The sequence below is a fragment of the Haliotis rufescens genome, unplaced genomic scaffold (genome assembly GCF_023055435.1).
Source record: "Haliotis rufescens isolate VD_foot unplaced genomic scaffold, xgHalRufe1.0.p SCAF_13, whole genome shotgun sequence".
NCBI lineage: Eukaryota > Metazoa > Mollusca > Gastropoda > Lepetellida > Haliotidae > Haliotis > Haliotis rufescens.
In genome coordinates this window covers 18,453,717-18,917,001 of record NW_025963813.1, presented here as the reverse complement: position 1 = coordinate 18,917,001, position 463,285 = coordinate 18,453,717, and the positions used below count along the sequence as shown (strand labels likewise).

General features: G+C 36.8%; 1 protein-coding gene and 1 long non-coding RNA gene across 16 annotated transcripts; one reads left to right on the top strand and one right to left on the bottom strand.

The window, feature by feature from the left end:
- Nucleotides 1-5,621: 5,621 nt before the first annotated feature.
- LOC124132247 (zinc finger protein rotund-like) lies at nucleotides 5,622-412,334 on the bottom strand. 15 transcript variants are annotated; one of them, XM_046496075.2, is made up of 9 exons: nucleotides 412,258-412,334; nucleotides 229,060-229,135; nucleotides 131,539-131,584; nucleotides 88,043-88,069; nucleotides 83,963-84,007; nucleotides 60,474-60,503; nucleotides 59,751-59,789; nucleotides 20,461-20,699; nucleotides 5,622-17,235 (listed from the first exon to the last, which is right to left on the bottom strand). In XM_046496075.2, exons 1-9 carry the CDS (start codon nucleotides 412,317-412,319, stop codon nucleotides 16,285-16,287), a joined length of 1,515 nt encoding a protein of 504 aa, XP_046352031.1. In that variant the 5' UTR covers nucleotides 412,320-412,334; the 3' UTR covers nucleotides 5,622-16,284. The 15 variants fall into 15 exon arrangements, with proteins under 15 accessions (XP_046352031.1, XP_046352033.1, XP_046352032.1 ...); XM_046496077.2 differs by having other exon boundaries at nucleotides 20,491-20,699; XM_046496076.2 differs by lacking the exon at nucleotides 88,043-88,069.
- On the top strand, nucleotides 98,232-112,798 carry LOC124132248. The gene is made up of 3 exons (XR_006860765.2): nucleotides 98,232-100,051; nucleotides 111,895-111,952; nucleotides 112,734-112,798. It is a non-coding gene; the product is annotated as an uncharacterized LOC124132248 (long non-coding RNA).
- Nucleotides 412,335-463,285: the final 50,951 nt, after the last annotated feature.

Genomic DNA, 463,285 nt, shown 5'->3' with positions numbered 1-463,285 from the left:
GTTTTTCCCATTTTGTCAATCAAATTTGAAGGGAAAAGTCATTCGTGAATGAATTTCTGTGTTTTAAGGTTAAACAACACAAATAACAATTAAATGTATTATCTTTTTATACTAAGTATACCAGAACACAGAAAAAGATATTGTAATATGTACAAAGTGTATTGCATTATACCAATATGTCAGTAATAATACCAATATGTGCAGTCCAACTTAATGTAATCCTTATTGATCTCAAGCAGCTTTCTTAGGAGGCCTAGCTACCAACTACTTGGATAATAGTAAGTATGTGATTTTGACAACATTTATTAAGCTGAACAATGAGTTCTATATATTATTGCTCTGGAGTGAGTACTTGGTTATTTTGTACATCCCATCTAGGCCATGTGGCAGGTTTGATGAATACCAATACGTCTAATGACTTTATGTCAAATCCATATAAATTCTTATTTTGAAGTTTAAGGGACTTCCGATGATTTGATTGGTTTGTTTGCTGATCACATGACCCGTTCATTTTTCAACACACTTCAAAAAGAGATGTTTACAAAGTATAAACTTCACCTTTTGATGTTTACACAATTGACCGGAACTACTTTTCATGGGCAATCCTCGAGTGAAACAATTCTTTATTCTCTTCCATGCTTACCACAATCATGAGGATCGGCAATAAATCAATGTTTCTCTGTCACTCAAGTTTTCATTATACACTTATTTACAAATGCGCATTACCCTCTGGATGCCACAGGGACAAATATGTCTCTCCTCTTCTACCCTCGCAAACTCACGCACAACGACAACGCTATTTTTATCGGCATTACTCACTGTTTCTCTTGGTTACAATGAAAAACATAAAAACAAATAACACTATGCAGATTGTCAGAATGTTTCTGACTACTAGCATGGTGCATTAATGTTTGTACGATTCCTGAATCAATGATTGTCCCCACATACAATCCCCGAACTGATGTCAGTGGACACTCCATTTTGTAATAGTTGATCACAGGTTGTGATGTCATACATCAACATATGTGGTACATATTTGGTAACTTCTTTGAGGTGAAGTTTGGGTGAAAAAAAGAAAGTCATTTGATGTTAAATTAATAAAAGTAACTCTGGTTGATTAACAATGAGTTGTGCTTTTTATTTATGGAATTGGAACTGCTTTTTATAAACCTTCAGAGCTGAAACTTCACACACTTGTTCCTACCAAGGATGAAACTTGAATTTGTTCATGAAGTTTGCATTCTGTTTTAAAAATGGTCCTAAGGGCAGCCAAATAGCCATTGCTGAGGTGCTTTTTATGTCTCCTCTCCCTGTTGTTTTTGGCTCAGTTCATGTATTCCATTATTTTACTCATGAAGTAATACATTTATGTAGGGAGGCCCTTTCCCAGGTTGATTGTACACAACTGTTTATTTGTGTTTATACTGTTTACATACTAGTTTGAACAACAACAACAAAAAAAACAAAAAAAATGCCCACTTGCACTATAATTGCCTGAGAACCAATTCTTTTATTTTTATAAGTCTTAGACCAGAAGTAACGTCAGAAACTGGTAAAAAAGACCGCAGGTGACACAAAATATATTAAAATTATGATATTCAAGTATAGGGATTATCATAAATAGGGATATCAGCAATATGACGGTAGTTCTAAATAAGGTATCATATATTGATATTATTTACTGATTATTCCACTACACAATTTTCAAGTCCTCTAGAAATGGTTCAAGACAAAACATCTCTTGGGGATTTGAAACAGTTATTTGATGGAAACACAAGGATTACAGGACATTACTATAAACTATACAAGGAGTGTACTAGAGGCAGAACCTGCCTTTCCTGTGGTATAGTCTGGCAATGATGTAATAGGGGTAGAGTATTCGCAAGAATTATAGTACAATAGTGATCATTGTATATAATTCTAAGAATACTACCTCTATTTAATACATCAGAAGTACTTGCTCCCACCACCACAATCATCTCGAGTAGATTGATGTTTGGAAATAAGTGAGGTTTTCCTGCCTTCACACACAGAAGAGCTGTAAGGTGCTAAGTTGGTGCTAATTTTAGTGCTACTGCGAGGACCACTACTTTGAAAAGTTGACAGTAAAGAGGACCCCAGTTGAAAATCTGAAAGTTAAGTATGGTGTGATTGCAGCCCAAATACAGGATTATGGCAGTGATGTAATAGAGGTAGTATTCCAAGATATTCTATAAACAATGATAACTATTGTTCAATTTTGTCACATTTCCATTGAAACAATTTTGACTTAGACTCAACAACTCGAGAATTCATTTATGAGATATAGTTCTCAAACTAATGAATATTTTTGCTTGAAACTCTACATGTGATCACATGCTCAGTTATTGCCTTTTTATATTTTTATGATTTTTTATTTTTTATGTTTCCATGGAAACAATTTGAAATTTATAAAAAATAAGTAGCGTTTGACAACTTGAACCAATGAGAGGGGGACATCTGTTTTTATGAGTAATAACACATAATAGTTTTCGACCGCCTCCGTGGTCTGGTGGTAGAGCGTCCGCCCGGAGAGCGGAAGGTCCGGGGTTCGATCCCCGGCTGCGTCATACCAAAAGACGTTAAAAGATGGTACTTGTTGTTACCCTGTCTGGCGCTCGGCATTAAGGGGCTAAAACAAGGACTGTTCGGCTCGGAGTCAGTATACTGTGTCTGAGTGGGGTATTCATGTTAAACTGCGACATGGTATCTCAGTGAGCTAGCACTATAAATTGGCATCAGTCCGGACTAGTACAAGCAGCCACACAAACACACACGCTTTATAAGTGCAATAATCTTGGACGCGACGTTAAACCCCATTTCACCTCACCTCATAATAGTTTTCAAATTGTAATGAAATTTGTATATGTATCGTTAGCATTTTTCACCATATTTCAAGTTTTGAACTTTATTTGACCTTTGTGTATTGACAATGCTCTTAAATGCTCTGTCTATGAGTTGGAATCAGATTTTTAGTTCTCACTGCCTCTAAACAAAGATGTGAGGATGTCCCATTACAGGTGACCTTTTGAAAACCAATGAAATGACTAACAAGATGACGACATTAACCAATTAGTAAGCAGCTTTCTTGAGCTTTCCGGGACTAGTTTCAACTGCCGACATTCATCAACAAAAAAACTATTAAAAAACAGTCAAAGCAGTGGAAACATCTAATATCCTATGACAAAGAAGTCTAAGTCTGTTCCATCAGCTGGCAAGGCATTTTCTGGGACTTCAAAGGAATCTTACTGTTTGACTACCTCCCAAAAGGTGAGAATATCAAGGCTAAACACCATGGAAAACTCACTGAATGTGTGTTGTTCCTTCCACCAGGACAAAGTACCTGTACAAAAGTCGGTGGACGCCATGGCTGCAATGCATGACTGGCTTTGAACTCACTGAACATCCTCTGTATTCACCAGATTTGGCACTGTCAGATGTCCACCTTTTCCCTAATGAAGAAAGAACTGTCTGGCAAGTGTTATGATGCAAATGATGATGATATTAGTGCTTCAGTGGAGGACGTGTTACACCTGCGGGAACCAGGCACTCCCGTTGAAGTACATGTATGTGGATCTCGGAGGGTGTGTGTTGATAACTACTGATACTCCCATAAACACAGTCCATCGTAGTTAGGCTCAGAACTTTTCAACCACCCCTCAAACATAGATTGTATTTATAATGTACCCAAACTGCTTGTTAATGTAATGTGAACACCAATAATCATTACAATAACAAGAAACATTTTCTTTGTTAAAAAAGTTCTAGTTTGATTACAGCAGGGCAGTGTACAGACACAGTAGCTATACCCAGTACCCAAAACATGGTTTTACACTGTTAAGATATGTAAAGAAACTGTTATCATGATTATCGCTATACTGATATATATGTAACATTCACACCATCAATATTGAGAGTAGTCCTTGGTGAGGATAGAATGAGCCTTTTCATCTCTCATCATTGCATAATGCAGTGGAATTCTGTTAGTCCAGAAACCTTTCACTTTGAACAGAGGCGACTAATGGGATCAGGTGGTCAGACTTGATGACTTGGTTGATGCATGTCATTGTATCCCAATTGCGTAGATCCATGCTCATGATGTAAATCACTGGATTGTCTGGTCCAGACTCAATTACTTACATACCGCCCTCATATAGCTTGAATATCACTGAGTGCCTTGTTAAACAACAAACAAACAAACTTTGTCTTACTGGAGGAAATGGAATGGAAATAGTGGTTGACCAGATTTAACTTTTGGTAACAAATGTTATATTTGGGATAACACTTTCTCAGTAAATTACAGAATCTTGTACTTTTGGGGGTTGAGTCCCATCCGGGATTCAAACCCACACTGCCAGAATGAGGTACCTAATCACCAGCACATAAACTCAGCGATCTAACCCACTCAGCCACTGAGGCTTCCACCAAAAGGGACTCAACCCAAAAAAGTATGAGAATCTGTGCTTTACTAAGAAAGTGTTATCCAAGATAAAACATTTGTTACTTTTGACAACTTTCTAAATGGCATTGTGTGTTCATTACTATTGGTGTTTTCATTCTTTTGGAATATTGTCCTTCCTTTTACAAACCGAGGCAAGTAGTACTTTATGGTATAGTTTGGTTTGTTTAAGAAAAGTTGTTTTATAAAAGTATAAAATATTGATAAAAATTGTTGCATTGTTTTACACTTTATAACAGTGGTATAATTGTTGTTCATGCAATTTGGTAATAACTTAACTTGGAACATTTCAAGTGTGTAGTTGGGTACAGAATAACTGTTGATAGTAAACATTTGGCAGGTTTGTCTATGCAGTTAATTATTGTATTGGATATGGCAGTGCTGACCAGCTTAATACCTGCTTGTGAGAACACATACCGGTAGTTCAGCCCATAGTTGGTAATTATAAGTGTTGTGTATATTGCCGTCATTTAATTCATGATAATTATGGTAATGTACAGTACAAAAGATTTTGTTAATATCTCTATTGTAATTAAGCAGTCTCTTGCCATTTACCTTTTGTTAATGTTTTGTATGTCGTAATGTTATTTTGCTTTTAAGCTATTTTGTATGTCCTGTACAGAGTGATGTGCATCCAACTATACATGTATGTCAGTTACAGTTGGAATAGAGTATTTTATATTGGATGTGATAATGTTGACAGGACCGTTGTAACCACGAGATCAAGCTGTGCAATAAAGAACTCGGAATCCCAACAGATGGATCATGTCTTCACTGATGGATGCATGCGCTACATATAGATATTATTTGTATCGTTAAACAACTGCGAACAGTTAGTCATTAGGTGACTTGTACATAATATTGTAGCAGACTCCTACACACATTCACAGTCAAATTGTAAGATTGAGATGACTGAAGGCAGCATGAAGGCTGGACCATTGCCAGTATTCCTTGGAAACCCAATTCTTCAGTCTGTGTATGTATGGCGCCTTTGCTTTTCACAGTGGAAGCTCTGGTTTGACTCTCTTCACACCATCGACCACCCATTGCGCTCATGTGGCTGCAGCACTTATATTACAGGTTCTCACTTTTCCTGCAGGTGAGTGAAAGACTCCTTCCACTTTGAAAAATGACAAAACAAAAATACATTTTCCAACTTTATTTTTTAACAAAGCTTCGATACAAGTAGCAATAGAAGACTGCCATAATTAAAACCACCAATAATAATTGTAATCAGGACCAATTAATTAGAAAGGCTACTTTTTAGAGTTGCTACCTTGGGCAACTTTCGGGGGAAAAGATGCGATGCTGTGTGAAGGAGCAATCTTAGAGAAAACACCCTCCTCGGTTTGGGAAGTGGATAATGGGTTGGGGTTCTGTCAGCACAGTTACTAAAGTATCAGATACATCTTTATGCAAAGTTGTAGAAATGAGTGGGAAAAGTATAGCAAGGTGCTTTCTTGAAAAGATACATTAAAGAATAACATATGGCAATTTGTTTTTCACTTGTAATATTTCAGTAAAGAGACCTGCTATTTTCAAACTGAGATTGTTGATTTTGATTAGAAGTTTCATGATAAATGAGATTTTTTAGTGTTTTTATTTTAGATATAAGAATCCTTCATTCATTTGCCAAACTTTTGAAGGGTATTTTCTCATTTTTGTATTTATACAAGAAGAGAAAAAAGGACAAGTAAAACAAACTATCCCCAAATTTATCACAATACGAACAATGAAAACCTTCCAAGCAGTTGCTGTCAGCTAGCCTCTGCCTTCAGACTATAACTGAGGAATCCCTTGAGAGGTTGCCAGTGAATGAAAGAAGTAAGTGGAAGCTCCCTTTACAGTCACCATGAATGATTCACCAAATGACCTCGTCTTTTACCTTGTCAAAATACTTTGCAAATAATAAAATTGTTAGCCAAGAAAAGAATTCCCAATGCAGAACACACACTTGCATTTTTTTAGTATCAATTCAGAACAATATTTCAACTTTCATAAATCTGATTCAAACAAGACGTGTGTAAGGGGAGATCACTCTTCTGGGATAAGAGAATTGCAATACATCCAGTGGTGCTAAGGGCAAAAGAAAAGCACCAACAAGGTTTAGTCACCCCACAAACATGGCAGAGTGATATGGATGGATAAATAGTAATTAAAACGTCACAGAAAAAAAAATGAAAAAACACCTCCTCGCACATGGCTTCTCGGATTATGTGAGCAGGATAAGGCAGATGTACTAATTGACATAAATTTTAGTGTCCCGTGACTACAAGGACCACCCTCCCCTACTGTTGGGTAGGGATATGTGCTTTGAGTTAAACTCATTTCTAATTTGGAGAATCCTATGTGAAGGCCATGCATCAATGTCCCTTTAGAATGTTAAAAAGGTACACAACCTTTTGTATCTTAACATTTCATGAAGAAACCCAACAAGACTATTCTAATAGATATTGCAAACGGCAGCCTCCATTAAGCTGGGCTAGTAACATATGATGAGGGCTTACAACAGTTTTTGTTAACAAGCCCTCCTGGCCAGTGAACTTTTGAAACTGATTCATAGACTGTCCGGGAGTAGTGAACTTCACTGATGAGTATGGTTAGATGGTACCTGGGTATTGACCATTTGAGGCTGATGCAGGCCCACAGGAAATGCTCTCAAACTGACACTACATATACATTTCCCTAAAAACATTGCCTATTTTACCCTCAGAAAGCTGATAGATTTTTTATAACATGGAAAGTAACTTTTGTTGAAAGAAGCCCTGTATGCTATCCTTTTCCCATCATTACCCTATAATATAACAATACATTGTATGAGGTTCAAAATTTTAAAAAATTACTTGCAATTCATGTCAGCAATCTTTGGGTATAAACCTTCAAGAGACTAGTTTAATTTTTTATACTGGTTCGTATCCAGTATGAAATTGTATCTTTAGAAGAAATGTGTGAAATGTTTACATTTTCTACTTCCATTTTTTGACAGTACACTGTATGGTTTATCAAAATATTGCACACATTCTTAACTTGATTGATTATGTATTCTTAAGAAACACTTCACCAGTGTATGCCATTAACTGCACAGTTTCTGACAAAACTTTGATAAATCTGCTCTATTGCTGATAATATCACAAAACATGATGACATATTCAAGACATGACAGATCACTACCTCATTTAGAGAGGGCACCATGGAGATTTGCAGAAATCTACAGATAATCATGGAAACCATGGCAACCATTCCACCCTATTGTGGAGCAATTGATGCCATATACCTACACGCTTGAGTTTCTCAAGATTTCAAATACAATCCAACACCAATGAAAAGATATTAAATTTCATTTGGTCTTAATTTCTGCGGATCAGAATCTGAACATGTATTTTGCATGCCAGGAACATAGGATGTCATAGAATTGTGATTTATCAGTAGTTTGTGGTTTCATTTGGGCATTGAGGATTTGACAGTTAACTTTTGACAATTTTGGTAGAGCACTTTTTGATAGCCGTTTCAAAAAGACATCTACTAAAGCAATTACTAAGAGCTCTCAGTTATTGCCCGATTGTTACCACAAAGTTATACAGAGATGCCATGTGGAAGATTCACTGCTGAAACTGAAATATAAGCATTGTTAATAGAGCTGTTTCGGCTGTCAACAGGCTTTGGTTAGAGTTAGAAAAATACAATATTCAAATTTTCATACTTTCAAATCTTTGTGCTTTTTCACATCAAGATCTAATTAAGTACTGATTATATACTTTGTATGATTTGTGTGTTGTCTGCACTACCTCATCTAAGAACAACACTTTGACAGACATAACAAAGCATACCTCGCAACCAAAGCCTGTTTTCAGAACAGGCAAACATGAGTGGCATCAGTTCTTAACATATCCTAGCAAATTCTCATCCATACACACCGTAACAACACCATTTCCTGTAAAAGTGCAATTTTCACATCTTAATATATTTCAAAATAACCAACAAAAATATGGAAATTTGGTCAACTGTGTAATAACTCCTTATAAAGCTGTAACATGCATGACTGTGACATTCAGCCACGGTTAACCGTCTGTGTCAGCCTAAGACAGCTACGCGTCTGTTATTGGACAGTGTCTAGGGTGTGGTCATCTGTCACAGCCATGGCTACAGCAGCAGTAATACATGTATTGCAGTGAAAACTATATAACATCCTCTGAGATTTGCAACATTTGCATTTAGGTTACTCCTAAATTGCAAACTAGAAAATATATAATTAGAATCATTTTGATGTAGTTCTTACTCCAAATGTAATCACATAAATTTGTTATAGTACACAAACATTTATCAAGATAACCGATTGCAACATTGAAAGTTATTTTCATACATAACACAATACTGGTGTAAATTTCAGCATTTTTTCAGATAAGGTGAAAACATCTAAGCATATCCTTTCAGCTGTGAATTATTAAACCCCATACTGATTTGAATAGCATGTTTGATAACTCAGGTTAGGTTTTACATCTGCAAGAATCTTTTCTCACAAGATCCAGGATGAACTAACAGACTAAATTTTATCATGTTTCACATGAATGTAAAATTTTCCAAATCAAATTTTCATATAATTCGCTGCCTTCTGGATGTTGAACTCAGAACCTGTGACTGGAATGTGTTAGAAAGTTCCATGCATAGAAAATGTAAAGCTTGTTATATATGTCAGCACCTTGTACCATATGATGGGAAAAAATTGAGCTATTTCACAGACAAAAATTGTTTCCAACTGAAACCCTCGGGGTTGTGATATATGCTTAATCAAAGGAATCAGTGGAGGAACTGAGTGCAGTACTATTGTCATACCTTGTCATCAGAGTCAAGTTTCCACATTATGTCCTAACCATTTCTGGAACGATTGAGATGAATGCTACCAAGCTTTCATAGGTAGTTCTCACCACAACCCTGATGGCTTCAGCTGTAACACCCCGCCTCCTATCTATCGGTCAATCATTCTCTGTCGTTCACATCTACCTTTCATGCAGTCATTCATATTGCCCATTGTAACAAACAGCAGTTGAGCCACTAGATGTTTTTCTTCTCCATTGTTGCATTTATTGCCAACCGAACATTCTACTGGCCTTGGTAGCCTCAGCTGTGTACCAGCATGTCTTGGCCATACACAAATGTTCCTAAAACATCAGATTTTGAATTTTGTTCTTTCTATTCTGATTATAAAAAATATCGCTTTGTTATCCATGTTGTACAATCAAGTAAGAAATGAACCGTTATTGGTTATCTTCACAGGAAGTTTTGAGTTTACTGTTGCTTTCATTCTCTGATACATTTGACTCCTCATCAAATTTAAGGAATTTGGAAAAATTTGGAACTTGCTTTAATAAAATCAGGAATGGTTTGAGTGATGCATGAATATCTATCTACCCATGCATCATTTGTTGGGAGACATCAAGCCACAAGCATGCATTCACACCTGTCAAAATAATGCTCACTCTTACATTCTACATAGACATCTCTGGACAATGATCTACCTTGCAAAATATATTGCAAAATTGTTGATATCCTTTGGTTTCTGAACAGACAAAAATGTCCATGAATTAATAACAAAAAAATAGGCATGGCAGAAGGGGAAGTAATGGGAAAATAATTAACTTCTAATTATATCTGCATCTCTGAATATGAATTCTTTAAAATGAATTCAGCTCACAGCATCAGTTCTTTGCATACGTGATAAGTGAGCGTTTTTATACCCCTTTAATCATCAACCGTGCTTTGGAAAATGTACAACTGCCAAGCATTTGTTTCAACACACATTAAGACTTTAAAGGCCCATGTAGGTGATATAATTCTGCATAGAGAATACCAGCTGATGTTGTGGTGCTGTCTACTCCTGTTTGCTGCCTCGTTGAGTTATACCATCGCCATGTACAATTCATCAAGTAAAAACCTTTCGCAAAAAATGCACGGAAACGTTTTTCCCATGTTGTGCGAAAAAGATGTTCGTTTTTCTACATGAAATAAATGAAAATGTTTTCAAGTGCAAAAAAAAGAAAATGATTCAAGTTGATGAATGAATAGATGATGAAATCAGCAGATGAAGGGTTAACAAAAGACATGCTGCCTTGTTCATGTTGATTTCATCCATACTCTGCCTATCTGAACATGACAACTCCGTTGTGCTTCATGTGTAGGGAGGATGATTCATGCATTCATTTGTACTTTGTACTCTTAGTGATAATGAAGTCTTGTTATTTATTTGTAGTTTTCCGTAAGTAAGGAAATCTTGTTATTCATTTGCTGTTTGTTTTGAATAATGAAATCTTGTTACCTTAAATAACAAATTGTTTAACATAATATGAATTTAAGGAAATCTTGATATTACAAAAAGTTATTTTATCACAATACCTGAAATATAAGATAAACTAATTTAAAACAGGTAGTTTCATTTTATTAAAAACACTTATATGTGATTAGGTGTTTGTGTTAAATACATGATCCGGGATGTTTTAGTAGGTTCAGGTCAATATATTAGATGATTTTACAGGTGCATCGAATAACCACTTTGAATTATCTCCCCTAGACCAGGCAAGCCATACACTTGGCACTGATTCTTCTCAGTGCGCGAATACATTCAACCATAGTCATGAGCTAAATAAGAGTCTGATGCCACTCATTTTTGCCAAGTAGAGAAAAAAAAGGTCACCATCTACAAGATTTGTAAATGAAGGTGTATGAATCTGCTAGTAAAAGGCTTCACAAGTATGTAGTCACTTACCTGAACTGACACAACTGTTAACGACAATGCAAGACCATGCACGTTCTGGTGCAGAAGAGACAATGTACACTGATAAAACACGGTGAATACTAACAGGAATTTGAAGTACACACATAATGATAAACAGAGTAGTTACTACCGTAATATAAGAAGTGTTTTCATAATCAGAATGAAGATACAAGTGCTGACAATGATAAAATATGGACTTGTATACGAAATGAACATCTCTCTGTATGGTATCTCACTTGACAGCACAATATTTTGTTCATCACACAAATATTCATTTACATTAGTACGTAATCACATACTCTCGGCCAATCAGAACAGTGTGCTGCAGGCCCAAAGAGGGAACGTGGCTGTACACAAACGTTTGTGCATACAATATATCTAATATATCATGGTTCTAGCATCTAAAAGACAATCCAGTTTCATTCCGGCTTCTTCGATCTAGGAATGACAATTTACTACACCATGTTACAAGGAATAAGGTTTAGACTGGACTATTGTCAAGTGTCAACTTTCATTTGTGGGTACATCATACAACTACATCATGACATCGGAAATATTTTTTTAGAGAAATTTTAACACAATTAATACATATTAACAAATAACAGTTATAGATTTGCCTCCCCTTTGCATCGGGTCGATCCAGTTTGATAATTGTGTTAATAATCTACGTATGCACAATGAAATAGGTACAGGTAAATATTGAATTCTCTCCAGCGCAAAATCCTCAATTGAGCATGCAAGAAAAACATCCACTTTTCAAGTGTTGTTGTTTCTAAGACTTGGGTCACGTGATGTGATCACGGTGTACCATCATACACAAGCAAAGGGGAGACAACTCTGATACAAGTAATGGGAAAGAGGTTACACACTGTAAGAACCTCCATATAACAGTTGATGCCGACCCAAACACAAAGGGAGGCGTAATGATAATAGTGATCACACTTGAAGACGATGGAAACAACAGGTATCGTTAGTACAACAGCATTTACATGTATACATAACCAAGCCACAACCTAGTAACTGTACAGTACATTGTTATCAATATCGTTGTCTTCGGAATACCAGATACAGATAAGGAGTAGGAAAACTTAATAACCAGTAAACAAACATCAATCCTTACTAAATGAGCATACATGTTTAACATAGCGATCCCATGATATTCCCATCATGCCTCGTGATGACAAATTAAAGCCTCGTTTGAGACAACCAATTCAAATTAATGATCTGTAGCAGTTGACAGTAACTAAGGCCCCCATAATTTTTGTCAGCTTAGAAATAACTTACAATAGCTGCCTTTTTGCCCTATCAACTCTTTGGGTAGTTTGTAGTTCTTCATCATTGACTGCAGCCAATTTGATTGCCTGCAGTCAGTGTATCCATTCTTCAGACAAACACTCATAAAATCATCATAAACAGTGCTTTCACACCCAATTTGATTGGGTTAGCTCCCCTTTAGGATGAAAATATATTATTTTAGAGGGGACACAAAGGGGCGAAAAGGGAGATTGTCAACCTTCAAAATTGAAAAGCTAATGTGATGAAACATGAAAATGACAAGTTGAAAACTCAACCAGCAAATTTGAATTCCTAATCAAAAATGTAAGCAACTGGATCATGCAGAGAGGCTCAGTTGGGAATGGTAGAGGAACAATGAGACCGGGCATCTCAGATGCCGGCCACACATGAAAAACTTGCGCAAAACATTTCCTATGACAGACAAACTAAACATGTACCTGTTTTAACATATGGTAACAAATGTAAACATACTTGGTGCATTGTTACAATTGTTATTCACAGTTCTTAAACTAATATCAGTATCATACCCAATTATTTCGTTATTAACAAGTTTTTTTGGGGGGGGGATCCAATTTATCACAAAACAAAATAGGTATCATGATATGCATGTTTACAAATTGTCAACATTTTCAGTTTATAGTAAAAAGTAAATATAATCATTTCAAACTGATTGGTTGTTCAGGGACTGGTCATATGTTTTAGGCTGGGGTGGGTCTGAGGGAATCAGGGAGGGTCACCAAAACTTTGACAGTGGAGGGAGGGTCATAAAAAAATAATACATATTCTGGGAGGGTAATGAAAAAGTCGACAGTTTATAATAAAAGTGCATTTGCATTTTGTCTTTTCAGGGAGAGTCATGAAAAAAAATTCAAGGATATGGGGAGGGTCATTATTTTCAGAACATGTGTATATCAAAAACCTCTGACCTATCCACCCCTGTAACAAATGACTGGTCCCTTTTAAAAATAAAATTCAGATTGATCTTGTACATAATTTGAAAGGTTTTAAAAAGATGATGTTCAAAAAGAATTCTTAGACATAGCAATTGTAGCAAGGCTTCTAACTACTCCGGTTTAGCTTAAAGTACTGGTCTATTCATGGAGAAATAACACTTTCATAACAACATATTACCACTCATCTACTTGGCGAGAACATAAAATGTGTTTGCACGGTAATACACATGTTATAAATGCGTAAATATTAGCACATGAATCAATGTGTTTTAATATGAGCAACATATATGCCATTTTATCAACATAATTGATGAAACAGGTTCACTACTTTCGAAACATAATAGTTGCTGAATAAAGAAAGCATTTGTAAAGGACAGCCATTATGTGAATAATGTTTCAGATTTTCTGTTTCCAAAATAACATTTAAGAAGAAATATTGTCCAACAGTAAATCGCAAAATAGTGTAAATAGTTTGATAAAGAGAGTACTGGCGCCAAACGTTATGAGATGTGGAACTCTTGAATGATTCAAGAAAAAACAGAAAGAACTGAAACAAACCACAATAGTTAGTGGTAAACTTGGACAAATATGAACAGGCATAACGTATGCATATATGCAGCTCTGAAGAAAACAGAAATTAATTTGACTACTTTGTTTTGCACTCTCCCAAACTGACAAAGAAAATAAATATCATAATTTAAATAATTTCTTCATGTACTTGCAACATTGGAATAAACCGATTTAATACTCTTGGTATTCTGAAGTTACCTGGAGGAAACAGCTTGTTTGCATACAGTAATTACAAATAAAATTTCTTTTTTTCAGTCCCAAACCTTCTCAAAATGTCTGAAAACAAAAGAAAGACAAGACCTCGTATGATTCTAAAGCTACTATCTGTACAAGATCCTAATGTAATTTCCTCCAGGAAACTTGAAAATGTTAGCCATTTTCTAATTTATCTACATGTGTTCTACACAATGACATTAACTCCAAGGTGCAAATATACCAATATTCATAGTAAGGGCCCTATTGTGAAAGTAAGAGGCCCCGAATATAGATATGTAGGTAAAAATTACTTTACATCTACAAATGAAATGATGAGCATTTGAACACATTGTAATACAAGAGATCAGAGAAACGTGTCTTGTTTCTAAGAAACACAGCACGCATGTTCGTGGGAAGTGCTCAATGTCCATCACCAGACTGAACATTTCATGTCAAGGACAAACTTGGCTGACTGAACCTCATGGCGTCCAAATATGGTTGAGAGGCACGGAATCGGGAAACATAAGAAACCTTGTTCTGAATTCAGAATTCTGTTACCCTTTATGAATTTGTTACAAATTCATACAAAAATTATTTTTTGATACTACCTTTAGGCTGTAGCATCATAATTTCACTGAGCAATGAACATAATTTGAAAAGAAACATGACATTTTTGTACATGTTTCCTAATAGTGGGATATATGTCTGATAGAATCAGTTGTGAGTTCTGTTTATAGAGTTAGTAGGCATTAAATGCCTGTATGACATAAGATACAAACCAAACCTTGTTGCGCTCTACAATCAAGCTTTTTAATGATTCAGCCCATAATGTCAAAAGAAGAAAAACTTTCACATGTAGCACCTCGTAATGAAAAAAAGGATTATTTCCTTTGCGTTTTTAATAGTACTTGTCACACATTTCCATGGCAACGTCAAAATGATAATGACCTTTGTAAAAAGAGACATGAACAATTAAACAGTGTTTTCAACCGTGAATGATTATTTTTAACCTTTTCTCAATACTGTTGTGAAAGCAAGCTCAAGCAATTTGTCAAAATATTTCTAAATTCTTGTTATAGTGATTATTTGTGACATACAGGCAATGACTTCAAAACGACAATAACGTTGTCAGTATTTTAACCATCATGGAACCCCCACCAGCCTCTGTAATACTGACTATATAAGCACAACAAGGTTTCTTTTCATACAGGTTACATGCAGACAACACGAAGTGCTTCATAAGCGGGTCCTATCTAAAGGATGATGATATTCATCAAAGCTAAACAACTCAATAATAAGGACATGATTTATAATCTAACACACAAGACAACTGCAGATCCTGCAGAATAGAAACAGTGTCATGTACACACAAAAATCAAGTCCCTAAAATAATCATCATAACAAACAATGTCCAATCTGCCACTGGTAACAGTTGGCAAGATTCAGGTCCAGAAAAAATCCATTTGGAAAAAATTGTACATCAGTTTAGCTGGATATTTTCTCGGAAACATTGGGAAGAAGCAATTGATGTATTTTTAAAAAAAACAATCAAAGATTTAATTTTCTTTATAATACAACATTAATATGCAGTGGCACTAAGTCAAACATTCTTTGAAATATTACAATCTCAAGGCAGAAATATTTACATTTCAAAAGTCAATCTCATGGTTTTTAACTTACATAAGGAAATTTGTCATTTGGTTTGGATGTTTTTGTGATACTCTCCTAACAAGCAATGCTAATCTAAAATCATTCTTCCACAACCTTCAGGGCTCGTCGTTGTAGGATTTGGGAAGAAAAATGTTAGATTTATACCATGAACATCATGGCTATTTTATGGAAAATACAGTCGTAAAAGATGTAAGTGACACATGTACCCCCAACTGCATGTCCAATGCCATTTAAAGACCACTGATGCCAAGTACATAGTCTATAAGACATGCTGTCATAACCAGTGGCAGAAAAGTAATCAGAATGACAGTGTCATACCATCTGATACATATCTACCCTGCTACTGTATCAGCAAATCATGTGAGTCGAGACCCGCTTGTGCATGTTGGTGTGAAGCTGGGCATCTGCTGAGAAGCATAATTCTTTATATGCTGCAGACTCAGTAGACTGTTGGCAATCATACTGTCTCGTGTAGTCATGGGTACATTCAGGTTCCTTTCTGGAGGATCTGATTTGCGGAATCCAATTGGATCGTATGGGAAGTAGCGTGGAGATGTCATCGATGATATGTGCGGGAGAGGAGAGCTAAGACTATTTGAGCTTAGGCTAGGGCCATAGGGATAGCTTGAGTTGGAGCTACTGCTGACGTTGGGACCAAACTGCGGCAGCGGCATGAATGCAGATGATACGCTCTTGCTGCAGGCGCCACCTACATGTCCATCTTGTGAAGACTTCTCGGACATCCGGCCATAGTCTCGATCAGCGGGATCCAGGGGTTCAGTTTTGATTGGTCGTGGCGCCACTTTATGACTTTCATTAGAATGCTTAGCCATGTGACGAGTCAGGTATGTCTCTTGCGTGTAGGATTTGCCGCATATATGACATATGTGAGTCTTGAGATGTTTAGTGTCCGAGTGCTTGGGAATATGATCGCGCAAACTCTGTTCATCAGCGTAGCACTTGTAGCAAGAGTTACAGCGGTACGGCTTGTCGGTCATGTGTGATCTCGAGTGAGACTGCAGGTTGGAGAGTTGTGAAAAGGCCTTCCCGCAGCCTGGATGCATGCATTTGTAGGGCTTCTCTCCAGTGTGGGTGCGGATGTGCTGCTGAAGGTGTGAAAGCTGCGTAAACTTGCGTTCACAGATCTCGCATTTGTACGGCTTGATCCCTGTATGAATGCGGTTGTGCTGCGATAAATATGACGAGTTAGCAAAGCATTTTGAGCAAGTGGGACATTTGTAAGGCTTAGGGTCCTGCTTGTGAATCTGTTGGCAGTGGATCAGCATATCAGATTTGGTATTGAAGATCTGGAAAAAAACAAGAACAAGTTTGGTTAGATGCTAAATGATGACGAACTCCGAAACAAAGGTCTTGTTGAAGGCAAGTTCTTCCTGAACCTATCCATAAACATAGTGGTTATGATTTAATCGTTTATTGTGCAAAAGAAATCAAATAGCTAGAATCCCTTTCTGGAGTTTTATCCATAAAACGCAGAAAAACCTGAATTGAATGTTTTTAGAATTTAGAAATCCATCCATGCACAGAAAAATCACTCATAGACACACACACAATGAATTACTTTGGCTAAACAGATACCCTCATCACAATTCCTGATAATGGGTCCTGGTTCCAAAGACCCATAGATTTCTTGGGATCCACAGAAAATTACCATCTTTGAGATCAGTAATTGATGAGCATAATTAGTTATCTGTTCCTAGTGATTGATGGCTTTGCATGTGATCATGCCTTCTACAGTGTGGAGGACAGGAAGTTTAGGAGGAAAATCACAAAAAAATATGTTTTCTTAACAATAGCTAGAAATCAGAAATATGTTCTATTCCACTTTAAAATATGTTTCCTATGTCAAAATACACAAGTTAGATGAGAGTGTTGCAACATTTCTTGATAGAAAATTACAAAGACGTTTTAACAATTTTTATTATTTGATCACTTGCAATATGTCTGCCATGGCAGCCATATTGATAAATCCTATTGGAGATACAGTGACCATATATGAATGCAGCAAATACAACAAACCAAAGCAAGATTATAGAAAGAATAGCTTTTTTCAGAATTAAAAAAACAACATGATAGAAACTATTTGTGAAATCAAAATTCAACATGGAACTTGAAATTTAACAAGGAAAATATATTGTCTGAATGTAAATTGTCAAGGCAGAAATATCCTCTGTGACTGATGCATGCACAGTATCCCTGACTGGTGCAAAATAACACATTTATTATCATGATTTCCTCTTTCTCAAAAGCCAGTGACCATACTACCATTATGTTCATCAATCACTTTAGAACAGAAAAAATAAACAAGTGGCATTACAACTTTGCTGCATAAATAACATGAAAAACAAATTATGTAGTTGAAAAGTAAAGATAATCATAAAGTCATTCAACTTTCACTGTATTTCTTTACCCACACATGACTGAGGAGTGGAACCTGATGCCATACGAGGGCACCAGGACAGACCAAGCTTTACCATTAAAACTTCAAAATGTAACTACATGCTTTTGCCCATTGACTCATGGGGCTTAGAGCTTCCAAACTTTTAACAAGATCGCACATCTGGAAGATATGCTGGTAAAAAAAGCTGCAAAAAATGGCAACCTAAAATAAACAGAGCAGTTAATTTCACAAGTGAAAGCTCCCAGCTTGGATGAGTGTTATGTAACATTGAAATTTTGCCGGCAACCCTACAGCCCACATGGCAAAACGTTCAAACAAATAAGACGGCCATTTTCCCGAATCGTATTAGTCTTGCATACTGACACTGATGAGGTGACACCAACGATGGACGGACGAATTTTAACAAATTTTCGTCTGCCAAAACAAGACGTAGGAGCAAATTGGTGTATAACATTACTACAGTCTCTCATTCAGTTCAAAGCTCCCTCGCCCGATATAATATCCCTGGTCGGCAGCCAAAATAAACATTAGATAGAGGCAGAATTTTCCTTGCCAACCTTTTTCTATTCTAAAATAATCAGACATTCCAGTAACTGCAGGTTTTTCTTCCAGTTTTATCAGTCGTCAGTCGACAAGAGACAATATTATGATGATACCACACTCATGACCGCATGAAACTTTTATTTTCAGTTATCACCATGCAAGCTTTCTCAGACAGCCATATGAACACAGACTGCGACTAGCAGATAGCAAGGAATTGGTTTTCCGTATTTTATGCATTTTTAAAACGGCTTATGGTGTTATTTTTTCTGTAAAAGATTAATTTTTTCAATCAACCATCACTCATTCTCTCTATTTTCTGTAGATATACCACATATCAGGGTTATTTCTCCATGTTGAAAACTAATAGCCTGAACAGAGATACTGACGGGCATTTGAAACTGTAAAGAACATCTGTCCCAGCAACAAGCAATGGAACAACCGCAAAAACCTCCTCACAGAACAGCAAGAAATAGTCAGCCAGTGAGCACACAAGCCTATAGCACCCTTTTATTTGCCAAAGATTTTCCTGCTTAAAGATAATTCTTAAAAAATTAGTGTTCAGTATAATGTTATTCTAGACAATTCATATTACACAAAAAACATCCATATTGATCAAGTTTCAACTAATTAAATTGTTAGTTTTACACCGTATTCTGCAATTCTATAACTATGCGACAGCAACCTGCAAGGTAATCGAGTCTGGAACAGGCAAACCAGTGTTAGCGTCATATCCATGCCACAGGGTTGCTATGACAACCAGCCAGGTTACATTGAATGTGATCTCCCATTCCCAATATCCCTCATGAAAAGCATGAGTACTTGGGAGCTACAGTCACAAAATATAGGACTTTAAGATAAACATTATACATGTATTCTGTAGTTTTACAATTACATGATCAATTTATGATCAAATGTTATGTTGAAACTATCATAAGATGGACAATATCCCTCAAGATGATGGTGATACAAAATAACTCAACATAGCTCCTTTTGGAATGATCTATACATCTTTTGAATATATTGTTATTTTTTTTAATAAATTAAAAAACAATTCTGATTTTCATTTAACGATTCCATATGTTTTACAAGGAACCATATCTGTTTGTCTCAAATGATGCCAGTGATGTCATTAGCTACTTCAGTAGTTGAAATATCAATCTGCAACAATAAATGCTTTCATAATTCTGATGTCAGAGATTTTGTTTTCAAGTCTTGCCTTCTATAAACTGTTTTTATCTTTCTGATCAGTGAAAACATAGATGAGAGACCATACCACGCAAGCTTCAAGGACACAGTTTCGGGAGGATGTTAATCTACTTCCTGTAACAATTACCACCAGAATAGGTTCCCCATTTCCCACCTGTCCTCAGAAATCAACATAACCGTATGTTACCAGAGTGACCACCCTGAAGGACCTACCCCGAGCAGAGACCTGGCTGTCCTAATTTGATGCTCACAACATAGAACACTGGATTGGATGTTCCAGGTCCGAATCCACTTTGAAAGCTGCTGTAACATAGCTAAGGTACTGCTGACTAGGGTGTAAGACCCCACTCACTCACGCACTCACATTGGGAACTGAATGCCCGTTGTACTGTACCTGGTCACACATCTTGCATTGGTAGGTCTTCCCGGTCCGATTGGGCTTAACAGGTTGTGGCACAACAAGGGGCGTGTTTGGGGTGTTGGTGGGCGTGGACGTGTTACTGAGGCTGCCTGTACTACTGCCACGCCCAAAACTCCCTGTGCTGCTCGCGCTCGCTCGATGGATGTCCTGCCCGTGGTTGATTCCATCATGGCCAAGACCTCCTGAAAACAGAACACATTGACGTTAGGATTGAAGCATACAAATTAGAGGCAAAAGTTAAAAGATAGCGTCAAAGAAAATATTTTGAATTCGGGTGAATGCTTAGGTTGCCAGGCATGGTGGAAGGAGTTGTGTGGAAGTGGGTCCAGACTTTCAGCAGAAAGGAAAGTAGATATCAGGAAAAAAGACTGATGGAAGTTTTCAAACTAGGATGAAAGCTGATATTTTCCTCTGGAATGGAAACATGTGTTGAGAAGCAGGTCCTGAGCAGACATTTTAGAATTTTAAAGTCATAAGATATGTTTTGCAGTGACTTGAAAGAGGAATCTAAGATGTATGGTTCACTCAAATGGTTACAAAATTTGTTAACAAAACCTATTTAAAAATAAACTTGAGTCACATGTTGAGTTGTTTTGTTTGATTGAAAGAGATTCCTATGAAAATATAACCCTGCAGCATCATACGGTTCTCCCTGGCCTGCATTTATATTTATGATAGAGGACAGGTAGATTGTCTTTAACTGAAATTAGCACTGTCTAATGGTGGAGATGAAATGTTTCTGTAAAAGTAGATTTTGATCAGATGTTTCTCTGATCCCCAGAGAGAGATCAGAAAGTTTGAGCAAATGATGTGTCTGATGACATAAGTAAAAAGTGCCTATGTTGGTGCCCCTGTGTCAGAATAAGCCCCAAACATTTCATGCTCTTTGTCTGAACAAGATGACATGGGGATCCGGTTGTCAGTAATGCTAACTGCATGTCATCAGTCCCCCATGAACCGCTGGTCATGCAGTCAGACTCAATTATTCACAGACTAAAATACTGCTGACTGCGACGTTAAACAACATTCATTCTCTCAATCAATAAATGTAGTGCTGAGTTGTTCCTCAACAGAATTCTTGATCATGCATTCTTATTATTTATATTTCACCTAAAGTCACACCAGGAGTATCAAATGGGAAACTCTTGGCTAGGATATTTCATATGTGCATACCGTATTCGACGTAATAAGCGCCCCGCTCCAATAAGCGCCCATGGCGATATTTGCTAATATATTGGCAAGTGAACAATCCCAATTAGCACCCCTTTCGATTGATTAATGTACACAATACTTATTTATTCATGTATAATATGCACTCATGTGTTATATGCACCCTTAATTATGGGCACCATTAACTTCTGAAAAAATATATCTGTCGTGTATAATACGCACAGACTTCTTTTGTATCATTTCAGGCTGTAAGCATAAACCACAAAGTTTACGATCTTTCAACTGTATTATTTTTCACAATTTTTTTTTTCTAATAAGAGCCCACTATTTCTAATTTTGAGAACGCCCTGGGCACTTATTACGTCGAATACGGTAATAAGATTTGATATTTTTTTGGTATCCATAAAAACAAGACAAAATAAATACTTTGAGAAAATGTCAAAACACATTGAAAGAGTGTGTGGGTCATATAACTCATCATCGTTTACGAACAAGAAAAGTATTTTTCACAGTAAAGAACCATTCCATTTCATCACGCTTTCAATCTTCAGTGGTTTTATATATCAATTTCACATGTTGCGTTTAGGGAATAATAGACCCATCATCACATTTAATCAGTTAACGTGTGTATTAGGTTAACGTAATGAATTACGCAATCACAGTAATCGGGCAAAATGCAAGCATATGTGCTTCAAGTAAACTAGCACAGTCATCCACTCAAGGATGTACTTGAGCATAATTAAATTGCAACGCCACTGGGCCTTAAGTGGCAATCGAATCATTAGTGGCGAGTGCACACGGGATATCTGCTGTAGTTCTCCATTGCTCATATCTACTTACAGGGCTTAATGCAGAATACATTAACACTGCAACCCCAAGATAATTCCTACTGATCCTAAGAAGCAATCTGTCGACTTTCACCATTTTCTGTGCGCGTCTTACGAACACACACGTTGCATCAGCCATCCTGCGGTATGGTTTGATTGAGACAGAGTTTTTAACTGCAAGTAAATGGGGATTAAAGAGGGTTTCAAGGGCGTGATTGCTTTGAAGAAGTGTGTTGAACATCAAACCTGGGTTGCCTTTTTCCAAGCCTGCGGTTATTCTAACGTAATATTCCTAAGTAATATTGTAGGTATTATCAAATTGACCCCTTCCCGAAGCTGACTAGTTTAAAAGCTGCTAATAAAGGCAACTAGACAGCATGTGAAACCATGCTCCTGGGTTAGTGGGAGAAAAGACTGCAGTGAAATTGATATAAAGGGTTGCGAAAAAAGCCACAGCTTTGATATAAATATTTAGGTAACCATTCTTAAAGTTGTCATTAGAAGAGACTGATATATGTTTATTTATTTGTATAATGGCTTACAATATTGAGATGGGATAATTTTCTGAACTATGAGAAATGAGAGAACCTTCTTTCATATACAGTTCACTTCAGATGTGATAAGTTGGATATGACAAACAGTCTGCTGTAAGAAACTCAGGTGTAATGAGGTGTAATCCCTGGGTCGGTGGGTGGCCGAGTGAATGAGTGTGCTGGGTTTGAACACTATTCCAGTCTATCCCTGGGTCGGTGGGTGGCCGAGTGAATGAGTGTGCTGGGTTTGAACACTATTCCAGTCTATCCCTGGGTCGGTGGGTGGCCGAGGGAATGAGTGTGTTGGGTTTGAACACTATTCCAGTCTATCCCTGGGTCGGTGGGTGGCCGAGTGAATGAGTGTGCTGGGTTTGAACACTATTCCAGTCTATCCCTGGGTCGGTGGGTGGCCGAGTGAATGAGTGTGCTGGGTTTGAACACTATTCCAGTCTATCCCTGGGTCGGTGGGTGGCCGAGGGAATGAGTGTGTTGGGTTTGAACACTATTCCAGTCTATCCCTGGGTCGGTGGGTGGCCGAGTGAATGAGTGTGCTGGGTTTGAACACTATTCCAGTCTATCCCTGGGTCGGTGGGTGGCCGAGTGAATGAGTGTGCTGGGTTTGAACACTATTCCAGTCTATCCCTGGGTCGGTGGGTGGCCGAGGGAATGAGTGTGTTGGGTTTGAACACTATTCAAGTCTATCAAGGCAGGTCATCTGGTGTAGGAGGAAAGCCCGAATGTCTACAACTTTGGTGAACCAACAATCAGGGCATGGTGCTGACAAGTGTGGAAACTTCATAAGGAATCCTGACCCAATAGCATAGGTTTCTGATACTGATGGTCATTAGAAGTGTACAATATCAAGAGGCTTTGTAAAATGAGAATCCTAAAATTCATATCAGGGTGAAGACAAATGGTTAGGATATTGATTGATTTCTATTAAAGAGAATATCAAGTTGTATTGAGAAATAACAATTTTTTTGTTTGTTTGTTGTTTAACATTACACACAGCAATATTCCAGCTATATGATGGCAGTCTGTAAATAATTTAGGCTGGACCAGACTATCCAGTGATTGACAGCATAAGCATCGATCCACACAATTGGGATACGATGACATTTTATTTCTAAATGACAAGAAGAAAGGATGCCAAGATTCTTGACTTGTGTTCCGATGTTACTGTAGTGGACTACACATGCCTGTGGTCCAGACTGCAGTGTGTGAGCGAGTTTGACATCACATCAATAACATTTAGTTGCATGGTGACTGAAGGTTAAGGAGAGCGAGTTATCACTTTGCTGTAGTTATTCATAACAAAAAATTTATATTGAGCTAAAAAATGTTACAAAAGAATGAAATTATTTTAAAATTAAGGTTGAGGTCAGCAGTGATGCTTATTGTTAAAACACAACACATGACATCTATCAGCAGGTATCAGAAATACAAATGAGACATTGCTTCACAAAGGTTTCAAACATATTCCAACTGCATAACATTCACTGCCAGGAGAGAGGTGGAATAGCAAGAGTTGCCTCCCTTTGAATGATCACGCCACTGCCTGTGTGCACGCCAAGTTATTATTCACTGTCAGAAGATATACTGCCAAACTATTTGAAGAAAAAGAATCAACCCTGTATTGATTAAATCTACTGTAACACTGAACTTTCCATATAATCAGCTCTTTTATCTGAACTCAACTTTAATGTTTAGAACACAAAACAGGTATCAACGATTTTATTGCTCCATTGAGAGCTCTTGCAGACCTTTCTCGACAGCAGAGCACCAAGAACATTTGAAGCAAACACAGTTTCACCTCTTCAGATGTAGCAGAAAGTTTAAATAAATCCATTAGCCAAAGGAACAATGTTTTGATATAAATAAAGCCTTCTTCAAAATTCCTTCTGATTGCTCTTTGCTTACACTTTTTAACTCACAAGAACTCATGCATTTAGGTTGTAAAGGACTGTCATTTCTCATTGTGAGCTTCTCAATATAAGGCACTGAAGATATCATTAGGTACTGTGTGTATCATTAGGTAGTGTATATGTGATTTGCTCCATATATATTTTAGATAGTGGACAATGTCGTGGACAATGTCAAGTACTGTATATATTATTAGAGTGTACAATGTCAAGTACTGTATATATTATTAGAGTGTACAATGTGTATAGTACTTGAACCTCACTGGGAGTTTCCTACATATACTAATGCCAGCGGGATCCCCTGAGATGTTATCTCCTGTGTATGCATGTTTTGACATTTGCATGGCCCTGTTAGAATGCTGTTTGACTTTGCTAACTATTCATTGCATTTTAAACTGTTGAAGTGAATTGCCAATGTTTATAAAGTATTGTTAGTATACTGATAGCTGAATGGATCACAAAACTAGAAACCTTTCAAAGCATGCACACAACATACATCCATGGGTCCAGACTGGGTTGCAGAGTCACACAAGTCATGTTGATGTATAATTTACATTTACCTTAACTCATTTGGGAACATGTAAAACTTACAATTATTTGAAAACATTTGGCTATCAATTATTTCCTGACTGTGCTTTTGTGTTTAATTATGTAAATACTGAGCTATCCCAAAATACTTATGTTACCAGTAGGGCAGGACATGCTTCCCCTTTTCATGGCCCCTGTGTCATCACTGATTTCAGTGATCCATTGGTATAATTTTCACAGCTATTTTGCCTTTTACGCCCATTGGAATTTTCCTGCTGATATTCGAGACTGGTTATTCTCTGGCATAGAGTTTAAATATTTATAGTGATACTTTGATAGTCATATACTTGGGTCTTCAAAGTGAACATCATCATGTATCAAGTGTGATTGATCACTTTTAACAATGCTTTCATCAAGCATCACTGACTTAGGATTATGCTGGAACATATTACTGACATAAGACTGATATTAAACCAAGTAGACCCGTGAAGATCTTGGTAGAACTGATCTTCAGCAACCCATGCTTGCCGTAAAAGGCGACTATGCTTGTCGTAAGAGGCTACTAATGGGATCGGGTGGTCAGACTCGCTGACTTGGTCGATGCATGTCATCATTTCCCATTTACGTGGATCGATGCTCATGTTGTCAATCACTGGATTGTCTGGTACAGACTCGATTATTTACAGACCGCCATCATATAGCTGGAATATTGCTAATATGGCATTAAACAACAAACAAACAAACAAACAAACAAACAAAACAATTAAACCAAGTAAAACAGATAAACAGGAAATCATTAATAAGAAATTCTCAGTTTTTTACAAAATGGATAATTATGTTTCCATTTTACTCTAATACAGCATATGGACTAAATTAATACAGATTAATGAGTAATGTCCTATGATAACTCTGTCACTACCTTGTAACACTTTCATGACTTCATAGTAATAAATACAATTAACTGTATTGCAAATTAATGTAGGTAATACCAAAATGTACATAGACATATGTCTAACCAAAGAATGTGACACGGTGTGGTACTTCCCAATATCAGGAATAGGGCATATATACCATATTTATTTTTTAAATTAACATAAACATATCCTCAGGGTATGGCTACATCAGATCAGGTCCTGTGTTTTCATCATCTATTCCATACATCATTACATATATATCAGGTGGTATATTTTTCATATCAGGTAGTGTATGTTTATATCCTAACAGTCAGCATATGTATCATTTGGGGTGATGTATTTAGTAACAGGTAAGGTATGTACATATCATATTAAGTAAGATATACTGTCACTTTACACGTAAAGAAGGTATGATACAGAGATTAATCACAAACCTGATCCTAGTCCACCACCAATGGCATTTCACATCTTGTATTTACGAAGCTTAGAAACTTAACCTATAATAAAGCAATTTTTATCGTGCCCTGGAGTGAGTAAGTGAGTATGGTTTTCCGTCGCTTTTAGCAATATTCCAACAATATCATGACGGAGGACACCAGGAATGGCCTCACACATTGTACTCATGTGGCAATTCAAATCCGGGTCTTCAACCTGACAAACCTTAATAGTGTTTAAAATACCAGCCTGCCAGACAGTCCAAGATGGTCATTTTGCTGACCAATGGTCAGTTTTGAAATGTTGCAGGCCCGATGGTCGGAAGCTAAAGTTAGTTAGTTGACAATCCACCAGTTTATTGTTACTTTCTGAGAATTAACATTAAACAGTCCTATTCTTCTGGTAGCCTTTTGTTATTTTTGTTCGTTAGTCTCGAAAATACTGGACTGGCAGCATTTTATCTGGTCTATTAACTTTGCAATGTTGCCAGTCCGGTTGTCTGACTGAAACTGGGGAATTTTATACACTGGCTTTACCCATGAGGCTATGTGAGTTCAATGTTCTATGACATCACAAAAAAGTGTGTGTGTGGTGGTGTATATTTCACACTACTGGGATGAATATCCAACAAGGTGTATATATGTGATTCTTGTATACACCAGTTCGGGTTTTGTCAATGTCAGGTAAACAATCAAGGACAAAGGAGCTAAGTATATTTATTCCATCAAATGCATGAAGATATAAAATATTTGCTAAAATCATGCATATATAACTTTCCAAACAACTATCAACAACAATGGACTTTCATTAATGCCAGATCATGCTGATGTGGGAGACACTAGTCATTTGAGTGTTAGATATTCCCCTCAGACCAGGAAGTATCTTTCATCAATGCACAGTCACACCTGGAATTAACGAGACTGGTGTACAGTCACATTTCTCCACCATTATGCAAGCTGTTACTTATATCTGACTTTTCGCTGTTTCCAGTAATTTTATTTTATTTTATTTTTCTTTGCCCTAAAGTATGTTTAGTTACGAGGTCAGTTGGTTTACAGAAAGAGGAAATTTGAATGTTAAAGTTGTCGGACCATATGCTGCTAAGTATAACTAACATCTAGTTTCTGCTTTGAACAGATTTTACAGATAAAAACAGTTGATAAATTATAGTTATAAAAATATAATATAAAGGAGCCTAGAGAGTCTCTTAATTTTCAGATACCATGGTAATGTAGACTTGTCATATATTATAGATGCATGTGTTGTATTGGATGTGTTTGTTTCAGGGTCTGCATGAGGAAAAGGTAACTGATCACAGAATGTTATTATAACATTGAAACTGATAAAAATCATGGACCACATAAAAAACCCAACATTGACTCACTCACTTGATAAACTGTAACTTTCTGTCATCCACCTGAACTGATTTAAAATACATAACAATGAAAATAATAACTGCATATGATTTGTCCTCAACCATGCTGGACCTTCTCCCAGTATAACAAAACACAAGTGAATATACCCTTTCCACGAACACCTGGTGTCATCACTGATTTTCAGGGATCCATTCATATAATTTCCCCTGCTATTTTGCCTTTTACTCCCAATGGAATTAGTTTTGTCAGATAAACGCGACTGGTTATTATCTGGCATTGATGTTTTATATTTACTTCTAGTATACCAAATCACAGAACAACTGAGAAGGGTTATCAATTACTTGATTTACCTATTCCCATATTGAAAAAATCACACATGTGGAACAAAAGTGTCGAAAATTTCTTCCTGTGATCACTTTTTAAGCAGGTCAATGTGGAAAGTGAAGTAGGTCAAATGAGGAAGGAAGGGAACCCTGGCTATTCTGAATATATTTTCTTACATCACACATCAACAATTCTTTTAATAAATCACTAAAATTGCATATTAATAAATATACTAATTTTCAGTGTTGACAGTGGGTAATAGATTCAGCTCTACATATCATATCATTGTGTTGGGATGTATTAAAAAGCTCACTGGCAGCTATCAGTGTCACCCAAGATCCTGTCATCTGAAAATTACCAGTTACATTCCGAGACTGTGTTCTAAAGACCTCCTCTTGTCATCACAAGCTGAATTGATGCACATGGCCTGAAAGCAGCTCCAAGAACCAAAGAACAACAACCATATTGTCCCAAATCCTCCTTGTTGATTTTTCCTATAAAAAATACAGCCAATCCCCCTAGGGTGTGATAATAAATGATATCTTATGGCTGCTAGTCAAATGCAATCAATGCGAGCCCATAATCTCCACATTACGATACAAGTCACAAGAGGAACATATTACATCGCCTTGGCTGTTGAGTTCATTGTAGGCAGGGAAAAAGCATAATTATGCTCGAATATTGTTCATTTTGGTGTTCTGTTAAAGCCTATTGCCAACGGGTATATCATATTCACTGCATTCTAGCATCAGGATCATGTTTTGTTTCCCTATGTTCATGTTCTTATAATAAATCTGATCCGTTTTATTATGATTACGCCAAACTTGTCCTCAGAAAATTACAGGGAAAATAATTACAAGATCCCATAAAAAGTGTATTGGAATATGTCTTGATTTATAATACATGTACACTTTGAAATAATTGTGCTTTATGCTGAACATCAAGTTCTGAGAGGATAAGTAATGTTGTAGGCAGCGTTAGAACTAAACTGTAAATCTTTACTAGCCCAGATGAAGATAAAATGCTCTTGTAATGTTAAAACAATGGGGAAATGGGGAAATTTGGACTAGCCCGCTGGAATTACCAATCGCCCCGGGCTAGCAGGCTAGTGTCAATAACCCTGTTAGGTCCTTTAAAAATTTGAATACCACATGTTTTCCATGTCCATATTCTGATATGCACCATGCATGTTTGCCCAAACACCTGTAGTGCATTGCTGTGTACAATATGTTATTTGTTTTCCAGAAAATAGGACATAGAAAACATTGTTCAAACTCAGCTACCCAAATAAGGACACCTTTCATTGTGTTGATCATCTTGAATTTAGGTCATTCCAATTTTTTCTCCATGTCTTTTTATGAAGACATGTGTAATATAGTCTTTGATAAGTATTTAGAAGTTGGAAGAACATGAAAACATGACACCTTTCATAGAAAGCAACTTTTTAAATTCTTTTTCTTTCTTATTAACTCAAAGCACTTACTCATCATTTACCTGATGAAGAAGCACGAAATAGCTCTGAAACGTTGTGACGATGAATGTAAGAAATTGCTCTACATGAAAAGTGTCATGTATTCTTGTTCTTCCAACTGCTAAATACTTATCAAAGACTATATTACACATTTCTTCATAAAAAGATGACCGCCTCCGTGGTATTGTGGTAGAGCCTCCGCCCGGAGAGCGTCATACCAAAAGACGTTTAAAGATGGTACTTGTTGTTTCCCTGTCTGGTGCTCGGCATTAAGGGGCTAAAACAAGGACTGGTTGGCTCGGAGTCAGTATACTGTGTCTGAGTGGGGTATTCATGTTAAACCGCGGCATGGTATCTCAGTGTGATAGCACTATAAATTGGCATCAGTCCGGACTATTACAAGCAGACAGACAGACAGACACACACACACACACACACACACACACACACACACACACACACACACACACACACACACACACACACACACACACACACATACATACATACGTGCATATATGTGCAATAATCTTGGACGCGACGTTAAACCCAATTTCACCTCACCTCATAAAAAGACATGGAGAAAAAGTTGGAATGATCTAAATATGATATAAAATTAATAATATTAAAGTTACAGCCCTAATATCTTATACATTAAGCCATACATATGACAAGGTAAAGCATTATATAAACCAAGGTTGGCAAAACTATTAAAATTATACAAGGTATTCAAACAGTAGTGTGACCACTCCTGAGGATTAATTGCTTTCCAGACTAGATAAATAGTCACATTTGTAATAATGACATATTTGCTTATTGCCACAATAATTTTGGATATGTCAACATGCTTGGTACTATTCAATAACTTCTGTATAATGACAAAATATTGCACATTTTTTGCAAGTTTGGGTAACTTAAAATGCCAATCTTGTAATAGTATTTTTTTATATTAATTATGAGTTTGGATTGAAATCACAACAATCTTGGACATATGTCACATATATCATCTCTCTCAGTCAACCAAACTTTGTTTGTCTTTATGTTTTCATGTATTTCAAAAGAATTTAGAATTTATCAACTGTGTCAAATTTTACATTTTTTCCAAAGGACAGATTAACTTGTTGAACAGTTGTAAAGTAAACAGTATTTAATCATAACAAACCAATCACCATAAAATGAAAATATATCACTTAAATTCTCTTCTTTCTTTCAAAAAGGCTTCATTCTGGGTATCAATTTAAATGTTTCTGTGAAATTTATTAAAATGTATTGCAAATGGATGACTTAGATTTCCTTTTATCTTAAAAGTATTACCCTTACTACAGATTTATGATGAGAAATTGTTCAGCAACATGCAAATTTTATGTCAGTTTAAATCTGATAGATTGCAAAGAAAGAACACTTTTAGCTACAAATTCTATAAATATTTTTTTTCTAAAACAGCCATCTTCACATCTAAACAAGAAGATTAAAAGTCACTCGTCAATTTTGGTGGTAATCATGTCATGGTGTGTTAACCCCTCCACTCCACAGTGTTACTTCAAAAACTAGGATAATTTTGTTTTATTTGAAGAAACTTCATTGAAGAATAATGTCTGCAGATATAATAACAATGCTTTCCTATTCTGTATCACAATCACTCTATTTTGGAAATGTTCGAATTAAACTTCTATGTAACAAAGTTGCCTTGTCAAAGCTGAAAAATGAGACCGAAAACTAGAAAGAATTTAAGACATTGTTTTTTGAGTATCTCTGCTTCATTGTTAAAGTAGTAACTGAGTAACATGTTATTTTATATAAAATTGTCGTCATCCCTCGTACAACATTTGATATTGAACGTTTTAAAAAGTGATCACTTCCTTTTGTTTTCTATGTATTTGTCTGAAATGATTTTATAAAAATGTAATATTCAATGAGACTTAACAAATATTTCTTTTTGAAGGAGAAATTAATGAGAAAGGTATACAAAGTAGCATCAATTCTCTTTTCACTTAAGTAGAACTGAGAACGTGTATTTTATACCCATGTCTACAATGAAACCTTAGAAGGGAATTATGTTTTGGGGAACCTCTTTTGGATTATTGGATGAATATCTTAACAGGTATTTATGGATTGTAAAGGGAGGGGTTGTAAGAAAGAGGGTCTCATGTTCCCCAGTGTGCAAGGGTTGTAAGACAGGTTGTTTTATAATCTCCTGTGTCCAAGGTTGTGAGAAAGGGATTTTTATAATCTCCTGTATGCAAGGGTTGTAAGACAGGTTTTTTGTTCAATCTCCTGCGTGCAAAGGTTGTGAGGAGGGTTTTTTGTGTAAGGGTTGTAAGAAAGGGGGTTTATCATCCCCAATAAGCATGGGTTGTCATGGACAGGCTTGTATATTCCCCATGGAGTATGGGTTGTAAGAGAGTGGGTTGTATATTCTTCACTGAGAATGGGTTGTAAGGGCATTTCCAAGAAGAAACTGTATCATAATTTAAACAAATCTAACTTGCACTCGTCTCCAAAAGTTTCAATTAGATTAAATTTGAAACTAACTTTTTAACTTTAAAGTTAAACATGTATAATTCTAGTGGTGAATATTCCATCTTAACATTGGATCCCTCAATACCAAATGGTTTTAATCCCTATATACCTCTAACAAGTACCTTGTAATTCTGTTTAAGCGAAAGTTAAAACTATTAATGCATTTTAACATTAATGTGCCATGCATATTCTTTGCTTAAGGTGACAACACTATTCTGAAGTTTATTCCCAAAGGGTTAATTCATCGTATTTTCTCCCCTTGAAAGTGTAATATCACTTAAGGGGTTAATTTAAATTTCAATTTGATAGGCAGCCCTCTCATTAAGACCCTCGTGGAGACCCTCACACTGATTACGCAATGGCAGCACAGCACCAGGGGCGCAGCTAATCTTGTGCTGGAGAATGCAAGAAAAAAATCGTTCATTTCAAACCGTTTCCATGGAAACCACACACATTTAAAGAAAAATTTCATCGGATCACAGTGACTCAAAAAATGTGCACCATACCGTTAGCACTTGTACATGTTGATTTGTTGTAACTCAAAATATTTTGAAACAACCCCCGTGCAAATGTATGTTTGATTGCTTTCCATTAAAAAACAATCTAAAAAATGCCATTGTTTGTGTGTGTTTGTATTTTCATTTTCAAACTCTAGAAATACTGATTACAGCAAGGAATGAAAAAAATATTCCATTAAAACTTCATCCAAACTCAATTTGAATTTGGTACATGAAATAAGATAGTCATGTAGAACAAGATAATGACAAATCTAATAAAGATTAAAAAGATACATTTTCATTGATTTTTTTAATGTTTTTTTTTTTCAAATCAGATATTATCAGTGAAAGTATTGTGTTTTGATTCAAGGAGTTTCTTGGATTCCTATCAACCCTGCAAAGAAATATCCACAGAAATACACAGAATAACTACAGATATCTAAAACAAGTTATCTTTCTCAACATATTCAATAGCTCATAACTCACACATTTATGAGAATTACTTTATACCAGCCTCCTCTTTCTACACTTTATCTCAAATCTCCAAACAAAATTTTTATCATTAAAAGTCACAGGTATAGCTACTTGCAAAATGTTAGGTCTATTGTCAAATAGATATATAAAAAAGATCTACTTGTGAACTATCTAAAATGTGATAATACTAATAAACGTAATTATTATTGATATTATCAGGTTTTTATCGTGCTACAAGCACTGACGCTGGTAGCACAAGAACATGATTGCTCGATGATTACACCCAATTGGATTTTTTAATCGTCTCCTTTACTGTTAAGAGGATGCCAATTCAATATTGGTTATTCCTTGTTTTTTCTGGAGGAAATGTGGCAGTTGAAATGCCATATTTGCTGATAATTCTATGGTGCCATTTATTCATCTCTGCGTTAACTCTAATTTCATTGTGGTTTTAAATGGTCAGTTTTAGTAAAATAATTCAACTGCATATATTTACACATATTTTGACACATTACAGTGTAAAACTGTTGATTATCATGATAATCACCTTCATCGTTATAAATATTATCTCTACATCAGTTACTAGGTGGATGTGGGACCTGTTGTGTAATGTGCCACTATTTGCCAGCAGAGTTGTGTCCCCTGGGCATGGGAGAGTGAGTGAGAGAGGATGGTTTTATGCCGCTTTTACCAATATTAGAGTAATATCACAGCGGGAACACCAGAAATGGGGTTCACACATTGCACCCATGTCGGGAATTGAACCCGGTGGTTCGGCGTGACCCGCAAACACTTTAACCACTAGGCTACCCCACCACCCACCTAGGCATGCCAGAGAGGTATGGTTCAAATCCCAGATCTGCCCTTCTTATGTTTCTTGGTTTGTCAGTACCCACCCATCATTTCGGTCTTTTCTCCCACATCCAGTTGACATGCCATGCTATGACTTGAATACTGTTCAGCAGTGTTATACCATAAGTCACCAACTCATCATATCATTGTCTGAGATTTGTGTATTGGCATTAAGTGATATTTGAAGCAGAGATTCCACTTAGCCTGTGGCCTTTTTGAACTTCAAACTCAACATATACACAGGCCTAATAATGGCCTGACTCTACTGGAGACCCTGCCATGTGGGTCAGTTGGGTTCATAAAACAACAATAATTATAACCTCACATATAAACTTCACCAATCAATTTACATTTTGTTCAAGCAAATGTAACCTTTGCAAGGATGAGTTATCAGATGCACCACACTTCAAAACAAGAGCGATGTAACTTGATAATGTATTGGGGGCTGCTAATGTGAGCTGCTCTGGCTCAAAAGCATACATCATATGTCATGGACTCACTTTTTGTAATCATTGTTAAAAATCAGGTGTTACATATGCCACTTGAATATATGAAATTAAATATAAAATATCTATAGTCAATAGAAGGAGACTGATTTGGGAGAGTACAAACAGGGGTAGTAGTTGTAGTAGTGGTAGTGGTAGTAGTAGTAGAAGCTGTAGCAGTGGTAGTAGCTGTAGCAGTAGTAGTAGCTGTAGAAGTAGTTGTAGCTGTGGTAGTAGCTGTAGAAGTAGTTGTAGCTGTGGTAGTAGCTGTAGAAGTAGGTGCGAGTTGAGCAGTAACTGCAGTAGTTGTAGCTGTGGTAGTAGCTGTAGAAGTAGGTGCGAGTTGAGCAGTAACTGCAGTAGTTGTAGCTGTGGTAGTAGCTGTAGAAGTAGGTGCGAGTTGAGCAGTAACTGCAGTAGTTGTAGCTGTGGTAGTAGCTGTAGAAGTAGGTGCGAGTTGAGCAGTAACTGCAGTAGTTGTAGCTGTGGTAGTAGCTGTAGAAGTAGGTGCGAGTTGAGCAGTAACTGCAGTAGTTGTAGCTGTGGTAGTAGCTGTAGAAGTAGGTGCGAGTTGAGCAGTAACTGCAGTAGTTGTAGCTGTGGTAGTAGCTGTAGAAGTAGGTGCGAGTTGAGCAGTAACTGCAGTAGTTGTAGCTGTGGTAGTAGCAGTAGAAGTAGGTGCAAGTTGAGCAGTAACTGCAGTAGTTGTAGCTGTGGTAGTAGCTGTAGAAGTAGGTGTGAGTTGAGCAGTAACTGCAGTAGTTGTAGCTGTGGTAGTAGCTGTAGAAGTAGGTGCGAGTTGAGCAGTAACTGCAGTAGTTGTATTAGTTGTGGTAGTAGCTGTAGAAGTAGGTGCGAGTTGAGCAGTAACTGCAGTAGTTGTAGCTGTGGTAGTAGCTGTAGAAGTAGGTGCGAGTTGAGCAGTAACTGCAGTAGTTGTAGCTGTGGTAGTAGTTGTAGAAGCAGGTGCGAGTTGAGCAGTAACTGCAGTAGTTGTAGCTGTGGTAGTAGCTGTAGAAGTAGGTGCGAGTTGAGCAGTAACTGCAGTAGTTGTATTAGTTGTGGTAGTAGCTGTAGAAGTAGGTGCGAGTTGAGCAGTAACTGCAGTAGTTGTATTAGTTGTGGTGATCACTCATCTGGTCCATGTACACAGACATCTCTTCCTAGTTCAGTTAAAAATTCAGCTTTTCAGCTTCCACATTTAGAGTCCTGCATTGGCTTAGTGCAAGCTTACTTCTTCATGCACTCCACTGGGAACAACAAGCACACTCAAGCATCATGCAGTACTCGGGGGAAGGTGACGGGGAGGGGGGACGTTGTAAATCTGTCTTCAAGCATCATTTTTCTCTGTCACTTTACCACCACTAGATCCTCAAATTTGGGGTTCACTATCACCAAAGTGGGACATTGGCCTGTAAAAAACTGCTCTCCTTATTTTAAAAATATTAAATCACTACAAGTCAGTGAAATACCAGGCAAAGAATTGAGTCAGCTTAAAAGGCTCTTAAAACGAAAACAGGTCTTCAAATTTCACCTTAACTGATGCCGTGCTAACTGGAAAAGCATCTCCCAATTTTGTTGATGTTTCGAAGCATTTTCTTTGCCAATCTGTTTCTTTAATCGCTGAATTTGGGGCATAATTTACTCTAATTATCTCTTGAGCAGCAGGAAAATGTAAATTCTCCTAATCTTTAGGAAATTTATCAAAAATGTGCAAGATATCAAATTCAACCTGGTGCAACCTGCACACAGGATCGCACCCTCCTCACAACTCTACAGACAGTCTGCATTCGGTTTTTATAACATTTCTTTTCCAGACATCACCTATGACCTTGCTATTCCGTCATGTGTTGACAGAAATCCATCAAAGCTTGGCTTTATTTTAGAAATGTCTGTTTGCCCCCTACGCTAACTTCAGGGGAGGTAACCAGACACCTCCTCTCCGTTCACCAATAGGATAAAGTAACACCCAGTGTGATAAAAAAACTTGCATAATTTTTAATGAGATAACACGAAGAGCTTCAGCATGTTGTTTCGCTTTTTGTCCCATCGTATATGTCTTTAGCTTCTTGTACCTCCATTTTAAAAAAATGAACATTCTGGGGAAAAAATCTTTTATCCTGTTAATATCTTGTTTCTTTGGGTTAGTTTGATATTCAAACCATGCTTTTTGTACACATTCTTGTAGAAACACAAGATACAATACATCTTTTTATCTACAAATGGATAAAAGACATGAAATCTTTGATGTCCTCCAATAAATGTAAAAACAAAGGACATTCCTATTGTCAGCATATCATCAAGTGTTAAACTATTTTAACCTTTAATGTTTATACTAAAAGATGTAAATGAGAGAAAATAGGTTTCCTGTATTTTAAAGCGCTGAAGGAAAAATATGTGTATCTCAGAAGAAATTCTCTAAATGCAATAACGATCAAATGATTATTTTATTGTCCCTTTCTTAACAGAATACGAAGAACCTTAGAGAGGATCACCTCATGAAGTCATGGAAACAGTATAGTGTATTCTCCATATTGTGACCAGATGCCCATGTTTATTATTCCGCGTGTTCTGTGCAGCGGACATACAGTTCGAGAATATCATGAGAATGTTCGGATCATGTGATTTCCACTCTACAGAATGACACTTGCTATCATACAGGATAAGTAAAAACTGTTCAATTTACTTAAACATACTTACATTCAGTTTCCTGAGTACTATTTATCTGGTGGTGATGTTATAAAATGTTTTATTATCAATCACTGGACTCAGCTACAGAATTGATAACCCACACACAGTGCAGTAAAACTGAAATACTCCTCCTCAAATAAAAGTATCTATGATTTCGTTGAGCATTCTGTACATGGTTTGTTTGAGCGTTTGGTTACCTGGGGTGTCATGTGTCCCCTGAAGTTGACGTACATGTTGATGCTGATGCTGTGATGTTCTAACACAGTGAATATATAGATAAACAAGTTAAATACGTAAAAAGGACATCTAGCTAAACATTAATTTCATATGAATCAGTTGTATTGATAAATAAATTACCATTGTAATTACTTCCGAAACTACACAGTAAGCGCTGATGATAAAGTGTATGGTTTATCATATTGTATTTCGACAAATATACAATGAAAACTAAAAGCTTTACAGATGTGATAGATTTGATTTATGGAAAAACAACAAATTAAAAATATTTATCAAACACTCAGTACAATATTTACAAGCATTCTGAAACTTCAAAATTTCAGTTTTTGCAGGAATTCTCCCCCATCTAGACCCTCCCTGTGAAAGCTAGAAACATGCTGAAGAAATCACCGTGCCATTTCTGCACCATGTCGTTTGCATGGCATGATAATTAGACGAAAAGGGGACAACGCACATGTCACAGAAAAAACTGTTGTGTGAAAGAATTTGACTATGGTTTTTCAATTGCATACATGCATTGACTACACACTAAAATAGCATATAGACATGTTGGATTAATTAGTATACCTAAAAGTGGGTAAGTCAAAGTGATTGACAATGTGTACATGTTACCTGATTTATATTTCAAATTTTCTACAAAGTTAAGTCAATCTGCAGCATGTATTTCCCCAACTACATCTAACACATATGCGTATATGAAAGTTTTGTAATATTTTGTCTGAGTCTTATATGTCATATTAATAGCATAATATATACACACATCTTTTCCAACAAAAAATATTTCCATGCTGCTAAATGAAATCAATATAAATAATGCATCACATTATTCCGTCATCAAAAACTTCACATACGCCAGACTACAGCAAAAAATACAAAGACTAAAAAGCTATGTTCTCATACCACTAATAACATTTCTTTGTAGTTAAATCAATTAGTACATTTTCATTCCATTATCTTAATTAATATCATCATGGGTGTGGTCACTAGTTTTTCAAAACCATTATTTTTCTTGTTTTTTTAACACTAATAGCATATGTTTAAGTCGTAAATGTAGTTGCTGCCTAGAAGTGGCTTCTGTGGAGAGGTGTACAAGCTGTCAGGTCCATAAAGTCAATGGGTACCAAGGCAGGCTCACATACTACCCAATTGAGGCTAAGGACTATACCACACACAACTACCATTGAAGTCATCACATGGAGACAAGGCAGGCTCACATACTACCCAACTGAGGCTAAGGACTATACCACACACAACTACCATTGAAGTAATCACATGGAGACAAGGCAGGCTCACATACTACCCAACTGAGGCTATGGACTTTACCACACATAACTACCATTGAAGTCATCACATGGAGACAAGGCAGGCTCACATACTACCCAATTGAGGCTAAGGACTATACCACACACAACTACCATTGAAGTCATCACATGGAGACAAGGCAGGCTCACATACTACCCAACTGAGGCTAAGGACTTTACCACACATAACTACCATTGAAGTCATCACATGGAGACAAGGCAGGCTCACATACTACCCAATTGAGGCTAAGGACTATACCACACACAACTACCATTGAAGTCATCACATGGAGACAAGGCAGGCTCACATACTACCGAACTGAGGCTAAGGACTATACCACACACAACTACCATTGAAGTAATAACATGGAGACAAGGCAGGCTCACATACTACCCAACTGAGGCTAAGGACTTTACCACACATAACTACCATTGAAGTCATCACATGGAGACAAGGCAGGCTCACATACTACCCAATTGAGGCTAAGGACTATACCACACACAACTACCATTGAAGTCATCACATGGAGACAAGGCAGGCTCACATCCTACCCAACTGAGGCTAAGGACTTTACCACTCACAACTGCCATTGAAGTCATCACATGGAGACAAGGCAGGCTCACATACTACCCAATTGAGGTTAAGGACTTTACCACACACAACTACTATTGAAGTCATCACATGGAGACAAGGCAGGCTCACATACTACCCAACTGAGGCTAAGGACTTTACCACACACAACTACCATTGAAGTCATCACATGGAGACAAGGCAGGCTCACATACTACCCAATTGAGGCTAAGGACTATAGCACACACAACTACCATTAAAGTCATCACATGGAGACAAGGCAGGCTCACATACTACCTAACTGAGGCTAAGGACTTTACCACACACAAATACCATTGAAGTAATCACATGGAGACAAGGCAGGCTCACATACTACCAAACTGAGGCTAAGGACTTTACCACACACAACTACCATTGAAGTCATCACATGGAGACAAGGCAGGCTCACATACTACCCAACTGAGGCTAAGGACTATACCACTCACAACTACCATTGAAGTCATCACATGGAGACAAGGCAGGCTCACATACTACCCAACTGAGGCTAAGGACTTTACCACTCACAACTACCATTGAAGTCATCACATGGAGACAAGGCAGGCTCACATACATTCAATCTCTCCTCCAACCAGAGACACAGTGCTACAAAATACTGAAGTAATTCCAGATGATTCAATCTCTCCACCAACCAGAGACACAGTGCTACAAAATATTGAAGTAATTCCAGATGATTCAATCTCTCCTCCAACCAGAGACACAGTGCTACAAAATACTGAAGTAATTCCAGATGATTCAATCTCTCCACCAACCAGAGACACAGTGCTACCAAATACTGAAGTAATGCCAGATGATTCAATCTCTCCACCACTCAGAGACACAGTGCTACCAAATACTGAAGTAATCCCAGATGAATCATTCTCTCCTCCAACCAGAGACACAGTGCTACAAAATATTGAAGTAATTCCAGATGATTTAATCTCTCCACCAACCAGAGACACAGTGCTACCAAATACTGAAGTAATCCCAGATGAATCAATCTCTCCTCCAACCAGAGACAAAGTGCTACAAAATACTGAAGTAATGCCAGATGATTCAATGTCTCCACCAACCAGAGACACAGTGCTACAAAATATTGAAGTAATCTCAGATGATTAAATCTCTCCACTAACCAGAGACACAGTGCTACCAAATACTGAAGTAATGCCAGATGATTCAATCTCTCCACCAACCAGAGACACAGTGCTTCAAAATATTGCAGTAATTCCAGATGATTCAATCTCTCCACCAACCAGAGACACAGTGCTACAAAATATTGAAGTAATTCCAGATGATTCAATCTCTCCACCAACCAGAGACACAGTGCTACAAAATACTGAAGTAATTCCAGATGATTCAATCTCTCCTCCAACCAGAGACACAGTGCTACCAAATACTGAAGTAATTCCAGGTGATTCAATCTCTCCACCAACCAGAGACACAGTGCTACCAAATACTGAAGTAATCCCAGATGATTCAATCTCTCCACCAACCAGAGACACAGTGCTACAAAATACTGAAGTAATTCCAGATGATTCAATCTCTACACCAACCAGAGACACAGTGCTACAAAATACTGAAGTTATTCCAGATGATTCAATCTCTCCACCAACCAGAGACACAGTGCTACAAAATACTGAAGTAATTCCAGATGATTCAATCTCTCCACCAACCAGAGACACAGTGCTACCAAATACTGAAGTAATTCCAGATGATTCAATCTCTCCACCAACCAGAGACACAGTGCTACAAAATACTGAAGTAATGCCAGATGATTCAAGTGTAATGTTATGAGCCAACTAAAATGAGCATCAGATGATTCCGACCTGCCTGTTATCATCCCAACATCACTCATGCCTTCAGTCATTTGTTTTCCTCCGTACCAGCGACACAGATCCACTAAATACTGGGGCATAATTCTCAGATGAAGAGCCTTTTTGTCAATCAGCATCACTCCTCTCCTAATGCCATTATGACATAGTCAGTCCATGTAACGTCTTACATCAGATATCACAGGAAACAATATCCTTAGTTTGTTACTGAAGGCAAATAGCAAGAAACTGTTAATTGCATCTATTTTCTTAACAAAAATAAAGTCATAATCCTCATCATTCCCACCCATCACACAAAAAGTTCATCTGCAATTTCAATTTTCATGCGATTATTCCTGAATAAAACATTAATAAAATGAAAATTTCACTTGAGTACCATGTGTGACATATGACAATTGTTTCTCACACTTTGAACTTCATCCTTTTTCGAAGTTGAGGCACCATTACAATATCATTTTCCAATAACACCTCAACTATGATATTGAACATTTTCAAGCCTGTTAACACTGGACAATGTTTCAGTTGCCAAGATAATTAGTTTTTTTAGACGTGAAATGATAGAATAAATCTTTCTTAAAGTGTGGGTGCTAAGAAATGGGTGAGAATGTTTTAAGTGGAAATCATCTCTCACTTAAAGATTGTTGAAGATATAGAACTAATTACCAAAATGAAAATAATTAAAAAATTAATTGTATTCTTGTACAAAACATGGGATCATATTTCTTCTATATCCACTTCGTTTTATCATTCTAAAAAATCCTTCTTCCAAGGGCAATATGAATGAAAATATTCAAGCATACTTCAATAGAAAAAAAATCAATTTTCCATTTTTTTTATTCTAGAAAAAGTTTCATTTTCATTAGAAACAGCCTCCTTAACTCGAAAGAATCTTCACAACATGTACAAGTGGAAAAATTATGCACAACAGTGAATGAAAGTGTAGAGAACTTGACTTGCTCATACACTCTAATAGTAAGAGAATTTGGATCTAAAAAGTCTTGGCTTGATCATCGACAAAGATTCTTTCCTCAATTATTTCACAAGAGGTCATTCGCGATGTAGTTATCTCAGCTCGTGGAACCTGACAAGCTAATTACTTGTGCAAACACAAAAAATTGATTACGGTAAATATCCCAGGAGTTGAGGCATTCCTAACAGAGGAGATAGCTCCTGGAATATCTTGTACTATCTTCTTTACAACTGATTTTATATCAAAGATTGTAAAGAAATTTTCTCATTTTTGTGTTTTTTCCCAAAGAAAAGTAAGAAAAAATGAAACATGTACCTTTTCTTAAATATGCGGGTATGGCAGTCCATTTGTACACAGAGACATGACATTTATAAAGTAGTAATTATTACTTCAGCTTATTTCATATATTTTAGAGGATGACTTTTCTTGTGGTCTTGCTTATGATATAACTAAAGTTGCTGATGCAACTCATTATGATTGATCTCTATAGAATTCATCATTTGTGCAGATGCTATTTTCACCTAAACATATTTAAACAAATTCTGAGATGAGGGTACCTGTTATGGCAAGATGTGCTTGGCAGTTCCATACATGAGATTACATTTCACAGTGAGGTTTTATAAAATTTTCTTATTTTTATATTGAACTGTATAAGAAACAACTGTATGACTTCTTTTCATCATTGTTTTACACAGGAAGTTAATGTTACAATATATAGTGAGTGAGTTTGGTATAATGTCACTTTTAACAGTGTTCATAGCGTGTAGCAGTATATCACGACGTGTCAGCTTAATGTGGGACGAAAGCCCGAAGAGATGCAAGTCTGACACGTTTACCACTTCGGTGAAACCCACGAGCATGGGTATGGTGCTGACAAACCTAGAAACATAATTGTGGTGAACCGAAATTCGAACCCATGATCATAGGTTTCTGGTGTGCCCATAGGATGCATCCTTGCACAGCGAACTGCAGTGTCTTAGACGACTGGGCCACCCGTGGCCCCTTACAATGTAAAACTATTTTAGGATTACAAGAATGTTTTACATGATTTTTATATCATGATAATAATATAACTTGCATCAAAATGTGAAAATGACTTGAAATAGAAAATAATTAATATTAATAAGCATATTAAATTTTTGTTGGAGTACAGGAAAACTAACTCATATATATAGTGATCCTGTATCACAAAGTTATTATTTCCGTTTGGAGCAATATGGACAAATTTCAAACATTTTCATGAATTTCAGTTACACATTTTACAAACTCAAAGGCTCAGTGTCAGAATAACTATATACATTTGTATAGTGCTGATATTCAGTAACCTACTGTCTAAAAGCGGTTGAGCCTGATTAATGTCATGACAGACAAAGTCGATCAAGTCTCTACACTTCATAGGCAGGACATTCCTCATTAACAAGCACTAATCTCACATGGATTGTCAGTTGTACGACAATGACCAAAAGTGTAAATGATTGGAAATTGTATCCAGACAACAATATACTATGTCACTTCAACACAAAGATCAACATAGGAATGGGTTTACATGTATCTTCACACATGTATGTATATATATAAATATATATGAAGTATGATCACAAGTTATTACACATTTAACAATGACATGGGTGAGCAAGGGACGTGTTGGAGAAGTGGACTTGTCCTGTTTGCTGTTAATTGAATTCTTCAAGCTATTTTTATCATCTGTCTCCAAGAAAGAAACAGTCTGTAAACATTCTGTGAACTATAAAAACATTTAAAAGAGATTGTCACTACATCATGAAGTTGTTTTATCACCTCAACGCTAACTTCAAAGAGTTTGAAAAACAAAAATCATCTAATAATAATGGTTTTTGAGACCTGCCAATGTGTATTATACAACAAGATAGATCTTGAAAAAAGTAGGGCTGAATGTGAACAAAATGGAATTAATTATTACCGACCAGATGACAAATTGTTCTCTGTTTTTAAGGAAATAGTACAAAAAAGTATTTTCCTATGAAAACTTGGTCTACAATTCAAAGACATCTACTTTTTAGGTGTTTTACAGATGGGGTTGTTGGTGAAATGCCCCGACTATCTGACAGTAGTTTGGACTTGAGACATGCTGTTTGGCACCGGTGATGACAGAATGGCATCGAAAAGCTTCAAAATAGCTACCAGCAAACTGTGGATGTTCAATTAATAATCAGCAAAATATAATTGCAGTAAAAAATGTAAAATGTTTTGTGCTAATGCCTTCGTGGATATATTTTTTTTAAATTGTTGACAGTTTCTTCAAGAGCCAAAAACACCTTGAAAAAGAAGTCCTTGATATCCAACTCGGGTTGAGTAGCTTCACATGAAGTCATTGTATCATTAACTTCATCATCACAACAAAAAACAAGAGAAATATATATCACAAACAAAATAGCTCTAAGCTCTGCCAACAACCAGTTATTGAAGGGAGATAACTCAAATATATAATGTTTAATGTGTAATCATTTGACAATGTACCCTCAATATAAGCTGTATAAGGTTGTGAGAATTTTTGGAATTATTTTTGTTTTTTAATCCGACCAAATGCCAGAGACTTTCTCATGTTTACTAATTCACTGAAGTTGTCTAAAAAAGAGCAAAAAGTATGAATTTTTTAGCTGTCTGAGCAAAGAAATTCTTTAATATCCACTGGGACCTAATGACAGTATTAGATTTCTATGCACATAAAACAAATCTATCTATATGACAATTGAATTTGTCACTTACAGTTGTGTTCAATGAGGCGTAGACATCATCGATCATTCCAAACTGATGCCAGCATTATGATGATATATTTTGGCCTTACATTAGTGATTTATGTATTCAAATAAAAACTGTGTGAAAAGTATACATTTGGTAAATAAATAAAACAGACAAAGAATAGCAAATACGACACAGTCATCACACTACCAAGTCAAATGCATTTTGAAAAAAAACCACAAAAATTATTCATAAACATAAACTCAAAACAGAAAAAATGAGCTTAATTCTTTATACACTGTCAAACAGACAACAATCAAGAATAAAAAAGAATGTGTATGTATGTATATGTATTATGTATATAAATTGGTATCTGTAAATGTTCCCGGCAGCCATCTTGCCTCTATCACTTTCAACTAGACATAAATACGACTCAACCCAGACACAACAAGTGATATAAATTATGCGACATGTTGATGTGTTCACCAGTGCATGAAGCGTGCGGCAAGTTTTCAGACAGGCTCACAATGATCAATAGACTCAGTCAATCAGCTGGCCAGGTGAAAAAGTTTCCTTCTTAAAGATACACTACCTGAAATTTTTAATTGCATCCAACACTGAAGCACTTGTCTTGGGCCAAAGAATGAATGAAATGGATCACGTTTTCATATCTGTTTGTCCGGTTTGGCTCCTGATCAATCTAATCCTAGATTTGTGAGTGGTATGTGGGAATATGAAGGTATTTCATTTTGAACATGGAGCAAGTTAATGAAAATACCAGACTGTCATTGGAGGTAGACCGTAAAAATATGGGAATACATTGGTGGGTGGTGGAAAGTTGACATGAACACAAAGACCTGTTTTGGGATGGGTTGGGAGGCAATTCTGAGGGGTGAAAACTCCTGGGGTAGGGCTGGTGTGGTACAGGTAAATGAGGGGGTGATGTTGGCACACCAGACATATCGAGTTGGCATGGATTAACTTGCTGGAAGAGGTTATCTTGGTCGAAATAATTGATCAAATCGAACAAAGACATTTCTAACAGCTGTCCCCAATATAGTGTGTTGTTCTTAATACATTCAGCACTCAGTTGACAAAAAATGGCAGTCATTTAGGAGACAGTTTGCAGTTACATTTATGTTTTAGCACCATGTGTTGTTTTAATAACAAACTCTCTGCTGAGACAGTTGGTGTGTCAACTCAGTTCATACATATGATATTCTTACGTAAAAATAGTTTTTATTTTTACTCTCATGTTTAATTTGCATTTTGGGTGTAAAGTTATGAGGGAGTGGATTGTCGGGGGAGGGCTTGCAATTTTCACTACCCTGTGTAAGCAGTTATACACAATGGAGGGATGTTTGAAAATTGATGGTTGGGGCCCATAATGGATTTCAGAATGACACATTTCTGTGATATAATATATACTGCAATATTTGTCTCAGTATCAAAATATTAACAATACAGTCAGTAAATGGCTTGGTGAATGTTTGTGAGGTGTGGGTGGGAAGAGGCTTGGTGATTATGGGTGAGGTGTGGGTGGGGAGGGGCTTGATTATGGGTGAGGTGTGGGTGGGGGGAGGCTTGGTGATTATGGGTGAGGTGTGGGTTGGGAGGGGCCAGGTGAACATGTTTGAGGTGTGGGTGGGGAGGGGCTTGGTGATTATGGGTGAGGTGTGGGTGGGGAGGGGCCAGGTGAACATGTGTGAGGTGTGGGTTGGGAGGGGCCAGGTGAACATGTGTAAGGTGTGGGTGGGGAGGGGCTTGGTGATTATGGGTGAGGTGTGGGTGGGGAGAGGCTTGGTGCTTATGGGTGAGGTGTGGGTTGGGAGGGGCCAGGTGAACATGTTTGAGGTGTGGGTGGGGAGGGGCTTGGTGATTATGGGTGAGGTGTGGGTTGGGAGGGGCCAGGTGAACATGTGTGAGGTGTGGGTGGGGAGGGGCTTGGTGATTATGGGTGAGGTGTGGGTGGGGAGAGGCGTGGTGAACATGTGTGAGGTGTGGGTTGGGAGTGGCTTGATTATGGGTGAGGTATGGGTTGGGAGAGTCTTGGTGCTTATGGGTGAGGTGTGGGTTGGGAGGGGCCAGGTGAACATGTGTAAGGTATGGGTGGGGAGAGGCTTGGTGATTATGGGTGAGGTGTGGGTGGGGAGAGGCTTGGTGATTATGTGTAAGATGTGGGTGGGGAGAGGCTTGGTGAACATGTGTAAGATGTGGGTGGGGAGGGGCTTGGTGATTATGGGTGAGGTGTGGGTGGGGAGGGGCCAGGTGAACATGTGTGAGGTGTGGGTGGGGAGGGGTTTGGTGAACATGTGTAAGATGTGGGTGGGGAGAGGCTTGGTGATTATGGGTGAGGTGTGGGTGGGGAGGGGCCAGGTGAACATGTGTGAGGTGTGGGTGGGGAGGGGTTTGGTGAACATGTGTAAGATGTGGGTGGGGAGAGGCTTGGTGATTATGGGTGAGGTGTGGGTTGGGAGGGGCCAGGTGAACATGTGTAAGGTGTGGGTGGGGAGAGGCTTGGTGATTATGGGTGAGGTGTGGGTGGGGAGAGGCTTGGTGATTATGTGTAAGATGTGGGTGGGGAGAGGCTTGGTGAACATGTGTAAGATGTGGGTGGGGAGGGGCTTGGTGATTATGGGTGAGGTGTGGGTGGGGAGGGGCCAGGTGAACATGTGTGAGGTGTGGGTGGGGAGGGGTTTGGTGAACATGTGTAAGATGTGGGTGGGGAGAGGCTTGGTGATTATGGGTGAGGTGTGGGTGGGGAGGGGCCAGGTGAACATGTGTGAGGTGTGGGTGGGGAGGGGTTTGGTGAACATGTGTAAGATGTGGGTTGGGAGGGGCCAGGTGAACATGTGTAAGGTGTGGGTGGGGAGGGGCTTGGTGAACATGTGTAAGATGTGGGTTGGGAGGGGCCAGGTGAACATGTGTAAGATGTGGGTTGGGAGGGGCCAGGTGAACATGTGTAAGGTGTGGGTGGGGAGGGGACAGGTGAACATGTGTAAGGTGTGGGTGGGGAGGGGACAGGTGAACATGTGTAAGGTGTGGGTGGGGAGGGGCTTGGTGAACATGTGTAAGGTGTGGGTGGGGAGGGGCTTGGTGATTATGTGTTATTTGTGGGTGGGGAGGGGCCAGGTGAACATGTGTGAGGTGTGGGTCGGGAGGGGACAGGTGAACATGTGTAAGGTGTGGGTGGGGAGGGGCCAGGTGAACATGTGTAAGGTGTGGGTGGGGAGGGGCCAGGTGAACATGTGTAAGATGTGGGTTGGGAGGGGCCAGGTGAACATGTGTGAGGTGTGGGTGGGGAGGGGCTTGGTGAACATGTGTAAGGTGTGGGTGGGGAGGGGCTTGGTGATTATGTGTAAGGTGTGGGTGGGGAGGGGCTTGGTGATTATGTGTTATTTGTGGGTGGGGAGGGGCCAGGTGAACATGTGTGAGGTGTGGGTGGGGAGGGGCTTGGTGAACATGTGTAAGGTGTGGGTGGGGAGGGGCTTGGTGATTATGTGTTATTTGTGGGTGGGGAGGGGCCAGGTCAACATGTGTGAGGTGTGGGTGGGGAGGGGCTTGGTGAACATGTGTAAGGTGTGGGTGGGGAGGGGCTTGGTGATTATGTGTTATTTGTGGGTGGGGAGGGGCCAGGTGAACATGTGTGAGGTGTGGGTGGGGAGGGGCTTGGTGAACATGTGTAAGGTGTGGGTGGGGAGGGGCTTGGTGATTATGTGTTATTTGTGGGTGGGGAGGGGCCAGGTGAACATGTGTGAGGTGTGGGTGGGGAGGGGACAGGTGAACATGTGTAAGGTGTGGGTGGGGAGGGGCCAGGTGAACATGTGTAAGATGTGGGTTGGGAGGGGCCAGGTGAACATGTGTGAGGTGTGGGTGGGGAGGGGCTTGGTGAACATGTGTAAGGTGTGGGTGGGGAGGGGCTTGGTGATTATGTGTTATTTGTGGGTGGGGAGGGGCCAGGTGAACATGTGTGAGGTCTGGGTGGGGAGGGGACAGGTGAACATGTGTAAGGTGTGGGTGGGGAGGGGACAGGTGAACATGTGTAAGGTGTGGGTGGGGAGGGGACAGGTGAACATGTGTAAGGTGTGGGTGGGGAGGGGCTTTGTGATTATGTGTTATTTGTGGATGGGGAGAGGCTTGGTGAATGTGGGTGGGTGAGGAGGTGCTAAGTGAAATGTGGGTGTTGTGAATGTCGTATGCTGCTATGTAAATGCGGATGATGTGTAGGTGGAGTGTAAGTGAGTGGCTAGGTCAGTTTCGATTTACCTGTTCTAATTGTGTTGATAGATGATATTTTTTAGAGATATTGGACAAGTTCTCAGTGTGATTGGGCAGGCTGATACAGGTTTGAGACAGGACAGGCTGATAATATGATGGGTGGGGAGTTGGGGCACGAGTGGGAAGTGAGAAGTGGATGATTCATCGTATCCCAATTGTGTGGATCGATGCTCATGTCAATCACTGGATTGTCTGGTCCAGACTCAATTATTTACACACCGCCGTCATACAGCTGGAAAATTGCTGAAAGTGGTGTTAAACAACAAACAAATATGCTGCAATAAGGACTCCTTTACCAACTATATTCAATATTTTGAAAGATCAATAACAATAATTCTATAAATCCACCATTAGTATCATCTATTAATTGTGTGACAAACCATGACAATATTTTTAGCTGAAAGAAGTAATTTAAATGAATATGGAGTGAAAAAACAATGTATTTTTAGAATGACATCATAGACTTCAATGCCTCATCTATTTCATCTTCCATATTTTTTCAAATCATCCTAAGCTCAAAATAATTACATGGCATACACAAAACAGTTTGTATAAATAATGACTTAAAATATCTGAATTCAAATATGCTCGTTCCATTGCACTTTCATACCACCTATCACCTGAGAGCTGTTTTAAAAGCTTTCATTTTCACTACTGGGAGAATATTTACAAGTACAAATGCAAGGAGACCACATGTGTAAGACATGAGAAAATATTCCGCTCACACATTAGCATGCTAACCCTGTCATCAAAGACATTGTATTGGCATCAATCTCTAACACTACGACCGACATCTCCTTATTACAAAAACTAAGCACAAGAAATGCACAGGAAAGAACATTTATTAAAGTGAAAAAAATATTTTTTTCATCTGCATGAATATACCACTTTTTTTCAGTTATACTAACCTGATTAATTACCTCTCCTAAAAGCAGAGATAGTTTTGAATTCATATCTCAAATTGATTTTTATGAAAATTAGAAGTTTCAGATTTAATGATAATGTCAGATATGAGATATTTTGCAAAAGAGCTTTAATCATAACATGATGGGAAAAAAACGAAAAAGATTAATAATTACCTTATGACAGAGACAAAATATTATTCATAGATTTGCCAAGTTCATTGCATTTTTATGAACCAAAAATAATTATTTATTTTTTTACATTTGTAACATTTTTTTTGGCCTGACACTCTATTCATGAAAGAGGTTGGGACAAACCTTTTATCTACTTCTGATGACAATAAAGCTTTAATTAGGTTATTCATCTGTAAACACAAAAAACAAGGTCGAGCTAACATGATCACATTAAACAAACTACCAGTCCATCACCTACAATTTGTTTTTTAAACGTCAAGTTCCACAATCGCTTCCTCCTCCGTGAGCAACCGTTTACCAAGCCGTTTTTCCCTGACAGGTGAATCTATATGTAAAAGTGTTGATGCCGAGGCGACAACAATAAGAGCATGTCTGGTTGCGTCACCGATACCACAGTGCCCTTCGAAGACAGACTTTGTTACCAAATCGGTGCCCGCATCAGCCACTTCAGACAGGTCCCCTCAATTGTTTTCAACATTAAACATACCTTGATACAGAGAGTTGGCTTAACAAAGACGAGCCTTTACTCGAATGGCAGCCACAAACATGCTAGTTTCACAAATCCATACCCTCAGACTCTAAGTCGCTACTTGTTTGTGCCCCATATTGACGAAGAGAATTTCTCTGTTATTTAGATTTTTTCTATCTGATCAAATTACTATGTCAAATTTCAATATTAAATATTTGAATTCAATCAACTTTATTTGAGTCTTCATGTTTAATTCTTTTTGCCTATATACATATGTCTGCCAAGAGGTAATTTATGTCATCAGACTTATCTTCTGTTAGATTCTGTTGGGACGTCCCATTTGGGGTGTCAACATTGCATAAGTGGTTTATTCCAGTACATAATTTCTTTCATTTAGGCACGAGGCAATTTACATATATAAATAGATACACTAGTTCACATTTGAATATTGTATTATCTGTTGTGAAGGTAGGTTCATGTTATTATTAACATAAACCTGTCAACATCTTACAAATAACTGCTATCAAAGAGCTATCATTTTACCCAAACCACAAATGGTTCTACAGATAACAGTATCTTTTGTACGGACAATTAACTTTTAATCCTCAAGGCGTGAAACAGAGGATCATGAAGTACAACCATCTACAAATTAAAAATATTTTCCTCATCAATTCACATGAAAAGAGTGATGGATGTAACGATATACTCATTATTTAATATGTATGTGTCTGTCTCCTTCATTCCATTTTGACTGTGTCTCTTCATATGACAGAGATGCAAGTATGTATATATTACCCTAGGGCTTTGACGTTTAGAACTGATGTAGAATAAAGGCCTGGTTGTGTAAAGCAACATGGCAAAATAGGGCATTGAACACACCTGGTGATTGGGATGGGTAACTGAACACATCTGGTGAATGGGACGGGGAACTGAACACATTCGGTGATTGGGACGGGGAACTGAACACACCTGGTGATTGGGATGGGTAACTGAACACATCTGGTGAATGGGACGGGGAACTGAACACATTCGGTGATTGGGACAGGTAACTGAACACATCCAGTGATTGGGATGGGTAACTGAACACATCTGGTGATTGGGACGGGGTACTGAACACACCTGGTGATTGGAACGGGGTACTGAACACATCTGGTGATTGGGATGGGTAACTGAACACATCTGGTGATTGGGACGGGGAACTGAACACATTCGGTGATTGGGACGGGGAACTGAACACATTCCGTGATTGGGACGGGGAACTGAACACATTCGGTGATTGGGATGGGGAACTGAACACATCTGGTGATTGGGACGGGGAACTGAACACATCTGGTGATTGGGACGGGGAACTGAACACATCTGGTGATTGGGACGGGGTACTGAACACACCTGGTGATTGGGACGGGGTACTGAACACATCTGGTGATTGGGACGGGGTACTGAACACACCTTGTGATTGGGACAGGGTACTGAACACACCTGGTGATTGGGACGGGGTACTGAACACATCTGGTGATTGGGACGGGGAAGTGAACACATCCGGTGATTGGGATGGGGAACTGAACACATCCGGTGATTGGGACGGGGAACTGAACACATTCAGTGATTAGGACGGGGAACTGAACACATCCGGTGATTGGGACAGGGAACTGAACACATCTGGTGATTGGGACGGGGTACTGAACACACCTGGTGATTGGGACGGGGTACTGAACACATTTGGTGATTGGGACGGGGTACCGAACACATTCCGTGATTGGGACGGGGAACTGAACACATCCGGTGATTGGGACGGGGAACTGAACACATCTGGTGATTGGGACGGGGTACTGAACACATCTGGTGATTGGGACGAGGAACTGAACACATCCAGTGATTGGGATGGGGAACTGAACACATCTGGTGATTGGGATGGGGAACTGAACACATCCGTTGATTGGAGGGGGAACTGAACACATCCAGTGATTGGGACAGGGAACTGAACACATCTGGTGATTGGGACGGGGTACTGAACACATCCAGTGATTGGGATGGGGTACTGAACACATCCAGTGATTGGGATGGGGTACTGAACACATCCGTTGATTGGGATGGGGAACTGAACACATCCAGTGATTGGGACGGGGAACTGAACACATTCGGTGATTGGGACAGGGAACTGAACACATTTGGTGATTCGGACGGGGAACTGAACACATTCAGTGATTAGGACGGGGAACTGAACACATCTGGTGATTGGGACGGGGAACTGAACACATTTGGTGATTGGGACGGGGAACTGAACACATTCAGTGATTAGGACGGGGAACTGAACACATCCGGTGATTGGGACGGGGAACTGAACACACCTTGTGATTGGGACGGGGAACTGAATACATCTGGTGATTGGGACGGGGGACTGAACACATTCGGTGATTGGGACGGGGAACTGAACACATCCGTTGATTGGGTAGGAACTGAACACATGTGGTGATTGGGACGGGGAACTGAACACACCTTGTGATTGGGACAGGGAACTGAACACATCTGGTATAAGGTTTAAATATGTCAGACTTGTATATGACTCAGATTTCTTATTCCCACAAACAACAAATCACAAACGAAATACATCGGAATACAAGGATTCAGTCTACATTTAACATGAGGCACTATGTACCCCATAGTATTTCCACACAACGTGTGGGAGACCATAAACTAGGAAGAAACACCAATCACTCTTGGAGGCATTGATCAGAAAACTCATTTCTGCAGAATTTCTACCACCATATATCTAAAACATTTTACCTACTGATGTTGTATTAATTTCATTACAAGAGCTTCTTTTAGCTTAAAAATATATTGAAAATATTTAAATGTTTCTAACAACTTGCTATTTTTTCAATATCATAAATATGGATTTAAGTTGAACGATTGGCAAGTAAAAATATAGAAAATGATTAACATTTTTTTTTTGGTATTCTGTATTATTTTGAAAAAAAAGAGTGACATAAAAATTATTGCAAAATGTAATTATCTTTTGAAAATAAACTGTTTATACATTATGCATTCTAAAAGACTTTGATTTGATTTTTGAATTGTTAAGATTATACAAAATTGGTCATGACAACATTCAATATAATTTTCAGCACTTTGAATGCAGTAACCATTATTTTTGCATTCTTCAAATAAAATCAGAGTTGTTAGAATATTTTTTGTCTAGAAATATGGCACAATTTTTCCCCCCACAGATTTCTCTCAAAATGAACGATTTGTCTCCCAAATCCCATGGGTATAATTAACTCAACATTTTGACAATAGCAATGAATCATTTTACTCAACATAGTTTATAAAATTACTCGTGAAAATTTTAAAGAGTGAAAGAAAAAAACAAGAGAGAATTCATTCCATGGCTAGATTTGAAGGAGTACCATTGAAAATGAGCCTTTGAACAACAATGACTCATAGGCAGAGGTTAATGGTGAAAATACAACATTGCATTTGCAACAAATATTTTTCCAACTATAAAATTAGTTGAATTTAGATACTAGTTGTAAAGATAAATTCATCTTTGAACCATTGAAAGTGTTGCAAGAAGGACATAGTTTAATTAGGATACTGGAGTAAGACTTTAACACCCAGGGTTGTAAACTGGAGAATTCAGTGAGACATAAACAGTATGGATACAGGCTCAGCCTGGAAGGGGGACATTTTCTGGAGATCCAAGGCAACTTGTTTAGTTGTGGATATAGGAAGAGGAATGTTGCATGGGGAGAGGAAGGCCCCGGGGGAAGGGGAGTGGTTTTACACCAGAGTATGTAGGTCTTGAATGTCCCTGTGGGAGGGAACCCACTGGCAGTGGAGGGGAAGCTGGGCGTGGCATTAAAGAAGGTGGGGGACAATGCAAATGGATATGGGTGTCTGCTGACAAGGAAATGCTGTCGAAATTGAAAGGTTGTATATTGTGTGGGTGGGTATATTTCAGATAGTGTGGACATTTGGTGGAGAGGATCGGACGAGGGAGGGGGAAGGGGGGGAAGGGATGTCATATGATGGGTGACTACATCTTTAGAGAAATATAGCATTCCCAAAACAAACACTGTGAGGAACATGCACAGAAGCACAGGTAATGCCCATCCTCACACTTCTCCACAAGGATTATATGCATAAGGAGGATGCGAAATGAGTCAATTCTTTTTTGGGAGGAGAGATGTTTTAAAGAGGAGAGATGGACAGCCGAAGGACTGGCATATAGAGGAGGGGGTGGGGGGCTTCAGATGAGAGATACAGAACCAAGCAAGAAATGGACATGTTTCCGGCAGTTGAACATTAAATCTGAAATTGTAGAATACGACACGGACATTGAGTGACAGATAGAGAGGAATAGGGATTCATTATTTTGAAGCAAACGAAAAAATACAAATTGATTTTTGTTTTTTCCAACTAAAATTCTTATTGTAACTCTAAGATATGGAATGAATACTTGTTAATTAATATTTGGCATTTCTGTATCCAAAATGGATGTCAGGGGAGACAGAATCAAGGTTAGAGGAGAAATGAAAAAAACTATGAATGGAAATGAAGGAATGTGATAAAATGTGGATTAAACATGAGTATATAATGACTTTGGGAATATAGAGGACACCAAGGAGCATGGAAGAATTGCTTTATAAACACAAACCAAGAAAAACAGAATGCAATTTATAAAATGGAAAAGAGGTGAGGTCTGTCTGTCTGTGTATCTGTCTGCGATACCATGTCACAGTTTAACATGAAAACCCCATTCAGACACAGTATACTGACTCCGAGCTGACCAGTCCTTGTTTTAGCCCCTTAATGCCAAGTGCCAGGCAGGGTAATAAAAAGTACCATCTTTTAACGTCTTTTGGTATGACAAAGCCAGGGATCAAACAAATGGAAAAGGACATATAGTACCTGAGTGAGTGAAGGAGGGAGGGAGGGAGGCAGGTTTATGGCAGTTCAGGCAATACTTTGGCTAGTCCACTGTTGGAAAACACTATGGAAGCATGGGCTTTTCACAATGCAAAGGATCCAACCCAAGTCGTGTGATTGGTTAACCATGAAACATGTTTAAGCTGTACTGGCTATAAATAATAAGTTTTCTTATGAGAGGCCTTATCAAGAAATAATTGTTCCAAATGTCTGATATTTCTATGTACATAAGTAATATTGCCATCAACATTCTTATACTTGCCAAATTAAGAGATGAAAATGTTGCTTTCATAAATGATAACCTCTGTGATTAGTCACTCTCAAATTAATCGATTTTATTAATTCATAACATTTGTAACAGGCGTGCTTGATAAGAATGGTAACAGACATTATCCTTTCACTCTACAGTACATACTGTTGTCATATCACTTAAATTGCCGTGGAGACGTGTAAAACCTGTTGGTGCATTGTGAGGTATTCCATTTGTATTAACCATGCTTTCAGGTATTAAGAGAAAGCATTAGCATGGTCCTAATGTTAATAAGAATAAAAATTATATGAAACTAAACACAAATAATGTTATCTTGTGTTTTAGTAGGCTTTAAATATCATAATTTCAACTTAAATGATCCATAAATGTACTACCAGTACTCTTTTATTAAGCATTCTTAGTTAAGTGTCATGTTAATACTTTTTTCAAGCCACATCTGTTAAAGCAGCTTCTAGCAATATTGTTTTGGCACTTCCATACAGAAACAGACATTACAATAAACAACAAAAAGCCATCAGAAGAAGAAAAAGTTATTCAAGGAAACAGACATCACAATAAAACAGCCATCAGAATAAACAACAGCCTTAAGAGGGCACAAAAGCCATCAGAAGAAGAAAAAGTTATTAGAGAAAACAGACATCACAATAAAACTGACATCAGAATAAACAACAGCCTTTAGAGGACACAAAAGCCATCAGAAGAAGAAAAAGTTATTAGAGAAAACAGACATCACAATAAAACAGACATCAGAATAAACAACAGCTTTCCGAGGAAACAACAGCCCTTAAATGAAACATCATCCATCAAGAGAAACAACAGCCTTTACAGGAAACAGCATCCATCAGAAAAAAACTATACAGTATTGTATGAACCAGTAAATATTTGAAGAATTATATATTATCAACAAGATTATACACAACAGGAGTACAAATTGCTTGAAATGGCAAGACAAAAAATAGGAAATTGTACTGCAGATTTTGAATGGATAAATTATATTGAGACGAGACTTCTATGACAAGAAATAGACAGAGGGAGAGAAAAAAATGTGTATCTTTTGATATAGGTCAGTATATGTTCTGTGTGTAATTACTTGCTTTCAATAACTCTCATTATGAATGCTGATGTTGAGAATTATCTGAACTCAGGTAACCCACATGAAGATCTGATGATGCCAAGAGATCTTCCATATCACAAGTCCTTTTACAAAACTGAACCTTTAACATGTTCTTAACCAGACAATTTTAATACATGCTGTGCAATAATATGTTTATTCGTACAAATAACACGTTAGCATAACAAATGCACTGCTCCCAATTTTAAGAACATGTCTTTTATGCAAACCCATTATGTATTACCCTTCACTAAAATGTTATACAGAATGCCATACAAAACATATTCACTGTTTAAAATGGAATCCAAGTTGCTAAATGGCTGATAATTCAGCTCGTGTTAAATGTCAAAGATCTGATTTGAGGCGATAAAGTTCAGACATTTCACTTTCACTTTGAACACTATGTTAGAGTTTACGTTGACATGTCATAGTGACCTGTACAATGCATATTTCAAGTCGATGTCATTGTAAAATTTGATCATCTCTTCAACTACTAGAATTACGATCTTGAAACTCATCTCTTATACAGCTAGTCAAGTAACTCAATGCCTAAACCCTCTGGATTAAACTCTTTAAGGTTTCTTGACCAAAATGACTCTTGTCTTTTTTTGTAAATTCATAATACTTATTAGAGCAAGACATTAAAGTGGGCATTCCACATTGTAAACATTTTTCTTCTATGATACATATCAAAATCATATATAACCTTGATTTTCATGCTAAAATCTTGACTGAAATTACACCTTTCATTTGGATGCCATCAATTCTTTTTGAGGGGCCTTGAAGTAAAATGGAATGTTATTGACATTTTTTTAATTTTTTTTACAGAAGAATGTACTTCTTTATGCTGTCTAATTCTACTTCCCAGTATTATTTCTTACCTGTCAAAGTATTTTCATAGATTGAATTTAATGTTTGCTGTCACACGATCAGTGTCCTAAACATATCACACTGGTTGCTCACAGAACATATTAACCCTCGATGGTACGATGCCAGCATTGAAACTTGAATCTTGAATAATATCTTGAAATATGGACCTATTTTGATAGTGTGTATCATAAACATGTATTTTATGTTCAGAATGAACAATGATTATAACTTTTTCTAAGGATAAGCTATGCTTGAAAATTGTCGTATAGATCTCAAATTGTTCCACAAATATTTATAATTTTATGGAATTGACATCTGTACCAAAGCTTCAAAGAATTGTACTATTTCACAATACCTCTTTGATGATTAAATATTCAGGTTTAACTAATTATCATTTGTAGCTAAACACCAAAACCTTGTTTAATCTCGAAAGCCTGTTTGCTCAGTTCATTTTTTTGATAATCTTTCTGGTGCCACTAATCCAGTAGATGTTTTTTAGCTCTCTTCAAAAGAAGACTTAGAAACATTTGTCGCAGAGAAGAATCCAAAAGTTGAAATCCTGTTCAATGGGAAGTTATATTGTTTAAGAAATGCAGCAATTCATCAATGTAAACAACTTTCCATGACATGTGTTTCATGATCTGGTGGTCCTGTTCTCTATCATATGAAACTATTGATCTTTGTATATGAACCCTATCTAAATAACATTGATTGTATATGTATAAAGACAAAGGCAGCTTTTAATACAAATGCATGATATTCTGTCCTGACTACAAACATGCACAATATCTGAAATGTGTTGTTGCAGTAAGTATTTGTAAAATATCATAATGATGCAATATTTACAAGTATTCTGCTCATGGTTTATCAATTATTGTGACATAACAATCATAACTACAGCAAACCAAAACATTTAACTATACAATTGTGGGTAAGAGTTATGGTTGCCATAAGAGGCAACCAAACCGATCAGATGGTCAGGTTCGGTGACTTGCATGTTATCGTATCCCAACTGTGTGAATCAGTGCTCTTGTCAATCACTGGATTGTCTTGACAAGTTTCGATTATTTACAGACTGATGTCATACACCTGGAATATTGCTGAGTGTGGTGTGAAACAACAAACAAACACAATAACTTTTCTTGAATAAGGTCATCATAATTCAATTATTAGATTTCATCCAAGTTTTTCAAAAATGTGAATAGGGTCATTTCATAATTGGTTTTGCCATATATATTTTTTAAATACATAATTATATCTTTAAACAAACTGTTCAATGTATCTGCATTCATTAACAGTTGAAAGAAGTGATTCACCTTAATCAATGGTAGGTTGGACTATGTATATTGTGCTCTTCATCAAGTACTGAAAAGAGGAAAAAGCCATTTTCTTCAATTCTAAATTCTTAAGGACAGTAAATTGATGTGCTATGTTTAGAAGTGAAGAGGATGAAATCTAATAATTAGTTTATTCTGATCAAAGGATTTCTGTTTTAAAGTTGAAATTTCAAGTTTGAAGTCTTACCTTGACTGTTTGAAATAGGTCTGCCATCTCGTATTATATCTGTAACATTATATAAACAGTTGAAGAGTATATACATACTATTGAATATTTTAAGTGAGTGAGTTGGGTTTAATGCAGCTTTGAACAGTATTTCAGTTATAGCCTGGCTTGTCAGCTTGTTTGGGTAGGAATGTCCAAGTGAAGCAGGTTGTGGACGAGAGTCTCCTGGATCTTCAATCACAGGTAAGGTGCTGACAAATCAAGGATCATGATCAGGTAATGTGGGATTCGAACCCATGATCAGTGGCTCCTGGCACATCTAATGGAGACAACTCTGTACAGCAAATCCTAGAGCCTTTGACCACAAAGTCATTACCAGTAACATACTGTCACAAAGTTTGTTTTAGTCTCCTCCAATGTACTCATATATGTGTGTCAATGCTATACCAGTGTTGCTTTAAACCCCAGTGATGTAATAACTTCACTGGGAACATTGTTTCCTGAAATATTTTTTATTAAACCTTAGGAAAAGATGGACTGAATGCGAAGGAAAATATGTACAGGGGTACAGTGATTTATGGTTTGTTTGAAAATAGTTTGGCAACCAACTTCATATTTCAAAGTTCCACAAAATTCTTCTTATATAAGATGAACAGACTTTGGCATGTATCATACATTGAAATTATGATTTGTGAGACTGCATAGGGCTTAAAATGAAGTATATTCATCTAAAAGGATATCTACCTTTCCTTGGCCATGGAATAGCACTCAGATCTGAAATTGAAAAAGAAATATTGAAAAAAAATCTGATTTATCATAAGTGCATTGGCAGGGTAAACATCATTGGATAAATGCACTCTAGACAGAATACTTCTATGAATCTAGTGACTTATCATAATACTTATGCGCAGAAATATCACTGTTCTTAAATAATTCAGTCATTATAAACTTCATAATCTGCTGTTATATTGGAGGAAGAACTGTCTGCCAACAATGATGTATCGATGTGCACTTTGGACAGACAATGACACAACTTACTATTATTTACCATTGAGAGTGTGCTGTTTATTTGATGCAGTCAGTTAAGAAGAAGAAGAAGAAGAAGAAGCTATGTTTATACATAAAATTGTCTTCTTCACAACAATAAAAATAGTGCTGAAATAATTCTAAGTTGGAACATTTTAATAGCTTTTGGAAAATGTTTCCCAATCTGATATCAAAGCAGCATATGAAAGCATCCCTGTCATGACCACCCTGTATAATGCACCTTCAAATATCCCACTTCATGTTATCTACTTTGTGTTATGTGCTTCATATCTATATAAAAGGAAAAAGGGAAAAGGTGATTGATGAACAGGCAAATATTCACTGTAAAAGGCTCTTGTGATGTCAGTATGTTATGTCATCAACTTGTCCATGCCATGTGTTATGGACATACCCATGTCAGGTGTTATGGACAAATGCATACATCGATCAAAATTTAATTCATTTTTTGTGTAAAAAAATAAAGACATTGCTGCATCAAAGTTACATCAGAGGTGTTACTTCAGTTTTATATTTAGTTCAAACAACTACGAAAAATCACATGAAACAATTGGACATTTTTAGACTTTACCTTTTAATTTGAAACGCAACTGTGAATGCCAAAAGTATGTATGCCTGTAGCTCCTTTCAAATTTGAACATGGCACTACAGGCTGCTGTGGTATTTCTCACATAATCAGCCTCTCCAAATTCTTATAGAGCGATCTGAACACTAATTTTGAAGGCTCTGGATCGGAATGGATGAGCTCCAGATACCATAATCTTGTTGTGATGAAGATATTATTGTTGACAAAATGAAGGAGCCTTTATGTTTCTTTATAATATTTGACCAAAATATGGTCTTTTCCATGTGCCTTGAATACATATTTTGATATTAGTTACTAAAATCACAATGAATGTGTGAGAGCAAGAACTTGTCTTATAGCATCTCTACCACAGTGACACCTACTGTTTATCGTGAGGAACATATTGATTCAAATGATTGTTATAACCATACATCTAACTAAACAAAGCATATATGTCAGTAAGTTTTCTTCAGTCAAAATTACAATGACTTTGCATCATGCACTGACAGGTGTTATATATATACTTTGGCAGTTTTTTATCGCTATAAATATGTACACAAAAATATTATGTTTCAAATGAGCTGAATAAACATGTTTATAAAGTAGGACATCAAAATGTTGTGAGAAGAAGAATGATGTTACAAATCTGCTGCTTCTTAAGAAGATCATGCCAATAAATCGTCTTGTTAAACATACTGTTATGATACATTCATGACCAACTCCAATATTACAAGCATCTTCATCATCTGCTTTCAGTAATATGAGCATGAAAATGTAAACAATAATTGTTGAAATGATTCAACCTTGTGTATCAACATGCTAGTACAGTATAAAAAACATTGCAATATATATTAGTGACAAAATCCTTTCCATATTTATAAGAAATCTCTGCCAAAAGCAGAGTCGAATGTATGATTCTGACAATATCATGAGCATGTGCTGTACCCTTTCACGAACACCTGGTGTCATCACAAATTTTCAGTGGTCCATTCATATAAATGCACCCTTTACGCCAAATGGAATCTGTTTCAGTGGATAATCTAGACTGGTTATTTAGTCTCTTGCATTGACAATTTATATTTATATATAACCATCACTATAAACGACCTTTGAAAATATATGAACACTATTTCCAAATCATTATTCCGACTATATTATGATATGTGTTATATTCACTATCACTATACACCAACTATATAAGCTTATACATTTTAATCCTAATATATGGGTATCTTATATATTACATGCAGGACAGATTCATTAAGGAACATCTCAACATGCTACAACATTATGAAAAAAACCATTGTATCAATAAACAATCTATGAAAATATATGAAAACTAATTCTAGATCGTCTTTCAAAACATGTTTTTAATTATGGTAAGGAAATTAACTCAAGATAAGCTTATACATTTCATTCTAAAGATGAGTGTTTTCCAGATTCAGGGAGTAAGAGACTCAGCACAACAGTGTTAGAACCATTGTATTAAGGCAATACCAGCAGCATGTGTATCATGGCCGGAGGAATTTCACTACCCTGGTGGGATGGAGTGAGGTGTTGAAATGATAGATTGTTTACGGTGAGAACACCCTTGTGGCCAGAAAATGCCAGCATTACGACATTGAAAGTGCACCGGGGTGATTAGGGAGAGAACAAAAAGCTTTGTGAATAATTGATAATAATCTTGTACAAAAGAAATCACATTGTCAAATTGACCTGTTCTTTTCTCAGAGCCCTGGAACCAGGAGTGTTCTGCCAAGATGTAGAGGTGTGTTTTTTTAATTCTTGAGTTCTCTCAAATGCTATGGTTATGCCTCAAACATACAAAATATTTCCCTCATCTGAGTTTTTAAGTGATTTCAATCCACTGCAACTTGAGTTGATGGTTTGATAGGTGTTTATATGTACATATATATTTTAAGAGACAATACACTCATAAAGCAGTACATATTGAACAAATCTAGCAGTCCTTCCTTTTTAACACAACATTGGTTGATCCTAACTCAGCTTTTTCAATGAACTTGTCAACTGTTAAACAGAATTCTTTGCAAAGTGAGTTAAACTTTTGCTCAGCATTGGCAATATTGCAATGTAGAGAATTTCTGCAAAGCTTATGAATACATACTTGTGATATTTTTGAATAATTTCTTTTAAAATAAACTTAATAACATGGAATAAAATAAGATTGAAAGTTAGAGTTGCACTTTCTCAGACAGAATCTACATGTCAGATTGAATTAATGAACCATATAGGGGACATTTCCAAATGTGACACATCAGTGACAAAAATGATGTCTGATGCAATTCCCTTTTTTGATTTGTACCATATGGTTTTTTTCAGGTGAACAATTGACATGCCTTTGCATGTGTTTAAGATAGGAGCCACTGGTAGGGCAGGATACGCTAACCATTTCACAAACACCTGGTATCATTACTATTTGATAGAAATTCATAAACACATGCTCATGATAAAGTCGGAATTGTACAATCGACTCTGCTTTTGGCAAAAGTTTCTGATGAAAAAAGGAAATGGTTTTATTTACTTGATATTAAATGTATAATTTGAATTTTATTGAATTCTAATTATGATCCAAAAAGATGATGGTTATTTTATAAAAATATAAAACAGCTATTTAAGATTAACTTTCTCAGGTTCACTGTAGGTTCAATTTTGGACAGTTGTGTGGTTAGTCATTATCGAGTTTATGTCATGCTTTTATCATTGTAGGTCCGCAGCTGACTTGTGCCAAATCTTTAATGACATGTAACGATCTTGTTGTTTTGGAATATAAAAGATTAAAAATCTACCTCAAAGTAATTGCGGTATCCTTCAAAAAGTCTGAAAACTTCATAAATCCATTTATGAACCTTTCTCACACCATTGCTTTAAACCATTAGTCACATTAAGAGACTATCATCAGGTGTCAGTCAGATGAGACTTAACATAAACAATACACCACTTAACAAAAGTATGGATTGTTTTTGTTTATTTTTTACATTTGGGTGAATATTCCTCTTAAAGTCATATATGGGTGACGTTCCTTTAAGTACAAAGAGTTTCTTGAATAGACTGTACACAGACCATCTCTATTGAACATATATGTATTACTCAGATTCACTCAAAATTTGTGGCTCATTTTCAGATCTGTGGCATTTGTGCCCTTTTTGCAAAATGGAATTTGATTTGTCAGATAATCTGGTTATTACCTGGGGTTGATGTTTTATAGGAACTTATTCTAAAACAAAACACAGAATCTATGAGAAACTAAGATGGTTTTTTCCAACTACTCAGTTTATATATTCCCCTACTGACTCATCCCGTGAAGATTCTGGGTTAGAATTGGTCTTCAGCAACCCATGTTTGTCGTAGGAGGCGACGAACAGGATCGGGTGGTCAGGCTCGCTAAATTGGTTAATGCATGTCATCATATCCCAATTGCGTAGATCGATGCTCATGATCTCAATCACTAGATTGACTGATATAGGCTCCATTATTTACAGACCGCCGTCATACAGTTGAATATTGCTGAGTGAGCCATTAAACTACAAACAAACAAACCCTACCCTGACGTCATGATACAATAGATGTTAGCTGTTGTTCTGTTTTTCCGTTTAACAACCCCTAGTTCAACCACATGTACACAGATTGTGTCACCCACAGACATTCACGTTAAATGTAACACAAACACCATAAGTAATAAACTGAGACCAGTAACATATTAATACTGAGACAATGCTTATGTGACTAAAAAGTTAAATAACCATTTCTATAACTATATCATTTGAACAAATAAATTGTTTAAAAGACCCTTGCAGATGTAACAATACTTTTCATGTTTTGGAACCAGAAACACAGATTGTACTATTCCACTAAGCCAATTATCTGACTTTATGTTTAGTGGAGTAAAATAATATCCAAATGATCATTTCTCCAGGGAATATTACATAAAGCCATTCAGTTAAACAATTGACTTGCCTTTGCATGTGTTTGTGAAGGGTGCCACATGGTATCATCACTATGTGACAGTGATTCATAAACACATGCTCATGATATAGTCAGAATTGTACAACTGACTCAGATTTTGAGAGATTTTTTATGAACAGAGAAAGGGTTTTGTTGCTTTTATTTACAGACGCTCCAGTTATTGCGGTTGCATTGGATGATTACTATCATGAAAACCTCCATCTATGTTCATCATGAAAAGACAGCATACATTATCAGCTTTTAGTTGTTTGAGAATCATCACAACGTGTACCATTTATGATGTGGATAGTCATTCAAATCTCAGCAATCTTAAGCACCTGGATATTGAAGTCAAAGACTGAAAGGCAGAGACACAGAATGAGTAGGGTGTTACACCATTTTCACCTGTATTCCAGAAAGATTACCATAGTAGAAAACAAAGAGTTTGACTCAAACCTGGAGGCAATATTGGTACACTGTATCTACAATCACTCAAAGCCAGGGCGCATTTGTCTTTATACCTCATGGTCAACATTGCCAGCTTTGTCTTATTGGATACACCAATGCCGTCAGCAGTGGTAACTCATACCAATCTAAGCAAAGCCATCTTTGCCAACCAATACACATTATTGATGTTTGTAGGAGTAGTTGATACGGGGATTGTCAGCTTTGTCTTTTTTGAAATGACACCAATCCAGTCAGTCTACATAACTATTACAAGTATTAGCAATGCTTTAAAGCCATGTTGCCCACCAAAATTAATTTTATTCATTATTCTCACAAATATTTGATACAAGGACTAATTCAAATTGGACATCAATGCAGCTTGCCCAAATGGTTCAAGATTCTAGTACCTGCTTCAAGCTACTTATATGAAATACTGCTAAACCTAGGACTACCACCAATCACTCTTCACCAAGAAGGAATAGGACACAAGAACAGAGCTCCTCCTGTAACCAATCTCTTTGTTATATCTCTTCATCTCTTTGGATTACTGATACAAAACCTTCAATAGAAATATTGAAACTTATCTTTTAGTAGGCTCAATTTAATAAATTGATGAAAGCTCAATTGTTCAGCATTTTTTGTTGAAAATCATAATTCTTTCTGGGTATACTGATGGAGATTTTTAAACATAATGTCATTTGAATTTAATATTTTATTGAAAATCTGAACAAATTAATCGTATTGTGTAATACAAATAAATTTTAAAATGAGAGTCATTAGCGTCTCTTAGTGAGCAAGTTTCATACACAAAACACATAAAGATATGGGCAAGTATGTGTATCTATTCAAATCACTTAAACAAAATGTTAAGGCAACAATTTGCATGCAGAGATATACACAGAAAGAAAGTCAGGAAGATGTTTAAGTAATAAGCACCAAGTGATGATGCAGTGATTAGGGATGCATCATGAAAACTAATCATTTAGGAGACACTTGCAACATTGTGCTGAATTCTTTTGGTATGCTTATAGAACATTATAAAATGTCATTGTATTGATGTCAGTATTAAAGGGATACCTACGACAGTATAAGTATCATGAAATTAATGCAAGCATGAAATAGATTAATTAACCATTAATAAACCGAGAAAAGTAAACTATTATCTAGTCGAATTATTTACTCTCTCGACTCTCTTGTGGTATTTAACATTCTTAATGATTAAGTGATCAGGTTTTTAAATTTCAGAGGTATGGCTGCTAACATTAATTTCTAAATGCATTTCGGGCGATGACATGGCACTCTCAACTTGGTGGCACATTACTATCCTGATTCACAGAATTTAAGTGGGCACATTATCTCCAGAGATATTATTTGTGATATTATTACTGAAGTTGGTATTAATTTTGCAAAGATATATATATTAATATCAATATTTGAATAGGTATCAACATGAAAATGCAAAACAAATAAGGCATTTTCACTTTATGATGAAATAAAATGTCAAAGACTGCAATGGTCACTGTGAAACAGTATTATTGTGAAACCCTAAACAAAATGTAACCTGACCATAATGCAAGATAGTATTGATCTATAATATCATAAATCATATGAAATTTATCTGATGAAGTAATAATCTGTACAAATCATGCATCCCCAAGAGGTTGCCATGTTACAGGGTGTCAGTGTGTATAGGATTTCACACAGGTCTGTACTCTCACACACCTACTAATGCTCTGTGATATCTGTAATACTGTGCAAAGCGTGTGTTAAACCAGATTCACTCACTCACGAGTCCTTTCAGCATCCTTTCCTAGAGACATAGTGTGTACTTGAGACATAGTCTGTACTTGAGACATAGTCTGTACTTGAGACATAGTCTGTACTTGAGACATAGTGTGTACTTGAGACATAGTGTGTACTTGAGACATAGTGTGTACTTGAGACATAGTCTGTACTTGACACATAGTGTGTACTTGAGACACAGTGTTTACTTGAGACACAGTGTTTACTTTAGACATAGTCTGTACTTTAGACATAGTCTGTACTTGAGACATAGTCTGTACTTGAGACATAGTGTGTACTTGAGACATAGTCTGTACTTGACACATAGTGTGTACTTGAGACATAGTGTGTACTTGAGACATAGCCTGTACTTGAGACATAGTGTGTACTTGAGACATAGTCTGTACTTGAGACATAGTCTGTACTTGAGACACTGTGTGTACTTGAGACATAGTGTTTACTTTAGACATAGTCTGTACTTGACACATAGTGTGTACTTGAGACACAGTGTTTACTTTAGACATAGTCTGTACTTGAGACATAGTCTGTACTTGAGACATAGTGTTTACTTTAGACATAGTCTGTACTTGACACATAGTGTGTACTCGAGACACAGTGTTTACTTTAGACATAGTCTGTACTTTAGACACTGTGTGTACTTGAGACATAGTCTGTACTTGACACACAGTGTGTACTTGAGACATAGTGTGTACTTGACACACAGTGTGTACTTGAGACATAGTCTGTACTTGAGACATAGTGTGTACTTGAGACATAGTGTGTACTTGAGACACTGTGTTTACTTTAGACATAGTCTGTACTTTAGACATAGTCTGTACTTGAGACATAGTCTGTACTTGAGACATAGTGTGTACTTGACACATAGTGTGTACTTGAGACATAGTGTGTACTTGAGACATAGTGTGTACTTGAGACATAGTCTGTACTTGAGACATAGTCTGTACTTGAGACATAGTGTGTACTTGAGACATAGTCTGTACTTGAGACATAGTGTGTACTTGAGACATAGTCTGTACTTGAGACATAGTGTGTACTTGAGACATACCGGTAGTCTGTACTTGAGACATAGTGTGTACTTGAGACATAGTCTGTACTTGAGACACAGTGTTTACTTTAGACATAGTGTGTACTTGAGACATAGTGTGTACTTGACACATAGTCTGTACTTGAGACATAGTGTGTACTTGAGACACAGTGTTTACTGGAGACATAGTCTGTACTTGAGACATAGTGTGTACTTGACACATAGTCTGTACTTGACACATAGTGTGTACTTGACACATAGTCTGTACTTGAGACATAGTGTGTACTTGAGACACAGTGTGTACTTGACACATAGTCTGTACTTGAGACATAGTGTGTACTTGACACATAGTCTGTACTTGACACATAGTGTGTACTTGACACATAGTCTGTACTTGACACATAGTCTGTACTTGAGACATAGTGTGTACTTGACACATAGTCTGTACTTGAGACATAGTGTTTACTTGAGACATAGTGTGTACTTTAGACATAGTCTGTACTTGAGACATAGTGTGTACTTGAGACATAGTGTGTACTTGAGACACAGTGTGTACTTGAGACATAGTGTGTACTTGAGACATAGTCTGTACTTGAGACACAGTGTGTACTCCAGACATAGTCTGTACTTGAGACATAGTGTGTACTTGACACATAGCCTGTACTTGAGACATAGTGTGTACTTGAGACACAGTGTGTACTTTAGACATAGTGTGTACTTGAGACATAGTCTGTACTTGAGACACTGTGTGTACTTGAGACATAGTGTGTACTTGAGACATAGTGTGTACTTTAGACATAGTGTGTACTTGAGACACAGTGTGTACTTTAGACATAGTGTGTACTTTAGACATAGTCTGTACTTGAGACACTGTGTGTACTTGAGACATAGTGTGTACTTGAGACATAGTCTGTACTTGAGACACTGTGTGTACTTGAGACATAGTCTGTACTTGAGACATAGTGTTTACTTTAGACATAGTCTGTACTTGACACATAGTGTGTACTTGAGACACAGTGTTTACTTTAGACATAGTCTGTACTTGAGACATAGTCTGTACTTGAGACATAGTGTTTACTTTAGACATAGTCTGTACTTGACACATAGTGTGTACTCGAGACACAGTGTTTACTTTAGACATAGTCTGTACTTTAGACACTGTGTGTACTTGAGACATAGTCTGTACTTGACACACAGTGTGTACTTGAGACATAGTGTGTACTTGACACACAGTGTGTACTTGAGACATAGTCTGTACTTGAGACATAGTGTGTACTTGAGACATAGTGTGTACTTGAGACACTGTGTTTACTTTAGACATAGTCTGTACTTGAGACATAGTCTGTACTTGAGACATAGTCTGTACTTGAGACATAGTGTGTACTTGACACATAGTGTGTACTTGAGACATAGTGTGTACTTGAGACATAGTGTGTACTTGAGACATAGTCTGTACTTGAGACATAGTCTGTACTTGAGACATAGTGTGTACTTGAGACATAGTCTGTACTTGAGACATAGTGTGTACTTGAGACATAGTCTGTACTTGAGACATAGTGTGTACTTGAGACATACCGGTAGTCTGTACTTGAGACATAGTGTGTACTTGAGACATAGTCTGTACTTGAGACACAGTGTTTACTTTAGACATAGTGTGTACTTGAGACATAGTGTGTACTTGACACATAGTCTGTACTTGAGACATAGTGTGTACTTGAGACACAGTGTTTACTTGAGACATAGTCTGTACTTGAGACATAGTGTGTACTTGACACATAGTCTGTACTTGACACATAGTGTGTACTTGACACATAGTCTGTACTTGAGACATAGTGTGTACTTGAGACACAGTGTGTACTTGACACATAGTCTGTACTTGACACATAGTGTGTACTTGACACATAGTCTGTACTTGACACATAGTGTGTACTTGACACATAGTCTGTACTTGACACATAGTGTGTACTTGAGACATAGTGTGTACTTGACACATAGTCTGTACTTGAGACATAGTGTTTACTTGAGACATAGTGTGTACTTTAGACATAGTCTGTACTTGAGACATAGTGTGTACTTGAGACATAGTGTGTACTTGAGACACAGTGTGTACTTGAGACATAGTGTGTACTTGAGACATAGTCTGTACTTGAGACACAGTGTGTACTTGAGACATAGTCTGTACTTGAGACATAGTGTGTACTTGACACATAGCCTGTACTTGAGACATAGTGTGTACTTGAGACACAGTGTGTACTTTAGACATAGTGTGTACTTGAGACATAGTCTGTACTTGAGACACTGTGTGTACTTGAGACATAGTGTGTACTTGAGACATAGTGTGTACTTTAGACATAGTGTGTACTTGAGACACAGTGTGTACTTTAGACATAGTGTGTACTTTAGACATAGTCTGTACTTGAGACACTGTGTGTACTTGAGACATAGTGTGTACTTGAGACATAGTGTGTACTTGAGACATAGTCTGTACTTGAGACACTGTGTGTACTTGAGACATAATCTGTACTTGAGACATAGTGTGTACTTGAGACATAGTGTGTACTTGAGACATAGTGTGTACTTGAGACATAGTCTGTACTTGAGACACAGTGTGTACTTGAGACATAATGTGTACTTGACACATAGTCTGTACTTGAGACATAGTGTGTACTTGAGACATAGTCTGTACTTGACACATAGTGTGTACTTGAGACACAGTGTGTACTTTACACATAGTCTGTACTTTAGACATAGTGTGTACTTGAGACATAGTGTGTACTTGAGACACAGTGTGTACTCAAGACATAGCATGTACTTGAGACATAGTGTGTACTTGAGACATAGTCTGTACTTGAGACATAGTGTTCTTGAGGTCTGACTGGAGATCTGAAGGTCCGTGATTTTATCCCAAAATGAATTAAAAGACAAGGACTGGTTGGCTCAGAGTCAGTATACTGTGTCTGAGTGGGGTATTCATGTTAAACTTCGGCATGGTATCTCAGTGGGCTAGCACTATAAATCGGAATCAGTCCGGACTAATACAAGCAGCCACACACACACACACACACACACGTGCATGCACGTCGCTATATAAGTGCAATAATCTTAGACGCGACGTTGAACCCAAGTTCACCTCACCTACATCTCTGTGAGTGTAGCACCAATGTCTATTGGGCCATCTGTTGGTAGCCTGAACAGTTGGGACCTTTCCACACAACTGAAGTGTCACGTCATAACAAATATCACATCATATCAGAGTTTATGGCAGCACAGTAGCATTAAATCTTTGTATCTCAATTCATCGCCTGATAACCTACATGCACATCTGTAACTGAAATCTATTATTAGCTATATTGTTCAGAAGTTCAGAATCGGTGTACATGTACTTATGGTAAGAGGTGACAAGATCGGTTGATCTAGCTGGGTGTCTTGGCAGGTGCGTGTCAGCGTGTCCTGACACTGTTCAATCTTTCAGTGACTAGTTTGCATGCCCCATTGATTATTGATGTTGCCTTGATATGGCTGGAATATTACTGACTGTGGTGTAAAACAATAAACAACAAACAAATAAACTGTATCAGGATACGAGTACGGGTCATTATGGAAATCTGGCGGCAAAACTTTGGCAGCAATGGACAGATTGATGAGGAGAAATGCATTACTGAAAATGATCAGACTAACACTGTTTAGCTTATGGTATAATGAATGGTTATATATTCCATATTACACTTGCAGTTGTATTGGTTATACACACTACACTTTTATTGCCTGCCACACATTAAGCTTTTGATGAAAGGATATTAATTTGTTTGTTATTGATTACGATGTGGGCTTGGGATGGAATATGCAGAAATCGTGTTGGTATCATGAAACAGGAATAAGAGAACAGCTAGACCCACGACGGGACTGTGGAATAGAATGTAGGACAATAGAAGCATTCGATTTCATGCAAAGTTAAAAAAGCCTTTATGGTCATATTTCAAGAGCCATATATTTTGTTACAGTTTATAGATATACTGAAGAACACGCTTAAAATGAACACATTTTTGCATATAATTGGTTACACAAAACTGTTTCTGTTGTCTGGCTGCTTGACTATTTAACATCATACAATTCACATAAATTATATGATTCGCTGTGCAGAGTTGCATCCCTTGGGCACGCCAGAAACCTTTGATTGTGGGTTCGAATCCCGGTTTGCCCCGATTGTTTTTCTAGGTTTGTCAGCACCATACCCGTGCTCGTGGGTTTCACCGAAGTGGTAAACATCTGAGACCTGCATCACTTTAGGCTTTCCTCCCACATTCAGCTGACACGCCGCGATATGACTGGAATACTGTTAAGAGCAGCGTCAAACCCAACTCACTCACTCATAAATAATACATTCTGCATGACAAATAAATGGATGAAGGTAAATGATTTTACATCTCCATAAAACCTAGAAATAAATGTTAATTAATGTGAGCTACTGCAGTAAACCTCATCATGTATCAGTCGCAATCAGCAGAAACCATACCATTCACAACATGGCAATTAATTTGCACTGAAAGAAATCAATGATAAGACAAATCATTGCTTATGGTACCATAGAGTTTGTTATAAACATGATTAGAATTTGTAATAAACATGTTTTGATGTGTTATACATATGTTTAGAGCTTGTAATAACCATGTTTAGAGCTTGTTATAACCATGCTTAGAGTTTGTTATAAACATGTTTAAAAATACTTATAACCAGGTTTAGAGTTTGTTATAAACATGTTTAGAGCTGGTTATAACCATGTTTAGAGCTTGTTATAACCATGTTTAGAGCTTGTTATAACCATGTTTAGAGCGTGTTATAACCATGTTTAGAGCGTGTTATACCCATGTTTAGAGCGTGTTATAACCATGTTTAGAGCTTGTTATAACCATGTTTAGAGAATTTTCCGGGTTTGTTACATGTCGGGTTTCCGTATCGAATTACATTTTATGTCATAAGTAGATGATAATAATATACGCATTGTCCTCTTCCCAAACAGAACCTTGTTTTACTCACTGTTTCAGAGAAGCCCAAATACCATCATAAACTCAAGAAAACACAATAATATTTTGAAGACACAAAATAAAAAAACTTCCATACTGCTGAGTTTACAGTAAAAAATCAAAGCAAAACTAACTCTCTGTTAAATGTTCTTCTCCCAGAGTTTAACACATTTTTCAAACAAAAAAAACGAAATCAATAATAATTGTACCTTTAAATTTCAAGCTAGAGTATCAAGGACACATTCCACCATGTATCCTCACTATAACATCATTCCCCTCACTATAGCGAGAGTTGATAATAGCATAATGAAAGTATATTGACAATATGGGGAAACTCTCATATACAAATAGCAACACTGTTTGATCCAGGATAAAGCTCAATGTTTACTGGAATGTTGCAATTCTCATACAAGTTTGCCTTGCTATAACGAGGACAGGCAGGGTACAGCTACTAGGTCACAGTGACCTGAAAAGCATGTGGATCTAGTATTACTTGGCTTTCCTTAACATCATGAATCATTCTTGGAGGCAAGTAGCATTCCATGATGTTCCCATGTTGAAAGAGCTAGTTTCTAACCTAAAATGAATGAAAATTTATTCTAAAAGTGCTTTGTGCCTCCTTTAACAAGCAGAACAGCCTTCATCAACCTAATACTTCATTTTGAAAGCCTTTAAAAAGTAGAGCAGTAGAACTGTTTGTGCTTCAGGATCCTCTACATCTGATCGTCAACAGTATAAATTTCCTAATTACTATCCATGTATAAAACCATGAACCCTATCAGTAGCAAGGATGCAATACCAGAGAAAGATCATAGATTAAGTGAGAAATTTGAAACTTGATTTGGATAAAATGATTCATATTTCTTACATAGTTTTCCAACAATAAAGAAAAGCAATTGCTTTTATTTTGCTTTTATACATAATCTTCTTTCTTGAACAGAAAACATGCAGCAAAAGTGATCATATCATGGAATATATACAAGAATAAGTGACAATTCACATGTCTCTTGTTAGCATTCCAGGAGCAAAAACTCCATTGTTCAAAGGAGTCAGTGACAAGTGTTGTATGTCTATATAAGTGTTCAAACAAGTATTATCTGAAGTCATAACATTTTTACCCTTTCTAAGGCTTTATTGAAGTGTTAACGTAATCTTAATGGTATTCAGGGTAATGAAGACAGCATATCTTGTTCAAATATGATTCCAAATATCTATTTCTGATCAAGATTAGATGGCCTGATAACCTCTGTTCAATCTGAATGCCATTAGATAGTAAAAGGAGAACATACAAGTTTTTAATGTGTTTGGGAATAAAGTATTAAAGAAATAATTTTCTCATATGATAGGTTCATATATTGAAATCATAACCAATTTTAAGACCTGTTTAATTTTGGTTAATCCTTTTATGACATTTCTCACGGGCAAAACGGTAGAGTGTTTCTCAATGGTTATTCATTCTTTGATTTGTAAAAATAAACTGTTTTTAGTTTTATTCATTAAATTTGACATCTGTGAAAAATATGTTTAACCAAATGATGGCACTCAAAAGTAGATTTCTTCCATATCAATCTAAAACAAGTTTGTTTTTGTTTGTTTGTTTGTTTGTTTGTTTGTTTGTTTAACACCTCGCTTAGCAATATTCCCGCTATATGATGGCCGTATGTAAATAATCAAGTCTGGACAAGACAATCCAGTTATTGACGTCCTGAGCATTGATCTACGCAATTGTGATATGATGACATGGCATCAACCAAGTCAGCAAGCCTGACCACCCAATCCATAGACGCCGCCTCTTACGACAAGCATAGCCGCCTTTTACGGCAAGTATGGGTTGCTGAAAACATATTCTAACCCGGATCTTCACAGGTGACAATTTTGTTAACTCAAAGTGACCAGTAATACTATTGTAACTCATTTAGTGTTTTAGGCAAGTCGGGTACTGGTATATGTAGAACTATTCAGCCTTCGAAATTTGTGGTAGATCGCTAGCCTGTGACAACTAAATTGTACAGAGGACAATTACCTATCCATTGATGGTGGTCCTCATTGACAAGTAGCATTTGAAGGCTATAATTCTGAACTGGTTCTTGTAGTTTCAATTTTGCTTCAAACTAAAAGTGAACAAGACTGACAAAATAGTAAATATTTGTGTCTTGTTGAACAAGGACCAGCTACAAACTCAGGTCCTCGAGACTCATCTTAAAAAAGGGATTTCGAAGCCTGACTAAGTTTGATGAGGTACAATTACTTAACATCTTGATGGTTTGGATGGATAAGAAGGATGAATGACACACTCAGGATAGAGAGAAGAGAAACAATATTAGAATCCATTTGAGAGATGGAGAAGAAAATTTAAACCAGGACAAAATAAATTGAAAACATTGGAAAAATTAGAAAATGAAGGAGAGGAGGAAATGCTTGGTTGAGATGAAATGAAAGATCGCGTTAATTCATACATTAATTGTAAGCATAGCAAACACATCAAACATGATATTTATCTTTTCAAATGCCATTTATAACACATGACAGCATGTGGGTGTTTGGATAAGTGTCAGGAGGTCATGTGTAATCTTTATAACAATAAGAGTAATGATAACCATTTTAACTACCGTAAATGGATAACCCATACTGAACAAAACAGGTTAGGGATCATGAATATTTTTGGGATAATTTTATGAAACTATGTGCTCAGTTTTTACTTAAAAAAATATCCCCCAATATATTCATGTCACCTAACTTTATTTGTTCAGTATATTTAACGAGTACCTTACATCATATGTGTCAGTCACCTGAAGGGTATATCGCTGAGAAGTGCTGAGCTACATTTATTATATTGAGTAAATTAGATTAACATCATCGTAATATTTTTTGGAATGTTGCATCTGATGTCATTGGTAGTAAAATCAGAAATGATTCTAACTTTTATATATTTAGTATTTTACCCCCATCCATGTAGCAACTGTCATACATGGAAGTTACATTTTTAAATCATTACCAATCTAAAATTTCACAGATATTCCACTAACTAAATTAAAATATTTGCCATCTCAAGGGACTCCCCTCAGTGTGGTGCTTAATGCTTCTTTCCACGTCCTCACCTCAAGTCCGGATTTCCAATAGAGTTCAAACCTTCAACCTATATCATGTCTTTTAGTTTCTCCAACTTGCCCTCAAAATAAAATCTTGAGGTCATTTTTTATGATTTTTCATGATAGCTCAATAAATCTACAATTGTAATATTAAACTGACATGCCATTAAAATCGTTCCAAGATGTTCTTTTCATTTCAATGTGACCTTTCCCAACATTTTAGAACAATGTTTTGTTCAGCTATGATCCTTAGGCAGAGTACAACAAACACCATGTAAAGAAATCCCACTGCAGTATCTTAAACTGAAACTGCGAAGCAGCTGATGGAACAGCGAGGGTGCACATCGCCTCTGCTGCAGGGCCATGCAGCTGGTGCATGTTGCAGTGAGATTCAACAAATCGCATCAGCATAACAATGCATCATTCAGTGCTTCTCAATATATCTCTCAATAAATTTGATGCTAGAGACAGTCGAGTAGCATTCTTCATGATGAGACCTTGCTCTAGATTTGTAACAAGACACTTCTCCTGAATTTGAATTTAACTCTGGTGCGTTAGCACTTGCAGTGTGTTGATTGTCATTACATGTCCAACCTTTGGTATCATTAGTAGGAAAACTACTGTCATCAAAACTAATCATTTTATCTTCAAGCTATAGATAACCAGCATGTTACTGTTACTTCTACATTATTAGAAACACTATGGTATTTCTTAAGGACTGACCATCTTTTATTTGGGGAGAGCTGCTGTTGTATTGAACAAAAAATTGTTTCAGAAAATGTTTGAAATAAATATTTAAGCTTCACACTGTTGAAATAAGAGAAATTATCTGCCACAAAAAATACTTTACTACAAGGTGTTTTTCTGAAACAAATATTTAGGCTAATATTTAATTTTTAAAATCTGGTTTTGCAGCTGTAGCTAAATGTCAATACAAAATCCCTGTCTCCCTCTCCTCCCATTATCAAATGGTCAGCCCATAATATTCTGATGCAGATAGTCTTATTATTACCAAATATTGTCAAAGCTTCGGTTCAGAGAGGTCCTTTATTTTTTGAAATTCTTTATTCATTTCATTGCAAATGTAAATTTGCTATGTATGAATGTATCATTAAAGCTTCATTCTTTTCCTGGAAATAGACATTCCCAGCTGTGCATGACAAACCATACATTTAGCTTTGACGAACAAAAAAGATGGATGAATAACTGAAGTATGACGAAGAGCTATATTCTATTGATGTCAAGTAAAAAATCAATGACTTGTAAGTGAAAAAACACTTCAAGCACATATAAAAATCTTTATGAACAAGAACATAAAAATCTTCCGGGATCCTCTTTGGTTTTCAACAAAGTCATTTCTAATGATTAATTTGTTAAATCCATAAACATTTCTGAGGAAACAAAACTGTAATCTGATGACAATGTAAGGATTGTTGCATTAATAATTTTCTTGCAACATTTTGCTTCCATGGTGATGATGTCATGCTGTATTGTGGCCCACACATTCTCAGTCCATTTGTTTCAAAAATTATCACTTTATGATTTCTTAGGTCTGACTACTGGTTTCAAATTTTTCTGGTTTCATGGCTGAACTGCTATAATTTTGTAGAAAAAGAACGTAATTAAAAGTAAGTTTCTACAAAGCCTTCTTGCTACTTCAATTTGAATTTATGTAATTAATTTTCTTTATTTTTAACCTGTAACCATTTTTTGCCTCCTGTATTTTGATAAACTTGATTAGTTTGTTTGTTGTTTAATCCCGCACTCAGCACTATTCCTGCTATATGATGGCTGGCTGTAAATAATTGAGCCTAGGCCAGACAATCCAGTGATGAACATCAGGAGCCTCAATCTATGTATTTGGGATACGATGACAAGCATCAACCCAGACAGTGAGCCTGACCACCCGATCCTGTTAGTCACCTCTTACAACAAACATGGGTTGCTGAAGATCAATTCCAACATGGATCTGCACTGGTCAAACTGGTCAATCATAGAAGAACTATATATAATTGGTCAGATCTAAATTCAAATTTTTGGGTAAAGACTGGAACCATGCAGGCGAAGAAGATGTAGGTGTATAGATGTATTTGTACATGTCTATTCAACATTGCGCCTCAAGTAGACAGCACAATGTGTATGCCAATAGCAGCTAAAGCTTGAAAGGGTGCTAGCTCCATTTGTAACATCCTACAAACACAGTAAATGATTAATGGACATATCTTCCTGAGCATGATCAGCTCTGAAGACTTTGTTTTCTGAATTGAAATTGAGGAACAAGGAGGATGAAGCTAAATCAAGCTGTCATACAGTAAACACAATGCATCAAGTCTGTGTACTGAGCAAACTTAGGGTAACATAAACATCATAATCAAGAAGAATAGGAACATCTTACTACTGAAAATGTCAGTTTACGCTCAGATGTTTTTGACACAAGATTTATCAGGTATGGAAATAGTACTGAATCTGCAGTATTACTTTTCACCTAATGTGAAGGTTTTACCGCATAAATCTGTTGACCTTTTTCTGTAAGTGTTAAATTTGTTTTATACATGAATTTTCATGTGACTAATTTGATAATTGCACCAATTGAAAAAGTAAGTGTCACACTTCAAGAGTTGGGTTTACCACTAGTAACAGTTTGTAAGTCAGTTATGTTTTGTCAGTTTGTGTGGGGGAAAGTCCAAAGAACCCATGAACAGCAGAGCTGCCACAGCTTAGTGTCAGGGATCCATGAACAGCAGAGCTGACACATCTAAGTGTCAGGGATCCATCATCAGCAGAGCTGACACATCTAAGTGTCAGGGATCAGTGATAAGCAAAGCTGACACATCTAAGTGTCAGGGATCCATGAACAGCAGAGCTGACACATATAAGTGTCAGGGATCCATGATAAGCAGAGCTGACACATCTAAGTATCAGGGATCCATGATAAGCAGAGCTGACACATCTAAGTGTCAGGGATCCATGATAAGCAGAGCTGACACATCTAAGTGTCAGGGATCCATGAACAGCTGAGCTGACACATCTAAGTGTCAGGGATCCATCATCAGCAGAGCTGACACATCTAAGTGTCAGGGATCCATGAACAGCAGAGCTGACACATCTAAGTGTCAGGGATCCATGAACAGCAGAGTTGACACAGCTAAGTGTCAGGGATCCATTATCAGCTGAGCTGACACATCTAAGTGTCAGGGATCCATGATAAGCAGAGTTGACACAGCTAAGTGTCAAGGATCCATGAACAGCAGAGCTGCCACACCTAAGTTATCATAATAATTGTACTGGTGGAATACTGGTTAATTCATGAATTCACAATACATGATTCTCATCTACAAAGTAAAGAGTGTAATATTAGTGACATCTTTGGGAGAAATTAATTATGTCCTTGCTAAGGCTCTTGCAGGTACTTGAGTTCTCAAGACAGGTCACATCTTCATGTCAACACTTGTTGCAGACATGGAAGAGAAACAGTAGTGTGTGTATGCATTTTTACAAGAAGACACAAAGGGGATAAGACAAGATGTCGATTGTGTGGCTTGATACCTTACTGAAAATGGGCACTCAAATCTTGGGCAGGTTTTAAAACATTGGAACGCATTTTTTCACCCCTTTAGAGCCATAGACATAGCTTCCCTTTCAAACAGTGCCCTGATTTCTTTTCACCAGTATAACTGAAATGAACATGGACATTCTGGGTTTGCATGGACATACATGGAACATACTTGTGGAAAGGGAGTATATGGATCGAACCAAACCTTGAACTTACCCTTGAACAGAATATCAGATTTCAGATATTGCAATACTTAACATGAAAGTAAACTGGAAATGAATAATTACTACTAAATCTTTGTATCAATCACAAACCAGAGGTATATTAAATTTAATTAAATATTTAATTAATATTCATTAAAGTTGTCTGATGAACCATTGATATCTTAATCAGAACAGTATTTCACATCACTGACTAAAATATCTCATGACGAACAAGGGTTGAAAAGGAAAACAATTTTCAAATTTTCAGATAGAGATCTACATATATATATAATGAATTTCAGTGGAGTATGAATATGTCAGTATACGATCGGTTTGAAACTTTGTTCAAAAGCTGTTGTCTCAAACACACCATTTGTTTTGTAACAGATGTGGAAAGAGTAGTCACATTGCAACAGCTATGAAGCAGGGTATATGACCCACTGACTATGTACTTTCACATCTGTTATCTTCTGATTCTGGGTTTTGTGCAGTTAATCGTTAAGGATAAAATGGCAAGTTAAGCATTTACAATAGTATTCTGCTTTTGTGATGAAATTCATTATTCTAATGAAATCCTGTTCTCAAATTAATCTTCTCTCATATTTCATAATTACTTATTTCATTTTGTGTATTTCAAAATTATATAGAACTTTTCATTACCTATATTTCAAATTTTCACACCAATACATATAAGAATAAACCTTATCTTTATAATTTATTATTTGAACTTGTAAATTTCCATATGAGATCATGCCTAAATGTTTTAAGAGTTAAAAGGATACCAAATAGTTAGGATACTCCTTTTGACAATGTGCATTAAAGTGCCATCAAGATCATCAAGATCATCTATTACAATTGTCCCCTTTTGGGATGAGAATTGTCCCCATCACTCTATGCTAGTAAGAGGTGACTAAATGGATTGGTTTGTCAGACAGAATATGTGTCATCATATCCAATGGCATTTTCCGTTTCTCATATCAATCACTGGTTTGTCTGGTCTAGATTATTTACAGACCATTATCACAGAGCTGGAATATGGCTGAGTGCAGTGTTATAAAATAACGGTTACTGATGCTTTGAGTCTTGTTGAATTTCTATTCAGTGCTTTATGGACCCGTGAAGATCCGGAGTAGAAAAGGTCTTCAGCAACTCATACTTGCCATAAAAAGCGACTATGCTTGTCGTAAGCGGCGACTAATGGGATCGGATGGTCAGGCTAGCTGACTTGGTTGATGCATGTCATTGTATACCTACTGCGTGGATCGATGCTCATGATGTTAATCACTGGATTGTCTGGTCCAGACTCGATTATTTACAGACCACCATCATATAGCTGGAATATTGCTGAGTGTGGCGTCAAACAACAAACAAACAGTGCTCTATGTACTGTTGTCCTGAAGGACCAAGGTGAAAGGTTTCTTTCCTTTCCCTGGTAAGCCTGGTGATTGTGCACGTCACAGTTCTCTTCCTGCATACATGTGAAATATGCTCAATCCTCAGTTAACAAGATTAAGACGAGGACTCTCTCCTGGCAAGTTCACCACTAACCTTCAACTATTTAATTCCACACATTAATTTTGATTCATAAATTCTTTAATACATTCCCTTTATGCTTATCCATGTTTTTGGCTGCAGGAAGAGCACAAACTCCAAAAAAGTACTTAACATATGAACTTAATATGCTTGGGAGGTAAGATTGAAGATTAAATTTATTGACATAATATCTTTGGCTCATTACTCTAAATTGCTGCTATTTTGGTTAAACAAACATTCTAAGCGACCCTGAAGTAATCATGGTCAGAGTATGTTACATACTGCTTGCTAATAAGCTGATATCAGCATTATAATTATGTACATGCATAGTAATTGTCCAATAACAAGAACAAGTTAAACTCCAGATTTTGTGAAATATGTACGTAAGTCTGCTGGTATGTTAGTGTGTTCCCTGTCCAACACTGTGGAGTTTTAACCAGATATTTTAAGTAATATCAAGATGAAGTGCAGCTGAGTATCATAAACTGAAAGTTAAATTGTAAAAGATTTGTTGTATATCAAACAAAGATTGAATAAATTCAGTTTTCACAACAGAGTCTTAGTTGAAGTAAGGGAGTTATGTCAGACAAGTGGTATGGTCGCTTTCTGGAATGGGTCATGTCTGATATTCCTTATGGCAAAACTTAATGTGTGAAGCATCACAAGGTTTTTAACTATATCTTTACTGTTGTCTAACCCGTGTCTAATCATAGTACTGTTTTGATGTCATCGGTGGAATAGTTCATCAAGGGCATATTGAGGGAAAGATATAAATATGGTTATTTCTATCCATCTGATACAAAATCAGAACATTAATATGTGATGATGAAGCAGCACTCAAGGTTGATTGGGTCACTGACCATGTGATGTTGAAGCAGCACCCCAGATTGATTGGGTCACTGACTATGTGATGTTGAAGCAGCACCCCACATTGATGGGGTCACTGACCATGTGATGTTGAAGCAGTACCCCACATTGATGGGTCACTAACCACATGATGTTGAAGCAACACCCAACATTGATGGGGTCACTGACCATGTGATATTGAAGCAACACCCCACATTGATGGGGTCACTGACCATGTGATGTTGAAGCAACACCTCACCTTGATGGGGTCACTGACCATGTGATGTTGAAGCAGCACCCCACATTGATGGGGTCACTGACCACATGATGTTGAAGCAACACTCCACATTGATGGGGTCACTGACCATGTGATGTTGAAGCAACACCCCACATTGATGCAGTAGACAGGTTCCTCCCATGGCTGCTTGTGAGTCATCATAAACTAATGGTGTGGAATGCTGTTCATGTTATCAGTCATTGGTTGTCTGCTCGAGACCAACCTATCTACAGGCTGCTGTGATATAGAGCTGATTGTGGCAGGGTTAGGCAACATTGTGCCTAATTATTGTTACCTGTCCATAGAAAATTACAAGGAATAACTTTTACTTAGGTAAAAATGATGAGATTCTGAAGAACAAATAATTTCAATTTGGTGGCTTGTAAATGTTATCAGATATTTTCAGCCTATGCTTTATAAATCCTCATTGCCATTCATCATCAACTGTCTTGGCTTGTCACAGTCAATTTTAAGAAATGCCGAATTCAAGTAAAACACTCCCTTCTTCACATTTCGAAAAAGACTGGATAAAATCCTCATAATTTATTAATGGTAGGAGAGAAAGCAATTTGGTTAAGACGGAGATCTCTAATTATGTGTGTGGTCATTGTACCATGTTCTCCATGTCCATGATGAAGATGGACTGACTATAAGCAGATAACCAAGCATATCCCTTCTCTGATATCAATGACAGTTTTCTTATGTATAGACCATGACACTGGATCCTTCATGTTCTAACATTCCCTCTGACAATGACGTATCATGACATGGTTTTCCCTTAGTATTCTTTGCAGAATGTGTATGTGTTTCAAGAAACAGCATGTTTACAGAATAGCAAGCAAAATGAATAAAATATTAATCTTACTGTGGTCCGTTGGGGCATGGTTGCTTGTTTTCCACTTGTAGTAATCTGAAATTATATAAAATAGGCAAATCCTTTAAAAATTCATGTATCATTTTTTTCCCATAAGAGACTTGTGTCCAGGAGAAATACACACAAAAATAAACAAAAAATAAGAACTCTCCTACACATGTCAATGAAAAACACATGTCATTGTGGATTCATACATGTGTATGAAAACACAATATTTCTAATCCAGTTTACATGTTCAATCAGATAAACATGTTAGATCATTCAGGATGTTTGTTTAAGTTTTCAATAATACTAATCTCAATTTTCATTTTCTTCCTTATTTACACAAGCATTACTTTTGTATAAGAAAAAAGAATGCAAGAGCATGACATTTTCCTGATTTGAAATTTGTTAGGCTGAATTATTCCTATCAAGTCATGAAATAGTTAACCACTAAATACTCAATTCCATTTTCTGAAGAAATGTTGAAATATTTGAAAATCAGAAATGGACAGAACAAGCAATATGACTATCTAAAACAAGGATGTTTCTACCTCTATATACCAAAAGATATGCCTACATAGACAGCAAGTCAATCAGCACCTCAACTTTTTTTGCAGAAAAAATGTTTATAAATATTTGCCTCTGCAGAATGAAGGATAAAAGGTAAGTTCAACCAACCATTCACCACCAAGGTGAAAGGTCAAAAGGGGAAGCTTTCATCTTGCGACCTACATCTGCAGGCATGGAAAGATTGCACATTCAATTAAACGCTGTACATCTGTGCAGCTGCATGGATGCACAAATCCACGTTCCCTGATTATCTACACAGGCAAACCATCAGGGATATACCACACAGATTCCATGCTTGTATTTGCTGAAGAAAATCTCGCTTGTGATGTGCACAAAAACTGTCTCAAGTCATCCAGCAATGAGAACAGAGGCTTGATCAAAGAGCCATTTTAGCCATGGAATATATTGACATATTTCTATTCCATGGTATAAAATAAAGAAATAAAAACTTGCAGTATCAAAGAACAAAGCTGTTTGATGTCAAGCTAAACTATTATTTCATAAGGTGAAGACACTATATTTGTTATGATGCATATCTAAACAAAGTGAGCTTTTGGAATTGAAGTAAACATTAATATATTTATGCCTCATAACAACTAAAAACACTGTAACGCTGTATTTTCCTAATGAATACATTAACAAATATTATCATATTTGTCAAATTCTTTGAACATGATATTTTCACACTAAATGTTATGTAAGAAAATTAACTACATTGTCAGCTTCAAAAGCAAATATTCATACAAATATTATATTCTTCCTGTGTAGGAAATCTGTCAAATCATGAAATAGAATTGATTGTTTACCACATTGACCTAATCCCATATTTCATCATATTTCAAACGTTTGAGTCATTTTGACTTTTTCCACTTAAACATATTTTACCATCTTGCAAAATCCTCCTACCATCAGTTTAAGTCATGTACACAAACAGCTTTAATTTCTTTGAATTTGATCTATTAGATTATCTATGATAAAGTAGGCCAAAACATGACCTCTAAGACAAGTGCAATATGGGGTTAATTTCCGTACAGAAACAAACGATGCATTATTTGCCACAGGGAATGAAATAGGATGACAAAAAGGTAGCTAAATGACAAGTATGCATCATCTAAATGAAGTCATTCAAATGAAGACTGATTCATTTTATGACTGTTAAATAATGGGAAACTATAGGAATCAAGGTCCTTAACATGAAAGGTATAAAACATTTTGACATTCTATTTGTCAGAAAATATCTGCCTACACATATCATTTGATTAGCATTTACTCATACCCTTTCTACTGAAAACCATTAGTGGAACAACAGGTTCACATTTCAATCACATGTGAACTATTAACAATAATATACCACTTTTCACAAGCTGGAAATATTGGTAAATGTCTTGGTTCTGTTTCCTGTTGAAGTATCTATAATCAGTTCAAAACCATCAAACACTAAATACATGTATCATACAGAGAAAATGTGCAGACAGTGCTTATGCTCGTAGAAGTAAACGATACTGTAACACACCTTGGATTCATATTCAGACGACATATATACACAGTAACATCAGACATAAAATCTTGATATTGCTATACACATTTTCTATATACCAAATACTAGCAACCATAACCACTATCCATATTCACCACCATGCATGCAAAGTATGTAGTTATTCCCAGTAATAAAGCATTTAGAGTTATTTAATTATGTAACCTTTCAACATAATAGCTATCAAAATAGGGAGAGTCACATTTAAGTAACACTATTGATGATAAAACATTTGGTCATTGTTTACTTTATTTACTCTTTGCTTCACAAGGAACGTATTGGTCATTGTATTACTTTTTGCTTCCAGAGATAAGTTGGACAGTTGGATCTATGAAATCATATTCATAATATGATCTGTTCTCACTCATTCACAATAATAGCAGAGAATCCATGAAGTTACTGTCAATGACTTTACAATGCATTTTAAACCACTTACAGAGACAAGGACAATGATCTCATTGAACTAGTACCACACAAACAATATCTGTTACAATGCACTTTGTGATACTGACAGAAACAAGAAATTCATGACAAGGTAACACAGCAATGAAGATGTGTGAAGACACATTCAGTTGTAAAAAATAAACTTACAACATTCTCTTTAAAACCTTGATACCACACCTTAAACCACCCAACACGAAGCATGCAACATTGAATTGTTTAAATCAATTTTTCAGTTCTTACAAACACTGGCACATACTTGATATTTGAACCAAATGATACTACCAGTTGATACTGTTCCAGTTTGGTATTGACATTTATGAAACCATTCTCAATATTTTGGGGTTATTTTTAATGATACATACATTTTTTAGTTTGCTAATTTTGTCATACTGTTGAATATGATAACAGCATAATAGATCAATAATATCTGAATTGGAGAAGATTCCATACAGGAACTATTTTTAATGTTACTCCAGTTCTTGTCAATAAACCAGACCACAAGCAGGTAAGAAACATGCATATTAACATAAGCATAATTAGGTTGTATGAGCTTAATCTGTATAATTTGAAACTGCATTAATTTGGCTTTGATGGCCATTGACATGAAAGAATAGTATGGTTAATGTGTTCATTTATCACCACTGAGAATTAGCATTGAGTTCATTACATTCATCTTTGGGGCATCTAGTCTACAATAAAAGAACCTATACTAATAGATAATTAGGTATTTTTAATGGAACAATCTTTGGAAACATTTTACTGCTATTACAGAAATTAAGACAATTTGAAAATGATCATCAAACTTCATAGTTACATACTTGGGGTCAATAGCAGAAAACTGTTAAAGGACCATGCCAAAACAAAATTGTTTTCTTACATCTGTTAAACAAATGTTTTGGTTGGGTTGCAAAAACACTGACAGAAGGACAAATCAAATCCATTCAATTATGAAGATGGTGACTTCAAAATATTGCAAGTGAATGTATCAAATATATTCAAAATTCCCATTGTCAATTCATAAAAGAAACTTGATAGTAAAAAATCTACAAAGAAACAGATTTTGCATTAAGCAGCCTACAAAAGCATGTGTGCTTTCAGAAATATGAGCTCTGCAAATGCCAAATGCTTTTGATTTTCATAAATGTTGAGTGAAAGATTTTTATTGTTTCTCTTTTGATGAAATTTCACTTTTATCATAATACTTCATATTTTAATGAAAATATTTACCAAGAAAATGTTTTTTCACAGTGTAGCTTATGCTCAGATAAAATAGAAAGCATATAAGCTGTAAAGATTTTGTCTTAGAGAAATATAAGCAAAGAGAGAATTATCAGATTCATTAGGAATAATGCATAATTTAATTGGTGTGAATCAACAATATATTTTATGTTCAAACAAGCCTCTTGCATTGTATCACCAATTTGTTGACTCATATGTTAGTAGTGATATTTGTCTGTTTACATATTGGCTTATCCAAGGATGGTGAAGAAAGCATTAAAACCAGTGAACAACCGAAATGAAAAGTAGCACAGTTGACTTACCCATGTAGCCTGTGTCCCACATCGCACCTTCAAAATACAACATCATACATGAAAACCAACGCTAAATACACTCTTCCATCATAATGTATGTATTCTGAAACAGATATGTAGATATCCATGTGATGTTTGGTAAATGCTGTATTTCAGCATTAATGCCGACTTCATGTTTACAGACCTGTGAATATCCGGGGTAGAATAGGTCTTCAGCAACCGTAAAAATGGACTATGCTTGTTGTAAGAAGCGACTAACAGGATCGGGTGGTCAGACTCGCTGACTTAGTTGATGCATGTCATCATATCCCAATTGCATGGATCAATGCTCATGATATCAATCACTTGATTGTCTGGTCCAGACTCGAATAATTACAGACCGCCATTATATAGCTGCAATATTGCTGAGTGGGGCGTTAAACAACAAACAAAACAAAAATCATGTTAACATGTTATGCCCATTGTAACAATACAACACTTGAAGGTGTGATTCAACCAAATATTTTCCCCGACATTTTGAAGAAGGTTGATTGCAATACACTTGCATACTATCAACACATATGAAGATGATAGCTGTATTTCCAATGATGTGATCATATTCAGTAGCAAAAATGTCTTACATTATGAAGCTCACATACCATCGAATACAATTATCCTATGAACATAATTCCCGGATTAATACACCTGTTTGAAGAAATGCTTCATTTCACATTATTTCTGAATTGAAATTTCAACACCTCAGGGTATCATCAAAGGTTTGATTCTCTAATAGCAAAGATTGTGACACAGCAATGACTTCTGTACTTCACATATATGTCTACCTTGAGACTGAAATCTGAAAAGTCACCAATAACCTTTCACCACAAATGGAAGGACAACATCAACTGCTGAGTTCAGGCTCTGTTCAGACCATGAGCGCATGCAAGTATCTGTAGTCATTAAGCACAGTCCTTGGAATATTGGGTGTGTTTATGTCATTTTCATCAATGTTTGCAGCCGAGGTGGGACTGAACCCAGACCATTAGTGTGACAAGCAACCACCCCAACAACATGTCACACCACTAGCACTGAAAGTGTACTACTGCATGATCAACATATGCCATCTTGTTGTTAGCCTACAGTTGTAACACCTTATAGTAATGTTTTAACTGCAAAGTGTTTATGTACTCATTTGCAAATAAAATACTATATCATTCTTCTCATGACCCGTGAAGATCCGGGATAGAATAGGTCTTTAGTAACCCATGCCTGCTGTAAAAGGCAACTATGCTTGTCGTAAAAGGCGACTAATGGGATCTGGTGGTCAGGCTTGCTGACTTGGTTGATGCATGTCATCGATCCCAATAGTTCATGATGTCAAGCACTGGATTGTCTGGTCCAGACTCGATTATTTACAGACCGTCGTTATATAGCTGGAATATTGCTGAGTGCGGCGTAAAACAAGAAACAAGATTCTTCTCACATTGCTATTATGACCTTATTCGACTATAACAGTATACCCTTAATAGTAGAGATGAATATAATGAAATTTAAATCACATCAATACAATCATGGCAACTGCTTTTTACAACTTAATATCAAGTGAAAAAAGAATAAGAGAAGAAAAATTGAATTTAGTAAAAATCATTTGAACATCTCTCCAGAGTGAAATCATAGTCAAACAGCAAATGCAAACTTTAATAGCAATTCACCTGGGACATTATGAAACAATTACAAACACAGCTAAAATAAACTTCTCAATTGTAATGTTTTCCAAATGCAACTTCTAACTGTAAATGCATAACATTATAAACCTATCATAAAGAATCTCCATAAAGAAGTGACTCCATAGTCTGGTGTTAACTGGGACCAAGCATAATTTTGAAACATATCCATGACAGTAATTTTAACCTTACATCCATTTAACAAAAAGAAAAGGAGAATTACAAAAATATGGAGATATGTGTACTTACTTTCTAAGAGATAAATGACATGGATTAACATACCCATGAATACACAGAAAGTCAATCATTCTACATATGTGCACATAATTGTGCTGCATTTATATTAGTTTCTGTGTCATATCCTTGGGTAACACAACAGATGCCTCATCTAAATCTTCATCAACTGTCAAAAATGTCACATATATATTGACAAATTAAATGATGAACATTGTAGACCTGATTTTGAACTAAATTCATGATAATTCTTTATTATTGAGCAGACATTACATTTGGTCATTCTACTTCCACTTTGATCATGAGTACACAAGAGACTCCGTTAAATCATTGATTGATATTACTTTCTGATAATCTGACCCGGGTTTGAAGGATGGTATTTTTTCTTGCAATTACAATTTCAGATTGCCCTTCCCATGTGGGCAGCTCAATTAGTTGAAACGTGGGATCTTGTGCCTCATTAATTATGCATATTACCCTTTAGGGGGCAGATTTGGTGCCAACCAGATAAAGACCTTCACCTTCAACAAATGACCTGATGATGTGTAATTTTAAATGATGTCAGGATGTTGTTAAACCTCTCCTGAATACTACAGTAAATAGTCTCTATGTACCATTCTATGATTTACAAATAAAATTCATTTCGTGGAAGAAGAGTTTGGTGTTGAGTTCATAGGTTCAAATTTATTACACAATTACTTCTATGAGGATACTGTGTGCTTCCAGATTTAAATTTGTGTATGCTGGTATTTATGATATTGACACCTGTGTTTACAAGACACCTGTGATGCCAATCCTTGCTACTGAATCATACAAAACATCACTGGTACTATAAAAGAGATCTACTTTTGCCTGTCTGTAGGACCATGAGGCTCACATCAGTGGCAATTGCACAAGCTCTGTCTAAAAGAAAGCTACAAAACAAATATACTTCTTTAACATTTTGAGGTTCTTTGCATCTTCACAATGAAGATGTTGAACACTTGAAAGATTATTTTATTTTGGCTTTAGGAGTTTAGCGTATGCTACACTATGATGTTTTACTGTGATTGTTGTAGCTTATAACATAACAATGCAATGACATTTACCACACCCATTAGCAGTCGTATGCTTTATCTGTCTCTGTTCTTGATGACGACTGAGGTTTATTATCATGGAAACAAAGTACTTTTACATTTTTACAACCAAAATACTGTAAAATCCCCAAACAAACTGCATAAATATTCCGAAGAATTTGAATCCATTATTATCTAAAATGTTGTTACAATGTATTAAATCATTGCACATTTCATCAGAAAAGCTGGTTTGCCTTTAACTGGACAAGAAGTAAGATGACTCTCTCATTTATTTTCTTGTATACTGCCAGAATCTACACTTCCTTTGAGGATATCTGACCATCATTCCCACATCCGGTGTGATCATGAATGAATTATGTCACAAAATATCATTGTCAGGTGAAAGATAAAATCATTTCGTTCTGTGATAAATATTGTTAAACAGTTCCTTTGATAAGGAGTGTCCTTGAAAAATGGAAGGTTTGGAAAGAAATACATCATTGCAAACTCATTACAGGATAATCAGTGAATATAACAAAATAAAACTTGGACTTCTTGCAATCCGTATCATATGTCATCATCTACATCTTGAGTAAAGCTAAATTTATAAAGGCTGTTCTGAATCTTCAAGCCTTAGTGATTGAGGTATTCTTTAACAATTGAGGCATTTATTCAACTATTATATATTCTATATATATTGAAATTGAAATTGATCCAATGGTTGTTCAGATGTTCTGAGGTGACAAATATGTTCTATGATTATCAAGATGTTCCATGACACTGTCTATGAAAGTATCTTCAGACGTTTTATAATTATCACTGTCTCTGTGATTGTATCTTCAGATTTTTTATTGTTATTATTATTATTATTATTATTATTATCAATATGCCTATGATTGTATCTCCAGATGTTCTATGATTATCCATGACATAGCAACAGCAGCAGAAGTTCTAAGGTTACTGATGAGGACTTCTTTTGTCTTTCAATGTGAAGTTACGTTACAAATGCAGGTACTTAGATCAAGCAACTGATCAGCAATGGGTAGGACATGGCTATAGAGCTAAGTTTACATATATATTGTCAACAAAGCAACAAATAAACATGGGTGACAAATTACGACAAGGATGAACCCTGTAGATGAGAACAAGATCTTGTACCAGGCTTTCATCACCAGCATCATTTGTCAGTCACTTTATTTGTTGTTTTTTTTAATACATTTTATTGTTGACATAAATGTGATTAGATTTGATGACTATCATAAGCATTAATGTTTATTTAGTTCAAAAAAATGGCCAAGTACAATAAGTAAGAAAACAAGCACTTTCGAAAACATATGGGTGTTATTTCAAATTGACAAGAAATAAGAATCTTAATCTAAAAAGGTTTGAAAACATGCTACAGCTGGTAATGTTTCTACAAGTGTCAGAAATTGTTATTTCACCTATGTTACACAAACATCTAACAATATTGACCAAACACTGAATTTGTCCATAACTTCTGCTGGTAGAACAGTCTCACAACTTTTACTTCAATATGTTCTACGAGGAACAGTTTCTTAAAGAGCCCAGGTTTTATGGGTCAGATGATGATAATGATGATGAAGGGGGCAGTGGCTGCTGCACCGAAGATCCAGGTTCACTTTAGCGCATGATACAATGTGATATGGCTGGAATATTGTTAAAAGCATTCACTCCTTCCGTAATGATTATTAAATAAAATAATAAACAATTTTTGCACCTGTAGACAGGCAAAATTACTTATTTTTACAGAAACTAATGTTATTAATTTAATTTTCGGAACAAAGTTAGTGATGCATAACCTTTAACACATCATAGCAATAATAATAATTAAAGTTCTCATCATTAACTAGATGTTACAATGTTTCTCTATATATTGCATTGTGAAATGCATTCACTTTGAAATGTCATATTAGTAATATCATATTCATTATTTTAATAATATTCTAAGGTGATTATTAAGATATTTTAAAATAAATTATTTTTGATAAATCTTGTTGCAATTATGAAAGAGACTAATATGAAATAGTTTCCATTTAATACAGATTAGTTTTCTAATGATGTCATCTTAAAAATTATACATGTATATCTATTTTTATTGAGGGTTTTTTTGTTGGGTGGGGGAATGGTGGAGGCAGGGAGAGAGAATTGTTATGGTGACAACTGTCCCTTAACTTTTAGCAACAGATATGAATGAATTTCAATAATAAACATAAATATCATGTATGCTGTGGGTTTACATATCAATAAAGTCAGTATTAACAAAACCAAATAGATTCATGTGAATTATAGTTTTTTAGGCTTTATGCTGTCAAAATATTTTATCTGAAAAGGCAATTATCATAAATGTTCTACATATTAACAGCATCTGGGTTCTCATGTTTCATGGAAATAGTTAAGTTGTTGTTTGTGTGTGTGCTGGGCAAGCAAGGTGTTGCCATAGGACCTATTTAGGTCCGTAGTGTTGCCCATATATAATCAATTTCATGACCTATGATAATAAACAGTGACATTAATTGCAGGAAAGAGTATAAAAAATAGACTGTGCAATGAGTGTTGTTTAAATTCATTTTTTGTGTGTGGTAAAGTCAATAACCATTGGTACTTTGAGGGGTTTTTAAACTCCATAATGAAGTGTTTGGTGTTTGAATAAGCTTATTGATGATTAATGGCCATAGGTGTTTTACAATAAAAAAAATAATGAGGGGGTGAATGTGTATGCTGTACCAACATTCTAAAAGGGTTAGAGTTACTTTTAATACATTTGCATTACTAAATATATATGTTCTGTTAAAGAGTATCTGTATGATCATTGTGTTTATTCCATTTTTTAAGAATCATTTTCATACATATAAATGGTTATTTATCTTTGGCGTCAATGTGGTCTATCACTGAATTCAAGATTTAAGGAATATTACATATACAAATGAATTCTTTTGCTTGTGTTGTTGCATAATAACAGGAAAAATAAATCATCTGTTATTTGTTCCATTAAGTATAGAACAGCATCAATATTCTTATTCTTATTACACCTTTTCAGCAATGATGCTGCAATTTTAGTTTAAGGATAATTGGTATGATATACCTTCGTATTTTGTGACATATGAAAGCATTTTTGGGAAAGGAAAATTTAATGTGATTTGTACAAAATATCACCAAGAAGATTTACAACTAACAAAGACTCATAAACAACATTTCATGATGAGAGGATTCATCTTGGGCACCCTAAATGTTCAGTTGTTCCTACCCTGATACAAACATATAATTGATCAATAAGTCAAATGTTCCGACTTCCTTACACACTAGTTACAAACACCTATGTTTCTATACCTTCAATTGGTCAGGATGTAATACAAGCAGCATTTCATAAATCTCTCTTAAGCCAATTATTATCAACAAAAGAAGTTTTCTCAGGAAATTGTATACCTTGTCTAAATGCATGGAAAGCATTATGTTGACCACAACAATCACATTTATATATAAGCCAATTTGATGAGAAGCATTACAATAATTTTCATTTCGGTTTTATAAAACATTATTTACTATTATTTCAGCAATGTTAAACGGATAGATTATAGCATTACAATAATTTTCATTTCGGTTTTATAAAACATTATTTACTATTATTTCAGCAATGTTTAATGGATAGATTATTTTCTTTGTACAAAGAATAAAATAAATAAGTTTAAATTAGTTTTAATAAAGAATGCTTGCCTTAGGTGGTTGCAAAGATTGACACCTAATCATGTACATGTTTAGTGACAATGCTGTCGGATATAATCGCATAAAATGACTGATTCCAATGTGAGTCCTCATCATGCCTTGTATGCAGTTTGGTCACCATTTTTTTAACTGAAACAAAGGTATATCTAAAATAAACTTCATATATTATTTACTTGAAGAGCTGTTTGTAAAGGAATGTTTAAGAAATACTAGATGTTGCATCAAGGAGATGAACAATCAGTGTTAAAACAAAATTTTCCAAGAAAATAACACTTCACCCAAGATTTAGAAAGACCAGTATGTATCTCAACAGAGAACCTCAATATCATTAACTAATGCCAAAAACTAGTTAATGTAAATAATGTGCAGTTTTCACTTCCCATAAGAATATTCTATCAGCAAGCCAATCATTTCATCCAAGGAGTAATGTGTTTTATTTCCTTTTATTCATCAGCAATGGGCTATGCTTCAGGTAAAAAACATGTTTCTTCAGCACTCATACCTCACAGAAAGCTAACATCTTGACATGAAATACCATATCCTCCTTACATTGACACGGATATTATTAAAAGCATAAATAAATATCACTTTTATCTCTTGATTATATACCTACATACATCAGTTGAAATAATTATCACTGAGGAAAGAATTTGCATGCTGTCAGGGGACTGATCTGATATTTTGAAAAATCAGGAACAAAATAACAATCATTTCATGTCAAACATGACATTCTTATCATAAGGATTGATGTATTACTCTAACAATGGTATATCAATTCTGTTGCCTTCAAAACTAGTTACCAAAGTGTCCCTTACAAAGAACCTTACATGAAATAATTCTACACTTACCCCACTCCAAACAAAACATATATCACTGGATGGACATTCTGCAGCCTGCTCATTATGCTTGAGTGCTCCAATAGTTAAACCCTATGTGCCAAAATAACATTCCCAAATGACAAGACAGTTATTTAATGACCAAACCCAATATTTATCATTGGCATTGACTCCTTCCATACTATGTCAGATCATTAAAGGAAACATGAGGATGACACATGTAACATGACCCTTGTGACACACAACACCTAGTTTATGACCAAACCAAATATTTATCAATGACATGAACAAGATATGCATACATTTTCACTTTAAGCTTCATCAAAACAGTAATTCATCCATGAAACATTGCATCCTTGTAGCAGAAGTTTTCTGATAAAACCAGATATACATCAAATCTTGATAAGTCACCACACTATAAAAGGATTTTGTTACGAGTGTAACTCAACCAAGCCCATTTTGCCATTCCGAAAAGATAAAATTGAGCTCTAAGCTACGTTAAACATTTCACATAAAGTAGATTTCTCTCCAAGTGCTGTACTTAGTGACAACTTTGGCAATCCTTCTGTCATCAAACAGGAAACAGCATTTTGTTAATCTCAAACTGTATCTACATCTGTCCTTATAATCACTAGAACCAACAGCTCAGTGATGTTTAAAACATAGGACACGATCAAAACTGAACAAAATTCTCTTGATGCCTTACCATATAGATGACTTATTTACTATTTGTACTTTTACATGCCACCATTGCTTTCCTGCCTCATTTAAACAAAACCATGTTGATCACCTTGGAGCCTCAGTGCAAACAAAGTTTCTGATGCAAAGACACAGATGTTCAACTCTATCAATGTCATGCTCAATCTATATTTTGGATTTAAGGATGACTAGAACAAATGCCAAAGCAAATGACAAAATTCTGTGAGTTTCATGACAACAAGCATTCTTACATCACATATTCAACATCATAAACATGTGAGGAAAACTGCAGAACAGTGAATAATACATTTTAACCATCAACAAATTAAGAAAAACACAACCCCAAATCCTTAACTAGCAGAGCAAAACTTGAATAACCAACAATTCCTAGTAATGTTTAAACAAATTAAATGTTTCCCATTACCTCAACAACTGTATGCATGTCAAACAAACAGAAGAAATGTGTATTTTTAAACCAGAAATATGAAAGATGAAATAAATAAACCTACCTCCAGCATCTTGAAAGTCCTGATAATAATAGCCAATATTTTCATACATTCCTTGATACCTGTGGTAAAAACTTAGGCGAGCACGAGTCGATCTCTTACATTAAATGACACTACTCTAAAGTAAGAAGAGAGAGCAGAGCTGCTGCCTCGCTACTGTCAGTGGTAAAGGCTTCTACTGTATTGATCAGCGAAACACTCTTTAAAAATGCTTGCTTCGACTTGCTGAGGCACACAGCATGAATTTTAATCAATACATCGTACAGGTTTGAATGAATGCAAGGAGGTGAAGTTCGTATGAGGGAAGGCAGGTTCCGTTCCTTCGTCAAGCAGGTTTTTTTGTATTTGTACACCAACTTACACAATATTTTATTTGAAAATTATCCTTCATGTTATTTTAAATGATACAGTGTACGAGTTTAAATGAAAGGCAATGCATAGGAATAGCATGTTTGTTATACCGTTCGAGTGAATTTTTTAGATCACATGCCATTATTCTGGTTAGTTGCACCATGCCTCTGTGTTAAAACTGGTTTAAGTTGGTGTTTTTTGTGCATTATCATGGATGAAATTAGTTTTAAAATCTGTTGAAATCCTTTAAATGAGAGGTATGCATTTGAATTTTTGTACATTAGGTTTTTGTTAAGCATTTCAGTGTGTATGGCTATTATATATATTTGTTAACTGTGATAGGAGAATCTTTATTCTTCATAAGCATACATTATGTATTTTTAAAAACATACAAATATTTAAATGATATGAAGACAAAGGATACATAAAATGATCCATGACTCTCAGGTCCCTAATTGATAGTGATTCTTAAACACAAGATTATTATACAGACGGAATCGTACAATGGACTCAATGGAGATTTCTCATGCTTATGAAAAGGGTTTTGTTGCTCTTATTTCTATTGAAATAACTTGTTCGTGGCTATTTTAGAGTTTGAATGTATCGCACCATGTATCGGGATGGATTTTGAGGTTATCTCCTTCAGCATCAGTTATTGGAAATACAAATTATATTCCTTGAAGCATGAAACAGTTCTTTTCAAGATCTTTCAAATATTCATATTTGTAGTTTAAACTCAGCATGTTTTCAAGCAAACTATATGTCAAAAACAACATATATAAATTCACCAACTAAAATTGTTCGTTTAACAAAATACTGTAAGAGTCTCACAATACCCATTTCTAGAATGCACATTTACATTTCGTTTGTCTATTTTTCAAGTTTTTATTTTGATATGATATTTTGCCATACAAAAATCTTTTTCCCACAAGTGTATTCATCCAATTATTGTTTGATATTGAAAATAATCAAAACATTTCTTCTTTCATAAAACACATGCATATATGTTTGAATATTTCATTATACACAAACACATTTAACACTTAAGGTTTACAGAAATTTGTTTTGTCAACGGTGGTATTTTTGGTCTGTTGTTTATGAATGTGGCTTTTCTCAGATTTTTTCCTGAATTATTGGTAGCTAGATTATTGTTAAGTACATAGTAAAATAAATTATGCAAGAAAATATTTGTATAGGATATTTTATCTTCAAATTTGTTTTAAATGTATTCTTAATCTCAAATGACAAATTAGGTCAAAATGTTTTCTAATGTAGTGATAATGGGTGTCTGCTTTCTGCATGGTTATGTCAGTGATAAGAAATGTCATCGGTTCTGAGGATCTTAGCTGTACAGAAATAGATGTGTTATCTCCATGAAAAGATAGATACCATATCTATCAAGAACAATGTCTTCAACTGATCAAAACATTTTATACCCTCTGATGACTTTTCAGTAATTAAGATCATTTTAAATGACTATACACAAAAACAGTTCATTATTTTCTCAGAATGCAAAGAAGAGATTTTACAAACAGAAACGGACTCAGAAGCAAGTGGATTCTATTTGTTAATTTTTGGTTTAATTTAGAAACAGCCAAGAAAACTGAGATGGCTTTGAAACCATCAATGGGTTGGACATTATGTGAGCATGTGGGGCCTTGTACCAGCTGCATGTGTGACGAGCACACACATAAAACACAGGGATAGCCCTTTACAAAAGTCACTGTTTTAGCAGGGCAACACATTTAATGGGTCAGCACAATGTCAGGAGGTATGTCTGTTGTTGTCATAGTAACTATACTTTTAAAAGATAGGAATTGTTTACTTAAAGTAACAAAAGTATAATTATTATTATACAGATTAAAATATATAAATGCAGCAAAGAGGACTCTTGTGACTCTAGTAATATTATTATTATTATTATTTTTTATTATTATTTTTTATATGTTTACTTTTATTTTTTATACATTTAAACGGCAACAGAGGTTTACAATATTATACAACTGTTAGGAACAAACATTTCAGCCCATATTTAGCAGATATGGACATTTAAAAAAGGACACACGATCATATATCAATCTTTGTTTCCAGTCCATGAATATGGGTTTTGGAAAACATTATTCTGTACCTACAGTCTTTATGAGTTTGCACTGGTGGTTATCAGTACTTATTGGTAAAGTAGCAATTTCAAAGATAACAAACCTGCTAGCCCCTGAGTATGTACACCTGTAATGAAAGCAATTACTAGCATGATGCTTCAATTTATTTTTTTCACTCAAAGAAGACAATGATAGGACTTATAAGAGGTTTATGATTTCAGATACTATTAACATGATGAATAAACAATGACACAGATTTTCATCCATAGTTTTCAAATGGGTGTGGTTTTATGGAATTATTAACTTTTTGTCAGTTTTCCACCACAAAAACTTTGACAATTAAGTAATTATGCACAAATAACAAAATTTATGGCTTATCTGAAAATGAATATAAAATGTATTTTAGATGTTATGGCAACACAGTGGTAGAAAGGAAAGAATTGATATTTTGCACTAGAGCTGTTTTTCATACAATCTGGTACCATTAACTCTGGGGTGTGGTGATGATAATTCATCATCTAAACATCTAATTGGTAAAGCCTGGGTTTAAATTTTTTGAAAGTGAGTTATTCATTTGAGAAAAAGATATTTCAGGAAGGACTGATAGATCTGCATTTTAGAAAAAGTGCAGCTGGTTGAAAACTAGGAGGTTAATTTAAAAGAAGAAGCCATGCAATTATTTGAATTAGGATTGTGTGTTTCAGGGAAATGGCGGCATGGAAAAGTTCACTGAGAGTGGCATGTTGGCTGAGTTAAATTACAGTACATTGTCTTCAGGGTCATGCATCAATAAGGTAGGCTTGCTAAAACAGTTGTTGAAATTAGAAAAGGTGCAATAAGTAACACTTGGTGAGTAAGGAAAAACACAATCATGAGCAATTTTGATTGAATTGATACAAGTATACTCCCAATTCAGTATTTTTCTTTTTAAACATTATTATCATATCGTTAATGAAAAGGTTTAAAAAAATATCATACTTGACTTTTTCTTATAAATGCATAAAGGCATTGGTAGAACAAGTTCTCAAGGATATTCTCAGTAATCAGGTGCATTAACAAGAATACATTTCTTGTAACACACAATCACATCAGGTTATACCTGCAGAGAGAAGATGTGATATGGTTGATTTATTAAGTTTTGTAACATTCATTCATCTCTTTGACATAAATCCAATTTCTAGTAATTTATTACCTAGCAAAGCCTAAATTACATTATAAATAATAATCAATTAGAGAAGAAGCATGAAAATATTTAGTTGACCATAAAGTCTGAGCTTTGAACTTATAATTGTGTTTTGGATATGGAAACAAATTTGAAAATTGGATGTCAATAATATTCCTACCAGCTGTTTTTTCCCAACCAATTGTGAAAATGAACAATTATCCTCTCATCAACAAATTCCTATGGATTTCAGTTATTACTTTTGTAATGAAATAAATAAAAACAAATAATTCAGCAAAATAGATAAAATAGACATCTTAATAGTACCTACATTATACATTTATTTGATTAAAAAATATAATCACATGGTATAAAAAGACATTTCAAAAAGGTGTAAAAATAAAAGGTAATTTTGTAAGTAATGAGTAATAAATTCATATTTGACATCTTAGTAACAGAGCCCACAGAATAAAAAAACAAGTGGAAGTGATGAAAAGAGTATGAATGCCATTTACCAAGCATGAAAAGCTAATGGCTCTTCAGACTGTCCAATGTAGATAAAATGACGATGCTCTGCTCTGCTTGCCATTTTCTTGATATATTCATTTATGTGAAATCAAGTCAAAACGATACCATCAAAACTGTTCTCAAACACGCAACAGAAACCAGCCATAGATGTACTCTACTGGTTTTACAGCTATTTTGCATGATAAATCTTCTCTCTGCGTTCAATTATTGAACAGACTGCATGGTTGATTTAGTTGACCTTTGAATGACATTATTTTGCAAAACTGTCATTTTGAAATTCCACAGTTCAAAATTTGAAATAGCCCCTATGACAATTAAGGATCGTAAAAAAAATTCTGTGTGTATATGTCATTTCTTTTTAGCTTTTCATCCGCCATGGTCTAATATTGAATCGTAGTTGAATACACATGAGGAATTTCAAAGGAATTCTTCTTAATATGATCATTTACTTATGAAAATTCAAGAGTGTTTTCTCAAGTGTCTTGATAGCCAAAGTGAAAAAGTAGCAATGAAAACACTAACAGAGGCCCTCAGCACCAAAATATTGGAGAAAAAGAAATATTCTTTTATAACAAGGGAATTAGGGTTTATCTGTGTTTTTACACATTACTTTTACTGTTGGTGGTTCCAACTTCTGCCAAAACATCCTATATATGGTTGCATGTGACAGAGCATTGGCATGACCTTTTCAGCAGGGCACCATTGTGATCAGGATCACCCAAGTAATGACAGTGATCCCATATCTCATCTGCATTTCATCTTGTCCATTAGTGTATGAAGACATTGTGACATTGTGTAGGATAACCATTTCTAGGATTGTGAACAGTGTCACTAGATTCGGGTCTCATTTCTTTTAAATTCCCCATAAAGGGGAAGCACAGAGAAGCACAAGGGCCCTTGTCAACTACCTTTATGTAACGACAAACAGTGGTTCCCATCTCCAAGCAGGAAGGAAAAGACTCAAGCACAGCAAGCAGTGTGTCTGTGAAGACCCAATCCAAAAGCAGCTGGAGCCTCATGCAGCCTGGCCAGACTGGTTGCTCAGGCATGAAGGTTCCGTGCTTCTGGAATGGGGCTTGCAACTAGAGCAACTTCTGACTTCACTCCTGACTCCCGTCCTGAATCCACCCCTGTCTCCCCTCCTGAATCTCCCCTAAATGTGTCCTGAATCCTCTCCTGACCCTTCTCCTCTCCCTTCCTGACTCCTCTTCTGATTCCTCTCCTCAATCCCCTTCTGATTCCTCTCCTCGCTCCCCTCCTGATTCCTTTCCTCACTACAATCCTGATTCTTCTCACTCCCCTCCTGATTCCTTTCCTCACTACAATCCTGATTCTTCTCACTCCCCTCCTGATTCCTCTCCTCACTACAATCTTGATTATTCTCCTCACTACAATCCTGATTCCTCTCCTCACTACAATCCTGATTCTTCTCACTCCCCTTCTGATTCCTCTCCTCACTACAATCCTGATTATTCTCCTCACTACAATCCTGATTCCTCTCCTCACTACAATCCTGATTCTTCTCACTCCCCTCCTGATTCCTCTCCTCACTACAATCCTGATTCCTCTCCTCACTACAATCCTGATTCCTCTCCTCACTCCCCTCCTGAATCCTCTCCTCACTCCCCTCCTGAATCCTTTCCTGACTATTCTCCAAACTCCCCTCCTGATTCCTCTCCAAACTCTCCTCCTGATTCCTCTCCTCACTCCCCTCCTGAATCCTTTCCTGACTATTCTCCGAACTCCCCTCCTGATTCCTCTCCAAACTCTCCTCCTGATTCCTCTCCTCACTCCCCTCCTGAATCCTTTCCTGACTATTCTCCGAACTCCCCTCCTGATTCCTCTCCAAACTCTCCTCCTGATTCCTCTCCTCACTACCCTCCTGAATCCTTCCTGAATGTCAATCACTTTTAGACATTTTTAACATGACACCAATTCTTGAAGAAGAAGTTTAGGATTATCTCATAGCAAAGGAAAGCCATGTGGACACCTGTATGCACCATCCCTTTGGGTATGCCCTTTGTGTTGTGCTGTGGGGAAATTAAAGAATCCCAACTAACCTCCACAATGTTTTCTCTCAACAAGGAGTAAAAACGTCATATTGCTATTTTTTAAGTTAGCTGAGATAACTGGTAGGAGAAGTAAGTAAAGTAATATAAAGTTTGTAATAGCTCTATGGCAAAGTACATGAGGAGTTATTCTGCCATACTCCTTTTCACACCTTATATGCAAGGGTAATAATTCAAATTGTTGCAATTATTCTTAAAAGATTGTAAAAATCCTTGAAATTCAAGAATTTTTATTCTGAAATACATCAACGAAAAACATGATATGAAATTTGTGGAATTATTATTATAAGATTATTCCAACCCCTAAAAATCAAGAATTTTTATTAAAAGTTGGATATGGCTTCAAAATTCTCCAAGTAGCCATGATATAGAACTTTTTATTGAGACAATTCAAGGGCCAGACTTTTTTATAAGCTCATACATTACTTCCTTTATCAAAATGGTAGCTCGAAAAATGCTCTGCAAAATGAAAAAAAATAACTTTGTATCTTTTATGAATATATGTCACAAATCTGACATGGCAAAAGCTTTTCTTGTCAGAGTTCATACCACACACACAATAGACACTGTCTGTGCTGCCCTTTTATCAAATGGTATTTCAGTACTTGCAGTTTGAAAGCGTCACATATTTGATGTAAGAAAATGTCAAAATATGACAATCACGCAAAAAAGAACTGCAAAGAAAAATTCCAGAAATTTCTAAAGGAAAATGAAGCTATATTTCCTAATCTTGCCAGCACAAACAATGTCATTACCATGAATTCACACTGTAATCTGTTTCAAAAGGACATTTCATACCATCATAGCTTATCACAAACCAGTCTATTATCCAAAATTCAAATTTAAAAAATGATAATTGAAACAGGAATTTAAACTTATAACTGACTGCAATACATCAGTGTTAAAACTAGTATCATCAAAGCATTTTTATAAAAATTATATCCAAACAGTGAGTATTTGGTGTAAGAATAAATGGTATTTTCAAATGACCAAATTCATAGATGTATGGATTTTAATATTATTCAGTCAAGTGTCTAAATTGTTCTATCTTTCCAACAGCTGATTATCTGCCTGACAGCAATCCCCTCAATCTTGTCCTCAGGAGAGCTTGGCCCATGTGCCCCAGTTTACATAGGATTAAATGGCTTCATCCCCGATGTTTTTTTAAAAATCAATCACTAGTAAAAAACCATGTTTCTTTACAACCCTTTAACAATACACACACCTCGTGCCCTCATACAAACCATATGCCACAATACTGCTCACCTAACAACTTTATCATACAAACTATATGCCACAATACTACTCCCCTAACAACTTTACCTACACAATTTTTCAATATAAATTGCTAATCAAATCACAGATATCACTGATATGTCTCCTCGATATCAATTTAAGACGCTACACGGTACCTCGACTATTGTTAAGCTTGTACATATCTCAGTACACAATTACGTGGGTGTCGAGCCCACCAGCCTGTCATTCACAAAAACAGTGATTTACCTCCGCAACTCCCAGCGAAAAGGTTGCTAATAGGCTTACAAGTACTAAGGGCTTCATAATTGACCCCTGAAGGATACTTGCCAGTGGATAAATGATCATATCATGTAGGAGGGTTCATACGTTTTTGTAGTTGGTAGAGAAAACCATATTTCTTACATCTCACTGGTTTAAAAGGAATGAAGGCAAAAGGGACTGATTCAGGATGATTAAAGGCACACTCTGACTTGGAAAGTAACTCATGTAAGAGAAAGAATGTGTTGTGATTGTGTTGGTCATGGTCGTGAAAGTATTATATACTAGTTGACCCAATTACTGACCATGTCAAAGGTCACTACTTATTTTACTCGTAATCCCAGGCTAAACAACTGTCATATTAAAGTGAGAACATTATAATCGACATGTTAGGAAAACGTGACTTAATTTAGTATTTTTATCCATAAAATAAACTTTTAATGTAATGGATGACCAGACGGATTATACATAAAATATTTATCATTTTTTTATGAAAAAGTAATCCAATGCTCACAGAATTGCAGAATTTCTTTTCATGATGTTACGTATGAGTGTAAAATATTTATTCTTTCAGTTTTTCCCTTGCATTTCTCTCTTATCTCTTCACCCACAGCCACCTTATCCCAATACCAACCAATATACCAGACTGTCATGTTGGTAAATGTAGGACTGACATATTTTTTTTACCCTAGTTGTGAACCATACATTCAAAATATTCTGACAATATGCACTTTTTCTCTTGACGGTGGCAGCTGTTTTTGAATATTGAAAATACAATTGTAATTATCATAACCCCAAACCTAAAACCTGAACAAGTTATATATTATATATTCTTACGAAATCACCAAGCATATTGTTTCATGAATGCTTGAACTCACCCTTGTTTTAATACCACTTGTGTCTGTCATTAAATTATATTTAATTGATATTATTATAAAAAATATTATTAATTATATTTACTTTTGTGTTCATTGCCATAGGGAAGGGGTGGTGTGGTGTCCTCGTGGTTTAAAGTGTTCGCTCGTAACTCTGAAGACCTGGGTTCGATTCCCCACATGGGTACAATGTGTGAAGCCCATTTCTGGTCTCTCCCTGTCGTGATATTGCTGGAATATTGCTAAAAACGCACAAAACCATACTCACTAACTAACCCATAAGGAAATTCAAATAAATACATATTATGTACTATTTTATTAGGAGACTATATATATTTATGCAATAATATTTAATCAACATAGAATAATGGAACGAAAAACTCACTCACTCACTCTCACTCATATACCCAGTATACTCTTTCATCTCCCTTCATCCTCACTAAGACCTTATGTACTTCCTGTATTCTTTTCTCATTCTCTCACTCCATGCCTCTAGGCTTTTCTCACCCACAAAGGTGGAATCTCTCTCTCTCCTTCCCTACCTCACTCACTCAGTACTTTATCTCACTCATTCAATGTCAGCATCCTTCTAACATTAACACGTTGTATAATTCTCCTCTCTCTGAAGTAATTACCAGACACCCAGCTTTAAGATTTGTTCAATATTCAAAGAATTAATGACTCAAGAGGAGATTAAAAATATTTTCAATGAGTATCCCATCATGAGACAAGGGAATCTGCATTACTATCTTACTTTTCTTCTTCAGAGAAATCATGATGGTGGCCATCAAAATTAATAATTGGAATTGTACTTTCTCTATTTTGAATATTCTATTAAATCACACCTGTGGTGAATCAGGGTAAGAATATAGGTCCCCAGCAACCTATGCTTGTCATAAGAGATGACTAAATTGAATTGTGTGGTTAGGTTCTGTGGCTCATCATATCCAGAATGCGTAGATCGATGCTCATGATGTCAGTCACTGGATTGTCTGGTCTGGACTTGATTATTTACTAACCACAGTCATATAGCTGGAATATTGCTGAGTGTGGCATTTAAACAACAAACAAACAAACAAATATCAAAATGTAAAGATTCAAAAGGAAGCTTGGGTTTATTGTTATTACAATTGAATGATTTATTATCAAGAGCAAAAGTTGACAATGGATCTAGTCATTAAATTGTTCTGTAGATTGATTTTAAAGTACTTGCTCCAATACTGTAATAGTCATCGTCATTATGTCTTACAAAGTCAATAAACTCAGTTGTATATCTATTGATCACTATATGCTTCCTGATATGAAGCGAGATGACAGTTATCTCAAAAGCTTATTTATGTAGGCTTGTTCTGTGATCATTCCAGTGAATGATGACATGGACCACCCTCCCCATCATTATAACAGTAGGTCATGCTGACTCACTTCACAAATACCATCCCCGAGTCACAACCAAAGAAACCAATATTACAGCTGAACCACCTACAAGACAATATAACCTTGACCAGACACATCAGAAAGGGTGGTCAGTAATAAATGTTGTTGGGTGGGATGACACACAATGAGCCATGTTACAGTGGAAAATTCTTCATGCCTTCAATGATGGTATCCTTCAAAGTTCCAGACAATGAGAAGCCATTTTGATCATCTAATCCTCATCATAATTGTTGCTTATAAAAAACCAACAAAGCTTTTTTTCTTAAAAATAATTATTGTAAATTAAATATTTAAAAAAAATTTAAGATTCAAAAAGACATTTGATGTTTTGACAACCAAGATTATACTACTACCAGCAAAATGAACTGAGTGATGTCCATCCTTAAACACAGAAGTTAAAGGAATGTCAAGGGATATCTACATGTCTGACGTTTCATGGCTCATACAGTGACATGGGGAAAAACTGAAACAGTTTGTACTGTGGAGTGGGCAAGCAGTCAAAAGTGCCAGGCTAGCAAGCACCAGGTGCTGAGATTGTATCCCACTGGTGACCGGGTTGTTATTCATCCTTGGGACCAACAGTCTTTGCAGTGCTGTCACTACCCCTACATTTCACTCTAAACAACCCTCTCGTCCGATGGTAGATGACCAGATGGTGGAACACGAATATATACATACACCTGAAAACACAAGAGTCAAAAAGTGTGGTGTCACCCTGGGCAAGTAACTTCATTCAAATGTGCCTCTGTTCAACCAGCAGGGAATGGGTAAAGGATGTGTAAGGTAGATGTAAAAACCCAAGGAAGCTTGGGTTGTAATCACCCCAGGGAGTTGAGAATGATAACAGTGTAATAATAATAATAATAATAATAGTAATTAATTAGAATGTCCTTGTTTAAACTTTACTTCATACCTAATATTAACCTCAGCAATGTACATATTTTTGTAATTCTAAAAATATGTTCCTATTAACAAACATATGTTACATCAATTCTGGGTTGAATAGATAACACTAAAACAACATGTGTGTCCTGTAATGCAGATCAATAAGCAAACTGAGTACTACAAAATATACTGATGTTTGTTTCTTTGTCTCATTTCTAATAGATTCAGGTCCATTCAGCCTCATTACATCCAAACAAAGAAATTTAAAACCATGTGTGCACTAGACATGCACTTCCATTCTCAATATGGTGAGTGTGTTGTATGAAACTGTATGTTGATCCAAACACACAAACTGTGTAATTTAGACTATACCTATACATCATATATACTATATATTGTATTTAAATATAAAAAAGGTATCTCTTTTGTGAAAAAGAGAAATTAAACTGTGAAAAAATAATATTTTTTATGTATGTTTCTGTTGACTCATTCCAATTGTGGCAACAAAGATTTATATAATATTTCAGAATAGAAATCCAATTGCTGTTTGATTTACAGTGCCAGCACAAAATGACAGTAAATGAACATTTTGCTCTAATATTGGTCCTGGCAACAAAGGCTTAATATGAAATCTATATTTCCCAATTGGTATGTGTACAGAAGGGTTCACACACACCTGCTATATTAAATTCAATGTCCAATAACGTTCAAACAAACAACCTTTTCAAGAATTAGAAAACTGCCTCTCATCCTGTTGCAGATATCCCCTTTAACACTCAAACACATTTTACTCAGTCAGTCCCTGTTTTGTTCGACTGTTTTGTTTAAAAGGACTTTGTATGTTAGTACAATAGAAGGATGATGACATATTTGTGCTTGTTTGAAGGTTTTTAGAACATTTTTTAAAAGGATATTATTTGCAGTTCCAATAAACCATTTGGCTGAAATCTCTTACTTATACAGCTTACCAGGGTTTCAGCTATACAATATATATATATATTCACTATATTGGATAACTAACATGAAATTTGGCTTTAAAAGCTGGACTCAGTGTCTTGAAACATTGAATGCTGTGATAAAGTAGACCTTGACCATATGTCCTGAAATAAACTGCTCAAGATTTTCAATATCTTGACATGTTAACTAACAATGGTCTAAAAATATGTAAGAACTCAATATCTTGTAAATGTCTACCTTTGGTATAATCTACAGCTATCTAGGAATTATACATAACATATAATACCAAGGCATTATACATAACATATAAGTCAAATTTGAACAGTCTAAGGATTTTATAATAAATATCCTTTTAGATGCCCACATTAAAAATTAGAGCACTATAAAATGTTCACTTAACCTCATAAAGTGAACTACATCACATATCTCCTATACATTCATACTGGGAGTAATATGTGTTTTGTTCATGAGGCTAAGACAAGGATTTCATGTCTCATACACATCTGACCCTGCCAGTTATACATGCTCAGTACTTGTGACGAAATGCCTTATGGCTATCAAAGTATTTAATGCCTTAAATGAGAAGCCTCAGACATATCCTTCCCAATATTGATGCTGTCATTTGTGCTTGAACCTATGACATAGCCTCTTAACACCTTGGGTATATATCTTATTTCTCAAGAAGGAAAGATATTTATTGAGATATTATTTCAATGCACAATGCATTATGTGATAAGCTTAAAGCTCTTGTGAAATATTACCATTATACCCAAGGGAAAATAGTATTTAGTATTATTTCATTTTGGAAATGCATTGAAGGGCTCTAAGTTGATAGGAGAGCTTTAAAGTCCTCTCAAATCACTGCTGTCATCTTGAATTTCAGGACATTAGGTACTGTTCCACATTATATTTCTGTTGCTAAGAAACAAGGTTATATTTCCTTCAGTTAGACTGTTGATCAGTTAAGTGTTGTATTACATGAAAATGTGAAATAACCATCACCATTAAATCATTCTCTCTGTCAATTTTTTAATTTAAAGATTGCAATTTTATCTTCGTTTTGCCACGCTTTTGTGAAATATGGCAACAGAAGATGTGTGTTTTTTCAATCAAGTACTCATTTTTTGTCATCTTTTGACCCAAAGTTCTAAACACGTGATCTTAGTTTTCACGCCTCTGAGGAGCTAGGAGGCTCAAAACTGCATTCGAAAAATATAACTAAAAGTTTGAAATATAGTTGAAGCACACAATTTGAATCAACAAGCCATGAACCAACCTGAAATTTACTTTCAAACTTTCATTACCTAATTACCTCAATCGTTTTGGAATGATATTTGTAGAGCCAAAAATGATGGGCTTTACTAAATTCATGATATTCAGTAATAAGCAGTGCTATTTCATTAATTCTAGGATTACATTTGTGTTAGTTAATCCACACAGAAATTCAACAAAGTCAACCAGACTCTTCATCTTTGAGTTTCGAGTAAACAGAATGCAGGTTATTGTCCATGAATACCTAATGGAAACACTATAACACAAGCGGAACTGGCATATACATACATTGCATAGTTTACGTCACAAAGCCATTTTTTCATATTTTGAAAACCAAAACCATATGTTACAGATTAGTTCTATATATGGGTATCAGTTTCATCAACAAAATATACATTACTAAAACAACCAGGTTCTACTTCTAATATTCCAGAATATAGTTCTATTTTGATGCTGTTATTTATGAAGCTAAAAGTTGAATATCAAAAAGTCCAACAAATAAGCATAATAATATTTTTCTGTCAGTATTAAAACAGAAATCATGAATTGTAAATTAATGCATGTTTATGTATTATAAAAACAAAATATCCATTCTCATTATATTCTGAACACTGTCACATGTATCATATGGGTGGATATGTTACCTACAACTATTTCTAATGTTTAATTTTTTGTTTGATTAGTGTCACTTTTTAGAAGACAAAATTGATTTTTTTCAAAGTTTCCAAGATGTTGACACAAGTTGAAGAATGATTAAGTTTTTAAAGGCAAAATAACCATGCACATTTATTAACCAGCGAATTATAACAGATTATAACAATATTGAATTTGACTCGTTTATACTAAAGTAACTCTTTAAAGGCCTCAAGGCCTGGTGTGTTTTTTCAAAATTAATGCTTATTAGTAATTCATATATTCAAATGTTTCTCAAAACCTATAACATGAATCTAACTGAATCAACCATTCGATCCCAAAGTTGAATATTGAATAATTGAACATCTTCAAAACGATTTCACTGATAACGTCAAATCATTCATTTGATAGGCAATACAAACATTAGTAGTCATTGTATATGAACCTATATCTCTCTTGTTAGCTTGCACAAATATTCAACACAACTTGATCACATGAATAGCTTTTTAAGTGATCTTTCAATGATTATTGAGAAAATAAAGCACATCTTAAGGCAGAAAGAGGTCTTGTAAAGGAGAAGGTAAATTGAAACGTTAATATTTGATACAATACTATGATACCAACCACCCGGTCTGTTCAATGTCCTTATTTCCACTTCTAACTCATGTCAAAGATACATTGCCAAATCTTATCCCTGATGTCATACCGTTCAGGTATTGAAAAAAACGCCTCTGAAATATTAATTAACCATCTATATTCTTGTGCAGAAAATAATCTACAAAGCACATATATGTATATAGTATATGATAGAAATCCTTTTAGAAGTGCTTCAGAAGCATGTATATTTGAAAAACTGAGGGAATAAATATATACCTTTTAGGCATTTCTATGAATTTAATCAAGTTTTATTTGTGAAAAAATTACATTTAATGTCCAGCAAGACAAACCTGCCAAATGATGTGACACATGTGCTATTTTGTTGGATGTAACAGTGAAAGAAATGTCTGTTGCTGTGCAACATTTTGTTATTGCTGTACGAAAATGACATGTGACGTAATAACACCAGGGACTGTTGCAATGTACAAGAAGGTTGTCAAGATTTCCATACTGTCAATCTACCTAAAACAATTCTTTTTTCCTTGCTTAAACTGAAACCAACTCTTTTAAAACCAATGCCTAATTGTTTAAATACCATAATTGAAAGAGACTGATAAATTAGTTTTTGTTCTAATATTGAGCAAGTCCATATATTAGTTCAAGTTCTACATCAAGAGTTGCAAAATACAAAGATTCATTTCTCATTTCAGAACATGTTCAAATGTCTAATTAGTGATGTTCTGGACTGAAACATTACAGTATCTTAAGGTAAATCATATTTGTGTTTTGACTCAGGTTAATATTAATAGAGAGGTTCCATTTTAACAAGCATCCACAATGAGATGTTCCTAGAGGGTTCTACAGAACTTGATGACTTCTTTGCCATCATGTGGTCTGAAAGTTGACTGTTTAAGAATGCAGTTGCAGTACACCTGTAAGGCTATGCTACACCTAGTCTACATGGGGTGTACTTGATCACACACCAATAACACATAACTGCACTTTCTATCTTTGTGTGACCATTGATTCTTAACGAGTATGTCAACTCAACCAAATCCTAGGTTCATACAGTGCTTAGACACAGATATCGACTTACTCCTTCAAGAAATAGATATTTTTCAACAAGTAACTTTCAAAGTTTTTATGTACTTAAAGAAATTCTGTCTATATGTACATTAAGGAATAGGTTGTTTACATAAACAATAAGAAACACTCAGAACCTATAAACAACACTTAGCCCTTCTCCATGTTAATACCACAAGGAACATATTCAATACATATTCATCAAAAGTGTGTGTGTGTGTGTGTGTGTGTGTGTGTGTGTGTGTGTGTGTGTGTGTGTGTGTGTGTGTGTGTCTGTGTCTGTGTCTGTGTCTGTGAGTGGTGACTGATATGTTCTGAGCCTCACATAGCCAGACTTGACCTCAGGACGCTCATATGATGCTAATTTTTGTCTGTAATCCCCTTCTACGTTGATACACTTTTGTCAATGATGTTCGAATGATTTTATCTCAGTTTCATAGAAGTTCTTCACTTTGCTGTCCAAAAGGTTCTCCACAGCTGCTATGATGTCATTGGAGTTAAATTGGGTTCCAGCTTCTGCTGTCTTCATTCTTGGGAACAGCCAGATCACAACAATAAGGTAAGTGCTGAAGGAGTTCAAAGCCACACTCATGCATTGTAGCAATGGCAATGACTGATTTGTGCATTTGCACATTGTCCTGTTTGAAGAGCACACCTTTTCTCCGCTTTCCACATCTCTTAGTCTTAATTTCATCCTGTAATTGCCTACAAAATGCAGCATACAATATGCTCCATATATTGCATGGCCTTTTGAAAGAAAGTTCACCATGATGACACCCTGCAGACAGAAACTTTCCAGCTGATGGGGCAGTTTTTACCTTCTTTGGTGGTGGTGATGCTTGCACTGTTTTGATTGTTATTTGGAAGTCACAATTCTTTGCAAGAACCTTACTGGATCAGTTTCAAACAGAGCTGGATAATAATGAGACACGTGCCTGGTGTGTTTGTTTTCAAATGTCAGAAGATTTGGAACCCAACAACCTGATACTTTCTTCATTGTCAAAGTTTCTCTGTGATAATGGAAAAGGCTCTCTCCTGGGAAATGCCTATTGAACTACTAATATGAAATCATACTACATAAACAAGAAGGTAACAGGGAAGTAGATGTCCCTATCTAAGATTTAAATTAGTCCTTAGATTCCTGCGTTCACCTGATTGTTTAAGTGTAATTTGACTTATTTTACACACTTATTAATGGAGAAATAGTCTTACCATTGAATGTAATGAACTACAGAAAGTTTTTTACATTTTGTTTTTACGTCATGGCTTGTTTTATGTGTTTGACGACTTCTTAAAAAGATGACATGATACATGGATTAATATATTTCTCACCTAGTTTCATTCATGGTATGAACAATCTTGATTTGGAAAAGATAATTTGATGCTTTTTAGACACAATATAAAATGACTGTTCTCCCAATGTAAATAATGTCTTGAATAGATTAACAAAAACATAGGTTGATCAAGTATCTTAAGTGGATAAGACATGCCTGTTTGTCATCAGTTTATGTAAATTGCAAGAATATTTGAAAACAAGCAGATATATTTATTACCTTTTATTATGACTGTATTTGTTTATTATTATGTGGTTATTTTGCCTGAGAATTATACAATAAAAGATCTGCAAAAAGCTCCTTTCGTATGGAATTATCAGGATAATGACCAACATGTCACTTTTCTTATTTATGTTTTTACAATTCGTATAGAAATAAAGTAAACAGTATAGTATCCTGTGATTACAACATTAAAAAAAGGTTGAAACAATTGATTTTGAAGGTTGAAACAATCGTATGTCACACCTGGTGCATCAATGTTCTTTTATCAAATGACCAAAGTATGTTTTAAATTCCTTCTAAAAATGTGTGCATACATATATAATAAAAATATCAATTTTGTTAAAGTCATCTATTCAGTTTTAGTAATTAGATAACATGAAATGGCTACTTATTAATCTGTTTGAAAATGAAATTACAACATTAAATATTTAAGACTTCAGAGGAAATATGTCTATTTAACATTTACAATTATATATCAGGTTATGACCTTTGTCTAAAGGTAAGAAATATGGCACACATCACTAAATTTGTAAATGTTAAATTAATGTTCAAGCAAACAGGAGATTATCAAAAGGTCATGAATTTTGTTGACAGATCTATGTATGATATAAATATCCATTGTGTAATTCATTGCGATAAAAATATGTAAAAAATCTGCATCATGATTGCAACTGTAAGTAGCAGGACAGAAATACTATGTGTATGTTTATTCACCCAACCTTCACCTCAAAGAAAATACAAAATATGTACCAAAAAATGGCATATTCTTCATCAGTAGCATGCAGGATTTTCAAAGTTGTCATTTCGTTCATTCATCAGGGATCATCTGCTACATACATGTAAGTAATCAGAAATAATCTGAGAATCTGTATATTGTTATATTTGTTTATGTATTCCATTGTAACCAAGAGAACTTAGTCCAAAATGCGCATAAATACTGTCATCACTGTGCATGATTTTGCATCATTCATATCATTCGTGGCATGTCACAAAATGGAAACTTTGATAATTTCTGTGGAATTTACCAAATCATTATAATGTATCTTTTTTCATTCCTAATTCTTGCTGTGATCCTCTTCCACTGCACATTCTCAAAACATTTTATGTAACGAATAGACAAATGGATCTCTCAGAAAAGGAGGAAATGTATAAATCTAAATGTTGCTTTGTTTACAATTAAAAAAAGTAGTTTTCCAAGCAGAGCAGGTTTTTTTAACACCTGATGTATTTTGCTTGATTTCAATTAGTCATTTGATGCGAAAATGTATGAGGAATTCATGGATGAACGTAATGCAGCTGATAGGAAATATATGCGATGTAATTGGCGTATCATAACCATCATACACGAAACATGGCTTTGTAACAATGTGGCAGAAAGTTCACTTCAGCGTTCATGTTTACGTATTTTCTCAAACATGCCAAACGATTGGTGATGTTTCAGAATGATCATTGCAATGTTAAAAACCATACTCACACGTGATCACAAATGTGCTATTTCCCTCAATATATTCCAGAATATCCAATATTTAGATTTCAAAACATACATGAGTGCTGTAAAAAGAGAACAACCCTATGAATTTTTTTTTATTTTCAGTGGTTGTTTTCAGAATTTTTGGGCAATTAAATTCTGGAAAATTATATCTGTCGTATATGAACATTTCAGGCTGTCAGCATAAAACCACTAAATTTACGATCTTTCAACTTTCAACTGTTTTTTTTCTTCACAAAAATAATATTCTAACAACATCCGTGGTAGAATAGGTCTTCAGCAACTCATGCATGCCGTAAAAGGTGACTATGCTTGTCGTAAAAGGCGACTAATGGGATCGGTTGGTCAGACTCGCTGACTTGGTTGATGCATGTCATTGATCCCAATTGTGTGGATTGATGCTCATGATGTCAATCACTGGATTGTCTGGTCCAGACTCGATTATTTACAGACTGCCATCATATAGCTGGAATATTGCTGAGTGCAGCATTAAACATCAAACCCAACAAAGCCAAACCCTATTTCAAATTTTGAGAGCGCCCTGGGCGCTTATTACGTCAAAAACGGTAACTGATTTGATGTTCAAAGCAGTGTTATACTGTACTGCCTCACTCACAGGCCTGTATGTCCTCTGTGGTTCACACACACAATTACACTGGAGTATGTAGATGATCAATCAATAAGCAAGTTGGGCCTCCACCTGATGGAGTTCATGCTGCCAACAATTCGATGACATTTTCCTAACAACTATTTTCCGGCTAATCTGATTTTTTAGCGCATTTCAAGATTTTGCCTGTGAAATGTACTCTCATTATGGACATCCAAGCCATGGATGATACGTCTTGCTTGCAACAGAACATATATCACTGGATATGGTAGGATTAGACTGCTTCAACTACAATACATATATCATAAGAACATAAGCTCAACTTATGTTTTCTAAACCAGCAGACACACACCTTTATCACAGAGTATAAAACCCATGATGATTTATGATATCATATATCTTTGAAAATTGTAGATGTATGTTTTATTGCCATTACATTACACAATTGATTAATCTTTTTACGTTACATTTAAAGGATATGTGATACAGTGATCATGCATGTCAACAACTCTATTTATAAAATGTTTTATTGATATGACTGTAAGTTACAGGTGATGGATAAGTGACAATGTCAGAGACATGTGGCCTTGGTGTGACAGAAGGACTTTTGGGTTCTTTGACAATAAACAACTGTTAGTAAGCCTATGGTAACTATCTAGCACCATTCCTACGATACCAGTGAACCTTCCTGAAACATTCCAATAAACAATTACAAGATGATGAAAAGTGAATTTTCTGAGATGATAAAAAAATGAACATTTCCCAGGTGACAGACAATGAACATTTCCCAGATGATAGACAATGAATATTTCCCAGATGACAGACCATGAACATTTCCCAGATGATAGACCATGAACTTTTCTCAGGTGACAGACAATGAACATTTCCCAGATGATAGACAATGAACTTTTCCCAGATGACAGATGATGAACTTTTCCCAGATGATAGACCATGAACATTTCCCAGATGATAGACAATAAACATTTCCCAGATGATAGACAAAGAACATTTCCCAGATGACAGATGATGAACATTTCCCAGATGATAGACCATGAACATTTCCCAGATGATAGACAATAAACATTTCCCAGATGATAGACCATGAACATTTCCCAGATGATAGACAATAAACATTTCCCAGATGATAGACAATAAACATTTCCCAGATGATAGACAATGAATATTTCCCAGATGATAGACAATGAACATTTCCCAGATGATAGACAATAAACATTTCCCAGATGACAGACCATGAACATTTCTCAGGTGACAGACAATGAACATTTCCCAGATGATAGACAATAAACATTTCCCAGATGATAGACAATGAACATTTCCCAGATGACAGACCATGAACATTTCCCAGATGACAGACCATGAACATTTCCCAGATGACAGACAATGAACATTTCCCAGATGATAGACAATAAACATTTCCCAGATGATAGACAATAAACATTTCCCAGATGATAGACAATGAACATTTCCCAGATGATAGACAATGAACATTTCCCAGATGATAGACAATAAACATTTCCCAGATGACAGACCATGAACATTTCTCAGGTGACAGACAATGAACATTTCCCAGATGATAGACAATAAACATTTCCCAGATGATAGACAATGAACATTTCCCAGATGACAGACCATGAACATTTCCCAGATGACAGACCATGAACATTTCTCAGGTGACAGACCATGAACATTTCCAGATGATAAACTATGTATGAAGAACTACATATATGAGTGCAATAAGATGCCATGCATATTAGTTATTCTTTACTAGTTAAAATCAGGAAGAATCAAAATAACGCTGACAATCATACCAAACACAAATCACGAACTGTGTTCTCCATTTGACATCCTGTTGACAACAGGACAAAGGCTATATTGAAAGTTTTTACAAACTGTCCAAAGTTAGATGAGTTAAATTCATTTTCAGCCTCTTGGAGTATTTGTTAGCAGTTGAGTAAGTGTGAATAGTGTCGAGGACAAACCTCTTGATTCTGGATTAAAAGTCTTAAAAGTTGTAATTATAGGCCCAAAATGTTTGCTTTTTTAGTTTAGTACTTAATAAAATAGCAAGTCCACCGAAGAGTGTCTGAAATAAATAATAGGAAATTTATGATCATATGTTTCCGTTATGCCTAGGGGGGTGTTGGTGTAGGCTAGCGGTTTAAGAGTTCACTTGTCATGCTGAAGACCCGGGTTCGATTCCCCACAAGGTACAATGTGTGAGCTCATTTCCCCTGTCTCCCACCATGATATTGCTGGAATATTTCTAAAAGTAGGGTAAAACAATACTCACTCACCCTATGAGGGGCATTCCTTTATCAATGCACATGTACACTCAGTCATAATTAATACTGTAGATTATCTTAGGGATTTGGGATTCTTGATGATCGAATAGTATGTCATTACTTACTCAAGGACACATTAAAGAGCACACTTGGAAATGTACTACAGATATAGAGAAATGTCAACTGTTATCAAAATAGTAGAAGATAAAAATAATTATCACTAAGTTAAAGGTAATCACTAAGTTATTATAGGTAAATAATGACAAATTTAAAGGTATTTACTATCAAAACTACTTTCATTCATACTTAGCATCCTCAAATAATTTGATAGATTCACAGTGAGTATTATTGAATAAAAATGCAAGTTCACTTGACATACAGTTCGTATGCATCAAGAGTACTTTTTTGTTTGTTTCATTGTGCACCACCCTTGGGTATTAACTCAATAAGCTGTCAAATGCATCATCATTAAAGTGTTTAGTCTGATATCTCAAAGCAATCCATCACAGATCAAAACTATGTCTGGACCAAGTAGTTTATCATTACCATTAGGCAATGACAATGAGACTTGAATATTTTGTTTTGACCCTGTGGCAAACTATTAAATAAAAATGTGCTTCCAGTCGTGTATAAATGTTTAAAAGAAAAAGGCAATATTTTAGAAATCCCACTAAGGAATAAAAATTGAGTGATGTTTGAGTTTCGTTGCATTTATGGAAAAAAGGAATTGGTTCAAAAAATTATTTTAAACGAAAAAGGAAAAACAAAAGCCTTAATCTTTGATTTATTTGGATACAGTCACACTATTTTGACATCTCAGTATGTTTTGGGATAAAAATTTGATGATTAAAATAACATTTTTATTCATGATGCATCATCATCATCATCACCAGCAGCAGCATCCACATCCACATCCACATCAGTGACATTGAAGCCATCGTGTACTTGCATTTGTGGGTCAATAGCTCTGAAGGTCTTTAGAGACACACATGCATATCTGCACATATATGGTGAACTGAACGATGCCATTAGCTGCGATTTGGCTACTGAAATGTGCTCTAACACAGCAACTGGATTGCTTAGATGGCAGAAATCATAGGGTGTTTCCTAACTGCCTAAGCATATATAGCTGCTTTCTGAAGCATATTCAACTGTCAAAGGAGGACATATCATACAGACCCTTTTGAGTCCACGAGAATTGGCAAATATCAAAGTAAAAAAAGTGCTGAACAGTGGTAAAGTAGGGCACTGGAATAACATTTTCAAGAGCAGGGTAGGTCTAAAATGTGTGGTAATGGTCTTCAACCTCCGGTAGAAAATATGAACATGAGCAAGTTGTGACCTAACATGAAAGTGTCACTGATGTCGGCAATGGTTGTCACTTCATCGCATTTCACAACACATTTGGAAGGTTTATCCCCCTCATTTGAATCTGACGATTCCACTGGACCTAAAAGTACTTTCATACACTGTCCTTTGATACACAGATCCAATCCTGAACCAGCTTCTGCAGCTTCAGGGATGCCCTGAGTCCAGTTCCGTTAGCTTCTGCTACAACACTTCTCCTAATGTCACTTGTCACAGCTAGCTGTCTGCAGACTGGGCCATGTTTAATAATTAATAACTATTAATTACATCAATGATATAATTGGTTGTTAATGTCTGCACATATAGTATGATATAGTCAAAGTGACATCTTTCATTTGTGTAGAAAACCATGTAATGCTTTCAATGCAACATTTGTTACCAAAAAATACATAGATATTATTTGTTCATATTTTGTATTATATTCAATTGTAGTATCAGTTTTGGTCATGCCACTGTGGCATACAACTTGTATGTCATGCCTGAACTGAGTAGTTTGCAGATTGTTCTTGGAGAGAGTGAGATACAATTCTAATGCCGTGTTGAGTAGAATTTCCATTTTATCAATGCATGATTGTTCTAGGAGCCACCCTTGCTAAGATCTTGGTGGCATACCATTGCTTATCATAGCAAATAATGACATTCATCGGCTCTGGGGTCACGAACAGTTTTATGTTACTACATATTGGGATGTATTCATATACATACTGGGGCACAAGCCCGTGAGCCTGAGTCAAACCACCTCAGGTGCAGATCTTGGTGGTAGTAGCAAATATTCATTCAAATATTCAATAAGTGTGATGTATATATTTTTGCAAACTTTGTCCATGGTTTTCAAAAACAAACTTTGAACTTACTTGAGGCTGAGCCATATAAATCTCTTTTGATGTGTATTTGATTGACACTATCCAATTCAACTCCTGTCGGGTACACATTATACAACTGTCTGGGATTTATTTTAAAAGCACAACTTGTAACAACAACATATCTCTTACAATAAGCATGACACACTAATTTTATTGCAAAGTGTTTCTATGGCAACTAGAAGCAAAGAATTTTATCAGCAGCAGTTGTGCTATGACGTTCTTATTTTAATATCTTTTCAGTAATCTTTACTTAAGGCAAAACAATTTCTTAAATATTCCATCACAAAAACACCTTCAAGGCATAAGGAGGCTTTACCAAAACATATTAGCCTCCGTGATATTTTCTTAATTAGAATGAAGAACATTAAGGAATCAATTTTTAGCTATCCATTTGTTGAATATCCAGTATTTTTCTATCTTAAGTGCAAATCCTTGGTTCCTAAACCTAAACCAGTTCTAGGGACCTTATTTTGATTATCCTTCTCAAATAGGTACAAATATGAACCTTGTTTCCTAAAAAAAAAAAGTTGAATCAGATAATCCTTAATTTGAGACTGAAAATTTGTAATAAGACTATTAGTAATCCAAAGAGACTTGATAAGACCTTTGAACTAATGGTTAATTCATGAAAAACATCTTTCAATGAAACTTTAATAATAATTTCCCAAACTGAACAATCACTCATTATGGCTACAGACACAGATCCTAATGTTCTGTCAACACATTTATTAGGAGCAAAAAACAGGATTAGATGGGAAAAAACTTGATTACATGTTTTCTTTCACATAAGCTTCAACTGAGTTTCTCCCATCTCATCTCGTTTACAAAGGAATTCCTCAAGGAAAATCAATACCAGTATGTTGAACATTTGTGTGCTTGGAGGGACCAGCATGCTTTTTTAATGATGTTCAATTTCATCCGTGAGCGCCATGCACCTTTAACGAATATCCTTCCCAGCATTCATTACATCAGTGCTAAAATTAGCTTCTGCTGCCCACGCCATTGCTTGGAATTGGAAATTTCATCAGCTCTATTTATAGTAATGCTACTAAAGGCTCACATTATTGTACATAGCAGTTTGACTCTTAACTTTTTTTCAAATATAAAGAATTTCCTGCCCTAGGTGTCTAAGTCACCTGTTCAGCCTCCCCATGTCCTCCGATCATTTACTTTGCCAATTTTTGTCCCATTTTTTCATTACATCTGGACAACAAAGATTGATTTGCCATAAATTCAATCTGTTGCAAGGCCTCTCAATGTACCATGAGACATCCGGACATCTTGTCCCATATGTTCTGCCGAATGAGGTCATCTTTAAGAGTAGCATTTTCTGAGGAGTGTCTTTCCTTCCTCAAGAGGACTTCCTAAAGATGTTGTTGTCAACTGTGCATTCATCTATGATGAATTTAGGAATATATAATAGCAAAAAATATTTTCATTGCATGGTTACTAAAGTAGTGTTACTGAAGGCACAAAGTTACTGATCACCCTACCAAAGTCTTCAAAAATCAATTTATCTCAAACCATGACCTCACATTCACTGCTTCAACCTTCCTAACAACCAGTATAGGTTGCAGGGACCTATTCTAACCCAGAATCACCATGACCAGCATAGGTTGCAGGGACCTATTCTAATCCAGAATCCCAATGACCAGCATAGGTTGCAGGGACCTATTCTAATCCAGAATCACAACGACCAGCATAGGTTGCAGGGACCTATTCTGACCCAGAATCCCAATGACCAGCATAGGTTGCAGGGACCTATTCTAACACAGAATCCCAACGACCAGCATAGGTGACAGGGACCTATTCTAACACAGAATCCCCATGACCAGCATAGGTTGCAGGGACCGATTCTAACACAGAATCACCATGACCAGCATAGGTGGCAGGGACCTATTCTAACCCGGATTCACCATGACTGGCATAGGTGGCAGGGACCTATTCTAACACAGGATCCTTATGACCAGCATAGGTGGCAGGGACCTATTCTAACCCGGAATCACCATGACTGGCATAGGTGGCAGGGACCTATTCTAACACAGAATCCCCACTACCAGCATAGGTGACAGGGACCTATTCTAACACAGAATCCCCATGACCAGCATAGGTTGCAGGGACCTATTCTAACACAGGATCCTCATGACCAGCATAGGTGGCAGGGACCTATTCTAACCCGGAATCACCATGACTGGCATAGGTGGCAGGGACCTATTCTAACACAGAATCCCCACTACCAGCATAGGTGACAGGGACCTAACACAGAATCACCATGACCAGCATAGGTTGCAGGGACCTATTCTAACACAGAATCACCACAACCAGCATAGGTGTCAGGGACCTATTCTAACCCGGAATCACAATGACCAGCATAGGTGGCAGGGACCTATTCTAACCCAAAATCACCATGACCAGGATAGGTTGCAGGGACCTATTCTAACCCGGAATCACCACGACCAGCATAGGTTGCAGGGACCTATTCTAACACAGAATCACCACGACCAGCATAGGTTGCAGGGATCTTTTCTAACACAGAATTACCACAGGGATAAACATGCCAAGCAATCAGCAATGGTAGTTCAAGTTATTCATTTAATTTATTTCATGCATTCCATTGAATCTTTCGATTGGGAGTCTTTCAAAATGAGGCAACACTTTGAGATATGACATATTCTCACCACTGACATCCATGCTTCTTGAGGCTTGTTGTTGAAGTTATTTGGATTGGGGATGTTTGGAGATAAACAGATTCATATATTCTCACAACTGACATCCATGCTTCTTGAGGCTTGTTGTTGAAGTTATTTGGATTGGGGATGTTTGGAGATAAACAGATTCATATATTCTCACAACTGACATCCATGCTTCTTGAGGCTTGTTGTCGAAGTTATTTGGATTGGGGATGTTTGGAGATAAACAGATTCATATATTCTTACAACTGACATCCATGCTTCTTGAGGCTTGTTGTTGAAGTTATTTAGATTGGGGATGTTTGGAGATAAACAGATTCATATATTCTCACAACTGACATCCATGCTTCTTGAGGCTTGTTGTTGAAGTTATTTAGATTGGGGATGTTTGGAGATAAACAGATTCATATACTCTCACAACTGACATCCATGCTTCTTGAGGCTTGTTGTTGAAGTTATTTGGATTGGGGATGTTTGGAGATAAACAGATTCATATACTCTCACAACTGACATCCATGCTTCTTGAGGCTTGTTGTCGAAGTTATTTGGATTGGGGATGTTTGGAGATAAACAGATTCATATATTCTCACAACTGACATCCATGCTTCTTGAGGCTTGTTGTTGAAGTTATTTGGATTGGGGATGTTTGGAGATAAACAGATTCATATATTCTCACAACTGACATCCATGCTTCTTGAGGCTTGTTGTTGAAGTTATTTGGATTGGGGATGTTTGGAGATAAACAGATTCATATATTCTTACAAATGACATCCATGCTTCTTGAGGCTTGTTGTTGAAGTTATTTAGATTGGGGATGTTTGGAGATAAACAGATTCATATATTCCCACTCTCAGATGTTATTACAATAATCAGCAATGCAAAAGCTTATGTATTGTGGTTTGTCAAAGAAAAACCCACCTTAGGAAGCCACACAATTGTTGTGCTGGATATATGTTACAAAAGAAAATAATGCAGATGTCCTATTATCAATTGCAATGCTTCATAATACTAATGGCTGAAGGTTTGGCTTCAAGATAAGTCATCACTTTGAGATGTCCTTTGCATATAACATTAAAATTATCCTGGGAGATATTCTGTTTCGATTAGGAGCTTCTCCATGGCTACCAGACTCTGCATGTAAATGTAGTTTAATCACTCCTCTGATGTATGTTCTTTCCTTATGCAGAATCCATTTGTTAAGAATATTGTAAACCTTTGATGAATACTTCTTGTTTGTGGTGCCGTCATGAACGAACATGTACATCTATTCTTGCAATGAGGTCAAACCCATTAACAGCTAGAATATTCTTGAAATTATATTAAGAATACTAATGTGTATATTTATAATGCCCCTGATCAATCCATTGGAAGCATGCTGAAAGTGCTACAGTGGTATTGTTACAATTATTGTCATTACCATTTATTATTATCATCATTATTACAAAAGCCCAAGTAAGTAAACATATGTTACATTGTTCCAATATCAATAGGACAATGGTTCATGATGGTTTAGACCACCAGTGGATACGGGTCTTAGATGTTTACCATGTCACTGAAACCCATGAGAACAAGTATGGCGCTGAATAACCTAGAAACATAATCGGGGCAAACCGGGATTCAAACTCACGATCATAAGTTTCTGGCTTGCCAAAGGGACGCAACTCTGCCCCCTAAACATTTATGAGGTTGCAATAAGTAGACTGATTGATTACAACTTCAATCATAAACTGAAATATTGTAGGGTATTTATTTAATACTTCTAATCTATGCTACATTTCATATTGAACAGAATGGAATCATCTGTCATGATGAAAAGCTGTAGACAATGATTCTTTGACAGACAAAGTAAAATCAATCAGTACATATTGCATCTTACACATATTCTCACATTTGTTATCTCCAAAATACATATATCTAACACCTTGTGTCTTCAACTGCTAATTAGGATATTTTAATGATTTTTCTGCCGATCCTTTCCTATATTTGAACAGTCATTTTCAAGAATTCTTGTTCTGAAATATGCAGTTAACTTAAAGAATACATTTTGCCAGTCATTATCGCTTATCTTATTTTAACAGACATTTTATTTCAACGTTATACCTGAAGGCTAAAACTTAGCAACCTTAGTACTATTTATTTATTCATTGTCTGAAGCAATATATACTTGTCTAGACGATAGCGATCCTGAATGACCTCATTATAAAAACAATCCCTTTATAATGCAAACACTATGTCACACATGTGAATGTTTAAATTTGCAGCATAAATATTTTCCATCAATGTTTGCATTGATATCCTGACTTACCTTGAAAAAAAGCTATTATATCATAGACTTTTTTCAACAGAAATACAAAATATTTCAAATTGTCGCCAGGTATGTGATTCTAAATGTACAGATGATTTGTTTTTATATGTTTCTTAAAAAATCACAAAAAGTCACAACAAAGACATTGTATTTCATTGAGTATGAACCCTTGGTTATTTACATAACATTTTGGTCACCACAACACATACAAAAAGAATTTTGCAATAAACAAGGATATTAACATAGTTGAAAGCATACATTGCTAAATTTCATTTACATTTGATATTGGAAATAACAATAAACCTGAAAATTACTATGTTAATATCAAACCTTATTCAGGTTTACTAATGAAATTTTAATATGCATCTGAACAACAAAACTGTTTTGTTGAGTTTTTGTATTTCAATTCAGTTGATTATTACTAAACATTTTCTAAAGAAAATAAAAATACAAAGAAACTTTGGCAACTCGAAGTCCTGGTGACGATAACAAATATTTTGAGTTATCCAAAGCTCTAAACATGTGGAGAGAAGGAAAGTTTCCCCAGCCCCTAAGAGTGTCTTCATCTTACATGAAATATTGAATTGATGGAGTCTAAGATAGTTACTATGTTTGTAGTTGAATATTTGCATGATCACCTGCTTCTGTTTAGAACTTATAAACATAAGGGAGAACAATATATTATTATGGCACAAATGCTGTGCATCATACATGTTTATGTTTATCAGTACGTCATTGAGATTAGCAAAAGTTATCTAACCAGAAATAAATTGCTATTTTTTCACATCGACACAAGATTTATTAACACAGAAATATTAAGGTGATGCAACCTGTTGCATGATAAAATTAATTTGAATTTATTATATTCTAAATATTCCATAAATGAAAACCTAAATGGTTTTATCCATCACTAAAACATTGACTTTGATTTACTTCATGTGCACTAACATCTTGTATTACAAAATAAAAATGTGCAATATATGTTTATGAATTTTTTAAATGATTATTTCAAAGACTTTCCCCTTCTTATGGCAGTTTTAAGCCCAGACTTCATAATTATAGTTTTATAGTAAAAACGAAATCATAATATAAAATAATGAAACAGTTGATTTAAAAAATAACATAGTTGATAACTTTGTATATGATTAGGAACATTATTTTGGGTAACATAGTATGAAAAAAACAATGTTTAACTATGTAATCTTATGTACCTGTTTTGTTTTTTTAAAACATAAACAATTAAGTATATTTAGGTTAGAAAAGAATTCCAGTTTAAAAAAAACATACTATGGTTTGAATCTTCAATACAAAGAGTCCACATTAGCCCGAGAAGGCTCATCCCAAATAGTCAATGAATATAGCAGTTTACAGTGGAGTAAGTATAGAATTTGAATTCCACAATAGTTTATCATATCAACCCTAGTGACCCTCTGTTTACCATGGCAATTAAAAGCTCACGACTGTAAGACATGCAAACCTACAGACTCATCCAGTCTGAAATACATACACATCTCCATAACTTGTCCTAGCTATGTGATTGTCAGTGAACAAAAGAGTCCTATAAACATGTACCCACGGCCTTGTCCCACTGAAGGGTTTGTTGTTTGGTTTTGTTCCAGCTTCGCTCTATGAGAGCCACCGACACAGGCAAAACTGGTGTACTGCTGCTCTTGTCCGACAGAAATAAATTCGAAGGTCACCAGAGTGCGAGGTCACCGTGACCCAACTTAAGCTGGAGGGTGCTGACTTCTAAGTCTCAATTTAGGGCAAAATAATTTCCCAAACTGAAAATGTTTATTAACATTCATATGAAGTACAATCAGATGGCATTTCACAGATGCATATTATCTTTACATGATGGGAATATGATTTTTCATTTTCTACGTGACAAGTTTCTAACCTCTCTGTATCACTGGGACAAGTTCATGTATTGTGTGGGAAATTGGTTTAATCATTAGCCTACATTTGTACAAAAGGACACAACAGTATGAATTATGTTTTTCATTTTGTGGGAAAAAATTGTTTTTTTGTGATATACTGGTCCTACTTGTGTGATATATTGGTTCTACTTGTGTGATGTAGTATATCTACTTGTATGATATAGTTGTTCTACTTTGTGATATACTAGTCCTTCTTGTGTGATATACTGGTTCTACTTGTGTGATGTAGTATATCAACTTGTGTGATATAGTTGTTCTACATTGTGATATACTGGTTCTACTTGTGTGATATACTGGTTCTACTTGTGTGATGTAGTATATCTACTTGTGTGATATAGTTGTTCTACATTGTGATATACTGGTTCTACTTGTGTGATATAGTTGGTCTACAATGTGATATACTGGTTCTACTTGTGTGATATAGTTGTTCTACATCGTGATATACTAGCTCTACTTGTGTGATATAGTTGTTCTACTTTGTGATACAGTTGTTCTACTTGTGTGATGTAGTATATCTACTTGTGTGATATAGTTGTTCTACTTGTGTGATATACTGGTCCTACTTGTGTGATATACTGGTTCTACTTGTGTGACATACCAGCTCTACTTGTGTGACATACTAGCTCTACTTGTGTGATATTCTAGTTCTACTTGTGTGATATTCTAGTTCTACTTGTCTTACATACTAGCTCTACTTGTGTTACATACTAGCTCCACTTGTGTGATATTCTAGTTCTACTTGTGAGATACTACTTGTGAGGAATAAATATATAAATATTCAATAAATATTGATAATCAAACACCTCCCATTTCTCTGTAAAATACACCAAGCAAATTGGGAAAGGTTAATATATTTAACTGAGTTAACTTAATCTAAAATTACAAAGGTTTAGGTTTCTTCAATTTATTATGTAAGTTACCCCATTTATTTCACGATAGTAATCCTACAACAGATATAACCAGCAGATAAGGTACATTCCACTGAATATACACTATTTCTGGGACCTGGGATTCATAAAGGAATGTGATTCTGTTTTCATTTAGAAAATTGTGACATACAAAATGAACAATATATAAACATAAAAAAACATTTTCACAAAACTATTTCACCCCATGTTTATTTCTATTCAAATTACACATATCACGTGTGTTATATCAACTGAAATTAAACCCAATAAACTTGAATATAGTTTTTTTAAACTGTATGATTGTACATACAAGAGTCAATATCTTTTTATTAAAATATTTAGCTGAAGTTAAGTTATTATAAAGTTTTTCTCAATTTGGTTATAATCTCTTTATCTCTTACAGGGGTCCTTACGAACCTGCCACAGTTAAATACAATCAGTGTCAATTTTCTCCAGTGAAATAATAATACCCACTTACACTAAAACCCTTTACTAGCCACATAGCTGTCTTTATAAGCAGCATCTACATCTAAAGATAACCTCTATGGAATACTAGCCATAGCCTACTGTTTAGATTATTGATTTTCATCCTGGAATGGCACAACGCAATAGCTATTTTCGTGGTATGTATGCTATTCCTGTGAACTAGACCTACATCTGTCAACTGACCATTACAGAGGTTACAGCGGTTCGTGGCACATTGACCCACTGAGAAACTTGCCATTTTACGTTTCTCGGAACTCAGAGTATTACGGTGTTTCAGCATATAGGTTTGACTACCACTATATTCTACCATGATTTGACATTGTAGACATGTTTATAAATATCTGAAATGTTTTGTAATTTTTCTTTTTATATTGATTCATTTTATTGACCTTGTGCCCTACAGGAAGACCTCTAATATGTTTTAGGGTTGATTTCAGGAAAGGTATGCCATCATTATGTTTAAAAAAAATATTAATTATTATATATGTGTTGTATAAGGCAGATCTTCCATCAACCTAAATGTTATATTGTAGGACCTTACCATACATGAATATATAATTCATAATAATGACACACACAAGGTGTTCAGTCCAATGAAAATAAAAATGTCAATCTCTCTTTTATATAAGAATTAAACATAAACTTCCCGCTTTACATTCCCCATTCTCCTACCTTAACTATATGCCCTTCTCAAGCATCTAAATATATAAATGGTTCTAATCTATTATTGAAGTGAGTAAGAAGTAAGTACTCAAACTAATATTTGTTACAAACGATTTCAAAGTTGAAACTGTTCATTGTACAATAATGTTCTGATATGAATAGCTGTGATTATTTTGAATGGTGCTTTAGCTGTTATTTGATTGGATTGTTATTCGCCAACTTTAACATTTCATGGAGAGAGATTTATCGACTTAGATTAAATATTTGTAAGGAGATGTTCATAATAAAGACTTCATAATTTACAATGTTTTCATACTACTCCATACTGCAAGAAGTTGACATTTTTCATGAATACACTCTCATAACATTTTACTTAAAATATTAATAAGAAACATAGATAAAACTGTACACTAGTAGGCAAATGGTATGTTACATATCTTTCAAACCCTTGAAGTACTAAACAATCATCATCTATAATTTACCTTCTGAGTCTGTGGTTTTGAATATTTAATTCACCATTGTGTTATTAAAACCATTTCAAGAGCTTGTGAAGACTCCAAAGCATCCATATCTATGTAATGTATACCTTACTTGTATACTAATGTTTCTTAATTGGATTCCAAGCCCTTTATAATGTTAAAACATGTTTGTAATTAACCCTTGTTCTTGACTGTTGTGTATTTCAAACGTATATCGTCACTCTTCTTACATGCAGAGCTGTGTTTATTAGTTGTACTTTGTGACTTGCCATATTTATATATTTAGTAAGAAAACATACAACTTTAGGGATAACTTTTGGTTTTGGTGTAGATTCATATATCGTTATCAAGCTGAATATTATAACTCCAGCTTGTTAATTGTGTAAGAATCTACATCAAAACCTTGCTATATGCAATAAACCAGAAGTTGTTATCCATAAAAAAATTATGTTTTTTACTAACTCACCAACTTCTAGAATTCCAGTGAAACATTTACAATATTTGGTTGAACTTCATGGAAAAATAAATGAACATATTTTCTAAAAGGAATGATACAAAAAGGCAGTTCAGTTGATCTTTGATATATTATTGTTGTGTTAAAAGTGTATATTTTGGAATTTAATGAATCCTTTTCTAATCCTCCACAAAGATTAGAGTAAGTTAACTGATATTCAGCAAACACACTGACCCACATACATTTCTGTTATATTCACACTTTTGTGTAATAAAAAAACATCTTCTTCAGGGAAATATGAAGATATTCATAAGTGTCCTATCCTTTTGTGCCTCCCACCAGAGATATTAATCAATAAAGATGAAAAAAAAATATATCTATGTATGTATTTATAGAATGTGCATGATGAATGCAGGTTAGACCAGCAGACCATTAATAAGTGACACAGCAAAAAGACCTGAACTTAAATTACTGACAATGAATCTATCTCCAACTATACCATAGCATACTTTGCCTGTGAATAAGCTACTGGTTTCCAGCAGGGATATCATTACACAATTATCCCTGTTTTCAGGTCATTTAAAGTTACCACTTTCAAATCATAACATCACAAAGTATGGTTTGGTTGAGGGAACTCAGGCACATCTATCCGGCCACTAGTGTTTCTCGTGTGTGGTGTCTCTATGGCCTGCCCTAGATTCATATTGATAGTAGGGCAAGCTTCTCCTAGGGTTAGCTAATGGAGGTTAAGTTATGCAAGCAGTGACTGACAGCGAAATGCATGTAATGGATGACGATTCCCTTCATGTCATCCACTGTCAGTACTGAGGTGTCATTCAACCTGGGTAGTGACACTCTACCCCCTTTTCCATAACTGTCAAATTAGGCACACAAATAGATTAAAATTCTCTTTAAACTGTCGCTAGGTTATGGTGACCTAATGCTGTAAAATAGTGTGTGGTAAAAACTCTTGCTCGTTGACCCCATCAGCATGTTCGTCATAGTAAATGGTATCAGGCTTTTCAGCTTTCGTTCGAGCGAATGGATTCAAAATTCAAACGATGAAGAACCAGCAAAATGATGAACTCAAAAATGAAAATTTGAAGTTTAAAAAAATAAATTTGAAATTTGAAAAAAAGATGAAAAAGTATTGTACTCACCGGCTGTGGAATTATTTGTGGGGCTAGACATTTCATGAGGAGCACTCTGTGGAAAGTAAGAAAGCAGCCATGAGTAAAAACTGTCACTCCTTCTCCCCCGCGGTCTCACATGCATGCAAAGAGCATGGCAGGTTGAAGGCAGAAGAAATCTATATGCATGTCGATTGCGTTAAACAGCTGCCTTGGAAAAAACGGTCACAGTGACATGCAGTTATCTCCCTTTGTAGAAAAGCTTGAACAAGAACTGCAACATGCATGAGAATAAAACATCAATAAAACGAAGCTAAGGAACATACCTCAACAAGACTGCGTGGAATTGGGTGAAAGATCCTCATGGGTGTATACAATTGGGAAAAAAATGGAAACAAGCCTCAAGTGTTTGACTGCAAAAATATTCCGACTCCTGCCTCTATCCCTCAGGCTTACAGGAGCATTGTTCAACGACCATACATGATAAATGAAAAGTGTGCAGCTATTTTCAATCCTGTCCGTGTTTTTATGCTGTGCCTATGTGAGTGTGCAGTCATGCAGGCTGAAGTGCAGGTTGGATTTGAAAAAAATCTCACAATGAAGAAATCAGCTGCTCAAAATACTAAAACCTGTTTTTGAACTGCGCATTGCTGCGTGGATGCAAATTTGCAAATTAATTATGCTCTCTGCGTCAGATGACAGTAAAATTTTCATATGACATATAGCTTTGCATTGTTGCAGCAAAAGCCCATGTTGTTGGAAGCATGAACTGAGAGAAAGATGCAAAGTTGGGAAAAAGTTTTAAAATATAATTAATAATAGACCAGTGACTACTGTCTATGTGTTTTGTGTGATGGGAAGTAGCACCTCATTTATCACTAACTGTGTACTTGGTTCATGAAACACAAGGACAGATTCATCACAGTATACCTATTTAATAAAATGTTTGCATATATTCAAAATTTTAGAATTTTAGAATAATCCTTCAGAAAGTTTAAAATAATTTCTTTACAGATATTTCCCACTGGTGTGGATGAATTTCTTTCTATATTCCAGTTTAATTAAGCAGTTAATTTATTCAGCAGTTAACTACAAATTCTTTGATATCTTACAAACAATCATATATCATAAAATTAATTGAAAAATCATATCATAAATACCATGTTTTTCTTATCTCACAAATCAGCAAAATTAATTGAAATAATTATACAGATATGAATTGAACAGTTTTGGTCATGGTCATGAGTTGTACTGCCATGGTTCTAACTTATGTCATGCACAAAACTGGATAAACAGGGAGAACATTATATGCTCCATAATTTTATATACTTTCAATATACTTTCTATAAATCTCAGTTACTTCTGTTTGTTTTGTTTGCCATTACCAATTACATTGGAAGTGAAACTCAATTTGTTTTTGTTCCTTCATTCCCTCATTCACATATTCAGACATCCATCATCCATCAATGCATATCCATCCCTTCATTCATCCAAGTCCATCCATCAACAGAAACCATCCCACCACCCATCCATCAATCCAAACCCATCCATCCTTCATCCATCCATCCTTTCTTTCATTCATCCATTCCTTCATTCATCCATCCATTCCTTCATTTATCCATCCATTCCTTCATCTAAACATCTCTTCATCAATCCATCCATCCATCCATCCATCCATTTTCTCACCTGCAAGTGACACTGACACTCAGGTATTCAATCATGTGAACACTTTTTTAATGAATGTTGTTTTTTATTATTACCATTCTAAAAATAATGTATGTTTCTAAAATAAACAGTCGTGAAGTGACAATTAGTATGACAAAAAGTATCCCAAAGTTCAGATATAGACTATATCCCCATAAATTTCATCATTTTTTTAACATGAGGGACTAAAACTTTTAATCTGCCAGGAAAGGTAATTATCAAGTTCGATTGTCAATTTAGACAAAAACTTTGGTCAACAAAATGAACATAGCCCTTCAATGTTTGGCTAAATTTGCAATGGTTCATGCTTTCTCATTTATTTGTTTCAGGATTGATCTCGCTGTGTCACTGCTGTGTAGTTTCAGATAGGTGGAGCACTAGAGAGATGGGCATCACCCGATCAATGATGGCCTTATTGCTGAACTAGGCTGAGGACAACTGGTGGCCCTAGCATGTCATTCTCAATCTTTTAAAGTACATCAATCTATCAGTTAAAGATGACCCACATTATATAGGACAATATACCTCAACTTCACACATTGGACATCTTACAATGGAAATGGCCACCAAACTAATTGAAATAACTGTGTCTTTGTTCTTTAATGCCACTCGCAGCAATATTCCAGTTATGTGACGGTGGCCTGTAAATATTCATATCTGGACCAGACAGTCCAGAGATTGATATTATGAGCAGCTATGCGTGCCGCAAGGATATGTTCTTATGCCATCTACCAAGTCATTGACCATGACCACCTGATCATCTGTCACCTCTTACAACCAGCATAGGTTGCTAGGGATGAATTCTCCCCTGGCATTCCTACCTTCTTTATTGAGTGCGTGAGTTGTACATGACAATAACTGAGTGAGTGAGTTGGGTTTAACACCGCTTTGAACAGTATTCCAGTTATATCACGGCGTGTCAGCTTAATGTGGGAGGAAAGCCCGAAATGAAGCAGGCCCTTAGATGTTTACCACTTTGGTGAAACACGGGTATGGCGCTGACAAACCTGGAAACAAACCAGGATTCAAACTCATGAATTTTGCAAGAGCTACTTTTACCAATATTCCAGAATTATCACAGCAGGGTCTCCGAAAGGGGACTTCACTCATTGCAGGAAAGAAAACTCATGGCTTCAGTTGGACAAGCCAACACTTTAACCACTGGGCTATACCAGAACAAAGATATGGTGAAAGCATCAGTATCAGATGAACATGAGGAATCAGTGTCAGCAGATCACGATAATAAGGACACAGCTCTGGAGACTTACTGCAGCTTAGATGACTGAGCTACATGCACCCCTGTACTTAAGGTGAAAAAATAGACATCTTAACCTTAACTGACAAATTTTTTGAGACATTTGGATTATATTAATTTGAAAAGAAATGCTGCACTAGTTTACACGTCGACACCTAGAGTTCTTCAATATGCAACAGAGTCAATGCACTATGATACTAATAATAAATGCATGTCCACATACATAAAATCTGCACATTGTTTCCTGAGCTGAATACAAAGTGGCCATTAAAGTTTAACGCCACAGTTCTTTTTCATTTTTTAAATGCAAATTATATCCAACCTAATAAGCAAACAGTTTCACTATAACTCTGTTCTGTAATATGTTGTGGGCACACTACCCAGTAATGGCACAGGAAAACTTGCACCAAAGGACTGTATTTACAGACAAGAGGAAAACTTGCACTAAAGGGTAACCACCATCCATATTGTTTGATGTTCTGCATAGCAGTTGAAAATCTGCAACATTCAACCTAAATGCTCAGTCACTTTCAGTCCCACTACGAATCCTATGACTGAAACCCTGGATTGTTCAATAGTCTACCTCCTGCCGTTCATCAAGGCCCAGGCCTCTCCCACATGTTTCCTACATATTGACTGTACTTCAGTCCCAAGTTTTGGGAGCCTTGCTTCACCCTTGACAGTTTTGAAGACATGTCCCTTTGGGGATTCAGAGGCAGAATACACTATACATGCTGTAAAAGCTGATGAATGAGAATTCAGTGGTTACAATGTAGGACCTGACAATTTCTGTGGACTGTGGTCTGTAGACTGCTGACGCAACTTTAAGACCTATGTCAGTAGAGAGGGGACATTGCTGGCAATGTCTTTCAACCTTCACTGACTCATGAACACACAGGGGCGGTCGGTTAGCCTAGTGGTTAAAGCGTTCGCTCGTCACGCCGAAGACCCGGGTTTGATTATCGACATGGGTACAATGTGTGAAGCCCATTTCTGGTGTCCCCCGCCGTGATATTGCTGGAATATTGCTAAAAGCGGCGTAAAACCATACTCACTCACTCACTCACTCACTCATGAACACACAAACAAGCAGTTGAATGTCTGAATGCGAGAACAAACTGTTTTGCACCAATATCTCCTATGGACATCATTCCCACAGCATCTTTCCTGACCATTCCTCTTTACCTTATTTTACCAACATTGGACTTCATCTGTCTGAACTCTTCTGGTTCTTTTCTAAAACACCGGACTTCAATCTCACTCTCAACTTCCAGACTACCTTCGTTACTCTCATGATTTGGTTTCAAGACACACTCATATATTTACCCAAAGACACTGTACTTAAAACTCATGTGGTCCTGTTTCTTATAATTGATATTACATCTTCTGCCTTAATGTCAAATCTACCATGCCTGTCTCAATGCACCTTACTTCACTCTCATGTCTCTCAATGCACCTTACTTTACTCTCATGTCTCACTAAATGCACTCTCCTTTACTCTCATGTCTCTCAATGCACCTTACTTTACTCTCATGTCTCACTCAATGCACCTTACTTTACTCTCATGTCTCACTCAATGCACCTTACTTTACACTCATATCTCTCAATGCACCTTACTTTACTCTCATGTCTCTCAATGCACCTTACTTTACTCTCATGTCTCTCAATGCACCTTACTTTACTCTCATGTCTCTCAATGCACCATACTTTACACTCATGTCTCTCAATGCACCTTACTTTACTCTCATCTCACTCAATGCACCTTACTTTACTCTCATGTCTCTCAATGCACCTTACTTCACTCTCATGTCTCACTCAATGCACTTTACTTTACTCTCATGTCTTTCAATGCACCTTACTTCACTCTCATGTCTCTCGATGCACCTCACTTTACTCTCATGTCTCTAAATGCACCTTACTTTACTCTCATGTCTCTCAATGCACCTTACTTTACACTCATGTCACACTCAATGCACCTTACTTTACTCTCATCTCACTCAATGCACCTTACTTTACTCTCATGTCTCTCAATGCACCTTACTTCACTCTCATGTCTCACTCAATGCACTTTACTTTACTCTCATGTCTTTCAATGCACCTTACTTCACTCTCATGTCTCTCAATGCACCTTACTTTACTCTCATGTCTCTCAATGCACCTTACTTTACTCTCATGTCTCTCAATGCACCTTACTTTACACTCATGTCTCACTCAATGCACCTTACTTTACTCTCATGTCTCTCAATGCACCTTACTTTACTCTCATGTGTCTCAATGCACCTTACTTTACTCTCATGTCTCACTCAATGCACCTTACTTCACTCTCATGTCTCTCAATGCACCTTACTTTACTCTCATGTGTCTAAATGCACCTTACTTTACTCTCATGTCTCTCAATGCACCTTACTTCACTCTCATGTCTTTCAATGCACCTTACTTTACTCTCATGTGTCTAAATGCACCTTACTTTACTCTCATGTCTCTCAATGCACCTTACTTCACTCTCATGTCTTTCAATGCACCTTACTTTACTCTCATGTGTCTAAATGCACCTTACTTTACTCTCATGTCTCTCAATGCACCTTACTTTACTCTCATATCTCACTCAATGCACCTTACTTTACTCTCATGTGTCTCAATGCACCTTACTTTACTCTCATGTCTCTCAATGCACCTTACTTTACTCTCATGTCTCTCAATGCACCTTACTTTACTCTCATGTCTCTCAATGCACCTTACTTTACTCTCATGTCTCACTCAATGCACCTTACTTTACTCTCATGTCTCTCAATGCACCTTACTTTACTCTCATGTCTCTCAATGCACCTTACTTTACTCTCATGTCTCACTCGATGCACCCTGCTTTACTCTCATGTCTCTCAATCTCACATCATGGTTAATTTGGTAGCCTACCTATGAAAATGCCTACCAGTATGAAACTCTTTCTTGCAAAAAAACCTCAATCTTTGAGGGTGAATGGAGTACACTTGAATTAAGAATTCTAAATTGCTATCATCAATCAGTATATTTCCCCATTAGGCTCATGTCTTCACATATCAGACACACCTTTGTCGTAATTTACAATGTCTACACACATAAATGTCAGTAAGATACATCATTATTAGAAGTGCTTTAAAAAATGTTGATGCATCAGATGCACACTCCAAGCAAAAAACAACATTTATAGCTCTCCTCCATGCCACATTTTTTTCAAAAAACAAATTTAAAAATGCTTTTATTTGTGAATACATGCTGTAAATGACATAAGTGACTACCTCACTGCCCTAAGGCACAATCAGAAAAATGATTCTCAGTACTGCCTGAAGCTCTGACCAGAAATAACATTATTTCATGTTCAAAGTATGTAATACAATTGTGAGAAAGGAGCAGAAATAAATGTTGACAACAGTGCAACAAGCCATTATAATATAGCCATCCATTCATTAACACTCATTGTTCATCGGTGCAAGACCAACATCATTAGAAGTTAATAAGATGTTGACTATTTCATTTCTTTTGTTTGTTGTTTAACCTTGCACACCGCAAGAGCATATTCCAGCTATACGATGGTGGCTAGTCCTGCAACATGACTGGAATATATATATTTTTACTAAAAGACAAGGCAAGTCTAGATCAAACTGATCCATGTCTAGTTTCCTTGATTCCACAGAGGAGTAAAGGTTCTATGTTAAACAGTGTTTTTTAAGACTAAGTGTTAGTCTAGATGGTTGCCTGTAAATAATGAAATCTGAACCAGACAATCAGGGTAGGACTGAGTGAGTGAGTGATTCATTGAGTGAGTGAGTGAGTGAGTGAGTATGGTTTAAGGCCTCTTTCAGCAATATTCCAGCAAGATCATGGCGTGGTACACCAGAAATGGGCTTTACACCTTGTACCCATATAGGGAATCGGACCCGGGTCTTCGGCGTGACGAGCAAACGCTTTAACCACAAGGCTATAAACAACCCCAGCCCCTATCAGAGTACAAAGACACACTTTGAATCATGTCCACCATTTGATTCTCACCCAGAGATCATATCAAATTACACCGATAGGTGATGGCCATAGTTAATATTTGGCCATTGTTAATGTGTCTAGTCTGTCTTAGTTTATGCATTGGGAGATACATGCTGGGACCTGAACTTACAACAGCACAGTCAGCAATATTCTCTTCTATGATATAAGGACAAACATTTCATATGGTAAAAATGTAATGCCATATGTCACACATTCTGTATAAATGAAACAATTCAGGAATATGGGTGTGAATTCACAACAGCACAACCAGAGATCTAGCCTTCACTGCTCGCGTGTAACTTAGCACTACAGTTTCACTGGAGATACAGTGAATGCAGTAGCCCTACAGCTGTATTCCCATATTGGCTGTAGGTCTGATCTGTTACAGCAACACTAAAATTAACAGTACCGTATTTTCTTGAGTATAGTGCGCACCAAAGTATAATGCACACACCCCTCTGGTGGATTCAGTATTTGGGAAAAAAAATAATACAAATATTATGTGCAAAAAATATTTACACTGTACCCCTTCAGCGAATTCCGGTAAAAGAATGGATGATGAGAAACTTGGTCAGTACAAATGTGAAATTTGAGATAAGAAGTCACCAGATATGTTGATTTACCGTTTAAATTGTATTTTATGTTCTGCTAGGCATTGTTTTACATCCAGGTATCAAGATTACCTTGTGTATTTTATCATAAACTAAGCCGGAAACAGCAATCAGATGCACACGCTTTTTCTTGGAAACTACCGGTGATTCGGTCAAGATACACCCAATGATACAACTTTACAGGATTTTAATGCAAGGATTGGCAAAAATTGTATCTGAAACTATTTTTTTATCATTTTTTTATTTTATTATTTTTTTGTCAACTAAAGTTCGCTGCAAGGCATCAATAGCAGTAATCTGACTTGTGGTTGGTGTTAATAAGGGTGAGTTGTGCGATCTTCCAATCGCTTCACACACAATTTCGACAAAATTAATTACAACAATATTAAAAGGAATTTTGAATAAAATTAATGAAATAAGCTACAAACATAAGTCCAGATATACAAAAAACACTTTTTATACCGAGACAGTGTAATTACATGATTAATTTGCGTACTTCAGTATGGATTTGTTGATATGGTATTTCCAGTGTTACGTGCTCACGGTAATGTCTTTCCGTTGGGTGGAAAAAAACATCAAAACTCATTATGGCGTGTATAATGCGCACCCCCTTCTACACAGCTGTGTTTTTTGAAAAAAAAGTGTGCACTATACACAAGAAAATACAGTTATGAATATGATGATGTTGCCACACACAACTCATGATTGTTCTCGAACTTAACCATAAGTAGCAACTATACTGAAGGTATATAATATTTAAGCAAATAAAATGGGCAAGCTCATTTTTCACCTTTAAAGTGATGCAACCCAGGTATTCTGCAAGATCTTTGAACACTTGTACCACATGGCTACCCAACCACCCAGAATTGTGTCATTGTGTCCAACCAATCCTCTCCTGTCTGCGGGGGCACCATGGCCCAATCGTCTAAGGCGCCGCAATTCACTGTGCAGAGTTGCATCCCTTTGGCACGCCAGAAACCTATGATTGTGGGTTCAAATCCCAGTTCGCCTCGATTATGTTTCTAGGTTTGTCAGCACCATACCCGTGCTCATGGGTTTCACCGAAGTGGCAAACGTCTGAGACCTGCATCACTTCGGGCTTTCCTCCCACATTAAGCTGACATGCCGCGATATCACTGTAATACTGTTAAAAGCGGCATAAAACCCAATTCACACACTCACTCTCTTGTCTGCTCACACAGCATTGGGTACACATGAACTGACAATACTCATTCCAGCTCAGCAAAATGAAGAAAACTGCTCAGCAAAATGTAGCAACTTGCTTCAGTTGCTACATTTTACTAAGCAGTTTGCTACATTTTGCTGTTGTACAACCTAATTTTGGCAAAGGTTAGCGCCTTGCCGCATCATGACATAAATTCATCTGGATTGGCGTCGTACCCCATCGTCCATATCACGGACCAAGTAGACATCTTTGCAGATCACTATCACAATCACAATTTTACATGTATTCTCATTTTCTGTTTCTGATGTTAAAAAGTAGGATCTAATGTTAACAAATCTAAATCATTTGTAGTGAACAAGCATTTTTATCACACAGTCTTATATTCCAGTAATATATGCGTAACTGGTTTCAGGTAAGGTATTTTATAGATATGCCAATGTAGTGTGAACACCATTTGTTATCCTCCGTTTGGATTCCATTAATTTCATTTCATTTCATATAAAATGCAAAACCTGTTGCCAGCCCATTATGACTGAAATTTCTAATCCCTGTTGTGGGACCTGGTAAAGCTTACTAGCTTAATATCACACACATATAAATCAAAAGGGTTTGGTGGGACTGAACACGATGCAGTATTTTGTTAATTAGGACTTGAATCGACTAATATTCAAATTCAAATTTCAACAAGGTCCTTTTGAAATCTTCCAGTTCACTACAGGGTTTTAAAGCTTGTTTAATTAAATGAAAGGGTTCTTAAACATACATGTATTTTGTACAAATCAATTCTTAAACTCTCAAAATTCAAACATTCTGATCATTTCTAATTCAGACTCATGTGATAACAAGTTGTCAGATGAATATACATCATTTCAGTCAGGCCTCTATTCCTATTCTTAGTTTGTGATAGAACAAGCACATGAACGTTTCATAGGGGAAACACTGAATATAAAACATCTCAAAATATTGTCACGCTTTCAACTCAAGAGCCTTATGATCGTGAAATGAGCAACAAAAAAGTTCTCAGTGGCCCATAGTAACAAAAAACCACCCTACCTGAGGAACACGACAGTATGCCGAGACATACTCGTATAACTGGAGGTTAGATAACATGTCGAGCAGAACATTCCAACTCCAATGCCGGTGTTACGATGATCTGAATTTTTAATAGGCCCAGCTTTTAATGTAATGCATGGGATAACAACTTACTATGCAAGTGAACACAGGCCAAGCCGGCTCTTGGATGTGCAATCCTTGGTGAAAATATGAGTTCTGTCAAAAATTATGACATATGCATCTAGAACAGCTGTCAGAGGAGCAAAATGCATTTCCATTATCAAGCTAACAAAAGCCATGTTAAAAAGTAAAATAAATTTGTGTTATTTTGATTTGAACTAATTAATTGCACTCTGTATGCATTTCTTCTTGGTTGTCCTTGTGGAGGCTGATAGATGCTGATCAGTTTGTGTGTGTACTCTGAGCTTTATTTAACAGTAAATAAAAAAATATATTTCAGAAAAGCTATTCTATGGTAGGTCAGGGCCATCTTTTAAACAAATAATGTAATATTATTTATGGTTTTTGAAACCGCTAATGCCATGGATTTTGAGTAGTTACATGTATAGGTCAGAGAATATGTGTCATAGACATCACATTGGCTTTTATGTTTTGGTAAATGGAAGTATTATTCCTTTCATTATGAATATAAAAAAGTCTCAACCATGTTTTAAAAGGATTTATCTCAGACATGAATATTTGAGTCTAATGGCTGACAAAAATATATTATATGTCTTTAAGCTTATATAGGTTTCTTTATCCGCAGATGTACTTCTCTGTATCTGTTTTTACATGTATCCTCTCACTGTAACATCTTAGTAGAATTCTGATTAGAACATCACATGTACATTATGTATTCTCCCCATGGAGCTGAGGTTGGTAACCTCTTCTAGAAGGTACATTGCATATACTGTTTGTTGTTTTCATATTCTTATTTCAAGTGTATGAAAAAACAGAAACTCTACTCCAAAATCTTATATGTCGAGGAAATACTCTGAAGCTATTGTGTGCTCTTAAAAAGCCCCACAAAAACTGTTTGCTATGGTGAGAATGACATTTAAATTTGATGGCAAAACTAGGCACATGGAATTGATATCCACTGCTCCAAGTGTGCATACCATTTCTTTTGTCTCTGGTTCGAATGTTTTCTTTCATAATGTATGCTTACACAGCAAAATAATCTTCAAAAAAGATGTAAATTTTACTCATATGTATATAATTTACAAACCAAATATCAAAACATATAATATTTTTTAACAACTGTGATGCTTACTAGAGCAAAAAGTACAGTATTAATATGACATAAGTATCATGCAAAATGTCCGCTGTTACTTTCAGCATGAGATATGTTTTGTTTCGGTTGAAATACAATAAGGCCATAATTTACGACTGTTTGTTGTTTTATATTGTCTATATCATGTTAATATGCAAACATTATTGCAGGTCGTTTGTCTTGGAGCAATACATTGTGTCTTGCCAGTGTCACTGAATACGATCAAGAACAGCTATAGTGTGATCTGATGAAACATTGCATTAAACACCTAGCAAACACACAAAACTCCATATATAACATTATTATGGACTAATGTATACATTCTACAGCTTCATGATGCCAGTTGTAAATAAAATTAGGTCAGACAAACTAGTATTTGATCCATGTTGGTGTGGTCCAAAAACATACAGTTAGTCAGGTCACACACGACCATTAACCACCAAAACACATTTTAATCTGAAGTTATGATCTAGGGGCTGAGTAACTATTCTGGAATTTAGTGTATCTTGAATTTTTAAAATACCAGTTTTTGAAGCTATCCATATTTCCTAATTAGACTATAAAATATAAATAGTCACTTAATTAAATTTCACAAGTAGACATATTTGAACCATATAGTTTTACATATTGAAATCAAAAGCTTATGTTAGGATACAATAATTATTTTTATTATTATTTACTCTTCATGAATTATTACAGTTATAAAATGACTTGGAACAAAACCCATACAGAATGAAGGCCTGCTGCCGTGAATGGGCAAGATCATAATCTGCAAACACTCCATTATGCAGTTGAAATTAAGATTCTGATAAAAACTTATTTGACCTTTCATTTAGCCAGTATTACATACACTTTCACCAGTTAATCTGTCTCCAGTCCCACAAACATAAATCAAGAAATGAATTAAGTCTTGAATGATTTGGCAAGTCTAGAATAGGTTTGAAATAAAGCATTGTTCTGGGCTCTATTTGGATTTGAGTTTGGATGTTGTAAATAAATAGTGTTAGATAAGATAACTTATTTCTGGGACTAAATGTTAGAGTATATCCTGTCTTTGTTGACAAAATGTGTTCTTTCTTAATCTTTATTTTGTGAAAGGGTGGATTTCTGTTGTATCTGTAGACAATGCATTGTTGATACTGCAAAAGGTTTAAGTTAAGTGTCTTTATACCTTTCAAGCATTAGTTTGAAAGACATATCAGTAAATAATAAATGACTTTGCAAGCAGGTCTTGTACAACAGTAAGTGCATTGTCCTATTGTAATTTAACTCATAATCATATTTGTATAAATATATTAAATGGAGTTTGCTGACAATATGAGATTTGTAAGGGTGTTAATATAGAACAGTATCATTACATCATCAGAGAGGTGAGCTTCCATACCTAGGTCATACTTTTAGAAATCTGCATATGGCTTCCGGGGCGGTCGGGTAGCCTAGTGGTTAAAGCGTTCGCTCTTCTTGCCGAAGATCCGGGTTCGATTCCCGACATGGGTACAATGTGTGAAGCCCATTTCTGGTGTGCCCCGCCGGGATATTGCTGGAATATTGCTAAAAGCGGCGTAAAACCATATTCACTCAATCACTCACTTAATATGGCTTCCAGAAGCTTTGTGTCAAACTTTGGAGATACAATCGAGCATGCTCTTTCTACCAAGATTTTGAAGAGCATCATACCAGTTGCTTGTTTGATCAAGGTTACACCATTCATGGCCACATCAAAGCTTTTAAAAGGACATTTCAAAATTTTATGCATCAGTGACAAAAATGTGTCCGATGCAATTCCCTGTTTTGACTTGTACCATTATGTTACCATGTTTTTTCAGGTGAACAATTGACTTGCCTTTGCATGTGTTGTGATGGGTACCATCGGTTGGGCAGGATACGCTCACCTATTCGCGAACACCGGGTATCATCACTATTCTCGAGTGATTCATAAATACAAGCTCAAGGTATAGTCGGAATCGTACAATCGACTCTGCTTTTAGCAAAGATATCTGTTGAATATGGAAAGGGTTTTGTGTCTTTTATTTCCATAAAGCCAAAAAGAAATTTAATTTCCATGAGGTACCTAACATTATTGAAATTCCCTCTTCAACATGACATGATATAAGTGAAAAAGGTATGTGAGTACTAAATGTTTTCAACAAAAGGTATTTTGTTTCTTTTAAATGTGACTCGGCACTAACATTTCTAACCACATCTGCAGTTCATAATTGTCCATCTTAAAAAATACACATTTTAAATTTTGTTTACAAAGCTTGACTTCTGTCAATTGAACAAACAAAACAACACACTATGTCAATAACCTATATTTGTTTAAACAAGAACAATCCTTTTCTTTCATGTTTGTATGTAATATAGAATTAAAAGTCAGTTACCCTTATATATTGCAAACCCAAAAATATAACATTACTTACATTAGTACAATTAACATCACAAACAAGGCATCCCTGATAAATTTGAAAACAAATGTTTAAAATGTCCTAAATAAAAATAAAATATGAAAACATCTCTGGGTGTTCTTATAAAGCTGACAACATAATGTTCCTTAAAACTCTTTTAAAATTCACATCTCTCTAAAATGAGGGCAACAAAAAACAAAACATAATATACCTAATATTCAATTAATTGAAAATCAGGCACACCCATTTTCATAAGACAGTATGCCTTTAAGTTCTTCAGTTGGTAGACAGGTGGCGTGTAGATTATCCTATATGGATTAGGCCTAACATGGTGTAGAGCACACAGACAGTTGCTGAATTCCAAAGAGCATAGGCAGACTTGTACTAACCTATGTGGCAGCCTATACGCTTCACAACACTTAAAGGAGACTCCACAAGCCCCCATTTATGTTTGCTGGGTCACGGCGACCTGGGGCAGACAAGCTCACATAGTATACTCTCTGCCGCTTGCTATCCCCTTCGGCATAGCTGGGATCCACCGACTGGGTGTATTTAAATAAAGGTTAATTCTAGATTGAAGTTTCAGTGAAAATGACACTTGGAAGGCGAAAATGTAAATTTATGTCTTTACATGTGACATTTTGTATATATATGTTACTTTGTTCCCTGACAATAGGTGAAAGACTCCTCAGCTGCATAAATTTCACCCTGTAATCCTCCCTTTGAAATTAGTGAAGAATATAGCATGATTCATCTTGATCCAACTTATTTCTGATTGTATTTGCTGTGTTCATATAAATTGTTCAGTATCTGAGTTCCATAATATGTCATCTGAACAATGACCCTGTTTTTAACTTCTCTCTTCCATGAATATTTTTTGCTTCAGATAATGAAAGAAAAAATGCATATTGCTCTTTGAATGTTCCACTAATCTTGTTGACTGATGGAGATATTTGAAACTTGTAGGAGAAACTAGTTGTTTTAGATGTTTGGAAATAAACTTGGACACTCGTTTATGGGGTGTTTTAATTTAGGTGTAGGTTTCTGGCTCCATGCGTAAGCACTTATTGCAGTGTGAAATTCATTCAACTTATTTGTAGTAGATGCCACAAATGTTACATCATTTAAACATTGCAATATAAACTGTTTCCTTTTTTGTGTGTTTACATCCCAAAAAACCTTGCTCAGGACTTGGAGGGGACTTTCTTACTGTTAGAGGTGAAAATAAGCTTCCATTGCCATGTGAATGTTTTTTTTCACATCTTAGCATCTCATATGACAATATACATGTATGTATTTCTTTAATGAATACATATACTCAAAATATTAGAACAATAATTTCTATTCACAATATAAACCTTCATATTTTCATTATTTTTTATAATTCATGAACAACCGTCATTAATGGTTAGGTCGTTAACTTGCAACAATCCTAACTGGTACTTGTATTTCAAAGATTATCTAAATCCACACTGAATGCAATACACTTTGGATTCATTACAAAATTAAAGAGATCCAGTTTACTGCTAAAAAACTCTGAGTGGCTATCATTGCTAAGCATGAACAGTTTGAAAGGTTACTCTATTTAATGTGAACAATTCTCTGTGTTATTTTAGAGACAGAATGTGTCATGATGGGTATACATATAAACAGTTAATGATGCAATTGGCTGTGTTTGGGGCAAGTTCTTAAACACTTGTGATAAAACGCTGTATGTTAAATGTTTTAGTGAGAAATGTTTGAACATTCTACACTTTTGTACAGTTACACAACTTTCAGCATCTTGGACAGTGTGCAAAGTGATAGGGTATAGTTTAGTGCTGGTTTTAGCAGTATTCCAGCAATATTACGATGACACCAGAATGGGAGTAAAACCTGGGAGAAAACGCTTTAACCATTATGCTACCCTCCTACCCCTGTGTGAAAAACTTTAGACAAGAAATGTTAATATATAAATTCTGTCTGTCTGTCTGTCTGTCTGTCCCCTCTCTTTCTCTGTCTGCATGTCAGTCTTTCTGTCTGTCTTTTTTACACTTCAACTGCTCATGGCAAATGTACTCTGTCTATCTCTTCAAATATATTGCTTGTCAAGTCTACCAACCAAGTCAGAATGTCAACTTAACCTAGCACATATAGTTGAGTTGGTCTTAAGATAACTCATGAATGCCTGAGAAATATACCAGTGCGTCTCCATTGTCAAGTATCTAGCTGATTTATTCACCATTTAACATCCATTCTTCTTGCTTACTTTTTGTAATGGTGGTTAAGCATGTAAAAGCATGTTGGTTCAAAGGCCATCTTGTGCACTCAGCTGTGATGTCTTAACGTCTGGTCCTGAATTGTAGTGATTTCTATTTTACTTTCATTGACCTTGTTTAAAAAAAACAGGATGAAGATGCATTTTATTTTTTAATGTGAATAATTGAAAAAATGTAATTTCAATTGACAATTTTTCAAAGTTAGTGAAATTTACATTTTTAAAAGGAAATGCTCTAGACCGAAAAAAAATACTGCATAAGAATCTAATGAAATATGATAGTTCTCCATTTAATGCTTTAAGAGGATTCTGGACAGATGTTCATGGAGTTCAAATTTCACCCCAAACCTTTAACTTGAATAATCTTTCCAAAAGCACACACTGAAACATTATTTTGAGTCAGTTAATCACTTTCACAATGAATACAAACTATAAGGGGACTGGTTGGCTAGTAACAATAAATTTACTAATAAAGAATTAGAAATGAAATCTCAGGCCCTCCTGATACAACTGAATGACTAAAAAACAACCACGCTAAACAGTAATGAACATGGATTAAAATTATTTTGACAAAAGCAGATCGTACTAATTAACTAGTCATGCTTTTAGCTTCTGTGACATGAGAATTAAAACTTTGGTGATTTTAAGTCTTGTCAAGACCTTACTTTCAAATCTACATCTAGGACCTCCAGGTTAGAAAAGATCAATCTCTGTGGCAGTGTGACACAACTGTTTATAAACCATGACAATACACCATAATGGAGAAGGATTTCCTTTTCAGAACACCTGGTGTTGTCATCATGATATTAGTGTAGCCTCCATTTTGTTTAGATCCTATTCAAAATTGACAGAAATAAAAAAAACCCATTAATTCTTAAGGTATTGGCTTTCATTATTTCCTAAATAGCTTCAAAAAAGTGTTAGAATCTCATTAAAATACATCTACAACATGCAGAAAAATTATCATAATTATTTTGTTTCTTTTCAGCTGGTTGAACATATAGCACATCAACCAAGCTAATGTTTAAGAATGTCTGAAATGTCTGTCACATTGGGATGTAATTGTAAAACATGGTTGTGATTCAGTGTCAATGTACAACAAATGGTGGAGGCTGCATTGCCACATATAGTTATTTGAAATAGCACATCAAAGAAGATCTTTGTATGCTGTAATAACTCTAAATGTTTGAAAAAGGCATTTTGCCTCTCTCCATTAAAGAGCAGTGGTGGTTAATGGCTGGTCTTGTTGGAATGTCCCACACAGTAATAACTTCTTCATGAGTAAATCAATTCCCCATCAAATTATTGAGGTAAGAACATTCATACAGAGAACATACCATTTTAACCCCATTATTGCTTTAAAACTCTTTCTTGTTTACAGTTTATTTTATTTCAATTGCTGCAAATATGAAAATAATTATATTTTATGTAATTATGGTATGTTTGAAATGAGTTTCAATGAAATAAATTTTTAATTCCTAAACTTCTAATTTCATTTTGTTGATGTTTTTGTTGTACACCTGCTCTGCCTTCTGAAATGTCATGTCCTGCATCTGCTGTATATGTTCTGCTTGTTGGATTAATGTGACGACACATGCTGTATGTTCTGCTTGTTGGATTCATGTGACGACATATGCTGAATATTTGTATTTTGAGCAGTGGCTGAAAAAGGTACTCTACTATCCCATTTGTGATGTTGGACCTGCCAATTGAGAATCAGGGGGTAACAATTGTGATGTGACTGATTTGGTGTCATAATACCCCAACAGTGTTGAAGTGCTCATGCAGTCACTCTCTGGTTGACTAGGTCAGTCTATTATTTACAGACCATTATATTGCAGGAACATTTCTGACTTATATGTAGAGAAATGTTTAAGAATTGACTCCAATATTTTGGGTGTGATAACGTAAAAACCGGTGTGTACACTGGTTTTATGTTTATATCGCCATACACATACATACATATCCTGCATATCACGATTGTCCTATATTATAAATACCAACTCTATACACATAAAAATATATCCTGCATATCACGATTGTCCTATATTCTAAATACCAACTCAATACACATAAATACATATCCTGCATATCACGATTGTCCAATATTCTACATACCAACTCAATACACATAAATACATATCCTGCATATCACGATTGTCCTATATTCTACATACCAACTCAATACACATAAATACATATCCTGCATATCACGATTGTCCTATATTCTACATACCAACTCAATACACATAAATACATATCCTGCATATCACGATTGTCCTATATTCTACATACCAACTCAATACACATAAACACATATCCTGCATATCACGATTGTCCTATATTCTACATACCAACTCAATACACATAAACACATATCCTGCTTATCTTCCAGTGAGATTCTGTAACTTCATTTTCACAGAATACTCAATATACCAGTCGGTATATAAAGTATCCTATGTTTATAACAAACACGCTCATAATGAACTGACGGATATAACAAACTGGTTATTTTTGTATCGGCCATTTGCTGTATATATTATGTTTATTTGCTGCATAAATGCTTTCAACAAACTACAGTTATAACAAACTTAACTTAGTGGTCCTTTGAGTTTGTTATAACCATAGCATACTGAAGTTGCTAAGCACATTGGTCTAGATATCTGGTATGGAATATGCCCACAGAGTACAGATCAACTAATTTCGTATCCATTGTGAATAGCCCTCATGCAATATTGACATCCTTCAATCAGCAAGAGGAGCATGACAAATCTTCTATGTCCCACAGCCAATTTCTTGTGAAAAAATTGTAAATTGAAAAAAGTTCTTGTCTTGAGATTCATTTGAGTGGGTGGAGTTGGAGATCCTCCCCTGAACTAAAATACCACCCCCTGCAAAACCTCCGAATATCCAGAGAAAAACAGACTTCTAAAACAATAATCAAGGTGTTTTCATTCTCAAATACTCAAATAATTTTCCATTCTCAAATAAGTCTCCATTTCATACATACATACCTTCTAGCAGTGGGACAATACACAGATTCATCAGTGGATCATGATTATTTACTGCTCAATACATGTATTGATCGCAGTCACACACTAAGTCAAAAATATTGATGCTTACCTTAAATGTTTTCTTTAGTAACTGTTAAACCAAACACTTATTAGTAGTGGAAATTAGTCGTGAAAGCATAAATATTTACATCCATTGCGCAAAGCTTGACACTGCCAACTGGAAGTCATCAGTGTGCCATGTATTTGGCCATCCTGTCTTTGAAAAAGATGGCTTACACACCACAAATAAGAGCAGATGCAAGTATCATGATACGTATCGGATCGTGACCAAGGTGTCGTGATACATATCGGATCGCACAGTTGGTATATCGTCCCAGCCCTGTTATCCCCCCTGCATTCATTGCCTTAGAAGTCTATCTTGTCTCATGATATAACACACGATCCTAGCCGGACTACAGTGAAGAATGTATTTCAAAACTGTAGCCTTACATTGAAAATGTACCAGTGAAATATTTTAAAGCTTGCTCATGTGGTAACAACATCAATAAATTTAGATATAGTATATATATGTACAGTTGGCATGATAGAATATTCGATCAATTCAATTTCCAATCATGATACGCTGCTGTTTTTACACAATGATGATTATTAAACAAAAATTGTCACAATCACTCATCTGAATAACTTTCCTAGTATTTTTGATTAGCAATTCATAGTAGATTACATCTTGCATACACAGTAGCATGATGACTCAATCGATCTGTGGCAATGTTTCCACACCGATGAAGCTCTTGTAAGTGAACTGGCAACTTCCTTTAACCAGCCTTGTCATTTCTTACATGAGCTTATAGGATTGTTTTTTGTATTGAAATTTTAAAAAGTGTCAATGGGTGAGTGAGTTGTGCTTTATGCTGCTTTGAACTGTTTTTTAGCTATATTGATGTCAGCTTACTGTGGGATGGGGATGTATGTAGGGTAGCCATGTTGTTCAAGCATTTGCTAGTCATTGAAGGCCTGCGTTCATTTCCCAACAAGGATACAATATGGAAGACCATTTTTGGTGTCCCCCTCCATGATATTGCTGGAGCATAGCTAACAAGACACCAAGCCCAACTCACTCACTCACTCACTAGAATCAGGTCACAGACATCTCAACTTTGGGGAAACACAAACACAGGTATGGTGCCAACACAATAAAAATTGAAATAGGGAGGAATCTAAGGTTTGAACTCATCATATCCTGATACAGTTAAGGGACAAAACTTCTATCAGTAAATTACTGTCCCTGAGACCACAAGGCCATTCTTACACCCACAATAGAAAATCTAATGAAAATATGTATATAAGTATCATAAATAAGAATGGTTGAGGAATGTAATATTATCTTGTTATTGAGCAGTTTTGCAAGGTCAACTATTTCTTTCCAAGACAATTTACCCGTTTTTCAATCATCAACATGAAATATAAAATTGCAAGAGCAGTATGTGTATAATAAATAAAGGAGTGCCACAAGATTAAGCTTAGACAAGGCAAACCGGTGATTGATAGCATGAGCATTGATCCACATTGTCCTATGACTCATGGTTCCATCGATACAGTCATAAGAACAGAATTATATGGTCTGTCCTAAATTCAGTCTGAAGGTGAACAATTGTGTTGCTACACTGTGACACATCAGTTTACAATATGATATGGAGGCTCAACAACCATGAGCGAGAACAATACACACAGCTCGTCCTTGAAAATGCAGAATACATGCTTATCTGATTATCTGATCATTGATTGCAAGGTATGTCGAACCAGCTGGAACTGTTCACCATGCATTTAGAAGGTACAATTTAGTTACAGTAAGATATCTACACAACTTGACAATAAGTCAAGTAAGGATGTAAATGCCATTATTATATTTTCAATTTTGCTGTAAAAATAGAAAAGGAATTTTGAAAAATCAAGTACCAGTAACACCATTCCCCTTAAATCACCTCCCTCAGACCTCCCCCTTCACACTCTCAGACCTCCCCCTTTTATTCCCTCAGTCCTCCCCCTGTACTCCCTCAGACCTCCCCCTGTACTCCCTAAGACCTCCCCCTGTACTCCCTCAGACCTCCCCCTGTACTCCCTCATACCTCCCCCTATACTCCCTCAGACCTCCCCCTGTACTCCCTCAGACCTCCCCCTGTACTCCCTCATACCTCCCCCTGTACTCCCTCAGACCTCCCCCTGTACTCCCTCAGACCTCCCCCTGTACTCCCTCATACCTCCCCCTGTACTCCCTCAGACCTCCCCCTGTACTCCCTCAGACCTCCCCCTGTACTCCCTCAGTCCATCCCCTTTACTCCCTCAGTCCTCCCCCTTTACTACCTCAGTCCTCCCCCTGTACTCCCTCATACCTCCCCCTGTACTCCTTCAGTCCTCCCCTGTACTTCCTCAGTCCTTCTCTTTTACTCCCCCAGTCCTCCTCCTTTACTCCCTCAGTCCATCCCCTTTACTCCCTCAGACCTCCTCCTGTACTCCCTCAGACCTCCCCCTGTACTTCCTCCCCTTAACTCCCTCGGTCCTCCTCCTGTACTCCCTCAGTCCTCCCCTTTACTCCCTCAGTCCTCCCCTTTACTCCCTCAGTCCTCCCCTTTACTCCCTCAGTCCCTCCCCTTTACTCCCTCAGTCCCCCCCTTTATTCCCTCAGTCCTCCTTCTGTACTCCCTCAGTCCTCCCCTTTACTCCCTCAGTCCTCCCCTGTACTCCCTCAGTCCTCCCCTTTACTCCCTCAGTCCTCCCCTGTACTCCCTCAGTCCTCCCCTTTACTCCTTCAGTCCTCCCCTGTACTCCCTCAGTCCTCCCCTTTACTCCTTCAGTCCTCCCCCTGTACTCCCTCAGTCCTCCTCCTGTACTCCCTCAGTCCTCCCCCTGTACTCCCTCAGTCCTCCCCTTTACTCCCTCAGTCCTCCTCCTGTACTCCCTCAGTCCTCCCCTTTATTCCCTCAGTCCTCCTCCTGTACTCCCTCAGTCCTCCTCCTGTACTCCCTCAGTCCTCCTCTTGTACTCCCTCAGTCCTCCCCTTTACTCCTTCAATCCTCCTCCTGTACTCCCTCAGTCCTCCCCTTTATTCCCTCAGTCCTCCTCCTGTACTCCCTCAGTCCTCCCCTTTACTCCCTCAGTCCTCCCCTGTACTTCCTCCCCTTTACTCCCTCAGTCCTCCTCCTGTACTCCTTCAGACTTCCCCCTGTACTTCCTCAGTCCATCCCCTTTACTCCCCCAGTCCTCCTCCTTTACTCCCTCAGTCCATCCCCTTTACTCCCTCAGACCTCCTCCTGTACTCCCTCAGACCTCCCCCTGTACTTCCTCCCCTTTACTCCCTCAGTCCTCCTCCTGTACTCCCTTAGTCCTCCCCTTTATTCCCTCAGTCCTCCTCCTGTACTCCCTCAGTCCTCCCCTTTACTCCCTCAGTCCTCCTCCTGTGCTCCCTCAGTCCTCCCCTTTATTCCCTCAGTCCTCCTCCTGTACTCCCTCAGTCCTCCCCTTTATTCCCTCAGTCCTCCTCCTGTACTCCCTCAGTCCTCCTCCTGTACTCCCTCAGTCCTCCTCCTGTACTCCCTCAGTCCTCCCCTTTATTCCCTCAGTCCTCCTCCTGTACTCCCTCAGTCCTCCCCTTTACTCCCTCAGTCCTCCCCTGTACTTCCTCCCCTTTACTCCTTCAGTCCTCCTCCTGTACTCCCTCAGTCCATCCCCTTTACTACCTTAGTCCTCCTCCTCTACTCCCTTAGTCCTTCTCCTTTTCTTCCTCAGTCCTTCCCTTTACTCCTTCAGACCTCCTCCTGTACTTCCTCAATCCATCCCCTTTACTCCCTCAGTCCTCCTCCTGTACTTCCTTAGTCCTCCCCTTTACTCCCTCAGTCCTCCTCCTGTACTCCTTCAGACTTCCCCCTGTACTTCCTCAGTCCATCCCCTTTACTCCCTCAGTCCTCCTCCTGTAATTCCTCAGTCCTCCCCTTTACTCCCTCAGTCCTCCTCCTGTACTTCCTCAGTCCTCCCCTTTACTCCTTCAGTCCTCCTCCTGTACTTCCTCAGTCCTCCCCTTTACTCCCTCAGTCCATCCCCTTTACTCTCTCAGTCCTTCTCCTTTAATCCCTCAGTCCTTCCCTTTACTCCTTCAGACCTCCCCCTGTACTTCCTCAGTCCTCCCCTTTACTCCCTCAGTCCTCCTCCTGTACTCCCTCAGTCCATCCCCCTTACTCCCTCAGTCCATCCCCTTTACTCCCTCAGTCCTCCCCCTGTACTTCCTCCCCTTTACTCCTTCAGTCCTCCTCCAGTATGCCCTCAGTCCACCCTCCCCTTCACCTTCCTCAGTCCTCCCCCTTCACCTCCCTTAGTCCTCCCCCCTACTCCCTCAGTCCTTCCCCCTGTACTCCCTCAGACATCCCCCTTACTTCCTCAGACCTTTCCCTGTACTCCTTAGACCTCCCCCTGTACTCCCTAGACCTCCCCTTGTACTCCCTCGGTCCTCCCCCCTACTCCCTCAGTCCTCCCCCCCTACTCCCTCAGTCCTTCCCCCTGTACTCCCTCAGACATCCCCCTGTACTCCTTCATTCCTTCCCCTTCACCCATTAACAAATGCATTGAAATTAAGCAGATGCCCTAGTTTTGCTGCAACACACTCACCACATTGTTCTAAAAAGAAATCAGTACAATAATAAATCTTCTGGAGATTTTTAAGCTTTCCACAAGGCTAAATAATAGAGTCTCTTTTACTAGTAGTTAATTCCCATTTAAGTACACCAGTGGGTTGTTTATTCAGCTGAACACAACACTGGCCAAATGCCACAGTGACCCCTTTAGACCTCCACATCCACCACCTTTTCACACACAGACTCACACATCTGTTGACACACAAACTCCTACAGCTATTCACACACACAGAGTCTCACACATCTGTTCACACACAAAGTCCTACAGCTATTCACATACAGACTCACACCTGAGTTGACACACAAACTCCTACAGCTATTCACACACACAGAGACTCACACATCTGTTCACACACAAAGTCCTACAGCTATTCACACACAGACTCACACATCTGTTCACACACAAACTCCTACAGTTATTCACACACAGACTCACACATCTGTTCACACACAAACTCCTACAGCTATTCACACACACAGAGACTCACACATCTGTTCACACACAAAGTCCTACAGCTATTCACATACAGACTCACACATCTGTTGACACACAAACTCCTACAGCTATTCACACACACAGAGACTCACACATCTGTTCACACACAAAGTCCTACAGCTATTCACACACAGACTCACACATCTGTTCACACACAAACTCCTACAGTTATTCACACACAGACTCACACATCTGTTCACACACAAACTCCTACAGCTATTCACACACACAGAGACTCACACATCTGTTCACACACAAAGTCCTACAGCTATTCACACACAGACTCACACATCTGTTCACACACAAACTCCAACAGCTATTCATACACACACACAGACTAACACAACTGTTCACACACCAACTCCTACAGCTATTCACACACACACACAGACTAACACAACTGTTCACACACCAACTCCTACAGCTATTCACACACACACACAGACTCACACATCTGTTCACACACAAACTCCTACAGCTATTCACACCAAACTATTTCATCTATTCCCTCACAAACTAATTCATATTTTCACACACAAACACACATATATTGATATGCAAATCCACACATCTAATCATACACAAACCCATTCATCTATTCACATGTCAGTTCAGCAATCTGAATGTATCCACCTACAAACTCCAATTTTCCAATCACTCAAATCCTAATTTTGCCCAAATGACATTGCTCCAGAAAGGGTCCCTACTCTATAATGATTGGATTCCTCACATCAACGTGTCCATGCAATGCGTGGGAGCAATTACAGTGAAGACGCTAAGGAGTTCCAAGACAAAGCCTGCTGGAATATACTTGATATATTTTCATTGATTGTGGTCTTAGAAGATCAAACAGACCTAAAGTAACTGAGTATAATGTACACAGATCTTAACTACCGGCAAATTGTTAGACATTGATGTTAGATATGTATTATGTCCATTTGACATAATTTTTTTACTTGAATCTCTTAGAGAGTATGTAAGTTCCATGTCATTCAAAGTGTTTTTATGCATGCCAGAATTTTTAAAGTAGTATATTCGTCATTTTACATTGATGGCTAAAATTGCATACAAATCACCAGCAGTTGAAGGGATGGTGTAAATCCTGCTTGGGGAACCATGCAAGTAGCAAAAGTATCTTGAGTCCCCCATGTCCCTGGTATGGTGATCAGCCTTCAGTAGCTGGGGATCTATAGCCTTTTCATATATTGTTTCGTTGATTGATAATAAATTCTTTCAAATGTTCTCAACTAGTCTTAAATTGAACCTGTAATAATCTGCTTACTTACTACTTACTTCTCATCACAATATGGCTGAAATATTGCCGATGTTTGAAATTTTAGATCACTCACTCAAGTGATTACAGATTCAAGATAAAAAGACTTTAAACTTACCAAGTTGATTTTTAAAAATATATTTAAAAAAGTTTGATAAAGTTTGATAAAATCCTACAGATATTCTTAAAAAGTGATACACATATTCACTTTAAATATATTCTTTTTCAGTTATAATCTAATTCAGGTATTTTTACCAATGATATATTCAACAAATTTATGCTATAAATGTAACCTACCATGCGATAAGGGACCTTATTTGTGAAAAGACCCATTTTGACCTTTCATTATAATTTATAACTACAGTATCTTTGGAACACACAAATATGATTTACAGACATATAAGACATCAAACATTTGGACTCATTTTCCGACTTATAACTGTTTACACAATAATTGCAATTTTTAGATATAATGCCTGATGAGTTGAAAGTAGACATGTACATGCTGAAAGATTTTGTAATAATGTTTTTATTACATAACAAACTAACAAGAGAACAATAACATATGTTTATACAGTCCGCACACATGGCGATCTTCACTGAAGTAAGTTGACGTCAAATGTCTTTATGACATCACAGCACAATCGTATGATAGCACCCATAAGGTCCCTTTTCTCGTGGTGGATCACAAATTATGTCATCACCAAAACTTACTGGTATGACCATGACTTTTAGTAAATCTGAATCTTATGGAATACTGTTTATATTAGGTTCATTGCTAGAGTTATAACTCACTTTGAACCAAAAATGCTCAGAGGGTCTTTAACAACTTTGCTTGCATACAATTGTGGTTCAAAAAGGGCTGGATTAATGTTGAATTTTCTAAAGAGTGTGTTCCCTGTGTTGAAACAGAGTACAGAGCATATGAGGTCAACCAATTATTAACAGCTTTATTATTTTCACCGCCATGAAGTAGAAGTTTGAAATCAAGACGATGTTCAGGTTATCCTATCCTCGTGAATGTGCTTATAATAGAACATTTCTTCCCTGTTCCCAACCACTGGAAAAGTTCTTAAATTCGGGAGTAAAACAAAACAACTATCTTTAACCAGCTACACATAAAAGTGAAACCCATCTCCAACAATCTCTCCACTACAATACAAAGTTCTTTGGCAACTGAGAACAAAACACATGGGTAACCTTGTCAGAGCCTCATGACCTCTACCGCTGGAAATGTATCATTGGTTCAAACTGTCTGTATCAAATGATGTAAGCAAAGGCTAAGCAATGCTTTCAAATCTTATTTTTTGAGGTAATGACGATATCTATTATTTTTTTGGATCGTTAGACATGTTCAGCAGTGAATTCTCCTTGAGTGAAGTTAATCATCTGATTGCTAGAATAAGGTCAGTCAATGACCCTCAGAAGCTGAAGTCTGGCAGTTTGTGTGCTCAAGTATCCGTAATAGAAAGGTAAATCAACCTAAATACATGGGGCCATTTCCTTCTATTAAATTATGAAGTTTGAATGATATATTGTACAAGGACCTCAACCACAGCCTTCCTGAAACTTTGCAATCCAAGTTGTTGATAATGGGAGTCCCACAAGACTTGGCTTTCAAGAAGTTCTCAAAGACATTCACACCCAACTATCAGGCTCCTTTCAGTTGTATTGGATATTTTTTAAACTTATGCCAGGCAATTATATTTCTTGTTTTAGGTATTATCGGGATATCAAAATGCAGGATACCACGGAGACAATGGTGCACAAAATATGAAGATATTCTGTCAAAAGATCCTGGAATATGCAAATATTCCGCCATGGGTTTCTTCCTTGGGCAAACAAATATTCTGCCAAAGGTTTCCAGGGCAAACAAATATTCTGCCAAAGGTTTCCAGGGCAAACAAATATTCTGCCAAAGGTTTCCAGGGCAAACAAATATTCTGTCAAAGGTTTCCAGGGCAAACAAATATTCTGTCAAAGGTTTCCAGGGCAAACAAATATTCTGTCAAAGGTTTCCAGGGCAAACAAATATTCTACCATGAGTTCCTTTCTAGGACAAACAGATATTCTAGCATAAGATCCAAGGACAAACACATACGAGTATGCTGCAAAAGCTTTACTGGGTCAAACCGACATATTCTGCCAAAGGTTTATAGGACAAACAAATATTCTGTCAAGAGTTTATAGGACACACCAATATTCTGCTATCAGGTTCTGGGAAAAAGTATACATTCTGCCAAGAGTTTATAGGACAAGAAGATATTTTGTCAACACATGTCCTGCGAACATTTCCCAGACAAATAATATTCTGTAAAAATATAATGACAAAAAATATTATTTTCATTTGATAAATTATGATGATAATTACTCTGAATCAGAAACTTGTTGATATGATTTGAAGTTAACCAACCCTATTCACTTCCTTGTTGAGTTTATAAACCAATCATTATTGAAGACTTTTTTGTCTCACACAGCTAAATCTTCCAAACTATTGAACAATATGTGAACGCTTTGTTCATGCATATTAAACAACAGTCATAGTTCATTACCTTTACATAACATTCCCAGTTCATACCTTTACATAACATTCCCAGTTCATTACCTTTACACAACATTCCCAGTTCATTGCCTTTACATAACATTCCCAGTTCATTGCCTTTACATAACATTCCCAGTTCATTACCTTTACACAACATTCCCAGTTCATTACCTTTACATAACATTCCCAGTTCATTACCTTTACACAACATTCCCAGTTCATTACCTTTACATAACATTCCCAGTTCATTACCTTTACACAACATTCCCAGTGCATTACACAACATTCTTAGTTCAATAACTTAAAACAACATGCCTGGTTCATGTACTTAAAAAAACCCATCCCAAGTTCATTAGCATTAAACATTGTTTTTAGTTAATTATCATTGAACATCATTCCTTTTTTATAAACATCAAACATCCTTCTTTTTTCATTACTTTTCACAAATTTCTTAGTCATTACCTGTATGCTTTACCCTGTGTTACATCCTTCAATTTGACCTTGAAAAAAGTATAAGTAAAATAATTATTACCTACCTGCATCCTGACACACAGGACATAACAATTTTAATCAACAAGCAACTATGCAGTCTTTTTAAAGTCAATTCAAAACAGCCAGTTTATGGAAAGTGTTTAGAGATATTTCTATTCATATTCATAAATAGATAGGAACTCAGTGAACATATCTGACATACATAATTGAATTGCTGTTTACATTTCAAAGCACAGATAAAGACTATTATACGATGAGAGATTGTCAGTTTTGGCACATGTCATGCATTAATATTGGGAGTTATTGATATTTTCTGAAACTGCATCCACAACCTGGCTGAGCTATTGGTGTTAAAACCAATAGATCATTAGCGTTTGAAGTATTGATGGGGAACTGGTGGATTATAGAGCCCCCCTCAGTCACGCTCCATGATGGTATCCATGGTGGTAATCCATTCCTTTGTGATAATGTGTGGTAGCCATAGGTCATCCTCTCATGTCATCCCTACTGTAGCAGACATTCATATTTGTATCTTGTGTCTATCTAGTTAATGTAGGATTCATGTTTTTATACAAATGACCAAATGTGCTTCTTTTATCTGAATTCAAATCATGACATGTTCTAACATTGTTATCTTCAGGAGAGAAACCTAGTGACTAATGCATGGCCTCATCATGTCCAAGAAATGGGTACAATGTGCAAAGCCCATTCTTGGTGTCCCAAGATATGGCTGGTGCCCTATGGTATGGCTGGAATATTGCTGAAAGTGGCACACTTACTCCTTCATTTAAATCAGATCCATAGTATTCAGTGATCATGATCATGGCATGAAGACAATGGTCAAAGTACAACCAGTGCATTAGGAACATGGCATGAAGACAATGGTCAAAGTACAACTAGTGCATTAGGATCATGGCATGAAGACAATGGTCAAAGTACAACTAGTGCATTAGGATCATGGCATGAAGACAATGGTCAAAGTACAACCAGTGCATTAGGATCATGGCATGAAGACAATGGTCATAGTACAACCAGTGCATTAGGATCATGGCATGAAGACAATGGTCAAAGTACAACAAGTGCATTAGGATCATGGCATGAAGACAAAGGTCATAGTACAACCAGTGCATTAGGATCATGGCATGAAGACAATGGTCAAACTACAACCTGTGCATTAGGGTCATGGCATGAAAACAATGGTCAAAGTACAACCAGTGCATTAGGATCATGGCATGAAGACAATGGTCATAGTACAACCAGTGCATTAGGATCATGGCATGAAGACAATGGTCAAAGTACAACCAGTGCATTAGGATCATGGCATGAAGACAATGGTCAAAGTACAACCAGTGCATTAGGATCATGGTATGAAGACAATGGTCAAAGTACAACCAGTGCATTAGGATCATGGCATGAAGACAATGGTCAAAGTACAACCAGTGCATTAGGATCATGGCATGAAGACAATGGTCATAATACAACTAGTGCATTAGGATCATGGCATGAAGACAAAGGTCATAGTACAACCAGTGCATTAGGATCATGGCATGAAGACAATGGTCATAGTACAACCATTGTATTAGGATCATGGCATGAAGACAATGGTCATAGAACAACCAGTGCATTAGGATCATGGCATGAAGACAATGGTCATAGTACAACAATTGTATTAGGATCATGGCATGAAGACAATGGTCATAGAACAACCAGTGCATTAGGATCATGGCATGAAGACAATTGTCATAGTACAACCAGTGCATTAGGAACATGGCATGAAGACAATGGTCATAATACAACCAGTGCATTAGGATCATGGCATGAAGACAATGGTCATAGTACCATCAGTGCTTTAGGATCATGGCATGAAGACAATGGTCAAAGTACAACCAGTGCATTAGGATCATGGCATGAAGACAATGGTCATAGCACAACCAGTGCATTAGGATCATGGCATGAAGACAATGGTCATAGTACAACCAGTGCATTAGGATCATGGCATGAAGACAATGGTCATAGTACAACCAGTGCATTAGGATCATGGCATGAAGACAATGGTCAAAGTACAACCAGTGCATTAGGATCATGGTATGAAGACAATGGTCATAGTACAACCAGTGCATTAGGATCATGGCATGAAGACAATGGTCAAAGTACAACCAGTGCATTAGGATCATGGCATGAAGACAATGGTCATAGTACAACTAGTGCATTAGGATCATGGCATGAAGACAATGGTCATAGTACCATCAGTGCATTAGGATCATGGCATGAAGACAATGGTTGCAGTACAACCAGTGCATTAGGATCATGGCATGAAGACAATGGTCATAGTACAACCAGTGCATTAGGATCATGGCATGAAGACAATGGTCATAGTACAACCAGTGCATTAGGATCATGGCATGAAGACAATGGTCAAAGTACAACCAGTGCATTAGGATCATGGCATGAAGACAATGGTCAAAGTACAACCAGTGCATTAGGATCATGGCATGAAGACAATGGTCAAAGTACAACCAGTGCATTAGGATCATGGCATGAAGACAATAGTCATAGTACAACTAGTGCATTAGGATCATGGCATGAAGACAAAGGTCATAGTACAACCAGTGCATTAGGATCATGGCATGAAGACAATAGTCATAGTACAACCAGTGCATTAGGATCATGGCATGAAGACAATGGTCATAGTACAACCATTGTATTAGGATCATGGCATGAAGACAATGGTCATAGAACAACCAGTGCATTAGGATCATGGCATGAAGACAATTGTCATAGTACAACAATTGTATTAGGATCATGGCATGAAGACAATGGTCATAGAACAACCAGTGCATTAGGATCATGGCATGAAGACAATTGTCATAGTACAACCAGTGCATTAGGAACATGGCATGAAGACAATGGTCATAGTACAACCAGTTCATTAGGATCACGGCATGAAGACAATGGTCATAGTACCATCAGTGCATTAGGATCATGGCATGAAGACAATGGTCAAAGTACAACCAGTGCATTAGGATCATGGCATGAAGACAATGGTCATAGTACAACCAGTGCATTAGGATCATGGCATGAAGACAATGGGCCAAGTACAACCAGTGCATTAGGATCATGGCATGAAGACAATGGTCAAAGTACAACCAGTGCATTAGGATCATGTTATGAAGACAATGGTCAAAGTACAACCAGTGCATTGGGATCATGGCATGAAGACAATGGTCAAAGTACAACCAGTGCATTAGGATCATGGCATGAAGACAATGGTCATAGTACAACCAGTGCATTAGAATCATGGCATGAAGACAATGGCCATAGTGCAACCAGTGCATTAGGATCATAGCATGAAGACAATGGTCATAGTACAACTAGTGCATTAGGATCATGGCATGAAGACAATGGTCAAAGTACAACCAGTGCATTAGGATCATGGCATGAAGACAATGGTCATAGTACAACCAGTGCATTAGGATCATGGCATGAAGACAATGGTCAAAGTACAACAAGTGCATTAGGATCATGGCATGAAGACAAAGGTCATAGTACAACCAGTGCATTAGGATCATGGCATGAAGACAATGGTCATAGTACAACCAGTGCATTAGGATCATGGCATGAAGACAATGGTCATAGTACAACCAGTGCATTAGGATCATGGCATGAAGACAATGGTCATAGTACAACCAGTGCATTAGGATCATGGCATGAAGACAATGGTCATAGTACCATCAGTGCATTAGGATCATGGCATGAAGACAATGGTCAAAGTACAACCAGTGCATTAGGATCATGGCATGAAGACAATGGTCATAGTACAACCAGTGCATTGGGATCATGGCATGAAGACAATGGTCATAGTACAACCAGTGCATTAGGATCATGGCATGAAGACGATGGTCATAGTACAACTAGTGCATTAGGATCATGGCATGAAGACAATGGTCAAAGTACAACCAGTGCATTGGGATCATGGCATGAAGACAATGGTCATAATACAACCAGTGCATTAGGATCATGGCATGAAGACAATGGTCAAAGTACAACTAGTGCATTAGGATCATGGCATGAAGACAATGGTCATAGTACAACCAGTGCATTAGGATCATGGCATGAAGACAATGGTTGCAGGACAACCAGTGCATTAGGATCATGGCATGAAGACAATGGTCAAAGTACAACCAGAGCATTAGGATCATGGCATGAAGACAATGGTCATAGTACCATCAGTGCATTAGGATCATGGCATGAAGACAATGGTCAAAGTACAACCAGTGCATTAGGATCATGGCATGAAGACAATGGTCATAGTACAACCAGTGCATTAGGATCATGGCATGAAGACAATGGTTGCAGGACAACCAGTGCATTAGGATCATGGCATGAAGACAATGGCCAAAGTACAACCAGTGGATTAGGAACATGGCATGAAGACAATGGTCATAGTACAACCAGTGCATTAGGATCATGGCATGAAGACAATGGTCATAGTACAACCAGTGCATTAGGATCATGGCATGAAGACAATGGTTGCAGGACAACCAGTGCATTAGGATCATGGCATGAAGACAATGGTCATAGTACAACCAGTGCATTAGGATCATGGCATGAAGACAATGGTCATAGTACAACCAGTGCATTAGGATCATGGCATGAAGACAATGGTCATAGTACAACCAGTGCATTAGGATCATGGCATGAAGACAATGGTCATAGTACAACCAGTGCATTAGGATCATGGCATGAAGACAATGGTTGCAGGACAACCAGTGCATTAGGATCATGGCATGAAGACAATGGTCATAGTACAACCAGTGCATTAGGATCATGGCATGAAGACAATGGTCATAGTACAACTAGTGCATTAGGATCATGGCATGAAGACAATGGTTGCAGGACAACCAGTGCATTAGGATCATGGCATGAAGACAATGGTTGCAGTAACATGAACATTGTAAGCTTCTTAAAAGGTCAGCTGTCACTTTGAAGGAAAGTCTAGGGATGCTGACACAAGCATGATCATGTTGTTGACATGTCAAGTAGCAATAATGGGGTGTACCAGGGATTCTACCCACATTGAGCAGATCCTGGCAGTTCAGGGACAACAACTCTGCACAGCAAATTGGGGGACTGGGCAATCTATACTCCTGAACATGAAGAACATTATAAATTACATTTAGAGTTCAGATTATTGTACCTTTGAGGGTGATTTCTTTACTATGTGCTCTAGTAACATATTAAATTGTACGCATGCTTTGTTTTAATCCCTACAACCACCAAGTATGCATACACACATTAAAGTTAAAGCTAGTGTTTTTTATAGCCAGGAAGTACATTTGTGACATATTTAACATGTAATTTTGAAGAAAAAAGAAAATTTCTGGTTTTATCTGCCCTTTGTTTTATCATTAACAAATGTGTGACTACAGGTTATTTTCAGGTTTCCTAACATTTCCAAGTAAAATGAGTTTTGGTTATTTGTTTTAAAATTAAATACACAAACATGTCTACAAAACAGACAAATAGTTCTGATGCAGTGTTTCTTTGTCATTATAATATTTGTTTATTGAGTACTCCTGCATACATAAAACAAACAAACAAACAAAACTTAAAACATGTTATATTCGTTTTGATTCTTAATTTGTTTTTATTTTTGTTGAAGATTTAGTGCACAAAAAGAATAATTGTTTACAGTAAAATTAATAAAAGGTTTCCAAATATGTACATCTACATATTAAACATTATCATAATCGAAAACAATTAAAATGAATCTTTTTTGTAAAACTATACTTGGAAAATAACCAGGCTTTGTTATACTGTGGTACTTAGTACAGACTTGTTTAAACAAACTCGTGCAACTCAATATAATGTTTTTAACATCCTAAACAAATATCCCAGACTATGAAATTGATAAAATTATTTGATATTAAAAATGTGACACTATTGTTCAATTTTCCCCAGGCATGTATATTGATATGAGGCCTGTCACAGTTCATACACACAAAACTACCCATCCTATATTTGATACGTTACAAATTCTATTTAATCAAAATGGAATGATCCGTAATTACAAAAAAGGCAAACATGAAATCTATACAGCAATGAAAGTACAAGACACTTAAAGAGACATGCCTTTAATGCATGGTCTGATAAGAGTTGAATGATACAGCTTAATGCATAGATATATAGTTATGATATACCTTGAAAGAAAGCTTGACCTGGAAACTGTATATGAAGATGTATCATTGATGGAGTTGGCAGGTCGTCATGGACGCAGAATGGCATGGAGGTGCAACACAACGTCAACACTATGCAGACAAATGTAAAAACACAAGTCGTGTCTGCATCGCACCGAAAAAACAGTGAGTCATAGAAACATTCCGCCACTTCGCCTATGGCACTGTGTACATAAGCCAAGAGACGATAGCAAAAACCAGAGGAAAACCTCCTTTATACACCTATATTTCCCGATCAAAAATCATCCACAGAGTCCGAAACGGTGTCCCAATTACTACACACAAAATCAGCTTTTTAAAGACACAAATCTTCCATTGAGAACATAAAAACTGCAATTTCTAACTGGTTTTTACATCAGCAAGAGGCACTTGAGGTTTTTTTACGCACCAATTACATCATAGGAGCTATCCCCCCTATTTGCAGAATGAGCTTGGCCCTGTTACTCCATCGGCAGTTGGTGTATTGACCCAGAGAGTTGTGGTTGTCTGGGTTGATATGCAGGCCTATATGCACTATAGGCTAGTGTCGCCTGCCTTTAACATGGTCACCTCATTGTAACGGCGAAACTCACTCCCAGCTTTATAACTGCTTTGCTTTAAACTTATCAAATATAAACATAAGCAAATAAAAAATAAATATTTCAAGGAGCTATTTACAGTTCGTGAGAGAACTGACAAGTAAAATGGATTCACACGTTATAACGAAACGCCGAGGCAAGTAAGCACACAACCATACAAGCATGTTATGTCTGAAAGAGTGACCTCAATGCAGTAGATTTCTAGACAAGATTGTACTTACGCCAACATATGAACTCAACGTCTAGGGTAGCAAAATGGTGTCTGAATTTATGTATTTCACAAAAAAATATAATACAAAAAGAAGTCTGTTTTTTTCATAATTGAAAAAGCAGGTATAAAATCTGCAGAAAACCTGTCATACAGTAGACTGCGTGTAGACAATAAATCACCTGATTGTGCATTATATCACTGAGTGCAGACAGCAAGACAGTCTCTCAGACAAGATATACATGTTCCAGACATCATGGTCTATCCAGTGAATATTTCAGACCTAATCCAATTTGATAGGTGGCATAGTCATATTTCTTAAACTTAAAGCTGTTAACTTTATTCATCCAACTTTAATTTTACAAAAGTTGAATTTGTGTGGAGGTTGTGTATTTTTTAAGTTTAAAGATGTCAACGTCACACTTCATATATAATGGTTTACATGATAAATGTCACAGAATGTAAAACTGTTTCACAGTATATAAGAACATAAAATGAAATAAATGAAGACAGACACTGAAAAATAGTCCAATTTATTAGTAATTTTTGGGGTTTTTGCTGTTCAATTTAAAGATATTTAAATATGCATAGACTCCCAACATCAACAATAATGACTAACATTATTTTGAAAACTATGAAAAATAATATCTCAGTTTAATTCTATTTATCAATAATTAAGAGCTTTTGGGGTAAATTGCTCCATTTATTGACCAGTGATGAAAACTAATTTAGGAAGATATAATGGCAAGTTGTCAATCATAAATACCCAATTAAAAATTAAATGACATACCTGTTTGTTACTTTGTGCCAGTCGAAACACCTTGATCCAATTAAACATTCCAGATTGTGACGTAAGACTTATCACGCATACACTGACTCAAGAAACAGAAGGAAGACAAAGCATGCATTATTCTTTTAAAAAAACTTAGATAATGCATTCTTGTTGTGCAAAGAAAGCATTCTAGGTCAATTTTTATCTCTTACTAAAATAACTAGATTCTTATTTCAGCTATTCATGTCCAAACTATATGCTTGAAACATGAAAACGAATTTCAGTTTTCATTCAAATTATCTGCATTCACTAATTTCAAATTAATTGAGTGAGTGAGTATGGAACCAGGGCTTTCGGCATGATGTGCTGACGATTCATCCACTTGGCTGTGCCCCTACCCCAAGATTAATTGAAGAATAATTTTAAAGAGTTTTAAAGTTTATAGTTTGCCCTCAATTGTAATTTACTTTAGTGTTTGTAATCCAATTATCTAACAAATGATCTACTATGATGATGATGATGATGATGATGATGAATGGACCCCAGAAGAGTTAAATTTATAAGAGTCTACAAAGTAACCTATTTTGTCACACTTGAAGATACCTATCAATGGAACTATGAAAAAAAACCATGCGGTATGTTCTTTTGATAAGAAAACCTGATATGTCATCCATGTGAACATTTGGTAACATGTGCATGTGTCTACCAAGTATATAATATTTACTCATAATTACAGACTTGATCATGTGTTGTTAATATTTGCATAATTCAATAGTCATTCATTTCATCCTATATCATCCATATCAGTTGACACAGGCAAGTGGATCCATTCAAAAATATTATTAAATAATCACACAAATCATTAAAAAAAAATGGTGTTTTCATGCCTTAAATAGCATCATGTAAATAAAAGCAACAAAATCCTTTCCACATTCATAAGAAACCTCTGTCAGCAAAAAGCAGTTGATTGTGCAATTCCAAGTATTTCAAAAGCATGTGTTTATGAATCAGTATCAAATAGTGATGATACCAAGTGTTTGTGAAAAGGTGAGCATATCCTACCCCACCGATGGCACCCATCACAAACACATGCAAAGGCAAGTCAATTGTTCACCTGCAAAATCATTGGAACATATAGTAGAAGTCAAAATAGGGAATTGCGTCGGACATCAGTTTTGTCACTGATGCGTCAGATTTGGAAATGCCCTCCACATGTCTGCCATAAACCTTTTTGAAAGCTTTACTGAGGCCTTGAATGCTGTAACCTTGATCAAACAACTTCTGTGTCATATAACTCTCTTTGAAATCTTGGTAGAAAGAGCAGGCTCAATTGTATCTCAAAAGTTGTGAAAGGTAAACACCAAAGGCAGGAGCTGCTGGAATAGTGCTGGACAAGAAGGTAAGTTAACTATTGGAAAGTTGAAGTCATCCCTCCTGTCATGCAGTCTTGTGGGGAGTGTAGTATGTTTGAAACGGAACTTATCTTTTGTATTTACAAAAACAGAGGAGTGTTCACCTTTGTCACCTTTGTGACGTATGTAGCCAATCAGCGACACGTAAAAGACTATGTTTTGCCAAGTATGAATCTGCACATATCCTGGAAGCTATATCGTATCTCACAGATCCTGTTCCGTCTTCCCGCCCCCATACTCAACTGCTCGTAGTCCAAGTTTTCCTACCGAACTAAACAAAATGATGGTTGTACCACCTTAGTTCCACTAGAAGGTAGCACAATGTCAAGAATGATTTGTTTTAAGGGGCGACAGAACCCCTGGAGTCTGATTCCAGCATAGGTGTAGATATGATGCTTAGCAACAATTTCTCTTTGACATTCATCATAATGTTTTTCAATGTGGATTTTTATATCCCAGGCCTAATACAGCTATTTTTTCTATTTTGACTTAAAATTGTTTTACTTAAACATCAGTGCGACCACTGCATGGATTCTTTTCCAAGAGGGGAACATTTTCCATACTAATAGAAGAGGTGCAGTGCAAAGTTTTATTTTGATATGTGGATTTTCTGAGAAAATATTGCTTCTTTCATCTCAAGTGTACCAAAGCTTGCCAGTGAAGCACCAGTGCATCTTTGAATCATGCCATTACTATGTTATATCACTGTGCTTCTTAAAGGAAACTGTCTCAAACGTTAAGGCATCAATATATATCCAATATAAAATTATTATTCTTATTGGAGTCGAGGTACAGTCTGCTCACTTTTTGTCTTGTTTATGATTTGACTGGTCCAATGGTCATTGCCTTATCAAACATATACCTTATGTTCTATTTTGATGCCATTGTTTTCATTAACTTCTCAGAAGGTGGGGTGGCGAGGGGCATTACATTTTTTTAGATTTTATCTTTTTTTACAAACTTATCAAGTCATTGGTATATATTAACTGTCAATGGATGTGATTTACAAGAAGCATGAATGATTCATAGGATTAGGTATATAGTGGTAGACAATGCGCATGATGTCAATCACTGGATTGTCTGGACCAGACTCAATTATTGTCGTCATATAGCTGGTCGAGACACGATTATTATCTTCACACATAGCTGGAATATTGCTAAGTGCCATGTTAAACAACAACAACAACCAAAAAGGTTTATAGTGTGTTTCAGTAAAGTACATACAGGAAACGTACACGTAGAATTACTACATCTGTAGATATTTGGGGTCAACAGACGAGGTGAGGAAAGCTAATGTTTGGTAGTGAGACTGTTGTTGATGAAAATAATTATTTCATTATTTCCTACAGGAAAGCATTTGTTTGATTGTTTTGTCACAAAATGCATCCTAACTTGTGTGTCAATACTTCCTGGAAGTACATGTATGGGTGTTTGCACATGCTATCAACCACTGAACAGCCTGGGCCACAATCAACTTACAGGTCACTGCGACATAGCAGACATATTAATAATTAATTAATAACAGCACTCAGGCATTTATTATGTTGATGCATATTGAACTGAGAATTCTTTGATCTGGTTGGCAAGATTGCCTCTTTCTCCATGGTACTATTATATATTTTGTATCCAACATTTGCCCTTTTTACCTAAGTAGCTACCAGTAAAGACAAACATCGAATTTCTGAGATGAACATATTTTATAGAAAAAATAGTTGTTAGATTATATTTATGAAATATGATAAAAAGGAGCCAAGTGACTCTCTTCATTTCAGATATGTAGTAATCTAGACATGCCAAATATTATAGACTTGCATGGGCTGTATTGATATATTTATTTCAGGGTATGTATGAGTTCTATCAGTTGTGAGGAATATAGAAAAAATAATGGTTAAAGATATTCCATAATATCAATTTTATGACTGTTTAATTACTGTAGTGATATTTGTCATATTGTGATACTTCATATCAGTTTTGATCATTGATGATCTCAGTTCTGTACACATCATCAGTTTAGGTGCTCTTCCTGGCTAACTAATGTTCACTGCACTGTATGTGACAATTATAATTGCTTAGCGAACATTATAACTTGGCTAACCCACCGCCCCGGTGTACTTAAAACACAGGAAGATTTGAATGTTCTCTCTCTCCTTCCTGAAAACAGGTCTCATCAATACATATATACTCTCACAAAGATATTGCTGCTTAGATCTGATTCTCTGTAACCTATGCTGGTGGTAAGAGGTCAAGGGGTCAGGCTCGGTTTTTTGTTTGTTTGTTGTATAACGCCACACTCAGCAATATTCCAACTATGTGACAGCGGTCTGTAAATAATCGAGTCTGGACCAGACAATCCATGGATTGTAATCATGAGCATCGATCTACGCAATTGGGATACGATGACAGGCATCATCCAAGTCAGCGAGCCTGAGCACCCCATCCAGTCAGTCATCTCTTATGACAAGCATGGTCTGCTGATTCTCTACCCGGATCTTCACAGGTCGGCCAGGCGCTGTGACTTGGTTGATCTTTGGTTATTATACCAATCACTGGCTTATCTGGTCCAGACTAAATTATTTCAGACCACTGTCATATAGCTGGAATATTTCTGAGTGTAATTTCACTCTCTCACTCAGTCTCAAATTATTTTATATCATATCATTCTCTGATTTGGTATAATGTTTGACAACATTGATATCATTTTAGTCAAAGTCTGTTTTCACAATTCACCAAAGTCTCAGTGTCGTGAACGAATCCTGATATAGATACTTAATCTTTGTTTCTTAAGATCTCTCTAAGTACCCGTCCATGTTTCCAGGTTTGAGATAATGGGCGACATCACTGTCAAAAAGCTGTCAAAGTCTCTGCTTTTCAATCTGTTAAATGTTCACAGTGTTGCTATGGGTGATATGCTCTAATGGAATATAAAAGATCCTTGACATTTTCATACATTCTAAAAAAAGAAACACATAAGGTCTTCAGCAACTGTAGATTACTATAGATTAACACATAGAGATGAATTACACAGATAATTAAGGATCAGCTGGTTGGTAGTGAATTCATCCAGAGTAACACATTTCTGGATTAACCATAAATTATGGGTATGGATAATGTCACCTTGTATGCATTAGTGTTCCAACTTAGGAGGGTTCAGGGTATGAGGATTTCATACACACCCCTCATCCCTGGTCAAACCACTCATCCCTCCTCACTCACTCATCCTGCTTGACCCCTCACTCTGCTGTCCCCCCTCACCCTGCTATCCCCCCTCACCCTCCTTCCCCCATCTCACTGGGCTAGCCCCCCTCGACCAGCTATCCCCCTAACCCTGCTGTCCCCCTCACCCTGCTATCTCCCTAACCCTGCTGTCCCCCTAACCCTGCTATCTCCCTCACCCTGCTGTCCCCCCTCACCCTCCTTCCCCCATCTCACTGGGCAAGCCCCCCTCACCCAGCTATCCCCCTTACCCTGCTGCCCCCCTCACACTACTATCCCCCTCATCCTACTATCCCCCTCATCCTCCTATGCCCCTCATCCTACTATCCCCCTCATCCTCCTATCCCCCTCAACCTACTATCCCCCTCATCCTCCTATCCCCCTCAACCTACTATCCCCCTCATCCTACTATCCCCCTCATCCTCCTATCCCCCTCAACCTACTATCCCCCTCATCCTCCTATGCCCCTCATCCTACTATCCCCCTCATCCTCCTATCCCCCTCAACCTACTATCCCCCTCATCCTCCTATCCCCCTCATCCTACTATCCCCCTCATCCTCCTATCCCCCTCATCCTACTATCCCCCTCATCCTCCTATCCCCCTCATCCTACTATCCCCCTCATCCTCCTATCCCCCTCATCCTACTATCCCCCTCATCCTCCTATCCCCCTCAACCTACTATCCCCCTCATCCTCCTAACCCCCTCATCCTACTATCCCCCTCATCCTCCTATCCCCCTCAACCTACTATCCCCCTCATCCTCCTATCCCCCTCAACCTACTATCCCCCTCACCCTACTATCCCCCTCACCCTACAATCCCCCTATCCCCCTCACCCTACAATCCCCCCTCATCCTGCAATCCCCTCACCCTAGTATCCCCCTCATCCTGCTATCCCCTTCATCCTGCTATCCTCCCTCACCTTACTATCCTCCCTCACCCTGCTATCCCCCCTCACCCTGCTTTCCCCCTCACCCTACAATCCCCCTCATCCTGCTATCCCCCCTCATCCTGTTACCCCCTCACCCTACAATCCCCCTCATCCTGCTTCCCCCCCCCCCCTCACCTGCTATCCCCCTTCATCCTGCTATCCCCCCTCACCCTGCCATCCCCCCTGCAACCCCTATCCCTGCTCACCCCTCCGCACTCCCAATCACCCTCCTCTACAAATACAGAGAATGCATGGTGATGTGGTCCCCCACCCACTCCCACCCCACCCCTGTTGGCATTTGTTCAGTACAACAGACCAACGTAGTACAATACTCCAACAGCCCTCCAAATACCTGTGTGGGTGGCACACAGCTTGTGGAGATAAAACTATATAGTGACTAGTTTGATTCTACACATCATTTTCAACAGTTCATTACTCAACAGACCCACGTTTGTAGATCACACATGTGTGTGGGGCTCAGGGAAATATACAGTGTGTGTTCATTTCATTGTTTATTTGTCCCCGCTTATCTTCCTTCCCTCCTTCCTTCACCTCCTAATGCCTCCCTTTGTTCTTTCCCATGTTCTTTCCTTAACTCATTCCTCTTTTGGTTTCTTCTTTCTATCTTCTCTCCTTCATTTGACTCCTTGTCCCTTCCTGACTTCCTCTCTTCTTCCAAAATATTCCTTTGATACCACCCGTTTTTCTGTTTCGTCTCTTGAATTCTTTCAATTATATCATCATTTTTCTCTCATCATTTTGCACCTGAACCTCATATTAAAGCAGTCCTTGTTTTTCATGCTTCTCATCATTGTTTCTATCATCACTTTCAGTTTCTCATCTTTTGTGTTTTTTACATTCTTCATTTCTGTATTCACTTATTATTCCTTCTTTATTTATCATTCATTCATTCGCATTAATTCCTTTAGCTAAATATTCCCCTAGGGACTGGTGATATATTACAGAGATTATGGGGGGGGGGGGGGGGGGGGGGGGGTGAGTGTCACAGGAAAAGAGGTGGGGGTTCTCCAAAATTTATCACAACTATTTTATTTATTTTTGGAGGTGGGTGGGGGGTGGGATGAAAAAAGGCAGAGTTCTATTTTTTAAGATTATAGATTTGAACACAATATAAGGAATAAGGAGGGAGGGGGAGAAGGGGCATTGATAATGTTACATGCATTGGGGAGCATGAAAATATATCAAAGTAATAAATTACCAGTCATTATACCGCCATATATTTCTTTACTGAATCATCCGAACATAAACCCTGTCCTTTATATATTTAGTTTTAGTTCCGTATCCTTTATCCATCTATCTATCATTTATTCCTTCATTTAAACCTCTTCTAAATAGTCTTTCCATGTCAACTGCACCCAGGCTTCAGATGTGTTGCATCTTCAATACCCCCACTAATGAAGAAGACAAAACAATCTGCCTGATGTGTTCATGCAAGGTAGCTCACCAAACCAGCCCCACCATGAGTCACCCTGGACATGAACCATTACTGTCAAGTAAGCCCCTGAAATGTGACCCCTATAATACAATAAGAACTCCGACCAAGAAACACCACCGGTTCGTTAGTCCTAATTGGTTGCCCAGAACTTGTCATCCAGGCCTACATCACTGTAGCTATCAGTTAGCTAATCATACGATGTGTTCTAACGCTTGCTTCAACTTTGGTTGGTGAGTGAGTGATTGAGTGAGTCAATTTTTTATGAGAGTGTCACATGCAGAATACGAAAGAGTCCAATCACATAAATCACGGATTATGCCTTTCCAGGTCAAAATACCTGGTAACTGTGTGGAATATTATACTAATTATTGAAATATTTAAAACTATTTATGTAGTCTTAATGAGAAATGTAATAAAGCTGTTTTATTTGTATAGCCTAACCTTTCGGATGATGATGATGATGATGATGATGATGATGATGATGATGATGATGATGATGATCAAATGTTCAATACACTCACATAAAATAATATTCCTATCCCACCCCAACACAGATTATATATGCATATTGATGACATGTGTTCAGCTATAATGCATATAAGTGCATCCATGTATGCATCACGTAACACCCATGTCTGTGCATAAATAACAAAGTCCATGGCTCCCCAAAAGCGCATATGTTGCCATGGCAATGCCTGGGTCAGTCATCCTTGCAATATATATTTCTTGTTTGACTGGAGGAGCTCAGACATGACTTGTTAATATGCAAATTTCGTGCAAGTGAAAAATCACTCGTTGCCTGCATACTACTTCCTTCTATTATGCATATTTGTAATAGACACCATTAAAAACATCCGACTTCTTTTTTCTGATAAAATGTTGTATCAAGTAATTATATCTTTTCATAAAATTGGACAGCATGAATTATAGTGGACTGTTGGGAGGCAAGAGGACACGATTTCTCTTGGGACTTGGTTTTTTAGTATTTAGGCTAGTTGTCCCATCGCAAGAAGAATTAAACAAATTTCATGTGTTTTAAGGCAGGACAGTTTTACTGACCCCACTGTACCCATAAACATACATCTCTGACACACTGGAGTGGAAGACTTGGCCAATCTGTGGTGGGAGTTTACACACAGAACAGGAAGACAAAGGGAGGTAATTGCACATATTATGTATGTATTGGCTGTATTCGTGCCCTGTGCCAGAGTTTGTACTCTACCACTAAATCTCTGACAAGACATTTAACTTGTGTATGGTTTTAATAAGCTCCCCCTTTGTCAATTTTTTTAACTGCCCAAGGTGCTTATAACAGCAAATACGGTATAGTACAAATTATTGTTTGCCCTTAATCCAAATACTACCACTACTAGTTTTTAAGAAGGCAAGAACATTTTCTTGAAGTACACTTTTACTTACTTATTTTTGTTCAATTCAAAGAACTAATTGATTCTGTGGATGAATCAAGTAAATTTATAATACCATTGAAGGCCAATAGATTCATGTCTACAGTGACTTAAAATCATTTTTCTTGCTGTTTTATTAAATGAGAAATAATATTTACTTGCAGTTTTGACGTGGATTGCTAAGTCATCTTATCAACATTTTTGTAAATTGAGTAAGTTTGTTCTTGTGTAAACAAAAGCGACAAAACCCTTTCCATAATCAAAAAGAATCTCTGCATAAAGAAGAGTCCATTGTAACATTCCGACTATATCATGAGCATCCTGTCTCACCAGTGGCACCCATCACAAACACATGCAAAGGAAAGTCAATTTTTCACAATAAAAACATTTGTGTATTTGGTGCAAATAGGCATTTTCATGTTGGATGTTCCAGTTGAACAATGTTTAAAGACGTGATGTGCACCTACGCAAGCCCAGACAGACAAGGGGAGCTAACTTTACACGCACACTCCCTCTACCTTTCTTCTTCGCTTAACCTATCCCTGTTGTGCTTGGCAAGATTTGAGGGCAAGTCCTAATGTTAAAACAGTCACGGTGGTAAGGTAATATCTCTATCTCGTCTTATCTAAACAGCAACAGGTGACAGACTTTCATACAGGGCCCCGAGGAATAGTTTTTATTTATAAATGGCAACACCTTTGCTCAATTTGAGATAACCTATGTATGTTAAGATATAAATACAGATATTGACACAAATCTTTTGATTATGAAAATGCATGGTTTTCAATACATCTAAATATAGACCACAGAAACCACACCTTTTTGAACCAGGAACTTTATACAATGTACAACCATGTAGAGTTGTCTAGGGGTATCTGTTCCTGTTGTGATATTGTTCTTCTGATCTATTTTTCTCTTGGGATTTTATTCCCATGGAACAGTTTCCATTAAGAGCTAATTCCATGTGGAACTGAAGTCAGGTAGGCGAAGTACATACACGTCTGGCAATCTGGTATCTACCCAGCTTGCACAGAAACCATTTTGTTATTGTCATGTAGCAAAATAAAGGTTACCCAATGATTGGACTTGCTGGTTATTTCACTGTCTTACATCAGGGGGTTGTTGGGTATGTATCGCATTCTGCCTCATATTACTTTTCTTTGATACAAGTTGTCGGTAATACTTTATGTGACTCCTTCAAATTTCATATATGTAGAGGGCGGTCGGGTAGCCTAGTGGTTAAGGCGTTTGCTCGTCAACCCGAAGACCCAGGTTTGATTCCCGATAACACATGGGTGAAGCCCATTTCTGTTGCCCCCACCGTGATATTGCTGGAATATTGCTAAAAGCGGAGTACAATCAAACACACTCACTCACTCATACATGTAGAATTGAATGCAAGTAAAAAAGAATGATAGTGATCAATTTATTTTATTTGTTTCTGGTTTTGTTTATAACTTCCATATTTCTATAGCAAGTGACTTGTGTGCTGAGTAAAGTACAAATGACAAGGGTCAACTAATACCCTTGGTGTCTGCAGCATAACCTGAAATGCTAGCAATGCATCATTGTATTTCTATGAGTAGGTATGGGGAAACATTTTTATGACAATGAACCATTAATATCCCAACTTTACTTTGATACACAATATGGTTTCAAATGTTAAATGCCTTATCATTAAATACTCAATAATACCTGCATATTTTAAAACATGGTAAGTTAATTTTCCCTATTAGTTAGTATGACACTGTGACTATGATGTTTCCATGTCAACTGCACACACACATACCCCACAAGATGTCATGTTTCCATGACAACTGCACCCCTCCCCCAAGTATGTCATATGTTTCCATGACAACTGCACACACACACACACACCACAAGATGCCATGTTTCCATGACAACTGCACCCCTCCCCCAAGTATGTCATATGTTTCCATGACAACTGCACACACACATACCCCACAAGATGTCATGTTTCCATGACAACTGCACCCCTCCCCCAAGTATGTCATATGTTTCCATGACAACTGCACACACACACACACACCACAAGATGTCATGTTTCCATGACAACTGCACCCCTCCCCCAAGTATGTCATATGTTTCCATGACAACTGCACACACACACACATCCCACAAGATGTCATGTTTCCATGACAACTGCACCCCTCCCCCAAATATGTCATATGTTTCTATGACAAAAGTGCTTCCCCTCCCCCTTCCCCTCATCTGGTTAACAGAATGCTGCAAGATTGAACTGAGCCCATGTTTTCCTGATCAACTCAACTTACAATGACCATCATCTTGATGTTTCAAGTTGCGAAGTGAAACAAAATGAAACCTCTCATAAATACAATTCATACACAGTGGACAGTCAAGACAATTTCCATACATTTTTCAAATAAATGGATTGTGGTACACACCCACATTTATTTACAGTCTACATTTACATAACACCCTCCGAATATTCAGATTCTCAATCCAGCTGCTGTGTTCAAAGAGACAGTAAAATGCCGGCAGTTGATTACACCCACAGGAGCCATGGCTTGTCACATGTCATGTGGCTGTATGTGATTATAGGTATCATACACATCAATAATCAATGTTTCAGAAGTTAATATTTTGTGCTGGTCCACCTCACACTGTGGCTCCTCATCAAGAGATGAAGGACTTGGTGCCCCGAGGAGCTTCATCTGAATGTATGTTCATCAATGAATAACATGGATGTACGCCATGAGGATGTATACCAGATACTGCTCTTAAGCAAAGTGCTTAAGAAATGTGCTTAATGTGCATTTTAGCACATCAGAATGTTCTTAAGAAAGAGCCTTAATGTGCATTTTAGCAGAACTGAGACAAAGCACCTCACAATGTCCATTCTTCACATCTAAATACATTGTACATTACAAGCACCTTACCAACGAGGCACCTTTAAGAAAGAACATGTTTTTTCCAGGTTGTAATAGAAGGCTTGGTTACTGCATTATGACATCACACCTGTACCATCAGGTCGTAGCATTGTGGTCTGTAGATGACTGATCACCCATGCCTTCCTAGTGATTCTAGCGCACATATGTTCCTCTGGTTTTGGTATAAAAATAAAAGCAGATTGCAAGAAAATCCCCCAACTTGATCCTATTTGTTTCTAAAAATAGTTCTCTGATACCCTGAGTACCGGGATGATTTTAAAAGACTGAGTACTAATTTCCAGAAAACATCAGGTTTATAGTGTCATTAACAAAGGCAAATTAAAAAAGGGAAACTGTTCCTCTAAAAAAACTGACAGAAACCAGATGGACTTGAGTGAGGTACATACACCACCATGCAAGCCAGCGACAAAAGTCGGAGTTAAATTGAAAGATAAATCTGACCATTAAACAGTTTCTTCAATTTAACAAATGTGCCTCTCCAGCAACAAAGCATTCAAAGTTTTTTTTTAATTTTAAAATGTAATATTGATTTCCGAAAGTTAGAAGAATCAGCTCTGTTGCTAGGCAACTCGGGATATTCTATACCACATTCTCCTCTGTTTCAAACTGCAAACAAACACTGTAAATGCTTTTAACTTGAGTCAAAAACCTGAAGCTATAACTGCACACGAAACCTTTGTGTTTTATGGTGGGATCAAATTGAAGATTTTGTGTTTGAAACAAGTCTTCATATTTCATGTAAACGATGTGAAAAATGTTTCTGTGAACTGAAAGAAAATCTCCATGAGAAGAGAGGGTTGAGGTGGTGAGGTGTGAGGGGGGTTGTGGTGAGGTGTGAGGGGGGTTGTGTGAGGGGTGATGTGGTGAGGTGTGAGGGGGGTTGTGTGAGGGGGTTGTGTGAGGTGTGAGGGGGATGTGGTGAGGTGTGAGGGGGGTTGTAGTGAGGTGTGAGGGGGGTTGTGTGAGGGGGTTGTGTGAGGTGTGAGGGGGATGTGGTGAGGTGTGAGGGGGGTTGTGTGAGGGGGGTTGTGTGAGGTGTGAGGGGGGTTGTGTGAGGTGTGAGGGGGGTTGTGTGAGGTGTGAGGGGGATGTAGTGAGGTGTGAGGGGGTTGTGTGAGGGGGGTTGTGTGAGGGGGTTGTGTGAGGTGTGAGGGGGATGTGGTGAGGTGTGAGGGGGGTTGTGTGAGGGGGTTGTGTGAGGTGTGAGGGGGATGTGGTGAGGTGTGAGGGGGGTTGTGTGAGGTGTGAGGGGGATGTGGTGAGGTGTGAGGGGGGTTGTGTGAGGTGTGAGGGGGATGTGGTGAGGTGTGAGGGGGTTGTGTGAGGTGTGAGGGGGTTGTGTGAGGTGTGAGGGGGGTTGTGTGAGGTGTGAGGGGGATGTGGTGAGGTGTGAGGGGGTTGTGTGAGGTGTGAGGGGGTTGTGTGAGGTGTGAGGGGGGTTGTGTGAGGGGGTTGTGTGAGGTGTGAGGGGGTTGTGGTGAGGTGTGAGGGGGGTTGTGTGAGGGGGTTGTGTGAGGGGTGAGGGGGATGTGGTGAGGTGTGAGGGGGGTTGTGTGAGGGGGTTGTGTGAGGGGTGAGGGGGATGTGGTGAGGTGTGAGGGGGGTTGTGTGAGGGGGTTGTGTGAGGTGTGAGGGGGGTTGTGGTGAGGTGTGAGGGGGATGTAGTGAGGTGTGAGGGGGGTTGTGTGAGGTGTGAGGGGGATGTGGTGAGGTGTGAGGGGGGTTGTGTGAGGTGTGAGGGGGATGTGGTGAGGTGTGAGGGGGGTTGTGTGAGGTGTGAGGGGGATGTGGTGAGGTGTGAGGGGGGTTGTGTGAGGTGTGAGGGGGATGTAGTGAGGTGTGAGGGGGGTTGTGTGAGGTGTGAGGGGGATGTGGTGAGGTGTGAGGGGGGTTGTGTGAGGGGTGAGGGGGTTGTGTGAGGTGTGAGGGGGGTTGTGTGAGGTGTGAGGGGGATGTGGTGAGGTGTGAGGGGGTTGTGTGAGGTGTGAGGGGGTTGTGTGAGGTGTGAGGGGGGTTGTGTGAGGGGGTTGTGTGAGGTGTGAGGGGGGTTGTGTGAGGGTATTTTGGTGGGTTTGTTCGGGAGAAGTAGTAACCAAATATTTCTCTACATAGTCAGACTAATTCTTATTTACGTCAAGCATGGGTATGGCAGTGATTTATAAGTCTGAGGCTGACAAAATTCTTTTTTTAAATCTTATGATTAACAGTGAAAAGTCACTGTAACATGGACAAAAGTGATGTGAAAATGACGTACCTGGTTTTGATGCAGAACATGATTCATTGTGAAAACCCACCACAGTCTTACAACGTTCACCTGTCAACCGTTTAATAGCACAGCAAAAGAAGTAATTTCTTGTTTCTTATGCAAGAGAACAGTTTACATTTTTACAAATTGTTTTCTTCATAATAGGGATATAATTAGGATACTACTCTGTTTAAGTGTTCCTTGGATGTCAAGTGGAATGGCTTTGTGACTACGCTCATGTTCAAGAGCATATCACATAACATTTAATACTGTGCACTCAGGATGGAGGGGTGGTTGGTCGCTTGGAGATCATGGGGATGAATAGGAGAAAAGAGATAATGGTGGGTAGGCTGATCAGAGATGGCTGGATGAGGAGGGAGAAGGGGACATGAGGTTGTTACAGATGCTGTGTTGACGAGAAGGGACTTGATGTTACAGATATTGTGTTGATGAGAAGGGACGTGAGGTTGTTACAGATGCTGTGTTGACGAGAAGAGCCATGAGGTTGTCACAGATACTGTGTTGATGAGAAGGGGACATGAGGTTGTTACAGATACTGTGTTGACGAGAAGAGCCATGAGGTTGTCACAGATACTGTGTTGATGAGAAGGGGACATGAGGTTGTTACAGATACTGTGTTGACGAGAAGAGCCATGAGGTTGTCACAGATACTGTGTTGATGAGAAGGGGACATGAGGTTGTTACAGATGCTGTGTTGACGAGAAGGGACATGAGGTTGTCACAGATACTGTGTTGATGAGAAGGGGACATGAGGTTTTTACAGATGCTGTGTTGAAGAGAAGAGCCATGAGGTTGTCACAGATACTGTGTTGATGAGAAGGGGACATGAGGTTGTTACAGATGCTGTGTTGACGAGAAGGGACATGAGGTTGTCACAGATACTGTGTTGATGAGAAGGGGAAATGAGGTTGTTACAGATGCTGTGTTGACGAGAAGAGCCATGAGGTTGTTACAGATGCTGTGTTGATGAGAAGGGGACATGAGGTTGTTACAGGTGCTGTGTTGACGAGAAGAGCCATGAGGTTGTCACAGAAACTGTGTTGATGAGAAGGGGACATGAGGTTGTTACAGATGCTGTGTTGACGAGAAGGGACATGAGGTTGTCACAGATACTGTGTTGATGAGAAGGGGACATGAGGTTGTTACAGATGCTGTGTTGACGAGAAGGGACATGAGGTTGTAACAGATACTGTGTTGATGAGAAGGGACATGAGGTTGTAACAGATGCTGTGTTGACGAGAAGGGACATGAGGTTGTCACAGATACTGTGTTGATGAGAAGGGGACATGAGGTTGTTACAGATGCTGTGTTGACGAGAAGGGACATGAGGTTGTCACAGATACTGTGTTGATGAGAAGGGGACATGAGGTTGTTACAGATGCTGTGTTGACGAGAAGGGACATGAGGTTGTAACAGATACTGTGTTGATGAGAAGGGACATGAGGTTGTAACAGATGCTGTGTTGACGAGAAGGGACATGAGGTTGTCACAGATACTGTGTTGATGAGAAGGGGACATGAGGTTGTTACAGATGCTGTGTTGACGAGAAGGGACATGAGGTTGTCACAGATACTGTGTTGATGAGAAGGGACATGAGGTTGTAACAGATGCTGTGTTGACGAGAAGGGACATGAGGTTGTTACAGGTACTGTGTTGATGAGAAGGGACATGAGGTTGTCACAGATACTGTGTTGATGAGAAGAGACATGAGGTTGTTACAGATACTGTGTTGACGAGAAGGGACATGATGTTGTTACAGATACTGTGTTGATGAGAAGGGACTTGATGTTACAGATACTGTGTTGATGAGAAGGGACGTGAGGTTGTTACAGATACTGTGTTGACGAGAAGGGACATGAGGTTGTCACAGATACTGTGTTGATGAGAAGGGACTTGATGTTACAGATGCTGTGTTGACGAGAAGGGACATGAGGTTGTCACAGATACTGTGTTGATGAGAAGGGACTTGATGTTACAGATACTGTGTTGATGAGAAGGGACATGAGGTTGTTACAGATACTGTGTTGATGAGAAGGGACTTGATGTTACAGATACTGTGTTGATGAGAAGGGACGTGAGGTTGTTACAGATGCTGTGTTGACGAGAAGGGACGTGAGGTTGTTACAGATGCTGTGTGGACGAGAAAGGACATGAGGTTGTCACAGATACTGTGTTGACGAGAAAGTACATGAGGTTGTTACAGGTACTGTGTTGATGAGAAGGGACATGATGTTCTTACAGATGCTGTGTTGACGAGAAAGGACATGAGGTTGTTACAGATACTGTGTTGATGAGAAGGGACATGATGTTGTTACAGATATGTGTTGACGAGAAGGGACATGATGTTCTTACAGATACTGTGTTGATGAGAAGGGACATGAGGTTGTTACAGATACTGTGTTGACGAGAAGGGACATGAGGTTGTAACAGATGCTTTGTTGACGAGAACGGGACATGAGGTTGTTACAGATACTGTGTTGATGAGAAGGGACATGAGGTTGTCACAGATACTGTGTTGACGAGAAGGGACATGAGGTTGTTACAGATACTGTGTTGATGAGAAGGGACATGAGGTTGTTACAGGTACTGTGTTGACGAGAAGGGACATGAGGTTGTTACGTATACTGTGTTGACGAGAAGGGACATGAGGTTGTTACATATACTGTGTTGACAAGAAGGGACATGAGGTTGTTACAGATGCTGTGTTGATGAGAAGGGACATGAGGTTGTTACAGGTACTGTGTTGACGAGAAGGGACATGATGTTGTTACAGATACTGTGTTGACGAGAAGGGACATGAGGTTGTTACAGATACTGTGTTGACGAGAAGGGACATGATGTTGTTACAGATACTGTGTTGACGAGAAGGGACATGAGGTTGTTACAGAGGATGTTGATGAGGATGGAGAAGGGGACATTGGGAGGGTGGACCAGGCAAGGTGTAAAAGTTTGGAGTTCACCTGCCACTTTGAACAATTCATATCAAGGTTCAATTTCAAAGGAATGTTTAAACTATTCACCAAATGAGTGAAAGTTATGAGTGAAACTTGTGAGTATGGCTACTGTGCCAAGCATACGAAATAATGAAGTTGAAAGGGCTACTGGGGCTACTGCACTGACCCTTTCTCAAACAATCACCTCAAGCTAAAGCCACATGTTCACTGTGCAGTGGTGCTAAATAAAGTCATTTCTTCACTTACACAAATAACTATGGTGGGACTCAAACAGAATGATAATTGTGCAATGTCGTCACAAATGTGACCTGTTGTCTGCACTATACGTGTGAAATGAGACTACTTTTTGCACCATAACATTGCTCAAATACCCTAAACACATCACCAGGACATTGGAAAGTTGTAATTAAACGTAACGTAAAGCTAAGCATCAAGTATATCATAGTAGAATTGCTTGTTGGCAAGGTTGTGGGGATTAACAATAAATCTTATATAAGAAGGATTTGGGTTAAATACACAATTTGGGTGTTAGACACAAGCGCTAAGTAGAGATAAAAAGATGCAATTACGAGTTGTTAATATTGTAAACACATTCAGGGCATGTTTATATATTGTCTGGATGATGAAACAGTCATGTCTTTGCACAAAAAAATCCTTTGCCTTGGTTTAACCCTGTGAGAATTACATGTAGGGAAGAATTACCTGAGAAAACTCTCCATACTTGATTACACCATATTTGATACCTTTAAAAATTTGAAGAAAAAAATGAAGTACAATTAAGTGCAGTTGACTGTTTCACTCAACATATATAACAGCTATGCAGATGTAACATATATACAGATATAATATCTATGGAGATATAACATATTTACAGATATAATATCTATGCAGATATAACATGTATACATATAGTAATATCTATGCAGATATAACATGTATACAGATATAATATCTATGCAGATATAACATGTATACATATATAATATCTATGCAGATATAACATGTATACAGATATAATATCTATGCAGATATAACATGTATACAGATATGATATCTATACAGATATAACATGTATACAGATATAATATCTATGCAGATATAATATCTATACAGATATAACATGTATACAGATATAACATGTATACAGATATAATATCTATACAGACATAACATGTATACAGATATAATATCTATGCAGATATAACATGTATACAGATATAATATCCATACAGATATAACATGTATACAGATATAATATCTATGCAGATATAACATGTATACAGATATAACATCTATGCAGATATAATATCTATGCAGATATAACATGTATACAGATATAATATCTATGCAGATATAACATGTATACAGATATAATATCTATGCAGATATAACATGTATACAGATATAATATCTATGCAGATATAACATGTATACAGATATAACATGTATGCAGATATAATATCTATACAGATATAACATGTATACAGATATAACATGTATACAGATATAATATCTATACAGATATAACATGTATACAGATATAATATCTATACAGATATAACATGTATACAGATATAACATGTATACAGATATAACATCTATACAGATATAACATGTATACAGATATAATATCTATGCAGATATAACATGTATACAGATATAACATGTATACAGATATAACATCTATGCAGATATAACATGTATACAGATATAATATCTATGCAGATATAACATGTATACAGATATAATATCTATACAGATATAATATCTATGCAGATATAACATGTATACAGATATAATATCTATACAGATATAACATGTATACAGATATAACATATATGTAGATATAACATGTATACAGATATAACATGTATACAGATATAACATCTATGCAGATATAACATGTATACAAGTATAATATGTATACAGATATAACATCTATGCAGATATAACATGTATACAGACATAACATGTATACATATATAACATGTATACAGATATAACATGTATACAGATATAACATGTATACAGATATAATATATATACAGATATAACATGTATACATATGTAATATCTATACAGATATAACATGTATACAGATATAACATGTATACAGATATAATATCTATACAGATATAACATGTATACAGATATAATATCTATACAGATATAACATGTATACATATGTAATATCTATGCAGATATAACATGTATGCAGATATAACATGTATAAAGATATAACATTATACAGATATAACATGTATAACATGTATACAGATATAACATGTATACAGATATAACATCTATACAGATATAACATGCATACAGATATAACATCTATACAGATATAACATCTATACAGATATAACATGTATACAGATATAACATGTATACAGATATAACATGTATACAGATATAACATGTATACAGATATAATATCTATGCAGATATAACATGTATACAGATATAATATCTATACAGATATAACATGTATACAGATATAACATGTATACAGATATAATATCTATACAGATATAACATGTATACAGATATAATATCTATACAGATATAACATCTATACAGATATAACATGTATACAGATATAACATGTATACAGATATAATATCTATACAGATATAACATGTATACAGATATAACATGTATACAGATATAATATCTATACAGATATAACATCTGGGTAAACAGACAACAACAATTAAAAACATCTGTCAATCCATTTCTGAATTTCATCTATAACTGAAAGGTAAAGGAAGAGCTCACAAAGACAGAATGTGATTTTTAAAAATTCTTGCTCATTTTATATCAATGAAACTTTGAGGGGAGGTCGATAGGTGAGTGGCAGCAGCATCCCTGCATCCTGGTGCCAACCACGGCTGGTGCACATGGGTACAACATGGAGAGCTGTTCTTGATGCTATTGCTCTGGTAATGATTGAATACTTCTAAAACAATGTCACCAAACCCTCACTTACTCATTCTCTTTAAGGGATGATAGATCCAGCCATGCCATGCTGGGCAATACCAAAAACAGGATCTGTACACTTTGTGCCCACATGGACAATGAACAATGCTGCCCTCCAATAAAGACAAACTGACGTAGTTTCATTTGTTTGTTTGCATTCAGCAACAATCTCACTATTAGAAAGCAGGCTGTCACGACAAACCAGTGACTGATGTCATGAGCAACTTCCAATACCATTGATGACTCACAATCATCTAAGTCACCATTTCTGACCACACAGTCCACTGATTTGCCTCATATGACCTGCACTTCTAGCCTGGTAGTCCCATGGCAGGCATCACCATTGACCCACCCTAGATTTTCACTTACCAACCATAGATTTTCACTGACCTACCATAGATTTTCAGTGACCTACCATAGATTTTCACTGATCCACAATAGATTTTCACTGACCAACCATAGAATTTCACTGACCCTTCATAGATTTTCACTGACCAACAATAGATTTTCACAGACCAACCATAGATTTACACTGACCAACCATGGATTTTCATTGACCAAGTATAGATTTCCATTGATTAACCACAACAAAGTATGAGTGAGAAGTACTTAAAATGCAAGTTCTTCTATCAAGAGATAATAAAGATTATACAATCAAACCTCATTTATGTTATCATTAAGTCCATGCATAGCTTGAAATACTTCAGGGCGCTTTAAAACCCTCTAAATCATTCATCATTTTGCCTATGGCACATATATAACAAGATGTTGGATAAGTTGAAAGATCAGGTAAAGCAACATACTTTGTCGACACTGTTTAGCTAAATACTTATACATTTACTAAATTATTCTCATTGTAGTCAAGTCACAATTTTATTTCAAGTTCACTGTTGTGGTTTTTGTGGGGTTCATAAGTTCATGTATCATAACATAAACATGCATGAATTGTTATGTGGTTGTTGATATTGTTCATATTTGTAGCTAATGATATTCACAGTACAGTAGCCTCTTCCTCAACAAACATCCCACTGTTGTATTTATTGTAGTATGTAAAAAGTCAAGTCTCACGCAGGTTTAAATAATAACTTGAAAAGCTTTCCCTATTGTTTCTGTTTTCAAGAGAAAAATAATGCACTCAAGACACTGTTTCATTTCCACCTTTCAGGCCATGCCAAATATTTTAAGATTATTTCTTATTATCAAAATGATTCTTAGGGTGGGTGGCATAGACAACTTGCATTACTGATTTAATCCCCCCCCCCCCCCCCCCCCCCCCCCCCCCCCCCCAACAAACAAACTAAAGTAAGGCCTAATAGTACATTTGTCTTGACTAATAAATAATTAATACATATACATACATTAAGAAGTTCTAAACAGTGCATTTCAATAAATGTCCAGGTTAGCGAAATCGTATTATTTCTTACAGCACATGACGCACCAATATTTCATACAAATGTCTGTATATATGAACATAAATTGTCTATGACTTGACATACCTTAGATTTGATATACAGACTGAATTAATGTACAGCCTATACACAAGATGCATATAGGTAGCAGAGAAGCACATGATTTTTGCACAGCTGTGACTGTCAAACCATCTAATGAAAGATGAAAAAAGAGATAACTACTCTGGAGGGTTGTAGGGGGGTCATACACATCTCCAACTTAAAATAAAACAGAGGGCCCAAAAAGAAAAACCTTGGCTCACACCTTGTGTGTACTCTGGAGAATCTTGGGGGTATTCCTAAGTATATAGGCTGATTTGGCACAATATTTCTTGTAACTCTCTCCCCCAAACACACAGGCGTGGATGCAAATAGGTGGTAAAGATTACTTTCTTCATCAGACTAGGTAGAGATGGGATAGCCTAGTAGTTAAAGCATTGGCTTGTCATGCTAAAGATCTGTGTTTAGATCTCAACTTGTATACAATGTGAAGCTCCTTCTTAATGTGAATTGCCATGATATGGCTAGAATTTTTAAAATGCAGTTTACACACCTCACTCACTCACTCACTCACATAATATTAGGCTACACATTTTATATTTCTTATGATCTACAGATCTTTTCCTACCTAAATAACTTGTCAAAGATAAGATATATGGATGAACAACTTCTTTATTACAATTAGGAGTGATTTTTCAGTGTCGGATGGATATGGGAATAAAATGTCTATATCATTTCAGATATTTTCTACATAAAGTTGTGTTTTCTATCAGTTTAGAAGGGGAAAAATACTTCTACATTTATTGTTGAAGTGCAAGTTTATTATTATTATTAAAATGTCATGCATGCTTGCTCTCTTAATAAGAGTTTGTAGTGGTCAGAATGTATCAAACATTTATGAGTCAGGCAAATAAAAAGGAAATGCCAAAATATTTCAGTTTTATTTTCTGATTCTGATGTTATTTGTTTTGTTTTGTTTGTTTGTTTGTTGTTTAACGCTGCACTCACCAATATTCCTGGCATATGGCAGTAGTCTGTAGTCTGTCTGGACCAGACAATCCAGTCATTGATATCATGAGCATCGATCGATCCAATTGGGGTATAATGACATATATCAACCAAGTCAGTGAGCTTGACTACCCAATCACCTCTTACGACAAGAATGGGTTGCTGAAGACCTATTCTAACCAGCTCCAAAGTTTAAATCTTCCAAAAGAGCACCATAAGAATAACCGAAAACATTTCAGTTGAGGGTCATGAGAGGGCTGTTTTTCACGACTCACAGGCATAGCCATGCTTGCTTTTCTAATCTGCAGATACATCCCATTGGGAACTGGCATGGAGTTATAAATTTGGGACGGACTCCACTACAGTATGTGACACAATCGTGACACTCTCAGTAGGAAACAAAATATCACTGTAGGGAGCTCAGGCACATCTGTGTGCGCACTGTACTGAGATGTCAGAATTGGTCAGGCCCCTCATTGAAAGAGGGTGGTATTTCACGAGTACAATTAAACATATCTGGTGGTGGTGGTGTGTTGTTTTAGCCCTGCACTCAGCAATATTCCAGCTATATGACGGCGGTCTGTAAAAAAATCGAGTTTGGACCAGACAATCCAGTGATTGATATCATGAGCATCGATCCACGCAATTGGGATCGATGACCTGCATCAACCAAGTCAGCGAGCCTGACCACCCGATCCCGTTAGTCGCCTTGTACGACAAGCAGAGTCGCCTTTTATGGCAAGCATGGGTTGCTGAAGACCTATTCTACCCCGGATCTTCACGGGTCGATTTCCCACATGGGTACAATTTGTAAAGTCCATTTCTGTGTTCCTTGCCATGAGGTTGCAGGAATATTTCCAAAAGTGGCATAAAACATCACTCACTCATAATTGTAATCAGCCAGGTCACATTTTTTTATAATTTTTTAGAAATCCCCACAGGCCAAGAGACTAGCTCTAGTTTGCATTTGGATTAGATATAACCACTGGGCCACTCTGCCATGAATGATAATCAAGATTAGCAGCTTAAACAATTATTTCAAAATAATCTTATTAGATTTCCATCAGCAGGAAGCCATGAGGAACAATCTGTACATACATCGTCCAGTTCATGTAGGCAATATGATATTTAGGATATTAAATCTACAATACACATCCTTATTTTATTTCATTCTGACAAAGCTGAGCAACAATGAGAAACTTGGTTCTAGTTTCAGTGAGTTTTTTATCAAAACAAATTAACCTCTTGACTAACAGAGCAGATTCAGCATCAAAATTCTTCTAATTTTTTCAATCTAAAAACTATTAAACTGACATTTTGTATTCTTGTTTTCTGAAAAACATAATCTATTTTAGAATTGAATCTATACTTTGTTACATATTTCGCATTACTGGTTTTCCATTTTGATGTTAAGTGAATAATTTGAACAAGTAATGTTACATCACATTATTGTAGAAATATATATCATTTCATTAAATATTGTGTATTAACATATATTTTTGGGTATAACTTTCTCTTAAATGTGCACAGATGTTATAAAATAATTACAAGCACTGACATATCCCTGATATTTAAGACCATTTCAAATTATCTCAGGACTAGTATCACTCAATGTGACAGAACAGAACAAATAGCATGTACATATTTTGTGCTGTGTGATGACATTATGTAAACAAAAACTCTTGTTTACTTTAATTTTTATACACAAACATATCTCAACATGGTACAACCTTAACAAAATGCTTCTTAAAATGTTTAACATTGAGATGAGTAATACCATGTGTATCATTGTAAATTTTACTTTGAAATGTGATATACCGTATATGACCGCGGATAAACCGACCCCGTAGATAAGCCGAGGTGTTAACTTGACCATTGAAATACGAAAGAAAATGATATGACCCGCAGATAAGCCGAACCAGGAAGTGAAAGGCAAAAACCTGCGAAGTCGGACTGCAAGACATGTGCCGGTACTCGCAGATATTCAAAAATATAAGATGAAAAACGTTGTAATTATATTGAAATAATCATTATTATTTCTAATAAAGATTTAACAAACCAGTCATCCACTTTCATAATGTGGGAAGCTGTTTCTCTTGTTATCTGAAGTAGTAACATGCATAACATTTTTTTTAATAATGACAACATTGGTGTATAATAATAACTTTATTGATAATTTATAACAATAATGGCTCTAGTCGTGGCAACTTCCAAACTTTTGGGAAGTTGTAATCTATCGGACCATCATTCAGGCGATGTTTCTGACAGATCACGATCTGAAAAATACTATCATGAAAGTGTATCCCGTGGATAAGCCGACCCCTTACTACAGAAACTTTTTTCTGGTCTTCAAAATTCGGCTTTTATGCGGTCATATACGGTACCAGAGGTCTCTCATAGTAAAGTTTACCCATGAGTTGAGATATATTATATGTTTCATAGTAAGTTTACCCTTGAGATGAGATATATTATATGTTTCATGGTAAGTTTACCTTTGAAATGAGATATGTCATATGTCTCATAGAATATTCACCCTTGAGATGAGATATATCATAAGTCTCATAGTAAAGTTTTCCCCATGAGTTGAGATATATTGTATGTTTCATGGTAAGTTTACCCTTGAGATGAGATATATTATATGTTTCATGGTAAGTTTACCCTTGAGATGAGATATATTATATGTTTCATGGTAAGTTTACCCTTGAGATGAGATATATCAAAAGTCTCATGGGAAGTTTACCCTTGAGATGAGATATATCATATATCTCATGGTAAGTCTAAAATGAGATATGTCATATATTTCCCAAAAGTTTACACTTGAGATGAGATATATCATATGTCTCATAGCAAGTTTAGACATGAGATGAGAAATACCATATATCTTATATTTAGTTTACACAAGAGATGAGATATATGATATATATCATAGTAAATTTACCCTTGATATGAAATATCATGTATCAGTATCATAACTTTCCTTTTGATATTAAACTTATCATAATGAACTATTCGACATGTTTATTGTCAGATGTTTAAAATTTAGCTTTGTTGTCTAACACATACATGTGCTTATAATCTGAAACATGACTCACACAAAACACACTGCTGATAAATTATGAACTGTGAACAATAATTATTTCATTATTGTGAAAAAAATTGAATAAAAGAATGATGCAATAATCCAGTTAGTCAGGCTGGATCTACTAATCCTTTAGGTATCAAACAGATTTGACACAAAAACTATAAATTATTCACATAGCACACTGTTTGGAAATATATCAAATACATTTGGTTTATCAAAGTATTTCTTAAATGATGATATGAACTCGCATTTTGCTCCTTTGAACTGGGGAGAAAGGATTAAGCTGGGATTACTGCACAGTGTTTTTTTCTAATTATCAACTGCAACCTAAAATATATCAAAGGCCATCAAGTACAGTCAAGACTACTTAGGATTTTCTAATATTCTTATGAAATACATCAAACCAAACAATGAAGAACTTTTAAAAAACAAAGTTATCAAAGTGAAAATGAAAAATATGTTGAAATTTATTCAGCATTATGAACTGCTTAAGTTGATCCAATATCTGTTTTACAGTGATACACATTAAAAAGAAGTTGATGGAACATTTTCAATGTCGATGAGTGTGTGGGCTATTAAATCTGATGAGATGAGCAGGACTTATTCATGTAATTCTTATCAAATATTTAAAAAATTAACACATCATTGAAAAGTACTGCACCCATCAAAAGTATTTTCCTATAACTGAATTTCAAACAACAAATTCTCCCTCTCTTATAATTTCATCAAATATAAATTGTAGAAAAATATTTTGATCATCATCTGAGGAAAAGCCTTATAAATATGTATTAATGATAGCTTCATATCAAGATGGCTGAAGTTAGGCTTTGCAGTGAGGTGACATAGATCTGGTAGGCGATAGATAAAGGGAGATAACCCTACTCTATCTACATCAAGGCAATTTATCTAATTCCATTAAATTATTGACTTTAAAATGTCAAAGATCTAATCCAGGAAATTTACAGTCAACATGATAGGGTTTTTTTTAATTTTGGGAAGCGGTGCATACAAAATTGAGGCTGACAATTATTTTTTTAAACAGTTTTAATTATTTGTTCTGTAATGTATCACCATGTAGCTGAGTGTTCACAGAAATAAAACATATGGAAAATCTGGAAACATTTTTCAAATATTTCTTCTTAAAATTTGAATTCAAATCAACAATTTCATCTGATCTCAAATTCACACATGTCCATTAACTACAATACATCAGGTGAAACATCTGCATTTGCAATTAACAAAGTATGGCTGAAAACAAATGTAATTTACATAAAAAACAAAATGACACATTTTTTATGTCAAGATATTTCATATTGATCGATGAAATTACATAATACAATGCATCTTCCTTCATTTAAATTTCTGCTTTAGTTAGGTTAATTAACAGTATAGTTTTTACCAAGTCTTCTTGCAAAAACTGAAGTTGAATTTCAGAAAAACGTTTTATCGCTACGTTAGCCGGGGACTTTGATGGATGTCATAGTAACGAGAATGCCTTCACTCGTCTCATGGGTTTCTCACGTGTATGCCCTCAGGGTTGTGGAAATACGCCAAAAGGAGCCAGTATTACGGTAGTACCGCCTTAACATAACTTAACAAATTTTTTCAACCAACCACAGTTGCGACAAGAGATACGAACATAAACAAAAATGTCTTCTCAAATATTTATTCTATTTCTTACATGACATGGAAAATACCTGAGAGATTGTTTTTTATGCATATAATGATTTTCATAATGATCATGGAAATATTTGGAAGAAGGGTGTCTGTACTTGGAATTTCTTAAGAAGGAAAAAACCGAGAAATTAATCATTAGTATTTATTGTGGCTATCTATATTGGGTCGTTGTTACAAGGAGATGGTGTTAAGGTAAACAGGGACATATTAGCATAGTCTATGGATCATCTTACGAACAGTACCTTAGTTGCAATGACTTGTATGGTACAAAATTACATGTTATTTGAAAAAATAAGGATGTTAGATTCTTATCATTTAAGGTGTTTGGGACTAATTTGACATGAGACATTTGTTATCCTTGCCTTCTCCTAGTACTACTAAATGTTTCACATACTGATGGAACTGTTATTTTGGTCATGAAATTATGTTTACATATTTGGCATCAGGGCAATTGTCATGGTTACAAACAAAGGTTCTTATTTTGAAGTATGGTGTAAGAATTGATATATTTATTTATACACAAGAAATGAATGATGAAGAAAGTAAGCATAAGCATGGGAGAAAAAGAGAGTAACAAAAAGACGAGGAAATGAAGTGAGAGAATGATGGAGTGATGCCAATGGAAAACAGGATACGAAAGAGAGAAAGGATTTCTACAGAAAAAGAATGAAACAGTGATAAAAATAGGACACGGTGAAACCAACAGAGCATGAAAAAGATCCTTTTAGTTTCTTTGAAATGAAGAAAGTAAAATGAACATATGTACTCCTTTCATGACCACGAGAGATGCACTGAGCAGCAGCATATGCTGCCATGTCAGTAAAACACACAGCTTAATCAATAAATAAGGGCATACGAGTTATCTCGCCTGCATTGCATACAGGTATCTAACTCATTAATGGCTTTCTCTACCCAACACATTATTATAATTTTTAACCATTGTCTCAAAAATATTCTTGCTAATTGTAAAATGACAGGTATTTTATTTATCGTTTACGTCGTTGAGCAAATAATTTGAGGTATAAATAATTTGAAAAACTTGTGTGGGTGGTTGGTTTTAGAGCAAAAACAGAAGTAATTGTGTGGGCAGCATCTTAACTACTATATTTACAGAACTCATACATTTATTTCTGTCAGCCCCACTGGGGATTCTGGGTAAGAAGAGGTTACAAATAACCTATGCTTGTCGTAAGAGATGACTGAATGGATTGGGCGATGCCCCGTCAACTTGGCTGTTTGCGTGTCATCGTTGTTATGGACTATCAGTTGTACTGTCAATTCAAAAAAAATAATTCTTGCAACCAACCGCTCTCTCTGTAACTGAGTATTGGGGCATAAAACCTACAGATGGCCTTGGGTTGGTCACAGAGAATACTTTATTAGCTGTTCGCTTTTTTTACATTAGTACTGATCTTCCTTTTGGATTCCTTGTATATAAGCATAGATATTTCTTATATCAGTTCTTCAGATGACCCTTTTTTAAAGTTCATGTCACAGTGACTCAAGTCTGCCATCAGAATTCAGGAAGCATGGGTCACAGCCACCTTGGTAATATGACTTCGCAGTTGAAGAGAAATTCTAGCCCGTCAGTCATCATTCTGAAGCTATCGATTTTCTTATGTCATGATTTCACCTGGTTTCTTACCAGTACTAAAAGAAAGGGTCCTTCATGTATGACTTGACCATGTAGGTGAAAAATTGTTTGAAATTAATATTCAAAGAGATTTGGCACAACACCCTCATCAAGACATGTTTATTTAAATTTATTCATCGTCAAAAGTGCACAAGAAAACTTTATATCTTAGAATGAAAGGACTTCAGAAAACTTTCCAGCAGAGGAATATTGCATACCTGTTTTCTAAAAGTTGAAGCTTTTAGTTGAAAATGTTGTTTTTTCATGATTAAAAACTATTTTTTTATGCACGACTTATGCATTTTTATAAACCTCTCAACATTCTTGCGCAATCTGTCATAAAATGCCCTACGGGAAGCCAAAACCGCATCAGTGGTGAAAAACAGTAGCAGTTAATTAGAACGTTTATTGACCACCTGAATTTGTGTTCCTTCATAGGCAAAAACTGTTATAAAAACACATTTGATGTAATAGCTCCAAAGAATCTTAAAACTGATGCTTCAAACGGTTCAAAAGAAGCTAAACTATAACGTAAAAACACAGTTTTAAGTATGCATAAATATTACACAAGTTAGTTAATGTCAGGCTTTGATAAATAACCAACACTGAGAGCCAGAAAACTATGAAACTGATTTATGTTATGAAGAATAAATAGATTCTTTAATAAGTCCATACTAAAGTTAAAGTTTGTTTTTAGATGACAGTGGACATAAAAAATATGATCCGACTGTAGTGAGCTTTTGATGAGAAACATTTCAACATGTTTTGACAACAATGTAGCTGCTGCTGCTGTTTTATAAAAAGACAGGGTACCTTGATTTTATTTTTATAAATCTATGTAAACATTAAAGTTTGTGGACGATTGATATTTTTAAATTTTCAGGGTGAGGGGTGAGGTGGGGGTGGGGTGGAGTATGAGTGCTCCCACAATATACTAACATCTAGTCCCTGCAAGACAGTTGTTAAACTATCTCAATGTACAATGTGAGCAGCCATGAGCAGGGACCTTATTGGTGAAAAAACACATTTTGACTTCTCAGTTAATTTTTTGGTTTTTGCATTAGACTGAACAGAGCCACTTTAAGCCACAATCAGAATTTTTCTATCCAATTGCTCTATGTTTGATGGATTAAGAAAAAATATATATAAACAACATGAATCATACAAAATAAAAGAAACTATTAACATTTTGAAACTGATTGAATAAGTGCAGTGTATGTTGTACAAAGCCTTTAAAAGCAACTACTTTTAACTGTAACAATACTAAATATCCTGCACCCTAAACTGTGGGAGCATGTATATTTGTTTAATACATGAGTGAAACCCATGTGGGCAGGTACAGACAGATCAAGATTGATTTAATATGAAATCATAACCAACAGATCCCTGTCATGATGGTTCAAATAACTAACGACCCGTGAAGATCCAGGTGTAGAATAGGTCTTCAGCAACCCATGCTTGCAGTAAGAGGTGGCTATGCTTGTCATAAGAGATGATTAATGGGTGGTCAGGCTCGGTGACTTGGTTAATGCATGTCATCATATCCCAATTGCATTGATCATGATGTCAATCATTGTATTGTCTGGTCCAGACTCGATTATTTACAGACCACTGTCATATAGCTGGAATATTGCTGTGTGCAGCATTAAACAACAAACAAACAAACAAACAAACAAAACAAACAAATCAAACAACTGACATCTTGTGTCCTGCTAACAAAAGTGAGCTGTTTGCAAGACAGTTGGATGGCCGTGAGTGCAAAACTGTGCCATTTTCTATCTGGATGCTGGGTGGGTTTGACAGAATCGCGATGTCAAGGATAAGAGGGGGAATATTTCTTTTGCAAAGGTCATGAAAAAAGGGCAGACAGTCAATCCATTTTGTTTTGTCATATGTTTTCCTCTTAGACACAGTCCTTTGTATACCAAGTCAACCTGCCCCGACACCATGACAAATATACACACTGCCATGCCCCTGCACAACTGACAGTCCCCATGCAGGGGTGATAAGCTGAAATAGTAGTGCTGTCACCATAGTAGTAAACGCCATTTGATCACTCAAACTCACGCCAACTGCCTCACATCCATAAAAAGGACATTCTTCAAAGAATCATGCTGTGCATAATCCATGATGGAAAAGGTCTTCCCACAACCAAACTCCAACATGGAACCGTCCAAGGTCATGCTGTACTATTAATAGTATTCTCACCACAACATACTGTTTAGCATTGCATCAATACAAATTCTGATCACCCTCCAAATCAGAACAGAACATATGGTGTCATCAACCATGTTAAGGGGTTGATTTGAAAAAATTCTGATGGTCATAAAAAATAACATATTTCCTAATCATTTTTTTTCATAAGACAATTACACAAACACTGCTAATAAATGAAACTCGGATTCACTTCAAGATCATTCTAAATTTACAAAATCAATTACCATAATCCTCAAAATAACCAGCTATACGTCATTTCCTAAATAGCCTTGTCGAGCATAAACACAAGTGTTAACGTATTTCCCTGCGTGTCGATCACACCCAGACCCCAATCAATCCACTCTCTAGCGCGCTACCCCTCCAGCCAACCCCCTCCCCCATTTGAACAGCTCATGTAATCAGGGAATCACTGGGGCTCTCATGCTCTAATCTGAAATTCCAACGAGTATAAAAAAAGTAATTTAGCCAATTAGGTACTTTCAACGGGTCACCGAAATTCTCCTCTGTTGGGAGCATGACAAGGGATTTTAAATGTACAAAGATCTCCCCTACCTCCACAATGAAGCAGAGTGTCCCAAACATAGTAGATGGGGAAGTTTCATATAAGTGTTTACTTCCAGATCACTGCTTTCAGATATCAACTCATTTGAATTACAAATATTGATTCAGTTCACATTTGGAGTGTCCTAATGATTCAGTGACATCCTGTCAGTGGGAGATCTGGTGACTACCAACATTCTACATCAGTCTTGTTTTCCTCTTTAAAACAAATGAAATTAAAACGTGAATACCTGGTATCATCTCGGGGCTCATGGAACGATAAGTGCCAGATGTGTTTCAACAATTAGCTCACCCATGTATACATCCACCCATCTCACCAATGTATACATCCACCCATCTCACCCATGTATACATCCACCCATCTCACCAATGTATACATCCACCCATCTCACCCATGTATACATCCACCCATCTCACCCATGTATACATCCACCCATCTCACCCATGTATACATCCACCCATCTCACCCATGTATACATCCACCCATCTCACCCATGTATACATCCACCGATCTCACCAATGTATACATCCACCCATCTCACCCATGTATACATCCACCCATCTCACCCATGTATACATCCACCCATCTCACCCATGTATACATCCACCCATCTCACCAATGTATACATCCATCTCACCCATGTTTTCATCCACCCATCTCACCCATGTATACATCCACCCATCTCACCAATGTATACATCCACCCATCTCACCCATGTATACATCCACCCATCTCACCAATGTATACATCCACCCATCTCACCCATGTATACATCCACCCATCTCACCCATGTATACATCCACCCATCTCACCCATGTATACATCCACCCATCTCACCCATGTATACATCCACCAATCACACCCATGTAAACATCCATCCATCTCACCCATGTGTACATCCATCTCACCCATGTATACATCCACCAATCACACCCATGTATACATCCACCAATCACACCCATGTATACATCCACCAATCACACCTATGTATACATCCACCCATCTCACCCATGTATACATCCACACATTTTAACAATGTATACATCCATCTCACCCATGTATACATCCATCCATCTCACCCATGTATACATCCATCTCACCCATGTAAACATACACCCATTTTACCCATGTATACATCCATCTCACCCATGTATACATCATCCATCTCACCCATGTTTTCATCCATCCATCTCACCCATGTATACATCCACCCATCTCACCCATGTATACATCCACCCATCTCACCCATGTATACATCCATCCATCCCCCCACATATACATCCAACCATCTCACCCATGTATACATCCATCCATCTCACCCATGTATACATCCATCCATCTCACCCATTTATACATCATCCATCTCACCCATGTTTTCATCCACCCATCTCACCCATGTTTACATCCACCCATCTCACCCATGTATTCCTCCACCCATTTCACCCACATGTAATATCCTTCTCATCTTTCTCTGTTCTCATTATTGAAACTTTACCGATGTCATGACAACCATGTTTCGTAGCCTGTACCAATGTCACTGAGACCCACTCCACAAACACTTGGCAAAACTATGTACTCCTGACTCCCCCAATGTACAATACATGCTCAGCATACCAAACTAACTCCTGTCTAAAATACTCCCTTCTTTCGATGGTAATCCCAAATAGCCAGGATTCTGAAGATAAGAGCTTAGTGATGAAAACAGGATTATGTTAAGCATTCTCTCTTTATGCTCCTGATGGAGGAGGATAACTATAATGAAAGGTTTGCACAGAATTTCCCAAAAAGTAACAATAAAAAAAAATGGGTTTATGAGAAATCCAAAACTGGACTAATTTAAGATACCCTTTTTATTCTAAAACAGGCAAATTCAACAAATGGTGGTTGAATAAATCCAAAGAACACCTAGTTCTTTAATCCATGCATACAGTCTCATTCATCAAAATGGCGGCTGAACAAATCCAAACACGGCACTCCTGCAAAAATCCTTCTCTCACACATACGTAACTGGAATCATCATTTCTGATAATTGGCCATTCTCCAGTGGTGTGTGGTTTGGGTTCCTAATATTCTAGCAAGCTGAATGTTCCATTATCAGCTTTTCAGGGACATCTCTCTCTCTATATATATATACATATATATAAGTGACATGAACCCCCAACTGGAATTTATCCCCATTCTATATCCCTCCATCTGTCATTAACGCCATGCTTCAAAGCTCATTCCCCCAAAATCGAAATTCCGTAACATTCGCTTTTTCCCTCCTCAAAGGAATGATACATTCCATGGATCTTTCTGATTCAGCCTCCTCTCCCCACCCCCCTCACCCCACACCCTACCTCTGCTGACTACACCCTCACCCCTCAGATAGATCAACACAAGCCTCACCCCTCAGATAGATCTACACAATCCTCACCCCTCAGATATATCTGCACAAGCCTCACCCCTCAGATAGATCAACACAATCCTCACCCCTCAGATAGATCAACACAAGCCTCACCCCTCAGATAGATCAACACAAGCCTCACCCCTCAGATAGATCTACACAAGCCTCACCCCTCAGATAGATCAACACAAGCCTCACCCTTCAGATAGATCAACACAAGCCTCACCCCTCAGATAGATCTACACAAGCCTCACCCCTCAGAAAGATCTACACAAGCCTCACCCCTCAGATAGATCTACACCATCCTCACCCCTCAGATAGATCAACACAAGCCTCACCCCTCAGATAGATCTACACAAGCCTCACCCCTCAGATAGATCAACACAAGCCTCACCCCTCAGATAGATCTACACAAGCCTCACCCCTCAGATAGATCTACACAAGCCTCACCCCTCAGATAGATCAACACAAGCCTCACCCCTCAGATAGATCTACACAAGCCTCACCCCTCAGATAGATCAACACAAGCCTCACCCTTCAGATAGATCTACACAAGCCTCACCCCTCAGATAGATCAACACAAGCCTCACCCTTCAGATAGATCAACACAAGCCTCACCCCTCAGATAGATCTACACAAGCCTCACCCCTCAGAAAGATCTACACAAGCCTCACCCCTCAGATAGATCTACACCATCCTCACCCCTCAGATAGATCAACACAAGCCTCACCCCTCAGATAGATCTACACAAGCCTCACCCCTCAGATAGATCTGCATAAGCCTCACCCTTCAGATAGATCAACACAAGCCTCACCCCAGAGATCTACACAAGCCTCACCCCTCAGATAGATCAACACAAGCCTCACCCCTCAGACAGATCTACACAAGCCTCACCCCTCAGATATATCTACACAAGCCTAACCCCTCAGATAGATCTACACAATCCTCACCCCTCAGATATATCTGCACAAGCCTCACCCCTCAGATAGATCAACACAAGCCTCACCCCTCAGATAGATCTACACAATCCTCACCCCTCAGATATATCTGCACAAGCCTCACCCCTCAGACAGATCTTAACAATCCTCACCCATCAGATAGATCTACACAATCCTCACCCCTCAGATAGATCTACACAAGCCTCACCCCTCAGATAGATCTACACAAGCCTCACCCCTCAGATAGATCTACACAAGCCTCACCCCTCAGATAGATCTGCACAAACCTCACCCATCAGATAGATCTACACAAGCCTCACCCTTCAGATAGATCTACACAAGCCTCAAGCCTCAGATAGATCTACACAAGCCTCACCCCTTTAGATATACCTGCACAAGCCTCACCCCTCAGATAGATCTACACAAGCCTCAAGCCTCAGATAGATCTACACAAGCCTCAAGCCTCAAGCCTCAGATAGATCTACACAAGCCTCACCCCTCAGATAGATCTACACAAGCCTCACCCCTTTAGATATACCTGCACAAGCCTCACCCCTCAGATAGATCTACACAAGCCTCACCCTTCAGATAGATCAACACAAGTCTCACCCTTCAGATAGATCTGCACAAACCTCACCCATCAGATAGATCTACACAAGCCTCACCCTTCAGATAGATCAACACAAGCCTCACCCTTCAGATAGATCTGCTCAAACCTCACCCATCAGATAGATCAACACAAGCCCCACCCTTCAGAAAGATCTGCTCAAACCTCACCCATCAGATAGATCTGCACAAGCCTCACCCATCAGATAGATCTGCACAAGCCTCGCCCATCCAAAGCTCAGCCTCTGCCTGTGCTGTAAATCTATTTAAAAACTCAACCCTTATGTCATGACGTCTATGGGACTGAGTAGACAATTTCCTCCCAAAAAATCCACAATGTGAACATGGAGAGAAAAAAATAATTTAGTTGAACTAATGCATAAAATAAATAAACTGAGACATGTTCACCAGGAATTTTAATATGTTATTGTTGCCACTTTCTAATTTACTTTTCAGTTATTACTGTATTACTATTATGGGCAAATATCTTTTGCTTTAAGAAAGCTCCCCTTCAGAAAATAATCCCAACTTTTTCCTGCTTTAATGTGATATTTCTCTCTGCAGTGATATTCATGCAATCCTAACCTTTATCCTTCTTCTACCCTGATTCCATTTTGTCAAAATTATTAATCTTTAACCTTTCTTTCTATTTGTAATGTTGAATTGATTGGTCCCTTTGTTCTTACCACTTTAACCCTCATCTTATCATGATGCTATCCATCTAGCCATAATGCTATCCATCTTTTAGATATCTGTCCTTAAATGCACCTCCCCATCTCTCCTTGGAACCCAACCCCTGACCAAACTGTGATGCCTCTTCTAGTCTCAGCACACAGATGCCACTGATACATTAGGACTGCTCCCCACATCTATAAGTGACATGCCGCCTTAATTGATCCCCATCCTCGGTTTGCATCTGACCCTCACCTCATCCTCATCTCCATCCTCTGATCCTATCTCTCCTGAGTTCCAAGTCGCCCTCACACCCACCCCTTACCTCCCCATCCCCACCCCCCACCACATCACGCCCACGACCCTCTGTCCTGACTTCCAAGCTTCATGTCAAAGTTGCAGCCAAACCAAATTTCTGTACCCCCCATGATTTCTTTCCCCTCCCCACATCCATAAATGACATGTCCCTGCCAGCCCTCTTAAATGACATGTCAATGTCCCCTGCTCCTATCTCCCCCACCCCTCATCGTCATGAACCCCCCCTCCCACCTCAACCCACTGCAGGTCTTTGGCTGAAGGGTGCGTCAAAATCAAACTTCATTAAACACACTCTACAATCAATACTTGGAGTCGAATTCTCTGAAAATTTGAGTCTCTCTGGTCGGTGTAGTGAACAGCGCCCCCTAGCAGCATGTCGCATTGGAAACTAATTATGGGTTCATTTTTGTCGTAACTGATCGCGTAGGTTCGGGTCTTACACATTTTTTCAACATTTTGATTTTCACCTGTAGTAGGGCAGGGACCCGCGGAGGAGGCAGTTACAGCCACCACTGCTGAGGCTGTAACACTTAAATTTCAAACACAGGACAACCTCACCTATAAAATAAGTTAAACATATTGTTTAGAAGATAGGATATTAAGGACATAACAACCTGATCCAGTAGGTGCCCCAGCAGAGCATTGAAATCAACAAATGTTACATTGTCTGACAATAATCCAAGTGGATCCTTATGGAGATGACAGTTTCTTATCAGAACGCCAGAATAGACAGTTTCATAAAAATGCCAGAGGTGACAGATAATGTCATGATAAGGGAAACATGACAGTCTTCTAATAGAAGTGAGAGCATCTCAAAATAAGGTCAGTGTGACAGTATCTCATAATAAGACGAGACGTAACAGTGTCTTTCCAAGAGGTCCATGTGACAGGGTCGTGTTCTTTTCTGAGGTGACATGTTCTCGTAATCATGTCAATGTGACAGGGTCAGTGTACTTTCAGGTCTCACATGGCAGGTCATCCAAATAAGGACAGAAAGACTGCACGCATGACATGGCCAAAGTGTCAACATATAGATCCTAGGTTGCAGTGTCTCCTTACAGGGTGTAGGTTACAGGTCTCTCTTTGGGCCAAGGTTAGAGGGTCTCCTTACAGGGTCTAGGTTAAAGGGTCTCCTTACAGGGTCTAGGTTACAGTGGCTCCTTACAGGGTCTAGGTTACAGTGTTTCCTTACAGGGTCTAGGTTACAGTGTCTCCTTACAGGGTCTAGGTTACAGGGTCTAGGTTACAGTGTCTCCTTACAGGGTCTAGGTTACAGTGTCTCCTTACAGGGTCTAGGTTACAGGGTCTCCTTGCAGGGTCTCCTTAAAGGGTCTAGGTTACAGTGGCTCCTTACAGGGTCTCCTTGCAGGGTCTCCTTACAGGGTCTAGGTTACAGTGTCTCCTTACAGGGTCAAGGTTACAGGGTCTCCTTACAGGGTCTAGGTTATAGTGTCTCCATACAGGGTCTAAGTTACAGGGTCTCCTTGCAGGGTCTCCTTACAGGGTCTAGGTTACAGTGGCTCCTTATAGGGTCTAGGTTACAGGGTCTCCTTGCAGGGTCTCCTTACAGGGTCTAGGTTACAGTGTCTCCTTACAGGGTCTAGGTTACAGGGTCTCCTTGCAGGGTCTCCTTACAGGGTCTAGGTTACAGTGGCTCCTTACTGGGTCTAGGTTACAGGGTATCCTTGCAGGGTCTCCTTACAGGGTCTAGGTTACAGTGGCTCCTTACAGGTTCTAGGTTTCATTGTCTCCTTACAGGGTCTAGGTTACATTGTCTCCTTACAGGGTCTAGGTTACAGTGCCTCCTTACAGGGTCAAGGTTACAGTGTCTCCTTACAGGGTCTAGGTTACAGTGTCTCCTTACAGGGTCTAGGTTACAGTGGCTCCTTACAGGGTCTAGGTTACAGTGTCTCCTTACAGGGTCTAGGTTACAGTGTCACCTTACAGGGTCTTCGTTACAGTGTCTCCTTATAGAGCCAAGATTACAGTGTCACCTTACAGGGTCTTCGTTACAGTGCCTCCTTACAGGGTCTAGGTTACAGTGCCTCCTTATAGAGCCAAGATTACAGTGTCACCTTACAGGGTCTTCGTTACAGTGTCTCCTTATAGAGCCAAGATTACAGTGTCTCCTTATAGAGCCAAGATTACAGTGTCACCTTACAGGGTCTTCGTTACAGTGCCTCCTTATAGAGCCTAGGTTACAATGTCTCCTTATAGAGCCAAGATTACAGTGTCTCCTTATAGAGCCAAGATTACAGTGTCACCTTACAGGGTCTTCGTTACAGTGCCTCCTTACAGAGCCAAGGTTACAGTGCCTCCTTATAGAGCCAAGATTACAGTGTCTTCTTGCAGAGCCAAGATTACAGTGTCTTCTTGTAGAGCCAAGATTACAGTGTCTTCTTGTAGAGCCAAGATTACAGTGTCACCTTACAGGGTCTTCGTTACAGTGCCTCCTTACAGGGTCTTCGTTACAGTGCCTCCTTACAGGGCAGAGGTTACAGTGTCACCTTACAGGGCTGAGGTTACAGTGCCAGCTTACAGGGCCAAGGTTACAGTGCCTCCTTACAGGGCCGAGGTTACAGTGCCTCCTTACAGGGCTGATGTAACAGTGTCACCTTACAGGGCCGAGGTTACAGTGCCTCCTTACAGGGCCGAGGTTACAGTGCCAGCTTACAGGGCCGAGGTTACAGTGCCTCCTTACAGGGCCGAGGTTACAGTGTCACCTTACAGGGCCGAGGTTACAGTGCCTCCTTACAGGGCCAAGGTTACAGTGCCTCCTTACAGGGCCGAGGTTACCTTGCCTCCTTACAGGGCCGACGTTACAGTGTCACCTTACAGGGCCGAGGTTACAGTGCCTCCTTACAGGGCTGAGGTTACAGTGCCTCCTTACAGGGCCGAGGTTACAGTGTCTTGCTAAAAGCGATCACTCAAGGTTAACTATGAGTATTGCCAGTGAGTAAAACAAAGTCAGTTTCAATCAAGTCATCAAAATATCCCAACCTAACATTATATTAAAATATCTTCTATACCTATGCATATAACAAAGTACCCTTCCCTCATTCGGTATATCACAGGTACAAACTGTCATGCTTAAACAGACAACAACCTCACCGATTTATAACTCCACAAGTTGTAATCTTAGCAGTTCTCCAACAGAATGTCTTTCCAATACATGGAAATCCGGCTCCTTTGGGGCAATATTGCTTTGAAATTTTTAAAAGCTTTTCACATTCCTGAAGCGAAAAAATTGCAATCAAGAAAAATGACAATATGCCATAAAGAGGAGTGTTTTGTCATCGAGTGACAGTAATCCCCTTCGTGTGACATGTTCTGCACATGCAGGAAAAAATACCGCTACCCGCGTCCTTAGTTTCCTGCATGCACGGATAGCAGAAAGCAGGCAGCTGTAGTGGCGCCCCCTAGGAAAGCTAATGAGTGCTCTCTTCCAACAAGAAGCTGACACATGGACGATCGGGGAAGGAAACTGATCTGAAAAAATTTGTCAAATTACGCTAGGTTCTTCCGCGCATTTCCTGTCATAGTTCAAAATGAGGCTGTATGCCGCCCTGATACGCCGCCTGTGGCACCCTTCTACCCTCCGACTGGATATTTTACGTTTATTTCCACGTATTCACGGAAGGTTCGACAGTGGATGATTACTAACGGGCTCTTACATAATCAACGTTCTTGCACATCCGAGCCCTCAACCCTCTCTCCCCGAGCCCAATCTCTCTCTCTCCTAAGAGCCTGAGGATTTCTAATCAAATCTGCGGCCCTGCGCACGCGTCATTAGCATGCACCTGACATGGACACAACGGTACTCACTGAGCATGTCCATCCCCAAGGACGGTTTTAATTGGCTCCCTACGCAATTGCACCTCGGCTTTAGGTTACTCAAGGTCACGACCTTCACAGAAGAGGCTACCATCAGTCTTGCTTTACGGAAAGAACTTGCTTGTAATACACTTGTGAATTTCGATGAAATTTACATACGGTGAACAAGGATTTTTATTGCGCCGTTTCTTTCCGTCTTCTCCACCCTTGGCCATTATTGGTCTTTGCTGATTCAAAAAAATGGCCCTGGATATTACCTTTAAATCCCAATACATTGCATTAAGAGGTTGCATCACATTAAATCACATTTACAATTTTTATAGGACACAAAGTGTTGGCATGCCCATTCAATAAATCTGAAATATGCATTACTTTAGATAACTATATCGGACAAGCAGGGAGAAATTATGAAAAAGAATGGCAGCATTGAACACTTACACTCTTAAATGTCAGTCATATGATGAAACACATAATTATAAAAACATTTCCTTCAGACAAGTGTCATCAGCATGCTGTCATATCATATACAACAGAAGGAATGTGCTCCCAATATTCCCCATTAAGACTTATGGGTGATGTAGTGGGTTAAAATCAAGACAGAAAATGATCAAAGTGGGAGTGATGTGTCAGTGTTTATTTACGCTCTGTGGGTCTGATCTATTGTTTGTTGCAGGGCTTTTATCAAAGCATGATATATAGTTAATTCATGTTTAACACCAATATCCACTGTATCTAAAAATGTATTTGCATAAAAAGCAATCTCACTGCCACAGATGCTAAAACAGATACACATCCTTGCTCACACACATTCCATAACATACACCTACAACACACACATTGATACGCACACTTTCTTTGTCACACACATTGATACACACACTTTCCTTGTCACAAACATTGATACACACACTTTCCTTGTCACACACATTGATACACAGACTTTCCTTTTCACACACATTGATACACACTTTCCTTGTCACACACGGGGATACACACTTCCCTTGTCACAAACATTGATACACACACTTTCCTTGTCACACACATTGATACACACACTTTCCTTGTCACACACATTGATACACACTTTCCTTGTCACACACATTGATACACACTTTCCTTGTCACACACATTGATACACACACTTTCCTTGTCACACACATTGATACACACACTTTCCTTGTCACACACAGGGATACACACTTTCCTTGTCACACACTTTGATACACACACTTTCCTTGTCACACACATTGATACACACACTTTCCTTGTCACACACATTGATACACACACTTTCCTTATCACACACATTGATACACACTTTCCTTGTCACACACATTGATACACACTTTCCTTGTCACACACAGGGATACACACACTTTCCTTGTCACACACATTGATACACACACTTTCCTTGTCACACACATTGATACACACACTTTCCTTGTCACACACATTGATACACACACTTTCCTTGTCACACACATTGATACACACTTTCCTTGTCACACACATTGATACACACACTTGCCTTGTCACACACATTGATACACACACTTTCCTTGTCACACACATTGATACACACTTTTCTTGTCACACACTCAAACACTTTCCTTAGCACACACATTGATACACACTTTCCTTGTCACACACACTGATACACACTTTCCTTATCACACACATTGATACACACACTTTCCTTGTCACACACATTGATACACACTTTCATTGTCACACACAGGGATACACACACTTTCCTTGTCACACACATTGATACACACTATTTCCTTGTCACACATATTGATACACACTTTCCTTGTCACACACATTGATACACACTTTCCTTGTCACACACATTGATACACACACTTTCCTTGTCACACACATTGATACACACTTTCCTTGTCACACACATTGATACACACTTTCCTTGTCACACACATTGATACACACACTTTCCTTGTCACACACATTGATACACACTTTCCTTGTCACACACATTGATACACACTTTCCTTGTCACACACATTGATACACAGACTTTCCTTGTCACACATTGATACACACTATTTCCTTATCATACACATTGATACACACACTTTCCTTGTCACACACATTGATACACACTATTTCCTTATCATACACATTGATACACACACACACTTTCCTTGTCACACACATTGATACACACTTTCCTTGTCACACACATTGATAAACACACACTTTCCTTGTCACACACTGTTACACTTTCCTTGTTACACACTGATACACACTTTCCTTGTCACATACTGATACACACTTTCCTTGTCACACACACTGATACACACTTTCCTTGTCACACACACTGTTTCACACTTTCCTTGTCACACACATTGATACACACTCTTCCCTTGTCACACACATTGATACACATTGATACACACCTCGTCACACACATTGATACACATTTTCCTTGCCACACACATCGATAAACACTATCCTTGTCACACACATTGATACACACTTTCCTTGTTACACACATTGATACACACCTTGTCACACACATTGATACACACCTTGTCACACACATTGATACACACTTTCCTTGTTACACACATTGATACACACCTTGTCACACACATTGATACACACCTTGTCACACACATTGATACACACACTTTCCTTGTCAAACACATCAATACACATTTTCCTTGTCACACACACTCAAACATACATTTTCCTTGTCACACACATCGATACACACTATCCTTGTCACACACACTGATACACACTATCCTTCTCACACATTAATACACACTTTCCTTGTCACACACATTGATACACACACCTCCCTTGTCACACACATTGATACACACACTTTCCTTGTCACACATATCGATACACACTATCCTTGTCACACACATTGATACACACCTTGTTAAACACATTGATAAACACACCTTTCTTGTCACACATACAATACACATTTTCCTTGTCACACACACTCATACATACATTTTCCTTGTCACACACATCGATAAACACTATCCTTGTCACACACATTGATACACACTCTTCCCTGGTCACACACATTGATACACACACTTTCCTTGTCAGATGCTGCCCCACCTGGAGGTAGCCCTGTCATGTCAGACACTGCCCCACCTGGAGGTAACACAGTCATGTCAGACACTGCCCCACCTGGAGGTAGCCTAGTCATGTCAGACACTGCCGCATCTGGAGGTAGCCTAGTCATGTCAGACACAGCCGCATCTGGAGGTAGCCTAGTCATGTCAGACACTGCCCCATCTGGAGGTAGCCAAGTCATGTCAGACACCGCCCCAATTGGAGGTAGCCTAGTCATGTCAGACACTGCCCCACCTGGAGGTAGCCTAGTCATGTCAGACACTGCCACATCTGGAGGTAGCCTAGTCATGTCAGACACTGCCCCATCTGGAGGTAGCCAAGTCATGTCAGACACTGCCCCACCTGGAGGTAGCCTAGTCATATCAGACACTGCCCCATCTGGAGGTATGGGTAGCCTAGTCATGTCAGACACTGCCCCACCTGGAGGTAGCCAAGTCATGTCAGACACTGCCCCACCTGGAGGTAGCCTAGTCATGTCAGACACTGCCCCACATGGAGGTAGCCAAGTCATGTCAGACACCACCCCACCTGGAGGTAGCCCAGTCATGTAAGACACCGCCCAACCTTGAGGTAGCCCAGTCATGTCAGACACCGTCCTGACTGGAGGTAGCCTAGTCATGTCAGACACTGCCCCATCTGAAGGTATGGGTAGCCTAGTCATGTCAGACACTGCCCCACCTGGAGATTGCGAAGTCATGTCAGACACTGCCCCACCTGGAGGTAGCCAAGTCATGTCAGACACTGCCCAAACTGGAGGTAGCCCTGTCATGTCAGACACCGCCCCATCTGGAGGTAGCTAAGTCATGTCAGACACTGCCCCACATGGAGGTAGCCAAGTCATGCTATGATATAACTGAAAAATTGTTCACAGCAGTGCCTAATGGTTTATAACCCTAATCATTGCCTCACATACTCCAAACCTCACACACACCAATCTTCCCTCCCACACACACTCTGGCACATTATTTTTTCATGATTAAAGAATGTATTTGATATCCAATTCATGTGAGGGTTTTTTGACAGAAACTCAGAATCCCCAAGAATCCCCAAGAATATCCCCAATTCCACCAAGGGTTAACTGAGGAACTTCAGTGACAAAAGCTATAGGGTTAATGAGAACTACGCCACTCCAACTTAAGCCCTGAATTGAATTTGATGCTTTTATGTTGTATGTTTGGACTTTTACAGTGCAGAATGTAATCACCTTGTATTTGGTTACATCACAATAATGAGGGACGATACCACCATGGTTACAAAGAACTTCCTTGTCTTTCAAAGCATTTAATGAGATTCCATGTCAACATTATTTAATTCTTCCGCACAGTGAAAACTGTACACATTGAAATCCCCCTCACGAATACCGTAACACTCGCGAAAATTGCACAAAATATCTTATTAGTTACGTTACCGTATTTCCTCTGAGCTAGGTGTTGGAATCCCAATCTGCAGATTGGAGGTAAGAAATTTGGATTTTGTATCATATCCTATCCAGTGTTATACAGCCATGTTACATCAGGGGGACTTGCTCTTGTATTCATATCAGGATCAAACCTGCACTATTGCTGAGATAATCTCATGGCTTTACAACTGTGCTACCTTCATCTTTGATCCATTTTCTCATCCCCTTCTCACAATGACATCCCCCTGAGGCCCTTCATCACTCCTCCTACGCACAACACTCATCCTTCCTATCATCCTTCATGATTTATTGACCAATCCTTCCCTTGGGTTGTGATGTCAAAATATGCAATTTAGACCCAACAAAATATTCTAAATAACCATGATTTTCTCTTAATGTAATACATACACAATATTAAATCATAAATCAACTATTGTGGCCAACCAATCCACACTTTGACACCACTGAAAAGTCGGGGGTAAGAGTTGCCTCCCTTGGGTTTGCCAGGAACCTATATGATCGTGGTTCACATCCATATTCACCAAGATTATATTTCAAGGTTTATCAGCACCATACCTGTGTTCATGGGTTTCACCAAAGTAGTTAGACCTGCATCACTAAAGACCTGCTACACCAAAGTGGTTAGTAGTCACTTAAAGTTTTTCCTCCCAAATCCAGCTGATCTAAGTGAAACAGTCTTTAATATGGCGAAAATAAAAATAAAACAGAAAGCTCTTCTGGCTCTACCGATGGACGCCCCTTATGGACGTCCCTTCATAACATGGCTGGAATATCGCTAAAAGCATCATATTCCCATACTAAGTCACCTGCAGAACGCTCACAAAACGTGACTTGAAAAAATGAAAATAATAAATTGCATTCTTCTATAAAATGAACACTCTATTATTAATCACAAAATGTAAAAACCCTACATATTCTGAATCTCTTTCTGGACATCTTTTGTCACATTAATTCTTGGGTGTAAAACAAGGAAAGTTTAGCTTACAGTCATAGTATATTTTTTACTATAATTTCCATTTTTTAAATAGGTATATCATTTCTAATTATTCAACCCAGACCAATATGGGATTTCAAGAGGGGTTTCACAAAATGTCTAAAAATGTAAGATGTCAGTTTTATTTAACATTCCCTTTCTAAAAATCTTTATCACTTTTGAAACAAATAATTTAGATTTACACAACAGAGTCACAACCGCCAGACTGATATTTGTTCAGGACACATATCCAAATATCTTCCTTCTGAGACCTATTCATTTTCAAAGTTTCGAAAACTTAAAGGAGTATTTCAATTTAATTCAAAACATTAACAATCTCAAATTTAAACCAGATATGCTATAGTGAAAAAAATCGCTTACACCTCAAATCTAAAATAATATAAAATAAACTAAGCCTGTTTATATCACATCACCGTACGTAAATAGTAAAATGACTTATCATACAAAACTCTGCCACATGTCAGTTCTCTGTCATCCAAATATTTGCCTAAAAATCAGAAATAAAAAGCGTCACTTACAAAGTAATTCTGGGTTGCCTATCAATGTTATCATGTGACTGAATAAACACCACTATTGAAGCAAGTTCTTCACTAGGGGTAATGCTATACACATCATTAGCCCAATTGCAGCGCTGCAATCAAAATGAGGCTCTCTCTTTTCCTAGTGGGAGTCAGCTGTTTTGCATATCAGCTCTATTATTGCATTAGGATTAGGCAGCTTATCTCCCAAAATTAGTTTCCAAACACAGCTGGCTTTTAAAGCACCATTGGCCATTCTGTTCCTCACAAGGACTTACAAAAAGTCTAAAATATGCTGTGAAGAAATACGCTACCCTGTACAAACATAAGGCAGTTTCTATACTGTTCCTTCGCAAGCTTACCTCGACCATTTTGCAGTTTGGTGTTCATGCTTGTTCTAATATTATTCTATGATGGGATTAACTACTGCCGCTGTTATTACTACAACAACAACCTCTATTCTGGCAGTAGCTGCTGCTACTACTACTACTACTGTTGCTATTAATACTACTACTACTACTACTACTACTATTTCATCTACTACTATTACTGTTGCTGCTGCTGCTACTACTACTACTACTACTAATACTAATACAACTAACTACCACTACCACTACCACTACCACTACCACTACCACTACCACTACTACTGCAACTACTGACGCTGCTACTACTGCTAGTACCACTGCATGACCCGTGTAGATCCTGGTTGGAATTGGTCTTCAGGAACCCATGCTTGCCGTAAAAGATGACCATGCTTGTTATAAGAGGCGACTAACGGGATCGGGTGGTCAGGCTCGCTGACTTGGTTGATGCATCTCATCAATCCCAATTGCGTGGATCGATGCTCATGATATCAGTCACTGAATTGTCTGGACTCGATAATTTACAGACTGCTATCATATAGCTGGAAAATTGCGGTGTTAAACAAGTTACTACTGCAGCTGCTTCTACTGCTACTACTACCAATATTACAGCAATTACTACTACTATTACTACTACTACTACTGCTACTTCTACTGCTTCTACTACTACTACTACCACAACCAGTACTACTGCTGCTTTTGTTACTACTATCACTACTGCTGCTAGGGCTGCTGTTGATACTACTACTACTACTACTACTACTACCATCACTCAAATTAATTCCATGTGACAGTGTATAACTTATCTTAATGTCATGTGACAGTGATTACTCAAGTCAATGTCATGTAAGAGTGCATGACTCAAGTTAATGTCATGTAAGAGTGCATGACTCAAGTCAATGTCATGTAAGAGTGCATGACTCAAGTTAATGTCATGTAAGAGTGCATGACTCAAGTTAATGTCATGTAAGAGTGCATGACTCAAGTCAATGTCATGTAAGAGTGCATGACTCAAGTTAATGTCATGTAAGAGTGCATGACTCAAGTTAATGTCATGTAAGAGTGCATGACTCAAGTCAATGTCATGTAAGAGTGCATGACTCAAGTTAATGTCATGTAAGAGTGCATGACTCAAGTCAATGTCATGTAAGAGTGCATGACTCAAGTCAATGTCATGTAAGAGTGCATGACTCAAGTCAATGTCATGTAAGAGTGCATGACTCAAGTTAATGTCATGTGACAGTGATTACTCAAGTTAATGTCATGTAAGAGTGCATGACTCAAGTTAATGTCATGTGACAGTGCATTACTTAACTTAATGTCATCTGAGAGCGCATGACTTCAGTAAATATCATGTAAGAGTGCATGACTTATCATTATGTCATGTAACAGTGATTACCTAAGATAATGTCATCTGAGAGTGCATGACTCAAGTAAATGTCATGTAAGAGTGCATGACTTATCGTTATGTCATGTAACAGTGATTACTCAAGTTAATGTCATGTGAGTGTGCATGACTTACCGTTATGTCATGTAACAGTGATTACCTAAGTTAATGTCATCTGAGTGAGTGAGTGAGTGAGTGTGGTTTTACGCCGCTTTTAGCAATATTCCAGCAATATCACGGCAGGGGACACCAGAAATGGGCTTCACACAATGTCATCTGAGAGTGCATGACTCAAGTAAATGTCATGTAAGAGTGCATGACTTATCGTTATGTCATGTAACAGTGATTACCTAAGTTAATGTCATGTGAGTGTGCATGACTCAAGTTAATGTCATTTGAGTGTGCTTGATTCAAGTAAATGTCATGTGACAGTGTATGACTCAAGTAAATGTCATGTGACAGTGCATAACTGAAGTTAATGTCTTGTGAGAGTGCATGACTCAGGTCAGTGTCGACTGTGACACTTCATGACTCAATGTCATGTGTTTGAATATGTGTTCACATATACAAACATAATATATACAAAAACAAATGCACTGACTTTTATGCTAATCTAGAAATGTTCTATTTCTCAGCACAACTTTATCCAAAATTGTCAGTTCAGCACAATGAATTCAAGATGGAGATTTGTTGGGTTCACAATAAACCCAAGCCCACACAACAGTACAAATCTATTCCAGGTCTTATCATGCTGACTGATGCCAAGAACAGTTTAATGCTTAAATGATTATATGACAATCGGTGTCTTTATGGGTAAAAATGAAAGTGTACCCAAACGCTTAAACACATCAAGTGCAGCAAAAGTTGTGTGATGGAAGATGGAAAGATGTCAGCATGTCTTGCTGCGGAGGAGGAGTGCGGTTTTATGCTCTACCAAGCTTCGTCAGTATCAAAACAAAAACGGCAAGTTTGAAACTTTAAACTTACATGCAAAACTTGCCAAATCTTAACAAACATAGAACAAAATACAAAATAAACATCTAGAAAGTTCACTGGTAGTCCCTCAATGTGGTATTTTAATCAAAATACCTTTATCCCAACCCTTGCCAAAACACTATTCTTCACGCTGAGTCTCAAGCTTAGAGATAATAGACGCAGGATCGAGGGTTGAACCAAAGCGAGGCTGACGAAGAACATGGGGTGATGTTGAGATCTCACGATCCGAATCTAACACACAAAACAGCCCAAAGAAAAATGCTTCAATTTCTGTATACTGTTTTTTCTAGTAATTTCACCCCGTATTCCACATACTATGACCATTTCACATCTCAGTTGCAAATAATTGCAGCATAATGTACAGTTTGTGCAAATAAAATCTTAATTAGCAATTTACTAGTAGTAGTGTTATGCCAAAACAAAATGAAGTTGGCCTCATGATTTTGGATATAATCATCCTATGTTTTGTGGATTAACAACTGTGAAGGTGTGGATATCAATGTCTCAGAGTGTAACACCATCTAATGACAACAGGTTCAAGTGGATTTATGGAACTAGAAATTTAGCTTAATGTGATGTACTTTAAAAAATACGATTAATACTGTTGTTCTATTTCTTGTAAAAAATGGTGAATGACAGACAATTCATTCCAAGATGTGATGCCATCAAGGAAAATACCCATAAAGCGAATAAGAGTGTTCTCATCAGATACTTGGACATCGTTCATTTCGTTCTGTTATCAATGTCTTTCAATTTCAATATATGACTGATTACAAGTAAGGATCAGGTTACTAATTATACTTTCTAATGAGATTTCTTTTTTCAAAGTCATTGTCATCAATATTGTATTTTCATGAACTTAGGAATACCTTAAGAAGAAAATCTTATTAAATATTTTTTTGGTTTTAATGTATTTTGGTTTTTAAATTCAATTTAATGTTATTTATTTCAAAAATAATTTCCATCTCTTGAAAAGTTAGAATCATGATGATAAAAAAATTCAGCTGAATCCATTCTCATTCAGATAAAATTACAATTTTCAATAAAAACAAGGAAGGATCTGAACTGTCTTTGGGGTGAACTATATAGGTTTACCACTAAAACATGAAATTTAGATGAAAAGACATTATTTTTTCAACCTTCCATAAACAAGTATGAAACTATGGTTGTCATGTTTAATAGCAACTGAACTCTAAGGCATAAATGCTTTTTTAAACTCTATATAAGAAACATTCTACTATGCCGAAAATCTAGAAACAAAAAGTCTTAATACAACTCCTTAGAAACAAAATCGGAAAAATCGTAACCACCATATTCCTCTTGTTCCTAGCGTCTGTGAAAAAGCATGATCTTGTTACAGTAATTGCATTTGTAAATACCATTAATTATACGTATTACAATAAAAGACAATTTTCTGTAATGGACGATAAAATTGTGAAAAGAACAATAATGTTGTTGAAATTCACAGTTTTATGTTAAAAGCATTCATCAGTGCAAGGCCGCTGCAACCTGCTCACACATGGCTAATAGGTCTCGTTTTTAAAAACGTTAAAGTAGTTTTTACCAATTGCTTTTTTGCCCGTCTCCATTAGTGGGGCAAATACAGCTTTCTAACTACAAGATGTAGCGCGTTATGTCCAATTTTGTCAAGTCGTACGTCTTATTGCAAAATGCGTTTCAGTCCCTCATCTAATCAAGACCACTACTCAACAAGAGGGCTTCATGCCTTTATAACCGATGTCCGAATATTCCAAACATGCTTTTGAACACAGCCAGTATTTCTGGTGGTGCGTTCAATTACGCTGTCATGTCAAATGCACATGGACTCCCGTGAAATAACAAAACATCAGAGTAGAAATGACATCTATGATATACATGAAGTAAACACTACCAATGACATATGCATAATCAAATGACTCAGTTAGCACGAAATATGAGAATTTCGTGAGATCGCAAATTTAAAGGCGTATGTAATGAGCTCCAAAACAAAAGAAATTTTGGAGCCATTGGCAGTACTTAAACATACAGCCCAGTCTGTTAATATAGAATGGTTTTAGTATCCTTGATTTTGTGGCTGTTAGGTTGTGTGTAATCAGACATTTTAAAGGTATTATCATGCTTTGTGAGGTCAAGAATTTGAATAAAATTTGGACTGGTACACAAATAATGTAAAAAAGTGAAATTTGTAATAAAAGATTCTGTAATAAAAGATCAGCCTTTTATGGAATGGCGGCAAGTATATTTTCAAAGAATGTCATGTAAGGATGCAGCAGTGAATGAATGTTTTTTGTTTTATTAAATTATTTTACCGCTATCTTTATCGTTTGTTTCTTATTGCAATTGAAACATATGATGATCGATGGAACCTATATTGTTATCATCTCTGCAGTCAAGATCTAAATTAAAATAATGAAACAACATTATTTTACAAAGCAAATAATTATCAATAAAGGTAGCATGATATTTCCTCATTCTTATCATATTGACAATATTTTCTTTATATTACATGGTATAACTTTGAATCATGCATTTTCATTTCAATGAAAGGAAGACATTAAAAATTCAAATTATTCTAATTTTAAAAATATAATCACACTTTTCAATTGTTAAAAACATATTTAAAAAAAATTCATTTAAGTAAACAAAGTATTGTAAATAAACATAATATTCTCTTAACTTAAAACATACACAGACTAAAATTAAATCATAAATGCTAAAATATTTAACCCCAATGTTATATCATACAAGATGAAGGAAAAGTGTGCCTCATCACACGTTCTCATCATAAACTAAGCATATTTACCTCTTATCTGACTAGCATGGCTAAAAAATGGACCTGTTCTGATTAAAACCATCACTGAGACAGTAATTATATATTTTTTTATGGACTTTGTCATAGCAAAGTTGATAGATTTGCAATAACTTGTACAAAATATGTTTCAAATTATCCCAAATTTTATGATCAAATAAACCCCGGAATCATATTTCTAAAAATATATTGAATGAAATCAAATGGCCAAATGTGAAATAAATGTCACATTAAGCCTGTTGTAGCGTATTTTATGTAGGACCATCTAAGATTCACCATGAGCAGCCCTTCTTCATCTACCTTGTGCGTTGATTTTATCACTAGGCACAACATTATTTCTTGTTTATTGGCAGGCCAGCCTGATAAATTAACTCAGGAATGCTAAGCATAAAGAAATTGTTATGTAATATATCTGTTTTTACAGGAATAGCGACCATCAAAAAACAGGAGGAAATAATGTATGCACATTGCTGATTATAAACATGTCGATTTTGGAAAATGGCAATATTATAGAATTTGTATGAGTACATGTACCTGCATAATTATATAAATTCCTATCAGATTATACATTTGTGTGAAGATAATCCTTTAAAACCCATCTTTACTGTCTACCATGGTGATCACACACATGTATCAGTTTGAGAATATTAACCAATTATGAATTGTTTTATTTCATAATTAATTACAGTAATAGTTTATGAACCATTTATTAACACAACTTCTTCATGGTTGCTGCTTTTATTGAAATTTAATATACAAAAAAAATGTACAGTTAGAGGTTTTGTCACTTTGTATAAAATCAATAATCTTAGATTATATACATAACAGCCCTGATTAGTGTTTTGCCATTTTAAATGATTTGATTACTGGTAAACTTTGAAACTTTTATTCAGTTACATCAGTTGGTTAATTTTGTGAACAAAAGATTTGCTTTTGCATGTGTTTGGTGATGGATGCCATCGGTAGCACATGATACACTCACCTTTTTTGTGAACACCTGGTAACATCAATATTTGATAGTGATTCATAAACCTGATATAGTCGGAATTATGCAATAGACTCTGCTTTTAGTACATTTCTTGAAAATAGAAAGAATAATACATCAAGTTACTTTGAATGATTCTACGGCATTCTTGTACTGAACATTCCAAGGAAAAGTGATTTCTTCGTAAGCTGTGTCCAAATATCAATATGTCTTTTCTATAAGTTCTAGCAGTGTCATCTATTGATATACAACATCTGGGCAAGGAGTACGACAAAGACATTATTTATTACCCTTTTTTTTCATAAATAAATGAAAGTGAGCAAAGATATATATGTACCATTTGTTTCTCTGAACAGTACAATATCTTGCCTAATCATGGTCAAAACATACCATATATCATTAACCTTGTCAACAGTTTGTCTAGATTGTCTTTTCAACTCCCTGAGGAGTATGCAAGTCCTAGAGTGTGTAACATCTACCTTAAATGTCATCTAAGCCAGTGATACCTTTAAGATTTTGTGCAAGCCTGGCATTGTTGGTGTAAATTCAAACACAAATGGAATTAATCACTGATCACACCTTTGTGCGTTTTTGTTTGTTGTATTTTTTGTGGTTCATAGATATCGTTACTGGCTTGGTAAACCCAAAAATGGACAAAAATACATACATGTATCTCTATATTTCCCTATACTTCTTTTTCCTTCTTTCATTCATTTACTCATACATTCACTTGTTATGCCACTACCTCAAAATGACTTATACATGGATGCATTACCAGTCAATGATATTTATAAAAGTCTATTGACTGTGGTATACAACAACATTCACTCATTAAAAACAAACCATGAAATCAAATCAGCATCAACTATCCTCAATATCTATCTCACAGGTCAGATCACAGATTTAAAAAAAGCTCATCATGGCCGACATGCAACAAGAGAGGTGACTGAACTTAAACTAAGAATATTCATTCATAAATTATCAATATGTTTTGTCAATATGTTTTTAATAAACAATAACAAAACTGGAGATAAATAACTTATCTTCTCACTTCTGTTCTCAATAAAAAAAAAGATTAATTTATTTAGATACTTCCAACCATAAAACAAGTACAGATCTCGCTGTCTCGGTAGTGATGGGACGCTGGTTCCCACTATGTGGCTGAAGACGAGAACACTTAACCGAAGGGGGCAGCAATGTGATACCCCTGAAAATAACTTGTTACTGCGTTAAGTGTAATAGGCAATTACTAAATTATATCCTATGATGCTCTCAGGCAAGAAATATAACTGCTTCAGATGACTTTTCAAAGAGCAATGATCATCAGCGAATTGTGCTATTTCATAATCTATTCATTAAGCACTTGTCGCAAAAATGCCAATTAAAGTAAGAGGACTTAGAATCATGAACGCTAACCTTCTGTTTTTACTTACATGAGTGTTCCAATGCTGCCAAAAATTACACAAAGACGACATCTTGGGATATGAAACCATCACAAGTTGACTCATGGACAGGACATGGCTGTAGGCAGGTTTAGTTGCATTTGGTGATATGGTAGTCTGATTGTGCTTTGACAGCAGTCACATATTCAACAGATGGTGCAGTGGTAACAAAACAGTGCAGAAAAAAATAAAGCTGCAAGAATCAATGACAGTGAGTTTTTGGAGTAATAGTGATGGGTTCCCAATGCTAATTCATTTCAACAAAGAAAATTGTTACTTTAAGGAACAAATATGGATATAATCTTTCAATCTTGACAAAATGATACTCTGGTTAATTTTAATGCATTGTCAATACATAGGGTTCTGAGATTGGTCAACATTGGAACTGCCAGTTAATGCAGTGGTATGTTCAATATCACATGCATCTGTCGTCTCCCTTTGGGTGCAGTCTCTATTCAACTGTGCATTATATCATGCATACCTGACCTGTTCAGTTCATGCATAAAGTATATGAATAGGAGATTTGGGACAGGTTCAATCTGTTGATGCCAATGGTGATTTTGAATTTCCTTTTTGTTAAGCAACACATCAGTGTAATACTTGTGGCAGCTAGTGATAAGTATGTAATGCCACATTGAACAGAATTTCAAGTTTATAACAGTTTGTTAGCTTTGAGTTGGAGTGAAGCTACTTTGTTGAAAGCAGATCCTAATATAGCCAAGGGACACAACTCTTCACATTGAAATGCCAGAGACAATTATTTACAAATTTTGTTTTTTTTGTGACATTCTGGGCCCCAGTGTTTCCTGTACCGGATGACATTAAGATATACAAATTGACACAGCCAACCAAAACATCCCATATTTATCTGACAACACAAAACAACATACCCAAGGACACTGTGACATAATAACACACTTCATATCACATGCTGAACTAAATGAAGTTAGCCATTAGTGCCATGGCACGGCACTGTAGCTTACCTGGAGTCATGCTTCAAGTGTTGACCAAATCTAAAGATCTACCACTAATAACTTCAGGCATCAAGCTAGAAGAGTAGTCTTGTCACAAGGGGTTGTTATGCTGTCAGGAATTCTCAGGATACTATATGATAATAATGACATGTTTAGTGTGAGATGACAGGTTTGCTTCCCCATGACAACAGTGGAAGCAACAAGATGGAGGAACATGGTTTACAGACTAAACAATATATGTGGCATGCGATAACCTTACACACCAGGTAACAATTACCTTCACAGAGCATGAGTGCAAATATTGATTGAATTTGAACAAAAGTGTCAAAACTGCAGGAAACAAAGCTTTGGCAGAGGGTCCAGTCAAAAATCAAAGGCAAAACTTCAAACAACAGACAAAAACAGATTATTATAAGAAGTTTTATACATCGAACCATACAGAGACCAAATTTAAATTTAAGATCTTCAAAAATGACTGCATAGTGTCCAATATTATTTTGTTTTATATGACTTATGGCACATACTGATTATTGCATTGTCTAAGTTAGGGGCGGTTGGGTAGCCTTGTGGTTAAAGCGTTCGCTCGTCACGCCGAAGACCTGGGTTCGAATCCCGACATGGGTACAATGTGTGAAGCCCATTTCTGGTGTCCCCCACCGTGATATTGCTGGAATATTACTTATAGCGGCGTAAAACCAAACTCACTCACTCACTCACTCACTCATTGTCTAAGTTACAGGTCAATGCAAGGTAAAGATTGAACTATGTGATCCACAATCTGTTGAGCAGCTCATCATGCCTACAACTAAATTTACTTTCCCTTCTGCAAAATTGTTGACATAAATATCTTAAATGTGGTTGGCATGGTGAGCATTTGGATTTTACAGTTTGGACAAAAATGACCAAATTCATAATCATACTATTGTACACATCATCATTACAACATTGGTAGTTTTCTACAAGTAAACTAAAACTGAGAGATTTAAGAGAATGTGAAAAGATGTGTCACAACAATTTAACAAAGGAATAACGCAAACTACACTTCCGTTCAAAATAAGGGTGGTCAGGAAGCCTTGTGGTTCATCATGCCAAAGTCCTTGGTTCGATTCCTGACATGGGTACAATGTGTGAACCCCATTACTGGTGTGCCCCGCCGTGATATTGCTGGAATATTGCTAATAGCGGCGTAAAACCATACTCACTCACTCACTCACTCACTCACTCACTCACTCATTCACTCTGTACAAAATTTAATGGCTGATCTGACAGCCGTATGAAACATCAGAACATCTTAAAAACAATAAGTTGTCATCATTGGTGGCTTCAAGTTCATTGGTCCAGACGTTCTAGTGAAGCAGATATTATAAGGCATAGAGAAATGACAGAACATGACACACAAGCAAAGCATGGCACAGACATTCACTAGATACCTTGTTCAGGTGAGCTAACAACACAACAAGAGATATTACAACACATCAAAATATCATGTGATGATAAGATAATCCCATCTAACAGCATACCAAGTGATAACTGGGTAACATATACGACAAAACTAAGGACACTATAGTAATATGAAAGAATCGGTTAACTTAACTGTCCTTAACTGTTTTCAGCATTATATCGTAATATTTCATGATACCAACTATCAAAGGAGTCTGCATGAAATATATCATTATGGACAGGAAGATATCAACTGAGAAAAGTCGTGATGCATAGTTAAACTTACTCACTGATAAAGGATTCTGTATGTAATATGTCATTATGGACAGGAAGATATGAACTGAGAAAGATCATGATGCATTGTTAAACTTACTCACTGATAAAGGATTCTGCATGTAATATGTCATTATGGACAGGAAGATATGAACTGAGAAAGATCATGATGCATTGTTAAACTTACTCACTGATAAAGGATTCTGCATGTAATATGTCATTATGGACAGGAAGATATGAACTGAGAAAGATCATGATGCATTGTTAAACTTACTCACTGATAAAGGATTCTGCATGTAATATGTCATTATAGACAGGAAGATATGAACGGAGAAAGGTCATGATGCATTGTTAAATTTACTCACTGATCATGATAAAGGATTCTGCATGTAATATGTCATTATGGACAGGAAGATATGAACTGAGATAGAGCATGATGCATTGTTAAACTCACTCACTGATAAAGGATTCTGCATGTAATATGTCATTATGGACAGGAAGATATGAACTGAGAAAGATCATGATGCATTGTTAAACTTACTCACTGATAAAGGATTCTGCATGTAATATGTCATTATAGACAGGAAGATATCAACTGAGAAAAGTTGTGATGCATTGTTAAACTCACTCACTGATAAAGGATTCTGTATGTAATATGTCATTATAGACAGGAAGATATCAACTGAGAAAGATCATGATGCATTGTTAAACTTACTCACTGATAAAGGATTCTGCATGTAATATGTCATTATGGACAGGAAGATATGAACTGAGAAAGATCATGATGCATTGTTAAACTCACTCACTGATAAAGGATTCTGCATGTAATATCTTGTTATGGACAGGAAGATATGAACTGAGAAAGATCATGATGCATTGTTAAACTTACTCACTGATAAAGGATTCTGCATGTAATATGTCATTATAGACAGGAAGATATGAACTGAGAAAGGTCATGATGCATTGTTAAACTTACTCACTGATAAAGGATTCTGCATGTAATATGTCATTATAGACAGGAAGATATGAACTGAGAAAGATCATGATGCATTGTTAAACTCACTCACTGATAAAGGATTCTGCATGTTATTTGTCTCTAATAACTGCACGATATCAACTGGCAAAACAGTTTGTGTGGTAGTAATCTTTATTTACTGCATGATAGATATCAGGATAGGATATAGGATATCCTTTGCTACAGCTGTCTGCATGATATATATCACTGAATACTGCATGATACCAACTGACATAATAAAGGCATCCATCTATGATCTGTGATCTAGCAGGACAAATGGCCATCTCAAACGTCCACCTTCACATGGAACCAGGGACAGGTTTGGATCCAGAGATTCCTCGGAGACTCGAGACAGATTCCTAAACTCATTCTTCTTTCCTGACTCTTTCCCATACTAATTCCTAGGTTATATAATTCAACTTTTTGATGACGATATACAGTGGATGAGTTGGATTTAAGCATAAATCTAGTAACATCACAGCACAGAACGCAAGAATGGGCTTCCTAACTTTCTGGGTAATCCAGCACAGTTCTTCATCTTCACAAGCAACACCTAAACCTGCCATGTAATCTCCTCCCTGTCGACATCATATGATTATGTAACACTCTCCCTCCCCCCACCCTCCCCTGGCATGACATGAGAAATTATTGTAATGTGGGTCTCAGTTCTAGGCTTTAAAAATACCTGCTATTATTTGAGGTGAAGATGTTACTGTTTAAATGAATCAACATGGCTTTATTGTGTTGATCAAATTTGGCATCATCTTTATTTCAGTTGATGCTCTTCTGCTTCTTCTTCTTCTTCGATATCATCATCATCATCATCATCATCATCATCATCATCATCATCATCATGTGACTTTTATCAAAATATCATTATAGGATTTTTCTCCTGAGTGACACAATAAATAAATTATGGTAACTTTAGAATTTATTTGTAGACGTATTCATATCGAATATTCATATTCAAAAATATTTGTCCATTAAGCAGGGCTTCATAGTTTTCCAGCTTTATTGTTTCTGTCTTAATGAACCACACAGACACACAAACACACAAACACACAAACACACACACACACACACACTCACAAACTCACAAAGGCACACAGACACACAGACACACACTCACAAAGGCACACAGACACACACACACACACACACACACACACAGAAGTATCAATTTAGGTGAAAAACAAACAGACTTTTAAGCTCCGATTTGCCTCTATACAAACACATGTATAGAATGACTATATGACGATTGATGTAATAGATTTCTACAATGATAATATGCTGTAATTAGTAGTATATTTATTCCTGTATAAGTATACTGATTGCTTTGCTCTTGTATTGGCAATATCTTTATTCAAAAGAAACAGCTATTTTGATCAATACAATGTATCATTTGACAAGCATCTTAAAACATATACATCTTTCATTTCTGTTGATTCACAGTGAATATCTTAGAACTTGTATGCTTGTTTGTAATATCAGTCAAAAACAGCAAAAATAACTCCTAAAAATCTTTCAATATGAGAATAAAGTTTTCTGTGAAATGATAGTATTTATCTTTAATTTCATGCTGCAAAACAACTCATGCATTTCTTTTAATAAAAGAAACATGCATCATGACAAGATAGTAAGTCGCGTCTGTAGCTCATTTTCTGTGATTTATTGAAAATATTAATTATCACATTGCATATAATTTGCAATAATATCTCAAACAATCAAAACCTTTATTAATCAATGATTAATCAATTTATACACCAAACTAATATTAATATTAATACGTAATGAAATTCTGATTGATAATGAATGAAAGTGGCAACTTCGATATTGCGCACATGTTCGTTATCAGATAATATTTCTGTGAACAATTAATAATGAAAATATTTTTGAATTCATTCACAAATGTTATTGTTGTTTACGCAATGATTTCAAAATATGTTGGCATTACTGTTTTGTACAAAATCCAAATATGTAGAAACCTGAAGTGTATGTAGATATATATTTTGTATGTACCACATATGAAATGTCTGAGTCAGGGATTATTGTTAACCCCAGGGTCAATAAATATGTCCTGATAAAATTACATACAAGACTGAGTTAGCAATGGTGGCAAACTGTCTCAAACTGTATAAAAAACTGTGAGCAAGTTTAAAGGCAAGATTACTTAGATGCTCCATGTAAGGTTGTTCAAGCCATGTGGTTTTAGAGGAAATGAAAAAAATATGTTTAAAATGGATGACAGGGGACAATCAACAAATCACAGAAAACAGAGGATGGACAGTGTGCCATGACAGTGTGCCGTGACAGTGTGCTGTGACAGTGTGCCGTGACAGTGTGCCGTGACTTGGCTCACATAAACCTAAGGTTAAGGTGAGCTAACAAGGAACACAAAAACCAAACTTGTATCTTCTAATCTTATACCGGGACATATGCAGTCAATTGATCCATGAAATAGTTGCTTGTTGTGTCTAGATTTAAAAAAAACATTTGTCACATTGAAAAAGGACCAATAATTGAATAAAACTATATTTCAGTTGAAGAAGAATTATTGACAAACACAATTTGATAATATATGAATATTTTAAAACAGGTCTGTACATAAAATTCAAATGCCTCAGGGAAAAAATCACAACTGTCTATTGCCCTTAATAATAATAATTTCAGTCCAAGTATGATTGGGTAAATTATCAACTGATGTGCAAACATCAAATTTCAAAACAAGTACAGATTTGTTAACTTAGAAACAATTATTTTTCTAAATGATGTAAGCAAAGATAATTGATAATTAAACCCTTGCACAAAATAAAATCTGTATAAGGTTCAGCATACAGAAACATGTCTAAAGATTAAGTCAATATGACTACTTTACAATTTACAAAAAAAAGAGAGAAAAATATTGGATTAACATCTCCTAACAAATAAGGTCATAGCAAGAAAATAACATATTATTTTCCTTAGAAAAGAACATGTTAAATTATGAAAGGATAGGTTTGTATATATTAGAAACCTTATAAGGACACAACTAGTAAACTAGCAGATACTGTTATAGACGTGTGAAGTACCACACTGACAGCATTTAAATAAGTACATGTATATTGACATTATCACCAAAACAAACTATTCATTTCAGTTTCATTTATCTCAAGTCAAGTTGACATTCCAGAAAGGAATGAATTTATTCCAGATAAAAAACCTCTCATATTTTTGGGATGCCAGAAAAGAAACTTGGTTTACATAGCAAGTCAATTTGTACTCCATTACAGGAGAATAATTTCGTCATGACCTTGCTCGCAGGGAATATTTTTGTTTGAAGGATTTAAGTATTTAATCAGATTAAATTTTGATATGAAATCAAGTACAAAAATCATTCAAAAGCATAATTTCCTAATTTTTTAATTCAGAGTAATCAAATCATAAAATGAATATGAATTCAATTTTCGTGATAGAATCATGATCAGGGAAGGTCTTTTTTCTATTTCAATGAATAACAATTCCAAAAAATCCTCAGTTAACCTCACCCTGTTGAAAACAGCACATCTTCCCTGCCAGGTTTACAACTACACCATAAACATAGAAATCAATTGACAGCATATGTCGATATTCTTATCCAAATTTCTCAAATCTTGAAATAAATATAAATACAGAATTAAAAATTAACAAAGTTGATTGAAATCAGTAGTTTTCTCATTACACTTGTGTAATGGTTGCATTGAGATCAAAATCAATCTCCCCTCAGAACATTCCCCGAGCCGCTCTCTCAACATAGGGGGTTCTTAGTGACGAACTCTTCAGAGAAAAAAGGCTGAAAAGCTTACCTGCATTGGCGTCCAGAGGCTGAAATCCTCTCTTTGGTGCCTTTCGGTCATATTCAGTCCAGCGTAGCATTCCGGACTGCCAAAAGATCGATACATCATAATTAAGAAAAGTTAAGTAAAAATCTATGTGTAGAAATCTTCTTTGTCTTCACTGAGTCCCTGTTTTGAGCTAGGCAGGAACTGACATGGTTTTCTAAAACGGGTTGGGAGTTATTACTCAACAAGTCTCGCCTGAGGGGTGCTACCACTCCGAAATCACACCCATAGGGCTCCCTCTCTTCTCTCCATGAAAAATCTCTCCACCGCTATAGTGCTGAGCGCCAGGGAAAAAGACCTAGAGTGGGGCCCCAAGTGTGGCTTAGGTGGTTTTACGTTGGAGAATTTGATATCACCAGCGATGTCATTAAGAAAGCTGCTGAGGGAGATCGCTAGTGCTGCAACTGTAGAAATGCATTGCAACCACCGTTACCAATTTGCTGCACAGAACGTGCAAACCATGAAATTCTTGAGTTTGGAGAATCCTACGATTCTTCACTCTAATTTACATAATTTTCAGACGTGGGAATTTTTTTTACAACCTTAAATCCTTGTTCGAGCTATTTGTTGAAACAATTTTCATTTTCATTTAAACCATCATAAACACTATTTTTCACTATTGAAAACAGACTTGTTAATATTTCAGTTATCATTTTCAAATCAGAAACAATAAATTTGGATGATTCTCAAATTCTAAAATTTGACATTAGATTTCAATTTTTTCTTAAATTGAAACCGAAGCAAGAAATGATACCAAAATATGGGTGGGCTTCAAAAAGAGGGTATTTCTTAAATTTTCAATGTTCATTTCAAAATTTGAAATAAACTTGGCAGGCTCTGACCAAAGATCAAGCACTAAATTTTGATTGGTGTAATTTTGATGCAAAATCGGAAAGATATCTGGTTATAAATGACTGGTCTCAAAAATCTGATATCGAACCAAAGGATAGTTGTCAATTTCAACTCAAAATTATTGATCGCCAATTTCAAATTAAAGCACCCATACTCAGTATCATAACTTGGAATGTTAAATCCGATCCAAATGGAAAGAGCATTAACACGAGAGGCATTAAAATTCGTGCCTTTGCGTTTAAGGTTCTGGTAAGAAGAATCACAAAAATAAGATGTCAGCAATAATAAACAAGATCCTGGACCAAATACTTAAGCGTGTTAATGAATCGGTTTATTTCAATGAGCACAGTAGTGAAGTGGAGATATTACCAGTTAAACTAATCAAATCATCTTAAAATGTTATCAAATTGTTTCCAACATTATGTTTGACAAAAGGTTTATAATATCAAATGTGAATGCTGTATTATTAATAAATTCAAAATATTCAGTTAGAATTGTGGGGATATTAAGACACCATTCAGTATAATCAGAATATCATATCTGTGCGTAATGGCACTCATATACTCCGTAAATGTAAATAAAGGATACATCTCCACTTATGGGGAAAGAAAATTAATATCAGAATTAAAACCTAACATAGTTATTGTGGTAATATTTCATATTTAATAGTGTGAAAAGGTTATATTGTATAATTTCAACAGAAGAGGAGAAGAAATTAGTCTTACAAGTTGCTATTATCTGAAACAAATGAATCAGGAATGTCAATAAAATATTCATAAATTTTGAATGTATGTGAATACTAAGCTCAAAGTATCTACAAGAATTAAAATCAAATCACAAACTACCAAACTTACCGCCAAGGAAACATGATAACAGTAAAACCCAACCCTGCTTTTACAGCTTTTATTACGTTAAGTAATGTCATATCAACATATTCAGGGCCATCATTAACCATATAGTTGCCCTGAACAAGCATACTCCAATGACAGCTTCTATTCCATACCACTGAAATGGGGCACAACTGTCTATTTACCATGCTTGGTCCTGGAGATCTATTGATTTACTAGTTTGTATCTATAAGAAAATATATGCATTGTACATTGATAAATGGGAAATATTTATCCAAGTAAAATGAGATAAATTAGATTAAATAGCAAATGAAATATACCGTCTACAAAAACAAATTCAAGAAAACAAATGACCATTTAGAATTGTACAGTGGTTTGCTCAACATTAAATAAAAACATATTTTATTACACACACAAGTTGTAATTTTCTCATAAAATTATCAAAATATTGTCTCCACATTCAAGCTTTATCATGCACTTTTCACTGATTAACAACTATCAAACTGTCAGGAAACTGTAAATTTTATTAAAAAATTTCCATTATTTCAATATAATCAGTATATGTGTACATTCCAATGTGAATAAATTTTCATACTTTCACAAAACTAGAAAAATATTCATAAAGGGAGCATTGAAGCTAAAATGACAATGTGTAGTCATTGATGCTTTTTTGGAAAAAGTAAATGCATATCACTGGATTTGGTGCTATCGTAACTCTGCTATTAATCATTATGTTAAATAATCTGTGTTACCAGGGGAAGTAATTGAAGGAACAACTGCAACATGGAAGGTAACACTATCACATCTATCATGAGAATGAACTTAAATATTTCACTGCATGGGAGACTTCCATGGTATTCATTTATTTTCAGGCTGCCTCCGTGGGCTAGCCGTAGAGCATCCACCTGGAGAGCAAAAGGGCTGAGGTTTGATCTCTGATGGTACTTGTTGTTACCCTGTCTGGCGCTCGGCATTAAGGGGCTTAAAAAAGGACTGGTTAGCTCGGACTCAGTATACTGTGTCTGAGTGGGGAATTCATGACATGTGAGCTAGCACTACAAAGCAGCTTTAAGCAGCCACACTCACACACACACACACACACACACACACACACACACACACACACACGCACACACGTGCATGCATTGCATGTCGCTATATAAGTGCAATAATCTTGGACACAACGTTAAACCCAGTTTCACCTCACCTCACCTCATTTATTTTCTCACCTCACCTCTAAACTTTCAGAATCATTTTGTCTTATGTCAGTCTTACAATTGACCATTGTATAAACATTGATTGGTCAGCATCAGCTGGTCACAAATCAAGCCAACTGAACTCACAAGACACTTTTTCCAATTTTGATCTCAACAAATGAATTTTTGATGGTTTACATTACATCCATATCTCATACTTCTCATCATCTCACATTTTAATTCAGGTAGCCAAGTTGTCAAAGTGTTGCTTGCCTGGGTTCGATTCCCACATGGCTACAATGTATGAAGTCCCTTTCTGGTCTTCTGTTGGCCTGGTGGTTAAAGTGTTTGATGTCATGTCTAAGAACTGGTTTCAATGCCTCATATCTGGTGTTCCCCAAGGTGATACTACCAAGCACAGCATTAAACCATACTCACTCACTCACACTCTAAAGATTGCAGTTATTCAATAGAAAGTTAATAACAAATTTTCTGTATATATGTCAATATGGCAAATGTGTATATTTCAGGTTCAGGGCCCCGTTCCACAAAGACATCTTGGCACTGAGGTGATCGTAACTCTCATACTTTAACACTGGCTTACAATAGTCATAGCGCTAAGACCGCTTTGTGGAATGGTGCCCAGGTCCAAAATTCTTCGAAAAGACATGTAATCTGACAGCATGGTCCTGCTCTGAGGATCTCTCCACTGAGCTGTTGGATTTTAATGTGTATTTTAATAAGGTTCCAAGGAACTAGCTTTCTGTTTAGTGAGGGGAGTATTGACAGTTGTATTTCATTTTTCACTCAAATCGAAAAAGTTAAAACCACAACTACAATATCCTTGCAATACTAGTACCACTAACACAGCATAGTATTGCAATCATAAGATCAGCTGTACCTTCACCTTCCAACAATTTAGTATCCTTGCGTTGTTTCATATCCAAATTCCTTGATAATTCATTGCGAGGGAGTTATAGGAGGGTCATTTTCCTATGAAAAGTGGGGGAAAAATACTCAATTACAGGGCTTGATTTCAGGAACTTGCTTCAACTTGCACCAGGTGCATGTTGACATGAAAACCTAGCTGCACCAGAAAATAACAGTTTGCATAAATTTATCAAGATGGAAACAGACACAATAGATGCATAAGATAGTATAAATAAAAATAATCTCAGATCCCTGATGACTGTGCATGACTTTACACATATTAATGAGGTATTGCCGGAAAATGTAATAGGAACATGTGCAAATAATCTTGTAGTACCCACAGTTTGATGACGTCAAGCACAAGAAAGCATGACAAATTACACCCAAAGAGGGGATTGGAGATGTTGTATGGTACAAAAGGCTCAAAGGTATCGAGTGTGTTGTGGAAATGTAAGGGTTAGCCAGGGACAAATTTGAATTTTTTTTCACATGCACTTTGTGTATGTAGACATAAGTATTAGGCTGCACGTTTCAATAACATGTTGCACCGGTGCATGAATCATGCCCTGTAATGTGTCTCTGAACCAGATGTATCACAGACAAAAACAATTGGAATAGTATAAGTATATGATCATCATTTTTATCATCTAACCATTTTGTAAAACTATTGACAGTGTAAGGCACTATTGTAGTATTAACACTCGTCTCAACACAGTAGCATATGTTGTGTGTAGCATTGTTGTATATACTTGAAACTGACATATTTTCACTCATATTTCCTGTATTATCATAATCATTTCTTGGCATAAAACAATCTCACAAATGCTATGTTTTGAGGAAAATTTAGTTTCAATATTTTATTACAGACATAGCATTAATATGACCAATTGTCTTTCAAAGGTGAAACGAACAAAAAACATTCACAATTATACACTTTTGTCTCTGGTAGTGTGACACACTGCTGGTTTTTTTTAAACTGCTTTGTAGATTTATAGAAACTTAAAATCGGTGAAAAGAAAATGTTTCTTCTTGCAGCAATACAGGGCTCCAAGCTGCTAACATAGGAGGTCAATTATTAACCATATTCAACAGAAAATGGCTAAAGAGTATCATCCATCAAAAACTGTGTTTCTACGTCTTCAAAAACCATATATGGATCAACTGAAATCTCTTTCTTCGAAGTTTGAGTCAATCTGATTGAATGGTTGGTTGTAAACAATCAAAGAAACCATTTTTTTCCTCACGTAATTCCTACCTGTTATATGTAACTGCTCACAGCATTTGTTTGTTGTTTAATGCCAAATGTCAATCACACCAAAGTTAAGATAGTCTTGACTAGGCTCCGCCATTTTGTTTGAAGGGACTTTCAGAAGGGACATAACTCATAATAGCCACTGTTGGTGTTATAATGGAGCCACGAAATTCCAGTCTTGTTTGACAAGGGTGGAAACTGGACTTTTATAGTCAGTCAATTCCCTTGCCTTAGAAGATGAAGTGATGAAAGTTGGAGACTTGAACGTTTTACACACAACATCAGCAAATCTGTCTCAGAGATGCAACAGTGATCTGAAGCATCTTAGGCAAGCGATTTGTGATGAATTCCCTCTCTGCCAAATGTCAATCACACCAAGCTAAAGTGTAACACACCGTGGAAAAGACAACAGTTCATGGAGCATTGTTCCATGTATCAACAGAACCAAGATATGGAAAAATGAATACCCATGGTCACAGGCAACTGGATCTGTTGTATCTCCAGAATCAGAGACCTTTTCTAAGAGCCAGGTACTCATTTATATACCCTCACTATGTATGTAGTTTAACCCCACACTCAGCAATATTCCAGCTATATGATGGCAGCTTGAAAATAAACGAATCTGGACCAGACAATCCAGTGATTGACATCATGTGCAGCAACCCATGCAGTTGGGATACGATGACATGCTTCAACCAAGTCAGCGAGCCAAGTCATATCCCCATGTCAAGATTCACATGGGCACAGAACCCCTTCCAAATGTTACTCTCAGTCACAACAATCATATTTTGATGTATCCTGTCTCATTAGTACTACCAGGTAGATCTGTTCCAACCCTTGTGACAGTCAGTTTGACAGGTGCATCCCCATGTTCTTCTGTATATAAAATGGCTAGTATTACTGCCAATTCTGGCCAATGAATTTCTCTGTACAATTTTGGCATTACAGTATTCAGCTGTATTTTCTGTATTCTAAATCTGAGTTATATACTTTCTACATAAGTCCACAAATGTACTACTTAACAGATTTTCTTCCCAATTTTATTCCTAAAGGTGAGCTGGGGTATTTTGTATGTTTTATTTTTCTTTAACCAAACTGTTGAAGGGAATGGTGGACATTAACTTTTGTCAATGTGCTTCACATGAATATTTGATAGGATTTCTTCTATCACGTAATTCATCACACAATGACATAGCAATGTCTGTCTGTCTGTCTGTCTGTCTGTCTCTCAAGACTTATATAATGTATATCAAGCCATGTTTGGAATAAAAAACTTTAGAAGCTGCGGGCCCTGACTAAACTCTTCAGACCCTCATTTCAAATACTGCAGCATATTGTGACACATAAATTCACTGCAGGCCATAAAGACCCATTTAACCTTGAAACTAAGGCCCCCACATGAAATCTAACTGCCACGGGCCTACAGGCAAGGCGCTTATTTCGAACGCTGATATCAAGCCATCTTACAGACATGTCTCCCCAATTTACTTCAGGAGTTTTGATCATGAAATCGTAAATGGTGACAGTGTGTCAACCTCTTTCACTAATTTTCACAGTATTAAACTAAGCAATGAACCGTACACCATTATTAGATAAGGCTACCAGAGCAATTGTCTAACAGAATAATGATGTAAGAATGTATGGCACTTCTCTTCTTGTTAAATATTAATACTACCCAACAATCTCATTTCATACATTATAATAATTAATAAAAAATACAAAACTGATTGTTAACAGCCATTTGTTGATTTTGGTAATATACATGTTCATTTACGTGATAAACAGATTATACAGAACTAATTTTCTCGCATTATTTCAGCCTGTCCTCAATTATGGCATCATGTTCTGTTAATCTAATAAAATTCTGTAATTACAAGTAATTACATTAACCCCATAAAGGCTATGCTAAAAAATAACAGTGGTCTTCATAATACAATTGTAACAATCCATTATTCAAACATTAGAGATTATTCAAAACTCTGAAAAAAAATCTGAGTCAGTGATGATTGATTGCTTTAAGAATTTGTTAACAATACAATTTGAGTGTCTATTAAAATTCATAGGGTTAAATACTCATGGGAGAATTAACCCTATCAATTATAAAATGACTAGGTGTCATGTGTGACAGGTCAAATTTCAAGGGGAGATAACTCATGCTTGTTTATTATTGGTTCATTTAGGTCAAATGTAAATTTGAATGGTATTAAGGTTCTAAAAATAAATACAAAATACTGAAGCGTTTCTTAAATAGTTGACATCATATTATTCCAAGGCAAATAGGGTGAGAACAAACACATGTTTCAGCTTGTTAAAAATATATTCAATGAAGCTAAGCTAAGTAGTGAATTATATTGAAAACGTAACAAATCTGAACTGTCCATTTTTTTCCATAAACTGTCTAGAAGAAATTCATTGGAATGTTTAAAGTGAGTGCATTAGGTAAAAGTCACACTGAAAACTCTAAAAAGAGAAAAGACAATTTGTTTGTTAAAGCATTCACTATAAACAATGCTATAAGATTCTTTAGAGATTGGCGACAGCTTTTCAGATTAAAAAGAGAAAATTGTGCTGCAGAGTTTCCAGTCCTTACTGTGCTAAGCACTACCTTCAATTGCTGTGTTAAGCGTTACCCAAAATTGCTGTCAAGAATTATTGTTGTATTTAGAGTGACCTACCTTTGCTGTGTTAAGAATTATCCCCCTTGCTGGTTTAAGAATAAAACCCCTTTCTGTGTGAAGAGTTACAATCCTTGCTGTATCTATAGAGTTACCAACCTTTGCTGTGTTAAGAATTATCCCCCTTGCTGGTTTAAGAATTATACCCCTTTCTGTGTGAAGTTACAAATCCTTGCTGTATTTAGAGTTATCTCCCTTGTTGTGTTGAGAATTAACCAACCTTGCTGTTTTTTTAGAGTTACCAATCCTTGCTTTGTTAAGAGTGACTTGCCCTTGTTAATTCAAAATCAACATATAGTTAATAGATAAAAAAAGTAGTAAATGTCTTGATTGTCTGGTCAAGTCTCAATTGTTTACAGACGTCATATTGCAGGAGTACTACTATGCAGTGTCGGGCAACAAACACTTACTTACACAGACATTTTGCGAACACCTGGTGTCAGAACTGATTTTTAGTGATCATTTCAGATAATCTTCACAACAATTCTGCATATTATGCCCAATGGAACCTGTTTCAGTTAATCAAAAATGATAATTATCTGGCGTTGACGTTTTATATTTCATAAATTGTCACTCAAAATGAAGCTGCAAAATAGAAATAGTGTGAGTTACAACTTCATAATGGTATCCAGTGTTCAAGCAAAAGGTATCAGTTTGAATGCTCTGTTCCTAAGCCATGTAATTATCCACTGTTTAAGCTACTCACATGATCTTCTCCTTAACTGACTCTATCTGATATGACATGCCAATTGAGGAAGACTGGAATGAAGCATGGTCGAAACAATTCACCTATCTGAACATTGTCTGGCTGTTGTATATGATACAGCCTGGCGACAGTGAAAAAATACAGTCAATCTTGTGACTAATTCAAATTTAGTCTGCAATGAATGTCATGAAATTGCGTTTTCCATAGTCTGTGCTCCTTGGCCTGCTCTGTGAGATGATAATTAAGATATATAAAATTGTAATATCATGTGTTATCCGCAATGCAAAAACAAAAGCAGATGTAGAAGTTAGATGGAGATTATTAGAAATCTCAATGCTTTGAAGATATCTATTTGCTTGAAGACATCCGAATGGACATGTGCCTACACATTAATATGCTCATGGACTGTCCCTTTTTTCCCACACAGCAGTCTAATTCACTCTTTAAGACGAAATATGTGTGTCCAAACATCCTATTTATAAGCAAAGCAGCAGCAGCAGCCATACTTGTTTCAGAAGAGAAAGCCAAATGTTCCAAGGAAAATCCCTAAAAGCACATCTTTGATGAAACATTTCGCAGTGAGTCCTTAAAGAGACAGTTTCTTATCAAAGTGAATGAAGTCAAGTTTTGTGTCTGAAATCATCTCAAACTAGCTGCTATTCTCTGGATCTTTAATAGTGATCTACATTACAATTTGTGTTTTCTCAGTAGCATCCCCTTATGACGCCAGGATCTGCTCAAAATGATATGCTCTGTTTATTTGCACTGCACTCATGCACATTTTGAATAAATTGAAGACTTTACAGTATTTGGGCATCTCTCCCTCTTTGACCACATCACCAACTGACTGAAGTACTGAATTACTGAGAGAGAAACAATAAACCCAAAACACTCAAAAACAAGGTACCAAGGCAGTGGGACTGTCTCTGTGGTCTAGTGGTAGAGCATCCGCCCCGAGAGTGGAAGTTGGTGTTTGATCCCTGGCTGCGTCATATCCAAAGACATTAAAAGATGGTACTTGTACCCTACCTGGTGCTTGGCATTAAGGGGCTAAAACAAGGACTGATCGGCTTGGAGTCAGTATACTGTGTCTGAGTGGGGTATTCATGTTAAACTGTGGTATGGTATCTCACTGGGCTAGCACTATAAATCGACATTAGTAGGGACTAGTACAAGCAACAATAATAATAGTATTAGTCTTGGACGCGACGTCAAACCCCATTTCACCTCACCTCAAGGAATACTACAATACAACATGTATCAGGTGTAATATATTTGCTACTAAAATCATCATTTGTCAAACTCAAACTTGTTACAATAGTGTTTTCCTAAAAACAACACCATTTGATACGTTTACTCTGTTGACTGGCAATAAGGAAGTTAAAATAGGCAATAAAATAATTGAATCAACAACAGTTCACTGATTGGTATGCGGAGAAGGTGTCAACAAGCGTGACACGAGTGGGTAGATCTCTTGACCCCAGCAATGCCCATTGTGTTATTCCTATTCTTTGAATAACATTGTTATATACTTGTTACAACTGCTGCTCAATAAACCGTGTTTGTGTTTATATTCAATTCTTATTGTTGATAATTATTTTGGAGAAATAAATGCGTAATTAATTTATGCGAGTAAAGACCACTTGCATTTTTCGCATTTAATCTGGGTAAGAAGTGGTCTTCAGTAAACAAAGTTTGTTGTAACGGGATTGGGTGGTCAGGTCATCATATCGAAATTGCGTATATCGATGCTCATGATGTCAATCACTGAATTATCTGGTTCAGACTCAATTATTTACATATGGTTGTCACATAGCTAGAATATTGCTGAGTGTGGTGTTAAACAAAAAACAAACAAACCATATATAGAGGTGTCTGATAATTGCCTTAAATGGGCACAAATAGGCGTACAAGTAGACAAAGTTTGTCCTTAATCTGTGCAAGTACAACTAATGGTGTTGAAAGTCAACCAAATGATATATGTTGTTTATCCAAATAACAGCCCTTTAATTCCAAACAATCCATGTTTGAAACTCATCAACGGTGTTCCCATCTTCTGGAATTTCATGATGGTATTTACCATATACCAGACTTCATTACACAATGAAAGTCAATGCATGACTAATTATTTGTTCATGGTAGCTCTCAAGATGTCCAAAAGTGAATTAATCTGAATAAAGGTCAACTTTAACAATGATATTGATTGTATCGTCCCCACAAAGTTTCTGCTTAACTGATCTCTAATTAAAGAACACAGTTACTGGAGGCTTCTCAGCAAGACTTCCATGATGAAAGTCAGACCAATATACTACAAGACATGTGCTGTGTTGGCTCAATCTCCTAGGCAAAGTTTTGTTTTGATAGGAACAATGTGGAAAGACAGACAGTGAAGAGTGAGTGATAATGCACTAGTCAGCAATATTGAAACAGCTGCCTGTATGAATGAATAGACAAACCAATGATCAATAGTGTGAGACACAACCTGTGGTCAATAGTGTCAGGCTCAACCAGTGGTCAATAGTGTCAGACACAACCAGTGGTCAATAGTGTCAGACAAAACCAGTGGTCAATAGTGTCAGACACAACCAGTGGTCAATAGTGTCAGGCTCAACCAGCGGTCAATAGTGTCAGGCTCAACCAGTGGTCAATAGTGTCAGGAACAACCAGTGTTCAATAGTGTCAGACACAACCAGTGGTCAATAGTGTCAGACAAAACCAGTGGTCAATAGTGTCAGACACAACCAGTGGTCAATAGTGTCAGGCTCAACCAGCGGTCAATAGTGTCAGGCTCAACCAGCGGTCAATAGTTTCAGACACAACCTGTGGTCAGTAGTGTCAGGCTCAACCAGCGGTCAATAGTGTCAGGAACAACCAGTGGTCAATAGTGTCAGGAACAACCAGTGTTCAATAGTGTCAGGCTCAACCAGTGGTCAATAGTGTCAGGCTCAACCTGTGGTCAATAGTGTCAGAAACAACCAGTGGTCAATAGTGTCAGACACAACCTATGGTCAATAGTTTCAGACACAACCTGTGGTCAGTAGTGTCAGGCTCAACATGTGGTCAATAGTGTCAGGCTCAACTAGTGGTCAATAGTGTCAGGCTCAACCAGTGGTCAATAGTGTCAGGCACAACCAGTGGTCAATAGTGTCAGGATTACCAAGTGGTCATTAGTGTGAGACACAACCTGTGGTCAATAGTGTCAGACACAACCAGTGGTCAATAGTTTCAGACACAACCAATGGTCAAAAGTGTGAGACACAACCAGTGGTCAATAGTTTCAGACACAACCTGTGGTCAATAGTGTCAGACACAACCAGTGGTCAATAGTTTCAGACACAACCTGTGGTCAATAGTTTCAGGCTCAACCAGTGGTCAATAGTGCGAGACACAACCAGTGGTCAATAGTGTGAGACACAACCAGTGGTCAATAGTTTCAGACACAACCAATGGTCAAAAGTGTGAGACACAACCAGTGGTCAATAGTTTCAGACACAACCTGTGGTCAGTAGTGTCAGGCTCAACCAGCGGTCAATAGTGTCAGGAACAACCAGTGGTCAATAGTGTCAGGAACAACCAGTGTTCAATAGTGTCAGGCTCAACCAGTGGTCAATAGTGTCAGGAACAACCTGTGATCAATAGTGTGAGACACAACCAGTGGTCAATAGTGTGAGACACAACCAGTGTTCAATAGTGTGAGACACAACCAGTGGTCAATAGTGTCAGAAACAACCAGTGGTCAATAGTGTCAGACACAACCTGTGGTCAATAGTTTCAGACACAACCTGTGGTCAGTAGTGTCAGGCTCAACTAGTGGTCAATAGTGTCAGGCTCAACCAGTGGTCAATAGTGTCAGGCACAACCAGTGGTCAATAGTGTCAGGATTACCAAGTGGTCATTAGTGTGAGACACAACCTGTGGTCAATAGTGTCAGACACAACCAGTGGTCAATAGTTTCAGACACAACCAATGGTCAAAAGTGTGAGACACAACCAGTGGTCAATAGTTTCAGACACAACCTGTGGTCAATAGTGTCAGACACAACCAGTGGTCAATAGTTTCAGACACAACCTGTGGTCAATAGTGTCAGGCTCAACCAGTGGTCAATAGTGCGAGACACAACCAGTGGTCAATAGTGTGAGACACAACCAGTGGTCAATAGTTTCAGACACAACCAATGGTCAAAAGTGTGAGACACAACCAGTGGTCAATAGTTTCAGACACAACCTGTGGTCAATAGTGTCAGACACAACCAGTGGTCAATAGTTTCAGACACAACCTGTTGTCAATAGTGTCAGGCTCAACCAGTGGTCAATAGTGCGAGACACAACCATTGGTCAATAGTGTGAGACACAACCAGTGGTCAATAGTTTCAGACACAACCTGTGGTCAATAGTGTGAGACACAACCTGTGGTCAATAGTGTGAGACACAACCAGTGGTCAATAGTGCGAGACACAACCAGTGTTCAATAGTGTGAAACACAACCAGTGGTCAATAGTTTCAGACACAACCTGTGGTCAATAGTGTGAGACACAACCTGTGGTCAGCAGTGTGAGACTCAACCAGTGGTCAATAGTGTGAGATACAACCGGTGGTCAATAGTGTGAGACACAACCAGTGGTCAATAGTGTGAGATACAACCAGTGGTCAATAGTGTGAGACTCAACCAGTGGTCAATAGTGTGAGACACAACCAGTGGTCAATAGTGTGGGACACAACCAGTGGTCAATAGTGTGAGACACAACCTGTGGTCAATAGTGTGAGAGGCAACCAGTGGTCAATAGTGTGAGATACAACCGGTGGTCAATAGTGTGAGACACAACCAGTGGTCAATAGTGTGAGATACAACCGGTGGTCAATAGTGTGAGACACAACCAGTGGTCAATAGTGTGAGATACAACCGGTGGTCAATAGTGTGAGACACAACCAGTGGTCAATAGTGTGAGATACAACCGGTGGTCAATAGTGTGAGACACAACCAGTGGTCAATAGTGTGAGATACAACCAGTGGTCAATAGTGTGAGACTCAACCAGTGGTCAATAGTGTGAGACACAACCAGTGGTCAATAGTGTGGGACACAACCAGTGGTCAATAGTGTGAGACACAACCTGTGGTCAATAGTGTGAGAGGCAACCAGTGGTCAATAGTGTGAGATACAACCGGTGGTCAATAGTGTGAGACACAACCAGTGGTCAATAGTGTGAGATACAACCGGTGGTCAATAGTGTGAGACACAACCAGTGGTCAATAGTGTGAGATACAACCAGTGGTCAATAGTGTGAGACACAACCAGTGGTCAATAGTGTGAGACACAACCAGTGGTCAATAGTGCGAGACACAACCAGTGGTCAATAGTGTGAGACACAACCGGTGGTCAACTGTGCGAGATACAACCACATTGGTGAAAACCACGAGTACGGGTATGGTGCTGACAAACCTAGAAACATTATCCGGGAGAACCAGGATTCGAACCCACAATCATAAATTTCTGGCGTGCCCAAGGGAGACAACTCTGCACAGCGAAACCAATGCATCCTCTTATCAGCATGAAGCTGGGATTTGAACTCATAAAAATCATTGCAGATCCCTCCACAACTAGGCCACCCATGCCCTATGTAACATTACGGGTGGATGGGTTGAGGTTAATTAATTAATTTTCATTGTATGTGTGATTCAAATTTTACAAAAATGTTATTGGAGGTCCACATGTGAATTATAAATGGGGGAAGAGGGGGAAATGGCAAGCAACCCCAATCCAGAATGCTTATGATTGACAAATTAACCTTTGGCAAACCTGGGCCTTTTACCGGATCATGTTGATTATCAAAATGTCCCAAGATACATAAAAATTCATTTTTTTCTCCAACATTGCTTGCTTGTATGTCTACATTTACCAACTTCTGTCTTCTAAAACAACACCATAGTATCCTCCACTGTCTTTCAATGTGTTTCCTGAAATGAAGTTGAAATTGGTGGAAAACCCCATCACCATTAAGTCACATTGATGAAAAGTAAAAACCTTTGAAAACTGACAGTTCCCCCTTAACTAATGGCTTTTACAGCATGCCTAGATGTAGGCATTTAGATTGACAGAGAAATTAGCTTTAAACTTCTTTTCCCTTTTACTCTGACTTTAAATATTTGTTTTTAAAATTTGCTATGTGAAGTCAAGAAAATTTGAGTTAGTAATAAGAGGTGTCCATTTTGGAATGAAACATATGACCTTGACCTTAGCTTCAAACATGGCCAGTGTTCATTTCATCCAATTCTGCAGAAGAACACAGAGAAGACATCATAACTGATGGGGGTGAAAATGGTTGCCAAATTCTGTGAGACCTCATTAAAACAACACTCTGAAACCCCCACTCTATGTTATTAAACCAAACCTTTTGGTTTAATGAGTGATAATTTTCATTCAAGAAGCACCTTCAAAGTATTGCCTTGAGCCAAATTCTCACTCCTCAATTCTATTGATGCATTTTCAACCAATCGCACATCAAGAGAATGTTGAAACTTGAGAAGAACCTACAATATGGTTACATAAAGGTTACGATGAGCAACTGTTTGCAGATTCCTTATGAGGCTGAAAACCCTATTTTCTTAATATATACCTCCTCTTGGGGAACTCTGATAATCAGTGTACAGTGTGCTTATATTCCGATGCTTCGTTAACCTGACATTAAATACATGAAATAGTTCAAAGAAATCAGATCTTATGAATTAAAAACAGCAGTGAACTTATACAGATATCAAGTTAACTACAATTGCTATCTGTGATGTGATTCACATGGAGTCTTACAGTTCAAACATTATCAGTCCAAACACATTTTGTCCTGACAGAAAAATGAAATAACAACACTTACCCTGAGAGGAACCATTGAGGTAGTTTATCGGACAGGCAGCTCAGTTGCATATACAAGACACAGTTATTCATCATACAAATCATATTATCATGACAGTATTAACACTGCTAATCCAAACGCCATGGCTCAGTTCTACAAAATTAGTCATTTTGACAAGAAATCAAGATTTATTGCAGTGCTTCCATATCATTTCTGAAACTCTTTTTAATTTATGATAATGGCATCAGGTTTTTTTTGCCATCCTAACACCATGTGTTTGTTTGTTTGTTCAGGTTTTCTTCTACTCTGTTATATGACCATATATTCCGATTTCTTTAAAGAGTGTATAGCGATTACCTTTTTTGAAATCTGGTGCAAAGCAATTAATTGTTTATCTTTGGTGTAAGTGTCTGAAGGGACTGAGAACAGTGGGGGTACACTGTTCTACACTGTCAGGAATATTCCAACATCATATCACAGCATCATCAACTACATCAGTTCCATTTGTGTAGGATAATTATCATACAACATTGTAGATTTGTTTGTCACCCAGATTGGGAGTATACAACTTAAGGCTACAGTAAATGAGGGGCAAAGGCGATTTCACTGTGCAGAGTTGCATCCCTTACGAACGCCAGAAGCCTATGATTGTGGGTTCGAATCCTGGTTCACCCAATGTATGTTATTAGGTTTGTCAGCACTATTCCCCTGCTCAAGACCTGCATCAGTGCAGACTTTCCTCCCACATCAAGCTGACATGCCATCATAAAATTGGTATACTGTTAAAAGAGAGTTAAATCAATAAGTGATGATCACTTGTTGATATAACCAATACCAAATAACTTAATGGTTGTCAGGCAGTCCAAATGTTAAAGTGTTTGCACATCATGCCATTCATGTGTGTGTGTGTGTGTGTGTGTCTGTGTGTGTGTGTGTGTGTGTGTGTGTGTGTGTGTGTGTGTGTGTGTGTGTGTGTCTGTGTGTGTGTGTGTGTGTGTGTGTGTGTGTGTGTGTGTCTGTGTGTGTGTGTGTGTGTGTGTGTGTGTGTGTGTGTGTGTGTGTGTGTGTGTGTCTGTGTGTGTGTGTGTGTGTGTCTGTGTGTGTGTGTGTTTGTGTCTCTGTGTGTGTCTGTGTGTGTGTCTGTGTCTCTGTGTGTCTGTGTCTCTGTGTGTCTGTATGTGTCTGTGGGTGTCTGTGGGTGTCTGTGTGTGTGAGATACCATGCCACAGTTTAACATGAATACCCCGACTCCGAGCCAACCAGTCCTTGTTTTAGCCCTTTAATACCGAGAGTTAGTCAGGGTAACAACAAGTACCATCTTTAAACGTCTTTTGGTATGACACAGCCCGGGATCAAACCCGCACCTTCCACTCTCCGGGCGGACGCACCACCACGAGCTCACGGAGGCGGTCCGGTTCGATTGAACTGAAAAAGAACACTTATGACTACTGCTGGAGATTACAGTTGTGTCTTTAAGAACCAACATTTTCCTGTGTCCCATTTCTCCCATACTCAAAAATCTATGCTATAACTATTGATGTATGGTTTTGAAGGCAACATAAAATACCTCGATCATTTTGCAAACTTGTTGATTTTTCCGACTATAAACTGTTACTAAGATTGATATTTTGCACCTTTATCAATCTCTGATTCTTATGAGTGCTAATGAGAAAGTCAACTTAATGTTTCCACAGGACATAACGGCTGACATAGCCTTCCCCACTGCTGCTTCCTATATTGAGAGTGTATGATATATCTCCCTATCATTCTTCACACTCAGTTTAATCATTAATATCTCAGGGACATGCCTGTCTGAAACTGTGTTAGTTAGTGTGATCACATCCAGCAGGTCATTGCATGGCTGCACTGAAGATAGCAGACTTCTAGCAGATCAGTGGAAGTTGTGACAATGTCAGAATAGTGACTAAAATGAACTAACTTACTCACTCACTCACCCACCCCCTATTTCACTTCCAGGCACACCATCTCATGTAATTACTCTGTTGCTAACTTACTCATCTTTTCACAAACTCATCCTATTACTCATTCACTCACTAAGCATAAGACACAATAGTTATAGACAATGCAATAGTGACATGAAAACCCACTAATCATACGATGGCATACTAATCATGTCATGCCCCATCATATCTACAGACTGGATCTTAAAGACCTCTCAACAGGGTTTCGCTTTTATTTTTATGCATTACTAACAAAAATATTAATATTATATTAATATTCCAAAATACCCTTGTTTCAGTATTTTGAACATAATATAACCCCTCACCATGTGGTTCCACTTTCATTTTTATGCATTACTAACAAATAGTATTTTGATATAATATTCAATCATAGCTCATTTGGCGTGTATAAAACTCAAGTCAAAATCTCTCTCTAAGTAACAAGAAAAGTTTATAAAGGCAGATAGTTACAGTAGTGATCAATCACTACAAATGTCACCCTAATCATTTTTCTACCATAGAATTTAGTGAAGAACTTCGGTTTATAGGCACATGCTAGTAGTGTGTTACTTCGGAAATTGTATTGAGAAAATTATGTGATGCATCTTCCTTGTCTTCCACATTAACTTTTAAAAAGAAATGCATTAATAAATCAATGTAATTCTTTTTTTAAATGAAGAGTTGGCATGAAGGCAGGTGTGGCTCAGGGGAGTGGATGATTTCAAGGTCCTCGTGGAATAACTTTCTGGTATCCTATGGCAATCCCACAGCACTATCCTACTATCATATGGTTAACAAGTGGGTAGAAACTACAGCAAATCCAGTCACTTCTAGCCATTACAATCACCAAGAGACCCTAAAATCAATTTCTTTAAAATGGTGTTTTTCATTAACACTGGGTCATACTCGTAAACATGGAGTTCATTATAAACACAATTTCATTTAAACAGACTTACTGTTCACATATCTTTACTGGATGAAATATATATTGCAATATCTTAAAGTAGTGACTGAAAGTAGATCCAAGTTCAACTGTTTTGTAATATTTTTTAATAGCTTCTATTTCAGATCACTGATATCTCAAAGATTCCTTTAATCCACGAGTTAACAAAGGTCACTTAAGGTCATTGTGTGAAGATGAATGTGTTATAACCAATTTTATATATATCATAATGTCAGGCAATTCATCATAATCAATTACATGTCAGACACCATATGTCCATGGATAGCATTTATATGTGCAAGGTTCTCGCTGTGTCAAAAATTTTCTATTCTAGGTCTACCTCACAGAATGATACATCCAAAATGTTTTGACAAATTTTGCAAAAACTGTTAAAATATTGACCACAAAAGAGAAATTAAATACCAATTGATCAAGTTGATATTCAAGCAAGTGAATACGGTATTACATTGCTTTTAGAAAGTCCCAGCCTAATATAGTGGGAAACACAGGAATGTGCTTCAAGAGCATTGGTACCATGTGCAGCATTAAACCTGGAACATGGCATCGTAAGCCAAAGCCTTAGCCACTAAGCTACCCCTCCTTCTCTATTCTTCAATGTTAATCTGCACATCGACTACTGGGTTGATAAACATCTTTTACTTCAGAGTGGAAATAACCAGTTAAAACTAACATTGTTATCATCAGAAAATTCGAAGCGTTCAATCGGTTTAATAAACAACAATAAAAAAAGAATGGGTAAGGAACCAACACTTTACATAATACATAAAAAACATATATTGACTTAACAAATGACAAATGAAATTTGTATAACTTTGTTCCGGGCTTGTCACTGATGAATTCTCTGAAAAATCTTGTACTTTAAATTTCCAATAAGTTCAAGTTCCTAGTGCTACCAAAAATGTCCATACTATAACTGCATATGACTCAATGTGCCCAAAAGCAATGTCTTCTAGAGCAATTTTTCAGCATAAAAAATTCATCACACCATGATAATCTCCCTATTTACTTAAAGGAGCACTGTAACTTCACATTTCCAAGTTTCTCTACTTTTCATGTCAATACAATGCACTGACCATCTCTCATTTTATTTATTGAAAAATGCAAAGTTTGACACGAGTTGTTATCATATGGATTTAACTGACCTCTGCCCCTGAATGCATGTTGTCTGTAAGTTCACTTGAATGAGGTGTATTAAACATGTTCAATTTTCGTGACTTGGACGTGAAATGCTGGTTCAAAATGGCCGATCAATACCCGTTAAATGGCCTTGAAATTAAATTTGCTTCATTTTGTCCGAAATCAGGTTGCATGTGTGCTGCTTTGCCCTCGAGATATAAAATTAAAAAACATAGTTCCTCCAGAGAAATTTGACCCTAAACCCTTCTGCAATAAAGATATGAATTAGACCTAAATGAAATTTGTTACTGAACTGAATTAAAAAAATGCAAGTAACTGTAAACGATCTATGCAATCGGAAGTTATGTAACAAATGTCATTAATTGTGGACATATTTGAATGCAAAAAGGAAGCTACAAATGCTGGTGTTATTGCAGTGAACATCTTCCATGTTTGGTGTGATGTTTACACCGAGGTTTGACATGACCTTTCTCATATCAAAATTCACAAATCCTTCCATCTTGTGCAAAACTCCTCCATACAGGTCCCCCAGCAAACACTGTACAGAAAAAAATGCATGACCAAATATTCCTTGTTCTAGCTTCCATGTATTTTTGATACAAAATGGATATCAAATTATGAAAATTAATCATCTTCCTGTTGAAATTCATTCATCAGTGTCAAATTTTCATGGCATTCTTGAAATTACAAAAAAATGACACTTTTCGACAGAAAAAAACTTCCAATTCCCTGAGTACAAATTCATTAAAAATGTTTGTACATGATTTCCTTGTTAAAAAAAATGTTTTTTACACTTCTTTCCATAACATTTTTTGCAGCCTCATTATACCAGCCTATGCATTACACATGAATATGACTAAAACTTAGGTATAGAAATTGGATATGAAAGGGGACAAGTTTGCAAAATATCAATTTTCAGAAAGATAGAAAATCAAATGGACAATTCTAATTACATGTGTGAGAATCATCCCTCCATCTATCACTCCCTCCCTCCCTCCATCCATCTTATCCATCTACCAATACCAACCTACCCATTCATCCACCTACCTAACCATCTATCTATCTATTTATTTATTCGTTTTCCTGAATACCTACCCATCTGTGGTATTTTCAAACCTTCCTTCACTTGCATTATATACTGATTTTGGTCAGAAATATTTGATATTTTATTACATCTCTATAAATACTCTTACAATAAACTTCTCCAGTTTACAAAAACTCTACTACAATTTCACACCGTAATGCGACCTATGATGGCTGACATTTGGTAGTTAGTTCACTGGATGAATAAATCTGAAACGCTGCATTTTCCACTGAATTTAATCCCGTCCTTCTGAGTACTATACTAAAGTATCCATTTGTGCTTGCATATTATCTCCCACTTGAAACAGAATAAAAACAGATATATTTGAAACATGAAGTGTTTGGTGCTGAATGTTAAGCTTGTTACTTATATTATGCATTTTGATAGAATATAAGATTATACAAAATTTAGTGCAATTCTAAGAATTTCCTTAATTTTATTGCTGTTATTTAAGCAACAAATATTTTATGATAATGAATGCAAATTTGTCAGAATAAATAGGTTGTGGTTAACCTTCGCATCTTAATATTATTTTTTTCAGTTTTAGCTACTTTTCATCTTGACATGCAGCTTCATTCACTGTACATTTTCTCAAAGTAATAATTGTTTTATACTGTGTGACTCAATCAGAATATGCATAGGTTAAAATATTTAAATATTTTCTTCAGGTTCATTGAAATTAAGGGTCATTGGGAATGTCTTCACTAGATGATTCATTTTGTTGAACATAAGCTACACTTGGAAGCTTCAAATAATACCTCATGACATAATGCAGTCACCTAATGCACCCTAAGTCGGTTGTGTCCCCCTGGCGAGCCTGCAGAATCCTTGAAAGATTCATCATCCCGGATTAACAAAGACCATGATCTTTGAACCAGTGTTCATGGGTTCTACAACTGGTACCCATCTAACAACTGCAACACTTCAGGTTTACACTCCCAACGCTGAAACACCACTGAAACATTGTTCACAGTGTCACTGAAACATGCATGTCTCAGATGTTTACTGGGGGTATGAGTGGCTTAGTTGTCTAAGGCGCTGCGATTCGCTGTGCAGAGTTGTGTCACTTGGACACTCCAGGAACCTATGATTGTGGGTTCGAATCGCGGTTCACCCTGATTATGTTTCTAGGTTTGTCAGCACCATACCTGTGCTCGTCGGTTTCACTGAAGTAGTAAACATCTGAGGCCTGCATCACTTCGGGCTTTCCTCCCACTTTAAGCTGACATGCCGGGATATAACTGGAATACTGTTAAATGGGGCGTTAAATCCAACTCACTCACTCACTCAGATGTCTACTGCTTTGGGGAACCCACCAGCATGGTGCTGACAGACCAAGAAACATAATCAGGGGAAATGTAGCCACTGACCATAGGCTCCTGGCATGCATAAGGGACACAACTCTGCAAATTGTTGCCTCTGAATCTTCACAATGTTTGTGCATGTGTCTTTGCCATGGTTCAAACGAACATCAAGAAACTAATGTCCAGAGTCCGATAGCATTCTTACCAGCTGGGCTCTGAAACCTCATACCACGTGTATATTTCTATATTGTATGCATGCCTAAGTTGAAATGTATAAGTGCAGTATCGTATGACAGTGCTAATGTTTGTGTGTTGATGTACACGTATTTGTGCACATGTGTGCTGGACTGCACGATATCTGAAGTGTTTGTAAGCATTATAAGATGTGTCTCATTAGGTTTGGATGTATCTACTGAAACGCACGCTGTCTATATCCAAACTATATTCTGCAAGTGATCACAGATGTATAATATACAAACACAGACAGATTGCTGTGCACCTGAGATTGCAACAATAAACATGAGGAGAGTCATTCAATTTAGATCAACATGAAGATGCATTTCAGAGAACAAAAATGCACGCTCACATGCAATGCACATGATTACAAACGGGTCAATAGCACATTTCACAGCCCTTTCCTATGGCAAAATGATTGCACTGTTGATGTATATTTCATCCCATGAGCCATTAAGTTGATACTTTTCCTACACCAGAGACTAAACAAAGGTGATGAAGGAGGCAGATGACACAAAGTAGCTAGTATGTTTCATCATTGGGTCACCATTGTGTCTTCAAACTCGTACATGGGATTTAAATTTGTCCTTCCACTTTGGTGATACCATAGCATTTTTGTCACAGATAAATACATAAATTCTTCAAAAGGTGACTTTATGAAGAATAAATGGTTAAGAACAAACAAGAAATTAGTTATCATAAAAGTTAGCAAAATTCCATCAATATGACTGCAGGGGAGATACAAAATGGTACCTGGGTTAGAATAGGTCCTCAGCAACCCATGCTTGCTGTAAAAGACGACCATGCTTGTAAGAGACGACTAACAGGATTGGGTGGTCAGGCTCACTGACTTGGTTGATGCATATCATTGTATCCCAATTACATAGATTGATGCTTATGATGTCAATCACTGGATTGTCTGGTCCAGACCGCCATCATACAGCTGGTATGCTTTTAACTCACCTGATCCATATTCTATCCATATCTTGGCAAGTAAGACCAAACATTGAATGCAGCAATTGTAGGAACAGGATCACACAGGATTTTTCATTTTAGTCAACAAGATTATAGTAAAGTTGCATTAAGCTAACCAATAATATATGTTTCCTGTCTATAATATGGAAATTTCTATGATGTTCATAGCATTTATATATATCAATAATCATTTGTCCGAATATCAATTTCATAACTGTGCTGCATCAGATATATAATACATGTACGTACTTACATCCTTTATTGATTGAAAAAACTCAATTTGGATGAAATATGTATCCATTTTGAACACTGAAATTCATCAATACAATCTCATCTGAATTAAATACACATTAACAGGTTATTATTCAACCTGATGACACACATTTCAAATTTAAAAGTGTGCTTAAAAAAAATAAGAAAACACATGAAATATTAAGAAAACCTAAGTCTCCATTAGCAAACAACATTTGATTGTATTAACTCGTCATGGAAAATAATCTTCTCATAAAGTAGAATGTATACTTTAATGAAATATCAAAAGATATGGCTCAATTGCTTGCAAATATGCTGTGTATTAATCAAGAGGACATATTGACTTAAGGCATTCACATTTTGTCTTTTTTTTAATGTCAGCATCTAAATACTAATATCCTGAAGAATATGCTCACATTATAAAATTGTCAGTACAAAATCATTTATTACTATGATATGTGTATCAGTAGTTGCTGTATACCGGTAACCTGTCCATTCTTGAGCATATCATTATCCACATGGGGTTATAGCATTTGTCCTTTCACCAGATTTGAACATTTTTTAATAAACATTTCAGTTGCATGGAAAGTATTATCAGCTATGAAATATTAATCTTGATGTTAATTCCATATAAGAGAATGATTTCAACTAATATTAACAGTTAATAGGAATGAAACAAAAATTTGAGTAAAAATTAAAATATGATCAATTTCTATTTTTCGTTATCTCTTGAACAATCAATTTTATTGTATATGTATTATTTAGTGAAAATATTTATTTATTACATTTCAAATTTATAACATAAAGATAGATAATTTTATGTTTGTTTCTATGGATTGGAAAGAATATGAGAATTTAAGAAGCACTATTGAAATAACACTTGAATAATGAGCCTGATGCTTACATTGTTGTTCTTGGTATAAAGTTTCCGTATATTATGGCTGTGTTGTAATTCAATATTTGATATTGAATAATAATTGTAGTGTGTAATATCATACTGGTCTTTGAAGACGGTAGACGGAAATATAATAGATCTCAATATAATCAGTTGGAAACATGACTTACCTCTTGAAACAAAAGTCATGAAAAAACTCTTTGATTTAAAATAACATCTAAGTGTAGGTTGACTGATATCTCAGTAACTGACACAAAGCACCAGAAAGTTAACTAAAGAATTTTTATTCTTGTTGTTAGGATAAAGCTGCTCAAAGGTCTAAATGAGATAGTGTTGTCCAAATAACAAGAATGTGGATACAAATATCAGCAACACTATACAAGTTTAGAGTTTATAAAAAAAGCAACAAGAAATTGTATACATATACATATACATACAGTACACAGAAAGGGGGACAATACCTCCCTGTTTCAGATAGTAAAACATATTGGCAAAATATTACCTTTTAAGGAGTTTATCATTGAATATATTTACAAAAAACATTTGTTTCTAAATAATAATCTTTTTAAATGAATACACTGTATTGAAATATCTTGAAATCAACGTCTATCTTGTTTACTTACCACAAGATTTTTCAACCTGTCCACAAATTCATTATAATTTAATGTTTGTCATTACTTTACTAACCAACCTCACAAAGCAATTGGTTTTTAACAAGTATATAAATATCCCAAACCATAATGAGTCTTAAACGGCTTTAAATAAAACAATTCAATTTTCATAACCTCTGTCGGGCAATATCCCCTGCCTGTGTGTCAATGGCACACATGGTTGTAGATTGGGCTTAAACACTAAGACAAGTGCAAGTTATTTATATCATGAGTTAAGGCTTTAGGCTACATATCTACACACAGACAAGCAAGAAGTGCTAATTATTATGAGAAAGGATTATATCTATGTGTTTTCATAGATCACATTCTGGTTTTTTTATTATAATTTCCTGTAATAATGTCACGTTATTGTGTCTGCAATATACTTATGATGAAAGACATACATTAGTTTCCCCATATGATCTACATTAACGCAAATCAGTGAGGGTTGAGAGGAGGTGTCTCTAAAGGCTGCAAGTTTTTTTAATTTCAAGAATAGATCTATAAGTCTTTAGAAGAGGTAAAGGTTTGTTAATTGTTAAATGAGATTTTGTATTCTCATACAAACACAGACAAAGGTCATCATTTTACACACAAAAGTCAATGAACATCTTGATTTTGTTGTTTCTTGCTTTGTGCTGTACTTAGCAATATTTAAGCTGAATGACAGTAGCCTGTAGATACTCAAGTCTGGACAGAAAATCCAGTGGTTGATATTGTGAGCATAGATCCATGCAAGGATAGATGCAGTCAACAAAGTCAGCTCATCCATTTGTTTGCCCCTTACTGGGGACCTATTCTCCTTACTGGGGACTTATTCTCCTTACTGGGGACCTATTCTCCTTACCTGGGACCTATTCTCCTTACTGGAGACCTATTCTCCTCACTGGAGACTTATTCTCCTCACTGGGGACTTATTCTCCTTACTGGAGACCTATTCTCCTTATTGGAGACCTATTCTCCTCACTGGGGACTTATTCTCCTTACTGGGGACTTATTCTCCTTACTGGGGACTTATTCTCCTTACTGGGGACCTATTCTCCTTACTGGGGACTTATTCTCCTTACTGGGGACTTATTCTCCTCACTGGGGACTTATTCTCCTTACTGGGGACCTATTCTTCTTACTGGGGACTTATTCTCCTCACTGGGGACTTATTCTCCTTACTGGGGACCTATTCTCCTTACTGGGGACCTATTCTCTTTACTGGGGACCTATTCTCCTTACTGGGGACCTATTCTCCTTACTGGGGACCTATTCTCCTTACTGGAGACCTATTCTCCTTACTGGAGACCTATTCTCCTTACTGGGGACCTATTCTCCTCACTGGAGACTTATTCTCCTCACTGGGGACTTATTCTCCTTACTGGGGACCTATTCTCCTTACTGGGGACCTATTCTCCTTACTGGAGACCTATTCTCCTTACTGGAGACTTATTCTCCTTACTGGGGACCTATTCTCCTTACTGGGGACCTATTCTCCTTACTGGAGACCTATTCTCCTTACTGGAGACTTATTCTCCTCACTGGGGACTTATTCTCCTTACTGGGGACCTATTCTCCTTACAGGGGACCTATTCTCCTTACTGGGGACCTATTCTCCTTACTGGAGACCTATTCTCCTTACTGGAGACCTATTCTCCTTACTGGGGACCTATTCTCCTCACTGGGGACTTATTCTCCTTACTGGGGACCTTTTCTCCTTACTGGGGACCTATTCTCCTTACTCGAGACCTATTCTCCTTACTGGAGACTTATTCTCCTTACTGGGGACCTATTCTCCTTACTGGGGACCTTTTCTCCTTACTGGAGACCTATTCTCCTTACTGGAGACTTATTCTCCTCACTGGGGACTTATTCTCCTTACTGGGGACCTATTCTCCTTACTGGGGACCTATTCTCCTTACTGGAGACCTATTCTCCTTACTGGGGACTTATTCTCCTCACTGGAGACTTATTCTCCTTACTGGGGACCTATTCTCCTTACTGGGGACCTATTCTCCTTACTCGAGACCTATTCTCCTTACTGGAGACTTATTCTCCTTACTGGGGACCTATTCTCCTTACTGGGGACCTATTCTCTTTACTGGAGACCTATTCTCCTTACTGGAGACTTATTCTCCTCACTGGGGACTTATTCTCCTTACTGGGGACCTATTCTCCTTACTGGGGACCTATTCTCCTTACTGGAGACCTATTCTCCTTACTGGAGACTTATTCTCCTCACTGGGGACTTATTCTCCTTACTGGGGACCTATTCTCCTTACTGAGGACCTATTCTAACCAGAACCAACAATTATGAGGTATGGAGCTGACAAATTTAGAAACATAATTTGTGCAAATTTGAAATTGGAATCCATGATCATATGATCCTGGCATGCCTAAGGGAGACAACTCCTCACAGTGAATCCCCCAAACATGCATATGCAGAATACTCATACCAAGTCATTATGAGTGAGAAAATAGGGTTCTATGCGACTTGAAGCTATATTCAAGCAATACCATAGTTGCAGATACCATAGCTAGGCTCAACCATTGAACTCATGGGAAACATTGAATCCCAAAGCCTTATCTGCTTGGCTAACCCTCAGTCCTATAGATCTCTATACTTGATAATGAGTGAATGAGTATGGTTTTACACTGCTTTTAGCAATATTCCAGCAATATCATGGCGAGGGACACCAGAAATTGGCTTCACACATTGTACCCATGTCGGGAATCAAACCCGGGTCTTCAGTGCAACAAGCTTTAACCACTTGGCTACCCCACCACCAATTCTTGATAATGCATTTCATGAGGCTGGAAAGCTTTTAGTGACATTGTTTATAAACAGTATATGAGTATGACAAGACATTGTAAAATGGGCATATATTATCAGACTGAAAATGTTTTGAGACATCGGTTCTAAAAACATTGTTAGACAGTGTTGATTTACTGTTAGAGAAAACATCTCACTGCCTGTGTGAAGTCCTTCCACTGTGTGTATGTTGCTGTAAATGTCATCAACTAAAATCTGTATATCTCATAAACCTCACACAAATATAAGTATAAGCATGAAAAAAGAAGCTTTCAACTCACAACAAGAGAAGAAAACTCAACCTCCAGCATTTAAATACAACTTGACAAGTATCTTCACTTATTGAGAGTGTAAAAACATATTTGAATTTCTCGAAAAAATTAACATGAGAACCATTCTTTGAGGTAAAACACATGAATCATATATTTTGTCTACAAACATTTTTTATCATTTTTTAAAAATTGAGCACATGGTGCATCTTCATCAGTTTCAGAAGTAATAATTACCTCAGTATATCCTTCACACAACATTCATTAGCCACGCCCTTATTTTGGCCCCTCCTGTTTAGTTGCCTCAAGCTAAATCCCATCTGACCAACTCCAAGACGCTTCTTCTTCACCTTTGAATGAGTACTCTGCGCTATTTACCCAGCATCAGGACCATTTAAAAACCCTTTTCAAATACCCATATTGAAACAGCCCACATCCCCATTTAAAACTTCAAACCAGGTTTGAATTCGAATCTTAAATGACCTCTCTTTTTCACAGTGGGGAAGGAAAACATCAGATATTATTACGAATTCATGACAACGGACTATCCTTTTGGAGTTGGACTTGTTATATGAGTAGCTTCCGACTACACCTAGTAATCACGAAGATATATCAACGCAAAAAGAACACCCTTTCTCAACAAAATACTTTTCTAATGGAAAAACCTGGTAGGAGTGATATTAACTGTGTCCATGCAAATTAACAGCCACCATCCTACTGTGGCGAAGATGAAGGAGAAATAGTTAATCAGAAAATCATAACGGGGGTAGATTTCAAAATATTGACAAAACATTGTGTGTAATAATTTTCTTGAAGATTTTAATTCCACAAAGCAATGTCCTGTTGTCAAAACTGCGTAACAGTGGTCCTCGCTGACATCAGCTTCAGCCTCTGTCATCATCATTATGAAAAAAACACAACAATACTTTTGTCAAAGATGAAAGCAGAATGCCTTTGAGGTCCTCCTTTCATCTCTGATACCTGTATTGTACTGTTATTGTGTCTGCTGTTGTGCCCCAGTCTTTGGGGAATAAGTAACAATCTTAGAATAATATTTTACATTTACTTCTTCAAAATTCTCTTTGACAATAGTTCCATGAAGTTTCAAGCAATTTGAAGATGCTACACTGTCACATTTTATTGATTTATTCAACTTCACTTTTATAATACCTTGATATTGAAAATATTGCACAATGGAAAAAAATCAGAGTTTGTTGTCATTATATATGTTTTCCTATTTTTTCACTGTTTTGCCTTTTTAACTGAAAACAAATCTTGTTTCATATCACAAACATCAATACTAATGCTAAGTTGTAACATACCTAAAATAGACATATCATAAGTTGTTTTTTATCTAGCTCATCCTGAATTTAGAAATTAAACAAAGAAATGGTTTAGTGAATGTAATTTTACGTTTAGTACAAATTATAAAACATATTTAAGTATTATATTCAATATGCCAAATAACCTTATGTTAAATATACTACTGAATTAAAGATGATTCTGAGAATATTTTGAAGTTTTGTTTTTAGCTTGTGTTTGATTATCTAATACCTTCAACAAAAACCTTGAAGGATGTTCAGTGTTACACTATAACAGTTACATGTTTTCTCCACGGTGCATGATTATCACACAGGCGATGGAGACGTGCATTAAATCATGGATGCATGGCAGTTGAGGACGTTTAATAACCACCTCTCCCTTTGCCACAAAGCATGAAGTCCACACAACCAATGAACACCTAATGAAGCAATAAAGTTCTTCATTTATATACAATTTTTTTAAAATGATATCCTGTTTTCATTTCATTTCAACTAAAATCGTTCTCAAAAATATTTAAAATCAAATCATTCTTGCAGTGAAGGAATGTGTGCACTCAAACCACAAAACCCAAAATGGTCGATTTTGTATAAATTGTTGCGAGAGTTCCAAATGTCAGCTAAATCACAACATGAACGACAGGATAGCGACATTCTTAAATGAAATCCACTTGTGAACAGAAGTGACCATTTGTGAGATTCCATCCAAATTACTGTCAATCAGGTTGTTAAAGAATCTGTGAAGTGACTACTAGTTTTGACTATAGTCAGCTGCTTCACTTTACAACTAAAACGTAACAAGGTGGCAAATCAGTTGATGATACAATACACTGATTCGTAAGAAATGTGCAACATACAAATAACTGTTTTGAAAATGGGACCTGCGAAAATAAATCTCAACAAAATACCCATTGAAATCCCTCATACACTTTATTGATAATCTTCAAAGTAAATTCTATATCAGAAAGTCATTCATTAATTGTTCCTCATCAGAAGGCCTTTGTTCTGTATCAGAATACTGGTATTCATAGCAGAATACCACTATTTCATATCAGACTGGGTCTTTGTTCATATCAGAATACCAGTATTCCATATCAGACTGTGTCTTTATCATATGAGAATACCAATATTCCATATCAGTATGTGTCTTTATCATATGAGAATACCAGTATTCCATATCAGTATGTGTCTTTATCATATCAGAGAATACCAATATTCCATATCAGACTGTGTCTTTATCATATCAGACTGTACCAATATTCCATATCAGACTCTGTCTTTATCATATCAGAGAATACCAATATTCCATATCAGACTGTGTCTTTATCATATCAGAGAATACCAATATTCCATATCAGACTGTGTCTTTATCATATCAGAGAATACCAATATTCCATATCAGACTCTGTCTTTATCATATCAGAGAATACCAATATTCCATATCAGACTCTGTCTTTATCATATCAGAGAATACCAATATTCCATATCAGACTGTGTCTTTATCATATCAGAGAATACCAATATTCCATATCAGACTGTGTCTTTATCATATCAGAGAATACCAATATTCCATATCAGACTGTGTCTTTATCATATCAGAGAATACCAATATTCCATATCAGACTGTGTCTTTATCATATCAGAGAATACCAATATTCCATATCAGACTGTGTCTTTATCACATCAGAGAATACCAATATTCCATATCAGACTGTGTCTTTATCATATCAGAGAATACCAATATTCCATATCAGACTGTGTCTTTATCACATCAGAGAATACCAATATTCCATATCAGACTGTGTCTTTATCATATCAGAGAATGCTAGTGTCTCACATCAGTCACTGTCACTTTATCACATCAGAATGCCTGTAGTCCATGTAGGAATGCCCTATCACATATAAGAATGCCCTTACACTCATCAGAATGCCAGTATCTCATATGAAGATTTAACTTTATCAAAGTGACATCATTCTTCACCAGAATGTCCCTGCAGCCCTGATCACCTGGTGGAGGTTTCAATCTAGGTTTCGGATCATTATGATCCTTGGTCTGTCAGCATGTTTGTGGACTTGACACTTTAACAAATATCTTCTATCAGCTTACCTCCAACATCAGTAAATATGCTGTTCAAATACTGTATTGATTATGCCCCAAGCCACTCACCCAACTCACTCCAGCATGTCTGTCTTCTATTCCATGCTGCCATTGCTTCATATTAACTTAACATTGCTTCATATCAACCTGCTATTTCTATATATCACTCTGCCATTGATTCACATCAACCTGCATTTGTTTCATATCAATCAGCCTTTGAATCATATCAACCTGCAGCCTTTGATTCATATCAACCTGCCATTGATTCATAATCAACCTGCCACTGTTCCATATCAACCTGCAATTGATTCATATCAACCTGCATGTGTTTCATATCAATCAGCCTTTGATTCATATCTACCTGCCACTGATTCATATCAACCTGCCATTGATTCATATCAACCTGCTATTGATTCATTTCTACCTCCATTGATTCATATCAACCTGCCACTGTTCCATATCAACCTGCCATTGATTCATATTAACCTGCCACTGATTCATATCAACCTGCCATTGATTCATTTCTACCTGCCATTGATTTATATCAACCTGCCACTGTTCCATATCTACCTGCCATTGATTCATATTAACCAATCCATTGATTCATATCAACCTGCATTTGTTTCATATCAATCAGCCTTTGAACCATATCAACCTGCCATTGATTCATATCTGCTTAGGGGTGGTGGGGTAAGTTAGTGGTTAAAGCGTTCACTCATCATGCCAAAGACCCAAGTTCGATTCCCCATATGGGTACAATGTGTGAAGCCCATAGAGAAAGAGTACGTCTTTTTGCTTCAAAAAGGGGTTATAAGGGATTTATTCTCCCTCGCAGAAATCCAAGTGCAGCCTGTCTTCTTCATGGATGGGGTATAAGGGATTTATTCGCCTGCTGAGAAAAATATTTCCCTCAAAGGTGGGATCACATGAACCAATCAGATCTCATCTTGCTTTCTAACAATCAGCTTTACCAAACAGTCATTGTTCATATCAACTGATCAGATTTCAACATCCTGTGTCCTTTACTAACATGTTTAATGATTCACTTTGTCATTTTCTCACATCATACAAAATAAAATATAAGTAATTACTGAACTAGTCAACTAACCATCACACCATTAGAAAATCACACAAAACAAAAACAAGGACTTTTTTTAAACATTGTATGTTTTAATGATAAAAATATGTCACATCCTTAACTAAATATTTAGGAGGAAAACTCTGACTGTTTGTCCTGAGCTTGTGCAATCAAATAATGAAAGCAACGCCTTGCTGCGATAAGGCATGTGACTGCTCTATCGTAAATCTCACAACGACATGGAAATATAAAACTGTCCCCAAAAGATATAGAGCAAATTTGAGAAGTTGCCAGGAAGAAGCTTTATGCCAAATATTACATAACTAGTGCGTATGATACACCCAAGGGTGCAATAGAACCCATAACACCACCAGTAAAAGTGGGTTCTGCAATTTAACGTGAGAATAACTTTAAAAGTTGACTGGTTGCGAAACCTGTCGACATTGCAGCATTTCAAGTCTGCTATAGTTATCAACACACAAGCGCAGTGACAAGGGAGAGCATATTATCTTTATCGGGAATTTATTTGTTTCGGTAATACACTTTGCACATGGAGGCCAGCTCAACTGCTGTACCACAGCTTCTAGCATCTCGCTAAAACCATCAAGCTCTGATAGAATTGCATAACATTAGCCAGCTCACACAGCGTAAAACAGAACGTCACTGATTCTGGTCCTGATAGCAAAGATGATGGGCTCCTTCCACATAAATTCATCATGTGACGCCATTCTGTGGAACTGCCGATACCTACATCTCCAAATCCAGAGCCCTAACCTTGGGTATCATGTGCCTAATCGGATATGTTTACCGAGAGCTCGTCTTTTCACCATGGTGGATCGATTAGCAATTGATAGACGGTTATGCCTTTCAAAAGTCTCACTCTTTCTGTCGCGTCATGCTCTTAAATATTTGTTGATGACATAATTCATATCAACGATGGAATCTATCACGTTGAGGATCACAGATTATAGTATTACCCTGTCACACTTAATATGTGATTTACAGCATGGGATCTAATTAATTAGTCACGCTTGGAATTTTTTTGAAAGGGTACCAAAGAATTTTATGCTGCATGTAGTGATTATTTATACCTCTTATGGTGGAGTGTAAACATTTGAAGCATTGTTAAGTTACAAGTATGACATCCATATTGAAAATTATTCAATACACTGAGTATATTTCAGCCTAGTATACTACTAATAATTAATTAGTTTTTATCAATTTTGTTTTCTTCAAACACATTGTATAAGGGTACATTGAATATGTTATTAAATTGTTAAAATTGATTAATTAATGGTTTTGAAACGATTGGATGTTGTCAGTTTGGATTTTGTTGCCAGGAAATGAAATTCTGTAAAAATATCAACACACATTTTTTTAAAGGGAACAAGTCATCAAAATAATGTTCACAAATATTGTCTCAGAAGCCGAATCATGCATTAATCAAATAGCTCATCGGCTTTCAGGAGTAGTATAAATCTCAAGTGGGCAATCCTTGTCAAATAAGTCAAATAATATTTGGTCGAGGTAACCAAAGGCTTGAATGGAGAGTGCTCTCTTATTATGGCAACGGACATATGCTTGACTTCCTGGCTGCATTAGTGTAGGTTCATACCCATGAAGAACACTATTAGTCATTGGTGCTCACATGTGATTATTTCTCCATCTGCTTTTTCTCACTCTCTCACTCATTCATTTAACCACTCACTCATTCAAATGATACCAATTTGTATAGAATTGAACCTCATTAATCAGTTTGGTTTCCATAACAATGATCTGAAATTAAGAGGGTTCCTGACTGACGATGCCGTAATCACCCAGAGGCTGACGCTTCACGAGTAATGGGCCCAGAATCACTAGATTCCTATTTCTGTCACTACAGACTTAAATTCTTTGTAAGGAAGGAAAGACCAAATCATACAATATCACAGGTTACTAAAAGTAGCAACCACATATTACGAAATCACACAACATCAAATACCACATGGCCCCCAGTGAAGATCAGGGTTAGAATGGTCTTCAGTAACCCATGCTTATTGTGAGAAGCAACTAACGGGATCGGGTGGTCAGGCAAACAACCAAACAAATATAACTGGATAACATTGATCACATATTATCCTAGGTCAACTCTATAGTCAACTAGTATTGACCTTATCTTTTCTAGGGGCTACTCTGTATTGACCTTGGCTTTTCTAGGGGCAACTCTGTATTGACCTTGGCTTGTCTAGGGGTTACGGTGTAGTGACCTTGACTTTTCTAGGGTTACGGTGCAGTGACCTTGACTTTTCTAGGGCTACGGTGTATTGATCTTGACTTTTCTAGGGACTACGATCTTGTGACCTTGGATTTTCTAGGGTTACTACCATGTAGTGACCTTGACTTTTCCGTGGTACAGCTGTGTAATAAGTGACCATTGCCTTCACTCTGTATGGTACCGTCTCTGCAGTCCCTTCGGATAGAGCATCTGCCCGAACGAGAAGTCGGTGATGCTATCCCATGCCTCGTCAAACCAAACGATGTGAAAGAAGGTACTTGTCATTTCCCTGCCTGGTGAACTTCATTAAGATCATAAACTAATGACTGGTTGGCTTGGAGTCAGTATACTGTGTCTGAGCAGGGTAGTAATGTTAAACTGCGGTATGGTATCTCAGTGGGCTAGGACTATAAAATCATTATTATTATGGACTAATTCAAGCAGCCACACAAACACTCACACACAAGCACACACACACACACACACACACACACATGTTGTTATATAAGTTCGGTAATCTTGAACGGGACGTTATAGCCCATTTCTCCTCACCTCTCTCTGCCTGGATGGCACTGATAAGCAGGGCTCACAAACCTCTGGAGACCTCATTATAGGTACACAGTGATTCCTGTGATATAGCTTTCTATGAAATGCTCATTAATATTCATAATAAACATATCAGTATGATTACTCCAAAACATTTGATGTTTTAATTACATATAAATTTGTGCGTGAATAGGATTGATTCAATATTTATGGTTAATGATGAACATTTTAATGTTATCTCTCAAAACACATAATGTAATAAAAAAATGTTTTTTTAGAATATTAGTACAAAGTATTTATGCAGACCATGATGGCAGCAAAGTATTCACAAAAAATAGTGCCATGGCACTGAAGCTCACCTAGATATGTAAAGTAAAAAAAGTCAGCCAGCTATAAACAAAGCTGTCAGAACAGGTATTCAAATATTTTCTGCAAAATTCCACAATGTTTCCAAAACTGGAAGAATGGGTGTTCTATTTTAGAACATTGTTGCAATGCATAACAGTGACATTTATTTTATTCAAAGTTTCAACTTTGGGACTTTTAAGTTTTAGAATAGAAGATTTTTATATTGATATTTCTTTAATCAAATATGGCTACATTGCAGCCATACTGAAATAAAAAATTGATGCCTTGAACATACTTTGATTCCATATACTACCAAAAAAAGTATGTAAAGGTACAATGTTTATAGATAACACTGATGCCAGTCAACGGACAACATAAGCTCACATTGACGTTTATGCCAGGTGAGCTAAAAATATATATAGATAGTTATGCAGATATCTTTCAAAAAGTATTTCATCCTAAACGGTAGTTATTGCAAAACCAAAAGTTACTGAATGTCCAAATATGAAGTTGAATTCATACAATTTAAAATTAGCATTAATGTTTCAAAAAACTTTAAATATTTTTTCATACAAAATAGGAACAATCACATATGCATTTACATCTGGACCCTAATGATCCCTTATATGGCACATAAATCTTATCAATTTATTAAAACAAAACAAAAAAATAGATAAATTGATCAGTATGATTACTTAACCAAGCATTAAGAACCAAATGTTCCTTGCAGCTTTCATGTGTGTAACCATTCAATGATGTATTGTTCAAAGGGCTGAGAAAACTGTTAATAAGTGTTACATTTGCATGATGGAGATCATCGCAACAATCGACATGCAAGAGACAGGTGCCTATTTCACACCTACATTCAAATTACAATTTACAATGAAGGAGAGAGCAATTTGAAAAAGAGTTTTCGAAATTTGTTTTCAATTTTCTGCTGTATGATGTCACAGTGGTGGCTGTGTAAACCACACCTTGCGCCGTGGGTCTATTGAAGGTTTGCAAATTGAGGGAATTATCCAGACACATTTCATGGAGCCATTGTAATCAGAAATAAACAAGAGCAATCATATACGGTGATGACAGCAATCGACAACCCCCATTGTCAGGGGAGATTGAAATGGGGAAGGAGAAACAGAACATCCTATCTGGAGTTGTTGGCAACAAGGACTGTCAGACAGAGTTGTGATAACAATATATCACTTGTACTTACCGTAATTCACATTGCTAGAACCCACAAAACATATCTTCATGCAACCAATATTATAATATGAGCTCTAACTTGGGATGTCATGATACAGGTGCCACACAGTATGATACGTATCTCAATACAGAAGCCACAATACAATACGAATATCGACACTGTATATACGACATTTTGTAAAAAAAAAACCAGTCATTTGACTGAGAATAGAGTCCACTGATTAGCTCATAAAGTTAAAGAACTGACTACACCCATCAACATGACACTGAGTCAAGTCAACTATTCTGTATGAGAAAATAATAAGAAACAAACAAGTTTACGTTCTGTTTTATGGTTTTGCATCTGAAAGACGACCATGAAAGTTATGAGGAATTAAAAAGATAGTGTGTACTTGCTTACTGATACCGATGCCAGATCAACATAGACAATCGATATGGGGTTGAATGTCAAGTGATGCCAAATTTTGTTTATCCGGAATCGCATCATGTAAAGTTGGCTGATGATGCACTACTTCCAACCCTGTGTTCGCATCTATCATCCATGTATCAGCATATTCCTCGTGTTTAGTACTAAAACTAATTATTGTGGTTGGCCTAGTGGTCAAAGTGTTCGCTTATCACACCTAAGCCAAAGGTTTGATTCCCCTCAACATTATCTGAATGACTAAAGGTGACTTTTTCAGGATGACTATTATCAAGGTGAATAACATTAGTGTATTGTCATTAAGTTAACCACTTAGATGAGAGTTAAAACTTATGCATATCAGTTTGGGATGAACTATACAAAAGGTGTTTAGGTAAAAATGTTTAACCAACCTCCTATTTACAAAATAAAAATAATATCTGTATGTTTAGAAAATAATATGTTCATGATTAACTCATTTCAGTGTAAGAATCTGGGGTGGAAAGATTCTTATGAATATGAATGGTAACTGACATTTTGACTTGCCCTGAAAACATGCTTTCTTTGAACTATCACCTTTACTTAACAAACCAAGGTCACATATACCATTGGGGCGGTCGGGTAATCTAGTGGTTAAAGCGTTCGCTCATCACGCCGAAGACCCAGGTTCGATTCCCGACATGGGTACAATGTGTGAAGCCCATTTCTGGTGTCTCCCGCCGTGATATTGCTGGAATATTGCTAAAAGCGGCGTAAAACCATACTCACTCACTCACTCACTCACTCACATATTCCATTGAAGTTGTTCAGTAGTGCACAGCTGGATGGCTCATCCTTGTCTGTCTGAAAGGTCCAGAGTTCGATCCCCGGCCATGTCATGCCAAAAGAACGTACTTGTTGTTACCCTGCCTGGTACTCGGAATTAAGGGGATAAAACAAGGACTGGTCAGCTCGGAGTCAGTATACTGTGTCTGAGTGGGGTATTCATGTTAAACTGTAGCATGTTATATCAGTGGGCTAGAACCATAAAATTGCATTAGTCAGGACTAGCACAAGCAGCCACACACACAGTTCAGAAGCAAGACATCAAGAATACAACAAATGTCATCCTTCGATGACATCCACATTACTTCATATGTATATAATATGTCATCTTTGCCATGACACCATATGACAATGAAATGTCCATTTCTCACACAAGTTAAAAAATCAGCCACAAATGAGACCCACCATAGATGTCCGACTTATACAGATACACACAGATAAAAACACCGGTATGGCACTTTGTAAACAAAATGAAAAATGTTGTTTTAAAAATGGCTACCATTATACAGGGTGCCCAACTTGTCAGAGTATAGGTACAGACTTGATAAAGTTCATCCCCTGTGTAGTTCCTTACCATAAAATACCAAATTCAGAATAGAGTTCTCTACAGAATTGGTATCATAAGCCATATTATAAGTATCATAAGTAAATAACTGGTGATATAATGAAGACCTCAGATTAGTAGATATGCTGTAGTTGTTTTGTGAATTAACAAACATATTATTAAGCTCATGATTTGTTGGGGGCTGACAACAGATGATGATGTTTGAAGGGTAGAGTTGAAACTGGACTACATAACTCCATTCAACCAGAATATTTCGTTAAATTAAGTCCACTTTCTTTTTCACTCTGAAAATCGTTTTTCAGAATGGTTGCCCTTTTTGCAATAAATAAGAACACCTCAAATTCGGTCAACATTTGCAATATTCTTCATAATAAGCAATAAATTATCTTCTTCAAGTTTGCAAAGACATTTTTTTATGTTTTTGATCAAAATATTTATTGAAATATTACAAAATAAGGATAAAACAATATGGTTAAGTTTTTCTAATGAACAAATCATGGACTAAAATTGAAAGTTTTAGCTGTGACATTTTCAAAGCACATATGGAGCTCTATTTAATAAACTTTAATTTCAAAAGATAAAAGACAATATTTATAATTTTATACCCCCAGTGCTGGTTCAGCCAAGCTTTCTGCTCATAACAAAATGTCGGCATGGACATGGATACTTTTTAAAATCTTTTGAAATTGTCCAGCTTGTTGATTTCACAGAGAATGGCAACAGAAAACCTGTTCAAAGACTGCAATTAATGCCATGTCCGCTGCACAGACATTGAGAAAATGCTCTTTTCTTTGAGTAATTTTAGTACATTTTATTGCAAAAGTAATTCTCAAACCTTCAATTCTTCAACTCATTTTAGCAATAATGAACAGCAAATGCTGGATTGATATGCATTGTCAAATTTTTTTGCTAAAAAATATTCTCTCCGTGCTCATTTTTGGATGACAATTATACAAATTTCTTTGATGCATCTTTGATTGATGGTGCTCACTTCATACAGATACAAAATTGAGCATAAAAAGTAGCCTTTCATTATTAAAGACTAAAATTGTATCTCTAAAAACACATTTAATCTTCTAATATGCATATGCACAATGTCTCAGGGACACTAGTTGCAAAATGTTCAAATGGACGATGCAAAAATGTTTTTAGTTGTGAAGTAAAACAGAAGATGCAACCTCTGTTTTGGTACCTGAAGACCACCCTGAGCAAATGTATTGTCTGAAAACACTGTTGAGGCATACTGACACGCAATCAACACTTGCACAGTTAATTGTCTTTCTGGATAGTCTTCCACCCATGACCTGTCCACATTCAACAGCCATTGTATCCAACAGATCCCCAATTGAATCAGTTCTTAGCCATGAACACTGGACACCCATTCACTATGAACATCTCTTCAAGACCAGAAAGACCGCTTCGCTTGTTTCTTATCTATGCATAAAGATTCAGAGTGACAAAATACTCTCCACAAAATACTCATCCACAAGAAGGATGACTTCAACTTTCCAATAGTAAACTTTCCCTTTTATGTCAAGCAATATTCCAGCAGCTCCAACTTTTCAGGTACAATCGAGCATTCTTTTTCTTCCAAGATTTCTTGTTCAAAAGTTGTTTGATCAAGAAAACCCTTTTCAATGCCTCAGTAAAACTTTCAAATTCCAAATTGGATGCATCGGTGACCAAAATGATGACTGATGCAGTTCCCTATGTTGACTTGCAACATGTGTACCTATGTTTTTTTTCAGGTGGACAATCGATTTGCCTTTGCATGTGTTTGTGATGGATGCCATTGGTTGGACTGGATATTTTCATGAACTCTTGGTGCCATCACTATTTCATAGTGATTCATAAACATATATTCATGATATAGTCAGAAGCATACAGTCAACTATGCTTTCAGCAGAGATTTTTTTATGATTATGGAAGGGGTTTTGTCACTTACATTTTCCAGAACTTCTTTCATGTGATGCAAATGACTTACTGAACTAATAACTTTGTAAAATGCAATGCACATCTCATATTTCATATACATTGTAGTTTACACTAAGAAACATTAAGCAATAAATTTTAATTTCCTTGAAGATTGCTTTTGTTCAGATGTTGATACAGTTTGCCAAAGATGGGCACATCTAGAGTTGATTGCCACTTTCATGGTTTAAAGCCAATATCTTAACCATAGATGAAGCAATAAGTTATATGGCCTTTGTGAACATGGTGACCTCTGGCACAGTCTTTAGTCCTGAAGCCAAACAGATTTATCTCAAGAAACCACATCTTTCAACAACATAGTTTGGGCACCTACACTCTTATTGAGCAATATTGCAGGTAAATCATAATATTTATTTTTACACACACATAACTATTCATAGAGTCCCTTTAATTATTAATACAAAGTTTTAGTAATCCATTTGTTCAGATTATCATACTGTTATGAAAGAAGACTTCCGAAAGTTTAGAACTCCTTTTCCAAAAAAATATGATGTAATATCTGAGACTCTTGTCAGAGTTGAAGAAGAATGAAACAATTTCATTTTAATCTCAAAAAAGTATTCAAACAACAGAAGCAAAGGTACATCTGAAATATTCTCCATACAAAAGGCATTACATCAAGATTTCAATCAGCTTCTCTTGGCTTTGTTATCAATAATCAAATTTACATAACTTATTCAATGTTACCCCAGTACTATGTGCACAAAAAACGGTGACTTTTGGAATGGAAAAGTCCATGAAATTTCCAAAATTCAATTAAGTTTTCAGAGAAGTTTTTGCTTTTAAATCATGGCCAGTACCTATCAACACTGATTAAACCTCTTGAATGAGTCCATTGCCTCATGGGAAATTCATTCTTCCCAATTAAGCATTATTGAGGTTCTCAGGCCCTTTCCTCCGTGTCTACCATTGTAAGAATTTCCATGTATTTTTGCCCATTTCTTGATGGATGTTGTTCTGTTTCTCTCTTCTCATTAAATCTTGGCAGCAATTAGCATATCCAAAACTAGTAACTCGCCAATATTGTCTTCAAAAACAAATGCTGGCTAATTCTCACTCTAAACCGTGAAAACAAAATGATTTCACTACGAAAGTCTGCAAGACTCAACCAAAACATGACTCAAATTGCAAATTGTTTCGATTATATGCATATTTTAACAAGTAGGAAAATCACACCTTTGCCTAAAAAACAAGCAATTTCAGGGTAGATTTCCCTGAAGATTACAAGTTAAATGAACAGAGTCAAATTCTTTTTATCATTTTCAGTGTAATTTTAAGTGCATATCTGTCTTTTCATTTTGAAAGTCATTATTGCCAAGTTTCTTAATATCTACATGCCAATCTGTTTTCCAATATGTACTTTTGATTGAAAAAAACATATATCTTTAAGTACTAACTTCTTCAATTTTACATAGTTAGTGATTAAATATATGAGATTTATGACTGCACATTGTTAAAAAAGGATACAAAAGTCATGTCAAATATCATATCAAAATAATTTGCCTAGTTAATTACCCAAAATAATGTTAGGAAATCAATTACAGACAATTAAGGCTTACATTTCATAAAACAATTAATGAAAAAAAAAAACTAGAGACATTTCATTTTATCCAAAGATAGGCATGAAGAAAAATAAACTATCCTATTCTCTTTCATAAATCATTCAGCTTCATAACAAATAGTATCTCAAATCTAATATTTCAAAAGACTACAGCAAAACTGTAGACTAATTACATCGTGATATTAACACATCATGACAATAGATGGACAAACTGACCTGGGGCTGATAACAAAATTCACTAAACAGATATCTATATCCCAAAAAACTTCTGTAAGGCTATATAAACACTAAAAACTATTTTCATAACATGCCACATTAGATTTGAAACTGTTTTTTATTCATTCTACACTGAATATATTTCTTGATTAATAACTTCTTTTTCCTTCAAACCTCCTTAGTCATAATTCAAAAAATAATTTAAAAGGTTGTTATAGTATGAGTGTAAACAGTCTAATATTTTACCTACAAAACCAGCCAACTTTGATAAACAACAAAATTACCCCCATCCTCACTCACAGTTGTCTCTAAACACATATAGGCATCACATAAGCATATTACCTGGAAGGGTTGTCTCCCTTTAGCTAACCAATGTAGATTGAGCTTGGCTTACATTAAGTATATTTACAAATTGTCTTCATGTTTCTTTTACTAGACAATAAATGCAAAAAAATGGATTTGTTACCATTTTAGTTTCATAACAATTATGAGTTCTTCCTGGCAAACAATCCCTTAATGACTGCTCTCAGTTACAAATTGTATTTGCGTAATTAATTCCTTTGGGATAGCATCATTAGTTTTGGGTCATTTGTTCTTTGAAGTCTTGTTGTCTGTTTCAAGAACAGGGATATTTAGTGCATTGGTATTTTAGCCTGAATTAGGTATTGTGTGAACAACAATGAAAAGAAAAAAAATATTACATTTTTTTCACAATTAGGATAAAAACATGAGGTATCTAGGTGCGTCTATGTATTTTTGTCTCACAACATCTGGTTTCTTTGGTCTAATCTTAAATATTTTTTATGTGAACTATAATATATTATTATGGTTAATCTAAGCTTAGCTGGTGCTTAAAATAGTTCCGTCACTATAAAGAATACATTTTCAAATCTGACCCTTTCTTGTGGAAATCTGTAAATAAATGCTTTTAGGAAAAAAACATGGAAATTAAGTTAATTACATTTTCAATGTCTGAAATTCCATTTAACTTATAACACTGGAAATTTGATAGGTAAAGTATTTAATAATAAACATAAAGGGTCAATTGTTTTACATTATTTAGATTCTGATATTTTTGTTGAAACCTAATCAACAATTAGGTATGTAATAGTTTGTTTTTTATCATAGTGAGCCCCACATATTCATATCAAAACATAGTTGAAATAATTATCTATTTCAATGTCTTAGTGTTGATCATAAGGTTACAAAGTTGATAATTTCACCATTACAAGCAACTATTTCAATCCTATGCCAATATCACTGGCATTTTATGTGTGAAAGCATTTATGTTTGCTCAAACCATTTTGCTACATTATGGAAACATTATTAATAACATCCAACTATACAAAATGGAAAAACACACTCATGTATATGCATGATTTTAAGTAAGCCTTATGGATCTAGATAACTGATAAGAACCAAACATCTGATACCAATATCCAACAAAGCCAAAATCCAACCAGTGCATCATGGTCCAACTACTAAGGGAGACAACTCCAGAAACATTATCTAACTGTTTTGATCAAATGGAGCAGAGTGTAAGCCCGGTGGCTAAAGCATTTGTGCATCAAACTGAAGGTCCGGGTTCGATTCCTCACATGTACAACGTCTGAATCCCATTTCTGGTGTCCCTGTCGTGATTTTGCTGGAATATTACAAAAGGCCCAACACAGCCTGACTGACTTACTTTTTGGTCAACACATATGATTTATTGAGAAATTAATTAATTAATGTAGTGGTACTTAAAAGGATACTACGTTCAAGTATATCGAAGAAAATAGGGCACAGTTAACTGTCACTGATAACCTAAATACTCCACAAAATGGAAGTTGCGTTTTATTTGGTTGCTGGCTCAGAGGATATAATGGATGTGTGTTGAAACTTTGAATGCATAATAATGACATTTCTGGATTGCCTAGCTCCTGGACAGTGCATTGAGCAACCTGCGTGTGGTAAAGTACAACGGTGAAACATCCTAACACATGTGCTGAGTTCAACAAAAAGCATGTCAACTGCTGCATACATATTTTTCAGTCCCGAGAGCAATTATTTGATTATCAAGAGACGTTGACTTCATTGCGAGAAATTTTCATGCATGTAAAAAAATCCAAAGAATGTTGATGTTTTTTGCCTGGAATCACATGATCCTAGAATCATAAATTCTACACATCAGATCGGAGATCATAATTCGTTGTGACATCTTTTAACAAAGAAATATTTCAAAAACAACAGAGTTGACCAATTTTATGCTGAGAAGAACAGGAGTTGCCAGAAGATAACCATAGCTTGGTTTGAGAATGTCTAAACCTTATTCTCATATCCAGCTTCAAACTGGTATGTTTTCAAGAAGCTATTCTGTTGTAAGAATTATTGTTAATTTATGCTGTGTAACATATCTTCCAAATAACATTTGTACATGTGACAATATTTTGTTCCGATATTTTACACCTTAAATGCATCTCGCAACTTGAACATATGCAATGAAGGTCAAGGCTGTGACCCTGGTTGTGTGCACACCAGTCATGTCAAACAGTCGACAGTTAACATTTTTCAAGAGATCAGATAGACCAGCACCAATCAGAAACTGATACAATCACAGACCATGCTTTCCACACAAGTTCATATTTTTGAGGATGAAATGTCTACATGGAATGAAACTGATTTTTTTATTAATTACACACACAAACTAATCAGTATGTGCAAAAACATTGTGGAATGTCCGGAAAACAAATTCATCACAAAATGCCCCCACTTCCATTGAACTATGGTTTGAAAGATGGAGAAGCAGACTGAGATAATCTCAAGTGGGTTCTTCCCAGTTAAAAGAACGTTGTCTGGAAAAAGACTACCACCATGTTTCTTTTCCATTTCAACTCTGTCCAAGTTTTTTCCCAAGAAATAACAATATTGTCTAACAAGTGCATACCCGAATTGCATAATCTTGCAAAGGCTTAACACAAACACTGTCAGTGGCAAAAAAGAGCAAGTTTTGATAGCCTTTGACCTCGATAGCGCCTATACCAGTGACAGTGGGAGGCTGCAGGCTATCACAAATTGCATCATGAAATTTATCATTTCAACAAATTCTCCCCAGCTAAGGAAGACATTTCATGTTTACACCAAAACATCTTAAAAGATTTACTGTTAAATGAGATAGTTGTGAACAAACTGCTCATGGAATTTACCACCTCCAGAACAGTTTTCTCACAGCTTTTCACATTATTGAAAGATTCTATTTATTTATTGTATTAACCATTGAATGAAAAACCCCATTATAGATTAAATATGTGTATGTTCTTATTAAGGTAGTAAAGGAGATATTAAAAGGACAAAACAGAGACTAACCAATCTAACAAAAATATATGTTATATCAATATAGTATCGAAAAAACATACATTGGATCTTTCTACTTACTTAATGTCATCCACTGCACGCAAAGCAGCTTCAAGTTATCCTTTAGCCAATACGCTATATCTTAATTATTTTCTATAATTTGACCTTTTGCTTGTGATCATAAAACAAACAAAAAAACAATATATGAACAATAGTTTTCTTGAAAAATGCAAAAAAAAAAATTTCTTTTTTACATAGATATATTCAATGCATTTTTTATCTTTTAAATGATTGAAAATAACTTATTCATACATTTATTCATTTTTGCCTTCATGGTTCTAGGTTTTCCTATGTTCAACACCTTTCCCTAAAGAGCATTTATTTCACCCCCACCCTTTTTATTTTTTTCAGATGAATTATTTACATCTGATATGGGCAATAACTCTGATTAACAAAACCTTAATGATTTCAGTATCTCGAATTGAATGTTAATGATTCAATTGAAAAAAATAACCAAACATCAAAGCATAATGACAGTGATTGCAGGACATCATATTGCTTGATAATTAATATAATTTCTAATCAGTGGTTCCATTTCTAGTAATAGTATTTCTAGTGTAGTAATACCAAGCCTAACAATGTGTAGATAGAGTACTGTGGACTACTATTTTATTCTGTAACTATTAATGCCATGGCTGCTCTAACAGGAATTGTATTTTGAGCTGGAAGTGAAAACTACGTGAAGGAATTTTTAAGCTATCCAAGATTTTACTAAGATTTTTCATTTTGATATGGAAAGAAAAAAATGTTATTTTGAAAATATGTTATTGAAATTTGTATGGTGCTTTTCTATCATCAATTTCAGTTTAGTATTCGGTCATATTTCTACAGCATGCAAGAAACACTTATAAACATATAAGAAGCTTCAGATTCACCCCAGTTTATTAATGCGATCCAGATACACACATGCATGCACGCTTCATGTATCCTTGTTTTGTTTTAATCTATCTCCATTTTCCCTGACAAATGCTTCGTAAATAAATCAAATTCCCCTCGTTGCTGACAGGCTGCTCACAGATGATTGAATCTTGGAAGCTGTGGAACACATTTCCCATCTTGGCCCCAGTTGTTGTCTGGCCCAACCCTATATCAGTCATTCATTTTGTGAGCACAAATTCAGAAATAAATTATAATGTTTAAAAATGAATATCATCATGTAGATATGTGTTGAAATCAGTGAAAAAGATCCTTCAAAAAGATATGCCACATGATGTCTATCTTTGCAAACTTTTGGGAAAAATTTTCAAGAAGCTTTGTCAGTGCATGGGTTAAACTGGGTTGTCTGTGTTTTGGGGAAGCCCCATGGATCCGTCTGATGGTGTTGTAACAAGATACCCCATAAACTGGGAGGGTGCCCTGAGCTAAATCAGCAGTGTAGATCCATGGTAGACCACTTTGCTTTCTAGCGCCCCCTTAACCAGACGCAACAGTCTGCTCTACAGACTTCTCCCATTCCAACAAATATCCTACAAAAGGGTTCTCTCTCAGACCTGGCATGATCCTTCTGTTGTGCCACTTATAACCTTACGTCTTCCATTACATAAAAACAATGTTCATATGTAAGAAATAGACCACCAAAGCATAACTGTTATCATAGCTTATTTTAAAGCTAAAGTTATTGCGCTTAAAACTGCTCTTAACAGTTATATAACAATTATTAAGTTTAAATGCCTTCCTTTATTTGATACACATTTGAACAGCAAAATTCAAGAACGCATATGGTAAAAGAAAGCAAACCAAATAAACCTGGTTTCGAAAAGATCTCTTTGGGAACATTTATTCCGGGTAAATCTTATTGAAAGAAGACGTGTTACTTTGAACAAAGGTAGAAAGTACCCAACAACTAAAACTCAAACAAAAGGTCAAATCTGTCTGAGAAGATGCCCATTTTACAGGAAGTGAAGTCGAATCAGTTATTACCATTCTTTTAATCATCTTTACAACACAAAAAATAAACAATGATGGCAGATCTATGTTTTTGAAAACTCCATAAAGCCTTCATAAGCAAATAAACTTTAGGTTACCAAAGTCATACTGGTTCATCTTGAATGAAAAGACAACAATTTATATCAGAACTGATTGGCAGGTCATTGAAACCTTTGGTTTTACAATTGCTCTCCTGGTTTAAGTTTTCGGTTTCTCTATTTTCAATTATCCAGTAAAGAAACATTATTGTTTTTCAATTTATTTTGGGGGGTTTTCTCCTTAAAGTATCTCAAGATGAGGCTCCTGATCAGCATATTTGGAGGTAAGATATCCAACAGGCACTTCTGAATATAGGATTGATTTTGTATAAATCATCAACGTCATGGATATTTTTTCACTTGTAACTTCATTAAAAGCTGATTCGGCCGATATTAGATTAAGACTGCTCTCTGCTAGAAATTTTTTTAATGATCTTCATTGGTAAAACAAGATAACAATCACTCTTGGTCAATATTGGTTGAAAATGAAAATTACGGAGATTATTACAAATGCCAAAGAATGCAAATATTGAAAGCAAAAAAATTCTATTTGTGTGATCATTATGGTTATTTTGGAGTTTAGACATGGAGATCTCTGTTGGTGAGTAAAAATTTCATATTTAGTATAAATGTGTGTGAACAAATCTGTCGTAAACATTTCATGTTTTACCTTGACTTACAAAACTGGGGTTCAGGGAACTCTAAACAATTCATTTCAAGGGTTCTTACCGGAAATATGAGGGTCCTGTGAAGCTGCTTGTAATAGTCCGGACTGATACCTATTTTATAGTGCTAGCCCACTGAGACACCATGCCGCAGTTTAACATGAATACCCAACTCAGACACTGCATACTGACTCCGAGCAGACCAGTCCTTGTTTTAGCCCCTTAATGCCGAGCACCAGGCAGGGTAAGAACAAATACCATCTTTTAACGTCTTTTGGTATGAGGACCTTTATATTTCTTGTCAAGCATTTTGTGCAATGAACAGTATTGTGCGTCCCTTTGGACATAATAGATATTATTTGTGCATTCATTCTGTACATTTATGAGTACTGGACATACATTACTCAGCATGTAAAACCCTGTTTCATTTGTATATTCTTGAAGAGAAATAGCATGTATCATGCATAGACATTCAGTTTGTATTGTGTGCAATAATATCAAGGCTGTGTATTGGTAAATATAAACTACTGTAATTTGAATAGATATGGGCACATCAATTCATGTAACCCTGAAGTGACAACTGGACAGGTGCTGAACGTGGCACAACACCATCCACACTTATAAAATTAATATAACACTGGAATGAGAAGAAACAATTGTCATTTCAACCCCTTGATCAGATCGATGAATCTCAGGGCGCCATTTTCGGACTGAAGTTTTATTTATTACTGCATGCATGGTTTTCTACCTCACTTACTCATTTGGTATTTGGTATTTCCGATTCACATGATGCAGTTACAATATGGCCGACAAGACTTTCATTTTTATCTCACAACCAAATTTACTGTTTGTTGTATTATTAAAATAACAAAAACATATTGGACTATTCCTACATATCTAAATACACATGTACAACAGGTAAATAATTAAAAAAATACAAACAAGTTTTTTACTTCATGTATAAAAAATATCGAAGTGTAATTGTTGCTTATACAACAATGAAATCTAAATAAGAGTTTATTTTTTATAAGAAAACTAAAAAACACTGATATATATATCAAAGCATATTCCACGAAAGTCAACAATCAGGATTGAAAACATTAGTCACAACACATGCCTGTTTTAGAAACGGCTATCAAAAATGGAGTTGAGCAAATATGCATCCCGCAGTTTCTACTTAACCTGATATTCACCGCTATCAAGGGAGCAGTCCTTGATGTGACATAATCACCATCTTGTCTGACAGACAAACACTGAATGCTCCCTATGACCCCCCAATTAACCTCCCAGCGCAGATTCCAAGGAGTAAATAGATACAAAGTAAACAAACATTTGATATGTTTGGTTGTCACCTACAAATTACCATGTGCAAAATTTCCCTCTCCTCATCTTAAGCAAGTTATTTAATCAAGTCAATCTACTTCCTTGGCCTTTCTCAAGAAACACTTATTCCAAGTTATTTAAAGCTTTCTTAAAAGGTTTCTAGCAAACTAAAATCTTTTCCAGAATGATTTTACCGAAATGCATGTTTAGATATGATGAATTTCATCTCAGAACAAACTTTATCTCAAATGGAATGGTATGAAATCAACCCAAAGTATTGTCCTGAAAACACATTTCATAAGTTCTTGATTTCATATTTTAGATTTAAACCAAACCATAACAGTTATATCATATAAAAGATGCATAGCTGAAAATTTTGTAGACAAGGTTAACTTACACCACCTGGATTTTCAAGGGTTTTTTCGTTGTCCAAGATGACTTGACTCTCTCAAATTACCATGTTGATTTAACAGCAAATGAAAATGTGGTTTCTTCATGCAGTAATTATGAATACTTTAGGAATTATGTCATGTGTAATTAGCTAATTCGACTCCATGAAATTAATTATTATATGCCTTTTTAAACAGAAATATATAGCTTAAGCTAATGTGAACATGTAATATTGCGGATGGACACTGTACAGATGACATCTTGCCAGACAGCATGAAGAAAACATTGAAATATCCTGACATGGTGAATATCATGACTAATTGAAATAAATAAAAGTTAATTGAACATATTTTCATCCAATTGGCCATCGATCGCAGTGTTAGAATGTACTATGCACTATGAAACAATTGAATGGGTGTTGACACAACCATTTTACTATAAAATATTCATTAAAAAACAAGACACAATCATAATAAGTCCTGGAATATTGCTAAAATTTGCATAAATTATAATTGAGAGAGTTTGGTTGGATGCCGCTTTGAATAGTATTCAAGTTGTATCACGGCGTGTCAGTTTCATGTAGGAGGAGAGGTTGTACCACTTTGGTGAAACCCATGAGCACAGGTATGGTTGTGACTAACCTGGAAATATAATCAGGAAAAATCAAAATCCTAACCCATGAGCATAGGTGTCTGTTATGTCTGAGAAATGGAAGTCTGTGGGGTGAATTGTGGCGCCTTAGACACCAGACCCATCATGGCACCACGAGGGAAAGACGTTTGAGCAATAATATATGTCATGGGCACAAGTGTGACTACAACAGAATGTGACCCATGAAGATCCGGAGTAGAATAGGTCTTCAGCAACCCATGCTTGCAGTAAAAGACGACTATGCTTGTCATAAGAGGCGACTAACAGGATCGGGTGGTCAGGCTCGCTGACTAGCCCAGTGGTTAAAGTTTTCGCTCGTTAGCCGGAGACCCGGGTACGATTCCCGACATGGGTACAATGTGTGAAACCCATTTCTGGTGTACCCCGCCATGATATTGCTGGAATATTGCTAAAAGCGGCATAAAACCATATTCATTCACTCACTCACTGTTTATTTCATGACAAGTATAATGTCAGTTTAACAAATATTTATGAGCAGGAGAAATAGAGTAGGAATTGAATAGGTACATTCGAGGATATTTTATTTTGGGGAGTTAAGTTGGAGGGGTGATATAAGATCAAGTTTAAGAAAGATTGACATGGTTTTGAACTGTATTATGTAGGCAGCGAAGGGGGGGAAATATGCAGGTTTTGCACATGAATATTTTGTCCCTTATTTTCATTAAATTAAACTTTATTTCTGTTTGGTTTGTTTTTGTTTAACTTTAATTAGAAGGGATAACCAGACCAGGAGCCTTACCAAACATGTATGCAAAGCATACTGCACAGGGAGGAGAGAACAAAACACAAAACACTGCATTAAACATCTCACCTTTGCCATCAGTCTATATTGTTCTGCTGTCACTAGGCGCCTATTAGAGTGTGCCTATTACACAGCAATACCAGTATTTGCAGGTTATGATTAATAAAACAAAGCACTACCAGGTACCAAACACAAGTACCAGAACACCCTCAGCCACATGCAATTGCATCAATTCCAGAAAGAAATCGGAAAACACAATTTTATTGAAACATACGAGTACGCACTACTGAGTACTATTGAAAAAAACAACATCTGACCACAGAGTAAACGCGATCATCCACATGTGAAAAATACACACATGAAATATGTGTAAATAATAACTCTCGGACCAACTTGTGCATTGATTTTAAAAGGTTTGAGATTCCTGTCACATGTGTTCCACTGCTGTTGTGGCTAATTTGGACACACGATGTTAGTCATAACTTTCGTATTTGAAGTTGGCCAAACAACCCCCATGAGATCATGTTAAGTTCCCTAGTGAACAACCTTAAAAGACTGCCAAGCCTTCATATTCAGCCTGTGTACTTCCTACAGAACAAAAAATAGAATTCTAATTATGACTATTATGACATGTTTCATATTACACACATTTTTATAATCTAAAAGAATATGAAAAATAACTTCATAGGACACCCAGGAAAGGCTTTTTGTATATGAACCACTTTATAAAATGATTAAATTATCTCAAAAACAGGTCCTGTTTTAGTAACAAGGTATACATGTATAAAGTATGCTATATCCCTGATCATACTTAAGACTGTTATATGATGGAATGTTTTATAGTAACAAAGGTGCACGTAAATCCCCTGTGTCAATGTAAAAAATACATCTTTCAGTCACTTAGGTTCATTTAGTACACCATTGATACGATCTATGGTTAAATGTAGTTCAGATCAGGAAGTTTCTGGACACTATACATATACCAATACATGTGACCATTTAACACTGCGGGAATCATAAACAGATTACATACACAAAATCTAAAGACCCTTCAATAAAAAGTCTGTTTGCCAGGCCATATTGTGAAGGAGTGAAGTTGCAAAAATTCCTGCTGCCATGAGGAACAACATCAGGTGAAGTGTGAATAATCTTCTCCCAGAGTTCAACAGTAGTAATCATCTAAATTGAATTTCAAAATGAGACAACTTATCTAATCATATATTCCAGAAGACTAATTCTAATCAAATCTTGCTTGGTGTTAACAAGTTCAGTTTGTAAAGTAATATCGAAACATTAAGTCAGGTACTTTGTTAAAAAGTTCAGTAAACTAGATTATAAAATTTATTTATTTTTAAAGCAGGAGGGACTGAGTTGTATTGTGAATGATTTTGTTGATATTTTGGAAAAGTATTGAGTGGAAAATATATTTTAATGTAAACAGGTTTAGAAGAGAACTCTCTGAATGTTCTCATTAAAAATATTCTGTTTCAGTAAAGAGGTTAGTGAAGCTTGTGAGATCTGACTGTGGTGATTGTGTGGTTACAATGTTTGGCCTGGCTGACACCATGTGCTCATGCTATCACTCACTGGATCATCTGGTGCAGATTCAACATATGTGTATATCTGCTGATTCCATGCAAATTGTCAGAAGATTTCGTGGAAAAGAGCCACAAGATGGCAAAAAGCTTTCTATTTTGTATCCAAAGCTAAGATGAGGGTTACATGTTTATCTTAGCGTAATGAATCGCAGTCAGTGCAATTTGGACTAGTTCCAACTGTGAAGTATGTCAACAAGACTACTGGCACACCAGGTGCATTAAAGTATGTTTATCTGTGATGGTATAATTTGGCTTTCAGCTGTCATCATTCCTAACCTTTAACCTTTACAGCTATATTTGTCTTCAAATATAGAAATAGAATTGAAATATCACAAGAAATATTCCTACCACCATTAAAGTGACTTTTGTTGAAACACCAAAGCACAGATAATTCATGCAAAGTTCGTATCGACCAAGGTTTTCATTGCTGGAACGGAACAATGATTCTTCCAGAAGATTTGCAGAGTTGAGAAAGCTAGGGTGATGGTCACCACACTCCATTACTTAGATAGACCATCATTCAACAGGGCCAGGCTGTGCTCATAGGGCATGCCCTGCAGAAAAGTAATTGCCCTGAACAAGAGTAATAACCCCCAAAGTAATATGGTAATACCTTTCACTGACCTGACCTGAGCCTTGACAAATTTATACACTGGTCAGGTCAAATCTTCCCCATCAGTGAACAAGTGATGTGGCTCTGCGGAGGTCTGCAGTCGCTAACTGATAAACTGATAGTTTCATCAGTTTGGTTTATGGGTCTATGTTTGGGCTTCATTTCATGAATGTTATTGGTATGTACTTGACATCTTGAGAAAATTCATATACGTAAATGAACAAAATAATGTTTTAACTTTAATGCTTGAATTTTCATAACATGGTGAAAGAAATTGAGTGCACGATTATAAACACAAGCAGAAATATAACTTCATGCTTAAATGGGTCCAGCTAGGATTGCAGAAAATTTTCAATAAACTGAATTTCAAACTTGGCTCCTAAAACAATCGAAAGCAATTTCCTATTTCAAATTTGAAATGAATTCAATCAAGATATGTCAGGCTACCTTCTGCCATTCCAACAGACTGTCAAAATCTCTTTCACATCAATGAGTACAATACTCAAATCAAAATTGAGGATATATTGAAATGCGTGCAGTGCTCTACATTTAAACAGGTTTAACCTGTGTAAACTGATCATCACGGCCCAAGTGGTTATGCCCACGGAATTGGGAAGGGAAGCTTACAAGATCGAAACTAAGCCAAGACGTGGAAACTTTATTTGTGGCTCCTTCCCCACAAGAGGAAGGACACGGGCATGTATGATGGCTGGGGGGGGGCACGGCAGGTCAAGCTGTAGAGTAGCCTCGGTTGAAACATACAGTGAAACCTTAGGAGACTGACCAACTGGGAGGTTCAATTGATAAGATGTGAGGAAACTGACTAACTGGGAGGTTCAATTGATAAGATGTTAGGAAACTGACTAACTGGGAGGTTCAATTGATAAGATGTGAGGAAACTGACTAACTGGGAGGTTCAATTGATAAGTTGTGAGGAAACTGACTAACTGGGAGGTTCAATTGATAAGATGTTAGGAAACTGACTAACTGAGAGGTTCAATTGATAAGATGTGAGGAAACTGACTAACTGGGAGGTTCAATTGATAAGATGTGAGGAAACTGACTAACTGGGAGGTTCAATTGATAAGATGTAAGGAAACTGACTAACTGAGAGGTTCAATTGATAAGATGTGAGGAAACTGACTAACTGGGAGGTTCAATTGATAAGATGTGAGGAAACTGACTAACTGAGAAGTTCAATTGATAGGATATGAGGAAACTGACTAACTGAGAAGTTCAATTGATAAGATGTGAGGAAACTGATTAATACAGGGTTGAAACTGGTAAATTCCAAGGAAACTGAATAATACAGGGTTAAAAACTGGTAAATTCTGAGGAAACTGATTAATACAGGGTTGAAACTGGTAAATTATAAGGAAACTGATTAATACAGGGTTGAAACTGGTAAATTCCAAGGAAACTGATTAGTTTGGGATTCAGATTGGTAAAACTGAAATTGGTAAAACAGAAAAACATTTTTTGTTATATGGAAGTTGAAGTGGGCATAGAGCAGCAGTGTTCAGTTGGATCCAGAACACAATTGGTGACTCTGTTTTTACTCCATGTCTCCGTAAATATGATCAACATTCTTGTACACATGTAAGCATCAGTTTAATTATCAATATAATTCTCCAAAAGCATGTGTAAGAATCTGTGAAAGCAGGCTTAAAGTTCTGTCCAAACACACCAAGGTAAATGTGAGCACCTGCATAAGGAAACAGAAGTATATGTCAACACCTACTTAAGCATAAAAAAGCAGCCATAAGCAACTGTCAAAAGAGATATTTCATTCTTTGTCAGTATCTCTGAAATTGTAGAAATATACAGTCACGCATGGTAAATATTTTTCTACAAAGACTTGTGGACATTTGAAGACTACACTACCATATTGTAGCCAATAAGCACTCCTGTATATACATGTCAAAGTGACATGCTAATTGGCTGGTTTTTAAGGCTGGTTAGACTTTTCATCATCATCATCATCATCATCATCATCATCATCATCATCATCACGTTTCTAGGCTTGTCTGAACCATACCCGTAATCCTGGGTTTTGCTGAAGTGGTCAACATCTAAGACCTACATCATTTTCAGTTTCATCCCTTAGCTAACATGCGGTGGTATAACTGAAATACTATTTAAAGCAAAATAAACCAAACTCACTCACTATTTTTATTTTCAGTAATTCTCACACGGCTTTACAAATTTTGTTTCATGCTGATTGGCTAGTTCTGCCAATTGTTCCATTATTTTCATCATTTGAACAACTTCATATCGGACACTTTGTTGCAAATAACTGACCATGACAATCCATCAGTAATTGTTTGCATCTATATGTTCCCTGGGATGAAGATTAGGCCTCAGTGGAGAAAACATTTGGGTGGAACCACCATACACTTGTAATGGGGAGGTTTGTAACAATTATTGGGTCAAATACGGCATGAGATATCACAAGTTGGCGATTTTCTACATCCGAGTGACCTTGAACTAAAATCTGGTCTGCACACGGTGTCTTTGGACTCTATACCATGTTTTAACTTGAGCATGTTGCCAATAAAAATATTATAAATATATATATTTTGACTTTAGGGAACAGTATCATTTTAATCACTGGAACATCTTTTAGAGCTTTGTAAAAACTAAAGGAGTGTTCCAAAAATATATTAGTTTCACTCTTTTCTGTAATACATACAAATGAAAAACACTGGAAGCATATTGATGTTTTCATTCACAAACATACATGTCTAAATGTTGTTCTGGATTTCTAAGTAGATGTGTTGTTCTCAAATAAAGATCAACATTACAACCAGTTTGTACTTTAAGCAAATAAAACATTGATAAACAAGCCAGTATATCACCAGTTCGTGTCTCCATGATAAGGTTAACACATAGTCACTCAATCTTCACAAAGAAATTTGAAATATTATATTTCAAAGTCACAAAAGACAATTTAGAAAACAAAGAAACAGTACCTCAAGATTGTATCATACATGGTCTGCTGAGGCTGATGTCCAAATAATAAATGGACAAAGTGTCTGTGGTCAGTCGTCACCATGACCTGATGGCCATCAGTGATGTTATGAAACTGTTTTGTATCCTTGGCCTGGTCAGGGGTCAGATACCATGGTTCAGCTATATGCCAGTCTGATTGATTGATTGATTGATTGATTTCTGTATTGTTGTGATGACAATCATTTTGTCTTTTTCTGTTACTCATAATCTGAATGTGTGTTCTATTTCAGTGAGTGAGTGAGTGAGTGAGTGAGCCATCATCCCTCTTCCATTCCATATGTAATCTGTGAAAGTGAACACCACTAACAATGAGAACAGTGAGTGAGTGAGTGAATTATTACCAGTGTTATTGTCAAGCTCAGCACTATTCTCACAATATGACAAAGTGTTTTTTTACCAATTCAGAACTAGTGGTAGGAGTATAGTATTTTTTATAGCAAATATAACATTTTATGAGATATCATTATGTCCTGTAACACAGTTATACCAGCTTTTTATGATACTAAAGACGAAAGCACCAAGTGGCTTCAATTACTTAAAGTATTTTTTATACTATATAATCATATTTGTCAGCACTGAAGGCACTAAAGGCACTAAAGGCACTAAAGGCACTAAAGGCTAGTTTCCAGGTAACAAGTGTAACGGGAGCCCACCAATCACAAGTAATTGACAAACCAATACAAGCAACTAATCAGAGTACAAGTGCAAACATTGGATTTTTTCTTCAGTGCTTAAGGTGAATGGGTCAATGGCACATGCTTGGCCATCACGGCTTCTTGCTGAACTGGGTTTTTTAATGAAAATAGGTTAACTGTGGCTGTATTTGGTTTGACCTTGGCAATGGGCAAAGTCACATGATCAGTTGTAAATACTTGGTTGGATTTACTTTAGACTGATATTGTGGAGAAAACAAGAATTTTATTTATGTGAATATGAAGGACAGTTGCAGGGCAACCAAAGGGGGACTTGTCCCACAATTAGTCACGGATAAGGTTAATGGTGGCCAATATATTGGTCTGAATCCTTGGTTGGGATCTTGGTATTTGATTGCATGTCATTAAGGCACAACTGATTACATGTCATTCAGGCACAACTCATGGCATGATTCAAAGCCACAACTGATTGCCTGAAATTACAAAAAGCTGGTCAGGTCAGGTACCATACACCCTACCACTTCAACCCACATCCCACATGACATTCCCTCTCCTCAACCATTCATCCCCATCCCATCCCCCACCGACACCCAACACATACCTACATCCACCCATCTGAACACCCTCCACCCAGGTAACTTTGTCAGTTTTATATTCAGAACCCGCCATCCAGATACCCAGAACACATGTCGTAACCCCCACGTTCCTAGTGCATCCACCACCAAATCTTCACATCCTGACTCACTCTCTCCATGCCACCAAGAGCCCACAGCCAAACTGGTGACTGGCAACAAAAGTCAACCACCAACTCTCTCCACAACTTGACACACTTTCTCTGCCACCAAGAGCCCACAGCCAAACTGGTGACTGGCAACAAAAGTCAACCACCCACTCTCTCCACAACTTGACACACTCTCTCTGCCACCAAGAGCCAACAGCCAAACTGGTGACTGGCAACAAAAGTCAACCACCCACTCTCTCCACAACTTGACACACTTTCTCTGCCACCAAGAGCCCACAGCCAAACTGGTGACTGGCAACAAAAGTCAACCACCCACTCTCTCCACAACTTGACACACTTTCTCTGCCACCAAGAGCCCACAGCCAAACTGGTGACTGGCAACAAAAGTCAACCACCCACTCTCTCCACAACTTGACACAGCCTCTCTGCCACCAAGAGCCAACAGCCAAACTGGTGACTGGCAACAAAAGTCAACCACCCACTCTCTCCACAACTTGACACAGCCTCTCTGCCACCAAGAGCTGACAGCCAAACTGGTGACTGGCAACAAAAGAGAACCATCTGTCTTGAGTTCATAGATGTCCAGCATAATCCTTTTCCCAAAGACCTTAATGTTAATCAGTGACATAAAAACCTTCCTCCACTAATTACTGTCAAATCACCGTAGAAACCTTGTCAGTAATTGCCCTGTCAGTACTTCTGACATATGCAGGTCAATGAATTGTTATCACAAAGACTGTTTGTACATCTGAAATTATTCATGAGCTCTCTGAAAAAAAGAGTCCAGGACTTCTTACTGATCTCAAACCCCCTTTAATATTTAAGTTCCAATGATCCATTCCAGCATTTGCGTCAGATGACTCATTGGAAATACCTCTTTTAGCGAGACTTGCCAACCACCCTGTTTTCTTTCATCCCTATCATTTTAATTCAACTTATTTATCATATTTTCATCATCATCATTGTAACCATCATTGTCATTGTCATCATCATCGTCATCGTCGTCGTCGTTGTCATCGTCGTCATCATCACCACCACCATCATCACCACCACCACCATCAACCATCACCACCACCATCACCATCACCATCACCACCACCATCACCATCACCACCACCATCACCATCACCATGATGATGATGATGATCATCATCACTGTTTCATCCCCCCTGCAATGTGTCTCCATTCTTCCTTTACTTAATGAAATACGCACCATTCATGCATCCTCTTCATAACCTACATTGACCTTTAATGTGCACAGATGACACAGTTTGCCCCCCCAAAAAGGAAAATATAAAAAAATATAATGAACTCCCGCCTCACAAATGAACAAAACAGACGGAAATCTAATAATTAATTTATTGTGGTCATTGTAACCCCACTTTTACCTTTTATATTCCAAATAAAAGACCCAAAAAGCCAAAGAAATTATTTCCTGGATCTTTTAAAGTGAAATTTAGCAATGTCATGTTATGATTTCTAGTTTGGTGAAGCATATTAAGTTCTTCCAAATTCACTTTTTTCTCATTCGGACAAAAGAATTTATGAACTGTCCCCCAAGTACTTGACTCTCCTAAGATCCTCTTTGTCAAGATATCCCATATTAGAAAGTTCATTCTTCTGGAAGTACTGCACATTGCCCCAAAATACTCAACTTTAATCCCCGAGGGTCATCGGCTTTTCAGTGTCATCATATCGTCGTAAAGATTGTTCGAAATACTCTGAGGCCATGAGGCTACAAAAACAGACCCCTCGTAGCTGTAGCTTCCGTAGCTGTTTCTTCTTCAAACTATTTATACAGTCAATACCACCTCAAGTGAAAGTAAGAGGAATTTTATGGATTGGACCTGGATTTTTCCAGAATCAGGTTTCGTATTCAAAACGTGCATTTTATGGATCTATCAAGAATGAAGTGGAGAATTTTTCTGATCTGACCAATATCGAGAAAACTAGAGATCCCCAACCAATCCCAAATCTACACCTCTATATCCCAATGTTGTTTGGCTTCTTCTCTTCTAAAGTTAAAGCAGTTTGTCAAAGGATACAAAAAGACGCTCTTCCCAAACTCAAAACACTTGCAGACATTTTTACTGGCGGATTGTGATAATGAAGAATTCAATTTATCTATTGTCCAAGTATAGGGGCATGCTGGGAGTTTTACAAAAGATGTCAGATTTCCTACTTCCTGCCCCACAACTGCAGTTCCTTCAAACTTCATTCAAGGAACATGCACAAAATTTCAAAAATCAACCTTCGACTGAGTGTCGGGAAACTAAGCAAAGCAATACAGCATTAGGGATCATTGATTGTGACGCAAAAAGGAAATAAAATTACATCAAATCAAGTCAATGGATCTCAAGTTATTAAAGTCATCGTGACAAAAACCTCTACATGGGTTGTCCGTCAGGATTCGTTACTTTCTTCCAACGCATCGAACATGATGTGTACGGGCCCAAACATTTCCCATAATGCACAACTGTTGTTGGTGCGCGCCTATTAACGCAGACACGGGGACAAAAATATGACACATGTGCGCCTCTGATGAAAAGAAATGGCAGATTTATGCTTGTGTTGTGCAAAAAACAGCCATTTTCCTTGCACCATATTGCACTAAGATGTACTATGAAAAGATACGCAACAAAGGACTGGCAAAGAAATTCGTGACCCTTACGCTTTCGGCTATAAAGAATTTGAACAATTACTGTTAACCTACTCGCTTGTAAAAATCAATGGGCAAAAGCTTGCAATCAAGTTTCTTCAAGGAGGATTACATAACTGAACATACCAACTTGGCCAGTAGAGGGGGCAGAATGGGAAATCCTTTGCTTTCTGCACTTTAAACGCATGATCACTGGGGAGTTTGCTGTCTTAGCAAACACACTTCGTAAAAAGGATATTTAGGAGATAATAGCTTGCCTAAACGTGTAAAATGTGTAACTTTCATGCAAAAGTTATCTTTCTCACAGCAACGATGGGCAATAAAATATTCCAGTTGAACAGGGTAATAATAAGAACCTGAATTAAAAAAGTACAGATGTCAAAATATTCCATGTGGAGTTGAGAGTTTAAGTTATGGTTTAAAGGTATACGTCCTGTTATTTGCAATAGCTGTTTGTGTCGTGTGTGGTTATAATGCTTGTTTTGTTAATCTTAAGATAATCTTGCTTGACTTTGGAAGTAATTTAAATATCTAGGTTGAATCATTCTAAACAACAATGATACATATTTCATAAAATAATTCATATAAACAAAACATTACTTTAAAAATTATCATGAATTTCTCCACTTCAGAAAAGAGAATTTGTTTTATCAAACCTTGAACATAGTAGCCAATTAATGACATGCCTCGAATCTACATTATGCTACATCACTTAATTGTCAAAAATTACACCAGATGCTAATTAATATCCATATGAGCCTGCTTAGGTAATCCTTATCTGTGTGATATTACTTTCAGCAGTTCCAGGGGTGGTGGCGTTGCCTGGTGGTTAAAGCATTTGCTCTTCAGGCTGAAGGCCTTGATTTGATTCCCCACATGGGTACAATGTGTGAAGCCAATTTCTGGTGTCCCCTGCCTTGATATTGCTGGAATATTGTTATTTGTCACCTCACTCACTCACTCACTCACTCACTCACTCACTCTTTGCCCAGCCAGCTGGAAGGCCTGGAGCACTACCAGTGCCAGCCTGCACACAGTTCTTCAAATACATATTAAGTGGTGAATTGGATTTAAAGCAATTTCTGAAAACACATTGGCTAAGTCCATAAGTTGAAGACTTTTACAACTCTTGTGAAACAACGAGCATGAGAATGGTATCTCAGTAAGGATCTAATGAAGGATCTAATAAGGATCTATTGAAGGATCTTATAAAGTGAGTGAGTGAGTGAGTGTGGTTTTACGCTGCTTTTGCAATATTCAATCACTATCACAGCAATATCATGGCGGAGAATACCAAAAATGGGCTTCAACAGATCTAATAAAGGATCTAATGAAGGATCTTATGAAGGATCTTATGAAGGGTCTAATGAAGGGTCTAATTAGTATAAATCTGGGTTTCAAACCAAGTGTATGCAGATCCTAACGGGATATCCATGTGTATATGAATAAGTAAATGATCTTTATAATGTTAATCCACACAAACATTTCATCCCTGATACTGAAATTGATAAGGGGAGGCCAAGAAGGACATGCACATTTAACAAACAATATCAAAAAGAACTATCACAAAGCACATCAAAGAATGTTTGTTTAGGCATAAACGTTCATAATGAAACTACCCTTACTTTTTGTCTGATTGAAGGTGAACCTAATCTTTATGTCAAAGGACTTCCTCTAACATAGAGAAAAGACATCCATTTCTGTTACGGGAAGGAAATTCAAGCTGGAATTCAATTACTGTTCATTCAGTCACAACTAACCAAGCAATAATGTACATGCAGTTCAAATTATTTGGCATACTATGTTAAGGAAATAGGTACAAGAACCACCTCTGGTAACAAACATTTTTTTAAATTTATTATATCTTCTGTTTCCATAGCAACCATGAAGTATTACGTCTTATTTTTATGAACAATTTTCATTTTTTATATTTCCACAGCATATCTTTTTGTCCAGTGTCTTGTTACATATTCAGCATGACATATTACTCCATGGATTTATCCAAGAAAAAAATACCCTTCCTGGTGATCTTAACAGTGCGCGATGACTGATATACAATTCTTAAAGTGTTCATTATTTGTTGTCATACTAATAGGATTTCCTTCAAAATTAGAAGGGAGTTATTGCACTATAGCACTGAAGGTTATTGGGAGTCCTATAGCAGTATGTCAATTTGCAACAAATATTAATTTCAGATATTTTTGTCAAACTACACAATATTCGGGCTACAATAGGCATTTTTGGTAACTCTAATGAGAGATGAAAATTGAGCCTTTATCCCACTATGCAAGATGATAACAATTAATGTTATCGTGTTACTAGAGATGTGTACAGCCGGGATAAAGTTATGGGTCTTGCACAAAAGACAGAAGGGAATATGATCGTGGTGACTTGTCTGGCCATAGGCTTGGAAGACATAGTTATCGCCTTCTCTGGTAGGTAGTTTTCCCCATGTTAGGCTTGGATCAAGTTGGATCTGCCATATTAAACAAGCCCACGGCTATTTGTCGGAAAGAACCTCTTATTATCACGTGATACAAAACAATTTGTATATACTGACATAGTGTGAAACTAAAGTATATGACCCGTCACAAGGATCATAAGGTGGTGTTTGAACATAAGAATTCTAATGATGTGTGAAAACTATTTGAATATGAAAGTGCCATTACTTTCTAATGACATTCATTCATAAATAATCCTTGGTAACATACACAATTAAAACAAAGAAGTTTTTAATCCCCATCAAAACCAAAGACTTGATATAGAGGTAGGGAAACAAAAGGCAGCAATACTGGTTCCCCAAAATACACTTGCAATCATCATCATCATCATCATCATCATCATCATCATCAATATCAAACAAAGGATGTAGAGGCTAAATTCTATGAATTTGGTTACATTTTGGAAACAATCTTCTCCTATGATAGAGTTATGAGAAACTGGGAACATGCTTTTGAGCTACACAGGAAATTAAAATAGACTTCAGCAATAAATTGATATTGGAAACAAAACTCAAATGATTTTCAAGAAGGCAAAATAACTAAGTTCTCCTCGAAACCATTTCCCAGGAAACCATTGTGAAATTTTACTTGGATAAAATGGTCCATTTCTTTGAGCCCTTAGAGCCAGACTCCACTCTTGAGTTTATGGTGCCATATTTCATAATACTTTTATAATGAATAATAAGAACATTTTTTTCTTATAATTTCCAGTCTACAATTTACAGAAGCCAAGGGTATAATTATAACTACTAAACCAGGCAATTAAATAATTGTCATCTCGTTTACTCCCCGAACTATACTTTTTCCAGTCACTGAACAATTTAGGAGAAATGTTAAGACACTAAGTAGAAAATTAACTTACATTGGTGACCAAATTAGTTGATGCTTTGTGGGTTGGGAAATATTTGTAAAAAAATGCTTTTACAGTGAACAATGCATATAGTTTTGTGTATAACAACTGTATTCACATCAGATCTTACAGAATTTGAAATAATTTGGACATGGACGCATCACACCGATTCAAAGTTTCTATGTTGGGGTATTTCCAAGACGATGTTGACAGACTGTCATGTATGGATGTATCACAAACACATTTCTCAACTGCATATTGGCTTACTGGCCTTGTGAATGAAACAAGGAATAAATTGATCTGACCTTAGTATAAAATGACACATGTTATTCCCGGAGAGGGTTTAACTTACAAATACATACCTGTACATAGTCACCTGTTTCATTTCAATATAATTCAGTATGTATGTATATATAACATATATGATACTCATATTACATGGCCCAGCAACTTGAAAGTACAACCACAAACATGGATATTCATCAACTTCCATCTTGTTATATTTGACTATTTACAGACTATTTATAACTCCTCAATTTATATCACAAAGTATTGAACTTCCAATATATCGCATTACAAGATTAAAAAATTATTGCTGCACACTTAACCATGTCTTTTTTTCATTTCCGACTCAATCGTCATGCATCTGATAATGTCACAGGTTTAGATATACAAAATCAAACATGAAAAACAAAATATTTCGTGTACTTGAAGGAGCACGTGACAACATGGATTCTAAGTCCATGTTGAAACAAAGAGGATTACAAACTGTTGTGTCGAATTGAGTACTGAGAAAAGATCGATTTTAACCCCCTCCATGCCAACAGTAGGCTAATTACGACAAGTCAATTACGACAGGGAGCGGGTTAGCACATTGAATATTGGATGTAAGGTGTCTCGATACTAATGGTGTGCTGATGGCTGATAATGGCTGAAAATGCGGTGATCCATTTTCGAGATTTTGCCTTCCTTTCAATCAAACATGAATACATGTAATCGGATTGGTTTGATGGTCTTTCTCAGCTTATTATTGTCAATTCACAATTAATATCAGCACTTGAACAAGAGAAAAAACATCTTTTTTTATAACCCTACATTTTTATCTCTCGGACCCAACCGTGCAAGAAATATCTTGTGAAATTTGGATAGCTTCATTGACGATTTCTTTACAAAGTTATCTTGCCTCATGGGCACAGTTGGTACAGACTGTCTTAAATACACATTCATAATTGATTTTTGACAACAAAAACATCATCTCTTCTAATGATGTCAATATCGGGAATCAAATTACTGGCTACATCAATCAACCTGTATGATATGAGCGAGTGTTGATAGCTTGAAATTTTATAAATGACATACAAGGATGTTATCTCAATACAAATTGACACAGTAATATGTGATGCCAAACTTCTGCATGTCTCAGCATTGGGAACTTTCATTCTTGTCACAGTTCATTGAAGTATAGGAAGATGACATGTCTTAGAGTAGATCTAATTTCATGTGTCAGTTTAGTAAATTGCCACTAACTGTTAATTTGTATCCTGTTTTCATGATACCTTGTAGAAGCACAATCATTATTCATATGATGAATTTGGAGGTTGAATGGCTGACAGTCACCTGTTCTCATCTATGACACCTCGCTTGCTGCTACATCCCATGTGAAGCATTCTAAGCCATTCAATATTCACGAAAAAGTGATCCCTTACAAAAGGGATCAACCACTCATCCCACATGGCCTTCTCCGTAAACCTCTAGTCTCACTTGGCCTCCCTTATAAACCCCTAGTCTCACTTGGCCTCCCTTATAAACCCCTAGACTCACTTGGCCTCCCTTATAAACCCCTAGACTCACTTGGCCTCCCTTATAAACCCCTAGTCTCACTTGGCCTCCCTTATAAACCCCTAGTCTCACTTGGCCTCCCTTATAAACCCCTAGACTCACTTGGCCTCCCTTATAAACCCCTAGTCTCACTTGGCCTCCCTTATACACCCCTAGTCTCACTTGGCCTCCCTTATAAACCCCTAGACTCACTTGGCCTCCTTCATAAACCCCTAGACTCACTTGGCCTCCCTTATAAACCCCTAGTCTCACTTGGCCTCCTTCATAAACCCCTAGACTCACTTGGCCTCCCTTATAAACCCCTAGTCTCACTTGGCCTCCCTTATACACCCCTAGACTCACTTGGCCTCCCTTATAAACCCCTAGTCTCACTTGGCCTCCCTTATAAACCCCTAGACTCACTTGGCCTCCCTTATAAACCCCTAGACTCACTTGGCCTCCCTTATAAACCCCTAGTCTCACTTGGCCTCCCTTATAAACCCCTAGACTCACTTGGCCTCTTTCATAAACCCCTAGACTCACTTGGCCTCTCTCATAAAACCCTAGACTCACTTGGCCTCCCTCATAAACCTCTAGTTTCACTTGGCCTCTCTCATAAACCCCTAGTCTCACTTGGCCTCCTTCATAAACCCCTAGTCTCACTTGGCCTCCTTCATAAACCCCTAGTCTCACTTGGCCTCTCTCATAAAACCCTTAGTCTCACTTGGCCTCCCTCATAAACCTCTAGTTTCACTTGGCCTCTCTCATAAACCCCTAGTTTCACTTGGCCTCTCTCATAAAACCCTTAGTCTCACTTGGCCTCTCTCATAAACCCTAGTCTCACTTGGCCTCTCTCATAAAACCCTTAGTCTCACTTGGCCTCTCTCATAAAACCCCTAGTCTCACTTGGCCTCTCTCATAAAACCCTTAGTCTCACTTGGCCTCTCTCATAAACCCTAGTCTCACTTGGCCTCCATCATAAACCTCTAGTCTCACTTGGCCTCTCTCATAAACCCTAGTCTCACTTGGCCTTCCTCATAAACCCTTAGTCTCACTTGGCCTCTCTCATAACACCCTTAGTCTCACTTCGCCTCTCTCATAAACCCTAGTCTCACTTGGCCTCTCTCATAAACCCTAGTCTCACTTGGCCTTCCTCATAAACCCTAGTCTCACTTGGCCTCCATCATAAACCTCTAGTCTCACTTGGCCTCCATCATAAACCCTAGTCTCACTTGGCCTCCATCATAAACCCCTAGTCTCCCCTGGCCTAACACATGATTGTCAAGCTCCACTTGTCATACCCATCCACCCATCCCACTTAGTTAAACCACCAAACCCCTTTGGCTAAAAAATCCACTTGTACCGCATAACTCATCAGCCCCTGATTTATCATATACATTACCCCAACTTTCATTTCTTTGTGAGAATCTGTACCCTACCTAAATCACAAGTCAACATACCTTATCTGCACTCCATGTTCCCTATGAGTCAAACCAGTCTTTCTGATATTGGCCAAAAAACCAGAAACCTCTGGCCCCATTTTGCCTCCTTCCACCAAGACTCATTTCCCCATCTAAACCACCCTAGCATTGAGTCAACCTAACCCTGATCCCGCAATTCAAGCCAAGCTGACCTGCACTCACATTCCCATTTGAATCAACCCCCAAATTTTCTATTTCCATTTGAGCCTATCTCTCACTCTAAACCTTCATTGCAATGGGAGCCAATACCAATAAAATCTTCCTTCCACTCTCCATCCAGGTTAATGTCACAATGCAAGCCACCAAGATGCTGCCGTTTCAAGCAGCAGTTTAATCTGGTCGTCACATTCGCTTACAGTATACTTCACACCTTTAAAAATCCACAGCAATAATTTCCATCTAATATACATGTTGGACAGAAGCAAGTAACATGCTTAGGAAAGAGAGTGTTTAAATAATGATTCACAACATGACACTTGAATTTCTAGTCCTTGAAGTGTTTGCGAAACAGCCCTAAACCAACAAATTAAAGGCTTGCAGCATTTCAATAAACTGGTCAAGCATCACGTGGAGTATGTCCACTGTTACAGGGAAGAGTATTTATTGGGCAATATTCTCACGAAGCTGTCATCAATACCTCGGACTATTTTTACTCGTAAGGAACCATGGTGTCGCCAACTCTGCCAAGAAATCAATAAGTATCATGTATACTGGGGAGGGATACTAGTATACAGAGATTTTACGCATGTTTCCCCGACACACTACAAACTCTTCGTGTCGTGGGAAGTGTCATCAATTGTAATTTTCATAATTAAGAGCAAGAGTGGCTTTATGCCAGAAGACCCATTAAGTTAAAGATTGCCCACTCAGAAGCAAAGTGCATATGTCGTGAAGTGATGGGATTCCTTGCCCAGATACATATCCCCAGTGAATCACTGAAAGGGGAAGCCCACTGACTCAGCCCTCTCAGGCAATATCACAGTGACCTGTTTTATAGGGGATGAAGTCATGACATTACCATAAATACCTGCCCGAAACATGAGTGAGGAGTGAATAAGTTTGTACACCTTTTGCAGCAATATTCAAGCAATATATAATGGATTCCAGGAACCAGACTGCCATGTTGGAAACTGAACCTGGTCTTCACGATGCGCAAATGCTTTACACACAATGCTTTTCATCACCCTTGAAACAATGAAGGTCAGACAAGAAAACAAAGGGTAGTCACAAAACCCAAAATGGATGTTTGCATGACACAAATATGGTATCTGTATCAATATTAACCAACATAAAAATTAGACCTATTTTTGACACATCAATATCCATTTCACCTTCAGCTAAACAACAGTCCTTGTGACCTTCAAGGCAAAAGAAACTTGTAACCTGACTACATGTAGCACACATGCACATGCACAAATAGGCATTATCTTTTCTTGCAGTGAACATGAAGTTATTTTCAGGTTTGCACTTAACATATTTTATTTATATTTAATAATATCATTCACAGTTGAGAACATATTCATTTCTTTGTCAATTTTCTTCCTGCAGATATTGAGAACTATTTAATGGTCATCAACAAACTATTGATATCCAACAAAATAAAGTAATACACTGAAGGTATGTTTATCTCATTGAGTGCTCTGACAAAGCAGACATTTTCATCAGTGGTGCCGTAACAAGAAAAAAACTTTGTCACGTCACTCTTGATAGAAATACCAGAAACACTTAAAGGGAAATTCAGCGAAACACCCGACAATATCTCTGCAGGGTGGAGGGAGTTAGATGGCACCTTGGCAGCCATTGCCTTAATGATGTGTTGGCATTGTCCCTTGACAAATGGAGATGTCATCAACTGGTCGTGATGTGTATTTGTTATTTAACTAAAACTCTTTGTTTAAATTCTAAATTTTGAAATAGATCTTATCCGTGATACCCTTCAATGCTAAGATCCACCCTGTTGCCTGTATGTTAGAGTGTCTGTCTGTACATGGCATATGATCAACAAGTATACTTTAAACAGAACAAGTTAAACACAGTTTTGTACCTAAAATGATTGTATCCTGCTAGCTGACTTATTATGATTTGTTTGTTGTTTAACGCCACACTCAGCAATATTCTAGCTGTATGGTCTGTAAATAATCAAGTCTGGACCAGACAATCCAGTGATGGACATCATGAGCATCGGTCTACGCAATTGGGATACGATGACATGCATCAACCAAGTCAGTAAGCCTTGACCATCCGATCCCATTAGTCTCCTCTTACGACAAGCATAGTCGCCTTTTACAGCAAGCATGGGTTGCTGAAGACCTATTGAATCCAACTTGCTGTTCACTTGTATGAAATGAATTCCTAGGTAGATGTTTAACAAAATCCACATGGTTGTTTTTTATGACATCGCCTCTCCAGATCATTATGTTTCTTCATCAATGACTCTTGAAGTAGTCTTGTGGCCATCATGTGAACCTGTATGCTGTGGTGTGTATCACAATGTTACAACCTTATCCTTAAAATACATGTACTGCCCATTTAAGATTGCAACATCCTCTGTTTTATCAAGCATACCTAACAACATCAACATGAACACCTAACAAATATGCATGGCACATCCTTGTCCTCTAAAATACATAAACTGTCCTTCTAAGATCCTTCTGTCTTATCAAGCATACCTTCACATCAACCTGTATGCCTTGGTGTGCCTGACACATCCTTGTCCTCTGAAATACATAAACTGTCCTTCTAAGATCCTTCTGTCTTATCAAGCATACCTTCACATCAACCTGTATGCCTTGGTGTGCCTGACACATCCTTGTCCTCTAAAATACATAAACTGTCCTTCTAAGATCCTCCTGTCTTATCAAGCATACCTTCACATCAACCTGTATGCCTTGGTGTGCCTGACACATCCTTGTCCTCTAAAATACATAAACTGTCCTTCTAAGATCCTTCTGTCTTATCAAGCATACCTTCACATCAACCTGTATGCCTTGGTGTGCCTGACACATCCTTGTCCTCTAAAATACATAAACTGTCCTTCTAAGATCCTCCTGTCTTATCAAGCACACCTTCACATCAACCTGTATGCCTTGGTGTGCCTGACACATCCTTGTCCTCTGAAATACATAAACTGTCCTTCTAAGATCCTCCTGTCTTATCAAGCATACCTTCACATCAACCTGTACGCCTTGGTGTGCCTGACACATCCTTGTCCTCTGAAATACATAAACTGTCCTTCTAAGATCCTTCTGTCTTATCAAGCATACCTTCACATCAACCTGTATGCCTTGGTGTGCCTGACACATCCTTGTCCTCTGAAATATATAAACTGTCCTTCTAAGATCCTTCTGTCTTATCAAGCACACCTTCACATCAACCTGTATGCCTTGGTGTGCCTGACACATCCTTGTCCTCTGAAATACATAAACTGTCCTTCTAAGATCCTCCTGTCTTATCAAGCACACCTTCACATCAACCTGTATGCCTTGGTGTGCCTGACACATCCTTGTCCTCTGAAATACATAAACTGTCCTTCTAAGATCCTTCTGTCTTATCAAGCATACCTTCACATCAACCTGTATGCCTTGGTGTGCCTGACACATCCTTGTCCTCTAAAATACATAAACTGTCCTTCTAAGATCCTCCTGTCTTATCAAGCACACCTTCACATCAACCTGTATGCCTTGGTGTGCCTGACACATCCTTGTCCTCTGAAATACATAAACTGTCCTTCTAAGATCCTCCTGTCTTATCAAGCATACCTTCACATCAACCTGTATGCCTTGGTGTGCCTGACACATCCTTGTCCTCTGAAATACATAAACTGTCCTTCTAAGATCCTTCTGTCTTATCAAGCATACCTTCACATCAACCTGTATGCCTTGGTGTGCCTGACACATCCTTGTCCTCTGAAATATATAAACTGTCCTTCTAAGATCCTTCTGTCTTATCAAGCACACCTTCACATCAACCTGTATGCCTTGGTGTGCCTGACACATCCTTGTCCTCTGAAATACATAAACTGTCCTTCTAAGATCCTCCTGTCTTATCAAGCACACCTTCACATCAACCTGTATGCCTTGGTGTGCCTGACACATCCTTGTCCTCTGAAATACATAAACTGTCCTTCTAAGATCCTCCTGACTTATCAAGCACATCTTCACATCAACCTGTATGCCTTGGTGTGCCTGACACATCCTTGTCCTCTACAATACATTAACTGTCCTTCTAAGATCCTTCTGTCTTATCAAGCATACATGTACCTCCACATCAACCTTGATATACCTTGTCCCAATCAGACCCAAGTTTTGAAGCCCAATATGAATTTCAATGGAGAATATGGTTGTTACAACGTTTGGCCTTGCTGATTGGCAACATCTTACCCTGACCATTGTTTATGACATCAGACACAAGGTTGCCTTGATTATTCACAGACTACAGAGATATGACACTAATAACATTGATGTAACAACTGATAAAAATCACAAGGAATGCACTACAGTCATTGAAATGATGGCCCCAACTTTGTATGTTTGTTTGTTCTTTCACGCCACACTCAACGATATTCCAGCTTTAGGACAACAGTCTATAAATAATTTAGTCTGGACCAGACAATCCAGTGGTTGACATCATGAGCATCAATCTACACAATTGGAATACAATGACTTGTATCAACCAAGTCAGCGAGTCTGACCACCCAATCCCATTAGTCGGCTCTGACAACAAGCATGGGTTACCAAAAACCAATTCTACATCAGATCTTCTCAGGTCTCATGAATCTCACTAATTCAAGAAGCCATCACTATTACAAGACCACACATTCAACTTTCCCTGTGAATCATGTTTTTATTAGCCGCAATATCTTCCAACTAAATTATCACAGCTCTGCTGTTCCAACACAAAAGAAGTGTGTTACCTCACTTCAAACTTTCTTCTTTCACAGTCATCATTACCATCATGCAGAGATGTGCAGTGGCATTTTTTGAAATTGTCCTTTTGATGGACACCTAACTACATGCAACAGGAACATGTGTCTTGATATCACCATGGCAATGCCGTACAAATCCCACTCCCACCACCATCTCCTTCTTCGTCTACCTATAGATGACCCTGTGGCAACAGCAGATTCCACTCCCACCAGCCAATTGCCATTGCCCAGCACTGTTCCATACGAAATGCCAACCACCTGAATCACCACCAGTTAATGCCTGTATCTGCTGACTCCCCTTAACCATCCAGACCAAATTTCAATTTTCCCCAAAGCTATACAAAATGACTATGATGACATTCAAAGCTGGTGACAAAACACAAGCGTCTGTATTATTCAGTAGCTTCAATTCCTGCAATCATGGAAATAATTATTGTATGTTGGTATAGAGTCATCGGTTGGGGTAAGAAATTCCCCAAACATGCTACAGGCATATTCTACTATCAGACAATAATCAGCTCTTCACTTCAGTCTGAACATCTGGAGATTGAACAGGATTTGTTTTTGGATGGTTTGTTATCGTCTTTTTCATCCAACTGACCACCGACCACCTGATAATGGTCACACTAATCTTAGAGGTATATAATCATTAAACATGTAAAGAGATTTGCAATATTTTTGTTGCATTCTTTAAAAGGACTTTTTATTAATTTAAACCATTAAATAAATGAATGGACAGCTTATAGTTACATTTCTAAATCTCAATAAAGTCTACCATGATGACCAGCATTTGAAAAAACTAAAAGCTTGTTGTTGCATTCTTAAGAAGGACTTTTCAATAATTTAAGCCATCAAAATTAATAGAATTGAAACCTTAAACTTACATTTCAAAATTACATCGACCAAAATGCCAAGTGTTTGAAATAACAAATTCTATGAGTCCAGTATGTCTCTCAAACTGGTCACTAGCCAATAGTGGTAGAGATTGTATACATATTTATTTATTTCACAGAAAGGAAAGCTTAATGAACGTATTAGGGTATAAAGCTCAAACAGTGCATGATTCACAATAATAGTGTTACAATTTGGATGATATTTCCAGGGTTGTTAGATCCACCCACTTCCATTCAACCACTACATACATAAGTCTGGGACTTTTTCATACTGGAAATTAAATTATGTTTGAATAATAATACTATGCCTAAAGTATAACTGGCCACAGGAATATGGACAAACAGGTATTTTAAATACTTACGTTAACCTGCGATTTCTAAGGAGTTGTTATAACAAATCTCATCTTCTTGTATTAATAAAGTGCAGGTGAACTGAGGGATCCATTTTCAACTTTGCTAATGCTGCCTTCAATTTTGATGGATGCAAAAATAATCACAGATTATCATCAGTTCTCAATGTTTACAAACATACATGAAAGATTGACTAAAATGAACTCCTTGTGGAGCAGCAGATGCAACCACACCATGGCTATCATAAATCAAATATGAAACTAGGAGTCAGTTTGGAAAGAAAGAAATTACACAAGTGTTTTTGAACTATCATTTGGAACATCTGCCTTGAAATGGTTAACAAGAAAGAAAGAACCTGCAAGAAACCAACGTCATACATTAAAGGCAGAGCTTTGAGAACATAAATGATAAAAGGAACCAACAAATGAAGAGAAATGAAAATTCATTTTGATATTTCAAACTTCACCAAATTGTTATGATTATTGATAGGTTATATCAGAAACATTGACAAATTATATGTAAACATTTTAACATAACTTGAAGATACTAATTTTCTAAAATTAATCACTCTAATTAATTTAAAAGAAGTGTTTTCTCAATGAAGCATCCTGAACAAATATCATTGATTATAGAAATTATTTTCTGTAAAACTGGGATAAAAATATTGAAATTAATTTTGATATTCCGGTAGTATGTGATGAGAACGAAATAAGGGTAAGGTAATGTGAAGGTTTTGGTTCTACAATAGAAATACAGAGGCCTTTTGCAGTTCTCTGCCTGGGACAATTTGCTTGTAGTTTGTGGTGAATACGTAATATGACAATTTCGACATGTATGAATAATGAATCTTTGAACTGACAAACGGACATTGAATACCTTCAATGCGTTTAAGACTTTTGACCAATCGGAATCACCTGTTTTGCCACTGGGGTCACATGATTCTCCAATGATTGATTGAGTTTCCCTAACATCTGTCGTAATACGCTTTGGCGAGTAACTGATTCAAGTTTCATGATCTTTATTTTTTCTCCTAATTTTGGGGGTTTTCTCTGTAAATGAATTTATCTGCTGGTGTCCATTCATGACAGATTGCATATGGCTTGAGTGATGCATTCCTTCATTTTGTATTTTGAAAGTATGTTGAAAAACGGATACAGTTCGTTGTTTTCATACAAGATTGATGGAGGATGGCATAAACAGAATAATGGAGGGGAATAGATCCAAGGGGGATATTGAGAAGAAACGTTTTGGAAGAAAATGTAAAATATGTATTTTGTTCTACAGATTTTTCTTTTAAGCAAAAGAAACCTTTGGCAGCAAAACACTGCCATGACTTTCTTGAAAACAGCCATAAACTTTATGGAATTTTCTAGATTTTTTGGAGATATGTATCCAAAGTGAATTAAATTTTCTTTAAGTTTCTTAAAATTTTAATTTTTTCAAACAAACATCATGAAAGACAACATGATAAAATTATACTCCTTTCTGAAGAAAAAACCCATATGGACGAAGAACACAATCATAAATTATATCTTTCAGCAATGGTTTTGATTGGTGTGTGCTTCATATAATTTCAAGAAATTATAACTTTGGACTACTAGCTTGAGTCACATACAGAACAGCTGTGAACAGAGACATGTTATTTTCATTAAAGATTTGTTATTATTAAAAACTTTTTCATGCATTCATCTTTTATTAATTCTTTTTATAAGGGACTAGGTATTCATCATTGCTGTCCAGTATCACAACATGATCATAACAGTTCAAAGAGGAAGATATTATTTTCAGGAAATTGCAGACCAAAAGCAGCAATTTCTAATATAAAAAATAGACAAAATCTGTCTAACAATATTTTTTCCTTCAAAAGCAGATTTTATCACTTTTTTTTCTCCAGGCTAAGCTTTGAAATACTTAATGTGGAACTGTCATAAACTTATATTAATTCTTTTATTTCTTGGAATCGATCTGTAAAAGTCTCATTTCATGAAGCAAAACTGTCAAAATTTGCATTTTTAGTTGTTTTGAGATTATTAGAGGAACAAATTTCCGTTTAAGGCAACATTAAAACTTTGATGTCATACTCTCTATCTCTCCATCTCTTAGCAAGATGGCAAGTAATTTGCAACATTAAAACTCACTGCTAATAATCTTACAAGAAATGACAATTTTTCAAAGGGTAATCTTTTTAACAATTTTCAGCCCAGAATACAACTCCAATTAGGGTCTTATTTCATAAACATTTTATAATGTAACACTGAAACTTAATGACCTGTTTCCAATGTTAACATTTCATTCTACATGTTAAACAGGTTTTTAAACAAATTAAAAAAGGAGACTAAACAATTGGACTAAAATACAAAAGGAGATACTGTCTTTGTTCACAGATAGTTCTAAACAAACCAATAAGGCTTTAATTCACTGAGGCCCAGAGTAATTTAGACTCGTTACAAAATACACCAAAACATGCAACTTGATTGTTAATACACCGAGCAGACAATGCATACTCTATTCAAAATGTAAATTACCAACATAAAAAACTGTTCTGAAACAAAAGTATTTGTAATTTTCTGAGTAAGACATCATTCTAAAAACAATAACTTTTCAAATTGAAGTCATCGATTTGAAAATGAGTTATAATTCACAGTTCAAATTTCAAGCCTAAAAATTCCCCCAATCATTAATTATCCTGAAACAATTAGACAAACTGAGTCTTAAGGTGAATATTTTTGAAGAAGTTGGAGTGATAGTTTCCTAAAACTATTCATCATCCTGAAACAAAGATCCACTGGGCAGATTCTTGAAATCTTCAGATATCAAAATTATTGTCAATTTCAAATTTTAAATTTCAAAATGCAATCCATCTCGTGGCTATATAATTAGGCATGAGGCCTAATGTGCTTGCAGATGCAGTGTGGGAAAAAAACTTGCAAAGTGTAAGTTCCGTTTCAAGTAGCTTTGAATCTGGAACTTGCACATAAGGTGTTATTATACCACAATTTGTTGCTAATCTCAGCATGTTGGGAGATTACGCCATGTAATAAACTCACTCAAATGTTCATATCATTAGCAAGATGGTGAAATATGTTTTTCTCAAAAGATAAAGATCAAAAATATTCCTTCACAAAATACAAAGGTTGAAGACATTCATCCATTGAAGGGAGTCTGCGATCCCTGAGATAATGCTTATCCTTTGGCATGGATTAAGATGTGGTTTCAGGACTTGAAAGATCTGTCATGGAATGTATGCCATGTATGGCTTTGATAAATAAAAGCATGTTACTTGAAAAAAACATGATCAGGACTGCATCAAATCAGTACAATTTTTGATGTGATGCTACACTTCATCATGGATGTTTTGTGAATGGTCATTCCATTCACCAGAACAAAGAGACCTCAAGAGAAAACCTTCCAAATTGTCAATATTACTGTCAACATGATTATGATCATGGTAAAATTAAGCTTGAATTTGTTTTGAAAAATTCTAAAAAAATTAGCTATGTACATATCATTATTGTTGTTTGTTTTCAAAAGTTCCAATTTTTCAAACTCTTGAATTTTACAGGAGCTAACATATTAGCGAAAAGACAAATTAAGGATTCCTTCTATTGGAAAAATGTAAACATTTGAAAATCAATTTTCATAGAACAGTACAAACAAGAGTCATGCTGCTGATATGAATTGGGAAAAAATTCACTCAAAACATGCATATCAAAACATGAAAATCAAAATCTGATGATGAACCTGTACCAGTAGTATGAAGTGGTATTTAGGGAGAAAAATATGATTTTTAGGGAGCAACAATATGAAGTTTGTTTTATGTTTGTTTTATTTTATGTGTTATTAAAGTTGAACAGAAGTGACACATTTGAACCAAACCACTATAATTATGTTCACCTTTCTTACAGATATCCAACACAAACAGATTTTTGAAGAATGGGTGTACACAAATGTATATCATTTTTGCAGATTCATGTACATACATTTTATAAAGCATATTTCATTGCAAGCTGTTAATTATTAATAATCTTTCTAGAAGCACAGAATACAGAAATTTCTGAAAAATATAGATTCAAGAAACTGTAATGTTTTAGCATACTTGAATGAAATATCACTCAACATAAGATAGAGCAATTTATTGCATTAGAAACATTTGTCCCTTCAAATCAATTCCTTCTTTTCAAACTTCAGGTACTGAATTATCCGAAATGCACAATGAAATACGTTATGAATAATATCTACTGTAAGAGAGAGCTTCTGTGAAATCATGCATATGTGTACAACAGTTGGCCATTTTGGCTGCATCTTTCTCCAAGGATATGAAAAAAGAACCCTTTCTGTCATCCTTTATTGCATGTAAATAGCCCTATCAGGAATTGTTTTAACAATAGAATATTTAACACATGAACATTTATCAATCAAGCAATGAGTATGTGTTCATGATGTGTACAGGAAAATTCATTGAAATGAGTCGGAGGGGACGAACTAAAAGTAAGTTTGTTACACAGTCAAACATTGTCGTGTCGAACTTGAATATGTCAAACTTACGTCTGTCTCTAAGAAAAGACTTGGTCCCAGTGTATTCCGTCTTTGTTCATCATTAATCAACATCTGATGTGTCAAAGTTTCAGTTCTCTCAAAGTTCCAGTTCTCTCAAAGTCATTTCCAAGTCCCAAACTTGAACTTCCAGCACAAATAAACTCAAACTCACCATGACTCATCACAAGTTCAAGTTATTATCAATAATGAAAGTAATGTTAGACATTTTATTTTTCTCGTTTGTTTGTTGCATATGTTTTGTGTTATTCATTCTTTGTGTCAATCAGTAAATTCCATCTTCCTGAGGCAAGGGAATAAACTGACCGTAAAAGTCCAGTGTCCACCCTTGCCGAACTAGGCTGCATTTCTGGAGTTATATGGATTTCAGTGTTCAGATTTTGGTAAATTGCAGGATTTGCAAAGGATGGGTACCTTCAAACTGGACATAGACAGATATTTTCCGAATCTTTTCGTGTTTCTAATCAAGGTGCTTGTTATTTGATGCACTTCACGAGGTAAGACCCGTGTTATTACAATATAGATCTTGATCATCAATCAGATCATCATGACTGGGTGCTGCCATGTTGTTTTGTCAATAGGAGGGGCATAGAAGGGACATAATTCGTAACATCCACTGGTGACAATACGATCAAGCCCAGAAACTACAGCCTAGTTTGGCAAGGGTGGACACTGGACTTTTACAGTCAGTTAACTCCCTTGCCTCGGGAAGATAGTAAATGTATTTCAAGTTAATTATTCTGTTGTATCAAACCTTGGATAACTCGAAGTAGTAACATAGGTCCCTTCAACTTCAACACAATGGTGTTTGACTATCTGTTGTCTGTCATCTGCGTTTTTATTAAAGCATCCAATTTGATATCAATTGTTTCTGGGAGGAATGTGATGCTTAGACTGAGACCATTATATCCCTAAGTTCAACATCTCTGTGTTCATGATAAGTGTAATTTAATTTATTTCATTCAAGAACACTCATTCAACAAGATTAGAAACATATGCAACAATAATTATTATTGACACCATGTTTTAATCATATTGTCAACTATAAATAAGAATATTTATTCTTTCTTATTTTATTAAAGGAAAATTAAATAAGTTTCCATTGTTCCTCTACATTGTTTAGAAGTATTTCAGCTTTAGCTTGCACTGTATATTAGTTAAACCACCCAGTTACTTTTCTATCCTATTAAGACACAGTTGTGTATACATATGTAGTAAGAAGACTTCTGAAGACCCCAACATAGTATCATCCCTTTGACTTTAGTGCCAATAAATTGTTTTAAAACTAACCAAACTCCAGTGCATGCTTAAAGTACTTGGTTATCTTCTTTTACTAAGCCTTGGAAGTGACTGGTACATTGTCTTTTGTTTACACCTGTACCTCATCTACTTCTACACACCTGTAATTAACTCAGGTGTTCCATAACATCATGCTTACTTACTGCTAATTGTCATTCTAATGTGACTGTTTTCCGTGTACAATTATTTGCTTGACCCAATGGCATTTAAAAACTATATAACATTGCCATTGAAAACTGTGTAATGGGCTTAAAAAGCCATTACTTCTATCTTATTTATTCTGAGAAAAGAAATAAAGATTTTCTTCACACACACAAGAACCTTAACAGAAGACAAAATGAAGATTTTCTTCAGACACACAAGAATCTTAACAGAAGACAAAATGAAGATTTTCTTCAGACACACAAGAACCCTAACAGAAGAAAAAATAAAGATTTTCTTCAGACACACAAGAATCTTAACAGAAGACAAAATAAAGATTTTCTTCAGACACACAAGAACTTTAACAGAAGACAAAATGAAGATTTTCTTCAGACACACAAGAACCTTAACAGGACTCTGGCAGCATGAGCCGCCATCCTGCTATAAATGTGTATCTTCTACATGTAATGTGTACATGTGCTCTTAAGTTATCAACACCAAAGTTTTGTCTTATAAGGACAAGTCAATAATTATGGGGTGGGGGTGGTAGAGATTGGGGTGTGACACAGCCAAAAAGGGTGTCACCACTTTTCACAACTATAAGGCTGTGAGGGTAAATAGGCTATAAAAAAAAGACACAGTTTATTTTTTCAAATAAAATATATATTAATCAGAACATTATTCAGGAACCAGTCACTTTTTATGTGGAAGGAGTCATTAAAAATGTTACAAATATTTGGGGATGGGGGATGAAAACAATGTTACATACAATGGTGGGGTTGGTAAAATATGATACAGTCCTATTATTTAATACCAAACTCAACCACCACCACCACCCCACCCCCAACACACACATACACACCCCACCCCCAATAAATGACCAATCCCTTAACTTCATTGTCCTCAATGTCATCTCAGTTAGAACAATTGATTATAAAGGTCAATATTTTGGAGGTATTTAATTTGGGAGGAAAGGATTACGAACAAAATGTGAAGAATTCATGACGCTAAACTCACACATTACCATGAACAGAGACCATATACCGATATATATCGGTATATGGTCTCTGCCATGAAGAACCAATGTGTGAACAAAAGATGGCTGCCCTAGTCTTGTGTCTTGTAGTGAAGGACACCAGGTTCCAAGTTTGGCATTGTGTCATCAGGTCAACATGGCAGGTGTACAGTTGGGCTGTTGGTGGTGTGAAGTTGTTCTCAAGAGTCTCATTAACAATTCTACAGTTATCAGAACCGCAGCACCAGAAGGAAGATCCAGTCTAAAAACTGACATGAATACATGTGGACACATGTTGTTCCTTTCCTCATCATGTTGATGTCATTCTGATAATCCGATATCATTCAGATGCCATTATAATTTGAAGATGAAATTATTTTGTCCCATACAATTTGTGACTGAAGGTCTTACAGGATTGGCATGATTCATCTTCTTACTGGTTTGCCTTTTCATTTCATTACTATACAACTCGATGTATATAGAAGAAGAAAAAATCATCATCCACTTATATCAATGGCAAATCAGGGATTAGTGTCACAGATCAAGGACTAGTTTCATAGATCAGGGACCAGTTTCACAGATCATGGATTAGTGTCATAGATCAGGGACTAGTTTCATAGATCAGGGATTAGTTTCCTAGGTCAGGGATTAGTTTAATAAGGTGTAAAGTCTAGAGATGCAAAATTTAATTGTACAATAATGTGACATAAGGGATATTCTCAGCTTACAGACATTGGATATAATATACTAAAATAAAGACTAATGTAATGAAATTAGATATTCTAATATAATCTGTTTTGCTGGTGACCATTTCATCCATATCAAATTTCATTTTTTACACCTAAGACATGCTGTAATATATAGAATCCTTCATGATAACACCAGAGTTCAGTATGATATCACACCTTATAAAACCAAGAATATGTTGATGATGTCAGCCGGTGGGCCTTGTGTACCATTATTGTACAGCTGTGTTGTAATTCTTTATCGTACGTCAGCCGGTGGGCCTTGTGTACCATTATTGTACAGCTGTGTTGTAATTCTTTATCGTAAGTCAGCCGGTGGGCCTTGTGTACCATAATTGTACAGCTGTGTTGTAATTCTTTATCGTACGTCAGCCGGTGGGCCTTGTGTACCATTATTGTACAGCTGTGTTGTAATTCTTTATCGTACGTCAGCCGGTGGGCCTTGTACACAATTATTGTACAGCTGTGTTGTAATTCTTTATCATATGACAGTGGAAATCAAACAACTTCCGTGTATGAAAAGTCTGACTGGCCATAGATTAATGTAATTGTAGTTGTTCTTATTCCTATCAATATCAGTGTGATATTATTATTATTATTATTATTATTATTATTATTATTATTATTATTAACAAATAACCACTACCTCTACCTACTACTACTACTTCTACTACTACTACTACTACTACTCCTACTACTACTATTACTACTACTACTACTACTCCTACCACAACAACAACTACTAGTACTACTACTTAAAATACTACTTCTTCTACATCTACTACTACCACCATCACAACCACTATCACTACCACTACTACAACAACTACTACTATGGTTACTACAACTACAACTATGACTACTGCTACTGCTTCTACTACAACTACTACCGCTACTACTAGGTAGCCTAGTGGTTATAACATTGCCTCATAACAAAGAAGATGGTGGGGTAGAGATGTCATTAGAGATTTGCTCATCACGTCGAAGGCCAAGGCTCAGTTCCCCACATGGCTGCAATGTGTGAAGTCCATTTGTGTTGTCCCCAACCGTGATATAGCTGGAACCAAATTCACTCATTCCTCACAACGTAGACTCAAGTTTGACTCCCCATCTTTCATAATTTGAATGCATAAACATCATTGTTGAATCCCTCCATGAAATATCTCCTGTGGAAGCCAGCTTGGGATGACGAGATAGTGTACATGTGTTAAGCTTGTGTTGTTGATGGTCAAATTGTAACGTTTGCAGTACTAATTATGGTGGTTGTGAAAGTAGTCATGTGGTAAACATTATTTCGATTCTTCCCAAAGTCGTTCATTTTATATATCACTTTCAGATGACAATTGTCCCTGAAATATCAGAATTCATAAATCATAGAATCTTATTGTACATGCACTCTTAGAAAGAGTTTCAATTTCTATCAAAATGGACACATTTATCAACATTTTGACAGCAGTAATGAAAAAATGTAATTCAAACTGTGTGATTTTTGTTATGTTAATGAATGATGGCAGGTTGCTGGTAATTGCTTACCTAGAGTAGCACTGTGATCATTGGGCGTCCTCTGACTTCATGTTGATTGTTACCAAGATTACGCCATAAGCCGGGTGTCCAATATGCTAAGAATATTACAAATCAACTCTCGTGTACTTTGAAACTAATAATAACAGACTCTTCAAATAGGCACGACATGGCACACGCCTTTGAAGTGTTAAAGTCACTTAACAATCACTCTGGTGAACACAAGCCTATTTAATACACATCTCATGGGCCATTACGACTTCATAATTAGTCTAAGGTCAACAATGAAAAGATGCAAGAAGTCATTAAAACATTTACCCTCTGGATTAAAATAAATCTATAAATATACACAGGGTTTTTGCCACGGCAAAAATGCACCATACTGGTTCAAAAGAAATGGGGTTTGAAGAACTGTGGTTTGAATTAACTGCAGTTTCTGGCTGTTGCTGTGAATCCTTCTGCGAAACAATTGGAGCATGAATTAACTGTTATCGCAATGACTTTCTGTTCTACCATGAGCTGCATGGTCAGGGAGAAGAGCTGAACAATGTCAAACATATTTGGAATCGCTAGAAGATTTTGATCTGGCCATCTGGAATTTAGTTCTTCGCTAACATTGTGACAGGAGAAAGATGATTATAAGGTTAGAGCCATTGCAATCTCTTCTGCAGAACACCAAGGCTGGTTATACACAACAAAAACACTCTACCATGAAACCAGACTTGAGAAGATGACATAGTGTGGACAAGCAAATACACTGCCTTGTAGCAAGATGGTTAATCATTTTTGTATGGCAATTCATACAAGCATCTCTTTCTTCAATAATTTGCTTTTTGTCAGATTTCATTATTTTTCCATGCTGTGAAATATTTTTGTTTTCTTTGCCCTTTCCCTCTGTTGAATGATTTTTAATTATTCTATCAATAGTTAAATGAAATATTTGTCACCAAAAGGCAAAATCTCACTATAGAAGCTGAATAATATGGAATAACACTGTCACAGTTGTTAGACTTTCAACTAAACTGTCTCCCTCACTGGTAACTTCACACAAGAGCAGAACATGGTAAAAGTATTGACATCTACAGGTGTAGACAGACTCGGCACAAGAAGTCCCATAACAGTCAAAGAAAGAATTACAGAATGGTGCCAACATGGATTTAGATTCTGAGGTCTTGTGAGTGTGAGGCTCTGGGCAAGGATCGAGTGGCATCCAATACAAGATGGTATTAATGGAAATTAGTACTGTGTCACTAAATGGCTGAGGTTTTGTCACTAAATGATAATACTACATCATATATTGCCTGGGGGACAAAAAACAGGGCTGGCAATTGGGCAGCATTGAGCCTTTTACGGATTAGCTTAATCGCAATCAATGAAAATTTACTAGTTAATGAAGTATTACGCTAAGTGTAACTCTAGCACTGATTAATTAACCCGATCTGATTTCAGCCACAGAAATGACTCTTTATAAAGATTCTAACATTGTGTTGCTATGTGCCGGTTCTCATGCTGGTGCTAAAGGCAGCTTCATTCATTTATTCCCTCATTCATTTATTTCTTCATCAGATCCCCATTCCATCCCTTCATTTAAAAGTCGCATCAATATTTCATTTCAATACCTCTCGAAACTCTGTGCCTTTTTCCAGAGTTGAATAGTCTTCCCCCAGTTTCAGATGCAAAATGAAAAAGTTCATACTCGACATGATATGTAATCTGAGTGAGTCAGTGAGTGAGTTGGGTTTAACACCGCTTTTAACAGTATTCCAGTTATATCACGGCGTGTCAGCTTAATGTGGGAGGAAGTGATGCAGGTCTCAGGCATTTACCACTTTGGTGAAACCCACGAGCACAGGTATGGTGCTGACAAACCTAGAAACATAATTGGGGTAAACTGGGATTTGAACCCACGATCATAGGTGTCTGGCGTGCCCAAAGGACACAACTCTGTACAGTGAATTGTAGCACTTTACACAACTTGGCCACCAGTGCTCCCATATAATATCTGCCACAAAAATCTTGGAGGCTGAACACACATTGACTGAATCATAGATGGATGATAGGCTGAACACATTGATTGAATCATAGATGGACCACAGACTGAACAGATTAACTGGATCATAGATGGACCACAGACTGGATCATAGATGGACCACAGGCTGAACACACACTGACTGGATCATAGATGGAACACAGACTGAACAGATTGACTGGATCATAGATGGACCACAGACTGGATCATAGATGGACCACAGACTGAACACACACTGACTGGATCAAAGATGGACCACAGACTGGATCAAATATGGACCACAGACTGAACACACACTGACTGGATCAAAGATGGACCACAAACTGAACACACACTGACTGGATCAAAGATGGAACACACACTGAACACACACTGACTGGATCATAGATGGACCACAGACTGAACACACACTGACTGGATCAAAGATGGACCACAGACTGGATCATAGATGGACCACAGACTGAACACACACTGACTGGATCATAGATGGACCACAGACTGAACACACACTGACTGGATCAAAGATGGACCACAGACTGGATCATAGATGGACCACAGACTGAACACACACTGACTGGATCAAAGATGGAACACAGACCGAACACACACTGACTGGATCATAGATGGAACACAGACTGGATCATAGATGGACCACAGACTGAACACACAGACTGGATCATAGATGGAACACAGACTGGATCATAGATGGAACACAGACCGAACACACACTGACTGGATCATAGATGGAACACAGACTGGATCATAGATGGAACACAGTCTGGATCATAGATGGAACACAGACTAGATCATAGATGGAACACAGACTGGATCATAGATGGAGCACAGACTAGATCATAGATGGAACACAGACTGGATCATAGATGGAACACAGACTGGATCATAGATGGAACACAGACTGGATCATAGATGGAACACAGACTGGATCATAGATGGAGCACAGACTAGATCATAGATGGAACACAGACTGGATCATAGATGGAACACAGACTGGATCATAGATGGAGCACAGACTAGATCATAGATGGAACACAGACTGGATCATAGATGGAACACAGACTGGATCATAGATGGAACACAGACTGGATCATAGATGGAGCACAGACTAGATCATAGATGGAACACAGACTGGATCATAGATGGACCACAGACTGGATCATAGATGGAGCACAGACTAGATCATAGATGGAACACAGACTGGATCATAGATGGACCACAGACTGGATCATAGATGGAACACAGACTGAACACACACTGACTGGATCAAAGATGGACCACAGACTTAACACACTGACTGGATCATAGATGGATCACAGACTGAACACACACAGACTGGATCAAAGATGGATCACAGGCTGAACACACATTAACTGGATCGTCAATACTCACTATTTGATTAATTATCTAAAAACACACCAAAGACTGATATCAGATCTAAAACTGAAGAAAATGTTGGATGCTGACCAGTCTCACATTCGACCTGGATCCTGGGACCACACAACATACATCATTGGCAAGAAACATCCCAGGAGCTGGACAAGTGAGTCACACTGAGGGTCCTACACTTTTTGTTTTAGCCAGCATTGCCAGGTAGTTTCAGGAATGGCAAGCCCACATAAAGGGTGTCCACAACAACAGGAGATCAATATCAAGGGGGGGAATTATTGTTGAATAAATAAATGAAACATTTAGAAAAGTGAACTTGCATGACAGTTGTAGTATCAGATATGATTTTTTTCAACAGGTTGTCAAAATACACTCAAGACATTTTAACAAATGTAAGACTACTTATGAATAAATCTGTGCTAAACCTTTGTCTTGTACCGAATGTTCCAGTGACTTGCTATTCCTGTCTTTGTGATGAGTAACACTGTTGAGGCAGGATATGCTCACCTTTAGCGAACACCTATTTGAAATTGATTCGTTAACAGACGCTCATGATATAGTCGGAATTGTACAATCGACTCTGCTTTTAGCAGAGATTTCTTGGGGCCATGAACGGTTTTCATTTACCTTAAGGAACCCAAAGAACACCTACCCAAGTTACTGCTTTTAATGAAGAATTTCCCCAGAAAAAAACCCAAGAAAGTAACACATTAATATTTTAATGAAAAAAGACAAAATGTTTGTAAAGCATGAAAAAAATAAGAATTATACTAAATGACAGATACAAGCATTTTAAAATGAGCAGTTTGAAATAGCCACCTCTGCATGTTGAGTGACAGTTGCCATGAAACATGGCATCTTATTTTAAAGTCACTACATCTAAGTCCAGAGTTATTACTTCAGACATGGATTCTTGTCCTGGGAGACTTGACCAAACTCTCCTAAATATCTTCACTCTCCCTGTTCTCAGTCACTTACAACTGACAACAACAACTGCTCCCTTGGGAGCAATCTGTCTTCTTTCATTTACCTAACATTAGCTTTTTGAAATTGCCTAAAATGTTCAATTTGAAAAAATTGGAAAGAGTCCCTATTCAGTACATGCCAAAATTGTTTTCAAAAAATGGTACTGCATCACTTTGCAGAGTTGCAACATATTTCTTAAAATACTCCTTAAAAAATCCAGAACTTTTTTTCCTTGTTCAAACCATCTCAGTAGTGACTATTGATATCGCCACACGAAACACTTGGATACAGGGCATTGTCATGTATTTTATGTGGCTCTGTACTGTGACAAAATAATACAGCAAATAGTCTCTCTTGATCATCAAAGGTATATTTTTTCAAGCAATAAAATATATTTGTTATGTTTTTAAACCTATAAAATCAACAATAGCTTCTGTGAAAATGCTTCTTCAAAGATTTGAATAAAACATTAATGATATGATTAAAGGTAAACAACAGAGAACATTACCACTACCTCTACCACCACCACTACTGCTACTACTACAACTGCTACTACTTCCACTACCACTATCACTACCACTACCACTACAACTACCACTACCACTACCACTACCACTACCACTACCACTACCACTACCACCACCACCACCACCACTAAATTTAACAAAAACTGTCTTAACACAATACATAATTTACAGAAAATTCAGTCATGACAACTGGCACCATGTTTCAAATATATAAAAAAAATTATAAAAAAAAATGCCTCCATGAATGAACATATTCAACTACAGACCACTGAAACTAAAATTCCACAATTCAAATGTCTACCAAATTGAATCCAAATGTAATAGGTGGGTCAAATGAAAAATCAGTAATCTATTCTATTTATGCTGAAAGGTTTACAAATTTCAGAAAGATAGAATGTTTCCGTTACATCTCCACTCAAAAGATTACACCTCCCCAAATTGCATCAACCATAAAAACAGGGTCAACAGAAGTGGAAACACATCTAATGTCATAAATATTTAACCCAAATCTCCTTAAGATCAGTGATTTACAAATTTATACAGAGACAGACTCAAAATCGATGAGATTTTCTGTCAAACTAATATTTAAAAGATTATACATCCAAAATTGTACCCAAGTATAACGAACAGTCAACAGCATTCAAAACACATTTAATATCATAAGTACTTAACATGACTATCGCTTGTACACTGAACACAGCCTTGGATGAAAAGCCATTCAATTTAGTAAAGAACTTGAAGATAGTTGGAAGAAAACGTCACTAAATGCTATGGACTACAGATCTGCATGAGAGCTGCAGTTTAAAATTTTAAAAAGAATTGCAATCCTTTAACAAGGAAAGCAAGGGCGATCACACCTCAAGAGAATTTCCTTTAATTCTAACGGGAGTGCTGGCACGAGCCAGGCAATTTCCTTAAGCTCCGAACAGGGCCGTGCTGGCTTATTGACATTACGTAAGTGCAGCTTCTGTGCGAACGTGGAGGTAACGGTGAAAGAAATGACTGTGGTTCGATCTGACATACTCGCTCGTTCGATAACCCCCTATGCTAGCTCCCTCAGTGGAGAAGCGCGGGCAATTTATGTGCAGTGTGCAATTGCAAATCGTGGTGCTACGAGGCATAGAGCTGCACACTGGACCGCTCATCAGCGAATTGTCAATCCTCCATGAAAACCTTGGTAGAGGGGCCCTACGGGGGGTTGACAAATGTCAAGGTGATAATTTGCGCACATGTCCAAATTATGAAAAAAATACTGAAAGCTTTGCAAAACGGAACTAAGAGTGAGAGAAACTGTAGCTGCAATTGAAATGGGCCTCGACTAATATGTGCTTTTTATTTACACTAATGCTCTTCTTTTAAAGGAGCACCTCCTTTAAGTGGGGAATTTTAATAAAACTTTGTTCCATGTGCCCAGTATTCAAATGTTCGACTTTCAAACAATTGTTTGGTGTAGTTATCCAGTGTGGCATCTGATGACATCTCCGAAAAAATTGTCCTGGAAAAAGACCACCTCACCAACAGACTGAATAACATGAATATACTTCTTGGTACCCATGTATACAACTGCATTGTGTCATAAACTTGCCATTTCTTATGTGACATCTCATAGAATGTGTTCATAGAGCATTTTCCTCAGGTATTTTGGTATTTTGCACCAATTATAGATAATCAATTTACAAATATTTCATGCCTCATAACTATTAGATAGGGATCAATGGCTGAACTTCTTTAATCATTATTTTAGAGACTGTCTATACTAAAGTCAATATTTCTTATCAAGAGTAGTAGTAGTAATAGTAGAAGTAGTAGTAGTAGTCGTAGTTGTTGTAGTAGTAGTAGTTGTTGTAGTAGTAGTAGTAGTAGTAGTAGTAGCAGTAGCAGTAGTAGTAGCAGTTGCAGTAGTAGTGGTATTATCATAGTAGCAGAAGTAGGAGTAGCAGCAATAGCAGTAGCAGTAGAAGTAGTAGTAGTGGTGGTAGTAGTAGTAGTAGTAGTAGTGGTTGTAGTAATTGTGGTAGTTGTAGTAGTAGTAGTTGCAGAAGTAGCAGAAGTAGTAACAGCAGCAGTGGTAGTACTAGTAGTAGTAGCAGTAGTTGTGGTAGTTGTGGTAGTAGTAGTAGAATCAGCAGCAGTAGTAGTAGTAGAATCAGAAGCAGTTGTAGCAGTAGTAGTGGTAGTAGTCATAGTAGTAATAGTAATAGTTTTGGTAGTTGTAGAAGTAGTAACAGCAGTAGTAGAAGTAGTAGCAGCAGACGTAGCAGTGGAAGTAGTTGTAGAATAGTAGTAGTTGTAGCACCAGCAGTGACAATCATTGTACATGTGGCAGTAGTAGCAGTGGAAGTAGTTGTAGAATAGTAGTAGTTGTAGCACCAGCAGTGACAATCATTGTACATGTGGCAGTAGTAGCAGTGGAAGTAGTTGTAGAATAGTAGTAGTTGTAGCACCAGCAGTGACAATCATAGTACATGTGGCAGTAGTAGCAGTGGAAGTAGTTGTAGAATAGTAGTAGTTGTAGCACCAGCAGTGACAATCATAGTACATGTGGCAGTAGTAGCAGTGGAAGTAGTTGTAGAATAGTAGTAGTTGTAGCACCAGCAGTGACAATCATAGTACATGTGGCAGTAGTAGCAGTGGAAGTAGTTGTAGAAAGTAGTAGTTGTAGCACCAGCAGTGACAATCATTGTACATGTGGCAGTAGTAGCAGTGGAAGTAGTTGTAGAATAGTAGTAGTTGTAGCACCAGCAGTGACAATCATAGTACATGTGGCAGTAGTAGCAGTGGAAGTAGTTGTAGAATAGTAGTAGTTGTAGCACCAGCAGTGACAATCATAGTACACGTGGCAGTAGTAGCAGTGGAAGTAGTTGTAGAATAGTAGTAGTTGTAGCACCAGCAGTGACAATCATAGGACTTGTGGCAGTAGTAGCAGTGGAAGTAGTTGTAGAAAGTAGTAGTTGTAGCACCAGCAGTGACAATCATAGTACATGTGGCAGTAGTAGCAGTGGAAGTAGTGATCACACAGTCCAACTGTCAAGCGTGTTATTAGGGATGGGTGAATGAGCTGTGAGAGGACTTCAGTGAGATCTGGAAGTCAGTGTGGGAGGAAATCACAGCGATGCAGGCCATGCTCAGCTTCCTCCCCAGTTTTTACAACCAACAACTTTTTCATCCCGATAATGCACTGTCACGATCTTACTTAAATATGTACAAGTGTCTCCATGTGCATGAAGCATACATGCAGCATGCATTCCTGTGAGATGCAGAACGTTTAGCAGTCCTGTCGGACTGGGGCAATTAATCTGTGCTTTAATTCTGGGACAATAGTATTTTTTTAATACCTGATAAACCTATGGTAGTATGTTTCAGTGTCTGACATATTTGGTTGATTGACAATCATGTTGTATGCTGTACAACTTAGGAAAGGTCCTTCAGTGTGTGTTGTCTGTAGTTAATACTGGAAGTGGACACATTTTAAATGATGCAGGGGTTAGTGGTGAATTGTTTCAGGTATTGTTCTATTTAGCTTCTTCTCAAATGTGGAAGTAGTGGCTGCAGCAGAAGCAGCAGGAACAGCAGTAGCCGTATTAGTTGCAAATGCTGTTTTATCATAGAATGAGTGAACTGAAGTGGTATTTGTTGTGGTAGATGTAGCAGTGGTACTTGTAGTTGTGGTAGACATAGTTGTGGTAGATGTAGTTGTGGTAGACATAGTTGTGGTAGATGTAGTTGTGGTAGATGTAGTTGTGGTAGATGTAGTTGTGGTAGACATAGTTGTGGTAGATGTAGTTGTGGTAGACATAGTTGTGGTAGATGTAGTTGTGGTAGATGTAGTTGTGGTAGATGTAGTTGTGGTAGATGTAGTAGTGGTAGATGTAGTTGTGGTAGATGTAGTTGTGGTCGATGTAGTTGTGGTCGATGTAGTTATGGTAGACATAGTTGTGATAGACATAGTTGTGGTAGATGTAGTTGTGGTACTTGTGGTTGTGGTAGATATAGTTGTCGTAGATGTAGTTGTGGTACTTGTGGTTGTGGTAGATGTAGCAGTGGTACTTGTAGTTGTGGTAGATGTAGTTATGGTCGATGTAGTTATGGTAGACATAGTTGTGATAGACATAGTTGTGGTAGATGTAGTTGTGGTACTTGTGGTTGTGGTAGATGTCGTTGTGGTGGATGTAGTTGTGGTTGATGTAGTTGTGGTAGATGTAGTTGTGGTCGATGTAGTTATGGTAGACATAGTTGTGATAGACATAGTTGTGGTAGATGTAGTTGTGGTACTTGTATTTGTGGTAGATGTAGTTGTGGTAGATGTAGTTGTGGTCGATGAAGTTGTGGTAGATGTAGTTGTGGTCGATGTTGTTGTGGTCGATGTAGTTGTGGTCGATGTTGTTGTGGTAGATGTAGTTGTGGTAGATGTAGTTGTGGTAGATGTAGTAGTGGTAGATGTAGTTGTGGTAGATGTAGTTGTGGTAGATGTAGTTGTGGTCGATGTTGTTGTGGTCGATGTAGTTGTGGTCGATGTTGTTGTGGTAGATGTAGTTGTGGTAGATGTAGTTGTGGTAGATGTAGTTGTGGTAGATGTAGTTGTGGTAGATGTAGTTGTGGTAGATGTAGTTGTGGTAGATGTAGTTGTGGTAGATGTAGTTGTGGTAGATGTAGTTGTGGTCGATATAGTTGTGGTAGACATAGTTGTGATAGACATAGTTGTGGTAGATGTAGTTGTGGTACTTGTAGTTGTGGTAGATGTAGTTGTGGTCGATGTAGTTGTGGTCGATGTAGTTGTGGTCGATGTTGTTGTGGTCGATGTAGTTGTGGTCGATGTTGTTGTGGTCGATGTAGTTGTGGTAGATGTAGTAGTGGTAGATGTAGTAGTGGTAGATGTAGTTGTGGTAGATGTAGTTGTGGTCGATGTAGTTGTGGTTGATGTAGTTGCGGTCGATGTTGTTGTGGTCGATGTAGTTGTGGTCGATGTTGTTGTGGTAGATGTAGTTGTGGTAGATGTAGTTGTGGTAGATGTAGTAGTGGTAGATGTAGTTGTGGTAGATGTAGTTGTGGTCGATGTTGTTGTGGTCGATGTAGTTGTGGTCGATGTTGTTGTGGTAGATGTATTTGTGGTAGATGTAGTTGTGGTAGATGTAGTTGTGGTAGATGTAGTTGTGGTCGATGTTGTTGTGGTCGATGTAGTTGTGGTCGATGTTGTTGTGGTCGATATAGTTGTGGTAGACATAGTTGTGATAGACATAGTTGTGGTAGATGTAGTTGTGGTACTTGTAGTTGTGGTAGATGTAGTTGTGGTCGATGTAGTTGTGGTCGATGTAGTTGTGGTCGATGTTGTTGTGGTCGATGTAGTTGTGGTCGATGTTGTTGTGGTCGATGTAGTTGTGGTAGATGTAGTAGTGGTAGATGTAGTAGTGGTAGATGTAGTTGTGGTAGATGTAGTTGTGGTCGATGTAGTTGTGGTTGATGTAGTTGCGGTCGATGTTGTTGTGGTCGATGTAGTTGTGGTCGATGTAGTTATGGTAGACATAGTTGTGATAGACATAGTTGTGGTAGATGTAGTTGTGGTACTTGTAGTTGTGGTAGATGTAGTTGTGGTAGATGTAGTTGTGATAGTTGTGGTAGTTGTGGTAGATGTAGTTGTTGTAGACATAGTTGTGGTAGATGTAGTTGTGATAGTTGTGGTAGACATAGTTGTGGTAGATGTAGTTGTGGTAGATATAGTTGTGGTAGTTGTGGTAGATGTAGTTGTGATAGTTGTGGTAGTTGTGGTAGACATAGTTGTGGTAGATGTAGTTGTGGTAGATGTAGTTGTGGTAGTTGTGGTAGTTGTGGTAGACATAGTTGTGGTAGATGTAGTTGTGGTAGATGTAGTAGTGGTAGATGTAGTTGTGGTAGATGTAGTTGTGGTAGATATAGTTGTGGTAGTTTTGGTAGATGTAGTTGTGATAGTTGTGGTAGTTGTGGTAGACATAGTTGTGGTAGATGTAGTTGTGGTAGATGTAGTTGTGGTAGACATAGTTGTGGTAGATGTAGTTGTGGTAGATATAGTTGTGGTAGGTGTAGTAGTGGTAGATGTAGTTGTGGTAGATGTAGTTGTGGTAGGTGTAGTAGTAGCTGAAGCAGCAGAAGTAGTGAGTATAGATGAAGTAGCTTGGCTTATGTCATCTCTGATTACCATTCTGTGTGGGGGACATGACCTGACAGTAGAGCCTTAAACAACACGCAATGCGTGAGCGTGATGCCACCACCCCCTAGTGGCAAACACCCTCTCGTGACGAGGACCAAACTCGGGTCTGGATCAGCCTCCCATCACACACTGATGCTGTCGTCCTGGCTTTCGCTTCTTAATTTTAATTGAGATGAGGCGCAAAGATTATACTTTTAAAAAAATTACCATTTTTCAAAAGACGAACAGCATTTGTGAGGCATGTCTTTAAAAACAGGTCAGAACTCTGGCCCCGTTGGTGAGTCTATTACTCAGAGCTCATTTATAATCAAATATTAATGTCTATACTGAAGAAAGTATCAGGAAATTATGACTTTAAATGAATTTATCACACCTCTGTAAAATGGGAATCACCATATTTTGCAGTGCCTGAAAACGCATTGAAAATATAGCCAAAGGAGGGCTAGCCAAATTTCGTGAATTTTCTGAAGGTTTACTGGAGGTGAATTTGGATCAGAATTGTGAATGTAGCTAAAAACGCAATTCAAATCTTTTAGAACAACGTTGATATTTTTGGATGAAAGGATTTCTGCCCAGCTTATGGGCAAATAGAAACAACAAACATAACAAAACATTATTGCCTTAAGATTTTATATTAAGTCATGAAGATAAGTTGGACATGAACTAATTAAAAATTATTTATTCATATGCAGATCTTTTGAATTATGAAACTTGAAAAAATTAAAATGATAGTTTTTAATGAAGAGCGGACTGAAAAATTTTCAAATTTGAATCGGCGCATAAAACAAATTTGCAAAGACAATTCATCATCCCCACCTGTCATTAGCACATAAATCACGCAAAACTTCAAATGTATTTTTTTTAAAAGCTAGATACCTTGTAATCATAGAAATCTATTTGGAATTATGAAGAAGGGTTAAAAATACACAGTAAAATTAGACCTGCCTAAAATCCCCTTGCACCTGCAGAGTTGTACATTTGCCATCGTTTCACGACGTGTACTATACATGATTAATTAACAGCTTGCTTGAAACTGACAACTCTGCATTTCAAAAAGTTCGAAGACACTTTCAGTTCATTGAAATCAGCGAAAAGCCTATGTATCCTTCATCCACTGCCATATTGAATTTTAAATTAATTTATTAAATATGGGACCTGCCGATGAACGAGTAGGCATGCCGAGAATGTTCAATATTTTGTGTATATATGACATGTCATAAATAATTGTTAATTTGAAATTCATTTTCACAGCTGTCTTAATACTAGTTATGTTTAAGAATATTTTGTCATTTTCTGAAATAAAATTGTCAATGTATTTGAGATATGTAAAATAATTGTGAATATAAAGAAGTCACTTGTATATTTCGGCATCGGCAACTTCATAAATTGCTGCAAGCAGTTGTAAAAATATGCTTTTCGTGTTGTCCATATTTCCTAAATATCAGGCATCAAATTTTGACATGACTATGATGATGGTGTTTTCATTTTGTCATTCTTTCAACATATCAAAGAAATTTAATACCTGAACATTTATCACTTTATCATATGAAAATTTTGTCAAAAAGTGCAAATCGATTGCATTACCAACTTTTAAATTTTCAACAGACTCAATTTCACTGAACCTTTTTCCTGCCCCAAAATGAAAGTCAAATTTAAATTAAAAATCCTGATTTTAAAGAATAATTTTTAATGGTGAAATAAAAAAGCTTTCTTGTGCATGATCTTGATAGATTGTAAAAAGATTGACTCTCGCATTGAACATAAGGAACCCTCAAAAAGAAGTTTTCCGAGTTAGAGAGTCCACGCACGATCAATGGTTGGCAAGTCAATGAGTGCACTCTACCGCTAAACTGAGGTAGCCTGTAGCAGTTGTCTTGATAGCAGTATGTGGCTTAGGCTCTCTGTTATAGCGGACTTAATCATGTGTTTACTCGGCACAAACTCAGTTATTGATAGTGATGTAACATTTAAAACAACAGGGTAAGCGTGTACTAATTAATCATTTAAAAAACTTTAAAGCTATACTTACATCAACTTGATTTGGATAAAGAGGGCAGGTGACGTAATATTTTTAATTTGTTTTTTATTTATTGCCTAAAAACCTTTTTTAACTCTTTTTTAACAAATTGAGAATTTCATTGACTCATGACAAAACTATTTTTGGTAGGTATATTGGATTTAAAATATTCTGAAGGAAAAGTTGATTAAATTTGGTTCAATAAACCAGACATCTAAAATGCTGGTTACTGTTTCCAAGGAATTGTCAGAAAGATTTTTCCCATCATAAACTTATTAGTTATTCAGAATTCAATTTCACTCCTGAAAAACGTTTTTTTTACTTTGCAACATTTAAAATTTATCAAATTTTTCAAAACATATTAAACCGATGTTCCATCGAGGAAAATGCACAACACATTAAAAATTATAGGAATATTGCATATTTCAATTCAAGAACTGTTTAAAATGCTGGTAAAAGTTATCATTTTCAAGATCCAAATTAAAATCCAATAATTTTTTTAATGATCGTCACTCAAATAAGAGGCCCTGGGACGAAATTGGAGCATTGCACACTGCACTGCCAATGAGCAAGGTTACTCTCATGTCAATTACAACGTACATGTCAGAGAAGCACGACAATGAACTGTCATCCTTCTCATGCATACAACGAAGGCATGCTTGCGCCTATCATCTCGGTTACATCAAATCATAACATCACCCACATTCTCCCATAGTTCCATTAATGCAATTCGTCCCCAAGACTTTGGAATTTAAGCAAATTTAGAGGAGTTGCGTTTAGAAGCAGAAACTAAAGAAACACCTTATCGACATCTCTAACGAAGTATGACAATTGCCACTGTCCGACAGACAACGTTATACCATTGTTTTTTTGTTCCATTTTCTCCTGGTTCCTCGTCTTTGGACAAAAAACGTACACATGTATTTCGAAATTATTCCCTTTCAAAATACGTTCCAGAAACAATTAAAGTTGGATAGAGTCACTAGATTTCATTTGATATTTTGGGGAGATTATTTTTTTGTCTAAAACATGGACAAGCGATGTAAAATAAAGTATTTAGCTGTCTTCAGAACCAGGAGTGAGGAATAACAGGGAACAGCCATTCTCCCCTGCTATCTGTTAACATTGATCACACAGAAAAATTCAAACTTGTCACTTTAATCCAAATTACAACACAGTAAGACAACAGGAACAATTCCAAGTTCTATGGACAAAGTCCAAGAACAAAATAACATTCAAAAACCAATGTCTGATATTCACAATGGTGATAGTAAATTTTGAATATTACTTTTTTCACTATTATACATCATATGAACTTCAAATGTTTTTAAATATATGCAGGAAGTTCATTCAGATATTTTTTAATAAGTTACTGTTTTCTTTGCGTTGTATTTGTATCAAATATTTTCAATTTCAAACAAAACAAAGTATTTACATGGAATAGAATATGTTGTAATAAAATACTTTTACAAACAAATTTTAAAAGGAATCTTTCAGAAACAATTAAATAACATATTTGTTATGAGAAGATATTTCGCTCAATAAAATGTCAAATTTCAGAGATGTGAAATACATTTTATAGGATTAAATGATAAAAGTGTTATTGAATTTGCCAGCATGCTTGTTGTTGTACATTATAATTCCATGAAATAAAATTGTAAACAATACATGTAATTGTTCTCAACTGAAATCAGAGCTGGCATCAGAATCAAATGCAAGGGTTTGAGTCAGAATCACAAAGTCACAGTAGGATATTCTGTTGGCATAAGAGTTTAAATTGCTAAAGAGACAAACTTAGAGCCAGTCTTTGATAACATATTGCAGAGCCAGAGTAATTGCTAGAGCAATAGAGACAGATGCAGAGCCAGACTTCATGGCATATATAACAGCTAGAGTTAGAGCCAACATTGGAGCCGGAGCCAGTTAAAAGATGGAGCCACAGTTTGAGTCACAGACAACACTGGAATCAGAGCCAAAGATGTAGCTAAATTCTGAGTCTGATCAACCAGTGTAAAACTTGGAACCAAAAAGATGAAGCCAACATTTGAGAACCACATCCGACACAAAAAACAAAACATCAAAGCAATAATAGCCAGAATGAAGATGGAACCCTAATCACCAAAACAAAACTGAAGATGGAGCATGTTAGAGCCATCATTAGAGTCCAATAGAACTGCAGTATGGGACTTGAACAACTGTCCATTGTGAAAGGACCGCCTCCATGGTATTCATGTTAAACTGTGGCCTGGTATCTCAGTGGGCTACCACAATAAAATTGTCAATAGTCCGGACTAGTACAAGCAGCGACACACACACGTGCATGTTACTATATAGGTGCTATGATCTTATATGCAACTTTAAACCCCATTTTAACCACCACCATAATGACCACAGGTCATGATGACAGCAAGCATTCTGATCACTAAGGAACATTTCCTCTGCATCTCTTATCTGACAGGATTCATTAAGTCCTAGTTCCACGGTCTTCCAGTTCTGAATATACATATATATCAGTCATTAACACATCATGTAGCTCCTGCCAAAGTTTCCTGTGATGCTCTGACACTTACTCATTTCCCTTTGCATGCCGCCACAACTTGGATGTATAACCCATCAAACAGCAGACCACTGTATTTCCCAGTTGCATTTTGATAACAAGGAACTAAATGGATTTACATTTTTCATGTTGTTTGATAAATAGAGTGTTACATGCTCATTGTTCGGAAAATGACAAACCCTCAAGAACGACTCCTTTCAAAGAAGATGATCCTCCTAACATGTGGATAGGATGCACATATCGCTAGAAGATTCTCCATTGTTTTCAAGGCATGAATACATGTTGTAGGCTGTAAGGTAAACAAGGTATATCTTATTTAGTCATCTCCTTGATAGTTTGTATTTTGGGTACATTCTTCCACCACATAGAAAAGTCTGTGTATGTTATGTACGTATTGGATTCTATCATTCTTATTTTGTTAAGTCTCTGTCGATTTTTAAATTGAGTTCAATTTGAGAAGGCATAGATCCTTTCAATTTCTTTGTTTTCATTTTTGTTGGGGCAAAACATAATTTTTATGTGAATGATACATGCGGCACTCACATTGGTTACAACCATCAAGGGTTCGGATAATTCCTCTGAACAGTTGTCATTCCATGTCATTTATGAAAATGTCATTTTCCACCCACGGCTGTAGCTCTTTTTAACCTGGAGCTTTGTCATCTGTGGGCAGCAAGGGCACGTAACTCTAAAATATTTTCAGGTACGAACAAGTATTGTCATAGTAAATATATATCTGCATTCTGAAAATAGTAATTTGAGGGGAAAGACACATTACTGCAAATATAATGCACAAAAAACTAGCAAGGACCCACCTTTGACACTGAATAAATTTTGTTTTTTTGGTAGCGGTGGGAATGTGTGTCTTTTACTTGAGCACTGCTTAAAGACATTCAATCTTTGAAGGAAGAGAATTAATGGATGTGGACTTCTTATTATGAGGAACACAACTATTCGGAGTATATGCTTACTCCTTGATCGGGTTCTTCCTTATGTGTATCACTTCTAGATGCTTTTCAAAGACCTGATACGATCTTTTCATTGGAAGGAGGAGCCTCCGGGGAAACCCGACACATATTTTAGGACTCCCAGGAACTAAAATCTTTTTTTTAAAGAAAGTCACCAAGATTCCCTTAATTTAATACAGATTGTGATTAAAGGAATATCATACCCTTGATATGATAGTACCAGATTAATGTCATTAATATGTGTCACAGTCTCATTATGGCTCCAGTTGATATTCGCGGCTAATTGTTCATTTGAATAATGGTATCAAGATATTGCCAATATGATATTCATGTCGGAAAAAATTACCAATTGCCTCGCTATTAATCTTGATATGATTAGACAATATCATAATAAACCAATGTAGACACGTTTCCACTGTTATATTAAATCTGATTTCATGTTATTGAGCCCAAACTGGCTAGGGGTTCAGATAGCTGTGACATAATTCATGCTAATAATTATAATAAATCCAATTTATATGACCTAAAGCATCATGATGACGAAACAAACTTATTACCTTGGTCAATGGATCACTGTGTACGTAAATTGATTCTCAGCTCCCTGGGAAGTATACAATAAAAACTGCCTTTTCGGTGCTAGAAAGTTTGAAATCACATAACCATCTCATCATCACTGCTGGGTGAATACAAATTAACCCATAATATTTCGTGTAAGGCAGAAGAAATCCTTTTACACATTGTCTAGATAATTAAGATGAGTAATATGTCTCTGGCTGATATCATTGGATAATCGTTCATCTGAATAATGGCATTCATATATGATATTCTTGTTGGAAATATGCCCTGAGTACATCGGTTTATAGTCCTGATATGATTAGACAATAAATTAATGTAGACAATTCATCATTGTTATATGAAATCTGATTTCATGAGCTCAAACTGGCTCGGGGTTAAGATAGCTGTGACAATAATAATAATAATAATAATAATAATAATATAAAAAAATAAAAAATCCATATCTATATTGCTCTGTAAACGTAAAGCATGTCAGTGACACTGCATAATTTTTACCTCGGGCAATGGATCAGTGTGCACTTATAATACTTTCTCAGCTCCCTGGGAAGTATACAATCAAGGTACCTCTTAGTTTACATTCACATAACCATCTCATCCCACCGGTTACCCATTTAAGGCTGGATGGATTAAACATAAATCATTATCTCTTTTGCTGACAAAATCCATTTACAGATATTCCAAATGATTATGCTAAGATGCAAAAGACAAACAAAATATAGAAGTTCATTTTTTTTAGAATAAATTTTCATAATTTTCAAAATTTGTTGGGGCCCTCATTGTAGGAAATATGTCTTTAAGCGTGAATGCACACCCTTCTAATGGTGGCCAAAAATTTCATTCCAAATCACACGATATGGTTTACAGAAGTGCAACATTTGGCAACAGGCTAACTATTCATCACCAACACAACTGCCTCTCTTGTCTTTGCAAGCCCAAACATTCTATGACAGCCTCAATCTACCGCCATGCTTGATGCACATATGAACAATCTTTTTTGCCTCATTTCAGAGAAACCTATTCTCTTGGAAAAAGTTGTATGTAGCAGTATCTGATTATTATCCAGCCATTGTTGAATAGCATTCATTTTTGACCTACTCTTAAACTGTGGCTTTATCAGTGACCTTCACCTTGCAACAGGAAAATGACCTTTAAACTTAGAAGAATTTGACAATAATTTATGCTTTATTTGTCACTTGTGTGAAAATGACCATATGAATAACAATTTTTAATAAAAACATTTTTTTTTTAAAGAATGATGCTTTTTAGGACAGTAAGACATCCAATTGAGTACACAATGATGAAAAAATGTTTTTTGCGTGTTTGAAAAAAAAGCAAAGAAAATCAGATTTTGCATTCTGTGTTTGATAAGTTTGATGATGAATGTGGAGACAATAAATCAGAGAACTGCATCCCTCGTCCTGATAAACATGCAATATTTATATTGTCTGCACAAGGCAGAATTCTCTGTGATGAAAAAACCGAGAAATTAGCTCGGGAAGTTTACCAATTTCAAAAAAGTGATTTTATCTTCAGTGATATTTGCCAAGTGAAGATTTATTCATGATTACTACACCAAAAATGTATTTTTCATCCAAAAATCTGTTTCATCATATAAAAAAAGGAAAACAAAAAGTTCTCCATGATGAGGGTTTAAATATTCAAATTGTGACCACTTATCGTTCAGTTTGGAAGCAGGGGGAAAATCTGCGTCTGCAAGGTTTGATTATGATAAATAGAAAACAAATGAAATTCTTTTTTCAAATTTGAAAATAGCAAATTCTAAACATGTGCAAATTTGATGAAATGGCATCAAAATTACATTTTTCAGTCAATTTTGCAAAACATATAACACGAGATTCATGTCCAGTGAAAGATTTATTGTTTTGAACTCTGATAAATATTTACAGTTTATAAGAAAAAGAAACGTCATACATTGTCTGTTGTATATATTGATAAGAATGTAGTTGTGGTTTGAAAAACAGTCACAAACAGTTGTCAAAACGTTTTAAGTTATTTACTTCCTCTATTCTGAACAGGATAGTGTTTACTTAGTCAGTGGACTCATAAAAAACCTGGGTTAGAATAGGTCTTCAGCAACCCATGCTTGACTTAAAAGGTGACTATGCTTGTCATAAGAGGCAACTTACAGGATCATGCCTGTCATCGTATCCCAATTGTGTGGATCGATGCTCAAGATGTCAATCACTGGATTGTCTGGACCAGACTCAATTATTTACAGACTGCCGCCAAATAGATGGAATATTGCTGAGTGCGGCGTTCAGTGTGTTAAGGTTTTCATGCTTTTGTACTTTGCATTTTCATGTCCTACAATGATGGATGTACTGTCCATCAAAAGGTATTGCGCTAGACATAACACATGAAAGCTAATATGTGGTACTAAAGCCATAAATGGTTTTATAAAAATACATGACCAGATGGTACTTTTATAGGACACTCTGTCAACGGACTATCAATAACACCATATACATGGCCCACAGAGATTTGTATATATGAATAGTGTTTGGCTGTCACAGTTCTCTTGATTATTTAATTTATTATGTATAAACTTTCCAACCATATTGCATCTTTCTGTCAAAACTATCCAAACTTAACTCAACAATGTGGCTACTTAACTCTACACTCAGGCATTTTACTCATTTCCCAAAGATTTAATGAAGTAATGCCCATAGCATTTTCTGAAGATCTTTTGTGGTTATATATTTTATGATAAATAAAGACATGTTTTTAACATAATCAAACTTTAGAATGAACCCATAATTAATAACTCAAAATATATGCACTAAATTGTCATGTTATTCAGAGTGATTTATGCTAACTTCAACCATATGAGCATATATATATATATATATATGTATATATATATTTGGATCAAATATAATTATCATCATCATTCAGTTATTATCATTACCATTATCATTCAAATATTATCATAACCATCAGTTGATTATATACAGAGGAGATTGAGAGTGAGTAAGTGAGTTGGGTTTAACACTGCTTTTAACAGCTTAATGTGGGAGGAAAGTGATGTAGGTCTCAAACCTAGAAACATAACCGGGATTCGAACCCACAATCATAGGTTTCTAATGTGCTCAAGGGACATAACTCTGTACAGTGAATCGCGGCGCCTAAGAAGACTGGGCCACCCAGGCCCCCAGGAGAATGAGAAGAACCTGACAGGACAAAACACTTCCTCTCTCAGTGCAGCCTATTTCTCGCTGAATGAGAAGAGCATGAGAAGACACAAAACTTCCTCTTCTTTTCTCTTCTCGGAGGATAGATATGGTACTGCAACAGGTCATCATTATCTGTGCTCCATAACAAACAACTGTCCTTGTCATGCATCTCTCTCTCCTTGAAACTTTCCCCAACACGTGCTTGTTTCACGCCACATCTAGCCATCATGAACACTTAAGCAGCTGCACATTCAGATGCAAGCAACATAACACAAGGGTGAATTGTACTGTGGCTACAGTACCATCATGCATACCACAGTGCTCTTGACAGGACCCACTACCTTTACATAGGATGTCAGATAGTTTTCTTTTTATCATGTAACGATAACAATAATTCAATCAAAATCAAGTGGACATATTAAGGTAGTCTGTCATACAGACCCTGAAACAAATATATCCAATGCAGCCCATGCAAGTCTATCATTTTTGGCAAGTCTAGATTACTGCAGCATATGTCTGAAAATGAAGTATCTTGCGCCTTTTTATAATATTTTATAACTATTATTTAACAACTGTTTTTTTTTTATAAAATGTGTTCATTTCAGAGACTAGATGTTAGTCTAATTTTAGGGGAGGGAGACATATTACATATTAGTGCAATCTTTTCAAAATTCTATTCTTGAAAATTTATCTTTTTAAATATAAAACAGAAGGTGGACAATGGTTGAAATTGACAAGATATTAGATTATTACCCTTGAAAGCTGAACAAAGATTTATATAAAACTTGCAATATTTTGAACTTACTCTGAAATACAGACCCTGTACATGTTTAAAAGGTTAGTGAAAAACCAGTATTCTTATATTAAAATCATAAGCATGAAATATGTTTTGCATGAAAGGATTTCATAACACATCAATATCTACATGAACATTTGTCAAATATTGAATAAAGACATGCATTCCAACACCTTAAAAAGCAAGCATTGAAAAACATCAAATTTCATCATGGGTAATATGAAATGAACAATAGCTTGCTGAAATTCCACTATCTCCCTTGACGAGGGAAAATTTACATTAACGCAAATATGCAAAATTGTCATGCTGTGTAATAAATTCAGAGTAATTTGTTCAGACGCCAAGGAACAATTTTCTTTAATTTTAAACCTCCTTCGAGAAATTGAACATTTTGGTGAGGAAAAAGTAAGTGAGTATTCACAATGTCTTCATCTATTCCTCAAAAATGATGAGTTATGCTTTTACTGGATGGTGTCTTGACACAAATCATCTCACAACATCTAACTACATTTCATTACTTTCGGGCATATTTAATCGAGTTTTAAGTCTCACAAATAAGAATTAATATTTTCATAATGGACATATTTTTTCAAGATCTTTTTGTAATAGTTAAAAGCCTAGTCATATTTCTTTCTTACCCAGTTCTTAATGGACAGGGAATTATAATAATGTAAGGAATTTGAAGAGTCATTTAGAAGTAATTAAAAACACATTAGGTAAATTCATATTACAACTTTATTACTTTTTGTATTCAGTCAATGACAAAAGTTATGAAAATGTTGAATAAAAATGTTCATAACAGACCAACAAAGTATTATACAGCTCAATACGAACACTCGTGGTGTTATTCGAGTCGTCTGTATACCTTCCAACCTATAGTTTCATAGGATCATGTTATGAATCTTTGAAGCACTGATGACAGCAAGGTAGTTGTTTTAACAGGTAAATATTCCATGGTATTATTCTAAGGAAAGCAGCCTTTGAGGAAAATGTGATAGATAGTATACATACCAGCCTTTCTTGGTAGTATGCTTGGTGAGATATATATCGTTTTATTGGGACAACCTTGGTCAACGGTAACATTCGTGATAGAGATGGTTATATTGGGACATCCTTGGTCAAAGGTAACATTTGAGATAGAGATGGTTTTATTGGGACATCCTTGGTCAAAGGTAATATTCAAGATACAGATGGTTTTATTGGGACATCCTTGGTCAAAGGTAGCATTCAAGATACAGATGGTTTTAATGGGACATCCTTGGTCAAAGGTAATATTCAAGATACAGATGGTTTTATTGGGACATCCTTGGTCAAAGGTAACATTCAAGATACAGATGGTTTTAATGGGACATCCTTGGTCAAAGGTAACAGTCAAGATACAGATGGTTTTATTGGGACATCCTTGGTCAAAGGTAACAGTCAAGATACAGATGGTTTTATAGGGACATCCTTGGTCAAAGGTAATATTCAAAATACAGATGGTTTTATTGGGACATCCTTGGTCAAAGGTTACAGTCGAGATAGAGATGGTTTTATAGGGACATCCTTGGTCAAAGGTAACATTCAAGATACAGATGGTTTTATTGGGACATCCTTGGTCAGAGGTAACATTCAAGATACAGATGGTTTTATTTGGACATCCTTGGTCAAAGGTAACATTCAAGACACAGATGGTTTTATTGGCAAATCTTCATGCTATTTCCTTCAAATTTCACTTTACTGTCCCTATCAAGACTATTTAAAAGTACAAATAAAGATATTTCTACTAGAGCAGATACTTTAGAGCTGATGATTGAGCCAAACACATAGCTCAGATCATTCACAATTTCCACAGAACAGTAAAGAGAAGCTTTTTAAACCAATAAAGGCAGATGTGTTTAGAGCTGGAACAGCTTGGTAGTCCATCGAGGCAATCTTCGTTTCGTTGTGTAACACACATCAACTTCTCAACATGCATTCGAAGATGGATAATTGCTAGTTCCATCCTCAGATGGATGAATTCTCGTACCCTTGTACCGTTGTATCTTAAATCTCTAACCTCAGCACTTGCAAGTCAAATTCTCGATCATCTATTTCATCCATTGTCGACACCATTTCCTGAACTCAGGGTATCCTGGGAAGGACACTGCCAGTAAATTCATCCCCAGAATCATTTTAAAAACCTGTTTAGTTTAATTCAGTAGCAAAAACATTCAAACTTAGTTCTGATGATAAGACAGTTTCAACGATGAATGCAATTCTCTTGTTAAAATTTCAAAGATAACTAAATAAATTTCAAGAAAACTTCACTGAGATTATAACAAATTGGCATGTTTCAATGTGCTTGGATGCGTCTGTAATGATGTGTGGAATGAACTTGACAAGAAAGCTGATCTTGGTCAGTTATAGAGATTTGGTGCCTGGCCACTTGGGTACATTGCAAGTGCACTTTTCTTCTTAATCAAATTGCTATAAATTGTCTTACTATAACGATATTCCACTGCTACACCAACTGCCTCTACATGCACCTGACCACCTTCGGGGTCTAGTGGCAGAGCGTCCTGGAGAGCTGAAGGTCCGGGTTTCAATCCCTGGGCGCGTCATAACAAAAGACGTTAAAAGATGGTACTTCTTGTTACCCTGCCTGGCACTCGGCATTTAGGGACTAAAACAAGGACTGGTCAATTCGGAGTCAGTATACAGTGACTGAATGGGGTATTCATGTTAAACTGCAGCATGGTATCTCAGTGTGGTAGCACTATATAATCGGCATTAGTCCGGACAAGTACAAGCAACCACACACACATGCACACACACGCACACACACACACATACACATACACCCATTGATACCCCATTTCACCTCATCATATCTCACCTTTATCCACCATTGTAATTTGAAATGAAATCATCTTTGACAATACCCAAGGTGTAACAAGATGGCTGACATATTGCTCAGGTGACTATAGACATTAACTCTGATACTTTCTTCTTTGAATTTTGATGCACTTACTAAATTTGATACAATCTCAACACCTAAATGATACTGATAAGCAATAACATGTAAATAAAATATTTCAAACATGAAAACAAAGATGCATTATTAGAACAGATGTGAAATAGGAACTTTCATGGGTGGTCCTTCATCTGCCCCAACCAAGCAGAACCGTTGTACAGGACACTCTGGACATTAATTAGTGCAGCCCTTGAACTTTTACATACAATGAAGAACCAGCAAGAATATTTTTGAAACATAAATGATAACATTTAAAAAGGCAAAACATGTTTTGTTTAATCCTGACAACATTAACATCCTTAATGTTGCATGTTTTTAGAATTAGTATTCAATTTAAATTTATATTTTTTTATTAATCTCAAAAATGTTTTTTTCTATTTTACACTCTTTTCAAGAATTCTCATGTTTTCTAATGGTAATAAATCACAAATGAAGTGAATTTAATACCTTTACAATTAATCATTGTTGTAACCCAGAATTTTGACTACCCGGTAGTCATATTATCAAATTCTTTAAACTTTTTTTTCCAAATATTGCCAAATTATATAACAAAGGCAAAATGAATCATATTTATGGAGTATAAATGTTTATGGCAATTTCCTGTTTGAAATCATTCTTCTATATTTTGGCAAAACTTGGCTGTCACAAAAAAATATATCAAGTAGTTCAAAATCATTAAATTGATGTTTTTGAAATACAAAATAACTCTTTCATTTGACACATTTCAAAGTTATTCCAACAATATAAGGATTCAGGAAAATATTCAAAATAATATGCTTCTGAAATTTTCAAAAATTGGACATAGCATGGTTTTCACCAAAGCCATTTTATTCCTCATTTAAAAATTGCACCTTTGTGAAGGCAATGAGACCTAAACGCACAACTAATTGCCGACTAGACAAGATTGAGAAGCACATGCAACGCATCCAGTAGGGGACATGGGGGAAGTAGAACTCTTCTTTAAAGAAGTTACAAGAGTGGGTTGAAGATTCCATGAAGACACTCCACACCTCTCTGTTATCTTCTGCCTTTGATCAATGTGTGGCTTTAATCGGACAAGAAATGTGGTTTAATCTGCAACTTAGCAGGATGTGATTTATGAAAGTCTTACACAGAACAGAAGGCTTTTAAGCAAAAGAGGTACAAATTTGGCCACAGGGTATGTCACTTGTTTTATTGTGTCAACACTGCCTCATGAAAGCCTTTCCACCGAGTTGCAGTGATGTGATTATGTAAGCTGACTTCAGTGATGAAAGGCAAGGCACATACGATCCCATGATGAAATGGCATAATGGCCCTCCTAACATGCCTGACAATCAAACATTCATTTTTATCTTTTAAAATGGCACAAGATATGTGGCTGCCTTGACTGGACAATGATCACATGATCACATGATCACATATTTTTTGTGATGACTTTGTGATAGGAAAGGTGGTTGATGAAACACTTGTAATATATAGCATAACAATGCAAATAATAATAATAATAATAATAATAATGTGATGATGGTGATGATGATGATGGTGATGATAATGATGATGATGATGATGCTGATGATGATGATGATGATGATGATGATGATGATGATGATGATAAAAAGCTATTTATATTCCTCCATATTTCAACGTTACACTGATGTATGCATTATTACCCTGGTCAATGGATCAGAGTTTCTATTTCATTCACAACTCCCAGGGGTGTATATAAGACTTGGCCTTTGAGGCGCTAGAAGGTCATATTACCATCTCATCCTACCGGGTACCCATTCACTGCTGGATGAACAGAGGCAAAGTCACTTGCCGAAAGAGACACCACATGTGCTATTTGTGTTTCAGTGTGGGGCAGGACTGAAGCCCTAGAAACTCGTTAGTCAAGCTGCCAAACATGGCCACCAGTAATTACTTTCCATGACCATGGAAGCATAACTTCACCCGATATGTGACCTGTATAAACAGGGTTACTCATTAATATATTTAGGACTGTTGCCATCACTGTAAATACAGTGAGTGAATGAATCTTGTTACATGTTGCAGTTGGCAAAATTACAGCCCTATTGGTGGACTGTAACTAACAGAGACTCATCTTCCCGAGGCAAGGGTGTTAACTGACTTTAGTCCAGTTTCCACCCTTGCCGAACTAGGCTGGAATTCCTGAGCTCGAACATAGCGCCACCAGTGGCTATTACCAGTTATGTCCCCTCTCTGCCTCTCCTATGGACCAATAAGATTTCACCCTTCATATCACTTTGCTTCAAATAAAATGGCGGCGCCCAGTCTGATCGATAATCAAGATCTATATTGTGGCAAAACGGATCTTACATCGCGAAGTGCTTCAAATCACGTGAGCACCTTGATTAAAAACATGAAAAGATTTGGAAAATATGTTTGCTTTTAAGACACATATGTGGTGAAGGGGAACTACTCAGTCTCAGCATCCCTTCAGGGTACTTGGGAATCCAGATTCCTCTCAGCTGATGTATAATTATTGACACAGATTGATGAAGCCAAATTACATTAATAATAAAAATTTGTAATCAATAAAATAATTAAATTTATTTCTGCCCACATCAAGTAATATTTTATCAGTTTGCATATTTCAAACATCATTTAAATATGAATGAATTTAAATATGTATTCATATCACTTCCCACTGATACAAGTACTACAATGAACTTTGATTGCAAAACACCAGAGAATCTTTTGTTCCTAATAAAACAATGTAGTTCTTGTGCCCATGGCAAGTCCAAAATCCAAAAGCAACAATTTATACTATCTAAAATGTAATAATGTATACATCAGTGTGATGTTGAAATATAGAGCCAAATAAATAACCGCCTATTATTATTATCATTATTATTATTATTATTATTATTATTATTATTATTATTATTATTATTATTATTATTTAAAAAATTGCATTGTTATGCTATATATTACAAACTTGCTATCGTCTTATCTTGAAGTCTAACAATGGAACCTTCAAACTATTTCCTTTACTTTTTTGGTGGAAAAGATTTGATTGGAGCCAAATATTCCATTGAGAGACTGATATTTTTGGGGTGTAAACAAATGTTGGAAACATATTCATCCAGGTTCTTATGTTGAAAAGAACATGATCCAGGCAATTCAAGAAATGTACTGTACCATGAATCAGACATGAAACCCCACCCCACTGCATTAAGATGCCAATTAGACAACCGAGTACACAACATCAATCATTATAAAAAATAAAATGGAATTATCATGACATCATTCTGATAATGATTGCACATATTGAGGCAAATTCTCCAAATTTAAACAAAACTCTGTACAGCAGGTACTGTAGGTAATTAACTTCAATCAATTCAAAGACGTATTTCGAATGTGCATCTGTAGGGTATAACATTGGAAATTTGTTTTTAACCAGGGAAATTGAGAAAACTTCAGAGCAATCACAGCTTTCAAATGCAACATTTTGAAGCTAGGAGGATATGAAAAAATGTCTTGACAATTGATTTGTAAAAACAGTTGGATCAAAAAATAATTTGATCTGTTTGAGCATGTGCAGCTTTGATTGCCAATGCAAACTCACTTCGCTCAGGAAAAGACAGATTTCCGTAGGTAAAACACTTAAGGAAGACGATATTAGTCCCGTGACCTTTTTATGCACTGGCAATGCCAAGGTTCTCCATGTACAATTGTTTTTCTTCAATGATAAAATTCATAGGATTATGTAACTTGTTAAAACTTGATAATTTAATTAATTAAAATACAGAATTTGGGGAAAACTTCAATTTCTGTAACTATTTGAAATAATTGCTGCCAAGCTAATTTATTATCTTGTTAATGGATTATGGTCAATATCTCCCCTTAACAAACACTTTGAAAAACTTCAACAAACCATAACCTGTTAAATATATTAGTTTTCAAATGTTACAAAATATGTTGTATGTTTATCTGTAAAACAAGTTATATTTCTTTAGCCTTAGATGTTCTTGTCCCATGGAGATCCTAGGTTAGAAAAAGGTCCCTCACAACCTAGCTTGTTTTAGAGGTGACCAAATATACTGGGTTGTCCTCCAACAGCTTAGACTGTTGTTCACAATATCAATCACTGGAACGTCTGATCCAGACTTGATTATTTGCAGGCCGCTGTCATACATCTGGAATATAGCTGGGTGTGGCATCAAACACATAAAGGAACAAGACTTCGATGAGTATGCAAACATTTTCAGATGAAAGCATCCAGTTTGCATTAACTAAGATATCTCATTATATCATTTTGAACTATTACTTGTCTTCATAAAGGCTTAAATTTAACTTAAATTATTGGCATGAATTACTAGTATTTGTATGTGTATATTTAATAGACAGATATTTACATAATACCTTTGTGCAATACAAATAACAAAGTGCTATAGAAACATACAGTATTTAGCCTTGCTTTTGACTCCTATGAATTGTCATTATCAAAGACAATGTATCGGCATTGCATCTTCTCAGGTATTTTTCATCAATAAGTCAATAGTTATTTCTAACATGAAAATTTTTGCCTCTGGACCAAAACTTTCCAGAAAAGGAATTTCAAATGTTTTTCATGTCAACCTTCTATAACTAGAATAACCAAAAAAGATTCAAATTTTAATACTTGGAACCATTTCAATTTAAAAAATGGAAATTTCTGATTACTCTGAGCATTGAAGAAATGTTCAAGATCTTGATTCAAATACACAAAAACATACTGGAATAATTTTGATAGCTAATCTTGTCAAAAGAACATCAACAAAGTAAAAACAATGTGACACACAAGAGGCAGAGTCACAAGATGTTGCGGGGAATATGCCCCTGTGTAAACCAAGCCTTTCTCTCTTTCATTCTGCTTTTCCAGAAATAGTGGTGAAGAAATTTTAATACATGTTAAGAAATAAAATAAAGATTTTTACAACCTATGCATTGAGGTTTACTTTTCCAGGCATTGGGAGTATAGAAGCAATTCTATAAAGGAAATTAAATGACATCCAACACAGGGCTCCTCAGAGAAGAGATCTCTGAAATCAACAAAAACTTAAATCCACACTTTCCATTAGGGCTAAGTATCAGAGTCCTGGTGTGTCGAGCAATGTGAATATGTCTCACAGGATTTAATGCCCTTGATTGGTAAGTTTAACATTTCAAACTTGATCACCTAAATTAGAATAATGCTGCTTTTCATCCAGCTGAAACTTTGTTCAGTTTTGAAATTATTTGCCCTTGTTTCTTCCAGGAACTGAGTAATTGATGGCATACCAAAGATGAAATCAAGGCCATCATAATAGACGACACAAGTGCCACAGTGAGTGAATGTTGTTTTATGTAATCAGCAATCCACCATCGGGTTGTAAGTAATCATGTCTAAACCAGGCAAACCTGTGAATGAAAGTACAATGTTGATGTGGAATCACAATTACCCAACAAACCTTGTGTGAGATGACATTGCATCATGTCTTAAAATAGAAGGTTCAGAGAAACACTGCTTACCATTTTGCATCACTCTTTACCAAAAAAACAGACCCATGAGGACATTTTCCATTAAGCAGGCAAGTACATGAATGGGTGACGTTAGGTTGGGTGTGGAAAAATTGAAATTATGTTATATTCTTGATAGATGTAGGGCATCTGAACCATGTTTGTCTTTGGGTGCAATGTGGCAAAATATTCTCTATTTCATTTTTGATTATGTGAAGACATACCATCAGCACATTTGGTTGCAATGTAGGAAAATGGTCACACTATTATTCTTGATAGATATATAGACTTTTAATAGTTTTTTCCACACTATTAGGACATGATGATAAGCAATCAGCCTGACCATTCATTTGTTGTCGGCTCATGAGATAATCACAGGTTACTGGGGGCCAAAACTACTCCGTTATGCCCACAATATGAAACTACACCAGCTTCTGAAGCTCTGTTCATCTCAACCTCATGATGCTCACTCAGTGTTACCACAGTCTAGCGCTGAATCTGTATTATGAACAATCATCAATTGGTGTGATCAGGAACACTGGATATCAACGTCATAGCAAAATAGACCGCCTCCGTGGTCTAGGGGTAGAGCGGCCACCAAGAGAGCAGAAGGCCTGGGGTTTGATCCCCAGCCGCATCATTCTTAAAGACGTTAAGAGGGTACTTGTTACACTATCCTGTGCTTGGCATTAAGGGGCTAAAACAAGGACTGGTCAGCTCGGAGTCAGTAAACTGTGTCTGAGTGGGGTATTCATGTTAAACTGCAGCATGGTATCTCAGTGAGCTAGCACTATAAATCGGCAGTCAGGAGTAGTACAAGCAGTCACATGCTATTTAAGTGCAATAATCTTGGATACGACGTTAAACCCCATTTCGCCTCACCATAGCAAAATGACAATTTCGATAATCATTTGCGAAATAATCACTGACATGATAATGACCATTCGACATTATCCAATGTTAAATTGTTCAATGTTTTTCCAATATGACCGAACACATAAAAGCAGAAATCTAAAAATATTCTAAAAAAACAAACCCTTACATATTAAACTACTGATAACACTTCATCTTCAAACACCTGAAATATGAAAAAGATATCTTTTCATCATCATATGATTTCAAAGGTGTTGCCAACATACTATTTTCCTCAAGGATGACTTTTGTGAAAAAGTGTTAACATCTTCAAGTAATATCCTAAAATCAATATTTTATTACAGGCTGTGGCAGCTAAGACCCTGTGATAAAACCTGTCTCTTACCACCTACATATGTTGTCTTAGTATTAATTAAGTAATGAGTAGGCACACAGGGAAAGCATCAACCAGAAAAATTTTGAAGGCAACAAAATCTTAAATACTTATATTAAATATTTGGTCAACTGGTCAGAAAGTTTTTTAAGGAAGGATACATTTGTACTAAGTTTGTTTGTTTGTTGTTTAACGCCGCACTCAGCAATATTCCAGCTATATAGCGGCAGTCTGTAAATAATCGAGTCTGGACCAGACACTCCAGTGATTAACATCATGAATATCGATCCACGCAACTGGGACACGATGACATGCATCAACCAAGTCAGCGAGCCTGACCACCCGATCCCATTAGTCACCTCTTACGACAATCATAGTCACCTTTTACAGCAAGCATGGGTTGCTGAAGACCTATTCTACCCCGGATCTTCATGGGTCAGTTGCACTAAGACAGTGACTACTTGTCATATAGCTCGAAAGTATGTGAGTATATGTTTTAGTATAGGCGATTCAGTTTGTGAGTCAGTATATGTGTGTGAGTATATGTGAGTGTGTGTGAGGGGGCATGTGTTAGTGAATTTATGTGAGATTATTTGTGAGTATATGGGAGTAGGTATGTTTCAGTATGTGAGTATGTGTGTGTGAGTATGTGTTTGTGTGAGTATGTTAGTGTACATATGTTGTGAGGAAGTATGTGTGTGTACATGTGTGTGAGTGTAAATATGTTTGAATGTGTATATGTGTGTGTGTGTATTGTGAGGAAGTCTGTGTATATTTGTGTATATGTGTGAATGTATGTATGATGCACCCTCTGAAAGACAAACAAACAACGACCCTAAAGCTCGTCTCACTGTCATAACTGAGCAGCCAGACAGCCCCCAGATGACCAACTCCCACAAACCTTTAACAGGGGACCATCACAAACATATGTGAGATATCAAGACACAGTCCCAATTCTACTGATGTTCTTACATAACAATTCAATGGCTCCTTATATTAGACAATGTATGGGCAAGTATCACCATTAAAACCTTCAGAAGTATCTTAAAGGGGTCTTCAAGCACCCCCGAGAAGGGACACAAAATTGGCTCCTCAACTACCCGTCTTCAATGTCAGAAATTGTCAATTCATCATCAGACTTTTGGCTTACAGTGAAGTACAGTCTCAACACAAGTAATCTTTAGGTGGAGCATTGTAAATTTAGCCTCTGACTCAAACATATGTAAATTTGGCCTCTTTAGAGGGGCACCAGACTTTGTCCCAGTCCCAGCAACTTTGGTTCAAGTCTATCAAACCCCACTTTATATGTCCTCCAGTTCACATGCCATGGTGCATATTAATACACCAGTTAATTGCTACCCTAATGACACAGAGGCCCTGTGAAGATCCGGGGTAGAATAGGTCTTCAGCAACCCATGCTCCAATTGCCGTAAAAGGCGACTATGCTTGTAAGAGGTGTCTAACAGCATCGGGTGGTCAAGCTCTCTGACTTGTTTCATGCATGTATTCGTATCCCAATTGCCTGGATCGCTGCTCATGACATCAATCACTGGATTGTCTGGTCTAGACTCGATTATTTACAGACCGCCGTCATATAGCTGGAATATTGCTGAGTGTGGTGTTAAATAACAAACAAACAAACAAAATTACACAGAGACAACGTCTAGAACTGCGAGTCGACTGTGGTGCAAGTTCCCCTTTAAATCAAACCTCAATTCATTTCAAAACGTCTGCTCCATCCCTCATATCTTAAGATGACAAAAATGCAGTGTCTTAGCCTGAGTTGTCTCCCCTGCCTAGTTTCCAACTGTTATCAACTGTTTCCGCCACTGCAGAACAACTGTCATAACAATGTGCATATCTTGAGATGACGACCCCCATGTTTCCAAAAGCTGCTGAGGCAGAGGAAAAGGCTGTCTATCCAACATAGTCGATTGTTATGTTGATGTGGAATCACAATTATCCAACAAACCCTGTGTGAGATGACGTTGCATCATGTCTTAAAATAGAAGGTTCAGAGAAACACTGGTGACCATTCTGCATCACTCTTTATCGAAAAACAGACCCATGATGACAGTATCAGGTGAGAAGAAAAGTACAAGAATGGTTGACTTTGGGTTTGGTGTGGCAAAATGAAATAATGTTGATTATGTGAAGACATACCATCAGCACATTTGGTTGCAATGTAGGAAAATGGTTACAATACTATTCTTGATAGATGTGTAGACTTTTAATAGTTGTACCTTCAGGTGGAATGTCGGAAAATGGTAAAATATTATTCATGATATGGTCTTAAAACCATGGTGACATAAAAACAATTGGGTGGAATGTGGTAAAAAGGTTACAACAGTATTCCTGATAGTTGTATGAACTTCAAAGAATAAAACCTGTGCGTGGAACAGGAAAAAATTGATAAATAGTATTCTTGATAGACTTTGAACAATTATGCCTTAACAAACTTGGAAACTGGGGGGAAATGGTCACACTGTTTTTCGTGATATTTGTACAGATTTTAAGCAATGCTACTTTTGGAAGTAAAATGGTAATAATAATTATGAAAATACTATTCTTGATACAGGAAGATGGAACAAAGGTGGAAAATTTAGCAATGAGGGCCATGTTAAGTTACTGCTGTAGTACTTGCACTATGAGTTCACAACGACTGTTGGTGTCATGTGCTAGTGTATTTTAGCCACCTCCAAGTCGGCCTCTTGTTACAGTTGACAGAAATATGGCGCTGGTATCTCCCTGGAATTGATATTTAAAACTAAACTAATATCATTGGCTGTACTGGTCCCACCACCCCAACATGTCTACCATGGATAGGTAATCTAATAGTACCAACAAGTGTTGTGGACTTAAAACACAAGCTTCCCTCATATAATTAGATTTCTTCCATCCTGCAATTGCTGAGACAAACAGGCAGCTGTCATGACCCAAGAGGGAATATCAGTTTTCATCACAGGGTCAAGAAGGATTCATAATAGCTGCTAATTACTGATTTTGAAGAGAAAAAGCTGCCATGAAGGCCTGTCACCATATCATAAATCATGGCATCATTCCTATAAAAGTTGACGATGAAGATAAGAGGAATATGAGTTGATTAAACTTTCATCAAAAAGTCTTAAGAATAGGGCATTGACTGATGGCATTGTCACTGAGGAGGAGCACCTGCATCATCATCCATCATCATCTGCAACTACTTCCAACGTCATCTCTGCTACTGCAGCTACAAACACAACTACCACCATAGCCTCTTCTACTACTGCTGCTGCTGCTACTATTACTTCTACTAATACTACTATAGTTACTGCAGACAAAACCACAATACTTCCTGTACTGCTGGTGTTGTGTGTGTAACACTACTTCCAATACTGCTGGTGTTGTGTGTGTAACACTACTTCCAATACTGCTGGTGTTGTGTGTGTAACACTACTTCCAATACTTCTGGTGTTGTGTGTGTAACACTACTTCCAATACTACTGGTGTTGTGTGTGTAACACTACTTCCAATACTTCTGGTGTTGTGTGTGTAACACTACTTCCAATACTTCTGGTGTTGTGAATGTAACACTACTTCCAATACTGGTGTTGTGTGTGTAACACTACTTCCATTACTGCTGGTGTTGTGTGTGTAACACTACTTCCAATACTGCTGGTGTTGTGTGTGTAACACTACTTCCAATACTGCTGGTGATGTGTGTGTAACACTACTTCCAATACTGCTGGTGTTGTGTGTGTGTAACACTACTTCCAATACTGCTGGTGTTGTGTGTGTAACACTACTTCCAATACTGCTGGTGATGTGTGTGTAACACTACTTCCAATACTACTGGTGTTGTGTGTGTAACACTACTTCCAATACTACTGGTGTTGTGTGTGTAACACTACTTCCAATACTGCTGGTGTTGTGTGTGTAACACTACTTCCAATACTGCTGGTGTTGTGTGTGTAACACTACTTCCAATACTGCTGGTGTTGTGTGTGTGTAACACTACTTCCAATACTGCTGGTGTTGTGTGTGTAACACTACTTCCAATACTGCTGGTGTTGTGTGTGTAACACTACTTCCAATACTACTGGTGTTGTGTGTGTAACACTACTTCCAATACTACTGGTGTTGTGTGTGTAACACTACTTCCAATACTACTGGTGTTGTGTGTGTAACACTATTTCCAATACTGCTGGTGTTGTGTGTGTAACACTACTTCCAATACTGCTGGTGTTGTGTGTGTAACACTACTTCCAATACTTCTGGTGTTGTGTGTGTAACACTACTTCCAATACTGCTGGTGTTGTGTGTGTAACACTACTTCCAATACTGCTGGTGTTGTGTGTGTAACACTACTTCCAATACTGCTGGTGTTGTGTGTGTATTACTACTTCCAATACTTCTGGTGTTGTGTGTGTAACACTACTTCCAATACTTCTGGTGTTGTGAATGTAACACTACTTCCAATACTGGTGTTGTGTGTGTAACACTACTTCCAATACTCCTGGTGTTGTGTGTGTAACACTACTTCCAATACTTCTGGTGTTGTGTGTGTAACACTACTTCCAATACTTCTGGTGTTGTGTGTGTAACACTACTTCCAATACTCCTGGTGTTGTGTGTGTAACACTACTTCCAATACTTCTGGTGTTGTGTGTGTAACACTACTTCCAATACTGCTGGTGTTGTGTGTGTAACACTACTTCCAATACTGCTGGTGATGTGTGTGTAACACTACTTCCAATACTTCTGGTGTTGTGTGTGTAACACTACTTCCAATACTGCTGGTGATGTGTGTGTAACACTACTTCCAATACTTCTGGTGTTGTGTGTGTAACACTACTTCCAATACTTCTGGTGTTGTGTGTGTAACACTACTTCCAATACTGATGTGATTGTAACAGTCGTTCCAATGAAAAAGAATGATAGAAACTAAGATATTATGACAAACTTCCTTAAATCTTCACTTCCTTTAAACAGTTTATGAACTGCAACAGATTTGCTGAGCTGTTGGAAACATAGGGTTGTTAAGTGTTTCTGCAAATATGTAAGAGTACTGTTTAAGTATTTGTATGCGAATATACACCAAGTATATCATTTGTACATTAGAGCGCCATGCATATGCTATGTCCATTACAGAATTCTGTTTGTATTGCACACTATTCAATTGATGCTGCAATTACAATATTCATTTTAATTACCACGTAATTAACACATTAACGAGCCAGGGGTACATGTCACAATTTCGATAGAAACACGATCAATCACTCTTTCTCATCAACTGAGATTTGATGTAGTTACCCAAAAAAACTATTTGATTTTTTTCTTTCAGTGTTTAGTGTGCCCCCCGGCAATGTTTGTTTCTGCATTGCAGATGTTCAAACAAACTGGCTTTTTTAGCCTCCACGTTCTGCTGCTGGATGTTAAATTAGTGCTCTTGGTTTTAGCATGAGAGATCGTACAGGTCAAGTTCAAAGTCGTATGTGCACAATTGGATTTTCTTTCCACTTTTTATCAAACAATGTTAAAATATTTTGATTTTACAACTTTTTCATAAAAGCATTGTAGTTTGGTATCAAGGGTATGAGAAATACTGTCTCCAATTTAATTTCTTCATAAACATAGCAATTAGTTTAAATCTAAATTGTCTTGAAAGAGTGATAATCATTGAGGACGATCCAAGCACTGTTTAATGTTGTTTTTGTTGAAAGGAAATACTTAATATTTCAAGGTATATATTTTTTTAGCAAATTTTTATCATTTTTTTATGTCTTTCAAACAACTTTCTATCAAACACTTTTCTGATGAGGATTTATTGAATGATATTAAGTATAATCCTTCATCATTGCTGAGAAGAGTGTAGGATTGTTATTACCCAACACAACACCTGGTGTCATCATTATTGGTGTTGATTCGTTAATGTAACAGAGGTACGAGTATGAATCTAACTATTGTTGTTTTAGGTATTTATGAACATGAACTTCAATTAAATCAATACAAACTGTAGCTTGTAGATAGGACAGACTTAACACTAAGACAGCTTTGTGGAATGAGGCCCTGGTATTCAAGTACCACCTATCACATGTGACCAGAACATCTGTGCTTTTTAAACATCAAATAACTATGAACTGTGTCATCCCATTGATATAAACATATGTTTAGGGGGCACACCAAGTAGTGTAAGGTGCCATAATTCACTGAGCAGAGTCACCTCCCTTAGGCATGTCAGGAACCTATGATTATGGGTTCAAACTGCAGACTCTCCTGGATTAAGTTCTTAGGGTTCGTGTGTTTCACCAAAATGCTAATTGCATTACTTTCCTCCCACGCCAAGCTGTCATGTGATTTAAATGAAATACTGTTCAAAGCGGAGAAAAAACAAACTCACTCACTCACATTAAGGCTTCTATTCTGCAAAATGATGTACAGTGGAATCTGTCCAATTCGGACTCAGTTCGGACTGGTAAAAAACAGGTGAGTTGATTCTAATTGACAAAGCGGACAACAAACTGTTCAGATCAACAGGACTACATGCAGGATTAGCATGGTTGTTTTAGCTGACGATGACTGAGATTACTTCAAAGTGAGAGAATCCAGTCCAGTCCAGTCGTGTCCAGTCTGATTTAGACAGCTTCTTTTCAATAGTATATTGGTTGTTGGGTAATATTAGTCCACAGTTCAAAATGTCCGAATCAGATAGTTGTAGGTCAGTTTGAGTAATGCTAATTTATTAAGGAACTAGGGGACTGGAGAAAAAGTCTAGTTTTCGATAAAATCTGAATTTGACAATTTGATTTGGACAGATTCCAGTATATCAATAAATGTCTCCAGATCATGAGGCTTTGTGTGAGGTCTATGTTCTTATATTACTGGGGGCAGTCGGATAGCTTTGTGGTTAAAGCGTTCGCTCGTCATGTCGAAGACCTGGGTTCAATTTCCGACATGGGTACAATGTGTGAAGCCCATTTCTGGTGTCCCCCGCCGTGATATTGCTGGACTATTGCTAAAAACGGTGTAAAACCATACTCACTCACTCACTCACTCACTCACTCACTCACTCACTCACTCACTCACTCACTCACTCTTGTATAACTGGGGTTGGGCCAGACAAACAAGATGGTGACCCTCAAACTCTACAACCTTGGAAAAGATTGTGCAGTGAACCTGTGCTTAATACAATACCTATTTTAGTTACAGAAGTAGTATTTGTTGGTTTGCTGAAAATAAAAATACCAATAATACCCATAAAAGTGTTTGTTAGGCATTTTATAGTTGACAGAAGACAAAGAAGACACAAAATTTATGGATAACAACTTTAACTGCTATAACAGTGTAATAACAAAGTTGTTGTACCATGATGTATTTTGTCTTATACACAATAAAAAGGTCTGCAATGCACAAGAACGGTTTCGATCTGAATCACTCGCAGTTTTAGATCTGAAAATCCTACTGTTATGTTATATGGCTGTAGTTTTACCATGCTGAAATGTATTTTATGAATAGAAATGTCTCACAAGGACCTATGAACTGATCTAAAATATAGTTAATCAGTTTACATGACCAAGAATTCAATACGATTTTTCTTGGTTCTAATTCAAATATTTGGTTTGAAGAGTTTAAGGGTATGATTATATCTATTATGAGTATGATTCTCATTTTCATCCCTAAAACAACCAGCTCTGTCTGTTTATTGTGTTTGATTTACAAAATAACAAAGCAATAATCCAAATGCTCACAAACCAGACAGCTGCCATTTTGCAAAGTATTCTTTTATTATCAATCTTATTTTGGGCTGAAGAAATATATGTCATTTTCTTTAAATGACATTATTTTGGACTAAAAATCTTAAATAACAGAAAAACTTACATTTTTAGGACATTTTCTCATTAACTTATTCACAGGAAAAAACAGTCAAATTTGTCCAAATATGGTAAAAACATGCCAATTAATGTCTTCGGTCTCCAAAACGGCTATTCTAGTGTTTTATTTCCCAAACTGGCAGCAGGGAACGCTAAGAATGTGTAATTAAAAATTGACTTAAGTGACAATTAGACCAGAGCCACCATTGCCACCGTCCCCATCTGTCAAAAGGTGACCATCCCTTTGGCAGATCTGAAGTCAGTCCCTCCGCGATTGCTCCGAGATCGCTTCTAAACAAGTTTCATTCCAGCAGGATCATGCGTAGTTTGTTAAAGTTTAATCCAAACGTATGAAAGCTCATTAGAAATACTGGCAACGGCAGGGCGAAGGCAAGTACCAGGAGTCGCGAGTTGACTAAAAGCGAAAAAACTATTTTGACATGCATTCATTATTAAGAGGTCTGTTACGGTCTTAATCTTCTGGTAATTAGAAAATGCATGTTTCCCCCCACATGCCTCTAATCTGGAGTTAAGTTCAGCTATAACATGGACATGATACAGGCACAATTGTCAGTTATGACGGGATACTTGACCCCTGACAATGCAACATGAAATAGACATGTTATAGGCACAATTGTCAGTTATGACGGGATACTTGACCCCTGACAATGCAACATGAAATAGACATGTTATAGGCACAATTTTCAGTTATAATGGGATACTTGACCCCTGACAATGCAACATGAAATAGACATGATATAGGCACATTTGTCAGTTATAATGGGATACTTGACCTCTGACAATGCAACATGAAATAGACATGTTATAGGCACAATTGTCAGTTATAACAGGATACTTGACCCCTGACAATGCAACATGAAATAGACATGTTATAGGCACAATTGTCAGTTATAACGGGATACTTGACCCCTGACAATGCAACATGAAATAGACATGATATAGGCACATTTGTCAGTTATAACGGGATACTTGACCTCTGACAATGCAGGGGGCGGTCGGGTAGCCTAGTGGTTAAAGCGTTCGCTCGTGACGCCGACATGGGTACAATGTGTGAAGCTCATTTCTGGTGTCCCCCGCCGTGATATTGCTGGAATATTGCTAAAAGCGGCGTAAAACCATACTCACTCACTCACTGTGACAATGCAACATGAAATAGACATGTTATAGGCACAATTGTCAGTTATAACGGGATACTTGACCCCTGACAATGAAACATGAAATAGACATGATATAGACACATTTGGCAGTTATTGTGTGATACTTGACCTCTGACAATGCAACATGAAATAGACATGATATAGGCACAATTGTCAGTTATTGTGTGATACTTGACCTCTGACAATGCAACATGAAATAGACATGATATAGGCACAATTGTCAGTTATTGTGTCATGCTTGACCTCTGACAATGCAACATGAAATAGACATGTTATAGGCACAATTGTCAGTTATAACGGGATACTTGACCCCTGACAATGAAACATGAAATAGACATGATATAGACACATTTGGCAGTTATTGTGTGATACTTGACCTCTGACAATGCAACATGAAATAGACATGATATAGGCACAATTGTCAGTTATTGTGTGATACTTGACCTCTGACAATGCAACATGAAATAGACATGATATAGGCACAATTGTCAGTTATTGTGTCATGCTTGACCTCTGACATTGCATCATGAAACAGACATTGTCCATTATTGCTGGATGGTACATATGTCAGAAAATATATTTTGAAAAATAAACTTAGAAAGAACAGCAATCATGTCATATTGTTTTGTTAAATACCCAATCTGAGAATAGACAGCACCTAAACGAGAAGTTTGATATGGATGAGGTCAATTCATACAAAGTCGTCTTAGTTTTGTTATAAATATGAAATGTCAACAAAGAGACATCATTAGAACAATAGATTCAGAACATTAAAATCCAAATTTATTTCAGCATTAATACTTATAATCAAGCCAAATGATATAAAATATATTGGCTCCCCGCAATAATAACATATTGTCACACAAATTTAAAAAAGGAAGAGAAATTATTCAAATTTTCATTATCTGCCAATCATTGCACCAGCAATATCTGTGCACATACTGAAAAATCTTCATCTGAAGAGAAGAAGAATTGACACAAAATATAACATTATTTATGTGACAAATAAGAAAAGAGAAAAATAATGTGCATAAAGTACAATAACAAATAACACCATGTCACATGAACCACAATTGATTGTTTTAGTCCAATCATACTTTACGTTGCTTTAACTGCATACACTAAAAATTCAGTATCAATTTGAGTTTTGTATGATGAGTTAAATTTACTTTTCACAGGGGACAAATTTTGAGGAGAGAAACTATTCCTCTTGGACCCACAACTAATTTTCTTTTTAACCTGAGGTAAATGTTCAGGGGGTTCTAAAAAAAATCAATAATATCGAGACTACCAAAAGGTGAGTTTGGGCGTGGGCGTGGGCGTGGGCGTGGGCGTGGGCGTGGGCGTGGGCGTGTGTTTCACATAAATAGGCTACCCATGTATGGAATCAAACCTGGGCTTGCGGCTTACAAGCAAATGCTATAACCACAAGGCTACCTGACTGCCTCCATATTTCACATGATTGGTGTGATGTATTGAAAATCCACCTCTCACTCTATATACCATATTTTCTCTCACCATATATACCGTATTTTCTCTCACTATATATACCGTATTTTCTCTCACTATATATACCATATTTTCTTGAGTATAGTGTGGACTTTTTTTCCAAAAATCACAGCTGTGTAGAAGGGGGTGGGCATTATACACAGTAGTATTTAAATACTGTATTTTTTGTGTACATCCTTAAATGACATCCTTTTTAATGAAATGGAATACAACAAAGCCATATTAATTAAACATGTTTCAACTCAAAAACTAACAAAAATCATATATCTCCAACAAATGGATATTGTATCATATAAAACAATATTATGAAGAAGAATTATCATTGTGAAACAACAAATGGAGGACTGCATCATTTGAAACAACAAATGGAAAGTTGTATCATTTGAAACAACAAATGGGGAATTATATCATTTGGATCAACAAATGGAGAATTATATCATTTGAAACAACAAATGGGGAATTGTCTCCTTTGAAACAACAAATGGAGGACTGCATCATTTGAAACAACAAATGGAGAATTGTCTCCTTTGAAACAACAAATGGAGGACTGCATCATTTGAAACAACAAATGGAGGACTGCATCATTTGAAACAACAAATGGAGAATTGTATCATTTGGATCAACAAATGGAGAATTGTATCATTTGAAACAACAAATGGAGAATTGTATCATTTGAAACAACAAATGGAGGACTGCATCATTTGAAACAACAAATGGAGAATTGTATCATTTGAAACAACAAATGGAGAATTGTATCATTTGAAACAACAAATGGAGAATTGTATCATTTGGATCAACAAATGGAGAATTGTATCATTTGAAACAACAAATGGGGAATTGTATCATTTGGATCAACAAATGGAGAATTGTATCATTTGAAACAACAAATGGAGAATTGTATCATTTGGATCAACAAATGGAGAATTGTATCATTTGAAACAACAAATGGAGAATTGTATCATTTGAAACAACAAATGGAGGACTGCATCATTTGAAACAACAAATGGAGGACTGCATCATTTGAAACAACAAATGGAGAATTGTATCATTTGAAACAACAAATGGAGAATTGTATCATTTGAAACAACAAATGGAGAATTGTATCATTTGGATCAACAAACGGAGAATTGTATCATTTGAAACAACAAATGGGGAATTGTATCATTTGGATCAACAAATGGAGAATTGTATCATTTGAAACAACAAATGGAGAATTGTATCATTTGAAACAACAAATGGAGAATTGTATCATTTGAAACAACAAATGGGGAATTGTATCATTTGGATCAACAAATGGAGAATTGTATCATTTGAAACAACAAATGGGGAATTGTATCATTTGGATCAACAAATGGAGAATTGTATCATTTGAAACAACAAATGGGGAATTGTATCATTTGAAACAACAAATGGAGGACTGCATCATTTGAAACAACAAATGGAGGACTGCATCATTTGAAACAACATTGTGAAGAACAGTTGCTACAGTGGACACAAGGTAATAAAACAAATATCTAAGGAAAATGATATCCAGGGAACAGCTGACAAAAAGATTGAGGTCAAGATGATCATCTCTGAGGAAGTGTGATTTAGTGAACCGAGCCCGGGCAGGGCCACAGCCACGCCCATCTGAGTCCCCGCAGCATCAGTTGCCTTAGTGACCCGCAAAATCCTGTCCCCACACACCCATCAGTAACATGACCTATGATTAGCTCTAAAGGAACAGTTCTGACTAATTCTCCTGTCATCTCTGACGATTAACAAGATGTTGCCCAAATGCTATTACCGATTAGTTTTTTGCTAATGAATAAGTACACAATCATTAAACACTATCATCAGATGGTAGTTTAATCAAATTATCACTTTAATTTTATACAGCTAACCGGTAAGGAAATAGTTAAAGTGGCCATGTAAGTGATAAACTAGATGAGTTGAATTTATCAAGTACCGTATTTCCATCTTTAATTATTTGGCTGAATTCTTTTTTCACCCTGAACACAGAATACATCTTAGGTACATCATTCATAGAAATTGGAATCAGAACTATTTAGAATTTTATATCGGCGAAGTGACAAGGTGATCCTCCTTAACAATATGGTGACATATGTCACAAAATATTTTTTTTTTTTCATAATTAAGGTTAATATGTTCAAGTCTGTCTCACTAAGCTGAACACAAGAGACTCTCATAAACAAGCACTGTAAGAGCTCTTTACATGACAGCTCATCTTAAGGAAGGTCAAGTACATGTTGACCTCAGTCACATGACCTGTATGTAAACCCCCCAGTCCACTTCACTTCTTAATGGAGATCATAGGATTCTATAAGGCTTTCTCCCCAAGCCCCGGTTGTAATGCTTCAGCTCTCTTCCATGAGATATTCTCACTTCTAAGAATAATTTTTCATTATTTCTATGTTCATTCTGTCATTTTCCTGAAGCCCACTATTTCCCCTGTTGAAGCCCACTATTTCTCCTGCTGAAGCCCACCATACCCCTACTGAAGCCCACTATTTCCCCTACTGAAGCCCACTATTTCCCCTACTGAAGCCCACTATTTCCCCTACTGAAGCCCACTATTTCTCCTACTGAAGCCCACTATTTCTCCTGCTGAAGCCCACTATTTCCCCTACTGAAGCCCACTATTTCCCCTACTGAAGCCCACTATTTCCCCTACTGAAGCCCACTATTTCTCCTGCTGAAGCCCACTATTTCCCCTACTGAAGCCCACTATTTCCCCTACTGAAGCCACCTATTTCCCACTATTTCCCCTACTGAATCCCACTATTTCCCCTGCTGAAGCCCACTATTTCCCCTACTGAAGCCCACTATTTCTCCTGCTGAAGCCCACTATTTCCCCTACTGAAGCCCACTATTTCCCCTATTGAAGTTCACTATTTCCCCTACTGAATCCCACTATTTCTCCTGCTGAATCCCACTATTTCTCCTGCTGAAGCCCACTATTTCCCCTGCTGAAGCCCACTATTTCACCCTCCTAAATCAAACTATTTTCCACAAAAAAATCCAATATTCTCCCTCCCGAATCCCACTAAACTCCTTCCTGAATCTCATTGTCCCCCCTACTGAATCCCACTGTTGTCCCTACTGAATCTCACTATATTCTCCAGACTGTATCCCACACAACTCCCTACCCTCTCTACTAAACCTTAGCTGACTTGAATCCAATATTGTGCTTTAGTTACACATATATATCTCACAAACACTGTTTAAACATTTTTCAAGCACCATAAATGTAGTTTCTGAATTTATCACTTCCATTTTGTTTGTATGAATATGAAAAACCCAAAGACATTGATGGTTTTAATACCTGTCTGATTTAGTCTGATATATTTCTTCTCACTGCACCCCTGTACTCTATCTTTATCCATGGCCAACCTACATACCACAACTTTCACTGGAATCTTACACTTGAAATGGTCACAACAGCTGATTCCGTCCAACTTAATTATTTCTAGCAAGCATTATTCTCCCTCCTCCAGGTACAACACTCCATGCATCTGCGCCAGCCCCATTTCCTCCTCCACCCATCCCCACATCCACATCCCCATCCTTTAATTCCCCCACAGCCACACCCAATCCTTCTTCCCAAGATGTACTGACAAGTAAAGTGACATAGAGTGTGCGTAACAATACACTTGACTAATCACACCCTGTAATGATATCATTCCGCCGCTCATCTGCCATGTATCAATTAGTTCTCTACCACCTGCTTCAAAAATCAACGAAATTACTTTTTTAAGGGTCAAATTAGCCCGTTTCTCTGGTATTTGCCCATGAGGCAATCGCCAATTGATTGCCACGAGAAAGGAAAATGATCAGAAAGTGGTCACTAAATTATATGTTTGGTAAACGGACAATGTAAATTGCGGAGAAAAAAAGGGTGTACTAATGAGAAAGATTGTTTTTTTCTGGCGCCATGTCATGATAAAATACTAGTCTCTGCTTCGGGGTTAAGAAGTGGTCATTGACTGATGACCAGTGGGAAGTAAGCCTATCAACCTGACCGCTGAACAGGTCAGATTGACTTGTCCAGCTTTCCATTTCTTCACCTCCTAAATAGACTCATGGATAAAGTGCAAAGCTTATCAAATTTTTGGGGTAAATTTGCCAATGACAAAAACATTACATTCCTCATGTTTCAGTGTAAAAAATGAACAAAATATAGGTAGGTATACATCAGACAATTGACATATGACATGCATCTTTTCAGTAAATGCATGACGGATCAATCACATTGGAGAAACTATAAAAAAGGAGGCATTTGAGGTTAAGTTTTTATTCAGCTCAAGAACACTAGAGTATTTCTAACAGAAATTTTGACAACTTTCTTTCAAAAAAGGTTTCCAAATTGAAAAAATATTGACATTTCTGATGAAGAATTTTCCAAGTATGCTTTAAAAAACTAGTTTTAATATTAGATTATATGGAGTGATCACTCATACGTCTGGTCTCATTGTTAATAATACTCAGCATTAAATACAATTAATTTGACCAAATGTGCCAAAATTGGTAGCCATTGTGGAAAATGTATCATTGAAAGTAAACGTTTTTTTATAAGAAGCTGTTCTTTACACCTAAAAAACATTGTGAAGTGTTAAATATCATCTTTATATAATTACCATCCACCTGTATTAATTTTCACAAAAAACACAAACCTAAATCAATCATTCATTTGCGCAGTGGAAAACATTTCTTTTTTTTCTCAGCAAATGTTAATTCAAAGTGACCTAAATTCTAGACTGACCATATTCTTTTGGTCAATTTTCAGTGTTAAGTGGACTAAGGGTCAGAAAGCTTTAAAAGCCCTGAACTACCAAAAAGGAGGGATCTTCCAAAATATAGCCAAATGACGCATGTCAGTTACAAAATGCACTCAGACCAATCAGATGAAATATTTGCGGTTAACCATTTATTCAGTTCAAGAATCCATATAGTATTTCTGACAGAAAGTTACAAAGTCCATCAGCAAGCTCTTTATAAGGTGTTATGTACATAAGCTCAGTAACTATTGCTGCAATAGAAATTGACTCTAATAAGAAAATGTGAATCTTGTGACGAAATGAATACCTCTAAAACATGTGACCATACACAAACAATAGCCTGAACTAAATGTAACAAAGCACAAAAAGTGGAACTTGATATCTGCTTGTCTGTCTCCCTACATTCCTGGGAGTTCAATGGAGTTGTCATCACACCCCACCATGACATTACCATCAACAGAATAACCTGCCATTATACCTTGCACCAAAGCTGCCTTGTCTGTCTCCCTACATTCCTGGGAGTTCAATGGAGTTGTCATCACACCCCACCATGACATTACCATCAACAGAATAACCTGCCATTATACCTTGCACCAAAGCTGCCTTGTCTGTCTCCCTACATTCCTGGGAGTTCAATGGAGTTGTCATCACACCCCACCATGACATTACCATCAACAGAATAACCTGCCATTATACCTCGCACCAAAGCTGCCTTGTCTGAGGTCGCATGTTTTAAACTTCCAAGCTTATGATTCAATGCACCATCAAATATACATAGTATCAAAAGAGGCCAAGAAAAATATCCCATAATCCCAAGACAATGTTTACTGCAATTGCTCTTAGCATGTGAGTGAACGAGTATGGTTTTATGCCACTATTGGCAATATTCCAGAACTATCACAGCAGGGAGGACACCAGAAATGGGCTTTCCACATTGTACCCATGAGGGGAATCAAACCCAAGTCTTTGGCATGATAAGCAAATGCTTTAACCATGAGACTACCCAACTGCCCAATTACCCTTAGCAAATAATTAGCTGGTTTCATAAAAAAGATTGTCTAGTTTGCTTACAGGCCGCCATCGATGGCAGGAGTACTGCTGTATGGTGTCAGACTTTAACATGTCCATTGTGTAAGTGGCGGGTGCTTCCGGTTGGGCGGGACATGCATACCCTTTTATCAAACACCTAGGGTTTATTCACTGATTTTCAGTGATCCATTCATATAATTTTAACACCTATTTTGCCAATGTGCCCAATGGAATCTGTTTTGGCGGATAATCAAGATTTATTCTCTGGCATTGACGTTTTACATTATGGTGACTTTTCTATGCTACAGTAATAATTATGCAAACCTCATATAAATTAAAATTATATAACAATATATTATTATGTCTTCTGTATCCTAAACAGATTAGTACACGGCCTCCATCTTTAAAATTTCAGAAGCAGCACCCATTGCACCCATTGAGAACAGGGTGGCAGTATAAATATATATGTACCATAAACTGATAAGTATAAGTACCAATTGATAAACATAAACTCATAAATAAGATATTTCATCATACATTGTAAGTGATGAACTGTCAAACACATTATGTTTCAGCTCTATATCCTAGCCCCTTCTTGCATGGGTATGTAATGGCAACACCTGTCAAGCATCACTATCACTAGCCATAGGACATCTAGTACTGGATTCAACTCAGAATCATTCTACCTCTGTCCTATATGCCAGATTCACTGACCAGTGTATCTTCAGGGGAGCAGAGAGAAAGGGCCATGCACTCAACACAGGTTATTATTTCTGTCACTCTTTCAACACATGCAATTTATTTTACCTATCCTGAGGGTCAGATAGTATTTGAATTTGGGGCATCGATAATACAACAAAAACATCTGGCAGTGTATATCCTATTTTTAATGTAACAATGTATTTTTTAAAAGTTTTGCCAATGCCAGATTAATTTAAATGTTCAAACCCTCATCTGATGCGATTTTCAGTTTTTCCATATTGAACAGGTAAGCATGCATCCAGAGGATGCTAAATTTAATGTGCTAATTAATGAAAGCATGTATTTGTTTGTTTCAAGAATAACTACAGTAGCATATAAATTGCTTTCTGGAATAAAAAATATGTTGTTGTTATTGAATTTAAAATTTAAAATTTGAATTTTAAATACTGCTTAATATTTGTATCCAAGTTAATAATATTTTATCAAAAGTAATTTATTAATCATACCATTTTTCTCAAGAGAGGTAATTTTGGCACCTAAAATCCTCCCCTATGCTATACACAACTGAGTAGTCTGTAGTTTAACTTTCAACATCTTCGGGTCACTTCTCTGGATCAACATGCTTGAACAATGAATAAACTAAGGAGTACATAAAAAATGAAAAATAAGGCTTGACGTGACGGATTAGCCAACATAAGAACAAGCACATGCTGACCTCAACAGCATGCGACTGTGCCCGCAACTCTTACCGTTAATCAAACAGGATCTGTAGATTTTCTGCTCTATTAATTATTATCTCTTTAACAAGTGTTTTACTAATCAGCCGTGTATACATAAGAGTACCTGAGAGAAGTGTTTCACAACACAATGTACTACTGATTTGTTGGGTAATGACGTTTACAACCAATATAAAACATATATTATAAAACTTTGTACTTTTATGGGATTTAACATAAGAATATACTTTGGGGCAATTGGAATATCAAATTTTGTGCTAAATATATTTAAATTTAAATAAAATTTTGTGTTGACAATTAGAAATGTTATGTAAATATTATTAAATCGGAAACAGCCAACATTAAATCATGTTTACAAATAATTCAGAAGCAAAACTTCTATACTTAAATATATTCGAGCATCATAATATTATCTAAAGTTCTTGGCTCATTGATGAACAACCACAAGTTATTCTAACCAAAGATAAAAGTCATTGTGACCTATGTGGCTTTAGTAATAAAATGCTACTTCGGTAAAATTAATCCGGTCTCATCAAAAGATACAAACAACTTGTATCAATCATAACAAAACACAGGCTTAGCCGAAGATAAAAAAATCATTTCACAACATTTTTTTATCTTTTTCATGGCTAAGCACCTTTGAAGATATATCTTTGAACAATCTAAAATTCAGTAAAAACTAATTTTTTATAGTTCATTTCCTCTTGCAAAAAGAGATACAAGAAATTTTGAATATTTTATGTCATCTACTTAAACAAATGACTTTCCATTTAACCTGAAATACCTCTGTATTGAGACGTATCTTACTGTACCTTTGTGAACGGACTTCAATGGGGAACATGAGAGCCCTCTTTTAAGCATAAGCAAACATGAACTGAAATCCAAACAAATACTACAAATTGAAAACATCTTTGAATCCAAGTTGCCTTGCAACGAACAATATAGAGGTTGTTCATGACGGAGATTAATAAATTCTGATATGATATCAAATTGTCCATACACACGGTCATATTCACAACACAGACAGCTTATGACATCAAGGAGAGCGGCAAGGCCTGCAGTTTGATACAAATTCTAAAATCTGTCAAAGCAAAGGACAAATGATTATGACAATTCAAATGTTTCAATTAATTGAATAATTTTAAAACACCAGAGGCAAGACATTGAATAATGAACTTCTTATCAAAGAGAAATTATAAATGAATATGCATCAACATCAAGGGCACAAAGTAGAACAGGGGAATTTCAAAAGTATTTAAATACAAGCATTTTTTCAGCAAATGCCCTGAAAAACATGTCAAACAAGTTGTTTTAGTTGATTAATATTCAAAATAGCTTCTCATTCTGTCAAATATTGGCTTGTTTGTTTTCTTCATTGCTCTGTTTTCATTCATTCATTCATTCATTCATTCATTCATTCATTCATTCATTCATTCATTCATTCATTCATTGTTGTGGTCTAGTGGAAGAGCATCCACCCGAATAGCAGAATGTCTGGGGTTCAAACCCCGGCCGCGTCATACCAAAAGACATCAAAACAAGGTTCTTGTTGTTACCCTGCCTGGTGCTCGGAAATAATGGAATAAAACAAGGACTTCATTCATATATTTCACTCACTCACTCACTCACTCACTCACTCACTCACTCACTCACTCACTCACCCATAACATTATGTAAAAATATCTTCCATCAAAATGGCATCAGATTTCTGTTTAATTTTATTCAGATTTTAGTCGTTATGTTCCAACAACATTCCATTTTTCCTCTCCAGTTCTACGCCCTAATAATGTGTCAGTGACTATGAGAGGTCTTACCATCTGGTGTTCCAAAGTTACTTAATTCTGACAAAACTAAAACTACAGCTCCTGGAACACAAGATAATTAGGGCTATGAGAGGAGGAGATTGACACCTCCATCTTGTACAAATCAATCTTTGTCGTATGATTGCTCGCCTGTCCATCATATGGCTTGTCCATCAAATCAAGTGTTCATCATGTCAATATTCCAGCAATCCCAATAAATAGGAGCAGGGGAAAAAATGGCTACCAACCGACTTCAAATTTCTATTAAAAAAAAACATCACTAAATATTCACAAGATTATACACCAAAATATAACTTTTGTGTAGGAGATACCTATGAATATTTCATTTTTTAATCAGTAATTTATTTACCTTAATAAATACGTAAGTTTTGTGATTGTGATATAATTGGTTTTGAAACCTTAAAATACTTTGGAAACTTCTATATAAAAATGTGTGTGCAGGATATTTCTAAACCAGAAAACACTCCTCTTCTTGAAGGACCTGCTTCGAAATGGTCTAGATGTACCAGGTTTTTTTCACCCAAACAGGAAATGCTCTGGCAGCCATATTTGTGGGACTGTTGAATAAACTGAAAATCTTTGTGCACAAATAATTAGCGCAGAGGTTCCTTGAAAAACATTTCCTTGGGGTGGTGATGAAGCATTCTAAAGTGCAAAAGGTTTCTACAGAACAAAAGGGGAATAATGTAACATAAGACAATATGTCTTCATGGCCCGAGTGACTAAAAAAGTTTTTGATTAAATGAATGCTCCCCCATTCATGTCTCCACAGAACTGTGGCATGAATCATTGTAACAACGATATTGATAGAATAACAGCTGTAGTATTGATAAAAGACTATCCACATCATGAATTTTGGTAATTGTGAGGTCAAGGGTCATACCCAAGATGCCATCGGGGAGTGGTTTGAAAATATTTCTGTTTTTTTAACTCTCTGGACACTGATGAATCAAAAATTGAACTAATCTTGGAGGGATGATATTTGAAAGAAAATGATACACGACCGATTTGGTTTCATTTGACATGCACAATCAATCAATTCAGGGTTGGTTCAAATTTTGCAAGGTTTTTAAGAGACCTTCTCAAATAAAATTCACAGCTATTTCATATGGGGAGAAAATTTAAAGTGTAAAATTTCAACTAAATGTAACCCAAGTTTTTCCTGAAAATTTTCTTGTAGAATATTTCCAATGCCATGTCGACTAGGAATCATTACTGAAGTTAATACCATATCATTGCTCACAGATTTCACACTTCTTCATTGAAATTATCCAATCGCATATTACTGTATATTGAAGACATGTGAAATGTGCACTCATTTGTGTAATGATCAGTTTTCAATGGAATGGAATAGCAGAGTCACATTAGAAAAATTCCATTTCTGATTTTTAAATTGAAAAATTGCTTTAGTAAAGGGGCCCATCTTTAGCACGGAAATAGACAACTTTCAAACTGGAATTCATAACAACTTAATTTTTTAATTAAATGGAAAGAAATTGTAATAATTGTACCTAGGATAATCCCAAGAAAACAATAATTTGTTTATTCAATAATTATTTAAAATTTTAGATTGAAAGTTAAGAGTTTAATATATTTTTCTTCTCTAATGATTTTATAATGTTTATGTGTAAATATATTGTAATAATGTTGATGATCCTACAACAATTTACATGAGCAAAATGACTACATAATCACTATAATAACTCACAATGTATCACACAAAAAGAAGAATATGTTATTCACTGCCTTAACAGGTTTAATAAATGTCGATTGTATTAAATCTTCATAATATCCTAATAGACAATGATAAAACAAAAGTTAAACACAAACACACAATTTCGAACAGAAAACCTCACTCATTCATCAAAGGTTCTCACAATGATTAGTTCTTAATGAATATTGATAATTTTGATATTTGTCACTGTACATGGTTATTATTTGTCTCTTGATAGTTAAACACAAACAAAAAAGTGATCTCCCCTTATATGAGACTGTAAGGGATGAAATCTTCACAGGTATGCCACTAGCTTCGTCTTCAGATTCAGATGAAAGTTTCTTAATAGTTTTGTAAAAGGATATTGATGAACTGTGGTAATATAAACTGAAATAAAATTCAAATCCGGAGATGACTGTGAATGTTTTCAGAGAATGAATTCCACAATAAACTGACTATAATATACATGTTTTGTTATCATAATGGCTCAAAAAGATTTTAAAAAACCATACTTTTACTTTTTATCAGTGCTCTACACTACTTCTCAAATATAACACCTTTAACATTTCCGTTATCACATGATAAAAATAGATTGATGACAGTTTAAGAAACAAAACAAGACATCATGCACATGTATATGTACTGTTTTCCCAATCTAAATATTACTCTGGTAAAATATCAACAGAATGCTTATGACTGTTTTTCTATGAATTCTAGAAATGGAAGTTTAATCACTTGGGAAAAGTTTTATTTAAATTTTGCAGCTGGCAGCTGTCATATTAAAATCTAGTACAAGTCAATTCTTTACATGGAATATCACTTTGTGTTCTGTTCTTGACTCCAAGAAAACTTATATTCTGAAATATCTTTCTCCATATTGGGCACGGGATAAAGTCACTGCTAATACCTATTTTCTGTGCATCTGTTGAGATCTCATTTTTTATCTGACTTAATATTTGATTTTAAATTTCATACATTTTAAATTTGAAACAAAGCCAACCTGCCAGTCATCGTGACAGAAAAGAGGAGGAGTTGGGTTCTGCTTTAGCATTGTTCCAGCAATATCAAGGTGAGGGCACCAGAATGGTCTTCACATGTATTACTCATATGGGGAATCCAAACTCAGGCCTTTGGTGTGATGAGCAAATGCTTTAACCACAAGGCTACCCCACCACCCTCATACTTCTAAGAGGAGGGGACCTATGGATACGGGCTAAAATAGGTCTCCAGCAACCCATGCTTGCCGTTAAATGTGACTATGCTTGTCGTAAGAGGCTATTAATAAACCGGATTGGGTGGTCATGCTCGCTGACTACGTTGATGCCTGTCATCGTATGCCAATTGTGCAGATCGATGCTCATGATGTCAATCACTGGATTGTCTGGTCAAGACTCAATTATTTACAGACTGCCATCATATAGCTGGAATATTGCTGAGTGCAGTGTTTAACAGCAATAACATTTAAGGGGAGGGATTGGATGTTTATGAACTGATATTTATGAAATAATATTCTGACAAAAATTTGAAAAAGTTGAAACAGTCACTTAAACAACGGAAAAAATAATCGGATGGATGAATATTTGTTAAGTAATGATTTCAATATCCAGGTCACTCGCAGGAATCTAACAGTAAAAGTGTCCTGACAGACTACACAGGTCATGCTGACTTCACTCCATGAATGACAGGTGGTTTGCTATGTGATATAGTTCTTGTCACACTTTTTCCCAACTTTCAAAATTGAACTCCTCCGTTCTCGACACTCGCTACTCCATTTTATCCCATCCTTAAACTTATGCAGTAAAATCCACCATTATTTATTTATATTTTTAATTTCAACGAGTCGGTTTGATAAATAATTAAGATGACCTAGCTCGTACATTTCGTCGTTATTTTTGTAAATCACACATTACATCTGTGAACCAATAACCAATCGAAAATAGTGGGCTGTGACCATGAGATCTGAGAAGCTGTTACGCCAGGTTTCTACGGCTGTGTTTACGTTAGGTTGTTCTTCAATACATCAATCACATTGTCGCATATCACATATGTATATATGCATTTGAAGAGATATTTACTTACTATTATATAATCTTAATCATGCAGCATTATGTCAACACAAGGTGGTTTAATTCTTTTCAAGTCTTTGAAAAATGTAAACAAGATATTTGGTTCCCATTCTGAACTAAACTTTCATTCTCCTCTTTCAGAAATAGTTCTTCCATCTGTGACAATCGCATGTCTAGTGTGACTATAATAAGTCCTTATGTTTGGCAAAATAAGGTATTCCCCACAGCATTGCAAAACAATTTAGAGTTAGATATGAGTAGAAATATGTTGTCACAATTCTTCTGAATTTTCATTACTTGAACAATGCCAACATTAGGGCACAGACAATAGAATAATGCTTACATCTTGCCAGACATAATTTTCCCTATTTGCATGCGGAATGAATCATTTTGTGGATTATCATGTCAATTCAAACATGAATAATTTAAATAAGAATATTTTCCTCCATTGTTTGCATTGTCAAAAATCAAAAACGTACATCTATCATTTTCAACTGTTGTTTCCATGGGCTATTTTCTAGTCTTGAAACTCCACACCAAAATTCAGATGACCAAGAATTGAAATTGTCTCAGAATATTTTCTTTGGAACCAATTGAAAGATCAGTTGCAAAATGTTACACCTCTTTCAAGAATTACTTTAAGAAAAACAGTAATATTACTTTTGTTAATTTTTACCAGTATTTGATATTGCTAAAAAATTGTGAGAAATGTTATCTTTGTTTAATTAAGGATTGACAATTGGAATTAAACAAAATAATGACTATAGTGGGTCTTGTGAAATTGATATTTTTATACAAGACTAACACATACATTTCATAGTTACAACTCAGCTAATTTCCCTTTCAGCATAACCCAAAAACAATTTCTTGAAATTAACACTATCTCAATAACCAATACCACTTGATATGAAGAAGAAAAAAATATATTGAATTGAATCTAAATCTGAAACTAGAAGTGAATCTGGCTTATTTTATGTAATTTGATTACATTTCTGAAAATACTGATTGATATTTGGATCCACAGCTCAAAATTACATGGTTTCTGTAACATGTAACAAAATTCTGCACGAAATAATTCCAACAAAAGTAGAAACTTATTTCAGAAAGGGAAATTATGTAAGAATGACTCCATACAAAGTTCTCAAGAACAAAGATGACATTCCCTCAAAACAAATAACTTTATTTCCGTGGTCTGTTCGAATTGAAAGAGTTGCCATGTATTGCAGAGCAACTGTGTTAAAATCATCGGTTTTACTCTGCAAGCTGAAGCGATGTTCACTGATCTCCTTCCTGCCTCTAGGCATTTGGGAACTCTTCTGTCAGCAGAGGCAAGAATAGTGAGAGACACCAATGCATTGGTCAAGTCCCGAACTCAACCTGCCCAGTTTCACCTCTTGATATGCCCCAAAAGAAATCGTAAGCTCTTAGGAAAATATGACGAAGAACTCTTAAACATAACAAACCGGTTACGAGAAATCGGCAGGTGCTTCTATCCTTCCGACTCAATTATTCTTCGTTTTTCAACAGAGACTTTTTGTGATGATAAAAACTTATTTTGTAAGGTCAAGATAACATTCGAAGACTGGAAGGCATGTATTTGTGACTCTGCATCGCACCCAACTACAATATGGCAGGTTTCATGACGATGACGACATCGGTGCAGTGAAGCCTCGTTTTGAAGAAAATTAGCTTCATTGGCTGCAGATCGTCTGAGACTATTATGTTAGTTTCTTTGAGGTCTGTTAGAATAAGCAACACAAGTCACACAATTCATTACAATGGCTTTGAGATCATAATATAAAAAACATAGACATATGAGGACATGAAACTGTGACGCCAGCTTTTAATCATCATGAACTAATTTGAATGAAGTAAACAGATGCAATCTGGATGAGGTGACTTTCACAAAGACAATTGTTGATGTGTACTTTGGGAACAATATCAGCAATTAAAGACAAAAATAGATTGATAATATTATGTTTTTCTCGTGATTATGATCTGTTACACATGAAATCCTTATCAGAAAGCCATCTATACAGCACCTTGGTAACAATGCTTAAGTTCTGTGTATTTCAAGCTGGATAAGATACTTGTAAACACTCCATGCTCGAAGTGAGATTAGATCCAAACACTTCTTTATTCATACCTAGATTACATACTAGCATTCAATGTTTGATACCTACATTAGATCCAAACACACCTTTTATTCATACCTAGATTACATACTAACAATCCATTTGTTACCTTGATTTGATCTTAACATTCCTTTCTTATACCCACTTTTGATCCTAACACTCCATGTTTGCTTGTGAGATTAAATCCTAACACCTGTGTCCTTGACTAAACATCATGAATGTGACCTGTGTCCATGACTTAACATCATGAAAGTGACCTGTGTCCATGACTTAACATCATGAAAGTGACCCCTGTCCATGATTTAACATCATGAATGTGACCTGTGTCCATGACTAAACATCATGAAAGTGACCCCTGTCCATGATTTAACATCATGAAAGTGACCTGTGTCCATAACTTAACATCATGAAAGTGACCTGTGTCCATGATTTAACATCATGAATGTGACCTGTGTCCATGACTAAACATCATGAAAGTGGCCTGTGTCCATGATTTAACATCATGAAAGTGACCTGTGTCCATGACTAAACATCATGAAAGTGACCTGTGTCCATGATTTAACATCATGAAAGTGACCTGTGTCCATGATTTAACATCATGAATGTGACCTGTGTCCATGATTTAACATCATGAAAGTGACCTGTGTCCATGACTAAACATCATGAAAGTGACCTGTGTCCATGATTTAACATCATGAAAGTGACCTGTGTCCATGATTTAACATCATGAATGTGACCTGTGTCCATGATTTAACATCATTAAAGTGACCCCTGTCCATGATTTAACATCATGAAAGTGACCTGTGTCCATGATTTAACATCATGAAAGTGACCTGTGTCCATGACTAAACATCATGAAAGTGACCTGTGTCCATGATTTAACATCATGAAAGTGACCTGTGTCCATGATTTAACATCATGAAAGTGACCTGTGTCCATGATTTAACATCATGAATGTGACCTGTGTCCATGATTTAACATCATGAAAGTGACCTGTGTCCATGACTAAACATCATGAAAGTGACCTGTGTCCATGATTTAACATCATGAAAGTGACCTGTGTCCATGACTTAACATCATGAAAGTGACCCCTGTCCATGATTTAACATCATGAAAGTGACTTGTGTCCATGATTTAACATCATGAAAGTGACCCCTCTTCATGATTTAACATCATGAAAGTGACCTGTGTCCATGATTTAACATCATGAAAGTGACCCCTCTTCATGATTTAACATCATGAGTTTAAGCAACTTGTTTTGAATTTGTCAAAGCTATGCCTCACCACTGCCCTTAAGGTGATATATATATATAGATAGATTTAACTGTATCCATTCTTCTTCTGGAAAAGACACATAAAGTACAACTTTGTCTATCTCGATAATGCTTTGAAGTTTATAAGTACATCACAAACATCTCCTTCAACTACCTTAGATCCTGCATACAGCATTGTCCCAAAATGCTGGCTATGTTTGATGATAAAATAATTGTCCTGCTGCTTTTCTTGCATATTATTTTACCTAACACTATATAGACATACAGGAAAAATTGGGTGAGTGCGAGAAGGGTTTCAGGCGATACTTTAAGCTTAGCCTTTGTTTCAACATCCAACAAAAGAGTACAGCTTTATGCCACGTTAAGCAATTTTGCAGGGCTGTCACGGCGGGAAGCCCAAGAATTGGACTTCACACGTTGTAACAAAAATGAGACTTGAACTCAGACCTTGTGCAGGATGAGCAAACACGCTTACCATGGGGATACCCCAAGGATAATGTGAGTTTCTTCAAACAGAAGCTTTATCAGTGTTTCTTTGAAGAACGGTGGTATTCCTTATCAGTACACTATCATGACTAGCAGATCAGTCATCCACTGCTGGTGGCAGGGACGACCTGGTTATCAGGGCTACTAAGGTCATCCTTCACTCACCTGATGCACAGATCTCCTCTCAACTTTCACCTGAGAGTTTGACCTTGTAACCCTAGCAGTAACACATTTGGTTGGTGTGAATTGAATCACAAAACCTCTTTAGTACAATTGTGTGAATAAAAACTGGAAAATTGTTATATTTCAGCAAAATATCACAGAGGTTTGACATACTCCAATCCTATAAAAGTTCACATTATAGATTCAAATTGAATTTTAAATTAAATTACAATAATTTTCTTTACATACATACAGTTAATTAAAGAGTTTTAAAATAAATATGTTGCCCAAGCTGTAATTCTATCATTATTTCCAGTAACTTCAATGAATAAAACTAGTTATTTCCATGGAATATGACATGTAGCCCAACTTTATAGACATTTGTAAATAAGTACTTGGACCAGCTAAGATTTTCTCATTTACATTTAAACTGTAATTGTTTTAAATAATAGTCTCAAGAAATACACAAGTGTATACAAAAATTGCAAACATTTCTCAAAATGGGAAGGATTTTGTTTCGTAATTGCTTGGTATAAAAGGTAATGAGATATACTTTTTACTTTTTAAAATGAAAGAAAATTGTTCAAAACCCATTGCAAGAGCATTAATTGAAACAAAAGGATTCCCTCCATGTTACAATAAGGATAAAAATATGTCTTCAGAAATCATAAATTAACAGACTTCTCAATTACATGATTTAATTTTTTCAAGATTACTTGAAGTGTTTAGGAAAGAGCAGCAGCATGTTACAAATTTATCACAAATGTCCCATAAAAATACATGGCCACTGATAAGGTGTTAAATCTAGCCCTTTTTATGTCTAACATGACTAGGTCACCAGTTAATGATATTTTATGATGCTAAAAGAGTTTAAATTAGACTAAACATGGAATTTTATGAAAGAAATATTGTCTGAGGTCCCGTAAATGGAAATATTTTGAACATAGATTTATCTGTTAGATGAGGTAGATCCTTATAGCGGTACATGAATGCTATTTTTAAGATTTAGTGTAATCTTTAAGACTTTGTAATATATCCAGTCACATTAGACATAACATTTCCCCCTCTGTAAATCCAAACTCACAGGGATATTTGTATTTTATCGCTGATGATATGTTTGATAAGATTTACAACAAATTTTTAAACAGATGTATTTTAACTTTCTGATAACATTGGCTTTTTGGTAGGAAAATATATTTTCTTGATTAAAAGGTAAACTAGCCTTGTTCCAAGGCTGTACTGAAAGAAAAGACAAGGATGTGTAGTATTTCTATCCTGATAATAGGCAAGTCTAGATAAGTGGACAGTACAAGGAAGCCAGTAGGACAACTTGTTATTATTATATATATAATCTAGAAATTATGATAATAGTAATTATTGCCCGAGAGACCTGTACAAGTCTTAAGGTTAGCTTACACATAGTGTATTAAGATATAAGAAAATAAGAAAAATATTATGTGTTTTATTGAAAATATGCATCCTAGGTATCTTTTATTAGTAATGAATTTCAGAGTTCTTGTCAGGAAAATAACATCAAAGAACCCTTGAATCTTTTGAAATTTAAAAAATTATCCAGTCATTGTGTCTTGACCAATAAAATTTGTAAATTAAGAAACCGAATTGGTCAGTCTTTTATTGAATAAGTCTATTTATATTATCAAGATCTAGTTTCTGCATGTTACATAACATCAAAGTATGGGAAGTAAAAGTGTATATATTTTTTACCACCATACCCCGAAATTCATCCTTTCTAACTCCAAGGTATCCCAACCCAACATAATAGCGATGCTGTACAACGCATTAACATTACTCTCACTGTGGACCCTACTCTAAAATAAGAACACATGGACTCCTTTAAAGTTTCCCGAAATGACTCAACAGTCATCCTCGGGTGAATTTCCACCCATTGTGAAGCCCAGTTTTACCCCTGGTCAGATAGGGGTCATCTGAGGTAGCGCCAAGATTCCCCCTGAGACAGCGAGATAACGATTCGTGGAGGATGACGACAAGCCACAGATAAAGCAGGAGGGGAACAAAAGGTGGAGAGTCTGCTAAAACCTTCATCCAGCAAACAGCTGTTGATAAGTTGGTTTGTTTAAAATGATTCCAAATAACCCTGATGCGCTGGAGTGCTTGTGGTTCAGTAGAGGCAAACTTAGATAAAATGGTTTACAAAACTCCTGGTTAGAAAGTGTGAAAAATTTATTTTCAGCTGAAAGGTCAGTGGCACAACGCTATGCTTTATGTCAAGTTTCAATTCAAGACAAGATAGAAGTATCTTGTCTTTTATCTAATTCAGCTTCTCTTCATGCCTATACAATTGTAGGTCAGCTGTTAGGAAATCATCATCATCATCATCATCATCACTCACTCACTCACTCACTCACTCACTCACTCACTCACTCACCCACTCACTCTTTTCTTGCTTGTATTTTAGTGTCTATGGTCTTCATCTAAATAACCACATTCATCATCATCATCAGTTAAATCACCATCTCCATCAATCAGACAGCTTCTTATCACTCACATGGTGATAACTCTTTTCTTCTTGAAAGGTCTCATATTCCCATGCTGATAATTATTATTTCTGTGTTTACTCTTAAAAATATCGTCACTATTTGTATTAAAGTCTTCCTGTGTTTGTGCAACGCATCATGTGACAATGGCAAAATCATTTCAATATTTGAACAGACGTTTACCGTGTTAGAACTTTTAAAAAAAATATTTCATCTTCACGATTGATCCTAACAACACTACAACTAAAAATAATAGACAAATAGAGGCAAATAAAAATACCTCCAAACTGTTTACAACGATAAACACTGTGCGTATTAATATCGTAAATATCACCACCAGGTCGACTGTGTAAACACCAAACTCTCCAAGACATTCAACCAAACCTTCCTTATATCTACCATAACTTCTAAAATATTATGATTGGCATGGATCTCTAACCCGAATGTTTATGATAATTCATATCAAAAATATGTTTCCAAAACCACCAGCATAAATAATACAGCAGTATGGAAACACCACATGCTGCATGGCGGTTATCTAACCATCTTTAAAAGCTCATTTCAAGTCTCTGTTTACCTTTTCACTGAAATGTGCCTGTCTTAAACTTTCATCAGATAGTGACTTCAATCTTGAATTGAGATGTTAGAAATGAAAATTGAAAGTGACGGATGCAGCTCTCTTGTGATAGAAATCCCCAAAGAACTGGAAGACTGCACTTTATCATTGGGCAGTATCAATGAAGTGCTGAAATTTTCTGACAACCATAGGAGGAGATTTCGATATGGACCTCTTAAGATGTACAATATTGTTGGGGTCGTATTCAACATGGGGGATTTCCTAAGTATTAGGGTGTACTCATTATTCATTGAAACTATCTCCTTCATCAGGTCCTCCCTGATGCACCCAGTAACCTGGTCAGCTTGTTAGAATTGTATTTTTTTGCTGGCATTATATTTGTAATATTTCTCTGAGACCTCATTTCATTTTTTTATATTTTCATATTTGGAGATGATTAAAAAAGTTGATGTGGACTTTTGATAATTTTTTTCATTTTTCAAATATGAAATAGATTGTGGGGAAAAAATATAAAATATTGCATTGAATATCACAAGCATCTTCCTGTAGGTTCTTCAGTGTGTAATTATATTACAATAAGATATTCATATTCATAGAACATCATATAAAGATTTTAGGGAGATTTTGGGGTGGTGGTTAAAGCGTTCGCTCATCACGCCGAAGCCCTGGGTTTGATTCCCCACATGGGTACAATGTGTGAAGCCTATTTCTGGTGTCTGCTGCCATGATATAGCTGGAATATTGCGAACAGTAGCATAAGACAAAAGTCATTCACTTTAGGGTGATATGATATTTTGATTGTGACTTGTACAGACCATGAGTCCTTTAATTGTATTCAACATCAAGTGATAACACTCCTGAAAATTTAGGGATGTGGGAATTGAAGAGTATTGGGCTTTCAATCCCACATCCCACTCGACTACAACCAGTACTATAGTACTACAAGTACTTCTTCCACCAGTACTATAGTACTACCAGTACATCTTCCATCAGTACTATAGTACAACCAGTACTTCTTCCACCAGTACTATAGTACTACCAGTACATCTTCCACCAGTACTATAGTACTACCAGTACATCTTCCATCAGTACTATAGTACTACAAGTACTTCTTCCACCAGTACTATATTACTACCAGTACATCTTCCACCAGTACTATAGTACTACAAGTACTTCTTCCACCAGTACTATAGTACTACCAGTACATCTTCCATCAGTACTATAGTACTACAAGTACTTCTTCCACCAGTACTATAGTACTACCAGTAGATCTTCCATCAGTACTACAGTACAACCAGTACTTCTTCCACCAGTACTATAGTACTACCAGTACATCTTCCACCAGTACTATAGTACTACCAGTACATCTTCCATCAGTACTATAGAACTATCAGTACATCTTCCGTCAGTACTATAGTACAACCAGTACATCTTCCACCAGTACTTTAGTACTACCAGTACATCTTCCACCAGTACTATAGTACTTCCAGTACTTCTCCCACCAGTACTATGGTACTACCAGTACATCTTCCACCAGTACTATAGAACTACCAGTACATCTTCCACCAGTACTATAGTACTACCACCACATCTACATCTACCACCACCTCTACTTCTACCACCACTTCAACTCTTGCCATCACTACTACTTCTACCTCCAATACCAGTCTCTGACATACATATCTGATCCTCAGACCTGACCAGATGTCACGCTGACATGCCTGACATGACCGACATGACCGACAAGGCCCCACGACAGTTGACCTGGAACTGCCGACACAAACCCACAAGACAATAGGGATTTTTCCAGTCACTAATTTGGGCCGTGAGTAATGAGTGTGACCTGTTCACCTGACTGGTGGCAGATGACCGCTCCCTGGACCATCCATCTCCGTATGACGGCAATGTCAATAGCCCGTAATCAACCTCCAACACTTCAGTCATTAGATCATTGACCACTGAAAAAACGGAATTCAAACACTATGTGCTGACACCACTTTAGAATAACAATTGAAGATGAGAAGGACCCCTTATTAACAGTCAAAATACAAACTTTACACCAAATCATTTACCCTTTACTAATTGGCAAAATCATGTTATATTTTCAATATTAATTTTGTTATTGATTTGAAGTGCCACTTTCTTTTAAATATATGCAAGATACCTCAACAGTGAACCAATTTAGGTTACCAATATGACTTCCATTTTTAATCAAAGAGAAGCAACTCTTTATAACATTCATTTAAAGAAGAAGTTGAATATATAACTTATATGTTTAATACTACATTTCATACCCTTTGTTAATCATGTCTGTTAGGGGTGGGATGAATCCGAATGCATCACCCAGGTACCCGACCCCCTATTACCAGACTCTACCCTGATCCCTGCTGTAGGTCTCAAGCTGGCTACAAAATGTCCAACTGAGAATTGTTTTACAGAAGCCCTGGAAAAAACTACTCAGATACACGCAAACAATGATCTCATCATGCATATACAGAAGTTGACTGAAGCATTTTCTTTACTCAAACATATAAAGTCAGGAGGAATGCTTGCATAATCAGAAAGAAATGAGAACATTTAGTGACTTGTTGTGTAACCATGGAGTTTGATTGTTATTGTCATAAAACAATAAAACACATGACTACCCACAGGTCCTGCTCAGTACCCACCCAACCCGAGTACCCGAGCTACCTGTCTCAGTCCTAGTGTTTTTGTAATTAAAGAGCTAACCATATGGTTTAATACTTTGGGTTGTTTTTCACTTTAGTAATGATCCCTATAGTTGGACTCTTGATACAGTCCCTCCTGTAGTTATTCCTGTCTTCACGTCTGTGAGTGGAATGTCCATCTCCACTGAACTCCCCCGACCTCTCTTTGTTACAGCTGACCACTGGTCAGTAAAACGCTCATCAGTAATCTACAGGTGAGAGATCGTTAAGTCAGGTGTCGGACAGGTGAGTGATGGTGCGAAGACAGGAATTGGCTGAGATGATGGATGCACAATTGAGAGGTGCAAGAAAACTGTATTTGTGTACCAAAGTGCAACTTCACCATTCACAAAGTGACAAGAATTATTTTCAAATCAATAATTTTCCTTTTTCTAAAATTTGTAGAAATAATAACATTCATAATGATTAAGAAGATGAGAATCCAGTCACATATATGAAACCTGTCCCTGTTGTGACCCATCAGGTTCCCATTGCACCATATTTGAAGCTAGAAAGATACTAAAATGTGTGTATGGATGGATGTGACCAGCAGGGATTGATGGATGTGACCAGCAGGGATGGATGGATGGATGTGACCAGCAGGGATGGATGGATGTGACCTGCGGGGATGGATGGATGTGACCAGCAGGGATGGATGGATGGATTGATGTGACCAGCAGGGATGGATGGATGTGACCAGCAGGGATGGATGGATGTGACCAGCAGGGGTGGATGGATGTGACCAGCAGGGATAGATGGATGTGACCAGCAGGGAGGGATGGATGTGGCCAGCAGGGAGGGATGGATGTGACCAGCAGGGATGGATGGATGTGACCAGCAGGGATGGATGGATGTGACCAGCAGGGAGGGATGGATGTGACCAGCAAGGATGGATGTGACCAGCAGGGATGGATGGATGTGACCAGCAGGGATGGATGTGACCAGCAAGGATGGATGTGACCAGCAGGGATGGATGGATGTGACCAGCAGGGATGGATGGATGTGACCAGCAGGGATGGATGTGACCTGCGGGGATGGATGGATGTGACCAGCAGGGGTGGATGGATGTGACCAGCAGGGAGGGATGGATGTGACCAGCAGGGATAGATGGATGTGACCAGCAGGGATAGATGGATGTGACCAGCAGGGATGGATGTGACCAGCAGGGATGGATGTGACCAGCAGGGATGGATGGATGTGACCAGCAGGGATGGATGGATGTGACCAGCAGGGATGGAAGGATGTGACCAGCAGGGATAGCTGGATGTGACCAGCAGGGATGGATGGATGTGACCAGCAGGGAGGGATGGATGTGACCAGCAGGGATGGATGGATGTGACCAGCAGGGATGGATGGATGTGACCAGCAGGGATGGATGGATGTGACCAGCAGGGTTGGATGGATGTGACCAGCAGGGATGGATGGATGTGACCAGCAGGGATAGATGGATGTGACCAGCAGGGATGGAAGGATGTGACCAGCAGGGATGGATGGATGTGACCAGCAGGGGTGGATGGATGTGACCAGCAGGGATGGATAGATGTGACCAGCAGGGATGGATGGATGTGACGAGCAGGGGTGGATGGATGGATGTGACCAGCAGGGATGGATGGATGTGACCAGCAGGGATGGATGGATGGATTGATGTGACCAGCAGGGATGGATGGATGTGACCAGCAGGGATGGATGGATGTGACCAGCAGGGGTGGATGGATGTGACCAGCAGGGATAGATGGATGTGACCAGCAGGGAGGGATGGATGTGGCCAGCAGGGAGGGATGGATGTGACCAGCAGGGATGGATGGATGTGACCAGCAGGGATGGATGGATGTGACCAGCAGGGAGGGATGGATGTGACCAGCAAGGATGGATGTGACCAGCAGGGATGGATGGATGTGACCAGCAGGGATGGATGTGACCAGCAAGGATGGATGTGACCAGCAGGGATGGATGGATGTGACCAGCAGGGATGGATGGATGTGACCAGCAGGGATGGATGGATGTGGCCAGCAGGGAGGGATGGATGTGACCAGCAGGGATGGATGGATGTGACCAGCAGGGATGGATGGATGTGACCAGCAGGGATGGATGGATGTGACCAGCAGGGATGGATGGATGTGACCAGCAGGGAGGGATGGATGTGACCAGCAGGGATGGATGTGACCAGCAGGGAGGGATGGATGTGACCTGCGGGGATGGATGGGTGTGACCAGCAGGGATGGATGTGACAACCAGGATAGATATGCCTAAAAGGGGTGGCTGTGTAACCACCAATAGCAAGTGAAGACTGTTGATAGCAGACATAGGAAACACTCAAGTAGACAGCATATGGAATAGTGAATCTATACCAGCTCAAAGACTTTTTTAGTCCAGTGTTGAAAGCATTTAACACTTTTTGCCGTGGTGCAGAAGCACTCCCTCATTCCGTCCACAGCCTTCACTCATGCAACCAGCTCACTTCTCCACCCAACCCCTCAAAACATTTATAAGTAAACTTTAAAACTTAAATTGATTAAAATCATCATGGGAAGGCTCTCTCTTTCGGAGGTCTCGACATGAATGATCAGCTGGTGTAATTCATTAACTAATTATACATTTTTAACCAATGACTTCCACATTAGATGCATGGTTTCCATATGGAACTTTAAGAAATTTGTCTTGCTCCAGTTATTCTCAAATTTCAAGCAATTCCACTTAACCTTCTGAGATCCCTGGAAGTTGCCATGAAGCTATGCAAAGGAAATACAGTATCAACATTCGAAGGAAATTTACTTTTTTGAGTTACTGAAACTTGTGTTTGAATTTTCAAAAAATATACTTCATTTAGATACTTTATAGCAAACTTTCTTCCCAAAACTTTCAACCACCATTAATATTTAGCAGTTAATGATAAACGCATAGATTTTGCTGATACAGCCCAAAACTAATTTGGTATATTGTTCCAGGAACGGGATAAAAAATAACTGTATTAAAGTCAAACCTCCAAGTTATAAATCTGTCAAACTGGAAAACTTGTTTAGTGTATCATTAGTGTTTGTAATGTCTACCTAACAAAACAGGATCACCAAATTAATGGGATTTCACTGCAGCATCCATAGAAATAGCACTTCACAACCAAACAGAACCTTGTATATAGCGTTAAAATGACACACAAGTGTTAAAGTCTTGTGACCTCAGAATAAATCTGTAATGTATAACACTTATGGCACATCTACTAATATTGCCATCTTAATCATGGCCTCAACCTCAACATACTCTAAAAACACTGACTACTAAATTATCAATAACCTCAACATTCATCATAATTATCATCACTCAATTTCTCAGTTCATGGGCCAAAGACAACAGAGCAAATCACTTGCATAACCTGTGCATTGATAACGAAGAGTTTTTTTATACGTTTTCAGTAATATCATTCATTACCTTCGTCGGGGAGAAGATATAAAACAATAATAGCACCTGCATGGGAGAAACATTTTAGCATGAGAATTGGCACATTGTCAGAAACTAAGCTGTATTGTAATGTGATATATTCACATGAAGATCAAGGTACCTGAAAGTAACTTTCAGAAAGGTATACAATGTTTGATAAACAATAATTGATGCACAATGTCTGATACATAATTTCTTATATACAATGTTTGATAAACAATTTGTTTAATCTCAAAATGTTTAAACTACATGTCCTTTTAAGTATTTTCTAACTTTAATTAACATAAGACCTAGAGTTCGGCTACTGTAAAACAACAAAATGTGATTATTTTCTAAATGATTTCGTTTTGGGGTACCTGATGAAAGTTACTTTAAAATTAATATGCAATGTTTCATATACAGGTTTTGGTTTGGGTTTTTTAGTAATATCAATTGTTTTGACTCCATGTTTTTTTTGTATTTTCAAGTTTTCATTAAGTTGGACTATTGGAAAACATGTTAACACAAAATTTCAATATTTTTTAATGATTTCTTAATGAAATTCTTTCCCAAAATTACTTGGAATAACTTGTAAGATGTAGTAAATCAAATCATAATATAATCTCACTAAAAACCAACCAATGTGGAAAGTTTCTTGGGAATGTTTTCTGATAAAGATACTAAAAATACGAAAAGTAAATAATTTCATGCAACATCATGTAACACTGGTTACAGGTGAGTGTCAGAATTATAAACATGGTGAACAGTCATATCATCTCTAAGAATTCCACTTATTACAAAATCGTACAAATATAGGGATAATGACAGTTTATTCACCTCAAATCAACCTCTCCCTTTTATAATTCCAGCAAAAAATGCCAAAATAACCCTTTGAAAGACAGTTGCGTGAACACCCAAACCTTCTTGGCTCAAACGATATCAGGACTTCTAAGTTACAGACAGGGAGCTAGCTAATTCTTCCTGAGATTATTCACCAAGCCTGTCTCAAGAAAGATATATCTACGACTGCTGTTCTCCCAGTTACGTTCATGCGTTCATGGAACATAACGTCTTAGGCTGGTTAGCTCATGTGCCATTCCGGTGCTATCTTGTGCACCTGTTCTGTTTTCATTAAACGGCCAATCAAAACAGCCTTCCAATGTCCAACTCCATCAATACAGATTTCCATCACGTTAAAGGCATCATCTCTGGCAAAAGTGTTTAATTACCACATGAAGAAATATGTAACGATGAGGTGTTATCAGTTGTTGGTGCCCTATCAACACGTTAGAAATTTAGGAACCTGATTAATTAAGATATTGTTTTTTTAGAAGTCATATATGTATTTTCTCAAGAAAGTATCAGATATATTAATATTAATCGGAAGAAACATAATTAAAAAAATGTTTAACTGACTCAATTGATTCCCTTATTTTGTTAAGCCTGTTATTAAAATACATTTCCAAGAGATTTAGCATTAAAATCTTCTAATCAAAATGTTTAACAAATATTTTTGATATGCTATGTTGAATTGTGAGCAAGATTGAAGATTTATCTTTCTATGATGTCATTCGACTCTTGCTCAAAAGTTACAGGACAAGGTTACAACATTCACGGCCTGAGTAAAGCTTTCAAAACGTTTTAGGGGCGACATGCAGAGGACATTTCCAATTGATGTCTAATGCAATTCCCTGTTTTACTTGTACCATATATTCCTGTTTTTTTCAGGGGAACAATTGACTTGCCTTTGCATGTGTTTGTGATGGATGCCACTTGTGGGGCAGGATACACTGACCTTTTCTTGATAACATGGTATCAACACTACTTGATAGTGATTCATAAACACCTCTCATGATACAGTTGGAATTGTAAATCAGCTCTGATACATGTTTCAAACAATCAGATCGTGAGTACACTGAAGTTGACTGACGTTTTATCTTTGCCAAAACATATACAAGTCAAAAGGATGTGTGCATTGTCAGAAAGAAATGCGATCCTTAGTGACATGTAGTGTAACCACTGAGCTATAGTGAATTTTTGTCATTCAATAATATATCACGTGACTAACAACAGGTCCGGGTACTCCTGTTGGTACCCAGGTCCTACTCAGTACCCACCCAACCCATGTACCCGAGTTACCCGTCCCAGCCCTACTTCATGTGAAGCACATATGTCAACAGTAGCTGTACAAAGATGTGAAATGGTTTTTTTAAAAACATATATAAAAACAAAACACCACATGCTCACATTTTTTAAAATTTTGATGAAAATTAAAAGATATAATTTTCAGTGGCCTTACTGTTATTATTTCCTAAATCTTGTAATTTTGAAAATATTATTTATTTATTTATTTATTTATTTATTTATTTATTTATTTATTTATTTATTTATTTATTTATTTATTTATTTATTTATTTATTTATTTATTTATTTATTTATTTATTTATTAGGAATTGTGAAGTAGAAGTAGTGGTGTTGTCACTCGGTATTGCACAATGTTCTCCAGTAGCGACAATACAATATAAACACAATCATGAACAATGACCACTTGTCTCTTCTAGGCGCAAGTAATCTGTTACATCAAATGAAACAGTCTTAAATACTATGGTCCCATGTTTACGTCAAGCTTAACAGACTAGGGCATTTCCCGAGTCAATCTGTAGCAGTTTTACATAATCACATACTACATCATGTACTTGTGTTAGACATTGTAGTTGAAACTACACATGGACAGTTTAGTTTCTAGGATATCTTTGATGAACAAATGTATGGTGCTTTTAAACCGATCTTGCTGACTATTTTGAAAGACACCTGATCTCATTGAAACAGACAATTTTTGATATTTTAGTTGAAACACATTTTACATTAACTATTGTAAATTTAATGTATGGATTTTTTTTCAGAATTAACCTTTTGACTGCTATTCCTGTATATTTGTTCATACCAAAGTAATTTTCCATTTCTTGATGCAAATATAGCTTGACTACTTTTGGAGAAAGTGTAACTGCACATAATTTGGAGTGTTATATCTTGTGGCCTTGACCTCTGACCATTTCATCATGTGCCAAAGCGGACCTTAACAAATCAAGTGCAATTCTGACAAAACCTTTCAGTCATCCTGTTTCTAATCATACAACAAAAATAATAGTAACTCTAATTTCAGAATTCTCAAATCATAACAAAACAGCCTAACTTTTGTTCCAAGAAGTTTGAATTTGCACCTTCAAGGGTTAAAATCTCCTTTCCTGAAACTACCTCCTGTATTTTGACACTCAAATTAAACATTGTCAGCAAACTTATCACTTTCGGGGTTAACCCTGCTCCATATATGCCACAGCAGTTGCATTATCTATAAATATAATGTCCACACAACAAAGTGCTTATAGTGCAAGTTTTCTTCAAGGACTGAAAAATATTAAGTATACAAACTCAGAACAATTAAGAATTCAGTTGTTTAATATCTTTGTAATTTAGACCTTTATAAATGTTGAGCTACATGTATGAAGGAATGTATATGCTTTCAGTGAACACTGTGGACATATTAATACTTTGGTGAAAACAAAGAATGAGTGAGTAAAACCCTGCCCTCTGTCAGCTAGGATTTGCTGCCTAGTACCCTAATTCATTTAACAGAGTTGTGTCCCTTAATGGTGCCAGGATCCTTTGGTTATGAATTGAAATAAGATTTCTCCTGATTATTAGCCTCGGTCTGTCTGCACCATTTCCATACTTGGGACACAGGAGGAGCAACAATTCACAGTGCAGAGTTACATCCCTTGGCAGTGCCAGGAGATACCGGTTATGGTTTAGGATATCAAATATGCCTTGAATTCTGGGTCTGTCAGCACCATACTTGTGTTTTACCAAAGTGGTAAGCACTTACAACCTGTATCAGTAATGGTTTTCCATCTATGGTCAGCTGGGAGACCACAGTTTTACAGAAATACTGTTCAAAGTTGCATTGAACACAACTCACTCACGCATAACTGTCAAATATCAACTTGTGACGGGTGACGTGTCCCACCAGTGGTGCAGGATATGCTCACCTGGTATCATCACTATTCAATAGTGATTCATTGACACATGCTAATGATATAGTCGGAATCGTACAATTTCTTATGGATATGGAAAGGGTTTTGCTGCTTTTATGTCCATATTTTAACATAAAAGTTTCTTCCATGGCCTTATTCCCCCAGCTGCACCAGCACTGGATAACTGAGTGTCTGGGTTACTGAGTGACCTTTGCACACACAATTACATTATGATAAACAATGTGTACTGACATCATGCATTATGTGACAACTGAGGTTAAATGTCAAGCATGCACAGCGTATTATTTCTGGATGTTTTTCGAAGAGTGTGTCAGCAACTTTTGTCCAAATTTAAGATCTCATTTTCTTAGTTTTAGTGAAATAGTTTTAATTTCCACCCAACATATCATGATTTTAGACGTTGCATAAATCTTTGAAAATACTGAAATAATTAAGGTATACATATACAGCAGGAAGTGTATCCCATGTGGAGACCAGGGAAGAACAGGTCCCCAGAGTACCCAGTACGTCATGCTTGTAGCACAAATGATGTTACGAAATTATTGTGGTAAAGTTTTTGATCTGGTTGGGTGTGATCTGTGTCTCTAATTTTGTTGATTATTGTGTATGAATAAAAGTGACAAAACCGATCCATATTCATAAATATCTCTGCTAAAAGCAGAGTCGATTGTGCAATTCCGACTAAATCATGAGCATGCTTATGAATCACTATGAAATACTGATGACACCAGGCATTGGCTAAAAGGTGAGCGTATTCTGCCTTTCTGGTGGTACCCATCACAAACACATGCAAAGGCAAGTCAATTGTCCACTTGAAAAAACACAGGAACATATGGTACAAGTCATAATAGAGAATTGCATCCAACATCATTATTGTCACTGAAGCGTCAAATTTGGAAATGTCATCCACATGTCTATCATAAAACTTTTGAAAGTTATACTTAGATCTTGAAACCCCTTCACCAGCTGCTTTGGAAAAGTGTTATATGCAGTATTCTATGTTGTATGTTTATTATGCCAGGTGTTGATGTACAGGAGAAATTAAGCGGTTATTTATCACAGTAATATTGATAACTTTAGTGTAGTACATCTCATATTCTTCTCTGCTCCGTGTTTTCAGCAACAGTTGAGACTATTTCTTATCAATCTATCCTAGCAAGGTTGAGATGTATTTCAGTGTAAGTATATACCTCCATGTATACATTGTAGCTCATCTGACATACCCAATATGATAAACCCCTGGCAAAGGTTGAGTGAGTGAGTGAGTTGGGTTTAACACCGCTTTGAACAGTATTCCAGTCATATCACAGCTTCTCAGCTTAATGTGTGTGTGTGTGTGGGGGGGGGGAGCCAGAATGCTTCACAAGTGCCTTAGACAATTGGGCCACCCGTGGCCCCTGCAAAGTTTGAGTCCTGTAGATACGCCGTAAAAAGATTTATTCTAGCAAAGTTGAACAGTATAGAATGTATTCCAATATCATATAGTTATCAAATGTTCAGTTGCCTTCTCTTCATAATTTCATATCTTATTATTGTTAGCATGTACCATATACACATTCCATAACATAAATTCTCTACGGAATAACATATTCTTAAGAATTAAAAGCTGAGAACAATATTCTACCACATTTTTGACTTCCTAATCTTCTAATCTGTAATTCCAACCTCTAAATTACAAAATTTGTCAAATAGGATCTCATTTGTCAAATCCATCCTATTGACATCACCTGTGTCAGATTGGGAGACAATCCAATGCCATAAATATGACATATATGCCATAAACTGCACATGTTGTCTAAAAACATTCATCTCTGAATATTACACTTAACCAAAACTGGTGCCAATCAAGCTTGGAACTGATCAGGGAGGCTGGACAGCAGTGCTGTAATTATGTTACAACCAGAGTTTTTCCAAGCAATATAATAACTGCATATGTTTAAGTCCTGAAAATGTGTCATCCATGTTTTTCTTGCCATTGCAAATTGTTTATCTTACAGAAAAAACAAGTGTTCATTAAAATGTTATTTTTGAAGTTTTGGAGTATTGCATGTTGTTTCTTTTGAAGGCCTACTCATGTAAGAACGAAAAAGGAAGAAAAAACCTTATGCTTAACTAATATTGCATTGGTGACTTACTGCTGGGTCATCATCTTCTTGGGTCAATATCTCCTCTTGTAAATAGGGTTGATGTTTTAGAATGACGAAAACACACCTTTTTTCAAAGGAATGTTTATTATTTCTTCAAAGATAATTTTTTAAGGGAACAATCTTATTTGCCAACTACTTGTTCCAAATGATATTATTGCAACAGATGATTAATTGTTTGTGGCTACTTTTTCCATTTTGGGATTGGAGATTTCATGACTATATGAATTCATAAAAAAATATTGCACCAGATGATTACACACACATGACACCAGGTGTTCAAGATTTGGTCAGACCAGTCCAGTGACTATCAGTAATAACTGCCGACAACTCCCCATGTCACCGTAACAGAGTGTGCATATTGATAGACAACCCCATCCAACACAATGCATAGGAATCCACCTATGTTATTTTCAATGAAAAAGATTAGCTATCTGAAAAAAGGTCCATACTATTAATAGAGAGCAGCGGACATCATTAACTTGCAGTTCATCCAGATGCACCTCTTCCAACCAAGGACCAAGCAGCTAGCTTGTGGAAGCTGTAAGTCAGATGATGTTTAGGAAGAAGCATTTTTGTCTTTTCCGGTTTTCTTACAAAGTATGGTACATTTAACCTTAAACTCCTACATATGGTTAGATCACTCTTTGTTTTTCATCCCCCATGTAAAAGAGGAATGAATGTCCTTAGCAACTAAAAACAAGTTTAAGTAATGGCTGCTCAGGTCATACTCTATGCTTTATTCATTGTGTAACTGGTTTTAGTGAGTGAATGATACAAGATGTTCAACCTTACACATTTGTTACTCATGTGATAAATAGGAATTGGTGTAACGACACTTTGACATATTAATATTCATATTTTGAAAATCACGTACCCATGTATCTGGTATGTTTCATATATATTTTGTTGTTTAGGAGAGTTACCTTTTTATGTACTATCTAACCACGAAATATTTGACTTTAGTTCCAAATCAAACAAATCCAATTCATTTACAGTTCATTAAATTTGCAAAAATCTTGCTTGTTAAAGAACAAGTCACCAATGTGCTTTGAAGCAGGCAAAGACGCACTGACACTCGTGCCCTGCAGCGTAAAGGTCAGCGGAATGTACCACTGAATCGGATGCCATCTCATCAGCTGTGTCCAATAAGAAATTCAGAACAGGAATCATTGAACCTGCTGTTCGCAAAATTTGCCTCCTGTCTTTAAAGTGCATATTAGGCCATTAATCAAATCCCTACAGTATCCTAACTTCAATGTCCGCATCCCAGGTCAGGGTTGCGGGTGAAAAGAAGAGGCTAAACCAGGGTTAATAGACCCCATGCTCTTCTAGCCTAATTATTGATTAACTTTTTAAAAGATCACCAAAAAAATTCAACTTTTAAAGAACTTCTCATTCATTCCACTATGTTTAGATTTTGGCAGGTCTCGGTCTTGCAATCCATTGGGTGCTGGATTGCCGGCACAGAAAGTGAAACGCAAGTCTCGAATTCTACCACCACAAATTTGGTGGATTGAGTTCATTTGGAAAATGCCTCAAGACCAAAATAAGCTATTTAATCAAACTAACCGATCAGTAAAAAATGACACCTTGGCATTTTCAAATGTTCAAGATGTGTAATCCACTCACACGTGTGTTTCAAATCTATCTTTTGTAAATTTCAATTCTGGAAATAAAATCAGCATGGCCATATACATGCAACCATGTTATTGTGTGAGTTTTGATTCTTTCAAATACTTAAATTAATATCACTCCTAAGTCTTGGAGAGACCAGCTCCCTATAGTCTTCATGAAAATGATGTCACGATTTCTAAAGAAAATTCGTTTTGAGATAACATGAAAATGTGATTAAAAAGCATCCACAGAATATCAATATCTGTAATAAATGTCATATTTGTCACATTATTTTCTGTCAGTGTCGTGTATAGTTCAAAGGGAAACCTGGATCATCAGCTTTGGTCATCGTATGTCAATATCAACATTCCGACCTAGACAATGACGTTATGTAGCAGTTGAACACTCACAAGGGTTGTGACAAACAAACAATCAATCATGTTGTCATGAGAGTTCCTTGTAAGTTTAGTGTGAGTGAGTTTGTTCGATATGTTCCCATGTTTTTTCAGGTAAACAATTGACTTGCCTTTGCATGTGTTTGTGACTGGTGCCACCGGTGGGGCAGGATACGCTCTCATTTTCGCGAACACCTGGTATCATCACTATCTGATAGTGATTAATGGACACAAGCACATGATCTGGTCAGAATCGTACAAGCGACTCTGCTTTTGGCAGAGGTTCCATGAATATGGAAAGGGTTTTGTCACTTTTACTTATGTAGAAACATTCCAGCAATACAACTTCATGATGACAAATTCTAAAAGTAAGGCACATTACTAAACTTAAAATCTGTCTGTGATAAAACAGTTGAACAGTTAACAAAATTTCACAATACATATTAACAAGTACAAACACCATTGTGTCAAAGTTGAAGTGACCTCTGAAAATACTATAACTCAAAATGATAATAAAGAAGGATTATGCAGGGACCAAGTTTTTACTTCGAGACAACCGTAAGCTCGACAGGGGGGCACAGGTGGCCCAGTTGTCCAAGGCGCTACGATTCGCTGTGCAGAGTTACGTCCCTTGGGCATGCCAGAAACCTGTGATTGTGGGTTCGAATCCTGGTTCGCCCGATTATGTTTCTATGTTTGTCAGCACCATACCCATGCTTGTGGGTTTCACCGAAGTGGTAAACGTCTGAGACCTGCATCACTTCGGGCATCCCTCCCACATTTAGCTGACACGCCGTGATATGACTGGAATAATGTTAAAAGTGGCGTTAAACCCAGCTCACTCACTCACTCACTCACTCACTCCGTAAGCTTGACACATCAAAGTTCGACACAATAGTGTTTGACTCAATCTATAAAACCTGTTAAACCAAGTGTGTAGAAATTGTGTTAAAAGATATCAAGTTATCAGGAGTTTGATTCAAGATGGGTGTCATTATTTCTTTTTACATGAAACTGAAATACTTAAAGTACAAAACAATACGACAACATGAGTGACACAACTGTTTATTGTAAAAACATAGTAGCAACAATTTCTCTTGTAATTATTATTATTTGTCTTGTAATGATTAGTATTACATAGCAGTTCTTATAAACCAAAGGATCAAGCTACCTGGATTACCATATCTGTATCATCATCTACAACACTTTACCTCCTCCCAACACAGCTTGTGCTTGTGGATTCGGCCATGATGGTCTTCCCAGCTTTATTTCCCAGACATGAGAATAGATACTTTGGCTCAATGAAGTAAACTTTTTATGTATTTCGATGCTTGAACCATTAGAACAAATCATCTTAAACCAACATGTTGACTCATATAGCTACAAGTCAGAGAAACTGTATCCTTTGTCGAACAGGAAAAACTTTTTATTAACCAACGTATCGAGTAAATAAAATATATCAAGTAAAGTTCAACTTAAACCAAACTGTATGTACAACAATATTAATACAATATGTGGTCTAGTCATGTGATGCTGTCTGCTTAAGATCAACTTAAACCAAACTGTATGTACAACAATATTTATACAATATGTGGTCTAGTCATGTGATGCTGTCTGCTTAAGATCCACTTAAACCAAACTGTATGTACAACAATATTAATACAATATGTGGTCTAGTCATGTGATGCTGACTGCTTAAGATCAACTTAAACCAAACTAGATGTACAACAATATTTATACAATATGTGGTCTAGTCATGTGATGCTGTCTGCTTAAGATCAACTTAAACCAAACTGTATGTACAACAATATTTATACAATATGTGGTCTAGTCATGTGATGCTGTCTGCTTAAGATCAACTTAAACCAAACTGTATGTACAACAATATTAATACAATATGTGGTCTAGTCATGTGATGCTGACTGCTTAAGATCCACTTAAACCAAACTAGATGGACAACAATATTAATACAATATGTGGTCTAGTCATGTGATTCTGTGTGTGTTAAGTTCAACTTAAACCAAACAAGATGTGCAACAATATTTATACAATATGTGGTCTAGTCATGTGATGCTGTCTGCTTAAGATCAACTTAAACCAAACTAGATGTACAACAATATTCATACAATATGTGGTCTAGTCACGTGATGCTGTCTGCTTAAGATCCACTTAAACCAAACTAGATGTACAACAATATTTATGCAATATGTGGTCTAGTCATGTGATGCTGTCTGCTTAAGATCAACTTAAACCAAACTAGATGTACAACAATATTTATGCAATATGTGGTCTAGTCATGTGATGCTGTCTGCTTAAGATCCACTTAAACCAAACTACATGTACAACAATATTTATGCAATATGTGGTCTAGTCATGTGATGCTGTCTGCTTAAGATCCACTTAAACCAAACTAGATGTACAACAATATTTATGCAATATGTGGTCTAGTCATGTGATGCTGTCTGCTTAAGATCCACTTAAACCAAACTAGATGTACAACAATATTTATGCAATATGTAATGATGTATGCTTAAGTTCAACGTAACCAACTTAACTGTGTGTACAGCAATATCAATACAGTATGTGATTCTGTGTGCGTTAAGTTCAACTTAAACCAAACTGTGTGTACAACAATATTTATGCAATATGTGATCAAGCCATGTGATGGTGTATGTTTAATACTTGAAAGTTATTTAATGAGAAATGAGGAAGCAAAGATTGACTTAAACTCTTAAATAAATGATGACGATTATACACCATAATGATCGAAACATGATATTGGCTTTAATGGACATGAAACGAGGCAGTTCCATTTTTGTTTCAAGATTGCCATAAAATGCCTGAGAACCTGATACACGTTCTCTCATTTGTCAAAATCGCATTTAATTTTTCACCTCTCCCTGTCCAAATTGCTGCCCAAGACGGAACCAAGGTGGACATATAATTCAACAGTTGTCAGCTTGCTACGCCACTCACGTTAATAGAACTTCAAATTTCAAACTTCATTGAAAACTAATTCTTCAAGTATATTCAATATGAAATTAAATTCTCATTGAGACACTTTTTTCAAAGTCTTGGAAGGAAGGGGGGACTATGAAATGAATAACGTATGTAATTATTGCGACCTGAGGTTGATGAATGGTGAAACTGCCACATCTTCTTGACACTGCTCATTCCTTTTTGTATCATCTATCAAAACTGCAAGATTTTATTATTTTGCAGATTTGTTACAAAAGAAATTGAATAAAAGTGAGTAACTCTAACAACAATCTGCTGAATTTGTTTCTTTGGTGATTTCTCCATTTCGTATAGTTGTAGTGCTATCATAAACAACCAGGAAGTTTCATAAGAGTGTCAGTGAAATAAAGTATGACCTGATATAACAAAACAATGGCTAATGTCCAATCAGAGCATCGCTTACCAGATCATGAAAGTGACAGTCAGAATGTGATTTCTGATCATGTCACCTCAAAAGATTTCACACAGGGTTTTCCAAATGACAGTTACAGGCTTTATGACTGAGTACATACTATCTAGGCCATCTATTAGCCATTCCAGAATGTTTGTTTCTTCCATTTTCAAACTTTTCATCGAAAATTTGTCAAAATATGTTTCAAAGCGTCGTTACTAGTTTCAAACTAGTGCCGTTAGGCACAAGAAAGCTGCCTTCTGATTGGCTCATGTCGACTTCTTTTCAGTCATTCCATTGGTCGCTCAAAATTCATGAAAGATCCGCCTGACGTGACCTGTAAGGGGATGTCCTCAGATCTTTGTTTTGCGGTAGTGAGAACTGAGATCTGTGAAATCAGATCATTGTTCCTTTACCGCTAAACAAGGATCTGATTCTAATGAGATTACCAGTACATTAACAGAAATCCATACCATGTTTACCCAGCTCAACAACAAGTCAAGATTAGCACATGATCATGTCTGTCTGATTTCATGAAGTATCAAAACTTTAGAAATATATGAATTCTAACATATTCTACACACACAAATGAACTAATCTATCAAGTTTCCATATTAAACTACAAGTGGTATGGAAGAGAATAATAGTTTTCTTTTGGGAGAACCATGATAAAAAAATAATTCCACATTAGGTCAGAAATGCCACAATACATGACATCATATAACATGTCTGCTTCATAAGGATTTTTCAAAACTTCTAATTTTGAACCAATATATAATAAATTCAGCATGCTAGCTTCAACTTTGAAGAAAGTTTGTTTAACTGTGTTAAATATTAAATATTTTTTAAATTTAAAACTTCATATGAATATAACATATGGTTACAATGATAGGAGTTAATTCTATCAGTTCAACTATACTGAAAAAGTTCTTCAGTCGCTTTGATTTCCAGACGCATTTCCCGGGTTCATAATCCTACAAAGAAAATAGTTAATTTTCAATCGCTTCAATTTCTTTCAAAAATAATAATCATACTGCCAAAAATGACAAGTTCCTAGAACAGTGGAAGTATGGCTAACTTTGAGATTGATATGTTATCATTGGAATTTAATTTAATACATTTCCGTTAATGTGTAAAGTTAAACTGATGACTATAAAAAACATTCAAATCAGGAATCTTAAATGACAGTCTTGGCTAAAACTCAATATCCAGCTTATCAATATTCTCCACTGATTAAAATGAAAATCCAATGAAATCAAAACCATGCTACAACTAAAGTAATGGGACAAAATTGAAATTTAATAGCTTTTAGACATAAAATAATAATTTGTTGGTGGAAAGTGTTACTGAAGCAGGCTTGTTAATCAGGGGTGTATCTGACTCCAAGTATCCCAGTGCAAACTTTCATCCGACTTGTACTAACAATGTTCATGTTATCAGGAGTCGTGTATTAAAGAGGTTTTATTCATCAGGAGGTAAGAATAACAGTTTGAATATAAACTTACAAATGAGTGAGTGAGTGAGTTGGTCTAACGCCACTTTGAACAGTATTCCAGTTATATCACAGCATGTCAGCTCGATATTAGAGGAAAGACTGAAAACTTACAAATGAAGATTTTCAAATTATAACCTGAGATTTTCTTAGAGTAATTCGATAAAACTGAAAACTGAATGATGTTCCATAATATGTCTTCTTTGTTTATATTTGTTTGGTTTGGGAACTGGATGAAATCTATCTGTGTTGTTTTATTTATATTGAAACTTAATAATTGAATAAAAATTAATTTCTTTTGCATTGGCATTTTATGTCTACATGAAAAGTTGTGTACACATGTATTCAGTATTTGAAAAATGGCATAGAGAAATTTAATTTTACTTTTCAATCATTACACATCTTCTGAAAAAAAGTTCAACATTGCTAATGCAATAAAATATAAATAATAAAAAGATAAATTATATGGCACCTAGTCTTCATGAAGTTCCATAAGCTCACAGAACTTCAATTCACTACAATATGACAAAGGTTTGACAAATTAATGTGAAATATTTGATGTTACATTATACATTGTTTAAATGATGGTGCAAAACTGATTGCTTACGGTTACCAGAATAGTTCTCATTTTGTAGGCTGTTTGCTACTTTGGATGCAGTTTTTAATAAGTCTGACTACAACACCCTTATAAATAATAATATCATGGTCCTTGTACACAAGTCTGACTACAACACCCTTATAAATAATAATATCATGGTCCATGTATATAAGTCTGACTACAACACCCTTATAAATAATAATATCATGGTCCTTGTACACAAGTCTGACTACAACACCCTTACAAATAATAATATCATGGTCCTTGTACACAAGTCTGACTACAACACCCTTATAAATAATAATATCATGGTCCTTGTACACAAGTCTGACTACAACACCCTTACAAATAATAATATCATGGTCCTTGTACACAAGTCTGACTACAACACCCTTACAAATAATAATATCATGGTCCTTGTACACAAGTCTGACTACAACACCCTTACAAATAATAATATTATGGTCCTTGTACACAAGTCTGACTACAACAACCTCAAAAATGATAAGATCATGGTCCTTCTACACCAGTCTGACTACAACCACAAGCACTACCCTTTGTATATATGTCGACAACAACATTCATATGAGGTCCAAAGGATACCGTTTCCCGATCTGGCAAAACGGAAAGGCCACCTCTGTATGACGCCCTTCTGTGTGCAGTACCTGGTGAATGCTTAATTATTTAAGATCGGTGAAATGAATTAATTGTATATTTCTCAATCCATTTTATCATGATATAAAGATTTAAAATCATATAAAAAATATTCTCAAATTATTCTTGTAAAGTTTTACCACCCAATTTCAAGTTTATTTGTGTATTAAGAACAGATTGGTAAATGAAATAAAACACTAAATTTCAAAGAATATGTTCCTGAGAAATTGATATATCACTTTTACTCTAAACTTTTCTCAGTTTTGGTGGGAAAAGTTAAAATCTCTATGTGTTGGAAGAATTTAAAGCATCTGTTTTGTTTAAAGAATCAAATTACAAAATTTTGCTGCGTGAAGATTTAAGGTTTTGAATGGCTCTCACATGTGTCAAAACTCAAAGTGTCAGAGCCGCTAAATAATGTGGTCCATATATTTCAACAAAATATATTCACTGATACACATTCTTGAAAATTTCAAGATGATATTCTAATGTTTTCACATACCGTAAAGGTGTACAAAATAAAAATATTAACAGAAATTATCCATCTAAATATTCTTATGTGGACCGAAAATCTATTTTAAACTAATTCATATAACACACAGAATTCTTGTAACCAATGTGCACAAGTTACTTTAGTGAAATACATTGATATCAGGAGCAACTCAAGGAAACAATACACAACACTTAACTCTTTGGTTGTGTATTTATTTAATGACACAAAAACATAATTTGTAGCTGTGTATGAAAAACTACAAAACATCAAAAAAGCTAAACTCTCACACTACATAAAACTAAAGTGCTTCTTCCTGTTTTCTGAGTTAGTTTTTGCGATGTTTTGTTCAGCTCAATATACAAATATCATTATGATAGAAAAAAGTACCTTCTTTGCATTATATAGATAAACAAATTCTGGTAAAACCTTTCCTTGCCTTCATTAAGAACAGTTGCATCATATAAGCACATGATGTATTTTCAATATACTATGCCTAATTTTCAATTGAACAACCTGCTGCACATGCAAAGTCAAAGTTGAAAGCGTATTCCTTACAACTTCTCATTTTAATTTGAACAATATGTCTTCCTGTGCTTGGCTTCTTTACTTGGCTGTATAAAAAGTCAATGAAGCGGTGGACATTTAAACAGAGTAGCACGCAGAAAATTGCACAATGATGCCACATTGCGAAGCTACAACCTGCCACTAAACTCATTAGTGTAAGACTCATTGGCGTTCATTATGGCAAAGTTTTGTTTCAAGAAAACCTTCTTGAGTTGACCGAATGACAGCCTCATGCCTCGTGCTCGTGAATTCAGCTTCACAAGGTGACGGAACAAGACACATTTTCACAGAATTCTTTCTTCTTCCTTGCACACATAGTTTTAACTCCAAGCATTTGTCAAAACTTTTACAAGTTGAGGGAAAATTCCTCATTTTGTAGTTAAAATGCCAAATTTTTGCACTTCACTAATTAAAATTTATACTGGGGCTCCTTTGTGCTTTCAGATTAAGATATCAAAATCACATTAGAGAAGCATACTCTGAAGCTTTCATTGTGTGTTGTCAAATATTTCAAAGATAAGACAGATTTTGTGATAATACAATACATTTAAATGAGAAATACTTTCTTGTCATGTTATACTACCTGAAATTAATTTCATCCCATTTCGACTCACCCTGGCAGACAACAATCCTCCAGGTCGGAAATGATGAACATTTACAATACTGACTTGATGGTAACAGCCACACAGTTTCATGTCAAAAGTATATTTTTGAAGTTTTAAAAGGAGTTCCCCTTGTAATCTGTTTCAGCAGGCTGGTTATTCTCAGTCGTCAAAGTTTTATACATATTATTTGAATATTTTCAAACATAAAACAGATCTGATTTAATGTAAACGTGTTCACTCCACATGCAATTCAAATGATATTTATCTTGTGCATTATGAAAATTTCTATAAACTATTATTTATATAGATTTGAAGAAAACATTTGCTCATTAAACTATATCCTTTACAAAATGAATGCATTAAGCCAGCATAAATATGTTTGCCAAAGTCAAATCATATGAAATTAAACAAATTAACAACAATCATAAAATCATCTCTAATGTCAACAGAAATTATTTGATTACTGTCAGAGTCAAATATGAAATGTTACATCTGCCAAAAGCTTTAACTTAGTTAGATCATATGAGTTATCTCCAGGACTGTTATTAATTGATCAAAACACAATAAGCCATTTCATTAATGTTCAGAATAAACAGCAGACATTAAATATGTAACTTCAGTGTTTAAAACTATGATATTCACAGATTAATTCCAAATCTGCCTGCAGAAAATTGTCAGAACTTGTCTGATGTTTGACTCTAGTGGAAATCAAAGATGATGATATACACAGTTTTATGTAATAAAGTAATTCATTAACACTACTGGAACAAGCTCTAAAACTCCCATAAAAATCACAACTGACAAAGCACATTGTACTGCAGTAAATCCAAATAAGGAAAAATGATATTGTTAATGATATCTGAAACAATCTGGCTAATTATAAGAGCACAATAACAATAAAACAGGCCAATTACTCTATGGTGGATCATTTACAACGAGACATTGAGAGCTTTAGCTCTTGTGACTCTAAACTTAAGTACATTCACAATATCTGGGAAAGGAGACAACTGTCAATTTTCAGCCATCAGTCAAAATTTTGCATAACTAGACAAAAATGATATTCTAAGCATGAAACAGTAACTCGGTTCATATCTCATTACAATCGGCAAACATCTCCGAAACAGAATACGAGTCCAGTGTTTTCAACATGAGATTGAAGTCTTTGCACATATAGAAACCCAGCCATTGTGCATGTAAGACAAGACACATTCAATCAGGCAAGCTTTGGTAACAAATGTTGGTCTCTTTTCTCTTTGTTTCATGGCTATCTAATTTTTTAAAAATATTTGTTACTAATATTCATTGGCAATCATGAATTTCAAACAGAAAGTTCAAACAGTTTCAAATAACTTCACCTTCAATTTGCATGTTTATGGAAGAAAACTGACAAAAGCAACACATTATGAGTTACAAAAGAAACCTTTTTCTGAAAATACCATTTTTACATCTTACATGAATATATGGATGTTGATTTGACACTTATCTCATGTTTCATATGTTGTCATATGTTTTCATATGTTTTCATTAGGTGCCTTTGGCATCCAAGTTCAACACACATACTGTGACCAGATCTAAATGTGATGAAAATAGTCAGTTTTCACTGATATTATGTGAACAGATCAAACTTATGCATGTTGATTGGAGAAAGAATGTAAAGTTACCTTTGGTAATTCATTGTCAATCCTCACCCTTGCATATGTGTACACAATACATCCCTGTCTATGAATGTGACGTATTTTCAACTTTAAACTCGTGCTTATATTACTGTCTGTATATTTATTGCCAGGATCCACAGATGATTACTAGGATGTCCTCGTATCATGGTGGCTACCTGCCTTACTGGCTACGATTGGTTTGATGTCATATATACTTGCTGAAAACACGTAGAAGGTGTTTTTTAATGTATGGTCATGCATTGTCAGGCCAATGTGAACATAACATCATATAATGGAAGGAAGTATGTTAGATTCACAAGCACTGACGTAATTATTTAGAAGACATTAAAAAACAATTCTTAATAATAATTATAATGCTGAATCACTTTTCCAGGATTTCAATCTTTGTTTAAATATTTCAGAATTTTGATTATTTGATTTGGAGTATCAAGTCTGTTATACCTGTACCTAAAAGTGAATTAATGTTTAAATATGTCTTCAGATCATATGAAGTATCATATTTAATATCTCTAAATTTATCATTTTTGTATATATTTGTATTATGCTTTCAATAATAATATATTCCAGGTTATAAAACATCAATGTTTCCGTAAATATCATTTACTAAATTCAAATAAATATTGTAATTGTTGTTCAGGTCATGCATGTAAACAAGAAGTTGAAAAAAGCATTTCCGTAAGGGAAAACACAAGGTCATATCTAAAAATCTGCAACATTTATTAAAGAAGGAATGAGACAAAAATACTTTTTACATTTTTCACATATGATTTATAGGTGAAAGATGCATTTACCTAATATCTCACAAACAAAATAGCTTCTTGAACACAATGTTGCCTTCAGGCTACAGCAATTCACAACTCACACCAAAATTGAAACAAAACAGAGACACTAAATTCAAGAACTTTTATTTAAAGTAAACACAATTTTTAGCATTCATTCGAAACCACATATGTAAAACCAGGATATATTATGGTCATAAACTATGTAAGATATGCCATTTTTCCAAACACATTTAATTGTCATACCCTCTTAGAAAAATAAAATAACTACAGAATTTTACACAATATGATTAATCTGTTAATATATGATAGAGAAATATTCATGCTTTCACCAGTTCACACAATTTGAAATTGATGTATTAACTGATATGATTTCTCTAGTATGTACTGAAGGAAACACAACACATTAACAATGACTAAAATACAACTACATGTCTTATAACAAACCTTTAAAATACCTGTTTTGACAGTAAAAATATAATTTCTTTTCAAAGATCAAGGTCATATAAAAAATGTTCTCATAAAAAAAATATCCTCATTTGAATTCTGATTCATATTTTTAGAAGAGTAATAATTAGTTGTGTTCATTTTGTGTTCATCTGTTATGAATAATTACTGTATATTTTCCATGTTTTTGACAGCCACTTTTGTGGTTTGCATGTTTGTCAGAATGAAGGAGATCTATATGTCTTTGTGTCTTGTTTTGACTGCATCTTGCATAGGATCAGCCCATAAACTGGCACTCCACTGATAATATGTGGTACGGATGACAAAAGAATTCCAAGGAAAATGCATGTAATGATAATAGGTTCACGTAAAGTAGGCTTAGAGGTAGCGCCATTCTGCTGCTGAGAACTGTGCACAGACAAGTGATGCAGAAGCATGTTCCTATTGTGAGGCGAGGTGAAATAGGGTTCAACGTCGCATCCAAGATTATATAGAGACGTGCATGCACGTGTGTGTGTGGCTGCTTGTTCCAGTCCGGACCAATGCCGAATTTTTAGTGCTAGCCAACTAAGATACCATGCCGCAGTTTAACATGAATACCCCACTCAGATACAGTTTACTGACTCTGAACCAACCATTCCTTGTTTAAGGCCCGAAATGCCAAATGCCAGGCAGGGTAACAACAAGTACCATCTTTTAACGCCTTTTAGTAAGATGCGGCCTGGGATTGAACCCCCGACCATCACACTCTGGGCGGACACTCTACCACAAGACCATGGAGGCAGTCTGTTCATTTTGTGAGTTACATACAAGAGATAATAAGGTTTCAGGTATTAGAAAGACAATAAAGTGCTTCATTGACTGCTTCATGAAGGAAACATGACGATAAACAGACAAATTAACACTCATAATGATCTAAAACAGTTTCAGTAATAAAAGGTTACTTTTGTTCACAATTTATATAAAGGATATTGCCAATGATGATGGGAAAGGTATTATTACTTTTCTTTCAATGACATTGAGCCAACAGTTTTTTTAAATAGAAATATATGACTTCAAAATGAAAATAATAATTTCTAAAAAATAAAATGTAAAAAAACCTGACTATCATGATTCATATACAAATACAACCCTATGCATGGTGACTATATTGAGTTGACATTAGAGCATAAACTAAGTTTAGTAACTATATGCCTAAGTTTAACAAATACTTATCCATTTAGGCTTTCAATATATGTGCTTACACCTTTGTCAATATGATATTCATTGCATACCCAAGTAAATGTCACCACAGCTATATGTTTTCTATTTCCAGAAGCTTTTTCAAATATAAGCAATACAGTATTATGTCCGACTTCTCTAAACACGATGCTATCTTAGATCATTTACATCTCAGTTGATCTTATTATATATGACTGATTTTAAATGTATACCTATTTATTGTTTGCTATTTTATAGTGGTATAAGTTGACTTTCATTAAATAAAATAACATAAGATTCATGTTGATAACATATTTCTCAAAGCAATACAAGGATATTGTATCTGTAAATCGGAAATCTATGGTCAACTCAATCCTTACTGATTTTGTGGAATTTTATCTCCAGTCCGACAATTTCCACAGGATTTCTACACAATGGTGTCTGACTGTTTTGAGCATATAACACAACTGCACAAAAAAGTGAACTTCTTCGGCTCATGTGAAGAGGAGGATACAGGAAGCATACATTGTCATGTTCAATGACTGGTGAATCCTTAACCTGTGTTTATCACTATATTCCATCAACTGGAGAGTTCCTCAATGCAAATGAATTAATATAATTGTTATTATTGTATATACACTTCAGCCAAAATATGTACTTGTACGTAGAATTCAGGTCAGAGGTTTTCTAAATAAATATATATATGTCAAAGGTCATCATGATTCATGAAATCAAAAAATCATATTTAGAATCTGACATTGAATATTTAATGTAATGTTTTAAGTAGAACACTTCTTTGATATAGCTACAAGACAGATAGAATCCATCATTCTGGTTTTGTTACAGAAAATATCAAACAAAAGATCAGAAAAATCACGATGAACTAAATCTCCATTTTATAAAGACTTCCCATCAATGTGTAATATATCATGGCCATCTCCTGATACATCGTACAATACTGAAACTGGGCACCTTTCTTGAAATACCACAAGACAACAAAAATGCCTATTACAACACTGGAAAAGAGTATTACACACAGAAAATCTAAAGTCTCGAATATGCAATAAATCACAAAATACAATAAACATACTACCGTTGCTTAAATTCATACAATATGTCAAAAACATTATATATCATTAATAATCTGGAAGAAAAAACTCCCCAACATCGAAGTTCCATTATCAGCAGACTTTAGAGCTACCATGATACAAACGTACTGCACCATTGAGGCCACAACAATCTCAGTCCCACTCTGTCTACACTATACAAACTCGCAGAAAGTTTGGAACTATTTTGGAACTATTTGGGATCCCATCAGAGCGAGACAGTCTGTGTGCCGACCTCCCAGCACTGATAGAGTTTCTCTTGAATGACACGCGGGGCTGATGCTCAGGGTATAAACATTTGGTTAATGCCTGATAATATCACTGGGCTAGGGAGCATTTTGTCAAAATCCAGTCTTTTATCTAAATTTTATGAAGCTCTCATTGCCATCTTACTTCACATATATTTATGTCTTGTCACTTCGGAAAAATTATCTTTTGTAAATTAGATAAACAAAAGTTTGAAGTGATAGGACTTTTACTAAATATTTCATTCTGACATAGGCTACAACTAATAAGCGTCAGTACAATAATCTTTAAAATACCGACAAGTTATATTTCCTTTCATGTTTCTTGGATGGGGTATAAAGATTTGCACACTTTTCTTTTAAACCTTTCCTTGATAAGATCACACAGTTTGAAATGGTGTTCAGCTTCAGATATAGATAGAAACAACCTGTTGATCAAAAATAGAAATATAGATATTTTTCTTAAATCATTGCTAAGGCAAACCAAATTTGTTCCCAGTTTTTGGGTAAGACAATCCAACATTTTGCTTCAAATAGAGTGAAATTGCTGAGGTCCATTACATAACTCTGAAAGTCACTCTTTGTTGGATGTAAGGACCTTTATCATAAATATTTATTCTCATGAAGATATTCTGAATTTTGATGTAATTCATTTCAATTTTTTATTTCGAACTGACCTCCTTTCAATTTGATCAGTTTGTTTCTGGACTGTTTCATGCATCTAGTCATCTGGTAAAAGAGAAACAGAATTGGTATAACCATAGGCGCTCCCTAATTCACTGTATCAAAATGTAAATTTTCACAGAATTCACAATGTTTCTTTTATTAAATAAAATTTATCTTCCAACTTCTGCTGTGTGTTTAACAAAATGATCTAAAATTATTGATTTAAAATTTTCCTTAATATTCAAATTATTATCATAAAGCCATGTCTCTTCATATATCATCTTCAAAGAAAATTTATCAAACTTCTAAAACAGACCTGAAGTGTTTTTGTCTAAGATTTCCTATGGGTATAGTTATGTTTTGGGTTTTTTAAAGAATTTTTCTATTCAATTTAACACAGAAACTTGGACATTGGCAGGTGTTGTGAGAGTCATCAATATATCAGGGGTCTTAGGTCCACACGACATGGACAAAATATGTATTCATAACATCAGTGCCCTGACAAAACTCAACAGTGCCTTGACTGTTGACAATTCTCAACAGTGCCTTGATTGTTGACAATACTCAACAGTGCCTTGACTGTTGACCATTCTCAACAGTGCCTTGATTGTTGACAATACTCAACAGTGCCTTGACTGTTGACAGTTCTCAACAGTGCCTTGACTGCTGACAATTCTCAACAGTGCATTGACTGTTGACAGTTCTCAACAGTGCCTTGATTGTTGACAATACTCAACAGTGCCTTGACTGTTGACAATTCTCAACAGTGCATTGACTGTTGACAATACTCAACAGTGCCTTGATTGTTAACAATTCTCAACAGTGCCTTGATTGTTAACAATTCTCAACAATGCCTTGATTGTTAACAATTCTCAACAGTGCCTTGATTGTTGACAATACTCAACAGTGCCTTGATTGTTAACAATTCTCAACAGTGCCTTGATTGTTAACAAGATACAAGAGAGGTTTACCAGCATCTTATCATCAACCCACATGCTTTAACTTACATTTTAAGACATATCAGCAACTTATTGATCATCCCTTACAGATATTTGCACACATGGTAGGTGAAAGAACAAACATTAGGTATATAACTTCTGAATATTGTTCGTTTTGACTATGGCTATCTTGAAATACTAAGTTTCTAAATTAATTAAAATATTTAAAATCTCAATTTAACTCCCCCTTGCATCTACATATTTATATTCATCCTTTTATTTCAAATGTTCCCATTATGTCTGAGACAAGGTTATCCCCTTTTCCCTTGGGATAACAAGCTATATATTTCCTGGATAACTGTACAACTAGACTATTGGGCGCCTGGATCACCGGGGCACCAGATAACTGTACAACTAGACTATTGGGCACCTGGATCACCGGGGCACCAGATAACTGTACAACTAGACTATTGGGCACCTGGATCACCGGGGCACCAGATAACTGTACAACTAGACTATTGGGCACCTGGATCACCGGGGCACCAGATAACAGTCCAACTAGACTATTGGGCACCTGGATCACTGGGGTACCAGATAACTGTACACCTAGACTATTGGGCACCTGGATCACCGATCACATGTCAAACTAGATAAGCAGATAAACATAAAGGACAAGCTGATAACTGGAATTTCAGATAATTGATAATTGAAACAAATAGAGCCTTATATTTGATGGATAATTCATCCATTGCATGAATTGTTATGCATAAAGGTAAATGTCACTGCCTATTTTGCCCTAACCACATGCTAGTATTGGGACATTGTAGAAATACTCTATCAACCAAGCATGTGACATTCGTGTAGAAACACTCTACCAACCAAGCACATGATCTTCTAGTAGAAACACTCTATCAACCAAACATGTAACCTCTATGTAGAAACACCCCACCAACCAAGCACATGATCTTCTTGTAGAAACACTCTATCAACCAAGCATGTGACCTTCTTGTGGAAACACTCCACCAACCAAGCACATGACCTTCTTGTAGAAACACTCTACCAACCAAGCATGTGACCTTCTTGTAGAAACACTCTACCAGCCACGCACATGATCTTCTTGTAGAAACACTCTACCAACCAAGCACATGACCTTCTTGTAGAAACACTCTACCAACCAAGCATGTGACCTTCTTGTGGAAACACTCTACCAACCAAGCACATGACCTTCTTGTAGAAACACTCTACCAACCAAGCATGTGACCTTCTTGTGGAAACACTCTACCAACCAAGCACATGACCTTCTTGTAGAAACATTCCACCAACCAAGCATGTGACCTTCTTGTAGAAACAATCTACCAACCAAGCACATGACCTTCTTGTAGAAACACTCCACCAACCAAGCATGTGACCTTCTTGTAGAAACACTCCACCAACCAAGCACATGACCTTCTTGTAGAAACACTCCACCAACCAAGCATGTGACCTTCTTGTAGAAACACTCTACCAACCAAGCATGTGACCTTCTTGTAGAAACACTCTACCAACCAAGCATGTGACCTTCTTGTAGAAATACTCCACCAACCAAGCATGTGACCTTCTTGTAGAAACAATCTACCAACCAAGCATGTGATCTCCTTGTGGAAACACCCTACCAGCCACGCACATGATCTTCTTGTAGAAACACTCTACCAGCCAAATATGTGACCTTCTTGTAGAAACACTCTACCAACCAAGCACAAGAAAATTTCTTTTTTTCTCAAATTGAAGGTGCTAGACGCAGTTAACATGAACATACAGTTAACATGAACATACAGTATATACTGACTCACATGACATTAGAACTATAATGTTGTTATGTATCAATGTAATATTTTGAGCCAAAGATAATTATCTAAAGCATACAGATTTGTTAATGATACCTTAAATATGTTGTTGGCAAGCATAAACAATGGTCTGCTGAAGATTTGATTTTTAATAATGTCTATGAACATGATAAAAAGAATAAATGGCTACAACATTTGCACTCGAGGCCAAGATGATCTAACGTAATGTTGTGAGGATGCCTGTTCCATTAACATCACACAGAAAAGGGGCAGCCAATTAATGATGACATTAATTGCTCTGCTTTCTAATGTACAGCCATGAATCATGACTGTTAGAGGGTCAAAGGTGCCACAAAGAACAGGTAAGAAATATGAAAGATAAGTTTGTTCCATGCTAAACTATGGTTTCAATGCCAGCTGTAGCACTGAGAACACCTTGTGAAAGAGGATAGAATGTGAAAGGAAATACATGATGTCTGTATTCCCTACATCCCTAAGATCATAACAAAAAGCTATCAACATCAAACTTGTGAGTGAGTGAGTTGGATTTATCGCCACTTTCAACAGTATTCTAGTTGTATCACAGCATGTCAGCTTAATGTGGGAGGAAAGCCCAAAGGGATGCACGGGTCTTCAACATTTACCAGTTCAGTGAAACCCATAAGCATGGGTATGGTGCTGACAAATCTAAAAATAATCGTTGCAAACAGGGATTTGAACCTGTGATAATGGATTTCTGTGCCCAAAGCAGATTGCTGCAGCATAGATGACTGGGCCACCTGTGCCCCCCTAGATCAAAATAAAATGTCTTGAGATATCAGTATAATCATAAGAAAGGACATAGAACAAAATATGGCATGTGGTGGCACGCGGTTATGTGCACGGAGCACAAGTCACAAATCAGATGAAGCAAAGCAACGTTGGTCTCAGAGAGTCCTTGGGTGGGTGACCAAGTTTGGCAGCTTGGCTCCTGAGTTTCTAGGGCCTTAGTCCTGCCCCACACTGAAACACATGAAACACATGTGGTGTCTCCTTGGCCTCTGTTCACCCAGCAGTGAATGGGTACCTGGTTGGATGAGATAGCAATGTGGTTGTTAACCTTCTAGCACCTCACAGGCAGCTTGGGTTGTATACTCCCTGGTGAGTCGGCACTGATCCATTGACCGGGCCAATAATGTCTAAGGGCTTAGAGCATGCTTATGCATGGTGTACAGCAGCCTATAAATGGACAATTATTGTTATTATGATTGTTATTATTATTAGATATCAAATATAATCCATAAAAAACTAGGGAATGAAGTTCGAAACAGAACATGCTATGCCAAACCAAAGGGTACTGCTAAGAATAGGGCTGCACAGACCACAGTTGTGGATCACCCATGAAGATGTTACTTAACTACAAATGTTGCAGAGGATATTATATGACTTGCCCTTTGGAATACCATTCTTTGAAGACCACTGTCACATGACACCAGGCCAAACCATTATGTCAAATAGCATTAGAAACAACACATGACTGAAAGATCAACTTGCAGTGCCTGAGGTCATGCATAGGATGATCTACTGGATAGCAACACTCAAAACCAGGAGGTCGAACAGTGAAAGTGCTGACAAAGGATGCATGACAGAAACGTCTACCTCCTGTGTTTGAGATCTTGCATATTGATGAGACGATGTTCTGGTAAACAACAGCGAGACCTTGTGAATATGTCTCTGGACTAAAATAGAATGTAACTTCTAGTCATACACAAAGAAACAAAATAAAAAATGAAGTTTACCCAATGCAAAGCAGGGTAGGATTGATACAGATGAGAATCTGATTACACTGTTAAACAGAAAAGACCAGCTTCCCACCATGACAACTTACAGATGGACCTACAAGAGGCTCCCAGTATTAAAAGTCACCTGACTTAAACATGGCTTAGTTTTAGTGGAGCTGTATCTTTATCCAAAAGAAGATATCTGACAGGAAGACCAATATATGGGATACACTTCAGAACACTTTACGTAAGTGCAAAACAAGAAGTGAAACTTTATGGGAAGCGTTTCCACTGTCTCCAAAAAAACAAGGAAACTGATCCCACTTGGGAACCAATACCACTTATGTCCCACAGAAAAATAATATTTTTTGAAGGTGATTAGTTTGCTAAGGTAAATTTCAATGAAATATGGCAGTTTTGACCTGGGTTTTTGTTTTTGTCAGGTACCACTTTCCATATTTTTCCCACCATCACACGCAGCATTTACTGCACCAAACTGCTCAAGGTCTGTTTCTGAACAACATTAACAGAAGGTTTTAAAGAAGTCTCTGTCGTGTTGTCTGAAGTCCTTCTTGCTTGTGTGAGCGTATCAGCATTGTGCAAGACAGCATCATGGCCTTGATCAGTTATAATGCTCCTTGTTTTAAATCAAACTGTGTACTCTGCAAGTTGATGTGGTCACTTCTGACCAAGAATCGTACACTGATCCCTTGTATATAGGAACCAACATCACAAGCATGTGTAAAGCATGTGCAACTCAGTTGTTACTTGTCTGAACTGATACCTAGGCACACTGTCTTTAATGCTGTTAAGTCCATACTGCCGTCATCGTTAGAGCCCCCTATTGTCTTGTGTCTACCCAGCAATATTTGAAACCTACAAAATTCATCAAAATACTATTTTACTCTCTATCATAACAAATGAAGGAAACTTGGAAAACCATAACCAAAAACTTTCATTTATTTTGAGAGCACAGACATGTCTTAATATTTAAATATTAGCAATACACTCAAAGTATATTATATTTTCACACCGGAAGGGTTTTGCATTATTGCCTGTGTTTCATGTTTTCAAAAAAAGCAAAATAAGTGCTCATTCTCATGAACTAACATTTACACTAAAGCCCATCATACTTAAGCAACACTTCATGCCATACAGCTCCAGTACACGTTCTGCCACCTGCATCACAGGCTTACTGTAAATATGTGTTAAGTAGTTTCAGTAGAACTAAACCTTCCATTCAAATACCTTCCAGTGAACACATAAAATTTCTGAGACTATATAATCCATGTGATCTGGAATAATTCCATTCATTTCATTTCAGACTGAAATCCTACACAAATTTGAATATGAATTATATTCAAATTTGTGTAGGATTTTTGAAGAAATGTGCTTAAAATCATAAGAAATGTATGAAATATACCTTCAATAATTAACAATGGTTCAACTAATATATTAGTATTTTTGACAAATTCAATATACATGTATCATATTTGTGATTGTAGAAACAAACCTCAATACAGTATGAAACAACAACAAGGATAGTGTCAAACAATTAGGAAAGATTATATCATGACATGAAAAATTGTATGAAAATATATAAAATTCTAAAATGTACACTGCACATTTTGAAATACAACAACATAGAAACTGACCTCTCAGATGCTAGAAATGCATTACATATGACGCTTACATGTGCCTTAGAATTAGTATTTTCCATGAAATTGATATGAACATGGTGTTTTTCTAATGGTTACTTTGCATGCCTTATATTTCATGTCATCTTTCTCGATGGTCCACACTAAATAATCCATGCAATTTCCAGTTGTTTCAAACTATTTTCAGTATAAGCATGCAGTGGTAATCACATGTGCGGCTAATGTATTCCCTGTAATTGTTCAAGAGTGATTCCGTTACCACCAGTCTATCAATCCATTGTTCTATTATTGGAAGTTACATTTGATTAATGTAATCTCAAGGTTGAAGGGACCAAACACGTGTTGGTAAGAAATTCTAAGTTTCAAGATAAACAGCATCACATCCTGTACAAAACAAAAACAAATATCCATAGTAACTTCATATTTGTGGATCGATTTACAACTGCAGGAAAATACAAGAATACTGTTCAACTTCCAATTAATAGTTAAGTGCATCTTAGCCGAGGTTAATCATAATTTACCCATTAGAAGGATTCTACTGGTATGAAAGCCAAAGATCCTATTTTTCTCCATTATCTTCATAATCTCCTGAGATAAAAGGTGAGAGCATATTGTATTCTCATCCCACACACTGTTTTGAGATAAGTCAAGTTCTTATCTTTGAGATAACGGATATTTTGAGATAATATAAGATAACAAATTGCCTGTGTATCATAACAGCTTTGCATATGGTGTCTTTTCAAGCTCCTCCTGAAGTGACACAAGAGGATATTACAGTAAATGATTCCTGTGTTTAGCAGTTGACAAAAAGATATTCTTCAAGCGACATGGAAGCTGAGCTTATTGTAACAGACATTGTTATGAACCTAACTTCCTTCATTTTCTTGGCAATAGTTAAATATGTTAGAACAAATACAACAAACCCTTCCATTATTATTATTAATCTAATTATGAATTTTTATAATAGTAGAGTCCATTGTACGATTCTAACTATATCACAAGCATGTGTTTGTGAATCACTATCAATGAGTGATGATACCAGGAGTTCACAAAAAGGTGCAAGTATCTTGCCCCACCATTGGCACACGTCACTAGTGCCACACCTAAACACAGTAAGATTTAAACAGTAAGCACCTATATGAACTGTTGATCTCAACCAAAATATAGCATTATTCATCCTTAATTATGATAAGAAAATAATTCATCTCAATGCAAAATTTCATTCTGTAACAAACATATTAAATATTCCAAACTTCATACCATGATAGTTAAAATGAAGAGGAAAGAGAATTATAAGAGTAATTATAAAAATACGAAAACCATATCAAGAAGTGATCAATAATATTATTCAAACAATATATACATTTCACGTCTATAAAGTAGTTTTATTCCTTGTACAATATATACTTCTTAAACCATAGAAAATGGCCATCTCCTGTGTTAACCCATAGTTGAATAGTTTGGTACTGATAATAACTATCCGAGCGTTATGTCGCAAGTGCACAATATGTGACTTTGAAGGCACTTGGCTACACCGCTGGGCCCTTGCACAGTGTGATGGGCCTCTGTCCACACGTGTGATGGCAGTGTGTGATGGCAGTGAGGCAACTACACCATACTAACAAGCAATGAGGCCGATAGAGAGATTTTATTTCATCTTCTGTCTCTCATAGTTCCACAGCTCTATGAACGGCTTCCTTCCCATCGAAGATTTCTTTCACCATTTGTTGTCCTTCTTGCATTATCTTACATGAGTTTTAACATGATGGTTAATGGTGAATCAAAATGACAAAATATTCGCATTCACAGAAAGTTTTAATATCTTGTTGGCTTTTCATTCACAAGGAAGGTAGATAGATACATGGACTTAAATTATGAACCATATGATTGTAAGTATATTGATAAAGATTTGCATAACTTCAAATCAGACCAGAAAAAAATGTAACTACAAATAGATTTCAACTTCAAAGCCATATAAATACGAACAATACTGTCATTTCATACATTCCTTATGACAATGTTAGTCAAATGTACACAGGAATTCAATACCATACAAACTGACAAATCTTTCAGTTATAATGTTAATCTTGAACTGAATACTTTCAGGATTTTGTTTTTCAAATTCAGAGAAAAATATTTATTTCTATTTTAGAATTTCTTCCATTTGTTACAATATTCTTATTGCATAACTTCTGATTCAAATGAACCAGTATATATATGAAGTTTTAAATATCTTATATACGAATATGTCACAATTTTTTTGTTATTTGATCCTTCTATTCAATATTTCTGAGTTAAGGCCTTAGGAAAACAGAACATCTGCATGAAACTGATAATAAAACACATTTGAAAACATAAACTGAATATCTATCATTCTCAAACTTTTATACCATTTGATTAATATACATTTCCTATTCTTTGGACATTATAATACTGTTTTGTGCATGTTTCACAGTAATGCATTATTGACGACTGCTGCATTAAGTTCTGCAGACATTTATTTATGCATCAATGCATACATCAATTAATAACACATATATACCTTCATCAAATGTGTGTACATCTTGGCATTCTTCAGTAAACAATTCTTCTTTTCAAACAAATTACCCTTATTGTCAGTTAAGCATGAAATCCAATGCAGACGTTGTGTGAGGCAAGGCATAACTCATATTGCTATCAATTTCAATAAGAATTTCTATTTATGATAAGCATAACTGTCAATTCTAAGGTTGTATTTAACATCACAACACGCTTTGTTGAGCACATGTGACATAATGTTCACCACCTTTTGTGTTTGGTGTGCTGAGATGCACATTTTTCTGATATCTATCTGAATTTGTATTGGGTAAAAACATCTACCACCACGCTATAAGCAGTTGAATTTGATATTTTCTATTTCATAGAGAAAGTAACATAAATATATCATAATTCCAGAAAGACAATTGACTTGACTGTGTATGCACAGGTGTGTTCATAATTTGATGCCAAGATGTCATGGGTTTCAAATATCAGTCTTCATCATCAACTACGTTGTACTACTAGATATCCATATGATCTTTGCATCATAATGTTTGATTGTCTAGTGAAATGGACCCAGAACTTATATCCATAGGGGCATGATCATATAAATAACAAACAGAACCTGAAGCTATAGCTAATACAATCTTTCACTTACTTTCCTAATAACCATTAGTATAATCCATTAAAATACCATACTGCCGTGTTGTAGTACTTATGGAAAAAGAGTATATCAGTGACGAATGGAAGAGTGTATCAGCAGCTAATGCATTGTCATGTATAGAAGTGAAAAAGGCATGTGTCTGAAGGGCCTACATGCAAGCTCTAAATTTCATTCTTGAATCAAATTAATTGAATTAACACCTGCATGTTCACTTAAATTAAAAATGCTTTTCTCTGTGGTTTCATTTTCTATGGGCAAAATGTGTAAAAATGTGGATGAATGACTAACAAATGCATGAGTGTTGACACACCTTGCATACAGCTGTTTGTTAAAAAGAAGGAAGATATTTTTCTGTAACAGGCTACAATTAAAACTAAAATTCTGTCAAGGGAACACATGTAATTTGAAAAAGTCATAAATTTTTAGTAAACATGGATGTAGTAAACTCAGCAATAATAATAAAGTCTTGAAATGACAAGCAATTTCAGTTAATTGTCATTTAATGCCATCGCGATGTACAGTGAAATTCACGAACTGACAAATAATTTTATGGTGATCTTAAAAAGTTCACTGCAATTACATTAAAATAATCAAATTTTAAACAAAAAGTTACATTCCTATATAGCGTATCAAAAACGTCCAAACCGAACGGGCATAATTTTGTTAAATTGGTTCAAGTGACATTTTGAGAAAATTATGTTTTTGAATGTCTAAAACAGAACTTTCAACATCAACAGAGATATTTACGGTCAAACGGACTGATTAGGACCTGATCAGGTGACATCTTTCCGATGCACCAAAATTATGACAATCCATTGTTATTTTTTACCACATGCAATCAAAAAAGTAAATTTGATGTTTTAAGGTGAATTGTGAATAATTTTAGTGAAAAATATTGTATTCTTTCCAGAATGATTCAATAAAACCAATTCTGTTTTAGCCAAGAAGTTTTCAACTGCTTAACAAGTAATATTGTTGACTGATTGGGTCTCAACATAATCATTTCATCTGAAACCCTTAAACACACAAAAAACACTCAATAAGATCAACCAGATAAAATTACGCATTCATCCAAAATATAAATAGGTTTGGGGTGAAAAAAGGTGACAAAAAATAAATTGTAAAAATGTGACATGGAAAAAGTCGCTTTCAAAAAAATCAAAACATTTGTAAAAAGCCTTGTGGCACTAGCTGGATACCAGACTTGTTGCCAGCGTCACCAAGCACACTGTCACAGCTCAAAAAACACAAAAAAAGACATGACGCAAAAAATTAAATTCATAAAATCAATTAAACAAAATGCCATTAACGTACCTCATGAATCGGTTTTCACTGTAACCATGTGTCCAGGACCCTCCATACACGTCATTGTACATAGTTGTTGATACTGGTGTTCCAAACTCTCAATAGCATGTGACTTTGGAACTCCTACTGCCTGCAATGGCTCTTCACGTGTACCGATACTTGTAATAAACCTGGCTCGACAAGGGGTTATATGTTGAACCGGAGTACGAAGGCTCCAACTTGATGAATACAAAAGATATATTGACCAGCTAGCAAAGCTTCTTGGTCCTAGCGTGTCCAGTGTTAAATACAGAGGGCAGTGGAGCCACTTCTTCTCTCTATGGCAGAGATACAGCTCGGAACAAGCGAGCCGAGAACCCTTGAGATGCAGTGACAAAGTCAGACGCTCAACACAAGAAATGTAGGAATCCCCGTTCAAGTGGCTCACATACGTAATGTATACATGCTCTGTGGTGGGAGGGGGGAAGGGGGGACATACTTCTTCAATGTCGCTCACACATAATGAGTTCCCACTTCTTTTATTTCATTGGACAATTTCTTTTCTATCAATTATTCTGTAGATACAAGGGAGGGGTGTAAGGTAGGAGGTTTGCTTAATTCTCATACATAATGAGCCAGCAGTTTCTAGTTAGGTAATCACTATGCTTTATTACGCTGTGTGATATAGAAGATAAGGTTTATACCACAAGTAGTTGGGAAGATAGTCTTCACTTTTTGTAATTAACATCACATAAGTAACATAATAGGAGGAAATATTCCTCAGATTTTTTTATTATAACACCGAGTTTTATAAAGACATTATATTAAAGATTCTGAGAAGTGCTTCCTTACATATATACTGTTATGATTTGAAATAAATTGTACAGAATTTTTTTTAAATACATTAATATTTGAAAACTGTTTTTAAATCTATCAACACTTGTTCAAAGAGATTTGAAATAAATTATACAAAATTATTTTTAAATATATTGATATTTGAAAACTGTTTTTAACTCTATCAACACTTGTTCAAAGAGTTCACCATGGCATGTAGGAAGATTTTATTATACAAACTTCCTTTATGGGCTTCAAACAAAAAAGGATGAATGTATAGTAGAATTTGAAATTCTCATAAAAATAATTGTGAAGAGAATCTATCTATCCAGATTGACAGCTAGATATCTTGTCAAAGATGACTAAATCAGTATATGAAAATTAACAGTGTCAAATATTTGTCATTGCTGTGATCAGTTCACAATGAGTTTTTCATTTACATATAGGTATTTATATTTTACATATTCAAATAAATATACCATGGAATACAATAATGACCAGATGTCTGTTAAATGTTTATCACAGGTACATAAAAATATTATCAATAATTAAACACTGTCAATTCCATGTCAACATACTTACGTGTACATGTCATAGTCAATGTGTAAAATGACTGAAATTTTCACTTAGGCAAATTTACAAAAGCCAAAACATTTCAGTTAGTTTACAATTATTTTTCTGTCAGATTGACCAAAAGTTATTAAGAAGTTCAAAAGGGCTTTAAACATCACATTAGATGAATTATGTTAGGCTTAGAAAAAAAAAACCCATAAAATTATACATTGACTTTCAGGGGTTTTGTTTAATCCTATCATTTTCAGTCACTGGGAGATGAAAAAAAAAGCACAAAAATGTTTGGAATTCATTACCATGATATAATAAATGGGGAAATAATTGCAAAATAACTGAAATATTTTAGCATTTTGTATATTGCCTAAGTGAACATTTCAGTCATTTTACACATTGACATATATACATGACCAGGATTGTCATTAACAACTACTGTACTGTACTGTACTGTACTTACTATGTGCTGTACTGTACTGTACTGTACAGTACTGTACTGTACACCAAATATGTTTATATATTTATGCAACAAAAATGAATTCACTATATCACACTGAGAATGCAAAACAAAATTCTTCAGTTTCTGTTTAAGAAATTAAAATTGGAAATTACTTGGAGCTTACATATTCCTATCTCTGTCACAAGATGAAGAACGGAGAACAATCAAATTCAAAACTTAGCATCCAAATCCTAACCATAATATTTTCAAAAGGCTGCAGCAAAAATTATAATTCAAGAATTTATGAGAATTCATAACACATTGCTATTGTAATCTAAATATTAATGAAATGAACAGACCTATTTTCAAGAGTGTACATTCAGTCTTATCCAATCAGTATATTACACAAATGATTTAACATGATTTCACAGACAACTATACACATATACACTGTCTGTAAATAAAATTGTGAAATTAAGTCTGCATGGATAATGACTGAAACTATTTGATAAAGTTCATGATAATTTTGGACATTGAATTTGGGCCTATTACACAAATATTAATGATGCAAATAGTATTCTGATTTTTTACATATGACATATACTACAATGTTTTTACAAATGACACATATCAAACGACATATCTTAATACCCACTTGTTTCTGTTAAAGATGTTTTTAAAATTGTTTGTCATGTACTGCAGTGGAAAACCAAAATGCAATATCTATATAGCAATTTCATTAGCTATTCAAATTGAAATTTGTTTAAATTTCTAGTAACTATTAAATAAAATTAAAAATTCAAGTTTTCTTAATCTCAAAATCCTCAGAAATAGCAAAGCCATGCACAAATTTGATCAAATTTTTTGGAATGCCTGCAGGAAATTAGTATCTAAAGCTAACATTATAATTACAGGCAGACTCACCACACCTGGTAATCAAAGTGAACCTGAAGTGGACTAACTATAGTCGGTAACTATATTAGTATGCAAGGTTCAAATCTCAATCTAATCACACATAAACACTTCAAATTTTGTTATGTACATATTCATACACATGGCTTTGTTTCAGTACATGGTTATTTGCATAAAAATGGTCTAATGACGGTCTAATAATGGTCTATTTGTTACCATTCTGCAAAACACATACACAGTTCAGCATCAATGGACAAGAAGCATATTTTTGCTTGTCTGTTTCCTCAACTACATGAAAATTATCTTGTTCCAGGATTTGGAAAACAACATCTTGTATGTCACTTTTTAAAAATACTTCACATCTTTGGTTTGAAACTATCTCAGTTTGTAAACTGATATCAGACAATTGAACAAAAGCAAACAAATGACATAACTTCAGGGTTTCACGTTTCATGACATTTATAATGACCAGATGTCATTTGATATTTATCTTTCAGAATGATAATCCAAAAAACTTGATTACATATTTCTTTTAATTGTACATTTTTTCTATTGCATTGGTTGTGCAATCCACAAGCATCAATGATGCATAAATCATGCACACACAGGCTTTGCATGCAAATTATGTTATATAATGAAAAAAAGGAAGGTAATCCTACATATTTTATTTATAAATAAAGATCATTGGTACAGTGAGTATATTCATACATCAGACAATTTGCTAGTGTAATTATCTGTTCTTAGGAAACATGTTTTACAAACACATTTAGATTATTTCTTTACCCAAAAAACATGTTTTTCCTTCAGGCTGTAAGGGAACGTACACAAGTAGGCACATGTAGCTTGGAAGATGCAGGAGGGGATGCTGGCACAGATGTAGAGGCAATTGAAAAAGATGACAGTATAAGATATAGATTATCTTTAGTGAGTGGAATTAAAGGTCTTACACACCAATCTACTATCAAGACATATACAATAGGTGTTGACAATCCTTAGTATAAGTATCATAACATGCTAATATTCATTCTTATTTGCACCAGTTCATCTGACAATAAATGTTTTCATAAACCAATATTATATTCTTGGAACAATTAGTATTCCCATGAGCTATTTCCTTAAAACTATTTATTGTTCATATACAGTATGACACCAAGTTAAATAAAATGTTGCTCTTTAAACCTTATATTCTACATAAAAAAGAATGAAAACATATATCCAACATCACTATCCAAATGTGTGAACTCAATCTTCTCATTTATTTTTATCATCAAAAATTAAATGTTTTCATATTGTCCAAATGAAGCTAATAATTTCTTATGGAGATAACACACTGATCATCAGTTGTGTCAATGTCAATGAATCTGATGTGTTCATGGGGCGTGATACCCTTGAAAACTCTTGAAACTTTGTTCAAATTAATAAGATCAGTTTTCTGTTAAACCTACCCTCATGATGCAGATGCATTTTATCCATTATTTGTGACACATGTGATAAAACTCTCCGGCTGAAACTTCATCAGGGAAATGATGTGAAACATCATTCACATTGCAATTTTTGAGTTGATGCCAAAACAGGACTTTCTATATGTTTCTCAACTGTTTTCCTCTCAACTACTATTGTATGTGGTGTCAAAGAAATTTTTGATCGATGTATGTGCACAGAGGGTATTGAAATAACAAATAAATCTTAAAAACTAATAATAATAAAGTTTTGTTCTTTTGAATGGAATTGTGAAAACTTGAGCAGTATATACCATCATAAATCATAAATCATAAAACAAATATTTGAGTAGCAATGAAACCATCTGTAATTGTTATCTATGTGGGTTCTTTACAAAAATTGAATTGTTTCATACATATGGTATTACAGACTGTTTGGCTCAATTTGTTTGGAGGGATTGACATTTTGAATTAATATATGATATAGATGGTATGTTCTTGCAGAGCTGCCCCCCTTGTTTATTTCTATGGTGCATCACTTTAGATAATCTCATCTGCAATTTCATAAAGGTGTATAATGCACAGTAACTGTACGGTAAAGTTTACATAATTATTGGTGTAATTGTCACAATGCATTAATAGCTAACATTGATGCCAGAAACAATATTGATAGTACCGATAGACTACTAATTACAAAAGGAAAATAAAATCATGAACTTTCCATTCATTTTGATCTAAAATACACCTTGTTTGAAAAGGAAAGAGGATATTGGCTTTATATATCCATTCAAAAATTTATATCAGACAATATCATAGGTACTTTCCTTAACTTGCCCTGAAATCTGGAGAACATAGGACTTTGCAGACAAGCTTTGCTTTCTCATCAAATCAGTAATGGAAAGAATATTTACATTGTAGGATGGTCAAACTATTGCAATACTGTATTGCAAAAGTGCTTTTAACTTTTGCAATAGCATCACAATAGTCTTTTTAACAATTGTAATAGTATCATGATAGTGTTGATTACTATGGCAATAGCATCACAATAGCATTTTAACAGTTGCAGAAGCATCACAATCATGTTTTTAACAATTGCAATAGCATCACAATAGTCTTTTGAACAATTGTAATAGTATCACAATAGTGCTCTTAACTATGGCAATATCATCACAATAGTGCTCTTAACTATGGCAATAGCATCACAATAGTGTTCATAACTACAGCAATATCATCACAATAGTGTTCTTAACTACAGCAAGATCATCACAATAGTGCTCTTAACTACAGCAATATCATCACAATAGTGCTCTTAACTATGGCAAAAGCATCACAATAGTGCTCTTCATAAACTATGGCAATAATATCACAATAGTGCTCTTAACTATCACAATAATATCACAATAGTGTTCTCAACTACTGCAATACTAACACAATAGTGTTCTAAACTATGGCAATATCATCACAATAGTGCTCTTAACTAAAACTCATCACAATAGTGCTCCCAAATGCAGCAATATCATCACAATGGTGTTCCTAACTGCAGCAATATCATCACAATATTGCTCTTAACTATGGCAATAGCATCACAACAGTGCTCTTAACTATGGCAATAGCACCACAATAGTGTTCTTATCTATGGCAATAGCATCACAATAGTGCTCTTAACTATGGCAATAGCATCACAATAGTGCTCTTAACTATGGCAATATCATCACAATAGTGTTCTTAACTACAGCAATATCATCACAATAGTGTTCTTATCTATGGCAATAGCATCACAATAGTGTTCTCAACTACAGCAATAATATCCCAATAATGTTTTCAGCTATAGCAATAGTATTGCAAGAGTACATATGCACTGGATAGTCACTCCCCATTTAAAAAAACTTCAAGTAATCTGTGGATGACAACAAAGCTGCATGAATGGAAAGACAAACTTTCCAACCAAAATGTACTATTAACTAATGTGCATTTGTCAAAGTTCTCTGACTACAAGATCTCCATAACATGTCAATATTATTTCGTTTAAGAGTTATGTAATAAATCATACATTTGTTGGTAATTTAAATGAACAATGCGACACTCTTGCACTCTTGGATTCAGCAGGACTGAGCCGCTCATCAGAAAGAGATCACGTTTCTGGCATGTGTCATCTAGGATTTGAATCATTTGGCCATGATATTCCTTCTGCAACAAACAGCCAGAATATCCTCCATGACCATAACTCATCAAACTAACTCTGCTTCGTAATAGTATTGTCTCTCATTTCAACCACAATCTTATCATGCAAGCACTTGTTTTGATGTATTTGCAGTGGTATGTAGGGTAGGTAGCTCAGTTGACATTAATTTCTTGTCAGATACTAGCCTAATGTTTAATTCAATTTTAAGCACTGAAATGACATTACAGAAGATTTATGAAAGATGTGTTAAAACCTTGTTAATTAATTAACCTTTTGCAATCTATGTGAAAATGTTCATGAATATTAAACTAAAAGAACAAAATTTAAATATGTTTTTTGTATTTCATTGGTATTTATCAATACTTTAATATGAATAAAAACATCACATACTTTCAGCAAAAACTGTAATTTTACACTATTCACGTATTATTTTGCAATAAATATTTGTCACATTCAGATTCTCATTTATTAAATAAAAATATTCTTTCATAAGAATTTATATTATTAGAAACAATGCATCATTTAGTGCGCATTTGAATATATTGAAGTTGTGATGTTTGAATTTATTCACTTATTCTCATACAAGTGTTCAAATCAAATTCAAGGTATTTTGTACTTGTTTTGACTCTTTTCTAAGTTTTCTAATATTTTCATATAACACATGTTATGCTCTTTCAGCATATAATATTCAAATTCTGTTAAATTCTGTTAAAAGTAAGTAATCAAAATATTCTCAAAACGGAAGACAAAACTATAAGATTTTCTTTAAATATTTATTGAAACAAATTTGCAGATACATTATTAAATCAACTTACTTAATTAGAAAAATTAAATATCAAATTTTTAAAGTTACCAATTAAACATAAAAAACAATTTCTGGTGAATTAAATTCATTTTCTTAATAACTATGCCACATAATTACAAAACTAGATTTTTGGCAAGTTATGCTGTCATACATTTTATTTGAAAATAAAAATTGAATTTAAAATGTTTTTAAATTATTGATTTGAGAAAATGGAATTTCTCAGCATATCACATGTGTAATCTTCAAAGTTGGGAAAAGAAGACAACGGAACCATTCCCTTCGTTGTGCTCAATGGAGAAATTGCAACAATGTTGTGGCACCACCTTTCCATGAAATTCCAAGGGACATCTTAAATCTGGAACAATTTTTATATGCCAAGAATCATGGCGATGACGGGCAAATCTTAAAGTTTCTTCAAAACATTTTAAGACATTTCTATAATTGTTAAAAGCAGCTTGAGAATGAGTTTTCACTATATGAATAAATAGCACTGAAAAATTGAGAACACTTTCACCACACAACAAGTCATATATTCAATATTCTAAAAGGACAGGCATTTATAATACATTACACAATTTAGTAAGTGGATTATGAATTTCCTAATGGATACTAATGTTGACATTTTCTTTACTCATTTCATTTGTGATTAAATAAAAATTTGAACACTTGCAAATGAAACATTATTGTTATTTGTTAGTTATAAATATGGGAATTTTACAATTTTATAATTGAATTAATGATACAATACAGTTCCTTTGCCACTTTGTGACGCCATATTACATTTACTTAATTGTTATAAAATCTGTTTAGTTATCTGCAAAAATAGAATAATCATATCATCATAATTCACATTGAAGAATTGTTACAGGTAAAATTACATGAAATTGTTTAAATTATTAAATTAAGCACAGTTTGTGTTTCATATTGTTCTGAAATATGGTTGCATGATATGCCATATTTGTTGTTTGTTCTCACATAGATATAAAGTAATAAAATATATGAAGATATCTATGGTGGAAAACATGATTGATATGAAAAAGAATGGAGAAAAGTAACAATATTTTGTAATTAGTATCATTCTTAACAATCAACATACATTAAATACATATATCACTTCGATCAGAGAATAAACTTAAGCCACTTTGTAAATTCATCACTAAGCTCAGAGAATATACTATACATGTGTAGTTACTATTTACATAAATAACTTAGATCAGGGAATATACTATAGTTACTATTTACATATATAACTTTGATCAGGGAATATACTATAGTTACTATTTACATATATAACTTAGATCAGGGAATATACTATAGTTACAATTTACAAATATAACTTTGATCAGAGAATATGCTATAGTTACTATTTACATATATAACTTTGATAAGAGAATAAACTTAAGCCACTTTGTAAATTTATCATTTAGCTCAGAGAATATACTATAGTTACTATTTACATATTTAACTTTGATCAGAGAATATACTTGAGTCTCCATATACACATATCCCTTTGGTCAGTTTGTTTGATTGTTGTTTAATGTTGCACTCAGCAATATACCAGCTATATGACGTCAGTCTGTAAATAATCAAGTCTGGACCAGACAGTCCAGTGATTGATATCATGAGCACAAAGTCAACAAGCCTGTTAGTCTTCTTAGATCAGAGAATAAACTAAACAACAGTATTGTGACATATTGTTTATTGCACATTAAAGATGCAATAAAATTGTATTTACATGATTTATTCTAAAAATCTATTAAAATCTCTGGTCTTCCTTTCATTTATTGTTTAATTGATTCACTCTATAAGATAAAATCAATTTTCCACTGTTAAATTGTACAGTAACTAGAAATTAGGGCTGTGATGAGTCCATACTTACTACCCAGTTTCCTGACACCAGACACTACGGCAGGCACCCGCTATAGGTCTAAAGAGTTGGGTACAAAATGTCTGATTAGAATTGTTTTACGGGAGCCCTGGCAAAAACTTTTTAGATGCATGTATAAAACGATCTGATCACGCATACACTGAAGTTGATAGACGCTTTATCCTTATTCAAACATATAAAAAAATTAGAATGAATGCCTGCATAGTCAGAAAGAAATGTGAACATTAGCCCTACTTGTTGTGTAACCATGGAGATTTATTGTTAATGTCATTAAACCGTATATCTTACCTGACCTGAGTACCCAAGTTACCCATCCCAGCCCTACTGGAAATGTATATACAAAAAGCTACAAAATAATAAGGAAAGGTTTGCAACAAACACACCATTGTGATATGTTGTGTATTGCACATAAATATGCATAACATTAACATTAAACATTTAATTTTAGTAGGATTAGTAGCTGTAGCATGGAAGTAGCAATAGTATTGAAGAATTTAAGTAGGATTAGTAGCTGTAGTATTAAAGCAGCAAAAGTATTGGTACAACTTAAATAGGATTAGTAGCTGTGGCAATAGTATTGGTAGAACTTAAATAGGATTAGTAGCTGTGGCAATAGTATTGGTAGAACTTAAATAGCATTAGTAGCTGTGGCAATAGTATTGGTAGAACTTAAATAGGATTAGTAGCTGTAGCATTAAAGCAGTAATAGTATCGGTAGAACTTAAACAGCATTAGTAGCTGTGGCAATAGTATTGGTAGAACTTAAATAGGATTAGTAGCTGTGGCAATAGTATCGGAAGAACTTAAATAGCATTAGTAGCTGTAGCATTAAAGCAGCAATAGTATCGGTAGAACTTAAACAACATTAGTAGCTGTGGCAATAGTATTGGTAGAACTTAAATAGGATTAGAAGCTGTAGCATTAAAGCAGCAATAGTATCGGTAGAACTTAAACAGCATTAGTAGCTGTGGCAATAGTATTGGTAGAACTTAAATAGGATTAGTAGCTGTGGCAATAGTATCGGAAGAACTTAAATAGCATTAGTAGCTGTAGCATTAAAGCAGCAATAGTATCGGTAGAACTTAAACAACATTAGTAGCTGTGGCAATAGTATTGGTAGAACTTAAATAGGATTAGAAGCTGTAGCATTAAAGCAGCAATAGTATCAGTAGAACTTAAACAGCATTAGTAGCTGTGGCAATAGTATTGGTAGAACTTAAATAGGATTAGTAGCTGTAGCATTAAAGCAGCAATAGTATCGGTAGAACTTAAACAGCATTAGTAGCTGTGGCAATAGTATTGGTAGAACTTAAATAGGATTAGTAGCTGTGGCAATAGTATTGGTAGAACTTAAATAGCATTAGTAGCTGTGGCAATAGTATTGGTAGAACTTAAATAGGATTAGTAGCTGTAGCATTAAAGCAGTAATAGTATCGGTAGAACTTAAACAGCATTAGTAGCTGTGGCAATAGTATTGGTAGAACTTAAATAGGATTAGTAGCTGTGGCAATAGTATCGGAAGAACTTAAATAGCATTAGTAGCTGTAGCATTAAAGCAGCAATAGTATCGGTAGAACTTAAACAGCATTAGTTGTGGCAATAGTATTGGTAGAGCTTAAATAGGATTAAAAGTAGTGTAACCATTACAATATAAAACGTCAATGCCAGAGACTAACCAATCTTATTAGCAGAAACAGGTTCCATTGGGCATACAGGCAAAATAGGGGTGAAAATTATAGGAAACAATCACTGAACATCAGTGATGACACTGGAAGTAGAAGTAGCAATAGTATTGGTAGATGTAACATCAAAAATGATAACAGTAGTGTTAGGTTTATAAGTGATATTAGTAGTGTTTGAATTACAAGTGAAATTAGTAGAAGTAGCAACATTTTTATTCGATGTAACATTAAAAGTTACATAAGTAGTTTTAGAATTACAAGTAATATTAGTAGAAGTAGCAATATTATCGGTAGATGTAACATCAAAAGTGATTTTAGTAGTGTTTGAATAAAAATTGATATCAGTAGTAGTAGCAATATTATCAGTAGATGTAACATAAAAAGTGATATTAGAAGTGTTTGAATAAAAATTGATATCAGTAGCAGTAGCAATATTATCAGTAGATGTAACATTAAAAGTGATATTAGAAGTGTTTGAATAAAAAATTGATATCAGTAGTAGTAGCAATATTATCAGTAGATGTAACATTAAAACTGATATTAGAAGTGTTTGAATTACAAGTGATATCAGTAGAAGCAGAAGTAGCAATTTCATCGGTAGAAGTAACATCAAAATTGATATTAGTCTTGTTAAAATTACAAGCAATATTAGTAGAAGTAGCAATATTATTGGTAGATGTAACATCAAAGGTGATGTTAATAGTTTTAGAATGACAATTGATATTAGTAGCAGTAGAAGTAGCAATATTATCAGTAGATGTAACATCAAAAGTGATTTTAGTAGTGTTAGAATTATAAGTGATATTAGTAGTAGTAGCAATATTATCAGAAGATGTAACATTAAAAGTGATATTAGAAGTGTTTGCATTACAAGTAATATTAGCAGAAGTAGCAACATTGCTTATGCATCACCTCTGTCACATATAACTGACAAATTACATACAGAAGAATCAAGGGGAAATTATTTGGTTCAACCCACATGATATGAAAATGATTATTGATATCAAATTAAATGACACACAGATACCGATGAGTATCTACAAAGTCCCTCTTGAAGCAGAAGGAACACATGCAGAATCCGCAAACCATGGACTCGTCATCTTAAAGACAACCTACCCCATTATTATCTTAGGGAAGTAGAACACTTCAAATAAACGTTGCTTTCTTTGTCAATGTATTATATTTTAGATCCTAAGATGCATAGGTTAAAATAAAAGTACTGCAATATTAAGAACAATAGGGGGCAGCTCTCTCTGAGGTGTAAATAAACTTTAAAATTAGAATTTGTTTTGAATTTTAGTACTGAAAGTATATAATATTTTATAAGAAACATAGATTTGACTAAAAAGACTGTTGGGTAATATTCTATACAAATGTGCATATTGTGTAATATTCAGGACAAATTTGCCAGGTGACTAAAAAAAATTAAAATTAACATTTGTTTTGTTTAAATTTTCTAAGACACATAGGTAAGCATAAAAGTAGAGAGTGCAATATTCAGATAATTCAGTAAACCTGACAATTTCAATAACTGCGACAGAACAGGAACAAATTGCATCTGTTTCCAATAGCGACGTGTTGAAGTAAGGGCTAACAAATGCGAAATGCATGTTTGTTTTCTTGCTGTTAAAATTTATTCATTGAAATTGTCAATAATGAGAATCACTACTCACTGGAGACTGGTTTTCTTGGGCAGAACAAAGTCAATTGTTGTTGGAAAAAAGCACATGGTCAAAACTTTATCAACTTTGAGGTAAGAAATTTACCCATTTTCATATCTTTGCATGGAACTCTTGGAATTTGTAAACTGACATCTTACGGCCTTACAAATTCATTCTTCACAATCAACTAAGAACTGAATCTATCACTTCAACATCACATGGAAACTAACAGTGTTGATGAGTTAGGGTTTGAGGATTTTGTCATTTGAATAATATTTGTTTGTCATATTATCATTGCTTTGTGAAGTTAAATAGTTAAAATGTGACGATATCAACTATGCAGCTCTCAAGATTGACGATCAGTTTACAATTCAGGTAAATAAAGCAATTATCAAGACAAAAGTTGCCTTTTTCATATTTTAGTAAAAGAAGTAACGCCTCAAAATTTCTTTCCTTTCAAACTGTACATTGGTGATGGGAAGTACTAGTAACCAAACTCTAAACATTATGGTAACGGAACACAAAACCAGCTGGGCAGCATGTGAAATTGAAAATTTAAATTTGTTTGAATTTGAATTTAAATGCCTTAAGATCTCTAAAATATTTATGGGGCCGTCTTCATCCAAACTAAACACCAGTACAAGACAAGATGCGGTTGTTTGAGGTGCGTGTAAATCATAACTGGAAAAATATCACTTGAAAAAATATATCCCTGGACAGGAGTACACTGAGTAAACTTTGTTGTAATTCAAAGCATATTTTGAATTGTAGAATTTAAAACTTACCCTCTCAAAACTTCAGGGAAATATTAAAGATGTAGTATTTGATTTCCATTTTTAATGAACATGAAGATCATTTCAAACACAGCAGAAACTGAGTGTCTGAAGACACTTCATGCATCAAATGGTTGTGTAGTTTAACATTGCATAAAAAAATACAGGAAACCATTAATATTGGTTCATTTCTGCTACTGTTATTACAGAATTTTCAGGAAGAATTTTACTTGAAAAGTACAAAATGTTTCCTTTGACAATAAAAATAAATTGGGTATGACATAATACATTACAAGAAACAGGAATCAAAATAAGGAAATGGAGGGTTAGGGAGGGGTAGTCAATCATTCTAAATATATTTAAATTAAAAAATGTTTCTCAGATTCTGGTCCAGTGTGCAGTTTTGTAAAGGAATATTTTTCTTCAATATTTTTTTTAAATCTATAAATGCTATGAAACAATAAAGGTAAATGGTCATGCATCTATAACCCACCAATGCTACATAGAGAATCAAAATTCCAGAATTCATATGCCAGCCATAAATTAAAGTGGCTGATGCCGAATCCTATTGCACAAGATTTTCTGCAATAATGCCAAGTGACACCACTTGCAGGTGTTTGAAGGAAAGGTCACACCACTTTGAAAATATGATGCAGTTCAAATGCCAATCCTTCTTATAATACAGGATCAGTCCCAAAGTATAAAATAATTTTAAAGAGATTATTCTGAGGACGCATCAGATCCCTTCTCCATTATTCAATACGTCCAAACAAACAAAGAGGCAGATCCAGAACTTGAAAAGAGGTAGGGCAGTGGTGGTTGCAAGTAAGGGGTCTGAACAAGAGCAGTGGGGACTGCAACACCCCCCACACCCCCCACCCCCACCCCAAACTCACAGCACCCACACAGCACCCAGCTCTGTATCTGCCAGTGAAAACAGATGACTAATAATTTCAATTTCAGAAATGTGATGATTCTCCATGTTAAAATGTTCAAAAGTTATAAAACAACCTGTGGACTTTGTATAGGAGACAAGATAATATAGTCTGTCTTATGAATCACTGATCACAGGATAAGGATGGGGCAGTGATCCCGAAGACTGAAGTTACATCCTAGCTGGACATTACAGCATGGCTGGACACAGTGCCTAAGAATCAAAAACAGGATATGAATAAATTGGTCAGTTTGTAAAATCTGTAAAGTATCAAGAAACTGCAAAGTTGACTGTGCCAGAAACAGCCTCACTAAAAGACAATGAATGCCTTACCTTGGCTGTTCCTTGACTCCTTAGCTAAGCTACATGCTACCAATCAATACAAGCCAAATAAAAAATGCTTCTATGAGTGACATTACAAGTTGGAGAATATGATAAAGAACAAGTGTATGGATTATCCGGGTCGTTATTTAGACAATAACGTTCAAGTTACGAGAAATTAAAGATTATCTCTCTCCAGTGAATCCCAGGGGCCTTGAGTCTTGGCTTGAGGCTTGCCTCATTACTTCCCATGGGAGAGATATCACTAATTTTCCGTGTCAAGTGATCTGTTGTCTATATTATGTCAGGTTAAATTTCACTTAGTTTGTAAATAAGTAATATTTGCAGAAATCTGAAGTATTTGTTTATATCATGTAGCCAGTACGACATCGCAATGATGTAGCCAGTATGACATCGCAATGATGTAGCCAGTATGATATCGCAATAAGGCAGCAATATTGACATCACAATGGTAAAAAATGAGAACCCACGAAAAAATGTCATGTAAATGTAAACAAATGTTATTCCACAAATACATGCTGCTGACTGAATAACTGAAATTAACCTAAGGTTAAAAAAACCCCAGAAGATCCATGTATGGCTAAGGGAAGCAACTCTGCCAGCAGGTTCGTTGACCTAGAACACTCAGCCAATCTGTTCTTTGTTTCAAATCAAAGCTTCACTCAAACACTACTTGTACTTAGCTAGCTGATAGTAAAGATTCAAAACAGTTTTACTAAAGTATGCAAAAGAAACACATTTCCAAAGTAATATCTACAAACTGATTCCCAATGTAGCCTGAGTGTCCATGTGTATCAATCTGCTGTACTAATAGTTGATGGCCCTTATCTTGACATAAGCGGCAATAGATCTATATAGTTAACAACAGCTTCACCAAATCAGCAAATTGGGAAATTTGGACTATTTCCCCATGCTCCGAAGATGTTCCCGCTCAGGTGGTTACAATGTGTGATCATCCCCCTGAATCAAGGACACTCTCACAATGGTGAGAACCTTGACTGCATTCCTTGGTGCAGAACACACAATGGTGGGAACCTTGACTGCATTCCTTGGTGCAGAACACACAATGGTGAGGACCTTGACTGCATTCCTTGGTGCAGATTACACAATGGTGAGGACCTTGACTGCATTCCTTGGAGCAGATCACATAATGGTGAGAACCTTGACTGCATTCCTTGGTGCAGAACACACAATGGTGAGGACCTTGACTGCATTCCTTGGTGCAGAACACACAATGGAGAGGACCTTGACGGCATTCCTTGGTGCAGAACACACAATGGTGAGGACCTTGACGGCATTCCTTGGTGCAGAACACACAATGGTGACGACCTTGACGGCATTCCTTGGTGCAGAACACACAATGGTGAGAACCTTGACTGCATTCCTTGGTGCAGAACACACAATGGTGAGAACCTTGACTGCATTCCTTGGTGCAGAACACACAATGGTGAGAACCTTGACTGCATTCCTTGGTGCAGATCACACAATGGTGAGAACCTTGACTGCATTCCTTGGTGCAGAACACACAATGGTGAGGACCTTGACGGCATTCCTTGGTGCAGATCACACAATGGTGAGGACCTTGACTGCATTCCTTTGTGCAGATCACATAATGGCGAGGACCTTGACGGCATTCCTTGGTGCAGATCACACAATGGTGAGGACTTTGACGGCATTCCTTGGTGCAGAACACACAATGGTGATGACCTTGACTGCATTCCTTGGTGCAGATCACACAATGGTGATGACCTTTACTGCATTCCTTGGTGCAGATCACACAATGGTGAGGACCTTGACGGCATTCCTTGGTGCAATCAAACAATGGTGATGACCTTGACTGCATTCCTTGGTGCAGAACACACAATGGAGAAGACCTTGACAGCATTCCTTGGTGCAGAACACACAATGGTGATGACCTTGACTGCATTCCTTGGTGCAATCACGCAATGGTGATGACCTTGACGGCATTCCTTGGTGCAGAACACACAATGGAGAAGACCTTGACAGCATTCCTTGGTGCAGATCACACAATGGTGAGGACGTTGTCAGCATTCTTTGGTGCAGATCACACAAAGGTGAGGACCTTGATGGCATTCCTTGGTACAGATTGCACAATGGTGACAATCTTGACAGCATTCCTTGGTGCAGATGACACAATGGTGACATCCTTCATGGCATTCCTTGGTGTAGATGTCACAATGGTGACATCCTTCATGGCATTCCTTGGTGTAGATGTCACAATGGTGACATCCTTCATGGCATTCCTTGGTGCAGATCACATAATGGTGACGACCTTGATGGCATTCCTTGGTGCAGATCACACAATGGTCAGGACCCTGACTGCATTCCTTGGTGCAGATCACACAATGGTCAGGACCCTGACTGCATTCCTTGGTGCAGATCACACAATGGTGAGGACCTTGACGGCATTCCTTGGTGCAGAACACACAATGGTGATGACCTTGACTGCATTCCTTGGTGCAGATCACACAATGGTGAGGACCTTGACGGCATTCCTTGGTGCAGATCACATAATGTTGAGGACCTTGACGGCATTCCTTTGTGCAGATCACACAATGTTGAGGACCTTGACGGCATTCCTTGGTGCAGATCACACAAAGGTGAGGACCTTGATGGTATTCTTTGGTGCAGATGTGACAATATGGTGAGAAACATCTGATCCTCATTGGATTCCAGCAAGACCTGAAAAACTAGCCTCAGCCACTTCTGAACATATGCTCGGTTTATACAATATTGTAACACAAAATACATGTTGTTTACAAGACACCCATGACTCCGGTAAGCAGATCTGCCTGTAGCATGTGGTTCATTAACAAGTACATACGACGGGGGGCGTAATAAACTTCTCAACTTCACTGTGTTTTGGATCTCGAAAATGTGCACTTATATTGTCATATTGTAACTTGATGCATAAAATTGCATCTTTTCTGATTTTCTTGTTCCCCAAAGTTAACTTGTGTAAGGTCGCCATGCTCAATCTGCCAATTTTAAACAACTGCCTATTATCAAACATTGGAATTAAACATCAGAGGAAGAGGCCATGACCATTGTCGTACATGACACTGCTAATACAACAGCCACAAATTTGAAAAGATGCCATTACACACACACACACACATAAATAATAATAATAATAACAACAACAACAACAACAACAAGGCATTCCACAGTTTTCGTAAATGAGCCAAGGATGTGGAACATATCTCAATGTCAGTGTTGATTTAGTTGATGGTTCTGTACTGCTGGACTGTACAGAAATGAGTGTCAACCAAGTGGTTATTTTCGTGTTTTCTGTCTAAAATCTGTAGCCACATTTACTTAAGATATATATTCTACCATCCATGACACAGAATTTCGAAGCATTTCTAGCAAGAACAATCTATATGTTATATTGCCTACTGATCAGATTTGTAAAATTAATGCTTACAAAAACATATTTCTGCTATGATGAGGTCATCAACAAAGTCATGGTTCAAAACTGTAATTGGACCATTCAGAATGTAGGATTCAGAATAGTCGTGTTAGCATTCCTCAAGTCAATAAGGTGCAGCAGGGTAGCCTTATGGTGAAAGAATTGTTTCATCATGCCAAAGGCCGGGTTCGATTCCCCGCATGGGTACTATGTGTCCTGCATTGTTCAATCACTTAATCACAGCCCCTATATATAGGGGCAGTAGTGTAGCCTTGTGGTTAAAGTGTTTTCTCTTCATGCCGAAGACCTAGGTTCGATTCCTGACATGGGTACAATGTGACCAGCATTGTTCAATCACTAAATCACAGCCCCTATATATAGGGGCAGTAGGGTAGCCTTGTGGTTAAAGTGTTCGCTCTTCATGCCGAAGCCTGGGTTTGATTCCTGACATGGGTACAATGTGTGAGGCCCGTTCCTGGTGTTTCTAAATATACCAAGGGCCTTAACTCTGTACTATTTTGCATACTGATAATATACCCTATTATTATTGCTGAGCGTTATGACCTTAAGAGATCTTGCACTTGTGTATCTCTGCATCTGAAGTGATTAAGAAAGTTTGGGCCTGTTGTCCCAACTCAGGCATCTCCTAAAATTTGCCACCAGACGCCAGACTGAAGTTCAGCCAATCATGTTAAGATCATTAGTGTTAGATTGGTTGGTTTAAACATGTTTTTTAATGTATCAAAAGTACAAAAGGATTGAGAAATCGTGGCTCACTTACACGTCCCTCTTCCTCCAAACATTGTTGAATTAAGACACATGCGTGTGTACATATAATTCTTTTTGTGGGTGTGCATGCATGCATGCACGCACGCATGCACCCACGCACCCACACAACCACACAACCACGCATGCACCCACAAAAAGAATTATATGTATATTGTATGAAGAATGTATTTTAAAATATGTCCAGGAATTTATAGTGGAACAAAACAGATTTTAAATTCATCTTAATGTAACAAGAAATATTTAGCCCTAGCTACTTCTATTTTGTATCTTGTTTTACATGACTTGCACATTTAATACAAGCTGGTTTCAGTTAAAAAATCTTATTTTTCCATTAGTTTTGGTATTTGTTATGACTTTGATTTTGATGTAAAACAATAAAATTCAATTCTACAGTTCCCATCTTTATCTTAAATAATGTGTTTGTATGTGCAGATATGTATATGTATGTGTGGGTGTGCGCGTATGTGTGCATAATTGTGTGTGTGTTGTATGCATTAATTGAACATAATTTCTGTGCACTGTACATTTTTTCTGCACTAGTATAATTCAAATATTACAATGCAATGAAGTGTTGGTGGGAGAAGGTCTTGTAAGTGCCACTTGTGCCTAATCCATTTGATTCTTTGCAATAAAATATGTTTAAATCAATTTATCCAGATATATGTACATATTTAGATACACCGTTTTATGTATCAATAAAGTACATACAAATACTACAATGAATTAGGTGTAACAATTTACAGTGATGGTATCAAAATTTTTAACATTTGCTGAACTTGATATATTAAATCATGATATTAATTAATATGAAAACCTGTTGGATTATATCAAATATTTATGTACTGCTTGAAATATTATTATTATTATTATTATTATTATTATTATTATTATTATTATTATTATTCATGGTGTGCCATCTTGATTGTGTAGTAAAGCCAGAAGAGATGCTTCTGGCATGTCTTAGAAAAGCAAATCTGTCACCAATGCCACCTCAACACTCACAGTCAGTGATCCCAACATGGCATTCACGGTCAGTGATCCGCAACATGGCATTCACAGTCAGTGATCCCAACATGGCATTCACGGTCAGTGATCCGCTACATGGCATTCACAGTCAGTGATCCCAACATGGCATTCACAGTCTGTGATTCACAACATGGCATTCACAGTCAGTGATCCCAACATGGCATTCACAGTCAGTGATCACAACATGGCATTCACAGTCAGTGATCCCAACATGGCATTCACAGTCAGTGATCCCAACATGGCATTCACAGTCAGTGATCCCAACATGGCATTCACAGTCTGTGATTCACAACATGGCATTCACAGTCAGTGATCCCAACATGGCATTCACAGTCAGTGATCCCAACATGGCATTCACAGTCTGTGATCCCAACATGGCATTCACAGTCTGTGATTCACAACATGGCATTCACAGTCTGTGATCCCAACATGGCATTCACAGTCTGTGATTCACAACATGGCATTCATGATCTGTGATCCCAACATGGCATTCACGGTCTGTGATTCACAAAATGGAATTCACGGTCAGTGATCCACAACATGGCAATCACAGTCTGTGATTCACAACATGGAATTCATGGTCAGTGATCCACAACATGGCATTCATGGTCTGTGATTCACAACATGGCATTCACGGTCTGTGATTCACAAAATGGAATTCACGGTCAGTGATCCACAACATGGCATTCACGGTCAGTGATCCACAACATGGCATTCATGGTCTGTGATTCACAGCATGGCATTCACGGTCTGTGATTCACAAAATGGCATTCATGGTCTGTGATTCACAAAATGGCATTAATGGTCTGTGATTCACAAAATGGCATTCACGGTCTGTGATCCGCAACATGGCATTCATGGTCTGTGATTCACAAAATGGCATTCACGGTCTGTGATTCACAAAATGGCATTAATGGTCTGTGATTCACAAAATGGCATTCACGGTCTGTGATCCACAACATGGCATTCGGGGTCTGTGATTCACAGCATGGCATTCAAGATCTCTGATCCACCACATGGCATCGTCTGGTGAGTGTTCGGCATCACTGTCTGGTGTTCATAATCAAAGCCAGACTGATTAGTAGCATAAAGAGGAGTCAGTCAGTCATCGGTGAATTGTTTGAGGCAAGTGGGCACTTACAACTTGACTGGCACAGACAAGTCCATGCAGCTTTAATGACTGGCATCAGTAGAAGTGTTAGTGAAGGGACCACAGATCACAACCAGCAACAAGCAGCCAGTGCTAGCAGGTATGTCACCCTAACAAACCATCAAGTCCTTAGAATTGAAACAGAGGTACCAGTATCACCGTGGTTGTTTACACAGGTTGGCCCAACAATTGAAGCATGGGCCACAAGCATTATTCAAATGTGTGGTCAAATAGGATTTGAAAGCTGGAAATTCTAATTACAACATACATAAATAATTAAACTATCTTCGTTGTCAGATTGGATAAATAGGGCATTTATCATTACGTGATGAAGAGCCACAGTCACAGCAGGAGCCAGAGTCAGAGCCACAGCAGGAGCCAGAGCAGGAGCCAGGGTCAGAGCCACAGCAGGAGCCAGAGCCAGAGCAGGAGCCAGAGTCAGAGCCAGAGCCACAGCAGGAGCCAGAGCAGGAGCCAGAGCCAGAGCCAGAGCCACAGCAGGAGCCACAGCAGGAGCCAAAGTCAGAGCCACAGCAGGAGCCAGAGCCAGAGTCAGAGCCACAGCAGGAGCCAGAGCAGGAGCCAGAGCCAGAGCCAGAGCCAGAGCCACAGCAGGAGCCACAGCAGGAGCCAGAGTCAGAGCCACAGCAGGAGCCAGAGCAGGAGCCAGAGTCAGAGCCACAGCCACAGCAGGAGCCACAGTAGGAGCCACAGCCACAGCAGGAGCCAGAGTCAAAGCCACAGCAGGAGCCAGAGTCAGAGCCACATCAGGAGCCACAGCAGGAGCCACAGTAGGAGCCACAGCCACAGCAGGAGCCAGAGTCAAAGCCACAGCAGGAGCCAGAGTCAGAGCCACAGCAGGAGCCACAGCAGGAGCCAGAGTCAGAGCCACATCAGGAGCCACAGCAGGAGCCAGAGTCAGAGCCACAGCAGGAGCCACAGCAGGAGCCAGAGCAGGAGCCAGAGTCAGAGCCACAGCAGGAGCCACAGCAGGAGCCAGAGTCAGAGCCACAGCAGGAGCCAGAGCAGGAGCCACAGCAGGAGCCAGAGTCAGAGCCACAGCAGGAGCCACAGCAGGAGCCAGAGTCAGAGCCACAGCAGGAGCCAGAGCAGGAGCCACAGCAGGAGCCAGAGTCAGAGCCACAGCAGGAGCCACAGCAGGAGCCAGAGTCAGAGCCACAGCAGGAGCCACAGCAGGAGCCAGAGCAGGAGCCAGAGTCAGAGCCACAGCAGGAGCCACAGCAGGAGCCAGAGTCAGAGCCACAGCAGGAGCCAGCAGGAGCCAGCAGGAGCCAGAGTCAGAGCCAGAGCAGGAGCCAGAGTCAGAGCCACAGCAGGAGCCACAGCAGGAGCCAGAGTCAGAGCAGGAGCCAGAGTCAGAGCCACAGCCAGAGTCAGAGCCACAGCCACAGCAGGAGCCACAGTAGGAGCCACAGCCACAGCAGGAGCCAGAGTCAGAGCCACAGCAGGAGCCAGAGTCAGAGCCACATCAGGAGCCACAGCAGGAGCCACAGCAGGAGCCAGAGTCAGAGCCACAGCAGGAGCCAGAGTCAGAGCCACATCAGGAGCCACAGCAGGAGCCAGAGCAGGAGCCAGAGTCAGAGCCACAGCAGGAGCCAGAGCAGGAGCCAGAGCAACAGCCACAGCCAGAATCAGAGCCACAGCCACAGCAGGAGCCAGAGTCAGAGCCACAGCCACAGCAGGAGCCAGGGCAACAGCCACAGCCACAGCAGGAGCCACAACTACTGCCACAGCCACAGCCACAGCCACAGCCACAGCAGGAAAAAGTCAGGTTATGGGGGATGCACTTTACCAAGTCATTGAAGGTTGTGCCACCAAGTCAATCAATCTTTATTCATGGTACTGATGAGGCCAAAGGCCTATAGTCCATTGTCTGGGGTGTGTTACAAATTCATACATTTTCTTAGTTCCATAGCTCAGTTTCATAAATGAACATTGACAAATTTCTCACAGTTTTTGTACAATCACATGTCATTAATATAACAAAATTGTTATCATTGGGTTGTGGTAGAAATAGTTATTTAGATATTTTGCTCTTAAATCATTATACACTGGACACATAACAAGTGATATTCATCTTCAATACAATCAGTTTTAAAAATTCTACAAAGTCTATATTCTCTTGCAACACCTTCATATCTGCCTATTTCAATAAATAGATCATGTGAGCCACAACAAAATTGAGAAAGAGCTGTTCTTAAATTATGTAAATTTACGCTAGCCTTAAATTTAGTGTAGTAATTTACTTTGCTAGAAATGGACAAAGAACCATGCCATTTTTGGATGTACATATCTTTTAAGGTCTGTGTCAAATGGATGAAGAAATGCTGTGGCATATCTAGATGTTGCTGCAATCAAATATAACCATATCCACATTCGTATAACATGCTTTTAGCTTATGATGCCCAATTTTGTTTCCCATGGCTGTCATTGAGAAGCATCATTTTCTAGGGTATCTTGAAGATGGCATATGTAATAATTTGACCCAATATTAAATATCCTTTAAATAGCTATAGATATACATGAGAGGGTTGTGCAAACAGGTCATGGAGGGTTGTGCCACCAGGTCATGGAGGGTTGTGCCACCAGGTCATGGAGGGTTGTGCCACCAGGTCATGGAGGGTAGTGCCACCAGGTTATGGAGGGTTCTGCCACCAGGTCATGGAGGGTTGTGCCACCAGGTCATGGAGGGTTGTGCTACCAAGTCATGGAGGGTTGTGCTACCAGGTCATGGAGGGTTGTGCCACCAGGTCATGGAGGGTAGTGCCACCAGGTTATGGAGGGTTGTGCCACCAGGTCATGGAGGGTTGTGCCACCAGGTCATGGAGGGTTGTGCTACCAAGTCATGGAGGGTTGTGCCACCAGGTCATGGAGGGTTGTGCCACCAGGTCATGGAGGGTTGTGCCACCAGGTCATGGAGGGTTGTGCTACCAGGTCATGGAGGGTTGTGCTACCAGGTCATGGAGGGTTCTGCCATCAGGTCATGGAGGGTTCTGCCACCAGGTCATGGAGGGTTGTGCCACCAGGTCATGGAGGGTTGTGCCACCAGGTCATGGAGGGTTGTGCCACCAGGTCATGGAGGGTTGTGGCACCAAGTCATGGAGGGTTGTGCCACCAGGTCATGGAGGGTTGTGCCACCAGGTCATGGAGGGTTGTGCCACCAGGTCATGGAGGGTTGTGTCACTAGGTCATGGAGGGTTGTGCCACAAGGTCATGGAGGGTTGTGCTACCAGGTCATGGAGGGTTGTGCCACCAGGTCATGGAGGGTTCTGCCACCAGGTCATGGAGGGTTGTGCTACCAGGTCATGGAGGGTTGTGCCACCAAGTCATGGAGGGTTGTGCCACCAGGTCATTGAGGGTTCTGCCACCAAGTCATGGAGGGTTCTAGCACAGGTTGACAATTACTGTGTGAGGTACCCATCCCTTGCAACTGTCAGTGTGATTGTTTAAATCAATACCAAAAATGAATTTGTCACTTCTGCATGGATTGGGATGATTTGTTTACAAAGAATCAGAAACTGCAGAAATTTGGTGAAGAGATGGAAAAATTGCAATGACAACCACTTGAGAGCCTGGTGCCAAACACACCGACATGACATGCACGTGCAAAATCACTTGTGGGCTATACAAACGTTGGGTTTTCATTTGCATGCCATCACAATCTTATAGCAAGTGAACAGCGAAAACATGCCAAGATTGATTACCATCAGTTGATTATTTATATGTAATATAAAATATACATCTAAAATCACCTGTGCATTTCTTTTTTTGTATATTAGAAACTTATGACATATTTTATGATCGGCAACTTCCGTTCTCCCGGCCAGGTGGTTTAGTGGATGACATCCTCCATTGTTGGCACTAGATTTGTACATAATGCCATTGGCTGGATACACACAGAAAGGACAAGAACTGTTTCTCCACAACAAGCAGAAACAGACAGCCTAGAAGATGATTGTGGGCAACAAAGAGCAGCTCCAGATATACACATAGTGCAGCAGACTCATTATCCCCAACATGAAATCATTTAATGACATCACTTGTACCCAGGACACAGTCTGTACCCACTGTGCAAGTGTAGCAGCTTGTGGAGTCATCCCGAAACTCCATCCTACACTTTGTCAGCTTTCTGATGGGGTTAACCTCTTGGTCATGTCCAATTGCAGATAAGGGGCTGTATTCATAAACATTCTGAAAATTTTCTTAAGAATACTCTTAACTCACAAAGAAAAATCTTAGGTGAGTGTAGTTACAATGACTCTGAGAGTAACTTTATCTAAAAGCACTGTTAAACTCGGAGAGTAACTCGGAGAGAAAATTTACACGGTTGGTTGCTTTATGGTTAAACCACACACTCAGCAATATTCCAGCTATATGACCGAGGTCTGTAAATAATCGAGTCTGGACCAGACAATCCAGTGATTGATATCATGAGCATTAATCCAAACAATTGGGATCGATGACATGCATCAACCAAGTCAGCGAGCCTGGCCACCCGATCCCGTTAGCTGCCTCTAACGACAAGCATAGTCGCCTTTTACAGTAAGCTTGGGCTGCTGAAGACTTATTCTACCCCAGATCTTCATGGTTCCACGGTATCTAAGGTTAATCCTGTACTAATCATAGAAATATAAGAACTCTTTGACTTTGGAGGAACATTACATATCATGCGATGTGTCATGTGACTCAATAGCACCTGTTCATAATTAAAGTATCTGAGAAAATAGGATACATGATTATTAGTTTGTTTGTTTGTTTGTTTGTTTGTTTGTTTGTATAGAAATGGTAATGTTCAATCAATAATTTTCAATTTTTCGAACAGGGTATTTTTAATAACATAACTTGAGAATGAGAATGAACCTAATTTTATCAACATTATCATTATTTTTAAATAACAAATTATTATTTTCACAATGCTTTCATATTTCCCAAACGCTCATGATTAATCCTCTGAAATTAATAAAAAGCCATTAGTAAAAAAAAAGAGTTTTAGACATTTTCTTTGATTGTTTTACAATCATATTTCAGTTATTTTCCTGTATGATTTTTGGAGCAACCTAAATCAAAGGGGAACCACTCTTATGATCAAAACTGAGAGAGGAATGTTGTTGGAAGCACACTGCTATGCACTACTGCACCCTATGAAATGATAATTTTGTGATTGTCCATTCCCCAAAAGAACACTCCAAATACAAGTGAATATCCCAGTATAAGTGGTAAGTGAATTTATTACCTAGGTCATATATAAACAAACATTGTGATACTTAATCATAGCCAGTAATAAATTGAAGATATTTCATGTGTGGGGTTAATAATCATGTTTCTCTCATCAAAGGAAAAGGAGATTCCTCCCCTCCCTAGTCACTCGATGAGAGAAAAGCATATTTCACTCAACACATGGAATATCCTATTTATTATATAAACTTTTTGTGTAGATCTAGTTGTCTACCAGAAAATTAAATCATTTCATTACAAATGTAAAACCTTGAAATGTAAATTCTCCCAACCCAACACACAGGGATGGGTAACCACCCCTTGTATTTGCGGCTCAAAAAGTATTTTCGTGTTTGCAAAATCTTACAAAATAGAAACAAAAGTATCACAAAATATTAAGGGGCACGATCTTTATCATACTTTTACATATGATCATATACAAAATCAACTTTAACAAAAAGTATTCCTGAAGACTGGGAGACAGCTGTTGGAAGTGAAAGAATACACGCTGGTCAAGTAACAAAATTGGTGCTTTGCAAAACAAAGAGTCTCGATTGACAAGTTAAATGAGAAATTTACAGTTTGTAAGGAAACATTTTTGAGCGAATAACAAACAGCAAGAAGTGATATTAACTCCATAAACCATCATCTCTCATTATTTTGACTTGTCAATGTGGACCTAACGTATAGGGGCTAGTCACGTACGACAAAGGGAGACAATTTAGGGAGGTAACTCTTGTATGCCAATAGTTCTGTCAAAGTGTTATATCAAGTGTTATGTTCACTGCATTGAAAATATCACTTTTCTCAACTTCGGAAAACTATATAACAAAATTATCAATTCAATGCAAAATCAAAGGATGTGGACAAATTCAGATTTAGAGATGAATGTTCAATAAAAGTGTGATGAAAATGGGTACAGTGTGGCATTTTGCCAATGTAGCAGCCATAAAATTTCCGATTCCCGTGATGGGATTCGAACCACGGTTAACCCTGAAAGAAGGCTGACAAGGTAAGGATGTCATCTGTAAGACTCCACGCCCTGCCACATCAAGATTAGATGCATCCATGTATGTTTCCTGTTTCAGTGAAGCCACACCGTAAAGTGTGTAATTTTTTCAACAAATTTTAGGTGACAGTTTTGGGGGCATCTGGAGTCTAGTCATACAGTGTTGTTGTCATTTCCATTTGATATGCAGAAGTGATGCTATGAGTATGGTAGATACAGCTCTAATGTTATGTTTGTGAGTCAATGACTGAATATGAAATGATTGTCACAGATTGTGTGGAAATGAATACTTATCTTGCAGTCACTTTATTCTCTTCAAATACCACCATATACTCGCTCATAGTTCCCAGGTGGCATATCCCTGTCTGTGAATGACGGCCATTTTGAAGGGTTAAGAAAAGTCACTAAAAGTCTTCTTTGGTACTCTTAACTTTATCAGTACTCTTAGTGCTAAAAGTTTATGAATATGAAAATTCTGAGAATAAAGAGTAACTTTTATTATTTCTATTACTATTATTATTATTGAGTTTTATCAGACTTAAGACTTGTTTAGCACTCTAAGAATATTTATGAATATGGCCCCAGAAGGTCTATTGTTCGAACACCAACATGAGTTTATGGCCACCATATAATAAAAGGTACAGGACACAAGTCTGCTCACCTTCTCCAGCTTTGTTGAGGGTTTTGATATTAAGTTTTACCATGACAAATTGTGTAAATAATACGTGTGTCAAACACAATCCTCAATAACATGCCTGATGTGCATCCCAGAGACATCAAGGCTTAAAACACAGAATGTGGTTGCTGTATGCAAACATTTTCAATCATGAAAAACCTTGAAGTTGTCTTCAAACTTCATGGATGAACAAGTGTAACAACAGACAGACCATCACAAATACTCCCTGGATGAAGAAGTGTATCAACAGACACACCATCACAAATGCTCCCTGGATGAAGAAGTGTATCAACAGACACACCATCACAAATGCTCCCTGGATGAAGAAGTGTATCAACAGACACACCATCACAAATACTCCCTGGATGAACAAGTGTATCAACAGACACACCATCACAGATACTCCCTGGATGAACAAGTGTATCAACACACAGACCATCACAAATACTCCCTTGATGAACAAGTGTATCAACAGACAGACCATCACAAATACTCCCTGGATGAACAAGTGTATCAACAGACAGACCATCACAGATACTCCCTGGATGAAGAAGTGTAACAACAGACACACCATCACAAATACTCCCTGGATGAACAAGTGTATCAACAGACAGACCATCACAAATACTCCCTGGATGAACAAGTGTAACAACAGACAGACCATCACAGATACTCCTGGATGAACAAGTGTATCAACAGACAGACCATCACAGATACCCCTGGATGAACAAGTGTAACAACAGAAAGACCATCACAAATACTCCTGGATGAACAAGTGTATCAACAGACAGACCATCACAAATACTCCCTGGATGAACAAGTGTAACAACAGACAGACCATCACAAATACTCCCTGGATGAACAAGTGTATCAACAGACAGACCATCACAAATACTCCCTGGATGAACAAGTGTATCAACAGACAGACCATCACAAATACTCCCTGGATGAACAAGTGTATCAACAGAGATGCCTTCTCTTGGTCAGTCAGGTCTCACTGACACAAGTGTCACATTATTCATAGGAGTGACACATCCTTGGCTGAGTAGGAGTGTAGGTATCCACAGCTCTATGGACAGCTTCCTTCAATGATAGACTTATTACATGGTGCGGTGCAAGGGTGCCATAGCTCTTGTACATTGGGATGGATTCAGACGGTGAAGAAGAACCCACAAGAGCAAATGATCCCCTGCTGGTCCATCTTGTCGGGAGAACAAGATCCAGTTGATACACTTCTGAGCTAGCACAAACAAAGCTCTTCTTTGCCAGCCTCACCCAAGGCAGTCTTCAAGGGTAGTACAAATAACAAGGGGTACTGACTGACATGGACATTGTTTGTTTGTTGTTTAATGCAGCACTCAATATCCCAGCTATATGATGATGGTATGTAAATAATTGAGTCTGGACCAGACAATACAGTGATTGACATTATGAGCATCGATCACGCAATTGGGATCGATGACATGCATCAACTAAGTCAGCGAGCATGATCCCTGATCCCTTCGTCGCCTGTTACAGCAAGAATGGGTTGCTGAAGACCTATATTACCCCGGATCTACAAGGGTCGACATGGACATTGAATCCTGCAGATGTTGCCAAATGCTTGATAACTGGCTGTTGCTAGCATATCAGAATTTACGGACTACACAGTGTCATGTCAGTTTACTTCAATGTTTAGGATTCCCTTGATCTTTATATATATTTGAGATGGTGAAAACATGCAGGTTCCAGTCACAGACTAGTTCACTGAAGTTACCACATCTAGTCCCAGGCTTGAAAAGGCCCTCGGAATCCAATTGCTGTTGTAAGGGTCAACCAATTGGATTCGTTTGTCACATACCATTGCATGTCACCTTGTCACACTGGATGGCTTGTAGCTATGTTTTTAGTCACTGGTTTGCTTGGCGCTAAACAACATTCATTCACTCACTCCATAGAGTCAAATGGTTCTCATGGTTTAGATAATCAAGACAACCACATCGCAGCACTACTGAAAATCAGATTCAAACCTCTTGAAAAATGTAGATGTCATAATTGATAGAGGGAAGTTTGTGACGTTTCAGCCTCATTGGTCAGTGATTTCTGTGGAGACATAGTCATGGTGAACCACGTTTATATGTACCTAAGATCATATATTCCATGCATGCCTAAGGAATGCAACTCTGCACAGTCAATTGCAATGACTTAAATGACGGGACCACTCTTGCCCGGCAGCTGCTATGAGGAGACCAGTAGACACTGGCAATAATGTGACTTTGTGTAGCGTATTCAAATGGCCTTTTTAAAAGATGTTTGCAGGTATTTGTAAAAACAGAATCAACCCTGACCCCCATTTCCTCAAAGCATCTTAAGTCTTATAATACCACCAATTAATTCCATTCCAAAAGCATTACTTCCAGACCTTGACGTTATTCAAGACAACTTCATGAGGCACAATTGTACAAGAGAAAGTGCAACAGAAACTGGCAATGAACATTACAACCATGTTACACAATAACCTTGACCTTTGACAGACATGGCACAAACATTTATGTAAGAGGTAGCCTTGCCTGACAGTGACATAACCAAAATCCTGAATGCTGACCTTGACTTTTGACTTATCTTGACCAAAACATTTTAAAGAAAGTTTAACTACAAACATTTTTGTGAACTTTCTATCTCATGACCTTGACCTTTGAAATTTCCATGACCTGTGGCAAAAGTATCATCCAGGGCCATTTGGAAGAATAATCTGTATTTGTGTAGTGGACATTAGAAAAATCTCGGCTGGCAGTCAAATTCCAACAAAACTCAAGATAAGTTATGTTTTATATGACTGCTTGTGATATGTTTCAATGGAAATATTTTCATAACTATGACAAAGTTGAAAGATGGATTCTTTTGTCTTTGGAACTTTTACAAATATACCAAAATCCTAATACTGTTTTGGGATAATTGGTTATTTATTCTCTTGTATTGATTAATTCATATTTACAAAGAATTAAGCAATTCAGGATATGATTGTGATGACCTGATTGTGACAGACAATTAATGCAGGATGTGACTTTATGACCTGATTGTGACAGACAATGAATGCAGGATGTGACATTATGACCTGATTGTGACAGACAATGAATGCAGGATGTGACATTATGACCTGATCGTGACAGACAATAAATGCAGGATGTGACATTATGACCTGATTGTGACAGACAAGGAATGCAGGATGTGACATTATGACCTGATTGTGACAGACAATAAATGCAGGATGTGACATTATGACCTGATTGTGACAGACAAGGAATGCAGGATGTGACATTATGACCTGATTGTGACAGACAATAAATGCAGGATGTGACATTATGACCTGATTGTGACAGACAAGGAATGCAGGATGTGACATTATGACCTGATTGTGACAGACAAGGAATGCATGATGTGACATTATGACCTGATTGTGACAGACAATAAATGCAGGATGTGACATTATGACCTGATTGTGACAGACAAGGAATGCAGGATGTGACATTATGACCTGATTGTGACAGACAAGGAATGCAGGATGTGACATTATGACCTGATTGTGACAGACAAGGAATGCAGGATGTGACATTATGACCTGATTGTCACATACAAGAAATGCAGGATGTGACATTATGACCTGATTGTGACAGACAAGGAAGGCGGGACATGATTGTGATGACCTGATTGTGACAGACAAGGAATGTGGGATGTGATTGTGATGACCTGAATGTCACAGACAAGGAATACAGGAAGTGACATTAATACCTGCATGTCATAACTGCAGAAGTGTTATGATAGTGATGACATGATTATCATTGAAAAGATTTACAGGTTTGAGAATGTCTCCCAATCATTGCCCTGAATGCCACGATGTTATATCAATGACCTGACTGTCACACACAAAGAATATCAAATATCACATCACACATCAAAATTTCCAGCATAACAATATACCAGTCAAAAACCTTAAAAAATGCATCTCTGTGAACAAGTTTTAAAAGTTGTTGATCAATTATGCAGTGACACTACACAGAAACATGGCCATTACAAATTTTCAAAGTTGGTCGGCAAGTGTTAATTTGCACATTGTTTTTGAGGTGCTTGGTTGTTGTTTGATACATGCTTGCCATCTCATGCAGGTCGCTGGAAACCCTAAAAAACGTGGTGCCTAGCTTACAAGCTGGTAACAAACTGTCAACAAACAGTCAACAGCTCTTAACATTTAATAGAGAAGAAGAAACCAAACAGATTAATTTATTAACAATTTAGATCTGATTAACACTGTGGGCATGGATGACGGTGTATGTTATGTGCAAGACAAGTTGCAGGTAAAGCTTATATTATGTCGCTTTGGCTTAGGCATTCTATTATTTTGTACATTCTTCATGCTTGTTAATGCTTTATGTAGAGAATATGAATATATTTAATATTTTGTATTCAATATGTTCCTGTTATTATTAAATACATGGTATATCTTTTATCACTTAATCCATATTTCATTTTTTCATTTTCATTTGTTTGTTGTTTGATGCTGCACTTAGCAATATTCCAACTTTATGATGGCAGTCTGTAAATAATCAAGTTTGGACCAGACAATCCAGTGAAATTCAAGTTATTGGAATACAATTACATGCATCAATCAAGTCAGCGAGCCTGACAACCCGATCCCGTTAGTCGAATCTTATGACAAGCATAGTCACCTTTTATGGCAAGCATGGGTTGCTGAAGACCTCTTCTAACCATGATCTACAAGGTCCATATTTGAATGATTTCTGTTTTTTATGGAAAATATGTCCATTAAACTATTATAAAAAAATAAGATACATTTCTGAAGGCTTAGCCTGTTTGGTAGCAATGTCTACTCATCTACATACAAAAGCCCATCTTCCCGAGGCAAGGGAGTTAACTGACTATAAAAGTCCAGTTTCCACCCTTACCGAACTAGGCTGGTATTATGGAGTTTCAAGTCTATGCATAGTCCAATCAAAACCATGCACCAAAATCGAAATTCAGTTCGTAAACTTTCATGTAGATTTCGATTGATTGCAGGACTTGCAAAGCACGCACATCACCAACTCGTTGTCAGCAGATATTTTCCAAATCTTATAATATGTTTTTAATCAAGGTGCTCACATGATTTCATGCATTTCGCGATGTAAGACCCGTTTTATCACAGTAAAGATCTTGATTATCGATCAAATCATCCTGACTGGGCTCCACCATTTTGTGTGAAGCAAACGCAAGTAATATAAAAGGTTAAATCTGATTGGTCCATAGGAGAGGCTTGGAAGGGACATAACTGGTAATAGCCACTGGTAGCGCTACAATCGAGCCCAGTAATTCCAGCCTAGTTCAGCAAGGGTGGAAACTGGACTTTTAAAGTCAGTTAACTCTCTTGCCTCGGGAAGACGGGAAGACGACAAAAGGCAGTCCAGGAAACCTTATACAGTATGTGTGGTCATCTGGAGTGTGTGATGAGCTGAGCACTCAAGTGTCCGATTACTCAAGGATTTACTTTTTGTTTTGTTTGTTTGTTGCTTAACTCCACACGAAGCAATATTCCAAGTGTACCACTATGGCCTGTAAATGATCAAATCTGGACCAGACATTCCATCACCAGTCTTTAGTTGCTTTGTACGACAAGCAGAGGTTACTGGGATGTATTCTAACCTGCAACATACAGAGTACCAACTCTCAAGATCAGCACAGCAAATGTGTGTTAATAACACAATTACTACTCAGTGTTGTCATGGACGCTGTGATGCTGCATGTAACTGACATGAGGATGGTGTCTGTGAATTATGAAGTTAAACCATAAAGGTGGTGAGGTGAAATGGGGTTTAACGTCACGTTTAAAATTATTGCACTTTCATAGCATGTGTCAGTGTGCGAGCACGTGCGGACTAATACTGATTTTATAGTGCTAGCTCACTGAGATACCATGCCGCAGTTTAACATGAATACCCCACTCAGACACAGTATACTGACTCCAAACCAACTAGTCCCTTAGACCCGAGCGCCAGGCAGGGTAACAACAATAACCATCATTTAACGTCTTCTGGTATGACGCAGCCGGGGATAGAAAACCCAACTTCTGCTCTCCTGGCAGATGCCCTACCAGTACACCACAGAAGGGGTAAACTATAAAATCAAGGTTGAAATTTTAATATATTGCAAAAGAAAGAACATACATATTGAGACCCACTACTAACTACATGTGCATGTATTACATATTATGACGGGATCAGGTGGTCAGATTCGCTAACTTGATTGTTTCATGTCATCGATCCCAATTGCGTGGATCGATGCTCATGATGTCAATCACTGAATTGTCTGGTCCAGACTCAATTATTTACAGACCACCGTCATATATATGGAATATTGCTGAGTGCTGTGTTAAACTACAAACAAACAAAACATATTATGATTATCACCATTCATAGCATTTTCAATATGTCTGTTTTGGTGGCCATATTGAAAATTGGATTCAAACCTCTTGAACATATTCAGGTAGTACATGCCTGATGTCACTAAACCCACGATCAACTCCCTCTTTGAACAGGGATCAAATAAAAGTTCAATATCATTGAGGGACATTGTCTTTAACGATATATTCAGTCAATGGCACTGCAGAGATTTCTATTTTATGAAAACACAATCAATTTCGAAAAAAAAAAAAGTCTTTGTCTAGTGAGCAATGATTAGATGTTATTTCTGATTTATCAGATATCAAAGTGAAATCACCTTAACATAAGCCTTTATGACATAAACACATAAGATCACCAAACCACTATAGTTCTAGAGTGAATCTTGTATGAGATTACATTGTGCCATCACAATAATGGCAAAAGAACATGCGACATGACATCATGACCATGACGCATGATATCAAAACAGTGTACTAGACGTAAACATGTACCAATCACTTGGTTTCAGGACTCCAAAAAACAGGATCAGCAGTAAAAAAGAAATTTTACAAATTTTAAAAGTGATTTTTAAATGATTTCTGGAAATAATTGTCGGCTGGGGGAAAACAAAGTAAAAAAATAAATTTCCAATGACAATTCAAAGGGTTACTTTAATTTAATATTGACCAATTTTTCAGTTTTCTTCATTACTGAAATTGGTGAACAGAGTCAGTAGGAAGAAAACAGACAGTTCTCAAATTTTAATTTGATTCCACATTTGGGAAATATTGGTCGATGGAACTCTGAAACAAGAAATTAAAAAAAGGAAATGACTTAATATGAAGTTTCAGCTCCATAGGCAGTCTACCATTCTTATATTTGAACTGGTATTAAATAACAAAAATTGTAGTAGATCATCTGAAGAGAAGATTTTACACATCAGACAAAATTTTCAAAGGATGATGACCCATGTTGAATGATGAAATTAGAACATATTACAAATTCAGTAAGAACCACTCCAGAAAAACACCGAAAAAAGATTTTCGATACTTTTATGATAAAAATAATACATCGCTCATGTATTCAACTTTTGAAATATAAACATTGTGCTGTTAGTCAGAAATTATTTTCAGTGACTCAACCAATGCTGTTCAACAAAGAGCTTGGGTAAAAAACTGCACATAATTACTGTTTATTTTTCATGCATTGTTTAACTTGTCTCTAATATGGAAAGAAGAAAAAATAAACAAAAATATTGCAGCTTTTGAACACAAAGATTATGTAAACGTATAACATCTAAATTAGCATTATAACATTAACTTATATGAGTCTTGTCTTATCGCTTAGATTCTATATCCAGATATTTAAGAACAGGCAGAGAAAAGCAAAAAGCAACTAACCTTCGTCCAGTAGAAGATAACCATCCGCGAGGACAGATTTACTTACAATATATATTTCCCATCAAATTTCTTTGTAGAAGTCTATCTTTTGTTAAAACCCATAAATTGTTCAAAGAACAATTAGAATTAAATTACTTTCTTTTAATCTGTTGTCTTTATGATGCTTTAAATCAGTGCTTAATGAGGACTTTGATATTTTCGAAGGTCTGTTTTCTCTTATATCATAAATGACCTATGATGCTGAGAATATTATATTTCAAATTCACACTTGTGTCTTTCTGCTTTGAGACATTTGTTTTAGGTTTAAGAAGGGTTTTTTTCTCACAAATTATCATTCTACTCTAAATTTAATCAAAATTCATTACTACAGACAAACATCATATGACACTTACTGCACAAATTTGATACAGCTACTTTAAATTTTGAAACAATTTTTCTTAAATTTCATAAAATCTCATTATACTGTTGCCACACAACAGGATCTCACTTCAGAAAATATTTCTGGAAGCATGGACGACTCAGGACAGGATGGCGCTATAGTGCAGCGAAACACAGCAAGCTGGCCTGAGGGAATCGTAAACCAAGGGAGATAATCAATCCAAACTTGAGTAATCTTTCACCACTGCAACAGCGAAGGGCGGTTCTACCTTAATCGCTTTTCCCTCTGTTCCCTGAAGCTTTCATACTCCAATAAGGTTTAGACTTGCACAAGCTGTTTTATTTTCGGCGGATTAGTAGTCCTTAAAGGAACCTTCAGGAAATACATGCATCTTTTTCAGTTGGAATTACATGTATTTTTAAAGCGAAAATTGTCATATTTCGAAAATCATAAAACATTATTTTTCAAATTTGACATACATTGAAAGTACATGTAAATTTAATAAAAATGAATTGTAACACAAATTAATAAAAAAAAAAGAACATTTATTGAATATTTTCGAGGTTATATTGTGATTTTGCTCCAATGGTAAATATCTTAAGAAAAAGGAATATAATACACTTTGAGAAAATGTAACTATTTCATCTGTGAGAAAGTTGTACGTTCTACAAAAAGATTATGTCAAAACATATGTGAAATGTGATGAGGTGACTGGTATCTAGTTTCTCAAGTTGACTTGACATTTCAAGAAAAATGTCAACAATAAAATGTTGACAGCTTTGACAAAAATAACCTAGAAAGTAGGGACAAGAAATCATTAGAGCTAATGTAAGCAAAGACTTATCAAACAGTATCTGGCTTGTTAAAGAAGTCAGTGAGTATGGTAGTTATAAGCCTCTTTTAGCAGTATTCCAGCACACTTATGACAGGAGGCATCCAGAAAGGCCTATTTCTTTTATAAATGCAAAAAGACACAAGATATATGGAAACAAGTGCTGAATTGGATAGAAATAAAAACTCGAATGTATTGTGGACTCAGATCTATGGCAGGACTCTGATCCATGGCGGATTCTCATATCTATTGCAGATTCCACATATGGGGTAGATTATCATACAATATTAATAATTATCACGTAATAAGAACAATTTCTATTGCACTAAACGTCATATTTATTCTTGTATAGAGGCAGACTCTCGATGATCAATGTTGTGATTTCTCTGGAATATTTGTATCATTTCCCCTTTGGAACAGTATCATTGGTCCTCTGTCGATACAAATCAGCCATAAGAAAACCTTCATTTTCTATGGTGTCCGACTCCATCGTTTTCGACTGATCACTGTGTCTCTCAGCAATGGACGTGAGACTTACATGACGTCATCACAGGCAAGGAGTTGTGCCGTCATCACAGGCAAGGACTCCTTAGGAGTCGTGCCGTCATCACAGGCAATGAGTTGTGCCGTCATATCAGGCATGATGTCTTATAACATTCGAACTGATTGTCCATTTACAGATGACGTTAGAATCTGCCACGGTTAGAGTCCAACCATAGATCTGAGTCCTACATATATATATGTTGGTAGTCAAAGTTTACTTACGGTCATGTACTAAAGGGGCAACACATATACCTAGTCTCACCAATAGCTTAAAGTATAAAAAAAACAAATTAGTCAAAATAGGAATCAATGTTGGTTAAGTTAAACAATATGACCAAAACATTTATCTGTTCTTTGTGCTGACCAAAAAAACAATGTTATCATGAATGTATGTGTTATAAGATTGAACAACAGGGTGTACTATATAAAATAAATTCACAAAATAACCACAAGACACAAATGGTTCTCCCTCCAGGGAGAGGTTTCAGGGGCACAGGCCCAAGTGGTGTATTCTCCTATTGCACGAAAGAAGTGTTTGGACTTTCCAAAAAGCGAAATAACATTCTCATTCTACTTGTGAAAACACCGCGTTCATGAAATTGTGGTCTCTATGTCATCTCCTATTCCAATAACTATCTTCTATTTCTGTTATCAGTTGTACAAAGGTAAATGTTGTGCTTCTTTTGTTGTGACCAATGAAAGTGACCATTGTGTATACATCCCTCTCTAGAAGTGAAGTCACTGCCTCTGTGGTATAGTGGTAGAGTGTCAGCTCGGAGAGCGGAAAATCAGAGGTTGGATCCCTGGACGTGTCATACCAAAAGACGTTAAAAAAGATGGTACTTGTTGTTACCCTGTCTGCATCCTGTGCATCCAAGCTGCATCCTGTGTCCCCTGCTTCATCACAGATGCATCCTGCATCCCCTGCTTCATCACAGATGCATCCTGCATCCCCTGCTTCATCACAGATGCATCCTGTGTCCCCTGCTTCATCACAGATGCATCCTGCACCCCCTGCTTCATCACAGATGCATCCTGTGTCCCCTGCTTCAACACAGATGCATCCTGTGTCCCCTTGCTTCAACACAGATGCATCCTGTGTCCCCTGCTTCATCACAGATGCATCCTGTGTCCCCTGCTTCATCACAGATGCATCCTGCACCCCCTGCTTCATCACAGATGCATCCTGTGTCCCCTGCTTCATCACAGATGCATCCTGTGTCCCCTGCTTCATCACAGATGCATCCTGCACCCCCTGCTTCATCACAGATGCATCCTGTGTCCCCTGCTTCATCACAGATGCATCCTGTGTCCCCTGCTTCATCACAGATGCATCCTGTGTCCCCTGCCTCATCACAGATGCATCCTGTTTCCCCTGCTTCATCATAGATGCATCCTGTGTCCCCTGCTTCATCACAGATGCATCCTGTGTCCCCTGCTTCATCACAGATGCATACGTCATGTTTCCCCTGTTTCAACACAGATGCATCCTGTGTCCCCTGCCTCATCACAGATGCATCATGTGTCCCCTGCTTCATCACAGATGCATCCTGTGTCCCCTGCCTCATCACAGATGCATCCTGTGTCCCCTGCTTCATCACAGATGCATCCTGTGTCCCCTGCTTCATCACAGATGCATCCTGCACCCCCTGCTTCATCACAGATGCATACTGTGTCCCCTTGCTTCATCACAGCTGCATCCTGTGTCCCCTGCTTCATCACAGATGCATCCTGTGACCCCTGCTTCATCACAGATGCATCCTGTGTCCCCTGCTTCATCACAGATGCATCCTGTGTCCCCTGCTTCATCACAGATGCATCCTGTGTCCCCTGCTTCATCACAGATGCATCCTGCACCCCCTGCTTCATCACAGATGCATACTGTGTCCCCTTGCTTCATCACAGCTGCATCCTGTGTCCCCTGCTTCATCACAGATGCATCCTGTGACCCCTGCTTCATCACAGATGCATCCTGTGTCCCCTGCTTCATCACAGATGCATCCTGTGTCCCCTGCCTCATCACAGATGCATCCTGTGTCCCCTGCTTCATCACAGATGCATCCTGTGTCCCCTGCTTCATCACAGATGCATCCTGTGTCCCTTGCTTCATCACAGATGCATCCTGTGTCCCCTGCTTCATCACAGATGCATCCTGTGTCCCCTGCCTCATCACAGATGCATCCTGTGACCCCTGCTTCATCACAGATGCATCCTGTGTCCCCTGCTTCATCACAGATGCATCCTGTGTCCCCTGCTTCATCACAGATGCATCCTGTGTCCCCTGCTTCATCACAGATGCATCCTGTGTCTCCTGCTTCATCACAGATGCATCCCGTGTCCTTTGCTTCATCATTGATGCATACGTCATGTGTCCCCTGCTTCATAATATGTGTGCGTCCGTGCGTGCGTTAGTCCGGACTGATGCCCATTTATAGTGCTAGCCCACTGAGATACCATGCCGCAGTTTAACATGAATACCCCACTCAGACACAGTATACTGACTCCGAGCCAAACGGTCCTTGTTTCAGCCCCTTAATGTCGAGCGGCAGACAGGGTAACAACAAGTACCCTCTTTTAACGTATTTTGGTATGATGCGGCTGGGGATCAAACCCCGGACCTTCCGGTCTCTGGGCTGACGCTCTACCACAAGACCACGGAGGTGGTCAGTACAGATAGGAAGAGAGTGCCACAGAAACATTTTGTATTAACAATGTTGAATAAACAATAAGTATTGTCAGGTGTTATGTATTTAATATGTCAATGTCAAGGGCATCGTATTCACAATAGACCTGTGAAGAACCGGGTAGAGAATAGGTCTTCAGCAACCCATGCTTGGCATAAGAGGCGGTTGGTCAGGTTGGCTCACCTAGTTGATGCATGTCATCTCATCCCAATTGTGTAGATCGATGCTTATGTCAATCACTGGATTGTCTTGTCCAGACTCGATTATTTACAGACCACCTCTATATAGCTGGAAAATATTGCTGAGTATGTCGTTAAACAACAAACAAACAAATACTAAATAATGCCCTGAAACTGAATGTTTATCACTTAATTATTGGTTCCCCCTGCCGCACTTAACACAAAGCATAAACTAACCTGTAAAAGGTTAAGTCGGTATGACTTACATGATGTTATAGCTGACAGACACATTGACATTGTTAATGACACAAGTCAAACTGGTCAATGACCATATAAGCTTAAACGTTCCGAGCTCAAATAACTCTTTTACATTGATGGCAGTTATGTCTTTCAAGCCACACTTCAATTTAGTTATTTGACAAGATTTTCTTTTTCTCTTAACATTTCTTCTCATGAACTATCATGGCTTGACGAAATAAATTAAATTATCATTTTCAGCAACAGGTATTATTGCGGATCAAAGAGGTGATTCTGTGTTGAAAATCAAATCTCATAGCCCTTTTAACAGAGTTACACAAGTGTTTTCGTAAAAAAGTCCGATAGATAAGATCACAGACAAGACTTTGGAATCCCCCTCCAATCACATGACATGTCACTTGAGATGTCATTTAATTGTCGACTGAATTTCTATTCACAAAGCAACTGTCTACATCCATTTGGAGGCCATAAATATTAACTATATTAAGGCAGAACCTTAAATAAAGATACACCTTTACAAAGTCAATTTCTAAATGAAAGCAATATGGTGCAAGCTTAGTTTTTCTAGAGCAGGTGTGCAGAGAGTTTAACCAAATCTTAATTTAGATTTTGTGCTGCTGATGCTGGTGAGCGTGAGTGAGTGAGTTGGGTTTAACACCACTTTGAACAGTATTTTAGTTGTATCGCCACATTAAAGTGAGGAGAAAGCACAAAGTGATGCAGATCAAAGATATTTACCACAGTGGTGAACCCATGAATACCGGACTGATGCTCACAAAGTATCACATGGGCAACTTGTGGAATTAAAACATCAAGTGGATCCTGACAAAAGTATTATGAACAGTACAGATTTGGGGCACCAGCTATTTTGAAGAATTTGAAAAGGTTCATGCATCATATTTTAAAAGATTTCTTGCTGTTGGAAAGTTTGCTTGAGATAAAGCTATGCTAGGGGAGACTGATTGCTATACCATATTCATCCAAACTCAGATGAAAGTAATTAAATATTGGATTAAACGTATACGTATGCCACATTATTGTCATCCTTACCAGAGTTACCAGTTGTTAGTATCTTTAGATAATAATGGCAAACAGACATGGGCATCTGATGTCAGAAAATTATTATTTTCTTTTGCTTTTTCCAATGTTTGGATTGCCCAATATGTTGTAAATAAGTTATCATTTGTTTCTACTTTGAAACAAAAACTGGTTGATATTTTCATTCAAGACTGGTCGGAAAGTATTAGATCCTCTAACTTTCTTTCACATTTTGCTTCCATTAAATCTGTTTGAACTTGAGACATTGTTTACAGTAATTGACAAATCCGTGCTATGAGTGATGTGTAAGTTAAGAATCTCTTTACATTGTTTAAATTTACAAGATATCAGGAAGAACAGAAGACATACTCTGCAAATATGATTTGTATACAGTCAAGTCTCTTTAATCGGACACTCGTTAATTAGACAATCAGTTTTATCCGACACTAATGATGGGAACTGATTAAATCAGTGCTGTTAATCAGTGCTGTTTAGATGTTAATCCGACAAAGTGATCAGCGTACTCTGTGGTCATCTGCCCGCGAGGACACAGCCCCATGTTTTGATGCGAGAAGAGTCGGCTGGTAGCTGCATATTACAACGGCTGCAGAAATAAACTTGCTTAACAATAAACAATTAATGAACAATTAGTGTTTGTATCGTTATCTATCGTGTAGTTGTCTGATTTTCGATCACGAACGTTGATGCTACTTAATTTCGTTTATCCGACATACTCGTTAATCCGATATAATCATATGCAACCAATCATGTCGGAGTAACAGAACTTGACTGTATATTGTGAATCTGGGTATATTGAAGATGAGTTCCATGTTCTGTTTATCTGTGATGTCTTTGCTTCCCAAAGAAAGAAATATTTGCCAAATTTAGAAAGTACATGCCAAACATCACTTGTCCCTCTGTATCCCAGAAAAGAATTTGTCTTTACTTTATGTACAGTCGTGCCTTGTTTATATGTTCTCTTGCGTCATTTCACAATTTGTCCGTATAAACGAATTTCTGTATAACTGAAACCAGCTTCTTACTGGAAGAGTTACTTCCCTTCAATTATGCAACTCATGACAGATGACAGAGCAAACAGATACATCCACTCAATCTTTATTCAAAACATACACGTTTCAAAAAATCTGTCATGGAAGTTTGAACTTTACCACATTTTGAGGTTTGAATTTTAAACAATAATTCCAAATTGTCCAGATCGCCTGTGTTCTCGTAATATGTAATCAAGGTCTCTATACAAGCACAAGCCATATTTATCGAATGGGATTACATGTACAATAAACAAGCTCGTCTCAAACGTAACTCAGTGTCACTTGGTTAATTGACTTCTCACGAATCAAAGGATTACCACCAGAGGAAGGATTACCACCAGCAGAAGTGTATTGTCCGCCTAATGAGACAATTTTGTGTGCATTTCAGTGTTTTGTGTATGAAAATGACCATCCGGTTCCGGAAACTGAATTTCCGTATATACGGGTAAATTTATATAGTAATTATTTCGTTTTGAATGACAATCGTCCGGGAACCGAGGTTTCCGGATATCTGAAGTCCATATAAGCGGGGCATAACTGTATATGGAAAAGTTGTTAGTTATGTATATGGGCTCCGGTATTATTTACATGTTTTTTTATCTTAAATATCAGACATATCAGTGATTGATATCATGAGCATCGATCTACGCAAATGGGATAACATGACATGCATCAACCAAGTCAGCGAGTCTGACCACCCGATCCTGTTGGACGCCTGTTACGACAAGCATGTGGTGCTGAAGACCAATTCTAACCGGATCTTCATGGTGGGAGACAAGCATGGGTTGCTGAAGACCATTTCTAACATGGATCTTCACGTTGAGGAGACAAGCATGGGTTGCTGAAGACAAATTCTAACCCCTGATCTTCATGGTGGTTGACAAGCATGGGTTGCTGTAGACCAATTCTAACCCTGAGTTTCATGGTGTGAGACAAGCATGGGTTGCTGAAGACAAATTCTAACCCTGAGTTTCATGGTGGGAGACAAGCATGGGTTGCTGAAGACCAATTCTAACCCTGAGTTTCATGGTGGGAGACAAGCATGGGTTGCTGAAGACCAATTCTAACCCTGAGTTTCATGGTGGTAGACAAGCATGGGTTGCTGAAGACCAATTCTAACCCTGGATCTTCATGGTGGGAGACAAGCATGGGTTGCTGCAGACTCATTCTGACCCGGATCTTCATGGTGGTAGACAAGCATGGGTTACTGAAGACCATTTCTAACCCCGGTCTTCAGGGTGGGAGACAAGCATGGGTTGCTGAAGACCAATTCTAATCCTGAGTTTCATGGTGGGAGACAAGCATGGGTTGCTGAAGACCAATTCTAACCCTGAGTTTCATTGTGGGAGACAAGCATGGGTTGCTGATGGCCAATTCTAACCCGGATCTTCATGGTGGTAGACAAGCTTGGGTTGCTGAAGACCAATTCTAACCCTGGATCTTCATGATGGGAGACAAGCATGGGTTGCTGCAGACCCATTCTGACCCGGATCTTCATGGTGGTAGACAAGCATGGGTTGCTGAAGACCATTTCTAACCCCGGATCTTCATGGTGGGAGACAAGCATGGGTTGCTGAAGACCAATTCTAACCCTGGATCTTCATGGTGGGAGACAAGCATGGGTTGCTGCAGACCCATTCTGACCCGGATCTTCATGGTGGTAGACAAGCATGGGTTGCTGAAGACCAATTCTAACCCTGGATCTTCATGGTGGGAGACAAGCATGGGTTGCTGCAGACCCATTCTGACCCGGATCTTCATGGTGGTAGACAAGAATGGGTTGCTGAAGACCATTTCTAACCCCGGATCTTCATGGTGGGAGACAAGCATGGGTTGCTGAAGACCAATTCTAACCCTGGATCTTCATGGTGGGAGACAAGCATGGGTTGCTGCAGACCCATTCTGACCCGGATCTTCATGGTGGTAGACAAGCATGGGTTGCTGAAGACCAATTCTAACCCTGGATCTTCATGGTGGGAGACAAGCATGGGTTGCTGCAGACCCATTCTGACCCGGATCTTCATGGTGGTAGACAAGCATGGGTTGCTGAAGACCATTTCTAACCCCGGATTTTCATGGTGGGAGACAAGCATGGGTTGCTGAAGACCAATTCTAACCCTGGATCTTCATGGTGGGAGACAAGCATGGGTTGCTGAAGACCAATTCTAACCCTGGATCTTCATTGTGGGAGACAAGCATGGGTTGCTGCAGACCCATTCTGACCCGGATCTTCATGGTGGTAGACAAGCATGGGTTGCTGAAGACCATTTCTAACCCCGGATCTTCATGGTGGGAGACAAGCATGGGTTGCTGAAGACCAATTCTAACCCGGATCTTCATGGTGGTAGACACGCATGGGTTGCTGAAGACCAATTCTAACCCTGAGTTTCATTGTGGGAGACAAGCATGGGTTGCTGAAGGCCAATTCTAACCCTGGATCTTCATGGTGGGAGACAAGCATGGGTTGCTGCAGACCCATTCTGACCCGGATCTTCATGGTGGTAGACAAGCATGGTTTGCTGAAGACCATTTCTAACCCCGGATCTTCATGGTGGGAGACAAGCATGGGTTGCTGAAGACCAATTCTAACCCTGAGTTTCATGGTTGGAGACAAGCATGGGATTGCTGAAGACCAATTCTAACCCGGATCTTCATGGTGGTAGACACGCATGGGTTGCTGAAGACCAATTCTAACCTTGAGTTTCATTGTGGGAGACAAGCATGGGTTGCTGAAGGCCAATTCTAACCCAGATCTCCACAAACAACTATTCTCATGAGGAGAGTATGGTGACACATTGTCAACCAAGCTGGGAGCCCGGCCCATTTAGTCAACACTTACATCTAGCATAGGTTGCAGTGGACCTTCTCTAACCCCAAATCCAACAGGTGTCAGCCTTGCACAGACACTTCTTGGACACATCAGGACATTGGAGCAATTCTACAGCATTAAGTAGACAAACAAAATTCTCTCACACCTTCACTCATTCCTTCTCTCTCTCCTATCACTCTCTCATTCCTGACTCACTTGTAAACATGAAACTGGTGCCATCTTCAAATAAATAAATCACAGCAACCAAACTGTGGACTTTTAGACAAAAAACACAACATTTACTGTCGAGGACTTTTTTCAAAACCACTGTGATTAAAAGAGTTGCAGCAACTTCATATCATCAAGCAAGGTAACCTTCATCTTCTAATGACCTTGTTATCACATCTCCAACAAATCAAATCAAATCAAACACATTTTTTTTAAATTCCTAACCTCTGAAATGTGATCAAACAAACAAGCATGATGTCTGTGACTCTATTTCAATTACATCCATGGATTATCTGCCCTTCCCTGGGGAACAATACATTCAAATGTCATTGGACTTTTAAGATAAAAAAAAACTTGTCATGAAAGACAAGTTCAATCACAAATGACCACTGAAGATATCACAGCTAAACACTCAGGAACAATTTAGGAATATTTTTGTAATCCTGTGCTCTTAATGTTTTTGCAGATACGAAAGAGCTTCATGGCCATGTTTACCTCTGATATTGGACATGACTCAATCTGTATTTTTGCCTGTCATTAAAATACTAGTTGGTGGTGTATGTATCCAAAAATAACCTGATTTCCTTTTTGCACATTTACGAACAAAAAATACATGCCCCTAATTTCAAAACCAGTCAGGGCCAACGGTATCTAAACTTTTGGGCAAGATTTGTTGTTGGTTTGTTGCTTAACGCTGCACTCAGCAACATTCCAGTTAGATGACTGCATCAGCCTCTAAATTACTGAGTCAGGGCCAGTCAATCCAGTGATTGATATCAAAAACAATGATCCAAGACATCTGGGCATGTTTCGCAATCATCCAACTCATCACACAATCCATACGACAAACAAAGATTGCCCAGGACCATGGTTAGCCATGGGTCTTTTTGCAAGTGAGTAGTTGCAGTCTTCTGTAACAAGCAGACTCACCCATTGATAATGTTAAGTCCTTTGATGTGATTCAAACCAATGACCTTCTGATCTGAGGGGGCGGTCGGGTAGCCTAGTGGTTAAAGCGTTCACTAGTCACGCCGAAGACCCGGGTTCGATTCCCGACATGGGTACAATGTGTGAAGCCCATTTCTGGTGTCCCCCGCCGTGACATTGCTGGAATATTGTTAAAAGCAGCGTAAAACCATACTCACTCACTCACTCTGATCTGAGGTCTGACACCTTGTCCACATGACAACAATGGCTCCATGTGCTGACTGAACACAGGAAGTATGGCAACATCCTTCTCAGGTGGCATGGGTGGCCCAGTTGTCTAAGGTGCTGCAATTCCCACTTTGGTGTGCGAAAAATCTGTGATCCTGGGTTTGAATCCTGTTTTGATCTGGTTATGTTTCTTGGTTTGTCAGCACCATACTAGTACTCATTGGTTTTACCTAAATGGTCAACATTTACTGAAACACTTTCACCACTTCTGGCTTTACTCCCATCAAGCCATAAGTCTGTCTGTGATGTTGCTTGTACTAGGCTGGGCTAATGCCCATTGTATAGTGCAAGCCCACTGAGATACCAAGCCACAGTTTGCCATGAATACCCCACTCAGACACAGTATACTGACTCCGAGCCAGATAGTCCTTGTTTTAACCCCTTAGAGCTGAGCACCAGGCAGGGTAACAACAAGTATGACCCTTTAACGTCTTTTGGTATGACGCAGCTGGGGATCGAACCCCAGACCTTCTGCTCTCCAGGCGGATACTCTACCACTAGGCCACAGAGGTGGTCTCCTTGCCAGAAAGTGGGGTTGAAATACTGTTATAATTGTTCTAAAAATGTCTACTTGTTTCAAGAATTTATTTCAGGAATAACATCATTAGACTCATGGTACATTCTTTTATAATATTCATAGCTTTGGTGCACATTCAGAGTAGTAACTCACATTTCTCCAACAACAACAAAAGGAGAATTAGAAAAATGGAACAATGTCTTTTTAGCTTTGATTAACACAATATACCTCATCTCTAGAACGAAAAGGGACAGAGTCCGAACAAAATGGAACAGTTAATTAACACTCCAATTAGAGTAATATTGCAATGATGACGCAACTGTTCAGGAAACAGGTGTCCATGACAACATGACACAATCCCACATCTCATCCATAACATGGCTTCAACATTGCTGTCATTACGTGTGAAGCAAACATGATGATTTTCATTGAGTTCTGGATATCTTCTAACAAATAAATAATTGTCACACTTCTCTGTCCTCCAGATGTTCCTGCAACTTTGTCTGAACTGACGACAGATGACTCAGGGACTGTTTGGAGAACAGGCACCATCAGACAGTATCTGCATCACTCTAGTTCAGTCAGTAAACATGTTGCAACAATTTGTTATCTGCAACAATCGGCTGCACCTCTATGCACATGCCATGGATTAGCTGCACAGTGCACCCTCTGGAATGCATGGAGGAACTGCAGTGTTGGTGCACATGATTGATGCATCTCTTGCTGCTGCTGCTGCTGCTGCTGCAGGTGCATCTGGTGCACAAATACTTGTCAACAAAAACACATTTGACAAGTGCTGCAAAATGACATGAAAAACATTGAGAACCACAGAGAAATGTATTGTGTCAGGAACTTGGCTAATATATGGAGAATATTTGGTCATTCTTGTCATGCTCAATGTTCATCTTACTATGCGACATCCGGGGAAAGAAATGTTTTAGAGTTGTAAAGCTGGATAAATGTTGTGTCATCATATCTCAACGCTGTGGATTGTTGCGTGTAACAGTAATCACTGGATTGTCTGGTCCCATAAATTTTGATAATTTACAGGATGCTGTCATGTAGAATTGGTCTGCAGCTGCCCATGCTTGTCATAAGAGGCGACAAACAGGATCAGATGGTCAGACTCGGTGGCTTGGTTGATGCATGTCAACCTATCCCAAATGCGTAGATCGATGGTGTCATTGTCAATTCAAGGCTTTATTATTTACAGACCATTGTCATGATGCTATGTCAAACAACAAACAAACAGAAAACACAAATCATGAACATATTCTGTACAATGAAAAACCATGGATAAAAATGCAAACATCTTATGGTTATATTTTTCAAAAAACCTAGGGTTGGTGGTCGAATTAGAAAAAGTATAAATTAAATATTAAAAAATCAGATTAGAGAAAAGGATTGTCAATAAGGTAAAATAAAGAAAAAAAATAGTTTTTCTAATGACACATTATTTCAATTACTATTCTGACCTACTTTGAAGTTTTTTTCAATTTCTATAAATTTTGTACCAGTAATCAAATTTCTCATTATGGATTGACAGATAAGAAAAACAATGAGAGAAACGATGAGAAAAACAATGAGAAAACCTGGCTGATAAAGGGGAAATTGTAACCAGAATGACACAAAGGGTCACTGGCAGATCATGCTACTTGTAGTTTTACAAAGAATATTTCTATTTCTTTTTTATATCTGAAATATATTTTATCTAAAAAAGGCAAAAAATATCAACATCAGCATGATTTTTTAACTGAATGAAAATATAACTGTTTATGTTTTTAAAGTACATGATATACTTCATGAAACAGAATCATCCCATTTAACCTCATGTTGATATTGTTTGAAAAGACCAGCTGTGTGATCCCTGCACGGATGGCCACAATGACACATTTACCTCATCAACAACTCTCACAGCACACCAAGCAGCTGATGAGATCTTTAGCTTAATGATCAACTAAACAATACTTTTGAAATAACATGTCTATCTAACATTCAAACTGAGACATCTATTGTTTTTTATGCTTACAAACTGAACAGGCATCAACATAGATCATATCTCAAAGTAAATAAACAGCCACAAGAACAATACAGAGTTCAACCGAACGCTGAACGTACCAGTTGATCTTTAGACATTCATCTCTATCCAAGAATCAAATTTCTATCTCCATAACCAAGATGCCCAGCAGATATAGAAATACAACCAAAGCCTATTTATGCAAAAGGCATGACTGCCAGTGAAATTTTTTTTTAAATATTTAAAAAATCACTCGGCTGAAGAGAGATTGTGCCTATGGCAAACTGCCACCCCGCAACAAGCCTTATAACTGCAGATGTCATCCTTACGTCATTTGTCAACGAGAAACATGTCTTTCTCTCGTTAAAATTTCATGGGTAAACTTTAAAATCGCTTTCTCTCGAAGTCAAATTCATCAAGTGATAAATTTTCACTTCACCAATGTTGACAAAATATTTCAATCTGAGAAACACTGGTCTCAAATAGCCTTACTTCAAAGGTGCTGCCAAGCCGTTCTTCTGACAAATTTTGATGTATTTTGGTTTGGGTATTTAAAGGCTGCTAATATGAAAGCACTGATGCTTTGTGGAAATACTGGCCCGTTCTTGCTGCGGTGTCATTGTCCACATCTGCAGCACACTTCCACCAAACAAAACCACAACGTTGCACTTGGAAATACATTTCCCTTCCCACATGCATATCTCAAACACTACATAACTTTCCTTGAATTCTGATTTTTTATTTACCAGATAAACAAACTTAAAATATTTTAAAATGCAAACTTAAATATATTGCAAAGATGTCAGTGTAAAAACGTTTATGAGCAATTGTTTTACCAAATGAACACTCATTAACATGAAATTTGAATTATCATTATTCCTAATGAAGGTTATATTCAAGAAAGAAAATATTTTGAGTTTGTGAGCATTTAAGAAACCCAATATAATTACAATTAACATGTAATTAGCTGATTCCTTCCTTGATATTATTGTTAAGTTGTTTTTCTTGTTCTTTAATAGATTCTCGTATTGAAAAAGAAACAAAGTATTTGGTTCAAATGAAAGAATGAAAATTTCAAATCCTACTTGGATGTCATTAATATTAAAACCTAAACCCAAGAACATGTTTGCTGCCAAAAAACAAGCTTCTAAACATTGGCATTTATTACAAATATCTTGCATTCTAAGGTTCTGAACTTAAATGGATTTTCATCATTATAGTGACCTTCAGTCAAACCTGACCATGTTTTGTTTTGTTTTGTTTTTATTATCGCTAAGGAAATTGGAAAATACAAGAAATGAAATTACATGATATTAATCCATTGATCTTATCAATTGTTGAGTTTTTTTACCAATTTCAAGGTCATTTCTTTTATATTTATTTTGGTCTTAGATTTCTTGATACAATTTTTTTATGATCAGTCACTTGTATCAGTTTCCTCACCATAGCATCATGGCCCAGTGGTCCATGCCACTGCTCATTAAATGTCAGGTCAAGGTTCAACTCCAACATATTATCATTCTCTGGACTCTAAAATTAACTTATCTATTTTGTACTAATAGCCTCCGTGGTCTAGTGGTAGAGCATCCGCCCAGAGAGCGGAAGGGCCGGGGTTTAATCCCCAGCTGTGTCATGCCAAAAGACGTTAAAAGGTGGTAATTGGTGTTACCATGCCTGCCGCTCGTGTTCAAGGGGCTAAAAAAAAGGACTGGTCAGCTTGGAGT

Bases quoted from the DNA above. Each gene is read 5' to 3' on its own strand.
- LOC124132247 (XM_046496075.2), bottom strand. From the start codon at position 412,319: ATGTACAATGACGTGTATGGAGGGTCCTGGACACATGGTTACAGTGAA. The intron at 60,504-83,962 runs GTAAGATTAATA...TTTCAATTTCAG, and splicing joins CCATGCCCCAACGGACCACA to ATCTGAGTGCTATTCCATGG. The intron at 17,236-20,460 runs GTGAGTGCGTGA...GTTTTTTTCCAG, and splicing joins ACGGGCATTCAGTTCCCAAT to ATCTTCAATACCAAATCTGA.